A 535,530-nucleotide genomic window follows, 5' to 3' on the forward strand; every position below is an offset into this window, starting at 1 on the left:
GGACGGCGAGAACGGGCATGCTTTGGGTGTTTTCGCAGGTCGTGGAAAGCGGGGGTTTTAGAGAGTTCGCCTATGGAGGCTATACTGTCCTTGCTAAATACATCGCTTATATACACCTTGTAAGGGCACATGTTATACATTTCCCACGCATGTCGTTTGCCCGTCTCATCTATAAGTACATATCTCTTAGACCGCGCTACCCGCACATGTAAATCTTCCTCATCCTCTATCGCTTCTTTCCCCTCGCATTGCCCTTCTTTTTCCCACCCGCGGCTGCCGCAGCGGCAGCAGCACCCTTCTTCTTGCCTCCCTCCGCACTGCCCAACGCAGCCTTCTGCCTCAGATACACCCTCACAACGTTCTCCACACTACCCCTGTCATGCTTCTCCTTCCGCATGTACGTCAACCTCGCCCTCCTAGCCTTCCTCTGCGCCCTCTGCACAACCTCGATACCCTCCACCAGCGGCGAGTACACCTTGTACCACATCTCGACACCCACACGAGTCAGTTGGCCGCGCAGCAGGATGGCGGTGTCGATGCCGCGCCGTCGGATGTTGATGCAGACGCCGGCGAAAGGCTCGCCGGTCCGCTGCCGCACGAGCAGGATATCACCAACGCGGGCGCACTCGGGGTTTGTGCGGTCGAAAAGGCGGGTGCGGGCGCCCGTGGAATCGTGCAACGCGAGCTGTGAAGCGGTGGTTGCGGCAACGGGGTCGGGACATGCTTTTTTGATGGCACGCGGTTTCTGGGGCTGCATAGCGAGCTTATCTGAAATAGAATTTAGCTTCGTGGCATCGGAACGTACGAGCGAAGATGCGTGGGCAATGGCTGGCAAAGGGAGGTGCACGTACTGATGCTCGACGTTCTCGTCTTATTTCGGAACCACGACACCTTTCTTGCTTCCCGCTCGGCCTCGACCTGCTTGTACCTCTTCATAGTCCCCATTTGTTGTCTGATCTTCCTGTTGGGCGCTGAGCCGCCGCCTTGCTGGTACAAATGCGGATACAGACTCCTGTGCATCGCATCGGCGAGCTTCGAGCCCTTCAGGGATTTCGCGGCAGTTGTCGGAGGTTTCGAGGATAGGAGAACGGCGCGCGACGCGCCCGTCCTTGCGGACGCTAATGCCGTCGCCATTGTGAGTGTGGAGAGACGTTGGTGCGCGTTGGACGCTGGCGTCGTGAAGTGCTGGGGATGTTCCGAAAATCACTTGCACGGGATTACTAAGCGGTCGATCACTCCAAAAGGTGCATGTAGTGTTGCCGCACACCGTCCAGTGTAAATCCTCTGTATACAATCTTTGGTACAACTACCGCTGGTGTTCTCCGTCATGGAAACTTGAATGAGACGCTAGGTCTCATGAGATTTGAGCTCCGTATTGCTCATCCTGCGAGGTTGACTATCGCCACTCGCCTACCTACAGGTACTGCGACCATTCCTAAGTATGCCGCGTCACACGCATGCTTTGCCCGCAAACTTCAGTAATGTAAATTGATTTTGAATTTTTTTTGTTCATGTTGCCTTTCAAAGATGTACAGCACAGGTAGCCACCTCAGCTGCCTGCAAGCGCAGAGTAAAATTATCCCTATCACGTACCCAAAACTTTTCGAATGCCGCAGTCGCCAGCCCACGCCATTGTTTCCATGCCCAAACGCCATGCTTGGACGCAAAAGGGGCTCAAAGGGAAGAGAATACCCAGGAAGAAAAATCCGGATCATGCCATGCGCACACCGCACGTTCGCTACATGTGTGGAAATCCGAGAGGAAGGTTCATCAAAGTGCCGCCCACGTAAGACGATGAGGTTTTAGATGCTTTGCCGTCGATTCCGATAGGTAGTCGGACAGGGAGGGCCAAAGTGGTCAAAAAAATCGGACGAGATGCTGTTAGAGCCGCGCCTGATTGAGCTGCTCAATCAAACCCACAACGCCATTGAAATGCGGAAAGATCTCGCCCTGCGACAACACGCACCACGTTAGCAGTTGACTTGGAAATCGAGATCAACTTCGCGGCGAGGTGTCTCTACCTCCTCCATCCAGGTTAGGCCGTTCGCAGCCTCTTCCACCGGGAACACTTCTTGCGCGTACTCCTCCATGCCGCGATTGCCTTCCCACAGCTCGAGCGCGACACTGGGGCAGTCTTTCTCAAGATCAGGGCCGAAATAAGGCGCTGCGCTTTCTGCCAGGGTCGACTCGAGGGCGGACAAGTGCTCGCGATACCCGACGGGAGTAGGGCAATGAATCACAATAGGGCCTCGCTTGTACTGGACGGGTCGTCTCAGACCGCGACTGAAGGCCCTGCAGACTTCGGCGGGCGTCAAGACTTCGAAAGCTAGCGGAATGCTAAATTTATCGTTAGCATGCAGTCACGTAATGCAGCACTGGCTTGCATGACAACCTGCGTGATGAGTCGGGGGATCGGGAAAGGGTTGACGGTGTTGAAGCGAGGCGGGTCCAGCCACCACATCATGCTGCAGCGTCTTGGCAAATCTCTGGTTACCTGTGGTCTGCCTAAATAGGCAATGCGCAGACACACCGTACTTGAATCATTTGCTATGCTCTGAGCGTGGGCTGGACCGCCCCAAGTGGGGAGCAGCATGCATTGCGGAAAACACTTACCGTTTACCATTCCACTTGCGCGGCCCTTCTTTGAACAGTTGGTAGATGGCAGGGCCAATGTCATGCTCCGAGTCAAGCCACGGAAGCTTCTGGTCGGGATGGAAAGGTGCTCGCCATACGAAGCTACCGTCGTTCTGATGCTCCATGCGGAAGAGGGGAAAGTCAAGGCCGGTGAAGTTGTTGTGGTAGATGCCGCAATACACAAACGTTGCTGGTAGGCCAATCTGGCGAATGTACTGCTCAACGGTGAATTTCGGTGCCCACAGCGGAAGGGCTCTCCAGTTTTTGCCAAAGACGGAATGGTCGGGCATACCTGGCATGATGGTTTAGATTTTGCCGGAGTAGATCAGTATAGTAGCAAATACGTACTGCTGTAGATGTAGTGCTGGATGCCGGCCTTTTTGGCGGCGTCGGCACAAGCTCTGCCGATGGCAACCTCGTCTCCCCAATGCGTCGTGTTGATAAAGGCACACTGCGCGCTCTTGAAGAGATCGTCGAGAAACTTGCGATCCTCGAGGCGGCCGACGTAGACGGTGACATTGGGCAATTGCGATATCTCTTCAGCGACGAGCCCGTTGAGTTCTTTCATTTGCGCCCGTACTTGCCATCCCAGGGCCGAAGCCACGCGGATGAAGCTGGCCGACTGGCGGCCATTGCTGTTGATGGTGACCACCGTCCGCTGCATGCGTGGCTCCAGAAGCATTGGGAGAGGAAGAGGAAAAGGTGGCCGCGAGCACTACTAGAGGTAGTTGTTGGGACGGCGCATCCAGTGTCAGAGTGATGTGAGCGAGGGCGCGGCAAGGAGCTGATATAGCAGCAAACCGCAGACCCGTGCCTCTGGAACGGCGACGGCGGCAGACGCTTAGTGGTGGGCAGGTCGCAGTGATAGATTGGTGGTGTAGCCTGGGGTGACTCTGCTGAGATGCCGCAATCGGGCGCGGCCAACAGGGTCTCGCACGTGCCCGGGTCGCACAAAGGACGCGATATTTGGGAAGAATGCCTGAAAGATAGCCGGGAGCCGCACGCGAAGTTCCTGAGCAAGTGATGTGGTACGCAAGGTATGCAGGGCGGCGCTAGGGGGGTTGAGTATCTAGAGGCCGCTTAGGTGCGCTGCAACTTGTCGAGACACACGGGTTGCACACCACGTCGACGGCCACGACGGCGGCGGAGAAGCAGGAGAAAAGCAGGCCCCCGTCGGCGCTGCCTGGCACTTGCTGTAACACGATGCTCTCGTCATGGCGGCAACAGACGGTGCAGAGGAAAATTAGGTAATAGCACGCTGGTCGAGCGAATAGCAGTGCGGCCCGACCAGAACGTGCGGTTAGGAGGACATTTGGGACTGCGTACTCAAAACCAGAGTGCAATTTGCTCATACCGACACTCGCGCCATCCTTGCTGCGGGGATCGCTGGCGCAGAGACCGCCGCCGAGTGGGCCTCGCAGTGCTGGCGCGCTACGGCTGCGATGCCGTCGTCGTGGGCCTGTGGTGTGTAGAGAAAAGCCCCTAGTGCCACCCAGCGCTGCTCTCCGTTGCAGTCGAAGAGAGGGCAGCTGCTGGCCGGCGGGGCTGCAAGGAGCTGTGCGGGGAACAGACAACGTAGACTGAACGCTGAACCGTCTAGACATCACCGTGGACCGTCGTCGAAGCACCTGAGCATGATACATGTGCGTCATGCTTGGCTATCAGATACTGTTAGTAAAACGAAACACGTCCATGACTAGCGACAACTGCCCTCCTCGCGGACCCTGGTCATCAAATCACAACTTCCGCCCTCTACACACAGCATGGCATCCGCCGTACGAGCCCTCTCATATACACAGTACTCGTCCACTCCACTCACTCCACCAGAGAGGCCCGACGTGTTCCCCGCAACTCGGGGGCCCAGCACGCTCGGGCCAAGCCGAATTGATGTCCAGATAGCAGATCCTATCGAGCCTCCGGTTGCAGTCGCGCAGCCCACGACCCAGATAGCAGGACCAGGAACGTGTCGGGGCCGGAGTCCAGCGCCGGGCCTATCGACAAAGCCATGCGCGTGCATGGCGACCTTTGCTCGGCCCTCCCCAAAGACAGCGACGACGTCGTCGTCATGGTCCTCCTGCAGCCCGGTGGCCGCACGTATGACCATAATTACCCGTCGTTCCAGCGAATCCATCAGGTAGTCGCCGTCAGCCAATCACAGACTCCCATATGCTGGCGTTGCCGTCGCCCTCCGCCATGTGCAGCTGCGCTTGTGGCACCTCGTCTGTGTGCAGGTGCGATCCAGCTCTCTTGAGTACCTCCACATGATCCTTCAACCCCGCAGCCGCCGCGAGATAGAGAGGAGTGTGCCCGCTGCGATTGCGCAGGTGTACCGAGGCGCCCTGCTGGAGGAAGTCGCGCAGGATCTCCACGTTGGGCCCAGTGGCTGCAAGGTGCTACAATCGCGTCAGCGCTGCATGCAGAAACGCAATCTTGCATGACCGGCCAAAACTTCATCCGCACCGTGCTGATGGTGCGTGCCAGAGATAAGGGCCTACTTGGCAGCGTCCCTCTGTCTTACCCCAGGGGGTACAATACGATTGACTAGTGCTAGCATGGCGCCGGACTATCGGAATCTTGGTCGTTGATTCCCCGTGTCGTATGTCCTGGGGTAACAGATAAGTGCATCAAAACGGTGGCTATCCCATTGCCCCCGATAACGGCTCATTCGGCACACATGCCAGCCATGGTAGCAGCTCTCAGACCGACATTTTCGATGCAAGGTTCGTACCACCAGGGACGTAGATAACGACCGTTGCCTCGAGAGACGACTGCCGAATCGGGATTCTCTCTCAGATAACGATGAAAACTTGACTTACCACAGGCGTGTTGAGATTGTAATCGGCATCGTTGAGCAGCCAACGAGGCTCGCCGCGAATAATATCCCTCGTATCTTGGAAATTGCCTTTCTGGATTGCATATCCGAGCGCAGCCAGGCTGGACAGCTCTGGAGTAAGCGTTCCACTTGTTTTCGGGTGCTCGAAGTGTGTACGTGTCATTTCTGTCAGCTCACCGCGAATGGAGACGGACATTTTCTTTGCAACCTCCTCAGCTGTTGCGCCCGGTAGCGCCAGCAGGTATGCCAGCTTTGTGAGGGCGGCTTCAGACGTCATGTCCATGCCGAAGACTACGCCAACTCGGCCCAAGAAGGTCGCAGGTGCGTAGAGCGGGCTCACGCTACCGCTCAAGCACTGCGTTACGTTGACAATGACGATTCCTCTCTTTACTGCATCGGCCAGGGTACGTGTCATTGGGCTGTCGGGGCCACCTGGAGTGTTTCCAGCTCCGAATGTTTCCAGCACGAGGCCTTTGAGGCCCTCTAAGTGCAGTACTGCGTCTACCATTTCGGGTTTCATGCCCGGGAAGATACGGAGACAGGCTACGTGTGTCGTGTCGAGCTGGGTCTGGATGGAGAACGGCGACATGCTCGTAGATCGATGCACATTGCCCCACGACACGTTAGTCCTGAGCGAGGTAATGGTCGCCAAAGGTGGGAGGTTGGGACTACCGAAGGCGTTGAAGTCGTCTGCTGAGACCTTGGTGGTCCGGTTGCCGCGAAAGAGCTTGAAGTTGAAGAACAGGCAGACCTCAGGTATCATGAAATGACCCGCTATGATCAGAGCGCCCAGTAGATTGTCCTCAGCATCGGTCTGTAGTTGCATCATCGGCGCCTGCGATCCGGTGAGAATGACAGGTTTGCCCAAATTGTGCATCATGAAGCTCAACGCAGAACTTGTGTACGCCAAAGAATCAGTGCCATGGAGAATCACGAATCCATCGAACAGTTGGTAATTCCGGTAAATCGTCTTTGCGATCTGATCCCAGCCTTCAGCATTGATAGAGCTGCTGTCGAGCAATGTGTCGAACTCGAGCACAGAGTACCTAACTCGACGTTCGTAGGCGCTGGTTGGTGTTCTTAAACTTTGAACAGCCCTCCGCGTGCCCTTGTCGTCGGTCACGATCTCCAGCGGCTCCGGGTAAGACCCATCATTGAAGACTGGCCGAGGAGCAAGTCCATTTTTTAAGAAACCTCTTGCAGGCACCAGACCGTCTGCTGATTTGCGCATACATATCGTTCCACCTGGAAAATGTTAGTAAAGCTCCGCTATGGGAACGATTCATGCAGACCTGTGATGACAATGAGCACACGCGACTCCGGGAGCTGAAGCTCCGGATATGTGTCGTCCATTTCCCCAGGAAGACGCGTGTGTTATGCCTGCTTCTGAGATCGCAACAATGCTGTGGTAGTGCGTGGGAAGCGGTTTGGTGAGCGATGTTTATCCTGGGTTCCGGATAGTCGCGCTTTCCTGTTCCGTCACTATGCTACAAAGACGCGTCCAATTCAAAGCATCTCTTCCCCAGCTTCTCACAAAAATAAAATGATGAATTTCTGCCCGAGAATCAAGATCAGCTCTCTGTGCCCAACTCCGCTTCACGATGCGACCAAGCTGCAAAATTCCCATTAGCGCGCTTTCCCCTTCCCATCCATCCATCGACGCAACAAGCATCGGCCCGGACCACGCCAACTCGAACCTTGGAAGCGCCAGCCCTAAGCTCCACTTTTATCGAGTTCTGATTACCCCTACAAAACTCGACTCTGCAGTATGTATTACCCCTTCAAAACTGAAAATTTGCAGTTCGCGACATGGCGACTGTGGGGGTTGCGAGGGGGCGATCGTAAGATGAAGGGTAGCGTCGGCTTTGAAAGCCGCGTAGGTCACTGGGATGGAGGAATTTTCCTTGAGAGGAGGTTCCAGGATTCAAGGGTGCGCACGTGTTGGATTGGTTTGGTGGGGAAGCATGGCTGTGGGAGTTTACACAGTATGAGTTTAGAAAACATGCCTCGTTGGGTATCTTGCTCTGCTCCAGTCTATATGCTATAACAGATTATGACTGTGGAGCAACTATGGGCTCTGCAATGCGTGGCAATATTGATCACTGGAGGACTAGTAAGACATCTCCGCCGAATTCCTTGAAGACCCTGAACAAAATATAGCACCCGGTCGACCAAATACGCTCGCATGTACGAGCGCGCTCGAACACTGTCTTCACAGCTTCTGCGCAAGTACGCTCCCATGTACAATCTTGTAACTAAATGCTCGCCGCCCATGCGCGGCGTGTAGGCGACTGATCAGCCGCGTGCTTCAGTTGCAATCCGATCGCTGATAAGCTGCCCTGTATTGCTCCTCAATTCTTCATGCCCGCCTTCCTCGCCTCGCTGGCGCGGAATTCCTCAAGCTCTCCGATCTGGTCCCGATTCTCTGCAATCCATGCCAGAAGGTCCGGTATAGCGTCATCGGGAACGTGTTCGGACCACTTCAGTTTCATGCTCGTCGCAATCGGCCGCTCAGTGATATATGGGCGGCCATTTATGAAAGCCACCCACCTCTTCAGGCCTTTCAAGATGGTTCCGCGAGCTGCATTTTGCGACGGGATTGAATTGTTGATCTGTAGCCACAGTGCTTCTTCGACGCCCTTCGTTCTGTGCTCCAGGATGATTGCATTGTACTCCTCATGCTTGTCGAACATGCGCAAGGCCTCTTGCAGTACGTCTTGTCGAGATGGGATAGCCTTCTCTGCGTCAGGGTCGCTGTTCTCTGTCTGAGTGTGCGAAATCGTGCCTTTGCCACAGGAAGGCATATACTCATGTACGAAACGTCGGAACATCGGGCGCTTATTCAATCGTGTTCGGTCGTTTGAGGTTTCGTCGCGGTCCTCGTAGACTTTCCAGTAGAAGTATCGGCCATTAGTCGCCCAGTCGAACATCTCGGCCTCGCTGTCAAAACCTTGATGGTACTTGGCCTTATCGTATCCATAAAATTCCATCGCCTGATTCGGATCTCGCGTGAGGAAAAGCATGCTCTTCTTCCTGTTGTACGGTTCCACCTCTTCCACACGAACGTGCATACCTTTGTCAGTGCATGTTATACCAAGAGACCGATGAACGACTCCGACGATCTGCAGAAGATCCGAATCGCTCTTCATGAAGTTCGTCCATTCGAAGAGTTCCGCGCCGATTCCTGGAGACAGTTCAACGTCCACCTGCACATAGGCATTTGTTATTGAGGGGTGCTTAATCCCAAAATGATGAGGGGACACAAAGAGCTCAGCGCCGAGTACTTCTTTCACGCTAATCCAAATGTTGCTATCGGTCTTCGGATCACGTATGCCTTCTACAAGGAAGTCAATGTCGCCGAAATCGATTTTTTCAGGAGCATCTCGAGGTATTGTGACATGATGGAACAGTGTCTCCAACTTCAACTTGACGTCCGCGGCTACTTGCTGGTAGGTATCTGGTGACAGCCGCGGAATATCGATGGGTTTGTCTGCGACGATATGTGCAAAAGCCTGACCGCCCATGCTGGTAGATGGGCGGGGAACTTTCTTGAGTATGTGAGTGCGAAGATATTGCCGACAGCACAAAACCCTTATGCGGTGTTGTACAGCATGAATTCAGGCCCTAGCTTTTGACAAGGCGTCGTAAAAGTTGAAATGATCTCGAGGTGCTTGTGGCGGTGCAGGCAGCGACGTTGTTCCTAGGTTCCCAATGAGTCACCCATGGCAGGTTGACCAGATAGCCTGAGTAGTCACGGGTAAGAGCAGGCAAACACAAGTAGTTGAGGAACAGGTTACACTCCGAAATTTTGATACCACCGTGGACGAAGTTCCAGGTGGTCGCATCGGCGATGCTATCCCAGGACACTCGAGCTGTCACGTCGCACCTGCCCAAGCCACCCCGGCAGCCTTGGGAAGGAGTGAGCACACTGCCACCCTGAGATTGATCTAAGCAATGGCCTGCTGAAGCGCTTCTATGGGCGAGCAATGATGGAAGTGCGCCCTTTCGAGGACTGCTTTGTGACCTAGGAAAGCTCCATATCTCCGCGTTAAGTGGGGTATCACCGCGGGTCTGTGCGCCAAGAAGGAAGGAGCTTGGGCCAAGGTGCCACATTTTTTTGGGTTGGGTAATTCCAGTTCTGAACAACAGAAATTGCGCCTTCGAACATAGTCAACGCAATAATTACTCCTTGGGCCTATAATACTCTGAGATTGGTGAGCTTATCGTGAGATTACTCTTGAGTTGTCACATGTGCTAATATGCTTTGTCTCACAGATAGTTTTAGCAGCCAACAGATCTTACTGCGCAACCGCACGATGGTCGAAAATATTGACCCAGAAGAGGTGCTCGCACGTTTCGAAGAGCTTAGCGTTCTCGAGGCAGATTTTGATGATGTTGAATTAGAGCTTAGTAGGTTTACTATTGCGCCTCGATTTGCGCTCTTACTAATTGTCGCAGTCCGAAAGTCAGATGCGCTGAACGCGCCCCTGTGGAAGAAGCGCGCAGAAGTGATCGCTAAGATCCCGCACTTCTGGACTCTCGTCTTCGAGCAGGCTCCACCAGAGCTCGATTCCTTCATCTTGCCCTCGGACGCACAGATTTTCGCCGAATGCTTCGAAACCTTGGAGGTTACCCGCTTCGAAATCGACGACCCCAAGGGCTCGCCGCGCAGTGTATCGCTCAAATTTGGGTTCGGCGACAACGAATACTTCGAGGACAAAGTGTTGGAGAAGAAGTTCTGGTTCCGTAAGTCGCGAGACTGGGAAGGCCTCGTATCTGAGCCGGTAAAGATCAACTGGAAGAAAGGCCAGGACCCCACAGGAGGTCTCACAGATGCAGCCATCAAGCTTGCTGAGGCAAGGAAGAAGGCTAATGCTGCAAGCAACAAGGCGAAGGAGTCCGAGTTGCCCGAGTACAAGAAGCTAGTCGCGATGATCGAGGAGAGCACTGAGGCTTCACCAAGCTTCTTCGCGTGGTTCGCGTTTGTCTCCGACTACCGGTGGGTAAGCGCGGAAGAAAGTGAGCAGGCCGCGAAAGAGGATGCTGAGCGGCTGGAGAAGCTAAAGCGCGGCGAAAAGGTCGAGGAACCGGAAGATGAAGAGGATGACGCGACCGACTACCAGGAGACTGAGGTCTTCCCCCAGGGTGGCGAGATTGCAACCCTCATTGCAGAAGACTTATGGCCATCCGCCATCAAGTACTACAGTATGTGACTCTTTCGAAAACAAACCCCTCGATGCTGATGATGGTCAGAGCAATCCCACGAACAGGATGGAGATGATCTTTCCGAGATCGACGTCGAAGATATGGACGAAGACGAAGACGAGTCTGGCGACGAGATCGACATCCGCGGCCTGGTAGGCAAAGGCCGAACTGGCTCGCCTCCAGCCAAGAAACAACGAAAGGCATAGACTCGACGGCGCTACCCAGTTTTCAGACGAAGATATTACGAATTATTTGCGCGAACGAGCTCTCCCCGCTAGGTCAGCGGATGTTCAAACTCATGGTCTCTTTAATACACTTTCGGGGCAAAATCAGTAGCTCCGCGGTGACGACCTATGTGTTTTACGATCTAATTGCATATCAACAATTGCCCTTCTCAGGACCAAATCGTATACCATAACGATTGTAGCATGAATGTCCGACGAGGACGGCTACTAAAATGAATGTCACATGTTTTCAAACAGATGATGTCTGTTCCCGATCTCCATACTTTTTCTTCTCGAACTTAAGCTTCTTTCGAACAAACCGTGCCTTCCAGTACCTCGGAAACAGGTCCGCCCATGCGGACCCAAGCTTCTAGTGCGAAGTACCCCACTGCTACTGAAGTCTTCCAGAATACTGCCTTCCACCAATTAGACGACTTCTCTCCTCACCCTAACCGGTTTCAACACGGACTCAACTGCCGCGTTCTCCGTTTGTCAACGTTTACATCCTCATCTTCAACACTTGGGATTTCTCGACAAGGCGTGAATCCGTTCTTCCGCTCAGTACGAAATAGAAGAACAACCTAGTCCACCTCTCTAGGCCTATGGCAACCCTGGTTTAATCATTACCTTGCATACTTCCGAGCCGCGATATCTGCTACGCAGCATCATAAGAGGGGTTGACGCGACTTGAGTGCATGCCCAATTACGCAAAGCCAGGCTCATATGTACCCATGCAGGCGTACGATGGCGGCTCAGCAACGTTCGTCGGTGGCTGGAGCTACAGCTTCGGAGCTACCCTGGGCTCATAAGTACATCCTCTTTCGTACCTGTCTTATTCCATTGCGCAGTCGCACCCTCCGCCATCGATGACGCTAGCTCGAAATATGGTTCACCTTATCTCTCATCTTTCTTTGTTTTGCTCCTTTATTTCTCTGGTCTCTGCTCAAACCGCCAATGGCTCGTCTCCTACATTCACGCTACCTTCCGGATATCGCACTGCAAGCTTCAATGCCTCGGCACAGCCAACCGCATTTAATCGCACTGACTTCTCTGAGAATGCGCTGAACGAGCTTTGGAATTTGGTCGGACCTGTTGCGACAGGCCCGGTGACTACAACGGTTGAACCGTCTCCAGAGCCGACTGCATACCCACAACCTGACGCCGACCGTTTCCACGCTCTTGTTGGGTCGAATTACCCGGAGCTCGATCATTTGAAGCTGCCACAGGGATTCAAGTGGGGTGTCAGTAGTAGTTCGTACCAGATTGAGGGTGCGGCGAAAGATGAGGGCAAAGGACCGAGTATCTGGGATGTGAGTGTTTGGATAATTCCTATACATCCGAGACCAAGAAGACTAGCAAGGAGAATCCTTGAGCGTTTGACATGAAGCTGTGCACTTGAGATAGAGACTAACATCATACCTCCAGCTGCTGGCCCACAGGGTGCCAAATCAGGTATTAGACAATTCCACGGGAGATGTTGTTGCTAGCCATTACTGGCTGTACAAACAGGACTTGGCGAGACTGAAGGGTTTGGGTATGCCTGGTATGCTTCCACTGCACTCCGAAGACTGGTTGCGTACATTTGGAGCTACCAGCTGAAAATTCTATAGCATTCAGTCCTAGCTTCTCGTGGCCGCGAATCTTCCCCTTCGGCCACGGTCCGGTCAACGAAGCTGCGGTGAAACACTATGACGATGTCATTTCCGAGTTTGTAGCCACCGGCATACGTCCCGCAGTGACACTATTCCATTGGGACACTCCGCTTGCTCTCTTTGCCGAATACGGAGGCTGGACAGATCGTCGTGTCGTTGACCACTTCTTCAATTACGCCAAATTTGTCATCTCCCGCTATGACGCGTACGTGGACGAGTGGTTCACAATCAACGAGCCGCAGTACTGCAACTGGCAATACTCATACTACCCTGCCGGAGAGTACTATCCTGCACCCAACGGAGTCACCGGCGGCGACAAGGCTCGTTACCTATGTGGACACTATTCCCTCCTCGCCCACGCCAAGGTGGCGAAATGGTATCACAATGAGTTCAAAGGCCGCGGACGCATTACTTTCAAGAATTCTGGAAACTATTTTGAAGCGAACAGCACTAGCTCTGGAGATGATGAGGCAGCCCAACGCAACTACGACTTCTCGATTGGGTGGTTCGGCGGTCCTTGGACGGATGGTGACTACCCGGAGACGCTGAGGGATACGCTGGGTGATTTACTTCCTGAGCTATCACAAGACGAGAAGGATCTTATCAAAGGATCCTGCGACTTCTTCGCCATCGATGCGTATTCCTCCTTCATGGCCTACGAAATCACCGGCGGCGTCGAAGCCTGCGCGTCGAACCGTTCCCACCCAGGATTCCCAGAGTGCGCAGGCTCCAGCTCCATCTCCCCTATCGGCTTCCCGCTGGGTCCAGCCGCAGACCCCACAATGAACTGGCTATACTCAGCGCCATCAGGAATCCGCAAATACCTCAAGCATATCACCACCAAGCTCTTCCCCTCGATCCCCGACATTGTGGTCACTGAGTTCGGCTTCAGTGAGCCTTTTGAGGGGCAGTGGACTACTCTTGCCCCGGCACTTTGGGATCTGAGGAGGGCGGATTACTTCCAGCATTACCTGGATCAGCTTTTGTTGTGTATTCATGAGGATAAGGTGGGGAAATGTCCGCTCATTACCTGTTGAAGTGTGCTGATGAAGCTTAGGTGAACGTGACGGGTGCTTGGGGATGGGCCATCTTCGACAACTTTGAGTGGGGACAGGGCAGCCAAGTGAGGTTTGGGCTGCAGTATGTCAACTACACGAGCTTGGAGCGAACACCTAAGGCATCCATGTTCCAATTCCTCAACTGGTTCAAGTAAGTGCGCCCCACGGTATGCTTGACATACGTACAGATAGTGCATGTTCGAGCAAGAGCACGGCTAATACATGCAGGCAACACGAAGCCGACGCAGGCAACAACGCCACGATGAGGTTCTAGGTAAGGTAATGACGAATTGGACGTTTCTAGAACCACAAGTACCTGACCCAATGAGCAAACATCACGTCCCTGAATTGCACGTACATTCTTTTGTCCATCCACGTGCCACCACAGCTACTTGGGTACACTACATAGGCGAGCACTCAAAGCTAGCTCTGTCGGATCCAGACAATGTTGTGAGGGCCCAAGCAAGATTTACCCATCCTGCAAGGGTACCAGCTACCACCTTTCATCTGAGGTTGGACCGGCTATCATGGCATTGGTTGGACCGGTCAAACGACAGCGCTTCCAAGGTTCGCCCTGTTTCATGTGACGTGTGCAAGGGCGATTTTGATTGGCCGGTCCCAAGAACAAGCAGACGGATTTCACAATGCAACAGCAAGAAAGCACACAATGCTGTGTTTGCATTTGGCAATGGTCCAGCGGCGGCTGGGGCGGGGCAATGTGTGGGTTAGTGTGTTTCTTATCGCGGCGATTGCAGAGGAAGCTCCCGCGTGACAAGGGTTGGACCGAAGCTCCAGCCGCGCATGTCTTGTACCTCGAGCAGCGCGCACCTGGGCATCTCGCATGGTATACTTCGTTGAATGTAGCTGGATACCGTAGCTCGTACACCTGGCTCCACAGGCTATCGCCCCCTGTGCTGTGGATGTTGTGATTTGGTATGTGACGGGGCGGCTTGGAGGACCGGAACAAGGTTAATGGTAGCGTAGTCCAGCATCTCGCCGCTTGTGCCTGTGAGCACCTCGAGCTATTCGACACCGACACTCGCAGCTACACCTTGCACCACTTGCCGCCCGCTATCATTCATACTCCTACCGGGGTGTACATCGCTCCCGGAGGGTACAACGGCCCGCGAATCAGGCATCCGCTTGGCTGACAGCTCGCCTCATCACGTCCGCTGGTGACATCGTCAAGTGCTCACCACCACGGAGCTTGCCCGCCACCGCCCGTTACTTCCACACGCCCGCCCGCGACTCCCCCCGAACCGCGTGAGCTTGACGGTGCTTGAGCATCCTATGAGTCCTCCTACGTCCCGACAGCGCGCCATCTGAGGGCACCGCCGCCTCTCTGAACGTGTACTCGCATCATTGCGGGTAACTTTCCCCAGCGTTCGTCCTGGCAGACGAAACCGCCCCAAACGTCCCTTCCCCAAACGCCTCCGACCGCCCAACCATCCCGAACTCCCCAGCTCCTCCTTCCCCAGAACTCTCTGCCCACCATCCCCACGACCAGCGCCAACCCAGCGCTGAACACGATCCGGTAGCTGTCACCACAACCACAACCGCAACCACACGCCCGCTTGCACCCAAACGCAGACGCGGCTCCGAAGAGAGCGACGACCTCTCGGAGACCTCCGACCCTCCTATCGAGCGAGGCCGGTCCTCACGTCCCATCAAGAAACGCAGGCGCAGAACAGACGGGACAATGCGCCTTGACAGCGATGCTTCAAAACGGTCCCACTCTCCCACACAGAGCTACACCAATGGATCCACGCGCTCGCCCGGGCCCAGGTCGACGCTGGGCAAGATCGCCAACGGAGACCCCCACAAGCCCGAGAGCAACGGCTCCTATACAAATGGAAGCTCGGTAGCCAGTGTGAAGGCCCTGTCGCCGTCCTTTTTTGGCCACGATAGGGAAGAGGTCACGCGGATACTCATACAAAGCTTATCAGACTTGGGGTATAGCGACGCTGCCGGAGCTTTGGTGAAAGAGAGTGGATATACTCTGGAAGGCCCCACGGTAGCGGCATTCCGTACTGCTGTTCTCAACGGAGACTGGGCTGAGGCAGAAGAGCTATTATTCGGCACACATTCATATGATAATGGTGGAGGTATCCACCTTGATAATTCGGCAGGATATGGCAAGTCATGGGCGAAGTCGCGGTCAATAGCACAATCACACCGCGCCGAAGGGCTGCCGCTCGCCGAAGGTGCGAATCGGGACGAGATGCTGTTTTGGCTGAAGCAGCAAAAGTATCTTGAGCTCCTTGAAAGAAGAGATCTGGGCAAGGCCCTAATGGTGCTGCGGCAAGAGTTGACACCTCTTCATCAGGACGTTGGTCGGCTGCACATTCTTTCTAGGTACGTTTCTTTCGTTCACATGACACTGCAAACTTTACTAATTGTGCAGTCTTATGATGTGTCCATCTGCGGAAGATCTTAAGCTACAGGCCACTTGGGACGGCGCCGATGGCGAATCACGTACACTCCTACTCTCCGAGCTCTCTAGTAAGCCGCATCAGCCTCCCTACAGTGAAACCGCCACTAACCTTAACAGAATCAATATCACCTAGTGTGATGATTCCGGAGCACCGACTAGTTGGTCTTCTCGACGAAGTCAAGGATGGCTGGATATCGAATTGTCTCTATCACAATACTGCTGACTCTCCATCGCTGTACGTTGACCACAATTGCGATCGCGACGACTTCCCTATGAAACCTGTACTGGAATTGAAGGGTCATCACGATGAAGTGTGGTATCTCAAATACTCGCACGATGGTACTAAGCTGGCATCGACAAGCAAAGACAAGACGATTGTTATCTACGACGCTACGACGTACAAGACTCTGCACCAGTTAGATGAGCATGACTCTGGAGTTACCCATTTAGCGTGGAGTCCTGACGACACGAAGATTATAACATGCTGTGCACAACAGGAGAATTCCGCTCGGATATGGGATGTCAAGACGGGCACGTGCCTGAGATTGATCAGCGATTTCACCTACCCATGCACAACTGCTGCCTGGGCGCCATCTGGCACGCACGTTGTCATTGGTTCACAGGACACCAAATACGGATGCTGCATTTGGGACCTAGATGGTCACCTTGTACACGCTTTCGCCCCACACCACAACGACAGTGTCAGAGTCAACGATCTTGCCATTTCGCCCGACGGTTCGAGACTTGTCGTCCTCCTTGAGAATAAGATCCAAGTATACGACTTCCGGTCACGAGAGAAACTGTGCGAATGGCATTTCGCTGACGTCAAGTTGACGAGCGTTACAATAAGCTCGGACTCAAGACACATGCTCATCTCTATGAACAAGAATAAAATTCGCCTCATAGAGATCGACACTGGGCGGGAGGTACAGGGGTTCGAGGGCCAGATACAAGAGAACTTCATCATCAGGAGCAGTTTCGGTGGCGCAGACGAGAACTTCGTGGTCAGTGGCAGTGAAGGTACGTCGCCCGATGCCGTCAAGTTCCCGAGAGGTAATGGACGAGCTAACAATATTGTAGATGGCAGGGTGTACATCTGGAGAAACAACGCAAATGGGCTACTGGTGGAGGCGCTGGACGCGCACGAGGGATGCGTAAATGCCGTCGCGTGGCACCCTTCGGATCCGAGGTGTTTTGCGAGTGCGGGTGACGACGGGCGGGTCAGGGTATGGAGACCACGGTGATCGATCGAGCGTGAACAGCATGCATATTTGGCGTCGGAGGCATTGGGGAGTTCATGTTTGTCGATTTCGATTTATGCATGGGTACGGAGCTTTCCCATACCATCCTCTCTTTCCTCCGGGGGCTTCACATGATTCATACCACACCATGGTGAGTTTTCTCGGCCATGTTGGCGCAGTGGACTGCTTTCGTGCTTGTTGCGCGCATCCATAGAGAGGTCTGACTGCTGCATGATTGGTCTATTGTTGACAAACGCTAAGAGATGATGGTGTGCGTTTGCTTGAGGGGTATGTATAGGGAACGATGAAATGCATGTGTGTAGGAATAGGCAACACAGGTATAGCGTGCAATCGAACCTCAACTCAATCTTGATACTACCAAAATCCTATACCCGCAAATATGAGTTCATGTCTACAGAGTATACCTTAACTCCAATTCTTTCTCGCCAACGCCTGCGGTACCCTCGACACCGTCTTTACGTATAACCTCGCTGTTTTCAGCTCCCACATCCATCTTCACATTTATCCGCCAGTTGCCCGCCCATACATTTATGTAGAGCACACATGCAGCTGCCATCCCTGTCACGCAGAGCCCTAACCCGACACTGAACCCGGTGCGGCCGGTTAGCACAGTGCAGAAGCTGAGAATGGCAAAGGGAGAGCGACGAGGTGCGCCAAAGTAATCGATTACGCCACTGCGACTAAATATCAAGGAATTGTTCGGACCTGCGCGCCCTTCGCCACGTATCCGATGCCCCCCAGGATTGTGGACTGGTGAATAACCCCGCTCTAGACATCGACCTCATAGAAAAATAAAGTTTCCGAAGGCTCCAAGTCCAAAGACTGTACACTCGGAATCCTTCATGCTTCACTGCAGTATATGTTTAGAGTGTCGTTGATCAAGTGGCCTACACGGCAATTTTCCCCGCAACCCCGCCACCCCGCATTCTCCTCCAGGTCGAGCACTTTGACTTATCCCAGAAGAACAAAATTCTCTTACTTCAGTGTCCAATCCTTACTCTGTTTTCCACTTGTAGGGTCACCACGTATATATGACTAAACTTGTAGAGTCAACGGGCGACACCTTCCAAAAAGAGCCTAGTATACGCTACGATGCCATCCAAGGGGAGACGATCTCCATGTCGGACCGTCTATAACAGCGTCAGTATTCCCTTATTTGCGCGTTTCTGCACCGCTCGTCAACATGCTTCCCCTCGTCGCAATTGTGTTCGGCACTGCTTCCGTGGCCCAAGCAGCGGCAACATCCAAACAGACATTCGAGTATGTGATCGTCGGTGCAGGCCCGGCCGGCCTCGTACTTGCGAATCGACTATCTGCTGACGCCAGCGTCAGCGTCGCTGTAATCGAAGCTGGAGCCGACGAACGATACAACCCTCTTGTGACGGACGTAGAAGGTTTCTTCCTAGGAGTTGGGTCTACGCTTGATTGGGGCTACCCTAGCGCACCCCAGAAATATGCACTCAATCGGAGTCTCACCTACTCGGGAGGAAAGGGCCTAGGTGGGACAACCTTGATCAATGGGATGACCTATCTGCGCGCAGAGCAAGAGCAGGTCGACCAGTGGGAAGCATTCGGCAACGATGGGTGGAATTGGGACAATGTGTTCGAGTACTACCGGTCGCAAGAACGTTTTCAGCCCCCAAATCCGGAGAACGCGGAGAATGGGGCTACGTTCGACGAGGGGTTCCATGACTACGACGGGGCACTTTCAGTGGGCTGGAACAAATACTTCACAAAACAAGGGATATTTGACATCCTTAGGAAAACGAGTGAGAACCTAGGGGTCCGATGGAACAAGGATGCCAATGGTGGAAGGATGGGTGGCTTCTCAACATGGCCATTCACACAGAATTCAACGACGAACACACGCGAGGACGCCGCCAATGCGTTCTACTACCCCATTGCAAAACAGCGCGCGAACTTAAAAGTGTTCCTCAACACCACCGCGACCCGGATTATTTGGACCGAAAGTTCCAGATCCGGGGAAGCAGTCGCAGAAGCGGTCGAGGTCCTCACTTTGAGCAATGCCACCGACAGCCTGTATGCCTCGAAGGAGGTAATTCTCGCCGCTGGCTCGCTTCGCTCACCCGCCCTTTTGGAACTCTCCGGCGTCGGAAATCCGACAATCCTACAAGGGTTAGGCATTGACCCAGTAATTGACCTTCCAGCTGTCGGCGCCAACCTACAAGATCAGCCCAACAGTGCGATATCTTACACCTCCACCACAAACTGGACGGGGTACCCCAGCTTCGTAACCTATCTCACAGCTTCCGATCTTTTTGGTACAGAACTACCCGACATAGTGGCCAAGCTCCGAGCGAATAGCAGCGACTATGCGCGCAAGATCATCGCAGACCTGCCACCTAATGAGAGCACGGTCGAGAGAGAAGGGAAGTTGATTGAACTACAACTCGATCTAGCATGGTCGTCCAATAGCACGGTACCCCTCGTAGAAGTCGTATGGTTCCCCAACGGCAACGCAATCACAGTCGCATTCTGGGCGCTCCTGCCCTTCTCTCGTGGCTCCGTCCACATAACATCAACGTCTCCAACGCGCATACCAAGCATCAACCCGAACTTCCTGCAGCTGCCGATCGATACCATCGTTCAGACGGCGGCCGCCCTGAAGATCCGCGAATATTTCTCTACGGCGCCACTCTCCGAGTACGTCACTGCCGAAGTCGCGCCAGGGACGGATGCGGTTCCTACAAGTGCGGGCTTGAGAGATCCTGCGTGGTACAAATGGATCGCCGGCGCATTCGGGTCGAATTCGCACCCGGTGAGCACGGCGGCTATGAGGAGTAGAGAGCTGGGCGGTGTGGTCGATAGTGAAGGAAAGTTGTATGGTGCGAAGAATGTGCGGGTTGTCGACGCAAGTGTCTTTCCAACTCAGATCAGTGGGCATCTAAGCGCGACTATTTATGCTATTGCTGGAAAGATTGCAGATGGGATAACAAGGGCGAAGGGTCGGGAGCTCTGAACTGTATTTTAGTTTTCGATTCGTGAACTTGACTTATTTCTTACGGAATGCTCAACACACGAAGCCGGATACGTTGTTGCGCAAACAAACAGTGAGCGTCTCGGAGAGCTGCTGTTGCACTTACCCCACCCTTTCTGAAGGAGCTTTCCATATCGGGAAAGCGTACTAGACTTAAACTCCATGTTATCTTCAGTCCTCCTCCTGCCAACACAAACCCCTCCCACAACATCGACCGAAAGAACGGCAGGTTTTTAAATTCACTATGGCCACAGCTACCATTCAATCCATTGCGGCTGATTCAGTCACCAAGCAAGAAGCCCGCTCAACAACATACCTTGCATCCCGTCTGGCAGCTAAAGACACGATAAGCGATGCCGACTTCACAATTCCTGTGATTGACCTTACGCCATCATATTCTCAATCACTCGACGATCGAAAGTCTGTAGCCTTACAGATACGACAAGCGTGCACTACCTCAGGCTTCTTCTACGTCACGCACCACGGCATCCCTTCCAGTACTCTGCAGTCTATCTTACAGCAAGCAGAGCGCTTCTTCAAATTGCCTCCAGCCTCCAAACAAGATCTGCACATCAAACGGAGTAAGTACGGGTATGGGTGGGAGCCCAGCGAATATACCTCGCTTGCCGGCGATTTGGAATCGAAGGAGGGTTTCAATTTTGGGTATGAAGAGGGCTTAGACCGAAGCGGTGGAGATGGAAAATACAGAAATTTAGACGGAAGTGACGAGAAAGCGAACCTTTGGCCGAACGAAGCGGTAATACCGGGATTTTATGAGGGTGTTGGCGAGTATTATGGCGCTGTGGGTCTGCATTGACGGGTTGCTTGCGCTGTCGGCTAATGCGTGTTAGGTACTGAATCTTGCTCGCCATATGTTCAGACTCTTTGCGCTTTCCCTAGACCTACCAGAGAATCACTTTGATTCTATGACCACGCATCCGGGAGGTATCGCACGCTTGCTTTACTACCCTCCACCTAAGAATTCTCAGCCCACCGTGTCAGAGTCAGCTCAGCAGAAGGAACAAATCGGTTTAGGCGCCCATTCCGACTATGAGTGTTTTACACTCTTGCTTTCTTCGACTACGCCTGGTCTCGAGATCCTCAAACCATCTGGTCATTGGCACGTTGCGACACATATCCCCGACGCGTTCATCATCAACGTCGCGGACTTCATGATGCGGTGGACAAATGATGTGTACAAGTCGACCATTCATCGCGTTGTTAATAGAAGCAACCAGGTCAGATATAGCGTACCGTTCTTTTTCTCTGTCAACTATGAGGAGGTCATTGAGACGCTACCGACATGCTTAAAAGACGGAGAGAAGCCAAAATACCGGCCGATCGGAGCAGGAGAATATATTCTCGAGAGACTGAATGCTACGACGAAGGATGGGGCGGGCTTCTATGGAAACGAGGAAGTCTTCGAAAAGGGCGAAGCGTAATAGGGCGAATTTTATCTCGAGCACGTATGGAATGGGTAGGTAGCTCGGAAAACTCAAAGATCAAGTCGGTTGGCGTAGGCTCTTGTTCATGTCTTATGGGGCTCTGCTCAGATGTCGGGCGTATTAGCATTCTCGCGCGTGTGTTCCAGCCCCCCGTCGCAACACCGCTTAGGTCCCAGGCCTCCAATTGACAGCCAACCCGACGAGCTTCGCCCGTCCTGCGCCTCGCTGGGCGTAAATTGGCAAGCATTTATTGGTTAAACATGAAGTTGCAAATGTGCGTCTCAGTTCATACGGACAAATAAAGCGACATTGCGGCACCCAAATTCATGGGCCCTAAAAATACAAGGTCAGCCCTCGCGGAGCTCGCAATCTGGTACTGCTTCTTCTTGTCTTGGAGTCTTCGGTTCGTACAATCAAGATGTCCAATCTGCCCGAGGTTGCGTCGTCACCAACGGGTCTCGAGGTCGATCACTCAGCATCAGCACCAAATCAACACTATCCTGCTCCATATCAGTATGTAGAACAGCATCAAGAGCTGCCTTCAAAAGGCGAATACGCACCAGTGGGTGGTGAGGATCGTAACGTACCACCACCAAGCACACCACTCATATGCGGTGTACGAAGGTCGACATTCTGGCTCGCGATCATTCTCGCTATAGTGGTAGTGGCCGCAGCAGTAGGAGGAGGTGTAGGCGGTTCTATTGCAGTGAGCAATGCGAGGTATGTTTTTGCTATTCGTAACTGTTGCCTTCTATTCCAAGCGCCTAGTAATCTACGTTTCGCAAGCATGGCGTCAAGCGACACGACTAACCTGCCTCAGAGACAGTTCACGATCTACCAGCCAAACATCAGCCAAAGAAACGGTCACAGTAACAGCCACGGCCTGCTCCACTTCCGCGCCTACACCCACATCCACCTCCTCCACCGAACCGCCCTACGTTCCGAAATCCCCTTCTGAAATCCTTCGAATAGACAACACCTGCCCTAGCTCCATCATCTCCTCTTCCGCCTCTGGTAGCTCCACCACCGACAAGTACAATTGCCAGGATGACACCGATTTCGGAAACAACGACATCATGTGGTTCACAGCTTACACGCTGCAGGCCTGCATCGATGCGTGCAGCTCGTACAATGTGGGCAACAAGACGGATACACCATGTAGGGGTGTGGCACTGGCGGAGGACTTGAGCCATCAATATAATGTCAATGGTGGGGCGAATTGTTGGTTAAAGCTAGGCGTGGAGAAGGATGGATTTGCGAAGAGTCCTACTGTTACACTGGCATGGTTGGTGGAAGAGTGAGTAGAGAGACGGGAAGGATTGGGTTCTATTGTTTGGTGATACCACTTGCTTTCTATGTACTTTTTGTTGGCAATAATTATCGAAACGAAAAACTAGACTCTGAAGACGGGGCTGTAGTTCAGTCGACAGGAAAACGAACATATTCAAAGATACACAATGGAATCGAAGATATACATTGTTGAATACACTGCCTCGCCGCAAATCATTTCAAACTCAACTCCGGACAGTTGCCTACGTTCCACTTCTATCGAGTTATGGTTCAAGTTTTAGGCTGCCGCCTAACACCTCCAGTACGCACGGGCACTGTTCAGCCTTCGCCTGATGAATTTCTCCGTTTGATCTGTAAATCTGTCACATCCCAATGCCTACACTCGTGATCATCCATCCAAACGCCCGACGTGGGCCATCTTTGACAACTCTTAGTAATGAGCTTTTGTTGAACATCATCGATTGCCTGGTCCAAGACGAACGCGACACTCATCACGTGGCCCTTGGACCAACGCCGCTGAAGAATTTATCCTTTGTCAGTCGACAGTTCCATTGTCTTTTGCGACCTCTTCTGATGAAGTCTATTGTTCTGATTGAGCCTCCAAAACCCAATTATCAACCGAGCCACTGGGACACAAACCGCGAAGCGATCGCGTGCCTTTCCAAGGATGCCGATCTCTGCAGAAGCATGCAAAAGTTGCGGATAGAACACGCCGACTGGGTACATTTCGATGAGGCAAATGGTAGTTGCGACACGAGGCCTGCAGACGATGTTGTGAGATTCCTTTCCGAAACCACAAGCCTCGAGCATCTACGTCTGCGAGCCTCCGGCCGATGGAGTCAAGTCTTCAAGAACGCGTTCGAAAATTGGACCCTGTCGTCTCCGCTATACTTTAGCAATGTTACCACTTTGGTGATCGAGCAATCGACAGTCTTTCTGCTTCAATACTGCCCTCGTGTTGAGCATCTTGGCCTGCTCAGCCATGCCGACAGCGCTCGTCTCAACACGATCGATCTTGAACGCTATGCAAATTTTGCGCCAAATGTCTCCCATATCGAAGCGAGCGCCCGCTGGTCGGTGGCCGAGATAACGTGCCTAGCACAAGGTTGGCCTAAGCTGCGATATCTTGGCGTCTTCACTATTGTCGAATCAATTCAAGACTCTCTAGAACTGGTTGACCTTTTAGCGGATCTGGGGAAGGCTTTCAAGCACTTAAAAGTACTGAAGCTAGCGGACGTCTGTATAGACAGCTACTGGTCAGGCGGGCGCATACGACTCAGCAATCTTTTCCGGAATACGGAGAACATCCATGCATGCTGGGACCGTCATTCAGATGAGCATACAATGCCATGGGCGACCTTCTTGCGCGAACAGGCGGGCCACAAGCTCATGAAAGATACAATGGAGACGGTGTTTTGTATGCTCAAGGGTTTGGACGAATGTCGGATCGGGGACATGACGGGTGCTCGGAGAGTGTGGGGCGACGAACCTTCGGATTATAGTGAAGAGTGGGTTCATGCTGACGGTGGCGACCATGATGGTCAGCAATGGACTTTGAGGTTCAACTGGCTTGAGTACGACGAGCTCTGCGGACCTTTTGAAGGGGAACGAGGAGGGGATTGGCTGCTGAGGCCTATCTGATGAGAACCTCGACTAAGGTCATCATCGCATAGTAGCTTTAATCCGGGTACCGGTCGTACCTCTTTTCTCAGCAAGAGCGACCAATTCGGCAGTAAGCATGTCCTCATAGCCGGTATAAACACGGTAGTAGCCTTTCGTCACCAGAGCAGCGACATAGCGGTTCGACTCATATGACAGTACATTTGCTCGCCCGAAGTTACAATAAAGCTGCGGCCGGGTGCCGTCGTGTCGAACCTTTCGTTCGTGAGCCGCGAGAAAGGTTTCCAGGTGTAGCCAATCGCTTCGCCCCAGGAAGGTGGATGCCTCGTGCCAGCTTGCATTCTCGTTCAAGCTCAATTGCGGCTCGATGCAATGTACGGGGTTGGCACGAAACCCTTCCTCTCGTCTTGAAGTGGGAAGAGGTCACGCCAGGAGTCAGGCGGTCGAAGCACGACAGGTTCGCGACTGTGATTCTCGTATTACCAAATCATTTTCCGTACCGTGTATGTTTTCAGGCTCTCAATATTTTTCGGGTAATCCACAAAATTATACTGGGGCGGAGACGCAATTCTGCACTGTCGTTCGCTGAGAGGCAGACGCTCGTGTATGTCTGTTATTACGAACTTCAGCTTTGCATGTAGAGTTTGGTGATGCATCAGCAAGTTCAGTCCTGGGCATGAAGGCCAAAGACTTTCAAGTCCACCCATAATCTTGTGGCACACACCGTAACGTAGATTCCTTTAGCAGCATGCTTGTAGTGGTATGAGCGCCGAGTTGCCTGTGCCAATTCCTGAAAGGTTCGAGTTGTCGGGCGCTTAGATAGCACCACTCACACGTCACACTCGCGTCCGCTGCGAGACGCCCACTGTCCCAGCACGCGTCATCCTCACGCATAGCCGCTATTATTGTATCAGCATCAGCATCCACACAACACCAAAACAAATACGCATGTCAACAAACAATCCCTTGAGATTTAAGGAAGTGACTCGCTAAGCAGTAACGCCCAAGTATCAGAACAATAGTACCAGGTATCGTTTAAGAGTCCCAAAGCGCCATGATGTACAACCAAATCAGACCGGACCAGAAGAGTAGAACAAGAGCAGAGGCATTGCAGCATATCCCGTAGTAACGCCAACCATCGCTATCGTCCATCGTAAGAAACATTAGGTAAAGCCCAGACCACGAAGAGAAGGGCTCATCAAGGAGCCTCGCTCGCAACCACTTGCGGTTCTGAGGCAGAAACGGCGGCTTCCTCTTGCGCAACGGGGACGACATTCTCATCCGCATACACGACGACAGCCTCTTCTGCCTTCTCCAAAGGCTCTTGTATGGGGGCTAGCGCAGGCTTCTCTGGCGTCGAACAATTAAACTCGAACTCCTTGCTCAACCCACTTGGCCGCTCAATGCCCGCATCAACAGTGACAAAAGTCTTAGCATCACACCCCTCGGCGTAGAACTCAGCTGCAGGCAAATCTCCCAACGGCTTGCGGTCTTCGTCCATGGCATCCTGCTTGACCTCCCTCAGCCTCGGCATCTTGACACCTGCTCCCGGTACAGCAGCATCCAAGGAGGGGCTGCGAGGTTGACTTTGGGAGAGAGTGAAGTCGGGCGGCGGGATATTCTCCTTCCCACACTCGAGCTCCTCGTTGCGCGCCTTGGTCGCTGCATCATCATCGGATGAGATGTCTAACACGGAAGCGGAGTGCTCCATTAGGTTGGCGGCTTCCTGCTCCGGGGTGTCCTCGTGGATCTCGAAGAACCACGATTTGGGCATCGAGTCGTCGACATGGTTTGATGACTCGACAGGGGGGAAGCCAGAGATAGGCGCTGGAGTGGGAGTGGCGACAGGCTTGGGCGTGTAATTAGGGATGGTTCCGCTGAGAGCGGCGTCGATGGAGAAGGGGAGAGCGGGGCTGCTGTGCGCTGAGAAGGAAGGAGGATCGACGCGGCGGAAAGGCGAGGTTGAAGCGCGGCGTTTGGACAGAGCACCGATGCGCTTGTGCTTGGGCGATCCGCGGCTGTGGCTGATAGGCGTGGAGGTCGTGGTGTTTGGCGACGTGAGAGCTTTGCGCAGAGATGGGATGGAAGGGGAGGCGGTGAAGGGCTCCCTTGTCTTCAGCGGCGACGGCACTAGGGAGAACTTGGAAAGCTTCGAGGATCCATCGGTAGTCCTGGACTTCTTGGTGGGTGAGTTGAGCATGGAGGGGTCGACGTTCTCGGAATCGTTGTCCTCGAAGATGGCCGGGCCGCGGCTACGCTTCCCCGTGGATGCAGTGGGGCTTGGCTTGAGTGGAGACGCAAACTTGGAGTTGGAATCAGGCGTGAAAGCTGGAGGTCACGCGTTTAGCGATCAGGAAGTCGACCGCAGAGGGCGATTGCTTACCATTCTGCCTGTTCTTCGCGCTCTGGAGGGCCTGGAGGCGTGGGGCGCCTAGCTCGGCGAAGGGCTGGCGCGTAAAGAGGGCCATTGCGAGCAGTGTCGATGTCCTTGGGCAGAGCTGCACGAGAACGAAGTGAGTACGTGGCTCCGTCCAGCAAGAGTGCCGTGTATGTGGACGCTGTGTCGAGTAGAGATGGAAGACGCGCGATGGCGGGGCCTGGCGTGGAAGGAACGCGGTGGACCAGTGCAGTCGTCGGAGCAACGCCTCTGTGCTTTCGTCTTCTTCACACGATGAATCGAAGCTCACGTCCCATTCAACACTCAATTGGTAAGACAGACAGCGAAGCAGCAAGTCGACAAGCGGGACACGGTCGAGGAGAGAGATGAAGGCAGGAGCAGGGCGGGCGAGGAGTAGAGTATAGATTGTCTCTACGCGTAGCACTAGCGCGTTCTCTCCGGACTGGCGAGGGGGCGGCCGTGTTCGCGTCCAGGTGCCCACTTGCGGGCTCTTCCAAGGCGCAGGCCCCGGCAAGCTCATCAACGCTGCGGGAGCCATTGGATGTGCGCGTGCGCCACCGAACACGATCGGACCACGAACGCAGAACTGCGAACCCGTTTGCACACGCGCATGCTGGTCGCCCGCTTCTCGACGTGCACACGCACTGGCTGCGAGCCTACGTGTGCAGCTGGCCCTCTGTTTCAACGCGCCCTGCATGCGCCATGCCGCTGCGACCGACCGCGTCGAGGCAGTATGTACTCGAGCCTCGCGCGCCATGCACCTAATGGAACTGCTTCTTTGGCTGCTCCGTGTCGGTCGAGCGCAATCCTCGTCGTGTTACGAATCTTGGTCACAATTGCCTGCAGCGCCTTCCGTCTCATTGTTGGGCTGGGTGTGGGATAGGGTGCTGAGCGGAACTATAGTACTAAGTATACGAGTCCCAGTACATGACAGTTCCTACCCTTGGTCCATCTGCGCACCCTTGGAATATGCCTTCATGATCCAACGTCGTTTCCTCTCCATCATCATCTCCGCTCCGTATCACACATCTCTCCACGATCCCTCTGGTGGTTCCCTCTTCCACGCAGCCTCCCGGAACTTGACACCACCCACTTCCGCATTGAGCCATGTATCATTACCCTCCTCATACCCACTCTTGTCATTCCAATCTCCAGTCGTAGCCCCAGCCGCCCTCTCTGTCACACTGTCAGCCTGCGCAATGTCCCCGCCCCAGCCAGTCTTCCCACTCCACTTCGCACTGCCTGCTACGCTCGCCTGGTCGCCCTTCCATCCAGCTTGGCTTTTGCTGTCTTCATCATCCTTCTGATCGGCCTTCATACTCCAGGCAGAATCCCACTCAAGAGCACCGTCATCTGACTCCGGTGCGTCCTCCACCGTGGGCGCTTGGTATGTTGAGTGCGTCTTCACAGAGTGCGTATCCTCATCTCGTTCTTCTATGCCTTCACCGTCGCTACCGCGCTCCTCTGATGACATCGGAGACATCGCCCGGGAAGGTGCAGGAGCACGTGATTCGTTTGACCCGACTGTAGAATGATCCGACACTTCCTCGACCTGCCGTCTCCACGAATATGGTGTGACGACCGAGCTTCGACTTCCTGACTTGTGTGAGCAGGCTGAGGGCGCTAGGCTGTGGTGTTCGTTCTGATCCCAGGTGGACGCAGAGATCCACGACGTAGCTGGCTTGCTTGGTGGGTATGCTGAGTAGGAAGGCTTGTTCCCATCGTCTTGGATCCAAGTTGATATCGAGGCGATCGGAGACTTTATAGGAGAGCGTGTTGTCGTGTGCGAAACTCGCCCTTCGGACGTGTCTACGTCTCGCTTCCAGTTATCGTTCAAACCAGCCCAGGAAGCTTCACCAGATTTGCGTCGTCTGGAAGAATCACGAGCTGAGAGCCGGTCGACGTCCTCACTCCAAATGGCATTGGAGCGGAATCCAGAAGATGTTGCTCGTTTTGGCGAGCCACGAGCGGAGCGCTTGTCCACGTCTTCTTTCCAGCTGTCGATGGAACCTGTTCTGGATCGACTGACGGATGTTACTCCTTTTGACGACCCATGCCCCGAGGGCTTGTCTTCGTTAAAGATCGACGAGGCCGCCTTTCCTCGTGAGTCTTGCGGAGCAACCTCCGATACAGTCGAGGATGTTGCATCTGAGTATTTGACGGAAGATGCTGAGGAAGGAAGCTTGAAAGCCGAGGCTTCTTGAACCCATGACTTCTGTTCATTCCACGGTTCTTCGAAGTCGGTCACTGAAGTAATCGTCGAAAGGGCCCTGGGAGTGGACACTAGCATCACCGACGGTGCGAACTTGACTGGTGAAAGCTGTGGGGAGGGCCATGCTCCTGGAGGAGACTCAGTAGGTGACGGCGGTGCTGCAGATGGTTCCGTAGGCACATGGGCCGTTGGAAACCAGTCGCTCTGCGGCCCGATCATGAAGATTGTTGTAGGTGATGCGATGCTCGTTGTGCTCTCTTCGAGCGTATCGGCTTCCGGTATAGGTGTGAGAGAATTCGCAAACGATTGATGATGCCCATGACGGTTGTGTTTGTCCATACGATTTCGCTCTTTGGCAACTGATCGCTCCTGCGCCTTTACCATCTCTTCCCGCTCCCTCAATGACTTGGCCTTTTCTTCTGCTCGCTTCTTCGTCGTCTGTAGCGCCTTCTCAAGCTCCCTCGCCCTCCCTCTCTCTCGCTCCGCATGCTCCTTTTCCCGCTTTTCTAGACCCTTCTTCTCTTTCGGCTTTCCAGAATCATAATCCCCCTCCCTATCCACGACCACAACCCTCCCATCGTCGCCTTCAATGATAATAGTCCCCCACATCAAAGGCTTCATTATTCTCACTCTACCGTCGTCTTCAACAGCGCCCACTTTGCCTTTGTTCGTCTCTTTCCTTTCTCGTCTTTTTTCAGCTTTGTCAGCATCGCTGAGCTCAACCCTCGCAATGCTTCGCATTATAGCAAGACTCCTCCACATATCACCCGCTAGCGCCCTCTCTTTCTCCACCGTCCACTCTTCCTCGTGCCTGCTCTTGCGTGGCTTGCCCTTACCGTAGAACCTTTTATCCATTACACCAAACCCAGGAATGACTTGTGTTGGGTAGAGCATGTCTGCGCCGTCGTCGATGAAGCTGCCGGTATATATAGTACCGGAACTAGAGGGAATGGAGGGAAGAACGGGCGGAGCGATGGTGCTCGAGAGCCAATTGTCGATTGCGTCAGGGTTCTTGCCGCAAGGCATGCGCCGAGAGAGACTGAAGCCATCGTCTACGAGGGATGGGTGTGTGGCGGATGTGAGTGTGTCGGACAGGGTGACGTTCGGGTCCAGCATTGCGACCGTCTTCGAAGGAAGGTGCGAAGAGACAGGGGCTGAATGGAGCTTGCAGGGTCGCGATCATATGATGCGCATATCGGGTCCTTCCTCGTGACGGTAACGAGACTTGCAGAGGGTTAATAACACAACCAACAAGAGGACACAGTGCAGCGGTAAATTTGATGCAATCCGCCGGAGAGGTTTTCGAAAGTGTTACATTGACCGCATTGCTCCAGCAACAGAACAAAGCCGTTTGTTGAATTGATTGGTGGATTGGTGAAGGTGAAGAGGAATTGAATTGACAGTGACTAAAATATCATGGGACCAAAACTTCGAACCAAAAAAACACCAATTGACTTCTTCGCAAATCGGGTATCCTACATGCCTCACCTCCTTACAGCTTCGCCTTCTCTCTCCTCTTCTCCGCCTCCCACGCCAACTGTACGCCCCTCATCCTATACCAGCTCACTCCTGCCGCAACTACCGCAACCGGCGGACACACCCACAGCACAAAGCTCCACCACGCGGGACTCTTCGCCCTAATCTCGCCCATCACCCTCTGTACCTCCTTCTCTAGTTCCTCCTTTCCCCCATCGTTCCACACCACCACACCCTTACCCTTTCCCCTCCTCAAACACCTCTCCGCCTTCTCTCTAATATCGCCCTGACTGCTAACTCTATTCCTCGCATCATCTTCAGTCAAATGCGCATCCCTTGCACGCAGACGCTGGATCTGAATCGCAGGGTCAGAGACTCCTACAACCAGAATGGTCCCGCAGTACCTTTCCCAACCACTCTCGAACAGCAGCGGAACGTCCAGCACAACAGCCCAGCTCCCTCGTAGATACGACCACACCATCTGCTTGTACATCTGCCTCCTTACAGCCGGATGCACGATGCTGTTGAGCTTCTTGCGATCGCGCTCGCGCTCCTCCCCTGCGCCGAAGACGCGGCGGCCGAGGGCGGGGCGGTTCAACGGTTTGCCCGGTGCATCTAGGAGTAGATCTGGCGTCGTGGGCAGAAAGTAGTCTACTATGGCGTTGTAGCCTGGGGTCCCGGGCTCGACAACCTGGCGGGCGATGAGGTCGGCGTCGATGATGGGCAGGGAGTACGGCGGTTCGCGGAGGAGGGAAGAGACGGTGGATTTGCCAGTTGCGATTGAGCCTGTGAGGCCGAGGAGGAGCATATTGGAGATGCACTACCGAGTATTGATGGGTTCGGAGGCGGATTATACAGTTGTTATGCTGATTTGCGATCAACACCCGTATGTGCTATTTACATCGTGTGGAGAGGAGTGATGTTATGCGGGGCGAAACTGGAGCTCGATTGCCTCGGACCAAGAGCTTGGGCCACTACCGCGGGGAGGTCAGTCTTTCGTAAATAGCGGCATATCTCTCAAGCACAGGAGAATTTACAATTGTCGTCGATCTTGAATATGGGCTGTACAGAATGCAATCATCACCTTGTTCTATCCCTTTAGTTGCACATGACAACCATGGTACAGGACGGGGAAGAATGTGAAATCCAGAAGTGTCTGAGTATTTCATTTATATACTTCAATTGCAACCTGATTCCTTCCGAAGCTGTGAGACCATGGGTGCTACTCCAGGACATGGTACCGTAGCAGCGCCAGAACGCCCGTTCAGTCCACTCCGTCCATCCTCCGCACCAAGTGCAGTCTCAAACCCAAGGGAAACCCTTCAATTGTCACGACTTGCTCCATAACGCCATTAATGCCGCCCAATCCTGCCCGAGAAACTTCCCGCTGCCTCCTATGACAACGTATGATCGCTCGCCGCATCCCCATTCGGCTCCATCTTGACATCCTCGTCACCACCAGCCAGCACCTTCGTCTGTGGCCTACTCCCGTCCGCAAGCCCAGAGCCAGGCGTGCACGCCACAACCTGACCATTCTCATCGACGAACTCGAAATTGTAGCGCGAGAGTAAGTGCGGGATTGCCGAGAGCTGTGGACCGTAGCGCGCAGTGTTGTCGTAGAGTTCGAAGAGCGGGACCGCGAGAAGTTTCATGTTTTTGGGAACGCTAAGGACCTCTAATTCACGTGTCAGATAGATGGGACAATAGAGGAGAGGGAGGGGAAGAGGAACGCACTACTCCGGGGTAGCTGAATAAAGTACAGCTTCTTGCACTCCTTTGGCCGCGTGACGTGCGCCGGGATGAAGGGGTACATGAACGTCTCGAAGTTGGGGCGCCACCACTGCGCGAGCGTATCACCGATCTGCCACTCGTCGTTGACCCCCTCGCCTGTGAATTGCGTACCAACAGGCGCAAGGCGCTCGTTCAGCCTCGCTTTGAAACCTTCGATCTCCTCAACGTCTTGGGTTAGGTAGTCACCGGGCCTGCGTACATCAGTCTTCGCTCACTGTTTTGCAGTCGGCAGGCAGAGGCAAACGTACAGCTTGAAGAAAGCATTGGCAATCTGCAGCATGAGGATGTGTGGGTGGTTATGTTCGTGGCAGACCAGCACGCCTTCGCATGTCCTCCGCATGCCATTTACTTGATAGTACTCTTCCAACCGCTTCAAGCGCGCGAGCACAGAGGGGTCCTCTTCCGGTTGAGCATCCTTTGTACCGAAGGTGTAGTTGCTGAGGGGGTATAGGCGGATGGTTTTGGGCTGGTTGCCGTTGAAGTCTTTGGGAAGGATCGGGCTGCAACAATTAGCTCATGAGATCAAGAGACGGATGAAGTCGCTTACGGATAAGAGCTCTGAGAAGCTTCCTTGGTGATTGTAGACATCGTGGGTTTGCGAGGAGATTGACACTCTGGCGCACTCGACAGCTTCACTAGAAGTCGCGATGGGCGCGACAGGGATCTGCGGCTGCGGCGCGCGCGGACCAGGCTCGCGTTGATTGGTCAACACGAGCTATCGCTCTGTCCCACTCATGGTGGTACAACCGAAACGGACTCACTTGTATCAAGTGACTGTGATAGGGAAGTCGATGACTGCCATGAGAAGCGTTCGAAGGTCGACACGGCATATATGACACGCCTACAACTTATCATTCAAGGTATCATCCCTCGAAACCGGGCTATGTCACTGCAAAATGCAAGAGTATGATAAGGTCATTTCATAAGTGTGTTCAGTCCATGTACGCTGATCATTCCAAGTACCAGCACATTACTCCGTTCATAGCTATGCCTCTAGGTCCCGCCCTCGGCCTGCAATACGCCGACTTTGGTATATGGACGAAGCTAATGAGAATCACAAGTGCCAATCGCTATCCGTCAAATTGAACTACCATACGACCAACAACCACCTCCACTAGCTTCGCTTGCTGCGTCCGGAGCCAGATGACCTAAACTCGATCAGTAATTGACTTCAGCAATACTAAGTGGCCAACTTACATGCTGATTCTGCGCGCAACCGTTGCGAGTCCAGCATCATTCTCAGCCTCCTTGCTCGCCTTCTCAAGAGCCTGCTCTCGGCTCGCTTCCTGAGATTTTCGTACCTCTTCGTGGCTTGGGGGCAGTCGCTCGTTCTGGAGATCGACTTTTCGAGCATCTTCAAAGCTGTGGATGGCCTGCTTGATGCCTTCAGCTCCGAGCATGAGGGTACCTGCAGGAAGGCGGCCGCCCGACGCTGTCTTCAACTCAGTCACACGCTCAGACTCTTCACGCAGAACTTGGAATACGCGGGAGAGTCTGCCGATAGCCAGGATCTTGTTCTTGATCGCCCGGCGCTTGAACTCGGTGGACTCTGGATCCATGTTGGCGGTGAGAGGCGGGGATGCGGGTCCAGATGCGAGAGAGCTGGGCGTCTCCTCTTCTAGTTCCTCCTTGGAACATGTGTTGAGAATCGCGATAAGCATATCGGTGACTGTGGCAATTAGCTGTGTCTGATGGTCATGGATGTGGAGGACTTACTTTTCTCGCCAACGAATGGTAGCGACCACGTAAACACATCCATGAAGTTTGGCAGCCAATACGGGTGTGGTGTGCAGTCTGTTCTCGGTCAACTCCGCGTTTCTATAGCCCAACCCAACAGAATCCAACTCACTGAATTGTCGAATGTTCATAACATTGTTCTCGTACTTCAAGACTGCAGCCTTGTTGTTGTACACATCTAGATAGTTAGGTGCGCTGAAAATTGTCATGACACTGGGGAAACCAGTAGTCCTCGTTTTCCTGTACATGCGGTAACCTGCATCTTGCGCTTCGTGAGCGCGGATAATCGAGAGCAAATTATTTTTCTCGAGGAAGGCGCACGCAGCGGGATATGAAAAGAAGTAGGAGCAGCCTCGGACGTGGTTATGTATGAAGAAGTCATTCGTCTTCTCCTGACCGAACTCTTCCAGTGGATCGGCCCATAGGATATCGCACATCAAACCGTGAGTTGGGGGCTCGCGGAAACGGTCGATCTAGACATTGTAAGCCATCGTCCGGAAGATTGGGTAGAAAAAGAGCCAGCGTACGCTCTTGAGATCTTCCAGAGTGTGAAGCTCCGGGCTCAATCCACCGTGTATGCATAAGAACTGTTTGTTCATTACGGCCGCAAGAGGTAATGCGCAGAACGACTCCATGCACGCTTCATACACAGCCTCGGAGTACTTGTGCTTGCACTCCAGCTTGAAAGTGAAGTAATCGGTCAAATGACGACACTCGTGGTTTCCTCGAAGCAGCCAAAGCGTATTCGGGTACCAGATCTTCAATGACCAGAGGTACAGAACGCACTGCGACCGTCAGTGTATGCCAACCGAAATCGCCAACTGAAGTCTGACCTCTATACTGAAATATCCGCGATCAACGTAGTCACCCAGGAACAAGTAGCGTGTTTCCGCGGGATCACCACCAACTTCGAAGAGCTTCATGAGGTCGTAGTACTGCCCGTGCACATCACCGCACACGGTTATGGGCGCGTCCATCTCCAGCAAGTTGGGTTCCGACTTCAGCACCTCGGTGCCTTTCCGTATAATCCATAGCGCCTGCTCTTCAGTCAAGCGACCTTCGCGGTAGAAGTGTTGCTTCAAAAATTGTAAATTGGGTTTCGTGCGATCTTGTGGCGACAGGAATTGATCTTGCGTGGGCGGGTGGAAAGCGGGCGCCTGAACGTCTGAATCCGCCTGGTCAGCCCCAATTCACTCCTCGAGATTTGGGGTCGTAGTAGGCAGCAAGGCTGCACACACAACCAAGGCGCAATCCAACAACATACCTTTGCAAACTCGCTCCATGGTGCTCACTTGGGTGCCATCTTCCATAGTGTGCAGGGTGAAGTCAATCTCAGGGAGCGGCTTCTTCTCCTTGACGGCGCGGATGGCGTTGTCGAGGTACTTGGCCTGGTCGATGTCGCCTTGCTGATTATTCTCCATGGCAGGCAGTTATCTCTCTCAGGCGTGGCTAAGGCGTCGAAGAAAGATGGTGTAGGAGGCAACGAGGGGCGGCGGGTGGGGAGGGAGCTCAGACCCTTGGGTGGCGGCGAACAATCTGGGGCCGAGGCTCCTCTACGCTTGGAAATGGGGCAAAATAATACGCGGTCGCATACAGGAGCGGTGAGTACAAACGAGGAATATCTGGACGCTGTCGTTATCGTCGTCGCGTGCTCGTCGTTGTGCTGGCTGGCAGCTGTAGGGCTGAGAAAATAGGCGTCAAGCTGGAGGGGATGTCTACCTAAGCTTGGCAAGAGCGCGCTAAAGAGGAAGCTGCGCAACGACCATCGCCCGTAAGCAATGAGAGCATATTGCAAGGGCCAAATCGACCGTTGTAAAGCCTTGTTATGAGATACGTTCTACGGTCTATATGATTGTTGGATGATCAATCGTTCGAATTGGTGCATGAAGACTCTTCGCGGCGTTCTCAGACACGGTAGACGCCCAGGCCGACCCTGCTCGTACCGTACCGTATTCCAGCAAGGCAGGTGCGACCTCACGTTCCACGGTCGCACAGGAATCTTGAACGTATCATTCCAGGATCCACTGCATTAGGGAGTGTATGGAGTTATGAAGGCCCACTGTCGAGTACTGTCTGACTACCAGATCACACCGAAGCTTACGCACGCACGCCAGCTGTGCCGCTCTTTGTATTTGGTTAGTCCGAGGAGTACATGGGTAACGGAATTGCGTGCTACATGGAGCAGAATCACCGACGCTGCACAGGTCGTAAGCCCCTTGTGTTTCATATTCAGATCGCTGCATCATTGGGTCGCAATCACATCACGGCAAGCTGACCCAGGCAAGTATTGCAAGAAAGAATGCATTCGACGCGATGCGAAGCTATGGACTTCAAAGAAGTACGATGCAGAAGTATGCTCAAGAAAGCGAGCGTTGCAATGTCCACCACAAGACGTCGTAACAAGAGCATGCCGGGCCTCAGACCCAGACATGGACGAAGATAAACACCAAACAGAAAGATACTCTATAAAGAAGGGTGGTATGAACATGTTGAAAAAAGGCTGCCGGTCTTAGATTTACAAAACCCCACCCAATGCAGCCAAACCGTGACCAACTCCAAAAAATGCGTTCGTGAGAAGCATGGGGCCAGGGATTTACAAAGCGCTGGCGCGCTTGTGGAGGGCCGCATGGCGGTTGTGAAGGGTACCGCGAGGGAAGCGGATGCTGCGGCGAGAGAGCTGGCCGTTGGAGCAGCTCGTGCCGGCGGCGAGCTTCTGGGCGACAGCGGTGCCGAAGTTGCACAGGCCGAAAGAGTCGGTGCCAATGCAGACGACAGCGCCTTCAGTGTCGCATGGCGTGCCAGCTCCAGAAGAGGCGTTGGTGGAGCCAGAGCCGGCACCAGTCTCGGTACCGGAACCACCAGCAGACGGAGAGGATGGCTGAGCAGCGGCAGGCTGGGAGGCGACAGGAGTGGCGGCAGGCTGAGAGGCTTGGTACGAAGCAGCGGGCTCTGAGGCAACTGGCGCCTGGGTAACAGCAGGAGCGCTGGCAGCGGGGGCAGTACCAGCAGCAGACGATGCGCCAGGGGCGAAGACACCTCCACCGCTGGTGGGAGCAGCGGTGGCCTGAGCAGGGCTGCCGAGCTGTCCAGCACCAGCACCCAGGATAGTAACGGCGGCGCAGTTGGCACCGGAGATAGCGGTACCCGGTGCGGCTCCCTCACCAGTCGCAACACTGTCACCAGGGTTGGGGTAATCGAAGTCCTGGCCAGAGGCGACCTCGCATTCGGTAGGAGGAAGGTTGGCAACGAACATGTCGGGCAACTGCCCGAGGATAGAAGAGACATCGGCCGAAGCAGTGTCGCGCTTGGAGCTACCGCTGGTGACTGTGAGAGGAGCACAGTTCATGTAGAACTCTCGATTGCCGAGCTTGTTCAACCATGTCCAGGCAAAGGTGTATTGACCAGCAGGCAGACCCTCGGGGATCTTGACGGGAATCTTGGGGTTGCCCAAGTCGTCCTTGTCGTTCGACATGTTGGCATCGTTTGCGCCTCCCTGGCAGCCGTGAATCTGGCTGTGAAGAACCTTCCATTGTGAGTCCTTGGTAGGCTTGGTGTCAGTGGTGATGGAGAACTGGCACGAGCCACCGCCGTGTGTCGCACCACCCTTAAGCTGGACATCCAACGAGCCACCGGCAGCGACAGTGTTCATTGTTGTGACAGCATATGTACCGGCAGGCTGCTTGCAGGGGAAGTCGGCGGGTTCCAAAGGAGACTGCTGAGTGCCAGAGTCCTCCCAGTCGAAGGGAACGGGGCTGTTGAGGACCATGTGCGCAGAGGCACTTGCGGCAAGCGCAATAAGAGCGGATGTCTGGAAAAACATGATTTTTGAAAGAGTGTGTTGGTTTTGTTGTTGAGAAATCGCTAGACCTGCTGAGCGATGTTGCGACTGTCGAAGGATGCGGTCTATATGGTACTGTTAGTTGTTGTCAACCTCATCTCACTAATATGGGCTGAGATCTGGCACATCTATACAGGGCTCGAGGTATTTCAACACGCGGCCCACCAGCGCCAGAGTGACATTTGCAAGATACAGGATTCGAAGGAGAATGTAAACATCAACACCGCAACTTCAACTTACCTGATTGATGTGCTAGTCTAGCTGGAGCGGGAGGTTAGATAGACAAGTCGATACTCTTCAAGACGTTCGAAGTTCAGCAAAAGACGATGGTACTCAGGGAGTGGATGCTCTGCCGCTGGCTGGAGCTAGAAAGAAGAATGTACAAAGTTGGAAGAAGGAACGAAACGAGCTTGTGGTGCTGCGATAGGGAAAGAACAGCTACAGCCGTCTACGGGGCCTTTATAACCTCCTCCCACTCTCGGTGGCGGTCTGGGGGATCAGACGGGCACAGCGTACCGTGCCAGGGTGCGTCGACCCACATGGCAATGCCACGGCGGATCACAGTGAATGACCAGCATCCATAGGCCGGTAGCACGCCTTTCATGCAACCATGTCGAGAAGAGAAGCGGGCCAGGGGCTGAAGTCGGTTTAGCCATCTGAAGGCTTGTGCGAATGGCCTGCACGGGGAAGAGCGAACATCAGGCTCGGCAGGGGAAGACTCGGTCTGATTGGCCTTTGTTGATGGAGATTCACAATTGTTTCTGAAACATCCTCCGTAAAACCACGCAGGGGGAGTTTGACGTGGGGCGGGCTAACAGAGTCAGGCATGTCAAGGTCGGTCGCCTTCCCACCTCGGGCTCCGCCGAAATACCAATCGATAAGGTGCCTCGCGGGCGCTGTGAAGCTTGGTTAGCGAGAACTAACCTGATATGACTTCGGATGAAACACGACTCACATAACGCACACTGCTTGCCATTCCATTCGCCTGCACCGGCCCTCTGCACACGCCCATACATCACGCAAATTAGCCACCAAGACCAGCAGCTTCCGTGTGCGACCCTGCGCGCAACGGCCCTCGGTGACCCTCCCTTTGATTGCCGCCGCGCTCTCAAGCGTTGCGCCCGCGTGCGCCGAAGTGGCCGACACGCCCAAGGCCAGCATCCGGAAGAGCTTGTGTCGCAGATTCATTGCAGGCCGGTCGGGAGGCGTCCAGACGGCGGGAGATCATGGGCAGCCCCTGCCTCTCGCGCGTCCCCGGATTCAGTGAGATGACTGTGCACATATTTTCCGCGTAAGCACACTGTGTCGTATATTCCGACTTCGCTTCTAGATCAGCCTGATCGTATATTTTTGAGTCCTCACTTTGCCCATGATGCACAAAAGAACGGGTTGAGTGTGCAGCGGTGAAGCCGTGAAGCGGAGATTGGCCCACAGCGAAGGTTCCACCGGCGGTTCCACGCATAGAGGGACGAAAGAAGGTTTTCCGGGATTAGGCGAGTTCCCAGCGGCTGCGTCGTCGTGGCACAGTCAAGCTTAATTGTAGACCCAGCGAGCCTTAAAGGATCATCACACTAGAAACTCCTGCGTATCTACCACATGCCTTCTTAGGAATACGATTGGTGTGGCATTGGCGCTCGTCAAGCTTCCCGGTTCAAGTGTCGAAGAGCAGCATCTCCACAAGATTATTGCAGGCCGACAGCGAGATGGCGTATGGGGTCCAACAAGAGTGATCGTGAGAACGCTCTCGAAGATTCCGACTGCTCAGGCTCACAGGATTAGATCGGCTTTCCCAGTGTATTCTCGTAAGGACCAGGTTCCCAATAGCACAGTCCACGCGTCCCGTGGTAGCATTGGGGTCCGACTCCTGCTGAATATCCACCCTGTACACAGTAGTGCTTTTTGCAAGCTGGGCTTTTCATGCCCAGGCTTTAGATCTCTTGGTAGAAAATCTCAAAACAATCAGCATCTCCGGTATTTATTGGAGTCGCTGGGCCTGCTGTGCGAAGGACTTCGTTCTTTTGTTCGCGGAGTCCGTGAAACGACTCCAAGTGGGCCGATGGAGTGGCGCAAGGCTGCGGATCTGTCAAGCCCCACGCGACTGGAGGTTGGAAAGCTTGTACTGTATAAAAGGACCGGTAGGTAATCCTAAGAGTGCAATACACGATGCTGGCAGGATAGCCTAGAATACCTCAGCACATTGTGGTGACAATTCCTCCGGACCCCGATGCAGCCCTTCGCGACCGCCTTCGCACCTTGGCCTAACCACCCTAGGGGCGACAACGTTGGCCGATGATCAATAATCGGGTTCGCCGGAATTCGACGAAGCGGAGCCAGCGAAAGAATCGTCGCATGAATTGTGGCGTCGATCTTGTGGCTGTGCCTTTGTGCACCTTCAGCTGGTAGAGGGCCACTGGTCAGGTAGTGCCTGACAGTCTCGCCACACGCTCTCCGCTTACTCAAGTGGTATTGATCTTCTTCCACGGCCTTACAAAGGGTGTCTTCTCAATTCCGATATGAACCCGACCGTCAATACCAATGTAGCTGCCATAGCCATAGTGGTAGTCAAGCTTCTGGAAGTGCAAAGCACGCGCCTTATTCGGCATTCCAGAAATTCCTCCCATTCCTTGCACTGCAGTACTTCCTGCAAATAATGGAATGACTGAAGCCAGATTCGTCGGTAGACGCGCCAGATATTCCCCCGGGCGTCGGAGATAGACCATGCATGCAACGACAGCGTATGTGCACAAAATGCCCAGGGCAATGCCGAAAAGTGGTATTGACATGAATATGCGCTCTTCATTCACCACTCGCCGCCCAGTACTCAACCCTGTTCTGTTGTTCGACTGAGGCATAAGCAGGCTATCTTTGTTCCCGCCCAGCCATACGGCAAAGAGGCTCGCGTAGCTTTTCTGAAGAGATTCTTGAACGTCTCCGAGCGATGGAGGGCTTCGATTTGGATCTAAGAATCGACTGTGGTCGGTCGCTTGTCCAAGGGTCGCTTGTCCAAGGAAATAATTGAAGAAGTCGGTGGGGTAGCTGTCGTTGTGCCACGGCGCCACGTTGGAAGAAAAGATGTATCGGTTCGACTGAGCAATGAGATCAAAAGGACCATTTTCAAACATATGTCTCGTTTCGGCTTCCGTAAGAGTATGCTCGGGCTCGACAGGCTGGGGTGTCTGGGTAAGCCTGCCATCGGTATCTACTCGAACAAGCGCACGTCCTGTCGCCGAGTTACTCTGGTAAGCGAACGTCCTTCACCTAAACGCATAGTAGCTGCCGGGGTTACTCACCACTAACTAATTTTGGCTGGCATTGAATGAACAATGAGTCCTTCGCCGTCTCGGCCGTCAAGTCGGGCGACTTGCAGGAACCCTCTGGGTTGCGAATCCACCCTAGTATCACTGTTCCCATACATACCTCTTTCTCTTCTTGAGTGGCGTTGGCGCCTGTAGCTTCTAGGGTGAGGACAAGTTCCAGGGCAGAAGTGCCATTCTGGCACACCTGGTCATTGTTTCCTGGGCCCATAACCACGATAGCGTCTTTATTGCTAGAGCAGTCGGCTTGACTACGATCCATGCGCACTGTTTTGTTGAGGACTGCCCCAGACTTCGAAGGAGCATTGAAGCCTATGTCTCTAAGATCAACAACCTCACAATTCAGTCTGGCGCCCAGTGTGACTGTCTCGCTCTCAAATTGATCCTGGCTGGCAGCGTTGCCGTCACCATCTCCCTTGAAAGGTAGATAAAACATTTTTTCATCCGTCCATGGGGGTAGTGGTGTTGCTCTGCTGAGGTTCGATCCAAGAATGTAGAATTGATCACGGCCGTCTCCGCCACGATATGCACCGGATGGCGACCCGTCCGTACCGCTAGATCGTATCGCGATGGGACCAATGCTCCCGTTGATAGAGACGAACCTCAAATCATGTGGTTGTTCAAAACTTGTCTGATAGAGTCATCTGTCAGCTAACAATACACAATATAATCGAAGATGCTCTAGAGAACGGCATTTGTCACAATGAATGTAACGCCTGGGAGTGTCTGGGGGCATACCGATTTGAGGACCACAACCATATCGTGGTGAAAAAGACCAGCAAATGCAATGGAAAGTACATTTGCTAGGAGAGCCATAGAGCAGACAGCAGCTAGCACGAAATGACGGGCACGTAATGCTTTGAAAACGACCAACTGAGGGGGAAGAGAGCTGTAATCTATGTCAATGGAGTCCTTCGCCTTTGCGTTGCAGGTTTGTAGCTCTTCGATGGGTTGTAGCAAGCATAGAAGTCTGTTGATCAGGACCCACAGCGGTTCGATGAGCGTTGCAATCGCGGTGGGTATATAGTTTTCGAGTAGATTCTGCACGAACTTATTCGGAGAGGGCAAGGGAAGTCCTATGTACGTTAATATTTATATGTCAGGTGGTCTTATCCATTATGTAAGATGACACAGACTTGACCACCATAGCGCACGCACCATTCTTTCTTGCTTTGATGAACACGGTAGCCAACAACGCAGCTAGGGCGATAAAACCGCTAATAAAAAGCATTGACATCCGCGAACTAAATTCGATAGGCCTCGTAGGCTTATCAATAGCTTTTGTAGATACTGTTCGGAGAGACGATTTTGTTCGAGGAGTTCTCTGTTTCTTGGTCGCTGTGGCAGGTCGTCTTTCAATCAAGCTGCCAATGCACTTAGTAAAAAAGGCTTGCAGCATCAAAAAGATACTCACTTGAGCTGATCATCTTGACTAACGAGCTGGTACCGTTTCTGCTGAACAGATTGTTGGATCTGCTCAAGCGTGCAGCAATCGAGATCTTCAAAGTCTCGGAGCAGGGCCTTACTGTCTGCTACCAGGCCCATCACCTGAACGATGAAATCTTTTAGCTTGTGTCTTGTACATGTCTTGGAGTGTGACTTACGGTGCCTATCGTAGTCGGATCTGATCGTAGATTCAACGTTCTTGTAGTGCTTAGGAGCAACAACACCATCGTAACAACAGCTATGACGCCCAAGAGCCCAATCACGATATACGTGAACAGCGGCTCGAGCACCACAGAACCTGTGGCTATTGACCGAGACCCTGCGACCTCTTGCGTGGAGGTGAAGCTGGAATTCGAGATCAAAACCTCCGCCATCGCACGTGCGAAAACCAACCGATAAGCCTTTGCGTAGGTTTGAGCCAGCACTTTCCAGTCAAGAAAATCTTCGAGTGGGGTATCGTCAACCATGGTAGAGAATCCAACCATGGGCTGCCTATCGGAAGGCCAAGTCAACCCTTTCTCCATGACCTGCTCAATAAAATTGGGAACTTTTCGACCTGGTAGTTCATTCTCACGAGGAGGGTCTGGAGGAATTCCGCCATTAAGCAGCATCTCCATTAGGGTAGTATTGAAGATGTTGTTCGTTTCTTTGAGAGGCTGCTTCGGTCCCAAGGGAACAACGCGTACAGGTTGCTTCTTAGCTCTATCCACCGTTGCATTGACTTCTTGCGCGTAGTAGGTCGGTTCACAAAATATCGCAGTGATATTTTGTGCAGGATCGGCGTCCTTCTCTTTGTTTCGCGAGACGGCTGCGAAGAATGTATGATTTTTCGCAGCTGGACAAGTTTGGCTGAGGTCGAAATCAGCAAAACCCCACTTGTTCCAGAAGCCAATATATTGTGCTGAAAAGGCTTGATATAATGGATTGACTCCAGCAACAAGTTTCTCGCCGATTGTGTGGTTGCCCATTTCGAGACCTATAACTGCGCAGCCGGAGTTGTTCCACCCCATTATCCCCTGATTGTTGAATGGCATAGCAGGTTCGCAGTACAAGTCGAGACTATAGAGCGTTGTGGGGGCAGTCCAATAACCTGTCTCCAAGCTCTCCGCGTCTTGCTTGTCCAGTGCAGTTGGTCTGAAGGGTGCAAGCGTATAATTGCGTGCCATAAAGGAAGGAAGTGTTTCATTGAGGGAAACAATTCCATACGCTGACTGAGCGTACTTCAACGAGATTGAGTCTGTCTGTTGCTTCAGAGGCATGGAGCTCGTTGACACGTCGAAATTGTTAGATACGTTGCGGGTTACCTGCTCGGTCGAGAAGATACCCGCTTGTGTAGGTACCAGACCCCAAGTGACAAGCAACAGGGCGAAAGAAGCCCAGAAGACAGGCCAATGTCTATGAAATCGCAATCAGCGTCCGTAGCGATGACGATTTGGGTGGGATCGCTCGCTCCCACTCATATGTTAACATAACGGAATAAGGCTCACCTCTGCCGAAACGCCTTCACGGGTACTAAAGGTACGAAACCAAATGGATAAGAAAGCAAGAGGCTGTCTTTGCCCAGTGCACCATTCTCTTCACTCAACCGATAGTAAGGTTCCAATCGCTTCGTCTCGAGATCAATCCACGCCCAGAAGATGCTGAACACAACTGCCAGTATCGTAGGGAAATACTGGAACATGAACGTCCGCGAAAGCGGCAGAGCATTGATATCCGGCGCGAATAGAATGCCATTGTCTCGTTGCGACCGCCTGAGCAGCAGTACAAGTGTGACGATCAAGGCGAGCGGTGTCGCGATGGCGATGGCGAGAGTGAAGGGGTGCAGCGCCGGGGGCTTCCATTGTTTAGATTTGCTGCTCTCTCTTCTCTTGAAAATGCTCTTGAGTGTTGAGGTTGCGTGCAGCGACGAACTGGGAAAGCTCGAGCGGGCGGGTGCTGCTCTAGTACCGAATGCGTCCATCGCGACTGGCGTACCAAAAAGCGCCAGATACACCAATGACACAACTTTCGAAGGGAAAAATTAAAGGAACCGACAATAAGAAAAAGAATCCAAGCACGCACACGAACCGCCTCGCAATACGATTTCGCATTGATCTCACGGGGCGTCCCCATAGTACATAAACGGTTGTGGCGGCCCCCATGCTCTCATATAGCCGCCCGGGTGGGCACGACTGTGCCGCAGCGCGAGCTCTCAATCGTCCATTTGTCGCGACAGCGTTCGCATAGCGGGACGCTGCAGGTACAAGGTACACGAAACAGAATTTATATTGCGCGGGCTGAATCAGCCTCACATTCCTGATGACTTTCCCAGACAAGGTTCCGGTATCTCAGATTTTCTACGATCCTCAATGGGGGCCTCCGATTATCAATGACACCCAACTGTATGGCACTTCGCCGGATTTCGAAAGCTTTGCCTCGCACCCAAATCAGCCGCCCAGAGGTCAACAGGTATGGGAGTATCCAGGTTTGTCGCACGTCTCTGAAGCGAGAGGTCGTAGTACACAGAAACCTTGGGTCTAATAAGGTTTTGGCTTAGTTTCCTTCGTTCCCCGCGCATACCTGCCAGACAGCTTAAGGGCGGTGGCAAGCAGTAACACTTCGGGATAAACTGAGTTCAGGCAGTACCAGAAATTCTGTTCTCTAGTTGTAGACCAGCTATTAGCACTAGTGAGCTCCACCGGTACAAAACACTCGATCTTGATTGTCGAGCTACCGATCGTGTCGATGCACTCGTTCCAGGTGGCAACGGAGAAGGGATAGCTTGGGGTGCTGGTGCTTGCGTGGTCGCTATTCCGTCATCCAAGAAAGCCGAACTTAAGCAGGATATGGGATGCCAGCATTGACAATGAGATTTACACAAACACGCGCGATGCCGAGGAGGGCGAGGAGTTGGTGATTACGTATTAGTAGAGGGCCGACGCCGAGGTGCGCTTGCAGATGTATGGACTCTGAGCCGTTCTATATCAGTTTACTGGTACAACCTGCACCCTCGTAAGCTCTAAACGCATCTTCTACTATTTGGACGCAGTCTAACCGCAATGCCGCGTTCTGCTAACGGAACGCACCAACTTCTTTACGCCTGCAGTAATAAGCAAATCAGTTCTCATCGCTGTCATAATTGGAACTTACCACCAAAACCGAAAATCAACAGTCCCAATATCGATATATAATTCCTTGAGTGCACCTGTATCCAAATGACAATCATATGGTCTCTTAACTCCATCTCCGGTTTCTTCCTCTGGAACCGAAGCCTCCATGCCATCAATAGGCAGCCCCATAATATCCGCAAACACATTCACAATCTCCCACTTCGTCATCCTATCCTCCGAGCTAAACTGCAGCACACTCGGCAACTCTCCTTCCATATTCTTCGGGTCCAGATATAATGTGGAAAGATCGCGACACACGCGGCCGACATCAGAAGTGTTTGTCGGATAGCGCAACGCCCAGTCGTCAACTTTGATCTTCGGCTGCCCAGGCTGAATCTTTTGAGATTCCCAGAGCTGCGACATGAGAACGTTGACGGCGGAATCTTTAGGGTCGTTTGCGCTGCCATAGAGGACTGGGATGCGTAGCACAACAATCTTGTTCTTCACCTTCTTGGTTTCAGCGACGCTCAGTACGGCTTTCTCGCCGTCGAGCTTGGTTTGGCCGTAGACATTTGGGGGGTCAGTCCTCGAGGAGGGGTGATAAGGTGCTTCGCCTTTGCGGCCGGAGAAGACATAATCCGTGGAGATGTAGATGAGTATGATACCCCGTGCTATCGTAGCTTCAGCCAGATCTTTGCTAGAATTCACATTGAGGGCTTGGGCAGCGGACGGGTTCGCGGAACAGGAATCTGGGAAGCGATTTGCGGCACCTGTTTGAGGTAAGTTCCCAAACTTGTTTCGAACATGTACCGTCGAGCATACAGTGTACCACAACTTCAGGTCTAGGGCTTCATCAGCGGCCAAGAAGAATCCCTTGTTTGAAAATGCATACTTCACTCCGTCCAAGACTCTTTCAATGTTGTTTGCATCGAGTAGGTCTAGTTTGATGATCTCTGGTGGGCTGGTCCGAGTGAGGCCCGTACCTGTGGCTTTCCAGCCATCTATTTCGAAGACCTTTTGTACTTGGGATCCCAGAAGACCACTTGCTGTCTATGAGTCAACATAGTATTCATGACTTTACCAGCGAAGATGCAGCGCGGGAGGGTTACCTCCTGTGATCAACACGGTTTTCGACATTTTCGAGAATGATACACCCTCGGAGAACTAGATCAGTAGTTTCGCGTACATCCAAGAAGCGTCTTTCGCGAAGAGTGTATATTGTGCCGCGAGCGGGGCGAAAGAGTGAATTAATATGGTGGTTAGGTCGACCAATCAACGCGCGTCGGTCGGCGCATCGACCTCCGACGTCAACATCTTGCCTCCAAGAACTTCTCCTCCCGCGCCGCACATGTCCCGTTCCGATGCCTCCATGGGCGGTTTGCGTGCCGCGAATAGCTCCACGTTCAAGAGCGAAAGCAATTGACCGATTTGCGATTTCTCTGCGCTATCGCCATGCCGTCAGTTCATCCGCCCTAAGCCTCCGCACACGTTCCGCATCCACACACGTCTCGCCGACTGCGATCAACTACCGTCCGAACGTACCACCGAGGAACGAGGAGCTTTATAATGCGCTTTCAGGGCTGAGTAATGCGGCAGAGCAATATGTCAACCTGAGTCGGCTGCAGTTGGCGCTCAGAGGGCTAGCGGTAGAGAATGCGGTGACCAGGGTCGCTGTGCTAGGGTTGAACAGCCAGGTTGGCGCTCAGCGACTAGCGAGATTGTTGGTTGTGGATCCGTTGGCGGAGAAGGCTGAGTGGGAGAAGAGGCTAGAGAAGAGTCCAGAGGAAGGAGCTGTACTGCTACGGTAAGGATAGTGTTTATGTTGTGGATGTAAGACTGATATCATGCAGTTTCGGCGACGAAAACGATGCACATGCGCCGAGTCCTTTGTACAAGATCCTCTCCGTGCCATCGCGAGTTCTAGAGACGCATAATCTGGAGATATTGGTGTCGACATTGAACATCAATGCTCCCAGCTCAGCCTCTGCGCAGACGACAGAACGCTCAAAGGACGCAGTGCTGGTGCCGAAATTGCAGGCTACTTCTGCAAGGGGTACGCCTGTGCCGTACCCAGTACACAAGACGCTCGTCCTGGGCGAGGACTTAGACAGTGCGTTAGCATTTGGACAGTTCACGTCGGATAACGCAGAAAAGACGGAGAACATGGTCAAGTTGGCTATCGAGCTTCCTGCGCCTTCAAACGCTTCAGATGGCGCAGATATTTCCAAGTCTACGGTAGCCATCAATAGCGCAGTCGGTGCCCAAGGCTTAGACGCCATTCGCATCTCCGTAGCCAACGCTGTCACCTACGAACGGAGCTGGTTCGCCAGCGGTGTCCCCACCGTCTCCAAATGGATAACCTCCGAACTTGGATCCGAACCTTCCATTAAACCCATTCAAACGGCGCTCATCTCCTCCCTGCTCGATGACGCAGAAGCTACAATCACAAAAGAAGATGCTCAACAGCTCCAAGTGCTCATTTCAACCACCACGCCGGAGCAACTCGGTGCAGAAATGATTGGATATCTGGAGCAGTGGGCAGAAAAATCACACCGCGAGTTGAGGGATGACCTCGACGAAGCTTTCGCGGCGAAGAACTGGCGTAAGCTCGCGTGGTGGAAACTCTTCTGGAGGGTCGACGACGTGGGCATGATCACAGAGGAGGTTATCGCTCGAAGATGGCTCGTCAGCGCGGAGAAAGACGCCGTCTATCTCGCGGGCAGGATGAAACAGGCGGGCTTTCCGGACGAGGTGCGGTCTTCGCCCGGTTACGGCGAGGCTGACGCATACTTCAAGACTCCAGCAGATGCATTAGGTCACGAAGTTTCAATTGCAGAGAACCAAGAAACAGCACTTTCCACCGCGGTCAACCCTCCCACGCCGTGGCCCGCTCTACTTTCATCAGCCCGGACCACTCTTCTCGCGACCACACTCCCTCCTCTCCAAGCCCTCGCGCAACGCCTCATACTGACCACACTTTCCACCACATCTCTTTCCGCAGCCTTGTCAGTCCTCTTGTACGCTTCCGTGTCTACGGTCAGCCTTTTCGAAGCGAGTGCCGTGGCCGCCCTCGGCTTGACGTTCTCACTGAGACGCATGCAGAAAGTGTGGGAAAATGGGAGAGAGGCCTGGAAGGTCGAAGTGAAGGAAGAAGGGCGGCAGGCGCTAAAGAGGACGGAGGGTTTGGTCAGGAGCATCATCAACGCTGGCGGGCCTGGTGCGGCCGTCGAGAACGAAGGATTGGAAGAAAGGAAAAGGGCTAGAGAGGCGGTTGCGAAGGTTAGGGAAGCTCTGCGGAAGTTGAGCAAGGAGTAGTGTATTTATATGTATATGTACGTGTGCAAACGGAGATGACAAAGGAACTATTTTATCATAGTATACCGCTCGAGAAGGTGTCATTCATGCGGTGGGGTACAATAATGGTCGACCTGCGATATCAAGACCACCGTGCGAACACGTGGCCCAAGGTCATCAAGTTGGTGCAAGAAGGGTCGCTTCGGCACATCATGCCGGACGCTGTCCAGGCAGTTAGAACGGTGTCGGGCACAAAGACCGGGGCCATCAAAGTTTAGATCAAATTCGACGACAATTTGTAGTCGTTCTACTTATATCATTCTGTTCTTGAATTCCTCACCGTCCAACCACTGTCTAATGTTTTCTGCTGTATCTCTATACATGTTAATCAACGTCTGTTCTTCGACGTAGCCCATGTGCGGGCTGAGCAAGACGTGGCTCCTCCCATCTCGACCCCACTGTTGAGTTCGCCATTCACTGTCCGGCGGAAGCGGCTCCGTGTCAAAGACATCAGCGGCAAAGCCTCGAATTCTCCCCTTCTTGAGCGTGTCCAGTATTGCATTTTCGTCAACCAGTGGCCCGCGGCTGGTGTTGACCAACACGGCACTCTCTTTCATCCACTCCAGCTCCGGCCCGCCCACACTGCCCCGAGAGCGCTCACTTAGGACAAGGTGTACGCTGAGAACGTCGGCGGCGCGGAACAATTCTTCTTTGCTTGTCGCCACTTGCACGCTTCCCGGTTGGAGACCGACGGATACCACGCCTTCGTCCGCCTTCTCCTGCGTCAGATTCGGGCTCCATGCGACGACCTTCATGCCGAAGCCCAGAATGGCGGTTCTTGCACACTGCAGACCGAGTCGTCCGAGGCCAAAGCACGCGAGCGTCTTTCCAGCCAGTCCGAGAGAAATAGTCGCCTGCCACCTGTTAGGCTCGGTCTTGACCAGCACATCATGTTCCGCGATTCCTTTGACCAACCCAAGGATCAGTGCCCACGTCTGCTCGTTAGTGGTATCGAAGTTTGGTGGCACCTTCTTCCCCCCACCCCGGGTTCCAACCACGACCACTCCACGCTCCTTGCACGTGTCAGTGTCAATGCCCAGATTTCGCATGCCCGTCGTCAGGAGAACCTTGAGGTTGGGCAGGTTTTCTAGCAGCGGCTTGCGAAAGGGCGTGCGCTCTCTCATCGTCGAGATAATGGGGAAGGGTTTCAGGCGCTGAACCAGGGCTTCGAAATCAGCCGGCACGCTTGGATTTAAGGTTGTCGGGAAGTACTCGATGTCGAGTCGATCTGAGAACTGGGAAAGGAACTGGGGCGCAAAGTTGGCGTAGTCGTCCAGGACTGCTATCTTTGGTCGGGACATGGTGGATAGTTATACTGTTTTTGTTGTGGCTTGTCTGATTCCAACCGATGCGTCTATAGAGCTGATAGAGATTCAGAATTTGATTCTTACCCTTTCGTGCAAGCGTGCGAGAGTGAGCTTCATGTTTTCAGTTATTCGGTGAGGGGTCGGCATGCACGTGACATGGTGTAATGGATCCATGGATGCGGTAATCCTTTGCTTTGCCTACAAATGCATATCTATTATCCTCCAGACTACACTTTGCAAGTCTCAAGTCAGGATTGGCCATATATATATTTATCGAGGTAGAACTTTCTGCCGTCTTTTCATCGAAACTTGGGTCATATGTTCAAAGTGTGCTAGGGTGAGCAGATAGCTGGCGCGCTGTACAGCTGGGTGTTATCCGCAGCTCTACTGTGGTGCCTCACCGACCACATGCTGCGGTGCCTACGCCTGTGACAGGATTACTCACCATCGATTGCTCGATTCGGCGTTTTACCTCGGCTCGCGGTTAGCGACTTCCCCACACCAACCCCAGACCCCGGGCTCCAACGGCCGATGGAGAACATGTATCTTTCGTAGCCTTTTCTGTATATCACACCATTTCAGTTCTCTCTCTTATTTCATAGCTTTTGTCACCCATCTCTTCCTGGTCTCGCTTCTTAGCACCAGCATGCCTTTCAACACTGAGCTGACGCGGGCACTTGGCATCAAAGGCACGTACATGTGAAAGTGCGTACGAACTACAACTAACAACCTGAACAGTGCCCGTGGTACAGGGTGGCATGCAATGGGTCGGCTATGCAGAACTCGCCAGTGCAGTCAGCAACGCTGGTGGTCTAGGCATAGTACGCTGCTCGCATCTCTCTGCATTGCGAGACCGGCTAACACATGCAGTTAACAGCGCTCACGCAACCCACGCCCGAAGACCTTCGCAAGGAAATCCGACGATGCCGCCAGATGACGAAGAATCCATTCGGCGTAAACCTGACGCTCCTCCCTGCTCTCGTACCCCCGGACTACGCCGCCTACGCTCGAGTCATCATTGACGAAGGGATTAAGATTGTAGAGACGGCTGGAAACAGTCCAGGCCCGGTCATCAGGCAACTGAAGGCTGCCAACTGCATTATTCTACACAAGTGTACGACGATCAGGCACGCACAATCTGCCGTCAAGATGGGCGTAGACTTCCTCTCCATTGACGGCTTCGAATGCGCCGGACACGTGGGCGAGACAGACATCACAAATTTCATCTTGTTAAGCCGAGCGCGCCAGTCGCTCGGCGGCGTGCCTTTTATCGCGTCGGGCGGCTTCGCAGACGGCCAGGGTCTAGCTGCTGCGCTGGCGCTGGGTGCGTGTGGAATTAACATGGGTACCCGCTTCATGTGTACCGTTGAGGCGCCTATCCACCAGAAGATCAAGGAGGCCATTGTCGACGCACAGGAAACGGATACGGAGCTTGTCCTGAGGAGGTGGAGGAACACGACGCGTCTGTTCGGAAATAACGTTGCGAAGCAAGCTGTCAAGGTCGAGAAGGAGAGCACAACTGGCAAGTTCGAGGAGGTGGCGGAATACGTCAGTGGGAAGCGTGGGCGTCAGGTGTTCTTGAATGGTGACAAGGACTTTGGTGTAAGTGGAGCCTGCGCGATGGTCGCCCATGGTAGCGTTCCGAACCACGTGCTAACGAAGTCTAGGTATGGACAGCAGGTCAGGTCATAGGACTTATTCACGATATTCCAACATGTGAGGCACTGTTGACGCGAATCGAACGCGAGGCAGTGGAAACTTTGCAATCGAAACAGGATCTCTACATTCAGGATGGCGACAGGCCTTTTAGCGCGACAGGCACTGTGGGAAAGAAGACCAATAATCCTGGTGCAGAAGTGTGGGGCGTTGGCAAGAGTAAGCTATAGATGTGTAAGATATACTTTTAGCTAGTATCAGCATTGTCAGGCATACAACAAGGTCCAGAAAGCTTGCCCATGCACGCAGTGCTCAAAAAGCCGCCCAGAGCTACCATCACATCTCTCTTAGGAATATGGCCTAGAGTCTTTACTTGAGTGGATGTCGACCTCCCCTCCCTCAGTACCACACCCTCCCATACTCTCCCACTACTCATTCTATCCAATCACAACCCACCCGCGCATAGAACAAATTCCAATACTATGTCCTTGCACCACTCTTGCTTTTCCTCTACCCACGAACAGTGCGCGGACCGAAATCCTCTCCAGCCCACGACGACATCCCCTGTCGAGTCCTGCCAGGCAACACCAAGCAACCATGTCCGCAATCCATTGGGCCTCCGCCTTCTTCCTCTCCTTCCTGCTCGGTGGCATACTGTTCTCCTTCGCCAACTTCCCCGTCGCTAAGCACGCTCCTTGTGGAGAAGAGTGGCATTATCTGACGAAGTGCGCGCGTCGAGTCGTGACAGGCTGACGCTTCGTGAGTTGAGCGTGCTTGTCATGCATGAAAGGAAGCCTATCGTCACTATACTGATTCCACAGAACCTCGGTGAGAATCGTGACGGATTACCTGATCAGCCTATCGTGTGGAGTCTTCCGCACGACGAGGAACATGACGAGAAATGGTGGCAATGCCAGAAGGAGTACGAGGAGCAACTGTATTGGTTGCCCGTGATGCTTCCTTGGACGCCTGCCCCCTTGCAGAAAAGAGGATGGGAGCGTCATAGAGGACATCCCTTCTTCCCTCCCTCCCCAATCACCCTCCCCGCTCTACTCTTCCCTAGATATCCTTCTCAGTGTTGCACTCCCATCCTTCACCAAGCTAATTCTTATGTAGATGCGGCACCAGCTACGCAGGTTTCTTGGGCCGGCGATGTCCGAAGTTCCTCCGTATCTGCATGAACGCAAAAAAAGAACTAAAAGCAACTGGTGTGAACATATTGGGGAAAGTGCAGTACATACATGGTAGGGAGGAGACTTGTAAGGCAGCGAATGGATGTTTGATTGTGGAGAATACATGTGTGTGAGGATTTGAGGAGGACAGCAAGAAATGGTAGATGATGGGAGAGGGATGAGGCGGGATTAGGAATATAACGGATATGGACTGTTGAATGATTTGAGGGTGAGGAGTGAGTGGATAAGGTATTTGAATGTGCACGGTTGGACGGAGTCGGTATATACGTGTGGGGAAGTCGTAGTGTATTGGATGAAAGCATGCATGGATGGGAAACTGAGGCACGTCTGACCGGGACTACAACAATGACAACGGGCGTCAGGGGCTCATGTTGCCCATTGTCATCAGTATCTTGCGCACTTCATAGAAACAAGCACGCATTAATTTACTGGTTTAGAACTTCTTGTTTGTGCATTCCCATGACATTGCAAGTCTTTTTCAAAGCTGTCCTAGATCGTATTGTGAAGGCCCCACCCATTTCTTTTCCTCTGCCGACACCGAACACCTGACGCCATGCCCGCTATCTAGGCTTATGCCTTCTACAAGCCCAACAGAGCAGCGCCACTTACACCAACCATTGCCGCCATTGCCCACGGCAGCTCGACAGCACCAACCTTGCCTTCGAATTCTATATACAATTAGCCCAACATCATGTCACGTAGAAAGGTCTCACTTACGAGGACTCGTGCCGTTGCCCCGGCTGCCACCACCACCAGTCTGCCTGGCACCACCCGCACCCCTAGTCCCCGTCGCACCACCAGCAGCCGCATTCGCCCGTCCATCCACCATGAAGAAATTACCGGCCACTGGCTCACCGAGTTTGTTTGTTTTTGCGAAAGCCGCCATATCAAAGCCAATCCTCGCTTGCGTGTTCGCGAAATCATTCGCACTCACTTTCAAGCTCTCAGGCTGCTTGAATAACAATTGAGTATAACGGTGGGGGATCGTGTCTGAAGCAGGGGGCCCAGGGCCGATGTAGCTCGCGGGCCCTTTCTCGGAAGAGGCGAGCAGGACGGCGCCCCCGGCAACGGATTGCTTGGTGGCTTTGAAGCCCGCGTTCATGGCGTGCAAAAGGACGCGGCGCGTGGCGTTTCCGCCTTGGGGCGGGACATCCAAGTCCAGCATGACGAAAACGTAGGTTTCATTTGAGCTGACCGCGGAGGAGGGGAGGGCGAGCTGGGGTTGGGAGGCGGTCGCTTTTGGGTATGTCAGAATATGGTGGGGTGGGAGGGGAGAGTGAAGGGGACGTACCGGCTTTGGTAAGGAGTTCGCCTGGTGTGCTGACCTTTGTGGTGTTGAAAATGACGTCTAGTTGGGAGGTTGCTGCGGGCGTGAAGCCTTTAGGTGTTTGCGCCTGCGCGATGCCTACGGCAGCGGCGACAATCATTCCCTTCGAGAAATGCATGATGTCAAGATTTAAATCTACCTCAAAGCAAAACTACAAAGATATTAAAGTCAATAGCCTTCCTCACAGAGGGAACAGAAGTGAATAGTAGGGGTAGGTAATGCTTCCTCGCAGAGGATGGCGAGCGGATGAGGCTCAAGGAGCACGCTTATAAGGCTGCAGTGCATACGCGTCGATGGAAGCATCGCTGCTTCGGGCGCCGCATCCAGTGTCGCATTGCCAAATCTTCCGGCAACGCGAGGGTGGGGACCTTGTCGAGTTTTGCCTGTGAAACATGCATTGCAAGAGCCGCACCGTCGACAGGCGTGGCCGACGACGTCACGGCGAAGCCAAGCAGTGGTGACAATTTGGCATAATATGCCTTGTTCAAGCGTTCCACATTGTCGGCTTGAAGCGACAACGCATGTTTGGCAGTTGTTGAGGTAGTGGTCGACGGTGCATATATGGGGAGTGCGGCAGTTCGGACCACGACGTCGAGGCGGGCCGTAATAAACGCGGGATTACTGGCATGAAACAACTGCACGATTGCGTCAGCGATGGGAGCTCGGCTTAGAGCAAGCCTCGTGGTGCTCAAGCGCGCTTCTGGAGCAAGTGCACGCGATGTGGAAGGTGTACTACGACGCTTGGGTGAGATAGAATACGTTAGCTGGGACTTGATATATTTCTGATATGAAGAGCGAAAACAGATGGCGACAAGGATAGGGAGGAGAAAGCAACGTGAGAAGAACGGAGCTGGAGTATCTGGTGAGCGTCGGTGCAGACTAAGGAAAGAGGCGAACGACCTCGCGACTGATAGAAAGAGCAGAATGGAAGACCGGCGGTAGGAATCAGTCTATGTATGAAGTCATATGTATCTTGGACGACCATTAGTCCTGAACATCCTCTGAGCTCCAAACGATTCAGCCCGCCGCTTGCTGATTGCGCTTGGAGAATAATAGATCACTCACAGCGCCTCTTCACTTGAGATTGCATGTTGATATTCCGTCTTCATTGGCCAGTCCAGGTGTACCTTTGACGCCGCCCATGCCGTCTCCTTAGTCTATGCACAGCAGCCCCCTAATCCCTCCCTAGTTGTTCTTCCTGGGCTGCTCCTGACCAGCCATCAACCGATGTCCCTCTTTACCCTTCTCCACATCCAACTTCTCTTTCTTCGCGCTCTTAGCCCCAATCTCCGGAAAATTGAACAGTTCGCTCTTTCCGCCTTGCAGCCCCTTCCACATGCCATAATCCTGCCAATTCTCCCACAACAGCGCGCCCACCCACGGCTGCACATTCCAACCCAACTCCAACCTCACGTCCGTTCTATTCTGCAGCTTCCCTGAAATATCTGTAATCTGGTATTTCGGGCGCTGATTGTCGAGCTTGACGATACCGGCAGGCATGTGGGATCTTGCGGGGGATGCTTTGGAGTTTTTGGGCTTCTTGGTACCCTTTGGGGTTGGGTGGATGTAGTGGTTTTGGTGCCAGGGTGCGGCGGCGCCGGGGAGGATGGCGTCCCAGATAATGGCTTCCGAATCGGGTTCGCCAGCTTTGGTGGAGGGGTACACGGCTTTGAGGTAGAGGAAGACTTGCTTAGTGTTCCAGTTGAAGAGCGTGGATAGATCTATGGAGTCATTAATTCCTGCAATGACATTGTGCGCGAAAGTATGTCGACTCTGTCGAAGCAAAGGTAAAGGCAAAACCAGACAAACATACCAGTATCCAGATCAAACTTTATATGCGCGTACTCCTCCCTTTTGTAACTGTAGTAATGCGGTCTCCCTCTTACCACCTGCACATTCCTTAGCCCCACGGTGGCCTTGGGTGTCTGTGGATGTATGAAAGTCGAAAGCGCAATGACTGCCGCAACAGAAAACGCTACCGTCGTGAAGAAGCCGAACACATTCTGCACGCGCACCAGCGTCGAATGCATGGTGGGCTGCTGGTTGTGGTGTATGAGGTTGAAGAGTGGTGAGTTTAGGCGGGTCACTTGGATGCGGCGAGTGCGGAGGTGAACACGTATGGCCGATACGCGACTCAGCCCTATGGTAGCTCTGCACGCCAGGGTCTGGGCTTGGCAACATGTTCCGGACGACAAAAGATACGAAAGACACTCAGCTAGATTTAATTCTTGAGGTGAGCCAACATGAACATGGACATATAAATACATTGTCCTGTTTCTAATTCTACAATCGCCACAGCAACCGACCCAAGCCCGCCAGAATCTGATTAACGGCACCTTGAACCTGTACGACACAGGCCGGATATTACCTTCAAGTACAGCGGTCTCACCCACTAACGTCAGGCCCCTACTGCTGCGGTGCCGCCGTCTGGCCGCCTCCTCGTGGTCCACCACGACCGCGGAACCCTCCGCGACCGCGACCACGTCCACGTCCCCTGCCTCCATTCTCTAAGCTAGCAGGCGGCGGGACGTTATTGTAGTTCTGCGGCCGGAAATTGGGATTGTTGTTCACCACGCCCGCAGTAGGGTCGCTGAGGTCCGTTACAGTGAAGCCGCCACGGTTAGCCTTGGCACCGCCACGTCCGCGGTTGCCATTACCACGGCCGTTCGCATTGGGGCTAACGTTCTGGTTGGCAATACCATTAGACTGCCCTCCACGTCCACCACGGGGCGGTCCGCTGCGGATGGGAAGTTCTTGTTGCTGGTATTGCTGCGCCGGGATAGTTGCACCATTCTGTCGTGGTGCTGGGCCTCCGCCACGTCCCCGGGGAGCAAAGCCACCGCCGCGAGCCCCGTTAGTTCCATTGAAAGCGCCGCGGTACGAGCCTTGAAGAGGTGGCGGGGCACTAGCAGGAATAAGTTGAGGTCCCCCGGGAGCACCGATCATAGTGTAGGGCTGGGTGGCCGGCTGCTGCCGTTTCGCAGCAGCGGCCGAAGAATATGATACAACCTGCTTGTCGGTCAGGTTGAGTACCGTGGTAGCGGGAACGGTAGATCCGCGGAAGGGCGAGCAGCGGTCGCCTAGCGAAGTCCCACTCATGAAAGTCGCGTCGAAGACGACATCCAACAGCAGCGCGCGAGCAGTGCGCGTCTTGCCAACGACGGTACCGTACGATCCGATAGGAACTCGTCCTGAGTCTTGTACATAGACGATCCGATCGCCAATAGTGAATATTTGATTGCTAAGGCGCTGCTCCGCATCCGAAGGTTTGAGTATGGCGTTCCGTGGAACCTTTCCGATCTTCTTGGGTTCAACATCCTGCGTCAAAGGAAGGTTGGCGTCGGCGGCCTGTTCGATCAACTTCACGGTGTCTGAATCGAGCTGCTCAGCATCCAGTGGGACCTTCTCGAAACTCTTCGTCTGCAACTCCTTCAGCCATGCGCCAATCTCTTTGACCTTCTGCTTTGCGACCTCCGATGCAAAGAAGTCAGTGTCTTCCCAGCCGTCGCCCGTAGGATTCTTGATGATGGCTGCGATGAAGTCTGGGAACTTTATCATATATTGAGCTAGGAGGTCAACCGCCCTTTGGCTATACTCCCAACCATTAGCCGACTTCCTCGAGTAGCCCAGGACCTTCATCTTTTTGGCTTCGAATTTAAGATTGAGACCAAGGTTGAGCTTCATTCCGCTTGAGTTGACGAAGAAGGAAGCTGTCAGCTTGGACAATGCTAGGGGTGGCATGTGAAGCTGTCGAGCAACGACGTATGATGGGAAGTATGGCACAAGCTTCTCAGCTTGTCGAGCGACCTCACGTCCAAACTCGGGCTCGGGCTTTTTGAGTTTCGCCACCATGATAGTGGTCTTGTTGTCCGCATGTCCAACGATCTGCAGCGGACGTCCGTACGCATAATCGCCCAGATAGAAGGCTCTGGATCCTTCGGGAAATTCTTCGTCGAGCGGCAGCGCCTCTTTTTCTAAGAAGCGTTGGTCTGGACTAACGACGTCGTCGACAATGGTCTGAGTCGCGTATTCAACCTGCAGACCTTGAATCGGACCATACTCTTTGACAGTGTGTCCCTCATCGGTCTTCCTAAGACCTTTGAGCATCTCCACGTGTACAAGCGACTCGACTTCGCCGGTGATCGTACCAAGGCGCTTGGCGTACGTGTTTTGGATGCGATCAGCCATCTTCTTCCAATCCCGTATTTGATCAGGGCCGTGTGGTACGGCGATAGGTACTGATGGTCCCGTTTCGGGCAGGACATAGTCAAACAGTTCGTCAGAAACCTTGAAGACCCTGGCTTCTTGCAAGAATGGATATCCAACATGAACCGCCTTGCCCAGTTTCTCTTGAGCATGTGTGATGCCCGCGCGAGACTCAGTGTCTAGCAATGTGACAATCATGCTCTCGTTTCGACTGTCTTGTTGAAAAACGCTTACGCCGGCAAATTCAAGTTTGCCATGGAAGGGCAACTCCTTTAGACTGGGGAAACCGGCCAATGAGTGAGCTCCAAGCTTCACGCCGTCCATCAGTCCCACATAGACTTCCAAGCCTTCCATGGTAGGGAGTTCAAAGATGTTTTCGACACAATGACAGTGAGGTAGATCAGGGAAAACACCCGGCAATGATGAAGGGTAGACGAAGTCTAGATCCTTTGCGTACGTGAACTTCATGGAAACGCCGAAAGAGTTGCGGGTTTTTTCGTCCTCAGACAGCTGATTCTCCTTCGTGGCCATTGCAGAGAGGAGCCTGTCTTCTTGAATGAAAGGAATCTTTACGACGGCTTCCCATTCCATCTTCTTTCCGTTCATGTCGAGCTCAAAATCGCGCGGGTAAAAGTCAATAATGGGCGAATCTTCGTTGGTCATCAGAGGATGGTAGGCCGTCGGTACGATGGTCTTGCTTCGATCGGGCAAGACACCCATGAGCTGCTGGAATGGCTTGAACGGCTGCCCAAGCTTGAAGTCAATATTTGCTTGAAGACCCTTCTTGACGTCGGAGATCATAGGGGAGTAGTGGTAGCCGTAATACCAAGGCCATGAAGCTACTCCGCGGTAATAATAGTAGAGGACCCATTGCAGACCCTGGACATAATTCTCAGTCAGCTTCCTCAGCTCTTCCTCGTTGTCGCGGCCCCAGTCAAACTTGGACTTGTAGTATTCATCTTTCCATGTGAGGAACTTCTCTTCATACTTCTTCTCCATCGCGGCCTGGGCATCGTCGGCAGAGATATCGACGACCTTGGCATCCTCGTACTTGAGAATAACCCGAGCAATGGCCTTCTTCGCTTCATCGTCGTCATCCTCTTCCTCATCCTCTGCATCTTCTACCAATTTTGGTGGAAAGGCCAATTGGAGATGGCGGTTACCTTCTTCGTTTTGGACGGTCTTCCAGTTGATGTGAAGGTTATCTGCGAGCTCCTGGATGAACTTCCGGTCCTCGGCTTTCAGGCTGACCGGGAGGTCATATGGTGTTTCCATCTTGGTGTCCAAGTATATGCCAATCCAGCCCTTGATCTTGGACAGCAGCTTCCTCTGCTCGGTGGTCAACACGATCTGTCCTCGCCTCTTGGTCCTCTCCATTACGTCTTCTTTCTCCATTTTCTTTCCTTTGAACCATGCAGCGTCTGCGTTTTCGGATTCAAAGTGACGATTCTCAACGTGCGAGAGCTCGTCGAGAAGGAGGGCCAGCCTCTCCATGTTGATGACACCGCCCTCGTTAATGTAGCCCTTGGCCTTGGGCAACACCGTCTTGTAAACGTTGAACATGAGCGCCAGAGCGCCTTCATTGATATGCAAATGGGGAAGATTAGGAAGGAAATCATTGCCGACAAAGAAAGCCATCAAAATGAAATCGTCAATGACACGTTCCATGTCGAATTCGAAACCTAGAGCGCCGGGCTCTTCTAGCTCTTGAAACTCAAGTTCTAGATACTCGCGAACAATGCAAAGATGCATCAAATAGAAGTTTTGGTGCTCCAACTCCTTGGACTTTTTCTGGTTTTGGCGTCCGAAAGTGACTTCCTCACGGAGGAGACAGAAATGCGGATCGTGGCTAAGCAGACCCAACATGATAAGATCAGCATCGAGACCATATAAGCAGTGACGGCGGTTGGGGTCGTAACCAGGCTGAGCCTTGGCCTGGCGGATGTACTCCATGACCTTGTGCTCTCCTTCTCCGGGGACCTCGTGGCCTGACAGGACGATTTCCACGCCCTGCCAGTCCAAGTCCTCGGAAACTTTCTTGGCGATGAAATACTTGAGCTGCTGCGTCAGCTTGGCCATGAACTCAGTGCCAGGCGTGATGCAGTTGCTGTCGAACGGCGCTTCCTTGGGCATCTCAACGCCTTCACGGATGGCCTTTTCACGGGCCTTCTCAGCGTCGAGAGCGGTTCTAAAGCGGCGGGCGCGCTGCTGGTTCATCTTGGCGCGCGGGGCGACACCGTCGATGGCCATGAAGAAGAGCTGCTTGGGCTTGATCTTGCCGAACAAATGCTCAATATAGTTGAAGATGGCGATGAACATCTTCTCCTCGGTCATGCGGGCGGTGGGGCCGTCGGAGTCATTGTGTGTGCAGTTGTGGATGATACCGTTCATGTCGAGCTGTGGCGGGCGGGTTAGCAGGAGGCTTATGCGGCGATGCGCACAAGTCACTTACGTAGAGACAGTCGAATTCCGGGATGCGATTCTCAGCGATGAGCTGAGAGATCGCGGGGTAGCGCTCCGACATCCATCTGAAGAATTTTGGAACACCCATGGCTGCTATAGATCCCTAGAAGGATAGATGACTGAACGTGACGGTGGGATCGTAGGGGTGACCAATGTATCGCAAGTGAGGAAAAGCGAAATAGGAAGAGGGGGATGAAGCGCGCACGCAGCGCTTGCTGCTGAGCGACAGAGATGTTAGGGGATAGGTTCACGACGCTGGGGTCTTCAAAGAGTCAGAAGAGGGCACAGGTCGTCGACGTATATCGCCCAAACGCACAGGGCGCCATGTGGCGGGCAATCGCAACCGAGACACGGCGCGCGCTCCACGCGTTGAGCTCTTCTCCACTTCCCTATTCCCACAGCTCTTTGTACAACTTTCCTCCACCATACCATATAATCGCACGCACGATACAAACGAAGCACGATGGATGATACTATGAGCGGTATGCAAATGCTTAGTGCTACAACGGACACGAGCGCCTACTAATGGCCGTCTAGACGCGCCCGATACCCAGGGCCCCGATGATGAGCAGATCCAGAGGCAGAAGGAGATCAACGAGGAATACAAGATGTGGAAAAAGAACAGCGTCTTTCTATACGACATGCTCTACAGCCGCGCCCTCGAGTGGCCGACATTGACCGCGCAATGGTTGCCAGACAAGCGACCAGTGGAGGGCACCAACCTCAGCACCCACCGCGTCATCCTCGGCACGCATACCTCTGGACAGGCCCAGAACTACCTCCAGATCGCCCACGTAGAGGTTCCCGATATGCCAACCCCAGACCCCAAGAACTTCGACGAGAAGACTGGTGAGGTCGGCGGTTATGGCGACGCGAAGAAGCCCTTCGATTTCAAGATCGTCCAGAAAATTAACCATCCCGGGGAGGTCAACAAGGCCCGCTACCAGCCCCAAAACCCCGAGATCATTGCCTCGCTGTGTGTTGACGGCAAGGTCCTCGTCTTCGACCGCACCAAGCACCCCATCGAACCAAAGAGCGACGGTAGCATCAAGTTCGAGGCAGAACTCATTGGCCACGAAAAAGAGGGATTTGGGCTTTCCTGGAGCCCTCTCAAGGAAGGACACCTCGTCACCGGTAGCGAAGACATGACTGTCAGAACCTGGGATATCAAGAGCGGCTTTTCGAAAGGAAACAAGTCCATCTCCCCTGTGACCACGTATACGACGCACACCTCCACCGTGAACGATGTACAATACCACCCCATCCATGGTTTCCTCATTGGTAGCGTCTCAGATGACCGCACCTGGAAAGTCACCGATACTCGAGTGCCGTCACACAAGGTCGCCCTGTACAGTAAGGAAGATGCACACGCAGACGCGCTGAACAGCATCGCCTTCCACCCGGTATACGAGAGTATCCTCGCGACCGGTTCGGCGGACAAAACTATAGGCCTGTGGGACCTGCGTAATTTCGACAAGAAGTTGCATAGTCTCCAACATCATTCAGGCGATATCATCGAGCTGCAGTGGCACCCCCAAGACCCCGCCATCTTGGCTAGCTCGAGCTACGACCGTCGAATCTGCATGTGGGATATCACGAGAGTGGGCGAGGAGCAGACACCGGACGAGGCTGAGGACGGTCCGCCTGAGCTGTATGTTCTACACCAACAACATTTTGATACACTTGCTAATAACACATAGTCTCTTCATGCACGGCGGCTTCACAGACCGCATCTCCGGCTTTGACTGGAACAAGAACGATCCCTGGCTTATGCTCGGTACCGCCGAAGACAACCAAATGCAGATATTTCGCCCGAGTCGCAAGCTCGTCGAGCCCATTCCGAAGACTACCAATCATGGAGAGGTTTCGGATTGATTGCGCAATGAAGGTGTTACCTCTTTGTTAAAAAAAAGTTCAGGATGGCGACCCAAACGCAGCGCCCGAGTCCGAGCCCGAATCTAATCCACTACCCGCACGTCGTCAGAAACGGCCTAGTTGCACCATATGTCAGTCATACCGTGATTCAGAATCTCCACCTGTCATCTCTGTGGATGAGACCGTCTCGACAGCCTGAGTTGATCCAGGATAAGCTGAGAGCGGCAACTACAACTGCGCGGATTGTTACGAATGCTTGTTCTAGTTCATGGTGTTTTTTCGGGAAAAGCATACCCTTTGCATTTACATACTGTATAGGGACGCGGTTGTGAGTACCCTGAACTACCCTAGGATAGGCAATACAGGGGTCGATTGTGCCCAATTTCAAACGTCCATTGCATGCATTCTCTCGCTTCACAGCCTGTGCAATTGAAGGGACAGAGTCAAAGTAAGGTGACTTAAGCGTTGACTGATGCAGTGTGCAAAATGAATCTTTGAACATGAGTGTAGCATAACTCCCTCCAATAAAGGGCGCCTGAAATGGAATGGGCGCCGGGTGAATATGATGCCAAAGGCTAATTGCATGGCTACCTTTACAAAGCGCCCCTATTCTCACTTTCTCTACCTCTGCAACAGGTTACACATCTGCACACTTTCCCTAACAGCGACACTGAAGCATAACATCGCAAGCCACAACGCAACGACTATTATGCGTTATGCCAGCTACTGGAACCTTCTACTACTACACATGGGAACGGGAAGGGCGTCTGAACTTTAGCGACGCCTGGGCCCTCTGCCAATATAAACACGCCATAGCAGAGCGTGAATTCCACGCCTTCGACGATCTTGTCGAGCTCCTGAGTATCTCCGAAGCCCTGGTAAACTGCGCCTAATCTAATTGCCCTTCTCGACTGTGCTTTGCGAAGCGTGGTGGGCGCCAGCGCCGAGCAGTAATAGAGACGATTAGAAGGATACGCGATATGTGTGAGGCGATGGGTATTATTGTTCCGGTACTGCCGGTGAGATGAGTGACGATCAACATGTCTGCCGTACAGCACAGCTCCCGCATCACTCCCCATATGCGAGCGCAACGTTGTCGAAAAGTACTTCTACCAACCTCCTCCTATACATGTCACGGATAAGAAGACGATCGTGCATCAGGGGGGCGGACGTGGGTGGCGGGAGTTGAGACTATCGCGGAAAATGGAAGGCGACATCGAAGGGACTCAGTGCCGGAAGTTCAAGAGGCTGGCAGTGACGACGATAGGGAGGGTAGGCATAGGCGTGACAAAGGGAAGTGGAAGGAGGAGAGGACGATTAGGGAGAGGGGCGAGAGTAGAGAATGGCATTGGGACCAGCAGAGGATGAGGAGTAGGCCGAGGAGTAGAAGTAGGGAGCATGTTAGGCATGAAAGCAGCAAGTACAAGGACCGCGATAGGTCCCGAAGCAGAAGCCGGAACTACAATATGCACAAGAGGCGGTCAAGGAGCCACGAGCGAAGTAGGCACAGAGATGATCGTGATAGGCGGAAGTATGAGGATTCTGAACGAGAGTATGATCTTTCTCACTCAAGGAGCTGCTCTCAGTCAGGTGCGTCACGGTCTAATTGATTCTCAAAATCGGAGTGCAGGGTTCTATGTCTAGCGTAGTAGACTTGTATTGCTCGAGGATCCATCTGTGCTCCACATGCGAAGCAGCGCTAGGCGACCCCGCACTAATTCCAAAATTCTATGACTCATTGTCGTTCTACTACATCATGCAAGAAGCCAGTCTCGCTCTATTGAGAAAGATGAGATTAAGCGTGAATCAAAAGAACATGGATTATATATTTTTTGCATCAAGTTTACGTCATCGACACTCTCTGTAGGGATGGCAACGTGGCGGAGTGGTTAACGCGATTGACTCGAAAGGCCAGCAAAATACAATTGCTGGCTTAGATATCAATTTCCTTCGGGAGCGCATGTTCGAATCATGCCGTTGTCGAACCTTTTTTTCTTGAATCTCCAGCCGTCTTCATGATGGTGTGGATTATATACCTCGGATGTAGGGTATCTATTAGTTATAGATAGTCCACGGATATTTTAATTTCGTGGGATCTGCTTTACTCGTGTTTTTTTTTGGATTCTTCTAGTTCTACGTGGCTGATTGTACACTCTGCGTACGACACTCACTTTGGCATTTGTCTGTGAAAGAGCTGCAACTTCAACCATTACGCCCAGGTCCCCAAGCTCGGATTGGTGGAGCTTTGAATGGTTTGATAGTGCTTGTGGTATTGGTGTTGGCATGACGAATTTGCATTGCATCGATTCATACGTACTGTACAATTTGCTGATTTGCTCCACCAGTCACTCGCGTCGCTAGCATATTGGACCTGTACGTGGCGCTGGGCCGACAGCAGATACAACACTTGCCCTTGTCACGCATGCAAAGTGTTCTCCTGCAATGTTGACCGCATCAGTCTATATGAACCCCTTAAAATGACCACTTTACTTTCTCTTCCACAAAAACCTTAGTACAATTTGCTCTCTCCAAAAGTTTTCGAACACGAACCGAAACACTTCGATAATGTCAACGTCCTTCAACGCAACTTCCCGAGTCGGCAATTACATCTGGGCCTACCGGCACCCAGTCCCCCTCCGCGAACTCGCAGAGTACTCGACTCGCGATCTCATAGTAATGCTGCAGCAACTCGAGCAGTGTCTCGTTGAAGACTACCTGGGTTACAATTCTCCACACGCGATGGAGCTCACCCTGCAAAGAATCGAGAGCATTCTCTATGGGCCGGGGGGGTGGTCGGGGGCATGGAGGGTATAGCAGCAGTGATGAGTCGTTTGGTTCGATACCGAGCAATGGGTGGCCCTCATCGAGTGATGATAGCGAGGAACCGCCAAGGAGAGGTCTAAGCGCAGGAAGAGGTAGAAGCAGGGGTACGGGGCGAAGAGGGCAGGGCCGAGGTAGAAGACGTGGCAGAGGACAACCTCGTTAACTAGGGCCAGCAACCTTGCCAGCTCTAGCAGAGGTTATTGATTATTGCTCATTCTGTGGAACACTTGGTACAACAAATGCTGAGCACTTTTCAATAATTTAGGTAGTCAGGCAATATACTGGCATACTGGAGTTTGTATAATACTTTTGCCTTTTCTTCTTGTGAATTGGGATTCCATGTGGCTGCCTACCATAGGTACTTCTTGGGAGTGGCCGAACGCTAAGCAAGAGCGAAGAGAAGCATGGGCGCTTGATGCTAGAAAAAGTAGCAGCTGACCTTGTCTCCTATTGCGATTGTCCAAGCAGCCATATTCACGCACGATCACCGCAAGAAGCAAAGCCTGCGAAGTGCCACGAATTCATGAAACCCGTTTCAAGAAAAGCCAATCGTAAACACCGATATGGGGGTTTCACCCTCATGATATCATTGAATCAGGAAGTATCAGTCTTGTACACCATGTAGCTTTGTTTCGCAACTCTATTCGGAATCATCGCGGTTGCCGTGACCGCTACCATCTGTACCTAGTTGGGAGGCTCCTGCTGAGAAACGGTGACTTGCCGCGCATGGTCAGTACCCCCTTTTCCCACGTCAAGCATACTGTGATAGACACTGATACGCTTGATACACCCAAGACGGTCAACTTCGTAGAGTGCTGCGCTATGCTGGTCACGGTGGTCCAAAACAAATCTCTCTCACTGGCATTAGGCTGAGCTGACTTGGGGTGATATAGGAAATGGAAAGATGGTCGTTGCGAGCCGCACTTGCTGTTTCGTTGATGAAGACATAGAATTATGCGTCATTCATTAGATAGAGGTCACTGAGGTTCTACCAATACACTCGTTTTCTATGTTGGGCCTCACAGTGAAAGAATGACCATACGGAATATAACATTTAGAGGTTGTCTGATACTGAAAGAATAGAGTGCTCCCGCAAGATCCGATCCAACGCACACAAGGTCAACAAAAATGCAGATCTTGTTTTATCGCATAGTCCAATTATGCAAAGAGCGCCGCATCTGCTCCTCAAAAAGCCATTGTCCTTTGAAAGCTCATCGATTGCATCAACTGTAAAGCTCAACCTACCTCTCCTCTTATGTCTGTAGGCCGTAAATTTACCATCAATGGAAGGCTTGTAATAGATTCGAGTGCACACGTCAGGAAGGCACAATGGAGCTCACTTCTTATCGAAGAAGTTCTTGAGGCCCATTCCTCCTCCTCGTCCATGTCTCACAAGCGCCCCCTCGTTCTCCCCATCCCGCTTAGCCAATTCTTCCAACTTGTACAACTCCGTCTCCCCTGTCCGATCATATGCGTTCCTCATCGCCGGATCGGCCAAAATATCATAAGCTCTGTTCAGATCAGCCGTCCGCTCTGCAGCTTTATCCTGTTCTTCCTGCGGTTTGTTGACGTTGCTGTCAGGATGCCACTTCTTTATAAGGCCTCTGTAGGCCGCTTTGATGTCGTTCTGACCGACACTTGATAGGTCTTCTTGGAGTCCGAGGGCGGCGTAGGGGTCGAAGGCGCTAGAAACCTTCATTTGGTCAAGCTTCGGTGCGGTGTCCGTCTTCTTCGAAGAAGGCTGTGGCACTTCGCGTTCGCTTTCATCGGTATTGCTCCCGTAATATGCATCGTCGTCATCTTCGTTGTAGGCACACGTCTGGGACTCATGATCGCTAGAATGTTCGGAACGTATGGAGTCGTCTCGGTGATGGGATCTTCTGCGAGGAGATCCTCTTCTCGAATTTTTGAGCGAGCGAGATTGAGGCCTCCTGGCATGCTCGGCCCTGCTACTGTCGCCGGCGACACCATGAACATGAGCTGGGCTTGTTGATCGCTTGTGATCATAGCTACTAGAAAGTGAGCTTTTGTGTCTGTTATGCCTGTTGACGATTTGCTTGCCCTTTTCTTTTTGTGAGTATCTCCTGTACCAATCATCATGAGTTTCGTCAGTTCTCCGCTTGTGTTTGCCTTTCCGGCTACATAGGCCCTTCCTCGAGGCATCAGATTCATATTCCTCTCGCCTATTGTCTTTCGAAGACTTTCCTGCCTTCCTCACAGCACTCTGCGAGCTCTCTCCATATTTTTGATACTCAACTGTAGATCTTTGGTAAGCACCGCCTTCATAGAGAACCTTGTGCTCATACTGCACCACCGGATCTGGTAAATAGACATGCTGCTCTAACTGGTGTCGTATGATTGGCGGCTTTAGATGGCGTTCGACGACCTTATTCTTCGGCATGACATGTTCCGGGTCTGGTAGGTACATGTGTTTTTCTTCTTTGTGCCTGATGACCTCGGGCTTCGGATGGTGCTCGAAAGTCCGAGTTTTTTGTTTAATAGGCGCCTGTCTTGAATCGTGTCCGTCAAATCGCTTGCCTTTAATCCTTCGAAAATCTTCGTGATCGATTAAGGGTGGTGGTGGCAGCTTGTTGGGCGGCATGTTGAGACTATCCTATTCGGTGTTGTTATGTCGTTAATGTGCGAGCTTTACATACGATGTTTTGTGGTAGTGACATTCCTGAGGCTTTGCATAGCACCCTCATGTCGCATAGTCAGAAACTTATATTCAAAGACTGAGAATTCACTCGAAGGGCGAAATTTAGCTACTGTGAACCATACAATCACGTCTCTTTCCAATGAACCAGCCGTAGCATCGCTCTACAGTTCTATGACATACTTCGATCACCTTATGTCCAGTGTCACTAGATGACGAAATCGATTTCGCATACACCATTCAAGTAATGGAACCGCCACACTTCGATCCCGAAAGTCTGCCCAACTGAGCTTGTTCTTGAGACCTCGGATCCAACGCATCGAAGTCTTGAATGTGTAGGACGGCGACCCGCATACTGTAACACACGCATGACGATAGAGAGGGACAAGAGAGACCAAGCAGTCGTGATACCAAGCTAGTTATGGGAAAGCAGTGGAGAAATCGTGGGGAATAAGAAGAACCGTGACGATATCGTTCGGTCACCATATCATCGTAGCTATTGACGATGGGAGAGGTGATGCAGACACCTCCCATGACGCTGTATAAATGTCGATGAACTGTATGAGGGTGGGCGAGTCCTGTACTGTTGACTGACGATGAATGCTTCCTAAAGTGGTATTGGAAAAGTAACTATGCAGGGTCTCCAAAATCAGAATTTCGTTCACCCGCGTATTGCATACACCCAAACTCGAAAGTATCCTACGAGTCCAGTTTCGACACAGATCCCGATATCACACTCTTCAACTTCCCCACTTCCCAAAGCCTCTATAGCTGTCTTCATACCTCTAAATGTCATTATGCTGTCACTGACAACGGAACGAACACCAAGCCACCCGTCCAACGGACCGACCGCCATCGACCGCAGAATGTGTACGTTACGTGAGTATGAACTGTAAACGATTTCCCCCGTTGCCTTCGGTCCGACTACGCCCCGCTCCTCGCGTAACTTCGAGACGATATTCGACGGTCACGTAACACAGCTGGTCGGACAGCTCGAGCGACCCGCGCAATAGCTCGCCACAGTTCCCGCTTCCACCAGCGACCTGCTGCACGACGTAGTCGTAGCGCTTCCCGTGAGAGCCGAAGCAGCCAGGCGCGCTAGGTGCCTATAGGACATAAAATGTCGGGGCAGGCAGGCTTTTCTATAATAGGGAGATCACCATGGAGTTGCGGTGTGCGTGATGATGTTGCAGGTTCGACAAGTCAGATAACCGCCAAGATACTGTGACGATGTGGCTTATGTCGAAGAAGGTGTAGCGGCTATAAGAATAATATGGACAGGGTATCGCAGAAGCTAGCACAGACTAGATGTTGCAACTCGAGCGAAACCCTCGCGTATACGCTCCAAAAGCTTGAGAAGTTGATTCGACAAAGCGATGACGCTGAACGACTCAAGAGTGGGCATGTCTCTTGTCAGGATCCTCTTTGATGGTGAGGGCATCCCAGCGTGAGATGATAGTATCCATGCGAGCGTTTTCCATACCCGAAACTGTCCTGCGCATGTCTGCAATGTACTGGCTGCTTACCATGCTAGCCGCCGTCTTGGTCCACTCGTCGCTCTGGAAGCGATCCAAGACGCTCGTTATTTCTGTAGGCAACGGGATTGCAAGGGATTGGCAGGATTGCGTGACGAGCCGAAATAAGGATTGCGAGTAGAAGTTATATGTCGTGATGACGCTCAGCCCACGCAAACATGTCAGAAGGCCTCTGTAGGCTTCGTTGGTTTCCCACACAAAATCGGGGTTCTCCTGGCTAACAATCTCGTCGAGTGATCCAAATACCGCTATAACAAGTGGATGCAGGATGATGGTAATCGTGGCTGCCCAGCCATGGAGACTGTCGTGGAGGACGATGAGCTGGCGGAGCTCTTTGTTCGCTGTTGATGTTCGCAGAAGGGCTTGGTCACGATATGAACTTATCCGCTCGTTCGAGCTCTCATAGTGGGTAAACGGCTGAAACAAACGGATGATCGATACGTAGTATTGCATTCTGTGAAATGTCAGTGGTAAGTTTGTCGTTTTCGAAAGGGATTCGCACGCGGTGAGCAGATTTTCCGGCGAGGGGTGCTTCGTTGGACACAGACTTGATCTGCGATGATCGAACCATAACTTCAAGCGAAGGTAAAGAATCTCGACTTGTTCAGGCTTGGGTGGTAAATCCGACGTCGGATCGTCCGGGTCGATGAGCGTGTTCATACATTCGAGAAGGACGACGCTGCGAGCGCATTCATCTTGGAATAGGGCTAGGAGAAGTCAGTGCTGACAAGTGCCATACGGATAGTGAGTTCTGCTTACCTTCGGAATTCTGACTTCCTTCGTATGGTATGGCTACGGGTGGAGGAGAGTTGACTAACGCCGGTAAAGAATAAGTAAACGACATCGTCCTAGCTTGGTTAGATAATACCTAGTGTTCAACGACTTCATATTACTTACAATTGGAAATTGAACAGCGCCCACGCCGTAACGGCTCGAGCCCTATCCCATTTCTCTTGCTGGATGTGTGGCGGCCTTTGAGTCGCAGGTGACGGTAGGCGGAAAAGACCCAACGTTCTAGCGAGCCGACAAGCCTCTTGGAGGAACATGTAACCAACTCTGTCTCGACCATGCTTGCCAAATACCATGAACAGAGCCAGGGCAGCTTGAACTCGAGTAAGACTGTCTACGCCTTCTTCGGCCTCCCACAACCGCCGAGCTTCCCGGTAGAAGCGGGTTATAAGGCTGTCGCCAAATGGTTTCGATCGATTCCTTACGAGTGATGAGTGAAACTGCAGGTTGGGTCAGCAACGCGAAGGGACTCATTGCCTCCCTATATGTCGGTGCCAAATGTGGTCTTGTCTATATAGACTTACACTCGCGGAAGCTAAGACTGCATTGACTAGAAGCTCAGAGCAAAAGTCAGTACAACCACTCGAGAGATCATCGAGGAAGATATCCCAGTCCAGATAGTGATAGTAGCTGTACTCCCACTTGTGCCAGAGATTCATAAGATGAGTCAGAAACCGTGCATCCTTAGTGATTGGAGTCCACTTCGGGAGCCCTTCCAGTCTAGGGTCAAAAGAGGCGTCGGTATCTGGATGCAAAAGCGAATCTATCGAAGTGGGCGGTGGAATTGAATTAAAAGCATCTGAACTGGGGTTGGTCAAAACTATCCGCTGAAACTCGTTGGTGCTATGACAGCTTACCGAGCGGAGACGTCAGTGTCTGAAGCGTGCCGTCTTCGCTGGCTTGTAGGCTCGTCGTAGCCTATCGGAAATATGCTCGTGAAAGGCAAGCTATTAGGATCGGAGCTCGGAGAATCGAGGGCAAGGCGTATAGATGGCAGGGTCAAGGGATGAGCAGGATCAGAAGTCTGTGTAACAACGGACGGTCCGCTCGTAGACTGTCCTTGTTGAATAAAGTCGACTAATGAATGAGTTTGTTGAGCTTGTGAGGCATCCAGAGAATCTGTCCTGATCTTTCGAAGAATAGCCAGAGCCTCTTGCTCAGGACGAAGCCGCAAAAGGTCGTAGAGCTGGCGCAAGTTCGACAGCTCGACTTGCATCTCTTCGTTCTTCCTTTTCATTGCCTGAGACGGCTTCTCGTTCGGTCCCAGCTCGTACACACAATGAGTGTCCTTCTGAGCACAACAACTGCATACTGGGCGATTCCCATCACACTAAGCTTGTCAGGAAACTCATGCTAATGTACGTGCCGATACGTACTTTGGACTTGCGCTTGCGACCTGTACACAGTCAGATGCTGTCGGAGAAACGAGATCAACCGCTGCTATGTCGAGACGAGGAAGAGGCTAGCAAACGCACCTTCCGGCAAACTCGATGTAGTTCTCTGGCACAAAGAAGGGGAACTCACAAGCAACACAAGCTCCCAGAGTAACCGTTCGTTTTGGTTTTGTGGCCGCCAGAGGCCGTAGCTGCGTGTTAGGCGGCTGGTCTTCCATCGGTGCAGGTTGCAGAGGACGAAAATTTGCCATATCAAGGCTCAAGTAAGATGATGAAAATAGGAAGGATGCCCGAGAGAAGTGCGCATTTTCACGGAGTATTGCGTGCGTAGCTATCGATGTTGATAGGACCGGCTTCGCCCCTGATGACTACTGCTGAAATATGCCGTTGCAGTCTATGTCTAGATAGCTAAGTTAGTCATGATGCACGTAGAGGGGTTTGCAGAGGGGAAGGGTGTCGGTGTGGCAGAGCTGGTGCTCGGGAGAAAGAAGCGGCGGGTCGGGTCCGATTCCGAGAGCCGATTCAGGAAGCTATAGGATGCATGCAAGCGCGACTAGTTGTAGACTGCACAGATGATCCTCCCACTACTTCACGTAGAGTCGCACGCCACGAGACTTGGGCTCGTATGAACCCTTTGGCATGGAAGAACATTAAGGCGCACCGGAGAAACGTCCGCTTGCAGCAATTGGCCATTGTTGCGCACAATCCGCTGTCGTGGTAGAGTGGGGGCAGTTCATCGCTTGTGACCGTTACACTACGGTACGCGTCGAAATGCAGGGGCACACGTGATTGTGACACCAGGGCTTCTAGGCCAGCCTGTCCTTGGACGGAGGTTTGTCCGTAGCACTGGTTTAGGGCTGACATGTGTTCCTCGGGAGAGATCATATGATGTCAGGGTGAACATGGTACACCAACGGCATGTTCAATGTTCTCTTCTCCACCTGCTCGTGGATGGGCTGTTTGTATGATGATATGGCATCTCTGGCAGAGTCAACGCAGTCTGTCTCTTTCATTCGCTTCAACTCGAAGCGCACTGCGAGCTCAAACGCAGCGGTTACCGGCACGGAGATCGCCCGTGATGCAGCAATGTGATTATGGGCCCGCTTGCACATGTTAGAAGCTCCCGCGCTCTACGCGGCTATATTGCCAGTCGTGGCTACTACCTGATCATACAAGACTAATTACAACTTCCGTTCCTTCCCCTGTACGATCTAGGCGACATCAACCAGGGCCAAAACCAGACTAACCTGTCGAATGAAGACTCATGCCATCCCGTGCATACTCTGTCTAGTACAAATTGAAGCGATATCAACTATATTAACAACTGGGATCAAGACCATCAGTTCTACTTTTGCACTTCAAGTGTCATCAATTGCGTAAACCCAATCCAGTCACCAGGGTCGCGGCCCCTACTGACGGAGTATGCTCCGGATCTGCGTGCACGCGGCTACCTTCACCACGGCTTCATCAGCCCGAGACCAATCTTTCTCCGACCCTTGCACTAGGGACGCCGCAGCCTACTGTAGTCGCCGCTGGTCGCTTACTCACCAGTGGCCTTTTTCTTCTTGGCGTTCGCGTGGCTGCTGTTGAGCTTGCGGATGAAGCTATTCTTGACGCCCTTGCTCTTGGTAAGCTCCTTATTCTTGGACTTATTGTACTCGATGTACGACATGCCGGCGCCGCCAGACAAATCGGCAAGTGTGCCCGCGGTGCGGCGTGCGCCGCCTTTCTTGCGCTTGTTGAGGTTCATGGAGAACGTGTCGCCTGCGATCCTCTCTTCTGCGGCATCTGATTCCTTGGCAAGACAGACCTCGGTAAGCAACTCCTTTCGATCCTCTAGAGTTCGGAAGAACAGATCGTTACGATTCTCGATGCCCTCGAGCTTGGTGATGATCTTGAAAGCGTAACCCTGGTCGACAAGAAACGTTTGCCGTCGGGCAGCGTAGCTCATCTCATCTGTGTCCTTCGATACCAACGAGTAGAAGAAAGCATTGAAGCCTTCATCATTTCGCCGCTTCGCCCGAAGGATTCTGCCGAGTCGTTGTGCCTCCTGACGACGAGAACCGTAATGCGAGCTGATTTGGATAAGACATGTTGCTTCAGGTAGGTCGAGACTAGTATCGCCGATCTTCGATAGGAAGACAGTATGGATTCTTTCGTTATGCTGGAAGTTCTCTAGAATTTCGAGTCGCTCTCCTTGGCTTGTGCCACCATGAATATATGGGTGCACTAACTTTAGTGCGTACTTCTCTAGGGCATACACGTTGTCAGAGAAGACGATGATCTTGTCGCCGCGCTTTGCGTGATAGTCGATGAGGAATTGACAAGCCTGGAATTTGTATGGATTCAGAACAGCGAGCAATTGCTTTTTAGGGCTATTAGCACCCGCTGTATTGAGCCACTCTTGATAGAACTCTGGGGTCATTCTGCACCAGACCTCGGCACATTGTACCTTGGCGATGTGGCCTTGCTGGGAAAGTTCTTGCCAATTTGCTTCGTAGAGCTTCGGTCCCACAAGAAAGTTCAAGGTTCCAATTTTGTCATCTTCTCGAAGCAAGGTTGCTGTTAGGCCTAGCTTGCAGTGGGATGCCACCGAATAAGTAACCTTCTTGAACATTGCGGCAGGAATGATGTGGACTTCGTCAGCGATGAGCAAGCCCCACTCTCGCTCCTGGATGAATTTGAGGGCGGCAGCCGTGTCGTGAGCACGTTTCCCCGAGGCAGCGAGCATATGATATGTCGTCACTAGAATACCAGCGGAGTGAGGGAAAACATTCTTTTCTAGAGAAGTCAAGACCGCAATGTCTTCTTGGTTGATGTTCGACCATTTCAAGAATTCCGCTCGCCACTGTAGCGCCGACATGGTGCTGTTACAGAGGACTATGCAGGACTTTTTAACACCGCAGGCGGCTGTAATACCTACTAGCGTCTTACCAGCACCGCATGGGAGGACGATGACGCCGGATCGGGCTCGCGAGTTGGAGAACATCTTACTCAGAGCTTTCTCCTGGTAGTATCGAATCTGCGCGTGGGGCTTCAGATCGATGTCAAGGTTTGGATTCACGGTGTCATTGTTGAAGTCATATTCCTGGGTCAATGGATAGCCGATCTCCCAACACTGCTTGATGACGGCCTCGCGCGTCTCACTTCTGATTTGAAAAGAGTGCACTTGGACTTCTTCCTCCTCTTCTTCATCATCTTCTCGAAGTGTAGCAATCATGTCATTAGGCGCTTGCGACTCTTCGGCAGCGGGTTCGGGCTGCGCAACTTGGTTGGCACCAGCAGCCATTTTGGTGCCTGGAATCATCATTCCGCCAAGCTTTGGAGCCGCCTCTGTGATTAATTTGGCGCTGCTGTCGGCAAGACTGCTTGAAATAACGGGATCCTGCAGCAGCTGGCGCAATAATGCAGGGTCATCACTCTCGATGTAGGAAAGGGTCTTCTTCAGGACGATTTTGGCTTTTCCGTAGGCTGCAGAAGACTTCTTGATGAAGTTGACCACGCTGGAGCTTAGGACAGCTTTGGAATACTTTTCTAGTCTGTTGATGATCTCCTCTGGGTTATGACCGACGGAGACGGCGGCAAAGAGGCTATGAGCAGTCAAGGTATACTCGTGCATCCTCGAGACACGCGAAATGGGTTCAGCGATATTGATTAGGAAGTCCTGCGCCTCGGGGAACAGAGGGCTGAACGACTCTAAAATGATCTTGCCGTCCTCGACCACCCACATGGGTCGGTTGGCATGGTCTGGTTTGAGGGGCTGGCCAATCTGATCGTTCTTGAAGAGCCCCGAGGCACCGTCGGCATAGTATCGTTGCTTTTGATGTGCTCCGGCCAGAGAAAACTTGTTCTCGAGCTTTTTGAAGGTATCGGCGTCACTAAGTTCTCCGCCAGACCACTCCTTTCCGTCAACATCGTCGGCCGCGACCTCGGCTTTGCGCTTCTTGGGCGGCATCGTTGCGGCGCTCTCAGCCTGTGTAGGCTATAGCGTCGAGCGTGAGGTTGCTGAGCGCGACGCTCCGACACGCAGCAATGTGCGAGGCACCTGTAGCGAAGCCTTACAGGGTGGAGGTTCGCAGTCGAGCGTCGCTTTGGGTGTTGAGCGGGTGCGGGTTCGCGGCGTGGAGATGATGAAAGGCAGCCGCAGGTGGCGCTGTTGCGATCTGCCAAGTCTCTGGTTAGTAAGCAGAGGCACCAACAGCCCGGATTGATTCCAGATGTTCAGACTCGTCTAGAGATGGGAGATAGTAAATAAAAAGTCATGTCTGGGGTGACGTGGTTGCGTGTCGCGTCGGAGCGCGCGCTCATGTGAGCTGTGGGTCGCAGCGTTGGAGGTGTTGGATGCAGCCCCGACGGCCGCTCCACCGAGCACACTTACTCCACAACCACCAGCTGCGATGCTTGGCTGATGGCACAAACCCCCCATGGGCGCGTCCGATTCCAAGCTCAGCTTTAAGCAGGGCATCTTCCGCCTAGCGGAGCCCAAGCAGATTCCCGCTGACGACACATACTGGACCGGTGTAAGCTCTCGCACTCGCATGCCCAAGCCACATGTACTGACGGCTGCTTCTGATGTAGTTTTGGGAGCTGCCCGAGTCGACTGAGGATGTCTTCTCGCTGTTCTCGCCCGCCGACATCCGCCGCACGCGCGACAGCAACCTCGCAAACCTTGAGACGCTTATCCTCGCCGTGACGTCGCGCCTCTGCGTGCTGCGCAATCACCCCTCCTTCCCCGATCCAGAGATTGCGCCTGAGCGCGATGCTCTCAACTGCATACGCGTGCTCACCCGTATACTGCCCTTCCTCTATGAGGCCGATCACCTTGGTGCCTGGGAAGACAAGTTCTTCTGGGGCGCCCGCCGAAAGCGCAGCCGCCGCGGCCAATTGCGAACCGAGGTGCTCTTCGACGAGGCCGACCCCGAGCAGACGCCCACCGAGCATGAACCCGAGTTCGAGCAGGCAAAGCCGCTGGCCGAGGACATCATCGACACCCTGATCGACTTGCTGTTCTTCTCCGACTTTACCCTCCCCAAGGTGCCTACCGGCAAGAACAAGGTCACGTACGCGATTTGGCAGAGCGGCGTGGGTTGCAACACGCCCATTGCTTCTACAAAGGAGTTCGAAAACAACAGGACCGAAATTCTTCGACTCCTTCTCACTCTGGCAAGCAAATCCATGTACATGTCTGCAAACGTGCTACCCGTAACGGGTGTCAAATCAATAACGTACATGGCAACTTGCTCCGATAAACAAGTGGTGCTGTCTGTTCTCTGCTCGCTGCTGAATACCGTATGTCTTTCTAAGCATCAAACCATTGTCTGCCGCCTGACACCTGACAGACTCTGAAATATAACCCCGCTTCGTGGCGGGTGCCCTACGACCATGTCGTGTTCAAAGACCAGAAACAGATCCTCGTCACATACTGCCTACAATTGATGCTGGTTCTCATACTGTATCCTATCCCGGAACCGGGCACCGGAACACCACCCCGGAATTCTTTTAGATATTTTCTTGGACGCTTGCATCGGCCACAAGACTTTCAATTCCTGGTCGATGGGATGACAAGGATACTGAACCAACCGGTATGTCTGCCGCACGTCGTGTCATCGTGCGCCTGCTGATTCGCCTTAGCTACAAGCGACGTCTACATACCTTCCAGGAAGCCACAAGTCGCTGACATGGGCACCCGAGATGATCATGCTTTTCTGGGAAACTTTGCAGTGTAACAAGCGCTTCCGGTCCTTCATCATCGATACCGACAGAGCCCATGACTTTGTCGTTCTGGTATTGTATTATGCTATCGATCAACGCAACGACCCCACCAAGCAAGGTCTCGTAAGGATGTGCATTTTTGTCCTACAGACTTTGAGCGTGGAGTCTCATTTTGGCAAGAGCTTGAATAAAACATTTGAGGGACAAGAGTCGTTACCAGCCAGCATCCGGATCACCAACTTTCATGGCACCTATGCCGACTATCTTATCACAGTGAGGACTAAACCTTCACAGATTTTCACCTTGCTGACATACAACAGTCGATCTACACCCTACTCACAACTAGCAAAGGGAAGCTGGATGCCATCTACCCAGCGTTATTGGCCATCATCCAGAATATCGCGCCCCACGTGCAGAATTTGGGCAGAGCTCCGAGCTCAAAACTCCTCCAACTATTTGCGTCAATGTCCTCACCCAGCTTTCTTTTCGCAAATGAGACCAATCACACGCTATTGCAATCGTTACTTGAAGCTCTGAATGCGATAATCGAGCACCAATACCAGCGTAAGTCGACTCCTCCGGGGAAAGCTCGTAACTGACTATCTGCAAGATAACCCCAACCTGGTTTATGCCATCGTAAGGTCACGGAAACGGTTTCAAGCGCTCCGGAACTTTACCTTGGAAAGTGGACAAGAAGAGATTGAACGCCAAAAACAGTTGAAGAAAGAGAACAGCGGGGAACGCCCCCGAGCGGATTCAATCGACAGCATGCGGAGTCCGACCATGTCACGTACACCTACGTTGAGCAACGTTCCTGAGGAGAGCAGTGCTTTCGCTATCGGTGACGATGACGATTCCGATGATGAGGATCACCAACCAACGGCGAATCCGCAATCACCTGTACATGCTCCCTCAGGCGCTTCTAGGAGTGGTTCGATAGCATCATCAATAGACGAGTCACTACCCCCGCAACTACGAGGAATGTCTGAGAAGGCACGTGGAAAAATGCCTGTTGGTCAACCTGCGTTCTCGCGGCAGAACAGCACGACTAGCCTCAGTAGCATTGCAACTCCTGCACTAGGCACGGCTGAGTTCTTCGCGCCTTCCCCTGCATGGGTAAGCTGACGATGCCATGTTGCGCGAACAACGCTGATCATTCCTTTCAGATCGAAAGCTGGCTCCCAGAGTTGCCACTGCACACGATCCTCATGCTGATATCCGAATTGGGTCCCAAAATTCCCAACACAGGCTCCTCAACCGCCGACACAGCAGCCGCACTAAGGACCATCCGCGAAAGCGAAGTCCGCGGTATCGAACCCTCCCCCTTGAAAAACTACTCCTTCGAGTGGTCGCCCCTTTCCATGGGCTGGTACGAGTCCCTCCTCTGGGGCTTCATCTTCGCAGGCGAAATGTTGGTGTCCAAGGGCACGGCGGGCGTGTGGAACAACACGAGTATTCGGTTGTTTAAGGTGCAGGAGGCGGCGGCCCAGGCGCCGAGTTTGCTAGCGCCCAGAGGCGCCGTGGACGCCGTGGGTAGCACGATCGTGCAGAGGATTGGAAGTCTTAATCTGAGGGACCGGGCCACTCAGATGGCGCAGGGGGGTGCGACTGGAGGTGGCAATTCCGGGGAGAGACCGAGTACGGTTAGAGAGATCTAGGGACGTTACCAGGGCGCGAGAATCCTGGAAGTGTGGACGCGTATAACCGAGGGCTCAGCCACGCTTTTCGCAGTCATGGTTCTACAGTATCACGTATGCGTACATCTGTAGCGAGGTGATTGGAGATCTGGGTCCACGTAGAATTGATCGGTTACAGGAAATGTGTAACATGTTGCAGATCAGGGTCCAAATGGCGTGGCTGTGCACCGCCACTGTGGCGAGTACTACCCGCTCGCACTACGAGTAGCCTATCACCGGGACTAAGGCCTTCATTTCGACAAGTAACTCGCCCAAGCGGCCAACAACAACAATCGAGCAGTCGCGTGTCCTTCGGGCACCCCTTTGCCTAGTGCTAGGCCGCCTGGGCCTTGATGCAAAACGCGTAATTCCTAGCGCTGTGCTTATCGGCCATGCTATTGCGGAAGGCAGAGATGGGGTTCCAAATAGTGGAGCTTTCCCGTGCTTTGGCATCGTCGTGACTTTGTACCTTCGAAGGTATCTTCGGAAGCTTGTGCTTTATTGTGCGGTGCCGCATATTGACATCTTCATACGTGTTACATGAGCTTCCAAACTTCTCAATCAAACTTTCTGTCACCACCATGGGTGAGGGTAATGTTAATATCGCAATCGAGGCTGGTGCGGTGGAGGAGGTAACGCCGTATTCGATGCATGTATGTCTCTTCCTTCAAGTGTTTTATCTGAGGTCAGATCAGACTCAAAAAACCTTGACGTGCTGACATGGGCATCCAGGTGTCTTCCAAATACCTTGAATTGACAAAGAAAAAACTGGAATTGACGCGTTTGCCGAGGGAGCTGGAGTTGCCGGAGCAGAGACGGTGGGACTTGGGCACGCCGAAAGCTGTGCTGTGAGTATAGGTGCACCTGAGAAGAAATGTCAAGAGGGGACTAACTTTTGCAGAGAACCTCTGTTGGATTACTGGTGAGTAAACGGCTTGCAATCAATTGCTTTTCATGTTCGCGAGTAGAAATGGGATAAAGTGTGAGAACGGACACGGTCGCGGCTTTTCTGCATCCGGGATGATCGTGGCTTCCCTGCTTCGAGACGACATACCGCCAGCACGACTCACTCCCACCCCACTAGGCTCCTCCTCCTCACTTCACAACACCCACTTGTCAGGCGACGAGTCGGATTTGGAAGCTCCATGTCCTCTCCTATGTTGAACTCAAACATATCGCGTTCACGCGCACCATCTCAGGCCTGGCCGCGCCTTCCATGAGCTTATACTGACTCACATATAGGCTGGAGAGCTACCAGTGGCGGGCTGAAGAGGCGCGCCTCAACACTTCGCTCCCTCAGTACCGCACTACCATCAAACTGCCATCACTCGACAACGAAGACCAAGTCCAGTCCCTGCGCATCCACTTTGTGCACAAGCGTTCAACACATCGGCATGCTATCCCACTTCTCTTCTGCCATACCTGGCCTTCCTCGTTCATAGAGGTCCAGAAGATCATCGATGCGCTCACGAATCCTCAGTCGCTACCAAGTTTTGGAGATGGCGCACAACAGGCCTTCGATGTCGTCGCTCCCAGCATACCGGGATTCGGCTTTAGTGATGCGAGCTCGTCTGAAACCTTTGGCTTGGAAGAGACTGCAAAAGCGTTCAGCAAGCTCATGAAGCGGTTGGGCTACGATCGCTACGTTGTCCATGGCACCGGATGGTAAGCGTGTAAGCCGATGACGATAGTACCGTTGACCACTGACCATGACATAGGGGCTTTAATATCTGTCGAGCACTAGCGTTGAACCACCCACAAAGCTGCATTTCTGTTCACACAGCAAATCCCACCTTTGCAGAGCCGACATTACATCAAAGCCCTGTCTCCTTCCTGAAGTATCAACTCGCAAAAATCACAAAAGCTAGCGTAACCTCGCTAAGTTTCGGATATGTCCCTTCTGAGGTCCATGATGCTTCCAGACAGGATTCAACAGATCAATCTTTGATCAAAAGTCCCCAAAGGTTCTATGGGCCATTGGGCCCTACACTTTCGGGTCTCTATACTTATCGACCCCAAACTCTCGCATTCTCATTCTGCGACTCCCCGGTTGGACTTCTCGCTAGTTTGCTCGATGTGATACATACCCAGGCACCTCCTTCCCTAGAACCAGTCACGTCACGATCGCGTTCACCCTTTCTGTCTCCCATTGAACTAGAGCAACAGGACTCCCATCACGATCGCTCGTCGGTGGAAACTGCATTCCGATCTTCGGTCCCCGCTCAAGGAAGAGAACAATCGTCAAATCCGCGGGAGAGCGAAGCGAACTCAAGAGCATACTCATGGTCGGCTACGGAAGTACTTAATTGGACAATGAGTACGTACATTTCAAGTATGAAGTGAACGCATATGAGCTGACTCTATACCACGTAGTGCAATGGTTACCTGGACCGGTACGTACCCTTGCTCTCCGCTTGAAGAGACTACGTACACAAAGCAGCGCGACATGCATGCTTAAGGATGTGCAATTCACTAACTTTTGGATTTTACATTTAGGAAGCTTCCCTTCGCTGGCTGAGGCGGGCGCAACTTGAAACCACGCCGACATGCCCGTTTTCCACATCGCACTGCCCGGTGCCCCTCGGCATTAGTTCCTTTCGCGCGCAAGATAGCAACAAGCACGACAAAGCCACGCCGCTCATGTGGGGAAGCGCGACATGGAATATCGCTTGGGTGAAGCGACATCAAAGGACCGCTGCGCTTCCGGCGTGGGAAGCGCCAGACCTGCTTGTTCTCGACATGCGCGAGTACTTTCAATCGCATGGAGGAGCGGCTTTCAGGGCCACATCCAACCTTCCCGCTTAGGCAATGCCGTCGTGGGCACAAGATAAAAGCCGTGGAAAGCTGCTATAGGTATATGGGATGTTGGCTATGGTGCATATGGCAGGTATATGCGCCGGAAGCACCATTAGCAGAGAAATTGATATGCAAAGGGAGGGTTGAGAAGTGGTAGCGATGCAGTAGTGCCGGTGGGCGGGACGCAGGATGGATATGCATGTGCACGCGGCGCATCGGCAGTACGGTAGGATCGACGAGAGACATGCCAGAAACTATCAAAGACGCGGCGACGAGAACAAGAGTCAGTATCATGAGGCGGGTACATACCAAAGGGCAGACACAAGAATACAAGCTCAAGAAATAGAGCACCTAATGCGTTGTAAGCTTTTCTTGCGACAAGTCGCACCCGCCATGCCTTCGACCGCTTTACGACCGTTCAGCCAGCGTTATCATGCCAAAGTTCAAATAATACCGTCATGGACTGGTTCGTGCGACTAGTGACAATATGTGTGCTTGTATCACACTATAAGATGACGACGGCTTGAGCCGTGGGCGCTAGCGACTTGTACCCTAGTACGAGTAGTAGAGCGATGCAGGATCGACCGGAGAGTTGTGCACCCTGAGGAACAAGAAGAAACAAGCTCCGGCTGCGCATGGAAGGAACCAGATCCATCCCATCGAACGAACACAAGCGCAGAGGTGCAGTGACCCTCCAAAGTGTTTGCCTAGGTAGCGACAACGCGAATGACCACGCAGCTATCGACAAGGAACAGCGTCGTTGGGTACCTTCATATTATTCTGTGTATGCATGTATAGTACTACTATTTATACACTTGTGCTCTTCTCCCATGTCACGTAATCGAGGATCCTGGCACGAAAAGCATTGGCGCACAGTAGGAGCTGAGAATACCCGTGGAGACTGAGAACATCACAAAGCCAGCAAACTTGCGCAATCGAACCATGTCCCGGCATCGCAGCCCAAAGTATGGCGGGGCGGTTTGGATAGTTCCTGGCCTGTCTGCGGCTAACTGCCTTGGCGGTCTGCGCTGTCCGCTCCGTGCAGAGTCGGTGTCGGTTACGTAGTTGGTAGTAGCAAAATATCGCTCAGCAGACGCACCTGCCTGCGCGAAAATTCGACCTCACCCCCAACATCACTCACAGACACTTGCCACGACCAGCAACATCACCGGGAGCTTGTCACAATCATCAACTGTAAGTACTTTCGATGAATGCAACACTCTCCACAGTGTTCGCATGCTGCCCGCCACTTTTCTACATGCAGACCGCTCACTGATGCCCAGTTGACCGTCCGCTTCAGCACCCATTGCCCACGCCCGCGACACCACTTCGCAGTCTTCAAGCTGGCAAACCTACTCCGTACGCGCAATAATACTGCCTAGGCTCTAGCAGCCCGCAGCCCGCAGCCCACTTCTTGACTCGCCACCACCGGTTTTCATGCCCCAAGAAGACCTCGTGCGATTCCTTTCCAAGCCCGCAAAGTGAGCCCGACCCACGCGACGCTTTCAGCAGGCACGACTGTTTGACGGAAAACAATCTCTGAAATCATACTAACTATAACAAAGGCCCCGATAACACGTTTTACTCCCCGTCCTTCAACTCCCACCTCTTGAACCCAACGAGCAGATCCTCTCGTCTGCTGGACCCGATACTTCCCCAGGGTATCGGAATCTAGTCGCGCGAGGACTACAACCGCCTGACAACATTTCCCGGCGCAAAGCCTCTTTCATCCCCCTCTCCGCCCGCCCTCCCTAACGCCCTTTCGGACGTTTCCATCACCACCCGACCATTGTAGCTGGCAGCCGCCAGCCCCCATAGACTTTCCCGCCCGTGGGCCTTCTCTTCTCAGACGAGCACCGCATTGCTTGTCTGAGCGGCAGATTGTGCTTCACCGCCAATAAGCCAGTCGACTGCTTTCTGCTGAAGATCAAGCCATACACCGATACTAGCCGAACAGTGTGCTTGCACGTCGATGGAACAAGACATGGTCGCTACTGTTGATATCCCCAAGCACTACACTGCGTCTCCGTCGTCGCACATCGGCACTCCCCACTTGACTATCAACAAGGAAGCTACCATTGACCTTGACTCTACTAATGCTTTTGAGGGTACGGCTACCTTCCTACCTAGTCTATCATGGCACTGTTGCTAAGGAATTCAGGGCCCGAGAAACTCCTAGAAGTATGGTTCAGCGGTTCTGCCACCGACCTGCCTGGTCAGGCCGGTCCGCTCGGTCTCAAGAAGGTGTCCGCTGAAGTATGGAAGGAGATGCTTGATCTTGTCAACTGCAAGGTCCTTTCCGTTATCGAATCCGAGCATGTCGATGCATACCTCCTCTCCGAGTCGAGCTTCTTCGTATTCCCGCATAAGGTAGTGCTGAAAACTTGTGGCACGACGACCCTGCTTTGGGGTTTGCCTCGCCTTTTGGAGATCGCCGCTCTAGAGGCGGGCTTTCCGCATGTAGCTCCTCAGCCCACCAAGGGTATCGCTGCCGCTGCCACACCCTACCGCGTCTTCTACAGCAGGAAGAATTTTCTCTTTCCGGACGAGCAGCGTGGACCTCACCGCAGCTGGCGTGATGAAGTCGCTTACTTGGACCAGCGATTCCAGGGTGGCAGTGCTTATATGATTGGCAAGATGAACGGCGAGCACTGGTACCTCTACATTACTGGTCCTGATACGACTTTGACTCCACCTCCCAGTCCGGACCGAGAGATCGTTGAGACGGAGACCAAGGTCATGAGCTACCCTCAGAAGCTACTTCCCGAGACTATGACGGACGAAGAAGAAGACGAGACGCTGGAGATTCTCATGACTGACCTCGACGAGAAGAACGCCCGTCAGTTCTATCTCGAGGACGCGAGTGCGGTCGCGGAAGGTCGTTATCTCCAGAAAACTCGTGAGGCTCGTAAGAATGCTATTCAATCTCTTGGATCTATCCCAGAAGAGCATCCCGAGAGTCTGGGCGGTTCCACCATTCTCAACACCAACCACACGGACTCGTCTTTCGATGTTTTCGAGCAAACCTCTTCTGATCATTCTGGCTTCAATTCGGATGAGGATGACCCTCTTACGTTCCCAGAGGAGCTGACCACCGAGGGCCACACTCTGGGAACTGTCGTCTCTGAGACCTGTGGCCTGGCCGATGTTTACCCTACCTCAAAGTACCCCGATGCTCGCATTGACGCGTACCTCTTCACACCCTGCGGCTTCTCTGCCAATGGCGTCATTCCAGCTCCAGGTGGCGCTCCTGTAGGTACCAAGAAGGGCTCCGATGCCACGCACTACTTCACCGTGCACGTGACGCCTGAGCCGCAGTGCTCTTATGCCTCGTTCGAGACCAACGTCCCTGCGCACCAGACTGGCCGCGAGACCTCGGACATTGTCGACCATGTCGTTGGTATCTTCAGGCCAGGACGCTTCAGTGTTACGCTCTTTGAGGCGAAGCCTTCTGAAGACGCCTCTTCGGGTGCGAAGACAGCCAAGAAGAGCAAGAACATGGATGCAATCAAGGGCTACAAAAGGGTTGATCGCATCGTGCACGATCTGGATGGCTATGACCTGGTCTTCAGATACTACGAGAGGGACGACTGGAAGGGTGGAAAGCCGAGACTGGGTGAGGTGCTGTAGGTGGAACAGCGTGGAATGTGCCTTTGTGTGATTTGTGATGGGATATTGTTATCATTTCCTACCGACGGCATTTCTTTTCAGAGGAACCCGAGATCGAAGCAGTGGAAAATTATCAAGCTGTATATTTCTTTATGATAGCGCTCTGCGATAATGTTACGTCTGCTATTACCATAGCTCTCTTTTTGGTGTGATGTGAAGCTCGTTGTCAGATGGAGGGGCAACAGCCCCGCCAAAAGCTCCGGTGTCCGCGCCCGCCCGCCACTTTTCTCCCGATTTGAAATCACGAAGAACATCACAACACCATGCTATTACGCCCCTCGCACACACCCTTCAAGATCGACGTATACACCGACCCGGGCTGAGCCCGCTCACCTGTCCGAACCACAATCGTCATGCCACTCGAGAACATTCGCCACATTGTGCTTGTGCTGTCGGGCAAGGGCGGTGTTGGTAAATCCAGCATTACGACGCAGCTTGCGCTTGCGCTGAGCTTGCAGGGCAAGTCAGTAGGCGTACTGGACGTTGATCTTACTGGTCCAAGTGTACCAAGATTCTTTGGCATTGAAGAGAGCAGAGTGAGGCAGGCCCCGGGTGGATGGATACCTGTTGAGGTGCATGGGAAGCAGACACTATCTTCAAAACAAACGTACGGGGACACGGGCGCACAAGGCCGAGCTGCGAACGGAGCAAAACAAGAGTCGGAACAGCACGCCGGCCCGTTATCATGCATGAGCTTGGGCTTCATCCTCAGCAATCGCGGCGACGCCGTCATCTGGCGTGGCCCCAAGAAGACAGCCATGGTTCGCCAATTCCTCACCGACGTTCTCTGGCCAGAGCTAGACTTCCTCCTCGTGGATACACCCCCCGGCACCTCCGACGAGCACATCTCCCTCCTCGAGACCCTCCTCAAACAAACCGCTCATACCACACAACTCGCTGGCGCCGTCGTCGTAACAACGCCCCAAGCCATCGCCATCTCCGACGTCAAGAAAGAGCTAAACTTCTGCGCTAAGACGGGCGTGCGCGTCCTCGGCGTCGTGGAAAATATGGCGGGCTTTGTATGTCCCAATTGCAGCGAATGCTGTAACGTGTTCAGCAAGGGGGGCGGGCAGGTTATGGCGCAGGAGTTTGGGGTCCCGTTTCTGGGGAGCGTACCGATTGATCCGGCGTTTGTCATGTTAATCGAGGAGGGGGTTAGGCCGAGGTATCCGAAGGGAACCGTGGTGGAGGGGAGGGTGTTGGTGGAGAGGGAAGAGGGCGTGGAGGATAAGGAGGGGTTGTTGGTGGACAAGTATCGGGATTGTAGTTTGGCGCCGGTGTTTGAGGGGTTTGTGAGGAAGTTGGTAGAGGAGGTGGAGGGGAGGTGATAGGCGTGGGAATCACGGGAAAATCAAAGGAAGAATTACCTCGAAGCGATGTTGGTCTTGCAGTACTATGTCGACAGAGCTTGGGTACTGCATTACTCGTCCTGGGATAACCTAGGTTACCGAAACGATCGACAAGTCCAGGTGCAAACACTGTACAAACAAGCTGTCATTCAGCGATTCTCAGGTAATGAGCTGCGCCATTCGACAATGTACTAGTTCAAGATAGGTGTTGGTCAAGCTGTTTAGCACGACTCTGACTCCACAAAAGTCAAAAGCCTATTCCCATAGATGCTCAATGGCCATGCTGAGTGCTGGCTCAACAAAGACATCAACAACGCATATCTCGAAGTTCTTGTTGATTACATAAAACAGAAAGACTATTCTTTCGTTCGCGGCAAAGGTGGTCCTTCTCTAGTCCACACATTCAAAATCATAAGGGTGTACATTGGTACGTCACGAATGTACGCATAATTAGATGGATATTCTAGAACTAGTGCTGATCTGTCTTCGATTTAGCTGTGGTTGGCTGCTCATCGGTCAAGTTATACCTCGAGCTCCTCAGGCGTTTAGCAACATGTAAGGTATGAGCATCAATCGTATAATCACTCGCGAGGGATTGCTAATCCATCTTCAGATCTACCATAGTCGGATGCACATCGTTCGATTAAAATCCCTGGATCCGACCGATCTCTGACCGCACCCACGCCATCAAGCTTTGAAGCACACACATGTTAGGCCACATGTCTACGCTGAAAAGCGTCTATCACCTTTGCGCCCTGTTTGGGGCTCATGTGAACTTCTATTCCCGACTTCATTGCGAAAGTACGCTTCACAGAGGGCTATCCCAGTCTAGTGCAAGCTGTCCTATCGCAGAAAGTATGACAGCAAGTAAGAGAGAGCTCTAGGCTTTTACCTTACTCTAGAGAAAAGCTCGCGCTAAGTTTTAAGCATATAAACAGACCGCCCCAATTTTACCGACGCTTCTGCTCCTTCCCCCTTCTTTATTCACAGATATTTTCAACTAAAACCACAAAAGAGCTAGCACGGAAACAAAAAGCGCGGTTTCCCTATGCCCGTCTTTTCCAAACTGTGGCCCTTCAACAACAGCGCTCCGCTTGCAGAATCTACCAGCGACATGTCTCCAGCGTCCAACCCCGCCACTAAGACCGAGCTGGAGCAGGACGAGCGGGCGAGCGCATATACGATCAGTGCGCTTTCAAATGACGGACAGGCAGATATGGACGCGACATTCGGGCCTAGTGGTGATGGGGTGGACGACGTGGTTGAGAGCGTGGAACAAGAGCACAACGTGCAGCAAGAGCTGGGGGCTCGTCACGAAATCGGTCGGATTATGGAGGGCGGAGATCGGGAGACTTCAGCAGCTGGTGCGATGATAGCCGACGCGAGTGACAAGCTAGGCTCCTGCGCAAGCCGACTTGGTGATGGTGTTGGAAATGGCAAGCGCGGAGAGCAGTCGCATTCTCAGGAGCAGGGCAAGACCACGGATCTGACACACCGTGAGCGTTTGGTTGATAATGCGCCGCTGATCCGGAAAGAGGATGCGTCGGAAGAGCAACCATCTGATCAATCCCACCGCGAGCATCAAACTGAAGGCCATCCGCATACCAAGACGGAGCTCGCTGAAGAAGAGCATATAATAGACTTGCACTCCGGCAAGTCTACGGTCGCCCAACACTCGGACATGAGTAACAAGCCTGGAAGCGGAAAGCAAGCGAATGCTCTACCCCCTGTCGAACGACCACTTCCATCTTCTCCGCTACCCAGCGACAAACATGGTCACGGAGAACAGCTCGATCTCTCAACCGCTCATGACGAGCCTCCCTCTGATCCTAGCAGCGACACCAATTTCATGCAGCAGATGAGCGCCCATTTCGGCAATCGAAATGGTGCAGATAACCAGCACCGCGTCAAACGTGAAGGAACTCCCAACAACATGCTCGAAGAAACTATGGAGTATTACCAAGAGGGAGCTGGGGGTACGAACTTGCAAGACGCACAACTACATGTGGCTCGATCGACGGAGCTTCAGGCAGGTTTGCGAGGTGAAGAGGCAGGTCGTAATGAGATGGTCTCCGAGCGGAAGATCTCGTCTGGTATACACGATGAACAGAGCTCCCATCAGAATGCGGCGCGCTTGGAGAACACTCACCGCGGTGGTCTCTCGCGTGGTCTGTACGAACCAGCTCCTTGGGATGATCGAAAGTGGGAGACTGATTCCCAGCAACCGCATCAGCATGTCGACCAAGGTACTGCGCTTAGGTATGCAGACGTGTTTGCACCGCGTCCGATGGGGCGATTCCCGCCTTCACCTCAACCTTCGTTCCGCAACACGATGCCCAATCCGCACGGGAGGCAGCCCTATACGTCTCAACTTGCACCAGGTATCTCGGACTATTCCTACGGCTCAGCATCTTTCCCTACTGTGCATGGGTGGCCGATGCCAGATCAGTCCATGCATGGGCATGGTGTGTCCGAGCAGCCCTCACGTCAGGGCCAGCCGCGTGCTCAGATACCTGCGAAGCGCAAGCATGAGGAGGATTATCTCGTGGATCCCGTCGAGGAGATGGATGAGTACCTTCCATCTGAGTCAGGAGACTCGGAAGACTCTGACTCGGAAGAGGATATACCTCTAATGTATCGCAGGCAAGCGGGAGGTGGCTCTGCACAGCGTAAGCGACCAGTCATCCGAGCTGGCAGCGATTCGCAGTCGGAGTATCAGGATGAGGAAGAGCAAGGGCCGAGCGAGGATAAGGACGAAGAAGAGAGTGACGAAGAGAATGAGGAGGAGCAGGCCGCCGGAGTACAAGAGAAAGAGCAGATCCAGAACATGGACGTTGACACCCGCAGTCCTACACAGGAGCCCGATGCTGAAGTGATAGCATCCGCTCTCAGTCTCCCCATTCAGCTTCCTCCTGCCGGCTCTCCTGCCGGACCGTCCGCCATCCGGCGCGCATTACCAGTTCCCCAGCCCCAAGCCGCTGCAGAACCAGCATCATTGGACGAGATATCCTTCAGGCTCCCTCAATATCACGTCGAAATCATCCCCATGAAGACCAAAGAGGACTTCCCGGAAGTTCGCGTCAATCTCCCCGGCATGCCCCGTGAAAAGCTCATACTTACTCCCGACCACGCACACCAGGAGATTCACCTACTCAAGCACCTGTTCATGCCGGGCCAGCAGAGCCTGGAGATCCCGGACCCACAGCCTATGATCGCACTGCTGAATTTCCACACTATCGCCACCATGGTGCTGGAGGCATACACCGCGTACGAAGTTGGTGACCTGGAGGCCAAGACGTCCAGTTCATCGAAGAAGAAGAATGACACTGAGGCGCTTGATGCCACCAAAGACGAAATCTTCTTCGCGATCATTGACCGCTGGCGCGTTGGAATGGCTGAGGAGACACTGAAGCCGAGCTACAAGCTTATCCGCGGGGTGCAGGAGTTCTGCGACGTTGCCCTGGATCTTATTTACTATCTTGAGGAGCACGGGTTTGTGGAGGGTCCGCAGATGATGCGGAAGGAGCGGAGTGATAAGGGGTTGAAGAAGAGCAAGGATGGCAAGGATGGAAAGATTGGTGGGGAAAAGGCCACTGGAGAAGACGAAGAGGACGATACAAGCGATGAGTCGACGCCGAACAAGAGGGGTAGGGGGAGGAAGCGAGAGAGCGAGAGCCCGGCGATATCAAAGGGAAAGGCCAAAGGGGGGGCAAATACGTTGCCAGCTAGGAAGAAGGCCAAAACGGCCCCCAAGGCGGCATCGAAGAAGACGATCAAGGTGAAGAAGGAGCCCATGGTTACAGTTGTGAAGAGGGGAAAGAATTGAGGCTGGAGGCCATCACGGAATTCGCATGCGCTTGAGGGATTTCTGTGGATGGTGCAACGACATTTCAGCATTTTCCGGTCAGAGCGGCATTGACTTTGGAGGTAATGGTCGTATGCAATCGCTTTCTGCATTTGCATGGGACGGAATATGGCTTCTGTAACAGAGGACCTGGTTTCTTGCTGCGGCATCCTGAAGCACATTGTAAAAATAAAAGACCAGTATGACTTCGAATTACACGAATGCTCACTTATTCATAGTGATGGCTTGTGCGATACTCACAACAATTACTGTGCAGTATGAAGTGTACCCCAAGACTCTGGTTTTCCTCGAATGGTCCTTGTGTTACTACATAGTACATATACAAAGTGGCGAGCTTGAGCGCCTGCATATTAGGCGTTGCGCAAGTGACGTCATGACTCTTGTACTCCAATTTACCCCTTTCGGACAACAGCTCTACCTTCCCCTTCCTCAACAGCCGCGACTCACCATGTCGGGTGCGCCTGCAGCTTCGCGAATATGACCCCTGAGATTATACTTTGAACCACTGCTCGGCCTTTTGTTGGACTTTCTGTGTGGAGATCACGATGGTCGACTCCCTCATTCGACGCGCCCCCAAGAACCCGCTCCTGTTTGTCGGTATCAATCTTACTGTTGTACTTGCCTGGGCTGGGTGCATAGGTGCATGGACGAGGGCGAAGCATTACAACGCTGAGGAAGGGGGCTATAGGGTGCATTGGGCGAAATGGTGAGCTGCACAGCTCGTAAGGCATTTGAGCAGGCGCTGATGAACAATCAGGATTCGGGATGGTGATGATATGCATGGTTTGTCGGTGAAAAGATAGCTAGGGTTTGCGAAGGTGTTGTGATGGTTCATGTGGTTTTTTTGCGGATGGATAGTGTTAATCGCCGGTGAGGCGGCAGTTTTGGTCACTGAAAGCTGCTAACAATCGAGTGAACATCCAAATATCGAAAGCATCATACAACTTGCGGCGAAGTGAGAAGTTATTGAGAGCCGACCAGCTTGAGGTTTCTGACGATGGCTGCCTGCAGCACTATGACGATCCATATGGCACCAGTCAAGATTGAAATGTATCTTTCTCATCACGCAAATTCATTATGGCATCTTCTTTTGCGTCCCCTGATTTCACCATCCGTAGCCCATACGCCGCGGGACTTGTTGAACTTTCGCAAGAGCTTCTGGACATGAGTGATAGCTATTACTTCATCCGCGACGGGGCCTACATCCTGAACTTCGAGTCTAGTTTTCGGCGGGTCACGACTCTATTAATGTAGCGCTTATGTACACTCACTAATAGATCAGTCAAGAGACGAGGAGATTCACACTGGGAGTGAACACTCTGATTGATCTCACATGGATGAGAGCCGCCGAGTGCCGCACTTTCATGAGAGATCTCTATGACGCGCCGGCATTCCCTACCAAACCCGCCATCTATCATCAATATTGTCCAAAAGCGGTTTTAATCATGCGCGCCGATCCCATATATAGACGAACTACCTCCAGGCATTGGGCCTGGAACAGAAGGCGATCTGTGATGGTACCTGGTTCATCTCAGCTACGCGAAGCCTTTGAATATAAAATCTTCACATTTTTGTCGTAAGGAGGCGATGCAGAAAGGCCTCAATGCAAGTCATTGGCTTCTTCAAATTGAAGATCGTTAGCGCTGAGGACCTGCTTCACTTGAAACCAAGGTCTGGAGTCTTCCAAGCGAAGAAGGTCTCAATCCGTACGACAGTTCTTGCAGGTCACAGTACCCTTTCGACCCAGGTAGGCACCATTTGAAGTATCACTACTCCGTTGCAGCTATAGCTATCGTTTTCCTGGAGTCCTTGTCTGGGACCACTCAATCCCAGATCAGCGATTGGTACTTTACAAAATCGTAGAAGCGTTTCAATTACGGCAACCCACTCGCTGTGCTTGATACCCTTCTGCCATATAGATCTGAAACTCCGAAGTATTAACAGGATAGATCCATGGGCGTCTGAGCTTCCGTCCGAAGACTACGGTACACATTGCCCACTTCGATCATCGGTGTTTGCACTGCTAAAGCTACTGTCTAATGCATTTTTCGAAGCATTTACGTTACCAGCCACGGGAACCCCCGAAAATCTCCTTCTGGTATGCACCCTAGGGCATGAAAAGCTTCTGCTTATGCGGTCGATTGCGTCAACCCAACGATTTCACGTTGATCAGGCACAAATCTTAGAGCCGAGAATGATCAATTTTGTTGAAATTTGGAGCAACTTTGTTTATAGACTGGATGCATAGACGATAAGATTGAAACTGAGGTAAAGGTGGCCATGAATGTAGCGACACAAGCCTAACTCAAGCGTCTCCTATACTAGAACTGGCGCGATTTTACCCCTCAGCATTTTACTCCCTACCATGCCACGTGAGGTATAATGATTATGGAAATTTGGCATATGACATTGAAGTCTACAGCTTACTATAACAACATTGTCCGTATCTATGACCTGAGAACTCTTGGAGTTCCACCAGCACCCGAAGCTACCATCGTCATGCATCAACAAGCCAACAGTGAAAATCCACTATCTGCATCCTCTTCAAACGCAATGCTTGCCCAATCCCCCGCCTTACTCAGCGCCAACTGGAACTCAAAAACAGTCCCCTCACTACACTTAAATGTCGCGATCGGACTGCTTGTGATATCCGTCGTCTTCCCGCTGGCATCCAATTCAAGCGCGTTGAAACTCCCAATAAGCTTCTTATCGGTGCTGCTGTGGCGCTGGTATACGTTGAGCTTGGTGGCGGCATTGCCGGACACGTGGACAGGAAAGTCGCGCTCGAAGTTGCCGAAGAGAGTGCATTGGCTGCTAGAGGAGGAGATGGTGGGCTGGAACTCGAGGATTTGGTTCTCGAAGTAAGAGGGGTCGTCTGGGAAGTCGGCGGTGGGGATGGAGGCGGAGGCGTAAAAGCCTGGGTCCGAGACGGTGCGGAAGGAGGTGCAGGCACGACGGGTGGTAGAGGGGAGGGCGAGAGTGGTGGCGCTGAGGCCGAGAAGGGCGAGACTGTTGAAGTACATTTTGGATTGTACAGTGTGGTGAGTTTGGTATTTATGAATGACTTGAGATGTGATTGATATTCGAGGGTGTTAGCACGACTCGGCTCTTTAAATACCAGTTGTTCTCAGTATGAACCTGAATCTTTCGTACTTCTACACCCCAACAAGACTAGAGGATGTTCAAAGTTCGTACTACACTTGTTCTGGTGAATAGATTCCAGGACATGTCGAGGCCAAGACGTTGAGGCTGCATTGATAACGCACTAACGGCATGACCACGGCTGAGCATGTCTGCGAGAAATGATTTGTACCAGCCGAGCTATCCTTGCTGTAGAATCATACGTTCGGCTCTATCACATGTTTTCGGGAGCTCTTTTTAGCGCTTTAGTATTCACTCGCGTGTTTTTGTACCTTTCGAAGCCGGCGCAATGTCCTATGACCTTGATGGTAATTGTGATCAAGGTCTTCTGTCGTTCGGCCGATCCCGCAAGCAGAGTTCTAGACCGGGAACGGGGAAGCATCGCCTGGGCCCTGCTTCCCGCCCGTCCGTCGTGCCGCTGTAGGATCCCGTCGACAGGGAACTTGTAAGCGAAGCCTCGAAGTCATCTTTTTGATAGGCTTCTCGTTCACGCTTTTCCCGTTGGGGTTACACGTGGCCCGCGCGACAACACCTCGACGCGGGCTTTTCCGTGGCATGTTCAGCTCGGTGTAAGATGCTGCGAGGCAACTGGTCGTAGTTTTCGTCTGTACGAGAAGGAAGCTTATACTGCACAAGCCACTTCCTGTGTATGCTCCTGCGAACCTTTTGAGATGGATTAATCCACCAATTGATTGTTCAAGTTGCTCGACGTTGGCAGAAGTTTGCGTTGATATGCTGATACCTGATCCAGAACCGTACAGTCGGTGTACGAAGCTGACGTCTCGCGCGGAACTCTTCAGTCAATGTGAGCCAGTAACATGAGCATCGTACCTTGAGTGGCAATACTAACGGATGATCCTTTGCGAATACTGCGGTTCAAAACGCCCCAACATCGTGACTTGTACTGCTCCCGGCCTGTGATGGAGTTTGCGATGTATGTTTAGTCACGAAGACACAAGACGAGGTAGGCTCGTTGTCGTATGCAATGGAAAGGGATTAGAATCGTCTCGACCGTAAAGTATTTTCCCTTCGTAAGGGCCGAGCCGTTGGGCCTGTTTAAGGGTGCCGATTTCCCCCAGACCGAGCAAACAGAGCAGAACAAACCGTTCGATCCTACATTACCTACTTCGGGAAGCAAAGAATCCGTGATGGCCCGAGACTTCTGAATTTGGCAATGTCTTAGTGTGGCCTGCACTCTCGACAAAATTATAGTGGCCGAAGTAATGGTCTAGAGTTTTGTTGATCGAAATCAGTGCCAAGAGTTTCCGGGCGTCGTTTGCGTTCCAGGACACAATACACAGATGTTGTCACGATGTCACGTAATCTTCACGAACATTGTGAGTCCCTCTTTCGTGAGAAATTGAGCTGCACGAGGAATACATCCCGCCCCCTAAAATGGAAGCAGACACGGGAGAACAGGATTTGGCTCCAATGCTGGCTTAGTGATCGTGTGGCTGCATACCAGCAGATACTCAAAAAGTTCGGTATTCTCACTTATATCAGCGATTTTCATTGTGAATGATATGGAATCAGCGTACAGACTTTTTCCGAAGATAGTGACGCTCGATACAATACTGCTTAATCGAGACCAGCCGTCCGTCGTTGGTAACAGGCCCCTTGGGAATGTGCATGGATGCACAGAAAACCGGCGATAGGCCTTGAACAGCTTGAACTAGAATGAACGGGCGTGTTTGATGGCACGTGGGTGACCTCGATATCGAAGTAACGTGACCGACGCTAGTGATATCTTGGCACTCCCGAACCTCCGACACCCTCTGGAAAGTTCGTCGCACTGGATGACAACCATCCCAGCTCTAATGGCGCACCCACGCTCCTTTCCGCTTTCCTTGAGCAGAATAACCGGTCACTCAATAACGCCTGCACGACGGTCATTACCTCAATTAATCTCGCTTCCGCTGCACCAGACTACTAAGCGATGTAAAACGACGAAGACCCACGACAGCAAGAAGAAGGCGCGCAAGCACTTCATCCAACATGACCTCCGGAAAGCGGACCAATTCTCTTTGCTAGATGCGATGCAGTACGTCCGCGTCCACATTATATGTCTATCCAGCAGCCAATGCTCACCATGCGTAACAGCTACATCCGCGCCTTCGAAGTCGGCCGCAACCCAACGTCCTCCAAATACGAAATGCACGTTCGCTTTCGCACGCTCAAAAATGGCCCTGCAATTCGAAATCGCTTACGCCTCCCGCACCCTGTCAAGACCGATTTGCGCATCTGCGTAATCGCGCCGCCAGACTCTAAAGCCGCCGCCGAAGCCCGCGCCCAGGGCGCCTCGCTCGTTGGCGAAGATGAGATCTTCGCACAGGTCAAGGATGGCATCATCAACTTCGACCGGTGTATATGCTACCTCGACAGTCTGCAGAAGCTGAACAAGGCTGGGCTGGGAAAAGTGTTGGGTCCCAAGAGGCTGATGCCTTCGACGAAGACGGGCACGGTGGTTAGCAATGTTGCAGCTGTTGGAGCGATGGTGAGGGATATGGTGAGCGGAAGTGAATATAGGGAAAGAGATGCTGTGGTTAGATTGGCAATTGGGCAGCTGGGTTTCACGCCTGAGGCGATGCAGACGAATATCAAGACATTCATGGACTCGGTGAAGAAGGATATTGCGCGATTGGTGGGTCCCACGAAGGAGATACACGAGGTCGTTCTCAGCTCGACAAATTCGCCGGGTTTCACGCTGAATGGCGAATTCAAGGGCGCGAATTCGGTCGCGCCGAGAGAATTGTCGGGGCCATTGTAGCTTCAACCTCTGGAATTTTGCACCATCCAATTTTTGTATACTGTGACTAGATGTACAAACAATGTACAATACCATGCTTTCCTGGCCTGAGTGCCATGCTATATAATTGTCCATGCTGTTCATATTGGGTATCTTATCATTCACGCCTTCAAGCCCTTGAGCACCTTCACCGCCTCGCCCTCCTCCCCCATCTCCGCATAGACCTTCATGATACCCATGACCCTTCCCGACACCTTCACTGCCTTTGCCTGCTGCAACGCCGTGCTCAAATCCAGCAACAGCGTATTCCGCACCTTACTCATCCGCGGCGCCTGCGCAGCCACGAACGGATGCTCACCCAGTTTCTTCTCTGCCTCCCGTACTACCCTCCACTGCAGCACGTGCCGTCTTAGCTTCGCAATCGAAACCCCACCCACCACACCTTTGTCCTCATCCTCGTCTCCATCATAATCGTCGTCCTCCTCTTCATCACTAGTGTCACTCGCACCAGTGGCAGCCTCAATAACCAGGCCCTCTTCCAACCCCCTCAACCCCTCCTCATACCCCACAAGCTGCCTCCCAACCGCAATCTTCCTCCTCGTTTCTTCCCTCTCCCTCACCAGCCTCTCCACCTCTTCCTCCCTCTCCCCACTGTTCCGCCCAACTGACCAACCTCCTTCCTAAACCCCAACAACCCCACCCTCACCTCCTCCACGCGCTCATCCCCGCCTTTTAAACTCGCGCCTAGCGTCAAGAAATCCGTGTAGTGGGTGTTTACCAGGTCGAGCAGTTCGCGGGAGAGGAGTGCGGAGCGGGAGCGTAGCTCGGAGCGTAGGTCTTCAAGAGTTTGGTGGCGGTTGTGCAGGGTGGATAGGTAGGTTTGCGGGGTGAAATCAGGTTGTAGGAAGACGGAGCGTTCGAGGGGCGCTGGGTATGGCAGATCGGTGTCACTGTCTGAGTCTGAGGAGGCGCGGGTAGGGGAGGTTGGGGAGGACGAGTCGTCGATCTGTGTGTCATTAGAGTGTGTATTGAGCTACAAGTGTTCAAACTGTAATGTGATGCGATAATTGGAGAAAGGGCAAGGGAGAGACACGTACGTAGAAGCGACTCATGGCTGCTGAGCGCTATCGCATAGTGTTGTGGTGTTTCTTGTAAAGCGACCTTGGTCCCACAGCTCGCTATGGTTGTGTGCTGGCGTTGTCGTGGATGTTGTCTGCAGGCCGGAGATAAGCTACGTCGCACCCTGCCCGGGGAGCTTTTCCGAAATCGGAACGAAAGCACATCTGTGCAGCATAGTTCATTTCTAATCGCGGGGCACGCTATGGCTATGGCGTCAGGATAACTTACGAAGTTACCTCGGGAGTTTAGTCTTAAGCTTCCTTTTTTTACCGTGACTTGAAATTGTTTGTATATTTTCGTTGTATTGCTTCGTACCTACGGCCTCGGTCTTTAAAGTCTCCCACCAACGACATGCCTCTGCCGCAGCCCGACCTGCCAGAGCCAGCGCATCCTGAGGTCGACAGTATGCTTTCGAGGAAGTTTGGTAAGGAGATTGCGAACTACTTCTCTGGTATGCCTCTCAAAGTCGACCGTTGTGCAATGTTTAATTGAAACCGAACAAAGGCTCCCCTCTAAACCGCGTATCCTTCCTCCGCCCAGACCACGCCTTCCTCTCTCAAGCAATCCGACACCCCACCACTAAAGTCCTGCTGTTCAACAAACTCGAACCTCTCGTTAACTCGTCCACATCCATAGCGACAGCTAGCTTCGCCGATGTCACCTCTATCGTCGGCGTAGACCCATTCTCTAGAACCGAAGAGGATACGATTGCGGAGTACAACTCGAGTGTTTATGTCCCCCAGATAATATTTCTGGGACTGGATGAGAGGTCCGAGGGTCTGGTGTACAAAGAACATTACAAGGGCGTACCTTGGTTCGCGGTCGATGTCACGCCAAAAGGCAGTGTGACGGAGGAGTGTGAGAAGCTGATCAACAAAGTGACGGCGAATGGAAAGGAGTTCAGCAAGGGGCGGATGCATTTGAGCTTGCCTGCGCAGGAAGGTTGGTTGATCTTGTGTCAAGAGACGGAACATCGGCTGACAATCGCACAGCTGCAATTTATGCCGAAGCACGACACCTGCTTGACTGGAACGCGAGGAATCCATACTGCGCCGCCTGCGGATACCCCACGCTCTCAATTAATGCAGGTTTCAAGCGAACTTGCCCGCCGAAAGACATTGCGCCCGCTGTGCAGAACCCGGAGCGACCGCCCTGCGCAACCAGAACCGGTATCTCAAATTTGTGCTTTCCTCGAACGGACCCCACTGTCATCATGGCAGTCGTTTCCGCAGACGGTCAGCGCATGCTACTTGGTCGCCAGAAGCGCTGGCCACCGTACTGGTACAGCACGCTTGCCGGCTTCCTTGAGCCTGCTGAATCTGTGGAAGAAGCCGTGCGTCGCGAAGTGTGGGAAGAGAGCGGAGTCCATCTCGGGCGTGTGGTAATCCATTCGACTCAACCATGGCCATATCCTGCGAATTTGATGATTGGTGCGATCGGCCAGGCCATCCCAGGAGGGGAAGACATTCACCTCGGACATGACGCGGAACTGGAAGATGCGAAGTGGTTCACTGCCGAAGAGCTGAGAGAAGCGCTGAGGGTGGGTACGAGTGGCTTGGGAGAAGAGGCTGGATCGGAATACAAGGAGGGCGGGTTGCGTGTACCGCCTCAAACAGCTATTGCGAATCAATTGATGACCGCTGTGGTCAATGGATTCGCCAGCGGGAACCCGATGATATAGACACAGACGCTGATAGAATCGTAATTGAACAGTACTCCAAATTGTATTGGCAGTTATATCGCTTTTTACGGTAGGACGATGTACTTGGTGAGGTGCTGAGGTATCGCGCCGAGAAGCTTTTTCTCTTCGAGCCACTTCTTAGAGAAGAGTCGGTCTGCGTAGCGATAGGCGCCATCGCAAAGTAGTGTGACGACAGTGGAGCCCTTCCCGAGCTTCTCCGCGACCTCCTTTGCTGCGACGACGTTCAGGCACGAGCTGGCGCCCAGGTAAAGACCCTCTTCGTCCAAACATCGGTAGACCATCTCGATGGTCTTCTCATCGCTAATGTGCAGCGAGCCATCCAAAAGCTCAATGTCAGGCTTCAGGTTGTCCGTGACACGCCCTTGACCAATTCCCTCTGTTATCGAGCCTCCGGCCCGCTCTGCAAGCTTGCCTCCACTTTGGATGTATGAGTGTAGGACGGACCCTGGAGGATCAGCAAGGAAGCTTTTCACTCTTCCGTCGCTCTTCTCTTTTAGGTACCGGGTGACGCCCGCGAGTGATCCTCCGGTGCCTGTCGCACAGGTAAATGCATCAACCTTGCCCTCCGTCTGATACCAGATCTCTGGGCCGGTAGTCTCGATGTGCGCCTGCCGATTCGCGACGTTATCGAACTGGTTCGTCCACACAGCGTTGTCCAGGCTCTCTGCATGCCTCTTGGCCTGGTGGTTGTAATTCTGTGGGTTGTCGAACGCGACAGCAGGTACCGGGTACACCTCAGCACCCAACAGTCTCAGCAAGTCGATCTTGCCTTGCGACTGCGTATTGGGCATGTATATGACCAGCTTATAACCCTTCGAACGGCAGACGTGTGCGAGGCCGATGCCGGTGTTGCCTGCGGTTCCCTCAATGACGGTGCCGCCAGGCTTCAGTAACCCCAGGTTTTCGGCATTCTCCACGACGTAGAGGGCGGCACGGTCTTTCACACTGCCACCAGGATTCTGAAATTCCGCCTTGCCTAGGACATTGCAGCCTGTCTCCTCTGAGAGACGCTTGAGACGGATGAGCGGCGTCTTTCCAATTGCTAGCGTATATTAGAGAGATCTATTAGAGAATGGGTAATTCAACGTGCCATCGATGAAGCCCCGCTGGCCAATGCCTTGTGCTTTGGAGATGTTGATGCCGGTCTGGTAGCCGGCCTCCAATTGTGACAGGCTCTCTGCGCTCCGCCACAGCGAAGCTGCGAAGCGGCGCGGCGCGGTCCTGAACATGGTGCACGAAAGTCAAGCTTGCAATGCGTTGAGCAAGAGGCGTTGTCCAGCAAGGTCAGAGAGCTTTGTCTGCCGCGACTCAAGGCGCCGATTGCGCAATTGCATGACTCGCGCCTGTCGTCGCCGTCACGTGCCTACAACTCCGCAACGCGCTTATCCGCATCCAGTTCAGTCGTAAACAAACAACGCATCCCACCACCGCGAGCAAGACACGCCGACATACACGATGCCAGGACGAACATCGACGCGCTCGACGCGCTCAGCTCGCTCCTCGACCGCGACGACAACGACGCGCAAATCCGCCGGCAGAGGACGCAGCTCTGCAGCCAACGTAGAGATACCGGACGAGGGGCCCGAAACGTCCATACGCACCGAAATAGTACAAATATTCAACGATGCCCAGAACACGACCGCAACCCAGCGGAAGCTACAGACCATGTTGCGCAAGGTCCAGGAACGATGCTCCTTTGAGCAGCCTGAAAGCAAGAAGAAGAAGGCACAACAAGAGGAACAGTTCGACGAGCAGGATTTTAACAACGAGGTCGTACGCTGCGTGTTAAGAATACTCAACGTCAAGAAAGGTATACAAGAGGGGGATCGCGTAATCAAATTCCTGGGCATGTTCTTGAAGAACGCTTCTGAGAAGGGCAAGTTCACCGTGGGTGATGGTTGTCGGCCATGTGCTAACAGTACCTAGACCGCCAGATCTTCCAGCCAGACGGTGATGATGTGACAGAAACGCCCGAAACACCCACCAGCCGTCTCATCGAGCAGATCATCCGGACGCTATCCGGCATCCTCTTTCCCGGAGACGGCAACCCCGTACAGAATAAGATTGTCCACTTTCGAGCCACACAAGCCCTTGCACATATCGTCGGGCAGTTGCCTGCTCTCGACGTTGATCTATATGGCTTGCTAAGGGTCTATTTCAAAAAATTGTCTCGGCACAAGGAAACATCGGTTCGCGTGCAGGCTGTGCTGGGCCTCAGTCATTTTGTGAAGACCGACGAAGATGAAGACGACGAGGAAGACGATGAAGACGATGAAGATATCGCCAGCAACATCATGGAAAAGCTTCTCGACATGATGCAGAACGACCCGAGCGCCGAAGTCCGACGTGCAATACTCCACAATATAGAACCAAACAAAGAGACAATGAGGTACGTCTTTGAACGTGCTAGAGATATGGATCCGATGGTCAGGCGCATAGTCTACCGCAAAGTCCTCCCAAGCCTAGCAGATTTCCGCTATATGCGACTTGTTGAGCGAGAAAAACTCATACGATGGGGCTTGCGCGACCGAGACGATCTCGTGCGGAAGGCTGCTGCACGTGTATTCGCCGAAAAGTGGCTCGAAGACTGCGCTCGTACGTATGATATTCGTCCAGAGGAAGAGAAAAAGCCGGGCGAGCCCGCCCCACCCAGCTTGGAGGCTGTGAGGGAGCTACTCGAGCGTATCAATGTCGTCGACTATGGAGATGACGAGGGCATCGCACATGATGCCATGCAACAATTTTGGGAAATACGCACAGACTATCGCGACTTCGTCACGTTCGATCACAACTTTTGGAAACAGAAGTTGGATCCGCAATATGCGTTCTTGGCACGCAGTCTGATGGATTATTGCAACAGTCTCAATGAGATCACTGATATCCGATTGAAACAAGATCTGGAAGACAAGTTCCCTGACACGCCTCATTTCGCCAATATTGTTTTGGAACACCTTAACGCACTTTTCAAATCCATCCAGCTCTTCTACGACTCGGAACTTCCAGAAGATGATTCCGAGGTGATAAAGTTACAGGAGGACACGAGCGACAAAGAATTTACGGTGCAGCAACTCCTCCACATCGCTCTCAGCCTTGATTATAGCGACCCTGTTGGACGAAACCAAATGATGAATATGGTGCGTCAAGCTCTGTCCCGACCTGATCTCCCGGACGGGTGTACCAAGGTAAGTATCCAGGTTTTACGCGTCTGCTGCGATACCGAGGCCGACTTCTGTCAGCTCATCGTCGAAGCTATTGCCGAAGTGAAGGATACTCTCATGGCTGATGACGCCATCGTCACAGGTGACGACGTGGATGATGATGAGAGTTTTCATTCTGCCCAATCTGACGTCGAGAGCGACACCGGTGAAGCCAGACCGAAAAAGGCCAAGGCCGTGAAAGAGTTGAATCCCGAGGAAGAGGAAAGGCAGCGCAATACTGAGATAAATGTCTATCTAAAGTGTCTGGACATTGCTCAATGCATGCTGCAAACCGTCGTTGAGAGTGATTTTTCAGACCAGTCTTTAGCGACTATCTTGAACACTCTCATCATTCCGGCTGTTCGTGGGCAAGAGGCTATGATCAGAGAGCGCGGCCTCTTATGTCTAGCATTAGGGTCTATTCTTAGTGAGGTATGTCTGCTCAACATCTGCCCTATGCGTATTCTGATTGTTTCTACTTAGGATCTTGCGAGAAACAACATCGAGTTATTCCTCCATTGCTTTGCCAAAGGGCACGACGCGCTCAAAGAAATTGTTATCCAAGGGTTGGTCGATATTGTTTGGCAACACAAATCGCTTCTGAAGGCCGAACCAGCAGAAGAGGGAGACGAGCCGAAACCTAGCGAACTCGTCAAGAAGCTCACAAAAAGTGTCCTTCTTAAAGGCTTGAAATCGGACAACAACAACATCTGCCTGATCGCCTGCACAGCAGCCGCGAAGCTCCTTTTGTTCGATCTGCTTCCACGGGAAGAGACAGCCCACATTTTGAAGGACTTAACCCTGGCCTACTTCAACCCAGAAACGGCACAGCAACCAGGAGTCCGGCAAGCGCTGAGCTATTTCCTCCCCACATTCTGCCACTCCAAACTCACAAACGCACTCTTGATGGCCCAGATCTCGGTGCAAATCATCGGCAAGCTTTGTCAGATGAAGGAAGACATGGATGAGGATGATGACGATATGGTCGGTTGGCCGGTCATTACTGCACATCTTGCTGATTGGACAGATGGTCGCAAGGTCGTCAATCAAACACAAATGGGCCTTGACGGAAAATCTTCCACGAACTTAGAGGCAGAAGAGCCGCATATTTGGCTTGCTACTGAGACCCTGGAGTATGCACTTACCCGCAATTGCAGTAGAGATGAGCGCAAACCTGTGCTCACTCTGCTCACAAAGGCTTGTATTGCGCCAACTGGTCCCGCTCCCAATGAAGAGAAACTCAGCACGCTCCTGTGTCTTGTTAATGAGGCCGTGGAAAGCAAACTCGGCACGGATGCGACGCAGCGAAATTATCTCACCAAGCTTGAAGTTAACCTTACGAAGAGAATGGGTGATGTTGAGACTGTCACACAGGCTGCGGAAAGTGGCGCAGCGACGGTCACCCCAGAGGCTACGGAGATCCCAGAGACTGCACCTGCAGAAGAGGGAGCGGAAGAAGAAGAAGATACCATGATGGCTGGCATGCAAGGAGAGTCTACGAGGATGCCCTTAGACCTTGAAGAAGATGACGAAGTTGACATGGATGACGTAGCGAACCCGATCACAGAGGACGATATTGTGAACAGTCTATTGGCTAGTGAACTTGATGAAGATGGGGATGAGGATGATACCATTGTGGCGCCTGCGAGAATATCGAGACATTAGGTATCTGCTCTCCGAACTCGTTGTCTCCGAACTCGTTGTCTCATATTCTGACTGGCATGGTATTGGCGTTTGGTTGGTCATTCATAGGTTGGTCATCTTTTAGGTTGGTCGAAGCCTAATCGGCTGGCTAGGGGATAATGACGATACGACTGTACTATGAGGGTTGGGTTGGCAATGTCTGGTACATAACGGATCCTTGACTGTTCCTAGTGTGGTGTGGTCCATGACTTGTTTATCCAGGTCGTTGTTAATGCATTACCAAGTCACTGTTAGTCCCAATCTTAACGGCATGAGGTTGGCATGTGCGTGCATACATTGTACATCCACCACCTCTATGTTAACATGTGGAGTGATACGTTCTTTTATCACAACGTGCACTCGCACTGGACATTATAGCTTACCTATCTCCTCAATACATAACACTTGACATTGCTTAATAAAACAACTCTTTCATCGAACGCACCCACTCGTGCATGCATCACCCACAGCAGTTTCTTCGCCTTCAACCCAAGCAGGCTAAGGTATAGACATGGGCAATTCCCACTCTCATTCCCACCCTCATTCCCACTCGCTCTCGCGCTCCGACTTCATGACCGTCCGTCATCTCTCCGCCGAGGGCGATGGCGGCTTCAATCAAGGAGTCGTTCTCGTCCGCCACCGCCGCAACAACAAACTGTATATTGAAAAGCGCGTTTCCCTTCGCGCCATCCGCTCCGGTCACGCCACCCGCGAAGCCCGCGCCATGACTACGTGCCGGCACCCTCACATTATAAAAGCCTACTTCGCTGACCTAAACCCAATTTGCCGAGGATATGGGAGCATCTACATGACGTATTGTGAGTTGGGCAGTCTAGATGAGATGATTGAACGATTTGGAAGAAAGGGGGTTCGGCTGCCTGAAGGTTTCTTATGGAAAGTATTGTGGGATATGAGCACCGCTTTGTGCTATCTACAAACAGGCCAGAAGTCCTCACGTGCTGCGAGGGAGGGTCGTCCGATTGACCAGCGACGAGAAGGTTGGGATATTATACTTCATCGGGACATCAAGCCTGCGAATTTGTTTCTCACGCGTAGACACCAGGAGACGCAGTACCCGACCGTTGTCCTTGGAGATTTTGGTAGTAGCTTGATGGCGAGTGATCGCCAGTCTCCCCTAATGACGGCGTGGACGCGCCCGTTTGCGGCGCCAGAAGAACCAAGATACTCTGACACTAGCGATGTGTATTCGCTCGCCTTATCTATCCATTGTCTTGCGACGCTTAGAGGGACTCCGGCGAGTAGGACGAGCGTGAGAATCAATCCGGCGCTGGGGTACTGCTCTATCCTAAACGATCTACTGTTTAGGTATCTTAGAACCAGGCCACATGATAGGCCTAAAGTAGGATATCTGCCGTATTTGGTATTTAGAGAGATGATGGAAGCGAAGAGCGAGCGTGAGAGGAGGGGTATAAGAAGCGAGACCTTACCTACTTGGGCGTTCGGACAATAAGATTTGGATGATTTATTAGGTGGGGCAGGGTTTCCACGAGCAAGATATGATGTTGGTCATGCATTGCCGCTTGTTGATACAGAGGCTGTGTAAGAACTGTACGAATACAACGTTGAATGAGCTGATAAATTGCGTGTGACACTGTATGATTTTGGATGACCCTTCGCGTCCATTCTTCCTTTGCATCCTATGCTCATCAGTCCCTGCCAACGAAAGCATTCAGTACCTCACCAGGAACCACAAACTCCTGTCCCTCATTCTTCTTACCCCATTCCTTAATTCCCTCCTCCAACGCCCTAATCAATCCCTTATTCAACGCATACTCCCTAAAGCTCACCCTGCCCGGCCACCAAGCCAACACCTCCTCCGCTCTTGCCCCACTCCCCGCGTCCAACAATCCAACTGCAACATCTACTAAGCTCGGCCTGTTGTGCCCATCATAAAAAAGTCTCGTGCCGCATCTAGCACAAAACGGCCTAGTGACATCATCCCTGCTCTGGTACGTTTTGATGGTTCCCCAATAGGGACTCCGAGCGAAGGGGATATGACCTTCCGCGTCAAGCGTGATGTTAGCGGTGGGAATGAACGCCCAGAAGGTGATTTCAAAGCCTGAAGCACGCGTGCAGGAACGACACGCGCAGGTGCCGGCTAGATAGCGATTGGGCGCGGGGAGCCACCATGGGATATTCTTGGCGTTCATGGAAGGGCCTGTCTTGTCCGCAATAAGTAGATCAGGCCATGGGGATGAGGCTTTACGAGAAGCTTCGTTCGGGCGCGAAATCCAGAATTCTACGCCTTTGCAGTGGCAATAGGCGTATATTCGCTCATGTGTCGAAGGAGAAGCATGGATCTGGCCGCGCCAGTCTGAGGAGACTATGTCACTTTGGCGCGGCTCTTGAAGATATCGATCTAAGAACCTGCCGTCGATGTGCGTGATGAATTGGCTGGCTCCACCGTCGGAAGTGTCTTCGATCCAGATGTGGGCCTTGAAATGGAGGAGGCCGTCTGTGCTGTCGAGTTGGAGTGTCCCAGTTGCGGCTTCGAAGTGGCCATCGTGGCTGTATTCGAGATACCTGTAGTTAGGGTCGTTCATTAGCTAAGAAATGGAATTTCGCTCAATCTAGCACTTCCGTAAAACTACATGAAGAGAAACTGGTTTCAAGTTGCCTTGCAACGTACATCTGTGTCCCGCATGTCGAACAAAAATGACGCGTCAGGGTAGCTGAGCTCTTATACGGCGTCAGACTGCCTAAGTCAGGCTTCGGTGGTCTCGAGCCATACGTGATGTTGAAATAGCTGGTTAGTAGAGATCCAGATATTCGGCGAGATATGTTGCAACTGCAGAAATGGGTAGGCATCGGAAGACACGACGTGGGCACGCTGAAGGTGTGGGTGGCAGCGCCGCACATGCAGGCTACTGTCAGTTCCCTGGATTCTGCCATCGAGGAGTGGGTCCGGGAGGTCTATCCAAGCCCATCTAGAAGAAGCCCAACTGAGAGGGATGTTGACGCTGTCATTCGAAGTGGTCGCGTTGTAGATGGCATTGAGTGGAAGTTACCCCGCTTTTCGGTACCACGATGAGAATGGATGGCGAGATGCGAAGCATCCGTGCTTTGTGGAAAAGAAGGTACCACCTCCCACCGCGCTGGAATCAGCAATTCGTGGATTTTCACTAACATGGTGACATAGGGAGTCAAGTATTGGTCAATCTACCTTGGTACACTTAGTTTAATAATCTAACATTCTAGGCTCTACCACGCCCGATAAGATGAGTTGAACAACATCTGACTAACACTTCACTCCCTATACTCACTATCCTGATAGAACTTCTAAATCCAGCACCGTGGGAGGTGGCACCACATGCTTTCCGCAAACGATAATAACCTACACTAAGTACATTCCCCATAGTATATCGTCATTTCTACATCTGCTTTTACTCTCCAGTAAGACGACTAAGGCAGACATCACTTGCGAAGAGTTAACAGCTTGACGTGGTACGAATTGTCCATGTTAGCCCCAATCTACCAATGCAAGTCAGCTAATATAGAAATCGATATAGTATCTATGCCTTGAACGGTGAGCAAATGCTTAGTGCTACAACCTACACGAGCGCACACTAATGGCCGTCTAGACGCACCCGATACCCAAGGCTCCGATGATGATGCACGATTGGAGCCTGCGGCAGAAGCCTTTCGCGATTCTACTTTCGGACGGGACGGGACGCCTTTAACATGATGCCACAACGGACTAGCCTCCGCACGGTCACTTGGGGTAAGGACGTTCCACAATTGTCGGCGCCTCACAAGCCTTCTTCGTAAGAAGCTTCCTATACGAAGCGCCTCCTGGTAACTAGTGTGAGCCACTGACAAACAAGACTCTGTTAGTCCCATTTGAAACTTGGATACGTAAGGAAAGATGGTGCTCATTGGCCTCGCTCGCTTGCGTTGGAGACCAACATAAGCCGGCTCTACGGGTAGTGAATACGATGCATACCAGGAGTGTGATTCATGTTAACCAATCCGACAGCGTTGGAGCTGTTCTGGACCCATACGCTAGCGCAAGGCTAGGTCAAGGCTAGGTGTCGTGAGCCTAACCCTGCTCACATGTGCAATGACATTCGCTCGCTTGACTGTCACCTCAGCTCGTACCTGGAATTGGGCGCGATGCAAGATTTGTCCATGCTGGCATGCAGATCTTTGACCAATTCTGATTCAATCAGCTACCCGACGACCAGGGAAAGTGACAGATAGTCTCGTAGCATCCAAATTCCGCGTCGTAACGCCACGAATCCTACAAGACAACACAGACAAAGCCTGTATGTTACGCGAAAGTAGGAATGGTTTTCTGATGGAACTCACTTAAGTATTGAACAGCTTCAGCCCATAAAGTCAGTCTTTCCCTCCTACATAACCTTATATGGGCTTGAGCTTCTGCCAATCTCACGATACCTGCTATCATGAAGTACTTCACCCTCGCCACGGCCTTCAGCATAGCGACTCTTTTCGAAGGTACCATTCAAGACTGTTCACAATGTCCATCAGATCAGCCTACCATATCTGCACCTCATCGAAATATCTGGCGCCCACTGTCTGCTGACGAGCAGATTGCTGTCTCCGAAATTGTCACTCAAAAGCTACGTGTGAATCCTAATCCGGCACCAAAGTAAGTAGGGACATAGCAAACGCGGAATCAATGAAGTATTACTGATATATCCCTAGCACGACAGAAACGGTAGCGTATGGTATGGTCTGGAGAGGCTGAATTACGGACAAGCTTACGCAAATGCAGGTTAGGTGTAGGCGGCATCACCCTGCTTCAACCGAACAAGTCCGTTTCTCTGCAATTCATCGACGGTCTTGGAAATGAACCAAGCCGCTTCGCCCGCGCTACTGTATTGTTTACTTCACACGAAGGGCCTTACCGTCAAGAATACGTCGTGGGGCCACTACCGGCTACTAATTCGACACCAGTCACACCGCTCACATTTCCTTTCAACAACGAGCAGCCTGGAAAGAGCAGATCTCCGTATCTTTATGCTGTCAACAGTACTGACGAATGGATCGCTGCGCTCAGTGATGAGATTGCGAATATAACCACGCAGGTCTGGAACTCGGTCAGTAAATGAGAACCTTTCCAAACATTGTTCTAACACCTAGAAGACAATATTAGAAGGCGGTGTTGCTCCACGTCTCGGCAATGTCTTTTATGAAGAGGACGGCACTCAATCAGTGTGGATAACGCTATACGGACCATCGCCTTCAGGCTTTGATAGTACTACTCTGCTGTCAGTCGGTTCAGAAGACACATCACTTGGAAAACTCTAACATGAAGTACTAGGCCTCTCGGTGTCTTCTTCCAAGTACACCTGGCTGGTCCGCGATGGCAAGACTGGAAAGTGACCAACTGGTACTACCGCGGCGAATATTATGAGAGCACAAAAGATATTGAAGATGCAGTCTATGCGTCGACGTTCGAAAAGCCAGTTCCCAACGTCGACGGTGCCTGGACATCGACTGACAAGCAAGGCGAGCTACCATTGGACGACCTGCCTCCTCCAATCACAGTGTCAGAGGGTAGCAGACGATTCAGCATGGACACGAAAGAAGAATTTGTCTCGTGGATGGATTTCAAGTTCTACATGGCAACTTCACCTGAGCTGGGCCTTGCTTTGTTCGATGTACACTTTCAGGATCAGCGCATCATCTACGAGCTTGCACTGCAGGAAGCACTGGCTCATTATGCCGGATCAGACCCTGTACTTTCCGAGACACTTTACTTTGACTCTTTTGGAGGGATGGGCAACTCAATGATATCGCTTGTGAAAGGTCATGATTGTCCCGGACATGCAACATATTTAGATGCTGCGTAGGTTTCTTGGACGTCATCCACAAGCTCAGACGTTGACTCTGACAACTATGACAGGGTACCAAATGCCATCTGTCTCTTCGAAGCCGACACGAACTATCCCATTCGAAGACATTTCGCGTTTGCGCAGAACTACACTAGCGTTGCCAGAAACGTCGTTTTCACAGTTCGTTGGATCGCCACTGTCGGCAACTACGACTACCTCTTCGATTACAGCTTTTTCTATGATGGCTCCATAGAGGTTTCTGTCCGTGCATCAGGTTACATATCAGCCGCGTACTTCGCGGAGAACGATGACTACGGTTTCAGGATCCACGATTCCCTCTCTGGAGCCCTTCACGACCACGTCATGACATTCAAGGTGGATTTAGACATCCTTGGAACATCTAATAGTGTCCAGAAAGTGGAAGTGGTACCAGCGACAGTTGAGTATCCTTGGTCGGGAGGGAAAGCTCGAAAGACGATGAAGCTGGAGAAGAGTTTCATTACCAAAGAAGAAGAGTCTGGTATACCATGGGCGCCTAATGATGCAGCGATATACGCCATTGTTAACAAAGGTTCACCAAACGTTTATGGAGAGTACCCAGGATATAGGGTGAAGCGAGGTAAGCTATCGTCCGTACCATGCATAAGCCGGACCCGAGATTGATAATCGCAGCTGCTGGTGCAACCCATCTTACCGTGAAGGATTCATCGAATGCTGGTAAAGCTATCCATTTCGCGACGGCAGACTTGTTTGTCACAAAGCAAAAAGACTCCGAGCCCAGAGCTGCCGATTGGGTCAACACCTACGACGTGGACAACCCCCTTGTCGACTTTTCCAAATTCCTGGACGGCGAAAGCCTAGAGCAGGAAGATCTGTAAGCCCGCGATCCCATTCCTTGCTTTGCTTCTGCTAACACTTTCTGTACAGGGTCCTTTGGTTCAATCTGGGAATGCATCATGTCCCACACACTGGCGATCTGTAGGTTAACATTCATGTAACCCCTTTATATGTTATTGACTGAGACGTAGTCCAAATACTCTCATGACATCGGCGCACTCTGCTATGCGCTTAGAACCGATCAACTACCTCTTGAGCGATCCGTCGATACAGACTAGTCAGCAAGTCAAGGTCAATCATACTTCGGGAGAGGTCGAGACATTTGGAGCCCAGACCGCAAACTGCTCGGTCGATTTGGTGAGTTGGGACGTGCCTTGTTAGAAATTATGGACTGACATGTGCAAAGGGCACATTGAACCAAGTTCTCGTTTGAAGGACCTTCTCTCAGATGAGCAAATATGTAGTCCTCCCACACGCTTGAGCATATAGTGTATGAAAATCGGTGAACGCTTGTACCTGATGGACGGCAGCATAGGATGTCTTTCAACTCCCTGACCTTTAGAATGCTTGTTCTGTACACCGCCCGACCTCGTAATTGGCTGTATTCGTCTGCGGTGCGTTGCGTATTTGCATGATCCTGACACGCTTTATATAAGAATTACATTGCAAATATCTAGCAGGAGGGCACACTGCTTTTGACCATTACCTTGAACGGAACTTAGCGAAACTGTGACTGCAGATGCAAATGATACTACGGTTACGCTTCGCGGTTCAAATGGCTACTCCCAATCCTATACCATGGGCAGGCACACGACGCTTGGTTCCTGACAACGGAGCAACTGTCATGTCATCGAGCGCAAACTTGATTATCAGCAACGCGACTAACATAGAACCGTTCTTTGACTCGAGTCAAACTAGGGATACCCTACAAAAGAAGCGTGGCAAGCAGACGTCGAGCGCAAGATAGACGCAGCAGCTGCTAAAGGCTATGAAGACTCTCGAAGAGAAGCCAATGCGGATTCCAGCGAGCTACTCGGTAGCGTTGAAATTAGGATTTGGGAACATCGCCGTCTCTGAGCCAAATCCTCGAGTGGAGAATCCAGGACACCGAGACGGCCATGGGGCGGAAGCCCCTCTCTCCGGTGTTCGCACTGAGTCCCGGTCGCGCCTTTGCCTTGCTGGTCAACAGCACACTTTAAAAGCTGCCGAGGTGCTGCTCGATCGTCGTGGTTCGCGAAGTTCGCGCAGAACTGGTTGATCGCGTACGTGGCTGATCAATCAATTTGCAAGAGCGCTCCGTGGTGACTATGCGTGAAAATAGCTTGTGCAGTGGTACGCTGTGTATCCGCCTAACAATAGCTTGTATAACATCGGCATGAGCAACAGCGGGAGTGCTGATAGATGGACATTCCAGATTGACGGGAACTTTGGGCTTGCAAGTAATGATGAGTAGATATTGCCACAGAGCGACGCCAGTATTGTGCATATCCTGACTGCGCTGCCGAAAGTGGTTCCAAAGGAAAATTTGAAGGGTCTGGTTGCGAGAAGGGACTTCGAGATTGTTATCGGGTGTGACGGAGGTAAGTTAGTCAATCCGAGTGTGCTCTCAAGGGCCAGGGAGGCTTCGGAAGTTAGAGTAGGGAGCGGGGCAGAAATTGAGGTAGACGGGCGGTCGTATGATGGAGACGGTGAAGGGCAGAACGTGCAAAGTTACGTTAAGATGATGCATTGACGATTACTTTAGTTTACAAGGGTAATATTTACATATGCAATGCAAGTATGCACATGGACAGAAGTCCAAGGTACCATGGAATCGGTACCGACCGAGCAGCTCCCTTAATCAGGTCAGAAGTCGTACTCGACGGTACCCTTGTTACGCTCCCGGGGTCACGATTGGAACCCTCCGAACCAGTCTCAGATGCGGACGCAGTAGCCGCGGTATCGTCTAATCCGCTTCCTCCCAAACTTGAACGTGATGGAGCTAGCACAAGGCTGCTTGTTACAGCCGGCCCGCTCTGTGTATCTATCGCAAAGTCTCCGGTTTTCTGTGCAGACACTGCATCAGACCCTCCATGGGAAGCTACTTCAGTGAGTGGTGCAGCACTGACATCCAGACCCTCGATATCTATAAAAGCAATGGAAGTCTTTTCCCCGTTTTTCAGATTGCTGATTTGTACACCATCGCTGCCCACAGACACGATCACATCTCCCACCGTCTGTGCTGGATCTCCATTTTCGATAGTTGTCTCCACGTCAAAGACTAACGAACCATCAGCTGGAGTGATTGTGAAGGCGCCTCCGGTGCCAAGCCCAATCACAGTGCCGATTGCATTCTGGCTTACGCCTCCTACGGTTATGGATGAGGTGCCACCAGCAGACACCATGGTCAAAACATTAGACGATAGATGGAATGTCGTGCTACCGATGACAGCTGAGCCGGATGGAGCGATGGTAGTAGGAGAGTGGATCACTAGACCTTGACCGTCCTGAGCAATGGGTATGACAGTCGGACCAGCTGTGATTTGTGGTCTGGAAGCTTGGGCAGGAGCTCCTGTTGGTGATGACCCTGGAGTATTGCCGTTCTCGGTAGGACGAGGTTTGTTCGATAATTCGCCTCCAGTATTACTTGAACCTGAGGAGCCAGGAGCAGGATCTCTAGCAGTCGAGCCGCTCGAGGCAGGAGGGTCAGCCGGAATCGATGCAGGATCAGCCGGTGCTGGTCGGCTTGACCCAGGGTTGTTGGGCATTTGACCACTGGTTGCGGGATCATTGGAAGGAGGGTCGTTCGTCGTCGGGAGATCATTGGTAGGAGGATCACTGTTGGCAGGAGAATCATTTGTGGGAGGATCTTCTGCAGGAGGGTCATTCGCAGGGGGTTGTTCGAAGGGGTCAATCGGAGGGTCATTCGTAGGGGTCATTTGTAGGGGTTCATTCGTAGGGGGTCATTTGTGGGTGGGTCATCGGTTGGAGGATCATTCGTAGGTGGGCCGCTGGCTGGAGGATCGCTGGAAGGAGGATCGTTCGGTGCGGGATCCGAGGTCTGAATGGGCAACGCGCTCACTGGGCTGGCTGGTGTTGCTGGAGTGCTTGCCGGATCAGGTGACGTTGTGGTAAGGAAAGCGGGCGCACCGTGAAGAGCGATAGGAGGGTCGAACCAAGTGAAGCCACCTGGGATGTCGCAATCTGCCCACTCAGGATCCAAGTGCTTGATCGCCTGTGGAAGGATCATCCAAGGATTATATTTCCCAGGTATGACCGAGCTCAACCCGCAGATAGCTGTCTTGCAATATTGGTCGGAGCTGGGGCCGAATTCTTCTGAATTCCTTGTCGGGAAGGTCATACCCTGACCGCCAGCGTAGGCACTCCACGGAACAGGCTCGTTGAAGTCTGCCCAGTTTACAGGCCAAAGCCCACTGTTCACCTCGTTTGCTCGGTCAGATTGAACATCAGTGGACGCAACGGGGAATGCAACGTCGTGCATAACAGTGGTATAACCACAATTATCACCCACTTCCAATTGGTCTATGGAGATGTAAACCTAAGACAAATGCATGATTAGAGATCGATCGTGGCCATGCGCCGTCTAGAGTTCACTCACATTGCCTTTGTAGAGCGTCTTCCCATTCTGCACAACAAATCCTTCTGTAGTAGTAGGAACGTAGCCTACGATGGACGTTAGTTTGAACATGAATATATAGGTGCGGGATACTCACTAGTGACAGGGACAGGAGGTACGGCTTTTTGAGTCGGCGAATAGGCGCACATATCCCTAGATACATTTCTGGTCTCAGGGAAGTAAAATAGCTTCAGACTGTTCCAATAGCGCTCTTGGACACCTGGTGTTGGTACTGGGCCCTTGTCGCCCCCTCCGAAACGACATGTGGTCCTCGTGCAGCCGACGGTGCAACCGGGTGTCAAAGGCGAGGTCAAGGTCCCAAGAGTGGAGCTATACACCGCGTCGGCGGATGTATAGCTGCTCCACAACGGTCTGCAGTCCGATGCGGGTATTGTGCAATTTGGCGCAGGCTCAGTGTAGGTGAGTCGCGTTGGGAAGGAGTAATCGGTTTCGTAGTACGTTCCAGGAACCAACACCGAACTAGTTATGGTCAAGTTGCTTGCGTAGCAGATTTTCCCGCAGGTGGAGGAGCATGTCTGGATCCCAAGCAAACTCGTGCTGACGGATAGAGTCTTTATAGATTCCACGGTTTCAGTCGTGTAGCGTCGTATCATTTTTGAATTATGCGTCTGCCATGCCCTATTGCAAGATTGTATATTGCCTACAAAAGTGGATTAGCGTAGAGTTCCGAAGAAGTCATGGACCACCATACCGTTCGAAGAGGATGAGTTGAGCGATCTCGACGGAGACGGTGTGATGGTCGAGCTGAAGGACGTCTGCGTGCTTGACGCATTTTGAAAGCTCTGTGCAGTCACGTACGGCGACGAGAGCAGCCCGAGAAGGGCGACGCAACGAAGACGAAAGAACATGGCTTCTTCACCCTGTCAGACACACAATGTGCACGCGGCCAATATATGCCATGCGTGCCTAATCAGCCCTGCTTGCGGAACCTGGGAAATAGGCCCCCACAGTAGCAGGGCCATGTTCGGGGCGATGATCTTCGGGGGCTAGTTTGAATGCTTCTGGACGGGGAGCGTGGAACTGTGTACAAACGTCCTGGCATTGTCCATAATAGGGGGTGCATGACAGCCTTGCGGTGAGTGATCGACCAATCATGAAGAGCCACCCCGACGAGTTTCGCCAGACTCGCACGAGTCAATTTGGCGATGGCCGTTGTTTGGCCCGCTTCGGGCCGCCCCATGTCGCCGGGCGCAGGAGTGAACGAACTTCGGGCGATTTCTGTCGCTGCGGGCGGCTAAAACGTGGTCTAAGCCTCAAGCTTATGTGCTCAGCAAGAACACCTTCACGACACTCATGTAATGCCGTTGCTTGTGCTTGTGATCGTGTCTTCGGTCCCTTGATGTGCCACATGCGCAGTCGTGGTGGGTAGAATCTTGGGAAGACGGAAGTCATGACGCGACGCGCTATCCTCAAATAGGTACCCCTGCTCTTACGTCATCCTGGTACACAAAGCCAACCGCCTTGTGTACATCTCAATCGCACATGTTCTCGACGTCGTGACCATCACACCCCGCATGGCTGTACCCAGAAATTCTTTGCGCGGCTTCCTAGCCCACGCTCGAAGCGCACTCCGAGGCGCTGTCGAGTCAAGCCAAAAGGTCACCATCGTTGTTGGAAATGAGAGCGCAGATCTTGATAGCATGACATGCTCCATCTTGTCCGTTCTTCGCAGTATTCCAGGCAACGAACGACGTTTTTGGCTGACTAGAGCACCAGATTTGCATACATACGTTCTATGGCTCCATCCCGAAACGCATTCACTCCACTTTACATCCCAATAGCCAACATACCCAAGTCAGCCATTCCACTACGGCCCGAATTCCTGGAGCTTTTCAAGCATGCCAACTTAGACTCTCATTACCTATTAACGCTAGATGATCTGCCTGAACTGTCCACTATCAAGTCCAAGCTGCCCCCTGAAAATACGAAGTGGATCCTGGTAGACCACAACGCCTTACAGGGCCAGCTTGGCAAAATCTATGGCGATACGGTGGGAGGCGTCATCGATCATCACGACGAAGAAGGGAAGGTACCAAACGAGACTGGTGACGAGCCCCGCATAGTCGAAAAGAGTGGCAGTTGCACTAGTCTTGTCACCGAGTATTTACGACCATCGTGGGATTTGCTTTCGGACTTAGGAATGTCCTCGGGTGCTGCCCATGCACAAGGGGACAGCCTATCAGACGACAGTGCACTCGTCAAAGTGTGGGACGCTGAAGCTGCCCAACTCGGCCTCGCAAGCATCCTTATTGATACTGCAAACCTTAGCGATACGTCCAAGACTACCGACCATGATCGAAAAGCGGTCGAGTACCTTGAAGCCAGGATTCTGTCCTGTCCAAAGCTTGCCGCGAGCTTTGACCGCAACAAGTTCTACGAGCAGATTGATACGGCGAAAAGGGACATTGGAGGATTGCAGCTGCAGGACATACTAAGAAAGGACTACAAGTTATGGGACGATAAGGGCCAGAAACTCGGCATCAGCTCAGTGGTCAAGAACATTGAGTTCCTGCAAAAGAAGGCTGCAGACGAAGCAAACACCTCCGCAGCAGGTGACGCCTTCTTGGAAGCAGTCCGACGGTTCGCTACAGAGCGCGAGCTTGACTTATACTCCTTAATGACCACGTCAACTTCCGCAGAGGGCCGATTTCAAAGAGAGCTCCTTGTTTGGGCGTTCAATGAGCCCGGCATCGCAGCCGCGAGGAAATTCGCTACCGAGTCCTGCGATGAGCTGGGCCTTGAAGATTGGCAGAGTGGAGACGGTAAAATGTATGACCACGACGGCGACGGATATTGGAGAAATGTGTGGTGGCAGCGCAAAGTACAACACAGCCGAAAACGTGTCGCGCCCCTACTCAGGGAAGCCATGACCTGAGACAAAGCCATGTATCATATTTGGGCTACGGCGCGCGCTTAGGAACATTGCAGCCTGATGGTTAGAATTCTAGAAGGTTGCGTTGGAAGATTTGCACGCGAGGGTAAGCTGGCTTTGTCGGGGATCAACGATATTTGATGCTTGTTTTGGCGACACTGTGCACGACGGTCGTTGGGCAACGTGCGCCTTAGATCGATGGATACCCAAACAACGCACATGCATGATGGACTTCCTGGGTGGAACTCGTGGAGCGGTGGGGATACCACGTCGAGTTGCGATCGAGGCCGATAGTCGTGGTCGCTACATACAGCCTCATACAGTCTCGTATGGCCTCGCGCAGCATCACGATGTCAACTCAAGAAGAACGCACCCGGGTCGGGAGCGCACAAGTACATGGGCCCTTATAGCACGATTGCGACAAAATCAACATGCACCTCACCTCTCGTCAGCAGCATGACCTTCGCATGCCGCCATTTCCATTATTCTTGTTGCATATGTTTGCAGTGCGATGCAACCTACGAACACTAGCCTCACGCACGTTGAGCTGCAGAAGGGAAAGCAGCAGTGCGGCTCATTGGGCAGTGTTGCGTGCTGTCGAATTTAAGCGCAATCTAGATCTGCAGGCCGAGATGAAGAGGGATAGCAGCGGTTCTCTGGGCCAGTGGAGTGGAAGTGGGACGCGGTATTTTGGCGCACGCTTCTTTTGACATGTCGGTCTGCATGCGCGATGGTCTTGGAGTGACAACGCATCAGTGCAGACAGGGGCGATGCGCTGAGGGCAGACGCCTGATCCACTGGATGCCCGTCACGTCTGGTATTGCGTCGCCGGCGGGTCGTCAGCTCCTGTGCGCCGGGCGGACTTGGAAGGGACACTTCTGACCGTGAGCTGGTGAAGTAGGGCGTGGTGGAGATGGGGTGGGATGAGAAGGCAGGCCATGTAGGAGGGTCGCGAAGGCGGCCACCCGGCTACGAGCCACTGCGGGAGGCCCGTCGCCGCCATCTGGGAAGCTTGGGATGAAACATGGCCAACGATTGCTGGCCGCAGCATCCGACAGCCACACGGCAGCTGAAGGGTGCTGGGAAACACCGTGCGTGGGCGCGTGATTGGGCGTGCAGCGGGGCCTTTTCGTCCCACGGCCTGCAGGACATCAACAAGACCCGCCGAACACGCTGCTCCTCTCTGCAAAGCCCGCCATTGCCACCGTGCGCGTCGGCTGCAAATCGCATCCTCTTATTGCGCGCAGACGAGTCTGTTGTTTCGCGCCTTGCTCGAGTCCTGGGCCCCGCCGTCGCCTGGTCCGAGCACGCTGCAACGACGCCTGCCAACGCATACACGCCTGGTCTCGAGAAGGGGAGCTACCGACGCAGCCTACGACCCCCAGCACCGCTCGCCCAACTGGCAGCAGCATGCTTCTGCTGCAATAGAGCTGCGTGTCCACTCTCAGTGCGCGCTGTGCAAGAACATGGCGATATGATTAGAAGAAACCAACAATCCGCCTCGCCGTCGGCACCGGCCTCTCACACCCCTCCTCGTACGTGCCTTTTCTGTCATTTGTTATCTCGAAGCTGTCCTGGTCCTGCTCTGTACTCTCCCAATCTCGTTCGCCAATAGCCCTCGCCTGGATCTATGCGCTCTGTACGATGCGCTGGCAGCCGTACTGACTCTCCGGTAGCCGTCTCGCCGACTGTCACCCAAGTCTCGTCCAGAAGCCACACGCCCTCGCACAAGCCTGCGCATACAATTGCAGTCAATGACCCAAACCCTTCCGTAGAGGCTCCGCCCCGGTCCTCCTCCCCGCCCAGGTCGCCATCACCTCCCTCTACCAAGCCGCCGTCAAACATAATGGGGAGTCGACCTGGCGGACCACACGACACCACCAGCCATGACAGACATGCACCCAGCATCGCCCAGAGGCCCCAGCTGCCCCCCTCGATGTCTGCGCCTGCTGGTCGTCTGCCGCGCCTTCTTCCCGCCGACCTTTCGTCCTACACCGACGCATACTTGCCCACTGCGGCCATACCGACATCGGCCACTTCGCTCGCGGAGCTCGCCCACCTAATCCGGCTGCAGGGCTATCAGGAGCAGCGAAAGGCCCAGTCACGGGTCCGCCTCCACAGATGGCTGGTGTCGAGCGCCCTCTCCGCACGTCTGGTACATTGCGGAGAGCTGGCCTATCGAACTTTGGTTGATAGCTTCAGATCTGACGACAAGAAGGGGTTTGCTACGCTGTATAATGCCGTCAACGATGTCCGAAGCTCGTGTGACGCCGTGCGACAACATGCATTGTTGGAGGCTGATTTGGAGTTTGGCAAGTCAAAAAATATGAAGAGCGACAAGGCTCCGTCTTTCCCAACTTTTCTCAACCAGGTCCCTTCCAAAATCTTGGACGACCTGCTGGATTTCGTTTCTGAAATCCGTACCAACCCCGATTTCCTAGCTACTCGCATTCTCAGTCTTTCTCAGCAAGAGCTTGCTTCTTTGACGTCCTTTCGCCAGGCTTTGGATCCTATTGACTCGGTCATGGCCATGCAAGCTCGTGGTAAGACCATCGGTACACAGAAGCCTACTGCCCAGGGTCCTAGTCCAGTGGAGCGCTTGCTGTCTTTCCAGCGACATGATCCATTTGCTGCTCTTATCTACACCATATTCGCTAATTCATCTGGGCCCGACTCAGCCGAGGACCTTCGCCGGACAGATGCGTGGGCCACCACATGTGCCAGGCTCATCATGGAATCCAAGCAGGGAACTGAGAAGTTCATCAAAGCTGTCCTTGACGTCTACGCCGGCATGCGTGAATGGCCCGGGAAATCTAATTTGGAACTCTACCTTATGCAGGTTCTTCAGGATGGCCAATTCCTTTTAGAGAAAGCCGAGGAGCAATCTTCCCGGACCGGGACACAGACAGTCGCTCCGACCACGAAAGACACGATTGCCGCTGACGAATTCTTTGACAGAGCTGTGAAACGCCTGTTCGAGGTGGTTGACGATGATCCCAGTGCTGGAGGCATTCCCGAGGGTGTCCTTGAGATTGGTAATGCCATCCTTAGGAAGTTGGATGAAACCAAGAACCTGCGTAAAGGAGCGCAAAACTTCTTCGTTTCGCGTTGGCTCTTTTCTACGTTTTTGCTCAACGCGATTATCCATCCCGAGGCACGTGTCTCCCGAGTCTCTATTTGAGATATACTGACCGTTACTAGACACACAGCATCATGATTGGACACCACATCACCGAGCACGCCCGCCAGAAAATCCTCAAGGAGATTGCCATCCGAGCCCAAAAGCATGTTTTGGACATGACCTATAATTGGTACGAAAGCACTTTTGGGACCATCTACCTTTCCATGACTAACATTGCCGTTAGGCGTCAGCAAGTACCCATCCTGCCCGAAATCCGCGGGCATATCGAGAGCATTTTGTCCAGGTTTAAACACACCAGATCCCCTTCGAAGCCTGTACTTCTCCCGGCCAAAGCAATCACTTCTCCCAGGGAGACTGTCGAGGTTCAGCCTTTCATAGTCATCTCACCTGCCGATATTGTAACCCTAGTGAACACCTTGTTTCCAGAGCGTCGCCCTGCTTCCAGTCATTACGACAAAAGCCAACAGCGGACGGGGCTCGCCTCGTCCGCCTCTTCCATCTCCGCAGTGTCCATGCCATTCCGCAGCACATCTACCCCCGGCGGCGATGCAAGTTCCATCCTAAGTGCAAGCGCCTCTTCCATGACTAGTGATCATACCTCGAGGGAGCCTTTGTTGGATATCTCTAACCAATCTGGCATGCCTCACGAGGAGCATCCCGAGGCGAAGATTGCGCCCACCGAGCTTTATGGTCGGCGGTTGAGGATGGCATGCTCTGAAATGTCACGCATCCTTGGCCCAGATGCTATCTCGGGATCTTGTCACCCGTGTGCGGAGAAATGGGCTGTGCTATATATCTCTCCTGATGGCAAACAGCTCAAATCGCGTATGCGCAAAGATTTTGACGATGAAGACGAGCACGACGAGGATTCACCTGAAAGTGACAGTAGTGATGACGAAGGCCCTCCGGAGAAGATTGATTTGGAGAACGACTACCACCAACTGAAAGAAGCTATCACGAAGCTGGTCGAGGAATACGAGATTCCGAAGGAGCTCACGCCTGACAGCGAATCGAAGACGTTCAGTAACCGTACCTCGACGCATCGGAGAGGTGCGAGGGGAAGGGGTCCGGTCCGGCACCACAGCGAAACTCTCGGATCAAGGAACCCCTACAATCAAACCCAGGCGCAGAGCCAGAGTCAACTGACGAACCTCATCGCAAGTCAAAGGAATCTGCCAACTCGACATGGATCTCCGCAAAATCGCAGAAGCAACAGCAACCCGCAATTACCTGAGAGACCGGAGAACAATTCAGTGTTGGTCACCATGCTGGAAACAGCTATGCACCAGTGTCAAGCACGCGGAGCCTTCCTTGACTCCCAACTATACTACAAGACTCTTCTCACATTACGTAGGATGAACTCTCCCACCCTCACCAAGAACGGTTATGCGGCCCTGCTCAATTATTTCTCTCGGGGACCGCGTGACTCGCTTGGCAAGTCAGCGAACGCCATTGAGGAATTTGAAGCCTGGTTCGTCTGGCTCAAACAGTCACAAGAACGACATGACGTTGCGATCGAGGATATGATCCTTGGCTTGAAGAATCTACGCGATAAGATGTGGTACATCACTGACGTTCGCAATTCGGGGACTTACGAAGAAGCGCGAAATGTGGCGCTGGCGCTCAAGATCATGGGCCAGCCTACGAAAACCCTCGACGGCAAGCCGATTCAGTCACACCGACCCCGAAACTTCTCCAAATCTTCCTCCAACAACTTCCTGCTGAGAGCTGAAGCTCAGGTCGTCGATATGATGTCTGCTCCTACCGAGTTCGGCGGTCCAAACAAGCTATCTGACGAACAGTCCGAGATCACTGCCAAGTGGATCGCCCAGTATGGTGTCGAAATTTTCTGCAAAGGCGAAGAGAGGATTCACCGCTTCTGCTTGGAGATTGACAAGTGCGTTAACAAACTCGTTGGTGACAGCATGATGGATGGCCCGGTGCTTTGGGCTAGCGAACTTTACAAACGTGACAAAGAGGTTCTTGACAGTGGCCGTCAGAAAGGCGATCTTTTCCTTACGGGTGTTGGCACTCTTTCCATCGCCGGAGACGAGGAGTACGAGACACACGGTCGACCTACTCGCAACCTCGATTTTGCACAACGACCAAGTCAAGGTAGCCTACGTTCCCTTTCTGGTCGTCCTTCTCAGCAAAGCTTCGACGTCAGCCCCTGGGGGAGGTCTCCGAACGACTCTCATGACTACTTCAGTGGCACTAGCCCTGTGCTTGCTATCGACACCTCTACCACCTTCTGGTCTCCGTTCCAGACCCACGCCCAGTCGCCCACAAGTGCTACCAGCATTAGACCGCGCACCGCATCTTCATCCAAGGGCACGGTGATGCTCAAGCAATCAATCGCCGTCAATGAAGATAAACGAAGATTCTTGCTTGATTTGAAGCAAACCTTGACTGGGTTGCTCTTGAGCGATCTGGGAACTGTAGTGTTCTCCAGCGGAAGCGAGACAGACTCTTGGTTCTCTAGCGATCTTTTGGAAGATTGCATTCAACACAAGTACAGTGAAGAAGAGGAACGCAAGCGCAGGAAGCAGTTGGCACGCAAGAAGAGCATGAAGAGTCTTCGGAAGCAAGCCAACAGTAACAACCCGCTAGAGGCTCTAGGACGCAATGAGCGAGGCGTAGCCGCACCTCCTATCGCCACCCTTCAGCACGCCGCCGCTTCTGATGCTCATCAGTCTGCTGGGGAACATTCATCGTCAAGCGATGCAACCTCGCGCTCTTCTGGGACATCGGCTGCCAAAAAGGCAGGTCTTCTCGAGTTCCCGTACAACATCGCGTTCCGACGTCTTCTTAACAAGTTTGCGACGCATCCTAATCCATTCTCGAAGCTCCATGCTCTGTATGAGCTGGAACTACTCATTGTGGCTTCGCTTTCTTCTCGTTCAGGTCGAGCCTACAACAATCGTCGAGAGGCGACACTCCCTCCTGTCCCACAGTCACCTACCCTCGGGGCCATGCCCGAACTTAGCTCTCGCGAGCCCACCACCAATACTGAACGCGCCACCAACGTGAAAGGCACGATTGCCAATTGTGAGGAGCGTCGCTCTCACTCAATGAACCAGGAAGGTGCCAGCAATGCATCGCCTCTACCTCGTAGTAACGGTGCTCGTTCTCCAGTTGGTCCGCCGAGCACTGACATGATCGTCGACGTCATCCAAGGACTATTCCGTGACGCGAACATTCGTCCCAAGACTCTGTTCCGCGATCTGCAATACATCGCGTCCTTCGTGCCAGCCCAGATGCTCGACAAAACTCCCAGAGGAAAGGCATTCTGGGATGTTGCTCTGGCGGCGCTTGGTCTGAAACAAGACGTGTGTCGCGTTATGGTGGAAGTCGCCGATGATATCGTGAGGCGGGAGGACACGAAGCGAAGCAGCCTCATCCACCAAAATGCCGATCCCGCCTCATCAGATGGGGCAACCAACCCTCTCGTATCGCGGTACACCATGGACGACGTAGCTCGCATGCTGCTCATCACCGCAAAAGAGGGCGACCCCACTGCGGAGCGCGAGCTCGCCACCATGTACCTGACCTCTCCCGAGCTGCTTGAGCGCACTGTGCTTCCGCTCACGAAGACCGGCGACATCTTCAACAAGCAGCTCCTCAGCCAGCATAGAGATACTACCCGCAGCGACCCGCTCATCATGTGTATTGCTACGCACTGGATGAAGGAAAGCCGCGATGGCGGAGACGAGCTCGCAGCGCAGTACTTGCGGCAGCGCACCGATCTTGAAAATATTCAGCAGCGATGATGCGTTTCATCATCAGCGCATCATCGTCGCGCGCACAACTTGACCTTTCGGAGCTATATACCCGCCTACATGCCTTTGATGTTTCCCCGCGTTTTGCACACACATACCGCACAAGGAGCGTTTTTGGAAGCGTCGCATTGCTATCTCACATCACGTCACGTCGTAACGGCCTGCCTGCCTGAATGCATGCATGCATAGCGAGGCGTTTGTCCTTTTCCCCATCCATCTTATACATTGTTATTTGGTTGTCTTTGCAACGTTTCGAAGCATGATTCCCCACAGAGCCTTTATTTCTATACACATGCTTTATGATCTTCGCATACCTATATTGTTTGCTTCGCTTGGTTTTTGTAGGTAAGCTAGATAGACACGCGGCGCGGTGACGAAGAGCGTGTGCGCGGGGCGAGGCCGCAAGTTGTATATGCGATGCGCATGGCGGCGGTCGAATTCGACGTACACACGAATCTCCTTGGATCTGGTATCGGGATTGGTTCGGCATGGTAAATGGGTTGGGCTGTATTTATTGGGGCGCAAGGCTGGTAATGAAGACGCCCTTAGATAGGTGGGATGAATAAAGAGGCTCTATGATCGATTGTGTGGCTCGTTTGTCTATGCAGTGTGCAAATTAATGTTCTCCGGATACGAGGCATATCGGAGGCTGGAGCAGAGGCGTGAATACGTCGTGCTTGTCGTTGTGCGGCTGAAGTACACACGAAGAATGAATCCGACGTGCAGATCCCCTCACTATGGTATCTTGGAACGGTGCTTTTTAAGCCACAAAGATGCTGTATCACCGTATCCGTGCTGGCAAATGGCTGAGAAGTTGCTACTAAACTGCAGCACCACCTCATCAAGCGCACAACGCGCCTTCCACATCGCCTATGCCAGATCATGATTGGGTACCCCGCAACTTCCTCACTCGCGTAGATCCTGCTCAGTTGTTCAGAGCTGAAACGGCGCTTTGTGGCTTGTCTTCTCTCTTGATCTCCCCTCCATCCTCAATTCCCTTATCTTCCACCTTTCCACTTCTTTGATATGGGCCTTATACGCAAGCTCAGCAAACCTTTGATCCTTATCTTTGTCGTCACGTGGGATTTTGGTCTCTTCTTACTCAACGTTATTCTTCCCGCGCGTAAGCCTGGCCACGTAGTCCCGGCAGGAGCACCTGGCCATGCTCTCAATTGGCCAGCCTACGAACCTCCTAAGCCGACTGACTCACGTTCTTCATGTAAGCGATATCGACCTGCTTTCACTCACGAAGCTCGTTGGCTGACTCGATTCGCGATCCTAGGCCCGATGCTCAATGCCCTAGCCAACCACAACATCCTTCCTCACTCGGGTCGCGATATCTCCTTTCGGACGCTCAATACCACGGTCCGCCAATGCTTCAACTTCGCACCCAGCTTCTGCTTCTTCGTGCCACACTTCGCCGCCGACTTCCTTGACCGCTCGTATTGGAGGGACAGTTTCAATCTCGAAGAGCTGAGCAAGCACAATGCGATTGAACATGATGCCAGCTTGACAAGGCGGGATGCAGCGCTCGAGCCCAATCAGAGCAAGCCAGATATCCAACTTGTGGAGCAGCTACTGGCTAGTGCGACTGGCGGGACTCCAGAAGCTAGACTGCTGACGAAGAAAGACCTGAGTGCGATGTTGAGCCGTCGGAGGGTGGAGAGTAGAAAAGAGAATGAAGCGTATAGTGAGAGTCGGTTCCACAATGGGTTCGGAAGCGCGAAGTGAGCATCAACCAGGATGTACAGCGGAAATGGTTACTGACGACGAGTAGCTCGTCGACCATGCTAACTATTTTCGGCGGCCGCATCAATGACCTACGACCCATGCTCTTGGAAGAGCGGTTCGCCGAAGACTGGGAGCCACGCATTCGTTCCCACTTCGGTCTTACCATGGCGGCATTCAACGGGACGGTCTTGCCGGTGGAGAGAGGCGTCAACACGAAAGCCTATGTCAGGAGCATGGAAAGCGAAGGCGTGGCACCAACAGGCATGGCACAGTGAAGTGCTGGGGTGGAAGATTGAAATGGGTTTGCGTGGACCAGGCAATCGTTGTAGCGCTCTGAAGAGTCTGAACTCTCTGGCCGCCATGCGGACCATGGCGGATACGTTGTGGGGAGGTGGGGGCATGGCGCAAGGAGCTGTCAGTGCTCGTTCTCGTTCTGGGATTGCGTCTGCTGTTCGCTAATACTTGACCTTTACTGTGTGCTCCGGTAGGCATCATGACTCAAAACACGGATCCTACATGAGACCACACCCCATTGATGTGCTCTAGTGCGCTTTCTCGCCATCGGACCACTGAGAGAGGGCAGGTAGACCGCTTTCCGGTGCAGGGGTCTCGATGGGAGGGAGTGCCAGACAAGGATACCCTTCCCGCGCCCGACCCTGTGAACTAGACGACCCGTGACTGCACAAAATATCCCGCTAGCGTATGGCAACACCCGACCTCAGATACGTGCCCCTCTCTACATCCCAGCGCCGTGCCTCTGGGTTGACGACATCCAGAAGCTCTGAGGTCGTCGGCACAAGCGACGACCTGGATCGGTGTGTGCGGCTCTGGTGCGACGCTTGACGCTCGCTTGGGGCTTTAATGTCCGCAGAGGCAAGGCACGAACCTGATACCATTGGCGGGATTCCCCTCGATCAATCAGCAGAATCCTTTATTGGATGCGTAAAGCGGCTGGCGCGATACTTGGCGCGCGTCCCTTCCCGCGATGCGTTATCTAGACGAACGGCTATGGCGGTTAACGCTCGTCCCGCCGAATGGTATTGCGCCAATTCACCCGGACTTCTCCTATGTACGTAACACGGGGAGGCGGCATGGCCGAAGGAACCCACATGTTCTCTCAAGCGCTCGACACCTGCCACTTTTGACTGCCGCCACCGCGCCAACAGTGTCGCCTGTCAAGCGCTCCGGGCCGTCGGGCTGATCCTTCGACGTGGGATGGGGCGGCCTTCTCTGGTCCGGAACTTCTGGACCGGCATCGAGCCGTGAAGACTGCTTCAGGTCATATGGCTTCACATGTGAGCGTGCTGCGTTGGCATGGGGGCACCAAGTTCGGAGGCTACAACAAGAGTGGGCATGGTCTGGCGTAGATCCTGCCTGGACGCACGTTTGGGGCGCGAACCGTCCAGTCGTATACACGATCCAGCGCCGAATCCATCTAGCCGATCATGATGCAGCTAGACAGTCCGAGCATACGCAGACGCAAACGAGACAGGGGCTCACAATGGGGGGACAGTCCACTCCGCCACTTGATAAGTGGGCCTACGGAACGCAAACATTCCCAGGACCAGACACTACTCTATCCTCCAAGTTCACTCCAACATGACCACAAACGGCCAGTCTTCGCTGAGCGAAGCATTCGGCGGGAAATGGCCTGACTCTCCTTTACCGGTATGGACCCGACTGTCCAATGCAGCACAAAGTTACCCCGACAAACTTGCCATAGCTTGTCTGCATCAATCTCCCAATCTGTATGGTATACAAAGCTCTGAATATGCCATTGGGGGTTTTGAGAAGCACCTTCAGTGGTCGTACTCTCAGCTCCGCTCCACTGTCGAATACTTGGCTGCTGGACTACAGGCTCAAGGCCTCTCCTCAGGATCTTCCATTGTCACTATTCTGAAAAACGGTATCGAGTTCCCCATGGCCTTCTGGGCTGCTCACAAGCTTGCATGTCCCTTCGTGCCCCTCAGCTCACGGACCCTCACAAACACCGTCCAGACACGACACATGCTCACGGTTGCCGACGTAGCTGCCGTGATTGTGGAAGACCTGGAGTCCGCGGCTGCATTCGATCAGTTGTGGCACGCAGGAGCGCGAAAAGTGATCAAGATCGTAGCTGGAGAAATCAGCCCAGACGGTTGGACTAGCATTTCGGAATTGCTGGAGATCGGGAGAAGAGTAAAAGCAGATCAGAGCCACGAACTCGGAATATTGCATGCGCGTGAGTTCGAGCACAGAGCAGAATCCAAGGATACTGTGACGATACTGTTCACTAGCGGCACCACTTCACTGCCCAAGGGTTGCCCTCACACGAACCTCACCCTCAACGCCTTCTCAAAGATCCTGAGCATCGGAGGCGCGTCACCAAATGACATCTTCTGCTCAGTCCTCCCTAACAGCCATGCAATGGGATACTTCTTCGTTCTCCACTTCTTCATGAATGCTGGCACGGTTGTCTACCCGTCTGCTACCTATGAAGCAGCTGCTATGGCGCATGCTTTGGCAGCGCATCGATGCACTCACGCCACTCTCGTGCCAACTGCTCTCCACAGTCTTCTTGAATGGATCGAGCCCTCAGGGCTTCTTTTCCCCGATCTCAAGGACCTTTGTCTCGCGGGTTCGTCCATCACGCCGCAGAACATCCGGTCTGTGATCCGTGATCTTGGCGCCCAAGGTGTTTCCACTGGATATGGCACCACAGAAGGCAGCCCGGTCTGGAATGCACCGACGTCGGATCCGGAGCAGCTCATCCGCGGAGACGATGTTTTGTGCGGATATGCTGTGCCAGGGCAACATATCCGCATTTGCGCACCAAATTCGACACAGCCACTTCCTCGCGGCCAGCCCGGCGAAATTCTTGAATGTGGACCCGGAATGATCGCAGGCTATCTTGGTGATAATGTGGGGAAGGATTCATTCGCTGTGGACGGTGATCTGACGTGGTACAAGACCGGTGATAGCGGCGTGATGTGGGATGATGGCCGTGTGTCGGTTGTGGGGAGGTAGGTTTTTTTCTCGTTTCGGCTGTGCTTTCGTATCCTGTATGCAGGTTGCTAATTGGCATCAGGTTCAAAGACATGATCATCAGAGGCGGTGAGAACATCGCTCCTGCAGCAATCGAGGTTGTCCTAAACCAATTTCCTGGCGTTGAGGTACGAGAAACTCTCCGGTTCAAAGTACGAGCAATCTTCTGACCGCTAGCAGGCACAAGTTGTTGGTGCTTCGGATCACTTTGCAGGCGAAGTGCCTGTGGCTTTGGTGCGAACTCTTCCACCTGGCGATAATCCAGCAGGCCAGCTCCAGGAAGCCGTCCGAAATCATATGGGCATGTTGCACGTACCCGACGAAATTATCACCCTCGGTCAACTTGGGCTAGAGGATTATCCACGTACTATCTCTGGAAAGGTACAAAAGAACGCACTTCGAATCCTTGTCGCAGCCTACCGAAAGAACCATGAAACAAAGCATGATTCTGTCACTGGCTCAGACAATGGTGATGCCACTCCTCACACGATTGGCTACACCAATGGCAACATCAACGGTTCCACTCGACGTGACTCTGGAATCATCGAAGATAAGGATGTCGAACAAACAGTACTTCACGTGTGGTGGAGAGCTACTGGTATCGAGCCATCGAAATTGGATAAAGATACTCCTACCTTCAACTACGCAGACTCAATCACCATAATGCGTGTCAGAGCGTTGTACCGCAAAGAGTTAGGTGTTACGCTATCAGCGGTTGAGATGTCACAAAACGCCGATCTGAAGACTCAGATTGAGGCACTGGAACGCAAAGTCTCACAGTCTCAAAAACAGGCAATCGCTCCGCTTCCTTCATTTGAGAATGCGCGAACTCTCGAGGAGCTCCAAATTGTCCTAGGGACAGAAAACAATGCCAAAAACTTCAAGGAAAAAGCGAGCGCAGCTCTGGTGAAGGAGGGGTTTGACTTCGATGGAGATGTTGAATCTGTCATTCAGATGAATGATTTCATTGATGTTCTGGAGCGCGAAAAGCTCATCAACACGTGGAACTTCGGCATTTCTATCGTTGCTGATGGCTCTACGGTGCAGGTGGGTGACTGGGCGCCTTGGTAGTCAGGTGGACATCTCTAATACATTGTGTAGGAGCTTAAAACTGCCTTGACGGCCGCTCTGACAAACAATCAGTTGTGGACTTCTTTCTACGTGCACGGGGACAGCGGAGCGCCCATATATGTTACGATGAAGCCCACGAGAAAGCTCTATGACCATGTCCTGCACGAGAAGGGATCTGTTGCCAGTGTTACGGAACTCCAACAGATTGCCATCGACTATCCTCACAGGGAGCATTCGGTCTTCCCCGGCCCTTTGTTCCATGCTCTGTTATACGAAATTGAAGACATCAAGTCAGCTGGATTCGTCTTGTACGGTAAGGGAGCAGATACCTACATGTGGCTGAGGCAGCACCTAACGGATTCTAGTCCATCACATTGTCCATGACGCTTCGTCAATGCGACTTCTATTTGAAGATATCAATCGAGCTCTGCTTGAGCCAGCTCGACCATTGCACCCGCATGTTCCTTATCAGCTGTAAGTAAGAATATGACACTGAAGATTTATACTAATATGAACTAGATGGTCTGACATCTACCATTCCCTACGCAACTCACCTCGTGCCACAATTGAGGTAGACTGGCATGTTAAGCGCCTTGCAAACATCCATCTCCACCGCAAGGCTCTCTACCCTCCCGCGCACGTCCCCCGCCAGGCGATCCAGTCATCTCCTGACGGTATAGACTACGGCTTTGACGCCCCAGCACTCCTAAACCTAAAACGCCACCACTCCCATATCACCGCCTCCGTCGTCCTCAAAGCCGCCATGGCACTCATCAACATCACACGCACAAAGCACACCCACGCACTCATCAGCAACTACGAAGCTTGTCGATCGTCCTTACCCTTTTGGCCCGACACCCTCCGCCACCTGCCTGGCCTCAACGGCTCTACTCTTGCCGACCTCGACGCCTCCGATGTCGCAGGCCCAACCATGAACGCCGTCACCAACGTCATTGGCGTCGAGCGCACCGAGACCGCTCTCGCCTTCCTAAACCGTCTCCAGGCAGAACAGTTTGAGCTCACGAAGCACTCGCACGCGCCGTGGCGCCGCATCATCGCCGCTCTCAACGAGTTGCACCCCGGCGAGAACGCAGGTGAACTCGTGTACGAGACACACCGTACGCAATTCCTTACTTGGGTGCCTGGTGTGCTGGGCGAATACGAAAGGATTCGCATCGCGCAGATTGCGATTCGCGCTGCGCTGGGTCTGGTATTCGTAGCGGGATTAGGCGGGCCAAAGGCGACTATGTTTGGGATTAGCTTGAGGTGGGATGTGGCAAATTATAGTGCTGAGGAGACGATGAGGTTCACCAAGGATGTGGAGAGGGCGGTTTTGTGGATGTTGGACGAGAGGAACTGGGAGAGGCCTGTGGGGGAGTTTTTGGGGACGGTCGAGGAGAAGGTTGAGGGGAAGATTGACGAGGGGTTTGATGAGAAGATTGACGGGAAGGTGGACAAGAATGTTGAGGGGAAGGTTGAAGAGAAGATTGAAGAGAAGGTTGAAGAGAAGGCTGAGGAGAAGGCTGACAAGAAGGTTGAGGAGAAGGCTGACATGAAGGTTGAGGAGAAGGTAGACGAGAAGGTGGATGAGAAGGTAGACGAGAAGGTGGATGAGAAGGTGGACGAGAAGGTGGATGAGAAGGTGGACGAGAAGGTGGATGAGAAGGTGGACGAGAAGGTGGATGAGAAGGTGGACGAGAAGGTGGATGAGAAGGTGGACGAGAGGTTTGGGGAAAGAGCCAACGAGAAGGTTGGTGAGATGGTCAATGAGATGGTCAATGAAAAGGTTGATGAAAAGGCTGACGAGAGGTTTGGGGGAAAAGTTAAGGAGATAGTGGAGGGGAAGATCGAGGAGAAGGTGGGAGAGCAGGTCGCGGAGAAGAATGAGGAGACACACAGCTAATCCTGCCATATATCCTACTGTCAATATTTTCTGTCTATAGAATTGATATAATTTTCCGTCAAATCTGCACTGCACTAATCGACCTCCTCGTCCGCCTCATCATGCCTTCTCACTAGCGCATCCCCGTCCAACATCTCCTCAACTTCCTCCCACCCTAATGTCCTCTTTTGCCCCCTTCTAGCCAATAAAATCTCATCCTTCTCTCCCTCCAAACGCCTCTGCAGCTGTATCCAGTCCAACCTATCCCGAAACAAACTTTCTAATCCCCTGATCTGGTCCCCATGGTATTCCACTACCACCTTCATCGTCGAGATGACCTTCCTTATGTTCGCCTCATCTGCTGCCGTGACTCCGCCACCATTACTTGCATCTCCTGCAAACACAACGCCTGTCTGCCGAATGATAGTGATGGGGTCAGAGGCATCGAAGAGCGGGGCGTAGAATGTGGTGTATTGGGTTAGACTCGCGAGAGCGGCTTCGGTGATGGCGATGGCCTCAATACAAGTAGCTTCTCCGATGGTGGAGTAGCGTGGGGTAGTGTGTAGTACGGGGATGAGACTACGCAAGCGGGTAATACTGGATTCAACGCTAGAGCTGAGTGTCCGATTTGCGGTAATGAGGGTAGTGAGGACGGAGATGGTGGGGTCGAAAATGGAGCCTTGGTATTTGCTTTCGCGGGAGCACATTATGGCTTGTGAAACTTTACTAGAGGAACAGGTGTTGTAGAAGTCGCTTGTGGATTATTTGTAGTGTACGCAGATCGAGACATGATAATATTTCATCCATACGACCGGTGAAAAGAAGTTCTGGAGTGACTTCCTCTAATGACGATACGTCAAACGTGTGTGCATTGCAGGCACTGGCGCTTGACCCCCAACAATATCACAACAGCGATGCTTCACCGTCGAGCACAGAACATGTGAGTCCTCGTATTCAGCAACGTGTGGACATTCATGCCATGGCTAGTTATTCTTCGGATATTGCTTCATTACACGCACAACGATCTCAAGCAGTCACACCATTTGCGTCTCGCAAATGGATCCATGATCAACAGCGATAGGTGTCTTGACTACAGCCCTCTATATTAACTTCTTCTCTTCCTCTTCCTGCCTCCTCAAGTGCTCCTCGTAACTGAACCCCACCTCCTCTAGCGTCCTCACCCCAAACCTCTTCTCCCCTAGCGCCCCAAACGCAGCCCTTATCTTTGGAAAGTGCTCTCTACACCAGAAGTCCCACGCGCCCCAAACCGGCGGCAGCTTCCCGTTGCCATCGTTCTCCAATCCTTCTCTCGGTTCAGCGCTCAGCGCCCAGTGCGACATCTCGTTGATATAGTTGCCGTCTTTTGGGAACGGGAGGAGATGGAAGTTGCGTCCATCGCCCATCTCCTCTATCGTGGTTTGTTCCCAGGATTCCATGATTGATGGCGCAGGCAGGGAGAGACGGCCAGAGTATACGCGTGCGAGGACGGCGGCTTGCGCTTCTGCGAGGGGAAAGGGAATTACGCGCTGGGGGAGTGCGAGGAAGGAAAGCGTCGGGTGGGGCGTGTAGAAAAGGTGTTGGTATGTATGTTGGACGTGACTTCCATTTTCTATCATTCTGGGTTCGACATTTTCAAGGAAGGGGAGCGAGTAGAAGTAACCTGTTGCGAAGACGATGGCGTCGACGTCTCTCTCAATTGTGCCGTCTTCGAATTCTACGCCGCGGTTGGAGATCTGAAACTTGGAGATGGGTGGAAATTCTTGTTTGACAGGTGAGGTCCCGACTTTGAACATCGAGGCGGATTTGCTGGACCAGAGGAGCGGATGTGAAGAATATTGGGCGATTTGAGTGGAGATGTCGTTGCCGGAGGCTGAGTTGCCAACGACTATGACTTTCTTGTCTTTGAACTCTTCGGGATTGCGGTAGTATTTTGCGTGCGATATTATTCCTGGATACCTCCTGTTCCACTCTTTGATGCCTGGTATATCCGGAAGGTAAGGGACGATAAAGTGGCCGTTGGCTACGATGACGGCGTCATATTCTTCTTCTTGCTGGGCGTTAGAGCGCAGGTCTCGTGTTTGCACTTTCCAACGTGCATTGGCCTGTTCATCTACCGCTTCAACGTTGAGTACTTGCGTGTCGTAACGTACGAGGTCCTGTACATCCTTCCCGTAATCTCGAACATACTGGAGTACTGTCTCGTGTTTTGGGAAGAGCTGACTATCCTGTGGCCAGTCCAAGTCTTTAAAGCCCATCAAGCCGCGCGGAATGTTAGTCTCCAATCTGTCGTAGATAGGTGACAGGAAGGTCGGTTCTTTCTGCACGACACTTGGTTCTCCAGTCCGAGGTTTGTAAGGTTCAAGCCAAGTAGGATCTTGATTTCGTCCTCGTGGACTGGTCTGAGGTACCGTAAAAAGGTCTTCACCTCTCAGGTTACCAGTGTAGTTCCATATCCCGCCTTGCCTGCTTCGTTGCTCCAAGAGTACGATCTTACGAAAGGCATTTTCCGCTCGAAGATATCTACTTTTCTTAGTCTAGTTAAAGAATGCTGTTATCAAAGAAGCTTACTTTGCCGCGACTAGCCCTGAGGGACCTGCTCCTACTATGGCAATAGTACGAGCTCTTATCGGCATCGATTCAGCAGCTATTGAACCCATGATGTTGTGTTCTTTGGAGGAATCTCACGTCAAGATTAAGGCGATTACCAAAGCTGATATACACAACGCAGACGCGAAGTTGCACATGAGCAAGACCATAGTCTGTATCGAATGCTAACAAGAGTGAACTGTGCGCGCGAAGATCGGAGCATGGGTGCGCCACAGCTGCTGTGGCTGGTTTAGCGTGAGATGACGCGATGACGAAACGTGGGACCGACCCGTCCACGGGTGCGACGAACGGACGTCCATTTCACTGGCTACGAAGCTCACCCTCTTTTGTTCGTTGTATGTAACCCCCGGGATCAAATATTGACGTCTTCCGTGACTTCTTGATCTAGCATTGAGGTGTCTGGATTGTGCCTCACACCACAACACCTCCGGTCACACTACATACACCACCGAGCGATGTTTCCCTCGCGTCCGCGAATTATTGCACCCATATACCGGCAGGCCCGAAGCTTTTCTACACAACGATCGACAATGGCGCCTCTACGAATAGGCTTCGTCCCAGAGCACTTCTCCACGCCCCTCGAATTCGCAAAGAAGCACTACGGTCTCGATGCGCGGCTACTCCCATACCCCTCTGGCACGGGGCACATGGTCACAGCGCTTCAAGCTGATGAGATAGACGTCGGGGTTGGCCTTACGGAAGGATGGGTAGCTGCGTTGGGCAAAGCGCAAGAAGCAAAGCAAGACGCGGGGTTCAAACTGGTAGGCACCTACGTGGAGACACCGCTATGCTGGGCGATTTCTACTGGAGCCAAGCGCAGCGAGCTGAGCAGTGTCAAAGACCTCCAGGGCAAGAAAGTCGGCGTGTCAAGAATTGGAAGCGGCAGCTATGTTATGAGCTTCGTACTCGCGGACCAGCAAGGCTGGCTTGACCCGCAAGCTTCCGGCCCGCCGTTTCCTGTCGAACCGCTGAATACATTTCTGAACCTTCGCGAAGGGGTGAACGAGGGAACTGCGGACTTCTTCATGTGGGAGCACTTCACTTCGAAGCGGTACTACGATAACGGCGAGATCAAGCGCATTGGCGAGATTTATACGCCGTGGTCATCTTGGAAGATTGTGGCGAGGAACGATCTTCTGTACCCGAAGAACTGGTCACAAGGTGATCAAGCTTCGCATCCTGTGCTCAAGGAAGAGTTGGATGATGCGCTGCAGAAGATCAATAAAGGCATTGAGCACTTCGAGGAAAACCAGGAGGAAGCGGTCGAGTATATTAGTACAAAGCTAGACTACTCGGAAGAGGATGCACGGGAATGGTTGAAGACGGTACGATTTCCGCAAGAAGTGAGGGGCGTGGACGACGCGGTCATACAGAAAACAGTGCGCATACTTCAGAAGGCCGGCGTGCTTGGTAATGGAGCGGGCGAGCAGACGATGATCGGGCTACAGAGAGATGGGACGTCGCATTGAGCATCGTGCTCTATCTACTCTGAAATGGTTTCAGCTGTTCGTGCTGGGTGGAAGCCGCAGGGCGCCGTGGGCCACAACTTGGGCGGACGTGCTGGCGTATGCCTTGGCTCCGAAGCCCGATTTGCAGTACTGTCCTTGATCTGGGTTGCGTCCGAAGGTTAGCACGTAGACTAGACAACGTCTGCTGTGTAAGGCGACCGTTCTGCACGCCGCAGAGCGACAAGCCTGGGCACAAGACGGGAGCGGCAGGAGCAAAGGCTCGCAACATGTAGACATCGATTCAAAGCCCGGATGGTCAGCACGTGTGAGCGATGGTAGTGGGGTCGGATCCGGGCACCCCTGCCAAGCCCTGCCGCATAAACAACTTCGCCCATTCACAGCGGCGCAGTGCCCCGTCGCGGCGGAGAAACCCCCCTTCACAGCCACTGCAATATCCTCGTACGCAATCATATCCCTGGCATGTGCGGACATCAGAAACATGTCGCCTCGCTCCCGCAGTGGCGTCTGCTAGGCGGCTCGTTGTGGCAAGCTCACGCGCCAGACCAAACACCAGGGTGTGGTGGATATATACAAGCCTTGCACCCCGTGAAAGATGGTAGGGACTTCGCTGTAGCCTCTCGTTTCCGCTTCCCTCGCTAGACCTTCGCTTGTTGTTCCATAGCAGAATGCGTTCCGCGTTGCTCCTTGCCGCCGCCGCCGCTCCTCTTGCGAGCGGCATCCGCATCATCCAGTCCAACGACGACGGATGGGCCGAGATCAACGCGCGAACCCTCTTCAGCAGCTTAGTGGCTGCAGGCAACCAAGTCGTGCTCTCTGGCCCAGCCGAGAACCAGTCTGGCACCGGTGCGTTCTCCCTCCACCATCATCGATGATCCAAGACTCATAGTGCTATATTCAGGCTCTTCCGACGCAACACCCACGACCGTCGACTCAGACGGCTGCCAGTACTCGTCGTGCCCGGCCAATGCCCCCGCCACAGGCGCAAACGCCACAGATCCGCGCCTCAACTATGTGAACTCGTACCCAGTCACCAGCATCAAGCGCGGCATCTCGACGACGGGGCCCGCGCTCTGGAGCGGTGCGGCGCCGCAGCTCGCCGTCACAGGACCTAACGTCGGCTCCAACGTCGACATCCAGGCCTTCTTCTCCGGCACGATTGGAGCTGCAGTGTACGCCGCGCACACGGCCAAGATCCCCGCCCTCGCCTTCTCTGGAAGATCGGGAGATCCGACGGCCTGGAACGTCTCCCCAGTCCCTATCCATAGCAAGGTCTACGCCGACCTTGCGCTCAACTTGACCACCACCATAATTAACTCGGGCACACCCTACCTTCCCGACGACGTCTTCCTGAACGTGAACTTCGGCGAGGTCACCGATACCAAGTGCAACAGCGCCTCGCAGTTCAAGTTCATCCCCACGCGTGTGACGACAGGGCTGCTGAGTGCCCGCGACACGGAGATCTGCGGGAGCACGAGGCTGCCGTGGGAAGCGGATGTGAGTCAGTTGCGGAGCGGGTGTTTTGTTAGTGTTAGTGTGGGTGATGCGGCGGATAAGACGACGGCAGATGCCGCGAGGCAGAAGGTTGCCTTCGATAAGTTGAAGCCTATCCTTTCGTGCCTGTAGGTGTACGTGGGGATGAGTGGGGTATGAGAAAAATGATATGACGGGATACACAATCGACACATGTGGTTTTAGAAAGAAACGAGGATATGCATGGCTATCTAACGGGGTATGTAATGCCACATTCAGAAACATCCTGACATTTACGCCCAAAACTCCAACCCTAGCGTGCGCTTTCGAAGACTTCAGCTCCGCGTTTAAGCCCATTCGTCCAACCTGCGCATCATCATATTTTCACTCTCTCCTTCCCCACACTCTTAACCGGATGCAACAGCATAGCAGGCATGCACATCCTCCTCTCTTCCTTCCCCCATCACTTCCCCTCCCCTTGAATCGTCTCCTGCTCACCCCAATCCTGTTTCGTCACTTTCCACCCCAACCACCGTCTATACAGCGTCCGTGGAAATGTTGATGCAAAATACCAACTCCACCCCCCAAAGTTCGCCTCACGGTCATGATTATACGGACTATCTTCCTGCTCCGTCCACGCGCCCTGGACACGCTGCATCGAGCCTCCATTGAACGGGTCAATAATAGATGAGGCGTCGAAAATAGCAGCCGCGTACGGTGCAGGCCAGTGCCTGTCCGTGAAGACCGGGTGTGGGGCGTACACGGCTTTCAGGCCATGTTGCAACGCGACTGTACTCGGCCACATCTCAGCTTGCATGCTTCTACCCGCCAGGTTCTCGACGTGCATTGCATGCAGCAGCTTTTTGGAGAAGCGTGCAACGGTGTTGATGAAGACGCGGCGGTCGAGGTGGATGAACTGCGGATGTGTGAATGCGTCTGCGGGAGGATCTTCCGGCGTGAAGATCGGCCGGATGCCGGGGATGTAGTTCCAGATTTTATCTTTGTAGGACCAGGTTGTGTTGCGGGGGTCCCACATGGGGAGGAGGGTGATGAAGTCTGCAGGCTCGGAGACGCCCCATTGGAAGTCATCTTGCTCGAATGAAGTTGGAGGTGTGGGACCGAGAGGCTCTTGGGGAGGGATGGCGTGCGGCCAGGGACAGGGACCCCAGACGGGCGAGGGGATGAGAGAGTGCGTTGAGGCGTTGAGGACGGAGCTGTGTGTGTCTTCGACGAAGGAGGCATACGAGCCATGGACGGAGGGTAGATAGTAGCGTTTGTTTCGTTCCCAGAGGAGCTTCCGAGGCTGCTTTGCGGCGAACTGGCTGATGGTTTCGAAAAAGTGGTAGTGGTGTCCGGTGTATCGCGCGTCTGTCTCCCAGTTCCACACGTAGTCGAACTGCGGGTGCATAAGGGAGAACCATTGCAAGCACATGAACTATGAGGAAAACAATCAGCGTCATCGTCACAGATGATGAAACAGGTATTAGAGGGCATCCCCGCCGTCTGCACACGTTGGGAGATTTCGGACTTGAGTACGAAGCCCATCATCTCCGAACGACTGCGATGGCACAAAGGCCGGCTTAATTCCCAGGAATAACTTACCTGGTGCCAGTAAACCTGCCAATCTCCAACCTTTGGATACCAGCTTGGGAAAATCGCCTCGTTCCAGAGCAGCGCAATAGACTGCAATTCCTGCGGCACATTCTGCATCAAGACCTCATGGTAAAGCGTCGCGTTGCCGAAGATATCCAGAGTCGGTTCCTTAACGTGCATTAGGAGAAAGATCTCGTACTCTCCGCCAGACGACAGACTCAGCTCCGAGATCATCGCGCGAATCGCTGTAATGTCGTTCTGCTCAAACGTGTAGCCCGTCCAAGCTCTTATCAGCACCGCAGTCCTCGCATGATACCTTTTCCCCTCCTCACCCACGTCTTCTCCAGCACTCGCGGTGTCCGTGTGCATCTTAAAAGCCGCGTCCGCAGCCGCCCTATCCGGCACAGCTTTATTTGTACTCTTTACCGTCGGAGCCCTCGCACTAGGCCTATACCTCTCCATATTCCGCGCAAGACAATCATCCTGCAGCGGACCCCATGGTACGTTCTCCCACTCCGGCACCGTCTGAGGTGCCTTCCAGTGTAGCACATCGTCGGGGAACTCCTCGTCTCCGAAGCCGTATGGCCCGTACCGCGAATACCGGTCGAAGCACACGGAACCGTTGAGCCCGACGACGTCGTAGCCGCCGGCGAAGACTTTGGGGAAGGAACAGGGCACGCCGAGATAGACTTGGACTTGATCGTCTGCACTGGTGTTGAGAGGCACGCCGCGTGGGCCGTCGCAGGAGACGTAGGAGCCGTGCCAGGTGCGTTGATAGGAGGGGGAATTGTAGTCTGGAAAGGGGCTGTAGGGGACAGGGTTGGAGGCGGTTTTGGCGCTGAGTCTGTGGTGGCCGGCGGTGTAGAATCGGTGGTCACTTTCTCGCTATCAGCATTGTTCTGGCTTGGTATGAGATGGGAGGGAAGGTAAGGGACTCACTAGTCGAACTCCTCCCACCTGTTAGGATCATATTCTTGATCGACATAGTCTGAGAACGGCGGCCAATGACCTTCCCAATTCGGTCGAATCCAGTCCAGCATTTCCTCCATGTATATCTTCTCCATGCCTGCTTTCAAGTCCTCGTAGTCTAACCTGCTTCCTTTCTCCTGCACTGTCCTCCATGGTGCCGATGGGGTTGTATTGTTCTGCAATGCATGCGACTCCTGCGGTTTCCTTAAATCTGTTGCTCCTGCGCCAGGACGTGGATACGAAATGATATTGGGCAATGATGGCGCTGGGCGCATGAACGCCGAGGTAGGGTAATCATTCTCGTTTGGTATAGGGTTCTGCTTCGGCGCTGTGAATGGAATCCCTGGTATTAGCTGGTATACGTATGAACGGGCGCGCGACCAAGGGCTTTTATGCCATACGGCGACAACACATAGAATGGTGAAAAGAAACACGAGCGTGATTTTGCTGGGCGACCGCACAATCATAGTTGCGACTTTGGAAGCTCGGCCTTAGCCTCTTCTTCGCCTTGTGACAGTCAAGATGCTGGTGATATCGGCAAGTCGGTATTCGAATCACTGCGAACACATCAAGTGGGCATCTTTCTTTCCGGTCGGCGTGAATTCAGTTCAGTAGGAGGATTCCGATGTCCGTACGGATTGTAGAAATCAGAGGATCTCGATGCGAAGGCGTTTTCTCAAAAAGCTTAACGCTCGCAGGTTCCACCTGTCAAAACATGGTGAGAAAGTCGTGAAACTTATGTGAAGATATCAACATCACCCTTTTTTCATGTGCCATTGTTATTTCCATTGGGCCTCGACCGATATGCGTGTAAGCTCGCGTGCAATTCCGATCGGGAGCACAAACGACAAGTGACCTCGCATATTCCTATTATCTCTCATAACCTCCGTGTCGGAATGCGTTGAGAAGCTTCACTGGCAAATAGTGGTGACCTATCTTGAGCTCTAGCCTTGGCAGTTACAGCCGGGTGGGACTATCCCGCAACATCTGTTTCGGTGCTTGTCACCCCTGTAACGGGGATAGCCGAGTCATGTCAAGTTATTGCACGGGTGTTTATCGTTCCTGGTGGCTTTAGATACCGTAGATAGGGTATGGGTAACGTGTCGTTAACATTGGGGTTGAGGATTGGAGGTGCAGTCACGCTAGGATGGCATCGCTAAAGCACCTTCTATGTATACAAAGATCATAACCTTCATATGAACTGCACACGATATAAAGAAGAAGGGGAAACGTGGAAGATTCTTTCCGATAGGTAGGAAATTAGGCGTGGTAGCTGTTCGAGTATGTAAACGCGTGAAGTGAGGCATGGTGCCTCAGGCTGTTTCACGCCCCGCCTATGTGACCACAACACATCCCAGCTTTTGTGATCCAATCCCGTCTCTAAATTCCCAATGACGCTCGTAAAGCACATTCGTGACATATGTCGTGCCTGGAATTGACGAAATCAAGGCGATCCAATCACAAAGGGAATAGTAGGGCGCTTGTTACTCCGCAATGCGCGTTATTTCAAAGATAGCCATGTTGATCTGGCTTCTGATGATGCTATCGTACTCATCTCCGATCCGTGATCCATGCTCATGTTCTTTCCGTATCACATAACATGTCTAATGCTACGCCTTGTAAAGCTTAAAAGTACAGCCAAGGGGCAAAATTCAGTACCATCAACTAAGTCGTCGCCAGTACTGAGGTACTATGGATGTATCACAGTACCAGAACGATGTACTAGTACTTGGTTCATCTCAAGGTCACTCTCACTGATGCACACTATCACATTCGTCCTCCTCAAGTCCACTTCTGCACCACCACGCCCCCCCGCTTGAACTCGGCCAGATCACCCAAGGCCTGAGCCTTGTCCGATAGCTCCCTACTTGGGAACGTAGTCATGAGCGCATACGGGCGCTGTGTGCTCGCAGGGCTGGCCGAGTTGACAAAGTTGTACACATCCCCGATAGTGTGCGTCATGTTGAATCGCGAAGGCAGGCGTGTGCCGTCCGCTAGGCGAATCTGGAGTGTAATCACAGGCGCGCTGGAGTCGACATCGACGGTCGGTTTCGCAGCATCGGCAGCACCTGCGGCGACCGTGGAACCGGATGAAGAAGCGGCCGGAGCGGGTGGTTGAGCAAACGTGCTCGCGCCGGGCGTAGGGCTGCCGAGACGCTGGCCAGAGCCGGAGAAGGGTACGTACTTCTTCTTTGGCTTGACATAATCCTCGTCCTTGTGTGCGTGTACTTCAACATCCACCTCTTGTCCTTGCTCGACGTTGAGGATGTGAAGCGGGGCGTGGCCGGTATTAATCATCTCGAGCGTGCGAGCGTTGGCCGGATCATCATATCGGAAGAGATCGCCGTCATCGACAGAGAAGCCATCCCGCCACAGATGTAGCTCGCGGTGTGCGCGCGGGGGAAGGCTCGGGGCGCTGGCGGTGGGGTCGGGGATTTCGCGAGAGGGCGCATCGTCGCCGCCCAATGTCATACCAGTGCCGCGGAATTGGGTGACGGGTTGCTCGTCATCGCCGCCTGGACGAGGGGCATTCCTGTGGGTTTAGCTTGGTTATGTTGTGGTCAGGTCTTGTAACTTACTGTCGAGCGCGTCGCAGAATATTGTTGATCTGATCGCGGGGATTCGACTGGTTGGGATTCTGCACCGCAAGTCCAGACTTCTCACCACCCGTGAAGAAGTCATGCTGCTCATCGTCATCATCTGAGTCGTCGTCGTCGTGAGCGTGTCCGTGACCGCCACCGCCAGACGACTGTAGATCTCCAAGGGTCCTCAGTCCCCGCTGGGGCTGCCGCTGTGCCGCTGGTTGTTGCGCTGACGAAGAGCTAGACTCGGTGGGCGGCACATATGCACCTCCCAATGTACGACCGCCACCTGGCTGCTGGGCGGGCGTCTGGTTTTCGTTGTCGTCGGCCATGTTGGTCTGCGATGTAAGGTCGTTAGCGGAGGTGGCGTCTTGTTCGTCTTGCGGGGCAGCGTCGTCGAAGTAGAGAGCTCCGGCGTGTTCGAGGTTCCAGTTGGCTGCGGCCAGGTACTGTTCTGCCTGGAGCAGTGTTAGTAAGTGTGGAAAGCTTCTACGGAGTTCGACTTGCCTCTGTCGGAGCTAGACCCGTGAGACTGGCGAGAGATGCGATGAGTTCATCCTGATTGGCAGGCGGACCAGAAGACATATCAGTTTATCGAGCGTCGAATGAAGGTGAGATTGTGTTTGCAGATGTTTGAAAGCCGCGTTGAATTATGTTGAGAGTCGAAAACGTGATTGATGTGGTCGGTGGGGTCGACGTTCTGTGCCTGGAGCTCTGGGACGAGCGCGGACCTTTCTGACGTCGATGGCCCTCGCGCTGACTTTCACCTTCAACACTGCACCCCAAAGATATCGGGACGATCCATGCACATATCAATGTTTTGTTTCCCCAAAGACTGTCAATGGTGTGAAGACTGGAACCTAGATGGATCACTTGCGTGAGGTTGTGTAAAATCGACATACGTTCTGTGCCATTGGCTCCAGTGCTACAGTGAATAGTAATTGCTGAAATGATTTCTCTCATCCAGATCCACCACAACCGATCTGTTGGCAGTCTCGTCCATGAAGGGGGACTCTTGTTTCATCTAGTACCGAACACCATGACCCTCGAGCTTCGTTCCTCCTGACAGTTACCATTTGCGGGGATACGCGACGCCAAAGCTCCGATCTTGGCGCGCCGGTCGATCTTCAGAGCCTCAACTGTAATTCAAACCAACACATCCAATCTCGGGCCTTGTCCCATCACTCCACGCGCGTTTCCAAACGCTCTTCACTCCTTCCGATACCCTCTGATCTAAGGATAACATACGACGGGGTCACACGGCCCATATCGCATCCGCGACCAACCCAAGCCAACCGCAGCACCTCCACCCGTCAATTCGCCAACCGCGGGCCTCTCCCCACCATGTCTTCCGACAATCCCCAGAACCTCTCCTCCTCCTTCGCCACCATACCTTCTGACAGTGAAACCTACGACGCCTCCCATTCCCACGATTCACCTCCCTCTCCACCCTCCGACACCTCATCGCCCTTAATCCTTTACAAGCCGCCCACCCTTTGGGGTCTACTGCGCGGCGCAGCCATCAATCTACTTTTGCCATTCGTAAATGGGCTGATGTTGGGGTTTGGAGAGCTCGTTGCGAATGAGGCTGCGTTCAGGTTGGGGTGGAGTGGAACCAAGGTACGTTTCCTAGTTGAATCTTCGAGTGGCGGGATCAAAGGAGGGGGCAAACAATTCGCGTAAAGGGTGATACTGATGTGTAGACAGATTTTCCCTACGCACCGCTCGGGTGAAGGAAGGCGTGTAGGGCCGGGTGTGGAGATGAGGGCGGATCCTGTGGAGCGGAGGAGGAGAAGTGGCGAGGAGCTAGATGCGTATACTTCATTGGAGTAGGGACACAAAACGTCATGAGAAAGGCTCTAGGAAGATGCGCGATTGCAGCAGGAGATCACGCCGCGATAAAGGAGCAAAGGTGCGAGTTGGAGGCATCTGTAATTGTACATATTGCGCGCATGTCCAGAACAGCGCGAAGGGCAGATTTCAAAGCATATGCATACAATTCAAGGTTCACAGTCCATTGTTGTCGACTTGAAATGTCTGATTGGGTTAAGAGCAAATTCGTATGTGCAGAATTTTGATTTGGTACAATGTTTATGGCTACAATGCAACACCTCTTCCCATATGCTTGCCCTTGTCTCTACATCTACTAACACAATATTGAAAGCCCTTCTCTATCATACAAACCCTGCTCAGGCAAAATACAAAATTACCTCATGGCCTGCAAATTTAACCCTGCGTCCAACCCTTCCTCCTCTCTTCCTCGTACTTCTTCAAGTCGCGCTTCTGCTTCTCCTTCGCATCCTGCCTCTTCTTTACCTCCGGGTCCCGCGGGTCATTCCATTTATTGATCTTAGTCGCAATGGTCTTGGGAGTCGACTTGATTTGCTCCCACGCGTTCTTCGGCTGCTCCGCGCTGGCCTCTTTGTCCACCGATGCCCTCATATGCGCTGGTAGCGACGCACCGGGCTTCAGCTTGATGCCGCTGGAGAGGGTTGTCCGCCTGGGCGCCGCAGTTCTGGGCGCTTGGTACCGGACCTTTCCGTCTGCACCTTTGACGCTGTTGAGGTCGATCTCGCCTTTGACGACTTTCGAGTAGAATTTCTGGGATTCGGGAGTGGGAAGTTGACGGATGCCGAGTGCGCGGCGGACGGCGGGTTGGCGGAGAGAGTAACCGGTGACGGCGCCCGTGATTGAAGTACAGAAGAAGTAAAGCTGGATAGCAGCAGGCTGAAAAGCTGTGACTGCGGTCATGGCAATGGGCAGGACGACTTGAACCTGCTTTTGCATGCTGGTCTGGGCTGTCTGGTCCTGCAAACCGGTTTCGCCACCTCTCTGCTCGTTGTTAGATATGGGCCTTTGGCGAATTGTGCACGGTGACGTACCTTAATGACCATGTACATGATGCCTCCGGTAACCACAGGAAGTAGGTAGTAGGGGTCAGCAACGCTCAAATCCGTGAACCACAGCCATCCATCAGTGGTGATTCCTGGAGCTGGTAGCGATGCTATGCCACGGAGAGACCTCCAGGCGCCGTATCCGAAAACACCCTGTGCAATAGCGGTACCCATTGATTTGAAGAGATCCACACCCACGTCCTTCATGACAGCCTGCTGCTTCATCTTGAGCATCTGTACTCTCTCATCGTCGCCTTGTCGCTTCGCCTCCTCCATCTCGTCCTGCAAAGGCTGGAGAACTGGTTTCATGGCTGCTGTCTTTACCATGGCGTCTGAGCCCCACCTCTGAAAGGTAAAGAACAAACCAGTTCGCAAGATCAATGCCGAAGCCACAATGGTGCCTGCCCAGCCGAGTTCGGCATTGATGTGTACCAGCTCGAGCAAGCTCTCGAAGAAGGCCGAGGGACCCCAGCCATAGTCAAGTCCCAAGTCTTTGAGGTTTCCCCAGTACGAGATGGGCACGGCAGGATCTATAAACGAAGTGTCCACAGATTTCGTAGGATCGAGGGGACCGAGCAAGCCCTCAACCGTCTTGCCATCCAGCGTGGGGGTTGTAGTTGCGGTCGCGGCGGTTTGGTCTACTCCGGCAGGCTGAAGTTCTGGTGTAGCAGTGGTGACTACGGGTTCAGGGACGACTTCGGGAACGGGTATGGGTTCGGAGGTGAGCTCAGAAGCAGGGTTCGATGTTGTGCCGGAGCGACCCCACGTCCATGGTGCATACCAGGATCCGTGTCGAACTGCGGAAGAGGAGAGAACAACGTTAGGCGTCGCGGTTGCGCCGGCGCGCCAGTTCGATAATCGGAGGGAGCTTGTCCGACATGACGATGCGGAAAGGGCAGCTTTTCTAGACACTAAAGAGAACTACACATGAGCAGGTTAGCGACTTGAACATGACTGTCGAGCAGATGCGGCGCGAAGATGAAGTTGCTCGTGTGCTAATGGAGTGGTGCCATTGGGGACGGAGGATTAATCGCGCACTTTTCTCGATGTACCGGACCGCAGAGCAGACGATTGACGAGAAGCCAATGAGGCCAATTGCCGGGGCGGTAATCCTCTACTAGGAAGCATTGTGACTTGTCATCCGATCGTTCACGTCGACAGGTTCAAAACTTTGGAAAGTCGGCGGCGCCAAGGCCGCTAGGACCAGGCGCAACTTCCCCACAGCGTGTCTGCTGCTCTTAGCGCGTCATCTACGTTACCCTGAAGGAGGCGGCCTCAGTACCGGTCTCACACAAGCGGCTACTCGTATACTGTGGCTGCTGATCAATTCACAATACATGCAAGATCGGAGTTCAAATGCTCACTATTCGTTCATTGCTCCCTGTCGAGAAACATGCAAAACGCATACACTCCATGATCTTGTTCGCGAACACTACAACCATATTCGCATCTGTTCTATCGACAAGAACCGCCACGCGCATAATCCAGGAACAGCTACCGTGCAGTATAATAAAGTACAGGATAAACCACAAGCCAAGCGCCGCCGCCGCCGAAGCAGGCAGCCACAGTGGCACTCCTCTATGAAGCGGAAGGAGAAGATAGACAAAAGCCCAGCTGAGGCTGGTATATATGGCAGCCATTGCTGCCTTCGATGGGTGGATAGAAAGTACATCGTGCCGGGTCGTAATTTTTGGGTATTCCCATGCCGGACCCTTGATTACCGTCAACGCCAGCGAGCATACAATGTATGAAACAGAAATCGACTAGATGCTAAGACCTGACTCCCATAGTGTTGTTGTAATATGTAAAGGAAGGAGTGGATGTTGTGTATTGAAAATGCTGGGTCGGACTGTGGGAGCATCCGTCACATGGACCACTAATCCATGTAGCTGTTGCCTTCCGTCACCGCAAGCGCCTCTTCTGCCTGGCCACCGCCAGGCTCCATCATCTCGCCAAACATCTCTTGACCGTTACCAGAGCTCTTGAAGACGTCTTGCATCGGGCTCGTGGGTTCGCCGCCAGTGCTCTCGAAAAGCCCGGGATCGATGGGAGCGATAGAAGAACCGAAATTCATGGTAGCATTGGTCGCAAACGTTGGAGAGTTGTTGAATCTGGTGGTCACTGGGTTGGAATTAAAGTAGTCGTTCTCACCAAAGCTGCGGCGCACAGCGGGAGGCTCGCCAGGTGGTGTATGCGACTGCTCAGGAGCGGGCTGTAGACTTGGCCTGGTGGGATCTAAAGACTTGCGCTTGGCCTGCTGTGTTTTCGGTCGCATATGGGGAGGTAGATCTTCGGGATTTGTGATACCAAGTTGCGTCATAAGCTTCTGCTGTTTGGTGGGCCGCGGCTTACGTGTGGACAGCGAGACATTGAGAATTGGAGGCGGTTGGGGAGCGACTGGGGCCCACTTGTGCAGCTCTTGGCGGAAGAAGTTGATTTCGTCCGACAGCAGAATCTCTGCGCCCTCCAACTTCCTGAGATAGAAACGTTGGGTTGTAAGCTCTTCCGGGCTAGACATGACAGGGTTGATGTACTGGGCAACGTAGTCTCGGAATTGGGTTCCATGGTGGATGAGCGACTCCAGTGTTTCTTCCTCCTCTGGCTGGAAAGGAAGAGATGGTATCTCCTCCTGCCACGTCTGCAATTCTTCAAGCTTGGGTCGAGTAGCATCTCGAGGGATCTTGACACGATAGTCGCAAATGGGGCAGGTGTACTTGTCTTCTTCCTTAAGTTTGCCTCTAGCGAGTTTGAGACACTTGCTATGATACCTGCGACAATTAGTAATCGAATTTTGGCAAGCAATCATCATCTCAACTCACCATTCATGACAGAGATCACATTCGATCATGATCCCCGCCTCGGGTCTCCGGCAAATGCAAAAGACATCACGGCTCGATCCAGATCCATCTACGTTTTCCTCGTCTTCTTCGGGGGTGTTTGCTCGCGAAGACGGTTCAACAGGCATACGGGGCTGATCGGACAAGTCGAAACAGGAGATATTTCGCTCATCCACTTGTTTCATGTGGGCGTGTAGAATGTGCAATGGTGCGTTAGCTTTACCGAAAAGTTTCTTGCCACGTCGCATCCAATCTTCATGTCGCTTCTGTTCCCTTTCGAGGTCGATTGTACCATTAGGCTTACTGTTGAGTGCGCTCAGTGCTTCTACTGCGTTCTTCACCTCCAAGTATTTCGGTCGCTGGCGGAAGTCTGGGTTCTTGCTTCGCTCGTACAGAGATAGTATCAGCTCTTGAGCATCGCGCTGCTTCTTGAGAATTGCGTCTACTGCAGCAAGAGTTTCTGGCACGACAGGTATCGAATTCGCTTGCTTTGAGAGGGCGTCAAGCTGCTGATAATGAACGTTCTCCACGGACATGAGCTCCTTAGCTTTGGCCTCCCAAAGTTCGCCTTGAATCTTCTTGTCTTGAAGGAAGTGCACTTCGGGATGATTCTCGGGTATGCCGAGCTCAATACCTTGATCGATAAGCACACTGACATCTTTAAGAGTTGGCGCCTTCTGTCTGCAGCCGTCAACTGTCTTCAGCCACTTGAGTTGGGCGACCACCTTTTCTAGTGAGTCTAATTCAGGTAGATCGACGTTGAAGCCTTTGCCTTCCTCAAGAAGTTCATCCAACCGGGCAATGCTTTGCTGTGCAGGTCTATCTCGTAGTGCGGCGCGAGCTTTGTCCTGGAACTCTGCAATGCTCTCGAACCGCTCACGCAGTGCCGTGATCTCCGGGCTATCAAAGCACAGACTGTTTGCTGTCGCGAGCAGCTTCTGGATATTGTCGATGTTGCGATATTCCCGCTCTTTCTCGTCGATCTCTGCTGCTGCAGCCTTCCCACGACCTCGACCACGGCCCTCATTCTTGCGCCGAGCCTGTTGCTTCCGTGTCGTGTAACCCAATGCTTCTTCAGCTATCTCCGAGCACTTCTCGACGAATTCTTTCAAGTCTACAAGACCATTCAGTTCCCAATCGATGCGTTCTCCTTCGTTGAGCAACGCGCGTAGAGACTTCAGCTGGGGTTTTGGACCTTCGTCGAGAAGTGCCTCGAGCTTGGTCTCCCAGGCTTCCGGCATGCCTGCCTTGTCAACGATCTTTTGAATGGTAGAGTGAAGAATGTCGTCGGACAAGCGGTATATGAGGAAGTGCTCGCCCCGAGCGCCCAGGTATCGTTCCCCTTCCAAGCTTCCAGGACAACATTCGAACCATCCGGCATGGCGCAAGCATAGCACCTTCTTTGCGTTCGTGCAATAAAACCGCGAAAGGTAACCGTAGGCCTTACAGAAACTGCAAATAAGTTCATCCTCGTGCATGTCCTTGTCATTGATCTCGATATCGATATCGCATGTCCCGTCACCTTCGCCGGTTCCATCGATTTTACACTTCTGTCCATGAAACACTTTGTGCTTCTCGGCAAACTCTGCTCGAACCTTTATTTCGTGTTCGCGCATGCGCTCTAAAGCCGGTGCTAGCCATTTAGCGGTCTTTATGGTCGTGTCCTTGCGCGAGGCTGCTGCAAGAAGAAGCTCGTCGTGCGAGAAGCATGGTTGACGGCGGTAGTCTTGGAGACGTTGAACACCCAGCTCGCCGTAAGGTTCCCAATCGGAAGGAGCAAAATTGACAGCTTCGTTGAAATTGAAGCCATGATTAAACCCAGCGTGGTAGGCTTGCGGGAAGGTGATGACAAATTCACCAGCGCGCTGATCAAGCGCGAAGACCCTCACTCCGGCCTTCTTGAGTTGATCGGGAGTCAACAAGGTGACTAGCTGGAAAAGCAAGTCAGGCTGCGATTCGAACAGCTCCGGCACTGCATCGCGCATTGCTTGCTCGAACTTCTCCGTATCCTCAGCTGGGATCCCGTACCAGGTCTTCGTCGCACCGAAATGCTGGTAGTTGGCCGAGTAAGTGAAGTGATCCTCGTTGTGCCAGCAGAAGGTCGAGAAGACCATGCCAACGTACAACCACGGCACCGTCATGCCCGATATGTCGGACTTGATGTGACGGAAGAGCGACTCCGAGTTATAGGGCATAATATTCAGGTTCCAAGGATCGGTCGCATATGGCTCGCGCGGATTGCGCTCGATTGTAGGAAATCCACTTCCGTGGGTTGTAGAATGTACGTCGGCGCCATACTCTACTTCGACAGTCTCGGTGATGCTCTCTACGAGCCTCCAGAACTCGTGCTCGATGTCGTCCTCGCTCACAGGCTTTGGCGTATTCGTGACGGGATCGAATGGCATCTTGTTGGCAAAGTGCGCTTGCTTGAAGAGATGCGCACGTTCTTGGAATTGCCGCAGCGAGTAAGTACCGCCTTCCTCGAAACCGAATTCGCCGGTGCCAACCAAGCATTTAGGACAATGCCAGTCGTACTCCGGGATGCCTTTGATCGGTGGATCGAGACAATAGCCGTGATAACCGGCGTCGCAACTGTCGCATAGTAAAATGTTGGAAGGGTCATTCTCGGTACCACATGTTTCGCATCGCTGCTCATTGGATGAGTAACTTGGAACAAGGAGCCTGTCGGAGGACCGTGCACTTACATCGCCAGGACGCTCGTCAGGAGCGCGAACACGCGGGTGCAATGTCCGTCCACCACTTGGTGTCGACTGGCGAGGTTGGGTCATGTGAGAACCTGCCACGGTTGGCGCCGCATCTGCAAGTGTTGTTGTTAGCCGGAGTTGATCGCCAATGAGAGATACAGCGGCCGATCAGTCGTACCGAGATCCAACCAGGGATCGTGCACGAGCAGAACCCTGTCTAAATACAGGTGGAGGCTGCAGGTGACGGATGCGCTTACCTTTCTTCAGACGTTTGCTTCGACGGCCATTTGCCGCGTCAGCCTCATCAGTCATGCCACCCTCCGTGTCCTGGGACAACGTTCGCTTAAGATGAGGAAACGCTTGTGGATGGGAAAGTGGAGTCAGACCAACAGCTGACGGTCGCAAATCAGGCGTATTGTGCGCTGACAACATGGGGCTGCCATTTCGGAGGGGCGTAGACGTGCGAGAGTCGCCATTGCTATGAGCATAACCGTTGACTACGTTTACGTAGGACAAACCATTTGGGACCGTTCCTGGCGTGCTTGCCGCTGGCGGAGTGGGCTGTGGGGACTGCGCATTCACGGCTGTGAAGCCTCCTGCGTTTACAGCGGTAAAGCCAGACGAAACAACGGGTCGCGGTAGATCTGCTGGAGGTGGTGTCGGTGCAGTCTCAGTGTGCATTGAAGCGTTAAGTGCAACGGTCGCCCTCATGGCTGGCGAATCAATGGAGTTACCGTTCGGTGTGCCGTGCGCCGATTTCTTCATAGGCGACGGAGCTGGCGAAGGTGTGTACGGACCGCCGTTTTCATGCTCTATCATTTGCTGGACTCCCGGCTTCACGACTCTCAGATACTCTTCATACGGATGAAGCCACTTCTGGTACGAGTTCTTCAGTGACGTGGACAGCGAAGACATGATCTTGCCGCTGTAGCCGAGGTCTCGTCCGATCTCTGCCCACTTCTTCTGCTTGCAAACACGCTCAAAGCCGCCTCTCGTTTCAACGGCCTTTTTGAGCTTATACAGATCCAGCGGCCTCTTGTCCACACTAGGGAATCGAGTCAGGCTGTTGCCGTGCTGCTTGTGAAACTTGGCCAATTGATCCAGATAATTTAGATTTGCGCGCGTGCCTCCCTCGACCGAGTTCAATTCTTGTCGACGGGTACGGAAGTGGAAGCGCTCCGTGTCGATGGCGAATGGTGGGTTCCATGAGTCAGGCGGGATGATCTTGGCGATGCCGTAATGCTGTGCCTCCTCACGTACTGAAGCAATATATAGCAGCGGATCTTTGAACTCTTCAGCAGTTGGTCTGAAAGTGGGCGCTTCCTGTAAGCCAAACATGCGGTTTGGCTTCGGTGGCGGATTGTTAGGTATGCCCTGGCCTCTGCGCTCGACTGTCGCAAGATCCAGGGCCTGCGCTTTGCGAGCGCTGAGAGGTATCCCATTTATGCCGACAGATGGTGTGCCGCTCGCTGGAGGAAGCGGCACGCCTCCCATTCTCGTTTTTGGTGCTGCAGGTACTCCATTTGCGCCTGCGACTCGAAAGGTGGCCACCGTGCCGCCCATCGGCGGGCCGCTGGGGGGTAGGAGATCGACCATGCCGTCGCTGCTGCACCCAGCGCTGCCCTTTTCCGACGCTAATTACAAACTTGTAACGATGGTGGTTGCGTGGTTACCGTGGTGTCGTATTCGCATTCGCATGTGTGTTCTGGATGTGGAGCTTGCGGGCGGGTGCCTATGAGTGTGGCATAAGACGAAGGCTGCGGCAGAGCTACTGCTGGGGACGGATAGTGCGAAAACGGGGTCCAGCTGCATACGAATTGAGGGAGCAGGCCGTTAAATCGTAGGTCGCACTCGCATCGATTGGGGTGAGGTTGCGGGTGGCAGCGTAGAATTGGTCCCGGGGGACGTCGGCGGCGAGAGAGTGGTGGAAGAGACTTGATGGACTGATGAGGGAAGCGCGAGTGGAGGACGTTCCTGCCGGCTCTGGTAGTGGTAGGCTAACCCAACACGACCACCGATGGCAAGGATGCACCCAGCCGACAAAGAACGGCAGCATAAAATTCACCGATTGCGACGGCACGACCTGCTGCTCACCGACACTGTTCAGTTCTGATCTCTTCGCCTTGCCATGGGCGAGGCAGCATCATCACAGACATGCAGTATCGGTGCACCTGCTCGGTCGCCCCTGCAGCCTGAAACAGAAAGGCGAATTCTGGGACCGGGTTTTCACTACCAGCATGCTCCAGTGGTTCACAACCGCATGCACGTTTCGCAGGTTCTGGTGAGCAGTTCTGGTATGCTCGTCAGCGTTGCTGCGAGCGTGACACAGTGATTCGTAGCGATATGCACCTAGCCACGTCGCCTGCGTAATTTGTATACTTCAAGATTAAATGGCGGGCCGCGCCAATGTTTTTAACATGCCGCAGGAGTTGGCCGCTGCAAGCAAGGGTGCGCACGGAACGCCAGAAACCGAGCCAATGGCGCCTCAGCCCTGCCGACTTCCTTTCGCATTGCCTCTGCTGCTTGAGCGCAACATTACCAGGCAGTCAGTCTCGGCTTGCGACAAAATATGCCAATGGAGAAGCCGATCCCTGCCTTCTACTGCTGCTATCTGCTGCGCTCCAAAAACCGCAAGTCCTACTACATCGGCAGCACCCCCAACCCTGCGCGTCGGCTAGGTCAGCACAATGGCTCGAGCAAGGGCGGCGCGAAGCGGACATCGCTGCAGGCGAAGCGGCCTTGGGAGATGACCTGCATCGTGACCGGCTTCCCGTCCAAATACGCAGCTTTGCAGTTTGAATGGGCATGGCAAAATACTCACGCGACTCGACATATCGACAGAGATGTTCGCGACGCAAGAGTCGAAGAGCTGCAAAAGAAAAAGAAAGCCTCGCCAAGCAGGAGGAGGAAGCCACCCATGTCGTTGGAGGCCCGGTTGAAGAACCTGCATTACTTGTTGGGTGTCAGGAGCTTCAGCAGGTGGCCGTTGCACGCGAGGTTCTTTGCGCCGGACATCTTTGCAACATGGGAGAGGCATACTGCGAAAATGGCGCCAAAACTGCGAACAAGTATAACCATACAGCTCACACCTGCCGATCTTCCCGCGCCGGTAACCGGCCCTTCCGCAGGAGATTCAACAACATTCAAGACACCCGACATAATTCGAGCAATACCTGTGGCGTATGAGGAGTGCAAGCCTCACGTTGAGAAAGCTAAAGCCTTGGTAGAAGAACAAAGATCACGTACCTGTGGAGTCTGCAGCGCAAGGGTGAACGTCTTCACTGGTCTCACGTTGATATGTCCGGTGGCGAAATGTCGGAGCACTTATCATATACATTGCCTATCTAATCGGTTCCTGGCCGAAGAAGGAAGTCAGGCTGCTCTCATACCTATCGAAGGCACGTGCCCGACCTGCCATACGCCATTGCAGTGGTCCACTCTCATGAAAGAGCTGAGTCTTCGCACACGTGGTCAAAAGGAGGTCGAGGCCATGTTCAAACCTAAGCGGAGGAGGAAGGCAGACAGCACCTCTGAATCGGAAGCTACTGAGCCACAAGAGCTAGGTGAAGAGGATGAGGACTTGGACGAGACGTGGATAGAAGACGTCGATGACGGAGAAGGCGTTCCTGCGACCTGAAGCAAGAGCAAGCTCACCATGACTCTACGAACCTAAGCGGTGACTGCTCGTCATCGACCCTCTTCATCGCCTTATGCACCTCCTCCCAGATTTTCTGCTGCACGTCCTCCATACTTGCTCCGGCATTGATACGTACAAAATCGTCCTTCTCCTGGCTCTGCATCATTACATCGAACAGCCGCCTTACGTGATCCTGAAGCTCCTTTTTCTCGTACTTCTCTGTTCCATATCCACCTCGCTTCGCTGCATCTTCCACCGAGATGTCAAGGAACAATGCGAGATCGGGTCTAGGCAGGCCAACTTCAGGATGGCGCGACCAGGCTAGTGAGAGGGCGGGATTTTGCTTTGCTGCGCTGTACACGCAGCCAGAGTAGTAATAGCGGTCTATTATTATAGTGGTTCCAGCAGCGAGGTCGGCTTCTATAGATGGTCTGCCATGGTGTAAGCAGGATGCATGCGCGAAAAGAGTGGGAGGATTTATCGAGGGGACGTACGCGGCTTCCCAACGGTTGGCTGAGAATAGTAAATGAATGACATGATCCTCCTGCTCGCTCTGTCCGCTCAGGTAGCTGTTGATCATTTGTCCGATCGGCGACGTCCGATCTTTGAAAAATTGATCAGCACAATTGAGGGTTGAATTACAAGAAGAGTTCCCGGTAGCACGAGGTTATCTCTGGCATACCGCCGGAAGACGTACCGGGAAACCTCATGTGCTTCACTTTAACACCATCCCCCTCCAGCGCTTCGACTAGCATCTGGCATTGCGTCGACTTGCCCGCGCGGTCTAGGCCTTCGAGCACGATCAACTTTCCACGTGCCATGAATTAGTCGACCGGGTCCACTTTGGGGTGCGAATTATTGGGGCTGGTGCAAGTCGAGGTATGGTTGGAGAGCTTCAGAGTCGTGGTCGCAACTTCTACGAAAGCTAAGCGAGGCCGAACGAGGGTTAGGTCTGGCGCTAAACTGGGGGCTCATCCATCTGAAAGTCGATCGATGGAGTCAATCTTGGCTTTCGAGGAAGTCGGCCGTTGCGTCGAGTTGCTTGATTTTAAGTCATTGTCGCAACGGAGATGCCTGCTTCCGCATTAGCTAAGAGACTATCATCGATTCACAGCCTGGTGAGATGGGTGCGCTATCTCCAGCACCCTCCGCCAGCTGACATCATCCAAATGCTTGGTGGTTCTTTGCAACAACCTACGAAACTGCCCCGATGTTATGCGGTACGCGCCATCACATGCACATTGCACGCGGATGCAGGCGATGGCGCAAAGCACAGAGATTCCTTTCTTAAAGCTACCCTATTGGAGTTGGGTATTCCTTCAAGTTTTTTATCCTTGCACACAGAAATCACTCAAGCGCTGCATGCACGCCAGCCAATACTTTTCATCCGCAGTCTCAACAGGGGTCTGCGACCCCGCGGACTTCACGTGTCTAAATGCATATAGGTAACACTCAATCCACGCTTTCCTGGGACCTATTTCCGGCACAATGGACAGCTTGGACACAGCCACTCTCGTGCTGATCGAAACAGGTCAACTCTCTGGTATACGATTCGACAGTGGCACAAGAGCCTTCTTAGGCATTCCCTATGCAGCACCTCCGGTAAGCGACCAGCGTTGGCGACCGCCAAAGCCGGCGAATTCATGGCAAGGCGTGCGGGCGGCAACGAGGTTTGGTCCAAGCAGCTTGCAGTTCCCTCCACCAGCGACATCTTTGTACTTTGGAGGTGAGAGCGACTTCAGCGAGGACTGCCTTTATTTGAACGTCTATACCGGTCCAGAAGAATCGAATGATAGACCGATCCTAGTCTGGTTTCACTTCGGTGCCTTCCAGATGGGATCCGCCATGAATCCAATGTATAATGGGGAAAAATTAGCTGCTGAGGGTATCACGGTCGTCACTGTGAATTATCGGCTGGGTGTCTTTGGCTTCCTAGCGCATAGGTGGCTGAGCGCAGAGTCACATTTGCAGGCTTCTGGAAATTGGGGCATATTGGACCAGATCGCAGCGCTGCAATGGGTGCAACGGAATGCCAGAGCTCTCGGAGGAGATCCCTCTAACGTCACGATCGGTGGCGTTTCAGCAGGGGGTTCCAGCGTGCATATACTTCGTACATCTCCATTGGCGAAGTCACTCTTTTGCAAGGCATTATGTGAAAGTGGCCCAGGTATTGCTCGTGATCCTGACGGGCACGGTCACTTCGCCACGTTTACCAGTCTCGCAACGGCAGAAGAGGCAGGGGCTGAATTAACAAATCTGCTGGGCGCTTCATCGATCAATGAACTGCGCGAGATGCCGGCCCAGAAACTTATGATGACCCAACTACCTCGTTCGCAGGGACCTTGGGAGAGCGACTTATTTCCAGGATCCAGCGGTTTGAATCTTTTCGACACACGTTATCCCATTGTTGATGGCCACGTGCTTCCAGTACCTCCGATGGCCGCATTCCTTTCAGGAAAAGTTGCTGACATCCCACTTCTGGCTGGTAACGTCGGAAACGAAGGCTCGGGCCTGATGCAGATTAGATCTTTGGCCACATATCTCGAATTCATGCGTGGTACCTTCGGCAATCACGCAGATGAAGCCCTGCGTTTGTATCCAGCAAGCTCTGACGCGGAAGCATCGACCTCATCAGCACAGCTTCTTTCGGATCAAACTTTCACGTACCCGGTATGGACTACTGTACGACTCCACGCTAGGACATTGACATCGAAGGTGTACTACTACCAGTTCCACCGATCACCCCCCATCCCTGCGGACTCGAAAGTTCTGGAAAGAGGGTATGCAGGAGCGTTCCACGGTTCTGCTACGCTCTACATGTTTGGTAATCTTGATGCATGGAAGTGGGACTGGACCGACGGTGACCGAGAACTCTCAAGGAGAATGGTTCAGAATACTGCGCTGTTTTTAAAGACTGGTAAGCCTGCCCAGGATGGAAATATATGGCCTGCTGTAAACTCTGGCAAGCCTGATCGTACGGTCATGTTCCACGACGAGGATTGTATGTCGAGACTTCGACGACCTTCGCAGCGGTTACAGCAGGTCAGCGCGTTTTGGGACCGCTTTTATGAATTTGAACATATGTGTTGAAGATCTTACGACACGCACCTGGAAATTAGCCATAGGACCTTGGGAAAACCAAGGGAATTTTGGTTTATATCCGGCGACTTCAGTTGCGGCACTTCACTGGTATCCAACGCCGCATAAACTTGTCTTGCCTAGTAGAAGGGAAGTGGTTTACATGCCCGGGAAGAATTCACGACTTCTCCGTATCACTGCCATGTACAGCGCTTAGCAACAGGAGGTAGCAATGTCAATTGGGGCCTAATGGGCTACATTTACGTTCAGCACGAAATATTATAATATGCGTACGGATCGTGAGTAGGAGATTACGGTGGCGTGAGGACGGAAAGGAATATGTGTAGCGACTCTCACAATGCGGAAACTCCGTGCTGTATCTCTAAAGAGCTGGCTGCTGATGCCACTCGCAGCGCTGACCCACGCCGGAAATTCTCTTTTTTAATCGACACCTGTGTTCAATACACTGTCATTCCCTCGCCCTAAGTAATTATGCATATTTCCCAGCTACTCAAATCAAGTTCTCAAGTGTGATAAAACATTATCTTGTAGCCAGTAATGTGGCATCCGGGGACTGCCTCTGCGGCACAGCTCTTTCGAAGCACTAATGATGCGGTGTACTCTTCCTTTGTTGTCAGCAGATTCCCTTGTCTGTTTGCTTCACAAGTTTGGAGCGCTTTAATGATAATAACGGGCACGCGAACTCACACTCTCCAGGGTATAAATGATCCCACCCACACCCGTCTAACAGCGTGTACACTCTTGGAACTAGAAACGACACACCGGCTAACATGTTGCCCTCGCACCCGTCGGCGGATATCAAGTCGACAAAACCCTTGATGTAAGCGTCAAGTCGTTAGCGGGTGGTGCCTTGGCTAGGATGCGAGAAAGCGCTTATTGATGAACGGCGATGGACGCATGGTGGCGCGAAATTGACGGGCTTTTAGTTTTAGTGTGGGAAGTATTTCCCTGGTAAAGTGTCCAGGGGGATACATGCCTTGTCGGGCCGTCATGTGCTCAGCTCAAGATACATGCTTCCATCTTGATCTTATCTTGAACCACCCGATCCGACTTCACCGAGTGCCTGTGTAACAAGGTTCCTGTCAAAGTATTCATTCGGGCTTGCGTAGTTACCTCCCCAAAGCCCTATAATGAGCGCCATCGAACTTCTCTCGGTCTTCGTGCGCCCGCCAACCATTTTCTCTAGCCTACCCGGCTTGTACCTTCGTACAATATTAATCGGACCCGTGGCGAGTGAGTAGGTACAAAATACGCACCGCAGCATGTCGACAAAGCATGAGGCCACGAAGAAATGCTACTAACAGTTCCCTCCTTTTGTGGCATTAGCTCGTACCAGCATGTACACCTTAGAAAGACTCCCAAGACCAAAGTAGTCACACAACTTCTCTTGATTGCCCGACCGAACACAAGTCTCGAGACTCTATCTCACACTAATTTGGCCATCACCACTTCGACCGTTCTTCCCAACTTGAAACCCGCCGATACCGGCCCCTTCCTCATCCGACGCGTCCCATCTGATAAGATGGCGCTGCGCTTATCAGATGCAAATTTTCCTTCGGTCCCGGTCGACCCCGCATCACGCCACTTATCTCCGAACAATCTCCCGCCAATTACGTACTTGATTGGTCGCTCGTTGTACGAGATACGAAGCTTTGCAGCGTCAGCGAATAATGGTTCGAGTGCCACGCTGCCCAGTCCGGATTGGAAATAGAAACCTTGTACGAACGCCCGTGCTCTGGCGACGTCGCAGATATTTCATTGCTTGCCTGAATCATGCACATGTGGTCAGTACGCGTGGGCATGTTGAACATAGTCTGATATGTTGTTGTGCGTGCAGCATTGAGCGTAAGATTCGTGCAGCATTGGTGCAGACTGAAGACAAATGAATGGGTATAACTGTAGCTACTTGAACAAAGGGAGGATGGTGATGAAAACAAGAATGGAGTGCCAAAAGCCAGTTGCTCCTCGCTATTTTCGCTGCGGTAATGCAGAATACCAAAGAACCTCCCTTGTAGTGAGTAGCGAGTATCCGGTCGTCATCTATACATGTACAGTCCACCGCGTGCCTACCTTCTTACGTCGTCATGCTGTACCCTCAGTCTGTGGTCCATCCTCCAGGCTAATCATGCAGCGCACTATCACATTCTCAACAGCCCTTGCTCTAGTGTGATATCGGCTGCACGTTACGAGTATCCAGTTCTTCTCCTTTCACCGACCCACAAACAGATCCTTCAACAACGCTCTCCGCGGGACACGGCGTTCCTCGCATGCACGATCTCGGAGCGTGCTTACCAAGATGTTCGTGTTGAAAGGAAGGCGCATAGAACACGCACTCAATCCAGTAGATCTCCCGACAGATGCCTTTCCCTGTCGTGGCGGACCTTGGTTTGCTTTAGCCGGCGTATTCAGGACTTGTGTGCGGCGACTGAGTGCTCCTCTGAAACTCCTGGGCAATGCGCACAATATCCGAGTTCTCGCCGTCCTCTTGTCGAGGCTGGATTGGCTTCATGCTATTGCCTAGCGTCGCAATGATACCGGCTGTGTCGAGCTCTATAGCACTGTACTTGCGCGAATGATGCATCATGGTGTCACGCCTGGAATGCGATGGCACTCTCCGGAGATTGCTAATCCAGTCGAGCTTGTCCTGATCCATAGACACGCGGCCATCGAAGAGCTTGAAAGCTTCGTTGCAACCGAGGGATTGCTTCGCACCATATGGAGTGGAGGCGTCCGGGATGTGCGGCTCCATAGTCTCAAGAGTGCTGCTGATGCTCGAATTCCGAGATGTTGGCGGTGGCAGGAACTCTTCGTTTTTGAGCTGCGCAATCCTCTGGCACCATGCTCGTTGTTTAGGATTGCTCTGGCAAGCATCGCAGCTACCGGGACCGTTGAGCTTAGAAGTGGCCGAGAGCGGCACCACCTGGTCTTGATTACGTTGAACATCCTGAAACTGCAACGATTGGTCTTTGCACAGACAATTAGAATCGTCCGTACAAAAGCCACACTGGGAATCTTGCTCACTGCCGCTCTGCGCAAGTAGAGTGACAGACGGGCGCTGATCCAGTCTAGGACGCTTAGCGAATTGAGCAGTGAAGTCGATCTCCCGATCCGCGAATGGGTCGACAGTCTGGAATTGGACGCCTTTCATGGGCGAGGCAGCGGTTCGCGGTAGTGGCTGGATCACAGGAACGGGACCGGCAAACGGATTCGGCGCTTGGGAAAATTCAGCAATGCAAGCACAGTCACCGTTAGGCTTACAGTTACCGCATCCAATATGTGTCATGGACTTGGGAGAGCTGTAGCCAGAGAACGAACCCATGGAAGAGCGAGTCGGTGAATTCTGCTGCGGGAAGAAGACGGCCTGCTGGTCATTGTAGGGGTTGAGCGGATAGTTCTGATCGCGCAGTCGCTGCTGGAGGGTGTTGTGCTGGGCCTCAGTCTGACTGCTGCGGTCTTTCCAGTAGTCGCGCTCCTTGGTTACTCTCTGCAAGGCCTCCCTGGCCTCGTCTAGCTGCGCTTGCACGCTGTTGAGCTCCGAGCTGAGACGGTGTTGCTCAGCTAGCATCTCATTCAGCTCGTCCCTGTGCTTCCGGTTGGTGACATCTGCCTGCTCTTGCATCTCGGTGAGCTTCTGCGCCTTGCGGGCACGGAAGGCTCGCTGCGACTCGCGGTTCTGGGCTTTGCGCTTTGAAGCCGGCTCGTCCGTGGCAGGCTTGCGGCCTGGCTTGGGACGCGGCGGGACTACATAGCTGCGACCTGTTGGCCCGGCGCCTAAAGGCGAGGCGCCTGTCGGGGAAGCTGCCGTCGTCGTGATGGGCGTGAAGCTGGTCGAGATGGGCGTCGGTACAATGGCTGGCGAAAGTGAGCAAACGAAGGTTGGGAACAATGACAGCAGTGGTACTAGTGGTACCGTCGGTGTGTGCGTGGGACAGCTGCTGTGGCGCCGTGGGTGGTGGTGGAGGGGTTCTCTGCACTGGGATGTACGAAGTGACACCGAGCGCAGGAACCCGCGCGAATTGGCAGAGGGGCTCAGACTTACCGCGCGAGCTCGAGGGCCGCGGCTGGGCATTTGCAGCAGGCGGGCGCGACGTGGGTGAGGGTGTCGGGCCTGGAGTGTTGGAGCTGCGAGGCGTCGCTCCAGGTGAGGCACCGTCATTGGACATGGCGGGCATTCGATGTTGCTGCAGGTAGAAGTAGATGCTGGTCGGATCTGATAAGATATTGCTGTGATCTATGTCGGCCGATCTCGGATTTCGGGCGGCCGGCGCCTGGCGGCCTTGGCGGGCCTCCTCGTCCTCTGCTTGCATGTGGTCGTGGTAGATGACTCGCCGCTGTTACCGGCGACAGCTGACATGGACACAAGAACGGATAAAGCAAAGGTCTGGAAGGCGTGTTGCGCAAGAACACGAGCATAGCAGGCGCCGATCGAATCGAGGATCTTTGGCGGCAACAGCGAGAGACGCTCAGATCGACCTTTTGTAATGGAACGCCCTGTAGCAACCCGGGCCATTGTCCCTACAACCCGCTCGAAGGCTGGAGAGTCCGAGCCCACACTGCGTCCACCGGTCATCGACAATACCCTCGACCCAGGGAATCTACCCCGCGCTCAGTGGTGAACGGGGCCGCCGCACGATCCACCCTTTTTCTCCAGGACTGATGGCCAACAAATGCGAGCATACTCGTCGCTGCCGGTGAGACTTGGGAAAGGTGGCCTCATCAGTCGTAGTGCGACGCATAATCAAACGGTTATCTATACTCGGCCCCATGTGGATTCAGCTACGGGCAGAGAAGGCGTGCTTGGCTTCTCTCTTGTCTGGTTGTTTGGGCCCCGGCGTGAGCCTCTAATGATGGGACTGATGACTTCTGCAAGCCGTCATTGGACTATCGTCTACGCAAACGCTTCTGTCCCAGTGGCCGTTGTTGAGACCACTGTTTCAGACACGGTCCGTACCGCTGATGCTGTACCGTTACCAGTTCACAATTGCGGAGACGTGGCTACTGCAAAAGAGGAGAACGTTGCACTAGAGCCAATGGCTATCTTGGGGTCGATGGGGAAGTGCGATGCAACAACATTTGCGCATGACCAGTGCAAGATTTCGTCCCCACGAGGGGTCGTCGGAAATGGGATGCTGAATCGTATGAGGTGCCTTGATGAAAGGCTGTACATTCTGTTGAATAAAGCATGGTCTGTAGAAAGGCGCGTGGATAAATGGCGTCTTCATGAAGAAGGAATGTTTCCATGTGTGAGTGTCCGCGAAAGCCGAACCTTAGAGCTCCGCGGTGCACAATCCACGTAAATGCCATAACTGATGCTACAGTGCATAGGCAACAGAATATCATATGAAGATCTCTCTCCATAACTTTGCAGGTAGGCAATTGCATTCTTTGGACAAAACACACGACCTGTTCGGCGCAGACAAGCGACCAACTGCTTAAGAGGAAATTCGGAGTCTGCACGTTTCTCCCAACAGGCTGAATTACACGGTCGATGCGCGTGCCGACATATGTTTCTACCCACCAGCCATCTCTTTTGCCATGACTGCCTGACACTGCCTCAGCTTCTGCTTGGCGGCATGTTCATTGAACCTAGCCGCTCCAAGACTACGAAAACCATCCCGGACATAGCTACCTTAGCCTTGTACCAAAGATTCCGCCAAATTTACCAGCTGCTTGGAAAGCCATGTCTTGGTATTTGCACAGCCTTGTCTTCAACCTCGGAACTCCTCAAGAGAGCTGAAAGTTCGGGGCCTAGTACCAATTACCCACATAATACACGGACACAAAGTCCTATTGGAGAGTGGCTAGACCTCACGCATAACGTGTCTATGAAGCATGGTGTCCTCCTCACACATGTCCTCATCTTTACCAGCGTCTGCCGTAGCTGTGACCTCACACTGCATGCAGATAGTACAGCCTATGGTAGAAGAGGCGTTCTATGGATCGACACGAGGGCCCAGAATGATATCCCTGACCTCACAGGCAATCCTAATTGCAAAGTTTCCGTTGAATTGGATACATTTCTGTATCGCAACGAATTAGCAAGGTGAGAGACTAGGAGGATGCCTCTCCACAGTTCCTTGATTCATGGGCCGGACGTAGTTGGACAAGGCGCGCTTAGGGTATTGGCACACTTTACAGAATGGTTCCTGCTCGAAGAGGCACCGAACAAGACCTGGGGCCAAGTTATGATGCATCAAACAATTGGATTGACCCGTATCCGGTAGGATCGATACCTAGGTACGTGCCTTCTACAGACACAACATAAGCTGAACGCGGGGCCCCATGGTGCGTCGACATGAGCCTCGCCTTGTGAAGACACAAGATTCAGTATGTTTTTATAAGGCAGTGGCGTCACAGGGCGACGCTAGAGGGACCACTTTCTGGCCAAAAAGCACGCTCGTGGTCTTATAGTACGTGTGAAAGGGCTCTTTCGCCGCCACTAAAGAACCTTTCTCGCAAACAGTTGTTTTGAACTACCAACCTGACAGTTTCAGACACATACGTCGTCGCTATCTATACTACTCGTTAATCAGCGTCTCTCATGCAATCGACAAGAGACTCACCACCGCAACCCTCCTCCTCATCTGCACCGCCCTCGCCAGTGCGATATCTCAGAACGCCGTTCTCCATGCCAATCCCGTTAAACACATGCGAGCACGAGACCTCGGCAAGAGGGCCATCTGCGACAAGCAGTGAGGTGTTTGCTGCGCAGAGACTACTAACTGCAGGAGCGCGGGCTGTTGCGACGATAACTGTGCGGGTTAGAGAGATGGTAAGCTTCGTGGCGTCGGTAGCGGAAAGACGCGCTAATGCAACGGTAGGATGCCACATTCTTTGTGCGGCGGAAATTGAATGTTAGCTTGGAAGGTGCACTTGGCTGTTGAGGAGATTTTCCTTTGAGGGAAAGGAGTGGTACGCGGGATGTATCTGATTTTGACAGTCATTACTGTAGAGGTAGATTCATGGAACTGAAATACACCTACAGTAAACTCTGTTTAAACTCTGTTGTTGCTATTGATGATGGCTCTTCCTTTATTCTATTCCGTTAGCGTCGCTGTTGGTGCATATCGTGTAACGAAGGCGGCGGCTTCAGGCTAAGGCCAGGTGGGAATTGAATGATAAAAATCCAACATAGTCGACACTATTTCTTTAAAGCTGTCTTAGGTAATGCATTATCTGCATCGCGATAATAAGGTCACCGAGAGGTCCTGAAACAGTGGAGTATGCACACAGCCACAAGCATGAGTTCGCACCGCGAGAACTTGCCAAACTAGACGTTATACAAAGAACAATGTATGAGGATCCAACTATTCCCTTTCACGCCCTCGTCAGTACGGGGTTGGGCGCTCGCCACCCGCGAGCTCTGCGTCCTTTGTTCCATAGAAGCTACCATGGTACTTTACGAACGCAACTTCCCATACCCAACCTACAACCACCTGGTACAGCAAGAAAATAGGCTGGATATCGCAAAATGGGCGTCTCCCATCCATACCCCGATAACGACAGTCAACAACCTACCAATAGAAAGACACCCAAACATGTACATTTCGAAGACGACCTCCGTGGCCGCTCGCGTCGACGTTCATCCTACGAGAAAGATTCTCGACATGTACGTTTCGAGGATGCAGTGCGTGGCCGCTCGCGGTATCGGCATCGGTCTCGGGGTCGAAGTCGGTCGCGCAGTCGGTCAAGGACTCCGCAGAGGAGGCCGACCTTTAGCCACAGCTCGAAGAGCTACTCCGATGACAGATATAGTGACGGGAATCCTCGATTAGGTCAAAAAAAGAAGCATCATAAGTACGACAGGGGGATTAGGGATGATCAACGCGATAACAGGGCGCCCGGTGACTATGACAAACGACGAGTAAAAGACCGTCACTACTACTTCGGAGAACAAGAGCGGCTTCGAATAAGAATCTATTATTACTATCCCGAGCACGAGTGCACCGTCTCTCATCGGGACCACGATGTAGCACGTCACAACAGATCACAAACAGGGGACGGCATTTCTCATCGATCTTCTCGGCGCATACCTTCCCCAGGGCATCACAGAAGTATGTCCGAAGACTATCCCCAGAAAAGCAAGCGCTATCCGCCGGACTTATACTGCTCCTCATCGCGCCGCTCGACATCATGGACTCATTCATCACCTGACTACCACCCGCTTCACGACTCCTACAGATATAACTACGAGCGTTCCCAATCCCACCGCAGTGCTGCACCTCATCGCAGCGCATCGTTTCGTTCGCATCGCCGCACTCAAGCTTCTGAGATCCATCCTGCTATCACCGGCTGGCGGCCTGTTATGGATCCATTGATCTTTGATGAAAGTGATGAAGATGGATTTAGCAGAACAAGGGTACAGATACATTGTCGACGGTGGGTGTAGGGAAGTTGATAGTTGACGGGCGGTTTGGTGCGCGGACTTTGCCCATGTTTTCTTGCGTGTTGGGAACTGAAATGCGATGATTTCTCCTACGACGAAATCCCCAAAGATTGCACGTTCCTGAACAAACCATACCTACTTGCTCTTCCCTCGGTTTTGGCATTCCGATAGTGATCTTGTGGGATACCTCGATCTTCTTTCGATCTGCCTCAAGGTGCTGGATGATCTGCTGGACCCGCTTTATTTTCTACTAGTCTATATCGCGGTCTGCCTCAAGAATTCTCTTATTCTTCGTCGTCTTCTAGCCTCTGAATATCGAGAGGTCTTTTTTAACAGCTGCTAGTTTGTTCTTCTTGAGAGATAGTTGTTTTGTCGGATCTGGCTCGTTGTCTATGTCCTTCTGCACAGTCCTCTCTTTCTTCTCGAGATCTGTGTTTTTTGTAGATAATTGGGCGGCCTCTGTCCGGAGCTTGGTCTTCGTCGCCGTGAGCCTGTTCTGCTCTTTAGTCGCCTTGTCCTCCCACTCCTTCGAGTCTTTTTTCCATTCTTGCTTGTGAGCCTTGGCTTTGGTGATAGTATCTTCAATACTTTTGCGCAGACTATCGCGAGGTATCTTATGGGCTGCACCTTTCCCGCCCCTTTTTTTTGCGTGAGTCAGAGTCTTGATTCATTCATCGGCCCACGCAGCCGTAAAATCAAGCTGTTCCTGCATGAATTCCTTCCACTCATCACCCACCTTGACAACACCACCTTGAAGGTCTTTCACATCCTTGCCTCGCGAGGACCTGGATCAAGATATCAGTATGTCCATTCAGCCAAGTGTGGCGCTTGATGCCGTGGACACATACCATGCGAAAGGTGCTGTGCAGCTTATCCGAAGATTCAATACCGTCTAGAATGTTCTTGACGAGCTTTTTCGGTTCGTCACGGTCCATCCGATCTGAACGTGAGCGAATTAGGTCAGCCAGCTTGTCAGTGTTTGACAAATGTGGATCACATATTGTAGCCCATCCATGGCCTCTTCTTCATCTCATTGATCTGTTCTTCCAGCATCACGAGGTCCTCGTAATTGGCCTTGCTCCCAAGCGCTTGGTAGACGAGAGAATTGACAGTGTTGCGGTCTGGAAGGCTATTGGGATTCATCCGGCCAGCAACCTTCTTGCCATCAAGATCTTCATTCCAACAGGTCCCAAACCATTGAGCGCCTATGGGGCTCTTGATGATATATTTGTTCTTCGGCTCGCCCGCGCCAATAAGCTTCTCAATGAACAGCTTGACTGTCTGCAAATCGATGATATGCTCTACCACATAGCCTTCAGCATCGGCAGGATGTGCAGCGTTGACTTTGTAGGCAATGTCTTTTTTCCCGCTAAAGTCGAAGGTTAAGTTGTTTTGCTTCGCAATAGGGAAGAATTTAGGGGTTTCGACGTACGGCAGCGATGTGATCTCGATAACTGCTTGTCCAGCGGCATATTCAGGCTCATACGTTCGAGCAGGCCCACTAGTCGACGCTTCGTCGAAAGAAAGTCCTATGTGCTGGTCGTCAAGCTTGCGAACCACAGATTTTGAAGATTGAGAACGTCGGAGACTTTGGTACGCTTATAAGCTGAAGCAGCGCGAGCGAATTTAACTTCGAAGACTTCTGCCTGTTGGTATCTCCTCGCTCAGATTGTGTGTTTCTCCTTTTGAGAGGCATCTGATATGACAAAATCGTAATCGCTCTCGCACTCGATCAGCCCATCGCATATATTGACAGCCTTGGTAGGAGAAGGAACTCTGTAGGTGTCTGGACGCGTCGAGATGGTAGAGACTTTGCTAGTTCGAACGGTAGGACGGACGATTATATGTGCGGTTAGACGCTTGGTAGGATTCGCAGGAGGCTTCTTGCTAGGCTTCTTGCTAGACTTTTTGCAAGGACGCTTTGAAGGACGCTTTGAAGGAAGTTTTGAAGGACGTTTTGAAGGAAGTTTTGAAGGACGCTTCGAAGGACGCTTGGCAGAAGCTTTTTCTTTCCTAGTCGCTCGTGGTTCAAAGGCAACAGGGCCCGTGGACGCTACATGGGGGTCACTCAAATCATGAACCTGGATGTCACCTTAGCTATAGACTGATAAGTATGCGAAGTGGAAGGTAAATGTTCAAAAGCCACTTACACATGCTCAGGAATTGAGACAGCCAAGGCACAGGTAGTCATCCATAGCAAGGATAGAATATATTGAAAGAAATGCATTGCAAAAGCAGTCCCACGACGATGCTGTTAATCAAGGGGTAGTATAAAGTCGTTTGAAATGCAAGTTGGGACGCCCAACTCAATGACGTGTGGATCGTGAACAGCAAATGTAGGTAGTGAGGGACTATGAAAATATAGAGAACTGTACCTCTTGGGAACACGCTTTGGGAAGATGCCCCCTGGGTAGTTATTAGTATTTGCGGATGCATCAGGCTTGTGAAGGCCCGCGGGATCTTTACAACCCCGTGAACCTCGCCGTAACCCAAGTCCGACGTGACACATCTGCCTCGACCGTGCCAGATATTGGCTGACTAGCATGCTTTGCCTTCCCGGCGCACATCACCCATTCGCGCCTTGTATCCATACATATTCGGAGAAGCTGATCCCATAGGGCTTAGTACCTACGGTAGTTATGGGAAAGAAGAAGCCACTGCATAGGTACCTCAGGAATGGTTGAATCATTCAATGCTCGAGATTTCAAGGGTATCGACAATGGATACCTGAGTAAACATTGATGTGCACCATCTTACATGTTAGTATGCATGGCCGATCCATGGCCACTGCAGTCATGGACATTTGTAGTGAAACAAATTGCTATTCGGACTTCAATCTCAGCCTTGCCCCACAGTCAACGCAGAGGTAGCTAGACCAGGTGCTTTCGGGCGGTGTATTGAGTTCTAATACTGTTATTTTACTGTCGAACCGCACGTACGCGAGGCATCTTGCCTCAACTTCCCTAGGATGAATTTTGTGGGCAACAGTACGCCGGGGTCATGCTAACCACAACGTCTGCAAGCAATCATCAATCAGAATGACGTCACCCAGCAATTCCCCCTAGTACAGAAGACCAAATGCTCTGGACTTCCATCTTTTCCGTTCATCTCGACTGTATCACAGACGAAGCCCATTACCTAAATTTGCATACCATACTATCATCACGTTTACACATTTAACCCCACAATGCCTACCAACAAAGCCCAGGACCTCTTCAACGTTAATGGCCTTGTTGCCGTCATTACGGGTGGTGGTTCCGGCCTTGGTCTGTATGCTGCTCGAGCGCTTGACGCCAATGGCGCGAAGGCTGTCTACATCATCGGCCGGCGTGAAGAGACCCTCAAGGAAGCTACAAAGACTGCTGTTAATGGAACTCTGAAACCTATTGTCGGGGATGTCTCAGATAAGCAATCCCTCCAGAAGATTGCAGAGCAGATTCGGAAAGAAGAAGGCTACATCAACCTTCTCTTCGCCAATGCAGGCGTTAGTGGACCTAATCATGCGAAGGACGTACCCGACAAACCAACCGCCAAGGACTTCCAGAAAGCTGTGTTTGCATCTGATCCTCAGGACTTCACACAAACGCTGCATGTAAATACCACGGCGGTGTTCTATACCACTATCGCCTTCCTCGACCTGCTCGACGAGGGCAACAAGAAGGGCAATGTACCTCAGGACAGCCAGGTCATCGTGACATCAAGCGTGGCCGGCTTTAGTAGGTTTCTGGCTTCATCGTTCGCATACTCGACCTCCAAAGCTGCTGTTAACCATCTCGTCAAGATGCTGTCAACATATTTCAGCCAAAATGGGTTACACATTCGCGCCAATCTGATTGCACCTGGACTGTATCCGTCGGAGATGACTCAGGGGAAGACCAAGGACATGGAGCCGCTGGGAGGAGTCAAAGGGCACGGTGCGTTTTCGGATGCGTACAAGGCAGAGCCTACGTTGGCTCCTGCGGAGAGAACAGGGAGCGAGGAGGACTTTGCGGGCACGATATTGTTCCTGGCGAGTAGGGCAGGGGCGTACCTGAACGGGGAGACGCTGTTAACAGATGGTGGTCGGCTTTCTCAGCTACCTAGTGTTTACTGAATGTAGCACATCTAATGTCGTTCATGAATTGAGTACATGTGCACCGTTGTGAGGTGTAAAAGGTAGCAATGACGCAAGCTCGGTACACTTTACCGAGAAATGTGGCACGTGCGGCGAGACAGTTCTTGTGGGACGCGATGTATCAGGAATAATTCAACGTTCACGTCAAACCGAAGACTACCATTTAGTCAACAAATACTGCCCGAAGAACGGTAAAATATCGGTCCGATCCTCCTCATGTCTCGGCTTCCTCGCGCCGGCTTTACTGCATTCTTCCCATCCACCCTTCGTTAACCGCGCTGCTGGTGTTTGCACGCCTTGCAGCAGCACAAGATGAAGTTCGCAAAGTATGCTCGACCTTTACAAATCCAATCGCGTAAATATGAAGAGTTGCTGACACGACCAGGGAGCTGGAACGCGATTTGGTGCCAGAATGGCGCGTCAAGTATTTGGATTACAAAGTACGACCCCCACCCCCACCCTCACGATAGTGTCGATTGCCTCGCCTGACATCGCACAAGCTCGGCAAGAAGAAGCTCAAGGCAATCAAACGAGCCCTCAGGACCGTCAACCAGACGCCTCGTGTACGCTTCCGTGGACCCAATGGTTTTACGCCATTACCCTACGATACCGCGCCCAAGTATTCGTTCCTCAATCGCAACCATGGTCAGACCGCGACTGTCGAAAGACAACCCGGAGATTTGAGAGCTTTGGCGATCGGCAATAGCTTGTCGAGCGGAGATGTCCAGCCAAACGGGAGTAAGGCATTGCCGTCTGTGGATATGTCGAAAGATGAGGAAGCTCCGCTGAATGCACAGGAGGACCCTAGGTTCCCTGGCTTGACGCGGTATGGCAGTATCATTGGATCGCCTCCGAAAGCGAGCGGAAAAGCAAAGGCGCCACCATCCTTGAAGCTTCCAGGAGCTGCTTTAGATCCAGAGGACATCTCGTCCAAATCCATACCACCGCCAGAACCCTCGACACCGAAGAGCAGAACTACAGATATGGATTTTGGTCCCACTGAGGGAATTGGCAACGGATCTCGGGGGCTTGAAACACCAAATGCTTTCGAGGTTGGAAAGACGCGATCGCCAACACACAAACATACGAAGTCTCTGCCGGCAAGATACAGGAGCATCTTCACGCCTAAGCGCATGAACTCAAACCCGGCTTCGCCTGTTACACAGGCGCCGCGTCCGCTACTAAGCCGCGTTTTCTCTCTGAGTCACAAGGACCCTCCACCATCCAGCCCGGGTGATGTTCCGCTCGAAGCCTACCGTGAATTGGATCTGCGCCAGACAGAATTCTTCCTCTTTCTGGATAAGGAGCTAGATAAGATCGAGACCTTCTACAAGCAAAAGGAGGACGAGGCTACGGCTCGGTTAGCCGTACTAAGAGAACAGCTGCACATGATGAGAGACCGACGCTTGGACGATCTCATCAACCGCCAGGCCTCCAAGATGAAGGCAAAAGCTCAGAAACAGGCTAAGCATGGCGACGTGGGCATGCTTCTGATGAATGGTCAACCGTCGAGCTCCGAAGGAGACAAACCTGACGCAGACAACAAGGACAAGACTCAAAGTGGATCCTGGCTCAATCCTCTCGAATCCGCATTGCAAGCGGTGCAAGCGGGCAGATATGGAAAAAGTACGAAGGCGATGCAGGACCTTGCGACACCAGCCTTAGGACCCATGCGACTGGAAGATCGCCGCGATTATGTTCGCCGCCCAGATACGGACGTTTCGTACGACACCGCGAAGAGAAAGCTCAAGGTTGCGATACAGGAGTACTACAGAGGTCTCGAGCTGCTGAAGTCGTATGCATTACTGAACAGAACCGCTTTCCGCAAGATCAACAAAAAGTACGACAAGGCTGTTAATGCACGGCCATCTCTACGGTACATGACAGAAAAAGTGAACAAGGCTTGGTTCGTCAACAGTGACGTTATTGAAGGACACATACAAGCGACGGAAGACCTCTACGCCAGATACTTTGAGAAGGGCAAGCGTAAAGTAGCAGTTGGAAAACTCCGAATCAAAATTGCCCGCGCTGGGGACTACACAGAACAGTCGTTTCGAAACGGACTTATGCTGGGGCTGGGAGCTGTCTTCGGGATCCAGGGGATCGTCAAAGCCGCTCAATTGCTCTATTCTGATGACACAACTGTGAGAATTAATACCAGCTATTTACTCCAGGTGAGTATCCTACGGCTGATAAGAATCCGGTGTTTAACCGCTCTCAGATCTATGCGGGATACTTCCTGATGAACTTCTTGTTCATGTTGTTTTGTCTGGACTGCAGAGTTTGGCTTACGAGCAAGATCAATTATGTTTTCGTTTTCGAGTATGATACCCGCCACCACTTGGACTGGAGGCAACTGGCAGAAGTACGTAACTCCTCTGAATCAGTTGGCCCTGCTAACCGAACCAGCTTCCGTCTTTCTTTCTTTTCATGTTGGGTTTCTTCATGTGGCTCAACTTCAGTCAATACGGGGCTGAATCCATGTACATCTACTACCCTGTGATTCTCCTGGGCTTAGCGACGATCTTCCTATTAAATCCTTTGCCGATCCTGTACCACAGAAGCAGGTTCTGGCTGATATTTTCCATGGCAAGTCGCCCGTATTCGGAATTCTGAAGTCCGCTAATCTAGATATAGTGGCGATTGATATGCGCTGGTTGGTATCCGGTCGAATGGAGAGATTTTTACATGGGCGACATGTTCTGCTCTCTTACATACAGCATGGGTGTAAGTCGGACAGGTGCAACAGCCACATATCAAGATACTAATCGGATCCTCTAGAATATCGAGCTGTTTTTCTGCCTCTACGCCAATCGCTGGGGCAATCCAGCCCAATGCAACTCATCAAACTCACGATTGCTTGGCTTCTTCTCGACACTCCCTGGCATATGGCGAGCAGTGCAATGTTTTCGTCGTTACCACGATACCGGAAATGCCTTCCCACATCTGCTCAACCTGGGCAAGTACATGGCAACGATCGTCTTCTACATGACACTCAGCATCTACCGCATCGAGAAAACCACCACTCATCGTGCCGTGTTCATCACCTTTGCGATCATCAACTCTATCTATACGAGTTTCTGGGACGTCTACTACGACTGGAGTCTCGGTGATCCGAGTGCCAAACACCCATTCCTCCGACAGACTCTCGGCTACAAGAAAGTATGGATGTACTACCTCGCCATAGCGGTCGACCCCATTCTGCGCTTCAACTGGATCTTCTACGCCATAATACCGCTTCAGCTTCAACACTCGGCCATAACGTCGTTTTTCGTAGCGTTTTCAGAGGTCTTTAGGAGAGGCATGTGGTCCCTATTTCGCGTCGAGAATGAGCACTGCTCCAACGTCGGACACTTCCGCGCCTCCCGCGATATTCCACTACCATACGATCTTCCTTCTCCCAAGATGGATGGCAGTACTTCCCAAGACTACGGTCGGCGCGTCGACGAAGAACAACCGTTATCCCCACACATCAGCCGAACAAGCACAGCTCCCACGGCCCCCTATGCTTCTGGTGCCGACCTCAACCGCACATCCACGCGTCGTCGGCATGCGTCTTTCGGTGCAGACCAGCAGCAGCCTAGTCCCATGGCACGCGGTCTGCAACGCATGGGCACAGCGCTTAGGACGGCACACAACCAGGACTTTGAGAAGAAGAAGAAACCTGAGTTGGGGGAGAGCGCGACCAAGGACGATGATAGCGATGACGATGAGGACGAGGATGGGGAGGAGCATAGCGAGGAGATGAGCGATAAGGAAAGCGAGAGGGAGATTGAGAGGGTGAGGAAGGAAATTGAAGTTGGGAGGGGGGGACCTGCTAGTTAAGTAGTGTGGTGTCTTGAGGATGGCGGTTCGTAAACGAAGTTATGGAATGTGATAATTGTGCGACGAGCGGTCTCCTGCAGTCCAAGTAGCCATACAACAGGTGAGGTAATCCTCAACAGGCAGTGTGGTACTGCTTCAGAAAGGTACACTGAGTGTTCCCCGAGCCATTCACCCGTTGGTCAAGTCAGTGCAACACTGCCCTCAGGCACGCCCCTCCTACTCCTCAGCCTCCTCGCGAAGAATTGCATTATCGGCATCATCTCCTCCCTATTCCTCATCATGCCATCTCCAGTCCTCTTCCACTCTTTCACGTCAGCAAACTCAAATGTATCCTGCAGCCTCTTGACCGCGCCATCCGTCACCTTGGACGCCTGGCTCGCCTTGCACACAAGCACAGGCGTCCTATTCTTCTTGCCAACCGCAGTAAGGGGCGCAGAAAGCGAGAGCCCGCCCCCAACGCTGACCGCACCGGCTAATTCCTGGTCGAGCGAGGCAGCGACTTGCAGCGCTACCATACCGCCCTGCGCGAAGCCAAACAGTATGATTTCGCGCGCGGTGTATCCACATTTCGTTATCAAGCCCTCATTTATCACGTTCTCAAGCATCTGTGTAGAGTCTTTGAAGCCGGTGTCCATGTCCATCTCGCCCGAGTGCTGGTCAAATACCATGTCGTCGCCCCAGTGAAAGCCGTCGAGATGGAAGGGGAGCGGCTTCGGGGCGCGGATGGAGATGGATGCTGTCTCGGGTAAGTTGAGTTGTGCACCGAGTCTTGTAAAGGCGTCGTGGGTGTCGCCGAGGCCGTGGAGCAGGATGAGTACGTTTGTGGGGGGTTGGGATGAGGGCGCTGTGCTTGTCAGCTGTGGGCCAGTAGGGCAATTGGGGTGAGGCGTACGAGGTGTGATGGTGAGCGTCACGGAGGGCGGGAAGTCGGCCGCGGTGGGAAGGCGGCCGGGCATTGTGGCGCGGGTTGTGATGGGCGGGTAGACATGACGGGTGGCAGTGGGGTGAGGCTGCGGATGTTTTGGTGGGGAGCTGTCCGGCAATGATGATCTACGCCAAGAAGCGGGCGCGAAGCTTGACGGCAGGCACGATGCTCACGGAGCCAGAAGCGGACGACCTTCGCCTCTCTGCATGGTTGGACAGCGACAAGGTGATTCGGCCGAGCAAAGCGATTGCCTGTCGATGCAGCTGCTCCTCGCCAGGTGTCATGGCAGCGAAGACGGGCATGACCTCTGCAGACAAGCTTTGCCAAGGGTGCTTGCCGAAGCTTCGCGCGGTGCCTGTCCCCAAACCCTAGCGCGATCCGATTGCGTATGCGTCCAGACGCTCCGTGTCCACTCAGGCCGTCACCGAAGATGCGCCCTGCATCTATGCGAGGCCAAAACAACGGATTGACCGGCACCGCCGCCAATGGCAAGCCCAGGCCGACCCACCACTGCGTAATAGCACCTTGATGCCCACCAAACACCCCCCGTGTCAATGATGTGGCTTCATGCACTCACCCTGGAGCGACATGATTAGTTGTGGCTCAGCGAAGCTCTTGCCAGCTGGACAGGGTCCAGAGGAGGGGCAGAGGGGCAGAGGGGCAGCAATTGGGCGAGCAGCTTGGTTACGGGCCGCCGGTGACGAAATCTCAGCTTGCGTCGTCTTGTTCCTGGGTCACCGTGAGCGTTATTTAAGCCTGTCGCTGCCGCTGCAACTTTCCTCCCTCTCCAAGCTCCTTTACCACGCATTCAACGTCTTCTCTTGATCTCAGGCACATCGAGCTTCCCTTGTTTCTACTTCTACACGTACCTCTACTCACAAACCACACACCGCCATCATGCCTTTTGGTTGGGGAGACTCCGAGCAGGCCTACGACCAGGTCTACCAGAACGACAACTTCGAGGAGAACAAGTCCTCCTTTGGCCACGAGCTCGTCGCTGGCGGTGCCGCTTTCGCTGGCTTCAAGGCCTTTGAGGACCACCAGCGTAAGGAGGGCAAGCCAGTGTCTCACCAGTTCGCCAAGGAGCTGCTCGCCGGTTTCGCTGTAAGCTCTTTCTGATTCTTCACATCAAAACTAGCTCTACTCCATGTTCCACTTGCTGACGTTCTATTTTGTAGGGTGCCGAGGTCGACAAGCTCGCCGAGACAAAGGGCGAGGACTGGTTCGACAAGGAGAAGGCCAAGCGCCAGGCCAAAGAGAACGCCGAACGCATGTACGACGAGCACTACGTCGAGAACCAGGGCGCGGATCAGTATGATCCCAACCAGTACGGTCAGCCCCAGCACTTCGAGCGTCGCGGATGGTAGATGCGCGCGCTGAGAGGGACCTAACATAACGAAATTCATACAAGCAATTCTCCAAACGTCTCTGTTCTTTTATGCGTGACCCTCTCCAAGATTCTGCCCATCGGTCCCATGCCCATCCGACCTCACCTTCGCGTTGAAAACAACCTCGGGCCATGCCTCTACCTCCCCATCCAACAACTTCTCGTCGTACCTTCCACACGTAACCCACTCAAAGAAAGACACAACATACGTCTTCAGAATCTCGTCCATCCTCGTACCCGACACGTTCCCCAGGTCCACCTTCTCCGTCGCATTCTCAATCTTCGGCAATAACTCCACCCAAAGCGAGATGTCACTAAACGCCAAATGCGCGCTGCCCTCCACAGTCGTCCAATCCAGCCACCCGCCCTCCGTCTTCGACTCGTTCGCATATCTCTCCGCGAAAGAGATCCACGTATCGGGGTCCGACGCGAAGTGATTCGGATTCATCGTCATGAAGTACGGGCGCCCCTTCAGACTGGCATTTACGCTATCCCCAAACAATCCGCCGTCGATGTTGAACCCCGCGACGATACTGTCAAGCCCATCCATCGCACCCGTTGCCGTCGCCGCACCGATACTATGACCGAATGCGCCGTACTGCTGCGTGTTGAAATACGCACCGTACAACTCCACCAACGCAGGGAAGCCATCCGGTCCAAGCAAAGCCACCATCTCCGCACGTCGGTACTCGTACATCTCCACAATCAGGCTGTCAGTGTACGGCATGTAGATGTCCCAGCCTACCACGCCGGGGTTACCATAAGGAAGGGGAAGGTACGGTGCCTCGCCTGGGTGGTCTAGTGCAAGGACCGTGTACCCTTGTGACGCGAGGTCGCTCAGCAGAGAGGTAAAGTATCCGGCGTTCATGCCCCCGCCAGGGCCGAAGACGAGGGTCGGCCAATTCTTGATTTTCTCAACGTCTTCTTTGTCGGATAGGAGGGGGGCTTGCCATTGTAGCGTCGTCTCAAGGGAGAGTAGATGAGAGGGTAAGATGTTGAAGACGTCGCCCCAGATGGCGGCCGAGGTGGCATCGAAGTAAGCGACGCTGGTGTTGGGTGAAGGGACCGAGCGCGTGGGGTAGTAGATCGAGGTTAGAAAGATGTTGCCCGGACCAGGGGTAGGATCATTGGGCGTGGTGTGGTTGAAGATGTGCTGGGTGAAGCCAACGTTGTAGGGGCCGGAAGGGGCCGAGAGGTGGGTTGCCGCTGCCGAGAGGCAGAGTGGAAGCAGATATGCGAATAGTTGGGGTAAGTGCATAGTTTCTTGCGCAAGATCTAGTTTTTGGGGCGTAAGATGCTCTTGTATTGTAAGGTTCTGAGTTTGAAAGACACCTAACCTGCGTTCGCGTTGATATGCTAAGCCTTCGAGAAGCGCAAAGAATCGACCTTTGACTGACCCTGCTACTCTGATTGGCTATCCATGTGACCGACCTGCCTATTCAGTGCAAGAGTTCGCGGTGTACCGTATGTGGGTGACTAATCGTCATCATCACGTTACCTTGGGTTACACATCTCCGTGTGTGGGGGCCGTAAGCGCGGGCGCTCGTGTACTAGGACGAAGACATCGTCAGAAAGAGTCCTCCCAACTGAAACTTGGTGGTATATTCGCCTCCGGTCGATCTTTGTTCTTACGAACGCTTAACAAGCTTGCATTCTTACCTCCTAATTGGATTACATTGTGGAGCGTGCGCAAAGACAGCAGCTTCTTTGAAACAGGACATTGGTCTGTTCATTCGGAAAACCAGATCTTGGTACGGAACAACTGATCTAGAACCACCAAATTAGGGCTTTTTATTGTGCAGACCACGGACAGTGAGCTAGATCACGAGTTCCATCGGTTGTAGCTTGAATTCGTTCATCCTCGAATCACTAGCATGCAATTGCGAGAAACCCACATATTCGTATAGGTGATTCTGAGGGTTCAAACACCGAAAGACTAGGAAATGCGAACGGAGCAGGGAACCGTCGGTCACTGAAAACTGCCATGTTTATGAATATCATTTGACCATCAGGAAGCACGTTTTTACCTCTAAGTTCTCCCATGTGGTGCGAGATTGCTTTTGAGGATCCTTTTTCCAACAACAGCTTAAGCATGCGTAATGTGCCCTCTTGCCTGGGTTAGGCACATGGAGTCGTACCTGTTCTGACCGCTAATCTCGATTGAATGCTTTGGCAGTTGCTGTCGATGTGCATGACCTGATTTCATCCGACAGGGTCATATAAGCTTTGTGGCAGCATTCAGGTTCTTGCCCGCGGATCCGTCCAGCTTGATTATTGGCCACGGACTGGATGCCCCTGTGAAACGCCAGGCATTAGCATACGAATATGCTTATGCACCAGCAACGACGCATAGCACTATATATTACAGAAAAGTAGGCTACTCGTATATGGCTCGGTATTGGTCGAGAATCAAGCAAGCATGCTGGATTAGGCATTGCAAATTATAAATTATGATCACACCCTGGCCGGTGAGCGATTCGGAGCATTCAAGATTTCCAATCTTGCGTTGTGAGCATTTCAAAATAGGAATGGGACATACCTAAACACGTTCTACACATCTCCATGTGTTTCCGGAGATGAACGAGTCCTGATGCTTGGAAAACTTCTTTGGTCAATAGGGCTGATGTGGTCTGGACAGGCCATCGTTGATCATGTCTTCTTCAAGTTGGTTATTTTTGATCTTGTTCACACCATCCGTTCCCATGTTGCGGCGGTACCACAGCAAGTTGACAATGTGGCAGACGTACAACACAAAGGGTTACCAGCTAAAGCCGATGTTACGAACTCTTTGCAGCCTAGGTGTCTCCGGATGGGCCTTTCTACGAATACGTATTCTCTTCAACCCCCACATGCGCGGCAGAGCCTAGTATCGCGTTCTCTTTCTTCGTGCAAGGCTGGAGTTGATTCGTTACCGCTTTCCCTACTCATGGCAGGCATCGTACTCACGTTAGTGGCATTTTCGATTCCACTCATCGCGGTGACGTCTTACGGTCTCTTGTGGCTTCTTGAATAGAGTATTGTTGTAATGCCAGCATACGAGAAGGAATACGGGTAAGCAAGAGGTGGAAGACCTAGGCTCACATCGTCCATGCAGTCTTGTGGCGCATGAACACCATTCCTACAGGGCACCCAGGCAACAGCTAAAGAACAATGTCTACAACGGTATACTTTCTTGGGTGCGAACTGAGCAAATCTGACGAGAGTTTCTCTCTCCTTATTCCAGCATAATACGCTCACGAATGATTTTTGATGGGCGGTGGTATGATGGGCGGGATTTCCCTTCCCACGGTCAAATGGGACTGTGATAGGGCGATATCTTTGATGTACTCGTTAACTGGAGCCACGCAAGGCACGCAGACCGATCCAAATTAGGCTATGATATCTTTACAGTCGCATGGTATTTCCTGTTGATATTCTGCATCATCAAAGTACACTGCGCGACTCACACGCTTCGCAGCAAAATATTATCTATCTATTATACAAGACTTTACGGTCTGAAATGCCTTTCGAAGATTCCTGATTCGCAATCTTCGGGAGCGGCTTATTCTTCACTTGCTCAAACATCACGGGATCATTTTCCTTATCGACCGGTCCTGATATAGTCGTGATGCTGGGATCTGTACTTCCTCTCTTTGTGGACAATGCGGCCGGACGTTGCGGTGCCCGAGGGGTAACTCTGGTGGCCGATTTCGCCGGGACCGGAGGACGTTCAGAATGCAACCTCCGCAAGGTGGCGAGATGATCGATACTCGACTGAAACTCGACGTTGTTTTGGGTTGGCGTGCTCTTGCCATTATCGTGAACACTCAGCGTTGTTGCAGATGATGACTTGACTAATGTCTTTCCTTGCTTGGTCAGAGTCGGTAATGGCGTCTGTACAGCTTTTCGAGGAATCTGAGCACTCCCGGACGTATCAGGTGCACTAGCGTGCCTCAAGTGCTTGCTCGGTGCTCTTGAAGTCCCCGGTATGCTCTTCCCGTTTAAGATAGCATACGCAATCTGGTCCGCCGTAGCTCTCCGTTCAATTTCGTCGGTGTGATTCTTGTCAGGGCTCGTAGAGCTGCTGCGCGAGCTCCATCCCACGCTACCAGCAGGCGTAGAGGCGCTGAGACGATGCGGACGCGTTAGCGATATTGAGGACCTAGTGTAGCGAGCGCGGTACGAGAATCTCTGGGAAGAATCCACAATCGGTAGATGTGATTGGGATCGGGAGGCCGCCACGGCCAGTGGCGAAGGAGCCGACGGGTGGACAGCGCGCCAGTTAGATGCAGCGTACTGAGCTGGGATGGATACTGGTACAAAGCCAGATGACGAGACTATTGTGGACATGCGAGGTGGCAGCGGAAGGTGCGAAGTGGGCAGCGAGGGCCGAAAGAACTGCGGTCGGAGCCCAATTGGAGAACCAAGAGATGGTGTTGCGTAAGCTGCGGGAACAGGTGGTGGGTGCGCATGGGAAGTGAAGATGCCTGTACCGAGAGACCGAATGGGGGCCGGTGCTGCGATTCCGTCTGACGCTGATGTTGAGTTCAGGTCGAGTGTGTCCACGTCTGTATTAGATACAATCGAGCGAGCGCTTCGATGGGGAGAGAAGCATGGGCCTCTTCTGCTAAGCCTGTTCGATGCGACCGACACGCTTCGAGAACGTGGTTGCCTAGGGGAAAGACTGGGTGTAGATGTTGGCGAAGGGGTAGGTGGCGTATGCCAGTAATTAAGCATATGCGCTTCGAATGGTCGGCTTACGGTTGCTAACATGCCGAACATCGCGCACGAGGCCATCCTGTCAGTTCGTCAGTCATGAGGGGTGACCGCACCAGGAAGGCGTACAAGGCGATCATGGCAAAAGCAATGCCTACTCGACCTATCTGGCATGTCTTGCCAGTCTCCCAGCTGTTGAAGTTGGCGGCTTTGGGCAGGCATATTGGTCGCCGAGCGACGAGAATCATGTTCCAGCCGCCAGTCAACAGCCACAACATACATAGCGTCCCGCCAAACCGAACCGCAACGTAAGACGTCTTCTTATCCTTAGCAGGAAGCCGCCCTTGATGTCGCCAGATCCTCTGTTTGAGAGAGAAGATGCTATGGAGGATGATGTAAGCTAACGTTGCAAGCGCCTGCAAAGTTAGCAAGTCCTTACAGCCACGTCCCTCGTCCCTCGAAACGTACCGTAGTGAATGTTAAAATGTCTGACACAACATTGGATAAATCATTCGAATCGGAGACGATTTGGTATATTTGTACAATGATGCATAGTAGAGAACAGCCGAAGAGGACATTGAGAAGGCTGGTGATGGCAATGAGGGTCCATTGGCGACGCGTGACTCTCGCAAGGCTCCAATAAGGAATCGCCGTGACTTCCACTTTAACAGGCATCTGCCCAGTCGCACCACCGTCAGTCAACTCAGCCATCGAACGACCGAATGTTTAGCTTGAAGCAGGTCAGACTTCGATATGGTTCATAAGGGAGGAAAGACAGACAACGGAACGAAAGGAGCGTCGACAGGCGCATCTCGAGAAGAATGCACCGAAAAAGAGTATCAAAGTTGAGGAATGCGATCATGTTAAGCGAAAGGCCCAGGTCGAGGTGACTTCCGGTGCCTGACGGTGTCAGGTCGGTACCAGCTCCGGAATTGAGCCTGAAGATGGCCTCCGACTGGCAACGTCTCAAAAGAGAACAACATGTTTATAGCATCCTGCGGCTGAGATATACAAGAATAATTCGACACGCGCCAAAATCAATGACGTGCGCAAGGGAGAAATCGTGGATGTTGGACGAAAGGGAGTGCCAGAGAGACATGGTTGTGGGGGTTGCTGCTGCGGTGAAAACGTCTTGCTTGTTTCGCATGAACGTAAGCTCTGCTATAGGCAATTGGTTCTCTCAACCAGCTTCGGTGACCAAAATGACCCGGACTATCGCATGACGACGGTCTCCACGTTCGATTTTGGGAGGATAGTCGGCATACGCTATACCACGCCTACCTCGCAGCACGTGCATTCCGGGCTGCCAGGGAGAACGTGCATTGCTGCATGTGCTCACATCCCAACCACTAATCTTGGTTATGCCGGTTGAATCAGGCACCAGTACGCTTTCAGCGCTTACGTATCCCCCGATCACCGCCTCCGAAGCCATCCAATACGCCCCTCCTTCACAATGCAGGGCCACCGTCGTGGTACAACAGAGGCTGCGCCGTTCGAGCTGAGTATGCTTTGCTCGAGAGGTATGAAGAACACGCATTCCGTGGTCGAGCCCCATCATGTGCAAGCTCTGGATGACTTCCGATTGATAGATGCGCCAAAATGGGTAATGGTGGTGTTTGCGCTTCCGCGGCACCTGCGAGGGCGTGTGGGGGTCGCAATCGTTTTGAATGATGTCTAGGTGGCACCGAGAGGCGCCCCCAGCAGACAGTGGTTTAGAGGACGAGAAGCAGTACCAGCAGCAGAATGAGGACGAATACGAGCACTGCGATGCAGCAGCTCGACCAGCGGTCTTCGTTCTTCTTGATAACCCAGCCGACCTTCTTGATGCCGGTCTGCAGCTTGCCCCCGACTCGATCTGCTACATTGTCCACATCGTTGAGCAGCTCGCCCTGTTCTTCAAGCTCGCGCCCCATGTCGTCGGCTTGCTGGCGCAGATTGCCAACCGTCCGGAACACACCGTCCAGCTGCTCGTCTTGCTCGTGCATCAGCTCCATTTGCCGTTCTTGCTCAAACTGCGCGTATCCGTCCTCGTCTTCAAAGGAATCAGGATCGGGTAGCATGTCTCCATTGGCCGCGGCTTTGCCCTTGTTCTGCGCATCCTGAACGGTCCTCTGCAGCTCGTCGCGCATGTTCTCGATCTCGTCCCCCACATCCTTCACTAGCTTTCTCCGTCGTTCGACCTCGTCAATCTCCAGCCCGAAGCGGTACGGGTCGTGCTCGACTGCCTTGACGCTCGCGATGAGGTCCTCGAGATCCTGGCTGAGCTCTTGCAGCGTTTGTTCGAGCTCATTGCGCGCTTCTCGAAGCTCGGGTGAAGTTGCTGACGAAGCAGAAGATCGTATGCGGCGGTACGAAGCAAACAGTGGACGAGATGTGTTCAACGCAGATAACACGTCCCTATTCACGCATCAGTAGGTGCGCGTTCAGGCAGTCATAGGCGGGAATCTCACGCTTGCACCTGCAGGAACGGGTCTTCGTCGTTCGTTGTGTTCATCATGCTGGCTATAGGTAATAGAACGCTCGCAATGGAAGGAATGATTGAAGGCACACTCCAAAGTGCGCGTTGTGTGTTATGCTCAAGTGCTGTATTGTGGACCGGGAAGCGTCACCGCTAACGCCGAGAGAAGGAGCGAAGCACAGACCAATCATCGGCATTCTAACCAAATCCACTCGAAGAAGATACAAACTTCCCGCATGCGGTCCATGTTCGTGACTTGCGTCTATATCAAGAGCGCCATACTAAAAGACCACTACGGGTGATATCATGGGTCCGGAGGCTCCTCTACCTCTTCCAGTCGAGTTCTCGGACGTGGACGAATATGTCGAGTCACTACTGAAATTTGCAAACACCTCTTGGATGCTGCAGACGCTATGTGGAGGGGTTCACGTTCTGGATTTCTACACAAGATCACCGGACCTGTACGCTAACATACTGCCTGAAACATGGCGAACATGGTTCCGAGGGCGCGACATCATGGATATTCTAGACCTGCTCATGCGAGAAGACCTCAAGCAGTTTGATGAAGCTAAGGGAGGAAACACCTGGCGTGACGGTCCGGTACCACCAGAAGAACTTCTACAGTATATCAGAGATGTACGTAGACACCTCCTCGCCAGAGGCTTCCCACCACCAGGAGCACCTGCAGCGCCAGAGAAAGCAAGCATTGCGCGCCACATAGCTCTTGGAATGAAAGTTAAGAAGGTGCACGAAGTAGACAACTTCGCTCGCTACATCGACAAACTGACCTCAGAGATAAGATCATCCGGAAGGAAAGAGATTACGCATCTTGTGGACTTTGGATCGGGACAGAACTATCTGGGACGGGCGCTGGCTGCACCACCTTACTCTAAGCATCTTGTCGCGGTCGAAAGCAGGCAACACAATATTGAAGGTGCCAAGAAGATGGACATCAAAGCTAAGCTTGTCGAGAAGCCGGTTGTTTATGTGAACAAGAAGAAGTATCGGGCAGAGTTCGAACAAGATAAAAAGAGGAAAAAGAACAAATTAAAGGGATTGACCGCTCAATCGAATGAATACACTTGTGCCACTGAGGGTGCAGAAAAGCTAGGAGGAGCGAATTCGTCTGTGCGTGAGCCAGCTGCTGACGCTAAGGCACCAGCAACGAATGGAATCAAGTGCGACGATCATGGATGCGAGATCGTGCCAGGCGCACACTCAAATGAGATCAACAGTATCAATCCGAAGACCATCACGACCAATTTGCAAGTCTACACAGAGGGTCAAGGCAGTGTGCAATATGTCAAACACATCATCAAAGACGGAGACCTAAACCCAGTCATCGACCAGGTTCACGACAGTACTTCCATCCATTCAGGAGCTTCATCATTGGCGTCAACCGTCGTCCAAGAACCCACCAACCTGTCGTCCGTTCCAAAACCCGCCAATGTCAATGCCATGGTCATGTCTCTTCACTCATGTGGCAACCTCGTCCACCACGGCCTCCGTTCACTTCTGCTTAGCCCAGCTGTCGCCGCCGTAGCAATGGTAGGATGCTGTTACAATCTCGTTACCGAGCGTCTTGGGCCTCCAACCTACAAGCTTCCTACCCTTCGACCAAATCATCCACGTCTCGAGAAGACTGCGAATGCTTTTGATCCTCATGGTTTCCCCATGTCTGAGAAACTCGCTTCATATCCGCTCCCACACACTCCGTTGCAATCTGCCAACGGGGAGTCTGATACAATTGAGCAGCCCAAAGGTGTCAGACTCAACATAACATCTCGCATGATGGCTGTGCAAGCACCCTTCAACTGGGGTCGCACCGACAGCGAACTGTTTTTCTTGAGGCATTTTTACCGCGCCCTTCTCCAAAGAATCTTCCTCGACCGCGGTGTGGTATCTACACCCGTCGAAGCCGATCGCATGGTCGGCGGTTCAGCCTCCGGTCACACCAGCAAAGTCGCGTGGACGCCACCCAACGGACGTGGACCAGGCCTCAGCTCCGACGGCACCTCTACACCGCTCACCATTGGCACTTTGCGCAAGTTCGCATACAACGACTTCAAGTCATACGTTCGTGCTGCGATTACGAAGCTTACGACTCCAAACTCATTCTGTGAGGTTGATCCGGAATTTATCAAGGAGAAGATGCGTGGGCTGACCGACGAGGATATTGAGGGGTACGAAGAAAGGTACAGGGAGAAGAAACACGAGTTGAGTGTCATGTGGAGCCTTATGGCATTTAGTGCCGGTGTGGTAGAAGCTGTCATTGTTACCGATCGATGGCTGTGGTTGAAGGAGCAAGAGGAGGTGGAGACAGCGTGGGTAGAGCCGGTGTTCGATTACACACTGAGTCCGAGGAACCTGGTGGTTGTGGGGATCAAAAAGCAAGCTTGAGGATGTATTGTCCAGAACTTTCGAGGCATCTGACGAGTTTTGGTCAGACGAGGAAACTGCGAAACAACACAGAATTTTTAAAGATTATAAGTGGATGTCCACGGGTACTGCATCGGCACGTGATCTACGAAGATTGCGCACCGACAACAGTTGAACATCAACCACTGCATCCAACCGCCCTTCCCAACCGCCTACAGGAGGCGGTCACCAATACACATACGCGTCACCGCCAAGTATATGTATGCTACTAGTCTTCTTCCTCCGCGGCGTGCCCAATTACTCGCTTGCTCTTCTCGATCACAGTTTCAGATGCGCAGAATACAAGCCTTTCGAGGAGGCTGTGTTCCGGGCGACATGGCAAACTGAACGGTACAGCGCTCCATTCGAGATGGATGCCCCTTTCCAAGCCTAGGCGCAATTCGCGCCAGTCACTCATCGTCTGTCCCGGCGGTCGACTAAGTCTTGGAGGTCTTGGCCCAATGTCCGCTCCGCTGCGCGCCAACATCTCAGCGCTTGGCGGGCTGATAGCACCACACTGCTAGGGACGGTTGGCATTTCTTAAGGGATCCACCTACAAGAGGAGTTCGGGCAAACTAAGAATTTGTTGGCGAACTAATGTATGCCATCTTCAAATATCCGTCATGTCCCGCTTCCGGTTTCCTGTCTGAAGGACGAACTTCCTTTTCACCAGTCACTCGTTATCATCTGGTTCCTTAGTCTTTTGTAATCTTTCGCTTCTTTTGCTATGAAGTCCTTCGCTACGCTCTCCGTTTTGGGAGCTGCGATTGCACCCGTCTTTGCTGGATTTGTGCCTCGTCAGAGCAATGGAAAGCTCACACCGGTGACGGTTCGCGGAAATGCTTTCTATGCGGGCGATGAACGCTTCTACATACGAGGAGTCGCTTACCAGCCAGGTCAGTAGTTCAAGCGCCGTTGGATGAAGCCCGACTAACCTTGGAAGGCGGCGCCTCCGATGCCAAAGATCCCCTCCTAGATCTAGAGAGTTTGCGTCGCGATGTCAACAACTTTAAAGACCTCGGCATCAACACCGTCCGCATCTACACCGTCGACAACTCCCAGAACCATGATGAAGGCATGGCCATTCTTGATGAAGCCGGCATCTACCTCGCCCTCGACGCCAACACGCCCAATTACTCCCTCAATCGCGAGTCCAACGCCACCCTCCACCGTTCATACAACGACGTTTACCTCCAATCTGTCTTCGCCACCATCGACCAGTTTGCAGACTACAACAACCTCCTCGTCTTTTTCTCCGGCAACGAAGTCATCAACGCGGTCAACAACACCAATGCAGCGCCCTACATTAAAGCCGTCACTCGCGACATGAAGCAGTACATTTCCAACCGACACTCCCGCAAGATCCCCGTGGGCTATTCCGCGGCCGACGTCGCAGAGGGTACGCAATGTCGTGGGTGTTCATGCTGGGCGATTGTCTAAGACTCCGAGCCTTACACCTCTAAGTCTGCAATCTTCAGACATTAGCAGCTGGCTAGAACACCTACTTGACCCACTCCCCTAATCTGTGAACTTAAACTGACTTTGTGTCCCCACCTTTAGTCATCGAGCAGCAGGCACTCTACTTCGACTGCGGTACCGACGACGCGCGCGCGGATTTCTTTGCTTTCAACGACTACTCCTGGTGCGACAAGGAGAATGGTCTTCAAACCTTCCAGGGCGCTGGCTGGGACAAGAAAGTCGAGACGTACAAGAACTTCCCCCGTCCCATCTTCCTGTCGGAGCACGGCTGCATCGAACCCAACCGCCAATGGGGCGAGATCGCCGCGCTGTTCAGCACGAAGATGACGGGTGTGTATTCGGGTGGCTTGGCGTATGAGTACACTGTTGAACCCAATGGCTACGGTATTGTGGATATCAAGAACGGGAAGCTCACTCCAAATGATGACTTTAAGTCCCTCAAGGCGGCATACGCAAATGTGACGAACCCCAACGGCAATGGCGGTGCCAGAACTTCGGATGGCGAGGCGTCAGAGTGCCCAGAGGAGAGCGAGGACTGGCCTATTAGCTCTGCGGCGCTGCTTGCGATGCCAGAGGGTGCGCAGAAATACATGGATGAAGGTGCGGGTACGGGGCCGGGGCTGGATGGTGATGATTCGAGTCATTGGGCAGGAGAGGCGAGCGAGGGGACTGCAACGGCAGGGTCCGGGCAGCCTACGAGGACGCCGAATGGAAGTGCGGCACCTAGCAGTGGAGGTGCCGAGGGTGCCGGTGTGCCTGCTATGGAGATTCCACTGAAGTTCGTCATGTTGGTTGTAGCGAGCATCTCATTTGGCGCCATGTTGGTGTTGTAAGCACGGCCTTCACTGAAGTGCGCGTAGACGGACGGCGATGGGACTTGTTTCTCAAGTGGAGGTCTCAAGGTTATGTATCTTCCTTGCAAAATTGTAGCGATGCAGACCTTTTCCTAGAAGACTACTTTCTTCCTCGCCCTTTATCGTATTGGCGAACAACAGAGATCTGTGCACATTTGACAGACGAATGTTCACATGACGTACAGAACCGAGGCCGTTCTGTTTTGGAAGAGGTGAACGGGTGTCCACGGGATGGCGCGTTGCAGACATATTCATTATTTATTCATTATTCCGTGACAACAAATAAAGCTATGTGTTTTCATCAAAGCCCTGTAGCATTAACGGAGATTACATTACACATCCATGTCAACTATTATGTACAGAAACTCCTGGGTATCTTAGCTTTCCAGATCGTCGTCCATATACCTATCATTTTTTTCAAGTCTGGAATCCCGTCCTCGCATTCGCCCAGTCAAACCACACTGTCTTGCCTCTCAGCGCCGCATACCCGATTTCCGCCTCTCCTCCTCTCTTGGCGAGCAGCACGCATTTCCCACTGAATGGACCACCTAGACTTTCGCTGATACGGAGAACATACTGTGAAGGCTTGACGATAATCTGTTGCGCGCCGCCTTCAAGCTGAAGATTGATGTTTGGGAAGGTGGATGTAGAGTTGCAGCTCACAAGGTCGACTGATTCCATGTCCCGACCCATGTCGAAGCGTTCAGGTTTCGCGAACTTAGCCAGAAACTCATACACATCGTTTGGAAGTTTAACGTACGGAGTGTGCAGAGCGAGGTCAATGGCGCCCGTGTTAGCGCTCACCGAAACGCCCCTCTCGACGTTGATCGACGTAACGTTCACTCTCCGACCCGGCTGCTTCGTGTCGGTCCATGCGATGTCGATGCTCGTGTCCATGTGGTGGAAGAGCTTCCATCCTGGTTCAGGCTCTAGCACTAACGGTCCTTCGGCTTCGGTGTCCAACGGGATCGTCATCATCAGTGATGACTGCTGGTTTTTGGACGCCTTTGGTGGACCTTTGGAAAATGGGTCGTGTAATATTGGGGCGATCCGGTTGGTGATGTCATCTAATACATTAAGATGAAGCTGAGTGAGTACTCCTCGGTCGCAGTGCCAGTCCGAGGGGAAGTAATCGGTGAAGTAGTATCGCCAGTCGCCTTTCATCTAAATGTGCATCAGCTCTTGCAGTCTGCAAGCATTACTTTTGTTGCAAGCTCACGTGAAACGCAAAGGAACTGCCAATATGGATCGATTTACGCCCTCTGCCGCAGTTTGCTGCGCCGGGAGGTTTCGGTAGCGGCTTCTGCCACTCTGCGAGGCCTTGAGCCGCGGCGAGCGCGAACGCTGCCGCCAGCACAAGGAGATGCAGCATGCTCGCTACCACTGCATATCGAATATGGTAATTGCTAGGATAGGGTTTTATGGGATCGACAAGATGTGGCGCAAGAGCCGTACAGCCACAATGAATGATTGCCGCGTGGGAGGGTGGCACAAGGGAGCCTGAATTCCGAAAAGGGGGAAGGTGCGAGGTCCAAGCAAGCGGGGAGTTCTGAACGTTGAACAGCGACCTTGAGGCTGAGCGACTTGGGCCTTCAGGGATATCGCGGCCTCACGAGGTCCAGGAGGTCGAAATGTCGCGCGACATGAATCTTAAAGTGAAGTGGCACTGTTCTGCTTATGGTAAGCGTTCCGGACCCGCGGTGAATTTATGGACCCACCTTTCTTAGCCCGGCAGGCGCCAGGTGCCTGGGAGCCGCAACCGTCACATGGAACTTTCTACAACATTGACTGCAGCCTGCGCCGCGGGTCCACTGTTCAAAACGAACACTCGAATTCTTCTTCGTTTCTCTTCCATCTTCACCTCGTACTCGAACATCCTTGTAGCAGCACGCCGCACCCGCGATCCGACACTTAACCTACTCCAGAGCTACCCCACCATGGATCAAGCAGTCCGCGGCGCTGCTGCGCTCTCTGCCAGCAAGTATGACGAAGCTATCGAGCACTACACCAAAGCAATAGAACAAAACCCCTCCGCTGTCGACTACTACGTCAAGCGCTCCACGGCCTACCAACGATCGTCGAAATATACCGAAGCCCTCACAGATGCCGAGAAGGCGGTCGTTCTCGCCCACAAGCGCGCGCGGCGCGAGCTCATCAAAGATTCTCAGTTGCGACGAGGAATAGCGCTCTTCTTCCTGGGGCAATATGCGAACGCGAAATATGTATTCGACATTGTGAAGGGAATCGATGAGAAAGAGAAAACCTTGGCCATCTGGGAGTCCAAGATTGCGATCAAGATGAAGGATCTTCCGGAGGGCGATGAACAAAGAAGGATTACGGCCAAGTCAGTTCCCGATGTCGATGTCGATACGACTCCAGTGCCAACGAAGAAAGGCAAGGAACCTGCAGGGACGCCCTCCGACGCGCAGTCGCGACTAGCAGCAAACGGGAGCTCGAGCTCTCCTGCGCCAGCAACGCCAACTGAGAAGCCAAAGCACGACTGGTACCAGAACAACGAGCAAGTCACGTTCACACTGATGGCAAAGAACGTGCCGAAAGACAAGGCCACTGTGAACATTGAGAAGGATTCGTTGGACATCACCTACCCCCCTTGCCAACGGCAACGACTTCACTTATAATCTCCTGCCATTCTACGACGAGATTGACCCTGCTAGCTCGACTTACCGCATTACGCCTACCAAAATCGAGGTCGTCCTGAAGAAGGCTACACCAGGCGTGAAGTGGAAGGCTCTTGAAGGCGAACTAAAGAGCGAGCCAAAATTATCCGAAGGAGATGGAGCCGCGGAGATAGTCACCGATCGCACAAAGAAGACAACTGAGGCCGGACCCTCATATCCCACATCGTCGAAAAAGGGCGCCAAGAACTGGGACAAAGTGGCTGCGGAAGATTTGGGCGAAGAGGACGACTATGAAGGCGATGAGACCTCTCGGTTCTTCAAGCAGCTCTACAAAGGCGCCGGCGAAGATGCACAGCGGGCTATGATGAAGAGCTACCAAGAGAGTGGCGGCACCGTTTTAAGTACCGACTGGAGCAGCGTGGGCAATAAGTACATCGCGCCTGAGCCTCCGGAGGGCATGGAGGCGAAGAAGTACTGAGGTGACATGGTATTGAAAAGGAGCAATTACGATTCACGATAAGTTGATTTGGGATATGCATAGCGACGGAGCGCTACGGGTGGCGTTGCTTTTTCGTTGCAGATACGCTTGAAGATGCTGAGGCAGCCTGTGTTGCTCCAGTGTAGGCGCTGCAGCGACCGTCAATACCCGGCCATGATTGATATGGAACAACGGTCTTATTTGCAAGTCTCTCGCTGTAGCACAGCTCGATTCTCCGAGCAATGATTGAATATCCACAGTTCTAGACACCCACCTTCTCCAGTTCGGCGCTTACGTGGTGAAACACTTGTGGCTTTCAATACGCTCACTTCGTGAGACCAAATTCGCCCTGTCGCCTCTCGTATTCTGGACGTCCGAAGCTGATGCCCCCGCCGTGCGAATCACAACCCTCCTATATTCGCCGTGACTAAGCTCGCGCTCCAACCTCCGAGAGCCACGCCAAACACGGCTAAAGCTTCCCCCGCGGCGAACGCCTTCGCCGCCATACGCCAATCCCGCGCGCTCGGGATTCGCGTCGGCGCTGAACAATGGCAAGCCCGCCGCGTTATATAATGCGTCTCTTCTAGGCTTCGACGGGCCCGTCAAGTGACCCGATGTTCGCGACTGCTGCTGTCGTTGCTTCCGCCGTGGGACTGACCGCAGTTGGTTTGAACAAAGCCTTTGCGAATGCGCCGCGGGGAATTCAACAATTGTACTGGAAAGCGGATCAGAAGGTTTTGTTAAGAGGCATGGCGACGGCAAGTACTATCAAGCTCGATACCGGATTGCAGCCGGAGTTCTTTGTCAGGGGGATTACGGATGAGAGCGCGAGGGTTACGAGTGAATTATTGCAGGAGAACCATGATAAGCATCATATCTTCTTCAACCAAAGTGGCTTTCATGTAAGTTCTGTCCTACTGCTCGAAGTGTTGGTGGCTAATGGAGTTACGATAGAACCATATCGTACATCATCTCCTGACGCTCTTTGCTCTCAAGGCTACGCCGGAGGAGATCAAGCGCGCGTACAATGACAACAAATATTACCAACGTCCGCCAGTCGACCTGAAGAAAGAGATAGTAAATGATATGCATAATCCGGAGAGGTACAAGACATACCTAGGAAAAGAAAAGTACTACCATGATTTCCTCCAGTACTTCCAGGAAGAGATTGGCAGGAAGGGTTGGGAGACCGTGTTGAATGACGAACTCTTCAAGGGCGACGAGCGAGCAGACGACCTCCTCGCTCGCCTCTTCGCAGGCTTCCTCCACCCCATCATACATCTAGGCTTCGGCATCGAGCATAGACAAGAGGCTCTCATATCCGAGGCCCTCGCCCAAGCGGCGATCCACGACGGTTGGATGGCGCCCTTCTTCTTGGACGCCGAGAAGGCCGCAAAGGCGAATGCAGCGAAGCCGCAGGACACGAAGACCATTGTGCAGCTCCTCAATGAGATTCGCGCAGACAAGAAACTCTCCTCTGCAGCGCACTGGGAAGACGGAAACAAAATCCGCGATGGCATCTTAAAGCGCGCACCGGATGAGATGCTCAAGTACGCGAGCCAGTACGTCGTCGACGAGTCTCAGCTCGAAGAGAAAACCGCGGAAATGATCAACGCGGTTGGTATGCGCCCCCTCACATTCCCGTGCCATTCCCAAATGCACTAACGTACGACAGTCTTCTACACCGCGGCAGCCCAACACCCCCCCTCTATCCCCAAGTTCGACTTCTACTACATCCACGTCGTGAATTGCAGTATCTTCTTCTCCACTTTCCTGTCGCTTTCCTGTCTCACACCAGCCACGAAGGTCCGCCTGCTAGAATGGAAAGTCCGCAACAGCCTTGCCATGTATGCTTCGCGCGCCTCGCCTCCTCTCCTGCACGAAGAAATTGCGAGCTACAAACCCGCCGACGGTGATGACTCATGGGACAAAGTTATCAAGAGGGTGAACGCGCTCTCTGATGACGGGCACGCCAGTAAACTCGTGCGCGCATTAGCGCATGGTGAGCAAGTGTATAAGAAATTCGAGGGTAAGGATGGCTTTGTCGTGGAGGGGGATATGTGGAAGAGGTTGGGAAATATGGCGATCGACAGTGTGGAGGCCGGGGGGCCGACGTGGGTAAGGAGTGCTGGATTTGATGAGGCATGGAGGGACGTGCCGAAGAGGAAGTTCTCGAAGGTTTGAGGGCGAAGGACGAAGGACGAAGGACTGAGTATCGAAATCCATGTTCGATTGACGTAGGTATGGGGACTCTCTGGACACTCGTTGGCGCAGCGTCATTTGTTGTTGTACGGGCACACCTTCGTGTAGCGAGACACCACGCCACAAGCTTTCATCCATTCCGATGCGGCCGATAGTTTAGCCGCAGTCCTCCTTGATAACGTGAACAATAGCACATCTCAGAACTTTCAAGAAACCATTCGACCTGATTCGAGACACTTGCGTAGCCGCATTTATAAGCCGAGACCCACGAACTGGCGAATCGCAGGGATACCTCCGAAGCGCTCTAACGCGTTTGGCTAGGCTAAGAAACTGCACATGTTTTCGCATACCAGACTGTAGGATTAGGCCGACTTGGTCCTAATCACCTAAGTGGAGGTATCGGCTTTTAGGAGACTGCGGTGGGGCGTTACGGCTGCGGGGCGTTTACGAGACGATTCAGCATTGGGGTAGCATCATTGACCCTTACACGGTGGTTACGTAGCAGGCAGGCAGGGCGGGGATCGAACTTGCTATTTGTATCGCGCGAGCTGCTTCTTTCCACTGACCTCATCATACTGCCTCCCCTCTCAAAGAATCACTACTTCTTCATTTCCCCATCTACCCACCCAAAAGAGCTAAAACAAGCAAACATGTCGAAAATCAAATCCGTGTTCGGCGGCGCCGCCTTCCCTAATGGCCCCTACGCCGACCCCAAGGTGCAAGCAGAGGCTCTGGAAGTCCTTCAGAAGGCCGGCGTAAAAGTTATCGACACAGCTCGCCTCTACGGAGGCTCTGAGGAGGCCATCGGCAAGCTCGACGCCCGCAAGAACTTCATCATCGACACCAAACTCAAGGGCGGCTTCGAGAAGGGCACCATAACCAAGGACCGCGTTATCCAGGACGTGGAAGACAGCCTAAAGAAGTTGAACGTAGACCAAGTTGACATTCTGTACATCCATGCGCCAGACGATACTATCGACGTCAACGAGACGCTGGAGGGCATTAATGAAGCATACAAGAAGGGCTGGTTCAAGCGCTTCGGCCTGTCTAACTTCACGCCCGAGCAGGTGCAGGAGGCATACGACATCGCGAGCAAGAAGGGCTACGTCAAGCCGACTGTCTACCAAGGCAATTATTCTCCTGTTGCTAGGCATCTAGAGAATATTCTCTTTCCTACTCTCCGCAAGCTGAACATCGCGTTCTACGCCTACTCCCCACTCGCAGGCGGGTTTCTGACTAAGACGCCGGCGGATCTCGACGCCGGCGCTGGCCGCTTCAATCAACAGGCCATTGGTGGCATGTACTCGCGGCTGTACGACAAGCCGTCTCTTCGCGCGGCCCTAGGCGAGTGGAATGCAATTGCGGAGGCGGAGGGCGTGAGCAAGGCGGAGCTGGCGTACCGCTGGGTCGGGTACAACTCTGCGCTCAAAGCGGATCTTGGGGACGCAGTCATTTTCGGTGCGAGCAAAATTAGCCAGATCGAGCAGACAGCCGGTTGGTTGACAAAGGGTGGTGTGAGCTCAAAGGCGGTAGAGGGAATCAATAAGATCTGGGAGAGCGTTAAGGATGATGCCCCCGTGGATAACTTCGGTGCCAACAAGGCATAGAATTCGTATGTTGACGCTCGGTGGCATGTGGAAGATCTCCTACGACTGGTCGGAAATCCTTTACGATAAGGCGATATCCTACACATACGTAGTAGCCGTAGTTGTATAAACACGGAGCCAGACAACCTACTTGCGTCGACGATCCCATCTGCAAACTTGCGCCCGCGTGCTCATTGTATGATTGTCCTTGCATTGAGAGCGTTCCAATGGACTCCGAAGAGCCGAAACGTGACGAGTGATGGCAGACCTGACTACAGCATCATATTGATTGAATCTCCCACAAAATCACAGCGATGCATCTACTTCAAAACCTTTACTGTATTCGCTACGTTGCTCACCGACACCAATTTTTTCCCAGGACGCTTCTAACGAGTATTAACCTTCTAGTGTGTCAACATGGCATAGTCAAAACGTCCGCAGCACTGATCCGATCTCCGGACAATTTGCCGTGCAGTAGCATCCAGCGTGCCCCTCAGTATACCACAAACAAGCTAACACTGCGAAACTAATGCTCTTCAAAATCGAGCGTCATGTATGAAATTGTAAGGTCCGAATCGACGCCTGCAGAAAGAATTTCAAAGCTTTCTCTTTTCTCATAAGGAAATACCTATACCTGGCGCACATGTCAATTATTCCCCTCTCACCAACCGTGGCCGACAAGCTGAATCCAGAGTATTCGTTTTAAGTGAAGCATTTGTACTCCGCGGTGGTATATATATGTAAATTTAGACAGTAGTTTCGAGGAGTAGGATCAGGGATAGTCAAGGGACGAAATAAATTCCATATTCCCCGTATATGTGGAAGATCTACAACACTGTATTTGTATACATACACACACCTGTCTTTTTATACAATCCGAACTCCCACCATTGCCGAGTGAGCCGAAAAATGAGAAAGCGGGGATATCATAAACACGAAGCAAATCACCTCTCCCTCGGAGAACATCACGCGTCCTGAACAACCACGCGATCCTTAAAACTCACCACCACCGCCGCCCAACGCAGCAGCTCCCCACACACCCACTAACCCCAGAATCCCACTCTCCACCCCTCCACAGCCCATTCATACCCTGCCCCTTCCGTATCCTTGTCCTCGACGAGAAGCTCGCCGCAGCCTTACCCTTCGCCGCTGCCGGCCCAACAACCTGCACACCCTCATCCCTAACAATGAACCACATCGTCCCCAGCACGCCCCTGTACTGCCCAGGCTCCACAATAGTGTGGAAACTCCGCATCGCGGGATTTTCATTCTCCATACCGTACACCGGGGATTTCAGCGCGCGGGATGAGGAAGAGGAGTCGGGAAGGTGCCTGTACTCTGCGGCTAAGCGCTCGTTCTCGTGGTCCTGCAGGACGGCGACCTGGCCGCGGCGCAAGACGGTTTCGAGCGGGAGGCGAAGGAAGAGCTCTGCAGTGGAGGATATGAAGGTGGAGAAGGAGTAGGCGGTGGGTGTTACGATGGGGTCAACGGAGAGGAATGTGCGGAGGAAGAGGGGGTGGATGAAGAGACGAGGGTGGGAACTGTGGCGTGGAGGATGGTGGCGGGGAGGAGGTTTGAGGGGATGGTGAAGCTGGGGAGGAGGGAGAGCGAGGGGTAGATGGTGCGTGGTGGGGCGGAGGTGGGCGTGACGATGAGGCGGGTGCGGATGAGGTCGAGCGGGGCGAGGAGGGTCGCCGCAATGGCGGTAGCCGCTACGGCTACACCGAGAGACGTCAGAGGTGACGGGCTGTCTATGATGTCGAGGCCGCCGATGCCGCTTGCGCTGGTGCCCATGAGGCCGGGGTCTGGCAGGTTGAGGAGCGCAGAGAGCATGCTGCGCGTCCAGCTTTCGGTCGTCTTGAGTAGGAAGTTGTATATGAAAGTGACGTTTGTGCCTTTCCACACGCCCCATGCTGACTCTTTCTGCCAGAGTTGTGCTATCACTTCGAGAAGCGAGTCTGCTTTCCTGAGCTCCAGCTTTCGCGGTGCAATCGGGGTTGCGCGTGTAGGCGTGGTGTCTCGTGACCGGCTTCTTGGATGCCGTCTCTTCTGCGGACTTCTGGACCGTGAGGCACCGCGCCCATAGGTCGGGCTGTGTATCGAGGGCGCCGTGCTCGTGAAGTAGCCCGGTGAGTCTTCATCCGACTCGTCCGAAGGGTAATCCTCAAATTTTCCACTAGCGAAGGAATTTGGCCGGCTCTTGATCTCATCTCCATTCAATTGTAAGCCAGGCGGCGCCTGTCCTTGGGCCTGATGGATTTGCAGCAGCGTCTTCGCGACCTCAAAGGGTTGAGCCAACAGCACCGACGTGTAGTTCCATAGCGCCTGATCTAGCAGCTTCTTCGCGTGGTCCGCCACGCTTGGGGAGCTATCAGCGAAGTACGAGTCGTAGTCGAGATCAGACAGGATATCGCGGGCCTGGCTGCCAAAGCTCGGTTTGGGGGTGCGCGAAGTGTACGACGGCCCGGCGGGCGAGGATGAATTATTCTGCGGCAGGTCTGGCGGCAGGCCGATCGACGGCGGGATGTAGTAGGGCCGCAGCGGATTCGGGGCGTCACGCGAGGTCGCCATAGCGTGTTTGTTGTGTGCAGGAATAATAGGGGAGCTGGCAGTGGTGTTCTCCCACCGGGGCGTGGAGACGGTTGCATGGGTCGTCGTGACGTTGATCCACACTTCTAGGTCCATTGGGCCTGGTCCGTGCTTCCCAAGTTGCACGAAGTTCGGAAGCACGAAAACGAAGTGCTTCGCTCCGAGCTGTTTTGCCCACAACACCATTTTCATTCATTTATCGGTATTCGAAGCCGGCGCGATGGCTGGCGGTCTCCAATGGCGGGCCGCGCTTTCCCGTGCGCTGAAGAGCGAGAAAGGAATGCTTCGGATGTCACTGTCATCACAGAGGCGGAACTTTTCGTCGCGACGAAGCAGCCTCTACATGCAAAAGTCATGTAGAGTACAAACGCCTCAGGAGTCACAATGTAACCTTCACAATATCGCAATGCACTCCTTTGCGCGGAATCGACGGAGATTCTCCTCAACCCCCATCTCGCAGCACAACCACCTCGACCCGCCCAAGCCGGGTGAAGAGTATGCCTCGCACATTCTACATAACGTCCGGTAATTTGATACTGACTTGTGTATAGGCGCCATGTAACATTCATAACCAAAGAAGGCGAATCTTTCACCTTCGAAGTTGCTGACGGCGACAACCTCCTCGACATCGCGCAAGAAAACGACCTCGAGATGGAAGGCGCCTGTGGCGGCTCTTGCGCCTGCTCCACCTGCCATGTCATCGTCGAATCCGAGGACATGTACAATAAGATGGAGGAACCGGATGATGATGAGAACGACATGCTGGATTTGGCGTTTGGTCTGCAGGAGACGAGTCGACTGGGGTGCCAGGTCAAGATGAGCAAGGAGCTAGATGGGTTGGTGGTGAGGCTGCCGAGTATGACGAGGAACTTGCAGGCGAGTGATTTTGAGAGCAAATAAGTAGGTCATGATAGGCTAGAGAGAAAGGAAGAAAAACACGCGCGAGGCTTGTATTGTGTAGGCGACCTCTTGTATATTAGCCCAGTATCCGGCAAGTGGAAAACGTGGCCCTGGTATTTGGAAAGATATGTACGGACTGGAACATTACATGTAATATACGGGACATCACACAGGCGTTACGGGAAAACGGCACCTCCTGGGGCATTAGACGGATGAAGTAGCCATTATGATTTCGATTCCACCTCGCTCAAACAGAATTAAATTTCAACGCTTCCTTCTTTTTGCTTTGCGCCGCCGGTGATCATATCCAGGAAGCCTTGCTTACTCAACTCTTTCACCTGCTCTTCGCGCTTGCCCAAGCCAACCACTCCCTTCTCGCGCGCCTCTCTCTCCGCCTGCTCACCCTTGACTTGAGCCGCGCGCACCGCGTTAAAAAGCTTGATAACACCCTTCTGCGCCGTCCTGCGAAGCTCCTTTTCCTTCGCCGTCGTCGCCGCCGTACTGACGCTCGGGTCATTCAAACCCAGCACATCCTTCACACGGCCCTTCTCTTGCGCAGCTTTCTTCTCCGCTAGCAGTTTCTTGTTCGCTGCATGCGTCAACTTCTGGTCGGACAGCGTCCTGTTTGCTTCTTGCGCGGACTTTGACCGCGAAAGAATAGGCTCGGACCGCTTTTGTGATGTGAGTTTTGTATTGAGGATCTTGGAGATGGATGTCGCGAAGGCTTCGGGGTCGTTTCGTTTCCGCACTTTGCGCGCAGGATTGTTGGTCGACACCTCTGATATCGATGTGTCGTCTGAAGCGTCTGAGTCGTCGGCATCGGAGTCAATCGCTAGTTCACGATCTTCCGGCTCAGAGTCTTCGGCGTCGTCGCTGGAGGCCACATCGTCGAAGTCATCACCGGCTTCCAACGGTGCTGGCTGCGCCGTCTTCTTCAATGCTGATTTCTTGGCTGCAGGTGCAGGTGCAGGTGCAGTCCTCTCCTTGATTGGAAGGGCATTTGCAGAGCCTGCCTCCGGCTCAAACTCAGGAGTTGGTTCCTTCAGCTTCTTCACTTCTCGCGGCGCATCTCGTGCAGCGCCCTCATCGTCGGATTCGTCCTCGCTGGAGCTGTGATAGAATTTCTGGCGCTTGATCTTGGGCTTGTCCTTTTTCGGCACTTTCCCGCGCATGCGGTCTTCTGTCCGTCTTCGCTTCAAGCTCGTGTTCGGCATTGTGTGGAGGTAGTTGGGTGTGTTTGATGTTGTCCTGAGGTTGGAGTCGAGAAAATAAATTTGGAGATCGGCGCTTTCTTCGCCGTCGCCAAGCTCACAAGCGGAAGGGACGAGCCCCGCAGCTGCCATCTGAGGACCCCCACTGCAGTCCGACTGCACACACCGTCAGCCCCTACCGTTTACCTCAACCCGCATACTACAGCACAGCCGCCGCCATGGTGCTTCAGGATCTTGGGCGGCGCATCAATGCCGCCGTCTCAGACCTCACGAGGTCTCCCAACCTCGATGAGAAGGTGCGCATCCATGGTAAAAACAGCGGCACCGTGGCTAATAATCGCAGGCCTTCGACGCCATGGTCAAGGAGATTTCCAACGCTCTCGTAGAAGCAGACGTTAACGTGAAGCTCGTGATGAACCTTCGGAACTCCATAAAACGCTCGGTTGACTTCAAACACCTCTCGCCCGGCGTGAATAAGAAGCGCCTCATCCAGAAAGCGGTTTACGACGAACTTGTTAAACTCGTCGACCCGCACGCCGAACCCTTCAAGCCGCGAAAAGGAAAGCCGAACGTCATCATGTTTGTGGGTTTGCAGGGTTCGGGTAAAACGACATCGTGTACGAAGCTGGCGCGGTGGTATTCTGCGCGAGGATTCAAGGCGTGTCTGGTTTGCGCGGACACCTTCCGTGCTGGTGCTTTCGATCAATTGAAGCAGAATGCGATACGAGCGAAGATCCCGTACTTCGGAAGCCATACACAGACGGATCCTGTCGCCGTTGCAAGAGAAGGTGTGGACAAGTTCAAAAAGGAGCGCTTTGAGATCATCATTGTGGATACCTCTGGCCGTCACAGGCAAGAGAAGGACCTTTTTGATGAGATGATGCAGATCCAGGAAGCTGTGCAGCCCGATCAGACTATTATGGTTCTCGACTCGACAATCGGTCAGGCAGCAGAAGCACAGTCACGTGCATTCAAAGAGGCGGCAGACTTCGGAGCTATCATTCTTACCAAAACGGACGGTGCAGCAGCAGGGGGTGGTGCTATCTCGGCCGTTGCAGCAACACATACGCCTATCGTGTTCCTCGGTACCGGAGAGCATATGCTGGATCTAGAGCGCTTCAGTCCTGAGCCTTTCGTTTCGAAACTACTTGGCATGGGTGACATCGGTGGCCTTGTCGAACACGTGCAGTCACTCAAGCTCGACCAGAAAGATACCATGAAGCATATCACCCAAGGCATCTTCACTATCAAGGATCTGCGAGATCAACTGTCCAATATCATGAAGATGGGCCCGCTTTCGAAAATGGCGGGCATGATTCCTGGACTGAGCGGCATGATGAACGGTATGGACGATGAAGAAGGCAGTTTGAAGCTCAAGCGCATGATTTACATCTGCGACAGCATGAATGAGAAGGAGCTTGATTCTGACGGCAAGATGTTCATCGAGCAACCGGAACGTATGACACGCATAGCACGTGGTTCGGGCACGTCTGTGCGCGAAGTAGAAGAGCTTCTTACTCAGCACAAGATGATGGCAGGGTATGTTACTTTGCTACGATATGAATACATCACAGCTAATTTGGTTACTCAGCATGGCCAAAAAAATGGTTCGGAATATCCTCCCAGGTCCTTCTTACCTTTCAGCTAATTTTATTACAGGGAGGAGGTTTGAAGAATATGCAAAAAGCTCAGGGTGCCATGGGCGGAGGAAACAAGGCACAACAGCTCGCTGCCATGCAAAAGCGGATGGCCAGTATGGGCCAAGGCGGCATGGGTGGCGGAGGAGGCATGCCCGATATGGCTTCTATGATGAAGATGCTTGGTGGTGGAGGAAGAGGCGGCGGTGGCATGCCTGATATGTCTGCCCTTGCGAATATGATGGGTGGCGGTGGACGAGGAGGAGGCGGCATGCCCGATATGTCTGCCCTTGCGAACATGATGGGTGGCATGGGTGGCGGTGGTTTCCCTGGTATGGGCGGTATGGGAGGTAGCGGCAGCGGCAAAGGAAGGCGGTAGTTGTACGGCATCGATGTAGGTTGGAGGTCGTTCTGTTTGTATGCATAGCCACGGCGTTCGGGTCGTTCGCTTGGCATTGGTGAGTCTTCAATACTATGAAGATGATTATCTCACTTTGAAACAGTAACAATATGCGAAACAGCATGCGATTTGTTCGAAATCTGGAAGTATATCGTGAGGGCACATGGCTGCTTATACAGGACGCCATTTCCGATTCCATGTGTCCCATGTATGTACACAGCGTCATGTACCCCACAGTTTGCTAATCATACAAAGATAACTGCTCTACGGCGCTACTTCGCAGCTTTCCGCACCTGCATGGCCCGCCGCACCTGTCTCAGGCTTGCCGCTGTTCGCCAATGACGCGCGCTGATTGTTTTGGACGTCCACATTCCGCTGTCAAGAATGAGCTAGAAGGCAGCACACGCAATCAGATCAACATGCCAGCAAGTGAACATGACAACCGCCATTGTAACCAACCAGTGCTTTTACGAGCTCGGCAACAGCACCTGCCCTGGCGTCTCGATGAAGCTAGTGACCACTTCCTGAAGGGTTGTTGTGATGCAAAGAATTCAACACAGGGAATCTCACCTATAACTAGAGAAGGCGACAGTCTCACACGATGTCTAGGCCTTCAATCCTTTCCGTCACTCGTTTCCGGCCACACGTTCTTTTGGATAGGCCGTGTCCCTCCTTTTGTCTCTCTTTGACGGCGGGCCACCATGAAGGCTTACGCGGCCGGAGCTCTGCTCTTGCAGGCTGCAAAGGCACAATTTGGGGCAGATGTCATCGAATCTCCAACATCCGCGCAGGTTGTGGACATCTACGTGGACAACGGTAGCACGTTGCCTCCAGGTGTAGCCTTCTCCGCTCTCTCTTCCGCAACGGGACCGTCCAGCGCGGTACTAACAGCCAACGCCGTGATCCCTCCAGGCACAGACGATGTTGTGCTCGCTGCGGCAACTCAGATCGTCTCCTCCGTTGTACCCTCAGCTGCGGGCATCGGCGCGCTCGCGGCTGTTGTCTCTTCTGCGATCCGAGGGTTGCCCGTTGCGTCTGCGTTGGGACTCCCCGTCATCCCCCCCGTTGGACCGGGGCTGGCGGCGACTTCCGCAATCGCCCTCGGGCTTGGTGGCTTCGGGTCGCTCTCCGTACCTGAAGTGCAGTCACAGGACGTGAGCGACGCATTGACCCCTGTGTCGCTCGATGATCCTACCGTTGGAGTGGAAGCTGCTCCTGCACCCGCCCCTGTTGTTGCTCCAGCACCCGCCCCGGTGGTTGCTCCAGCTCCGGCGGAAGCCAGCGTCAACGACACCCCCGTAAGCGATGCAGCGGCTCCCGTCGTCGAGCCGAACCCTGCGACGCCTCCTGCCGCAGACGCAGCTTTGCTGGCCAACAACGGCGAGACCGTTACCCCAAACCTCCCTGCTCCACTCCCTAACGCGAATGACCTGCCAGTCTCTGGATTTGCAGTTGGCGACCCGGCCGCAGTGGACACGACTCTTCCTATCAACAACGCCGTGGATGTCCCTGCAGCTCAACCGCCACTTCCAAACGAGGGCGTCGTTCCAGCTCTTCCCGCCCCTGGCGATGGGACTCCTATTCCAGCAGCAGCCCCAGCTGATGGCTCTGTCCAGGCTCTGGACACTGTCGACCCCGGTCTACCACCGCCAGCTGGCGGAGACCCTGGAGCCGTTGGAGCTACTGCTGTCCAGCCATTAGCTGATGTTTCACCTTACGATCCTTTCACCGGTGCGAATGATGGGCCTTTTATCCCGCAGAAGCCTCCGATCGGCCCATCAGGCTATGATGGCGACGACGACACCCAATACGATGCAGAGGATCAAGGCAAGGGTCCTCATGGCCGACGTCCCGGCCAAGATCCTAAGGACCCCAGCCCTGGCGGCGACGTCGAAGATACCACGCAGTATGACGGTGAAGATTACGGCAATGGCCCCAACGGGCAGAGCAAGAGCCATGGCAAGAAACCGACGAAGGGCAACGGACCAGACCAATCTGGCGATGACTCTGACGAGGAATGTCCTGAATGGTGCCTTGAGGACGACGGCACTAGCTCTCCCGAACGATCCTCCCACGATCACTCATCAAACACAACCTCCGCCATGCACGCCAAAGAGACTGGCGGAAAGACAAAGCACAAGAAGAAGAAGGCTAAGAAAACTAGCAAGACGCCTCACCGTATCGCTGTCACCGTTGACGACAACGTTGTCTACACCTCCGACTACAAGCGTGAGGTTGCCGATGCCGCACCATCCTCTGGCGGTTTCTCTGGGTTCAAATGGCCGTCGAAGAAGACCGATGACACCTCCGAAAGCAGCAATGATATTAAGGGCTCTCAAGGCCAAGGCCAAGACAAGCCTTCTGAAGGACAAGGCCAAGACAAGGATTCCAGCTCAGACGGCTCTTCTCAGAATGACAAGGAGATATCGGATCAGTTACAGAAGGCTTCAAAGGGTCAACGCGGTGGAGGCAATGCTGCTGACAATGCTGCTGACAACGCTCCTGACAATGCTGCTGACAGTGGGGACGGTGTTTCCGGAAGTACCCTTCCCGACTGGTTGAATGACTTGCAGAAACCCAAGGAGTCCGGCTCTCCCGACAGCGCCAAGAACATCACAGCCGTTTCGAGTGGAGCCAAGGACAGCAGTGGCACGTCAAGTGGCAGCGAGAATGACAGCGCCAAGGGAAAGAAGAAGAAGAAGAAGAAGTCCAAGGGCAAGTGTCCCAAGAGCTGCAAGAACAAGAAGGGCAGCAAGCCTTCTGGCGCTTCCTCCGGTAAACCGAGCGAGACTGGACTTGGTGGCCAGCCCACCGGCGCTCCGACCGAATCTGCCACCGGAACTCCCGACTTTGCTGCTCCTACAACCTTTGTGACCCTCGCCTCGGAAAAGGAAGACGAAGCCCTTGCTACCAAAGCCAAGGGTGGAGACTCCCCCGGAGCCACCGGCGAAGCTGGTAAAGGTGGCCTCCCTGCTGGCAAGGAAGACTCAGGTGACACCTTCACCGGTTCGACCCTCGCTGGCGTCTGCCCTAAGCAGTGCAATCCGTTTAACCCCGCCGAGAATCTGTGCGACCACGAATCTAGCGGATGCACGACTGCCGGTGGAAGCAAGTACTACTGCGCCTGCCGCGCTGGCTACAAGCTCAACGACAGCTCGAACAAGGACTTCAGCAAGCAGTTCAAGGTGTCCGGCCAGCCGTATGTGTATGTTTACCCGGGAGCCAAGTGCGATAAGCTGTGTGATGATGGGCTGTGTGATGAGGTATTGATGAGAGATCAGTGTGTGTAGAGGGGTGATGCATGAGAGGTAGAAACGAACATGGGGATTCGAATATCGTTCAGGCGGTATTATGTATGGTATGAATTGGATATGACGTAATTTGTGAATTCGAATATGAATATTTCTTTCCTTGATCTGATCTGGATGCTTCCCGCGTGCTGTCGAAATAACATCTTTTCTCACCTTTTCCGATAAGACAGTTTCCAAAAACGTCATCACGTTGTTACAGTTCATCATTGTGATGTGGCGAACTCATCAATTTAGAATCCATGTACCCCACACAGGCTTTCGGTAGAGAGCAGCTCGAAGTGGGCGATACCCGACCAACTTCTGCCGGCTTGTGTACCGGCATCTGGCCACTCGCAATATCATCCGTAACCCATCATCTGATGATCCAACATCACTCAACTGCCATTGGTCAGCAACATACTACTTGAATCAACACCACAGGATGACCAGATGAATCAAGAGAAGTGCGATGCTTCAGCCTAAAGATTGTCTTGGAAGCTCCGTTCATACTGTTTATCTGAACTTGGCTTGTGGAGGTCTAGCCTTCGTCTCAATTATAAATTCTGCATGTTGATGCAGCCTACAAGAAATGCAACTTTGAGAAACCACGAGATCAATCAACATGTTCTTCACCATTCTCTTCGCGATCGCGTTCTTTGTCCCAGCTGTGCTAACAGCACCACCCCGACTCTTCGAACGACAAGGCTACTATTGGTCGTTCTGGTACGTGATTTTGGGGTTTGAGTTCTGGATGCTAAGCGCAAGCAATTTCCGAACTTTGTACACACTGTTTGCACACTTCATTTCAGCTTGCCCTATTCCTCTCTTGTTATTTTGATCTCTTCACTAGATGGCCCTATAAATAACGTCCCCCAACTCTAGGCAAGAAGGCGGCGGCAGCCATAGGTGCAACAACGGCAACGACGGTTCTTATACAGCTAACTGGTCTGAAGGCGGCGGCTTCGTCTGCGGCAAAGGCTGGAGCGCAGGGGGTTCTCGGTACTCCTGTCCCTCCCCACATCACAACCTTGGCACCATGCTCACTGACACTCCCGGGAATAGTACCGTCAAATACAGCGGCGCCTACACCCCCATAGGCCCCGGCTACCTCGCCGTCTACGGCTGGACCACCGGGCCCCTGATCGAATACTACATTGTGGAAAACCACGGCGACCTCGCGCCTGGTGAGCCGTGGACCATCAAAGGCAATTTTACCTTCGAAGAAGGGACCTACAATATCTTCCAATCACAACGCGTGAATAAGCCCTCCATACAGGGCACGAGCACGTTTTATCAGTATTGGTCTGTGAGGACGGAGCCGAGGAGTAATGGCACGGTCACGACGGGGAGGCATTTCAGTGAGTGGCAGAAGCTGGGAATGAGGCTGGGAAGTCATAGTTATATGATATTGGCGACGGAAGGCTTTAGTAATAAGAGTTATCCAGTGCCTAGCGGGAGCTGTAGTATGACGCTTAGTTGAGGAATATTTGGAGGTTTTTTTTTTTTTTTAGGTATTGGATCATTGTTACATTTATACATCATGCTGGCAACGACTCGTACAATACAATGTTTCCGAAGGGAGATTCCGAATAACAAACCGCATAAAGGCTATCGAAGATCTCGCGAAGAAGAACTTACAATTGACCGTCTTAACTATTCCTAGTAGTACTCAAGCAATCAAGCAGCGATCCCAATTAGACGTAAGGCTTATCATCATAGCGTCCGACAAACTTTATATGCAACCGCATCTCGTTGCGAGGGTGGAGACAGTGATAGACCAACCCAGGCTCGTATCGCATCACGGCAGTGCGGTACGAAGTCCCACAAGCTGCAACTGATTGTTGTTGTATTCCTAGGTATATATTTGGTGCGATGCTGTGTGCTCACTCTAGGTGTGATCTGGCTACGCGCTAGGGCGAGGAAAACCGCTTCGTAAGTACCCAAGGATCAATCGCAGATTGATCGATCGAGCATACCGTCCAGGATGCAAGTGCCGTCTGTGATCGAAGTACCGTGTATCATTGGTATGTCGAACTGCGGAACCTGCAATTGGTCGAGGTGTTTCGGTAAGCATATGAGATGCAATTCAGTTGTACGAGGGTGAAAGACCTAGCGATTTGGACAGGCAGCGGTAGCCGAGCGTTGAAACGGTCACTCATTTCTTCGTGCCACTGGACCGTGTACCGAGTAGGCTTGTCTCTCGCCTCGTAAAAACCCGCTTGCATGATTAAAGGAGGCCCACATGGTCACGGTTGAGACGGTGTTGCGATATACTTCGAATCGCATTTAGGTCGGCAGCTCCAGGAAAAACCTGCATATAGAGCAGATTGCGGATATTCTGTGAATATGCTCCGTTGCGAGCGGAAGCAGGTTGGGGCGTCGAAATACCTACGACACCTTCTCCATGGCGATTGGCTGAGTTGACGATGGCTCGTAGATACTGCTGAGGGTGTACCTGGGCTAATTCGAATATTTTAGAAGTCTTGTAAGTCTTATCGCAGCTCTATTGACGTGAGTGCGTGCGGCAGAGTCTATGTAGCGGAAGCCGGTCTTGAATTATCATCCTTAACGCTTGATCTGCGGCAATGGTGACTGTATGCAATGCAAGCTTTCAAAGGCTAGGTGGCGTGTATGGCTTGTTGACACACGAACGACATGCCGTCGTTCTCGCAGGTATTTGAAAATAGCTACTGTTATATCACTTCTCGCGACACATACAATTTGCCGATACTGTAAAAACGTTTCACGCTCTACAGCTCAGCTGTCCACGCTTTGATAATAGATACAGTGTACATATGGCCTCACAAAACTCCGTCGCAGAGGCCAATACGTTACTGCGATTCCAACGCTTGCTTCTAGGATACAGCTGTCAGACCGAGTTTAACTCGACGAAGTCCTACTTAATGTGCGCCCTATAGACTAAAAGATGTCTTTCATAGTGTAGAACCTAGCTCGAACAGCTGTTTTAGTATTGGAAGATAGCACAGAGAGGGAGACTATACTGTTTTAGTCGATTGATCGATAGATCTAGAATAGCTAGACGAGAGGTTTATACTATTTAAGTATCGTGAAAGAACTGTCGTATGATACAGTTCACAGAAAGCTCAAAACTTAAAAATTATAGTACATATCCTAGTCTATACGGCAGGCTATGAGAAAAGGACATCTTATACGATCTCGCTGGCATAAACCAACTCTAGATAGCTGCTCGGCAATTGCCCCACAGCATCAAAGCGTGTTGCACAGTAGTAAGATCGTTCAGGCTAACGGCGTAGGCAACAACAACAAGTGGATGACTAAAGCAATCAATTCTTGCTAGTCACTTACTGTATGTACCTTGCATGGTAGTGAGTTGACTGCCTGCTCCAAACTTTTTGAAGTTGATGGTGATGGAGTTGTTCCGGCCACTTATTTTAATCATCCAAAAGCTGTAAGGTGAAGTGATCGTGATGCAACTGATCTGAAAGAGGGTCAAATTCGAACCACGAATCTCTGTGGAAGTAATGGTACAGCGTGCTCGCCAGTGGGAAGACCCACACGTACACGCTTAGACCATCATTGAATACATGGACGCTTTTGATTGCCGACGGCATACTCAGGAACGAGCTAAACGAGTCATGTGCTACCAAGCGTAAGCTTCTGTGGACAAAGGTATTGGACAGCATCTAGTCTTTATGATCTGGTCTTTTCTGTCAGCTGATCATTGATCTACGAGATAGTAATTTGTGAATATTTACCCAAGTACACAATGATCGGCACGGCGGTGGAACTTCTTGTAGTCTTTTGGCCTGCCGATATCTGTTATGCAGGATGCCACGCAAATAACTTGAAAATGGAACGTTCTAGGACGACATTATCGACGAAGCTCGAAGGTCTCGGTTTCTGCGGGGGACTCATATGCCCAGAGAAGATTCCGCTGACAACCTTGAACCCCTGCATGTTTCAACTGGCCACATAAGCACTAGACATCTACGCCGCGGGCAAGCCAGTGGCATTCAAATTTATACGCGCATATCGGACCCACTCATAGTAGGGCTTACATGATCCTCTGTGCAACATTTAGGTGACTTCGTTAATACACCGCGGCCCGCAGTCTTTGTTGAGTCTTTTGCGAACTTACTTTTGGGTTGTCCCTCCAAAACAGCGTTATGACTTTCTTTCAGAAACTATTCCTATTCGCTTTTGCGCCGCTTGCTGCGTTTGTTGTATTGCGAGAATACTCTCCGGGATTGTTTCGCGCCCTCGAAGATGCCATACAACCCTACATAGCGGGATCACCGTTCTCTCAGTACTTTGGAGAGCGGCCATTTGCTCGATCAGAGATCCCGCTCCTGGTGTCCAGCGTATCGCATCAATCACACTTCGAAAAGATGGGCGCCATTGCGGCGGCACTGGCAGAGCTTGGGCATCCAGTGACGTTCATTTGCGGGAAGGTGTTCGAAGACGCTGTGAATAAGCTGCATCCAAACATTAACTTTTATCCATTCCAAGGCCTGGACGATAAGTTGAGCGAGGAGGATCTGGCCTACTGGATGTCGCTCCCATCCGGAGTGGAAGCTGAAATTTGGGTTACGACCAAGGTGATCGTGGAAGGCGCGCCAGACGCGCATAATACCTACCAAGCCTACTTTAAAGAATTCAAAGAGAAGTATGGCAATGATAAGCCGCTTATCTCACTCTATGACCAAACTGTTGCGGGGCACCAGACTTTCCTGCTTGGAGTTCCCGGTATCAAACCGGATGTCAGCATTGGCATTAGTGTAATGCCTCTTTTGGTGCATTCTAATGATACATACCCTGCGCGCACCGGCAAGAAACCTCATCAAGGCCCGAATGCGAGAGCGATACATCAAAGAGCTTACGACGGCCATGGGGATCAGTACGAATGGGAGATCAGCAAGGCGTGGTGGGCGAAACTGAGGGAGATGGGATCTACTCGAGACGACTTTCCGCAGATATTGGACGGCATGAATCGCGTTCCAGATCACCTGATCACGATGGGTGTCCCAGAGTTCGAGTTTCCCCGTACCGACCTAGGTTTTGACCTGCGGTACTTTGGCGCTCTAAGGAAAGTGCAGAAGAAGTCAAGTGCGACCCCAGATCTTCCAACTTGGTGGGATGACCTGCAACAAGCCAAGGAGAAGGGTAGGAAGATCGTTGCTGTCAGTCAAGGGACTGTCGAGACTAAACCCGAGGAGCTAATCCTTCCCACTCTGGAGGCTCTGAAAGGTCGCGACGATGTGTTGGTAATTGCAACGTTCTATCTTTACGAACCTGAAGAAGTTGAGGGTTTAGTGGTACCAGACAACGCGCGCGTATCGAAGTATATTCCACACGACGAGCTTCTCCCTTTCGTAAGTCGGCATGCCCTTTCAACCAGCGTCACACTAACGGACACAGGTCGATGTGATGGTCGCCAATGGAGGTTATGGGGCTGTACAGAAATGCTTGATGTCTGGCATACCCATGGTCATATCCGGTGTAGGCCAAGACAAAGCTGTTGTCGGTGCGCTTGCCGACTTCACTGGTGTCGGAATCAACCTCGAAGCGCAAGAACCTGGTGCCGAAAGGATCAAGGAAGCAGTTGAAAAGATCCTCAACGAGCCAAGCTACAGAACTAAAGCGAAAGAGCTCAGCAAAGCGTACGACAGATATGACATGCAGAGAGAGTTCGATAGTCTTGTGCAGGATGTTGTGAGGGACTGGCAGAAGAAGCGGAAGAGTGTCACCAAAGACTTGTGAAGGAAGAAGCATTGGAAACGGACCCGTTTTTCGATACTACAGGATGACTGAAGATAGACTTAGGAAGATTCGATGCACTTAGCTGATCACACTGTTAACAATTGTGCAGGACCCGGAACACAAGTTAGAACGTGCCGCGAGAAATCTTCTCGTCAATACATGGACCACCTGTGAGATCGGCAGGTATTATTTCGAGCTGAGGATACGTAATAGATCACTTTAGAACCACTGTCTAGTACCCTAGCCTTGCGATGCGATCTTTTCCCAAGATTTCCTCAAGGCTGACAAGCTTGAAGCTGGCTTGCTCGGCAGTTCCGCCTTCAACGAGCTCGTTGGCGTCGTCGTGTGTAACAAATAAGCCTTTTGGAAAGTCGTTGTTCAAGGAATTACCCACAGCAGCGATTCCGTCAGTGTTGGATACATGGTCAATGTCCGCTTCCTTGTTGTCCACGATAGTGAACTGCATCACATACGCATGCGGTGGCGCCCTCTCGTACACCAGATATGTGCTACGTCCCTGACTTGAGACAAATAGATAGCCACTCGAAGAGTTCTTGGCCGGCACTAGTGTAACACCTTCAACATCAGCGTAGAGATTTCCGTCACCGACTTTTGCGATCTGGAGACCGGTAGACGAGCCATCAGGCTCTGCATCATATCGCCATAGGCCTTCGGGCTCTTCCCCAAGGAAGAGGTAGCCTTGCTCTTCATCTGAAACGCAGCCTTCTACTTGGCCACCGGAGCCTCCAGTAAAGTTGCGCACAAGAGCTGTCTTCAAAGTGCCGTTGGCGGTCGAAGTCAGTTCGTACTGAAGGTACTCAGCCTCCTTGTTGTTCACGAAGAGGTACTGGCGACCTGATTTTGGAGAACGATAAGTGCAGGAGCCGTAGACCTCGTAGTCCTCAGGTGTTGGTTGAACTCCGCCTTCGACAGATTCTAGAAGACCAGTCGAGTTGATCTTGAGGAGACTAAAAAGGTATCAGTCTTGCCTCTGTAGCCCGAGGAATCTAAGTTACCAGAGCGTGTTATCCCCACGGCATGCCGCAAATGTCAGATCAGTCGCTTCAGCGCCCACAGTGAAGTTATAGATTACGTCGACGTTGTTCGGTTCTTCGCTTGGCATTTGCTGCAAGAGCTTGCCCTGTAGGTCGAAGATGGCGAATCCAGCACCTTCCTCACTCTTGGTGGTCGTCACGATGCGGCTTTGATCAGGACGGGTAGAGTGGATCCAGATTGCAGGGTCGTCTCCATCACCACCATTAGCTTCCGTCTCGTACTTGGCCTTCACAGTAACGAATGAGCAGTCTGGGCCAGCCCATCCGCTTGCACATTCGCAGGTGTTGGGACCGACACACGAACCATGTCCGGAGCAGCCATTCTGACATGTGACCTTGGAGCAATGGCGACCGCTAAAGCCCGCGAGGCAGTCACATGAGTTGCGTTGGCGATAGCCGTTATCGGAGCATAGATCAGATATCGGCTGTGTGCACTTCCGACAAGTCGTTTTACTTGGGTTGAATATTGTGTACGGGCGAATGTTTGAAGCTGCGAGAACCGCTTGTAGCGAGCCGATAGCAACGCCTGTGTCGTCTTCACCCTCGAAAGCCAAAGCCAAAGTTCCAGATGGATTAGGCCCGGAAGCAGATTGGAGAATCGAAAGTCCACCTTCGACCGACAGATCGGAAATACCGATGAGCTGGACTGAGCCCTTGAGGTCCAGTCTACGATCGTACACATGGAGAGCGTCCGAATCGACAACGAACAGAAAGTCTTTGGTGCCGGTGTGGTAGGCAGCTAAGCCGAGAACAGGCACATCTTCGGCGACAGTCTTGATCTCGGGCGCCTGGGTAGACTCTGAGGCTGCAAACGAGTATAGTGCTTGATCCTCTGCGGAGAAGAAAACAGTCCCATCCTGAAACACAGTGCATGTCTCGCCTTCAATTGGGATCGAGAACGTTTGCACCTTGAAATGATCAGTGCCGGTATAGCAGCGAAGCAAAGTGTCGTACCTCAAGGATCCGGACCCGCTTGTTGTGGCTTCTGACCAGCAACTGAACAACCATTTTCTTTCCGAAAAGGAATAAATACGAATTGCCGCTTAAGCCACTTCGCCATCCGCAGAGCATCGACCAGTCGCCCAGGAGATATTTTCTTGCGTGCTTTATCTCCACAAAAGTTTCGGCGTCGAAGGCCCGCACGATTGACTCAGTTGCTGCGATGGTGATCAAGACGTCTCGACCTCCAACATCGTATACTGGGACAGCAACTTTGGATCGACCTGTTTTGAGATGCGCTAGTTCAGGCCATGAAGAATTCTTGTTCGCGGCGAAGACACGAAAACCACCATCAGCTGCACTTCCATCATTGGCAAGGAGACGAGGCGACGAAGAATAGTAGAAGGCGGTATTGTCCGCTTCGAAACCAACAGCTGCTGGAACCAGTGTGACATTGCCGTCCTGAGCAAAAGACGGGAAAACCAGCGAGGCAAAGACGAGCCAGCAAGCAAGCCGACCCATGATGCGGTCGTGATGTGAGAAGTGGTGCCGGTACTTAGCAAACCGAACGTCCAACGCGCAACATGCTTTACCATCTCGTCACCGTGGAGCTTAAGAAGCGTGGTAAATCTTTCATTACGGCTGCGAGTCCTTGGCAGAGCTTGAATGGACGCACGCGACAGTTATACCGAGCCTCACTCGACTGATGGTCATGGTGGCTGTCAAGCAAAGTCTTGGAGTTCCGCCATGGCCGCTTGGCGCCTTCCTGGTTGGGCATGGAAGCCGTGCCATGGCGACAAATCAGACGTCGCACCCGTAAACGTGATGAGATGCTTCATCCATGTCCCTGAGCAGCGCGAGGATAGAGTGTTGAGATGGGTGTTGCGATGGTAAGAGATGTTGGCAGACGCGTAGAACCAGGCCCCGGTTAGTGTGTGAACGATGACGTCGCGCGACTGCCCCTGATACCCCATCGCGTGCGCCCCACTTGTTCGTAGAGATATCAAATCCACGAAGCCGCAGCCAAGGAACCCGAGTCTCTAAGCTCACTCGGGCTATAGACTTTTTCGAGGACAGCTTCCTGGCAATCTTCATCGCGACTCACCGCCTCAGGTTCATGCTACACAAGCGGGTCATAAGCGCGACCAAAGCCTTCAGAGACCCTAAACCAACGCATCCTTTCTACAGTACCCGAACATGTAGCGCCCAGAAGTTGATATTACAATGTGCAAAGCGTGTAGGGCAATGCATGATACTCTTTCGTCCCCCAATACGGACGGAAACTTGAAGGCATTATTTCATATCAAAGAGCGATGCAAAGCTCAAAGCAGTGGCTCAGAGTTAGTCCGATGCACTCATCGGTACACCACTAAAATGCCGGTACCCCGTACAAAATGCCTTCCATGATCGATAGTCAGGGTCAAAGGTATGATCGCAGCTAGCTCACCACTCAGACGATGGATACTACCCGGAAGTTAGGTGAAGGATAGGCCCGTAAGCTCCATGAGATTACGGACGAACGTTCGTGGAAGCACAGGAAAAAGCAGATCGCACGACACCCGCTATGTTCAGATAACAGTAGCTTCTCACTACTGACTTACACCAGCAACGTTCTAGACGATGCACCATGCACTTTCGCTGTTCATCTCAGCACGTGCTAAAGGCCACAGGAAGGCTGGAGCATGCCACCACTATTATCTCCCGGGCGCATATCGGGTCAGCAGTTGGGCTTCATTCACTGGTATCCACCTATCCTACCGCCAGCTATCCGTAATATCCGTTCGTCCGTGAAATGAAAGAGACCTGCACAGTCGGCTCGCTCGGATCCTGGATCTGAGTATTACGCCGGCAAGGTTGCCATACGATACAAAGTGCACAGAGTCATGTGCTTCACAAACTGTCTCCTTTTCGTAGCTTCTCACCTAGATGATCGTTGGTAATCGCTTACTTCGGCTCTGGGATTACCGATGCTGGCATCTATATCGACCACTCTTTATTCAACAGACCAAGAAGAGTGTCGTATTCGACTTGTGGCTTGTAGCACACTGCGTCGGGCAAAGTCCAGTTCTTAACACTTAGCGATCAAGTTGCTTTGGGCCTTCTGAGTGCTTGAGGATCAAAAGCATTGGGCCCATACGTGGTACCGTGGGCGACGGTTGATACGCACGTCTTACGCACCAGCAAGATGAAGCTCGTAGCGCGGCCCACGTTCACATCCCAGATCCTAGCGAGAACGAACCTACGGTCACGCCGTTGGCCTCTGTGAATGCATTGCTGCCTACACATGTCGGTCATAGCCCTGGGTATCATGATATTGGTGCACCTATCGCAGACGACTCCAGCATGTGCGAGGATGATCTTGATGTCCATCGAAAGACCGAAAACTCATCGCTACAAGAGCTGTATGATTTAATTGGGGAACCTCAAGACCGAATACCTTCAGCCGCATGTTCATCAATAGATGAGAATAATCCAATCAGTGTCGTTCTCCGGCTATGCGGCTGACTGCTTGCTGTATATCTTCGATCTATACCGGAACCCCTTGCAGAGCCGTGTTGCGGCCCTTCCAGTTATTCGTTGCATCTTCGAGTTGCAGTGTGGCATACTGTAAGGTTCTATCACGATGTGCTACTCCTAGAGGGAACGCAGGAGTGAAGGAAGACACCTCAGGAAAGCTCTGTTTCCCCACTTGGGCTATTGTGCAGCTACACGGCCGAACGGCGCGGTAGGAAGGATATCACCTCAGCAACATCTTTTCTGGTACTCTGAATACTCGTAGATTGGATCCGGCTGTTGTCTTCCAATCATGGTCTCTACGCGTAAAATCCAGAACACGAGGGTGCTTCGGCACATATACTGACAAGGGCCCCACGATATTACCCCGTGGCACAGACACATGTTCGTTAATTTACCCCACAAATCTTTCATATACTGAGGCCACTGCGAAGCCGGATAAGCCCGCAGGTCTTGGACTGACTGCTATTGGCACCGCCGATTGGCTACGCTCCATCACACTGTATGGTCCGTGGCGATCATGACTATCAGTCACATTCCAAAAGAATTCGGCACTCGAGGTGATTCTAACGGCGGTATTTGACCGTCAGCAACATGTTCTGGACCCACCTCCCTCATTCCCTTTCTTTTATGAATTGCGCGGCACCGCTTTGTACTTCTCGCCAATCCACTCACTCACTCCTATACCATTCGCATACGTTCTTTCACTATGCTTTGGACCTCGATTCTCGCCTTTGCGGCGCTTGCCGATGCGGCTCCCAGCTGGCTGTCCAAGCGACAGGGTGGAACCACCATGTTGAGGTTCGGATGTGCTCAGGTGACCATCGACAGACTTGATCCTTTGGTCAACCCTGGTCAGATACCTTCGACCCATCAGCATCAGATTGTTGGAGGCAATGGCTTCAACGCGTCGATGACTACAGGAGATGTCTCCAAGACTGCCTCATGCACAACCTGTGCCTTCTCCAAGGATTTGTCAAACTACTGGACGGCGAACATGTACTTCAAGGCCAAGAATGGTACATACAAGCGTGTGAAGCAGTTGGGCGCAGCACATCAGTTCAATGACGACTTCAGTACCAAGATCGATGGTGGTGTCCTGGTTTACTACGTGTCCGCTTCGCCAGGAAAAATAACCGCTTTCAAGCCCGGTTTCCGTATGCTCGTTGGTGACCCATTGAACCGCAAGAAGGACACCAAGATGAAGATGCAAAACTGCTTCCGATGCTACACCGGACCTAATTTCGGTGGTGACAACGCCGCTCCCTGTGCCGACGGCAAGCTCGACACCCAGGAGTTGCCCACCGCACCTTGCAAGGGTGGAATCCGCTCCAACATCCTGTTCCCTACGTAAGTCACGTGAGCTTGAGACCATCACAATAGCCACTAACACCCTGCCAGCTGCTGGGATGGCACGAATCTCGACTCTCCAGGTTAGTACCTCGGGCTGTCGCCTTTTTCCCAGTCACGTAATCTACTCACAGTCTGTGATTGGCTCAGAAGCGTGTGCTTGGCGCACGTGACTTCCAAAAGGTCGAGCTCGGTCGGTGTTCGTGCACTAACCATCCTCCAGACCACAAAGCCCATGTCGCCTACCCGACCAGCGGCCCTGCCAACTTCCTCAGTCTAGGCGGAAGCTGCCCCTCCACACATCCAGTTCGCATCCCCCAGCTCATGTACGAAGTCGTCTGGGACACCACTCCCTTCAACGACAAGAGTCTCTGGCCTACCGACGGCTCCCAGCCCTTCTACCTCAGCTATGGGGATAACACTGGTTTAGGACAACACGGTGACTACGTCTTCGGCTGGCAAGACGATGAGCTCCAGAAGGGCATGGACGCAACGAACTGCATGGGCGCTAAATGCAAGGACCTGAAGAACCAGGCGATTGACAATGCCAAGCAGTGCAAGGTTGCTTCCCGAGTCAATGAGGAGCATGACGCTTGTAAGTTTTCCATATCAAAACCAGCACTTGCTTCATACTGAGACGAGATGATAGGGCTCACTGAACTTCCTGGCATGGAGGGCATGCCGATGTAAGCCGATGTCACCGATTGGCCATCTTCAACGAGTTTGCGTTCTAGGCGTGCATGGTTCAAGACTTAGTTGATGTAGTTGGTAGAGTGTATAATTTGATTAGGCATCGATTAGATGCCATAGGTAGTCATGCGCTCGCTAGTTCTTCTACTGTGTGGTGTGGTGAGAGTTATATCATTGTGCGTGACCATGTGCTGTCACTTCGCCCAAACATATTCAAAGAGCTACTGCTCCGGAGATCGCGGCTGGGCCGCTAGATATCGCATTCTTGAACACTCATAGTATGGATGCTTATGCTCCTCCTGCACCCTAGGACGTTTTACATTCCTTAAGCGACCATCTCCATCCTCTAGCAGAAGCGTGCCACAGTCGACAAGAGAATCGAAGCTTAAGGGACGGGGCATGATTGGTGTACACTTGTAGGTTCGCAGAACCGCGGTACACAACACGATAGTCGATCATGCCGAGCGCATAGATGGAGTGGGATGTGGACGTGCTCGCAATCACAACAGGAGCAGTTGCAGCGGGCGAATTACTCTCCTCTATACCTGCGTCAGATGGTATCTCTCGCTCAAGGCGCTAACCAAACCCTTACACCTATCACCATACGAATGTTTCCCTAACGCCATGTCAATGCTTCAAGGCTTGAAGTGAGATCAAAATACCTCTCATCCTATCACATCATCTATCGTCTCTTTGCACCATTCTAGAGCCCCAGACTCTTTCTCACATTGTCCCTCACGATCTTTTCGTATTCAGCGCGCTTTTCCCTCCACATTCGCGCCGCATCTACGTTCGCAGGAGACTCGTCGTTCGGCTCGGCTAACATGCTCATTACACTAATGAGGATCTTCTCAACGCTCTGGATGGGCGACCAGCGCTCGGAGGCTTGCTCGTAGTGGTGTGGGTCGTCGCCAGGAGGATGCAGAATCGAGATACATACTTCTCCGTTGGGATACACTACATTTTTTCAGCTTCTTATTCACACACCTCACTTCCCCATTTTCCTCCAAATCTTGGAATGTATTCTTGGGATGTGGGGTTCTCTGCATACCATTCGGATGCCACATCTCCACCAAGAACTTCATCTTCGGTGGCGCAAGCGGATAATCCTTTGGAAACTTGAGCTCCGCCGGAAAAACGCCGCCTTCGAACGGTGTGCCCTCGGGACCTTGGATCAGGGCTTCCCATAGGAACATATCATCCTCTGAGACTGGACCCGCGGTGATGCCCTCCGGCGGATCCGACGATAGGCCCTTGTATTCTTTGAAGAGGCGTTTCGAGGCCGAGGATGCCATGGTGGGCGAGTATGAGTGTGTAGTGGGGTAGAATTTAAGGCGGAGTGGAGGTGTAAGTTGGGTTTAGTAGTGTTGGTCGCGTTTGCAAGATTGTGGGTTTCGTGGAAGGATCGAGAGGTCAAGACACGTGTTCTAGAGAGGATTCGCGCGGGAGTTGCTTGTACTATTCAATGCTCTCTGTGGAGCGGAGGACACGGAATGCGGCGGGGATGGAACAACGGTTCGGCGGATTTGGATGCACGGACCACGCATCGCCTGTTCACATGATTACGACATTGAGGTCACCAAACGTCTTGCTCTTGAAGCTTCGTATGACACAATTGCATGTAAGCGTCCGATCACACAGGTATTTCTCAGCTTGCTTGTAGAGTGGATTGCCCTTGGATTATGATGTTGCCGCAAATCGGCAGCACCGATAGACTACGATGCAATGCGTGATGTCTAAGTAATGTACAGGATCTGATACGCATCATTGATATCAAAACCAATCTCCGGCATCGAAACCTCCTCCACTGCCTTCACCTCCACCACTGCTGGAGCCACCTCCGCCGCCTCCCCAAGGATCGTTATCGTTACCCCATGGGTCTTTGCCTTGACCCCAGACGTCTTCTCCTGCTTGCCCAGGTTGCTGCTCCGGCGGGTATCCATACGGGTCATTCGTCGCTGGATTATTTCCTGCCTCCGAACTCTCAGGCTGGCCTCTTGCTCTCTGCATAGCTTCGTAGCCAGCCATAGTACCAGCACCAGCGGCCCAACCTTCTGCGGAGCCCACACCTCGTGCAGCGGCACCAACTTCGCTAGCGATGCCTGTCTCGCCAGCGGCACCAATCGTTCCGGCGCCCACTGCTGCAGCTTCACCGGCACCGGCAGCAGTCCCTCCTGCAGCAGCTCCTCCAGCGACCTCGCCACCACCGCCAAACCAGGGAATCCACATTGGCCACATCATTCCTCCCGACCCACTGTGTCGGCTGAAGTAGTCAAAGTCGACACTGACAGCAGTCGCAAGCATGACAGCGCGCTGATCGAGCGTCATGCCTGGGCGGTCTTGAGACAGGGACGTGGTCTGCTCACTGTTAAAGGATTGCTGCGTCTCCGCTTGAAGACCTGCAGAATCCATTCTGAGCGCATATGCGCCCGTGTCTGTAAATAATTCGCGCCCAAAGCCGCCAAAATTGCGGTTGACGGAGCCAATAAGGCGTTGGTCTTCGGACATGAGGCGAAAGTCCCACGATAGGAAGGGTTCATCGACACGCGCGAATTGGACCATACCGACTTCTCTGTTATTGTCGTCCGATAGTGTGAGAGCTTTGGATCCTGACAAGGGAAGATCACCGGACTTCAGTTGGCGAGTGCCGGGCGCTGCGGCTTCTATCTTGCGGGCGAGGAACAGATTGTACTTCCTTCGCAGCAAGCCCCATTCCTGCTCCGCTGCGCCTATGATGCTCATATTGGGGAGTGACAAGTTCGATGCCCCAACCTCAGTATGCGCGCTCGCACCGGACGCCAGAGCGTCATATACGCGTATTCGCGAACTGATCCAAGCAAAGGGTCGATGGAACCTCAGTACCTCCCTCTCCTCCTTGTCAAGAACGAATGTGGTAAAACTGCGGTGCGTTCGGAACATTTGTCGTGCCACAGCTCGTCCAACACCGTGATCTAGCTCTGCCAGGTACCCGATGTGGTTCCCATGCGGGTCCATGATAACATAGCGATTTGCTTGTTCAAAGCCCATAAGGACGTTCATCATCTCGAGCTGCCTCTGCACGACAATAGTGGAGTTCTCGAGAAGACGCATCGCCGGATGACTTTCTTTGATGACACCATTGTGATCTTCGGGTATGTGGACGGGCGTCAGGAGCGGGTTGTTGGCATCAGAAGTGTTGGAGAGCGCATTAGAGACAGCTTCGACTTTAGATGTGGGACTTTCGGTGGTTGGCGGCGATTGCTGGTTTGCATTTGGTTCAGGCTGCCGTGAAGCAGCTGAGTGGTTTACTTGTGGTGGAATCGGAGGAGTAGAAGGTTTTGCGCGACGAATGGACCCTCGCGGCCCAGGTGGGACGTTGCGCGTCGAGAGCGTCCGTACATGTCGCGGCAACGCCAGCGACAGGCGCGTTCCGAGGAGCATAGCTGCCTTCTTGGACGGATCCTAGAGGAAGTAAAATGTATGAGTTTAAACCATTACCCTTGCGCGACCGCGCTCAAGAAGCTTCCGTCGGTGAGTCAAGGCCATAACATTGTGTATGTAGCACTGTCGATGTTGCATGACATTCTGCTAGGGCGGTAGTTGCGAAGCTCTTTGCCTCGACAGCGCAATTACGTCATCATATTTTATGGCAACAAACTGAGTGCAAGCGAAGCCCGCTTAGATTCAGTGTGCCACACAAAGAAGACTCTCTATTCACAACACCAATAGCTGAGATCCCTGGCGGAGAACAACGGCGGTAAATGTGGTGATGCGTCAGCGGTGCCCGATGAACGACTAGCGGCTTGGCGTTCCGCTATTTTTCGATCTTCTAACACTGAAGCGACTGACTCTGAAGCTGCAGCGAATAACTACAACGTCCGTATCGAGAACCATTAAGGCCACAAATCTGTAGGGAGTAGAACTGTCGAACAGTAAGTCTAGTCATCGTTGCTCAGTTTCTTCTATGACGAGCTTTTCTTTCCAATTGAATCCAGCTCCAGGCATTCATTGGACAGGTCCCCTGCGCTCTATGTTGTCGCATACAATAGACTACAACGGTCTCTGATACTGTTGATAATCTTCCTTCTCGGTGAAAGAGATTGTGGTCGTCACTGATTATCAACAGTCTTCGGCGACCTCTCGCAAAACCTCACGTGGATGGCTGCAGCTCTCCAAGACCAAGCGCGAACTGCGCCTTCAGCAGCCAACGGCGCGGCCGACAAACCCAAAGAAAATGGATCAATTGCCGCACCCAGGAAACCACGACAAAAGAGGCCTAACTACAACGAAATCCATGCAAAACCTCTTCCTTTGGAAGTCTTCCCTGTTCCGGCCTTCATTCCTCACAACCCCATCTCTATCGTGCGAATAGCCATAGCTTTGATATCTCAATCTATCTGGCCGCCAAACTTTCGCCCCGTTGTGCACAGGGCCTACTTCTCCGCCCACACGCAGTCAATCCACGTGACCGACCCAAAAGCCATTCGTGCTTTATGGGAGCATGGCTTCTGGGGGTCGGGGTCTCTTAGTCGAAGTGAGCCGCAATGGCTAGCCCAGGAGAAACGGAAGCGCGGGCTCGAAGCGATCACAACGAGTGAGGAAGTGACACGCAAAAGGCGAGAGGAGCGACGACAGTTCAAGCTAGGAAGAGCGAAGGCGCAGAGAGAAGCTATCGAACAACAGCTTCGTGAAGAGGGGAAACTGGATGCTGAGACGAACCTAGAGGAGCTTGTGGAGGACGGTAGTGTGAGCGAGTCGCCCTTGGGCACCTTGTACTCGTCTGATGCCCGTGCACCTCTGGGCAACGGCACCACGTCAGCTGGCGATTCGGTCATAGAAGCAGTCCAGAAGACGCTTGCTGAAGAGGAGCCCTCTTTCGACACGGGGTTCCAGGACCAAGAGCACCTCCAGCTCACGTTCGAAGAGGCCTTCTTCCTCAGCTACGTGCTTGGAGTTCTCAATATTTACCACCATGAGACGATTCTCAGTACACCAGATTTGATTCGTCTTGTTTGTGCACAGTCGAATTTCTTATCAAGTGGCAGTAGTAGTTCTACTGCGGCCCTTCTCAACAATCCGACGCAATACACAATAGAACCCGACAACAGCTTCGTACTAAAATACGTCGTCTTCCACCATTTCCGTTCACTCGGTTGGGTCGTCCGTCCAGGCATCAAATTCGCATGCGACTATCTCCTCTACCTGCGCGGTCCGGCTTTTACCCACGCCGAGTTCGCCATCATGATCATCCCTGCGTATTCAGATCCTTACTGGTCTGCAACGTCTGAGCGAGCTGCAGCATGCAAGAAGAAAGAGCAACGAGATTGGTGGTGGCTGCATCGACTGAATCGTGTGCAGACGCAGGTTCACAAGACGCTGCTATTGGTCTACGTGGAGGTTCCACCGCCGTGGGATGACAACACGGGGAATGTAGACGTGGGAGACGCTTTGAAGATGTACCGTGTCAGAGAATTCGTGTGGAGACGTTGGTCACCCAACAGGAACAGGTAAACCAACCCTTGGGGTACAGAGTGGATGTGTCTTTGTGGCAAAAGAAAACACTCTTTCTCGCCCAGCTAAGACATGCATGAGGTATCAGCCCAGCCTATCTTGATCCACACTGACCTTGTACCCGCGCCTTAGGGATTGAAAACTATCTCGCTTGCTCTCTTGCTCTCCCGTCGTCTGAGCTATGTCGTCGAGCTCGGGACACATGTCCGACATTAATCCATTACGCGAACGCAATGATGGAACATGATACAGTCGAAACAATAATAATAGTAAAGGTGGAAGAGCGAAGTCCAGTTCCAGGAAATCAATCCCGTCTTGTACGATTGTCTCTCTGGCGTGGGGTACACTCTGGCGGGGTGCGGTACGATACGCAGTCAGATTCCAAAAAGTGACCTCGCATGCGCTAAAATCTCGACGAAGGTGAATGCCAGCGACCCGCGACGCGCGGACTTCGGAGCAGCATAAATCTAATCTATAGGTCCTGAAAATCATAATTTGAAACCCCACGCTTATTCTTGCCTATATATTATCGCGATGCAGGCCAGGTTTTCTTTGTTGCGACTAAATCTAGCAAATGCACTGAACCTCGGCTGACCTGGTGACCTCGACTACGCCCCATACTGGTACAGAACACTAGAAAGGCGTCTGCGACCGAGTAGCAAGCGACAAATCGAGAAGAGCAGGTTCATTGCATTATTTGTGGCTGTACACCATTTACGATGGATCCTGCCACCGTCACCATCGCCCCGATGGCCTTCCAACCGCTTTACTACACTCAGCCTTCCTTCTTTGAGCACCTCAACTACGATGTACGCCAAATTATTTACCAGTTCATGGAAAACCATCTACCGCCCGTATCGCACTCACTCCATTACGCCGGCTTCGCCCTCTCCTGCAAACAAGCCTACACCGAGATCCGACAACCAGCCATGAAAGGTCTCCGCCGTTTCCTAGAAGATTTCCAGCGTAATCTTGAAAGATATACCTCCACATCTCTCAAGATCATCCCAAACGTATCCCTCGACAGCCCATTTACCTCCGTCCGACACATCACCCTTCGAATCCCGCCATCCCTAGTCACATCCTCCTTCGACACGCAACTCGACAAAGCCGTCGTCGCCCTCCGTCCAATCCTCTCAGGTCGTTTCCAAAAAGCCACACTGCTGTTCGTTGACCCGCATAACGAATATCCGGCCAACTTCAAGACCGCAATGCGTGTCTCCTCGGGTTTTGCACTCTTCCGCCTTTCCCAGATTATCATGGACGAACGCAAAGTCCAGTCTAGTATCACAGCGCTCTCGAAGTATGTTTCGAAGTTGCCAGGATATGATGCCGTGCACCCCAATACTACTGCGCAACCCTATTCTGCTGACTTCACTGGCACACTGCTATATGAAGGGCATGACTTGCCGCATCCAATTAGCACGACGAATATCCAGATCGCATGGGACTGGCGGCCTGAAGAGCTTATCAGTACACCATCTACACTTCGTGGATACCTACACGAGTACTCCGCGCAGGCTGAGAAGCATCAAGAGCCCACGTGGCCGCAGCTGTATGTCGTTGGCAGCGATGATAAGAGTGTTGGGATGCAAGGCGTTGTTTGTAAGCAAAGGTGGAATGTGTCTGAGAGTGTGAGGGTGTACTGGCTGTTACAGGAGCACAGGTATAAGAGCTTGAGGGGGTACTGTTGGAGTGAAGGTGTTGGGAAGGACGTGCAGCAAGGACTGGGTGGGATGAGTGCAAAGGAATTCCAGGAGAGGAATCCGCCGTTGGTTTTGGCTGCTCTATTTTGAAAATTGTCCCTACAAAGAGGACTACAGGCGTCAAGACGTTTCATTGGGTGTGTCTTCGGGCGGGGTGTTTGCGGCGTAGTCGGCGTAGGCATCGGGACGCAACCACCGTAGGTGCGCAGTGCCGCCATCTTGCATGCCTTAACCCTTGGGTGCTCGGGTATTGTGAGGTATTGATATCGGAAGAGGGATGTATAATAAGAAGCAAGCGCTCGGTTTGGCTTCATGATATAGTTGCGCGTGCGATTTGCGGTGCCACGAATACATACACAAATGAAACGTGCATGACACTTGTCGAACGTTGATTAGAGCCAGATAACAGAGCATGAAGGAAGCAATAAGAGCCTCTCGTAAGAAAAACTCGTACAAACCCTTACTTTATCGATCCGTGATATACCTTGCAATGGTTGCAAACGAGTTTATAGAGCACACAAACAACTTGAGCGTAGGACTTATGCGTACCCATCATGAGACTCCGTGGCTCAATCGACTTCCTACTCGAAATCTCTGACAACATTCTGTTTGTTTTTGTCCATAGTACTTCGACGATGTCAAATCGCATACATGGGTGTCACTCTCTCGGCCGTAGCTACCCGCGTGACACAACACATCCGTACTTGCATCACTCCGAACCCACCGCTGGCCGCCCTTACCCAACAACTCTCACTTGCCCTTACATATCATTTATAAATCGCTTTTCGCCTCATCTGCCCTTTCGAATATGTAATTACATCATTGTTCGCGCCCAACAGTGCGGTATAGCCCCAATCGCACGCTCGTCATCACTATTTCTACAGCCACGTAGTCTCGCTAGCATCCCAAAATGTCAGCGAGAGACACTATAAAGGTAAGCATTTTCAATGATTCGAAAGCAGTAACTTGTTTGTTTGCGAGGAGAGAGGTGGAACTGACGTCATTGCACAGCTTGAGTACTCGGTTGAAAACCCACTGAATCGGGAACCAGAATTACATGAGCTGGTCTCAAGGTAATTGATGACTGATGTTTGGTCCCTTTGATCAAAGTCATGGACTTATGATTTGACAGCTTTCTTACCAAAGAGGACCAGGGTTACGACAGGAACCATGGCCCGATACCGCACATCAACACAGAAGAGCATAGAGTCAGAGTGGACGGCCTAGTCAAGAAGGATTTGAGTTTGAGTATCGAACAATTGAAAAGTTTTCCGCAGAAGACTATAATTTGCGCGCTGTACGTCTCAGACCTTTCAACTCGTGCATCTTCTCCCCGGCCATGTTACTGCGATTAGGGAACGCCTCTTTGAGTATGATAGGTTTCTGTACCAGACTTCGCAGTATGACACAGCTGTCTCAGATCCGTGGCTAGGTACTGTACGCCTCAGCAACCTACTAAATACAGATAATAGACAATGCGCCGGCAACCGCCGCCATACGATGCGAACGAAGCTCAAAGAGGTCTCCGGCATCGACTGGTTCGACGGCGCCGTGATGAATTGCTCCTGGACAGGCCCTCTCCTTCACGACGTGCTTACTTCTGCCTCTATCAAGATCCCTGAATCCTCCTATGCCACCACCCATGTGGCATTCGCTTGCCTCCAGACGCCAACTCAAGAGGACGAATGGTACGGTGCGAGTGTGCCATTATCGCGTGTCATGGATACGGAAAGCGGTATTATTCTGGCGCTGCAGATGAACGGAAAGCCCCTCTCGCCGAACCATGGTGCACCTGTGCGCGTTGTTACGCCGGGCATTGCAGGGGCGAGGAGCGTGAAGTGGCTGGATCGAGTTACGGTGCAGACATGCGAATCCGAGAATTTTTATCAGAGGTACGTTTGCTCTGCACGTCAACTCTAGACCTGTCGTCTTGGGATTCATGAGTATCATTTCCGAGCTCTCGCTGACTCTTCGCTTGCGATTTTAGGCACGACTACAAGGTCCTCCCCCCAGAAGCAACGTGTAAGGAGGAAGCCGAAAAATGGTGGGATCGCGTCTCCGCCCTTCAAGACATGCCCATCAACAGCGTCATCGCTATCCCCGCCTCCTCCTCCACCATCCATCTCGATGAGAATGGCACAACTGAAGTCAAAGGATACGCCCTGCCCTCCGGCTCAGACGGCCCCATCACCAAAGTCGAGATCTCCGCGGACGAGGGCGCTACATGGCAGCTTGCAGAGCTGGTGAAGGACCAGGCGACTGAGGGGGCAGAGCTGAAATGGGCATGGTGTTTGTGGCGGGCGAGGGTGAGGATTGAGAAGGGGTTGGAGAGGAGGGTGCTGAGTCGGGCGACGGATAGGAGTGGGAATACGCAGGCGAAGTGCCCGGTGTGGAATTTGAGGGGGGTCGCGTATAACGGTTATGGGGAGGCGAATGAGCTGAATGTAGTGTGAGGAATGCGCGACTCGGTAGCGCTACGACAAGATTACGGTTCAGAGGAGTTATCTCAAGAGCTGGCTGAGTTGGGACTTCCATCTTTTGGTTGCAGCCTTTCTGTTGATTTTGGCCCTTCCACGGTTTTTGGTATTGGCGAACATGGTCTCGCGTTGCATCGCTTGGTGACCTTGTTTTCCATGGCTGCAAAAAAAATGCTTTAGTTGTTTCATGGATCCTACCGATGCTCAATCGCGCCATATGCAGGAGAGGACGTGGAAAGGAGTGTCCGGTATGTGCGTTATGCAATCCATGAAAGCTGCGTTGTTGTCCAGCGTATTCACGTTGCTCCCTACATGCCAGGCACGGGTAAGAGGCTAATGCAGGTCAACAGCAGCTATAAGCTGGATTCGCAATGAATGCAGCCAAAACGGTCCACGTCAGATGACTCAGCGTGATCTGCGCCAGGAGCGAACCACGAAAAGGCTAAGCATAGCTCACGCCCACACCTCACAGAGAGATGACAGATACGACACGGCCTCCACAGGCGCCATGCTAGCTCCGTAACTTCCTCCTTGCGACGGCGCATACCACGGCCTTCTCATGGAATATACTTCTATCGCAGAGCTCAAGCCAGAGCTACCCGCGCTCGAATCGAAGCAGATACGCGGCGTCGTGACCCTCATATGGCCATATTCCTCCTCGGCGCGCCAGTTTGCATTTCTTCTCGGTGATCCCGATTTCCGACGACGACGCAAAGATGGGCAGGTCAGAGTGCGCTTTTCGGGCTCGAGCGCAAGAGCGATGGCAAGCACGAATATCGGCATCGGCGACGAGGTCGTCTTGAGCTTGCGCGGAGTGGTATTTGTAAAAGAGAAGGATGTCAGCACGCCGGGGAAAAGCGTTGATTGGGAACTGGCCTACAAGCAGACACTGTCTTCGAGAGTCGTGCGACAGGGAGAGGAATTAGCCGACTTGGACCTCATCAACGTTGCGCCTACGCCTGCGCCGGCCTCGCCTGTGAGAGCAACTCCGCGCGCTTCGATCGAATCGTCTTCTCAGTGGTCCTCGCCAGCCTTTTTGAAGCGTTCGCGATTTTCGAACGGACCTGTCGTCGCACCGCCAATCGACCCGTTTGCGGACGATATTGAGGATGGACATGCTAAGAAGCGGCGGAGGAGGTCATACAGAGACTGGAACGCTTGGACGTATCTGGCGCGCACACCGTCGCCAGAGAAAGAGGATGTAAGTATGGACGAGTCGGGTCGTCCTGATACTTCACCAGTTCGGCCTGTGCTGCTACCCGCTACGCCTGTATCCCCTTCCAAACTGCCGGCAAATGCTGATACGGGCTCTCCTGAAGAGTCGCATGGCCAAAATTCAGACACGGAAGACCATGGACAAGGTGCAGGCAAGAGCAACCATTCTGTGGGCAAGGACGGCTCGTATGAGCGACCCCAACCTGGGATTGACGGGACCAACGATGATCTTGTACAAGACGCCAGTTATTACGATTTATACGCCGGGCTCGATGAACAACCTCCCGCACCATACGAGGTTGCTCGGTCAAGTGATACCGAGCCCAATACGGACGAAGAAGATCCTTCTGAGGATTCGTACATCCAAATGTCGCAAGGAACACAACACCCTGACGATATCGGAATGCGAGAACTCATGCACGTTAACGATGACGAAATGTCAGATGTTGCCGTCATCGAAGCCGATGAGATCCAAGAAACCCCATACGTTGACGGTAATGCAGGGAGCGGTCCCGAAAATTCAAGTGTCGCGGCTGCTGAGGAGGAGGTTTCAGAGATCGTGAATCCGCTCTCAGAGAACGTCACTACAGAGCCTATAGAAGACAAAATGATACATTCTACGCAAATGCACAGCGTCACCGAGGTAAAATCGGAGGAGCATGATGTTCTTACGTCCAAAACATCACAGACGCGAATGCAAGACGGTTCGCAGAAGAGTGACAACCCGATAGTACTGGATAACGTTATCGATGATGCTCCCCAAGCACCTCATCTTGTCATGCCGCCTCCCACGCTATCGCTTCTTCAGACAGACTTCCAGACCTCCTACGTCCCGGGTACGCTGACACCAATCGGCAAAGAACCTTCGAGCCCAAACTTGCAACCTTTGGATTCCTCCACACTTCCTATGCCTTCTCCATTTCCTGGTGGGCGTGACGGGAATGTCTCGTCTTTCCTAGACTATATCAGTACCCCGCAGCAGTCTGCGCCGCAAAGCGTTGCGGGGGAGACGAGACACGAGATACCCCATGACGAGGCCGACTACATCTTGGAGACGAGCTTCTATAGCTCAGTAAGCTCTTATCGTGCACCGGCCTTTCATCCAACGCATGAATCTGCGTTTACCGATGTGCGATTTACATTTGGTATGGATGGAGCTGCCTTTTCGCGGCCACAGACGTCTTCGGGGGCGAATGAAGCTTCAAATGAGCCACCTATCTCCAAAGAAGCTGCTGATGGGGCGGCACTTTCGGATCCTGTTCAGATCAAACACAGCTCGATAGAACACGATCGTGATATCACAGAGGCACCTGAACCCATTTATACCTTCCTTGCGAGTCCTTCGGTGATACAGCATCATGAGCCAATCGAAACAGTCTTTCTATCCTCGAGCTCCGAGGACGTCGAGCGCAATGAACAGCCGGACATCGAAATGGAAGAAACAACACAAAAGAATGACGAGGAGAAGGCAAAAATTGGGGGCCTTGACGACGAACCAGCAAGGAACGTCGAGCGCGAGGAACAGGCCGACATAGGGCTGGCTGACGAAAGACATGAAAGTAACAATGAAGGAGTGCTCGATGAGGTCTTTGAAGACAGACCAGTCGTACTCGATGCCATGGTCGATCAAGGGAAAGTAGACGAGGCGGAACCGGATCGTTCGACTGGTGCTGTTGATGCTGGAATCGATCATCACACTGATAGCGAGGACTTCCATGCATCGCAGGTGGATGCTACGCCCGGTCCATGGACACAACAGTCTGCCGTCGCTCCAGAAGTCATCGATCTTGGGTCACCCTCAAATGATAGCGATAAGGACGAGACGTCCAATCAAGTGGTGGAAACTCGCATTTCTGTTGATGCAATTCAAGAACAACCACATGAGGAGTCTGATCGCGCTGAACGAACGATCCCTAGAGAGCATGTTCGGGAAGACAAGTTAGAGCCCGACCATAGTGAGGACGCTGTTCTACTAGAGGACAAGGCACCGTCCAATCGTTCCCAGGATGACGTACCAGTGGAACTAAATGAGGCTGCGACGCGCGCTATCAAGCCAGAACCTACGGAAGACGTGGCGATCCACGTTGAAGTAGGCTCAGTCACAAATCATCCGGATACCCTATTGACAGATCTCACCTCAACCCAGGAGGATGTCAAGATCGAATCGGTAGAAGAAGCATTTTCAAGCTTCGTTCATGATGATGATGATGATGATGATGATGATGTTGAACAAGGGGATGATGCTTCCTCAATTGACGATCATTCCGAGCTGCTCATTGCTGTCCCAGCGGAAGGCCACAAAGTTGGCGAGCTTGAATTTGTGTCAGTCCCCGATGCCGCCCCAGCCCGAAGCACGCGATCCAAGACGAAGACGTCGATATCTCCCGAGAAGGAAGCTCACGCATTCGCAAAGGCTACTCGAGCCCGTAAGAGAGGCTCTCTAGCATCGCTTTCACAACTTTCTCAAAGGACAATCTCACCACCTGCGACAAGGTCCAGATCCATAATCACACCCACACCCACGAAGGAAAGCTTCTCGGCATCTAATTACAATCTGAGATCTCAATCCAAGCATCATTCCCCAACGAAGCTCAACATAGCAAGTGCTAAGAAAACACATTCTCGTAAGGGTTCAGCGCAGACGAACTCTAGTGCGGAACCCTCGGCGCAACAAGCCTCGTTCACCCAAGATTCTTCAAACACAGATCTGGACTTTCCTTGGACCAACTTTGGACCGTCTCAGGAATTGGGCACTCTGCAAGGAAAGTATGCAAATGTTCCCTATGTGAAAGACTCGGAAGAAGGCAGTATGCGTTCTGATCAATCTCTTTCTACGGTCCAGTACTCGGATGATTGGAATATGAATATTAACTTCAGTGATACTCCATTACCTGATGGACAGGTGAGAGGGCCTGAGTCGACGCCATGGAAACGCCGTACTGCGAGCCGGGATCCTACAACACCTGTGACACCAGTACAAAATGCGGCAATACAAGTCGCCTCGACAACCCGGAGGGCTTCGCAGAAGTCGGTGTCACCTTTCGCGACGCAATTGCCTTTGAGTAGTCCAATCAAGTCTGTTGTTTCGATCGCAGTCGCGTCGAGCAGTCCTCGCAGGTCGCGTCGTGTAAATAAGGATTCGATAGATCTCCGTGCAGGCGCCGACCAGGATACCGAACTGGGTAGCTCACCGCCAGCTACCTATCAGCTCGACAAGAGCACTGAATATGCGCTCCGCTCACCGCGAGCAGAGAAAAACAAAGCCGCCTCCGCAAACCAGCAATCCGTTCTCCCCATGACGCCAGAAGCAACGCAACATATAAATGGCGAGTCGCAGCCGAGCTTCTCAACAGCGCAAGACCAAAGTCTCCCGATGACACCACAGCTGACGCAGTCTGTATCTGCTGCGCGTCACTCGTTCCAAGCCAACTCATCCGAAGAAGATGATACCCTCGTGCAACATGGGTCGGGTTTTAGATCAACGCCTCGGCGTGATGCAACGGCCACAGACATTGCGTCACCTTTAGATTCGCACCGACCCAGCGTGCACTCGGCCTCTGCAGACGAGGCTGACCTAGCCGAAGTCGAGAGACCTTTCGTTGGACTCTCTACACCCATAGCATACTACACCCCCTTGAAAGATCTTCTCTATTTCCTCAACCGCTCCTCGAAATTCCACTCGGCCGGCTCGCCCGACGTTCTTGCTCTCGTTACCAGCGCCTCTACGCCACCCAGCCGGGCAACGAAAGGGCCTAAGCACCACACGACAAGTCTGCACATCACGGACCTATCTGTGTACCCCAGTCAGACGACGGTGCAGATCTTCAGAGCATACGCTGATGCACTCCCCGTTGCGGAAGGAGGCGATGTGGTGCTCTTACGGGCATTCAACGTGAAGAGCGTGAACCGGCATCCATGCCTGGTCAGCGCGGATGAGAGTGCGTGGTGTGTCTGGCGGTACGGGAAGCCGCATTGGGGCAAGAAGAGGGGCAGGTTTAGCGAGGTGCGGAGCAGAGAGGAAGTCAAGGGTCCGGCTGTTGAGCGTGGTGAGGGCGAGTGGGGAGAGGTCGAGAAGTTAAGGGCCTGGTGGACGGAGACGGTGAAGAGGGAGGTGGAAGAAAAAGCGCGCAGAACGAGGAGTAAGGATAAACAGGGTGAGGCGTCGCAATCGCAGTCGCAGACTTAGGAGGTGCGTTTCGATCAAAAGGATAAAAGGATGGGACCTGGGATATCTCTCGACGCCGAACAGACATCGAGTTGGTGTGCGTGGGTTCGCGGTCAAACTAGTGTTGGGAACAATGACAAAAGCTGAATCACAATGCCACTATCATTACGACTTATTCTTCCTTCAGGCCAGGGTCCATATCATAGTGTGCGACTATCCTTGGGGAATTGTATGATGGATGCAATGCACTCGTGGTGTTGATCGGATCTCTCCACTCAAGGACATGTGGGTCGATGCCCGGACAAGGTAAGGTCCGGCGGCTGGTACCGCAAGCGCAGGGACCATTCGGACGGAAATTGTGGAGTTCGGTTCTTCTATGGTGAGGCTAGTGCCAGAAATGTGCTGCAGGGATCTGCAGCTGGGAAGGCGGCGCTTACTACATGGGCCGGCCTTAGCAACATAAGAGTGACACTTCAATGGCGCCTATCACATGTGCGTCCTGCACGGTCAGACACAGAGGAGTACCTTTGCGGTCGGAGCTTCTTTACCACGACCAGCTTATAGAGCAATGCATGGAAGTTTTCGTAGGCCATCCGAACGCTCAGCTACATGCTGCCTCTGTTCACCTTTCCTCTGTGCGCAAGTGTTTCTACCACAGATCTACATTCATTACGTTTATAAGCTGGTATGGGGCTTCACTGGGCTGTCCTGATATCGGCAGATGGTCAGGAACGTAGTCTTAGTGGGGAGCTCTGGGTCCACTACGACAATGATTGGTTGCCAGTGTAATCTCGACTGTCGTGACGCAGTGAAGGGGTAAGCTTTGACGCCCAGACATGAAGGGGACATTGCCTATTCTTTGCTCTTCTATCCTCAGACTGTATTTCTATCACATGATATCTGATAGGAAAGGTTGACATGGAGAACCTAGCATCAGTCTAGTGACGATACCAGATGAAAATTTCCGAAACGAACAATGCCCCCCTCTCACAGTCTTACCGATCAGACTCTGAACTCCACGAAACCAAAACCCTCCCGCCAGCTTCCAGTCCTGCAGTCCAACCTTAAAACAGAAACCTCAGCCACCAGCTCCTCTCTTCCTCTCCCTCCATCCTGGGCACAACCGTACTCCTCGGCTTCACTTCCACACTAAACGTCCCATTTCCAGCCCCAGCAGTGGACAACCCTATGCCCGCACTCGCAGTTCCAGTGCCCACCTCTCCGACCTGAGTAGGGAGCACTTCGCTCAGACCCCAAAGCGCGAGCACGCCTGCGCCCGCAGCTTCCCATGCTTGCACACTGGCCTCGGCTTTGCTCGCGGCGGCGATCTTGACGTCGTCGGCGCTGATAGGCTCGGGTGACAGGGTAATGGCGGCCGCCTGGCCGGTTGAAGAGGAAGAGGAGCGGGAGGCTGTGCTCGTGCAAAGGGTTCCGGTGCAAGGCTTCGACGTGGTGGAGAGTGTGGTCTGTGTAGGGTGTGTTGTTATGGTGTTGGGTGTGGATGTAACACTGGCGGTAGACGCGGAGACGCTTGATGATTGAGGGGCATTTGAGGTTGTCGTGGAAGGACTCGAGGGTGCGGCTTGTGATGAGGAAGGTTCTTGGATGCTGCTCGAAGATGGAGGTGGCGCTTGGCTACTTGATGGCGGAGGGGCTGCAGTCGAGGCAGATGGAGGAGCTGAAACAGGAGCCGGGGTCGATACAGGAGCTGGTGTTGAGGCAGGCGGGTCATTCTTCTTCGTCGTCAGTTTGGAGCCGCTACCAAGACCGCCACCTCTTCCACCTCCACCCCTTCCTCCTCTAGGATTCCTCTTCTCCGCGGACTTGCCAGCTTTCTGCTCTTTTCGCGGGCTCTTTCGGACTCTCGGCCCCAGGCAACCTAGCGTAACCCGTCTCCCAATGATACCTCTCAAAGTAATTGGCAATGCTCCAGTACACGACGTTATCGATGTTCTTAGCGGCTAGGTCCTTGTTCTCCGATGCGAGCTGCGCAGCGCCAACAAAAGTGTAAGCCTTCTGTCCGGTCTTCAATCCGGTAGTGAGAAGCTGATCTTTGAAGTAGTTGCGTGTTGGATGAAAAAATGATGTATGCATCATCTCGTGAAACAGCTTCATGCCGATCTTGCGGCCGAAGGCGGCCATGTGGAAGTCGTCCGTTTTGTCCTCCCCCATGTTCCAGTATTTCTCGGGGAGGCTGTCACGATTGAGCTCCCAGAGGTGGAGCTGGTCCTTCTTCTCGAGCGTGGCCTGAATTTCGAAGTACGCTGGGCAAATGACCATGCTGCACATGAGAATCAGCCTCAGAGTAGAACGAATGATCCGATGTGGTATTACTTACGTCTCTGCGGTTATTTGTCCCGCCTTCTTTATAAAGGTGACGCCTGCGTTCTGTCCGACGCACACCCTTCCATTATTCGTGTATTGTTCCCAGGCCTTAGTGTCGGTGTTGAAGCGCCAGACCTTGCCAGTACTAGCTGCCGGTCCGCTGTAAGGTTTATTCTTGAGGTCTTTTGTTTGCAGGAAATCATCGTCGCAATGCATGCTCAGATTTGGCCTCCTATTCTTACCAATCGCCTCCAGTCGCTTGAGCGACTCCATCACGACTTTGGCCCGTGTGACATGCTTTGCAACGTCTGCCTTGTCTAAGGTTTCCGTTGCGGCGTCTTTTTCAATCTCACCGAACATAATCTGGTACAGAGGGACGAGCCTCAATTGCTCGGTCTCTGATAGCTTGGGATCGACCGTACTGATGCCGGCTTTGAATTCAATGAGCTTCACAACGTTCTCGAGCCCGTCATGACCAGCCTGGGACAGAGGCTCGATCGTGTTCCAGCTCTTTTGAAGCCACTCTTTCGCGGTATTGGTGCCATACTTCTTGTTGCAGTTGGCGTCCCAGGTCACGGCACGCTTCGAAAGAGAATGCAAACTAGTATCGAAATCGGTCGCTGGCAGTGCTTGCACACCCGTAAGGAGGAGCAAGCCGGCGACTAACAAATCCCAATTTACCGAGAGCATATTGATATTAGCCCGAGTCGAAAGCTTTTAGTACGGATCGATTTTGCCGACAAAGCGAGCGTGGTGTGACGGACTATGCCAACGAGAACGAATGCTGTTCAAATGAATGTGGTTAAAATGCACAATAGGAAAGGAAAGAATGAAAGAATGAAAGACTTTACGAGTATGAAGTCTCAGTGTAAAGAGGACATAGATCCTTATACATGACCTTGTGGGTATCCGGATGTGCTGTCGCCAGCACCCGCTTCCGTATCTGCGAATCTGACATAAGTCGCCCAAACCATCCGTATTGCAATCCGTGCTGCCAGACTTTCGGACCTCATGGGTGCACACGTAATCAATGGTGTGGGTCAATGTTGCCATTTCAGGCGCACCGGACAACGTTCATTAGCGATTGGGGGCGAGAAACTCCGACGCATCATAGCACTCAAGGCCGCAGGCAAAGATTTTTGGGGTAAGCCTCGTGTAAAGGCTACGTGTATGGCATCGGACTTTACATTTGCGTGGTGGGACATGTGGAGCTTGGTTCTGGAATATCGACTCAATGAAGGGGCGACATTGTGGCGATCGATTGCTGACGAGCAATTACCGTGAACGCGCGATTGACTGCCAGGTAGCAGGTTAGTATTTGATAAGATTTCTCGTGCATATCTGCACAATGCGATTGAGGTTGGAGTAAGTATGATGTATTATTTGGGCTGAGGACACTACCTAGATTAGCTAGAGTAGCTCCTAGCGTGCGTGACGAAGCATCTTCTTCAAGATGCGCAAGGATGTAGGGAGAAAGGATAGACAATGAGAATTTGAGCGCGCAATTCTGTGTGATATCGAGTTTGCGCGTGTATCACGATCCCAGGTTGGGAATTGGTATTCAACAACCGAACCCCCAAGGCACTCCATTTGGCACAAGCGCTGCGTAACGTCAAGTGATTCAGCAACATTCAGCCTAGAGGATGCATAATTGTTCAAATTATGATACCTCAATGACCCATAGATAATTGCATTTCAGACGTCTCGTAGACTCTGAATCCTTATTCATCTGTGCATGAGGCGAACGCAGAGTGGGATCGGACGTTGCAAAGTAAATGCTTGAACGCTAGACACAACCATCACTGTATTGTTCTCTTCACAGTCAGTAACTAACGGATATGGAGTGCAGCTGAGTCTGCTGCATTGCACACCGGGTGCTCGAACAAGAAAGTCTTACGCCTTCGTCTTTTCTTCATCTACTGCATGGACCACGGACTCTTTCTTATACTTCAACTTGAAGTGATCAACAGTATGCAAAGTCTCAGTCGTGCTCACTATGGCCGCCCCAGACAGAAAGACCCCATGAACAACATAGCCCGCCACATCATATGGGTGAGCCAGAAAATTCTGAAGCCACGCTTTACGCTCGGGAAGCCCGTTCCAGCTGATGAAAACAACGCTTTGCTGTTTATCTTTGCTGGACGACCATAGTGGTTTGAACGGCTGCACAATGCTCGGTTCATCGGGGTCTGATGGCTCCATGTTGCTGCGCATGTTAGTGGAATTGGTAAAGGGGGAGAGGGAGAGGGAACTTACGCGATGAACTTGTTCAAATACCATTCGAACGCAGTCTTCTCATAATTGGATAACGATTTCGGGAAGTCAAAGGTGACCAGCTCGATGAGGGAGCCGTCATCCCAGTCAGGAAGCCCCTGAGCTGGAAATGCTGCAAACTCCGGATCGCTCTGAGCATATGTGCTGTCTCTTTGAGAGAATATCTTGCTTTTGATAATTGACTGAAACTTTGTGTGGCCTGTCTCTTGCGTCCACGCTGGAAAAGTAAGATTGGAATATGGAACAAAATGCAAGCACTTACCTGCGATGATCCGCACAATCCGTGGATCGTGTTCATTCTTGAACCAGTGGAGGCTCAACAACCCAGGCTGAATGGAGAGTTCGCGAAAGGTCTCTTGGAGGTCACAGGCATCTTCGTCACGGCGTGCTTGGGCGTAGCGAAGCGTGGTAATGCTTATGCACTTCTCATACGAATCATTGAGCGAGGAGTCGTTCTCGTCGCGGGTGAACCAATCTGAGTCAGCTATGTACTCCATGGGTCGAAAACTGATGCTCTGCGTTTGTGCCATGGTGCCGATTGCTGATTCATTGAATGGAATGTCACCGTAAGAACGGGGGTCAGAACGAAGCAGCTCCCCTGTAGTAGTTGGAAGTGGAAGTAGTGATGTCCCTGAGGTAAGTTTTGGAACGAATAGGTCCACACCGATAATCTGGCTTTGAACAGTGTATTGCGGAGCGTTGATACTCTGATTCCGGGCAGCTGACCGCAGACTCTTTGTTTCAGTCGTCAGACCCAAAAAGGCAGCCGAGCCTTCGTCGCTCTGTGGCGCAAAGAACACGGTATGGGGGCTCCAGAGATCTTGCAATGCTTGCTCAAACTTGGCCATGTCTGCGCCTGATGGCTTCGGGTCGAATTCGTATAGACTCAACTGAAGGTTCGTGTTGTCACTGAGAAAGTCGAATGGATCTTCAGAAAAGCTGTAAAGGCGAGGAGGGCTCTGGAGAAAGGGAAGCATTATGCCTACGCCTATGGTAGATTCGAGGAAGTGTTCGTGGGTTTGGATATCTTTGTGGACTAAATCCAGATGAGCATCGTCTTGGAAGAGATTGTGTTGCTGTTCTCACCTAGAAAGATCCATATTTCCTGACCCACTGCTTGTTTCGAGACGTAGCACGCTTCAACGCCTTTCGACTGCGAGATATATTCGAGCGTCACTTTGAGAGTCTTGCCCGCGAAATCGTCATGGTCTTTGTGCGTGCGGTCAGGCACGAGGAATATTTGGATTGCATCGAGTACTGCCATGTTTAATGAACTACACAAGCGGCATCTGGCACTTGGAAACACCAGGAAGCAGCTGGCGCGGGGTCAAGGTCAAGATGAAGGATAGGAAGCGTACAGTGCCAAGAGCTTACGGGCGCAATAAGCAACGAGTGGCTGGCCCCCACGAACGATGTGGCGGAGTTCGGGTGTTGCAAAGCCAGGGGTTCTGTCGAAGCGTCTGCCTAAGCTCCACGTGGGCCCGCCGTAACGGCGAAGGCGCATTGCACATCCTAGCCAGCACACGGCATGTTGCGAAGTAATATGTCATGAAAATCATTTCTCATTTTTTCGTGCACGTCTAGCGAGAGCATTCTGCCATCCTTCAAACAGCCATTCATACACGCCACCGCTTGTCTACCTTACGCACCCTACTATCGACATCCATCCAGATGCAGGTTCAGGTGCTTATCGCGAGGACAAATGCATCAGCGTGATCGAACTGAGCCCGGGTGGTGGAGAGTCTATTTCTCGTAGATCCAGTCGTGCTGGCTCTGCTTCCAGGTCTGGACCTCACCCTCCTTGAACCAGAGAGCGATCTCCTTCTTGGCGTTCTCGACGGAGTCAGAGCCGTGGCAGACGTTGCGGCCGACATCCTGTTACCCTCACGTTAGTTTCCAATGTTTGTGCACATGGTACAATACCCTCCAGGCTGAAGCAATGGCAGCCCTCGACCTCGAATCGGTAGGATGGTAGTACGTACGATGGCGTAGTCACCACGGATGGTGCCAGGCTCGGAGGCAAGCGGGTTGGTGGCACCGAGGATCTTGCGGCCGGTCTTGACGGCATCGCGGCCCTCCCAGACCATGGCGGCAACGGGGCCGCTGCCCATGTAAGCGATCAGTCCCGGGAAGAAGGGCTTTTCGGAGAGGTCGGCGTAGTGCTTCTCGAGGTGCTCCTTGGTGGGAGTGACGAGCTTGATGGCGGCGAGCTTGAAGCCACGGCTCTCGAAGCGAGAGATGATGGGGCCAATGAGGCCGCGCTGTCGATGATGTTAGTCTCTTGTACTTGGAAACGGAGCGAAGAAGACGGCTTGGACAGAGCGAGGGGTAATGAGGAGGGAACGTACCTGGACGCCGTCCGGCTTGATGGCGATGAAGCTGTACTCATGTCAGCAACGTTACGTGGTTGCAAAGGACCAATTGCTGCTCGTACGTTTGCTCGTTAGACATGTTGATGTTGTGGTCGTTGTGTGTTGACTGAGAAGAAAAGCGGTGGGCGTGGTGAGGGACAGGCAAAATATTGGGCGCTACCATGGTGGGGTTATTATTGGCGGGGCACCAGCTCACCGCGCATTGGCTTGCACAACCCATGCATAACTGTGCAAAGAGGACTGCGAGTAACACCGGGATACCGTTCACACAGCGCAATTGACTGGATATTCGCATTCTGCCCTTGATGGCCACGGCCCAATTTGTCTTTGCAATGTACAGATGGTATGGCCCGAGGCGGTCAACGTTGTGGGAACCATGGACCCTGTTCCCAAGGGAGAATAGTGTGGGCGCTTACCTAAAGCAAGAAGCTTGGATGCTACACCTGGCGTTTCGACGACTTGCGTTGCTTTGGCGATAGACAGCTGCGTGTGATTACTGTGCGAGCGGCTGGAGGACTACAATCATGGCGCGATCAAGACGAGATCCTGCTCCCCGGTGGACGGCCGTCTTCTTGCTATGGACGGCGCTGTGCTGCCTTTTTGTTCCCGCAGGTATGTTTGGCCACGTCCAGGTGTAATACAGCTGTTGAGCTTCGTTGCAACACAATCGACCGGCCCCATGGCCTCTGACAGCATCCACAGTCATGGTGAAGCATGAGAACTTTAAGACATGTGACCAATCCGGCTTTTGTAGACGCAACCGCCAATTCGCCGACACCGCCGCCGCCACGAGTTCGTGGAGTTCCCCGTATACCGTCGACCCCACCACCATTGCCTTCAAAGACGGGGAGCTACATGCCACGGTCGTCAAGACGCTGCAAGACGGCGTACAAAATGTCGAGCTACCACTGACGGTTACGTTCCTCGATTCTGGAGTTGCGCGCGTCACCCTAGACGAGACGAAGAGGCAGAAGGGTGACATCACTCTCCGCCATGACAGCAAGGCGCGGAAGGAGCGATATAATGAGGCTGGGAAATGGACACTGGTCGGCGGCCTGAAGGTCGCTGACGGCGCGGCACTCAGCGAGAAAGCCGAGCAGGGGTATACCAAGGTGTTCTACGGTGACGGGAGCAAGCACCAGGCTATCATCCGACATGCGCCGTTTGGCATCGAGTTCCAGCGGGATGGAGAGACCCAGGTCAAGTTCAACGAGCGTGGCCTGCTGAACCTGGAGCACTGGCGTTCAAAGATCGAGAAGCCCGCCGAGGAAAAGAAGGACGGCGAGGAAGAGAAGAAGGAAGAGGAGAAGAAAGAAGAGGCCGCTGGCGAAGATGAAAGCACGTGGTGGGATGAGACCTTCGGTGGTAATACAGATTCGAAGCCCAGGGGTCCGGAAGCGGTTGCTTTGGATATCACCTTCCCGGGCTACGAGCATGTATTCGGAATCCCCGAGCATGCCACCAGGCTATCATTAAAGACTACGAGGTAAGAAGGCTAGCGCCTGCTACATGTGCGCATACTGATAAGACACCAGGGGCGGCGATGGAGCATATTCCGAGCCCTACCGACTATACAACGCCGACGTCTTCGAGTACGAGATGGACAGCCCCATGACGCTCTACGGGGCCATTCCCTTCATGCAAGCCCACCGCAAGGGCTCGACCGTCGGTGTCTTTTGGCTGAACGCTGCTGAGACGTGGGTTGATGTCGTCAAGGCCAAGTCGACCGCGAACCCACTCTCGTTGGGCACAAAAGGTCATACCGACACCCAAACCCACTGGATCTCCGAGAGCGGCCTCCTGGATGTGTTCGTGTTCCTTGGCCCGACTCCTCAGGATCTTACTCGTCAGTACGGCGAACTGACTGGTTATACCGCTATGCCTCAATCCTTCGCTATTGCCTACCACCAGTGCCGATGGAATTACGTCACCGACGAAGATGTCAAGGATGTCGATCGCAAATTTGACAAGCACAAGATCCCATACGATGTCATCTGGCTCGATATTGAATACACGCAGGAGAAGAAGTATTTCACCTGGGATCCTCTGACCTTCGTCAACCCTGACACAATGGGCAAGCAGCTGGACAAAAGCCAGAGGAAGCTCGTTGTCATCATCGATCCCCACATCAAGAATACGAACGACTACCCAGTCATTGACGAGCTGAAGAAGAAGGACCTCGCTGTCAAGAACAAAGATGGGAACCAATACGAAGGCTGGTGCTGGCCCGGCAGCTCCATGTGGATTGACTGCTTCAACCCCGCTGCTATTTCCTGGTGGAAGGGTCTCTTCAAGTATGACAGCTTCAAAGGAACTCTACCCAACACGTTCATCTGGAACGACATGAATGAACCCTCTGTCTTCAACGGACCGGAGACGACCATGCCCAAGGACAACATCCACTTTGGTGGCTGGGAACACCGCGACGTGCACAACGTCAACGGCATGACTTTCCACAACGCAACCTATCAAGCCATCTCCGAGCGTAAGAAGGGAGAACTTCGCCGTCCGTTCGTACTAACCCGCTCTTTCTACTCCGGCAGCCAGCGCTCCGCCGCTATGTGGACTGGCGACAACCTTGCGGAGTGGTCTCATCTGGAAGCTTCTCTTCCCATGATCCTGAATCAAGGTATCTCAGGTTTCCCGTTCGCAGGTGCTGATGTCGGCGGTTTCTTCGGCAACCCAAGCAAAGAGCTGTTGACGCGATGGTATCAAGCTGGAATATACTACCCCTTTTTCCGCGGCCATGCCCACATCGACACGCGTCGTCGCGAGCCGTACGTCCCTGGCGCTCCTTACACCGAAATTATCACCCAGGCGCTCAGGCTACGATACCAGCTCTTGCCCGCTTGGTACACAGCTTTCCGCGAGGCGCACACTACGGGCGCTCCCATTGTCCGCCCCAACTTCTACGTTCATCCGGAGGATGAGCGAGGTTTCGCTATCGATGACCAGTTGTATATCGGCTCTACCGGCTTGCTTGCGAAGCCAGTCACTAAAGAAGGTGCGACAAGCGTAGACGTGTACCTTGCAGACGATCAGCCGTACTACGATTTCTTCGACTACACGCTCTATCAAGGCTCCGGCACGCATACCGTCCCTGCGCCGCTCGAAAAGATACCGCTGCTGATGCAGGGCGGAAACATCATCCCACGCCGCGACCGCCCTCGTCGCTCAAGCGGCCTTATGAAGTTCGACCCCTTTACCCTCGTCGTCGTGCTCGACAAGGACGGTGCTGCGAAGGGAGAACTCTACATTGACGATGGTGAGACGTTCGACTACGAGACCGGCGCTTACATCCACCGGCGCTTCGCATTTGACGGCAAACGCAATGTTTTGACCTCGACCAACGCCGTTCCGGTTGGCGCGAAGGCCACCGCCAAGTTAGAAGCGTACCTGAAGAGCATGAATAAGGTCAGAGTTGAGAAGGTCATCATTGTTGGCGCGCCGAAGACCTGGAAGGGCAAGACGGAGGCTATTGTTATGGAGGAGGGCGCGAAGGAAAGTGCACGCAAGAAGACGATCGCCATGGAATTCCACTCCGGTAGCGGGAAGTCGGCGGACTGGGCTATTGTGCGCGATCCTAAGGTGGGTATCGGAAGGGGGTGGAAGATTGATTTCTCGTGAAAGCTGGTGACTGAATAACGAAGACAAAGCGAGGCAAGAGGGAACGCACTGCATGGAGGAATTGTATACAATACTGCGTGAGTTAGACCACGGTAGTCATGGAGCGGAAAAAGTGTGTCACGATGAATGAGGAGTAAATTTAAATATGAAAGTGCGCTTTAGCAAGGCATGATATTCTTTCGTCGAAAACGTAATCCGTGACCGAAAGACACTCGCCTTCAATTTCTCAACTTCATCTGACTCGTTCTCACTAGTCATATCTTACAGAAGCTGCAACGGCCCCCCTAACTGAGCATGTCCATGATAATCAAACTTCCTCTTGCGAAAGGCAAACATCGTAGCTTCGAGGCAGTCCGCCGCTTTGAACACACGTAAGGCGTGCTCGGGGTATTATGGCTCTGGGTAATTTCTTCTGGGGCTTCGGGAACGGAACAGTGGCCGGAAGGCATTACGGGGATGCTGCGCTTGACAACAATATTCTGGACGTTCTCTATGGTGGAGGCATCACCAGCTTCACGGCGTGGATATCGGTCGCGTGATTATCAAGATGGCGGATTCCATGACGTCGTCGATTCACCTCTCAGGCATGGTCACCGACGAATGGCACATGGACATAGGCGGGGTCAGAGAAAAGTAACAGGCAAAGTCATATCAGCGGATCCGTGCATCGATGCGCATACGGGTTGGATAATATTGCCTTCTGCTGTGGCTCTGTTCACTTTTCTCATACTCATCTCGACAATCGTGCTCGGTAGATTGGTACTTGGGTGGCCGGCTTGGAAGGATTCCACTGCCGACGCCCTTTTCCGGCGCCGATGCTGCATGTCACGTATCGAGCAACAAGCCAGCGAGCGTGTCTAAGATGAAGGAAGGGGTACATCATCTTTTAGTCAAGTGTACAGAGATGGCGAGTAATACTCTGTACGGAGACATTTGTCAATACATAATAGTGACTGCAGTATCTAGTTCTATCGAGCAGCGCCCAATACATGGATTTAATTGCTCTTTTCCACTTTGATCATACTCTCCATGTTTAAATCTTGCTCAAGCTCCTTTGTATTAACAGTCGCCTCGCCCTTTCGTACAGCCTCTACATCTGGAACTGCGGAATGTTTCTCGCCTTCAAAGATTGCATCAATTTCTTCAAGGGTTTTACCCTTGGTTTCAACCCAATACACAGCCTGTCTACACTCAGCACACAGTGCTGCAGGGTGGTTGTAATACTCACGATAAGAACAATGATGGCAATATCCCAAGAGCCATTGATCATGTACATCTTCCATCCAATGTTTTCGAGGCCAATCGGCATGACGAAGACCAGTACGCAACTTCGCAAGGATTAGCGGGTATATATGCTCTATCGCAGAGCCCACTTACGCAAATGCATTTAATGCGAATTGTGAGAAGGCGACACCATTGGCGCGGATAGAATAGTTCATGACTTCTGGCGGATAAAGATATAAGAGTGGCGTCCACGCAATCGAGTAAAAGCCCTGGAAGAGAAACATCACCGCGACATCGCCATAGATGAGGCTCTTGGATGCGCCCTCTGGGTGATCTGCGTAGGTCTTCGAAAGACCCCCAATCACAAAAAGGCAGATTACGAGCAGCGACTGTGAAAGCAGAGCGGTGGATTTCCGGCCCCATTTGGCTGCAAGTTGCGTTCTGCAAACCCGAAGGTACAAAGTCAGCGTATGTCCCTAAGAAGAGGGGACGGTTCTTCCGCTCGTGTTTCAGCAAGTGAGCAAAAGACTCCTTTCTTGGGTCTTAGCTACACAGGGCTTTTTTTCGCCTTTCTGGAAGAATACATTTACTCTGTACTTGGGAGGCTTACCCGACCAGTGAACAGCCCAGGCACCATACGTTCAGTACAACGTTCTACCTGTTTCAGCATATCCCACCGATTGAAAGGACATTGAACTCACTGCTTTCAACTGATCGTTCGAGTTTGTGATACCAGCAGTATTCAGCTCAGATCCGAGATAGTAAGAAGCAATGATGTTTCCAGCAACGCATGAGAATGGTCCAGCGGATGCGCCTATCAGCAGACGTTTTCGAGCGACCGGTGTCTTAAAGATTTCTTGCGGGCTCATGGTTCGTCCCTCCTTCTTTTCCCATTCCAACGTGTCGAGAATCTCCTTGTACACTGTGAGTACAATGGGGCTAGATGGATCGCCGTCGGCGTTGGTCTGCGCAACGACTGTTCGTGCTTCCTCGTAGAAACCTTCGTGAACGAGCCACCGCGGTGACTCTGGTCTGGTTCGTAACCGCGGTCAACCTTCTGACCACCAAATGAATTTGGTTGGCTTCTTACATGAAAGGAAGTATGATTATACACAACACAGAAAAGATAGCCTGGAACAACGAAGGCGCTCTCCAAGCCCAAGTCGACTGCCATTGGCCGGTGCCCAGTGTGATTCCGGCGGCTATAAGTGCACCCACGCTGCGCTTGATCAGCTTCACGAATGCCATGGGGCAAGCAGCGTACTAATAGAAGTCGTTCAGCAGACCTACGCCCCAAGCGCGCCAACGACTTGGATACGTTTCTGATAGGTAGACTCCGGAAGCGATACCCGCGACGATCGAACCAAATCCAAGAATGATACGAGCGACAACGAACATGGCTATGTTTTGCGCAGCAGTCTGGATAATGATGCCCACGATAGTCAGCAGGCAGCCCCAGAAGATGGTGGGCCGTCTCCCCAAGCGGTCAGACATGATGCCTGAGACCATAGGCCCGAAGAAGCCGCCGATAAAGACAGATCCCGTGTTGAGGCCGGTAGTTGCGGGGTTCAAATTGAAATAGTCGGTGTATGAGGGCAGAATATTTAGACCGTTGAGCATCGAGCCATCGTATCCACCAGTCTATTACGGCAACGCTTCAGCACATGTCTTCTTCAGCGAATTTGAGGTGTTAGAAGCTCACTGTTGACTGTACGACTGAACAGAGCATCAATAGCACTGCCAGCGTCGTGGTCGAGTTTGGCACCCAGGCGGGCAACCACGTTCCGGTTGGCGACTTGTGAAGCATTGTCCTCCAAGTTCAGAAACACGCAGCGGGAAGTGAATAGAAACAGGTGGCGTAAACAAGCAAAGCCGTCGTCCTGGGCAAGGCTTGTTATACGAAGCGACCGACGAGTGGCCATTTTGGACAGGTGCGATGCAGAAGGAGGGGTTCTCTTAGTAGCGTTATCCGACAGGCAGCACCTGCCCAAATTGTGTTGATAACGGTGATCGGGCACCACGTCAGGTCATCCTATAGGCATGGTCCCAACGGCAATTACCCCGCTATCTTTCACATCGATACTGCAAGTCGGCGCCGCGCACGTGAGCATGAACCAGACGTCAATCCCCATGGCTGGACGTCCATCTTCACTCAACAACGGAGCATGATGCAACGCTTGCCCGCCGTGGCCATTGCCGGGCTGAGTTGTGAGAACTCTACCTTCACCCCGTCACGCACTCGTGCTGCAGCGTTCCACCCAAAACGCGGGCGAGAGATCATCGAACATTACAAATTCCTACATCCGAAAACAAAGTTGGGAGACGAAGCAGAGTGGAAAGGGGCTCTGATTGGACATGCGCTGCCTGGAGGCATCGTGGAAAGGGCTTCATTTGAAGAGCTAGCAGCCGAGATCATACAACGCTTGTCGGAAATCTGCCAGTCTTTACAGCGTCCCTTAGATGGGCTGTGGTTCGACATACACGGTGCCATGTACGTTGAAGGCCTTGAAGATGTCGAATCTGAGTTACTCCGGCGCATACGAGCTGTCATCGGGCCCACAGCCATCGTCTCTGCCTCCATGGATCTTCATGGCAATGTGTCGCGTGAACTTGCTCATCAAGCAGACCTTCTCACATGCTATCGTACTGCACCCCACGTAGATGTGTCGGAGACGAAAGAGCGGGCCTGTCGCAATCTTCTTCGAGCACTTGAGGTTCACAATGCCGGAGGCTCTCTTCCGCTCAAAGCCTGGATACCAATTCCAATTCTCCTGCCTGGTGAGCAGACATCCACCCGCGATGAACCCGCTCGGCACATCTATGATGCAGTTCCAGAGGTGGAGAAGCGCGACCTGATCCTCGATGCTGCCATTTGGGTCGGTTACGCCTGGGCCGATGAGCCACGAAATCGCGCAGTGGTGGTAGTCACTGGTTGGAACAAACCTGCAGTCGCAAAGGGGGCGCAGGAACTTGCGAAAACTTTCTGGGATGCTCACGGAGCGTTTCGATTCGTCGCTCCTACGGGATCCTTCGCGGAATGTCTAGACACTGCTCTGGCGACGAACGCACGACCGTATTTTATCTCAGATTCTGGCGACAATCCCACCGCCGGTGGCTCTGGCGACGTTACATGGGGTGCTACTCAACTTCTACGTCGGCCTGAATTTTGTGAAGCTACCGGACCAAAAGTGATTTATGCCAGCATACCTGGCGCAGAAGCGGTGGCCATCGCCGAGAAAGCTGGTATCGGAGCTACAATCACAGTCACAGCCGGAGCTGAAATTGACGACCTTCACGCCGGACCCATTACGATGAGAGGACGCGTGCATTCAATCAAGCACGGAGATCCGCACGCACACATCGAGGTGGTGTTGCAGGTAGGCAGTGTATTTGTCATCTTGACCAAAATGCGCAAACCTTACCATAAAGAACACGATTTCACCGAGCTTGATCTTGCGCCACGAGCAGCAGACGTTGTTATCATCAAGATTGGGTATCTCGAGCCAGAGTTGTATGACATGGCGAAGGACTGGATGCTCGCGTTGACGCCTGGAGGCGTGGATCAAGACCTTGGAAGGCTGGGACATCATCGCATTGAAAGGCCAATGTGGCCCTTTGATACCGAGTTCAAAGCACAACCTGATCTACAAGCACGCTTCATTCCATCATCAAGAGAATCAACACCTGGAGATAATCTAAGGTAACTTTTGAAGCGGCCTGGAAGCGGATGCCCAGAAAACATCAGGGTTCGTAATGCACTCTCTAGTAGTTGACCATTTGCGCTGTATAAGAAACGCCGAAAGTGCTGGCATCGATGCTTACGTGGAGCACGTGGCTGGAGGTATCCCACGACTTCGTCAAAGCCCAGTATTGGACGGCTATATCAGCAAGTTACTTCGCTTCAATGACGGCTCGCCACTAGCCTACTTCACAGCATATATCCGCTGGTCTGGCGTGAAGTCGGGAAGATTGGATACTCGATATGCAGCGTGCAGTGCTCACTCAAGTTTTTGTATACATGTGGCCGTTGCTGGGGTAACACAATGCACTCATACTCTTGAAACGGCATTGCATCAAGAACGTAGTAGTTGTCTTCAACTTGAAGACCAGAATATCAGCCGTTCTCTCACAAGGAACGCTGGTCCTTTCAGGATCGAAATTACCTCAGAAGTCTTACCTTTATCCACGTTGTCGCAATTGTAGGGGCCAAGAGCACATATGTACTTTTTGCTGTCGCTCCCCGCTTGTGGCTTCTATAATGATAGTCTAAACGATTCCGGCTACTGTACGCTTGCAATGGTGAGATTGAATTTTTGCTAACAATGGAATCGAATCTGGTGTTTATTGCCATTGATGCTGTCTGTGGGAAGATGCACCTTGAAAAACACGAGTCAATGATGTCGAGCCTCGGCCCAACGTCATGGTAGCCGAGAGGGGAATAGCCGCAAGCTGCAGTCGGGACCAGAGCGCGAGGACTGCTGCAGATGAGAACAAGCTGCGAACACTGATTGAGGGAGACACTCTTAGTGAGTGTTGCACCGAGTCTGTTTGCACGAAGACGCATAAAACATGGCGCCCACCGAGAAGCCCATCTTGTTCCACTACCCACAATCCATCTTTTCGCAGCGCGTACTGTGGTATCTTTGGCTACGTGGAATCCATTACGATGAATGTGTAAGTTCGCTATAGACAGAGTTCTTGCTCGATCGCTTATATCCCATCAGACTCAACCGCCCGTCATGCCTCGTCCGGATCTCGCATCCATCGACGTCGGCTATCGCAAAATCCCCATTATGGCCATAGGGAAAGATATATACTGCGACTCTCGGCTTATCATTTCCAAGCTCGAGTCGCTCTACCCCCATGACAGTCTCATACCATCCACGCCAGATAAAGCGGGGATGCGTAAACTCTTTGAAAATTGGACGATTGATGGAGGTATCTTTGCTAACACAGTCAAACTTATGCCGTACTGGGTTGACAACGGATTGTTACAGAACAAAGTGTTCTTAGATGATCGCCAGAGACTGATGGGTGGACGGAGATTGACTGCTGAGGCAATGCAGGCAGGAAGACCAGACGGCTTGCAGAATCTGCAACAGGCGTTCGAGTTGCTGGAGACGACGTTTCTTGCCGATGGTAGGGAGTGGGTTCTGGGTACGAGAGAGCCTACTTTGGCAGATATCGATGCAGTCTGGCCTTTCGAGTGGTTGATTGTGGACAAGGGAATGCGAGGAAGTCTGCCAGATCAGCATTTTGGGGAGGAGACTTATCCGAGGGTGTATGCATGGGTGCGAAGGTTCATGGCGCAGGTGTGGAAAAAGAAACAAAGCACAGATACTCCGACAAGCCTGGATGGGTCAGGTATGCGCGACCGCTTGTTGAACGCGGCAACTGCAAGCGAGAATGCATCGTTTGACGATAATAATTTGCTGAAGCTACAGCGTGGTGAGGAGGTGGAAATTTATCCGTCGGACTACGGAGAGATGGGCAAGAGCAACGGTATCCTGGTTGGACTTACGACCACCGAGGCTGTGATACGGAACAAATTGGGCCTCTATGTACATTTTCCGCGTTGGAATTTCAGCATTGTCAGGACTGGAGCCGTCGTCCACCGAAGTCCCAAGCCCAAGAGCACGGGAAGCAAGATCCCCAAGATTCGACTCATTTACCACCCCTTCAGCCCTTTTTCACGAACGGTATTCGTTCTGGCACACGAGCTTGGGCTCGCAAAACACATCACCCTACAAAAAGCCGTTGTATGTCCTGTACCTATTGCCGGATGGAGTGACAACAACTCAGATGTCGCAGCATATAACCCAATGGCGAAAATTCCATGCTTGATATCAGAAGATGTTCCGGACGGCATATATGATTCTCGCATCATCTGCGAATATCTCAATGAGCTGGCGTTCGTGAAACCAAACCGGGATGCACGATATTGGCAGCTGCGTGCGCTAAATGCAGCGGCGAATGGAATCATGGACGCAGCTGTGCTCATCACATATGAAGTGCGCATTCGAAAAGAACGCAACCTATATTTCAACGAGTGGGTGGCAGGCCAGAAGCAGAAGATTGTACGAGCACTAGATAGGTTTGAGGTCGTAGCTGAGGAAGGTATATTACCTCATCCGAGCAATGGACCTGCAACACATGATGAGGTCGCGGTTGCTGTAGCTACTGCGATGACGGGGCAGATGGGCTATCTGGGCATCGATTGGACTAAGCAACGACCAAATTTGGTCGAATACATGAAGAAATGGGAACAGAGGAGCAGTTTCTTGAAGACCCTTCCAACGACGGATTGGGGAGTTCGTTCGGACATGAAAGGTCCATCGAAAATTTAGTGCCATATCAAGCACGGAATCGACAACACTAGCTTTCAGGCATAGAACGAAACTAGCGATGCTATCTGGTCGCGGGCATGTGACGAAGATCTAGCGAGTGCATTTGAACCATTCTATGATGCCGCAAAATGTTGTAGGTGCAAGCAAACCTTCCGGGCGCTTGGACACAGCGCTCCTATGGACCTAACCTCAGATAAGCTCTGGGCCCGACTACATATAAGTGAGTGACGTGAGGCTCCAGCGAACAGCCGAAGGGGAGGTTGCCAAACTCGCCCAACTCTACATCACGTATCGGTGACCGAAACATAACGGTCGCACAGTACCGTGGAACGTGGCACAACATATTGGTCTTCTATGCCACGCCTTCATTGATTGCTGGATAAGTTCCAGGCCATATCTTTGGGGGCGACCGAGTTGAGGTGATTGGTTCCCAATGATCCAGCAGCTTGCAGAGACACCGGGTCAATTCATTTGATGCCAGAGCTCAGACCTCTTCTTGATCATCTTCTATATTATCCTAGACCAATTAAGATGAGGCCAGTAAGGATCCCAGGATGCCACCTCTATGCCCACGCTCCAATGAGACTCATACAAAACGCTCCAAAGATTACCAAAGACATAGCCACGATTCTCTTATTGCCTCGCAAGGTCTTCCAACTATGATCACTCAAGAAATCCTCAGACAGAAGATCGACCAAGCTGGTATATGCGAGGAGACCCGCGGAGAAAGCATTGAAGGTACCAACAATAAGCAGACCCGTAGCAGAGCCAGGATCATAGAGATCCCGCGTCGCTATGCCAATCGCTTGACCAAGAGGTGTCGTGCATCCATAAGCTACAGCCATAAGCCAAGGCTGAATAGCGTTGGGTTTCCAGCCTACTGCAGCGATTCGTGATCCAAGTGCTAGACCCTCGAAGGTTTGATGAAAGGCAATGGCTATAAGCAGAATGATCTGCTCGCCTCCAACTGCCACAGCTAACGCCAAGCCGATGAATATACTATGGAACAAAATGCCACATTCCAGCAGCATACATTGCATGAGAAGCTTCTTTCTCTGCTGCCCTAGTTCCTTGTCTTCGGAGGTAGTCAGGGGACTCTCAGTGGATTGGCGCCTAGCACTGTCCGGAGCGCCAGGCGCCTCAATGGTCTTCATGGCACTGTGAGATCTTCCCGTGCGGGTTTGGCCAAATTGAGGGATGCTCAATGCTGGGGTAATTTCGTCTGATATTATCGAATGGGGCCTTGTACAATCTGGCCTGCTGGTATGTGACAAAGCGTCCAGTTCCTGTGGGTTGGTTGTTGTCGGACCAGAACATAAGGAACGGCCAGGGCTAAAAACCATCTCTGCGATAGTGATCATGAACACTGCCAGGAGCGCGATTGCACCAGCTAGAGCAGGGTAGTCCTCGTTGAAGAACGGTGGGAGGCATGGATCGGTCAGAGATACGAAAGCAGTGGGAAGCAGATGTACGAATGCTGTGGCAATAAGGACTCCGGTGCCAAAATGCCTGAAGCTGAAATGGACCTTAAGTGGTATGCGCAATCGTGGTACTCTCAAAGCTGTTACCGGCAATGCACAAGCGCCTGCTGAGACACCGAGAATGATGAACAGTGCACCAACATGTAATGACAGGTTATACTCCTCTTCTCGCCTCCCTGATCCGCAGGTAGGCATGTCTCGGTGTTCGTGTGGTTCTGGCGTGAGAAGTGTGTTGTCGTCCTTTCTTGGGCCGTCTAGATCGATTCGCCTCCTTGAATATCCAGAAAAGTAACGCCTATTGATATGAATGCCGGCGCAAGCCCCACAGTGAGGATACTGGTAGGGTCTTTGTTGGTTAGCCTATGCACCTCGAGATACAATGCTCCTGGTTGCTCAGTTCTCGGCGTGACTGGGTCTTGTCATGGGGTGGTGAGGCAACGGAAAGGATCGGTGGATTTAGAGGGAGCTGCAGATCGTAGGCAATTTCGTACTCTACCTCGGAATGTGTACTTGGCAGGTGCACTTGGCAGGCGTGCTCCCGACTTGGCGTAGAACAAACACCACCAGGCGGGAGAACTCGGTCTTGGACTGTTCTAGAATACCAACACCTTGTTATCACCTATTTTCTTGCTTGAGAGTATCACTCGCCTCTCGGTGACTGCATACACTGACCGCTAAAGGTTGCTTTGCCGAATGAAAGGAAACACGCTCGCATCTAAAATCCTATGAATCCAGAGATTCTCATCAGCGACACCTCCTTTCTCCCATGGTGCCGTATCACTGCTACTGCAAGAATGCCAATGTGGTCAACATTTTCGCCACATACTTCTTAGCCTTTCCAAGATCTCCTCCCAGAAAAGCTTTTGAATCATTTCGCGAGCCTTCCGGTTTCAGCAGTGAGGCGAATGGCTCGGTGGCTGCGGAAATCTCCAAGTCGCACGTGGCGTGCGTGTAAATCTAGATCCAAGTGGTGCTGAAGGTACTGATAGTCGATTGTAGGCGGTCCGTTTTCGTCCGCGGGTTTGTTGTGAGATGTGCCGTTAGACAGTGGTTGGGATAACGCAAAGACAAGATAGATGTGAACGCCCAGCTGTGTGGCTCTATATACATAGTAAAAAGAAACGACCGTATTTTACCAGTTGGCCAGGCCTGAGCCGTAAACAGGAAGCGCGGGCCAATGCCTTCTGTCCTTTTCTTGATGCTGCTCCGGATGTCGCTGCGACGCGTCGTACCAATATATGATTATCTCCAACTGTTGCCTTATTGAGATGTCCATAAATTGGCAAGTACCCGAAGGACGTGAAGCCCCGGGTAGCAGACGGTCCCGCTCGGGGCTGCTGGTATAGCTTCATTGCAGACTGGAGCGCCGTTGGATCGCCCCAAGTGAATCATCGCCTGTTGGAACGCTGTCTTGGGCTTCGAAGAAGATTGGGGATAGCATATAATGATGAAAGTTGCATCATACATTCGGGTTTGCTATGATATTTCGATTCTGAGCTTTACCAGGAGTTCGCCAAGGCGACCAAGTTTTAAGATTTCCGTTATGAATAAAAAACAAGAAGATACAACGGCTTCATCCCTTGCGCAGAACGTGGAACTTGTACCGTTGCGACTACGCTGACTCCTTTTACTTTGGGCTTGGCATGCGTTGGCTTGACAATGACTTTCTCCGCCACTGTGTTGAGAAATATCTCTATGTTATCATCTCTTTGCGATGGACGTATTACATGCTGCTTATCGTTGACTCTGTATTAAGGGTCGTACTGATTGTGGATGCGCCATTGTACGATTCCGTAGTCTATCCTCCGAAGAGATCCCCAGATAACGGAGATCGAAGACGCTCAAATGTGTTCACTCAAGCTTTCCCGCAGAAACCTCTTTCCCGTTTGCGGATGATGCATCCACCGGCCCATCGTACCCTTCAGTGAGTTTATCCGCCCAATCGACGCTTAGGTGCTCGACAGTCTGCTCATCGGGCAGGCTCCTGGTGAAGGGTCTTTTCAGGTGTGGGAACAAGAAGCCCCAATTCCAGCCTGTGTTACCAGGTTCTTCCCACGAGTCGATGTCGAGTTTTGAGAACGGGAAAAAAGCTTGCGCTTTCACAGAGCTTGTTCCGCCCAGTAGTTTGCCCTGGGCCTGGCTGATACGACTGTTTAGAGCAAGCTTAAAGAACATGAGCATCGTTCTGGAGCTTTACATGCGCGTAATTATGGGGAGCCTCGAGTGGCTCCGCGCATGCGAATCACGCTTTAGAATATTTTATCCCATCGGCTAGACACGCGCCTCAGCCGCCTCCCGGAAATCCCCACTCACCCGCTCTAACAATTCGATCTCCTCCTCCACTGCACCCTGCACGTGCATACCCTTTGTTCTCACACCTCCAACCTCATCTACACCCCTAAACATCCAATGGAAGACCCCACCCGTAGTCCCAGCCGCAACCGCAAGCCCCCCATAAAACCACACCAAATGCGGATCCGTTCCCAACGGCGCAATAAAGATCCCCAACGCGCTTCCCGCCGCAGACGTCAACAGGAAAAGCGACATGATGAAGCTCTTCATGTTCTCAGGCGCCTTCGCGTACGCTAGCTCCAAGCCGGTGATGCTAGCCAAGATCTCGCTCAGGGCGACTAGGATGTACGCAGGCGCCTGCCACGCGACGTGAACTTGGTTCGGTTCGTATTTGCCCTCGGCGATCTTCCCAGCTTCACAGACCGAGGGCTGGGAATAGCACGGTGCTGCGGCGTAGATGCGTGATTGCACGAAGGCAGCGTAGGTCATGCTTAGCGAGGCGATGATGAAACCCCATGTAATGCGCGTGATGGGCGTGAACGCGAGGTGGAGACGCGTGCGGAGGAAGGGGTAGATGATGCGGTCGACGATGGGGATGAGGATGATGAGGGTTATGGGGTCGATGTTGGGGAGGATGTCATTTGGGAGACCATGGAGCTGCATTTGGCCCGCTGGGCTATGTCAGTTTCTGCATCTTGCTTGGGAAGACGTCATGTTCATACCTTGCGAAACGAAATTATTCATCATTTGCGAGAACGCGAGCCAGTAGATGGGAAAGAAGAGAAAGACTTTGCAAGCCAGCAGCGCCGTCTTCAGCTCATCAACGAACTTGTCATCCCAGGTTATGCGATGTCTCTTCTGACCAGGTCCTTGGAGCGATGGCTTTGCGCTGTCAAGATCGAAGCGGTGTCGGGAGGCGATCCAAAGTGCTTTTAGACAATCCCCTATCACGCCACCTTGTGGTGGCTTGATCACGTACTTCTCTCTGCCCGATACGAGAACCCAGAAGCCGACGCCGAACATGAGTAAGGGAAGAAGAAAAGCGGCCCAGAAGCCAACGTGTAATTCAAGCGTTGTAGTTGCAATGGCGGATATGGATCCTACATTGATACACATATAGAAGATCATGTAGATACGCTGCACCGTGACTTCAGGATCCACTATCACCCGCTTGCCGCTTGGTAGGTGTCTGATGAAGGGTTTCGTGGACTGCACTTGCTCTGCAATTAGCGGTGAAACATTGGACTTGATACCCCCAGTGCCGAGCCCGATGATGATCATAGCCATAATTAGTCCTGGGAATGCGCCACCATGCTCGATCGAATAGGGTAGACTCGTAACGAACAGCACGACTATGCCAAACATGTACAGAACGGAAAAATATTTGATCGTCAAGTACTTGCCAAGATACTGATCTGCTACGATCGCACCCAGGGTTGGAGTGATGTAGCACCAGAATTGGAAGAAGTTTGATAACGCAGTTGCACGGGACTGCTTCAGACCGAGTGCTCCTGGAAGACCATTTGGGTCGTTGTACTTGTTTGCCATGTAGTTTTGGAAAGGCCCGGATAGACCATAATAGGCGAAGCGTTCGCAAAGCTCCACTATAGCGACAAGAAAAGCGCCCCAGGGAAGTTTGTCGGCCACTTTGGGGAGGGTTGCAAAATCTTCCGCGGTTGGTGTGTCGTCGCTTGAGTCTAGTTCTGAAGATTCTTCAACAGACCCGTTGATGTGACCATTTGCTAGCTGAGACGACCCATTTTCGATCCCCTTCCCCTGGCGCCAACTCAGTGCTCGCTTCCTCAATCTGTGCGACGGTTGCGTACGCGCCGCGGTCTTCTTTTCTCCATCCTGACGGCATCGTCCAGTTCAAGACGCTTCAATCGCTACCTCAAGTAGCCCAAATATGCCCAAGCTCTTTCATCATATGTTGTCGCAATGGCGCGTGCCGGCGCTTAGCGGTGCAGTTGTTAACAGGCCAGGTTACTCAGCCCAAGGGGATGCTCGACTGAACAGCTAAAGATTCCGAATATGATCAGGATATCGTTAGAAGTCCCTTAGACGATGAGAAAATGCGCGCTGATCTGATGTTGTGGTGTTGAAGACATGACACCCGTGGATGCGCGTTCTCGCACCTCGCAAGACCGAAGGAGTCTCGAGCTATGCCGCATTGGGACATGAATATCCTTGGAGGATCCACTAGCCATCACTCTGCGATTATAGCCATACTCCAAAGTCTTTGAGGTGCAGAGTACGTAATGAACATAGCGAATAAACCGAGGAGCGTTGCAAAGTACTGCGGCATATTATTTGTGAATGCTCCAAGCTAATGCGATATGTTTGCGAGACATGAGCTCGACAGCCCTTCTAACATCATCTTCCTCGCGCCCCGCTAGCTAGGTATCTTCGAGGCAGAGCAGGCCTCACACCCGCCGAAGAAGTAACACTAGGAATTGATGATACAATGCTGCCCCTGTCTTGAGGAATGACCGGCGACCGCGAGGCTACACTGTCGCTCCTTGTAGATCCAACCGCACTATCGTTCCTGCCGTACAGCGCATCTGATTGTGTCGTAGCATCTTCGCGCGTAACTTCAGTGGCGTTTGCGCCTCCATCGACACTCGCTGGCTTTAAGTGATCCCAAAGACCTTTCCGAGCGCACTTCTGCTGCTCGGTGTGCCCGTTTCTCATCTCCATCTCCAGCATCACCAATTCGGCCTCGCGACTATCGCGGCGCTCTTTGCGTTTTCGTTGCCGTCTTCTGCAGTCGAGGAAGCACATACCACAGCCAAGTAGGGAAAGCGATACGATGACCACGATACCGACGATGATCCCGATTTTGGCGTCCCGTGGTAGACCTTGATATAGAGACCCTAGGTTCTCGTCATCTGAATGTGTGTTCGTTGGTCGAGGACCGGCGACCGATGGCTGGTGTACGTGTGTTATAGGCATGTTGTTCGCTCCTGTTGGCATGCTCCATTGTGAAGACCTGGTGTTGGTCTGCGTTGTTGATTGAGCTGGAAAGGTAGCATCTCCGAACAGGTTCTCGAGATCTGGTAGCGCTGATCGCTGCGATAGGGGCGACGCAAGTACGATTGTCATGGGCTGGGGCAGTTGGTGTAGAACTGTCTTTGAACTGGCACGATGGGCGTTAAAATTTGCGGTTTTCATCGTCACTGCACCAGTGCGGCGGCACGAAATCGACAGAAACGTGATAGGAATCTGCCCGCTGCGGTACCAGCCAACAGTCTAGTACCTTTCCTGTCACAGGCGGTACGCCTGCGTTGTCGAGATAAGGCTCACTATCGGAGGTAGGCCCTGCAGATTAATAATGCCAAATGACACACCGAATCCCAAACGTTCCGTATACACGGGCGACAGGCAAAAGGCTTAGCAGAAGTGAGTGAGACACCTGCAGCCGCGAGTGATGAGGCAATCTGGGGGTAAAAGAACTGGCCGTTGAGTAGTACATGGGCGCACTTCTGGTAAATCACTCTTGACTACCTGCCGAATGTTCGCTAGGATGGTGACAGTGTCAGTTGAGATGGTGGCACAGACATGCAGCAACGGGAGATCCGTTTGCGTGGGCGACGATCATTCCTAAGTGGTACGAAACATCGATCCAACAACAGTATCCGCTTCGATGCAGCTCTGCAGGTATCGACGCATATCATAGTCAATCTCCACATTAGTTGATTCGGATTATTGTTGTCATGCTTGTAACGATCCGAGCAGGCGTGGTGATCACACGCCACTTCCGCAGCCTATTATTCTACGCGACGATCATCATCCCCTAACACTATCAGGCTTGCTGCTTGCAGTCTTGAATTTGCATGCACGTACCTATATATCCTTCTCCGCGAAGAATCTATCTAGGCGTTTTTCCACCTCTCGGATTCCCGTCCCATCTGCCAGGCTATTCTGGATCCAGCGAGGCAACTTAGCCTGAATGCGCGGCGCAGCGTACCGTCTGTCAAGCAGAAGAATGGCGGCGTAGTCTCCACGATGTCGGATCGCTCGTCCTACGCTCTGGTTTACGGCGCGCATGCACACATTCTCGTAGAAGTCGCGCGCAGCGGCTTTGCCGTCTCGCCCTTGACTTGTTGCCTTGGTGAAGATGTACTGCGATTTTGCTTTCCATTCTGCAGAGTGTGGGTTCGGGAAAGGCAGCCCAATCACTGCTACCGCGCGGCCCAAGGCATCACTGAAATTGATACCCTCAGATAGGGTGCCGCCAATCACGGCAAAGAGGACCGCTCCTCGGCCTTTACCCGAAGCAATGGCGCTACTGTATGCAACCAAGACCGAATCTCTCGCGTCTTCCTTTGCAGCTGCAGAGTTGTTCGATGACGGCTGGCTACGTTGCTCGAGAAAGATGGGTTTAATGTCGAGTATAGAATCCCAGAGCGAAGAGGATCCAGACAGTGACGCGGATCGTATCCTCTTCCAGGCGACAGTGCACGTGTCTAGGTACGAATAGCTTGGGAAGAAAACAACCACACCATCGGGTACATGCTGTACAAGACTTAAGATGGTATGCGCAAGGTCGATCATCTACTATAGTTAGCCTATCTCCGTCACGGCAGATGAAATTCTTGCCATCTGTTCCGAGTTACGCTTCTCGAACGTAAAGTCGAACTCGTTTCCCCGCAGAGTCTGAACAACTGGAACTGCGAGTAAGCTCGAAGAGGGTATGACGTGGCCACACGAAAGGGTCAGGATATTTGAGCGGTCCAGGTATGAGAGTAGGTGGTCTTCATAATCACTCATCTGATAACGTTAGCCCAGTGTATACGTTCTGCTTATAGTGTAGATTGGACATACTGGAGACATAGTGCCTCCCGCGAGAACAACGGCCCTGGCATCTTCTACCACATCCTTGAAGTGGAAAGTAGGATCCAGGAGCATGTATTTGAGCATCACGCTGGATGCCTCTTCTGACGAGTAGAAAAAGCGGCCTTCTTCCGAAGGATTCATCAAAGCTAGGAGCAAGGCTTGAACTTGAGTCAAAACGGGAACAGTCTGTCTCGGTCCCCGATCTTCAGTGTTTTCCTGGCTGAGATCTCGCGCCTGTGCTGCATATGTAGTATAACCATCAACTTTCCGAGCTAGACGGCTTTTCTGTAGGTATGCATTGAGCTTATAGACATTGATCTGATCAAGTCCCTTGCCGGTCAGCAAGGCGCGAATATCAACTATGCCATCCGACATCTTTATATCGGATGCCTTGGCCTGAAGGTATGCGACGACGGAGTCAATCAAACGAAGTATCTGCGCAACATAGACTCTATTTTTGCCTTTGAGCTTGTTGCGAAAATGCTGCAGATATATCGTGAGCTGGGTGCGAGCTTCCTGGGCCTGATGAAGAGTTACAGAGACTGAGTATACTCCCGCTATCGCATCCATCAAGTTGTGCGCTTCATCAATGATGACAATGTGATCTTTGAGCGACAGATCAAGCGCTTCACGAGCGGACTTCTGGAGTAATAAGGGATATGGAAGCGCTACGATCTAAGCGTGTTAGTGACATTCTTCCCATGGAAGGGATGGCATCTTACCTCACAATACTTAGTCGCTGGGCGCGAAGCATAGTACGAACATATCCCGAGCTTCTTACCCAGCACACCCAGGTCTTCGATGTCCCTGACCTTTGCCAGCGCATGATCGCGGAACTCGTTCACCAAAGCTTCATTCTCCTTGCGTGGCATAAACGGACACTTGGACTCGGATGGAGTGTTAGGCTGTTGCAACTCCATGCAACGCTCATTGATAGCGGTCGAATGCCGGAGCGTGTTAACCTTTGGATTGATGCAAAGGTTTTTGCGTGAACCTAGGGTGAGATATTTGACATCTTCTGCCAGAGAAGCTTCGTCGTCCGCTTGAGTGACCACTTCCTGAGTTATAGCTGGGGGCATCTTGACACGACTAAGCTCGCTCGAAAACTGCGTAAGTTGAGAGTGCGTCCGAGAGCAGAAGAAGATCTTGGTATCGTCTGGCACCTCATCGGCATCTTCTTCTTTGGGTTTGCTTGAGTAACCCAGCTGCTCTAGAAGTACTTGATTTTCTGTAGACAGTCCCGACTCACTTACGGATTGCGGCTTGTGACGGCCAGTGCCGTCGTTATCACTCTCATAATCGTTCAAAGCAAATTGGGCTTCGTCCACGTCATCATTTGCATCGTTAGCTGCTGTCTTTTGTCGCTTGTATCGTGGTTTCTCGTTTACATAGCGATCTTTGGTCTGCTTCTCCTTGGCTTTGATCTTGGCGATGCGATCTTCGAGATCCTGCTTTCGAGCAAGGGCTACATGCTTTCTCTGCTTGCGAGCATGCTCCAAGATCCATGCAGGTTCGTCACTATCTCCGGTATCCGCAGCTAAGCCGTCCTCGAGGGTCCGTCTTTTGTAATCGCGTAGCCAGGTCAACGACCCGCAGATAAGGCTCAACGATTTGCCGGTTCCAGTGGGCGACTCGAATATGCCGACTTTGCCATCTTCCAGACAATCGTAAACAGCATTCATAAACTGCTTCTGGATGTCGTAGGGCTCGTACGGGTGGTGGAAATCCCGTTCGTCCTTCAGGCGCTGCATGGTGTATTGTCGTGGGTGGTGGTGTAGACCACGAATTAGATGGAGCTGGACGACGCGACGCGGGCCGGAGGAGCGCGTCTAGCCTTGGCGCTTGCGCAGTCACATGATCGGTAGATGGCCGTGGCCGGACAGGTGCATTGCACAACAGCCCAGGAAGGCGCATCAAGCCTAGGTAGTAGAGAGACAGCAAGCTTCAAATCTCTTCGCTTACGTACATTGAGAAAGAGCACGAAACTACGACCCCCGTCAATGAGTGGGCATCCCATTGCTGCTACTGTCTAACATTGAAAACTTACTAGATCCGATGCGTCTAATTGCAGTATCCTTCGCTAGTCTACAGAAGAGCAATACTCCTCTTGCTAGTCATTCACAATATGCGTACTTTAAACCCAACTGTCTGTGAATGATGGCAAGCATCAGAGCTCGAGCTGCCTGCAGGGACCAGCCCCACCAACGAGGGGTTGCTTGCAACAAGAGCTCTGACGCAAGGCATTCGACTTGACATTGCAAACTCCTCAACTATAACCTACGACCTCAAGCACCACACGCACCTACCCAATGTCGCTCATTCCTGGTAAAGGCTGCAGGCTCCCGAGGTCCCGCGTAGAGCGCATCAAGCTGACGTCTCCAGACGCCATCTGGGCCGCATCGCCCACAACCACGCGAGGACAGCCAACGCCGCTGTCCTCAGACCCCAAGGGCGAGCGGATAGTGTATGCGGTATGCAAGCCCACGCCTGCATGCTGAGGAGCAGCCTCACATTCTGACGGCCCGCTATAGGCTGGCAAGTCCGTCTTCCTACGATCCATCGACGACCCCGCCATCAGTAAACAGTACACACAACACACCGCCCAAACCACCGTCGCGCGTTTTGCGCCTTCCGGTTTCTACATCGCTAGTGGAGACGTGTCGGGTACAGTTCGTGTGTGGGACTGTGCGGGTGAGGGAGCTACAAAGGGTATGATCTGGCTAAGCTGCATGGCAGCTCGTGGCAGCTTCTGGGGGCGTTGAAGAGTGAGGCTGACGAGGAGCAGGCGAGTACCACATCATTGCAGGACGCATCAACGACCTGGCCTGGGACGGAGATTCGCAACGCATCATCGCGGTTGGCGATGGCAGGGAACGTTTTGGACACTGCATCACAGCCGACAGCGGCAACAGCGTGGGAGAGATATCCGGACACTCGTCGCAGATTAACACCGTCTCTATCCGGCAGCAACGGCCTCTCCGCGCCGCCACCGGCTCCGATGACACAAGTCTCGTATTCTATCATGGCGCACCGTTCAAATTCAACACCAGCCTCAGAGGGCAGCACAACCGCTTTGTTTTTGGGACCGCATTCTCCCCCGACGGCTCTGTATTCGCCAGTGTAGGGGCGGACAAGCGCATTTGGTTATATGACGGAAAGACAGGAGAGGCCAAGGGTCAGATTGGCGAAGGTGTACACACCGGCAGCATCTTCGGCATTTCCTGGGCAAAAGACTCGAAGCGGTTCGTAACAGCGAGTGCGGACCAGACTGTTCGTATATGGGATCCAGAAGCCGGAAAGGCCATCCAGACTTGGAGGATGGGCGAGGAGGGCGTTCCCAGTGTCCCCGACCAGCAAGTTGGCGTGGTCTGGCCCAACGGCCGCAGTGACGGGCTTATCGTTAGTGTCGATCTGGAAGGCAACCTCAACTATCTTGTCGACGGTAACCCGAAGCCTACGCGTGTCGTCCGTGGCCATCAAAAGAACATTACGGCCGCGGCCTTATCGGAGTCCACATTCTTCACTGGCAGCTACGATGGTCGGATACTCGCATGGGACACAAACACAGGTGTTGCAGACAAAGTCGATGGCGAGAGTCATTCCAACTACGTAGCAGGCCTTGTTCGCGACTCCAAGAGTGAGGCCGGCGTGCTCAGCGTTGGCTGGGATGATACTCTGCGTTCTATTTCTGTCCAGAACAAGATCTTCACGGGAGCCGCGAACGAACTAAAGTCTCAGCCTAAGGGAGTAGCCTCAGCGTTGGACGTGGCTCTTGTGCCTTCCTCCGATGCCATTGTAGTATACAAGGACGGAGACAAAGCGAGCTCGTTGACCGTCAAATATACTCCTACCTCTATAGCTGCGCATGGCTCCAATGTCGCTGTAGGAGGCGACGACAAGCTGGTCCACATCTACACCCTGGTCGGTACGGAGCTCAAGGACACTGGCATAGAGCTTCGTCGCGCCACAGCACCCATATCAGCTCTCGCATTCTCTGTCTCGGGCGACAAGATTGCAGCAGGCGCAAACAACGGCAAGATATACGCATTCGAGGCCTCAGGTGATTGGAAAATCGTTACTGATAGATGGTCTGCACACACTGCACGCATCACTGCCCTTGCGTGGGATGCCGATGCTAAGCTCGTAGCGAGCGGCTCACTTGACACGAACGTCATGGTGTGGAGCGTAGAGGAACCGGGTAAACGGATCAAGGCTATGAATGCACACAAAGATGGTGTCACTGGTGTTGCGTGGGAGTCATCAGGCAAGGTACTTTCCGCGGGCGGCGATGCCAGTGTGAAGGTGTGGAAGTTGACCGGCTGAACGGGCGGGACAACCCGATGCTCTCTGCCCTGGGAACTCTGGACCGAAGGCATGGTGAACATGTAATGCAGATAACTACAAGACTGGTGAGCGGTGAGCGGGGCTATGCGTGAAAGGTGAGGCGGGAAATCTACCCACTCATAGAGGCCCAAAGGTTCGCATACGGCTGCTCGCTGTGTATTGTGACCTCTTCCTGCATAACATGTGATTGCAGGACTCTTTTGTCAAGAATACATGCGGTGTCGCGTCAGACGTTTGCCTGGTCTGCCTCGTCGAATAATCGCGCACGAAGACTGTGGCTTGCCAAGGGTAGTCCTCCACAGCCAATGTCAGGGCACTTTGCCCTTGCCCGAAGGTATACATAGGCTGCCTCGTCTCTCTCTTTCGCAATCGCCCCTCCAAACACCATCTGAACCGCACTACCACAGCCCTTGTTTCTTGCATTACCCTTCCATCATCGGCCCAACCGATGGATAGCTCTTTCAGTCATTTTGGTGATCGTGGTTTCCACGGTTTCCAGCAAGAGTACCGCCCTGATGGTATTAACAGCGACCACCTGAGCGTCTTTGGTCAGCAGTTGCAGCAACAGCCGAACGACCAGCAGCAGTCATTATCGCCGGACCAGCCTAGATCTCGCGGCTCCAGCTTCGCCGGCTCACCGACCTCGCCTACTTCAGCTCACCGGCCACCCGTGTCTCAGCCTTCTGCACCTAGGCTGCAGCGTGGCTACTTTCCTATTGGCGCGACTGGGGCCCTGCCTCCAACAACCTCACCGGTCTCTCAGGCATACGAGCTATCGCGATCCCATTCGATGAACGCTCAACTCAACTATGGGTATGACGGAAGTTTTGGTGGCATGCCGATACCCGACGAAAGTGGTATCGTAAGATCAAGGAACAACTCAAAGTAGTAAGTGCCCTTTACACGTTTGTGAAATTACGGGAGATAGATCAACCTCAGGCCATGGATTGGATTGGATTGGAAGTCTTGATTACACCGTGCTACTTACCATTCATGGACGGACGACCTTCGTCGTGGGGATCTGGACGCTGACCTTACCGTGGATGCAGCCATCACGAGACCTGAGCCATACCTAGGTACCTGCCCCACAGCTGCCTGGATTGCCTCATTCTCCGTACCGCAGTATAGCATATTCGCTATCCGAGTACCGCCTTCTGCATCGCTATAGCGAACACAACACAACGGTCTCCAAGTTATATTCTCGCGAACCTCGTGTGCGTCCGCAGAGAGCAACCCAGGATTAAGCCATCTCATCAACTCCACATGTTTTACGGGCTCCAGGTACCAAACCGGGATTACAGCCAAAGGACGAGACGAGGCGGAACATGGCCTACCCGGACGAGCCGTACCCTGGCCAGTGGTGCTGCCGTTGGCAGGGAGCTTTGATGCCTTCATCACATGCTTAAACATGGATGGTCTTTCGACTCTGGGTTGCCGCTTCACACTCGGGTACACCACTACCATATACCGAAAACCAATCCCAATGGCAGTGACGGATCGTTTGTTGGACGTGGATCTTGGACAGTCGCACCACAGCGAGTGTACACCCCTCCTTTATTGCCGGACGTCTTTCCTACTGGCCTAGAAGAAGCCATGCTTTCTGCTTAGGTACAGTATGGCAAGCACAAGTGGCCTTTGCTTTGCACAGGTAGGTTTCCTTGCATTCTCCCCACATCACCCAAACAGTTTCCAAGGAGGTTCCAGTCTCGTTCGGATCCACGATGTAAAATAAATATCATCATCATACGACCCACGGATCCTCGCCTCGCGCGGAACCGCTTCTCTCGGGCCATTCCATTTTGTGATCTGAGGAAGTTCCGTTTCGAGGATTCTATCTATCATTGCGTCCGATACTCAGTCAAGGCTCCTTCGTCTTCAAATTCAGATCGTTCGATTCCCAATTGATCCCACTGCATCGTCCACTCCATTTGATCGTACCGTGGCCGCTTGTTCAAAGCTTTCCTGTGCTGATATACTGTGGTGATCAACATATCTCTGGACAACGCTTACGATGACAACCTAAGGTCTCGTGAAATCGACCTCATCTAGTTGGGCAACTGTCGAACCATCGATTATCTCTCGCTTGTCATTGACGAAGTACGTTGCTCGTTCGTACAATCTTTCTGTTACATGGTCCATGAAGTTCCATTATCGACGTTGGATTGTCGACAGTATGTGTTCTTCAATAGAAGAAGGCTTTTACCACCTTGCTGGGATCTTCCATGTCAGCCCTTGAAACGACAACAACCTGCCCGAGGCCTTCTCCATTTCTGGATGATTATATTTGGTCAGCGCTATCCACTTCAAATTCTGACTTGAGTGGCAACAGTATGGTCAATCAAATGCCCAGCCAAATGCCCACCCCTCGGCACTCGACCTCAGGTTCAATCGATCAACAAAGCCTGCATTATCAACAACAGACATCCCTTGCAGGGTTTGCCGAGTAAGTGATCTCACCCGTGCTCAAAGGTTCCTTCACTGAAATGGCAAGCTCCGTCTATCCTCATCCTACGCCCATCGAAACGCGATCCCCGCTCGTTGTTCCCCAAATTCTATCCCCTTCCTCCCCGCACCACCGTCCCCGCCCAATACCACCCCAGCTGCGAAGAAGAGCCGTCGGTCAGACCGATCTCATGTCAATGATGAACCAATCGGGCTCGTCTATGTCGACAAGTCGAAGTTCAAGTGCAACAAAGGCGACTGCAAGGATCTCACCTTCGGCCGCATGGCAGACCTACGCAGACACTATGAACAAACACATGCTAAGAATCGTGTGCAATACTTTTGTAGAGAAAGCGGATGCCCAAGATCTCATGCACCGACGGGTGGCAGAGGCCGCAGTTTCGGCACGCGAAAAGACAAGAGAGATGAGCACGAGAGGAATGTACACAAGAACGAGCGCCGTGAGAACAGCTACTCCTCCACCGACAATGTTTAACGCTCTGGATATCAGTCGTCACTCTCGTTCACTTCCCGGCAAGATGAGCCTTTACGTCGATGACTATGAGGCTCGCCCTTCAGCGGCTCGATACTCGATAACCGCCGAAGCATACGTTTTGTACAACACACTACTTCGGCGTTACGTTTCTACACCCGGCTCGTACCGTCTTACGGCTTTCGATACCCGTTAAGAATCTCTTGCGACGTGTATGAAAGTACAGCAGCAGCGGTGAATCAGCGAAAAGAAGGGCATTGCAGAAGCACTTCAAAATCGCTTGTATGCATGCAGAGCTCTCAACTTGGGATTCCTACCAAAAGCACTACCGGAGTTTTCTCGTACTTTCTCAACTATATCCCTTTCTCCGTTCTGGTACATACATTCATTGTCTATGGCATTACCATTGACACTGCACTACTTCTCCTCCTCGTTCGCTTGCGTCTGACATGGAGTTATCATTTCTGTTAAGCGTGCTCTGGTGTGGCTCAATTTGTCAAGGTGTTTGACCTTCGCTGCATCCGTAATGCTTATTCATGTACTATATTAGGATGGCGCATCATTACTAAAGATTTACTGTAATTCCTTCCTCTTACTCCTCGTGTTCTCGTATGAAATGAATTTCAAGGTAAGAGACTCTGAAGAGTACAAGATTCTTTGTATGGCCTGTACTTGACTTGCTTACTTCCTACTCCTTCTCCTTTCGTACATGAGCTAGCATGCAGGTTATGGCTCTCTCACATAGCTCCCGTCAGCTGTCATCCTTGATTTGAATTTTTGTTTTTGTTTAGCACGTCAGGCTGTCTGTTGTAGCATCCGGAATTTAGATTAATGCATTCGTTACAATTAACAAAATCTAGCCTTGGTTCTGTAGCGAAACTTTCCAGTAATCGAGCATAGACCGGCTAGGGCAGGTTTTACATAGAAGTCCATGTTCGGAAGATGAGTTCATGATGCTACACAAAATGACCGAGCGTGCAGACGAACAAGAATCGAAACACAGAAACATCTCCGCTTCGCAAACAGCAACCTAATTCTCTATTCTACCTCATGAGCATCCCTCTTCTTTCCACCATGTTGCACGTCGATGCTGTAAAAGTGCACCTCACTTGGGCTATTCCCTTGGTTGTAATTTCCAGCCTTGAAGTAGCTCAGCGGACTCTTCAGTCCGCCAGTTCCCAAAACCTTTTGCTCGCCGCCATCGATTGAAACGCTCAGCTTCCCGTTCTCATACCTGATCTCATACTCAAACTGCTTCCCAATCTTCACCTTGCCCACCTTCGTCATTTTCAAGCTACTCTCATCAGGAACCTGCTCCACGCCCATGGTAACCTCGCCCTTTTCGTTGACGAACAGCTCACACACGGGCTTTTTGGAGACAGAGTCGTCGACGTGGATCTGGCCCACGACGGTTCCGTGCGCAGAGCCATCTGCTTTCACGACCTTGAGCGAGGCGTGCAGGCGATTTACAGACGCCTTTGGAGACCACGAATTCGGGCTTTTCTCGCGAAGCTCGGTGCGGCAGTGCTTGCTGTTTTTGGTGGTCACGCAGCCACAGCTGTCCGAGGAGCCGCAGACTTTTAGGACGAGCGCGCCGTCAGATGTGTTGGTGAAGAACACATCCTTGCTCTTGTAGCCGGAGCAGCCTGCGAGTTTGCTGCCTGAGATTTGGTCTGGGTGAAAGGGTTCGCCTGTTGGGAGCTGGAGGTTGAACTTTGTGAGGTCGAAGTTGCCGCCTGGGGCGCAGGAGGGGTTGAGGCCGCGGGCGTGGAGGGGTTTGGGGTCATTGGGGCGGGGGCGGCGAGGGTGAGGCCAAGTGTGAAGAGGAGGGTTGTTGTTGGGAGGGAGAACATGGTGGATGTTTTAAAATGCTTCGCTGAATGAGCGCGTAAGAGTGATGCTGTATGAACGAAGGACTAGAGGACAGAATGAACGGATGAAGGAAAAGAGTGCGATGCTGTGCGTTAGGCGGCGTGGTTGCTGAGAGTTGTATACAGCGAAGCCCAACTCTACTTATACAAATCTGAAGTCCGCATTCGTTACGTTGGAGTCTGTCTAGGCGCTCGGTGACTCGGTCGTTGAGGCAAGCTTCCGTACGTGGGCGGTAGCTAGTCATCTTTCTAAGCATTCAATCACCGTGATGTTCGGCAGGAAGAAATATTCCGAGAGTGTGGAATGGGGTACATTGAATTGTGAGGTCTATAAAGGGTGGTGCAGGGATATTCTTGAAGTCCTGAACCCGTACAACGGTGTGAATAAGCAGGAGAAAGTCCGCTCCGGTGCTCGCTTACGCTATTCGAAGCCAGCTCAAGCCCTTGCGTAGCCAGATGTTTGGTTTCAGCGTGCGACAACCGTGGGTTATCGGTGCACGCATTAGGTCAAAGTGTTGTATCGTATACGACGATGCCTTCCGACAATGCCCGTGGAATTCTCGAGGTCCTACGGGCCGCGAAGGAGGGACACACAAAAGTCCAAAGTCAGCAATGTACCGGCCATAAAATCTTCCAAGACGCCCCGGACAATATCGCATGATTGTCTCTATTAGTGATGCAACTCTAGCAAAGGTAGCGCTTGCTGCACTATCGTTGCTGCTGTTGCAGTGTGTAGTTCAGGGGAAGGGAAGGGAAGCGCTACGGCCCTTTCCAGCCTCGCACACCCGCCAGCGAGACCCACTCACCCACTTTGGGGTACCTTGGCAACATCTCAACGTTCAGCGAGGTCTTCCAAGTCACATAAAATGTTGCAACCTCCCGCAATGAGCTCGATCTGGTACTGGGTGCTCGTCTTGTCTTCACGAGTCAATGACGATGATGGCGCGGAGCGGCTCGTTCGCCATGCCGGCTAACTACCAGCCTAGCATCAAACACTGGCGCGCTTGTACGAGCATACCCTAATCTAACAAACGCTGCAGAACATTCGGCGATGCCGTAGCTTCCCTAAGAGCCCTTCCTCTTCCTGGGGAAGAAGGATAATGGTTATAGTGCGCTGAGGCTGAAGCGATTGTTCTCAGCTGAACATCTCCCAATCCTAACCAATTGTTACCGTAAGACTGGATATTACTGGCCCCAGTTTTCGGCCTGTGCGACAAATTCTAGGAAACACGCAGCTCCTTTGCCACGCCACGATTGCCGTACAATACCAACGTATATGCTCCACTTTGACTACGATTGATAGATTGGTCAACAGTGCTTCGAGAGGCAACTTCGCTATGGTAGGTGTACCCAAAAGTACCGGTAAGTGTCGCCTCGCGCGCGCACGCGCTAGCTGTAACATATGGGCATGACTAGGTTGCGCAACATGTCGGAAGCGGAAGATCAAGGTAAACCCCAAATATCTTGAGAATCGTCTTCCTGAAAAAGCTAACTGGTGAAGTGTGACGAAACTTGGCCGACATGTAAAAATTGTCGCAAGAATTCGAAGCTCTGTCCAGGTCCACCTGCTCGTCATACCTTCAGAGACCTAGGACCACTCTTGAATGACCAGGGCAAGCGCTCCAACACAAAAACTTGTGTAGTTGCTAAAGATGAAGGCCAGTAATCCGACTTGAATCATTGCCGCGCTAATGTTCAATGAAGGCCATGAAATGACTCAACTAACTCATCTACTCGCAAAACGGACCGAGGCAGGAGCCGTCGTTCTCAAATTCCGACTTTCTCGAATTGGACATGAAACCGAGAAAAGAAAGCAGTCTCCGAGAGGACGTTCGACCAATGCGAAGTCTTTAATGTTACCCTGGTCGACACTGCATAGCCCTCTGTCAACTTCTCCGTCTGATGATTTGGCACGGGCACTAGTAGAGATAATGACAACAGAACACTTCGGCTACGGTATCTCAGACTTTGGTCCTTTTATGCACGAGGTTCCGCGCCGCATTGGTCACAATGCTGCACTAGACGCTGCCGCAGCTTGTCTCATCTATACGCGCACCGCTGTGCTTCGTACCGAACCATTAGATGATCTCAAAAGCCCAAAACTCTATCTAGCAGCTGTTCAGAAGCTTCAGCGCTGTTTGGTTGACCCCGATAATGACATATCTTCAAACACACTTTGTGCTGCTGTGCTATTGAGCCTTGTAGAGGTAAATATACGGTAAGCCAGATCACTTACCGTTCTTATGCTAACAATAAACAAGGCGCTAGCCGGCCCTCGCATAGACAATTCGTATCTTGCACATATCGGTGGTGCGGGCCGTTTGCTAGAAATCCAAGGTTCGGGAACCTGCCAGGACGATTTCGCAAAGGAGATACTGCGCTTCACCCGAGGCGGCGTTGTAAGTAGATGAAAGCTTGGCTCCACACGCAGGCTGTCTCGGAATCACGGCTCATGCTGATGCCACTGTGAAGATAGTAACGTCTATTTACAATGCAGAACCTTGTTTTCTACTGTCGCCTGAGTGGCGCGATATAGCGTTCGATAACACCGGTTCAAGCCTTGAGGAACATCTCTACACAGACGTTCTACACCTGTTGGCCGAAGTTCCTGCCTTGCTCAAAGATTTGAAGGAGCTGGGTTTGTTATCAGTGCCAATGCATCAGCTCCCGGATGGTCTTCTTGCGGACGACATGGGAGGTATTCTGCTTCAAAATCTTAGCTCAGACACCGACCCTGAGACGGTAAACATTCTACACGCAGCTTTTGACCTCGAATACAATTCAGGCCCAGACCCGCGGACCGAATCGCACCTAAGAGAACCGCATCCCGTTCGCAACAAAGCCTACGCCCTCAAAAGCTCTCTCCATACCATAGGGGCTCAGCTCGCATGCCATCTCACAGACGGCTCCTTCGCCCACGAACTCCCAAGTTGCGAACCCTCCAACCCCCTCCCCACCGCTTACCGCTTTTCCCACTGGCGCACCGCCCGCGTCTATACCATCCACTGGTCCCTCACCATCATCCTCAACAAAACCCTCCTAAAGCTGCTCCCAACCTACGAGCCCTCCCGCTACGCCCTAGAAGCCGAATGCAGCACTATCGCGCTGGAAATCTGCAAGACGTGGGAAAACGCGTGGACGAACAGGCCGATTGGCGCGTGCCACGTGTGGCTGGGATTTGTGATGGCGTATGAGTTTTGTGGCGACGAGGTGCAGAGCTGGATTCTTGGGGCTTTGAACAGGTTATTGGAGGACCAAGGGGTGGGGAGTGGAGGTGGACGGAGGAGGTGGTGGGGTGATGTGTAAGAGGTTGATGGGGGAAGGGGATGTCTTATCCTCGATGGGCGTTCGCTAATTCCGAAACTTGAGTTGGATTTCCTGCCGATACATGTGACCTTCAAGAATTTGACGTCTGAACTCGACATGATATTCAATTACGGACATTGCCGTCATTGCACAGCTATCTGCACTATCCACATTGAGAACGCCTCAAGCGAGAAAACCGAAAGGAAGAGAAAGTCACCCCCATCCATTCGCCTGCTCCTCCAAAACAACGACTAAAGAGCGTTGGCGGTAAGCGTTCCCTATAACACAATATCAAGAATGTTCATTCTGTCGTGATGCAGCCCATTAAGATGTATCCGCCCAAAGCCCATATTCGCCGAGTGGTACCCAGCCAGTAGGTATGCTCCCTAAGATCTCAGAACGCCTTTTCGTAATGCGTTCGTGAAAGGTCAAATATATCATACAACATTCTCAAAGGCGTTTGCCAATTTACACAGTGAAGTCCAAAAAGTCGCACGAGGCGTCTAAGCTGCCCATTGCTTGAAGCTCGAGCTCGAATTGGGAATATGAGTTATCCGGCAATTCGAACAGCTCGTCGAGCTCGTCCTTCGGCTCTGCAGGTGACGTAGGAGGAGTCGTGAACGGATTTGACTGGGTAGATGATCGAGAGGGTGTAGACGCGACCTTCAGTGGACTTGAGTGCACTGGTACCTTGCCGCTACTAATAGACCCAGAAGAATTGGGACGTTGATTGGCTGGCGACATAGGCGGCGTATGTGTAGGTTGAGAAAAGTGTTGTAGGAGAGCCATTGACGTCAGATCATCAGCATAAGAGCTGTTGGACGCGAAACTGGAGGCGGAATGCTCGATGTAGGGCTTCGCATCGGATTCAAAACTGTTCCATCGATTAGTGACTACTCGAGAAATTGGCAGAAAAACGCTTACGAGTAATGGTCTGATGTCGAGCTCATTGCACCGTGAAAGCTCGCTGTCTCATGAAGCATCGTTGAGGGAGCCTGCGTCTGCAAGTCATCCTCAAAAGGCGGTGGAGAGGAACTTGGATCTGACATTGGCGAGCCTGCGGAGACTGAGGAAGACGCAGATGCTAGCACACGGCGGGTCCTGTTGGCCTTTTCGACACGGTCATCCATCTCTGGACGATGCTTCTTCGGACGGCCGCGCTTCACGTTCTTTCGTACTACGTTTTCGAATCCACCTACACACATACCGCGCTGGCGATGGCGCGTCAGTGCGTCTTGTCTTGCAAAACCAGCGCCGCATGGGCACTTGTAAGGCTTGTTACCGGTGTGGATTTTCGAATGTCGTTTGAGGTCGTGTTGGCGAACAAACTTCTTGCCGCATCCATTGCACTTGTATTGCCTGTCGCCAAGATGTGTTTGAACGTGCGAGCGAATGTTCTCTCGCCGACCGAAGATCTTGCCGCACTCCGGGTAGAGACATGTCCACTTGTTGGTACTCTGATCTTGCTCGCTAATATAGCGTTGTACTTCCTCTGGAGATATGCCAGTGTACTCGAGACTGGCATCAATCTCAAATTCGGGCAAGAGTGAGGGTTGCGATAGGGAGGCTGCAGGTAGGCCATTCATTGACATCGCTGCGCTAGACGGAGAAAACATGGGAGCCTGAGAGAAGGCTTGATTCGGAAGCTCTGCAATGTGTTCTTGAGCGGGGAACTCGGGAATGTTCTCCAAAAAAGCCTGCATTGACTTCTGGTGAGGAGAGGATGTAGGCGATGGCGAAAACGCATCCGACGTGTAATATGACGAGGATTCGTACCCCATGTCATAGTCGAGGCTCTCAAAGTTGAAGGTCATCGCATTTGAGCTCGGTTGCAGGTTGATGTCTGCGAGGTCTGAGAAGCTCGGCGCAAGCGCAGCTGACTCTAACTGCTGCAGGAGTGCTGGCTGAGCCGCCTTCTGTGGCGTCGCAGTGGGTGTCGGGAGAGTGATGAAGAGGTTAGCATTGGGGCCATATACTGCTAGTACATCTTCTTGTAGATCTTTTATCCTCTGATCTACAACTGCTTTGGTAGGCGAGTTAGGAGCTCGATGGGGAGAGTGAGGAGGCCGCGGGGGAGACTGCGGCCGAAGAGTCCGGTGAGGAGTTCGCGGTGATGGGAGAGAGGTCTGTACTGGGGATCGCAAAAAGGGTCGCTGGGGGCCCGGCTGGGGCTGGCTGTGCGTCCGCGCTACTTGCATAGTATGCTGTGGTGGTTGTCCTAGGTTAGTATTACTTACCGTACCATCCGGGATAATCTGTTCCGGAATGGTAGCAGCAGTCCCAGACCTCGTCACTGCCTCGAGGTTCAAGCCTCTGAGGTCAAGACTCATGCCTGTCCGCTGCGTTCGTCGCTGTTGTATGTTAGTCGGTAGTGGTTGCAATCGGGGTGCCTCGAACGCTGCCGGTGTTGAGTTCTGTCGTCGGTGAAGCGTTCTTCGGCGTTGGATGCCCGAGGGTGCATTTGTGGACAGCATATTGTATGCTCGTCGAGTCCGGGTATTGTTGTCCAAGGAAACGGGTGTCCTGTTGGGTCCGAATCTATAAACAAACCATCAGAAAGGCTCCAAAGCGGATAACTAAAGCTGCACGCAAATTGGTAGGAACATACCTCACGCAGTGCAAGCGGCGCTCCGCCGGGCGGTTTAGGTCCTTATGGTCTCCTCAGTACAGTCGCAGTCTCCCAGCAGCCTGCTCAAGTAAGTATGCGGCCGAAGCCTGTCAAATGTGTGTGTGTAACGTCGGAAAATGCGCGGTCTAGCTCAATAGACCCAGTGCGATAGATGCGTGTTTGATGAAGGTGGGTGTGGATTGGGATGCGTGAAGAAGGATGCTCCGCAGGTGACGATCTCCAAGTCCGTATCTGGGACGATAAACACAAGCGCCCGCTCCGTTACCCAGCAACGCTGTTGGGCCTGGGCCGGCGCTTGCACGCTAAGCCACGTCATGCTCTGCCGATCGACCGCCAAGCCGCCAAGCGTCGCCACCGGAACCGGCGCAGCGTTTTGCCCGGCGCACACATTTAATTTGTTGGTTGAGCGCTCCGCACCACCAAACTTTCTGTACTGACGACTGAGGAAGACAACCAGCTTGTCTAGGTACGAACACCTCTCCCTGCCGCCCGCGCGGAACAGCGCTGCTCTCGCGACGAGCTTTACTGACAGCTCCCAGGCCGCCATGCAGATTTTCGTCAAGACCCTCACGGGTAAGACTATCACCCTTGAGGTGGAGTCTTCGGACACCATCGACAATGTGAAGTCCAAGATTCAGGGTACGTTGCGCGCTGTTATACAATATCCTGAGTACCAAGCTAACGCTACCCAGACAAGGAGGGAATTCCCCCGGACCAGCAGCGCCTCATCTTCGCCGGAAAGCAGCTTGAGGATGGCCGCACCCTCTCCGACTACAACATCCAGAAGGAGTCGACTCTCCACCTGGTCCTCCGCCTGCGTGGTGGTATGGCGAAGAAGAGGAAGAAGAAGGTGTACACCACCCCCAAGAAGATCAAGCACAAGCGCAAGAAGACCAAGCTCGCTGTCCTCAAGTACTACAAGGTCGACGGCGACGGCAAGATCGAGCGCCTCCGCCGCGAGTGCCCGCAGCCCGAGTGCGGTGCTGGTGTCTTCATGGCCGCCATGCACAACCGTCAGTACTGCGGCCGTTGCCATCTCACCTACGTCTTCGACGAGTCCAAGTAAACGAAGACCGAGTATGATAGGCATATGACATGATGGGACGGCACGTACGAACGACTAGATGGACCGAATAGGCTCGTCGAGACGCTGGACATGTAATCATCAATCAAACCTGTCTTGAGACTTTACAATTGCTGCTTCTTGAACGACGATCATTCGATACCTGCTTGCCGTGATTTATGAGGTTCGCGAGAACCTAGAGCTGTTAGGATCAGATGCATTGTTCTAATTACATGTATCGTCTTGAATTTCTGCGTCCAGAAGGGTATGCATAATCAGAATTCCATAACATCGCCATTCTCATCCCGCTCCCTCTTGATCCCGCCTTTCTCCTTCTCCTCCTTCAACAAACCCGCTACGAACACTCTGAAGTATTCAATGTACGGCTTTAGACTGGTCTTCTCCCAGTCTTGTATCTTCTTCTCTGAATCTTCCCCTGACCATTCATCGATCTCAACCAGCAACTCTGTGACTTTGGGGACACTGAGGGGGTCAAATTCCTCCACTCTTCTTGGGTCGATCGGCACACATATCCGCCCTGTGGCCGGATGAACAACGAATGGCGACTTGAGCAAATGGTTGAGCTTCTTGCCAACATCAGCGTCTAGACGTGGATAGGTGTACTCCAGCACGATGTCCTGCTTTGCTTCTAGAAGTTCCTTAGAGGATTTGGATAGCGCACCGGACTTCGCGACGCTATCGATATCGGCCCATTTCGAAGCGCTAGGTCGCCCTGGTGAGGAATCCCATTTCTTCTGCAACGCCTCTCGGAGCTTTGTGTCAGGGATCAAGTTGAGTAGATGAGCAGAGTTTTGTTCAGCCCACGGATCTTGCTCTGCAAGAATAGTCGTTTGGAAGTGCTCTTTAAGGATACTAAGACTCCGTTCAAGGTGTGGGTGCAGTGGCCGCCAGACATTGACCTTCTTTCCGCCTTGGTCACCTCCCTTGAGCAGTTCCAGGTAGCCGTACACCGCGCGTCGTTTTGAGTCGTCCATTTCTCTTGCGCGCTTATCGCAGACCCAGGCGTGGGCTCCTCTTCGACCGGAGTATACCCACATAACGTGTTTAAACCCGAAGTCGTCGCGCAACGCTACGTCCACAACTTTGATAGACATTGTGATGAACGCCCAGCACTTCTGGCATATGTTCGCGCCTGTGCAGCATGTTCGAATGTCGTCGTAGGCGTCCATATCGATATCGAATACGAGCTCTCGTGATATTGGGCGGAACGCACTGGCTTTTCGTAGGGTTTTGCGATCGCGAGGATTCGTTGAGTACACAGGCCCGATATCGATACGCGGTGGGGTGTCTGCGATGCACCGCTTGCGAAGCAGATCGGCCGTAGGGAATGACTGGTATCGTTGAAGGGCATCGTTGGACAGTGTGAAAGCGAATTCGCGGTGCGCAAAGTCGTTAGAGGGTACAGCAGAGTGGTTCAGCCACTGGAAGAAGAAGCGGAAGGGGAAGAGGCGCTGGTAGAAGGCGCGCATCACATCTGGATCTGAGTACTGCGATTTGTCTGAGATCTTGCTGTATGATGTTAGTGAGTGGCCGTCTTAGGAAGACCTAGTTGGCGTACAAAGTTGCTGCAGGCTGTGAGGCATCCTCTTCTGACTTGACTGGCGCACTAGAAGCGAACTCTTCGTCAGAGTCCTCATCGTCGAAAAGATCTTCCAGGTTCACTTTCGCCTTATCTTCGACTTCTGCACTCGGTGCGTCGTCCATTGCCATGTCTTGTGTGCCTGGTTCCGACTTGGCGATGAGTTGCTCCACAGCAGGTATGGCTTCTGGTGTGACTGAATGGGGCATTGTGACTTCTTTGTGGGATGATCAACAATGGTGTGTGGCTTGTATCGCGATCCGTAACAGAGTCGTGGGCTTGCGGCCAGGACGCGTCGAGCGCGTAAAGTGATGGTGGCCCATGCGTTCGTGCGTTTAGCGTGTCAATGGTCGCTCCTACCATGTAACACTCAATCGTCATATTGCCAAGACATGACCTGGTACTTCATCTCTATCCGTGTGCTCGAGGGATGAGACAGGACCCCTTCCATTCAGAACATGGGCCAGGAGGAGACAGTCTTCGGCGATGGCTGGGTTTCAGATGATTCGAGCTTCTACGGTACGTATCAACCTGCACCGCCTCTTACGTGTATGTAAACGTTGACCCTATTGGATGGGGCACACACACTGAAGACTCATGACCAACCTTCGTCTTTTCACATCAGACCGAGACGCTTGGACAATTAGCGGCGCGCGCTAATATACTCGCTAGGCGACGAATGTGAGCAGGACCGGCTTGAGACATTCTGTGAAGAGTTCCGACCTGTCAATGCTTGGTCCACGCGCAAGCACGACCTGAATGGCATTGCATTCAAGTACAGGAACGTACCCCCGCCTAAGCTCAGCAACCCTGGCGAAGGTCAGCTAGTATCATGGCACTTGGGCGAGACGGCGGAAGACTTTGTCAAGCGGCTTCCTCCCGTCACTACGTCGGCCTCTGACTGTGAATGGATCTGGGTACATAATCCGTATCCAGAAGACCACGGTGGATCTAAGGTGACCAACGTTCTCGATTTCACTGTTCGCGGACAAGGGTTGCTCGCACGGAGTCTCCGGACACGCAGGGACATCGAAGCGAACGGCCAGTCGAAGAACAGAAGTGTGATCGCTCGACACCTACATGAAGAGAGCAATTTTCTTCATCAACGGATTACCGAATTGGCTGTTGAAAGTAATGTGGTCTGCGGCAAAGTGAGCTTGTGAGCCCGCACCTGATTGGCCCAGTCTAACCAGCAACAGTGGATGTTATTCCCCTCACTAGAGGACCTCACTCGTATCTGGCGACTCGTTGTTGATGGTGTCATCAGTAATCGTTTGGGGCCTACTGCGAAAGTAGCCCCGGACCAGGGTAAAGCTGGAGAGCGACTGGTCTGCATTTACACCAAAGACTTCAGGGACAAAGACGACGTCCTTCGTGTGTTGCGAGAGCTAGTCTCCATGGGTGTAAGTGAACCCAAGTGTATGATGGTCGCGAAAAGCAAACATTGATCGGGTGCAGGTGGTCACCCAAAGGAATAAACCAGTATACTACAAACCGGATGCATACACCTACCTAGACATCTACAAAGCATCGGCGGCTGAGTACGGCCTACAAGCAAGTGTCTACTCGAGCCAGAAGCTATTGGCTGAAGAGAAGCCCCAACAGGCAGTCCTAAGTCCTCGAACGCAATCGAGCCTCAACCGCTTCGTCAAGACTGTACCAGAGTAATGGGTGGGCTTACTGGCATGTCGAATTGCAGCCCCATTTGATCTACCACGTGAGATGACGTTCCAAGCTCAGCAGACCAATATGTCACGAAGGGGATTTGATCTCATGCCAATGTACATTGATCTTTTCCTAGAATCTCACTTCCAGCTGCCTCTACAACAAGTCAATCGCAAAACTGTTTCAACGCAATACACACATCTTCACTTCTCCTCGACTCTTGGGCCGCTCCAATCTCGTGCACGGAGACTCTTGAAAGACGATATTCGCAATTTAGCGCACTTCTAATCATGTTAACATGGATCACAGCGATGCATGACTTGCAACGTAAGAGAAACCCACCCCGGGCTACTGACTACTATCAAGCGTAGAATCGAATCGGAAGCTCAGATGTAGTCTACGGCTGAATCCTGCACGACGTAGCTGGAACGTGGGTTGTGTTTTTGATCTGCCGTCTTGCATGTTCGTGTTGGTCAATACGCTACTGTAAAAGGCCCGCGCTCCGGATGCACGCAGAGGATTTCTATTACTCGATCAAAATTCAGCCACGACGTTCGCCACTTCACCGTGTGCGACGAAACGCTGATGTTCACCCTCGTTGCGTTCGGATGATTGTTGGAGACAAGCGTGGACCTGTCATGCGTTTACTGTACGAGACCTTGTTGATTTACGTCGGCTGCGAATAGGCCAAAAGACAGGTGACAGGTGACAGGTGACTCAGCAGCCAGACCGCCACCGCTCCGGAAGATGTAGGGCTGCACTCGCCGAAAGACGGCTGCCATGGTGAGATTTGGGACGACTCGAGACGAACGGCGTACTGGAACCATCAGTCCTAGTGTCAGTGGAGAGGTGGAGTGCAAAGTCTTCGGCGGCCTCCGATGGGCAGGAAGCTGGTGCTGGCAAGCGGTAAGCAGTGACGAGGTCGTGCTGCATTTCAGTGACTCGATGGGAACTGTTTCTATCGAGTAATGTACTGTTGGGAGCTCGCTGACAATCCCTCTAGCTTGTCCCGGTCGGGAGCGCCGGCGCTGGCTCCGTCCTTCACCTCTCCGAACAGTACCCATGCAGCAATACAGCGACGAAGACGACGACATTCGTGCCAACACCACTCGAGAGTAACCAGACGAGGCCGTGGAGGCGGCACAACAGGTACCAGGGACACGACGAATGTTCCGACTTTAAGTGCAGTCGTCCGGTACACGTGCGCTAGCCCTGCGCCGATCTCGGTTGGACGCGCCCTTAGTCGATAGATAAGCGGCAGACCCTGCGCATCTAGAAACGCCCCTTATCGCGCCTGCCGCACCACACCGACATCCCTGCCGCGTCCTCTTCATCGTACCAGATCTGGCGGTTTTGACAACGGCCTTGCTTCGGTGGCACGCCAACATCTTGTTCCAGCATGGTGCCCCGCCAGCCTGCAAATGTGAATGGTGGATGAACATCCCCTGCGAGCGTTGCGACCATGCTGGCCGGAGATGCGCACGAAGAAGCCTAAAAGGTATCGATAACTTGTGTCCTAGCAGCACGTTCCAATTTCTATCGAGTAATCCCCACACTCTTGCCGCTGTCCCGAAGTCTATCCATTGCCCATGGCCGCTATGTGAGGCGTCTGAGTGGATCCAAGCATCTCGACTCGGCACAGCCATGCTAAAGACCGATAGATAAGGGTCTGCACCCCAGATTTTGCTTTGACAGATCCGGCTCGACTTGCAGAGTCTCTTGCTCTTTATTTCGCCGTGTTACACAAGACAGTATTGCTCACAAGCACTGCCTTCGGACTGAAGCATTCCATACGCCGCTTATCTTGCTTATCTATACGGGCCTGCCTATCTAGACCTTCACGGACAGACTTCACCGTACAAATCGCTTGTAGCTCTTAGCTCTTTACTCCTGCTAGAGCACGCATAAACTTGAGCTTGCAACAACTTCCCCGGATTCTTTGTCCGTCCCACTGGCACCATGGCTCCCCACGCAACTACCCCCCCGCCCATGCCTCACAGCGTGCCAATACACCCTATCACTATTTTCGCTTCCTCAAGAGCAGTGGTCGCTGGCAGGTTGACCGAAGCCACCATTGTCGTCTCCAATGTTACCGGCAAGATTACATCCATTTTCCATTCCGTCCTTCCACCAACAGACTGTAAGTAGCGATGCTCAAGTAATCCTAGCGGCACATACTAATACCATTGGCCGTATAGTTCCCGAGGGTACCTCCTACACCGACTACTCACCACACATGCTTCTCCCCGGCCTAGTAGATGCTCATGTACATCTCAACGAGCCGGGTCGGACAGAATGGGAAGGCTTCTGGACTGGCACTCGTGCTGCTGCTTTTGGAGGTGTAACGACTGTTGTTGACATGCCACTCAATGCTATCCCGCCTACCACTACAGTCGAGAACTTGAAGATCAAGATCGAAGCTGCTCAAGGAAAGTGCTGGGTTGACGTCGGCTTCTATGGTGGGGTAATCCCAGGCAATGCTGGCGAGCTTCAAGCTCTTGTTAAGGAAGGTGTCAGGGGTTTCAAGGGCTTCTTGATTGACAGCGGTGTACGTTTCTACACATCAATCTCATTGCGAGACAGACTAATGACTCTTCAGGTCGATGAATTCCCTGCAGTCAAGCCTAACGACATTGAGCTGGCTCTCAAAGAACTCAAAGACTCCGCCACCACACTCATGTTTCATGCCGAGATGATCCCTCCCATCACCGATTCGGTAGGCGACGATGTTCAGCGTGCACACCCACCTGTCGCCCCTACCGGTCCTCTAACTCACTACTCGACGTTCCTCGACTCCCGCCCCCCTTCTTTCGAAACCTACGCCATCGCCGAGATCCTCTCCCTCGCTCACCTTGCCCCCGACCTCCAACTTCACATCGTGCATCTCTCCGCCATCGAAGCTATCCCCATGCTCCGGGAAGCCAGAGCCAACGGCATCAAGATCACCGCAGAAACCTGTTTCCACTACCTGACACTTGCAGCCGAGAACATCAAAGCCGGCGACACGCGCCACAAGTGCTGCCCACCCATCCGCGACCGATCCAACCAGGACGGTCTCTGGAATGAATTGCTACAAGACCTCGACGGCGGCGTTATCCAAACCGTCGTATCCGACCACTCACCCTGCACTCCTGATATCAAGCTTCTTCCTGCCCACCTCGCGCCGAGGAAGCCAAGCACGCGGAAGTCAGGTCTTGTCAAAGACTGCAACAGCTGCTCTTCATCCGAAGGCGAAGAAGAACTCGCCGAAGAGAAGGGAGACTTCTTCAGCGCCTGGGGCGGTATTTCCTCCGTTGGTCTCGGGCTGCCCATTCTTTGGACCGAAGGCACAAAGCGCAATTCTAACTTCAGCGTCGAGGAGATCGTCCGATGGTGCTGCAAAAACACGGCTAAGCAGGTCGGGCTGGAACACAGCAAGGGCGACTTGAGTGTGGGTCTTGACGCGGATATCGTTGTTTTCGACGATGCGGCGGAATTTTACGTGGAACCGAGCACGATGCTTTTCCGGAACAAAATCTCGCCGTACCAGGATAAGACGTTGAAGGGTGTTGTCCGGGAAACGTGGTTGAGGGGTGAGCGCGTGTTCAGGAGGGAGGAAGGTTTCTTGGAGAAGGTTGGGCCCAAGGGGAAGTTGTTGCTTGAGCCAAGAAAGGTGGTGCAGTGAGGAATTGGAAAGAAATTCCCCCGCTGCAAGGCATGCCTGATTCGAAGCCGGGTGGATTGGGCTATCGGGCAGTTGCAGGTCTTTCTGTTTGCATGGCGTTGTAGCTTGCATTATATCACGATTCAGCATTTGGCGTACAGGCATGGTGGGGTCAGGGATCTAATGGGCACCATAGAGTCATGTCTCATAGCAGACCCCTCGAACGCAACAATAAAATTCAAGGAACGTACCTCCAACGAAGCTTGCTGATCTGCCAGGTGCTACGGATTGATGAGTGTGGCATGCGTGCGAACCTTTCGTTCGACGGAGTGCGGTGTACCGGACAGACGAGAAATGGCGCGCGCGACAGTGTTGTTGAAGTAGGGCTAGATGTTCTTTCGTCCATTGACACATCTTCTAAATTCCGAATCGTCCTAGTTACTTGAGCAGAGGGCTTAATTCTATCCGATCGTGCGTGAAATTCGATAAGCTTTTGGTTACATGGGACATGCATTGTCCTTTTCGCAATCGGTCTCTAGTGGTACGTGGTCGTGCTCACAAGACCTTTTTACATAACATTGGCAAGGGTAAGGCACACACGCGGGAGTGACCACTATGTGGGAAACTATGACTGGCAGAGGTAATACCTGCGAAGCGGAGGGACACGACGAGTGACTGGTGAGTATCGGAGTGGGCTAGACTTAGTTATGTTTGCTACCTTTACTGCTGATGTGGCTGAATTTAGGCCGAGATCAGAGATTGCTCACGTCGTCCCACACCTTTCGACATGCTTCTAGAAACCTGAAGAAGGTTTCGGTTTTTCGGTTGCAAACATCACAAGAGTGTACAACAATCAACATGTACAGTTGGTCTTCGTTCCTGCTCTAGCCTCGTGGTCTATCGTATATCATGATTGCTTCAACGAGTCCTTGCATGCCAGACTTCCTACCTACTCACGTTAATGTGCTGTTAGTCCATCGTTACAGTTTGCGTCGTCCTGATCTTGCGGTAAGCTAGTTTGATTGTTCCCCCCGAAGACGGCAAGGATTGATGTAACGGGACCTGTTCAAACAATTTGCAAGGCCACTGCCGACTCTTTGGTGGGGTTCAAACTATTTCACGTTGCACTCTGCCTTACACCCTCCCAGCGGAACTTCAACCTCGTGTTCGTGGAAGGAATCAGAATAGGCGTCGTGGCTGAGCTCATTGTCATCACATGTCCACGTCTATAAAATCATCAATCTCCGCCTCATATGTGAAGCGAAATTCAGCTTTTGCAGCCACTGCTTTCTCTCGTGCCACCTCTACGGCGTTCTGTCACTACATTCACGCATCGGTCTATTATCATCGCGTACCTCGTACAATGATGTGGAGCGTAAATCGAAGGAGCACCGCACTACTGATAGTTGGTCACTGCTAGGTGCGTACAGAGTTTCCGGTGTCACTGACAGTCCCATCAATTGTATAGATGGGAGACTGTCACACAAACAGATGCGAAAGAGTGCGCGGCCTTGTTTGAGAGAGGAATCCCCTGAATTAGATGAGATATACCTTCGGAGGCATGCCTGCGGTATCGTCGTCCAAACGAGCTCCCTCTGGTTGTTGTGATCAATAGAGTCGCGATCCTGCGCTGTGTCTCGAGCCTTCGCTTTGAAGCAGAAAAGGTTCAAGACCGAAACCTCTTATCTAATGGCACTATCAGTCTTGTCCATAACAGAGTCATTCATGTCTGACGCAGACGGTAGGCTGCACTTGCGACCGCCGCAATCGGTTCGTACAACTTCACCAGACCGATATTAGTGTAACACGGCTCACTAGTCCCACCACGCGACGCACACAGCCAACCACGATCTGCATGTATCAGAACACGATGTTTTGTGTAACTTACCACGGTCTTCGCCCCCGGACACAGCCTCAGCTCACGCGTCGACCCATCTTTCTGACGTTCCAACCCCACAAACTTCATCATCTTCACCATCCGCTCGACATGATGTTTTCCTCATTGTCACCTTCCACGTTTTCCGATGCGTGGGCCGTCGGTATAGCCCTTGGTAGCACAGGGCTCATGTTAGGCACGTATGCGCTACTGTTTTTCATGCGGGTGCGAGGTCGCAAAGCGCGCAAGGTACGCTTAGGATCTCAACGTGGGTCTGCGCTATGGAACTGAATTCGCGCAGAGTTTTGAAGTCAAGAGAAAGATATCTGCTCCACTTCCAGCGCGCCCAAAGACGGATGGGTACGAGCTCGAGGAAGGTGAGTGGCGGTGTATATCATGGAATGCATAGCATGCTAATCGACTCACGGCTCTAGTAAAAGGAGGTAGATTTTCGAACCGAGGTGTGAATAGTGGCATGTGGGATGATGCTCCTGAATTCAGGGATTAGGTTTCAAGTATCTACCATGCGCAGTTACGGGAAGGGAACAACTTCAGAAAGCACTGTAAGTGTATCGTCAATAGTATATTCGTGGCACAACTTTTACAAGAGACTTCCGCTTCAAGTATGCGTTCTCTTGGTGAAAGACTACAGAGACGCAGCGGATCCGCCACGTTTGTTCGACCTGTGGTTTCGAACCTCGGAGCGACGCACTGAAGGAGGAAGGCTTTCCCTGGATGGTCAAAGTGTAACCAGACAAAGTTTTGTATCTCTTTTGGCAAAGCAGATGTGGTCCGAATTGGGTCACCCCACTTCTTTCTGTATTCCCCCCACATTCACGCTGAACCCTTTTGATCTTGCCCAGATGATTGTGTAGTATAAGTATTTGCCTTGGCCAACTTGTGTTATAGAAGATACGATTGTCGTCTCATGCGCTCTTTCTGATCGCTATTTGAAACTGTATATTCTTTAAAGTTCTCCGGTTTGTTGCATCAAGGCACAAATTCGCACTTGCCTTATTGTGGTTTCCTTTCCAAAACCCTTATCTCGGTAGTCCAGATATGTTCATGAGTCTTTACACCTGATTGGAACGGACCTTAGACATACGCACGTGAAACGGTGAGCATCGTGAGAACCACTTATAGGAGCACGTTACAGAAGTCTGACGCAGATCGGGCGGACCAAGCGAAGCTGAAAGCAGTGCACAAGCGTGGGCGGAAAGTGAGCTCGATGAACAGTCGAAGCTTACTCTCTACGGTAGTTCATTGCTTGCAGAGCTTGTTTGTACCGAGGGAAAGGCAAAGACCGTGAGACTATCGCACCACCGGCGGCCCGCCCACCGCATTGAACGCACATATCCCATGCTAGACCAGGCAAGACGTAAGGTACGCGACGGTCACGTGCATGACGCACCCTCCGGTTCATCTCCGCTTGACCATAAATCTAAGGACGAACACCTAAGAAGCTATAGCCGCTGCTACGGGTCAGGGATGATACGACCGCTTGAACGCCTCCAATCCTTGAAGATGTGTAAAGACTCATTCATGATCAAGGGTAATCTCACAATGGTAATGCGCCACATGTGTAGAAGTCTTCCATACATGGGTGCCAGATCTATCCCATGAAGCAGTCAACTGCTTCTTTGCCCACAAGGATCTCTTTTCTTTGACCTGTTTCGGAATATGGGATAGAGGACCCCATGGCACAGACGCATACCTAAACCGGCTCCCAAGCGCGCCTACGTCCATAAGTCGTCTGATACATCCATTATTTCCGCCAGATTCGCTGCAACAGCACGGGCTGGGAAGTGACGACCCACAAGGCCTTTTTACTGGGCGGGGAGGCATATGAGTATTTGACTAAGTATGCTAATGGGGGAACACAGGACCCAAATATCACCGTCGACATCAGTAGCGGAATCTACTACGTGCACTGTATGCACTTCATGTCATGATGTACCAAGATGTGCCTGACACCGAGGTCACCGCCATCACTGAGTACGTCGTCCCACGATCCATAACCGGAAATTGGTGTACGAGCATGTTTGCGGCGTGGCGCTGCAGCACGTATGCAAGTACGCTTGGGAACCATAAGGCGACACTTGAGGCGGAAGAATGCATCGTGAAGCATGTGGTGGAGAGTGGACGGTTTTTAGTTGATCGCGTAGTTAGGAGCGCGGTGGGACGTAGTCTACATTGGAGTCAGGCTGAGTGGTTGGCGGGTTTGTTATTTGAGGGGGGAAGATATGTAAGGTGAGGCAACGACGAAGGCCTGGACAAGAGCATAGAAGAAAGAAGAGAGGAGATTAAGCTTGTTAAAACAGAAGCACTCACCTGTGCCTTGGTTGACTTACGTGGTGCCCAGTGTACTGCGGTCAATATAAGCCCATGTGTGAGTCAAGGGTATCACTTTGAGCGGTTCATGGTGCAGCAATACCTACCATGCACAAGAAATCAGATATAGTAGGCCGTCGAAAGTTTCGGTACAGCACTGCTCAACCTTGGGCAACACATGTTATCCGAATTTTTTACGAGGCTCTGTACTCCAGGCATCTAGACTGCACGACGCTGAAATTAGGCAGCAGCTACACACTTCGCAGCAATTAAAGCATGTGCTTAGTCGATACACGGATAATGTTTGGTTCAATTACATCGCAACTCACACTGTAGGCATGAAGTGTAGTCGAGTATGGGTGGGCATCACGAGAAGGCACGTGTCGTTGCGATAGGTCTGCGAAAGAGTCTATACACTCACAAAAGCGCCCCTCCTAGAGACTGCCCCAATGGGAAGGACAGGAAGAGTAGAGCTGACAAAAGCATATGCATTAATATGTGCATTCATACTATGAGTGGTAGAGTAACTTACAGGTACTTATCGAAAACAATTTCCACCTCTGCAAAGTGTACAATAGCTATCAGGATCGAGCAAGGACGCTACAGGATGAGCGCCCGAGGGCTATGCAAGTGAGCTGTCATTCCTGGAGTCGGGATATCGACTTTGGGTAGCTCTCGCCTGACTGGCAGGATTTCTCACACGGTCCCCACGATCACTGTAGGGACCTCCCTTCGTGTGAGGGTTGCGTGCTTTCGACCGCTAGTCGGTACGTGAGTTGAGTATAACGCGTATTGGCGTTGTGACTGAAGGCGTCCGCGTGGTGCCTCCTACTCTGGGCCCTTGGCAAGTGCTAGTGCCCACATACTGTCAATCTTGCTCCTCGCAAGTACTTGTCTTGCTTCGCCATCCGTCTCGCACATTTTCGAACCCCACTTGCGGAAACCGTGCTGTTTGAGCTCGCCTTCGAACACAAGTATGCACGTGTTGTGTGAGTGATCCTTCAGCTCACCGTTCTCGTCCATGGAGCGCATCCACTTGGGCTCTAGTGCTTGTTTCTCCGCCTGAATCTCAGTAGGTCGAGCATTCTCATCCCATTTGATACGGCTCAACATGAGCTTCTTGTACTTGTTGATAGAATGTATGCCGCCTTCCACAATGACCAGGCACATCTTGGGGTTGAATATAGTGATGCCGGTAAGAGCCAACTGTTTCGCATTTTGGTCGATCTGATAACGGTGCTTTCCATAAGCTAAGGTGTTGATCTTGAAGACGCACATATAGAGACCCTTCTGAGCATCCTTTTGCTGGTTGGCCTCAAGCTTGGTATGTCGTTGCTCCTTGGTAAGCTTTCGCTCCTCGTTCGACTTCACGTGGTCGTCATGTCGTTGTGCAATCTGTGATTCCACCAACATTTCTACCGCAGTAGGATCGGCAATCGCTTGCTCTCCCATGACTCGCATCATGTTTCCGCGCTTCACCTTTGGAGGTGGCGGAGGCTCCAAACCAAGACGAATCTTGGCCTGATGCTCTTTAAGGTCTTCAGCACGGCGCATCCTGCGGAGTTTAGCCTGCTCTTTCGGAGTGAGGTACATGGGCTTCGTTTCAATGAGCCGCTTGTCTTGCGGAGCTTTGACTAGAGCGGGATGCTGAATGTAAATGGTGATGATGGAATCGTCACCCTGTATCTTGACCTTGGACTCATCTTCCAGACAATCGTATGTCTTCTCATCTAGTAGGCCCTCATCCCACCATTCCACTTCGGGGGGTGGTTGCACCAAGAATCCACGCTCGCTGTTCTCATCCAGACCTGCCCGGCGGGCTTGAAGGGCAAGCGCCTTTTTGATCTCTTCCAGTCGATTCTGCGCACGCAGCTTGGAAGCCTGTTCGAGGTACTTGCCACGCGAGTTGAACAGGAGACCACGCGAAACTCGAGTTTTGGCGCCAGGTACGGGCTTCGGATCGTAGTAAGGATTCTTCTTATCTTCCTCGGGCGGCGGTGCGGGTGCTTTAGCCTTGGTCTCCGGTGGTCTACGGGTGTCCAAGGCGGCGACTGAATGCGGTCTGTCTACGGAGGCAGCGGCACTCGCCTCAATCTTGGAATCAATTTTCTTGCTGGCAAGCAGGGCCGCGGTTCGCGCCTTCATCGCCTCTAGCCGGGACATTGAACTCGCTGTTGCAGGTGCTGGGGTTGGAGCTGGTGACGGCGACGCCGCCGGAGATGCGCCATTGCTCTGCGGTTTTCTCGCTGCAAGTCTGGCCCTGATTTCGGCAGCCTTTGCGGCGGCGGCAGCTTTTGCAGCAACCACAGGGTCGGCCACCGGCTTTGCGCGCTTAACTGCATCGCCGTGGTCGCCCGGATATGGTCGTTTCTCGGGCATCGCGGACGTGGAGAAGGGCGTCGAAGGGGAAGTCGCGTGGGTATCGCTGGAGGAGCGAGGCGTTGAGTTCGGCTATCGTCAGAAAACCCTCACTGTGCACGGCAGATGTGCAGTGGGCCGAAAGAGCGTCGATGGTGGGAGCCACCCGCTGCGATCGTGAAATGCGGTTGTGGTGGAGAGCCTAAGCTGGGGGAATTGTTCAAACGTGACGCGCGGGAGTCCTGCACCCTTGCAGCTTGGCGCAGCGGCGGAACCTCGGCGGGACTTTTTGGATCTCGAAAAATTGTCCCCGCTGCTTGCGAGCTTCCTACCCAGGTCGGTCGCATTGCGCTGAGTCTTCTCAAGAAACACGGTACGCGGGTGCAGCGCGCACCAAAATTTCAACATGAATCCGTCGCTCCCTGTCGCATCTGCCATCAACGGCATCGAGTTCCAATTCTTCTCGGCGCAAGACATTCGAACCGTCTCAGTAAAGCGCATATCAAATCCGACCACCTTCGACTCGTTACTCCATCCAGTTCCCGGAGGTTTGCACGATGCTGCGTTGGGAGCTTTCTTAGACAATTTGTAAGCTTCTAACGGGAACTTCAGCAACGATCCTGGTATTCAATCTGATATCAATAGATGCGCCATATGCGGTCTTAGTACTTTGAACGGCTGTCCGGGCCATTGCGGACATATCGAGCTTCCTGTACCTGTATATCACATCAGCTTCCTCGACCAGCTCCTCCGCATACTCCGAGGAAAGTGTTGCTACTGCCACCACTTTAAGCTCTCCCGCGCCGAAGTGAACGAATACGCCGCAAAACTCCGATTGTTACGACATGGCTTGATAGAAGAGGCAAACGGCATGCACGAGCATATCGACATCAACAGGGGAAAGACAACCAAGCAAGTAGATTCAGATGATGAAGAGCAGGATGAGGATGGTATCATTGCCGAGCGAAATACATACGTTAAGAAGTGTCTGAAGCGTGCGGGTATCTCCAAGCATGATGCGCATTCGCGGAATAACAAGACTGAGGCCGTCTCTGACGCCAGGCGGCAGGTCATTAAAGAGTTCTACGCCGCCATTGGACTGGGCAAGAAGTGCAAGAACTGCCAGGGCGTCAATCCCACCTTCCGCAAGGACCGAAGTGTCAAGATCTTCCGCAAGAATCTCAGCGAGAAGGACAGGGTGCAGATGGCTACGTTGGAGAAGAGAATGGAGAACCCGCTGGACATACTGCGGCGAAGAGACGAGAGGGCCAAGAAGCAGACCGTTCACGATGATGAGGGCGTTGCAGACCTTTCTGAAGAGGATGAGATCGCTGACATCCTCGATGCGCAAGAAGCCGATGGAGGCCTGATCGCAACCGAGTCCATGACGGCCTCTAGGACAAAGCCGAAGTCGGCAGCGGCTGCACGCGACAACGTGCAAGAGTACATCAACGCCGCTGAAGTTCATGCCCACATGGTGTTGCTGTTCGAAAATGAAGCTGAGATCTTGCGGTTGCTCTATAGTCCGTACGCACGTTCCAAGTCGTCCATGGCTGAGGTAAACGCGGACATGTTCTTCTTCAGAAATGTCATCGTCCCACCCAACAAGTACAGGATGGAAGACAAGACGGGAGATTCGATCGCCGAAAACCCGAGAAACACTCTCTACAAGAACGTCCTCAACGCCTGTGAGTCAATGCGCCAGATCACTCGAGAGATGCGTGGAGCGGAAAACGAAGCGGGCTATCGGCGACGTGATTTCGGCGATCTTCAGAATATATGGGTTACTCTCCAGGGAGCGGTCAACTCGCTAGTTGACAAGGACGCCAATCCAGCGTCTGGTCTTGCGGGGAAGAACAGCGCAGACGGTGTCAAGCAGCTGTTGGAGAAGAAGGAAGGTCTTTTCCGGAAGAACATGATGGGCAAGCGTGTCAACTTCGCCGCCCGAAGTGTCATCTCTCCAGACCCCAACATTGAAACCAACGAGATCGGTGTACCGCCTGTATTCGCACAGAAATTGACTTTTCCAGAACCCGTCACAAATCACAACTTCTACGACATGAAAGAGGCTGTGCTCAATGGACCGGATAAATGGCCGGGAGCGGTCGCCATTGAAAACGAGTACGGTCAAGTCATCTCGCTGAGGAAAAAGAACTTTGAAGAGCGACAGGCTCTGGCAAACCAATTGCTTGCGCCTTCAAATGCCTTCATGAACGGATCTAAAAATAAGAAAGTACACAGGCATCTGGTTAACGGTGACGTAGTCATTATGAACCGTCAGCCAACACTCCATAAGCCGTCCATGATGGCACATCGTGCTCGAGTTCTACCTGGCGAGAGGACGATCCGCATGCACTACGCCAACTGCAACACGTACAATGCTGATTTCGATGGTGACGAGATGAATATGCATTTCCCACAGAACGAGTTGGCTCGAGCCGAGGCAAACCTTGTAGCCAACACCGACAACCAGTATCTATCTGCAACTGCAGGAAAGCCTCTCAGAGGTCTTATCCAGGACCATATCTCTATGGCAGTATGGTTGACAAGCAAAGACATGTTTTTCACGCGTGAAGAGTATCAAGAGCTGTTGTACTCCAGCCTTAGGCCTGAGAATGGCCACACGAGCTCAGGCACCCTACTTACTGTTGAACCTACGATCTGGAAACCCCGCCCGCTGTGGACCGGTAAACAGCTTATAACTACGGTTTTGAAGAACATCCAGCCCGCAGACTACCACGGCTTGACTTTGACGTCGAAATCACAGACAAACAAAAACCTATGGGGCCCATTCACAGAGGAGCAAGAAGTCATCATACAAAACGGCGAGCTCTTATCTGGTATCCTTGATAAGAGCCAAATCGGTCCAGCAGGTGGTGGTTTGGTGAATGGCATCTATGAAGCACATGGAGCCAGGTCTGCTGGTCAGGTACTCAGTGTGCTCGGCCGGTTGCTGACGAGACTGTTGAACATGCGCGCATTCTCTTGCGGCGTTGAAGACCTCATTCTTACACGTGAAGGTGACGAAGCCCGATTACAAGAGCTTAGGAAAGCAGAGAAGGTCGGATTTGAAGTCGCTTCAAACTACGTAACATTGGATCCAAGCAAAATACAGCCGACGAACAAAGAGTTGAAGAGACGGCTGGAACAGGTGCTGCGAGACGAATCGAAGGCGAAGACGCTTGACATGTTGAACAACACTGCATCGGCCAAGATTTCTTCCTCCGTCACTGCAGCTTGTCTGCCCCATCAGCTCATCAAACTGTTCCCAAAGAATCAGATGCAGACCATGACAGGCTCTGGAGCCAAGGGTAGTCTGGTCAACGCCAATCAGATCTCGTGTAATCTCGGCCAACAGGTTCTGGAAGGCCGTCGGGTCCCTGTGATGATCAGTGGCAAGTCGCTTCCATGCTTCAAGCCTTATGAGACCAGTGTCCGAGCCGGAGGTTACGTTGTAAACCGCTTCTTGACTGGTATCAGGCCGCAGGAGTACTACTTCCACACCATGGCCGGCCGAGAAGGTCTCATTGATACCGCCGTCAAGACGTCGCGTTCCGGTTATCTCCAGCGATGTGTTATCAAGGGTCTAGAAGGTCTTCGTGTTGAGTATGACACATCAGTCCGCGATTCGGATGGCAGTATGGTCCAATTCTTGTACGGAGAAGATGGTCTCGACTCTACGAAGCAGAAGTTTCTCAATGACTTCAAGTTTCAGGCTGAGAACTTCTGGTCCTTGACTGAATCCCTGCAGCTTGGGGACGCGTACGGGAAGGTGTTCAGCGAAGAAGCCACCGAGTATACCAAGTCTGCCTATAAAAAGTACAAGAAGAGTGGCAAGCTTTCCGCCAAGGGCCCAGCCCTTGCAGAGTATCCGCCCAGTCGTTTCAGTGGCAGCACTTCGGAGACGTTCTTCGCTGCGAAGGCTGATGTAGGTGTTCGGTTCAGCATTAGTGTGTATCAACTAACAGTCCGCAGTACTGTGACGCGAATCCTGACGGTTTGATTAAGAAGAAGAAGTCAGATGGTTCGGGGGATATCCTCCGAAGGAACTTCGAAAGAATACTCGACATCAAATACCTCCGCTCGTTGGTCGAACCGGGCGAAGCAGTGGGTGTTGTCGCTGGACAATCTATTGGCGAGCCTTCGACCCAGATGACACTAAACACCTTCCATTTGGCTGGTCACGCTGCCAAGAACGTCACCCTTGGAATACCGCGTCTTCGAGAAATCGTTATGACTGCTAGTGCCAAGATCAGTACTCCCTCGATGACGCTATATCCTCATACAGAACTGTCGATAAGTGACATGGAGAAGTTCGCCAAAAGCATCAGTCGTCTTCCCCTTTCGTCAGTACTGGACAAGGTTACCGTGACTGAGAACGTCGGCACCGGCACACAGTTTTCTCAGGCTCGCCAATACACAATCCGTCTCGACTTCTACCCTGCCAAGGAGTACACGCAAGAGTACGCTATCCAGGTACGCGATGTTGCCGAATCGATCGAGAAAAAGTTCTGTCCACGGCTGCACAAGATGGTTCGCATGGATCTCAAGAAAAAAGGTGAGAACAGGTCGCTGTCCACTGCTAGGTCAGCGGGTGTCCCTGCCATTGGCGAAGCCTCCGGCAGCATTGAGCAACAAACCATCCGCCAAGATGATGCTGCCGAGGAAGGCGGCAGAGACGATGACGTGATGAGCGACGATGGGGAGACCGAGGGCGACGCCACTGATGCTAAGCAGCGAGGCAGACGCGAAGACAGCGTAGAATTTGACGCTCCCGAAGAAGGCGAGCAAGCTGCTGAGGACGTGGACGCAGAGAGCGAAGACGAAACCTATGGTGGCAGCCCCAAGGCATCTCGCCCCTCCACACCCGAGCCAGCCTCCGACGACGAAGACGCCGAGCCCCTTGTGCCTCGCGAAGAGTCTTCCGAAATCCGCGAAGGTCGCGTCACCCACACCTGCGCCGACATCTCCGCCTTCAAATTCGACGACAAGGCCGGTGCCTACTGCGAAATCACATTCGAGTACAGCGTCCACACGCCCAAGCTCCTCATGCTCAACCACGTCGAGGCCGCTGCTGAGTTTGCCACCATCCACGTCATCCCCGGCATTACCAGCGCTGTGCTTGTCTCCAAAGACTCGGGCACCGGAAAAGACCTCGACGAGCCGTACATCCTCACCGAAGGCTCCAACCTCATCGCCATGCGGGAATTTGGCCACATCATTGACACCTCCCGCATCGCTACCAACGACATTCACTCAATGCTAACGCTCTACGGCGTTGAAGCCTGCCGCGCGTCCATCGTCAAGGAAATCCACGCCGTCTTCAGTGGCCACGGTATCAGCGTCGACCAGCGGCATCTGAGTCTTATCGCGGACACGATGACCAAGGGCGGCGGGTTCACGGCGTTCAACCGCATTGGCATGAAGGGCAACCCGTCGCCGTTTATGAAGATGAGCTTCGAGACGACGGTGGGGTTCTTGAAGGATGCGGTGCTGGAGAGGGATTGGGATGAGCTGAGGAATCCGAGTGCGAGGATTGTGGTGGGGAGGCTGGGGACGGTGGGGACGGGGAGTTTCGATGTGCTCGCGCCGGTTCTGGCACAGGATCCGCTTAAGGAGGAGGTGTTGGAGACGGCGGACGACGACGTCCAGATGGAGGATGCGTAAATGTAATGTTTGGTGGTTTCTTCCTGCATGGGCGTTTTGGCGGCATGGACGGGGTTTGGAGCATGTTTATGTGTTATGTTGATGCGCATGTAAAAGTTCGGACTGGAAGATTGTATGTTCACAAATACTGCTTAGCCGTCCCTTGGGTAGGAAGAGAGAAGAATTCCTCTACATCATCGCCCCTGGTTTGTAATTCAATAATTCCACAGTTGAAAGCCCTCTATATGCCGTACACGCCGTTAACGTCAACGCAATATGCTCACAGCTCGACTACACGCGTTCACCTACCCGATAACCTCCCCGCTCACTTTCACCCTGATAACACCTTTCTTCGTGCCCCCAAAGCAGTTTAGTTTCGAAAACCACTGCTTAGCAACCCACCCCGCATCCAAAGTCGTCCTAATCTTCTGTCCACCGCTCCACTGGTTCTGCGGCCATACCTCCTTCCTATCGAGCTGTTTGTCCGCCGGCCCAGTCGGGCCCCTGCTTCTGTCAGCATTCTTACCTTCATTCCTCCAACATTCGCTTGCACTCACACTCAAACGAAAATATGGGACTTACCCAACGTATTTCTTGTTACCTAAAAGACTTTTCTGCCGTTTGTCACTAGCAGGGTACTCCTCATCGCCCCATTTCCCTTTGTAGTACAACCACCCCGTCGGCGCGTCCGGCGTAGGTTCTACCGGTGTGAAGGTCTTGGATGATGGCGCGAAGGTGTAAAAGTACGCTGAAAGGAGGGGGTCGTACTTGGGACCAGCATCTGCGTCGTCCACGAGGAGGAGGGAAGTGGTGATGTTGAGGTTGGGGATGGTGTGATCATGGGTGCCGGGGGTGGGATAGAGGGCTAGTCGCGCAGGTAAGAAGTCAGTGTAAGGAAGAATGGTATTGGATGGGTACGCTGTAGCCGTGTCTAATAAACAGCCGCTTCGAAATTGGGCACTACGTACCGTGCGATCCGTTGGCGGCGTAAACGAGGGGCTGTGGTAGAGGTGGTCAGGTAGATTGAGACTGACAGGAGGAGGAAGGGCTCACGCGTTTCCCAGTGGAATCTTTGGAGATGGTGGAGAAGGTGTCTGGACGCGTGGGCACAAAGTCAGTTTAGGGGTACAAAGTGGAGATAGGTACGTTGCAGTCATGTCCAGGACATAGACACTTCGTACCTGGGCGTTACGCACAGGCGGAGCCGTTGGCGTGCTGTGAGTACCATATTGCAGTTGGGACACCGTTCTTGAACCTTATCATGTTGTGCTCCCTACAAAGATGCCATACGATTAGCTTTGCCGCTCTACTTTGGAAGAACATGCGTACCAGTCGCCGACATGATCCCCAAGTTGATTTCCCAACACCACTCCACCCCAATTGAATGCCCAAAAATACATGTAAAAAGCATCCACCAAACCCTTACCCTTATCCACCACCATAATCGCACACGTCTTCTCGTTCCCAGTGCCACCGTCGTCACCAGTCTGTATACCGTTCAGCCATGCAGGGTTCGTAGTGACATCCGCAATGCTTGTAAGGTATACATCGTTCTTGCCTTTCGGCGCAACATTGTTCAATTGGTCGAGGTTAGTCAGCGTGAGCGGCGAGGTGGGAAAGGATATGTCCTCCCGTGCGATTTTGGGGCGTGTATTAGCGAGGGTAGCAATGGGTGGGGAGGGGCGGTAGGGATCCTTTGAAAAGAGGTAAACGATTGGTGCTAGCTAAGAGTTAGTGGTAAAATGTATCAAGCTCGTGAATATCAGAATGGAAGGTGTGCGATTGGAAGATGTTCTGTCATAGCCGCAAGGAGTAGAGTATGAGGCGACCGGGAAAGAGCGTAAACGATGCCAGATGCGGACACTTTCAACGGTGACTACTGCGGGGGCGATTTTGTATAATTTAGGTGGGTATTAGGCCGCAGGCGGTGTGTCGAGGTGGGGGCCTCGTATATGTGGGTGGAAGACATGCTCGCCTTACCGTGATCGCGGACGTACTGCGGCACAGCTGCCTCTACGGGTTCCTTATGATTCACCATTTGAAGAAGCGAATTAAAGCAGTGTATGTTGCAATATTGAGTGCTGACGAAGTCGTACGTCTTGTAGTCGAAAAGGCCTCCATATTGGCGCTGTTGCGAACGGATGTGATGTCGAAGCTGGCTTGTCATGTGGCCACGACGATCTGTGACAGCTGAACGAGGAAGTGTCGCCTGAGTAGCGAAAGCTGACGTCTGCTTGGCGCAAACGGTGTATGAAAGGTTTGCTTGACAGCGTATCACTCGCAGGCGTGGAAGTCTCACCAGCCGCGACTGGGATACTTGTCCATGATATCGTGCACAGAGAGTTCCTTGTTCGATCACATAGACGCCACAAGACGGTCGAAGTGACGGTGGTGCTGGCGTTGTATAACTCGGATGACCAAGTGCGAAGGTGACGGGGATTTCAATTGTTGCATCAGTCGCACAGCATATGTGTATACAGCATTACTCGTGGTGAAGGGATCGGGGGTTTTCCGTCAACAGGCGTTCTTGTTGCTCCAACTTGGTGCAGAGCAATCCGAGAGGCGCAATGGTATCAATCATAGTTGCTCGGTGGACGCCAAGGCAGACGATATTGCGCGGGCATACGGTAGGTCTCAGCATCTCACACGGCAGCTGCACGCCGGCCCGCAACCTTTGCACAGGCGCATGACGTGGGTGGTGAAGGGGTTGTTGCGATGCAGGTGAGCAAAGACTGGGTCACGACAGCACCACGATGTTCTATGGACAGGGCGACTGTTCTGATTGGCTACAAGGACATGTCAGCCATTTGCGACAGACCAACCGTAGACAACAACGTCATGGAAGGTTCCGTCTCGGCGTCGCGCGGTCCGTCGTGTTCGAACTGTGCACCTGCCATGTGACCCGGAGACCGTAGCGAACGCCGAAAGCCGAAGTCAGCTACTTGGAAACATGGTAGGTTGAGATCCCGTCCTGTCTTTGCAGAGTGAGGTGCCGTGTGCAACATGTACAGAGGTGGGGCAGCCTTAGTGGTGACGAACATACCCTACCCCTGTACCTTTGAGGAGATACCTGCGACATCACATGAGAGTGAGAGCAAAACCCGGGCAACGTTCGATACCCTGGTGGCTGATATTGTGAAATGCCATGGGCGCCAGTAGCTAGGGCACATGCAAGAGGAGGACGGTGACTACGAAGACATGGTTGCTGAGCGCGCGGGAGGGATGAACCTCGTGCTTCTGCCCATGTAGCTGAGGCTCTGTATTGTCATCCCAACCTTCGGTGGAAAGAGAAGACAAGAACGAAGGATACATTTATGCCGCGCTAGTCTAGAAAGCAAACAAGAGGCCATGGCGGTGTTGACGTGAGGCCCGTAAGCAATAGGTATTGTGTAGGTCAATGAAACGATGCGGATTTGTTTGTATACGAAAGATGATATCCTCGCGGGATCCAATCTGGACCACGAGATGAAGCGCTGCACCGGATTTGGGGTCGCGAAACAGTGGGAAAGGCGATTCTTGAGACAGCAGCTAAAGTACGCTTCCATAGGTTGTGTGCCATTTATATGTGTATGATGACTGTTCGCGGTTGATGTCTGCGCAATGCACTCAGTTGCATCAGGTAGGTTTCATGAGGCTCTTCCGTACCGCTGAAGGTGTGTATCTTGTGCGTAACTTGGGCTAGTTGTAGTGTTGGTGACAAACGTACCGCGTCGAGGCTTTGGAAAGGTATCCTCGGGGAAGTGTCGAACTGAGAGCCCGGAGTCCGTCTGTTGAGAACTGAATGGTTGAAGTCACAGTCACACCTTCCTGATCTAGCCCTGGAGTTCCTTTGCCCACCCATACATAGCGACCGAAGTCAACCCTAGTCTCGACGTCAAACCACAATTCCAGTACATCAGTGACGCTTTTCATCCCATCGTCAACTTCACCAACAAGACCAGAGCTCCCATTATTCTGGACCATGGTAACATGGTACTGGCATTCTCTTGCAAGACACTCACGAACAAGGAAGTGCCGGCGTGTATTTTCAATATCCAGCATTGGACCCCGTAGCAGTTGTGGGCCTTCTGACGGGGCCGCCGAAAGATGACAAGCTGTGATAACAGGTCGAAGGAAATGTGCATGACGCTAGTATAAAGTTACGGGCCCGCTCCGATGAACTATCGAGGAACCAGGCTCGAGTCCGGCTGAATGGATGAATGAACCTTTTCGGGGATTTTACAGAGCAAGACACAGCGAGGCAATAAACTCTGTTGTCGGACGGGGCTAGATTCAGAAGATCAAGAATCTGAAGCCGGGCTTGGGCTCAGGCTGGTCGAGATTTGTGGACAAGTCACAGGCTCTTTCGCCGGACAGGTACCGTCCTCACGCTCCAGCTTTCAGACTCTACCTCACAACAAGAGACAGTACACAATCTCCTTTCTATTGGCACTTGAGCGAAGTGTAGCCGGGAACACTTAGCTTTGTATGATCGATCTCCAATTTTGCCGCCGTTGCAATTCCACGATCTGTTGAGCCACATCCGTCAACGTATCCTCGACCCGACGAAACTGTACGAGTCCCAGGATCGTTCCGGTAAGTTGCGTATCAGACAATCCAACGGATGGATGTCTAGAAGATGGTTGTCGTGAGGGAGAGCCATCAGCATTAACGCGACCTGCAAGTTCTGGGAAGCGGCCAACCAAAATTTGCGCAATCGTAGCCCCGGACGGCATGACGCCGGCAGATATCATGAATCGTCTGTTCCCAGCCTGGGGAACAAAGGCTGCTTGAACACTTGCGACTGCAAGATCCTTGCGTAGTGTAAGCGCTCAAGATCGTCATCGAACCCCCTGAAGGCAAATTGTACTCACTCTGACATCAGTGTAGTAGTCGATACCGTAAGGAGGCGACCTCACACGTTCACTCGAGTCGCTGCTACAGATGTTCCATATACGTCGATTTGCCTCTTGCAAATCTGAGGAATTTTCCAAAGCACGCATCTGCGGTCCGTAAACACTAGGTGCGACGACATAAACCAATTCGAATCGAGCTTGAGCCTCTCGCATCCAGTTCCTGGTCGCGGCGTACACAATATTGTCGCATGCTTGGCTAGTCGCAAGAATGTACTCAGGGTCAACCTCCGAACTTCGAGGCGATGCGGCATGGTACGGGTTGTAAGAGCTTGGGTCCAATACCAGCCACCTCGCAAAGGGTGAAAGCGAGGTGGTGATGACAACTCTGTGTACCCTTGAGTTCATCCGGTTTATCGATCTCAAGACGTTGAGCAGGCACTCGGTCTGGAGATTGACAAAGCGGGCGAGGCAGTCGGCCTCGTCGGAATGATCTGCTACAACATGGATGATCGTATCGAATGGCTCTGGATGGTCGCGAAGTGCATCGTCGAAGGAACCGGGTATGGACAGTCTGCTTCGAGGTACGATGGCGATCTCTAGCCAAGGATAGCGGGTCGCTGGATACTGCTGCCTCAAGAAGTCTCGGACAGAGATGGAGTAGGCCACGGCCCGAACAGAGACGGAGTAGGCCAGGATTTGGTTGAGGGTGAAGGCGCCGGTCAGAATATCGACGCCTGTAAGGAGGATGCGTCTTCTTGCCATGATTGCGAATGCCAGGCTGTTGACGTGGTGACTGCAAAGGTGGCGGTAGTGAGACCGCTAAGGGTGGGTGGAAGGATTCTGGGTGGCAGGGGACCAGGCAGTCTACACAGGTCACGTTTCTGGAAACGATGATTAGGCCATGATCTGTCTATGACCTATGGGGAGTGGCTAGAGCATGTCAGAGGCGCTCAACATCGGCTCACGTCTCGTAGCTTGCACAAACAGCCTCATGAGCTCTATAGACACGAGCAGGTGCTCAGCGCCGCATTGAAGTATTGTTGTCCGCGTCGCGGAACGTTGGCCACCAATGTCGAGGTGGTAGCGAACGGTATCGAATGTGATACTGTTTAATTTGACGAAGTGATAGTCAGTCCTAGTCTCAAGTTGATGGAATGTCTCATTTGCGCGGGGACGCCATGGCAAAGAGTTTGTATGGCCTTCCACTCCCGATACATCTAGTTGGTTACCGCTACTTCGTGCGTAGGGCCATGGCACATCCGTTGCAGTTTGAGTTGAGAACGACTGCAAGCCAGTGGAGGTGGACCCTCATATGATGACTGACTAAAGGGAAGCTGTTTGAGCTGCCATTGGCGAGATGCTGCCGAAGCTGTAGCTGCGTGGCCCGTAGCATGCCGCACATGAAAGCCCAGCGATTCCCACATAGCCTTCACCGTCACACTACACGTAGGAGGACATGTATCGGACGTACCCTACCGTACGGTACAGGAGGCGGGTAGCGGCTAAGAATCACCAAGCCACAACCGCAGGATGCCTTGAATGCAGACCTTGAAGAGACTCATCAAAGCTCGATGTAGGCAATGAATCACGAGCGACTCTTTCCACTAGTATCCGGAAGGAATGATTTGCCTGAGCGAGGCGAGATCGCGGTAGCGACAGCACCCATGATACTAAATCGTACGGCTGTCCGTCTTTCGGCGAAGACATCCTTTAGAACCTTGTCTGAAGCCAGTGGGCTCAAAATGCTACAGGCAGTGCACTGCTGTGGTCTCATCGTCATTCCCCACGGCTGGGCTTTTGACCTGACGTTGGGGCTGTCATGCATGTCGCCAAACATTGGCCGGACGCCCTGCTAACATTTTAGGTACTAGAGAGGAAAGAGTTCACCTCGACCCGCTGCCGGAAGGATGTAGCGAAATAGACTATGGGAAGATGATGAGGAAGGCTTGGCAAGGCGAGAGGGTGCAGGGCTTCAGCGCTGAGAAGGGATCTCAGTCCTAGCCTCTCGACAGATGTGCTCAGTCAGTCGGGGGCCGAAAGGGACTAGTTGCATTACCCACGGGCCATACGTGCAGACGGCAGCCTGAGGGTATACTCGCTGATCATGTTCCCGAGCGGCGTCTGTAGCATCGTCATTCTGAGCTTCTAGTGCTGGTCGCGTCGTGCGGTGAAGCAGATGTCGTGGCGCGGTGAGCTGGGGCTACCGAATGTGGCGTGTAGACGGGGCCGAGCTCACATACCGGATCAATCTCAATACGATGTCAGGTGCATGCTGGCATGTCTGTGGTGCTGAATGTCACAAGAAGACGTTACCCATTATAGCAGCAGGGGCAGGGGTTCGGCGAGTGGCGAGCAAATGGCACCTGCAGTTCCTAGTTTAAATCGCGTCACGTGTCACAGCTCGTCCCGAAGTCCCGTAAGCCCCGCCGCCTGAGTCTACTCCTGCAAGGTCAGATTTTATATTCATGACTACCTTTGCGGAATCCGATGCAGACATGCTGTGGCAGGGCGCATTTATGGGCGCACGCATTTGGATTGCGCAGCACATGGTCGAACGGTGTATGCTATGCTTGACGAAAACCTCAAGCTCACTTGGGTGGCTTTCAGCCGGCCTCTTGAAGGCGTATCCCTTCAGTAGCTCATAATTCGAATGATACATGCGTCTCAGCGAGACACGCACCACCCTTCGCTCCTTGTCCTTCTGGTGCTAATGTTTTCCCATCAACACGGAGCTCAAACAAGCCGCATGCGATGGTAATTGTGACGGATCCAATGGAATCCTTGGAGTGGCAGTACATTGGGTCGAAAGTCCGGATACTGCATTGCTCAGCGCAGGATATAACAGAACACTAAGCCTTGTGACTAGGCACTGCAAGTTCCATTACGGCAGGCTCACCGCCATGCGCCATACGGCATCCTAGTATAGTACATAATCGACAGCTCCTAGCAGCCCTGAAGGTAGGGTTCATTCTGCAAGCTGATCCTCTACAATGCCCCCTTGCTAATCTTGTCTCACTCCAGCAGTGATGCCTGGTTCGTGTACAGCACGTCAACCACATTGCTCAGTTTCTCAATCGTCCCCAAGGCTGCGTCGTATGACTGGTCCCTTTCGGACTCATCGAAGACGATCAAACACCCAGCCCCTTGGTCGAGGACTCCGATGATAACCTTATCCAGGATCATCTGCGAAAGCTTTCGCTCCACCTGAACCGTATCGAGGCCCACCATTTTGGCGACGTGATCGATCTCTACCCTGCTGAATGGTTCGATCACCTTGATAAGGTTCTGCTCCAGCATATTGTCGTATAAGCGCCGGAGATGTCCCGTAACGAATGCATCGCTTCCCAGCTCCTGGCGGTAGTCGGTCAATGCCGTCTCGTACTCTTCCAGGCTGCGATTGGTGTGTGCACGTGCGACGGCCTTCATTGCGTCTAGGCTCTTACCGGCATATTTGATGGCGTGTTTTGAGGTCATCAGTGAGGTCACATCATCCCCAGCGTTGAGCATGATCTTGCATAGCAACATGTACTGCAGAGCTGACGTTGCCTTCTGCGCCTCATCTTGCGAGTGATAGCCCTCCATAGCCTCGATGAAATATGAGAAAGCGGTGTTGAAGTCGCCGTCCTCGGCATGTAGCATGCCGCTCTGCATGTCAAGCCCCGCCTGCAGCAAAGGCGGGGTATAGACCGACGCCGCTGAGGTTCGGGCAGAGGTGAGTGCGGCTCGGCCCTTGGGTATGTTGCCTAAGGCATGGTAGACGCGTGACTCAAGCAACTGCACCTCTACCAGCACCAGCTTGTCGTCCAATCGCTTAAGCTCCTTGAGTAGGCTGTTGATAAGCGTGAGCGCATCGTAGTAGGCGCGTTTTTGCATGTACAAGGATACAAGGCGGGTCTCCAGATTCTGGCGCAGGAAACCTCTCCGCTCGGACACAGCCCACTCTATGCATGACTTGGTAACGTTGATCTGGACGTCGGTGGTGTTGGGGATGGTTGTGAAGAGTTCGAGCAGCTGGCGCACTGTATACAAGTTAGTCGCGAGCTATGCCACAGGAGATATCTCAGCTTACCTAGCTTTGCGGTCTTTGCCTTTGCGAATGAGGATAGCACCGACCGCGTTTGTTTGACGAGCTCGGCGAGCGCATCCACTCGTCGCTGATCACGAAAGAGCTCGCCTAGGCCGACCAACGAGCTCTCGTAGTTCTTTATAGCGGCCTCGTTGGATCCGGGATCTGTCGATAGCACCTCTTTGTATATCTGCTCTGCCTTGGCCGGTTCTGTCTTCGCGAGCTTCTGCGCCTCCGCTATCCGCTTGCCGTTGTCGGCGACAGCCATGGTTGGGGGGCGAATCGACGAGAAGTGGCTCGGGATATGTCGAGGAGGTGATGAGATCGAGAGCGGTGGTGAAAGCGAATTAACGGTGGCGTGGCGGGGAAGTTGCTGAGCTCTTCGCTCGTGGTAGCTTCCGTGAATGCGGCGATTCGCCGGAGCGGTCTAACATTTGTCCGCAGCTGGTCGCTACAACAACCACGATGTTTGCTGCCTCATCTGCAGCTGCAGTTGGTCTGTTTAAAGCTTTTACAGAGTAATGCAGCTATTGTGCAGTCATTTATTCACACGCAACTCCACCGCGCGCCTGCCGGAAGTGCGTGGCGCGACCGGAGCCAATCAATGAGCTCATTGGTCTGTGCACGTACTGAGGACGTAAACAGATAAACACGCCTGCTTGCATCTCAGCATACACACACCGCTGTTCTTGCACCCTCACATCTACGACTTCAAGAATTAGCATATACCCGCGCAGGATCGCAGCGTTCCCCAGCTAGACGATTCCTAAACGCAATTGGTACAAATCCGATCTTACTCCATTCCGCATCTCATTCCATTGCAAGTTGCCTGATTATCACCACCATAATACACGATGTCCTCCATCGACAGGGATAGCTCACGGGATCGAGAGCTCGTTCGGCACTCACATTCTTTCTCCATCGATTCAAGGCTTCATATTCCCATGTACGTTTTCTGTCCTGCAATGTTCCCACTGCCGCAACACCATTGATGATGCCGTCGCTGACACGATTTCGTCGCACCAGGTGGGATAGCTCGGACCCAGAGCGCGCACCTCCGCCTCTGCCGTTGAATCCTGGGTCGCCAGTTCTTACCACACGCGCGGGCACATCGTCGGCAATTGCGCAGGCAGCCAAAGCGTTGGAAGAGAAGGCGCGCGAGAGCATGCCCATGAGCTCATACACGACTAACCCTATGCCTCAGAGGTCTCCCGAGCGATCACTTATCAAGGGGGCTCATCACAAACGCATGCAATCGTTTCAGAATACGGGCGTCAAGGATCTACGGAGCTACCTGGACTCACACAAGTCACCCGAACGATCTCCAGAACGACCCGCAACAAGATCTGGAACACCTCCTCGAGAGATGAGTAAGGATTACTTTGGTGGTGACCTTAGCCCGTCACGTTTAGGAACCCCCACACCTTCCAGCCGGGATGCTTTGAAGGACACACCTTCTTTGCGACCGTCGGCGCGACCGCCACACAAGGCAATTCTAGGAGAGAATACACCACCTTCAGCGACGATGATGGCTCTACAAACCATGAACGTGCCATCACACATAATGGATCCACCTCCGCCGCTCAACATTGACAAAACTCCATCGAAAACGCCGCTATCAGCTCCGCAGAACATGGACTCAATATCGAATCAGCTTCTCAGTATTGCAACGATCGTTTCGAATCTCCAGAAAGATATGACGCAACTGAGTCGGCGAAGCAAGGACAACGCGACAGATCTGATCAGTCTCAAGGAAGCCACCAATTCACGAGACGAGGATATTCGCAAATCCCTAAAGGATCTTGTCGCGACAATGAACCACTCGCGGGACTTTTCGAGTCCTGCGGCCGAGTTGTCTCATTCGCAAAGCAGTATGAGCCTCAAGGACCCTCATATGACACCCACCAAGCAATTCACCCTTCCGAGGATAGCTTCCCCGAGCAGTTTTTTCTTAGACGACCGAACCGGCAGCCCCAACCCATACTCCGTTGAAGGTGCAGCAAGCGTCGCTATGCTCGAAAAGATCATCCGTGAGATGGTTACAAAGGACGGGCAGGAGCGACTGATCACCAACCTGCAGAAGATCGTCGACAATGCGAACGGGGAGACAGCGAAGAAGGTCACGGAGCTGGTGGAGTTTGTCAAGCAGAGCTCGGGCAACAATGCCCTCGTCCGCACTACTTCGGCACCTTTTCAACCCTCCCCTGGTATTGGCCCATTAACACGCACAGCATCAGAGGGTCTCTCATTGCACAAAGTCGCCGAGGATGGGAAGCCATATGCCAGCCCCAAAGCAGCCGACTTCGTCAGTGAGGAGATGCTCAAGTTTCTGCGTAAGATCAAGGACAGCGTCGCGGATTCGGGTTGCGTCACGATGGGGACGAAGACGTTGATACAGGAGTTGAGGGGCGAAGTGCTCGGCATGGGCCGGGACCTTGCTCGCAAGATCGAAGAGGCCGAGCAGGCGAAGGCAGAGCAACCCATGATCGAATCAGGCCAAGCGAACGAGCAGCTCAACATCATTGTCCAGGAGGGGCTCGCAGATCTCAAGGAGCACATGGACAAGGTGATGCGCGAGCGACGTCGTCAATCTATCTCCTCCACCGTGACCCGGACTACTGTAGACAACAACGAGGTCTACGACGTGGTCAAACATGCTTTGGCGGATTACGCGCCTCAAGCCGCAAGCTTGGACCAGGAGGCTATCCTTACAGCCATTCGCGAGGCATTCGAAGCCTATAAGCCGAACATTGACGTTGAGACCATTGGATTGGAGCGTGACGAAGTTTTGGAATGTCTGCGCGAAGGACTCCAGGACTATCGCGGGCCTGGCGCAACGAAAGAGGAGATCGAACAAATCGTCCAAGAATCTCTCCAACACACAAAGCTACCTCCACCGATCAACGAAGCACACGAGATTCGAGAAGAGGTGATCATGGCTGTCCGCGAATGTTTGGAGGAACTGAAGCCAGCATTCGCACACAATTCCTCTCCTGCTGTCGGCCTGTCACGGGAGTCCCTTTACGAAGTCGTCAAGGAAGCTTTGTCGAGCCACAACCCAGGAGCTCAGGAGCTTGAGATTCCTCAAGAGAGTCTGTACGGCGCCATGAAGGCCGTTCTTGAGTCATCCGGGGCCACGTCTTTGCATACGGATGACGCTGTCATGCAACGACTGCAATCTCTTGTGGACGACATGCACTCCGAATTCCAGGCATATTCTTCAGCTGGTGGACGCGACACCGAGCAGGTACTGGACGCACTCCGCGACGGACTGGATCACTTGCGTACCCAGCTGGAGATTTACATCGACAACAGCACACAGACTCCGCAAAAGGACGAGACTGTTGAGCACATCCGATGCCAACTCGAGGGTCTGCGAGGAGACTTTCAGGGTTTTATGGAGCAAGGTCCGCGTGCCGAAGAGCCGTCACCTCAAGCAGAAACGGCATCATTCATCAAGTCTGAGCTTGAGCACCTACTTGAGCAGCTTACTGAACGTTGCAGTACCACCGAAGCGCATAAGAACGAGATCCTCAGCGTCCTGGAAGCTGGTTTTGAGGGTATGAAGTCGCAAGTTGCTGTGCGAGGCCTTGATCTAGATACGGACGATGAGATCAATGAAGCGATGAAGCAAGAATTTGAGCAGCTCAAGGGCGTTATCCTTGGCGAAACCTCAATCTACAAAGACGAAATCCTGGAGAAGGTACAGGCCGGATTCGCTGGTATGCAAGCTCGATTGGAAGAAGGCACCACACCAGCTAGCACCAGCGACGATGTCCTCACAACAATGAAAGCAGAGTTCGATCATTTGCGGGAAACCCTCGGGGCTAGTCTCGTGAAATCAGGTGGCGCGTCAGACAAGGACGACATCATCGATGCGATACGCGAACTCGTCGACGGCATCTGCTCATCCCAGCAGGATGCCTCCAAGGAAAATATTGCCGCTATCCAAGGAGACATTGAGAATCTAAAAGAATCGCTCGGCAGCGCATTGGTGCGTGCTGAAGATCCTGTGGAGAAAGAGGAGCTTCTGGAAGCGCTCAAGGCTGGTCTTGAAGAGATCAAGGTGAACTCGAAAGCAACTGGCTTCAGCGAGGAACTTCTCGAGGCGTTCCGGAGCGAACTTGAACAAGTGCGGGAATCGAATGGGCTAACTCGTCAGCATGCTCGCGCCGATGCCGAAGAAGTGCTGGAAGCTGTTCGTCTTGGTCTCGATGACCTCCGCTCACACTTAGAAAAGAAGCTCGATAATCCTGATCGACAATTGTCAGCTACGAACGATGTCTTGGACGCTTTGAACGAAGGGCTCGAAGGACTCCGAACCGACATCATCAAGGCGGTTGACAAGCCAGTTGACATGACGGTCTCATACGAGATACTCGATACTCTAAAGAGTGGCCTCGCAGGCTTGCGTGAAGACATCGACAAGCTGAAGGGTAACAACACGACGCGCGACATTGAAGAGGAACCAAAGCCCACCGGCAATGAGATCGTGCTTGCCGAGGATCCAGAGCAGGCTCCCGCCGAATCAGCTAGTCGAGAGATCGTCAGCGAAGCCCTACGCCGCGGTGACCTTGAGAGAATGGAGGTTATGTTATCGCAGCTCCAAGTCAAGGTAGAAGCTATGGATGCGAACATCCAAACGCCGCCACCACCAGCAGAGTCCACACCAGTGCCTGGAACGGCCATGAAAGACGATCTTGTCAGTGTCGAGGGATTGTTGAAAGAGATCCAAGCAGCCATTCTGGTACTGCAAGAGCGGGAACAACCTGCTGCTGTGGTGGAAGGTATGGCGATGAAAGATGACACTGACGCCATTGAGACGCTTCTCGGCAACATGAAAGCGAAGATTGAAGAGCTTTCCTTACCTGATCCAGCATCTATTGTTACGAAAGAGAGCATTGATGAGGTTGAACTAGTTGTTCGCACCACTTCAGAGGCCATCGAAGCATTGGCTAGGAAGTTCGAGGAAGAAGGTGCATCCAAGGCAGACGTCACCGTGGTTCAGGTCATTGCCGATGACATCAAGTTAGTGCTGGACGAGATGAAAGCCGGCAAGTCGGATGACGAAGCCGACCCCAAAGCAACGAAGGCTGACGTCGATGCGGTCACTTTGCTTGTGGATGAGGTGAAGCTCAAGCTCGATGATCTGAAGATACCCAATCCGGAAGACCTGCCCACGAAGTCTGACCTGGAGCAGCTGACCGGCCTCTTCCAGGATTTCCGTGACAGCTATGACAAGATGAAAGACCAGTATGAGCACGACATCGAAATCACAGCCAAGACTGCAGACGATCGCAAGCAAGAAGCAACAAGTCTTTCAGAAAACCTCACCGATGTCAAGGTACTTCTTGATGACATGAAGGAGGACATCAAGAAGAGCCTTTCAGAGGGTGGCCCTCTTGACGGCCTCAAGGACTCATTCAAAAGCCTGGAGGATAACGTCACTGGCAATTTCAACGTGGCTACCGATGTCAAGGAATTGATGGAGACGGTGGCGCGTGAATTCGAGCGTGCTCATGGTTCAATCGAAGCTTTGCAGAACGACCAAACTGAGAAGTCGACTCTGAATCTCGAAAAGCATGATGAGGCCAAGGAAGCCATCATCGCTGGCCTGGTGGAAAAGATCGACACTCGTTTTGACACCCTCATGGCCAAGTACGATGACGCTCAGCTTCTCGCCGATGAGCAAGCCAAGGTGATGAAAGAGAAGGCCGAGGAACAAGAAAAGATCCTCGAAAGTACCAAGACCATGGCTGAGGAGTTGCGACTCACCATCGATACTCTTGGTGCCTCTATCACCGGCATGAACGATCGCTTCGAAGAAGCCACCACGAAGTGGTCCACCGACTCCACTGCGATGACCGGAAAGCTTGATGAGTACATGGTGAAATTCGAAGACCAGAAGATGGAGGACAAAACGGAGCACTCTCACACCCGTGACGAACTTAAGAATATCGAGAACATATTCAATGGTCTCCAAGATAACGTGACTGAATATCATCCAAAGTTCATGGTTGCTCTTCACGAGATCGAGGCTTTGGTGAAGGCCCATTACGAGCACTCACAGAAAGCTAAGGAGGAGTCCGAAGAACATGCCCGAACCGCGAACGAAGAGGCCCGAACGCGCTCCGAAGAACTTCAGAAGCATTTCGCTAGCTTGCCAGCACTCCTTCCGCCACCCCCTCCAGCGATCGAGTTGCCCGAGAAGTATGACGATGCTCCCGTGCAAGAAAAGCTTGACAAGCTGCTTGCGCTGCCGGAGCCTTCCAAGTATGACGATGCCCCAGTACAGGAGAAGCTCGACAAGCTTCTTGAGCACGTTGACGAAGCCGCAAAGTCTACTACCCATCTAGAGCGCCTTGATGACATCCACGCTCAAGTCAAAGCCACTGCTGCCGAAGTAAGCGAATTCGTCGCCAAGCAGGCCCAGCTCGTCATCGATGGCAACGAATCGAAGGAGCGTGAAGCAGAGGAGCTGGCCCTTGTTGTCGAGCGCAGATCTGCACAGAAGGAGCAACTAGAGGCCGACGTTGAGAGTCTAAAAGCGGAGAAGGAGCGCATGGTGCAAGAGCTGAAGGAAGAGAAAGAACGTGCTATGGCGGAATTGAAGGAAGAAAAGGAGCGCACGATCGTGGAGCTAAAGGAAGAAAAAGACTCACTCCTAGCCGTTGTTGCTGCCCTTCAAGCCGAACGCGAGAACCTTGCCCACCAAAAGGTTCGCCTGACCGGAGAGGTGTCTTCATTGCACACTGCTCTTGACATCCGACGCGAAGAGCTGCACATGATGGATGCCAAGGCAGATGCTCTCGAACGCCGCATCTTGAATGGTATCATGGACCACTCTCGCGCCCTCATGATTGCCAAGAACGGACAAAAGAGTCCTTCCAAAGTCAAGAAGCGCATGAGCGCAGATGTCAACGCTGATCCAAGCAAACTAATGCCTCCTCCAAGCACAGCTGCCAATGGTCTTTCCTTCGCTCTGAAGCCGCGGCCCGCGATTCGTCGCAATGGCCCACCTCATCCGGCAAGCCGTCGTATTTACTCCCTGGGTCAGATCAGTGGCAACACGCCAACAGGTGCCCAAGCCTATCCGATCAGCGTCCCCACGATCAACAACGCTGGAGGCCTCAAACGAGCTCACTCGGTGAAGACTAGTTCTCTGCGCAAGGGTTCCTGGGGAGGTCGGCCCAGCGCTGTGGTGGCCAACAAGGAGAACGAGGTCTTGAGCGAAGAAGATGAAGACGCCGGAGTCCAGCCGGACCAGGCTCATTCAATCATTGAAGAAGACCAGGACGAGACACAAAGCCAAACCGGCACTGAGCGTCGTCACAGCTTCGGCACAGGGTCCTACGCAGAGAGCTACGCTGACGGCGAGACGCCGGGATACGACGGCCGTTCGGACTTTGGAGGCACAGGTAGCGAGTATACTTATGCATCTGGGTCCTACATGAGTGGCAGCGATGTTGATCGCCGCACTTCCTATGGTTCTCACGCTCCTTCTGCAACTCATCAAGATAACGAGACCATCGACGAGCGTAGCGAAGACGGCTCCCGTTACGAGCAATCCGAGCAATCCGATGCTGAGGGCGATGAGCCTACTGCTACCATTGCCGCTACGGATGTCGCCGCGCCGTCCGAAGTCACCGCTTCCGAAGTCTCGACTGCGACTGCCGGTGACGATGTGCATATGCCCACAGAATCCGAAGTCGACCGCGCTGTGGAAGCCGTCAAGGAGGAGATGACGAAGGAGGCCATGTGGGCACCGCCCAGTGACTCTGGCGTCGGTACCGATCTACCAACTGCGGCCCTTGGCAATGAGAGTGAGGCCGATGCGGACTACTTCCGGCGTGCCGCTGAAGAGGAAAGTGTGGTTGGGTGAGAGCTAAGTCGAGGTATCCGCATCATATTGTACATACGACATACACTCTTCAGTATGCTCACGACGTTTGGAATGGTGCTTTGAGTTGTCGAAGTCTACGGGTCGCTGCGGGCACAGAGCGGTCCAATTCATGAAGGCAGATTCGGTCAATTTGGGATTTTGGGAAAGAGGATGGCAATAAATTCGACGTTAATCGGGCGTCGTTTATTTCTTGTATACATGATGGTTTGGAAATACGGCTGTTTGCGGCGTTGGACGGTCGGATAGTCGGATATCGTTTACAGGCTCTGGTGGAGTTGTGGTCAATTCGCTAAATTGTTATCTGTGTCTTCGTCAATGATGACAATAATGATTCTTTTCTGTACATCTTCTCCGCATGCATGACATTTCATGACTTTCCTCCACTCGCACCATTATTTTCCGACCTCCTCGTCCCCCTCGCCCTCCTCTTCGTCGCTATCGTCGTCGTCGTCGTCGTCGGCCTCCGCATGCATGAGATCAATGACCAGCACCGACCCGTCCTTCATCGCATCGATCTGGAACCCCGCTTGCAACACGTCCTCTGCATCGTGCACGCACTTAGCGACATCGAGACCGATATCAGCATCTTTGAGCGCCAAGCAAACAGCGCGGAAATGCTCGTGATGCGCGTCCTCTAGCTCCACGCCTTCTTTCCCGCCATCGAAGATCAAGATGGCATTCCCATGACTGAGGTAGAACGTTTCATTTAGTTTGCTATGTGAGTTAGAAGCTTTTAAGAGTTGGTCTCGGGTGGTAGAAGCGCTGGCTGAGAGGCGCGTGAAGAGGCGGGCTTGTAAGAGGTTTTGCGCAGCTTGTGGGGACCTCGGTGCGAAGATCGTAACGTTTGGTGGGAGCGTGGGGGCGGAATCTTTCGAAGACATTTCGGGAGTGTGGATTTTGTTGGAGTGAAATGCGACGTGTAGAGAGGGCAAAATTGGGTTTAGTGGCTTGGCATAAGTAGTACTTTCACAGTTTAGGCAAGAATTGTAGAAGAAACGAAGGTACAACAAGATGAAAATTTGTAGATACTGACAATATCATCCTAGCACCTATCAGATGATAATGGCAGTGCAAATTTTCCATGACAACGTCGGCTACTATGAAGAAGGCACGCTCACGCGTGCTTTTCTTGATCGAAAGGAGACAGCATGACTACGTCTTGAAGATTCTTAACTACGACTACGCTTTCCCTATCTACAAACGCCGCCATAGTTTTTAGGTTATCCTCAGTCATCTTACACATCGAGCTAAGCCTCACTAGGAATGTATGGGACAGCTCCTGCACTCGTCCAAACGTCGACGCAAGCGCCTGCCCTCCGTTCCCCATCCCACACGATGGAAAATTCACCACTTTCCGACACAATCAAACACCAAGCACGACATTGTTACACCTGCATCCGGAAAATTTTGTGCCCAGATGCCAGAGGCCGGTCCCGGTCCGCGGTGCCTGAAATGCCGACGGCTACATCTAAATTGATTAGGACCGACGGTCACGCACCCATTGCCACGACCAACGTGCGTGGCCTGGACGAAACAAGATGGTTTCTTTCCCCGTATTGCGAACTGCAGGGTAGATGATCCGCGAAACGATGCATGGATGGCGAGATTGGATGTGAGAGTTGGAGCTTTATATAGCGCCATGAGGACGTGGGATCTCCTGACTTGAATCGCCTGCTGTGTATCTACCTGGATCAATTGCTGTCAGAGTCATTCATTATGTTGCGCAAAGCAGCACTTGTGAGCGCTTTTGTGAGCGCTGTGTCTGCTGGTTAGTGTCTAATCACATGTTTCCACCGCGTATGTCTAATGAGATCCAGGCACAATCCTCTGGGATGGTCGCTTCAACGAGTTCACCTCCTCCGCCGACTTGAACAAGTGTAAGTCTCACTAATCCCCCTGCCTAACCCTCAGCTCACACTGTCCAGGGTCATGGGCAAATCAGGTCGGACCCTACCAATACTACATCCACGGCTCCGGCGACGTGACCGAATACGTCAACCTCTCGCCCTCGTACAAGAACCCCGCCGACGCTGGCAGTAAGCAAGGCGCCAAGATCACCATTGACAGCACGGCAAAATGGAACAGCGATATGTGGCGGACGGAGCTTATCCCGCAAAAACAGGCCGATTCGATTAGCAGCGGCAAAGTGTACTACCACTTCAGCATTAAGCGCAGCTCGACCAATGTGCCGAGTGCTACGAATGAGCACCAGATTGCGTTCTTTGAGAGCCACTTTACGGAGCTGAAGTATGGGTGGATTAGTGGAGAGAGCGGCACGAGTAATACGAATTTGCAGTGGTTCGTGGGTGGCCAGAGCAAGTGGAAGGTGGCGTTGGTGGCCGATATGTGGCATAATGTTGCTTATGAGATTGTACGTTTCCCTCCATGGTCCGAGCTGGCGAAAAGAACATTTGCTGACGCAAGTGCAATAGGACTTCTCGGCTGGCCAAGTCACCTTCTGGCACTCGACTGGCTCCGACGCACTCACCAAGGCTGCAGGTCCTTTCTCCGCGAGTACGTCCTCCAACGGCGCTGACTGGCACTTGGGGATCCTGCGTTTGCCGCGCTCAGGTTACGACGGAAGCGGTGCCGAGGACTGGTACTTCAGTGGAACTTATGTCGAGAGCGGTACGCTCACCACTTCTGTCTCCAGCCCGGCATAGAGGAATTCGAGATAGGGAGAGACAGCCCTGTATATATCGGCACAAGCCATGGTCTGTGCGTACTTCAAAAGAAGCACATGTGATGAATTGATGGATGCTGAGTGTCACTACAAAGCTCGAGAGATGGATCCCGTATTCGCTGGATGCAGCAACGGTGCAATGAGAGGCGTTGCTGAACAGGCAGCAACGGACCGGTGGACACTGTGATGGCACGTGCGCTGTTGGCGGCGGCGCGGTTGCTGCGGTGACATCAGACAGTCAAGCAGACAAAGCTGTCCCACCCGCAGCGAAGCTTGACGACTTTACGACTTTCTTGTCTGCCGCACGCACCCCACCGCTCAACACAAGCCTTGGTCGCACCGGCCGTGTCCACTGGGCCTGTACACTTACTGAAGCTCCGTGCCAAACTTTGCCCTCTTTTGCGCGACCATCGCACATCATCCCACCATGGCCGACGCACGCGGCGAATACTGGTACCTTGACGACGGCGTCGAGCCCACCAAGATCACGGTGCCGGAGCTGCGGAGCATTCTGCTCAAGCATGGCGTGCACTATCCCGCCTCGGCGAAGAAGCCTGCGCTCGTCGAACTCTTTGCCGCCAACGTGCTGCCTCAAGCTGCGAAGATCCAGCGGGCAGCCGCGCGAACAGTGCGGTCTACGCGCGGCATAGTCGATGTGCCTTCCAGTTCCGCGAGCACCACCACGACCGACGACACGGGCGACGACACCTTAATTCCGCCGCCACCAGCACCAAGGCCGGCGTCGCGGCGTAGGACCCGAGCGGCTACAGCAGAGCACGAGGACGAGAAGCCTGCACCTGCGCCTGCCCGCACACCTGCACGTCGAGCGAAAACACCGTCGCAGACAGTTCCGAACAAGCATGCTCGCGAATCCGATGCAGACGCCGATGGGCAGCCAGCGCATCAGCGCACCCGGAAGAGCCTTGCGCCACAAGTCAAGGAGCCGACACCAGACCCAGAGGCGTGGCACCGTCCAGCTGCGGATAGCCCCTTCACACAGGACAACCCTTTTCAAAGCGGTAGCTCTCCGCCAAACCCCGAATCGCATGCGCGCGATCGACGAAGAAAGACCATGGGCTTTGAACAGAAGGACAGACGCAAGAGCGATGCGAACCGTAGGAAAACGTATCAGCCCCAAGCAAGCCAACAAGAGGACGGCGTTGTCGTCCCTACTCGGAAAACCTTCGAGATGCCTGTTTCTCGTGTGAAGAAAGAGGAGGCAGTAGTCGCTGTGCCCGATAGCGGCGATGAAGGCGAGGAAGGCGAGGAGTACACACCAGAAGAGCAGTTAGAGCTGGTTCGAGAACGCGCTAAGAATGGCGAGGTGGATATCCTGCCTTCAAGACGACGCAGAGATCCTCATAAAACCGCCAGCACTGTCCAAGCGTTCCTGCTCACATTCATTACGACCGCGTTCGCCGTTCTTGGTGGAGTCTGGCGAGAAGAGAAGTTTGCAATCGGCTTCTGCAACACCGGCTCTGTCGCGCCCACGGCAATCGCTGGTGTCGAACTCCCGGAGTTTGCCACCGGTCTTCTTCCGCAGTGCGAACCATGTCCGCCTCATGCGTACTGCTACCCTAAATTGCAGGTTGAGTGTGAGAAAGACTTCATCAAGAAGTACCACCCACTATCATTTGGAGGCGTCCTTCCTCTACCACCTACCTGTGAGCCAGACACAGAGAAGACGCGGAAGGTCACCCAGGTGGCTGATCACGCTGTGCAAATGCTACGGCAACGACGCGCACAATTCGAGTGTGGCGAGGACGATGCGCAGGGCAAGGTCGTGCAGAGCCCTGAGGTCAGCATTGCGGACCTGAAGGCAGGATTGTTAGCCAAGAAAAGCAAGAGTTTATCGAATGCCGAATTCGAGGATCTATTTGCCAAAGCTATCGGCGAAATACCGGGAAGGCAGGAAGTGGTTGAGAAGAGCGACGGGTAAGTTGAACCTCCTTTATCTTTCTATAACCGTATGTCTGACCGAGCTGTACTAATCAGATCTCTTGCTTCTAATATAGAACTACCGGAGAACGTCGGCTCGCCTCAACCTCTCTCTCAGAGCTCACCCTCGCTTGCAGCATCCGACGATCCCTACGAGAATCACTTGAACGACATCTTCTCCAGATTGTAGGCGTCATCCTGTTCATCGCGAGTGGAGCGTACGGCAGATATGTCATTACGTCTAATCGAGCTATCGAAGCTCGAGCGAAGCAATTGGCCAGCGACGTCTTCGATCGCCTCGCCAATCAAGCCGCCCTGGCTCATCAAGAACCAGGCGCATACCAGGACCGCGGTCTCAGCATGAACCAACTCCGAGACGATGTTCTTCGCAATGAATTTTCGTCTTCGCGGCGCATGAACCTCTGGAAGCGTGTACAGAAGAAGGTCGAGCACAATTCGAATATCCGTGCTGCAGTACGTGAAGGAGCAAGCGGCGACATTACGCGCATGTGGGAATGGATTGGACCTGTTCGGTTACTGGAAGATGGACACAGCAGTGGAAAGCGCGACGGTGGACGGCGTAGCCTGGGCTGGATGTCAACGCCCGGCAGCAGTCCGCCCGAGCCGAACGTGGAAGGCCAACGTTGGGATGACGGACATCCGCAGTACTAATTGCTTTTCTTTGCGTGTGCTCGCATTCAATTTTCTTGGCCATGTCGTACCTGTGACAGGCTTTGGACTTTGGTGTTCTTTAATGATACCATACCTTGTCTTCCAGATGTTCAGCTATCCTTGACCTATGGTGATGTGCACTTCACAACTCCTCAATAACACTCCTATCCAAAAATTTCTCCAAATCCGCTCTCGACATCGCCGCCCGCCGATCGCTCTTCGCAAGCATCGCATCCTCATCCACCAGCAGCGGCATCAGCTCCTCATCCTTCCACGTCCCACTCCACTTGTGTTCCTCCCATACAGCCTTCACGACTTCAGCGTCCATACCCACTTTATCAGCTACGAAGCTGTACACACTTGAGTTAGGGTGGTTGTACACATCAAGCGTCTGATTGAGCGCACGCACAAACGCCACGATGTCGGCACGTTTCTTGGGGTCGTTGAGTTTGTCGGTCGTGGTGTAGAGACTATAGACTTCCCTGTAGATGGTGCCTGTTCCCTCATCCTTAGCTCTCATCCGTGCTCCTCCCTCCTAGAATACTTGAGACTTACCATTTTGAAATAGCACAACATTGTCCTTCTCCATCGCTCTCACTCCAAGCTCAACAGCAGGCTCCCATATTCCAAACGCATCGACCTGTTTTCCCCTGTAGCATGCTCGGTAGCGTCCCACTCCCGCACGGTGCCTTCATGCACACGTTGCCGCTGACGACACTATACTGGTCCTCCCTTACCCCGGCCGAGGAGAGCATGCGCTGCACGAAGATTGCAGCGCTGGTGCCGGGCATGGAGCCTATCTTTTTCCCTTTGAGGTCGGCAAGCGTCTTTATGCCTGCGTCTGCGCGTGCGACCAGCCGGTACGAGACTTCAGTGATGATGTAGATGAGGCGGATGTTCTTGTGGTCGGCGTATTGCTTGAGGCCTTGGGTTTCGGCGTTGGCGGCGAGGTCTACTCCTTACACGCGCTGGTTAGATTTGCGGGATGACACGAGATTTCATGGAGATGAAAGTTTGTGTGTGATTACCAATGCTGGAGTCAAAAAGCTAGGTTGGCCACGCCGCCGGAGGAGAGCGTGGCCGTCGAGGACCCCTTGTAGAAGTTCTTGATTGCGTATGGCTGTGGCGTGTGTTCGATCCATTGGAGGGAGGTGGCGACTTTGAGGGCAGAGGTGCTAGAGAGGAGAGTGGAGGGCAAGATGAGGGATGTGAAGTACATGGTGGGTAGGTATGGGACTGTGAAACCGGGCTACAGATGGCAATAGGAATGGCATTGTCGCGATTGTTGTACGATTTATTCAGTGCTCTACAACTGTTGGATAGCCATTGCTCTTGCATCCACCTAGCCTCGACTAGGACCGATATTGAAGTGGTGAAGTGCAGCAGGGATGTGGATAGTCTCGATGATAATTGCACGGCTGTGCGCACAACTGCCGAAGCACGATCTAGGTATTGCAATCAAGGAGGTAATCTTGCGATACTTCTCTGTCCACATTGATTTTCGTCGTCTTCAGAGATGTGTCCAATAGGGCATGGCGCATCGCACGTGAAATCCTGACAAGGTAAAACAACCATATGATGAGGCCGGGGTAGATTGCCAAGCGACATAGAAACCTTCGTGATATCTGAGAAACCGTAGAACCAAAACGCCGACATACACACCCCGCAGAACCACCTTTTTGGGCCTTTGCGTCTAGGTGCTTTCATGCCTAGTGTGCCTGGATCCAGCCAAGCATTAGACCGTAAGCCTGAGCCTGTGATTGCTTGATTTTAGGATCCTCGTAATCCCCATAGACCGCAAAGCCGTGAGGCACACCTGGGAAGATTTGGACTTCGTGCTCGACCTCGTTCTTCTCCAGTGCCTGTCGTCCTGGAGTGAGGACCTCTTCTTCTGGGAATAACGGATCATCCTTGACGGCGACAATGTACACCGGAGATTTCACAGCCTCAAGATCCTCTTTGGTCACCATCGTGCCATGGGCAATGGCGCCAGCCTTTATGACGGGTGCGTTCTTAACCGCGCCTTGTTCCTCATCTTTGGGTGCTTCCTGACCCCAGGCGACGGTATCTGGATGGTCGCCTGCTAGTATCAGGATATATTTAGCCCCAAAACAGTATCCGACGCCGTAGATCCCACCCCCGTTAGCTACCGCATCGGCGAACTCCTCCTTTGCACCCTCGATGACCTTGTGCAGGATTGGCAACACCTTCTCAGGCGTATGTCGTGCAAGCCACATGTCAATCATGAACGACTTGATACCTTCAGCACTCTTCATCTTTATTGTTTCCAGCCATGATGCGTCCTTGTTAAGCTCGGCCATGTTGACCGTGTTAGGAGCAGGGTCATTATCGAATTGGTCCGGCATAATGACCAGGTAACCTTCGGTGGCATACATATCGGCCTGGAGCTGGTTGTTCGTAGACTTTATCCCGGTACCGCCCGTAAGGAGGAGCAGGAGCTTGGACGGTGAATGCGGGTAGTCTGAGGGCTTTGCTACGTATACGTCGACCCCGCCGAGCTTCGTTAATTCACCAGTCGGTGCCTCGCCCTCAGGCGTAGGCCTATCCGTGGTGCAGTGATCCTGGACCGCGTCAGCGAGCATAGCAACAGCAGTTACTGAGTGCTTACGCCCATGGTTGGACCTTCCTGAGCTATGCTGTCCCCAGGGATGGGACTCTGGCCTGGCGCAGCTGGAGGAGGAACATGAGCTGCTGGTGCTTCCTGCGCGTCGCTCTCGGGTGCCTTCGTGGCAATCTCGTTGTCGGCCATGGTTATTTTGGTTGCGAATGTCTGTTGCTGCTGCGAGTTCACCGTCGCTTGGTTGTGAGCTGTGGGTTCAACCAATTACGTAGCCCATGTTGCTGCGCCTTCCGTTAGTGCGGGGCTTGCGCCTCCCGCCAACTCTCATCACGTGAAATACTTTACGCGTCGACGCGTCGCGGAGGCAAGCACGTCCGACCGCCATCTCCAAGCTTTCGCTCTAACACTACAGCACCACCACGTTCGTCTGCCCCAACGTGTTATATTCGCAGACATGGCGGAACAAGCGATCACACAGGGTGTTATCAGGTACGCGTTCCTCGCAGAACGTCCCACAACAGACCAGCTAATACTAGCCCAGGAGCATCTTCGAGCCCGACGGCTGCTCTGTAGAGCACCCCGTGCTGCAATGCGTGCAGATCAAGACGATGGATCCCAAGGGTGGCGAGGGGGGTGGCGTTCAGCGCTTCCGTGTCGTGTTGAGTGACGTCCGAAATTTCATACAAACTATGATCGCGACGTGTAAGTGAAGATGGTGTGCAGTCATGCTTCATGCAGCTGATACGTTCAAGCGGCAAACGATATCGTTCTTTCCGGAAAGCTCAAGAAAGGCTCCATTGTCCGGCTCTTGAAGTTCAACCCTCAGCAGGTGAAGGAGAAGAAGATCCTGATCATCATGGACCTAGAAGTCCTCGACCAGTATGGCGAGCACGACAAGATCGGGCAACCAGAAGCCCTCGAAAACATCAAGTCGGAGCCACAACCCGGCGCCATCTCCGGCAACGGATTCTACGGCTCGCGGCCCGAACAGCAGCAACAGCATGCGCCGCAGCAACAACAGCGATCGCTTCCCGTCCATCAGAATAACCAGGGTACCTCAACGCACCCTCATCTGTATCCCATTGAGTCACTTTCTCCGTACGCGCACAAGTGGACGATTCGGGCACGATGCACACACAAAGGCGATATAAAGACATGGCACAACCAGAAGGGTGAGGGCAAGCTGTTCTCCGTGAACTTGCTGGACGACACTGGCGAGATCCGTGCTACAGGCTTCAATGAGGTGTGCGAGCGCTTGTACCCAATCTTTGAAGAAGGCATGGTATATTACATCTCTGCGCCGTGCCGTGTGACACTGGCAAAGAAGCAATTCTCAAACCTACCCAACGACTACGAGCTTCAATTTGATAGGGACACAGAAGTCGAGAAGGCCGAAGATCAAGACAACAAACCGCAAATCCGGTACAACTTCACCAAGATTGGCGATCTCAACAATGTTGAAAAGGATACCACTATTGACACCGTTGGTGTACTGAAAGAAGTTGGCGAAGTCAACACGATCACTTCCTCAAAGACTAACAAGGACTTCAGCAAGCGAGACCTGACACTCGCTGACGACAGTCAAACCTCGGTTAGGCTGACTATATGGGGCAACCAAGCTCAGTCATTTGACGCGCCTCTGGAATCAATCATTGCATTCAAGGGTGTCAAGGTTAGCGACTTTGGCGGCCGAAGTCTGAGTTTGTTGAGTTCCGGTAATATGACTATCGACCCCGACATCGATGAGGCACACAAGCTACGAGGCTGGTTCAACGCCGTTGGCCAGAACGCTACATTCTCTACTCACCAAAACCTCGCATCCGCGGGTGGTGGTCAGAAGAATGACACAAAACTCATCTCCCAGATCACTGAAGATGAGAACTATTTGCAGATGGATACTCCTTCATACTTTAACCTGAAAGCGTCTGTCGTCTTCATAAGGAACAGCCCTACGTTTGCTTACCCAGCCTGCTCTACAGAAGGTTGCAACAAGAAGGTCATTGAAGAGAACAGTGGCGAGTGGTGGTGCGAAAAGTGCCAGAAGAAGTGGCCTGAACCGCTGTTCCGATACGTGTTGAGCATCAACGTCGCCGACCACACCGGTCAAATGTGGTTGAGCTGCTTCGACGACACGGCGCGAACTATCATGGGTATGTCGGCCAACGAACTGATGAAGATCAAGAACGACAGTGAAGAGAATTCTACCCAAGATTTCAGCATTGCTATGCAGGAGGGTACATGCAGGACCTTCAACTTCAGAGTCCGCGGCAAGATGGAGACGTACAATGACCAGCCTAAGTGAGTAAATCTTCGCAAATATGCTTAACATGCTGCTAACGATGGTATAGGCCTCGGTATCAGGTCTTGGGCATCAACACACTGAACTATGCCCAGGAAGCCAACAAGCTTGCACAGCTGATCAAACAATACGACATGGATGGGGACAGCCTGTTCGTATCGTGATACAGAATTCTTGTGGAACTAGAGTTGATGTTTGTTGTTTCCCTCTCCTCTCGCCGCAACTCCATACGGACGCGGCGATACATGACGACGTGGGATTTAACGTACAACGTTCAGAGGAACAGAATTGGCTACATAGCACTGTAGTAATGCCCTGTAAATGCATGTATCCGAAATTTTTGTACTGTGGCGTCCGTGGCGAAAACGGCGAATCTACCGATACTAAAGTCATCTTTCTACCAAAAAGAAGGAAAACATTGATGCGGTTATGCGAGGGCAAGGCATTGCTTGCTCTTGCAAACTTCTTAAATCCGGTGAATTTCAGTTGTAGGCCGTTGCAGCCCACATGTGCAGGCTTTACCAATGTGCCAAGAGGGAAGCGCGCTAACAGCAAATCGCTGACTAACGCGGCAGCCGAGCCTCCGCACACACGAAAAATAGACGACGAAGTCAACAATCTATCCACACCAACGCCTCACCGTCGCCTTCCCTAACCGACACAGCAAAATCAGCCAAGATGGTGAGTCTACAGCCTTTAGCACAGATAAAACGGAGCTTTGCACAATTGCGACACGAGCGAACGATGCCTGCATACCGATCGACTACGAACTTCGCCTCCGAGAATACGATGCAGGAAACACGGGCTGGTGTATTGGACGGCAATGCGGGAACAGGACGGTCGCTTTGCAACAGCTTTTGAGGGGAAATTATGTCTACATGACGATCAAGGATCCCGCAATTGAAGATGGCAGTATCGGTATTACGTTACCGGCACGAGCGCATGGGATGGCGCATCTCCACCACGATGCTGAGGATGGGTTTCCACGGCATGACGCATCGCAAACTTACCATCGAGCTACGGCGACTCCTTGATCGACAAATGACGCAAGGGTCGCCCATTCCACCTATCGTCCACCAATGCATCGATTGCGAACGTCTCCATGCCGCTCCGTCTCGATGGCTCGTGTCGCAATAGTCGCTTGCTCAAGCAGAACCATACGATGGTCACGATGATCTAAGGAACCACAAGCTAACCTGCTGCGATAGGTCAACGTACCCAAGACCCGACGAACCTACTGCAAGGGCAAGGACTGCAAGAAGCGTTAGTCCTTAGCTGATAATTGGAATCAAGGCAGTATACTGAGAACCTGCAGATACCCAGCACAAGGTGACCCAGTACAAGGCCGGCAAAGCTTCGCTGTTCGCCCAGGGAAAGCGCCGTTATGACCGCAAGCAGAGTGGTTATGGTGGTCAGACCAAGCCCGTCTTCCACAAGGTACGGTCGAAATAAGCATGTGCAAGTCCTGTGCTGACAGCATTCCAGAGGGCGAAGACCACCAAGAAGGTCGTGCTCCGTCTAGAGTGCACTGCTTGCAAGGTACGATCCATGCCTACTACTCTGGAACACGTCTGACAATTCGCAGACCAAGGCACAGCTCGCCCTCAAGCGATGCAAGCACTTCGAGTTGGGTGGTGACAAGAAGACTAAGGGTGCAGCCCTTGTCTTCTAAACGTGTTCCTTGTTCTCTCTTTTGCTGGGCCCTCGGCGTAGTCTTCTGGGGTGGATAAGGACAGGACGGCTTTTCCATTCGACACATACAAGCATGGTGGAGCAGCGAGGGCGGTTCTGCGGATGAAAACATGCCGGTCACGATATTTACGGACTGTAACCTACAATTGCATCAAATGGAGCTCGATTGAAGGCCCTCTCACGTAGCTTTCGTTCATGTCCAGGCTGTGTTCTGAAAGTGATGTGCGCATCCGGTTCGGTTCATATCTTTGCGCGTAGGTGGGGTGCTTCGGAGTCATCGGGAAACTCAACAGCCCCACTACAAACGCGCCGTACGCGCCTCGGTTGGTGTCAAAAGTCTCGAACACCGGGTTCAAAGGATAGGCGACCCCATATCTCTTGCTTTCCCATCCCCAACATTCCATCATGGCTAGCTCTACAAAGAAGAGCGTACTAATCGTTGGAGGTGGTGCTGTTGGAGCTATCGCCGCATTGAACCTCGAAGTTGGCGGACTCGCGCACGTTACTCTTGCTCTGCGGTCGAATTACAATGCTGTGAACGAACATGGCTTTGATATTAAATCATGCGATCACGGAAGAGTTCAAGGCTGGAAACCTAGCATTAGTAGGCATTGTCCAATTATCACCCGTAATCAATCTTGAAAGCTAATCTACTTATCCGCAGTCCGCGATTCCATCCCTGATATCACCAAAGAGTCTCTCCCACCGTATGACTACATCCTTCTCTGCACAAAGAACATTCCGGATATTCCACCTACAGTTGTCGATCTCGTCACACCCGCCTTGCCCAGAATCAACACCCACACGACCCTCGTCCTCCTCCAAAATGGCCTCCACATATACAGGCCTTTCTTAGAGTCACATCCTCAGACACTTGTCCTGAGCGCCATCTCCATGATCGGCAGCGAAGAGCTCTCGCCTGGGAAGATCATCCAGGATGAAGGAGACAAGCTCATCATCGGCGCATTTCCAAATCTTAACACCAATCCCTCTACTTCCGCCGCTAAATGCTTCATTAAGATGTATAAGAACGGCGGAAAAACGGATTGTAAGCTCGGTGAAGATGTGTTGCACGACCGGTGGCGGAAGCTCGTATACAACTCAGCTTTGAACCCCATCTGCGCAATTCTAGGCTTGGACACGGGAAGGCTGAGGCTAGCAGCAGATGGAGAGGTGGTAGAGCACTTGGTCAGGCCGGCGATGCAGGAGATCGTCGACGCGGCGAAAGCGAATGGGGTCCTTCTCGATGAGGGTGTGGTGCAAAAGATGATTGATGCTGATCCGTTACAGAGCTATCTGAGCCCTAGTATGCTCGTGGATGTGAAGAAAAAAGGCAACTTCCTCGAGCATGAAAATCTGCTGGGTGAGCCGCTCAGAGAGGGAAAGAAGATGGGTGTGGAGATGCCGACGATTAAGATGTTGTATTATATGGCCAAGGGGATTCAGTGGCGGACGATGGAGGGGAGGGGGTTGGTGGAGATTCCGCCGAAGGATGTTTAGATAAAACACATGTCAGTTTTTTCTATTGAAGAGGTTTTGACAAGCTTTGCTCGTTCCTAAGATGCACGTCACGTTCCTGCCCTCGGTTGATGTGGCTTGAACACACCCTACATGCCCTGTTGCACTGCTCGGCTCAACATTAAACTTACATGTGATACGCCAGGTTTTGATCCGCTACGACAAAACGTTTGCCTGCAGCCAGCAAATGCTAGGCTATAAGTGAACCAGGGACGCAAAGTTTACAACATATCAGACAAGCTCCTGGAAGCTTTCATTGATTTGTGATGACCAGCTGAGATCAAAGGGAAGCTGACCTTAACAACACAAGATTGAATGTGCAATACGTTTCGCGTTGAGTGAGTGGTCCGGTAGTGGTCCACTTACTTAACAATCACACGGTATCGTGGGTCCGGCGTCACGAATGATAAACATCCATAGTAAGGGGTTATTGTTGCAGATCTTCTAAACGGTAGTACACGCATATGGAGCAAAAAGCGTACTTCGTGCCCACTTACACCGAAGCAGCCGCCGCATCGCCTAGCACTGAAGTATTACCAACAATGGCATCATTCAATGTGAGTACGTATTTCATCTGGAGGGAGATCTCTTTTCTCTTGTTGAGCGGGATGTTTCTATAAGCAAACGTGTCGTAATGTCCTCAAACACCTGCATCTCAAATCCTCGAAGTAACTCACTCCGACATAGCTTTGCCCGAAGAGGTTACCGGGTTGATTGAGATCGCTTTGGACAGAAATGAAGAGACCGACGAGCCATAATGTATTCTGAGCGTCGAAAATCTCTGCAACCTTCGCGTAGTCGACAAGTAGACAAGACCCTATGTATGTCCAGCACCCTTTCAGCGCACGATTCTTCCGACGTCGCAAACACATGCTCGCCGAGTATAGTCTGACAAGACTCCGTGATATCGCTCGGCATTTGTTATTCAGCACGTACGTTCGCCAGAGCCAGATCTCCCTAGGTCCTCAACGCATTGCGGAGTTGCACGATGTTGTTCCTGTCACCAATCCATTGTTTCCAAATCTACCACGAACATCCCGCTGGTCGAGCATTGAGTTTTCAAATTCAATAATCCATGCCTGTCCCAGATATGCGCATGTAGATATTTCAACGATAGTATGCGTGCAAAAACGTTAACAAGCAACTTAAAGTCCTTTGTATAAATCGAAGTAAGTTCGAGAGCAGTAAGAAAGTAATACCACTATTACAGAAAGCTTTAGAGAACCTTTTCGATCTACAATCGATCGGTATCGAATCGTACCCCAAAATCCACGCGAACAGAAGGCACGACTACCCTAGAACTGAGTAGACCCATCCATGGGAGCAAGTGCTCTTGCGAAGAGGCGAAATGCCATTCCCGCGCCAGGCTTCGCCGATTTGTAGAGATTGCTTGGCGAGAGCGAGGGCTCCTCCAAGGTCAACTGACAACTAAACCTAACCTTGAGAGCCCTGGAAATTATACAGCACCGTCCGGAATGGTACATAGATTTCTTTCTCAATCGAGTGAAAAGTACATCCACTGTAGAAAGCTCCTCCATATCAAGTCTGGTCTATGGAAAGTCTGCAAAGGTCGCGATAGACCACTCAACATACATCGCACAATACCGACTCGAGAACGGCCCCATAAGAGGGCCAATTGGCTGACCGATATATCAAGCATCCGTGGCGTAAACGTTGAGGTGTGGCCTTGTTAGAACACCTTCTACTGGTCCAGAATAGCCTGCAATGCTCCCTTGCCTAAGCTGCGCCGTCCGGAAATGATCAAGCTTCTGTCCAAGATATGTTTCTCGACGTGTTCCTGGAGAAGTATGCTAGCACTCTCGATTAGTCAGCCTTGACCACGTATCATTGTCGTTGGGTGAATACGCGCGGCAAGACATATACTATCCTAATGATATGCTCCAATCAAAAGAGTACAAAATCAAAGATACCTTTTGGATTGCGAAGTTCGAACTCATCTGAAAGCTTCCACGGCTCCGCAGCATCTATCTGTCATATCTATCATGGTCGCCGAGCAGCTGTCGAAAGATTCATTTGTCAACGTTTTCGGGGCATACGTCTGACGGAATCGCATGGAAGGGAGACGTGGGAAAATACGGTAATTACCCAGGACGCTAATATAACGACTCTTGTGGAAGCAGGCGTTCAAGACAACGTCATCGAGATAGAGGAACGCTTTGTGCTTTGGCATACGGTTATCTATGTCGCCTTCGTCCAGAATAGTGGGTTGGCTGAAAATGAAGATCCTTCAGTGGAGGAGATGGAGGTCGGGAGCAACTCGGATGGTTCTGATGCAAGCAAGGACGTTTGACACGCCCATCAGAGCCGGTTTGAGGGGTGAAAAGGACTCCACTACAGTCTTGCACAACAAGTTACGAGGAAGCAAAAAGTCCAACGAGCATAGCAAGGCATTAGTGTTTTCCCTTTGGAATTGGAAGCGGCACCAAAACACTGATGATAGGAGCATGAACAAGCTACTAGTTAGGGTGAAGAAATGCACGCGGGTAGAGGCAGTGGATGATCCGCAGGATAGTGGAGGTATAGGCTAAGGTTGGCTAAGAGCTTCAGCAAGGTGTTGTGCAAACTTTCTTCAATTCTCACAACCCTTCAATATATGTCTGGGATAGTGGGTGGACGGCTGCCACAAGACTTGATGAGAATGCATCCACGTGCCCTACGCACCGTACATGGTGAACAGTGATGACATATTGGCGAATACTGTCGAAACGAATGCCAATAGCCGGCTGGGGTGCAAACAAGCTTCGCCTCCGTTTGCAGTGAGGCAAAGAGGCGCCAATGTTGGTGAGCAGCCTGTTACCAAGGACAAGAACTTGGCACCGGTGAAGTGCGCGTATGCCTGACAAATGAGGAGCACTGTGGGCGCGAAGTAGAAGAAGGCCACCTTGCGCCGAGTGACGTCTGGTGCCGGTGTTCCGATTTGGACGGGCTTGGGCTATGAAAGTCCAGAGCGATAGGCGGAGCCGCTAACGGTGTAGGGGCACTAGCGCCTGCCAAGGTGAAAGAGCGGAACGCCAAGTATTTCCGCGCTTTTGCCACCCTTGCCCCAGTCACCCCTCCTGCTCGCATCGAGACCCCGCCGCGTCATCGCTTCCGCACGAATGCATCCAAAAAGCAGCGGTTTGAGCCCTCTGTGAGCATCGTGCCCTGTCCTGGTTGCCGGGGCGGTCGTTCATGTTGTTAGCTTCGCGACTCAACCAGCACCCAAGCGTGGAGACCCTCGTCCCGCCCGAAGGACGCTAACATCTGGTGCCATAAACCAGCTTGCGACATCCCCGGACCACTACCAGCCTCCAAAGTAGCGTACACCATGCCAAGATGTGGATACATGTATGTTCTTGGCTGCGGTCATACGTCTTTCCGAGTCCTCCCCAACATATCTTTAAAAGAGTCGAGATGCCCCCGCATCTCGATTGCTTGTCTTCCCTAAGAATCATCTGTATTCAATTTCCCACCACTCGCTATGGGAAAGAAGACTCAGACACTCGAAGGCCATGTGTCTGGCCAGGCCAACACCCCACTTCCTCGGCCCGCCCATGCCCTTCCGTACTCCAAAGTCGTTGAGGAAATAGGGTGCAATCCTGAGAATGGACTTACAACATCCGAAGCTACGAAACGGTATGAACAGTACGGAAGTAATGATCTAGGTGAAGATGGTGGGGTACAGCCAGCGAAGATTTTGCTCCGGCAGGTAGCAAACGCAATGACTTTGGCAAGTAATTGCCGCGAGCAGAGCCATACATCTAGGCTAACGTGTACGCAGGTGCTTATCTTAGCAATGGGTGTCAGTTTCGGCATTCGATCATGGATTGAAGGTGGTGTAGTAACCGCCATCATCCTGCTGAACATCATTGTTGGTTTTGTCCAAGAGTATAATGCTGAGAAGACCATGGACTCGCTGCGATCACTCAGTTCACCGACAGCGACAGCGGTGCGAGACGGCAAGACCATCACTGTGCCGACTGTTGAGGTCGTCCCCGGAGACATGGTAGAGATGAAGACAGGTGACACTGTCCCAGCTGACGTTCGTCTGATTGAAGCCGTCAACTTCGAGACAGATGAAGCACTCCTTACGGGTGAAAGCTTGCCCGTGTTGAAAGATGCCGAAGCTACATTCGATGATGACACTGGACCTGGTGACCGACTGAACGTCGCGTTCAGCTCTTCGACTGTCACCAAAGGCCGCGCACGAGGAATCGTTTTCGCTACCGGTATGTACACCGAGATCGGAAGCATCGCCATGTCGCTACGGGACAAGGGTTCGCGCCGTCGACCTGTCAAACGCAAGGAAGATGGCTCAGCTGGACCACACCGACACGTACAAGCTTGGGGCCTGACTATCACCGATGCCGTGGGACACTTCCTGGGCGTGAACGTCGGGACTCCTCTGCAGAAGAAACTGTCCCGTCTCGCGCTCCTTCTATTTGGTATTGCTGTAGTGTGCGCGATCATTGTGCTGGCAGCCAACGAATTCGTCAATGACCAGGAAGTTATCATCTACGCTGTTGCCACTGGTCTTAGTATGATTCCGGCGTCTCTCATCGTTGTCTTGACCATTACCATGGCTGCGGGAACAAAGCGAATGGTTGACCGCCATGTCATTGTCCGCAACTTGAAGTCTTTGGAGGCTTTGGGCGGAGTAACAGGTATGTAAGACAGAAACGAGCTAGCTATGGTAAAAATGACCTTCGTCTAGATATCTGTTCCGATAAGACCGGTACACTTACCCAAGGCAAAATGGTTGCAAAGAAAGCCTGGCTCCCTGCCAAGGGCACCTACTCGGTGGGAACAACCGATTCTCCCCACGATCCGACCGTCGGTCCGCTAAGCTTCACGCCCAATCCACCTAGCCAGGTAGATATGGAAAAAGAGGAAGCCGAATCGTCGTACGGGCAGCTCCTCGAAAATAACACCCACTTGCTAGAATATCTCAAGGTCGCTTCGCTTGCCAACCTAGCGCACGTTCACCCGAATGAGGAAGAAGGTGGTTGGAACGCTCGAGGTGACCCCACTGAAATTGCTATTCAGGTTTTTGCCTCCCGGTTCAAGTGGAACAGGCTAGACTACACCACAGGTGAGAGTCCGAAATGGAAGCAGCTGGCCGAGTTTCCATTCGATTCAGATGTCAAGAAGATGTCAGTCATCTTCGAGGAGGCGGAAACAACGCAGAAACACATCTTCACCAAGGGTGCTGTAGAGAGAGTGAGTTGTCCTAGCACATGTTCAGTATACGGATTATCACTAACAACATCGGCTTACAGGTGATCTACTCCTGCACCTCTCTCTTTGAAAACGACGACGGTCCATCGGATATGACCGATGATATCCGCGAGAATATCCTCAAGAACATGGAAGCTTTGGCGTCGCAAGGCCTTCGCGTGCTGGCTCTGGCCAGCCGAACCTGGGACGGAACGGTAACAAAGGGCGAGGAGATCGACCGTAGCCAAATCGAGGAAGGCCTCACTTTCAGAGGCCTCGTAGGCTTGTACGACCCGCCGAGGCCCGAGACCGCTGCATCAGTGCGCCAATGCCAGAAAGCCGGTATCCAAGTTCACATGCTCACTGGTGACCATCCTGGCACTGCTCGCGCAATTGCTGAAGAAGTCGGCATCCTACCTTCTCAAATCGCCACCATAGCCAAGGACGTCGTTGATGTGATGGTGATGACTGCCTCTCAATTCGACAAGCTGTCTGACGATGAAATCGACGCGCTCCCGCTTCTACCCTTGGTCATTGCTCGATGCGCACCAAACACCAAGGTTCGCATGATTGAGGCTTTACATCGACGGAAAGCATTTGCCGCGATGGTACGTTCCAATTCCCCTCTCCTCATCTCGCTACCAGACTAACGACTGTAGACCGGTGACGGTGTTAACGACTCCCCATCACTGAAGCGTGCCGACGTAGGCATCGGCATGGGTACTGGATCAGACGTCGCTAAAGACGCGTCTGATATCGTTCTGACTGACGACAACTTCGCTTCTATCTTAAACGCTATCGAAGAGGGACGTCGTATGTTCGACAACATCCAAAAATTCATCCTCCATCTCCTCGCACAGAACATTGCTCAAGCATGCATTCTACTTATCGGTTTAGTCTTTAAGGACGACACCGGTCTCTCGGTCTTCCCGCTCTCCCCTGTCGAGGTTATGTGGATCATCATGGTCACTTCTTCTGTTCCGGATATGGGTCTGGGTTTCGAGGTCGCGGCACCTGACATCCTTACACGCCCACCCCAGAGTCTCAAGCGTGGCGTCTTCACCATCGAGGTGTTGCTCGATATGTTGGTCTATGGTCTATGGATCGCTGCGCTCTGCCTCGCCTCATTTACCCTGGTCCTTATGGGCTGGGGCGACGGCAACCTCGGTTCAAACTGCAATGACAGCTACAGCGGAGACTGCGATACCGTTTTCCGTGCGCGCGCCACCTGTTTTGCTTGCCTTACTTGGTTCTCGCTCTTCCTTGCCTGGCAGATGATCGACATGAGACGGTCATTCTTCCGCATGCAGCCCAGCTCCCAGAGATACCTGACGCAATGGCTCCACGATGTGTGGCGCAACAAATTTCTATTTTGGTCAATCATGGCTGGCTTCATCACCATCTTCCCCGTGGTCTACATTCCCGGTCTCAACACCGTCGTGTTCAAGCACAGGGGTATTAGTTGGGAGTGGGGCATTGTATTCATTGCTACGATCCTGTTTTTCTTGGGTATCGAGGCCTGGAAGTTTGCGAAGAGACAGTACTTCAAGAGGCAGGAGCACAAGAAAGGCATGCGCAGGGGAAGCGTCGATGTGGAAAAGAGGACTTTCGAGAGATACCTCAGCACGGCGATCAGCACGGATGACGAGAAGTTGTGAGAGTTCCAGGTGCGCAATGCATCCCGAGATCTGCAGACTTTGAGGTTCTTTTTACGAACGATGTTTCTGGCGTTGTGGATGCTTAGTTTAGAGCTCGATATCACGATACTGTTTCAAATATTCATGTGCATACCAATTCCATGTGCATACGAACAATTCCTGACGTTACGTCGTCCAATACAGAGCACACGCTCCGGCTGACAGCCCAAGCCCGGAACTCGGCACATGCCAAGATTTCCCGCTCCGCCAGCTTGGCGTCCAAGACGCGCTAATTCCCGCGAAATCTCGGCGTACGCCACAGCGCAGTGAGTCCGATTGTATCCATGCGGGTGCCACCCCATCGGACACGATTATGTGGGGTGAGAGGCAGTTGGAGGGCGGTTGAAGACAGGTTGTTGAGGGTCAGGCCGGCTGTCGTTGGGATGTATGGGGCTAAAGGGGGAGGACGGGTTCGTGATCAGAATGCAAGTCTGGCTGGAGTAGACTTGGCTCCACCAAGGTTGGGTACAACATGAAAGCCTGGTACCGGGAACGCAAATACGGTACACCTGTCCAGCGGTTACCGACACTGCTGGTGGGGGAACAGTATGCAAGGTGTAAGAGCTACGATGTCTTCCATAGCCGAGGCTGATCGAAAAGATTGGTTCTAGACAATCACGAACACGAATGGTTTCCAAGCGCAGCAAACCTCACTACACTGCATCCCCAGTAGATCTAGAAATTCTGACAAGCTCACCTGCACCCTCTAGCGATCGGACGACCGACATGTTTCTCCCTGCTGCTTACAGCCCAAAGAGAGGAGAAGCCGAAAGCTCATAGTTTAGATAAGCATTCTCGCAAAGAAGTAGGAAGTATCATCGACCCCAGTCTGCATTCCTGTGCCAGCATCGTCGCTATCACTATACTTCGAATGGTGAACTTCTTCTTAAGCCTCGGATCGACTACTTCTGAATCCCATGGGACCGAAAAAGATAAGGGATATCATGCTCCAGGCACAGACTAAGCCGGCGTCAGGGCCTATGATGGTCCGTTTCGACATTTGACAAGTGTGACTGCAGCCACAGTTGCCAAAATGGCTCGTTTGAAAGCCTCTTCGCACTGGATTTATGCGCGGTGCCCGGCACTAGGCAAGTCGGTTCAGCTGCATGCGTAATACAGTAGTCGACAAGGTGTACCGGATCTTCAGACGGCCCAGGGATTGAAGGTCCAGCTCTGCCAGACAGGTCTAGGCGTCAACAAGGATGCGGGCAAAACGATGGAGGTTGGAATATTCAAAACGGCATCCGCGTTGATGTCCTCGAAGGTCACCAGTGAGGTGGTGTTGATATATTGCGTCATCATGAATAGCTTCAAGCGGGGACAGCGGGTACGCGGTCCGGCTCCTGACGATTCGCCGACGCATGGTCAATCGACTAGAGTCCGTCTTCGGAAGTGAAATAATAGATGACTCGTCCCGCTATGCTGCACCATGTTGTTGCATACTACCTAGTCCAACGTCTTGCGAAATCAATGTACCCAGTGCCTCCGAACATCGCCCCGTAAACGCTACTGAAGAAATGCCCGACATCCAACCGCTCGATCCTAATGTTCCTAAGGATGAGGTAGATCGCCTGTTTCGGAAGCTGAAGGATACGCGGCTACCCCAGATCCCCGTTGTGCCAGGTGCCGGCGACAAGTATGGTCAGTAAACCTTCACAAGCATGATGCATTTCGATCTGATCCCTGTGACTAAGGACCTTCGCTTGAATGGATCAATAAGCTGTACAACTACTGGCTGAACGACTTCTCTTGGTCAAAGGCACAGGAGCAAATATCTGAATGGCATCATTTCACAACAGAGATAGAAAATCTCAACGTCCATTTCGTCCACGAGAAGGCTAGAGTGTGCAAGGAAAAGGCGATACCGCTGCTCCTGGTTCACGGGTGGCCAGGAACGTTTTTCGAGTATGTTCCCCAGTCCTATGAAGACATGTTAGCTCACAATGACCAGGTTCCAGAATGTGATGCATCCTCTGCTCGAGCCTTCGAGTGCGGATCAGCCGTCTTTCCACCTCGTTGTCCCTTCTCTACCTGGTTTCTGCTGGTCTCAAGGACCTCCTTCAGTGAAATGGACACTGCAGGACACCGCGCGTATATACGACCAGTTGATGAAGCGTCTCGGCTATAAGAGTTATGTTGCACAAGCAGGTGACTGGGGCCACTGGGTACGTGAAGTTCATAGACAACCGAATCTGGCTTTTCGACTAAATCTATACCCTGCCATCTAGGTGGTGCGTGAACTCGGGACCGGCAGATACGATGCGTGCAAGGCGGTACACACCAACATGTGCCCAGGGGCACCACCAAGGGGCACTGAGCTGAACCAGAAAGAGCAAGCAGCCATGGACCGCGCACAATGGTGAGCAAACCATGGCGTACTAAGTGGACGTGTCTTTCTGGCAGAAGCAAGATCTCTTTCTCGCTAAGCTGGGACATACACGAGGTATTCATCCCCCATGTCTTGACTCACACTGACTTTGTACCCGCGCGTTAGGTGGATTGGGGAGCCGCTCAAGGAAGGCCACATGGGTTACGCTATCGAGATGCGTACACGACCACAGACAATCGGTGTAGCGTTCAACGACAATCCTGTGGGCATCATGATGTTCATCGGCGAAAAGTACCAGGAGCTGGCGGATCCGAACCTGAAGACGGCGACCCTGGAGAGCGAACAGTTTAACCACGATCTCTGCGCGACGCTATCGTTGTATTTCTTTACACCTCCCTCAATCATGACGTCAATGTTGTGCTACTACAATAATGTGCGGCACGAGGTGTACACTGAATTCAATGCAAAAGAAGAGAACCTCATCCGGGTGCCTCTGGGCGTGAGCACGTTTCCGTATGATGCATTCCCAGTACCTAAAGCCGGAGCAGAAACGACAACTACCAATCTACAGTTTTTCAAAGGTAAGAGGATCGACGAGTGTGGTGAGGAGTAAGCACTGACCCCACTCAGAACACGATCATGGCGGTCATTTTGCGTGCATGGAGTGTCCGAAGGAGATGTCGAGCGATATGCGGGAATTCTTCCCTCGGCATTACAAGGCGTGATAGCTGTTACGGCATCGTGGGCTATGTGAAGATCCCATCAAGACGTTGACATGTTTCCTCGTGAAAAGACAGCTACAGATTTGCAACTTGCAGGCGTGTAGCTGACAGTCACAGCGACCCGAAAGTGTTATTCGTGCTCAATTGTTGCGGAAGGGTCGTACTTGTCCGTGAGGCAATGTAGTCGTGAATAGAAACATGCTTCTGGTCGTTATCGAGAAGCCAAATGTACCACAGCTTCAAGGCTGAGCTTCGATAATGTCATGTTCCTGTCTAGTGTCGGAGTAGCGTCCGGTGCAATTATTCTTCCATGGTGAATCTATTTCATAGATCCGTGTACGGTTCACATCGGCCGCACTGTCCTTTTCTTCCACGGCATATCGATGGCGCATACATGCAAGGATGCAGGAGACGGCACCATTGTCCACAGTAAATACAAGATGTGATGCTCAGTTTGAAATGCTTGTTCCACGAAGGCTCGATGCACTAGGGGCTCATGCAAGGGAAGCGGAAGACGGCGCCAACGGGTAACTATTGGAGCCCCGCATTGGTACGTTGTTCCCTTGTCAAGGAATATTTCGATCGCCATCCTATCAACGTCACGTCAACTCTATACAAATAATCTTGATGCCGTATAACTCTTGTCATGAGTGGTAAGTGTGCATCTTCTACAATGCCAGCAAGGGACCATGGCCAGACGACTTGGAGTTCGTAGCTGCGAGATACCATGCACTGATGCCCCGTATACACACTATGAAGGCCACGCAAGTGCTGCAAGGGCAGCCGTGTGCAGGACGGATAGACCGCGGGGGATCTAGTCTCAAGCCGTGAATTGGCGTTCGGTTAACGCATTCACAGCCAATGAGCGAGCTACCGCGTCGGGCGCATGCGAACGGGTAGCAGGGCCCACGATGCTACATGGATGTGCAAGCGCCCCTTTTCCCTGACATGCCCTCGGTGCCTTCTCTTCGCGCCGGTCGCTGTTGCTGTCGCATGAACACTCACTGTTAATTGCGCGCTTTGCCATTGCCATTGCCATTGCGAGTCCTGGAGTCGTACGAAGCTGAGGCGCCCAACACCACTCAGCCATCCACCCGCACGTTGCGCGCCTTCATTTCCCTCGCGACCCAAGCGCGACGCCATTTCCGAGGACGCTCCATGATAGTTACATGACCCCTCCACCATGAGCCCTGAGGCTGTGCGCACCCCCGACGGTGACGCGACGGCAGAGGCCTCCCTGCCCGCGGTCCAGGAACACCCGCAACAGGCTTCACAGCCAGCCGCCCCTCCGCTCCAGCAACAGCGTGGATGGCTCAGCAGTGTGCGGCGACCTAAGACGTCGCCGGCGCCAAAAGCTGCAATCAAGCGCACCTTGTTGACCGAGGACGATGCTCGACGCGACTCCGCCTTGGCGTCTTCTAATTCTACGTCCAGTACAGACCCTGGTGCAGTCAACGCACCCTCGACACCCACCAGCCTGCGCAAGACGCCGAGCCTTCCCGCCATCGTCGTCCAAGATGAGCCTGCTGTGCCATCGACCAGTTCGTATCACCGCATACCGAGCAGCGATGGGGAAGCCGCCCTGGACTTCCAGGGCATAGATACCGTCATTCCGACCGGCGGCTTCGACGACCTCACTTCGCCCACGCAGATATCTTTCTCCAAGCGGGGCAGCATGCTACTCGGCGGGAAGCGCCCCAACAGAATGAACAAGCAATTGGGTCTCGTTGCCGAAGGCGCGCCTGCCGCGCAACCCGAAACACCGCCGCAGCAAGCTGAGCAGGACAAGCCGCAGGAGCCAAAGCACCAGGACCTCTCCTCGCCCGTCACGCCCCGCCTCACCCCTCAAGCTCGCTCGCCGTCACGCGTCTCAGCCAGGAGGAGGGTCGTAAGCAGCCGTGTGCTGTCTACCGATGAGATGATGTTGTCACGGAAAGTACGATCCATGTATCATCATGGAAACGAAAGCGCGGCCAACTGGGACGATGTAGAGGAGGAGGCAGCAAGCCTGCGGACCAGTTTTGTGGACAACAGCAGCGTGACTGACACGCCCGCTAACAGCTCCTCACTAGCCGCTGAAGGGAGCAGGGCCGAGTCCAGCTCGATCATGAGTTCACAGAGAGAAAGTGTGGTCATAGCAAAAGAACCCAATGAGAGCGCAGGTGGCATCGAGGATTGGTCAGAACTGGAAGGTGGTGAAGTTGATCGGTATGGATTCATCGTCCCGAAAAAGACGACATCAGGCGGTTCTGGAAACGGTCCAGATGAGCCTCGCATCCAGCGCGTATCAACGGCACTCCAACTGGTATCCGAGGAACCTAGAAGGAAGGGGTTAGGGCGTAGTGTGTCAAAGGCGCGCTCCGCTCGTTCTGCTAACATAGGGATTCCCAGGAGGCGACGCTCGCAAAAGTCTTCACAGCCTGCAGCGTCCGTCATGTCAAACCGCACGGCTCGAAGTGCTGCCCAAAGACCGCTCCGCCAGGCTGTGAATCGCCTGCCGCATAACAGGGACCGCCGCTTATTGGACGAAGCCAGCGACATGCTCAAGTTACCCCCGGGCCTTGCGGAAGTCGCCGAGCAGAAAGAAGGGGGCAGAGTAGCTGAGAAGGCAAGGGCAAAAGAGATAGAACGAGAAGAGAAATGGCGAAAGATGGCAAAGGTGGTCCAAGCCGGAGCTAAAAGCGGTGGCATGATGTTCGAATTTGATGTCAAAGACCCTAAAGTAATATCTCGGACATGGAAAGGCGTTCCCGATCGTTGGAGAGCCACTGCATGGTATGCTTTCCTCGCCGCAAGCGCAAAGGCAGACAAAGACAGCCCGACCGATGAAGAACTGGTGACTAGCTTCTACGAGCTACAGAATGAGAATTCCGCGGACGACATGCAGATTGATGTCGACGTGCCAAGGACCATCAATCGACATATCATGTTCCGCAGAAGATATCGTGGAGGGTAAGTGTACCCTGCGTGCCTACTGTCACACAGGTACTAACATCTATCAAGACAACGACTTCTTTTTCGAGTTCTCCATGCTATGTCTCTATATTTGCCCGACACAGGATATGTGCAGGGTATGGCCGCTCTAGCAGCAACGCTCCTGTGCTATTTCGAGGAAGACCGAGCTTTTGTTATGCTAGTTCGACTGTGGATTCTTCGAGGGCTGGAGCGACTCTATGAATCTGGCTTCGCCGGTCTCATGGAAGCCTTGGAAGATTTCGAAAAGAATTGGCTGCGTAATGGCGACGTAGCGAAGCAATTGGTAAGCTTTCGTGACCGGAAATGAAATTTTCCATGTCGCTAATTGTTGAACAGGAAGAAATGGGCATCACGTCAACCGCTTACGGGACACGCTGGTACCTGACCCTCTTCAACTACTCATTGCCCTTTTCAGCACAACTCCGTGTGTGGGATGTGTTCATGCTTTTAGGCGATGCCTCTTACTCGAATAACAAGTCGTCAAGCTTCAGTGGAGACCTTGACATACTGCATGCAACGTCGGCTGCACTAATCGATGCAACGAGGGAGATCTTGCTTGATTCAGATTTCGAAAACGCCATGAAGGTGTTGACTTCGTGGGTGCCTATCAAGGACGACGACCTTCTCATGAAGGTGGCAAAAGCGGAATACAGGATGCGAAAGAAGCGAGCCAATGCAGGGTGAAGCCCTGCGACGACTCATTCTCTGCAGGAAGGTCGTTGCTAGCCGCCAGCCACATCTGGTGACGGCGGCAGCACGGAACGTTCGATCGCTTTGCCATACTTTTTCGAGAAAGCGTTCCCGATATTGACTGTCGATCCCTGAGATCAGTGGCTTGACGATGTCGCGTGCATCTAGCGTGGCTTTCAGGTCGTCTCGGGTCCGGGTTTTATCGATTCACGCCGAGGGCAATTCTTACCGGACGACCAATTCTAGGCTTTTACTCAACGTTGAACAAGCGACCACACCATTCGACTACGACTTCCCACGCGTCTCCGTGGGCGCGGAGACTGGCCAATCCTGGCCTACTGTCACAAAGCCCCTGTTGATAGGGCTGCAGAGTGTGTTTTGTTTACCTATCCGAGGGCATCGCGGGAAGGCATCGCGGTACCCGAGTGTTAGTTGAAATGTTTGTAATAGGCGCATTTTACGGACGTGGTTGTCCACAAGATACCTTTTCTTTACGCTGGAACATGCCATGACGAAGGCTGGACGTTGGTATCTCACATGGTGAGCAAGCAGAAGCAGCTCGTAGTTTATAATGTCTAAAGTCGACGTATGCCCCTGATGAGATGAGATGTCTTGGTCGAGACGTCTTCCGGATGGCCCAAGGCATGGCAAAGTGCAATGGCAGTGCTGGTGAGACATGGGTGGGTACAGCACACAGCAGGCGGCTCCGTCTACCATGGGCCGCGACTCCAGAAGACTCTGGCGGAGGCGAAAAGCTACCGAAGCACTAGGCAGGTGCGCTGCCAGATCGGGAAGGGAGCTGTGGGTGGGGTCGTCTGTTCCTGCCGTCGGTACCGCTGCCCCTCTTTATGGCGGCTGCGCGCCCAATTTGCCTCCACGAACACCACACCACTTCCGCAAGCCGTCAGTTTTTGGCGGGCCGCCGCACTTCTCGGCTACTAGCTTGGACGCAACGATGGTCCTTTCGGCGGCGAATCTGGCAGCGGATAGAACAGCCGGCTAACGCTGATCAGTGGCATGATTGCGCGCAAGGTGAGGCGAGGCCGATCGGCGACGCGTTTGCTGCATGGAGAGCTGGGTGCTTCGACGCGAGCGGTCGCACGCGGTAAAGTGTACGCGCTACCCTTCTCGGTCCGCCACCGCGAGCCGTGCTCGAGGCAGCGATTGCGAGGTTGACATGGTGAAGGTGGACCCGAACTACACTCGTACCTTCGTACAAAGTGGCCCCCCCAAAAGCGGGGTGGCTATGATTGCTAACCGTCTTCATTAGGACCACACGGGACCTACTCATCTGTTTGCCAGAATCGCATCATCCTTTTCAGGCATACTCGTTCAGTCCTTTGCAAAGTGGAACAGAGACTCCATCGGCTCCCCTTATCCAGCCACGTCTATCCACTGCGCAACGAATACGTAGGCTCACCTCATCGTGCGACTTACCTATGCCCACTTGGATTGTCCAGCAATTGAAGCTTACCTCGAACGCTGGAGCTGCTTTTGGCAGATTCACTCTCTACTGCGAGCTTCGAGAGCCAAAAAGGACTTGTCTACAACCGGTTCAGGTTGATGTCAACATACTGTGCCGCACGGAGATGAATGATACGTCTACTGTTCCAAGGCATCCGGATGCTTTTGAGTGCTTATTACTCTCCCCCGGTGTTTGCTCTGGGCTTGTCGATGATAGCTGCGTCTATCTCCTGACGAGTCTCAAGGCCTTGTCCGCGTCATATCTAATGTCGCAACCGTGATAGAGGATGAACTACAACACCGGATGGGGCAATGGCTGCGCTCCAACCAATTTCCGTCGGAGTACGTGGATACGTGGGATAAAGCACATTTCAACATGTGCGCAGTCCCCATCTTGCGCCAATCTAACCTCCCAGAGAGGTATGAGCGTTGAGTACAACAACTGGAAGCGGCTGCCCCGCGTCCAAATAGGCTTCCGGTCCGTCGAAATCATATCTCATTTCATCATAGCCCTTTCATTTCACTCTCAGGGTCGAAGCATGTCGGGACACCAACGCTGCTTAACGACTGCTGTATCGGTCGTTGGCAGGCCCTAGCGAACAACGCAATTCTGTACAGAGTACACTGCAATTGCCAAGCAGTCACAGATGCGGTCTGGGCGGAGGCTAGCCAAACGCCCCAGGCGTCGATTGTGGGCAATCGATTGGTGCGCGCCTAATCCCCAGCGACCCAAATCTCGCCCAAAAGATCCTCTGGACTGATCTAGGGCGCCACCGCGTTTCAGGTAGATCCCCGTCGCTACAGAATATGGCAAGGCGCCTGCGCGGACACGGAAATTTAACGCTGAGTCGATCGTGCAGACCGGTGCCAGGCTCTCGGTGATTGCGCAACCCAGCCCTCACGAGTAGCCCCCTCACGGGCGGTCTGAGCAGTGGGTCCCACCGTGACCGCACCGTCAGAGATGGAGCTCGCGGAAGAGGCGCGCAACAAAGTCAATCGTGTCTGCGCGGGCCATAGCACGAGGAGCAGAGCGCAGCGCGCAGTGATCAGCACCCGGCGCATCTCCAGGCGGCGCCCTATGTAACGCTCCGCCGGGCCATGGGTGCCAGTTCGTTGATCGTTGCTCTTATCGATTTGCCTGCCGCCCACGGCGGTGCGTCGATCCACCGGAAGGTCAGGTCCAAGGCTGACAGGTTGACAAGGTGTTTGTGTGCCACGATGGTGCTTCCTGCAGCTGGAACACCAGTTGGTCAGCGGCTAGCGGTTGAGCGACGGAAAGTGTTTTGCCTGTTCGGGTGGTGCACTGGTCGGTGCTGGACGGCTCTGCAGCAGCGCGTCTATGGAGACACTAAACACAACGTGTCCTTCGTCGACAGTTTCGCTTTGATACACCGCGGCTCCACCGAAATGCAAACTTCATTTCGCGCTGCTCCTTTAGGCCATCACACATTCAAGGTCTGACAGGAGCATAACCCTTCATTTCCCTCCACGCAGCCTCGAGCAACGTCCATGTGCTCAAAAGAGCGTCGTTTGAGTCCGTGCAGCGGGGCGTTAATCTTCACGAGAGATTCGCTTCCTGCCGAACGTTCGACCCTGCCTGGCGGTCCTGGGCCGCGCGGTGAGCCCATGTCGACCCGGCCGTCTTTAATTCCACAAGCCTCGCCTCCACCAGCCACGATACCCGAAGTAGGTTGGTCGGCAGCGGCATGCCGAGTCCAGATGCAGCAGACTTCAACAGCAGCACATGGCAGAAATGACCGTGTTCAATGCTTGTTCAGCAGATTCGTACCCCATGGTCACAGCAGGGTCGACCGAGAGGACTGTGCATTCAGGTCGCTGCAACACAGTCGAGCTCATTGAACTCGTCTTATAATGCCGACTGTCTTGTGGCTCGACTTGCTCTGATAGGCGCTCGTTCCAAGAGTGACGGTGGCCAGCATCAGCTCCTCAGTCCGTTTGCACTCATTGTAGGACCAATCCTACAGAGACATGATGCGACGCGGCCGCCAACACGCAAATTCAAGTGGGAGCCGTCCGTATCCACGCCAGTTTAGCACCAGACTCATCAAACCTCGTGAAATGCTTCTCCGCTTGGCTAGACGCACGTCAAAAAGTAGTCGTGTGGCCGATGCAGACGCCACAGGTCCGAGCTGGCATACATTACCAGAACATGCAGTGGGAGCCTTCTTCGCACGTCAGACTGCAGACTACGCTTGCCCACTGCGGACCCTTCCCTCACTTGCTGACGGCAACTTGCTCGCTCATGCATATCCTTGCTACCCATTCCCACTTGCCGCCCGCTGAACGCCGCCACGCACCAGCTTGTCCTGGTCGCGCGGCCGGCCGCTACTCGTACCGTAAAATCGTTGGCTCTTGTAAGTCATCTTCGCCGGTTGGTCAACCGTTACCGGGCACTCTTCCCTTCTTGTACACTCGTTACAACCTTCTCCGTCGTGCTCCCTCCTTCCTTCTTCAGAATCTCTCTACTGTATCTCAGCAATACATAGGCGTGATCGCTCGAATCTGTCCGCGTGGTCGCAAGCCATTATTGGTTGAGATCTTCCCGAGGTCGGTCCAGTCGAGTTCTTTCTTTGGACCATCGACTTGCTTTCTTTAGCTTCGCTTTTACCCGCGAATCAAAGCGGATCGTTTGTACCAGCAAGCATCAGGCCCAGCCCACAAGGCAACGGCTGTCGTGCTATGGGCAGTAGCTGGACGCTGCTTCTGATTGATCCCATTTGAATAAGTACGTTTACTCTTCCGTCCGTTTCAGGAACTTTGAATCTTGGAGTTTCCCAGCCAGGCATTTCAATGTCGACACCCCCCACACACGCCCTCCACGCCAGCACTATTATCCTCCATGTTGCTCACATTGGCTAAACCACCAAAGTCCGAATTTGACTTCAAGACTCATGATTATTCTCCAACTGCCCTTTCGTCTGCGGCCGCTCGATACTCACCTAAGCCTCGATACTCACCCAAACTCAACGGCGGGCTATTGTCCTCACACCCGGCCAGCGCTTCCATTATGGGAACGCCTCATCGAGGACTCCCTCCGCCCTCGGCGATGACATTGCCAGATCCTGGACGAGGTTCCTCTATTTCCCAGCCTATGGGTGCCCTTCCACCAGCTCCTAGTCAATGGCAAGGCGCCGAAGATGGTATGAAGAACTGGCTAGCCGCAAAGGCTGAAGAGGAGAAGAGGAGACAAGAGGAGGAGAAAACGCGACAAGAGGACCTCAGGGTTCAACAACGTCAAATTGAGCAGTCTATGCTTCGGGAGTCGCTTCAAGGCGGTGTGCCGCCACACCTAATTCCTATGATCTTCGCAGGTATGGCAGGAGGGAGTCTTGCGAGCATCAGTGCCGACTTACTTCGGGAACACCAGCTCGACCTTCAAGCTGCGCAGCGGCAGGCGCAGGCGCAAGCACAATCTCAACTGTCCCCAGAGCTTCGTCGGGAAACGAGGTTAATCGGCCAGGCACCATCTGGAGCTTATGGAGTACAGTCGCAGACTCCACAGACCGTATTGCCACCTACCGCAGTTCTACCGGGCCAGCCTCTACCGTCACAACCGCAGCATGCGGCGTTCTCTCAATCCCCGTACGCTGCAGGAAGCATGTCTCCTCGAGCGAGAGCTGCCCAACCACCTCATGTCGGTGCACCCACCTCCGCTCCCCGCCCTCCTCCACAATCGCAGCTACCCAGGCTGACTACGAATGAGCTTCATATTCAACAGCCACCAGCAGCACCTTCCAACGTACAACAACTCCAACAAAATCAGACAACTCAGCAAGAGCAGCAGTCTTCCCCATCAATCTACTTCCACCACTGGGTCCCGCCCAATTCGCAACAGGAGAAGCCATCGAGTGGAAACCCACCTGCAACCCCTTCAGGTAAATACAAAGCCTCGCCCAGCTCCCTTTCCCGTCAACGTGCCACCTCTCATGCGTCTGACCCAGATTACACCAGCTCCCCCAAGAAGCGTAAAGCGCAAGGCGGACACACCGCTCCACCCCCTCCATCAACGGCGCCTCAATCCTACACATCGCCGGCGTTCTCGCACGTATCAACATCTTCCACATCAACGCCAGGACGACGGGGGCACACCAGAGCCCGTTCTGATGCATCTACACGGGGGGCAGAAGGGCGCGGCGGTCCTTTGAGCCGTCGCGGGACTGTCTCGACACATGCGCATGCAGAAGCAGGTGCACAGCACAATGAACCAACCGAATTTCGATTCCAGCCGCCATTGCGTGGGCCCGAGGAGCACCAACAACGAGAGTCGGCATATAACACAACTCCGTTACGAACCGAAGGTGGCGGAAATGGACAGCATTCGCAATCCACATCATCTGTGTCATATCAAGCTGAAACGCGGCAAGCCGGGCCACAACACCAACTAGATCGGGGGTTCGCGTCGTCACCGAAACGGGAACCCGGAGGACAGTAGCTTCAACGGATTCGCAGCAATTCTCAAGTCCGAATTTCATCATCAGAGACGACCGGTTTTGGAATTCAAAGTTGTTCGCATGATGACGCCACGAGCATGTGTATCTCGGTCGCGGGATGCAGGCATTGCAAGCGAGATGAGCTCCACAAGACCAGATTCAACTCATCTCGACTACGAAATCACCCATGCGACACGGACCAACAACATTGCCAGTCAATCTTAGCAAATTACACCTTCAACATTGTCTGCAGGCCTTGTTGCGTCTGAAATAACCTGATTCATCTGCTGGACTTATCAACCTGGCAGTTGGTCCTGGGAAGGCCCGAACCACCCAGAAGGGCTGACTCTCTAACATCAATCCTCCGAATTGGCACCTCGGACGTTTCAATTGCATTATCCAGAACAGGATTGCATTACTCCGGTCATTGACTGCTATACGTATAATTGTTATTTCGTCGATCGATTTCTCCACAGCGCCTCTCGTCATGTTTCCGGTCAAGGTGGTCGCGTGCGTGCGAGTGCTCTCGTCAGCGAGCAAATTCCCATATTCCTGGCTGGATCTGAAACACTTGATAATATGTTAGCGTAAAGGCTGCTTACGCATGGGCGAAATTTACCAGCATTTAGCGCCGAGCTAACGATCACTGCGTGCAGATTCGACATCTGGATGCAGCAGTCGGGTCCAGATAACCGGGCGCCATGGCTGAGCCAGACACGGAATCGCCATTGTGCAACATCGCACACCGAACGTGACTACCCGAGATGTTGAGCATATGATGTCCAACGGTGCATACATCGTTTGCGTAACAAACATGATTCGGTGGTCATCACGTCTGCATGTGGAGTAATTTTCGTCTTCGACACACACCCGGATTCTAAACTACGCTTTCATTTACGGTACTGGATGCCGTCGTAGCTCAGCCGCTTCGGAAAAGAGATACCCCTGTGACTCCGACCAGACTCACAGTACGACATGTGCTCCTGGACACATTGCTCACTTTCATCACAACTTCGGCATGAGACATCGCGTTGCTCTTCTCGGATAGATGCACTTCATGTGCTTTGGTCGCTGTCTTTTTTGCGTGGACCCGCACTATAGCATTCGGTCCTGGGTTTTTTGTAAGGGTTTCCCTTCTCATCTGATCTTCGGGATCTTTTTTAGCATTTGCTGCAATTTGTTACACATATACCCATTTCCTTGCTCATGGCAATGGTCATTGTTTGTTGGACGAGGCGGTTTAGCATGTCATTTTGGGCGTCACCCCGCACGGGATTGCTCGGTTGCCAGCATGCCCCATCAACGATTGTAAATATATTCTTGAAAGGGAGTCGAGATAGAGGATCAGCTGAGTTTTGCATGTGTGGGCGCACACGGAAGTGAAGGTTAGGGCGGGGAACTCAGAGCATCCAGCGATGCGGTCCTAGGATTGCGTACAACCACACGATGCGTGTCCGGTACGTAGAGCAATACAAATGGGCCCTCGGTTCGGCTCAATCGCGTGGGCCTCAGCAGCTCAGCTCAGCTGGCTGTCCTTGAACCGCTGGGGGCCAGAACAACGACAATATTTTTGGCGTGCGGTGTGCTCGTGTTTCAGAATTGCGTGGTTGCAGGCTTAGCGCTGTAGTATGTAATTCAGCATAGCGATTGGAGATGGGGTTTGATTGTGGCGCTCAGGTGACGGGGATGAGATTGAGTGCGTTGGAGGATTTTGTGTCACGAGGAAAGCTTGGGGAAGGGCCGTGGAAGGATGAGGCTGCATGAGGCTATCCTCGGGGAACTTGCCAGCGGTGACGCTTACCGTACGATTAGGTGCGCGGGCTAAATGCGATTGCGAGCCAATGCGTATAGTACGGGGGTTTGACATTGAGCCCAGGGGTCCGTGACTGAATCAGTGGTCTTGGACCGGGACTTGTACAACTGCTCGTGTATACAATAGCATTGACAGACGCGTACAACACCACACCATGTCTCTCTCAGCAATCAACAGCTCTATTCCGAAACCATCCAGGCCAGTCTGCCACAATAATTCAATACTCTAGCGTGTTCACACTTCAGCGGTCATGGACCATAGCAGACTGGCTGAAATCGCGCCTCCCGCCGTCTACGAAGGGTATCAAGCCTGGTCCGAAGAGTACAACCCAGATCCCTTCAGCCTCAACATTCACTTCCACAGGACAGCATCCCGTCCAAAGGCAAGTGCAAGTGCAGGCTAGCTCTGTCCTGCGCCACAGTGCGCCACAGCTGCACCGCGGCTGCGACTGCTGTTTTGTGAGTGTCGGTGCTCACGTTTTGGAGCCCCACCATGAGGCAACTGCAGCCTGGCTTGTCCAAACCCGCGTCAGTGTCTCTGGCCTTCGAACGCACAAACACCACAACCACTCTCCACGAAACTGCCGCCACATAGTACCCGAACCGGGTCTACCTGCCTAAGCCGCCACTCGCGCACCACAGAAACCACCATAACCCCATCGCAACACAACGAACAAGATGCAGATCAAGTAAGCCCCGCGAGCACAGCTGCCTCCATCCCATTCCTGGGGTAAACCACAGCACCAGAAGGAACTCTGCTAATAAGTTTACAGAGTGCGCACGCTCACCGGCAAGGAGATCGAGCTCGATATCGAACCAGACTACAAGGTCCGCGCCTCCCTTCGCCTACCAATCCTTACAACGCCGATCCCCCAAAAACCGCGCATGCCGTGCGGGACACAGTGCTGAGGGTGAACAGGTCTCGAGGATAAAGGAGCGCGTCGAGGAGAAGGAAGGGATTCCGCCAGCGCAGCAGCGTTTGATCTTTGGTGGAAAGCAGATGTAAGGCTGGTCACGATCATGGTACCATGTCGTGCTAACATATACGAGGTCCGACGAAAAGACGGCTGAGGACTACCAGTTGGAAGGCGGTGCTACGCTACATTTGGTACTTGCTCTGCGTGGGGGTGACTAGGCTTCAAACGTCTTTGACAGGCCAAGTTCCTTGAAAGAGTCGAGCCGCACACGGTGACGGCGAACCAAACAATTTGCGGATAAGTGCACAGTCCGGAAGCTATTCAGAAAGCATATGTGGCATAGTAATGGAGCAATGAACTCATGAACGCTGATATGTTTGTCGGCTTGTTTACCCCCTCGTTAAAACACACCAAAGACATGCGGCGCTTCGGTTGATACCTTGGATGAACCGGGTATCGTGTTGTGTATTCTGAGTCGAATACCTCACGACGAAGCGACGACGTTTCTACATATTGTTAGCTCGATGTGACGGGTGACGAGAACCCCTTTCCCCCTATCTGGACATACAGCTCGGGGTCAACACGTGGACATCCTAATGCACCTTGTAATGGTCAACGTAGAGGTCCGCTGTGCTTCAAACATCATTTCGCAGCTGCGCTACAACCCGAGACCAAACCCAAAGCTTCCATCGCTGCCATATCCTCCGCCATCAAGCATGCCTATCCCCGCCGTCACCAGGCTATCGAACTGCCCCCAGCTTGTCAAATCCGCCATGATACTACTCGTAGGCAGGAAACTCGTGTTGAAGACCGCGCTCTCAGGCGTAGGCAGATTGTTCCCAACATCCCCACTGCCAGCGCCAAAGTAAGGCTCCACGAACCTAGCACTCTCTCCTAGGCCCCCGCTTACATTCGTTGCCAAACCGCCTGCCACCGCCGGTGACGCCGAAGACGCAGGCGTTGTTGCGTTGTGCGTCTGCTGCTGATGAGCAGGTCCCCTGACCTTCGCCGCCTCGATGCGCAACTCCTCCAACACAAGAACGTAGCGCTTGGACAGGCAATCTGCCTCGGAGATGGACGAAAGCACGCCCTGGCAGCGCAGACCCGCAGCGTAGTACCCCTCGCACTTCCCCGGCTCCACAATGCCCTGCTGGATGCGGTAAATGTACAAAACCACCACCGCGCAGAAGGCGTAGTACTGCGTGAACCAGAACGCGCGGAAGATCTGGCTCTCTGCGATGTCGTCCACCACATGGACGATGCCCATGGCCGCGTCTAAGCAGTGCTTGAGGTTTTCCTTGCACGTGAGCTCGATGGCGGGATGCGCATCGCCTACTAATCCTCCTCGTTGCGCCGCTGTTTGTTCGAAGTGCGTCAGGCTGGCAAAGTTTGAGAGGAGGAAGGGCCGGTGTACTAGGAGGACGGCGTGGTAGTACGCTAGGTTTAATACATTGCGTTGACGCTGGTAGATGGGAATGAGGAGGCTGGAAGGCAGGTTGTTGGTGTCGAGGAAGTGAGCGTTTGATTGGCGCCAAGCGATGAGGTCGGTGGTGTACTTTTGGGCGAGGGAGATACGGTGGGGAAGGGATGGGGGACGGATGGGGTATAGGTCGCGTAGGACAGAGGAGAGTATCTTAGAGAGCTTGATGTGCTCTATGGGTGCCATCATTACGGGGATTGAGTAGCCCAAGGAGGGAGAGGGGGTTATGGAGTGAGACGTGAGATCGGCATCATTGACGAGGGTAGGAAGTTCCTGATCTTGTATGAGAACCATAGAGAGCCTAAGAGGAAAGTATAGGGTGTGTACCTGGTCAATGTCCTCGTCTTTGAAGGTGCGAGGCCGACCTAGAGCTGCGGCGAGGTATTTGTCCAGCACGTACGCTACCCAGAACAGGCGCCGCCGACTCTCGAGCTCGATGTAGTCGACAGTAGTTGACGGATTGCAACTCCTACCTCGATTCAGGCCAATGGCGAAGGCGAGGTGAGCCAATGTACCGAACAAGCTCCAGCAGTGATTGACTCGAGACTGCGTCAGGAGGTAGAAGCATTGGCCTAGCCTTGCTTGAACACTTGCGAGGCGCACGGCTCCGCGTTCCTTGCGCAATTGGTGTTCCGAAGCGAAGTAATATCGGGCACTGTCGATGTCAGCATGCGAGGTTCCGTGGTCAGATAGGGTCAACGAGTAGGATACCTGGCTGAATGTGCGTCGGCCTCTCCTGGCATGTATGCTTTCGCCTGGGCCATGACAATCAACAACAGAGCTGTCTTGCCCGGTGCCTCCTCCTTGTTCTTCATGTCGCCCTGTGTCTCGTAAAACTCTTTCAAGAGCCCCTCGATCGTGGGTCTGTGCAGGAACCGATGCGTGGGTGCAGCAAAGTCAAAATACCGCTCGACGAGCTTCTCGCCCTCAGCCTTGGGCGGCAGCACGAAGAAGGTCGGGTCGAATTCGGGCAAAGGGGCATCGCCAAAAGTGAAGATAGACGAGTCGTGGGATAAGGAGCTGTTCTGGTGCAGTGTTTTTTGAATGCGTAACAGAAAAGATACACCACTGGCTGGGCCGACATAGTGTCCCTGTTGATCAGTCTGTGCGGGTTCGGGTGAGGTGCGAGAGCTAGGCTCATCTTTGACGGCGAGACGATGCGTCCCATTAAAAATACTTTGTGTTGAGGGAGCGTCTATGCGTGATGGGGACAATGGTCTTGGAAGATGAATAGTGGGCGTAGAGATGTCAGAAGAGGTGGTTTCTGGAGCTGTAACCGGTGCTGGTAGGGAGACAGGCGGTTGGGCGGCGGAACTTGCAGTCAGTGCAGCTTCGTCTACTATAACAGACGGCAGTCTGCCTCTTGTGTAAGAAGCCGTGAATTCGCATGGCTGCTTTGATACCAGGCACAAAGCGCATGGGCAGCGGCCTGTACATCGTGTCTTCTTTCTGCAAAGACATCAGTGTTGAACGCACATGTTGAGTAGGTAGGAGCACGTGCAGAGCTACGATGGTTGGCTTTGATGTCGAATCGACGTCTAAGCTACTTGCTTACCTCTTGCATCTATCGCACGCTCTGCTGACCCTCGACCTCTCCTTCGTCTCTCTCCTTCTCTTTAGTGGCGGGCTTGTCGTGCCACTTGATGCACCATCGGGCGTGCTCGTTGCTTCGTCTGCGGTCCCTGAAGATGGGTTACCAGTGACGTGGACCCACTCCGACGACGCATGTGGCAAGGGCGCCCCTTCGGAGCCACGCTCCATCGTTCTCGGCGTGCTTGGAGAGAGGGATGAACAGTTGCCTGGGAGGGCATGGAAAATTATCCGATGGTTTCCGGCCCGGTTGTTGTGGCGGATGCAGCCGATTGGCTGGTCTTGGTGGAAGGTGGAAGCGAACACCGCTAGAGGAGGAGCGAACGGGTGGGGAGAAGTGGCAGTGAAGGGGGCTGAAACACTCGCATGGACCCACCTGTGAGACTGGAAGCCAACGTCGCAGGATGAGACACGGCATTGCTTGCAGTTCGACAGACGGCTAGACCCTGCAGTATACCTTCATCGCGCAAGATGTGTGGTCGGGTGGATATGACCCTATCCGTAGACCACAGAGTCAAAGAAGGGGTGTGATGTTGAAAACGTGATGAGAATTGAATTAAGCTACTTCCAAAACAGATTTATAGAAGCTCAGGGTATCATACTATATGTTTACCTCTTCCTTTGAATCCTCCAGGGGTCGTTTGTTGGTATCTTCGTAGCTTTGTCGTGTCTCCCCGATAACGACCAATTCCATGATCCGCGAGAAGCTCAAAAGCGTATGGCGAAACCCAAGATCGTCGCTGCTACTACGAGTACAGGCTGACGATATCGTATGCTAAGAGCTGAGCCTCCGCTGCCGACCTGGCCTTGAGCTGTACCTCCTGCAGGTGTGCCGCCATTACCGCTTGCGACTCCAGGCCCACCGACTTGGCCACCGTCATTCCTCGGGGTCGTCTCGATCGCCAGGTCCTGAAAAGGCTGACCCGGTGGATTGTTTACGCTATTGACGAGAGCCGTGAAGTTCATGATTGGGTTCGAGATCATGTCGCAGCTCATACGACCGCCATTTGCGCCTAGAGGCCCCGGCGGAGGCTTGGTGAGAAGCTGTTTTGCACCCGGAAACTGCGAGATGCTGTTCGTGACGGATATTGGCAGGTTGAAAACGCTATAGAAGTCATTGCCGTTCAGCCGGAAGTTCTGGTGGATCGAAATGTTGTATTCGCCCCGTGCTGTAGTCCCTATGTCTTCTTTGCCATCACCGACTAGACAGTCAGGCCACTCGAAATTGATGTGCTTCACCGTCTGCCCTGGCTCTTGGTTCATGATGTTGGCAAGTGGTGGTGTTGTGGTCGATATATTAGAGATTGTAAAGTTTTTCAAGAGTGTGTTGCTAGTCAAGAACATTGTGAAGTTAAAGACTTGGGTCAGCGGATCGTTGAGATCCTTGGGCGGCACCGGCAACTTTCCATCTCCCGATACATCTATAGCGACGTGCAAAAAGTCACCACCCATTGGGGTGAATGGTTGGGGCTATCGGACGTCAGTGAAGATCGCATTTGGATTATTATACCTCTCACAGCTAGAATTATACCCAACCCAGGTGTGAATATCCGTCCGTTCACGATATCGAACGCGCTTGTGTCGGTTTGTCCGTTGTTGTTCCCGTTGCTATTCTGCCGCGCCAGTATTCGATGTCTGGTCCCCCACTGCCCTAGCATCTGCGCATTCCCACTCTCCCATACCGAACCAAGTATCAAAATAGAACGCAGGATAGAGGGTAGTCCGATCATTGCTCGACAACGACGGCACATTCTCTCGCGCCAGCGAGGATTCAAAGAAAGCGGTGCGTGGTGGCGTGGGTGGAAAGACGAGTATGAGGCAGGGTGCAGCTTGAGCAGCAGAGCATCATGGCAACATGAGTGCAATGCGTTGTCGCGGGCCGGCCGGCTGCCTAGGCCTCGCGCATGACATGGTCAGAGAATGATGATCAGGCATCGCGCAAGTATGTGCCGGCCAAGGTGCATGCTTGCGGTGGCTAAATAGGCAAGGTGTTGCCGGTGGCGGATTTCCTGATGATGGCACAGGCGATTTGGACTTGTGAGACGTAGGGTGTGAGAGGAGTGCTGCAGGTTGGACCGTGCTTTGCAGGGTTGCACACGGAAACGGTAGCATCTGACAACGCAAAACTTGGACCGTGTCCATTCTCCACGACATCTTCTTGATATCGCGATTACTGTGTTATCCCCTTCTTGCTATGTCCACACCGTCGTAATTTTTCCACCTCATTCGGCGTTGATTTCAGTAGTGCTGTGAACGGATGTTGATGGGATTCATGTTTTCACAGTACATTTACGAGAAGTCGTAAATTAACAAAGGTGTTTAGTCATGTATGACTTTAAGACTAAATTCAACGATATATGTCACGCACATCGATATGTGGACAGACTTACAAGAGAATCAGTACGGACACAATTGGATGCGGACCTTCATCGCAGATAAAGTTGCTTAGAGTCTACGTTATGTCTCTACTCGAGCTTCAACGTAGCATAGCAGCCAACAGTTACGTCAGCAATTGATGAAAACTTCCTGCAATGCCAGCTCAGCGTTGCTGCCTCCCACTACTATATCTAATATCCTTCAGAGACCTTTCAAGGACTTCTATACTACTCACACAACAAGCACGACAACAATAAAAAAGCCGAACAAATACCATCAATAATCAATAATCTCAAGCCGATATGCCTCGTCCTATCGGCCACACGTTTTGGCGAGACCGAGACGGTAATTTTAGAGGAACCGCATTTTTCAGCCCAGACGATTTCCACCACTACCCAGGAGGATACGACTCTTTTGATGACTCTGACAGTTCCTATGAGAGCTACGAATCCAGTGATTCGGACAGTTTCTATAGGAGCTACGGCTCGGAAAGTTCCTATAGTGGCTACGACTCTTTCGATGATGAATTCTATGGGGGTAACGATTCTTTCGATTCTTTCGATTCTTTCGATTCTTTCGATTCTTTCGATTCTTTCGACGATTCTTATGGTGGTTATGGCGGCAGCTACGGCAGCTACGATTATGGTAGAAGACGCGGGCCCAGGTACTATTATTGAGCTCTTGAGTTTGGACGTAGTTTAGGAAGCAAAGAGGCGAATGTACCCGGAGTCTGCCCAAAGCATGTTTATCGGCCGTGCCAATGGACAGAAGCTGATATGGGATCTGACGTTCGTTGACTTTCGTCGACTCTGTGCTTGAGCCACATAGGTAGTGCATGATCAGTAAGCATTTCTTGTATTAATGCATATTTATCCATGTAAGACCCCAGAAACTCTCCCAGAAACTCTCCCAGAAACTCTCCCAGAAACTCTCGTAGAGTCTCTCTGCGGCCAGTTCGTGCCATTCGCTCACACTGCAAAGCCAACTTTCGCCTTAGTCGCTTACAATGCTATAGTATAAGGACGACTTTCCTTAGATATTCGGGCTAGTATTGAGTGAGTTGAGAGATGTAACTATCCAGGATTCAAACGGAAACGCAGAGCCGTTTGCATAATGCAAGAACACATCTGTTCATGTCTGTTCAGTATGAATAGGGAAGACGCATCTTCAGACGTAGCTCTCTGCGTTCCAACACATCGTAATTGTACCCCACATAGTCCCTGTCTATCAGATCTCACCTAAAGAAACGATATCGTAGACCAAATCTAAACCAAATGGGTTGCTAACAGTACGAGCAGTGTATACGAACAACGCGGGCAACGCCCTCATTCCCATCCTTATGACCACCTTCATAGTCATGCTCGCATGCATCTACAACACCATATGAACCACCATGCCTGTCACGGGACATGGGTCTTGGCATGGGTCCTATGTAGAGGTTCCGGCACACTAGCTAATTAGTCTCATCACTCATACAATAGATACCAGCTCACCATAGTCTCGCAATGCCCAGGTTGCGGTCTACTCTCTAGCACTCGCATCCATCCATTTAATATATTTGCGCGACCATTCCCGCACGCTGTCATGTTCGCATATATCTTTCCAGCCTGTTGTACGGCGTCCAAGGACTTCAGAGTCAACATGCATCTTTCAGCGAACACTGTCCCCCACCCGAGGCGCGCGAGCCGCAGATAAAGCTTAAGCGTGCACCCAGGACAACATCGAGTGCGGAAAAACTGAAGGTTAAGGGAAAGGCCAAAGTGGTGCGGGATCCGAGGCTTAAGAGGAGCAGAAAATCTTTCCAATTGCGCGATATGATGAACCAGTGAGATGAGAAACTCGATGAGAAGCTGTAACGAACCCGGAGGTATCCGCAGGAGTGAGGGCAAATGCGCGAGACAAGCAGATCAAGCTTTCCAATCTCTAAGGACTACTGCGTCTTTACCAACCCCTCAGGCGACGTGCTAGGTTGCGCGCACGGCGCGGCAGGGGAACCTAATTTGTAGTTAGACGTTGGGAGGGACATCGATCGCGCATCGGTAGGAAACGTTGGGTAATGTACTTGCTGCGCAAATACTGCGTGAGGCGTAAGAAAATCTCCAATAAGACCTTGAACGCTTGTTGTTGTGAACGCGTGCCTGTGGTCATAGGATACCTTCCCGAACGGATAAGCATCGATAAATGGACGGTTAAGCTTAAATACCTTGATTACACTGATGCCCGGGGGTTGGGGGACGTCTCATCTTTGGGGGCGGAACTACAGTGAAGTACACTTAAGCCTCAAGAACGACCAAACCCATACGTTGAGCATAACAGCAGCGGAAAAATGAAGTTGCTGGTCATGTTTGGTAAGACTACTAGTTGAATACTACGTAAATGGAAGGGTATCTGTAAATATATACATGCATCGCCAGCGCAAGCGCACTATATGCGGCGAACTATGATATCTGCCGTACAGCCAAGGCCATAGCTTGCCTACGAGCTCCCTAAACAGAATCATCAGTGCAGCCGCACGCCGTCATTTGAAATAACGCCAAAGCGCGAGACATACGAAAATGCACATGTGTAGATCTTGACAAAGCTGATAGAAAGCAAGATGGTTGTGAACCAGCTGCTTCACCGTCTGAATTCAGGTTTCCTTGCCATATTGATGGGTGGCGGTCCGTCGGTGTCTGGATACGGCAGCGGTGCACCAGGAGGCGGCTTAGGCAACGACGAAGTTGGGGGTGGCAGTGTCGGTGGGCCAGTCAAGTTTGACGGCTGGAGACCATCCTCGAACGGCGTCTTTGGTGGCCTTGGAGGTGGGCTATTTGGATATGGACTACTCGGTTGCGGCTCCTCGAAGCTCCGGTTACTCAACCGCGGTGAGTTGTGTGCTGAGCCCACTGTAAATTGTTCTGCCGATCTGCGGTTGAGGTTGACGAATTCACCAGAATAGCGTGGACTCAGGGCTGAGTCGATGGGCTCGGGATACTCATCGGAAGCTAGCACTGCAAACTTGTCGTTATCTGATGCGCGACGATAGGCCGGATGGAGCATGATGTCGGGTTCCTGTTGGTGCGAGTAGAAGTTGGGCGCAACCTCTTCAGCAGGAAGCTCAACGACCATTGGAGAAGCATCCGGTACGGTAGGAAGAGGACGCTCGTAAGGGTTCTTAAGCTGTGGTACAGGGCCGCCGCGCGGTGGCAGCCCCTTCTCTGCTCTGTCCCATCTCACCTTGGCGAAATAGATCCTTGCAAGTTTGGAAGCAGAATCAAAGGTTTTACTTTGGACCCCTTTATCCCCCAAATACATCCGCGTGCTGGAGCTGATTTCGGCGAGGCGATTCCACTCGTTCATACCAAATTCTCCAACACCAACGTTAACATTGAGTCGGTAGTAATGTTCCGGGTTGACTTGTCGCTTGGCCAGGTGATCCTTCATCGACAGATGTATCTTTTCGCAGTCTTCGATTTTGCTGATCAACCTCCGCCTTGCTTCGGCAAAATCCCCAATGCCGCTTGAGACAAACCCCTCCCACCAGAGATGCGCTTGCTGATTTGTTCCCTCGGGCCTTTTTCCTGTACCAATGCTGATGAAGACGCCCACCTCGCGACCAGGCCATTCGTTGCATACTGCCTCGTCAAGGATCATTGGTGCTGGGTTGTATTTGCCGACGCCTTCGTCAAGGAAGACCGATTGGCCAACCTGGATTGGCTTGAAAGCAAGTGCTGTCGCGCATGTCGCCCGACCAGCCTGCCATATGGTGGCATTCGGTTCTACTGATGTCTCTTTTCGCGAATCGTAGGAGCGTAGGAGTATCTGCCCGGTACTAGCGTTCTTGGAGCCCTTGTAGACAGCCGTAACAGCCCTGGCAGAAGTCAATGACCGCAACAACCCACCATGGGCTCATACTTACGTCTTCGTACGCTCCTCTCTGTTATCGTAGAGCCGTGCATTCGGGTTGCCCCATTTCAAGGCAGCCATCCGCGGGTTCACCGGTGCCATGCCAATCTGGCTGTACCTGCTGGCTGTGCTTGCGCTTCGTTCCATTCTCGTGGGATAAGCGCTACCCGGTGACATTGGCGTGCGCAGGTCAGCTCTGGAGGACATTGCGTTCTCGCTGTCGTTTCCCTCATCGTCGTAAACGGTGTGCTCCCGCACACACTCCATGATGGCATCCTCGAGTTTCGACGCCTTGAACAGGGTATGTCGGTACGGAATGCCGGCGAAAGTCTTGTCCGTCTCAAAGACTCTTTTTGTCATGCGTACGTAGACATCTTTGCACGTCTCCACGTCCATGCGCAGCCTTCCTAGCATGATGGCGATCAAGCCGCCGGTGCCTGTACCTCCGATGAGGTCGAAGTGGTCGCATGGTTTCGGTATTTCGTGTCGCTTTGGGGCCCTTCCCTCTGTCTCGACGAAGGTGCGGTGCATGAGTTCCTGGAGGATGATGAGCATCGAGTAGCCACGCACACCCCCGCCATCTGCCCCGCGTCAGTGCCTGATGCCTTAGGATCGAAATTAGAGACATACCTAACGAGAGGATGCGCAGCGGCGGGCCCTTGGTGGTGTCCTTCCGCCGGATGCCGTTATTCGCCATGCTGTCGAGCTCTTCGGCTGCGGTGGTGGAAGGCCGTGGGTTGGCCGTGAGTCTTGGTTGCCTCTTGGGCTGGGGGTGGAGCGGCGCTATGTGTCCGCGAGGAAGGTGCCTGCGCCGAATGCGCACCGCAGTCGTGCTCAGTCCGGGGCTGTTTCCAGCTGAGCAGTACTGCCTTGGCCTGGAGTTGGTCGACACCGAGGCTGACTGTTGGGGATGCGCGCCGCGAGCGCTCGGTCGACGATGGAAGGAGGGGAGTCGCGTAGTAGGACAGAGCGAGGTGCGGAGTGAGTAGCAGAGTGCGCAAGCACAGTCGACTTTTCACGGCGCGTGTCACTGGCATTCACCCTCCCATGATGCCGAAAGACAGGGTTGGCATGCTTGTGACGTTGCCAGCGCGCCAAGCCCCACTTCCAGTTCGCAAAAGCGCTGCGCCACGACGCCACCGCGAGCCCTCTCCGCTGTCGCCCAACAGCAAGCCGGGCATGGTCTATCCCACTCTATCCCACCCTCGCGTGGTGGGTTTTCACGGCGCTCGTTGCAATGCGCGACATGTTCGCCCCTGCAGCGGATGTGCAGTCTCCCGCTTTCGCCTCCAGGAACGCCCGAAGCCATGCTTTGGGCAGCAACCAGTGGTCACGAACACTTTCGTCGCCTTCTCCGAACCACGACGCCTTCGCCAAAACGGCCCGTGAACGAGAAGCCATGGGCATGGGCGCCGCGTCAAAGTTGTAGCAGGGCGCGTTGTAGGGCGTAAGCTGCCGATGACAGTTCGGCCTTCGCGAATGTCGCCATTCATGACTAACCCCACATCCACCTCGGCTTTGGCGGTGAAAGCCGGCAGCCTCTCCACCACATCGTAGGGCTGGACTCGATCTTGCTCGAGATCATCTTGCTTGCGGTTTGGGCTGTCTTCACGCCACAATGTCCCACACCTTATCCACCGAGCAAAGCCTCATTGTTGCCGGCGCAGCAATAGCACTCTTCCTCGTGTCCCACGTGTTCCTCAGGTTGCGAACCAGGTCGACCAAGGCGAAGTCGTTGAAAATAAGCGAGGTATTCTTCAACGCGTGTGGCGCCGTCCAGCCGCGTCTGTGTTGCTGACGCATGGATTTCAGATCTACGTATATCCGATCAAATCTCTTCGGCCCACCAAGCTCGAATCAGCTGTTGCGACCAAGTATGGCTTTGAGCACGATCGTATGTACCTTGTGTGTTACGGGACTTCATTGGTATCTCGCTCTGACCTGTGCAGGGGTTTTCATGTTGCTTCAGGTTCTACCGGACGGATACAGAAATATGGCCGTCTCTCGATACCCTGACATGACCCAGTTTCTTACTTCGATCGAACATCGCAAGGATGGGAAGGCGGAAGTCCACGTTACCTTCAGCGCATTTGGCAATGAGGAGAAGTCAAGAACGTTAAGCGTTCCACTTGCGCCAGACACAGAGAAATTGGATCCCTTCAACGTAGACATGCATGGAAGCCCAACCGCAGCTTTCAAGATGCCCCATGAGTATAGCACCTGGTTTTCCGAATGCTTTGGTTACGAAGTAGTGCTTGTTTTTCTCGGCGACAACAAGCGTGAAGTCTTGTGGAGGGATCTCGTCCAGACGCAGAACGCTGCTTTACTAACTCGTGTCCCTCTGCTCGGCTCAGCCATACCGCAAACCCCTCAGATCACCTTCGCTGACTGCGCACCATACCTGGTCGTATCGTCCACATCGCTTGATAATGTTTCGTCAAGGCTTGCTCCGGACGAGCCCATGGACGTTACCAAGTTCCGCCCCAACATCGTGCTATCCGGTGCTGACGAAGCTTGGGAAGAGGATTACTGGAGCAAGGTCCGGGTCGGCAGCATAGAGCTCATCATGAAGCACAACTGTGTGCGCTGCGCCAGCGTCAATGTCGACTACGGGACAGGTAAGCCAGGAACTGGTGAGGCCGGACAAGTCTTGAAGAAGCTGCAAAAGGATCGAAGGGTCGACAAAGGTGCCAAGTGGAGCCCCGTCTTCGGTAGATATGCCTTCTGGAGAGGGGCGAACAACGCACATGTGTTCAAGGTCGGAGATGAGGCCATCGTCACTGATCGCAACAAAGACCGGTCAATTTTCAGTAAGCTACCCCGATAAGATCACATTAATAGTGGTATACTGACTCTGGTAGACTGGCCTGGCATCGGATGAAGCAGGAGATCCCAGACATTAAGGGAAGGACCGCATTCGATCAAGCAAGTGTATCAGCATCTACGTCACTCGGCCTCATCGCCGACGCAGGTGTTGCTGGAGCAGTGTTGAGCGGGCATTTGTGCTGTTTCTTCCGTACGACAAAGTCGTCATTCACCGCATTGCATAGTTGCTGCAGTATAAAGTGCACAGGTGCGGGAGCAGGTTTTAGACGGGATTAATGACAGAGCTTACACTATATGCCGTCCTATCTCTTCTCCGACTATCGGCCCCAACTACAGCCCAAGGGCCGATTTTGTATTGTGTGTTTCTCTCAAGCTCTGGCTCACTGACGTATTAGGAATCCTACCAGTAAGTTGCGGAGTCATCTTACCCTTCGTATTCGCCGCACTAACCCTCTAGCGTTAGTGTCAGTCGGCGATAAGTCGATGATTGCGGCCGCACTCCACCAACGGTCAGTTATTTACTTCGTTCATATAACATATGGCGGACCCGCGCAGTTATCACTAATTGACTCCGCACTGTTGCATGCACACTCTCTTCTTTCAATATGCCCACACGGCAAATTCAGACGTGCACCCGATGCAAGGACTCTAAGCGTCGTTGTGACAAGCTTAAGCCAAGCTGTTCGCGATGCGAACGCGCGGGTCAGACTTGTATCTATCCGGAATCAATATCGAAAGAAAGTTCTATTGAACCTGAGAGTGGACTCCTGAGTCCTTCGTTGACTCGCAATTCCAGTCCGCTTGAAAGTGAATCGGCTCCGGGACGGATCGTCAAGAGAAGAGACCGCGCAACCCTATCTTGTACAAGATGCCACCGGCTGAAGGTGAAATGCGACAAAAGACAGCCGTGCTGCAGCCGATGCGCTCGGCTTGGACACGGAAGGGACTGTGTATATACGCACAAAGTGCAGCCTCCGCTTTCGGTCGGTCCTTTCGTGGTGGATGGTGACGATGCGGAGACCATTGTGAGTGTTTGGTTTCTACGGAAGCGGGGCTCGAGTCATTGGAAGGCACTTATGACCAGGGTGGGCACTATGTCTCTTGTGCGAATAAGGATGCTAAAGTGCTGCAGCTCGAATCGCTTTCTGGCCTTGGCGAACCGCCCTTCCAATGGGTAAGTATCACAACTAGATTGTTCCATGACGATCCATCAGTCCATACAACTTACGATATCTAGCTGTCAATGTCGGTTCGCGCGCACATGGAAGGTGATTGCAGCAAAGGCCTGTCCCTGCCTGGCAATTTCCCTTTCGGATCCATGGAATCCATACCATATCGCTCACCATCCAAAGTGCGAACACTGCTCGAGAGCCATCGGCATAAGGCTTCTTCTTACCTAGAGAGTTACTTTGCTCTATATCACTGCACCAATTTCTTCGATAACTCAAAACTCCAAGCCGAGGTACATCAATTCTGGCAAACTCCGGAGAAGTTCGATCTTGGTTGGCTTGCTCAGCATCTTGCTGTTCTCGGATTAGGTGCATTTGCTGCAGGTATTGAGGACAAAATCGCTGCTGAACTATTCTTCGCCAGCGAGGCCTGCCTGGCGCAGACACCGTACATGTTTCGTCCTACAGTCGCCAACATCCGGACATTATTCCTTCATGTTCAAGCTAAGCAGGTTTGCTACGCTACCTGCTGGGCTCTTGACGCATGTTGGAACATTGTGGGACTCATCGTGCGTCTCTCTATTATGATGGGCCTGCATCGAAGCTGGGTTCCCGAGCCAGACGAGATCCCCAGCATCTTTGATGAGAGGGAGCAACGCAAACGCCTATGGAATGCAGTCGTCAAGGTGGACATACAAATGTCTCTTGTGACGGGACAGGCATCGCCATTGCCTACCGATGCCTTTTTAGCAAATGCTCTTAACAGCATCCAGGGTTTACCTCACAACAGCTACGATCTTATAGCAGCATCGTATCCTCTTATTTATGAAGTCCTCACGAGACTCAACACGAGTATAGATATGATATCCTACGAGGAAGTCCTACACTACGACACACAACTGCGGCGAGTCATGCGACTCGCTGTTGCAGCTGCGGAAAACCAGAGCTACGTCGTTCGCACAACGACCGATATCTTCTTTCGGCGAGTGCTCATGGTTCTACATCGCTATTATGCCTTAGATTCGGATGCTCCGAACCTTTATCCGACCTCCTATTGGTCTTCGCTTGAGTGCTGCCTCGCGCTTATCGTGCACCATCGGGCGCTCATGGCGCAGTGTGGAGCCCTACCAAACAACGTTCACCTCATTGCTCGACCTTTTATGCTGGACTTCTTCGCAGCGGCATTGACTACGTGTATCCATCTACTATCCATCGATGCTCCACTTTCTGCTACCATCGGCTCTGAGAGCACGATTCCGCCTCGTCGAACGATTATGGATACTATCGAATCGTGTCTGGACATATTCGCGAGGGAAAGTGACCACTCTGTCTGCTTCGGGACCGGATATCGTCTATTGAGTGTTGTGTATGGGCTGATTCCCAAGCATCTGACATGAGTACACTGCAACTTCGGAAATTTTTTAGATTTGGTCAAGTGTATTTTACAAAGAACAACGTCAACAGCCACCCTCCATTGTTGTGAATGCTCGTCAATTTCGAGGAAATACCTTTAGTCGCTCCAACTATCACCATTACCGCCGCCACTGCCCTCGAAGTCATGTTCACGAATCACGCTTTTCAAGAAAATCAGCTCCCGCTGCAACGGAACGAATTGCGTGTACTGCCTGTCCGATAGTGTCAGCAGTTCTAAGCACTGTTTCCCGAATGTCTCAATTTTCGACAATGTTCTATCGACACGTGGATGCTAGCCTGATCTTTCGCCGCTAGCGCGTTTCGATTCCGCCGACTCACGACCATTTTGGTGCAGTATAAGGCAGCTATCAAGGCTTCCTCGAGCTTTACACTCGATTTTTTGGCCTATTTCATGTTGGTTATAGTCATATTGGCACCTTCAAGGGGATATCAACCTCTTCCTCCGGTCCAGGAGGACGCTCCGACGCCTTCGAATCCATTCTTGCCGCCCAAAGCAAGTCCAGGATCCCCTCTTTGGCATACCACCTGATCGTCTTGATCTCCTCTTCGAATACATGACGTAAATAATCCAAGCTCTTTAGAGCAGTGTCTAAAGCGGCGTTCAAAGTGAGGATCGTTTCGTTATAGTGCAACGTCTTTTTAGACTAGATCTGTTACGGATGCTTCCGATAACGGCCTGGAGTAGCTTCTCGATCCATGAGCAGTGTCTTCAAGGGGTCGAAGGTCGAATACCAGGAACACCGAATATGCACGAATCATAGCCGCTATACGATCGTCGAGAGGAACGTGTGACCTGCATTTACGCAGACAAGAAGGCTTTGAGCGCCTCGATCGCGGGCGCATGCTACATCTAAGAGCTATATACTCGATTCTATGAAAGTACGACTATTCTGACGAGGTCCACGTTTTGACCAACGGGTGATGTACGTCACGACTAAAAGGCTAGCACGAAGACTGTTTGCTTCAATTAGTGTGGACACAAGTAGTGCAAGGAGCCCGCCCTATCTCGACACCTTCCAATCGAAGTTTTCATAAACTCTCCACGGACTGGACCGTCGTCGATTTTGATAATGATGGCGTACGATGCGGTTCTGGGAGAAGACATGTGCCATTGTGCTGGCAAAAAAGCTTCACCTCTCTTAAGTACATCAACGCGACACCTAGGATGATAATATATACAATCTAGTTGCCCAATGCGTGATTAACATAAGCCAACAACCCTACCGCATCTGCCGACGGTGTGACTTATCAGTATCGCCACAGGATATACAGCGCTAGCAACAGGACACGCCCACTCCTGCTTTTAGAACGCGTAGAAGTTTTAGCGGCTGGGCTGCAACCACCAGCTGATCACCTCTAGTTTCTGTGTATTGCACATTCGCGTAGAATAGCCTAGATGTCCTTGATCACAACATATTATTGTAGTAGTAACCCATAACAAAATGCAGCACCGCGTGACAAGTAGAGTAAAACCAATGACTTTGAGTCCTTGTCTTCCATAAGTCCGTGCAACGCAGCCATCTCCACTCAGATATCCAAGATCCTCGGGCCACCGACCAAGGGAATTCAGGTCTTTCTCATACTGCCGCCCAAAAAGCTCGCCGTCTCCGTCAACGCACTCATAAAATTTGTCCCGGCCTCCTCACCCGATGGACATGGTTGACATGCACAGTCGTCACCCCCCTCCTAAGCAACTTCTTCCTAACAATCTCCCCCACCGCCACACTCCTATGCGTCCCCCCGGGACACGCCACCATCAACAACAACGACCCCGTACCCTGATCATAAGCGCTCATCATCAGCCTTACAACTTCATCTCTGTCCATCATCAGCCTCTCCCTTAGAATCTAGATGAAAATGGGAGATAACTCACAAGTCTCTCATCCCCTCATCATACTGCTTAATAGTATCTTGAATCTCCCTACTCTCCCCCGTAAAGTGCGCCGACAGGGCCGGTGGTGGTGTAGGAAAGTGGCCCACGTCAAATGTGATAAGAGGCTGCAGGCCTGTCGTAAGGAGCGCCTGCTCATACAAAGCTTGCGCAGCGGCGTCGCCGGATGCCATGCGTGTTGTACTGTAAGTGAGGATGTGTGCGAGGCGGAGGGGTTGGCGGGCGAGGTTTTGCTGGAAAATACCGGGAGCGAAGTTTTGCATGGCGATAGCGCCGGGATGCATGAGTGGTAGTCCCTGGGGGTAGAAGGCGGGGAGTGGATGGCGTAAGAAGGGTGCGATGGGTAGAGGATGGTGGGCGAAGGGGGTTGTGTGGATGATTTCGACACCTGGATGGTGCACTTGGTGGATGGTTATGTGCTGTTGATCTAGTAGCATGGCGCTGGGGTGGTGGACCGTGTGAGTGGTCATGTATTGCTGGTCGATGAGAGATGGTGGCGGGATGAAGTTAAATGATGGCATAGCTGCGAAATGTGTGCTAATACTGAGGGTTACGATAATGATTCGCGATGCTGAAGTGCTTGGGTGAGCAAATGGTTAATGGCAGTAATGCATAGATGCTCGTATAGCCCGTGAAGGATTGAGTTTTACCAGCACTTGAAGGGGGTCATGAACTAGATAATATCGTTTCTCGCCATTGAAGTTACACGTGAAAATTCCGGTAATTCGTTTGGCGAGAAGACGCGATTATCAGTACTGTGCACACTATAACCGGAACCTGTGGCCCCAATAGATCACGTATGCTGTGAATACACAGTCTGAAGTTGTGCACTTTCATAAAAAGGTACAACACAACCGGCGACCTTACCCCTTAGCGCTCTATCATCCTCACCTCTGCGCTGCACGACTCCGCAAAGAGTGCAAGACAGCATGAACGATGGACCAGTCGGTACTCGAACCCTTGCGATTTCTTAGGGCATAGTGGGATAATTTGCCTGGGTTTACGCAGCAGAAGGCTTTACCATTAAGTACTGGTCGTGAAGGTGCTCATTTGATGGCTATTTGCCTGATTGAACGAGTTATACAGAGGTTGACCGAAAGTGGTGTCCTTCGTCTCAGTTTTACTAGGGGAATTTGGTCGCCAGATGTGGTGCCGCGACGATGTCGAAATGCAACAGACGCCGCAAGCTGGACAACAAGGCAATTACCCCAAGCTCTTGCTGGCACCAAATGCTCTCACCCCTAGCACTCCACACTTCTGAGCGTGCGAAACCGATATTCCGGCAACATGCAATCTGAACACAAGGCCTGAACCTTATAGAGCGGTACCGGAAGATCATCTCTTACGCTTGCCACACCCTCCAGCTCCGACACAGTACTCATCCCCGCATCCGGCTTAGGCGATGTCTGAAGGAAGTTCGAATCGCCCGGTAGCTCCGAAACATTGGCACTCGTCCCCACCTCTGCCACTGCCGGCGGTGACCACATTTCTGCCCGTTCCCTAGCATCAAGCTCTGAGGCTCCCACTGAGTGTTCCAATACTTGCGCCCTTTTCTCGTCGATGGGAGGCGGTGCAGCGTCCTCGGCCTCTTCTTTCGTCTTTGCTGGTGTCTGTCTGCGGCGTTTTCGAATGATGAAGAATACCACGGCCGCAATGACGACGATTGCGCCGACGGAAACGCCCACACCTATACCAACAAGCGTCCCAGCTCTGGACCCTGATGGCCCTGCGCCACCACCAACACGCGTTGTGTTCGAGGTGGTCGAAGATCCTGTTGAACCAGAAGATGTCGCCTCCGTGGCCGTCGAATTCGCCATGCCAGTCGTACTTCCAGTGCCCGATGCAGTAGATGCAGTAGCCGAATAGGTACTGGAGTAGGTGTATTTCATCCCCGTCGAAATTGTTGATGGCAGAGTCGTAATCGGATTGTTCGTGGCTCCACATGAACTTTCCAACATGAACATGTATGCTAGTGTACTCGTCAGCGTCCGGAGGATCATTGCCATTGACCGCGCCGTACCTCTGTATCACATTGTATTGACCTTGCCGTAACTCGTTAGTGTATGAGGCTTGGTCTGTGAAGTGTGAGCTGGGTTATTGCATATTTTAAAAATGTTAGGGTGTTGTAATAGGCACTAATACTAAATGCCCGAGGCAGGAGTGTGGCGTAGTCCATGCAACGGACTGTACGACCCAGATTGGCAGTCGAGCTACAGGAAGCAAAGTAATTATGGAGCCACATGATATCATGACCTATGGCGCCAAGTAACGTTCTTCGTTACACGCTCCTCTGCAATCTATCGCGGTTGTATACTCACACTATGCCAAGCGCATCACACCTCCTCATGACCACCGGCTGCTCTTGAATGTTATACATTTTTTGATACACAACTCTAGTAGCTATACTTTTCTTGTGTACGGAAGTAGCATATGCATGAGCTACAATTTTACATTTGGCAATCCTTGGTTGGCTGGTGCACTAACCCAGGCGCCATCATACCTCTCATCCAACGCCTTCTCCAAGCCCGTTTCCATTTTCTTCCAGCCAACACCCCTCAATTGCCTAGCCATCGCCCATGCTCCTCTTATACAGTCATTCACACCTACACCATGCGTTTGATTTCCCACGACCCGCACTCTCCCTTGGAATTCAAATAGTACTCGTTCCGCATACCCTTTCAGTCGCTCATCGTATCCGACGGTATACTGGGGAATGCAGTCCTTACTCAGATTGACATGATAGTTCGTGGGCTCCTCCTTGATGTGAAGATGGCGGCGGAGGAGCGACATGGCTAGCTCATAGGCTTCGTCGTTGGAGGGGAAGTGTTCCCACCCATCCCAATAGTGGCCGCCAAGCATGACGGTAAGCTTAGTGCCTTCGGCGGTGTCCTGACCTTGAATAGCGTCTGAATCAAATATGACGCCCAGAGCGCGTTCAGGATTCTCCTCGAAGGCAACGGACTGGGGGATAAGGTAACCGAAGCCCTTTTCAGGAATGAGGTTTGGGTTCGGGAAATAGAGGTTCACTGTCATGACGGTGACAAAGGGGGTCAGTTTTGGATTGCGAAGAGTGGAGACGACGAGGTCGTATTTTTCGGTAGAGGGAGCTTCTCTGGGCTGAAAGAGTCAGCATTGGGTTGTAGCTCTTTAACAAAGGGCAACTTACTCCCGTGGTAACGTCGACCTGATCCCGGTTTTCTTTTGCAAGCTTGTAATTTTGAACCCGACTGTCGAACTTGAAGTCTACGTTTCCACTCTTTTCGAGGGTTTTCTTCAATGCTAAAACTAGCTCAGCCATGCCATTCTCGAAGGTGAACATTGCACTCTCATCGAGCAGCGCCCTGAAAGGGTCGTTCAGCTTCACCTCCTCCCTCATAGCCTTGTAAACGTCCAAGTCGTGCGGATGGAAAAGCATGACCCTCTCCGTCAACGGAGTCTCCTGCTGGATCTTGATCATGCCCTTGTATATGCTGCCTGCCAATCCCTCCAACATCCATGCCTGCGACAGGAGCGTCCGAGCACTGAGCTTCCAGATATCACCAGCATAGATGCCGTGCATGACAGCAGAAGCAAGATTGGTTCCTAACCGCTTGTCGAAACGACGCTCTACGAAATCGCCAATCGATTCATCTTTCAAGGATTCGGGTCGTTGTCGACGGAACGGTTCGAGAAGTGCATACGGTGCACCGGCAAGAAGACCAGATCGCCATAACTCAGCAATGTGCCAAAAGTCGGGCGCATCTCCTGGGGATGGGAGACGTTGCAGTCGGTCGGGGTAATATATGTAGCGATTCTTTGCGCCGGTGGCAGCCTTCTTAGTGAAAATAACATTGTCTGTAAGATCCAGATCTTGGATCTGCCCCTTGTGAGTCAACTCTTCAATACACAGTGCACAGTACTCACCAATTGCGCCGTGATCAGGGCGTCCCTTCCCGGCCGCAGCGACCGCGCCCCGTACTCAAACAGCACGTCGCCTTTGGGCACCTCCACCCGCCTCGACTGTATCCAGCCTCCACCGTCCTTGTTCGCCTCATGGATTGTGATCTTGCTCTGTGGGAATTCCTTCGCCACGAAATACGCGCTCGCGAGACCTGATATGCCGCCACCAAGCACGGCCACTTTCTCAGGATATGCTTGCGATGAAATGTACCGGCGGCAGCGATTGCATAGCGAAGAGGCAACTGGGCGTAGAGCGACGCGCCTCATTGTCGACATTATGAGCGGAACATGTTTCTTGAGCCGCATTGCCGTGTGTGAGGGGTCTGGAGTCTGCGAATGCGGCTCATGGATTCAGCTGGAGCTTCTGTCGTGACGTTGGCTAAAGTCCGAGCTCGGGCCGTTCTGACGCGCTCACTTCGGAGCATCGCCGCCCCTGGTCGTCAGCGTTTCACAATTCGAAGAGAGCTTCAGCAATGCAAAGAAAAGTTTGTAGAGAGAGATGCAGCTTTTTCGCTGCCAGGAAGCACGAGTCGCATTCTAAAAACCCTGACGCATCTGCAGCCCGTCAATGCAGATCAAGTCATGCCACCCGAGCCAAACGCCGTACCCTTCGGTATCCTAAATTATAGTACAAATGCCGTGTTCCTCGTTCTACAGCATCTGATGCTGTGACTATACCATGCCGCATCGGATGTCATTTCCTCGTGCCCCGGTCCTTGTTTTACAGCCACTCACAGTGCGTCTTCCGCCATCTGGTCAGCCTTTCCCGGAATGATCAGTTCCTCCTCTTGGTTCTCGTCAATAAATTTCCTTTCGCTTACATGATCCTTCTTCTGCTCTTCCCCATTTTTCGGTGCTACCCAAACGTTACCCTTGGCCATATTGCCTTTCTTCTGACCCTCCAGAGGATGCTTGTAGATACAGCGAGCGTTTGTACAGGGATTGAACTTGCAGACAACAGAGCTGTGCCAGAAACTGCAACCGGGAGTCGTGCAGTCGGCACCGTTGCGGCATGGTTTCTCAGTCGGATGCTTGTACGGACAATTCTGTGGATCGCGGCAGTTGGGGAAGTAAATGCACTCCTGCTCGGCTTGGAACTGTTGCTTCTTAGCGGGAGACGGGTGCTTGCCAACACATTTGAAGTTCTTGCACGCCGCTCCATAGTCGCATGTAGTGTTCATATCGACAACCGCGGTCTTGGGAGCTGCAGGCGAGGAATGGACGAAGGGACAATCAGCCTTGGCGCACTTCTGGTTGAAATGACACATTGTCGTCGCGGAATCTGGCCCTGGTCGCGACGTGTCCGCCTGCATGCCTTCACCATCGGCCGCAGGCCCATCGGTCATGTTCTCGTCATCGCCTTCCTTCTTCGTAAATTTAGTCGATTGAGGCAAATTCTGTCGGTGTACTTGCGATCCACGAGCGAATGGCTTCTTTCCTTTCTGAAAATTGGGGTTGACGAATGGTTGCGGAGACTGTCCAGAAAAGATCTGTTGCATCATCTGCGCTTGCTGCTCGTACATGGACATGAGGGCCATCTGCTGCTGAGGGTTCAATCCTCCTCCCGGAAGACCTTGTCCCATGGGCGGTATAGGCATGTTCGGCACACCCATGTTCATACCCATCCCACCCATTCCGTTCATGCCAGGGCCCATATTTATGTTACCGGAACCCCTTCCGTTCGCCATTGCTTCGAGTCCTCGTCCAATGTTCTGACCGCGAGGTCCTTTCGGTGGGTCTCGCAAGTGCGAGTTAATACGTCCAGCACCTTGCGTACCCCGAACACGGTGGAGAGGGTCGTCGTTACGGCTCATTTGCCTGTTCACCTGATTCATTAAGCGGCCGCCGCGTGCCTGCTTAGGACCGCTGCTGTTCCGCATAGCTTTAGGTCCGGTGGGTCTGCTTTTCGTTAGAGATTGTCGTCTGAAAGTGCTGCAAGTCCGAGGGGCCTTCGAAGACTCGCGCCAAGAGGACTCGATTGTGGGGATCGGGAGTCCGCAGGCGCTGTCTCTTCTTGCATCTTGAGAGGACAACATAGGAGGATTTGAAAGAAAATTGGTGTCATACATAGTGCCTGATGAAGCGTCTCCGGCTTCTGAGATGCCCTCCATCTCCATATCTTGCGCGATTGCAGAGGAGCCGTGATCGGTATCTTCCATTTGGTTGTCGCTTGTTTGCGCATTGCCGCCAGCAGAATTCCCGCGTAGCTGGTCGACCTGTTCAAAGAGCCATCGCGAAAAGCGGTGTGTATCTGTGTTCTCGCCTTCGGCTTCGTCAAGGAGGTCGTTGGAGAGCTCGGTCGCGACTTGTTCCTCGTTCTTGCCGTTCGAGAGCATGAGCAAGATGTAATCGAAGAGGGTCGTATCGTCGCCGCCTGTCGTCCAGCCAAACTCGGCGAGCTTAGGCTGGACAAGATTTTGCAGCGCTGTCGCCAGAGGCGTGCCTGCCGCAAGATCGGTAGCCATGGTGAAGTTGGTCAACAGTCGGCCGGAGCGGGTGCGCGACGAGTCGAAGGAATGGGCGGTCGTGACAAAGGGAGTGGCGAGCGGATGCGCCTTTATCGCGTCGTGCTTGTTCCGCGGCTGTCGAAAGATAAGTGATGGGGTGTAATCGTGGAAGCGACGGAGTGGCGCGTAGACAAAGGACTGTGTCTCGGTGGGTGAGCGGGCAAAGTGAAGCAATTGTTTGGGCGCCAGGTTCTTTGGCGCGACTTGAGATGTCGCGCTGACATAATCCAAAGCGTGGCCCGTGTCCGCGGTGTCGCAACATTTCCAACGACCGTCTGTTCGCTTCGATTGTCTTCTAATGCATTGGTACAGCACCATGACTCTCTACAGTGCATCGAATCCATATGTGTCAAATGTCCATTCACGGTTTCGAGTCTATTGAGAGCCAGCAGATTCAGGTGTCAAAGGCCCTAGACCGGACTTCGACAACTACCAAGCGCGCCAGTGCCGTGCCCAAGTGCGACTCAATAGGCATGACGGCTCGGTGCATTCTGTAGGCACAGGGACTAGTTCGCTACAAGTCTTTCATCTAGCCATTTCTCTACATGACTCACGTATTATCATTTGTATGCCTGCGTCGAGTCCAACCTAATTGAGCTGCTCGCGTGCTGTATAATAGGCGCTCCGCGGAAAGAATGTACAAGTACTTTCATGCAGCAGCATCTCATAACGAGCTCCTACTCAAGTTACTTTTCGAGCGGCTCTGTCCTCAAGCGACTGCTTCTGGCAACAATGACTGCGCTTGTTCAGAGCGCTCCTTGCGGTCATGGCGGGAGCTTGTTTCCGTTTTCTGACTAGGGCGGTTACGTAGTTGCCTCCCGGCTTCAAAGTTCGCGTCTCCAGCCTCACGCTCTCTTTTCACATCACCACCCACGACGCGTCTAGAGCCCCGTCAACCCCGTCCACCCCGATTCTGCCACGTCCATATAAGAACAACACCAACATGTCTCGCGGCGGCACCACGCTTTACGTCACTGGCTTCGGCCACGGGACCCGCGCTCGCGACCTCGCCTACGAGTTCGAACGGTATGTTGCTCAACGCACCGCCCTCCCGATCGTCGCCGCGTCCATCGTCTACCATCCATTATGCGCGATCGAACTGCTTTATCCCTCGTCGTCCTTCTCGATGCCTCGATTACGTCGCACTAGACACCGCTTCCCACGCCTTTCTCATGCGCACAGCGCGCCACATTCAGCTCCCTTGCGCTATCTCATTTTATGTGACACATCCATCTAACATCGTTGCTAGCTACGGTCGCCTCGTTCGCTGCGACATTCCTGCGCCGCGCTCCGCGTCCAGTCGACTGTAAGTGACCATGCATACCCCCGGCCATGAAATTTAACTAATTGTGGTTGGCAGGTTCGCTTTCGTGGAGTATGAGAGCCGCCGTGATGCTGACGATGCGTATCACGAAATGCACAACAAGCGCATTGGTCGTGACGACTTGTTGAAGATCGAGGTATGTGAATACTAAGTCTTGCAAGCTGATGTCTCTAACATGCAACAGTGGGCTCGCACTCCACCATCCGCTTCATGGCGCTTTGACTCTGGCCGCGACCGCCCTCGTGGCGAGCGTGGTGAGCGTGGCGAGCGCAGCGAGCGTGGTGGCCGTGGTGGAGACCGCTCGCCGCGTAGTGAGCGTCCTCGTAGCCGCTCTCCTCGCCGTAGCCGTGGCGGTGATTACTCTCCGCGCAAGGACGACCGTCGGGAGCGGGACTACGATCGCCGTGATCGAGACCGATCCCGGAGCCCTGAAGGTGACCGCGACCGGGAGATGAAGGATGTGCGCGATCGTGACGACGACCGTGAGCGCGAGCGGGACCGCGATGCCGGCACCAATGGCGAGGAGCGCAAGAGTGAGCACCCTGTCTCAGCAAAAGAAGACAACCTCCCTCTAATCGACCACACAGACGAATCGCCTCCTCCGGCAGCTCACGAAGACTTGGACGTGGCGGAGTAGTTGTTTGTCACTTCCCCGCCATGCCTGTGCGGTACACGGCCTACCCCACTTGTTCAGTCATCCTTTCTTTCGATTCCGGTATAAGCTGTCGTGAGATTGCCAAAAACGGCGGAGTTGGGTTTGCAACAAATTTAAGGGTCCCCTTTTCATCATTCGATGGCGGTTTCGGCGACTATGTAAGGGTCGGCATTAATAAGAAGCAGTCACGCGAATCGGAACCATGGTTTCATGGCGATCGTAACGGCGATATCGGTTTCGGTTCGGTCGAAGGTTCATTCACGATCGGTCGGTCGATCGATACGACTTGGCGATTTCCCCATTTTGTACTTTACTCGAGCGAATCCCGTAGAACGTCGAATACTTTCCACCCTTCCCGCCCCCGAATCCCTACGACGATGCGACTCGATCATCCCGATAGGTTTGTAGGTATCGGATTTACTGACAATGAAACGTTTATGGTCCAGTGTTTGACGTATCGACACGCCCCCTTAGCTTCCTATCCCTCTGCTGCATCTACAACCAAGGCCCGTTCTTCATTCGACCATCACGACATGTATATGCTTCTTGGACCGGGAATACAATGTTCATTCCATTGATGGTCTGTAGTACACTGCTTTGTTTGCACATGACATCCACTCCGCAGGTGCCATTTTCCCGACGCATGGTTCGGCGTTTGGAGCTGGCACAGTGTGCGATCAATGTTGATTTGCATTGAACTAGGTGCCGGTCGCGACCAGGCTGTCGCCACAATTGATTGACACGACGCAAGTGTCGTAAACTTTACACTGCACTCTATATTAGATTAGAATACAGTCATTGCCTGATCTGAAAGATATTGGATCATTCACTTTGCATATGCTGTTGGTTTCCAGTCAAGTGCTACACTATCGGCTGCCGTTCCAATTCGAATGAAGTTCGCGATTGAAGACTCGTGAACCATCTATGAAGCGACTGGGCGTCTTGATCCCTCCCACCAGAACACCCCTTCTGCTGAGCAAATGGCAAGATATAATTAAGATAGGTGAAGTACATGAAGGTATCGGTAAAAAGAGCCATTGCACCCTTGCATGCCTAGTTCGGCTCTCATTAACCCGTCCAGCAGGCGAAGATCGATGCAGCCTCTCCTGAAAATCGAATGCTCCTCACATAGCCGTCCTAATGCGAATTCTCTCTCCTAAGCTGCTGGCCTCTCGGCTTAGAACAAGCAGTCGAGGCAGCAACAGCATGCCAACGCGGCCAACAAACCGGCACAAATGCCATCCGACGCGCCGCCTCTCCTTTGATTATCGTAGTAACCCCCAAGGGGTGGTCCTCCTTGTTGGTAGTACATGCCCTGCTGCGGCGGTCCGTATCCCGGCGGTCCATACTGTCCCTGCGGTGGTCCATACTGTCCTTGCGGCGGGCCGTAGGGTCCCGGGCCTTGGGCGTAGGGGTTCGGTGATGCGCCGTAGTAGTCGTTGGGAGGTGCAGGGGAGCCGCCGTAGTAAGGCGCTGGAGGCTGGTAGGGACCACCTGGGGCGGGGCCGGCGTCGTGGTGGGCAGGGGTGGTGATTGAGGGTAGGCAGGTGGTGCACCGGCGGGAGGGTCCTGGGGTTGTTAGTTCGTTGTGAAATGGCTCCAAGGGAAGAAGAGACGTACGTATTTGTTGGATGCCATTGAGTCGGATTTGGTAGTTCTATGAATGTAGCGAAAGAAGAAGAGGCTCTCTCTCAACAGAGACAAGAAGTTGCGTGGTAGCGGGGAATACGTAGAGTAGGGTCGCGGCAAGGCTAGGCGTTGGTCCTGGGCGCGGTAGCTCTTTCACTGATGCGCTCCGTTCTATCCGGAATCACTGCGAACGGTAGTCGCGAGTATGGTATTACGTGATTACGCGGGTGGGCAAGGTGAATGTAAGAGCAAAGCAAGGCGTCGAGTGAATGGGGATATATGCGACGGCAACAAGCGGAACTTCGGAACGTAGCAAGTGTCGCGTCCAGGTGGCGCATCGTGGCTGAGCAGATGCGCACTGCTTCCATGCTTCCATGCCTCCATGCTTTAACCCAACGCGGCAAGGCCTACCGCATTAGAAAGTCGCGCCTTCCAAATCCACGTAGGGCTAGGAGCTTCCCACGTGTTGGGACTTCGGCAAGTCAGTTCATCGTTAGCATGTCCTGGTGTTTGACCACAAAGATGGTGGGCTCACCGCATCCTTCCATACCCCGGTACAGTGGCATCCTTACCGCGAAGAATGCCCGCAATCTCCGGAAAAGGCATTCTCTGTTTGCTCGTCAGTCTCCCCTCATTCACGCACTGTCGATACCTTGCCAGTCAAGCTCGACTATACCGGCACAGATGACCATGCTTTTCTTATAATCCACTTCTGCAATCCCATCGCGCGCGGCTCTGCACCCACACCTTACAAGAATCAATTACCTCCGCCGCTTGACCGCCTCTCTTCACTGTCCATGTCCAAGCCCTATTGGCCATCCAAATACCGCGACTGGATTGTCAATTTGACCGTTCCACTCCATCGCATTCACGCTCTTTGCAAACCATCAAGTATCTCATGACCACCGCCGTAGCTCTCACATCCTTGGCTGTCTATGGCGTAATGTCGCGCTTGCTTGCGGGCTTAATTCTGCCAGACGGGTCCTTGGCATGGAAAACATACTCTGTACAGTGGCTGGTTCTAGGGGTGATCTGCGGGATATGGTGGGTTGTGGATCAGGAGAACAGGGATCCAATGTTGAATCGTGCGTGGCAATTCGGGCCTATGATGAGAGCGTGTGTGTACATAGTCAGTGCGAGTCAGGTGTTGGGGGCTTCGCTGTCGTTGCGCAGATGTTGGTCAGATATGGGTCTGTGTTTGGGTTAGAGAGTAGGCCTCGAATCAGAAGTGACACGCCAAAGGTATCTGACTTAACACCTTAACACTAGATGGGCAATACGGAGGCAAAGTTCACTATCAGATTTTGCTCAAAATCGCCGACAACAGGATACGCAATATCAAATGTCCCGATTATATGCTACTCGTCTTTTGCCTACTATGTATTTCGTATGAGGCGCCATCGAATAGACTGCGATGGGTATCGCCCAAAGCAAGATCGATACAAGTCTTCCGTTTCCAGCATGACCTTTGCGTAGGCGGTCAAGTACCTTTGTGGGAACACGAGCCAGTTGAACCAGTACATCAACAGTGCGGGTAACGCTATCACGACGCCAGCGCAGCATGCGTTTGGATGGCAATCAATGAAAAGTGTTGTATGGATGAGCTCTTCATAAGGTATTTGTACAATCATGCTGTCAAAGTCCAAACCTACTCAGACTAAGCGTTCGCAATGCCAAATTCCGAATTCCCTCAACTACTGCGTTCGAGTCCACTCAAGGCGGGCGTTCACAATGCCGAGTGTGATGTTACCGTAGCATAGCATCTTCTCCGAGTCTGTTTGTAGGAGGACGTTCAGCGGGTATCCTTCCCCACTTTTTGGAGGCAGACACGAATGCGTGGGGGCAGAACGGACAAAGTCCAGTCAAGGTCTGCTAAGATCTGCTCCAACCGCGAACGATGATAGGCTGTCTGTACTTCTTCATTTCCAGGTTCTCATCATAGACGTCGAAGCGGTCAGTATGGCTGAGTAGAAACGTTTGCACTCTAATTCTTTGCCGGCTCGAACCATCGAGTCTTTACTCGTTTGAAGAAATGAAGCGTTAGATGCAATCGCGCGCCCGACTTTTCGAGTGTGCCTCGAGGCTCAACCTGAGATGAGTGCGTACTATAAGAAACGTACACGATCTCCAGTACGTTCATAACGCAAATTGCAACACCACCAAGCGGCCACTACTAGACTTCGATATTTATTATGTCGTCTTCGCCACCTCCCTACAATCCCTCCTCTTCCTCTCCAGCTCGCTCGTCAGAGCCTCTTCGATCAAACCGCCTCCTAGCAACCCCTTCTGCGCGTGCGTACCTCGTACCTCGCGCATCCTCAGGTCGAGACATCTTGGTGACCTTGGAGGAAGCCCGTCAGTGGTTTCAGCTTGGTACGTTTTGACCACTAGCTCTTTACTGCGTTGAACAGCGGTCTGTCATCTACCTTGAGAAAGTTCTTTTCTGATTCGGCCGCTATTATCCGTATTCTCTTCAACATTGCTTTTTTCTGATACATTTGTTTGACTCATTAGGATACACAATCCGTGACCCAATCTCAAGGGAGCCTGTCGACATCGGTCCGGTCCCTATTCCAGCCTACGCTAACGGTGAAGGGGCTTTTGTACGTGAGGATGAGGGTGAGCGCAAGGCAAGGGATGCGCATGCTAAGGGTATGTAGGAGACTCGAATCATGCTGAAAATATACCGACTATGCAATAGAAGCTACCAGGAAAGACGGACATGAGGATGGCGCAGGTGGAGCTGGAGGTGCCGTGGCATGACTTAGTGTTGAAGACGATGGCAGACTCGATGCGGAAAAGTGTAGCCAGGTAGTCTTCAGAGGTACTTGAATGACCCAAGCGGTCCTAACCCGTTGTGCACAAAAGCATGTCTTGAGTGATGCGTGTGTGATGTTTGTGGTTGAGATTGAGTGAACTAGATCCAACCTTAGAAAACGCGCTTTCACGTGAGCTGCCAAGAGCCTCGGAGGTCCGGGCAGCATCTTCCGTGTAACCTCTTCACTGCATGTCGCAGACACCCAGCGGTCAAGGTGTGCTCTGACTGTCTTTACGTTCAGCCTACGGCTCGTCATAACTACGATGTGATCCACACGCTCGACATCATTTAAAGCACCTCCGCACTAACCACTAGGCAACCTCTAATCCTAAACACCCTGCAGTGTACATTATGTCGCTTGCAAACTCCAAATATGCGCGCAAGACGCCGCTGGAGACTCTGGCACAATCTAAAGCAGAGAAGCTCAAACAGGATAAAGCGAGAGCAACGCGACTCCTGAATCGCCTGCAGTGGAAAGCTGAGTCCCTTGCAGTATCGTACCTACGTGCGATCGAGATATTGCGAGCGGAGATTGATCAGAATGGATACATCGATAGTGGCGTAGAGTTGCGTTACGCCTTCATGCGGAGTACCGACAGCGTAAGTCGACCATGGCCGTAGTCCTGCTCTGCGCCGAAGCTAACATCACATAGAAACAGGCAGAGTCCATGTTCAAGGTGGACTTCTTTGAGTTCTACACTTTGCTCGAGCGGTACATCTCTAGTTCTCTCGAGATCATGGGCGTTCATGTCTCTGGCACCGCACCTCGTACCAACGTCAACCCTCTCAAATACATCACGAACCCCGACCTGCACCGCACACGACCACGCGCTCTCCACGCCTTCCACGCGAATCTCCTGGAAGCGCTCGATGATCCAAACTGCCCGCTGCATGTCTCGCTAGGGAATCAGGAGGTACGCATACAACTCGGCATAGCGAAAGACTACCGGAATGCATGGAAGGACGCAGACGAGAAGGTTACCAAGACAAATGGCTGCGATAGAGACGAGGAGTCTCAAAAGAACGTCCGTCTGGAGGACTTAGACCTAGACACCATGCTCCGGTATTTGCTAGCTGCCTGTGAGCATGCTCATGGCACAGTCCAAGAGCGTCCAGACGCCAACCCGAACGATTTCACTAGCCGGGACTTCGAACACCAAGCGCAGCAACAAAACACAAGCAAGACTTTGGAGATGGAGGATGTTCCATTCGAGTACATGGATGATGCCATGGATCTTGATTAGTCACGAGCTGCATGTCCCATTGAGATCTATTTAGGGCCCCTTCTTCTCTCCCATCTTCATCTTGCATTTTTTTTGCATATACCCCTTTCAGCGTTCACGATACAGCATTCTGCATAGCGTCGGAATCTAGGTACAATCCAACGACAATAAGAAAAAATCCATTGATCAAATATCTACATAAAACAGTAGGTTTGTGTCTTTCAGAGGGTTTCCATTTCAGCCAGTTGTCTTTTCCACCGCCCATCATACGCCAGCCAGCAATGCAGCGTCATCCAATCTCTCCTTGATACCTCCAACGGTCCCGATCCGTGTCTTTATTCGCTGCTCGATGCCGATCTTGGCTAGTAGCTCTTCCTCGTGCACATGATCGTCCTGCAACACACTATCGGCTCTTGTTCTGTTCGCATCTATTCTTTCCTCGCTCACTCTTTCCAGTCTCGTTTTCTCTTCTTCCTGCATCAACTCCCATCGGCACCTTTCTTTACAGTCCCAGCACACGCTGCGTTTACAAACTTGGATATCATACTTCCACTCCGTTCGGTTGAGCATATTTTGACAATGCGAGCAATCCATGGGGATAACAACTGTCTCGGTATCGCCTCGCCGCCGTGCAATCGACAGCCCCTTGCTTGTCCGCGTCTTGAACTTCAGGTCCCAATCATCGCTCTTGTCAATACCGTCGAAGATAACGAGCTTGTCGAAGTTACACCACCAAGCCGGCCGGCCGCTCCTTTCTATTCGGGCACGGACCGATGAGCCGGTGAATGCTTTCATCTGTACCTTAGGTCCAGGCAGGATGCAGCCGTTGAGCATGGGCTTCGGCGGTGTGAAGATGCGCACCTTCTCCTCAATCTCTGCATTCTTTGGCGAGAGATTCAAGCGATCTTTCAAGAGCTGCGTGGGTGATCGAAGCGCGGCCTTGTTCTGGTTCTTCGAGTTGCGAATGAGGTCAAATCGGAGATCGAGCTCAGAGCGGGGCTTCGTATCGTCGGTATTCCTGTTGGCGCCTAGGTTGAGCTCGGCGGGACGACGGAGGCGTGCTATGGAGTCTGTTCGTTGCGGGGAGGTATTTGCTGAGAAGGAGCGTGGGAATGGGGTTGAGGAGGGTCGGGATGATGGAGGTAGGTCTTCGTTGTCGGAGAGGAAAACGCCCGAGTCACGGTCGCTAGGTGTCGCCACATGTTTGCCAGTGTCTTGATGAGGAGAGACAGGCGAGGCGTCAGCCAGTGTAACCGCCAATTCAGCCATCGTGTCGGTGTCAGGGAGTGAGTATATTCTCCCGTCAAGCAGAGAGTGTACGTGTATTGCCTTTGGCATGCGCTAACAAATTTTCAATTCAAGGAGTGGCAAGAGGACGTTACCTCGACAACTTCAAAGGAATGTCACTCAGAAAGAGAAATACACATAGCCTTGGTCCGCGGCTCAAAGCAACGCTCCCACTAAATACCCATACTCCCCTTCGCCTCCATGCCATCGCGCACTCTATCGATACGCAAGTACGCACTGCCCCACACCTATTTTTATGCGCTACAGCGTTCCGCAGAGGCATGCATAAAGTCGCAATGTCTCCTGTAACAGTGTTGGTCAGGGTCCTTCGCGAGAGAACACCCGCATCCTGGCCAGCTGCGTTTCATACGCGTCACAGCCAATCAGCGAGCAGCATTTCCTGGCGAGAGTAGGCTTCCAGAAAATAGGTCCGGATGGAGTTTGATGCATTCAGCCTCGCGGCAATATATGGGAAACGCGACGCGGCTGTTTGGGTTGGTGGTATGCCGCGGCAGGCTGATGGGAGAAGATCGATGATATCCGGACTGAATTAGAACGTGACACGATCGAGTTCAGGCAGCTTGGATGAACACGATCTTCAGGGTGTACTCCGTTGCCGGATGCGAATACGGGATGTCGAAGAGCAGTAAAAAAATAATGGTCTGCAAGTCTTGGACCCGCTACTCCACCTTACTCAAAACTCGTCGGCGCCATTGTTTCTTCAGGTATCGCGTGGTTCTGTGCGGACGCGGAGAATTCGTCGGACCGTGTGGTCGAGTTAATGTGTTTCGAAGGCCGGGCACCTGAGATGGGATCTCTGGCTGAGGCTATGCCGTGCTCCATTTTAGGGAGGAAGTTGTTATCGGAAAGGTTCCAATATTACTCTTCAAGATGATTAAGGCGAATACTCCTCAAGTCAAAAGTGGTGCACATATTGCAAGGTGCAAGTGAGCTCTGCTAGACGTGCCTGGGACAGTATAGTAGGTGGCCGGGTGCAGCAACCTAAGGCACATTTGTGGGGAGCAGTACACTGGTACCGCGAAGCCGTTCGCTCGTCTAGAGTCGAGCAATTATCCTACGACTCTCGACCGTCTCCCGCGGCTCTGCGAGAGCTGCAGTATCGTCGTAGTTCCAACCTGCAATAATGTCTTTCATAAAATTTAACTCGTCTTGACCCCAGACGATGCCATCAGCATGCTCTCAGTCACTATCCGAGGTCCGGCGTAAGACACGATAAGTCGGAACTCCGCAGATACCCAATTTGTTCGCTTCTGCGATGAAATCCCGAAGTTTCTGCTTAATGTCTGGTGCATTCGCTTTCTTCAGTAGCTCGACACCGTCAAAGCCCCCTTTGTTCAAGACTTCGATAAGGACGGACTCATCAACTACGTTTGCGTTGTCTTCTCAGCAAGCACGGTCTGGGGAAAGTCAGTTATGGACCATTGACGGAAGACGGAAGGGACTCACAGAGGGTTGGCACAGTCCGACGCTCGGCAATGGCACATCTCAGCACTGTCGGGGTGCGTATAGGGAAAACATCGGCCCAGTGGAAGTCTATACCTTTGTCTAGCTTGCCGTTTTGCACATTGATGGCATTCTAGAATCGAACCCAGTCGCCGTGGTCTTGTTGGGCCCAGACAGCTTTCTTTGGCGAGATGGCGCTAGAAGGAAGATTTGGGGTGCCGATTCTTCAACGAGAGATCGCCAGTCTCTGTTATTTCATCAATCCTTACTCTCGGAACAGCATGCCTAACATCGACGGCTCCATCTCGATCTCTAAGTTGTCGACGAATGTCCGCTTGAGCCGCTCGAGCTGTGCCCATCCTAAAAAAGCCCATGGCCTGCTGAAGTCGTACCAAGATTGCAGTCTGACCCTACTACTGATTTTGCTATCAGGGAGGCACATGGGCATGACATTCTTCGGTCCGCTCACTCTCCCCCATCTACCGCCACTGCGTTGCGCAACGCGAGGGGCCTCTACGAAATATATCTAGTCCTAGCCCTAATAAAACCTTCCAACTCTTTACTCGCTACTATCTCTCTGGAAACCTAGAAGCTACGTATACTCAAAGCGCTTCGTTTAATAGCGTCTACAACTAGTATACAGATAGTAATAAGTAAAGGCTATAGCGTGTAGAAAGCTTGAGACATCATTCTTGTTAAAAAAGTTATTAGATATGTAAATAGAGGTAGTTATAATAAAGAGCTTAAGATGCCACATGCTGGTACTATATAGTAAGAGGTATTCGGCCTTAGATTGCATAGGTGAGTGTAGGCTGTATTAGGAAGCTATGGTGAACGAGGTACTAACTCTCTGTTTGTTCGCGCTAGGCTGGTTGATAACAAATAAGTATTACCCCGTATCATACGCGTAACCCACCCCACACCTTGAATACCTCACCATCAGCTCCCGTGTCTCAACGTAGGTTTATTCAAACGGCTTGCCTTCTGCTGCTCCTTCGCACAATCACATCGATCGCTGATACGCACATTGAACGTTTTAGCAGCAGCATGTCTATCGACCACCACGCTCATACCGCTTTCGCTAATCGCCCCTCTGAACATTATATCGACGCTGCCGCCATTGATCGGCCTGAAACCTGGAGTGGAAACATGCGCAGATTGATCGAGACCAGCTCCCGGTTTCTCATTGGTGGCGTCTTCGCTCTGTATTTCCTCGCCGTCATGAGGGATCCGCAACTCTTCAACACACTGCAGGAGTGGCTAGTAGGTGCCTTCTCAATTGGCTGCATCTGTGGTCTCATCTACGGCGTCTACAAGTATTTCGAATGGTTAGAGACCCGTGACGACCTGAAGCCAGTTGTCGAAGACGTGGGCCACCTCAGGGCAGCTATGAACGCGGTGAGTGAGGAGGGCGAACATGCGCAAAAGCGACGCACTCTTGCAAGTCCACAATTCGGACTTGCCGATCCTGCGACAGGGCAGAGGGGTTTGTCATCATCAGTTGGAGGAAGGTACTACGACTAGTAGTCCGGTATGTGGGTGCATGACAGCGTGCTTCCATACGCTCAGGCTCTGAATCTCTGGAAGCGAATGTGGCGGATTACCAGGAGTGGGAATGATGGTCACTGGTTAAAGTGTGCATGATCCGGTATTTGGTGCTTCGGGTTAGCTACCAGCGCTCTGGAAACAAAGATTCCCATGACACTCAGTATTATATGATCTTGCACCAACATGTTCCAAAGGCTATGCGAAACATTTGTAGTATGGTTGAACGGAGCTTGAGTTCCAAAAACATCATTCAACGCAAACTCAAAAGTCATTACACCATTCCCTTTGAGGGAAGGGAGGTCTGGTTGGTTGAATTTAAACGCTTGAACGAACTAGTCGTGGTCAAAGCTTACACGGAGAGATGTTTCGTGATGGGGATCTATCGAGACATCGCACGCAGCGTGTGGAAAGTGTTCTCGACTTTCTGATTATCGTATCACCCTCACTTCTCTTAGACAAGGGTCATATGATTACCTATTTGCACCATGTTATTTATTTATCTTGACCTGCTGCTGTGTAACAGCTCCGAGGGACAAGAATTTCTCTCTTCCTATGCGTGCGGGAGCCACCTCATGTTTTGTTCTGCGCCTCGACGCTTACTCGTTTCCGGAATCTTTCTTCTGCATCGTCCACATCAACAGTTTTCGCATGGAGATGACCTTTTTATTGCAGAACAGACAAATCGTGGCTCAAGCCTTCTGTCTGAAAGTCTGAGAAGCGCCATGCGGGAATTTTGGCGTCGAATATCTGGTCGATCTTTTGGAAAGTAGAGCCATTGCGGATTGTTAGCTTGTGGCTGTGTAAGAAGGAATTTTGAGCGTACCTATAGCTTTGGCATGCAGAACTACGCCCAGATTGAGCCAAAAAAAAAATCGAACAGATCCCAGATATAGGCGATCCCAGCGCCCAGCGATGCGAGGCTGTACAGCTTCGAGTAGACCATGGCAAGACTGACCACAACGTTCCAAGCCGTCTGTTATCACTAACTATGTGACGTGTTACCAACCAAGTCTGAATGAACACAATTACCTATGGTACTTACGCCCAACGTCATAGCCTTTACCACTAGGCGACAGCGTCTCAACATCAACAGCAGTGATATATGCGTCAGGGCCAAGTGTAATGTGCGGAACGCAGGTATACAGCTGCGTACTGGCAAAAACTCCGTTTACTTCGTACCAGCAAGATTTCCAAGAGCGGCAAGGGAGAAGACGAATGCTGCCTTTCCGAAGCCACCCCAGAACACAAGACTAAGTTAACCAAACGGATCGAAGAACACCATCGACATCAGAGCGTTGGCTAAAGATGTTAGGATATTGACAATTACGTAGACGCAAGCCTCGTCTCCGAAGCTTACTTCTTTGTAGAAACATTAGATAACATAAGGAAAAGGTCACATCTGTTAATAGTCAAGTCTGACTCCATAATTGAATAATTTTACAAAAATTTGAAAAGGAAACTCACCGAGTTCGCGCTATAATCCATTATGGTACTATCAATAAGAATTTGTTTGCGATTCTTCTAATTGAATATTCCATCTATCCATCCTTGTATTTAAGCCCAACAGCGCCTTGCTCCCACATTGAAGCGCCTTCCAATTCCGTAAGCCCACTTTCAACAGCTTCTTACTAACGAACGGTTCAGAGGGTCTTGATCGCGTCATAGAACGGTCGTTGAACACGAGTCAACACAGCAAGTTCGGAGTCAGCTAAAGAAGGTTCAAGATAATCACCGCCACCAGCGCTTGCAAGGCCGTCACAGTTCGCCAGCCAGGTTTTCTATTTCCTCCAGCAGCCTCACATACGGCACCCGAGCGACGGAGACATATACTTGCAATCCTACTCTTATCTTCCCCCTACAACAGACAATATTACACATCATCATTGAGGCCACGGCCTCTAGGACTTTTAGAAAAGATGCCCATATTGTTTATTAACTTAAGGACCCCATATTTGTAGCATTCTGGTCGACGGACAGGCACTCCGTGCGCCAGAATCTACATGATGGTTGCGTCCACAACGAAGGCTTCATATCCAAACATGGCCATATCTGGCGGCCATTTGGCGTCAGTCATAGGAGACTGGTATCGAAAAGAGAAGAGCGAACCAACTTCTTGAGCGAAACATGTTCGAGCAGTACCATTGGTAGTCATGTGGGATATGGGGCGGTGAGGTTGGAGCATCGATCATATGCTAATGAGCAGGCATGCGCGGAAGCGAGTGAGATCACGATGAAGGAGGGGGTTTCTGTGCTGGATAGAGGACATGGCAAGCGAAGGCAGAGGTTGGTGGGCGGGAGTGTGGTTTTGAATACCAAGGAGTTGGTGTGCCTAGGTTCAATAGAGAGTAGGTGGCAATGTCACATCTCCACGTTGTAGCAGGATTACCCAAAAGCAGACTATCCCAAAGGGGTGGTGTACGCTGTGTTACTTTAGGATGTTCATTACTGGGGCAAAAGCTTGCGTACTGCGCGGCTCATCCGGGGGTAACACAAGGTTCCCAAACTTTGACGAAGCACTGTAGCATATATATCGGGCATGTACGAGAAAAACCGTGACACAGTGAACATGTAGATAGCGAAGGTGCTTTGAAAAAATCACCGGGGAGCAATTTCCGGACCATCATTTTGCAATTTTCAAGGGCGTTCATTGAGTGTCGACGCACTGTCATCGTGCAGTAGACTGGTATCTATAGGAACAGAACAAAAAAGCATCGAAACACAGAACGAGCAAAGAACAAAACCAAGAAGCCCGAAATCCAAAGCACAAACCAACAGCGAGATCCAATCGTCCTCAATCCAGCCCAAGCCGAGCCAGAATGGGCTCATGAATGCCCAAAACGTTGCCAATGAACCGGCAGGCCTTCTTCATCTGCGCGGCATCCTTCTTCCCATCCTTATCACCCCGGTGATGCACAAGACAAGCCTCAAACTCGTTCATCGTCAAAACGTGGTTCAACAAGAACTGAAGAGCATTCTTGAAGGTGGAGAAGTCGGCTTGGTTAAGCTCAACGCTGGCGCTTTTGAGCTGGTTGAACTGCATGGCGGCAGTGTGCATTGTGTTCAAGAGCAAAGCGAAAGAGCGACGGGGAGGGAATGTGCCTTGCGGCGCGCGGCGCAGCTGGAGAAGCTGAAGTCGGAGAAGGACTCCGCATTTCTTGAGGTTGCGCGCGATCATGACGTATCGTGCAGCCATGGCCACGGGATCCCTCTGCGCTCTCTGCTCGTAGGCCTCGTTGTGCTTCTTGGCGGCCTTGATGACGCCGTCTGGGATTACCCACATCATCAAGTCTGCCTCAGTCAGACCCAATTTGGTCATGTCTAGGGCGAGGATCTCGGACAGAGGAGCCATCCAATCCTGGAGGTCAATTGGACTGAAACCAAAGACAGGCGCTGATGGCGCGGCGATGGGAGCGGGAGCGGGAGGCGGAATCGAAGCTGGAGCAGGGGTCGAATTTGGCGCCGAAGCGCGGGAAGCAGAAGCCGGCAGAGAGCGAGAGTGTGGCGGCGGCGTGGGCGTGGGCGTGGGCGTAGGTGTGGCCTTGACGGCCGGTGGAGCGACAGGGGCGACAGGACGAGACGCGATTGAAGGCGAAGAGATGAATATCGAGGGGGCAGGACGAGGCGGAGGCGCAGGAGCAGCAGGTGCTGGCGTCGCGAAGGCCGCGACGAAGAGAGGGTGCGGCTCGCGCAGGTGGAAATCCACGCCGGTCGAGGGCTTCCAGCGAAAGGTGAAGAGTGGATGTCGCTCGCGCGGAGGCAGGTTCTCAGCGCCGGAAGAGAGCATCCATGTTTCCCGGGAGGGCGCGACGTTGGCACCTGGGACGATACCGGTTGGTCTGGCCATCCCATCCGTAGATGCGGGCATGTGAGCACCACCAGGCTTGGCCGCGGAAGCAGCGCAGGTATCCTGGGGAGGTTCGACGGCCTGACTCACCAACCCTTCCGTAGAAGTCGGCGCGGGGGCTCGACCAGCGTCGGCTGCAGAGGCCGCGCTGTGACACTGGGGAGGTTCGACAGGACCCACCCGTAGAGACGTGTCTATTGCGAGATCTGCCGTAGCAGCGTCCACAGGCGTGGAAGGGCGGCATGCAGCAGGGCGTGCGCTCATCTCAGCAGTGACCGGCGATACGTGGAGGTCAGACTCACCGTGCTGGACACGGGTGTTGTCATCCTGCGAGGCAGGGAACTCCAGCAAAGCACTTCGTACTCTTTGAGGGGCAATCGGTACCATAGGTGTCCATTCCACCAGATTACCGGTTTGGTTGTACCTGGGTCGAAGGCCACGGTGTGCCATCTTGGCGATGATGTCCTCGATGGTGCTCGGGTACATCTTGGTCAAAGGGTGAGATTCGAAGCCCGAACGAGGAGGGGAGCGGTATCTCGTGATGACCTCGATGTCGAAGGCCGAGATTGACACCGGATACGGCGATGAGAGCGAGGAACGGCGGGCTGCAGTGGCAGTTGCACGACGTTCGCGACGCAGCAAAGGTTCTGGAAGAGGGTCCGGGAAGGCGGTGATGTTGGAGATGGCCGAATGAACGACCGAGAACAGGATCGCGAAGCCGAAGACAAAAGCCAGGGCGAAGAAGCCGAACTTGATGTGGTCGAATACCTCCAAGCCGAATTCTCCGGCCGCGGTCATTGCCATGACCAACACAGCGATGACGCTGGACATGGTGACGGAAGAGGTAATGGTGCTCACAAAAGCTGTCAAGAAGAGAAAGAAGAATCTGGAATGGTAATGGTAATGGTACGAAGCTGTCGCAGGTAGAGAAGGTATGCGAGGCTGAAGAAAAGAGTGCTCTAGAGACCGCGAGCTCGAGATCCTATGTGCGGCAAATCATACGCCAAGACCCGCTCGACTCGCTAAGAAAGCGTCACAATAGCAGGCAGCAATAGAAAAGGAAGTCCAGTGAAAGATAGAGTGAGAGTGAGAGTGAGAGTAAGAGTGAGAGTGAGAGTGAGAGTAAGAGTGAGAGTGAGAGTAAGAGTGAGAGTGAGAGTGAGTATAAGTATAAGTGTAAGTATAAGTGTAAGTGTAAGTATAAGTGTAAGTGTAAGTGTGAGTGTAAGTGTAAGTATAAGTATAAGTATAAGTATAAGTGTGAGTGTGAGTGTGAGTGTAAGTGTGAGTATAAGTGTAAGTGTAAGTGTAAGTGTAAGTGTAAGTATAAGTGTAAGTGTGAGTGTGAGTGTGAGTAGGTAGGAACTCGGGACGCTATGCACCAGGTGATCGCCAGTGCACGGCAGGTGCGAAATCTAACCAGACCGCAGACGATGCAGGGTAACGGTGGTAAAGAACACCAAGGGAAGCCAATGATGGGGGGAGAGGGCTATTTAGCGAAGAAAAGTGCAAAAAACAATAGGTACACAACAGGAAGAGGGCATTCAGGCTGCTCGGCACCAAGTAGGATCTATTTATCGGCCGTCGTGAAGACGCGATGCCTAGCCAAGAGTTGGGATATCATAAAGTGGGAAACATCTTCGTCTGCCCAGTAGGAGAGATGGCTAGCAATGCTAGCGAGCAAAGAAATATCAAATGCCTGGAGTAGTCAGCATAGCGAAAACGAATCAGTGACAAGGGAGAAGCAAAGACAATAAGGGAGTGCAATACTTACGCCTTCCTGAATGCTATAATCGACCCTACCATTAGTATTTAAGGCCCGCACCTTGCCCTCCTCCTTCCTGAGCTTCCTACTCCGTTCCTCCAATTCCTGCCACTCGAGGTCCTTCTCCGCACTCTCGTTGGTATCGTCCTCCCTGCTCTTCCTTCGTTTCTGGAACCCAGCATACAGTGTCTCAATTTCCGAGTCGATCAGGGTGGGAGGATGCTCGCCATCATCACCAGGAGCAATGGGCTCCTCGCCCAGTCTGCGCTTCCGCTCCTCCAACATGAGAACTCGGGCTGGATCGTCGATATTAGGTACGATATTCCCTGGAGTACCAGTATTTGGGCCGACAGACAATGGGCGCGATGTGCGTTGGCCATGGAGGTCGTTGCTCATCCTCGAAGCATCTGTGCCTGTGATGCCAAGACTGCGGTTAAGCAAGCCGCTAGCTATGCCTGTACTAACTGATGTCCAGAAATTTGTCACTCCTTGACCTAAGCTTTGACCAATATTAGTCAAACCTTGCGCAGCTGGCGCGCCAAACAGGCCCCGCTTTGTGTAGGGCAACGGCTGAGCCTTGAGGGAGGACATCGCAGGCGAAATGAGAGGTTCGAGTCGGTAGCTGATAGGATCTGTAGGGTGAAAGATATTGAACAGCTGCTTGCACAGAGGCGAAGAGATGATGAAGTCGTTGACCAGATTACGTTCAGACTCAGCTGAGAAAGGATCATCAAGCGGACTAGCTGGTGTTTCCGGAGTGGCGTAGGAAGCGGATGGCCGCGCAGCAATAGTACGTCCCTTGAGCATTTGGAACAATCCGATAGGTGAGCCGAGCGCATAGAAGTCCTCTACCTCGAAATCTAACTTAATTCCTTCTTCGGTAGCACGGCGTGCTTTGGATGACATAGAAGGCTTAGACCTGGGATCTTTCTGGTGGCAGAGAATGTCGAACATGATGGCGGAGCCAAGAGAGTGACCAACGAGACTAATCTTGCCCTTGAATGACGGGTTGCGCTCCTTGAACAGTCGGTAGATGCGGTTCAACTCCTTCACGACCACCCGAGAAATGTGACCCTTGTATGCGGGACTTTGATAAAGGAGAATGTCGAGTGCCAGATCAGTCAATAAATTGCGTACCGCCGGTACACCTTCGACGGTGATATCTTCCAAGTTCGGATATTCGTGATCGTCAAATTCAATATCGCCAAGGTCATGCTCCTTTCGGTTATGCTTCAGACTTTGCTGGGGAAAATCGAGTAGATGACGCCAACATATTGGCAAAACTTGAATGCGACTATTTTTGGTTTCCTTGTCAACATCAGAGTTCAACGCTTGCAGATCTGGCGAATTTGAATACACGGCTTTCATAGACTTGCGCAGCGAGTTGACGTCATGAACGAAGTTCACACTTTCCATACGCATGCCCAAGCGCTGGCCGATGCCATGCGTGACAAGGAGCAAGTGTTCGATTTCTCGACCCTGTTCCCCCTTGTTCTGATCTTTGTAATCCTCTCGCATCTCCTTTTCTTCTCGTTTTCGGACTTCTTCTTCCTGTCGCTCCGTATTATCGGACTGAGTGGATATGATGAGTGACGATATCTGCCGTTCAAGGTTCTTCCTTCGGGTTTCCGATGGGGATGACTCCCGCCCGCGTTCCTCGCCGTCGCTTTCCATATCCGAAGCGGTTTCAGATCCGGATCCAGTACGCTGCCTGTCGTTATCAGATCCATACGCGAGGGACGGAGTGACCGGGCGCTCCGTCTCTTTCTTAGCCGTCCCCTCCTTGAACGGCTTCGCTTCTTTCTTCTTCGCCGGGTCATCATAACCGCGGACGTATCTTTGACCCGCGAAGTGTGCGGCGCCTGCGAACCTCTGGTACAAGGTGCTTCCCATGCGTGACCACATGTCATCCGTGAGTATGTATGCAGTCACATCATCTTGGTAGGTAACTACAGAGTTCATGCGGGAGCCAAACAGCCGGTAAGATCTAGGACCATCATCTGCCGGTGCTGCACCGTTGGCTGGGATGTTAGACTGGGAAGGCTCTGTTCCGGATTGGGCTCTCAGGTTGTCAAAGGAAGATCTCGGCGTCACAGGATTTGATGTAGAGTCACGGTGGTTCGGTCTTCCAAGCTCCTTCCGGTAATCGTCATCGACCTTCATAGTCAACGAGGTGGGGCGTGTGCGTGGCTGCGAGTCGGATCGCTTTTCTGCTGGCTTAGAGAACCTCCAAGGCCTGACCTTGATATAGCCCTCCTCGAGCTGCGTCGCCAGGTGCTCATCGCAAGGCTCGCCATCAGGTGTGAACCATGTGCCTCGCTTCACATCGTAGACGGGCCCGAGCCAGTACGCGGGAGATAGCTCGCGCGTTTCGATCTCAACATCGAAGAGATAGTCCTCGTTGACGGGCACTTTCGTACTCGTCTCTGGCTCCTTGCTCAGACCAGCGTGCTCCTCTCCAGGCGGGCTGAGTATGCCTCGGCGGGTCTCGACGGCCTCAGCCTCGGCGGCAGCCTTCTGAAAAGCATTTTCAATCGATCGCGAGTCGTCGGAGGAGAATGGGATCCATTTCTTGGGCCGTGGCACGGGCTTCTCAGGCACGATGGCGTTTGAGGCGAAAGGCTTGCGCTTTGGGACCTGGCGAAGTATAAGCAATAGGCTGGTTTCAATCATATGCATAGCGGCTTACATCGACAGCATGGAACCATCTGACGACAAGCGGCGGACAGTCCTGTGGGTATCTCTTGAGGCTGAGCCGGTGCCGCTTATTCACCATATGGTCCCCACCGCGTTGCGTGCCCGCACCATCAGCAGCAGCCTTTTCCTTCTCTTTGTCCTTGTCCTTATCTTCTTCCGCCTTCCTGGGTGTCTTTGGCGTACTTGGCGGCTTGGGGGTGCCACTGCGCGAACCCCACGGCGAGAGGGCATTGATCCCGACCGACAGGAACCCAGGCTTCTCTGGGGTTGACATCCTGTCAAATGGGGGGCTGTTGCCGCCTCCAAGTACTCGACCGAGCCAGCTCTTATGTCGGTGCTGTGGTGTGGCTAGGTGATGTCTCGGGGTGAGAAGCGTTCGCTCGGTGCGTATGCGGGCGGGCTGGCTGAGCCCGAAGAGGCGTCGATAGGCCAACGTGGGGAATGCAGAACGTAGATGAGGTAAAGAGCGACTAGGTGAGGCCAGCAGCACAGCAGAAGCAGCGCGCAGTCGAATGTTTGCAACGTGGTCAACGCCAATGTATTTGCAGACAGCATGCCCGTGCATGTGGACGCGATACCACTTGACGTTGCCTGTCGTCACTCGAGCACTGGGCCGAACAAGGTTTAGCACCCACATCAACCAGTGGGGCGGAACTTTACACATCCACCAGCCACTTTGCTCTGCCGACTGCACCCAAGCACTGACTTCACATGGTACGTGTGTATAGCTTCTAATGCCCATGAACTCTACTGAACACACATGCAGGCTCTCAATCCGATAGCATGCGAGCACTGCCGCGCCAAAAAATGCAAATGTGACCGGAACCTGTTCGCAGCATCCTACCGCTCGACACCTTTTGAGGCTGACATTGCGTAGCCCACATTGCTCTCAATGTCAAGCTCTATCTCTGGCTTGCCGCTACACCGAAGGTGGGAAAAGAGGCATTCCTGCAGCTTACATCAACAGCCTGGAGGATAGACTTGCCGAAACCGAGGCAGCGCTGTTTTCAGCGTTGACAACCATCGGCTTGATAGACAACAATGGTGCAGGGTTGGCTCAACTTCTTGTGAACGTCTCAGCTCCATCATTGCGCGGGCGCTCCAAAGTAGAGAAGCAGGACGAATGGAAGCGTCTGCCTTTACGGTCAGGGCAGCAGCTCCTCATCTGGTTAGAGGAGAAGTCACAGACGGACTACCACGCACAGCACCCCGTGCCTTCCCCCCCAAACGAGCACCCTCAGAGCACGCAAAGCGACGAATTCGCAAGCAATGAACCTACCGAGGCTGTCGAGACTTCTGCAGAGCCTTCATCCATAGACAACGCCGCAACCGCCCGCACACCGACCAACATCCACCTAACTACTCAGTTCCAAGACTCGGCTCAATGGAGGAATTACTTCTGACACATCTACCCGTCGATAATTGCACATGGAAACTAAGCATGTGAAAGTGACACTAGTCATGTATGGTCACGTTATTTCGCTTGGGTTTGAAACCCGAGTCACTCTGGATTTGCGGAGATTTGATCCTCCATCCGAGCCACCACCATTCGACTACGCAAAACAGCACAAACCATCGCACGTAACATGGAACGATACGACAGGGAGTCGGAATCCATCACAGAGGGATACGAGCCGCCTTGCAAGCGGAGAAGGTATACTACGACAACACCGTATCCGCCTCGCGAAGTTGGGTTAATGCGCAATATTCCTGGCGACACCATCTCGAGCTTTGTCGGCAGCTCTAGTGGTGTCTACTTCATCCGTTCTGTTTATAGCGCGTTTCGCTCGCATTCCAATTCCAACCCTGCAGCTCCGATCCCATCCCCGGAGGTGCCCGGAGAGGATGACCACCTTCCTTCAGCATCCCCAAATGTATCGAAACGGATATGGCGAGGCAATGAAGTGAGATCTCAAGGATCCTCGACGGTCAACTTCCGGAGCCTAGTCAACTGGAGCCAAAGCTACTTTTCGAATTGGCATCCAGCCTATCCGTTTCTTCATGCCCCAACCGTCCTGGCCTTCTTCGAGAGGCTTTCAGAGAAGCGAGTTGCAATAGAACCCGCCACTTCGGATTTCGAGATTGTAGTTTTAAGAGCCATAATGTCCATCTCTCTTGCGGATCGACGCCAAATCCAATCCGAGAACGAAGATCCCTACCCAGCGGAGCTTGTTTTCCACTCTTACGACGAGGCAATCAGTAGCGTCCAGCACTCATTTTCACGACCAGTTTCCGTGCAATCGCTCCAAGCCGCTCTTAGCGTCCAGCTTTTCCTTGTTTCGATGCTTCGATTCAATGCCGCATCTCGTCTGGGAGGACTCATCATCCGCATGGCTCTTCAAATGGGTCTTCATCGTTGCCCACAACGATACCCTTGCTTTTCGCCTGCTCAAAGAGAACTTCGTCATCGCGTATTCTTCTCACTGTATTGTATCGATCGTTTCATTTGCCAGTCTACTGGTCTTCCGCTCAGCCTTCGCGATGATGACATTGACGGTAAGCAATCCCCTTCCGAGCGAAGACAGTGTATTTGCTAACCATCTTCGATGAACAGTCTGTTATCCTAGCCTCGAGCGTCACGCGGATGGACAATCTTCCTCAGGTGATATCTGCCAATTTGTATGCATGTCTGCATCTAATGACCATTAGACAGTCGGTTGCGGTTGTTGGAATTCTTGTCCCGTCATTGCCATATCCGAGGGGAGATCATGGAATTTAAACATAAGTGCATTCAGCATGCCCAACGGGAGACAGATCAAGCTACAGTCATCACCTCAAAGCTCACAAAACTGGCAAACGACGTTGACGAGTTTATTGACTTTGACGAGAACGACCCACCAACATTATCAGCATTTCACGACACGCTCTTGAAGTTACTGTATCACGAGTCAGTCATATCTTTAAATCGTCCTATCATTGCGTCCAACAGTAGTGGCTCTACTTACGAGGCTGCTTTGCAACAATGCATTGGGTCAGCGCGATCGATCGTTACATCACTACACAGCGCCATTACATCTGCTTCTCAGGAAGGGCAAGCCTCTTTCGCCTTGCTTTGGCCTTCGTTTACGTGGTAAGCAAACAGTGTGCATACCTTGACGGGTTGGTACTAAGTATACTTAAATTCCAGGGCTGTATGGATGAGCACCTTCATATTGTTCCATGCAGCCTACACAAAACACGTATCTACAGCTATGGTTTCAAGGTCAATATGTCTGCGTCAGGCACCGCTCAAATTGCTCACGCGTTGTACAGGTTGGCAGATAAAAGTCTCAAAATACTTGATCACCTAGCGCGCAGAGGAAGCGTTTGGCCCGAGGCCTGTGGTGCAGCCATAAAGGACCTACGAATCCAGCTGACGCGTAATACAAGCAACAAACCAAGAGGCATCAGTGCGATTAGACTCGAAAGGTCAAATCCCTCTCCATATGGTAATGTCACGTCGGCCGCGTCGCCCCATGTGATCGCGCGTTCTATAAGCCAGGCCATGATACCAACGCCTGGAGAGCTTGCACGAGACCGTGATATGGCGGTTGGAACAGGCCCCTCTCCCTCAAATCTACCAGACGTGACAACTTCTGCAACTAGACGTACGCCGATGAAATCGAATAGTTTCGACCATATACCGGCATCAGTGGACGTCAATCTCACCGTCCAAGCAAGCGATAACGATCCTAGCATGCTACCTCTGGGGGACTTCTTAGACAACGGCCTAGCACTGGAACCATCCTTCCAGTATTCGGGTAATGATGACCAGGACCCTTTTGCTGGATTCGATATCCCATTTTGGCTTGGTCAAGATCAATATGCTGGGATGATTAACGAATGGTCCTGAACGAACATTCGCTGGGATGCACATCGATTGCATCAAAGAGTTTTATCAATCGCAAGATGTCCACCGTAAGGTTGTCAATCTCTACTAGTTCGTTCACAGTCGTAGGACTACACCCATCATTATACACCACGAAGCTCATCGAACGGAACCCGCAACATCTTCAGTATGTGTAGTAAACGTTCTCCTACGGTCTCTCCTGTCTCACCCTCCTATTTGACATCTGGAGCACAACCTTCAATACCCAAACGTACGCGATCGTCACGAAGGCAAATGCAGCGTTGCTCGCTATTGCCGTCAAATATTTCGACCCGTCACTATTCAATGCTTTACGTTAGCATGCTGTACATATATACGGATGACGCAATTTACGATAGAGGTCTGCGGTATAGACGTAACTCGCGTTTCCAAGCATATGGATGATCGACAATAAGGCAGCTTTCTTCTCCGCCGTCTGTTTCAGCGTCACGGACACCCAACCCAAGATATCGGGTTGACCGCGTACCCGCCAGAAGCGAACAAGAAGCAAGAGATGTAACTTGCAGTCACATTCTTTATGGTGCATGAAATGATAAAGCCGAGCAACGCAGCATCCGTGCACAAGGTAATGTGCCCAGTCCTCTCATTGAACTTACCCGATGTCGCACAGATGACTTTTCCGAAGAGTCCGGACATCAGGTATGGTGGGCAAGCCATGACGAGCGTGATCGTACGATCGAAGCCGAGACTATTTACAACAATGGTGAAGAAAGCGTTGAAGCTGCAGGCTGAGAGGTGCATGTCCTGCATGACGTAAAATATAGACAAGGATTGCGGATAGCTTGTGCGAACCCAGCACGCGCCCCTTCCGAGGCTTTCAAGCTGACTGTGTCGCTGACTATGCGGTCGTGCACGAGCTGGCCCTCTTCGGAGTGAGCCAGCGGGTTGTGAGAGGGAAGCTGGGAAGCATCCACATGCCGACTATAGCTACAGCGAACGTTACGATACCTATGAAGGTCGTTGCCTTCCTTGTCACGCGGTGAGACATGTATGGGGAGGACGAACCTTCGATGCTGAACAGCCACTTCCATCCTGCCATGCTAATCAGGAAATTTTACTGGGCGTTCATGCGGTGTAATATGGTGTTCACCATTTGACGGGGAGGGGGTGTGGCGTACTAGCATACATTGATCATGTTTCGCTGATAGACAGCTCTATATTACACTGCAATGCAGGTGTGTGTGTGTGTGGAAAAGTGCGAGCACTCGCTTGGAGCGCCAAAAGTCTTATGACCATCTCTTGAGAGGGGAGCAACGAACAGAGTATTTTTATGTCGCTGGTATTTCAACAAGTCACAGACAACTTATCGCTCTTGAACTCTCAAGGAATCTAACTGCCATCTCTAAATGAGCTCGACCTTCTCAACTCCCCTTTCCCTATCCATCACAACCCGGACCTGCCTTCCACTCGTCGATCCAAAAAGACCCTCCCGCAGCCCCTCAAGATATAGCTCGTACGCTGGCATATATCCCCTCACAAAAGCTCTCACACTATCATCCGACATGCCCGCTCCTTTTGCCTTCCACATTGCATGCTCTTGCTGCAGCCTCCACCGATAGACATTCCTCAGATCCTCAGTATCCAGATGTATGAAGAAGTCGAAATGCTGAGGACCCATGAACGTCTCGTTGTACTCAGCTAAAGACCGATTCACTTCCTGGATGTGCGTAAAGTCGTGGTCAGGCAGCGTAACGATGCATTCCGGGTTGTCGTCTGCCGGGGCGGCTTTGGCGGTTTGGTATTTTGACTGTAGGGCGGCGTCTGGCAGAGAGCGAAATCCGACGCACCAGCCTTCGAAGACTACGACGTCTGGTTTGGAAGTGCAGCAGGGCCATGTCTCGTGCGGTGCGCGGTCGCCTTCGCCGTTGAATCTGCTCTTGTCGAAGACGGGTATGTCTACGGCGTTCGCATTGCTGTCGTCCCAGGACCGCAGTGCTTGTAGCGTATCGTGGGCAAGGTGCTGGTCGTGTGTTCCTGGCTGGCCGCGTGTTCGGTATAATTTGTTACCGGGATCTTGCTCTCTCCGCGCTACGAGGTTGTCGTGTGTATGGTAGAAGTCATCCAAGGAGACGGTGATGGCGTTAAGGCTGTACTTGGACGAGAGTAGCTGCACGATCTTGCCAGCCCATGTTGATTTTCCGCTTCCTTGGAGTCCAGTGATACCGAGAACGATGGGGTGGGGTGATAGTTGCTTGTGCGCCCGAAATTTGGGGACCAGCAGTTCCAGGATTCGCTGGACGTTTGAATCCAAGGAGGACATTGTGGAATGTCGAGTCGACGAGGGATCGAGACTTGGACAGCACACTTGCCTGTTTGGTGGAGATGATCAACGTATTGGCAAGTATGGTAACTGGTAACGTGACCGCGGGCCTGAGATGCCGCGGTCTGCGACTACGCACCGGGCCGACGATTGCAGGCGTGGCGTCGTACATTCAAAGTCCGCTGCGGCTAGCGCATTGGGGTCCGGTAGTTGTTTCTGCGGAGAACCCCACCACCAGTCCCCCGCTCTCCATCACCGCGCCCAGAAATCCCATGGGTAGCTGCGCTTTCTTGCTGCGCGTGTGCTGGGCGCAATATCCAAACATCAACGTAACATGTATCTTCTTCCTGTCATCATTCCTCTCCCTCTCTCCTCCAGCTGCCTCGATCCTCACATTCACAAGTCAATATGTCACCAATTGCTGTCCAGCGCAAGTACTCCGTCGCAACCATGGGCGCCGATGGTATTGGCCCCGAAGTCGTCGATGCGAGTGTGCAAGTGATGGAGAAGTTGGTCGAGTTGGACGGCTCATTCCAGCTCGCCTTTGAGAATTTTGACTGGAGCAGCGACCTCTACAAGAAGACCGGAAAATACATCCCAGATGGTGGACTCGATGCGCTCAAGAAACACGATGCGATATTGTTCGGTGCTGTAGGCGCGCCTGGTGGGTTCAGCGTGACACCAAATGTCACGCCTACTAACGATCAATCAGACGTACCTGACCACATCTCTCTTTGGGGTCTCCGGTTAGCTATCTGCCAACCATTTCAGCAGTACGCCAACGTACGTCCCACCAAGATCTTCCGAGGAACGTCATCGCCACTGAGAAAAGCCGAGCACGGCGATCTGGACTGGGTCATCATCCGTGAAAATAGCGAGGGAGAGTATGCAGGCCAAGGCGGGCGATCACACCGCGGTCAGCCATGGGAGACGGCAACCGAAGTAGCCATCTTCTCACGGCACGGTGTCGAGCGCATTATGCGATTTGCATTCCAGTCTGCCCAAAAGCGACCCAGGAAGCTACTCACAGTTGTAACCAAGAGCAATGCTCAAAGAAATGGCATGGTACTCTGGGATGAAGTGGCTTCTGAGGTTGCGAAGGACTTCCCCGACGTTGAGTGGGATAAGATGCTTGTGGATGCCATGACTTGCCGTATGGTTCTTGACCCGAAGTCGTTAGATACCATCGTCGCGACCAACCTTGTGAGGAGCTCTTCGGCACTAATACCGTTACCTTCGTGTGCTGACACCAGCCAGCACGCCGATATCCTTTCTGATCTCGCTGCCGCTCTCGCTGGTTCGATTGGCATTGCACCGACCAGCAATCTTGATCCTACACGACAGAATCCCAGGTAACATCCGGGTTCGCTCGTGACTCGTGTGCCGTGCTAATCGCCGTTGACAGTATGTTCGAGCCAATTCACGGCTCCGCGTTTGACATCACCGGCAAAGGCGTTGCGAATCCTGTCGCGACCTTCTGGACCGCTTCCGAGATGTTGACCTGGCTAGGGGAGGAAGAAGCCGCCAAGAAGATGATGGATGCCGTCGAGGCGGTGACTGAACGGGGCATTGCGACACGCGATCTTGGAGGATCGGCAGGGACGAAGGAAGTGACTGATGCAGTGTGTCAAGAACTTGACAAGATGTACGGAATCGTACCGACTAAGAAAGTTTAGAAATTCGGAGCTCATTGATAGACGGGCATATGAGTGTATGTATAGATATCTCTTCCGTACTGTTAGACTTGAGTGCTGGAGCCAGATCAGGTACCCAGGAGCTAGAGGCAATGCACCTACCTTCCTTAGGTCCAGACCGAGCCCTGCTTAACGTGGCCTAGATCTACCTCACGGATACGCGCAGCACATGAAAGACATGCATCAAATGTCCAGCGTGACCAGAGTTACGGGCGATATAGGTGATCTTTGGGATTCGCCCGCATTGGTTGTTGCATCCCACAGATGGTCAGTACTTGATTGGAAGGACCGATGGAAGTACCGCATATGGTTTTGGAGACTAACCTTGTAATGAGTGTAGAGGAGATCCCCGCCATCGGTGTTTGGTGATCAATTTGACGATTCCGGTAACGAGGACATTGGAGAGCTTGCCACTGGTTGTGGAGACTACAGTGTACATATTCGGCAGTGTCTACCTATTTTCTCGACTTACCCTTCTTTCTTCGACTGCATTGACTCGAACCCTAGCAGAGTAGGCTCCTCGCACGTACCCTCCTCTGCGTTCCAAGCTTATGGGTTGCGGTCTATTTTCCGGAATATCCGGTGATATCCGGCGGGCTCATGACTAGAGCTTTACCAAGATTAAGCCTTCAAAGTGCTGCGATGATGCGACACATTAGCAGCAGTCACTCACGAAAGATCGCGCATACACGAAGAAGCGCTTTGATACATATGTAGGAACAGCTCTTGTACGGGATGGTCATACCTGGTGATAGGTAATTGGTGATATTTATGGCTCGTCGAGTATGCTGAGTGTAGTCAGGATGTGGCTTCGCAAGTCTGGAGGCGCGTTCTTTTAGTCAACCTGATAACTGCAACGTATTTGAACAAGGTTCGAACATGTGTATGTGTTCAGCTACAATAGCAATCCAGGCGTCTACTCTTAGTTCCTTCGCTTAAGCCTGCAGATAACATCTGTCTGCACGATGAAACTGGCGTTGTGTATCTTCCAAGGCCGATTGTGGGCCATTTCCACGCTAAAGTTGCGCAACATCGCAGGCACAAGCTTGTGAATCTCAGCAAGCGCAAGCTATAAGTCATCTACTTAGCGAGTTGTAGGAGGACCATTATTTAGGAGCCAACTTACGTTTTTGCCAGCACATGGCCGGGTTCCCACCCCAAATCCGAGATATGCCCTGTCCATGGCTTTGCATCGTTCTTCGCTCTCTAGCCATCGCTCTGGCTTAAAAACATCGGCATCTTGACCGAAGACTTCCTTGTCCATGTGTACGATATGCGGATTCATTCCAACTCGGTAGCCAGGCGGGATGAACTGCCCTGACAGCTTAATGCCTTCGGGTGGTGAGTATCTCTGTATTTGGACGGCAAAACTGGGGAATATTCTGGAGGCTTCCTTGATGACGGCGCAGACATAAGGGCAAGACGCGACAACCTCTTGGTGTTGAGGAGGCCAGCTGAGCTTCCCGGAAGCGAAAGCTTCGTCAACCTCGGCAGTGGCCTTGGCCATGGTCTCAGGGTTCTTCATCATGTAGTAGAAAATAGAACGAAGTAGGATGGACGTGCTATCTGCACCAGCCATACTAAACGAAGAGACTCAGTGAGGTGGACTGGACAAAGGCGTCGCTCTTCGAAACTTACATTCCGACATGCATCTCTGCCATGACGTTGTGCTCTGTGAAGTTGACTTTCTCTCCTTTTTCGTGCACAATCGTGAGTAGCTGAGAAAGGATATCATGGCGCTTGGAAGTGGCTTCTTCAGCAGCCTTCATCTGTTCCTTTGTGTTCTGAATGGCAATGGCCCTGATGCCGTCTACTGCAATTACAGCTTTCAGAAGTTTTGGAACAGCGACAGCAGACGCCATTACGGGATAGCGTAAGTAGGTTGGGGTCATAGTGATAACTGAGAGAAAAGGCACTGAATATGAGATTGCAACGTCAGTAGTTGACTCCAGCATGGACGATTTGGGCGCAAAATCGTTGTAATCTGAAAGATACTTACTGGCCAAATGAACAGACTCAATGTATTTACCATGATCATGACGATTTTCCATGAAGCCGAATTGTTTCCCAAAGAACACAGTGCCGATGATATCGAATGCGTACCTTGGAACATGTCAGGCTCGTCTTGCATTGGGGACTCAATTACACATACATTTCCAGCCACAGTCCAAAGTCGAAGCTCTCTTCTTTATCGGCGAATTCTCCCATACGGTTGATGAACAGACGCACACAATCATCCATATGGTCTTCATTCCGCAGAACGCTACCCATTGTGAAGGCGCCGGCAATAATCTTCTTGTAGGCTGCATGGTCTTTGTTGAGCAACGTGGTGAACATGTCCGGGCGCTCGTGGAACTGAGGCACTGCACGCCATGGGAGGTACCAAACCGTCTTCTCCAACGGCTTTTGCATGCGATAGATGATCGGTATCTCGGTGGGATTGGCCGAACAGACCTCATCGGGAGCAATGCGAACAAGAGGACCATATTGATCATGCATTTTGCGAAGTTCGATCTCGAGATCTCCTACATGCATCCTCCACATGAGCCATGTCCGCGAAACAGAGGGCCACAGTGGCGCAGGAACCGTTGCGAGGGGATGCAAGGTACGTGTGTATATGATCCAACCGGTATAATAAACGACGAAAGCCAGAGGCAAGAAGACAACGGTCCAAACGCTCAGATTCGGACCGAATGGGAGAAGTGTTAGAAGCGCCATTGAAAATAGAAGCTGTGCGAGTTTGGCAATGCAGCTCGTGCAGCAATTTGGCCCGTTGAGCTGGATTAACAGATGGAACTCGATTCGTTCGAGACTCGCACCACAAGCGGGGGTAGATGGAGTGATAATCCACCTTGCCCCCACATGGCGACCGTTGCTACCGATCCCAGAAGGAGTGTAGTTTAGGGATTGACACGCTTAGCTTGTGCAAAAGTAAGTACGAGCCGGGTCTGTACAAGGGAGCAAAAAGGTCCAACGTTTCAAGCATGTGGGACGCGAACACGCGATGCTGGGGTGTCAAGGCTCTTTCGGCTTAGACCACCCACAAAAATCCTGTCAATGTCGTACGATGAAGTATTCGAGACTGCACGCTCCGCTCGGACATGTAGAAAAGGGAGAATGCTGCATCTGAAGCGCCTCCCCGCAGCAGGCATACGTACACTAGCGTCCCCAGCTAACGGCTCGGCCCTCTAGACGATACCTAATGGACTCGTGCAACAGAATACCGTTGTTCCCTGCGAAGGATTCATAAAACCTTTCCCCCGGCAAACCCTATCACGGCACACTGCCGATGCGAAACCCATGTTGCCGCTAGCCATGCCTTGCGGTGATTCCGACGGTTGTTTTTCCCTCTTGCTTCATCGTTGACTCCTCTGCTTTCCGCAGACTCTGGCTTGCCAAAAGTTCACCGTGGTATCCTTCGTTGATACTCACGATGCGGTGGACGAGCTTTTTGGGCGTCGTGCTTGCTCTCTTCAGCTTCGCGATATGTCCGGTGTTGGCCCAGCTTCCTGACTGCGCTGTAAGGACTCCTCGCCACGAGTGTTGGACGACGGAACACTGACATCTTCTAGCAAACATGTTTTGTGTCGGCTGTCGGGAGCCAGACAGAATGCGCACCCGATGATATGCCCTGCATTTGCGCATCAGCTTCGATAAATGCAGCGATACAAGGCTGTGTAGGCACGGCATGGCAAGTCTCTCAGGTACAAAGTGGATGTGTCTTCCAGCAAAGGCGGAGAGAAACCCTCTTGATTGTGTATCTAAGACACAAGGAAAGAGTCTTCTGTTCGCTTAGCTGAGACACGAGCGAAGGTACCATCCCCACTTCTTGGAGACATACACTGACTTTGTACCTTCGGGTCGTGCAGTACTATCAGGCAAGCTCTAAGTACGCCTCACCACGATACTGCAAGCCTCACAAACTTACCTAAACAGTCGCTGTTAACACAACACAAACCATGTGTGGGGCGCCGATTCGTGACAAAAGCGACAAACTGTTATGGGTCTCTGTTGTGTCCGGCATCCTTGCGTTTCTGGCGATAGTCATGCGGTCGACTGTTGCATTCCTATCTGAGAGTTGGAGATGGGACGACGCATGCGCCATTACGGCCTGGACCTTCTCCATACCTTTGACAGTCTTACAATTCATTACGCCTGGTCTTGGACTTGGAAAGGATACATGGACAGTCGAAACGAATAACATAATCAAAGTCCTGCAAGTCAGTCACGAACCAGCATCTGTAGATAAAACATGAGCTGACCTTTCCAGATGATCTATGCGTCGCAAGCTGGTTACTTCATCACGATCGGTTTCACCAAGTTGACTTTTCTCTTCTTCTTCCTGTACATCTTTCCGACCAAAGGTGTCCGCACCACAGTTTTCATACTCATGGGCATAACCGTATGCCATTCGTTGGGATTCGAACTGGCGTTGATCTTCTCTTGTCGCCCGATAAAGGCCGTCTGGACTGGTTGGATGAGAGAGGAGCCTTTTGAATACTGCATGAATCAGAATGCGTTCATATATGCCGCAGCCGGTACGAACATTGCCATTGATCTGGGCGTTTTAGCGGTGCCAATACCGCAGCTGGTGAAGCTAAAGCTGAGCCTAAGACGGAAATTCTTCCTGCTTTGTATCTTTAGTGTAGGGATCTTGTGAGTATGTTCTCTGCTAGCTTGCGGATTGGCTAACTGACATGTTCATAGGACGATGATAGTCTCATGCATACGTATACAGACGATCGCTACATATGGTAATTCGGCAAACCCTATGTACGACAGTCTGGAAGCAGCTCTCTATTCGGTGCTAGAGCAGAATGTTGGAATAGTCTGCATTTGCATGCCTCTGTTTCGACGGTTTTTCGGCCATCTGTTCCCCAGGTGCTTTGGATCTTCTCAAGATGATTCGGACTTCAAGGTATGATACTCGAACACCAGTTTGAGGTCTGGGACGATCGACTAACTAGGCCTTTACACCTGACAGTATGACGATGAGACGCCCAATGCTAGACTATCCAGTGGAAAGCGAAGCACACCGAAGAAGAAGTCGACCTTGGATGGCAGTCTGTTCGAGACTCAGGGGACTCAGATTACGAAGACCGTGGACACAAGGATAACGTCGGCCCAATTGGATGACGAGGTGCGCCTTGTGGAGCTGCAGACGAACGGCAAGCATTTGGCACCGAGCGCATGATCTGTTGAGAGCCCATCCAATGCAGCAGTTCGGCTTTTCGCGGATGTGTGCTGCACACTTGGCTTCTTCTGACCTAGGAAAGCCTGTCAGTTTCAGCTGCCGTAATGGCTCGCTTGGGACAGCCACTCGGCTAGCAGAAGAAGACCTCTGGATGTATGCCAGCTGTAGAGGGATATACAGATGATCTAGGCATCACCTCGGTGGTTGAAGGTCGTTGAACATGCTCGTTTCAAGACTCTCGGAGTTGGAGTGGCGTTAACTCCATTGGTGTTTTGGGATGTGGGTTCTCGAATGTTGTCCAAGACAGATTCACGATACACGATACACCGGATCGGAACTTGCATTTATCCGTATATCAGTTGCCATACTCTTTGCCTTATTGCCGAGCTACAGGAAGTTGGAGAGCCCGACGAGCCGGCTTTGGACTCTACGTCACGTTGCGAAGGAAGAGAACAGCTCCTGGAAAGCACTCCGTGGAGATGGAAGGTCGTGCCGTGGCATGACTCGCTCGATCGTGGAAAGCATCCGTTGCGGGGTTGCGGGGTGAGGGTCTTGGACGTGCAGCCCGTGGCTGATTGTCGGGAACCATCTTCCTCATGGCTAGCGGTTGAGCTTTCCCGCCAGGTTCGCAATGCTGGGAGAAGCGTATACCACGCCGCAAGCCGGCATTAGACGCGCCTGTCGCATTTTCCTCATCTTGGGGACTAGCAACTACTTCGATCAATAGTTATGATGAGTTCCAAGACAATGTTTGCGCAGCAGTACGCGGATTCCACGGCGAGCAACACCATATTACTGATGGTAGTGCTAGATACGATGCGCGCGACAACAAACTCCATCTGAATCAGGTTCCAATACCAGAACCTCGCGAACACGAACTGCTGATCAAGATTAAAAATGCCTCCCTCTGCCATTCCGACGTCATGCTATTCGAGCCGAACGACCAAGGTCTCATCCTGGGGAAGAACCCCGTCACTATCGGGCACGAAGCCACCGGAACTGTTGTTGGTCGCGGATCAGGAGTGGCTGCGAACACGTTCCAAGAAGGCGACAATGTCGGGTTCCTTTGCGCCGTAGAATGCTGCTTTGATTGTACAAATTGCAGGACGGTGCACAACTCGTGGTGCATCACAGGCAACACGAAGATGCAAGGTTTTACGCTAGATGGGTACTTCCAAGAGTATGCTGTTGTTGATGCCCGGGCTGCCATGGTCTTGCCCAAAGGACGTACGTGGACGAGAGGAGAGGAACAGGAGTCACGGGCCGAGTTAACATACATACAGTCGATGTCAATACGGCCGCACCACTGTTTTGTGCAGGTGTCACCGCCTTTCATGGAATCCAAGATTGCGAACTCAAGCCTGGACAGTGGGTTGCTGTGATTGGGTGCGGTGGCCTAGGCCACTTAGGTATCCAGTATGCAAAGTAAGAGGCATGGGTCACCCATTATCTCGTTTGTTGACGACCGATAGAGCTATGGGCCTCAAAGTCATCGGACTAGACATTGCCGACCAAGCTCTTGAGGAGGCAAAGACTTGTGGCGCCGACCGAGTCTTCAACTCGATCAAAGATAAGGACTGGAAGGAGAGGGTGCTTGAGATCACAGGCGGAGGTGTCGATGCTGCAGTAAACTTCACCGCATCAAAACAATCGTACGACGATTGTCCCCCAATTATCAAGCCCGGTCAGGGTCTGCTTATGGTCGTTGGCATTCCCCGAGAACCGCTACACTTGAATGCTTTGGATATCGCTCTTGGTCGATATCGGGTGAAGGGTTCCAACAACGGAAGTGAGTGTACATGAAGCGGGACCTTTTCGACACATCTGACGGTGATTAGCCTGTTACAACATGCGACCGGCTATCGAGTTCAGCGCGAAGCACAGTACGCAATGTCGGGGTACAAAGTGGTTGTTCAGGCCAGCCGAGACTCTAGGCCTTGCACCTCCACGGCTGAGATGTTCCAACATTGGTAGCTGGCTAGAACACCTACTTTACCCACTTCTCCGATTCCGAACATTACACTGACTTTGTACCCCCCTCTTTAGACATCACGCCGCACCAGTCGCTTTACCGACTAGACGAGCTGCCGAAGATGATTGAACTGATGAATTCGCACAAAGCACAGGGTCGCATGGGCGTAATCTTCGACGGAGGGAAGAGCAATCTGTAGAGTGAGATATTTGGCCCCAGGATGTACTTTAATGGGCATGGATGCACTTTTGGGAATGTTACGAGATGAACGTGTAGCTACCTTTACATGTACATGTGCAGGCATGAGTGACGTCGGCCCTTCCCTGTGCGGTTGCTCGGGAAACCGCGGCCCACGCCGCTTTCGGCTCAAGCGTCCGCGGCTGCATCAACACGGCGCGCCCCACCTTGCTGCATCCTCGACACGACCTTGACAATAACGACGCGCGCAGCTAAGCCTGCTGGACTTTGTTTGTAGTAAAGAACATTTTTTTCCTTCCTCTTGATACCCAGACGGCGCCATGGGCTCCGATGATTTGATCGATTTCGAGGTGATCGAGAACCAGAAGGAGAACATTCAGTCTCTTCCTAGCGGCCGCTCCGCGAAGGCACTCGCAAAGCTCTACACACCTCCACTCTCTTCTGCTGCAGGCAAAGCACCATCTCCATCACAGATACAAGATGCGCATGGCGAACAGCGCCAGGAATTTGAGAAGGAGCTCCAGGCAATAGACGAGTCCGACGACCCACTTGATGTTTATGATCGCTACGTCAAATGGACGCTCGACGCATATCCTTCCGCACAAAATACACCACAGTCACAGCTCTGCCCACTGCTTGAGCGTGCGACGAAAGCCTTCCAGTCCTCCTCGCACTACAAGAACGATCCGCGCTACCTAAAGATGTGGCTGCACTACATCCACCTCTTCTCTGATGCGCCACGAGAGACGTTTGCATACCTCGCGCGACACGAGATTGGCGATAAGCTCGCCCTATACTATGAAGAGTTTGCAGCTTGGCTGGAAACTGCCGGACGTTGGACGCAGGCCGAGGAGGTGTACAGCATGGGAATTGACAAAGAAGCACGCCCTGTCGAGCGTCTTGTTCGCAAGTACGGCGAATTCCAGCACCGCTTCGAGAGCCGATCGCAGCAGGCCGCTGAACCTACTAGCCCTGCGCTACCTACCGTACGACCTGCGCTCGCAGCCAAGGTTGACCCTTTCGCAACTGGACCGGCAGACCCACAGGCACAGAGTCGGGCACAGATTGGAGGCACTTCCTCAAGGTCCGCCAAGCCGAAGCTCGCCATTTTCTCTGACGGCGACGAATTACCGAAACCCGGTTCCAGTGGAAGCTCGAAAGCATGGGATAGCATTGGGTCTCTAGCAGACCGAAAGAAGGAGAACACCCCTGAGGTTCGGTCTTGGATTGGGGAAACACTGAAGGTCGGAAAAAAGAACACCGGCGTTCAGAAGATGATGATTTTCAAGGACGAGGTAAGGCTTACAAGTCCTCAATAACCCTACATATATTTACAAGCACAGGACTAACTGGTTTGGCTTTTGCCTTTTGTGTATTATAGACTACACTAGTGCCTAATGACGAACATGCAATGCCTCACCCAGTCCACTTAGAAGAGCCGACTGTGAATCCGAGAACCGGGAACAAAGAAGTTCGGTTTGCAAACTATCAACTGATTTACCCCAGGCGTGGTTTAGAGTACTCTTTCGAAGAGTTGCGAGCGCAGCATCGTGGATGGCTGAACGTTGACTGGGAAGCAACGCGAAGACTTGAGGAGGAAAAGGCTAACGCCACCACTGTTGTGGCTGTCGAAGAGGCACCTACGCTTCGGGAGATATCGCCTGCATTCCACGAGCAAATGGAAGTCAACGAGAAGATTCCATTTCACGTAGATGCGAAGTCAGCTCCCGAATTCGTGCCTTCACCGTTGGCAGAGGACAACAAGCGGTCCGCCGACAAGCTTCAAATCCACATAGATGTGGAGCCAGCTCCAGTGCTGGAAGAGAATCGGAGTAGTGCTAGCACAAGACTTTTGATCCACGTCGATAATGGAGAACCGGAACGACCAGTCTCGCCTGCGCAAAACGTGCAGAAGAAGGCCAATAAGTCATTTGCTGTTCTTGCGGATGAAGAGCCAAAGCCACAGACAACGTTGCTGGCAGAACAAGAACCAAAAAGAGAACCCCTCAAGACTCAAACTGTGCCTCTGAAAGGCCTCGAAGAAGGGACAAGCTTCAATGATGAGAACACACCTCCGTCGCAGCTAGAGATAGAGAAGGCGAAGGCCACTAAGAAGGCTAGACGAGAAGAGCGCTCTAATCGAACCCGGAAGATTAAGGTGATGGAGGTCAAGGAAATTCGGAACGAGACGCAGACCAGTGAGTAGTGGACACACGCGCTTTCCACCTAAAGTCACTGACACGGTAAAGTTCAAGCAAACTTGGATTCTCCCACAGGTCGCAAGATTCGACGTAAGAAGCTGGGCAAAGAAGCAACGATGACCCTGCACACCAAAGAGGCCATGGAAGAGATTTATGATATCTTCAATGAACCTCTAAAGGAGGTTACGGAGACAGCTACCGAGGTTCAGAGCGAAGAAGAGATGAGCGATGGCGATGATGACGATGACTACAATAGTGCTGGTGAGAGTACAGGGACTGGCCACCTGTCTTGCGCCACGAGCGAATTTGGAGACGAGACAACTGCCGCCGACTTCACCCTTGGCACGACAATTGGGGAGGATGAGGTCGAAGAGAGCGAGGTGGACGTAACCGATACCAAGAGCGTATCAGCATGGTCCGAATTCACCGAAAGCAAACACGTACCAAAGGAACATAGACGCTCTGAATCAGGAGACGAGAGCGACGGTCCAGGGGAGGATTCGTTCAGCGAAGTGTCCCACTCGCACGATCATATTGATAAGCAAGCCGAAGATCTTGTTACACCAACGTCTCCAGAGCTACCCTCGCATTCGTTACCGACACACTATATGCCTGTTCCTCCGGACAACTACGATGCACCTACAGGACCGTATCGTGACCCTGCCTTCGCCGCTAACAACCGCCTGCCATTCATGACGCCAATCGTCGAGAAGACTGAATCCTCACTGGGAATTGCAACGGCCCATGCTCAGAAGGATTATTTCTCGGCCAAGACGCCTTCACGCTCGAAAGGTACCCCGGCCATTATCGAAGACGATGGCGAGCCTTGGAGCAGTCCTCTTCAAAAAGGGCTTGCGCCGTCTGTTGATGGTCCAGGAAAAGTTACCAAACTTGCACTCCGGGAGACAACGCCGGTGAGGAAGCCTCTGGCCGAGTCAGAACCAGCCGCAGTAGTCATGAAGGATGCTGGAGTTGAAGACACGGAGCCGAAAGGCCCTATCATTCGGGATACACAGTGCAACCCTGTTGATGAACTGATACGAGAAACTATCCTCCGAGAGATACAACCCCCGCTAGAAACGTACGATGGATATTTCGCGGATACAGAATGCACTTACGGCAAGGGCGCAGATATTCGAAAGTACACCAAAGCTATGTCTAAGATAAATAACCGAGCCTCTGGCGACAAAACGACAGCGAACCTCATAGTACCGCCGACCCTTCGCTTCCCTGGTAGCGAGAGGATGTATACTGTTAAGAAGGAGCTTGGAAAGGGCGCTTTCGCTCCGGTGTATCTAGCTGAGAGTACCTGTGTTGAGGAAGATCAGGACGAGGATCAGCCTATACAAACGGGCAAGTGCGAATTCGGCGTCAAACGTCATTCTTTGGAAGCATTCAAGATGGAGGAGCCGCCTTCGCCATGGGAGTTCTATATTATGCGGCAAGCCAAAAAGCGATTGAACGCCTCTCGCGCAGCAGAATCGGTCATCTACGCGTACGAGATGCACCTGTTCAAAGACGAGTGCTATTTGATTGAGGAGTTCAAAGATCAAGGCACACTTCTTGACCTAGTCAATGTTGCTCGTGCAGATAATGGTGTCATGGATGAGCAGCTCGCGATGTTCTTCACCATCGAACTCTTCCGGACAGTAGAGGCGCTGCACTCTAAGAGCCTGATCCATGGCGACCTGAAGGCCGATAATATCCTCGTTCGCTTTGATGCATTATCAAAAGACGAGCAATGGAATCTCCAATATAAGCGCGACGGTACGAATGGTTGGGCCTCGAAGGGCATCACCCTGATCGATTTTGGCCGTGGTATCGACATGAAGGCCTTCAAACCCGATGTGCAGTTCATTGCCGACTGGCCCACTACAGAAGCCGACTGCGCCGAGATGCGCGAACTACGACCATGGACGTATCAGATCGACTACCACGGTCTCGCAGGAATCATTCACAACCTTCTCTTCGGCAAGTATATCTCAACTACCGCGGAGAGGGCAGCCACGCTTGGTGCTGGCGCAACGAAGACGTACCGCATCAAGGAAAACCTGAAGAGGTACTGGCAGACTGAGATTTGGCAGGAAGCCCTGGATTTGTTGTTGAATCCATTGATGCATTTGGAAGTTGAAGAGGGCCGGAAAATGCCAGTTTTGAAGGGGATGATGGACGTGAGAGGGAAGATGGAAGTTTGGCTGGAAAGCAACTGCGAGAAAGGGCTCGGTCTCAAGGCGTTGGTGAGGAAGATGGAGGAAGCCGTCAAGAGGAGGTAATCCCACATGCACTTACATTGATGCTTTGTTAGTCAGCACGGCGTATTGGATGCATTGCTTAGAGCTGTTCGATGACGTTATGAATACATGTAATTCAATCTACACATCTTGATGCAATCTAGATCGTGATTACGAAAGTACGTGTATTGCAAGTAGTAAGTGTGTCACTGACTGTGGACGTAAGTCTACTATTGTGTTCCTGCTGGTATGAGGGGTGGCGCGCACGGCCACAATAGACGTTAGTGGGGAACGTCGGCCGTGGCAGCCTTGAGCCTGGGGAACTTCACCTCAAACATACACTCACTCAATTTCCACCTCCACATGAAGATTGAGATCTTCAAGCTACGGTCACTTCAAATTTCGATTACCCAACTTCCTTTGAGCCTCGAATTTCCACAGCTGGTGGGCACACCTACCGGACAGGTGCGACCGCGCCTTACAACGCCCCGCGTTTCTCGACACCCGCACACGCTTGTTCTCCGCATAGCAGGTCCTGCAATCATTGCCGCACGATGTCTGCAGAAACAATCAACTCTCTTCTGAGCTTCCAGCCAGATGCTCCGGAGCTTCAACGGAAGCGCGAATACGACAGGGAAGCCCGCGAGTTTGTCAAACATATCAATGGGTCGACTCCGGTGACCTTTCTCAAGGGTGCAGACTCGCCTCAAGATCCCTTGAACGTGTGTACAGGGCAGTTTTATAATCCTACTCGTCTGACTCGTCTAGGTGCTTGACCCTACGACCAACGCGATAGCATACGCTTATACACTCCGCCACCGCATCGAAGCGGCCATCAAGCAGACCCCAGACCAGGTCCGACCCGGAGGCTCATTATGGAATAAACTGGTGTTGTTTTTGGAGTCCTTTGATCCAATTCAGATGCGGTACGCCGGAGAGCAGTGGAGGAAGCTGGTGGACTACGTCGAGGTGGCTGCGCGAAACGAAGGGGCGGTATGTTACAGCTCCTGATGCCTAGAAAACCCACATTCGCTAACATCATCCAGCCTGCTCTTGCCATCGCTCCAATTCGCTCGGCAATGTTCCGCCTCGACCCCACAACGGGCACTTTTACCTCGACGCACCTTCGCTTCATCCAGCTATGCATGGAGACTAGGTCCTACAAGGCTGCCCTGCCCGTTCTCAATAACTACATACACAGCCTTCCTGCGGCCATCGCGAAGGAAACATTGGACGATCTGGAATACTCTGTAGTGGCTGCAGACAGCGTCGCAAGTGGAGAGTACATCAACTTGAAGTCAGGTCACACAGCTAAGATCAGCTTAACGGATCTACAAGAGTACTATGTACTAGGAGCCATGGCATATCTTGGAGAGAGGCAGGTTAAGGATGCTCTACACTTTTTGGAGCATGTGCTGGTGACGCCTGCGAACAATGCGCTGAATGGGTTGATGCTCGAAGCATACAAGAAATGGGTGTTGATCAGCTGTTTGGCGGACAAATCAGTAAGTGATTGCGCTACGTCCACTAGCACGAATGTCAAACTACGGTAGGGCCGACTGGAGTATCGTCAACTGACTACTTGTAGTATAAAACACCTCCGCGGACCATGAGCAGTGCCGCGGTGAAGCACTGCAAGAACGCTGCCAAAGCGTATGAGGCGCTTGCGGAAGCTTTCCAGCAGCTCAACAATTTACCTAAACTCAAAGCACAAGTCAATGCAGGCAGCGAGATCTGGGCCGAGGTAAGTTGACTCCGTACGAAACACTTGACGCTCGATGACCATCCCGCGATCTGGGTCTCCACTTGAAACATGTTTGGTCCGTTTCAAGGCGTGTCGCTTACACAATGTGTAGGATGGGAACACCGGCCTAGTGGAGGAGCTCTTGGAACACCAGAATCGAGCCTATCTCTCGCGCCTATCGCGCACCTTCTCGGCCATTCCAGTCTCTAACATTGCGAGCAACGTGGGCAGCAGCGTGGATCAAGTGACGACGTTTGTGGGCTCGCTAATCCAACAAGGCCTTCTAAACGCCCGTCTTGAAGCAAACGACAAGTCGGGAGCAGGCGCCGTGTTGCGTTTCTACCTCGACCCCACCCAGGGACCCCTTGCCAAGACGGAGAAGCAGCAGCAGCAGGCACTGTTCGAGCAGACGCAGCGGACAGACGCGCTGGCTGAGCAGGTGAAGGATGCGGACTACCGTCTGAGCATCACCAAGGAGTACGTGGAGTATGTCAAGCGCCAGAAGAAGAAGAACGGGGCAGGTGGAGGCGGAGGAGCGGACGCTATGGACATGACGTTTGACGATGGCGACATGGATGAGGACATAATGGGTGACATGCGCTGAGCATCTAGGAGAGGCTAGGACGTTCAGACGTGTTCAGAGGTGTGCAGTGGCTGCGACAGGTTCACCGGGACAGGTCCAGGTGCTCTCGGGATAAGCAGTCAGACGGGTCATGACGCAATAACGGTAATGCATGAAACGCGACGAGATGGGACTAGATGCCGTCTCTCGAGGCCACGATGGATGAGCAGTGGGGCTGGGTAGATTATGGTGACGGAAGTGCACCACGTAGACTGGTGGACGGAGGGCACAGATAGCCGCGCAACGACCAGATGGCACCCACAAGCAATGTTATGGCCGACGTGACGTGACGGAAGCGCGTGTCGATGGGGCAGTTGCCTGTGGGTTGTTTTCGCGACGCGGAAGCTTCAGACGCAGGTGGTAGATAGCGTGAGATGAGGCCTCGGGGAGTGTAGGACTCAGGGTAGGATATACAGGGTGTCCGAGTCCGCACGTCTTTCCACGGCGACAATAGACTCCGGTCGGAATGGACGCGAGCTACCGTCGATCACGTCGCCCGTCGCATGTCCGCGCGCCGTCGCCTCCATTTCCGTCGTCGTCGCGGCGGTTCGTCGGTCAGGATGGCGACATGGGGCCTTGCAGAGCGTGCAGCTGGGAAGAAAGGCCGGGAGAGCAAGACGCTAGAAGCGTGTCGGACGCGATAACAGGCAGCATCGGGAGCTCGTATCGCACCCAGGGCGCTGGATAGAGTCGGCGAGTGTGAGGGCGCTCGTCCAGGGGCGCGCCGTTTCTGTTCACTCCTTGGGCTAAGCCCGTCGGGGTGCCAGGGGTTCGTTCGTTCATCTCCACCGTGGGCATGCACACCAGCCTCGCCGATACACAGCAGCACGCTCTGGCAGCACAGCAGCGCCCATCGCCTTCCGCGCCCGCTGCTCCGCTGCAACTCTGTGCGCGTTCCTGCACACGCCGCCATGCCGGAGGACAGCGTGCATAAACGTGCATGATCAGGGAACGCCCACTTTGAGACGGTTTGACGCAGGCACGGCGCGCCCTCTCCGCCATGAACCTCTTCTCATCGGCGGCGGCCACAGACGTCGCAGCGCCGCCCCGCCGCCCCTCGCGCAGCAATTCCCTCTCGTCGTCGTCGACGGTCACTATCAAGCGGTCTGCCTCGTTCAAGGACCCTATCCTGGATCCGTCCACACCCCACACCTCGTCCACACCGCCTGGAGCCAGACGCCGCAGTAGCGCTGCCGCCGGCGCTGGCGACGCCCTGGGAGTCTTCAGGGACGGCGTTGCCAATCTCAATCGCTGGTCGCAGAGCAGCGAGAGCACCGTGGCCTCGCCCACCTTCAGGGACAAGTCCACCGGACACCCGCACCCCCAGGCCAGCCTCTCGCGCCATCTCCAGTCGCAGTCGCTATCCCTTCCCTTCGTCAATGGCGCCCCTGCCCACCCGCACTCACCCACTCGCCCCGACGCCTCACCCACACGCAATACCACCCGCTCGCCGGCCTCGAGCCCCGCCGCACCCAGCGACCGCGCTCGCCCTCTACAATCCCCGCCCTCGGCCACGGGCCCTCCGCAGATCCCCTCGCTGCCTGCCCTCCTCCCCGCCACCGTCTACGACCCCAACAGCCCACACACGGGCTCCTCGAGCGACCCTCCCTCCACCGCCGGGCTCGTCACACCTACTACATACACCCAAACTTCCACCGACTACTTCAATTCGAAACCCCGACCGGCTCCGGGACAACGACCACCTTCACGGACCAAGGCGGACAGGATACTCGGGAGGTCGCCGCTAGGGTCCCCGCCCGTCAGTGTTCTTGAATCTGAAGCCAGATACAGGGCGAATTCGGGCGCTTCCCGGCCGTTGACAGCAGCCCGTCCCTCGACCGGCACCGCAAGAGACCCCCCACCGAAACCAGGGCAGAGCGCTATACACGAAAGATCATTCTCGAAAGAGCAGGAATACAGAGATCGGAGTGCAAGTAACGCAAGCAGCCGCCTAGACGACAGCGTCCAAGGTACCCCTCCGCGCACCCGGGAGCGGAGGGAGAAGGATAAGAAGACCATGCTTTCACGCGCACTGCAGAAGGCGAACACTGCAGTCTTGCTGGACAATGCGCAAAACTTCGAGGGCGCCATGGAGGCGTATGGAGACGCGTGCAAGCTGCTGCAACAGGTCATGATACGGAGTTCAGGTGAAGAGGACAAACGGAAGCTCGACGCAATCGTGAGTTTGGAACACTCGATGTTCCCGGCACCCGGATGACAGATGCTAACTCGCTACAGCGTGTGACTTATACCAACCGTATTGAAGAGCTGCGACGACTGGACCCTGGCTACCACTCCTCGAGTGGGAAATCATTGCCTGCGCGCCCTATGAGTAACGAATCACTGGAAGAAGGACGATCTATGCTGCTAGGGGACGACGACGAAGAACCCGTCATCGAAACCGCAAAGATCAGCAGAATCATCGACGATCAGCCAATTGACGACGATGACGGACGTGCAAGATCTGATTCAAGATCACGGCATCCGCAACAGCTACTTCTGAGGATGGCACAGCCAGGTGGGCAGCGAGAATCGGTCATATCGACAGCAATTCGCGACGTCCAGACAGGCATGACGAGCTCGAACCAGTTCCATCTGCAGCCCCCACCTGGTCGACTTGCAAGCAATTCTGCAGCGTCAGAAGCATCCGGACTAGAATCACCAATGGACCGAAGTTATATGCCCCCACCACTGTCTCCACGCAGGCCAATATCGCCACTGCCTTCTTCGAAGAGAGATCCTGACTCGAGCACGCGAGATACTCTGGAAGAACCTACTCGGGCGGGCCATCAAAGGGTCAACAGTACCGAATCTATCTCATGGCTCGACACAATTGACGAATCTGGCGGTTCTTCCTGTTCGTCATCCGTGCATTCGCTTTCCCCAGGTGGGCTGCGCCGGAAGCATATTCGAAATGGCAGCGGCGCAACAGAAGCAGAATTCGATGCTGCCCTAGACGCAGCCGTAGAGGCTGCATATGATGAAGGCTACGAACCTTACGAAGATGGGATACCGGACTCGGCTGAGATGAGGACAAACAGATTGAGGAACGTGGAACTCGCAAAAGAGCGAGTGCGGGAAGCAGAAAGAGAAGAAGCTATTGCGGCCGCAAAGTATCGCTACAAGGAGACGCAACTGCGAAGCGAACCATTGCCACACGTCAGAGAGAGCAGGGAACTCAATTTCCATGACGAAGCTGAAGAGGAGGAACGATTGCTGGACGAGATCACGAGGGAGTACATGCTGGACGGATTTGATTTCGATCTGCAAACGAAGTCGTCATTGCCGCGGCAATCAGATTCCAGTGGCTTCTCGGGTAGCACGTACAACAGTTCGGTTTCGTCACACAGAACAACGGGTGGAACATCACTATCGACCGTTGCGGAAATCATGCAGCCAACGAAGCCCAAAGCGCCCATAAGTTCCCCGCCACCGGTTTCTACATCATCTGGTACCCTGGCGTCAGTATCAGAATCTCGAACGTCGGAAGCGAACGACGCGTCTGAAACAACACCGAAGGCTCAAGTCGTCGCCAAAGAAGCTGCGTCGGTACGCAGTCGGAGGTTGTCTGGGCAAAACCTCAAGTCACTGAAGATAGAAACTTCATTACCACCGGTTCCTCCTGCGCCACACACGGATAAGGCGTCGCATGTTGAGAGAGAAGCACGACCTGAAATTCCGCCACTACCTAAGTCTGCAGCTGCTGCAACGTTCAGCAGCACGCAGCCTTTGATCGATGCAACTTTCAAGATTCCCGCAATCCCGCAATCGCATTCCCAAAGCGGCCTCAGCGCTCCCTCACCACAGGCACTTGCTCCCAGTCCAGCAGATACTGCTTTCACCGTGTCCCCAGCAACACCAGCTCTTAACAATACTATATCGAATGACGCTATTCCCGCTCCTGCCTCTCCGAAGACTGGCAAGGGTTCCTCGATGGGCATCAGGAAGAACAAATCATCTCTTAGCTTGAAGCAGCGAAACCTCTCGGTATCGAGTCCGGATGGCTCAGACGGTTCGGTCGCCACTCCCATGAGTGCTACATTCAACTTTGGTGGTCGAAAGCCAAGCATTGCGCCAATACCCACGCCTACACCGAGTGTACCCACGTTCAATGTCGATGGGCTGCCTAGCGGAGGCATGCATTTGTTCGAAAGCGATATTCACTCCCCCTACTCACCTGGTTCGCCTAGTGCTGCCGTAGCGAATGCGCCCATACCATTGGAGCCCTGCCCGGAGTCGTATCTTCTCCGACCTTTCTGGCTCATGCGATGCTTCTACCAGACCATCGTGCACCCGCGTGGCGGATACTTGTCGACTAAGCTCTTCATTCCTCGCGATGTATGGAGGGTCAAGGGTGTCAAACTCAAGAACGTAGACGACAAGATTGCCAATTGCGATCTGCTTACCGCCGCGCTGCAGAGACTATCAACTGTCGACACGCTCGATGCAGACGCCGTTCTTGAAGAGATGCAAGCATTCGAGGTGGTCCTGGATCAAGTACAAACGCAACTATCAAAGAAGCTCGGCAACGAAGTAGGCATACAAGGCGTGTCGGTACTTTTCAAGGATGCATATACGGTAGGGGTAGGATCGGCTGCCGACGGTAACTCCGAGAAGGGTTCTCATGGATCGCAAGACCATGGACCGAAGAGTGGTCTGTCGCAGAGCAAGTCGTATCTTACGTCATGGCGTAAGCTACGATCGAAGAACTCTGCAGTAGGTTTGAGCAGCATGGCAGGAGCAAAGAGTGCGGCAACAGAGGTCTCGAAGGACTCGTTGACCATGGCCACGCTCCCGATGACGAACCTGCCAAATATCAGGTTCGCGAAACGCGATATTGGGAATGTAGCGTTTGAGGGCCCGAACGCGGGATACATGGGCAGCTTGGCGAAGCTGTTCGATTCAGTACAAATATTGGGTAAGCATGCCTTTCTTATACACACCTTCATCACGGGACTATACTGACGCGTACCCAGATCAAATCGCTCGCCAAGTCGAAGACCCAGGCCTGAAGCACTCGTCACCCACACACGTCGGCCTCGAACTCTGCGCCCGCCACGCGGCCGAGTTTTTTGGCTTCTACATCTGCCGCTTCGTGCTCGCAGATGTAACCCTCATGCTGGACAAGTTCATCAAGAGGGGAAGCGAGTGGGTGCTGGTATGAGATGTATGCACAGCATATCCTATCGCATACAAACAGACGCTGTAATGAAGGTAGTATTAGGACCCTATTCGGCTCGCACACGGATGGGCTCTGAAACTCATCATCATTCACTGCTGCGCCTTATTCCTATCTTTCGGAGATCTACGAGGAGGGAAGGAAGCAGGAGGAGGGTTGCATGTTACTGCATGGTATGCGCGGCATTGGCATTGGCATTGTCATAGTGATTCGACTGCGCTTTTTATGAGTCATGTTTCTTTTTCCTCTTTACACTTTACTTTTTGGCTTTTTGATTGTTGCTGTTTCCCTTTATGCAAGTCGAGATATCCCCGATCCATATCCCATGTTATTAGGCCATTGGTTCTGCTTCTTCTCATGACCTGTACTAGCTACCCGTCTTTGCCGCCTATCCTTACTGGACCTTTAGATGCGGATCTGCCTGCGAGAGGAGCAGAGGGAAACCTTTGTATGTGTGTATGTCGGTCTGCGTGTGTATGTAGGTATGCATGGGTAGGAGGCTGGGAGGAAGCCTGTGAAATGCAAGAGCATGCTTGAGCACGATCTCTAATTCCCTTTGATGTGTTATTGTGGATTTATTAGGCTTCGTGCGGTCTTTTGTTGACAGTAAACAGGGAACGGACACGGTCCACACAGGCTGAGAAGGTACAAGATGCATTCAGGTCATAAAATCTAGTCAGCGTCGCTCAACACTACGGGGCTCCACTACCCATTGTGAGTGTCCATCACGCAACAAATCGCCTCGCAATCTGCTCGATGCGCCATTCGCTCCACGCCACCTTCGCATTTGTCGCCCCAGACAACGCACCAGTCGACTCCGACGAGCTCTCCTTACCCTTGACCGGCCTCGGCACGGCGCCCCCACTCCTTCCCCAAAGCTCCTTGTGCGTATAGAACTGTCCTTCGGCCAGTTGTGGCCTCTTTACTTTCTCCTCACGCTTCTTCGTCCCCGCAGCGCCCGGCAAGTTGAGCGGTCGGCTCCACGCCACTTGCGCCGATTCTAGACTGCCAGATGCGCGAATCGTTCTGAGGACGCTCTGGCTGTTCAATAAGTCGCCTTCTAGCATGGACGTTGAAAACTGGGTGATAGTTTGTTGAAGGGCGCCGATAGCTTCGGCAACGGGGCTGTTCCATTCTTTGTGCCAGGCGCGGCCAAGGTTGATGAGAGCGTTTGCAAGGGTGGGGATGCTGGAGACGTAATCGACATAGGGCGAGTCGAGAGAGATGTTGGATGGCAAAGTTGGAGTAGGCGTCGGCGGCGGAGGCGGAGGATTATTGGTCTGTGTTGTGTTGGTTGTGTTATCGGGCGTGGTGCTGGCGTTGGGGACGGTCGTCCAGGCGACCTGATGAGTGTCAGTAGAAAGGCACAAGGTAGCTAGACGAAGGCAATAACGAAAATTTACCTTGTCGACATCGAGTAAGTACTTTGCCCTCAGTATCGTAGTGCTGATGTTCGCGATCAGGTCCGCTGTACCCTGCCCCTTCATTAGCACTCAAGCCCTCGTGTCACTAACATTTGACTTACCAGTGAGCCTGCCGGACTCGCAGGGCTGAAGAACCCCCAGCTGGAGTTGTTCGGCGCGGCATCGATGGTCGCCGCTGTGGAGTTGATGATTGTCTTCAGATCTGCCAGGTCCTGGACGGCGTGCGGAATAACAGTGGGAAGCAGGATGATGCCGGTGACGATCATTGATTTAAGGCCCACCAACAGACCAGAAGACATAATAGGTGTGTTTGGCTAGGGGATGCGGGCTTTGGAGATACTAGCGGGTGGGCCGGGATGCGATGTAGGCTGCTGTGGACACGGATGGAGGATGGATGGGAGCGCGAGGCACGGGCAGATCTTGTACAAGATTCCATGAGCGGCAGATAGGGAAAGTACCTGATGGCCACTTCCGCTGCGGTGGCTCATCGCATCCAGCTCTTTCCAACCAGAGCTAAGAAGGTACATTCGATCTGCTCTGCGTTTTATTCAACAAATGATTGGATGGATAACTTCGAAAGACTTCTACTGTAAGGGACAACGTTTAATGTGTCGTTCGCGCGACCATCCTTCTATCGAGTTCAAACATCAGCCCAGCAAGTCGTCACATGAGTTAACCAACGGGAAATTCAATCACACTCAAGAACTGCCGCGTTTTTCTAGCAACATGACCAGTGACGGCCGTGAGTCACTGTACAATTCTCTAACGGATATTTCCCATCAACAAAACCTTTTCAATCTTCTCTCATGCTACACTGGAGTAGTTGTTGTTCAGTCATTGTCATGTGGCTCTAGTACAGTGCACTCGTTGCAGTCTTTAGTGCGCAGATCAGAACCACAGGCCATCCTCGTTATACACTTCACGACTCTCGCAAAGCTAAGAACAGGACCATAAATACATGTCCTCCTATCATCGTCTCGTAGCTTCAAAGTTCGAGAATCTCAACCTCTACTTGAGCAATATTCCTGCCATTTGCATATAGATGTTCCCAGATCAATGGTTTATTCACTTGCATGCTATAATAGTATACAACTCAGGACCACTACAGGTTATGTAGTCAATTGCGGGTAGGTTACAGAAACACATTCTCTTGGCTCGCTTCATGTACGCCTTCGCCTCTGAGTCACACTACAAATTTTCGTTTGCGCCCAACCCCACTACCTGCCCACGCAGCCCTATAATCAAACAATTCGCTTCCACGCATGTACTCCCATGCTCAGTCATCAATACGTGGGAACGGGCATACATATTTTCACACAGATAATATTACGTCATCAAACCGTAAAGCTCAAGGAAGCTGAGTGGCGCAGCGGAAGCGCGCCGGGCTCATAACCCGGAGGGTAAGTCCATGATGCCAGACATTATCACATATTCACCCACTTACATTACTAGACCTACGATCGAAACGTAGCTCAGCTATGAGACTTCTTTTTGTACTTTTGTCTTGACATGAATATGCAGGAGTTCGACCCTGCTATTAGTGATATACTTTTTTTTGGCCCACTACTTCGATGGTGCAGCGATCTATTCTTCGTGTTACTGCTGAACATTCGACCATGGCTGTATATTCCGTAATATGTTAAACATACAATTACAAAGCTGCTAGACTCTTTTTGGCTCGTACTATCAGGTATATACCGATAGGATATGGCAGTAGACTAGGGGTGCACCTAGTCTTTCTGCTGGCAAGGATACCTCTCCTTAGGTTCTTGGATCTGTACTCGAGAAGCGCAGCGCAAACTTGCCCGTGACGAAGTCATACAATATCATCGCCAGCACATCACCATCACATTCGTTTCTAGAATGGTGTGCGGTATAGTTGCCGTGTGTTCATTATCTCCTCGTTCGCGTAAGAGGCATAGTGTTCTTCAAAATGCATGTATCCATAGACCAGCCGGGATCAATCACTAGAGAGTCCGTATGGTGAAAGCAAAGGTAGTAAATCGTGTAGTCGTGCTGGCCGAGGGCCATTCTCATAGTCATGGCTCTCCTCTCACGCAAACGCAAACGCAAACGAAGTTTATCCAGGGCGAAATAGAGACCACGACGTGGCCGTAACTACGTTGATACTACGCATGTTCAGGTCGAGACATGTAGCAACTAAGGAGAGCAGGCAGGAAATGAAGCCGGTACTTGAACCTTCCGTTGGGGAGAACATGATGAGAAGATTTAGAGGTTTTTAGTTTTGCTATTTGCGAGAGCATGCCGCTCTTAGCATTTCAAAAAGAGATCGAGAGACGTAACTAGGACACTGTAGCGTAATATATGATACCAGTCGGATCAAGTGCAAGAGGACTAGGGACTGAAAAGACTTCATTATTAAGACAGCGTATCCCCTAGTTGTGCCTTCGCAAAGCAGGATTCATGTGCATGTAAAAATTCGAAGACAGTTCGGGAAAGATCCAAAGATAAAGAACCAGAGCACGAAGTTGTTGTGGTGTTGGACTGAGATGCAAGGTCGCAAGCAGAAAAAGGTTGTCACGGCTGGAAGCATTGGTCCCAGGTTCGAAATGAGACGTGCTGCTAATCGTACGAAAGGAATGAATCTGATCGAGCTAGTCTTATTAGTATTTGGTGATTTTTGAGATTAGCCTAGGACTTTGTGCCCAGGCGTAAATCCTTCATATCTTCAACCAAGCTAGATTTTCCAGCCAAGTTGGATGCTCTGGAGATCCGTTGGCATCGAATCAAAACCAAAGGCGGACGCGTCATAGATCTGATCGTCCTTCTGTGGGTTGATGGCCACCATGTTGTACAAGGTGAACCCGTCATTCCCGTCGATGTGATTTGTGTCAAACTGCTCGCCCTCTTCGTATGGGTTGATGCTAGTGTCGGCATCATATGCATCGGAGCGGAAATTACCTTCTTTGTCGAAATCTGCGGTGGCGTAAGGACGCAATGAATCGCGAGAGGGGGGCGGGATGTTTTCAACGAGCGCCGCTGCGCAGGGTAGGGTAAGCTCTAGCATCTCACGAAAGCCACCCTCCAGCTTGCATGGGCGGGGAAAGGTTTCGAAGACGACGTTCTTGATGCAGCGGAGGCCAAGTAGCGCTGGCGTGATGGGCCCCACAGTGCTCGTAACCTGGAAAGCTATCTCCTTCTTCTTCGCAGGGGTGAGGGTGTTGCGGAGCAGATCAGCGAGCCTTCCGTCCTCATCGGTGTAGGGCGTTGGTGACGTTAATGCATAGTTGAACCTCGTGAAAAGGATGTCACTGTCGACGACGAAGCAGATTGTTTCTAGATTGTGAGGGTTAGTTATATTGGCACCGTTGCGAGTAGGGTGAAGACGGTTGAGTGCCAACACCAGATTGTCCTGCTTAGACAGCATCAATTGCCTGGCATTCAGATGGATCACGAGCTTCCGGACGTGCTGCTGAAACTTCGCGAGCACTGTGTCGTCCTTGACCAGCTCGAAGAAGCTAGCTTGATCGGCCTGATCTCGGACGTGTAAGACCTGGTGGTCCTTGTAAATCCTGCCAGTTCCGGTGGGAGTGGACATGTTTAGGTCACAATATGATTTTTCGAATGGAAAACTTTACTGATCAGTATATACGCTTCAAAGTATCGCAGCATTTCTGAGGGGCGAAGTAATCACATACCTTGGGGAGCTGGTAGTTCTTGTATCATCAGTGACGTATTGCCAAAATCACCGTGATCACTTGCTTGGTAGCGGTCGTATAATCACAAAGTTGATATAACAAGCTGACAGAACTGCATGTGCTGTCTTACTGAGCAAGTGTTTGTTACAAGCAATAGACTTTGTCGAAAGATATCTCCCAGCTCTGCTTTATATCTGTCAGATGACCATCGCAAACTAAGTCGAGCCAAACAAAACTTACAAGTGCCGAATGCTAGGTGCGCGCACTCGGTTGCTGTGCTTTGCAACGGTTGGAATCGAGTCGTGGTCGAAGGGTGGATCGTTGCTGGGAGGACGAGCATGAATTGAGGATCGAAACCTGGGTGGAGATGATTATGTACCTGAGCTGGAGGGCCTGAACTCAAAAGTCCCGCGGTGAAGTGTAGTGGGACTCTCTGGGTCAGTCTTGCCGAGAGAGTCTAGGTGAAGAGCGTGAAGCTGGAACCCACGTAAAGCTGGAACCCACGTAAAGCTGGCGAGGCGTAGCATGCTAGATTGCTGGAGACAAGCCAGAGCTAGGCGACCCGGAACCTGTAAGAAACCAAAGCAACGTCTGAGGAAAGGTGTGGCACGGTACGTGGGCCGCCGGGGTGGGTTCGCTGGACTGCTAGAGTGAACGAGTCAACAGAGACGTGACTAGGTTGGGGTAGGAAGGACTACGTCCATGTCCTACAGGTACGGATCTCCGGACAGCGTTTTGAATATCAGTAATCTTGATTCATCGGCATGCGTGCTAACACACGGTAGGGCTTCTTAGATACAGATGCTTTGTCCCTGCGCATGACATGTCACCGCTCATACGCCCTCCACCACAATGCCAAGTTCGCAGCGACTAAGAGATCCACCATCTTCAAGCCCTCATCCTCGATGATCAATTTGCCCAGCTTTGCCTGCTTCCCACCAAATCCTCCCCCCGCAAACTCTTGCCCTAGCGAAAGATCCATGCGGTCGAACGAGCGCCTGACGTCTTCTGTGCTCTCGATATGAGAGTCTGCTACCGAGGAATTGTTACGGCTGTGCCACGGTCTGTGGAAGAAAGAGGATCGCTTAGAAGACTCTTCACCCTGTGGTGTGGAGGCCTTGGAACTGCTTGGAAGGTTAAAGCGGAGTTCGCTGACTGGAAGGGCTACGGGAGGAGCTCCTTGTAGGCCAGGTACGATATGGCGACACTGGTCAAGGATTAGCACTGCGAATGCATGGTAAGCGTAACGGCCGTACCTTCAGAGAACCACCCCCGGCGCCCGTCACGAACTCGCAACGGCCGTCCCATGGACTTGTAAAGACGTAACCACGGAAGGTTGATTGCTTTTCGGAGACTTGGATGGAACTATAGGACTGAGACTCCCGCGCGAGGAAGGGAGGCGTTGCTGGAGTTCGCGAATCCAAAGACGTCCTTTGCATGCCCTCAGAGCTATTTCTAGGGCTACTTCCAGACATATTCGAGTCGTAAGACTTAAGCCTCCGATGACCAAATTCTCCGCCCGGGTATTTGGCACCTTCCATCCACAGTCTTCTACGAAACACACCATCTTCACGATTAGCTACGGTCTGATTTGTAGAATAGGGACCTTGAGTAAGATCGTAGGTAGCGATAGATGTGTTAATGTTCCTGCTAACAAGTGGTGGTACAGTTGGCTGTTGGGTGTGTAGAAACTTGGAATACCCGGGATTAGTGACGGCGATGTACACTGGCGCCCCCACTTTCCTCTTAGCCGCCGGGTCCTTCAACGTCGACGATGAGACATCCAGCGCTAGAGGGTCATCGATGCGAGCGACATTCCACTGTGCCCCAGAGGCTGGATCACGACGAATGATGACCAGAGACGTTCCTGATGTGAGTTGCTGAGTAGTCCTTCGTGGGAGCGGAGGTCTGTTCTCATCCTGATGTTGACCCCCCTCGAACGATCGGCGAGGGACGTAGTTAGGACCCAGAAGACCAGCCGATGTTTGCTGGCTGTTATGAGTGGTCTCGAAGCCGTGGACCGGGGCCAGTGTCGCTTGGACTGGCTTGCGTTTAGCAGCAAGAGGTACACCAGCAACGGGATTGGACACAGGCTTGCGCTGTACCGCGGCTAGCTGTGGCCCCTGCAGGAAGTTTGGGCGAGAATCAGGGTATGGTGGTTCTTGGACGGGAGGTGAATCAAACAGTTGTGCGTCTTCTGGCTGCTCGACATGAACAAAATATAGCGAATTTTGAATATCTTCTGCTGTGACGACCTTTTCCCGCGGTTTCATGGGCGACAGGAACACATCTATGCAGCATTAGAGCTAGATGTTTACAGGCAAATCGCAGCCGTACCTCTGCTGCCAGGCACGCGGGCAATGTACAAGACCAACGGCTCGTGCCTCACGTGGGTGGGGTTCCTGGGGTATGACGGCGGATTCGAAGCAAGCGAGGTCAGAGTAGACAGAGAGCGAGCCTCAACGGCAGGGGTGGACATTGGATCGCGACGGTGATGACGAAAGTGCAGAGACAGTGAAAATGCTACTTAGGCTTGTTTATCGGACTGGAGACGCGCAGGGTGCCGAGCCATGGATATAGAGCAGGGAAACGCTGAGGCGTCGAAGCTGGCTGTGGCAGTGCCGACGCGTGCTTCGTACTGGTACAGAAAGTGGTGCCTCAGCCTCTCAGCAGGACGCGCAAAGGGCTTGCCACACGTCGCAGGGGCAACGTGGCTACGAGGCTCCGACGACAGTCGATTGACGGCAAGTGGAAAAGCAAGTCTCGAAAGCACCGGCGCCGTGACCGCCTTGACAAAAGTACGCTAAAAATGTAAATCTTGGCGACCCTACCAATTTTCGGATTTTCAGCACCAGCCTTCACCAGGTGCACACGACACCCTCGCCCAGCTCCTTCCCCGCCTTTTGTCGAGCCCTTCCTTGCTGGAAGATTGCATGCCGAACGACTTCACGGCTGCTCCACCTCCAGAAGCGGCAACCATGGGTGACGACCTCGAGGCAAGCAGCAGGAGCCTTCCCCGCTTCAGTTGCACACGCCGCTAACACCCATAGCAGGCGCGATTGAAGACGCACCAGCGGGCGTTCGAGGGCTTGATGTCTTTGATCCCTGCCAAGGACTACTATGGCAAGGATGAGAGCATTACCAGCGTACGTGTGCCTTGCTGCCTCTCCACCGCACATGCGCTAAGTGTACTATAGACAGAATGGACCCGTGTGGGAAAGAAGCAGTCCAAAGCAGAGCGACAGGCCGCAAAGCGAGCGAAGCTGGATCCAGCGAATCACAAGAGCGCCCTCGACGTGTTGGAGGAAAATGCACGGAAGCGGAAGCGGGAACTCGAGGCCGAGGCCGATGGCAACGACTCTTCCGACTTAGACATGGACATTGAGAGGGAGAAGCCGGGTGAAGGCATGAGGACACTATCGGCCAAGGCAAAGAAGCAGAAGACCGCCAAAGACGACGCCGACCCGACGCCGAACCAGCAGACAAAGGACGAGGAAAAGAAGGCGGCCAAGGAAGCGCGAGTCAGGGCCAAGGCCGACAAGAAGCAGCAACAGCGTGAGAAGAAGAAGGAGAAACAGGCGCAGAAACAACACCACCAACAATCAAGAAAGGCACAACAAGAAGAGTCCAGCAAAGCATTGACCGACACAGGAGAGACGGCTGATGAAGATGAAGAGGCTTCAGGCTCGGCGGATGAAGAAGAAGAGCATGACGATGACCAAATACAAGCTATGGATGTGAGTGGGCTGGTCGAGGAAGAACAGTCTACCGCTACGCCGTCTGCCGCAGACTCCACTGCCTCCACAGCGTCCGTGGCCTCCAACGTCTCGTCTTCATCCTCCATGCCACCACCCTCCGACATTCCACAAAAGAAGGAAAAGAAATCGCTTGTACCTAACCAACAAAAGCACGAAGAATTCCGGGCCCGGCTTCAGGCACGGCTCGAAGAAATGCGCGCCAAGAGGAAAGCCGACGGTCCCGACGGAAGACCGGCAAAGAACCGCGCTGAGCTGATCGAGGCTCGGCGGAAGAAGGAAGCAGAGCGCAAACAAGCAAAGAAAGCCCAGCGCCAACTTGCGCAGGAGGACGAAGAGCGTCTGAAGGCAGAGGAGCAACTTGCGCGGATACGTGGTGGATCTGGTTCCCCCTCTATCTTTTCACATCGGTCGTCGCCCGACCGAGAACGAAATCTGAGTTTTGGTCGGGTAGCGTGGAGTGATGGGAAACAGCTTGAGGGTGACCTCTCTGGGTTCCGGGAGTCGAAGAAACAGAAAGGCAGGTCTGATGCCAAGACCGCTCTTGAGGCCGCCAAGAACAAGCAGGCACGTCTCAATGCGCTTGACGAGGAGAAGCGCAAAGACATTCAAGAAAAGGATCTGTGGCTCAACGCCAAGCGACGAGCTCAAGGCGAACGGGTACATGACGACCCTAAGCTATTGAAGAAGAGCGTTAAGCGCCTGGACCAGGCTAAAGCCAAAAGCTCACGAGAATGGGGTGACCGTAAGGAGGCCGTGGAGAAGGGCAAGGAGACCAGGCAGAAGAAGCGCGAGGAGAATTTGCGGAAGCGGAGAGATGAGAAGGGTATGAAAGGTAAGAAGAAGGTTGGAAAGCCAGGGAAAAAGGTGAAGAAGCGGGCCGGGTTTGAGGGCACGTTCAGAGCGAAATAAGCGTGCTCCAAAGGGAAAACCTATGTGTATATTGGATTAGCGTAGCATTTTTGGCGTAGCGGCTGATGAATGGATACCTTCTGCGATTTCACACTCACATCTCAATCAAGTGATGTGGCGGAGCCTGGTTGGTGTTGTTGCTCTTTTCGTAGGACAACCACAGTGTATCGATGGTGGTTAGAGAGTTGCGGGATGGTACCGGGTAGTCCTGTGGATAGATTAAACGTCATACACTCATAATTCTCTTGGGTTTAGGTGTCATTGATATATCCGATCATTTCTATGTGCAATGTTCTGTGTTAATTTTGTTTTTCGGTGGTGCTTTTGAAGCTGCAGGACGTCCAATCTGGATACCTGCCAAATGACAGAGATGCCACAGAACCAAGATGCCACAAATGAAATTAGAATTGCTGATACTACACTCTTCCTCTAATATTTACACATTTGCAACCCCTCTACTCTTACCGTTACCGGTATGGTGCATCTGCACGAGCGGCGGCCGCAATCTCCGGCTCCCACTTGTCACCATTTGCCAACAGCTTCTCCTTGTTGTATAGGAGCTCTTCCCTACTCTCCGTTGCGTACTCTGCGTTGGGGCCTATGCGGCGTTAGCATTTAAGTAGGCGTAGTGTATGGTTCTTGGACTCACTCTCCACAATGGCATCGACCGGGCAACTCTCTTGGCACAAGCCGCAGTAGATGCACTTGGTCATATCGATGTCATATCGCGTCGTCCTCCTGCTGCCGTCCATGCGCTCTTCGGCCTCGATGGTGATAGCCTGCGCCGGGCAGATGGCCTCGCAAAGCTTGCAGGCAATGCATCGCTCCTCGCCTGTAGGATATCGTCGCAGCGCGTGCTCCCCTCGGAAGCGGGGTGAAATTGGGCCCTTTTCAAAGGGATACATGATGGTGTACCTTCAGCACCGTCAATAACGTCTTTCTGTGCAAATTTTCGCGCTGTTCAGCGCCATTTGGGCCAACTCACGGAGGTCGGAAAAACTGCTCTAGCAGGATGTACATGCCGCGAAACATCTCGACCAGCAAGAAGTATTTGCCGGCACGGTCCAATGCGCCCTCTCCTTCATCCCATTTCTTAGGCGGGGGTAATCGAAAACCGGGCGGTGGTGGGCCGGCTGGGGTGGCGGCTCGCGGGAAGGTAGTAGAGAAGAGGGCGACGGTGGCGGGCGAGGGGAGGCGTCCAGCAGAGGGTCTGAGCAAAGTGGCAGCTGGGCGCGCGCGCACCAGCATGGTCAATGACCTGGTACTGGCCATTATGTGTGTGTATGTGTGTGTGGTGGTCGCGGCACTGGGGGTTGTCGAGGTGCGAGGTTGTGATGAAGACGGAGCCGCAGGAAGGGTCAGTTTGTTTAAACGGTCTATGATTGGTTGCGAGATTCACGACGTGAAGGCGGCAAGCAGTCCGGAGAGGTAAACTTTCAGCCGAGACAGTGGAAAGAAGCGATTTCGATGGTGCATCCGGTAATCAAAGAAGACTGTTAGTGTTTTTGAACTTCTAGCTCTACTTGCGCCCGATTGCATTGGCATTGCTGAGAGTGAGGTCGACACTCTCGCTTAGTCACCGAAGCTCACAAGGACTTTGAGCTAACGAAGGACCGAGCATCAACTCTGTCCACCTCAGTCTCGACATCCTCCGCCCCAACACCTGCAACACCCTCCACAATGTTCCGCACTGCTCTCGTCAGGTCCGCAAGGCAAGCCGTCCGTGCCGCCCCCCGGTGGCAGGCGCCAATTGCTCGTCCCGTTGCGCGAAGCTCCCTGTTCCTGGCAAAGCAGACCGCTCCTTCCGCGCGCTTCCAGGCTGTCCGATGCTACGCCTCGTCAACCGGCCTATCGAAGGATGAGGTCGAGGGCAGGATAATGGATCTGTTGAAGAACTTTGACAAGGTAACGGTGCTTTGATGGCTTGCGAGAGCTTTGGCTAATTCGCGATAGGTCACCGATACCTCGAAGGTATACAGCACAACATTATAGCAAGTCGCACAGTAACTCACACAATCCAGTTGAATGGCGAGTCGCACTTCCACAACGACCTCGGGTTGGACAGTCTCGACACCGTAGAGGTGGTTATGGCGATTGAGGAGGTTAGTGGAGGAGCAGGAACATATTTTGCGAATCAATGGATCTGACGGCGTCACAGGAATTCAGCATTGAGATCCCGGACAAGGAGGCGGATGCTATCCACAGCGGTAGGTCAATTGGCCCCGTGTGGCCAAGCCAGTGCTGATGATATCACAGTCAAGCAAGCAGTCGACTACATCCTGGCCCAGCCCGATGGTAAGAAGGCCCAACCAGGTTCGAACCAGATACTGGATTGCAGTGGCTAACTGAGTGCAGCGCACTAAACCAAAGAGGTCGAGTGGGTCGCAATATATCGAGGACATGGCTAGGAATTGGGTGGGCGGAGGCTGCCCTGGCGTTGCTATATATATTCCTCCGCATGTATAACAGTCGCCTGGAAGGCATCTTTTGTATTTCGTGATAGAAAATGGATGCTACCCACTTCTCCACCTTGCAGCGCAGCAGCTGGCGGTGCGCGTGCTTGCGCGTTCAAAAGATTTGGGCGCGCTAAGACCGTCGTGTCGAATCCCACCTAGGCACGTCTGCTCCTCCGTGACACAGCCCCGATTAAACACATTTGCATCTTCCCTCTCTGCTCACAACAAAGTCCGCTCGCTCCCACTGCACCCGCCGTGTCGCGTCCGGCCAAAGCTTTCCTCGATACATATGCAGCCCTAGCGACGACCCCTGCGCCTCAGAGGAGCCTCACCCCCAACGCACCCTAACAAAGGCTCCGACCACCCCCGCCCGTCTCACGCAAACCACCTGATGGCTACCACGACGTCTGGCCTGACCCGCCGGAGAGGAGGAGGTGCGGCTACCGGCAATGGCGACGACGAATCCAGCCGCGTCTCCAGCCCCGTGCCGAAGCGCAACGACGACCGCACGCCCGAGACCTCCTACGAGAACTCAGCCAATGGCCACAAGATCGCATACGACCCGCGGGACATTAGCGAAAATGCAGAGCGAAGCAAGCAGCCCAAGCTGACGTTGATGGAGGAGGTGATTCTTATGGGACTCAAGGACAAGCAGGTGCGCGCAGGCAGACGCTGCGGCGGACCATGGGCTGACCATGGAACAGGGATACCTATCATTCTGGAACGACAACATTTCATACGCATTGCGAGGATGCATAGTCATAGAGCTGGCCTTCCGTGGCCGCATCAGCATGCAAAAGGACTCGTCGCGACGGAGGTTTCCTCTCGCAGACCGGGTAATCGAGGTCGTCGACGACAAACTCACAGGCGAGGTGCTGCTGGACGAGGCACTGAAGATGATGAATACCAGCGAGAAGATGAGCGTAAATTCGTGGATTGATCTCATGAGCGGTATGTGACTATGTTGCCGGCGACCCAAAGTTGGCACGCGGACGCTGACATGCGGTGTAGGAGAGACTTGGAACCTTATGAAGATCGGATACCAGCTTAAACAGGTGCGCGAGCGCTTGTGCAAGGGCCTTGTCGATAAGGGCATCCTGCGCACGGAGAAGAAGAACTTCCTCCTCTTCGACATGGCCACACACCCGGTTGCAGATGGAGGCGCAAAGGAAGAGATCAGGCGACGGGTCCGGAACGTCCTGACCAGTCGGACCGTTGTTCTGGGTGCGAGCCAGTTCCTCCCTGAGGAGCTAGAGTTCAGATACCTGCGGACGATTGTCATGGTCTGCGCTGCTTATGCTGCGAATGTTCTGGAGAACGCCCTGACCACGCTTGGGCATGAGGCAAGGGAGCGCGCTTTTGCTCAGGTCGACGAGTTACTTGCAGAGTACTCACAATGGCCATTCGCAAGACGGGCGGGTGGCTCTGGTGGCGTCGGCGCAAACTTGGGCCAAGTCATCAATGACGAGGTCAACAACGCCAAGGATAGGGAGTTGCAGCTAGAGGTGAACTTTGGCCCTTCACCGTACGTTGACATTACTAACAGTGACTATAGGTGGTTGCGGCGTGCTTGAGCGTTTTCACAAGGCTTGACTCGCTCCTTTAAGCCTGTTCTCCTCAGATGCTGACCAATTACCAAGAATATCAGGAGCTTTAGGCATGATCAAGAACGATATCCGGTCACTAAAATGATGATCTCACTTTATAAAGGCACAATGCGGCGAGCGATTGGGCGTGCAGGGACCTGGATGAGAAACCGGTCATGTCATTCTCGTTATCAATTCGTATCTCTAGCGTTTTCTTTGATGGCACTGGGTTGATCGATTGACGAAAGGGATCGATATCGGGCAACGGCGTCTTTCGGGCCATAACAGTATCACGCTTCCTATGGGTGTATCCGGATGCAAGCGGAATTCTGTTCTGTATTTCCCTGGCTGGACTAATGTTACAATTTGGAATATGTGTGAGCCTCTATCCCCAGAGCGGACCCCCATACTGTTACGAAGAAGTGCTTTTGTTTCTTTGCCACAGCAGGGCATATGATCGAGTACCCGACTGCTTCCTAATTCTGAGCAGTTGCAGCCTCTATTTGGCCTCTAATTGGGTGGAAGACTGCTGGTCGAAACGCTGCTATGAGCTCGCTGAGCTTGCGAAATTTTGTCACAAGAAACCATTGTAGCACGCTAAGTAGCACATGTTTAGTTGTTCTGGACCTTGACTGCCCTGCTCATCCTGTGACTGTGCCACAAGCCTAGCCAGTACCGCATGGACAAGAGAACGTCGAATTCCTAAGATGATGTGCCGCTCCAAATTGCCAAGCAGACCTGCAGTATTTCAGCGCTTCCTCTTCAATTTCCGGAATCCTTACAAGCCAGACATTACATACTCAATACTTCATCTTATTCGAACCAATTATATCCAACCGTTCCGTCACATTCATACAAATACTTTCCAGACCAACCTTTCCGAGTATAAAAACTGGCCGACAATGGGAACAGCTTCCCAAGTGAAGCTGATCACCAACCCAAGTGAAGCTGATCACCAACCCAACATTGGTGGTATAGGCCTCGCCGTCCAAGGTGCAGACGACAGCAAGATAAGAGGCTTCATACCACGACAAATGGAAGACATATAGATGTGCGTTTCTGATGAGCCTGACAGTCAAGAAACACGGTCCTTCATACAGGCAGGAGCCGGACAGGTGAAGAGCAAGTTTCATTGACTATCGTTACTAGCGACGGTGGCGAAAGGCCCAAGATTGAAAAGCTTACTTGGGGAATAAACCATGATGACATGAGCAAAGAGAGGCGTAAGCAATGGCAGTCAATGTTCACAAGCACTTTTTCAATTGCAATTTGCAGAATGCATGAGGAAAGATCTGACGATACTGGGTTATATCTTCATTGATTGAGGAGCAATACATATGAAAGACCCTGAATATTCTTAGTAGTAACAGACTGCTTTGATGAATATTCCACATGTGAAGGTGTCATGTCTTCCACTATACGTGGCAAGCTCCTTATCACTATAACAGTTCAGACAGGTGAATTCAATAGCATCAAGCGGTCACATTGTAACTCGCGCTCTCTATTCGAGGTCACTATACACGAATGTCCAGCGCCATTGCCCCTACAACGAGTGGTAATCCTCATGATGTTCTCTATCACAACCATTTCCTAAAACCTTAGCTATAGGTGACATCAATAACATTTCTTCCTTACTTAGGTAACAACAAACATAGGGGGTGAGCGTAACCCTGGTAGAGTATAGCTACTTAGCGGGTTGCTAAGACATCTTGGACCGTTCTACTCTCCTAGTAATGGAGCGTGTCGCATGTAGTTGGGTTTAGACTTCACAGGTAAGCTCGGCCAGGCCACCCGTGGAGCCTTGGAGGCACGCATGTCACGTGAGTGGCGCTGCGCGGGCGGTTGCTCGCAGCTCGACAAACTCTCCGATAAACAAAAGCGTACCTGGATCCTTGGCAGAAGCGTACAGATCTGGCGATCCGGAGAAAAGAAGACTGGGAACGACCTCAGACCCGCAGCTGTCAGGAAGCGCTCCAGGGCTGTATGGGGCAAATTCGGTCTGGGCGCTGAAAACGAGGGTAGCGCCGTAGCGGCGCATTCTGCCTGCTGGCTTCCTCCACTCTACAGACCGCATTCCGAGCAAATAAGCCGCCCGCGCCCGAACGGCGCCCGGCACTTGTAGCCCAAGGAAGCTTTTCCGGAGAAGCCAATATTCCGCCTGCTGAGCCGCTCTCGCGCGCGTCTGCTTGCCCCGAACTCGTGACCTCAGGCTCCGATCGGCACCATCTACCTACCCACCCTCAGCCAAACAGAGGCCCAGCCCCAGGACGCGCAATTTGCATGACCCATCGGTATGTGCACCCTCTGTTTCCTTGACTTGCGCTCGCGCTGCCCTGGTGATGCGCGACGTTGTCGCTGCTGTCGCGCTGGTCTCTCTGCGCAGCCCCTGTCGGCGCCATCATGGCCCTGCGCTCCTGTACGCTAACCCACCGTGCCTCACAGCCGCCACGAGTCGCGGGTTCCTCCCTCATCGCTCGCTGACCTGAAGGCTCGATATGCCCTCCACTTCGACCGAGTCCCCTCCCGACGCGTCTCCCGCACAGAATGGCGTGAACGCCGTCCAGCAGCCCGACGTGCCGACTGCCGCCCATGGTCCCGCGTCCGATGAGAACGGTGCAATTCGCGAAGGAAAATTGAAGGCCAAAGCAGTCCTCGCAGCCTCGGGCGTGCAGATGGACGCGACTACTACGGAGAAGCAAGAGGGGCGGACTGAGATGGGCACACCGGCGCAGGGCGAACGGGTCAATGGCGCGTCGCCGAGTCGCAAACGGTCGCGCTCCGGCTCGCGCAAACCATCACAAACTCCCACGCGCGAGGCCCCCATGAACGAGCAAAAGCAAAAGGCTCTGCTGGATCAAATGATCCAGCGCGACCTGAGGGGCGCGTCATACGTGTTGGAGAAACGGGCCCTCGGCAAGGTTGCTACCGACGAACTCATGGACGAGATCAAGTATTACCAGGAAGTACGCGCGCACAATCCGGCGCTTGTTTTCGGCCCTGGATACAGAGGTTACGGCAATGGCATCACTGAACTCCCTCCAGTCCAAGGGTTCGCCCTCAAGTACCCCGCGCATTGCAAACCACCGGCAAACCGTAGAGCAAGACGACTGCCGCTGATGAAGGGGAAGGTCGAGCTCCAATCAGATGTCGTAGAAGAGCTAATTCCTGTACGGTTGGACATTGAGCTGGACAAGATAAAGCTGCGAGATACTTTCACATGGAACTTGCATGACCGGTACACTACTTCACAGCTATTCGCTGAGCATCTAGTCGAGGATTTTCGAGTTCCTCTCGAGATACGGGAGCCCGTGAAGCAGCAGGTCAACCGCGAGATCCAAGAGCAGATCCAGGACTTTTACCCGCATGCCTTTTTCGACGATGACGCGCTTGATCTGACTCTACCGTACGCTGCGTACAAAAACGACGAAATGCGGATATTGATCAAGCTGAACATCGCGATTGGACAGCACACACTTGTGGATCAATTCGAATGGGAGATCAACAACCCGCACAATTCACCAGAGGAATTTGCGAGACAGACTGCGGCTGACCTTTCGTTGTCTGGAGAATTCACAACAGCTATCGCACATTCGATACGAGAGCAATGTCAGATGTTCACGAAGAGCCTGTACATCACTGGCCATCCATTTGACGGGCGGCCCGTTGAAGATACGGACATCCGAGACAACTTCCTACCTTCCCCCATCCCATCCGTCTTCCGACCGATGCAGTCCGCAAAGGACTTCTCCCCATATCTTTACGAATTGAGCGAGGCTGAGCTGGAGAGGGCCGAACTTTCTATCATGCGCGAGCAGCGGCGGCAGAAACGTTCGGTGAACCGGCGCGGAGGACCAGCGTTGCCAGACCTCAAGGACAGGCAACGTACTGTCCGCACTCTAATCGTCTCGTCTGTTCTGCCTGGTGCTGCCGAGACCATCGAAGAGAGCCAACTCTTCAAGGCTGTGCGGAAGGCTAGGGAACGTCGCCGCGGCATGGACGATGATTCGGACGAGTCAGAGAGCGACGACTCTGCCCCAGAATCTCCTGCACCTTCCATGTTGACTGGTGGGACGGCACGAACACGAGGCATGCGCGGAGCGGCCACTGCAGCGCAAGCGGCGATGCGCTCGGCCATGGGACGGTCAATGACGCCTGAGATTTCTGCTCTACAACAAAGTCAGCATGAGTCTAGAACAGCGAGACAACTACGATACGATGCGCGCGATGAGAGTGTGGCATCAGAACCTAACAGGCTGATTGTCAAGCTCAAGATATCACCAGCCAAATTCCGGGAATATCTGCGGAACCCGAAAGCTTACCTCCAGAAGCCTACGTCAACACCACTGATGGCACATACACCCACGCCTGCCCGTAGCACACCCGGTGCGAATTCGATGCCACCACCTCCTTCACCCGCTGCGCCACCCCGTACTACTCCTGCCCCTGCAGCTTCGTCGGTTGCGACTTCGCCTCAGCCGCCCTCTACCCCAACTCCGACCTCGCAATCGAACCAAAAATGGAATTATCATCCTGATGGTCGAGCGGACGCGCCGTGGCCGATGCTACAAGGGGCGCAACCTGTAAGTTACGAACCATATGAACACAGATTCTAGAAACTCATCAACCCAGGCTCCCCCACCTCCATGGCTACAGGAAGCACTCAAGGAGCTGAAGCAAAAGAACCCTGGCGATCGTTTCGAAGCGACCATGCGATATAGTATCATTGACCAGAACACTCTGCAAAGTGTCAAGCCTGACTCATTCGCGGCATCAGGATCGCTGCCTCCGGGCCATAAAGCACAATTCGTTCCTAAAATCCGTTGCCTGGATTGTCCCGGCAAATTGTACAATTCTGGTCCGGGGCAGACGGTCGGCAACTTTCAGACACATTTTAACAACAAGCTGCACAAGCAGAACGTTGAGAAGCGCAATGGACCATGAGCTGGAAGGTCTTCGTCGAAGCGTTATGGCTACTTTGGATCGACTTTGGCTTGGATCATCTACCTGCAGGCGTTCTTATGTAAATGAAGAAGATCCATCCGCGCTATTTGTACAAACAAGAAATCACTTACCATTCTTAAAGCGGTTTTATCTCGGTCAATCGTCGTTTTGCACTGAACTGCAGGGTATTTGCTGGAGAGGATCAAGGACGAACGTGGGCGTGGGTTGACGTTTTCATTTGCCAAGCAAGATCCGCGACCAAGGTGCGGACGGAATTGGAAAGTGGCTAGATCTCCAATACTTCTTGGATCACATGTGGGCGTAGTATTCCCATCGTATGGTGGGAAGTTAATCGGCAATTAGCATAGCGCCCTCGGTGCTGCGGTTCCCTGCATTGCATGGGGGCGCGGGTCGACTCTCAATTCATGATTATGTTTATATTAAGGCTGGTGCTTTGACCGACGCGAGGTTCGGTATCCGTTCCACCTCGGTGTGCCTTGATGACTACGTCTGATCTCTTGAGCTTCGATTCAGACAACAGGAAACACCTTTTAAGATGCTTCCGTTCTTCTTCAATGGCCTGCTCCTTACAGGAGCATTCATCATGAGGGTACAGGCGGACATCCCAATCCGCATCATCTCGCACAACATCCGATACGCTACAACGAGTCCGTTCACCGGTAGGTTTCTTCCACAAATGAGAATCAGGTCGTAGAGGGAAAGCGCTTTCATTGAGAGCAAGTACCATTCTTCGCTCTCACCTTTGTGTCATGCCTGGCAAAAGCTTCATTGCTACGATCTTTGACTTACCTACAAACAGGAGAGAAGCCATGGACGGACCGCAAAGCGCTATTAATCAATGAGCTGAAGTACGACACGCTGTACAACGCCGAGGCATTTGTGTGCTTGCAGGAGGTGCTGAATGCTCAATTGACAGATGTTATGGGTGGGCTGGGCTCGGACTGGGATTACATCGGAGTGGGTCGCGACGATGGAAAGAAAGCTGGAGAGTACAGTCCGATCATCTTCCGGAAGGCAGTATGGGAGGTCGACACATGGAAGACTGTCTGGCTGAGCGAAACACCCGACAAGCCAGGAAGCAAGGGCTGGGACGCCGCCTCCGTCCGTATTGTTACGGTCGGCACGTTCGTTCACCAACCCTCTAAGCAGAAGGTTGTTGGAATGTGCACCCATCTTGATGACCAGGGCGCAACCTCCCGCACCGAGTCTGCAAAGCTCATTCTCAAGGTTGCTAACGAGACCATTCACAACTCTACTGCTTCCACGCCTCTGCCTGTGTTCCTCGGCGGCGACCTCAACTCTGAACCATCTGGGTCGGCATACCAGATACTGAATGGGAAGAATTCGGCATTGCAAGTGGTTAAAGAGATGGCGCCATGGAGGTACGGAAATGTAAAGACATTCACCGGTTTTCAAGAGAGTGACGCGAAGACGGAGCTTGATCATGTGTTTGTGAATCGCAGAGCGGGAACATGGGAGGCGAAGGGGTTTGCTGTACTGCCAAACAAGTTTGACGATTTGATATACGCCAGTGATCACAGGGCTGTAGTCGGAGATGTTGTGTTGAAGGTGCAGACATGATCTCAGTGCTGCCGTGGGAGGATTGGCCGGTGATTGCAAGTCCTAGAAAGTTTGCTATTGCACGCTCCCTAGCATCTAAACTTCGTAACATGTTCTTGTATGCGGGATTGATAGAAGCTCGACTGACGAGCTAAACACTTCCACATTTCGAATGTACACAATGGATGAAAACGGTCATGGCGTAGATTCACTACGTGACTACGTAGTTGCTGCTAGTGGAGCGTTAAGCGACTCGAGCCCCGCAGAGGGGCAACGACAAAACAAGCAGTGCGAGGGAAACGACACCTCAAACCCAACTCCGCACCTTGGTCCACCGCGCTCATTACACCATCAAGATGGCCGAGGACACCGCTACCGTCGGTAAGACGCCCAATTCTTTCGAACCAAGTCGCGCAATGGTTGTCATTTCGTTACGACGTCTCGCGCGGCTACTCCATTGATCGATGAGCCGTGTGCTAACTGTGTGCGCCTGCTAGATTACACACTCGCGAACCCCGATACCTTGACCAAGTACAAGACGGCCGCTACAATCGCCGAGAAGGTCCTCAAAGAAGTCTCAGGTGCGTCGGAGTAGCGCACAGGCGCATCACATGCGGTGAGCTGACCAGCTGCAGGATGGATCAAAGCGGACGCCAACATCATCGAGCTATGCGATCGCGGCGACAAGCTGCTAGAGGAAGAGACGGCTAAGGTGTACAAGGGCAAGAAGATCTCTAAGGGCATTGGGCACTGCACCACCATCTCCCCGAGCTCCTACATCACCCCGTACACGCCTCTGAAGTCTGACGTCGAAGAAGCCGCAACTACCCTGAAGGAGGGTGAGGTCGTCAAGATCCAGCTCGGTGCTCAGATCGATGGCTTCCCCGCCATTGTTTGTGACTCTGTCCTGGTCGGTGGTTCTGACGAGGTCAGCGGCCGTGAAGCAGACCTCTTCCTGGCCACCCACTACGCGAACGAACTGCTCTTGAGGCTTATGGTCCCTCCCAGCGTTGCCCCCACTACTGGTACTGAGGAAGAGCAGAAAAAGGCGGCTGCACGGAAGCCCTACACTCAGTCCCAGATCACCCAACTGCTCGAGAAGGTCACCTCTGCTTACGATACCAACCTCGTCGAAAGCACCACTATCTGGCTGTTCGAGCACAACGAGATCGAAGCTAAGAAAAAGATCATCTTGGCACCTGGCGAAGGCGTCAAAGGGGAAGGTCTTCCGGAAGTGGGTGAGGTATGGGGTGTAGAAATGGGTGTCAGCTTGGGCTCTGGCAAGGTCAAGACCGTTGATAACAAGCGTACAACTCTTCACCGCCGTACCGATCAGCGATATGCCCTGAAGCGTCCGACCTCTAGAGCGCTGTTGTCCGAGGTCACGAAGAAGTTCGGCACGTTCCCTTTCAGCTTGAGGCAGCTTGAAGATGAGAAGGCTGCCAAGGTCGGAGTCATCGAGTGCGTGCGTGGTGGTGTACTTCGCCAGTACGAGGTTGTTGCCGACAAGAACAACGAGCCCGTTGCTAGACTGTTCTCCACTATCGGTACTTTGCGCCCTACCACTCGGGTGTGCTCCGAAACTGACTGAGTCAATAGCTGTCACCAAGAACGGCATCACACGTCTTGCCCAGCCGCCCGCAGTTGACGTGTCTAAGTACAAGACCGACAAGAAGATCACCGACGAGGAAATCCTCAAGATCCTCGAGCAGCCCATCGGCAAGACTTCGTAAGTAATACCTTACCCTCAAGCTATGAGTTGGGAAAGAAGCTCTTCTCGAGCGGGCGAGGAAGAGGATGACGATCCCTGCTACTATGGCTTCGCCGAATTTCTCGAGGCGTGCAACGGAAGGGTCAACTGAAGTTCCACGAGCGCACCAGTTCTTCACGAGATTCATAATCTGCCTTTACATTGCACATCCTGGAACAATGAGGCTAGAGCATGAGCGTGGCGCGTATTCGATGCTTTTTGTCACCCGTGTCTCGTTCACGCTACACAGCTTGGGATATCCAGCGCCATTGTATACAAGGCTAACCATCACTCAACTTTAGATCCAACAAGAACCGAAAGAAGAAGAAGAAGCCCGCCAAGAAGGCCGCCGCTGCTGATGGTGCTGAGGAGGAGGAGAGCGACGAAGAGTAAACGTGCTTTTCCGCGACATAGGGGATGATCCAGGCCCATGATCAGTCGGACCCGCCAGCCTCCCGATTCAACGCAAGCCATATCACCAGCTGAGGGAATCCTACTACTGGCATCCCTTGGCATACACTCGTAGCGTAGGGTTTCTATCTTCGTTGCATCAAGGGTGGAGCTTAGGCTTCAGTTCGCGGTTGGCCTTCGGGTTGCTATTGTGCTTGTCCATTCTCTGCACTCAGTAGGCATGACGAGTAGGTAGCTGAAAAGCTTAAAATATGAAAAGTACTCTGGCATCATATCTCCCTTTGACAGTGTACGATGGATTGTACAGTGGTGGGGAGCCCCTCCATGGCGAGCCAAGTCTCTGGACATTCGTAGGACGATCGTACTTGTCTTTAGCCAACATCTGCCTCCCAATAGCTGCGTATACACGAGACAGCACAGGCTTTAGGCGATAACTTTCATTTCTCTTTGTGTACGTGTTCAGTCAGTGAAGGGGCGGCACAGTAACGGAAGCGACGATCGGTCTCACCGCGCGACGGCGACGGGTCATGTCCACTGTGCGATCCACGCCCAAAATTACCTAGAGAAGATGCATTCTCAGCCTGCTTCGGCTCGATAATGGACCAAGAGAGGCGTTGGAGACGCCACGGCTGTATCTCCATCGTGCGTTGCTCGTCTCTTGAGGTTGACTGAACTAAAGTTGGCACCTGGGTGCTGCACTGCGCTTTGCTACGTAGGTATAGGTACTATTAATCCTGAAGCAGTGCAGAGGACATGCTCTTTGGCGGACATGTCAGGATAATCTTCGCACACTACGCGTACAGTGACTACAGTATGGGAACCCCTGAGCGTGAGGCTGCTGACTCTTAAGTTGCAAACGTCAGAAGGGAATCTGACGCAAATGACCACTGCTTGTCTTTCTAGAAGCTGCGCGGCGAACCGGCCTCGTATCTTGTGTTGCTGGTGAAAGTGAAGAGCTGCAGGCGGAGTAGTATATAACTGCCGCCGCCTCCCTAGACAACCTCGCCCTGTCTCCTACACCCCACACCCCTCATCATCAAAACTTACTCAAATCGAGTTTTCCACCTCTACCAGTCAAATCCAGCTATTTCCTTTCTTTTCTCTGAGCGCTAGCGACATTTTTCTGGTGTCGTGTTGGTGAAGTAATCAGGACAGGGAGTGCGCGGTCCGTTTTGGCGAGCGAACTCCAAGTTCCGTCCGTCTTTCTACCAGTAACCCAACCTCCTACGCGCGGCGCGACGCACGTAACCTTCTACGCGCTGTCTGCGGCCAAATTTTTCAGATAGCACGCGTGGTAAGTATTAATTAAGCTCCCCCCTCGCGCAGCGCGTCTAACAAGCTTGCAGTGGTCCACGTCGCCATGCCGGCTGTCCGCAAGTCAAAATCGCGAACCAGCACTCCTACCCTCCACGGCAATTCTTCGCCCTACCAGGCGGAACCACGGAAATCAAAGATGCAAAGTTCACTTGACACCTGGGTTGAGCCCGCGCCTCAAAACCCTGCTCCCTCCTTCGAAGAGCACGGCTTCGCGCGACACGGCGTCCTCGAAACCATGGCAGCTCTCGGCGTCCCTCCTACCACCCGCGTCAAGCAGAAGGCCCGCAGCTTGGGTGAATCGCTTGCGAAGGGCCCCCTCCTGGGCAGGAAAGGCGCGGCTTTTGGTGAAGAGGAGGGATCTACCCCGGAATTGACGCCCGCTCCTGAAGTCGAACGCGACGACTCCGAGCGCCTGGAAGAGGACGACGACGTACCAATGCCCTTCCTAGAGCAGGACGAGGATGAGGACGACGACTACATGCCCAAGCCGGGCCCGAAGAAGAAGCTGAAGACTTCACATGGCACCAAAACACCTGTCAGGGGTAAAAGCACTGCGCAAAACAAGCCGGCCAGCAACGCAAAATCACCGGCCAAGAACGGCATGAGCAAGAACACATCCGCGACTCCTGCGCTTGCGGACACACATGGCAACACTCCGGCTCACACCTTGGATGCAGCACTGATGCAGACCATCGAGATCGCGGTCAACGATGCCCATGCTCGTTCTATTAGGGATAATCGACCTAATGTCGGCATCGCTTTGAGGAGAATGTTCAACAGCGGCAAGTCTGATGTGACGCTGGCGCATGCTTTGAACGGAATTATCCATCAGAAAGAGTCGGCCGAGGACTGGTCAAATTTCCGCGGCTTCATCAAGGCAACCAAAAAGACCATTAAGCGCGAGTGGAAAATTCAAAAGGCAGAAGAGGCGGCAAAAGCTAAGAAAACGCACGCTTCGTCCGAGTTCACAGCGCGCGATGAGTTCGATTTGTCCTCACCAGCTGCTGGAGGTGAAGGCGCACCCCACCCCACCAATTTCGAGGTCCAGCCCGCTATTGTTGCATCCTTCACAAAATCCCCTTCACTTGATGCTACTCGATCTCCTGCAGATAGTTCTGATGGTATTGAAGTTGATGGACCAACCCCCCACCCTTTTAGCACTGCCCCGGCCTTCCCGGCAGCTCAAGCATCAACCCCGCCCACTCCTCGGATGGGATCCACGTCGCCTCGTAAACGCACTGCGAACGGCACTCTTGCTCCTAGTAACGAGGCAGATGCCGCCTCTACTGCTGCTCCTACTCCCGTTCCCAAGTCGCCTACCGGCAGTGACTCGGGGCTATCGGAAGTTGACGAGGAAATTCTCCACACAGGACCTCCACAAGCTACCGCTCAGGTAAATGGCAATGGTGCCGCAGCATTCAACAAGAAATTGAAGAACCTCTCGGGACGCGGCGGCAAAAAACAACAGGCTTCTCGGGCCAGCTCCGAAAAGCCGCCCCCCAAACCGCACCGAAAGTTCAAACAGAACGCGCCGCGAACCGCAGAGCAGCTGGTCGAAGAGGCGGAGATCGAGAGGAGGCGACATGAGCTAGCTTACGACCAGCAAAAGCGCTTTGGTGAGCAGCTGTCTGGCTATGCACAAGTGTCCGACATGCGCTTCGACGACGACGAGACAGCATCCATGACAGAGTCCATTGCTGCCATGGGCCCGCCAGGCGACATCAATAGGCCACGAAGAACAGGCCGTCCAACTGCGCGCAACGGCATGTCCATCCAGACCGGCGGCATGAAACGCGGACGGGAGAATTCTATCTTCTCGTCACCGCACCCCGACTCGGCAGCGACCAGCCGACCCTCTACGCCTGCAGCCGTCAGTCACATGCCGAGCAAGCGCTTGAAGTTGAACAACGGCCAGGCTGGGCAGGGAAGCCAGGCAGCGAGAACGAAGAAATCGTAAGTATCCCCCATGTTCGTGTTTTCGGTCATCCTTGTCATGTTGTGTTGGGGTGCTGGACGACGCCAGTACCCGTTTCATGCAGGGATGCGACCATCGACTGAGCAAGCTCAACGTGGTTTCTCGTGTTTGCATCACCTCCACACATTTCTGGATCAATAAAGCAAACTAACGTATTTTCGTGCTTAGGCCGGTCAAGAATCGCGATGGGCCTATTGCCGGAATCCCACATACTGGCGGTGGCGGTTCGAGACAGTCGGGGCCTGATGACAATGACCCAGTAAGTGCAACTCAAATTCCCGCTCCACCCAACCACACCATCTTCCCTCCACCACACAACTCGTCAACAACAACAACCCACCACATCACCCATGATCTTCACGGCAGGCGTCACGCCTCTCACATATCCATACTCGCCTCCGAGTTCAACTTTATCCCCTCCTCTAACACCATGCCAGGACTCGCCACCATCGGAGAGCGATGACCTTTGTTCAGCCTGCAGAGGCTCTGGCGAGTTCGTCTGCTGCGACACTTGTCCACGCGTGTTCCATTTCTTATGCTGCGATCCGCCGCGTCTCGATGCCCCTAGGGGATCTTTCTTCTGCCATGTATGCGCGAAACCTGCCGAGGATCTTCCCATAGACACGCCGTTACGACCGCTTTTCCAGACGCTTGAACACATTAACACGCGCGCGTTCACGCTGCCAGCCGATATACAAAATCACTTTGAGAATGTTGCTGCGCGTCCTGATGGCTCATACCACGAAGACGTCAAGAAGTTCCCTCTGTAAGTGTGACGCATGTTTGCTTGCTGGCGTAATCACTAACAGTGCCGCAGCTCCAAAAACAGTGGCTATGGCTACCAGAAACCTGATTACACAAAGGTTCTTGATGGCGATAAACCAATTTTGTGTGCATCATGCGGACTGACTTCTGGCGGGAAACGCCAGATGCTGAAGTGCGACTACTGCGCGGCTTACTGGCACCTGGACTGTCTGGATCCTCCCATGGCAAATCCACCCCACATCAACCTTGAGTCCTCGCATCGTGACGCGTGGCGATGTCCGCGTCACATTGAGCACGATTTCCGCAGCGGAAATGTTACACAGAATGATATCAACGGCGCACAAGACGATGTCATGGTCGACGCGCCAACTCCTAGGCTTGGCCGGAAGGTGCGCAAGCCTAGGCATCCTCAGGTCATCCAACCTACTTTCTCACGTGGCATTCGCAACAATGGACTGATCGATGTCTTGAACGATCCCGACGACGACACTGATGGCGAGGGTAATTACGTGTTTGGTGGTGAAGAGAAGGACAGTAGCTCGAGCGTCTACCGTGTGCCGGAGAAGGGCCTCATTCTCGATTTTATCGACAAGGTCAAGACGTACGTACCCTCATCTAGCACTAGTTGTCTCTGCAGTACTGACTTATCTCGCAGCGGCCGTATCAACAAGGCGGCAAAGCTTGCGCAGAGCCGTGCGCAGAGCAAGGCATCAAGGCAGAATTTTGCCGCTCGTCCGATCCAGCAACAACAGGCTGCTCTCAACCTGGCGAAACTGGCCAACAAAGAAACGGACATTGGTCTCAATGAGAGCAGCGTCGATGCGCTTATTCTGAGTCTCACGGTAAGCTTCATCCCTTTCTTACCCGGGATGTTTGATCGGCGCTAATACCCGTGAAACAGGCCGAAGCTCCGAAAGACGTCGTCACGGCCATCGACACTGCTGCACCGCCCCCGGTTTCCAACGAGGAACGCGAAATGCTCCTGAAGTTGCAAAAGCTAATCAAGGCTCGTCTTGATGGTGCCACAGCGTGATAGGATCCAGTCAAATAACGAATGCGTTCGCCCTCTGTACCATTGCCGACCTCTTCAGCCCCTCATGTCGCCATCGTGCGCGACAGATCTACTGCTCTCATCGCTTGCCCAAGCTGGTCTCGTGTCTCTCGATCACGGACCCGTATGCCGCACGACCCTTCGACCCCTATATCGTCCGCTCCCAAACGATTTCCTCCTGCGCTCTAACCGAAATCCTCGCCACTAACGCGCCTCGCCCAACCACCTCTTTCCTGGATATGGGTTTATAAAAGCTTTGCTCTTCTTTACGCCCGATGTTCGATCCAATCTCGGCGTCTGCGCGCTCGGCGCTTTCCGTTCCTATATCCCTCTTGAACTTGAACTTCATCGAAAGTTCGATCCAGTGCGTTTGCGCTTGTAACATTTGTTTCCTTATCCTCGGAGACCCCGGATTCATTCTCAGTTTAGACCTGCTATGGCGGTTCTCTTTTTTTGTCGAACCAGAGAGCTCCTGTCGTGCGGCCTCTGCACATCACTGCATAGCGTGGAGTTAGTAGCCTAGCCGGCATTATGGGAACATGCTTATTCGTGGCTTCCGGTGTGGAGCTTTCAGCCTGGCGTTATTACATGACCACTACGAGACCCCTACATTGCTGGTCGAGGGCACTCTATATCATAGTTGGTCGAATTGGTTATTTGTGTTTTTGTTGGGTTATGGTTCACGGGTTGTGCCTGGTGGAAGGACAGACTGCAAAGATTGGGGGCAAGGGGTTTGATTTGCATATCAGTCAGTTTTGTGGAGATGTAGGCTATGAATCAGAGTGGGATTGAAAGTTCGCTATGGTCGGTAGTCGACTAAGTGTGACGATGAGCTAGAGTGACGATGTAAGAGTGCGAGTCGTCTTCTCCGAATGCTTTGAACATGCACCTTACCATGGAGCATCCTTCACACAGGACCCCGAAACTCTGTACTGCGTCTCATCCCAGGACACACAATTTGAGCAAGGCTCTAACATAGCTCGAGACGGTAGCGCTAGCATGGTTTCTGGGCATTTGACGCGCCCACATATTTTCCATCTCTGGTCTTCGCTATATCGCAGAACCATTTTAAGCATCGTTGCACTCCCCAAGTGCTCAGCCTCGGCATACGTCCGGTCAAGACACCACTTATTTCAATACTCGCCACTGGCAACTTACCTTTCATGATGAAAAGCAGCAACGACAATGAGCGGCAGCATCCAGGGAAGGCACAGCTTTAACCGGATCCATATCCACGTCCCTGGGCTGGCGTGAAAGGAAGTGGGGAGTAGCTTGACACGAACCACGCACCTTGTACCAAACAAGCAAGCAGCGCCATGACGAATGCGGTCAACCCGCACCGGTTGCCTGGTGCTGATGCGTGCTGATGCTGCAGAAATAAAGTACGTACGACGAGACAGAGAACATGATACGGCGATGGAGGTAGTGCAAAGGGTGCCATCTGAGTCATGGTGCTATAGGAGGACTGGAGACACAATGTTTCATGGGGCTGATTGGATATGATTCTGATGGATTGGCCACGGGGGAGACTTGTGTGACACCTCTTGAAATAAGCTAGGAGATTTGACGAGCGCTATCCTACGTGGAGAATGCTGCTGTTTCTATGGTCTGGAAGGATCTCACTCGATGCTGGACAAGATCGCAAAGGGACAAAAAGGGAGAAGGACAGAGAAAATTGACTACGGCTTGCAGCGACCGAAGTAGCGCGGGTATAGGCAAGTATCGCGGACAGTGTGCTGCTTGCAGAGCCATGCAAGAAAGCGCTCGAGACCGAGACCGTAGCCGCCATGAGGAGAGCTACCGTACCTATAGACATGTTAGCGAATGTGCACATCGAGACAATATTAATCTCAGACTTACTTCCGCTGATCTGTATACCAGTAGTAACTGGTGGGGTCAATGCCTTCCCTCTTGAAGGCAGCCATCAGCTCCTCGTGCTGGTCAATCCTCATGCTGCCGCCGACGATCTCGCCAACACCGGGCATCAAGCAATCCACACTCTCAGTCACCCGCGGGTCTTCCTTGTCCTTGAGCATGTAAAAGGCCTTAATTTCGGTTGGGAAGTGCGTAAGGAAGATGGGTCGGTTGATGATGTCCGTCATCTTCCGCTCGGCAGCTTCGGCAATGTCATCACCGAATTTGTGAGGCTCGCCGTCCTCGTTCTCAATGTTGTGCTCAACTAGCCAGTTGATAGCTTCGGAGTACTTCATGCGCATGAACGGTCGCTCAGGCATCCGGAACTCGGGGTTGAGGTCCTTCACGTACTGCTCGATGGTTGGGTCCTCCAAGGCGACCTCTAAGACACGACACATAATACTCTCCAGATGTTCGAGCAAGTCGTCGAAATGGACAAAGTCCAGCTCGGCCTCAACGTGAGTATACTCTGCCAAATGCCGTCGGGTCAAGGATTTCTCGGCACGGAAAGACTTCTCGATACAGTAAACATCGCCCATTGACGGCAAGCAGGTCTCGAGGTAGAGTTGTGAGGATTGCGTCAGGAAGGCTTCTTCGTTATAGTACGGGAGGCCGAAAAGAGTGGCACCGCCCTCGACCATGGTCTGCACGAGTGCTGGAGGGCTGACCTTGCGGCTACATTATATTAGCATGAACAGGGGTATCTTAATGAGACCAAAACATACAATCGAAGCTCCTTGTAAGCAACGTGGAAAGCCCACTCAACAGCATCTCGCACAATCAAGACCTTTGATGCTGTCTCGCCACGAAGAGTAAGGTGTCTGAGGTCCAGCAGTGTCGCATGCTCGGTGTCCTTGGAGACACGGTTGGTGATGGCATCGTCGCCGCCAGCTGCCTGCCAGCCGGGATGGATCACGTAGTAATCCGCATGCAATTCCCGGCCGTTGGGTGCGTGTGCTCCTTCTGGAACCTCCCTCAATTCGCCGAGGATCTCCATGCTCGTCTCGCGGGTCAGTGTGAGGGCGTCGTATGTCTTCGCAAGTTGGCCCTGGAGAATGACCTGCATGAAGCCATAGCCATCCCTCAACGTGATAAACATGTTCTCTTTCTGTCTTCGCTCGCGATGTACCCTGCCGAATACGCGCACCCTCGTTCCCATCTTGTCTTTGCCATCGCCTAGCTGAACTTTCTGCGGATCTATCTCATCAAGCTTGATCTTCACGGGTGCAGGCAGGCTCTTGTCCTCCTGCAACGTGATTTTCTTCGCCTCGTCCAGGACCTTGGTGCGATCTGCGAGGACCTTTGCCTGCTGTGCCTCCAGCTCCTGTGCCTTCTCTGCCTTCTTCTTCTGTGCTTTCGCGTAGTTGACGGCCTTCTTCAGAGCAGCTTTGGCGGCAGGTTTCCAGTCCAAACGTGCCGAGGAGTCTGAGCCTTCCGTAACCTCGCCGGTCACACTCTTTCGCGTGAGAAACGTGTGCGACTCGCCGTGGGTGAGGACTGCGAAGCCCAGCGACTTGAAGGGCAGGCTCTCGTCGCCGGTCTGGGTGTCGATGTCCTGGCCGACGTCTTCGTCGATGTAGTATGTGGATTCCGCCATGGCGACTGCAATTGGCGTAGGCGAACGCTGCGCGGGGATTTGAGATGTAGCTGGAGTGTGTTGTTGCTGTTCACGGTTCTGCAAGAAATATGTTAATAGCGCGGGGTGCAGTGCCCCTCGTGTGGCTATTCGAGTGACTCAGCCGGTCCCTCGTGTGTCATTTGTGTTTACGATGAGCTCCGGCGGTCACTATGTATGACTCCTATATTAGACTATATGTATGAAAATTCAAATCTCCCCATTGTTCTTTAAATGCTTCAGAAGTCTCTGGTCGCGTGTGATTTGCATAGCCATCGTGTAGGCCAATGATCGTAACTGTGGCGCACATCTGTGGCGCACGACGTCTTCGAAGACACAGGGTCGAGTACTTCAAGGTATACGAGTCAGAATCGCATTTGTTGAGATCTGCTAAGCACGTGTGAGGAGATCTTTGCAAAGCAACCACGAAGCAAGTGAACGCCTTTCGGAGGTTACCAATGGCATCATTGCTAGGGTCAATTCCGCGCTTACAAACGACAGCCACATGCTTCGTGTTTTGCATCATTTCACGTTTGGACTTCTACACGAAAAATGGTATTTTAACCCTTGAGCATCTATTCAGTAAATATCTAAAACGCAAGCAACATGTCGGAACCCTGGAACTACACCTATATTTCGCCTCTAGAAGGCTATCAAGGCCTCGAGCCGCTGCCAAAGTGAGCAACATCGGGGAAGAATACAGATATGGCATTGTGAATACAAGTGTAGAAGCTCTAATCATGTGACAGTGAGAGAGCAGAAGATGGTAAATCCTTCATCAACCCGCCTGCGGAGAAGAAAAGCGAAGCCTACACCAAGTTCACGTCACCCATCATGAACAGCATACGCGGGGGCTTCGAGTATGTTTAGATCCAGCTTTTCTCATCGCTAGGCTTGCTAAGACTATATAGTATCCATATATATTTTCTCCAGACAAACGCTGGCGAGACCAACTTTGCCAACGAGCTGTGGGAGCGCATACGAAGAGAATGTGAGCATTTACAAACTCATAGATCCAATAGTACAGGTTCTGATACCCATGCAGTTCCTGAACTACGCATCTATAGAGTTTGGGATAAGCCGATCGGTCCGCATCCCCTAGCGATGTTCGAGGTGAACCTATTCACGCCTGGTACGCTGAACTCCATGTGCATTGCATAGTATACACTGATTAATAGCAGAGCAATTCGGTGCCTTCATCCCTTGGCTCGTAATCAATAGAGGACCGCTCTCGGCGCTGATACACCCCAATACTGATGATGAGCTACGGGATCATACGCAGAGAGCAACCTGGATGGGCCAACCTCTGCCTTTATACGTTGGGGGGAATGAGGAAGAAGCAGGGCTGAAAAGACATGGGAATTCCATCTTTGGTTGTAATTGATCTTAAGGTTTGTTTCGCTAGTACTTTCACGTAGTGTAGTATCATGCTGGTTTACTTGCTGCTGTTACCTTGCTGCATTAGCCTTGGCTGTTGCGCCTCCTCAACCTTGATGTTCGGGGCCTATAGCTCTAGGCTGTGGCGAGCATGCTCGGCAAGAAAGCATGCCTCTTTCCCCCTCTAAACCTTCGTCTTCTTCGCTCTCGGAGGTAGTACATATCATTCCGGCACTGCTTCATCCCTTCGTTTCCACCGCACCCTTCTTCTTCTTCTTTCTGTCCTTCTTTCCACGCCTATCTCTCTTCTTCAATCCGCTCATGCCAGCCTTACAGACCTCTGCGTATTGCACAAAAAAGGCGTCTAGCTGATCTGGCTGCACTACCGTTGATAGGCTGGTTCTGGGTATGATGTCCCTGTCCGTTCCACTTCGCTTAGAAGACTTGTTGTTATGCGCCCTGATGAGTATCGGGAGAGGGTTCTCGGGATGTGTATCCCAGAGTGGGTCGTCGGCGACCTTGGTGGGTGTCTGGGGCTGGCTTTCGGTGTCGAAGGCCAAGCGCTTTTGCGAGAGATAGACGGTACCATGGCCCTTTTTTGCGGTTGTACTCAAAGAGATTGTTCAGCTGAGCAAAGAACTATATGCACTGTCAGTGCCGACGCGTTACGGCAGAGTGCAGCAGTATGCATACTTCATCGTTGCTCAAATGCTCCCTGCCCATGGTGGAGTGTAAAAACGTCTGCGCAATATGTGTGCTAGGCGATTGAGTGATGTCTGGGACAGCGCGCGTCCGAGATCGCCAAAGTGCTCACGTGCGCAGAATGTCCAGGTGCCTGGATGAGTCTGGCGATGGTGAATTGGAGGATCGTGTGGGGCTTGGTGTGTGCGGCATTGTGGCGGAGGCGGGGGTCGTTAAAGTCCGCAGCTTGTAACTTTTTTCCATTGGGTCCTCCAACGTTCATTCAAGACAATGCGCCAGCGGCAGTTCAACGGCCCACAGCTGCCCAAGGAGCTTCGCGACCAGTTTGGCGGAGGTAATAGACCGTAAGACTATGTTATTGTTAGACGTGCGTGCTGATTTTGTATAGATCCTGCCAATCGAAGGCGCGGCGGTCATGTGCGCGGCGGCTCGCTGAATCGAACGGATCGTAGGAAAGCAGAGCGGGAGGCGAAAAGGTCACAGAAGCAACAGAAGCCGAGTCATCCTAGGATACACAATGCGCAGTCGAACAAAGGGCACCGTGAGACCAAGCCTAAAGATGAGGAGGACAATATGGATTGGAGCGAGGAGGACGAGCCAGCACCACCTCCGGCACGAACTCCCCAAGTACTAGCTAAGGGTATTCTGAAGAAGACGCAAGTATCTCCTGTCCGCGTTACCGAAGCGTCATCTCCGCCACCCTCTGTTAAGGTATCTCGGGCTGTGAAGGACAAACTCGCACAAGACGACGCGAAAATCGCAGCTTTAGAGAAGAAGCTGGGAATGAAGCGGAAGAAGAAATCAGAGGGAACGGGTGACGGTCTGGACGACATCTTTGATGATTTGGGAGACTTTGGTAGCGACGAAGATGGCCTGAGAGCCAACCCGTCGAAACGAAAACGAGATCAGGATGACGAGTGGTTGGCAAGCAAGCGGCATAAAGCACTTGGCGAACCAGCGCGAACAACACCAGACGAAGTCTCGGATATTGCTGGCTTGGACTCAGATGCTCCAGACTCCAATGAGGAATTAGATATTGAGGGGGACAATGATGGATTAGAAGATTCAGAAGATTCAGAAGAAAACGACGTGGATGGTAGCGGATCAGATTTCGAAGGCTTCGACTCCAAAGAAGACGTGGACGAGGCACCTCGCGTACGAGAAAACCCCTACATCGCGCCAGTACCCGCGGGTGCCACCCCCGCTAGATACATACCCCCAGCGCTACGAGCACCGCCTTCTTCAGATGCCGAAGCCCTTGCTCGACTACGTAGGCAAACTCAAGGTCTCCTCAACAGGCTCTCTGACGCCAACATGATGTCGATCCTGAAAGACATCGAGAAACTTTACCAGAACAACCCCCGTGGCTATGTTACCTCTACCCTTGTAGATAGTCTTATTGGCATCCTTGCAGACCCGACAACGTTGATCGACACATTCCTGATCCTGCATGCTGGCTTTATAGCGGCCCTATATAAGGTCATCGGTCCAGATTTTGGTGCCCAGATGTTGGAGCGTATAATACTTGACTTTGACCGACAGTATCAACCCAACAAGGAGGGCACGGGAAAGCAAACTACCAATCTTATTTCCGTCTTAGCTGAGTTGTATTGCTTTCAAGTGGTTGGATGCAAGGTAATCTTCGACTACATCAAGCTTTTCCTTGACGAGCTCTCGAGTATTAACACGGAACTGCTGCTTCGGATAGTGCGGGTGTCAGGCTCACAGCTCCGGCAAGACGACCCTTCTTCGCTCAAAGATATTGTCATACTGCTCCAGAAGTCCGTGGCCAGGGTGGGCGAGAAGAATTTACCCGTACGAACGAAATTTATGATCGAGACCATCAACGATCTCAAGAATAATCGTATGAAGACAGGTGTCGCGGCTTCGGCCATAGTGCGCGAACATACCATCAGTATGAAGAAGCAGCTGGGAACCCTCAATACGAGGAACTTGAAAGGCAGTGAGCCTTTGCGAATAGGTCTGGCTGACATTAGGGACACCGACAAGAAGGGCAAGTGGTGGCTCGTAGGAGCAAGCTGGCGGAGCAACATGGCTGAGAAACCCCAGGAACCAAAAAGTCAGAAAGATGAAGATGAGAATGAGCAAGTCGATGGTGAGGTTAACGGGGACGATGGCGAAGTTGATCTCTTGCAACTTGCCAAAGAACAACGTATGAATACGAATGTCCGTCGAGCCATCTTCGTAACGGTCATGTCGTCTAGCGACTACAAGGACGCGCATATTCGCCTGTTAAAGCTCAGGCTAAAGAAAGCAGAAGAAATGGAGATACCTCGGGTTATCTTGCATTGCGCAGGCTGTGAAGATGTATACAACCCCTACTACACCGCCCTGGCACGGAAGTTTTGCACTGATCACAAGTCGCGGAAGTCTTTCCACTTTGCGTTGTGGGATATTTTCAGAAAGCTAGGGGAAAAGAAACCTGACGACGATGCATCGGATGACGAAGAGGACTTGGAAAGCGACATGTCTCTACGCCGCATCGTCACGCTCGGCAAGCTCTACGGCACGCTCATCGCCAATGGCGATCTAGCCATCGTTGGTCTGAAAACGCTCAATTTCCCGTACTTGAAACCGAAAACGAAGACACTGATTGAAGTACTTCTTGTGACGATCATACTGGAATCACAGAAGGGTCACAAGGGCAAGCGCAACGAGAAGGCACTGCTGAATATCTTCGTCAACGTGGATGCGGTTCCAGAGATGGTTACTGGCTTACAATATTTCCTGAAGAAAGTTGTCAGTAAGACGGAAATCACGGCGAATAACAAGGAGAAAGACACGGTAAAATGGGCATGTAAGATCATCATGGGGATGCTGGAGCGTTTGATGGCGACGACCACGCTCGAGGAGGATTGATGGAGGGCAGAGGACCTTTTGTGACGAGGGTTGTGTATAGTGTACTTCGAAGTAACACAACTGCAATTCGGATTGCACGAGCTCGCCGCGATAAATCAACGGTGTAACGAGAGTCTGCATAGTAGGTTTGACGGGACAGTCGGAAGGCTCAATTCAACGGTGACTCTCGTGTCTTAGAGGAACGCATTTGACTTGTAGACATGGAAGCGATTGCAATCGAAACCGCTACCTCGGTATCACTGGCAAGGTCGCGACGACTTAGTACACGAAGCATTTTCGACATTGTCATGCACTACCCATCGCGGGAAGCACTATCTACTGTGGGTAACCGCGATTTGCATTGAACAGTTCGCCTCCCGCGCGGTTCTAGCGAAGGCTGTAGGATCGATCGCGTCAACGAGGCGGTCATCTGACGTATCATCTACCTAAGGTACCAGGTTCGGGGCCAAGGTAACCGCCGATGCTAAACAGCGAATGTATCGAGGGGAAAGCGTCATCGGAACAGCGCGGTGGCTTCGTGCAGCTTGGTGAATTGTCAATGCAACCGCAAGACAGCTGCCCTCGTTACTATCATTGATGCACGACGCTGGGTGCGCGCATAGTGCTTCCATGGTTCTTCGTCCGCAGCACGCAGGTACGGGTCCCTCGCAGCTAGTGTTTGGACTAATCCAAAAGTGGATGGTGCACGTGCGGCACCGTCATCGCCGCCCCAGCCACCATTAGGCTGCACCTTCAAGCTTCCCGGAGCTCCAGACATCACTCTACCATCACAACACAGCTTCATAAAGGAGCTTTTCTTCGATCGTCGTCGTCACTATATCTGTTGAGGCGCTTGCCTACCCGTCGTCTTCATGAAGACCTCCATTCTCCTCGCTGCGGGCTCGCTGATGGGCGCCGCAAGCGGCGCTGGCGTGCACAAGATGAAGCTCAAGAAGGTGCCTCTATCGGAGCAGCTCGTAAGTCATCATCGCATCGACCGGATCTAGCTCGCACCCGATTGCAAGATTGATCAAGGCGCCCTTTGCACCGCTCGTGCTAACCGTCGCAGCAATACGCCAACTTCCAAGAGCAGGCGAAGGCTCTCGGACAGAAATACATGGGCATCAAGGCCGAGACGCACGCTGAGCAGGTCTTCAAGGCGCCTTACGTCGCTGATGGAACGCACCCGGTGCCCATCACCAACTTCTTGAACGCACAGTGTATGTACCTTGTTAGCTTATCAGCAACCCCCGAGCAGCTCCTGACGAACCGCAGACTTCTCCGAAGTTTCTCTCGGTACGCCTCCGCAAGACTTCAAGGTCATCCTCGACACTGGAAGCTCCAACCTTTGGGTTCCGTCGTCTGAATGCAGCTCGATCGCTTGCTACCTGCACACCAAGTATGACTCGTCGGCATCGTCCACCTACAAGAAGAACGGCTCTTCGTTCGAGATCCGCTACGGATCGGGCTCGCTCAGCGGTTTCGTGTCCCAGGACACCTTCCAGATCGGCGATCTGAAGGTCAAGAACCAGGACTTTGCTGAGGCTACCTCCGAGCCTGGTCTTGCTTTCGCCTTCGGCAGGTTCGATGGCATTCTGGGCTTGGGTTACGACACCATCAGTGTTAACAAGATCGTCCCACCATTCTACAATATGTTGGACCAGGGCTTGCTGGATGAGCCCGTTTTCGCCTTCTACCTCGGAGATACCAACGACGAGGGCTCCGAATCCGAGGCAATCTTCGGTGGTGTCAATCCGGACCACTACAGCGGCAAGCTCACCAAGATCCCCTTGAGGCGCAAGGCCTACTGGGAGGTCGACCTCGACGCGATCACCTTCGGTGACGAGACCGCTGAGATGGACAACACTGGTGTCATCCTCGACACCGGTACCTCTCTCATCGCTCTGCCTTCCACCATTGCTGAGCTTCTGAACAAGGAGATAGGCGCGAAGAAGTCTTTCAACGGACAGTACACGGTTGAGTGCGACAAGGTTGCCAGTCTGCCCGACCTTACCTTCACGCTCACTGGCCACAACTTCACTATCGGCCCTCACGACTACGTTCTCGAGGTACAGGGCTCTTGCATTTCTGCATTCATGGGCATGGACTTTCCGGAGCCTGTCGGTCCTCTCGCCATTCTCGGAGACGCCTTCCTCAGGAGGTGGTACTCTGTATACGACCTCGGCAACAGCGCCGTCGGTCTTGCCAAGGCGAAGTAAGGTGTACCATGCTTGGGATAAATTGTAAGGTCGCCTTGGGATAGGAACGATGGACGATGGAGTTGGAAGGTTGTAAATGGCAACGCTGGGCTGAGGCTGTGGTATCATAATGAGCGTTATTGATCTCCTTTGTCTATGGTATTGCTGCAGTCATGTACAGATATCCAGAATAAACTCCGAGCTGAGCAACGAATCTTCGAAAGTACCGCAATCCGTTTGCCACGACCAGCTTCAGATGTTCGTCTTCCATGTGCACTGTTGAGCCGTTGCTGTCCGGGGTAGCGCTAGACGATCGGCGCCCGAGGCGCACGCGATTTGGTCCCGTTATCGATAGCTTAGGCTGACGTATCTGGCGTGTGCTTTGGCGTGGCCGACGGGAGCTGGTTCAGATGTCGAAAGGAGCCAAACAACTAATGTCATGAATGCCGTGAATAAACCAAGGGTGACCGTTGGCGGCCTGTGTGCGCGTGTGAGACAATTGCCATGCATCATTGGTGCCTTCTGACTGCATGTTGGAGCTTATCAAGGTGGGCACATGCGGGTTACAAGGCAACGCCGCTAAATCGAGACGAACGTCAGGTGAATCTGTGGCCCAGCGCGTCTGCTGCTCGACTCGCGTCGCCAACATGTAACAACCCACGTTGTCGCTGCCCCAAGCAGATGTACCGCTTGATCTCAGACCAGCTTGGTGTTCTCCAAGCGTTGTTGTGCAGCCACCCTTTGAGCGCGACACCCTAACCCGATCATCCTCCGCCTCCGTCACAACCGCTTTCTCTGTCCATCGAATCGCGAGCACCGCACCCTTTACGCATCATGGCTGCTGATGAACGGTCAAGAGAGCGGCCTGTCCGCAAGCTCACAAAGAAGCGCAAGGACTCACGGCGTGTGTCCTTGGACATCCCAGAGCGATTTAAAGATGCCGGCGATGCGGACGAGGATGTCGCGGCACCGAAGCATATCAACGCAATATCCATGCACCAGTCTATATTTTCCATGATTTCACGAGCCGGTCATCACTCGCAGACGGATCTTGGCCTCACAGAGGAGGTGGACTCGGGTGACAGCGACAATGAGGCAAGGCGGAATATCAAGTATGGCAGTTTGGATGGTGCAGCGAGGATGAGCCGCCTGAGCTCGATCCACGATTTTCACAGCCCGCTTGAAGAGGTGGAAGAGGACAAACCGCTGAAGAGCAAGCACCGGAGGGCCCTCTCGGAGCACAAATTGCTGCGTTCGCTGCCCAAGCTGAAGATGTTAGGCAGAAAGGATTCCAAGTCGGAGGCCCAAGCAGCCGACCCAATGTCTTCGTCGCAGTTCTTGCCCTCGCGTCCATCGGAAGATGAACCATCCTCATCATCTCGAGACGAATCCCTGGTCACTACCAAGCCCAGGACGGTATCCGGACAAGACTTGCGTTCTGAAAAGCGTCGCGGCTTAGACCGCAAGAGCAGGCACATAGGAACAATGAGCGGGCACAAGGGCAAAACAACTGTTTCGCTTGCAAACCGCTTGCAGCAGATCTTTGAGTTCGAAGATTTGGAGGAAGTCATTTCAGGTTTGTCAAACAGAAGACCAGGTGGAACCTGGCTAATTCGTACAGAATACCCCTGCTGGCTGTTGCAAAGCATTCTGCTCCAGGGCTACATGTATATCACCCAGAAGCACATCTGCTTCTATGCATATATACCAAAGAAGCATGTATGTGCTCACATTCTAATTCTTTGTATCAAGCTTACTTGGGCACAGCACGATGTTAGTAAGACCGGCTATCTCTCGAAACGCGGCCGGTCGAAATATAACCGATACTGGTTCGTATTGAGAGGCGACGTTTTAGCTTACTACACCAACCCCACAGAGTTGTACTTTCCCCGCAACCGCATCAACTTGCAATATGCAATATCTGCCGAGATCCTGGATGGCAAAGACAAGCACAAGGACGAAACCACCTTCGTAGTGACCACAGACGAGAAGACCTTCCAGTTCAAGGCTGATAGTGCGGTGAGCGCGAAAGAGTGGGTAAGGTCTATACAAAAGGTCATATTCCGAACGCACAATGAGGGCAATAGCGTGAAAATCTCCCTGCCCATTCGAAACGTTCTCGAGATTGAAGAGAGTACCATTCTCGATTTCGCCGAGACGGTGAAAATTCGTGTGATTGACAATGATGAAACATACGCGATAGACGAGGTAAGTGCCCCTTCTCCTTACTATTGATCAAGTCCCAAGCTAACAAGCGACAGTACTTCTTTTCCTTCTTCAGCCAGGGTCAGGATGCTCTGAATGTTCTCCGTATCATGATCAATGACAACGAACACCACCAGACAGCGCAGCAGCAGGGTGACCAAAGCGCGACAATACCAACCGTCCTGGATCTTCCCAGTAACCATAATGCAGGCACAGCTCACGACAGTCCCAGCCACGCACCGTATATAGAAGAAAATGTGAGAGCAACCTTATCGCCATTGCCTGGTCCTGCTGTTGGGCGTTCAAGCATGAGCGCAGATTCTCGATCTAGTCTGGATGTGCGAAGGAGCCTGGACGTGCGACGTAGTATGGACGCAAGCCGCTCTCTTCGACGACCTAGTCATGAGGCTCGCCGCAGCTTCAGCGGCAATCGTTACGATAAACAGTCGAAGGGCCGACCGGGCGATAAGTCGCCGTTGTCGCCCAGACTGCAAGATACTTCAGATTCGGCTCCGAATTCTGTAGATCCAGGTAACGAATCATCAGCCCACGTACAATCCATGGACGAGAGCAATGCGTCTGCAAGTCAAATCCTCGACCGCTCAGATGTATTTCGCGCCCCAACAATTCACACTGGCCAAGCCACTACGTCTGAAAGAATTGATGATCTCGCACGAGATTCACAGGATACGACGCGTTCGTCAGGTAGGCGACACTTTCACTCGAAGCCATCGCGCCATTTGAGCAAACACACTAGCGGCACAGGCCCCGCGCAGACAGGCATACATAAATCCGACATCGAGAACGACCCAGAGGCGACGACCACACGCTTGTCTACTTCGTCAACTGCACTCCAAGACATCGCGTCATATCCACTTCAAAAAGCTGCCGGCTTAGCAGGTTTCTTACGCACCCGGTCAAAGAAGATGGGTACCCTACTTTCTACCGAGTCCATGGGGTACTACGAGAAGGTATCTGGGATGCTAGCCGGCGGTCGAAAACACTACAATGTGGCGGACGGACTGCAGCCCAACGACCGGGTGCACGATCCTGAAGAAGACGGGGATGCTGCTAAGGCAGCGCAGCACTTTCAGGAGCACTTCGCCTTGCCCAATGAACAACTTCAGTCTTCTTACTTTGCTTACCTGCAACGCATCCTTCCCAATTACGGGAAAATTTACATCAGCGATCGCTCCTTCTGTTTCCGAAGTCTTGTGCCTACTGTGAAGACCAAGGTACGTAACGCCTTGCGTTGGCTTTGTGACTTGACTTACTCGTGTAGATCATTCTGCCAATGCGGGACATCGAAACGATCAACAAGGAAAAGGGCTTCAGGATGGGCTATCACGGACTGGTTGTCGTTATTCGAGGGCACGAAGAGCTTTTCTTTGAATTTGCCAAAGCCGAACATCGCGACGAGTGCGCCATCTCGATTTTGCGCATCCTGGAGAGCACCAAGTACATCGAAGAAGAGCAATCATCTGATGGTGTGGACAGCGAGGATGAAGCGGCCAAGGCGGAGCATGACCTGCTCCAGGCAGCACGGGATACCGCCGAGGGGGACGTTAATATACCGACTACACCCGTAGCAGAGCTTGATCGCATCCCGCTCATTTTCGACGACCCATTAGCTTCGATCGTGGACTTTAAGCCGTCCGAGCCTTTGAATATAGTCTGCCTGACGATTGGATCCCGTGGCGATGTTCAACCTTACATCTCCCTCTGCAAAGCACTAATCAAGGAGGGGCATCAACCCACCATCGCCACCCACGCCATGTTCGAAGATTGGGTTAAAAAACATGGCATTGGCTTCGCCCCCGTAGCTGGTGATCCTGCCGAGCTCATGCGCATCTGCGTACAGCACGGGATGTTTTCTTACGGGTTTCTCAAAGAGACAAACTCGACGTTCCGGGGTTGGCTAGACGAGTTGTGCGATACAGCTTGGAAAGCATGTCAGGGGGCCGATGTTCTTATCGAGAGTCCATCCGCCATGGTTGGAATCCACATCGCCGAAGCTCTGAAGATCCCATACTTCCGGGCCTTCACGATGCCCTGGACACGGACTCGAGCCTATCCACATGCCTTTGCAGTAGGACCGAACAAGATGGGCGGCGCTTGGAATAGTATGACATATCTGACCATCGACAAGGTATTCTGGGTTGCGATTGCCGGCCAGATGAACAGGTGGCGTCGGGAACAGCTCAAGCTGCGTACCACGTCGCAGGCCAGGATGCAGGCGAATCAGCGACCATTCCTATATAACTTCAGCCCGCATGTTGTGCCCCCGCCATGCGACTGGCCCGACTGGATCCGCGTCACCGGATACTGGTTCCTGGATGAGGCCGACAAGTACGAGCCGCCAGACGACCTGCGTCAATTCATCGAGAAGGCCCGAGGCGACGAGAAAAAGCTGGTCTACATCGGATTTGGATCCATTGTAATTCAAGATCCGGCTGCTCTCACTAGGACCATAATCGAAGCGGTACAGCTCGCAGATGTTCGCTGTGTCCTCTCCAAAGGTTGGTCAGACAAATGGCAGGGTGACAAGGCTACCTCCAAGGCGGCATCTGAAGCCGAAATTCCACTTCCGCCTGAAATTTTCAGGATCGACGCTGCGCCGCATGACTGGTTGTTCAAGCAAATGGACGCCGTTGTTCACCACGGCGGCTCGGGCACTACTGGGGCAAGTCTTCGAGCAGGAAAGCCGACTATCATCAAGCCTTTTTTCGGAGATCAATTCTTTTTTGCCACGCGCGTGGAAGACCTTGGTGTAGGTACGTACCTGAAAAGGATCAACACCAAGATGCTGGGCAAAGCATTGTGGGAGGCAACCAACAGCGAACGGATGAAGGTCAAGGCCAGGATCCTTGGGAACAAGATCCGGAAGGTAAGGGTGCGCCCCCTCTCATGCAGTCTTGGTTCTAACATGTCTGCAACAGGAGAACGGTACCCAGGTCGCCATACAAACGATCTACCGCGAGCTTGACCGAGCCAAAGCTCTGTCTTGTCGGCAGACCGAACGAGCAGAGGAGGAGGACCACTTTGGTGAGGTGGACGCCGACTGGACTCTGATTGACGATGAGGGCGACGTGCAAGACCTTGACCTTCCTCTCGAAGCCATGTCTGGGATGCATGAGCAAGTCACGGATGGGTCGGAGACGGGACCGGCAACTTTGGCGCTGGGCGGCATGGTCATGTCGTCGCAACAGCACCAGGCTGACTAGGAGCCGTGTGTGCTCCCCTTTGAGTTCTTTGCAGCGTTTTTCGCTGTTTCTATTAGACTGTTGATCTGTAACATGGGCGTCTGGTATGCACAGGCTGCCGGTGCAAGGCGGGCATTTCACAGAGGGACCGGTTTTGCATGGTTTGAGCGCGGAGTTGCATAATAGGAGGCTCGATTGACACGAGGATACTTTGAGACGAATGCGCAGGTTGCTTGCCTTTGCCAGTTCTGCTCAGCTGCGGTGAATGCCTCGGGTGCCCGCAGCTTGCTTGATACGTCAGATGGGGTGCGGGCGGTCGCGGTTGCCTTGGAGCCATTCTCTTTCGACTCGACCACGCCTCGTCGCCCAGCGTGTGTCTCTTACTCGCTAGCTATGCGACAGATGCTCCTTTGTCTGCATGCTGAAAGCCGTCGAGGGCGTCGCGTGCCAAAGACGCTGATGGACTAGCCTAGGCGGCCCGCTAGGATGGCTGCAGGCCAGGGGTCTCCGGCCCAACTACAAAAGGAACTGACGCCCCTCTTTCCAAGCTGCACAAAGCTTTTGGTGCGCTGCGGGAGCCGCATTGCCCACCACAACCCACCGTCCCTCGACCGTCGCGTCGCCCCCACGCGCATCCACGCACCCGCCCATCTGCTTCTCTGGCTGCACTCGGCTGCGCGGGCGCCCGTTAGCTAGCTGTGCATCATTGCTCGCTTCGCTACAAGCCCCAAGCTCCTGCGTCCGAGCTCCTCCACTCCAACCTCAGAGCTCCCGCGTACCGAATGCGCCGCCATCCATCGTTAGCCCACGCAGCTCGTCGCCATGGATTCGGACACGCACACCGAGCCCATGAAGATAGGCGCGCCCAATGGCCTGCACTATCCCATCACCGTCACCGACATTGCCAAGCAGCAGGGCGACGACGTCGCCCGCTTCCAACCGCTCTTCCACTACTCGTTCGAGAGCCTCCGGGAAGAGACGAACAAATGGGGCGACACCAAAGAAGTTCTGCATAAATTCTTCGCCAGCTTCGAGGCTCCGGTAGACGGTCAGATTGAGACATGGCACATCAAGAAGGATCAGGTGGTATCCAGACCAGGGTAGGCCCCGCGTCATTCCCTCCCCTCGACCACTTCTAACAAGTTGCTAGCACCCTCCTGCTTGAGATTACAGAGCCATGCACCCACGAAGAGCAGTTCGGAGGCTTGTGCACCATGTGCGGCAAGGACATGACCGAGGTCAACTACCTGACCGAGAAGCTCGACATCACCCGCGCAACCGTCAACATGACGCACGACAACACTGCACTGCTTGTCAGCCACAAGGAAGCTAGGAAGGCCGAAGAAGCTGCAAAAACGCGCCTGCTCGAAGCGAAGAAGCTGACCCTGATTGTCGATCTCGACCAGACCGTCATCCACACAACCTGCGAGCGCACAATCGCCGAGTGGAAGGACGACCCGACGAATCCGAACTACAAGTTTGTCAAAGATGTCGAGGGCTTCCAGCTGGCCGACGACAACGTTGCCCACATTGCCGCGAACTGGTACTACGTCAAGAAACGCCCAGGGCTAAAGGACTTCTTTGATAACATGTCTCAGCTGTACGAGATGCATATCTATACAATGGCAACCCGCGCTTATGCGCAGGCTGTGGCCAAGATAATCGATCCGGACCGCAAATACTTTGGCGATCGCATCTTGAGCCGCGACGAGAACGGTACAGACAAGGCCAAGAGTTTGCATCGGTTGTTCCCAAATAACCCTGGCATGGTGGTCATCATCGACGACAGAGCGGATGTTTGGAATTACAGCCCTTATCTAGTCCGCGTTCCGGTGTTCAACTTCTTCCCCGGTGCGGGTGACATCAATGCTAGCTTCTTGCCCAAGCAGCTAGAGGTACCTGCTCCTGCGACCGCTCCTGCGACCACTCCCAAAGACAGGGTCGAAAATAAAGCCAGAGTTGATTCTGAAGGGATTCCTTTTTCTGTTGCCGGGAAACCCCTCCCACCTAAACCTGTGAATTCAGATTCGGGAGACACAACAAACGGGGTCGAAAATGATCTGGAAGAGCGAATGATCGCTATGGGCGCTGGAGAAAGTCAAGAAGCTCTCGAAGAGCGTGTGAGAGAACAAGAGAAAATCATTGTTGCTCAACAAACTGAGCGACCCTTATTGCAACAACAGCTTACGCTTGAGAAAGAAGATGACGAGGAGGAAGCCGCGAGATCCGACATTCCCGAGCATAGCGAGATACAGTCCACTGAACACCACAAACACCACCGTGCTATATTAAACAATAGCGACGATGGCTTGGAAGTCGTTGAAAAGAACTTGCGGCGCGTGTATGAGGCATTCTATGATGAATACCAGAGGTCAATAGTGAAGCCTAGAGGTAGTCGCGTTGCCGAGCTCAAGGGGGAGAAAAGCCCCAGGAAACCGCGTCTCGAGGGGATGGTGCCTGACATCGCCTACATTATGCCACGCATCAAAAGTGAGACTCTTGCTACATGCGTCATTGTATTCTCCGGCATAATACCGCTAGGCATGGATGTTGAAACGTAAGTGAATCAGATCTCACAACTGTCTTAAAGCTAACAACAACAAGCTCCGACTTCGCGCTGTGGGTCAAGAGTTTCGGTGCGCAGATAGCTCTCAACGTTGACAAACGAACGACACATGTCATCGCGAACCCAGACCGGAAGACATCGAAAGTGAAAAAGGCAGCGCGGATCCTTCACGATGGAGGCAACATACAGATTGTGACAATCCAATGGATGACCGAATGCTGTACCCGATGGGAACACGTTGAGGAAGAGGCCTACTACATCGATGTGGATGATGAGCGTGGGACCCCAGCGCCTGCAGAAGAGCTGGAAGAGGAAGAAAGCATCAATGGGACCGACGAAGATGATGCCAAGTCGCCATTATCTATATTCGACATGCCCAATGACGACTGGGACGCAATACAAGCGGAGATCGAGGAGTTCGAGAATGAATCGGACTCCGAAGGTTCTCGGGCCTCCGACTCAGAAAGCGTACATTCCACAAACAGCGCAAACACAGAGGCCAACGGTACCAAAGCCGTCCGGCGGAAGAGGAAGAGGGGCACGGAGTCTGATGCTGAGTTGGAGGCAGGGGACAGCGATTCTAGCGTCAACAGTACGTCCAGGTTGCAGAAACGAAAAAGGCGCACCATGGAACGAGTCACGTCGCTGACGAATGTGGTCAACGCAGACAAAGAGTCTTCGGGCCTGCCTAGTCCCGAGACGACGGGACCTGAAGAAGACCAAGGTGATGAATTTGATCCCCAGGGCGGAGGTACGGACCTCGCCGGGGACAATGACCAAGATCTGGAAGATGATATGTTGGCTCAGTTCAACGCTGGATTTGAGGACGACTAGTCTCCATATGATTCTGTTCCAAATTTTCGCCGCTTTCGAAGTCATCGTTTAGGCTTGGATCTTCTGCATAGCGAGGGGTGTTTGGGCATCACGGCGTTTGTTTTGATTGTTCATTGTCATTTGATTTCGTCAGATTGGGCTTCATTTGGGTGGGATATTTTATGCCTCATGGCGCTTCATTGGGTGGGCATCAGCGATTGAGTCGGACTGCCTGCATCCCAGGCTGAACATTTATGATCTTAGGTAGGTGGTCGACGTGCAGTTGATCGGACAGGACAATGGAATCTGATACCCGTTCTTCATGTTCTGTGCTCGCTAGACACTTGCCGATGCTGCTACTGTACAGGCTATCAAGAGGAGATCACTCGTACACGCCTCACAGCTCCAGAGCTCTATACGAAGACCCCCTAGCCTTGAGCAACTCCTAAACGCCCTATATCCAGATATACAACGCCGCAAATCAATATTCTCATGATGATTCGCCGCTCTCCGCCCTCGGCCTGTTGCCACCAGACTGTGTGAACGGCCACGGTCCGGCTCTAACACCTTCCGTAGGCGTCATAGCCCTCCTCCTCTCCAGTGGGCTCCAATCCATAAGACCCGCAATCGTCGCATCATCTCTCGCTCTCTGTCTCTCTCCACCCACATCTACACCTACTGTCTCCTGGTCAGTCACCAGCCTCACGCCCGCCGTCCTCTGCTTCTCGCGCTCCTTCTCCAGTCTCTTACCCTCAGCCTTCTTCTTCTCGAATTCGATGATCAGCGTCTTGAAGTATGCTTCTGCTGCGGGCGTCGCGGAGTAGTGGACGGGGGTTCAGGAGTAAGCGTTTGAGGCAAGCGGATTGGCGCCATACTGGAGGAGCATGCGGAGCGCTTTGAGTTCGCCGGCAGCGGAGGCGTGATGCAGCGCCGTGTTGCCGACGTGGTCGTAGGAGGTGAGGATCTGGGGTGCGTGGAGGAGTAACGTAGGGATGAGGTGAAGGGTGCCTGTGCCGCTTTTGCAGGCAAGCATGAGCTGCTTGGGTTTTAGCTAGGATGTGCGGTACTAAAGGGATGGATGAGAGGGTAACACGTACGGCGTCCAGCCCAGTTCTGTTCTGCCACGCAATACATCCTGGAAACCGCTTTGCCAGCATCACGCCGACTTCTTCCTTGCCTGCCATGGCTGCCAGCATGAGCGGCGTCTCGAGCTCGTTGTTGCGGCTGACAAGCTCGTTTTCGTGGCCGGCTCCAACAAGGAATTCCTGTCATCACACTCGTATAAGCTCCTGCCTCCCCCTCGGGAACGATAGGCCACGAAGGCATGACGTACCGCAATCGCGGTGAATCCATTCTTCGCCGCGAGATGCAAGCTTGTATTACTCTTGTCGTCGAAGTCCGGGTTCTGTAGGTACAAGGGGTTGTTGCGCACGATGCGCTTCACAAGGTCGAGGTCGTTGAGAAGGATAGCACGGCGCAGACGTCGCGGTACATCAATCCTATAGACAATCTGTTAGTCTGATCCTTCCTCAGATTAGCAGGCTAGTTTAAGTAGGACTTACATGTTGGTAAGCGCGAAGCATGTTTAAAGGCGCGAATATAGCATTTTTTGCACTGTTATATGCTACTGTTATCTGTTGATGCGGGGACTATGGGTGGTGACGCGGGGCGGAGCTTCATTCACGGAGATTTACGGATGAGGCTAGTGCGCCATGTGCTTGATCTGCGTTCGGCAGACTTGGCGTTTTAGCTTGGGATGTCCACATTCCAATGTCTCATTATATTACCGAGAATGTTGTAAAGGCATTACAGAAGGAAACATTATGGCCTGCAAGGAAGAGGACCCAAGAGATAGCTTGCTGGAAACGATGTCCTGCATCACACCGACCGTAAAGATTGCTGCAAGCATGCTAAAGTGCATGGGAACCAGCTGGACTAGCTGGATGTTATTGACGAATTACAAGCGAGAGCTACGCAGGCATTGTAAATTTCAGTACTCGTGATAACATGCTTCATTATGCTTGCTGCTTCAGCAGGCCGATCCATCGATGTTCGCTAGAGACGACTATCTTACACCCAAGACAACGTTGAGTCCGAGCCGGCCAAGCGCCGCCATCTAGTCATCTACAAACCGTCAAAGTCGCCCGCCGCATCGTCATCATCAAGATCACCCTCCTGGATCTCCTTTGCAAGCTCCCGCTCCCGCTCTCTGGCCTCCTGAGCATTCTTCAACTCTAACCGATGCTGATTCATTGGGTAGCGCATCGCCTTGACACATTCGTCGTGAAGTGTCAAGCAGGCGCGAATACGCTCGTGAAATGCCTCGCCGGGCTCGCGCGTGGCGTAGATATCGCCGGCCTGCTTCGTTTGCATGAAGCCCTTCTCGTGATCAATCGAAGCCTCAATGACACCATCGCGAATCGCCTTCGCAACGATGTATTCTGCCGACTCCTCACTCTCAAGCCCGAGGCGCAGGCAGATATCTCGTAGGGAAATACGCGAGTAGGAGAGCGAGAGCACGCGGATTCCGGTTTTGATGACGTTTTGGCGGAGACGCAGGATCAAAGTGTAAGTACCATCGCGGTGGAAGGCCTTTGCGGAGTTTTGGACAATCTTCAAGAAGCTTGGTAGGTCGCCAGCGCGTACTGCCTGGACCAAGCGGAAGTATGGCTCCAGAGTACGCTCAAGACGGGGCTGGCTGAACAGCTCACGTTCTGGAATATCACCCATGAGCAACTCTACTACTATCAGGAGCTTCATCGAGGCCTGGTAGAAACCTGCCGCGACGGAGTTGGACGGTGCTTTGCGGGTAGCGCTGATCAAGTGCTCGTGTGCGTCGGTGTATGACAATTGAATGGCCCTTATGCGACCAAGATAGTAGAGATACCTGGCGACTTGGTTGTTTGGTGCATTCTCGGGGAACTGTGTCTGCGCAACGAGCAGATCGGCTTGCGTTATGTCGGCGGTGGAGAGGTAATTACGAAGGAGCAATGTGGTGACCGAAGCCTGAGTGTCCAGATCCTTTCGGAGCACGGCACTGCGGAGAGCCGCGAGCAACTTCCCTCGAATGGTAATGACCTGCGACTGTTTGGAAGGCGGTTTAGGGTCGAGCTCCTCATGGAAGAGCGAGAAGTAGAAGTACGCTTTCGCGGCTAGGGAATCCAGTGTCCGCCGGTTCAGCTCCCGAATCCTGTCTACTAGTTGAGTGGAGAATTCGGCGCCCTCTTCATAGTCTTGTTGGTCGTAAAGGTACACCTGGATAAGTCAGCTAAAAGCAAGAGAAAAGTTGCCACATGTGCAAAGCATGATCATGTCGCAGCAGATACCAAACACGTCATCCGCTGCCTCAACCACGTAGATAGCCTTGCTTGGAGCAAGACACCAACATCTCCACCCTATTCATACATGTACGTACCTGAAGTAGAATGCCTATGTAAACATCCACCTCCGGTAATGGCTCCTTGGTGCTATTCTTCAGCGCCTGCACCGCATCCTTGTGTTGGTCTGCCACAGCTTTGAGATCCTCGGCCTCCATCCCCACCGCCTGGATAAGTAGCCGCGCGGTGGGGTTCTTCGCCGAGTACGTCACAACGATGACCGTACATAGCACGCGATCGGTGAGCTTCTTTCGGAGCGACGATATTGAGCGGAGTGCTCTCAGTGTAAACCGGGTATCAAACTGGGCGACGGCGCGCTCCAGCAGGGCGAAGTTGGAGCGAATCTCTGCAACAGCCGGGTTAGTCTCCCAATGTGGTCGAGAAGCGTACGCGCGCATCGCATCCGGACAAATGCGACCGGTCTGCGGCGGCAGCCCGCCGAAGCCGCAAGCGCAGGTGAAAAGATGCATGCTGGATATTCTGCGTTGTACATGAGGGCTTACCAGAGACTGTCTTTTCCTCCACGTTCTCGGTGTTTGGCTGCTCGACCTCCGTCACGACGCCTTCCATGCTCTCCGCCATGGCTGCTGATCTGCGTCAATTCGCGGGACCGGGAGAAAGTACGGGTGGCGATCGAGAGTAGATAGAAGGAGGGGCAATGAGCAGATGTTGGGGTGATGATGCAGGTGAGGCGGGAGCTCTTTAGGTCGTAGCTGCCGGCGGCGTATCGTCGTATCGTCGGAGCGGGTTAGCGTTTCCCCGACCGTATTTACAGACCTACGCAACCAACACGCCGCATTCGAACAGTCCAGTAGATAGATCACACATGTCAGCCATGTCGCTCCTCGACGCGCACTTGGAACAGATTTCGCTCTGTGCGCAGTCCATTGCCGAGCTACCGTACGTTTCAAGCCTCTGAACCTTCACTCTTAACTCATGTACCAGGTTTCCCCCGCCGAAGATATTCACAAACGCGCTTCTCCAGTCTCACGATATTACGAGTTTGATCCGCGATACAGAATCACACGAGAGAGCGCTTTTTTCTGTCCCGCCGGCCGCTGCAGCCTCCAAAGCTCAGGAATCTGTCGGGGGTTCGAACAGACGTAACACGATATTCAACCCCACCGGCGCCGCCGCGGGTATCGCTGGAGGAGGCGCGAATGCCATGAGAGCACCCAAGAGAAACACGGCCGTTGCGGCTGTTCTGGGTAATGAGCTCGTCGAGCGAATACGACAAGGAGGTGGAGGTGGGGCTGGCAGCGGCCTTGGATACCGAGCATACGATGGCGGCAACAAGAATGACATAGATGTGGAAACACTGCTGGAGGGAGCTGAGAAGCTACTGGGCGTATAGTATGTGGTGTCGCAAGTCTAGCGTCATGTGGGGCTAATAATTGCAGTCCAATACCTGGAGCGCACGATCGAATTACCTCTATGCGTCAGCGACATAGCCGACTCGAAGCGTCGATAGACTATTATGAGTCGCGTATTGCAGAACAAACAACCCAATTGAGCAAGCTTAACCGGTCACGCGAATATGTCGATCAAGAGCCAGGGGAGGCGGAGATTGTGGCGCCTGTCATGACCGGAGAGGATCTTCGACGTGAAGAGGAAGAAGTGAGGCAACTGGAGCGGAAGAAACGGGGACTCGAGGATCAGGTGAATTCAATGGGAAGGGACATATCTGGCTTTCTGCGTTGAATGACTTGCCGTGATCTAGATGACACCTGGGCAGCGGGTAGATGAGGATACGAGAGTGTCTTGGACGCAACCTTCCCATGCGATCTCTGAAAACATGGATCGCGGAGGCCAAACTGTGCCAGAACGGTATTGCTAATATACCTATGCGCTTGGTCTCTGTATGAAAAATTCTGGATCAACACATAACAGGTGGATTATCCGAGAACTTGCGTCCATTGTGAAGAGACGAATGTCTCGGGAGTCGTCGTTGCTTACAGGCAAGTGGGCATGCCGTAACAGTTGAAGATTAGTTATACAGTAAGAGTCGCTATAGTATTTCCACCCCGGAAGTGTTGCTGAAACGTCACAGATCAAGGTTTGAGTAGTTACTATGACTGGATTTCAAGGTCTGCTCTCATGATGCATTACACATGAGACTTTCTCATTCATCTGTAGCATATGTACATGCTTCGTCTTCCCACCCATGACGCTCCTACTGAGCCTTCCATTGCGAGATCTCCGCCTCCGTAAGCTCCCGCAACTTATTCACATTAGGTGGCTGGCCTGTTGCAACACCCTTGGCCAGTTCAACAAAGCTTCCGAGCGTTGTACTGTTCGAAACAGCATACGTCGCCGTACTAGCCTTCACACGGATGATGCCAATGCGTGGATCTTCTGGGCCACCATCGTGCTTGCCGTCACCGAGATCACCGATCCAAGCCTTCAGGGCGGGTGAGTAGTGCTTCTTGACGACGTTGCGATCGGTCTCGATGGAGGCATGGCCCGAAATGGACGCCCACTCGCCGGAGTTGTTGATAAAGCCGATGTTGATGGAGGGGTGGGTCTTCAGATCATCTGTCTTGCCGGACTCGGTGTTAGTGTGGAAGAGAAGGTCGAAGCCATTGCCCTCCTGCGTTACGTTAGTACCGTAAGTCATGTCGCGTGACTACATGGGTACCATACCTTTGCTGCCAGAGCCATGGCTCTCGACGTGAGCAGATCGCTTCCCGCGGTTTGCGCAGTCATCAAGCAGATTTTTGTCTTGTCGATGAAGCTGAAGAGATCCTCGACCTTTTCCTTGAGAGAAGGATCCTGCTTGTTCTGCGAGGTGTAGGGGTCGGCGGGCTTGCTGCCCGTGTCTGCATTACTGAAGGACGACATGGATGACGACTGAGGTTTCGATGCAGGAAAAGATTGATTGGGTCTATGGAGACTACCTACAGAGCATTAGCCAGTGATTATGCAGTGAGGTTCGCTGCGCCTGACCAACAGGACTAACTCGACTGCAACTGTAGCTTGCTCGGATGCAGCGGTCCACGGTCGAAGGCAGGCGCACACGCCGAACGAGATTGTACATACCTGAGTGGAGTTGTATAATTAATCGAGCGAAGTTGTCGTGAGGGGCAGAGCGGATAAGAGCGCGAAGTCGCGTTTACTTATGATTGTTAGTCCATGACGTCAAGCTTCCGTTGTTACGTTCCACAGCTCAGGAACCCCACCTATTCTGGGGTAATCACGATCTACTACATACCATGATTGCTCTCGCAATCGTGGCACACGTTTTGGGACATGTGGGGCTTGGGAGAGTAAGACGCCCTCATACCACGTTGTGCGCACGTTATACAGCCGGCACTTTCAGGTTGAAGATTTCGAATAATGTAGTTTTATTTAGGTCTAGCCGTCTACTTCGTCATTTAGTTGTAGATTGCAGCAATCCTACAGTCCAAATAATATACCACCTGACATTGCAGCATGAATACGCTTGCGAAAGGATGAAGCAGGACCAACCAGAGGTCCGATTCGATGGGTGCTGTAAGCAATTTGCGACTTTTAGAACCCCGTTATGCTCATAGTACGGTGACTGTCCAGCTACTGGATAAAGCATAAAGATGATGGGTGCAGAGCTTCTTACGACTCGGGAGCCTCGTTGTCCTCAATCTTCGCCTTCTCGAGCTCCTCAGCCACGTCGGCTTCTGCAGCCTTCTCCTGTTGAAGTTCGGCTGCCGCCGAAACAGGGCCGCCGTTGACAGCCTGGTTCTTCTCGGCTGGCTTACGCGCACTGTCTATCACACCCTCGGCCTCCTCAGCCTCCAAGCGGTCAATTTCCTTTTGCGCTTTTGCGATGTTCTAACAGGAGGTCAGCGTGATGGTCCAACTAGCATTGTGCAGTGCGCGGCGATTCTTCTGGAAGCTCCCTGCCGGCCACATCCTCCTGCAGTACCCCAAAAAGGATAGTATAAGAAAACTGCATGCAAAGCAATGCCTAGTCTGGGCGCCGACTCGTACACAGTCTGCTTTTCCACAGTACATCGCTGGCCTACACACACCGAGTACATGTTCGCGAAGTTTCGTGGAACTTTCGATGCTCTAACGGATAGTTACGTACCTCCTTAGTCTTTGCGTCCTGCTCAGCCTTCCACTTCTCAAGCTTCTCCTTCAGCTTCTCGACGGTGGCGGGGACATCTGCCTGGCCGGACGGCGGGTTCACTCCAACCTTGGCGAGCTCATCGAGGATACCAATGTTCAGATTGAACTTCTCAGATGGAGGGGCAGCGGCTTTCCGTCCTTTTTTATTCTTCTTTCCGCTGGTACCAATAAAGTAGTTCTCTTCATCATCGCCCTTCTTAGAAAGACGGGTTCCCTTCAAACCAGAGTCGTCGACAGTCCGCTGGGCAGAAGCAGCAAACTTGCTGGTCGTTGCCGTCTCCTTCGCGGGCAGTGCCGATGGATCGAAGTAGCGTATCAAGCCCTCCGAGGCGAGGATCTCATCCTGGTATGCAGGAGCGCTGGCTTCCTCAAGACGTTTTGCAGCCATTTCCTTCCGTTTGTTGGCCTGGTACTCTGCTTGTTCCTGTCGCTTGCGCTCTTGACGGGCCTTGCGGGCCTGGAAATCATATTCAGCAAACGCGCGCTTCTGCTGGTAGTACTTGTCCTTGTGCTCCTTGATGGCTTGGAACTTAGCCTGCTGGTCCTCACGCGCCCTATCCCGAGCCTCCATGAGAGTCTTCATGTTCTTGAAAGCCCCGTCCTGCTCCGCTTTGAGCTTGTCCAGCTCATCCTGAAGCTCAGTATATTTGTTGCTGAGAGCCTTTTGCTCGGGGTCGTCGAGGAGCTTCTTCTGCTCAGCTATTTGCGCCTTGAGATCGTCGATCGACTTCTGTTGCGCGTCGAAACCCGAGAAGTTTTTGCGGGCCTTGTTGAGGTTCGTAATCTCATTGAGTGCCTTCTTCTCGTCAACGATCTTCATGCGTCCGGTGTCTACCTCCTTCTGAAGGCGCGCAATCTCGCGGTCAACATCCTCAACGCTCTTGAAGTTCACTTTGCCCTTGGCCGTCTTGAGCTCGCCGATGCGGCCCTTCAATTGCTCGTCGAGGCGCTTGATCTTGTCTAGGACGGCCGTACGCGAACTCTTTTGGCCCTGCTGCGTTTGACGGATCTTGGTGAGCTCCGCCTTGAGCTCTTGCTGGCGTACAGCGTTCGGCGAATCCTTGTTGTTAGGGCGGGCATTGTCGAGCTTTGCTTTTGCGGCGTTCTACAATGATTAGCATGTGTGTTGGCTGTATGTAGCGCCCGCAGCAGACAGGCGGTTGGAACGAATACACGCAGGAGACGTGACTCGAGCACGCGCACGCATCACAGCATTATGAAGAGTGCAACAACACCAAGAACGTGCAGAAGGACAATGCCAGAGGAAAAAGAACTGCAAACTGCTTACGAATTTGGCCTGTGAATCAGCATGGGTCTTTTCCAGTTTGTAAAGGTGGTCCTTGTAAACGGTCTCGTCGGGCTTCTCGGGGCGCACGAATTGCTGCTTCGCATCGGTCTCGCCCTTCGAGACGGCGGGAGCTGCGGCGGTGTCGGCCATGTCTGTCGCTGCCGAGATGCACTCGCGGTTGAGTGGGACTAAACGATGGATGATTGAGTGTGCGAGGCGAGGTTATGTAGGGACCCTGAACCAAGGTATTCAATATTCACCCACGAACCACGTTTCGCAGGCTTCGGCGCGGCGCACGGGCAGGGCAATTTTACCCGCAGCCCACCCCAGCGGTCTCGCCCACTTACTCGCTTACATCTGCCCCAGCATGGCCGATAAACCGCGGAACGATCAAGAGAAAATACCTTTGCTACTGCTCAAAACCAAATCTACGCCGACCGACGCCTACGACGAGTATTTTACCGCTTTGGACGACGGCAAATATGAGCCCGTCTTCGTGCCCGTCCTGGAGCACAGTTTCAAGCAAGATGCACTCAACCAAGTTCAGCAGCACATTGAAAAGGGCGACTTTGCTGGTGTCCATCCCGGCGGGCGGCCCAAGTATGGTGCTATCATCTTCACCTCTCAGCGCGCCGTGGAAGCATTCGCGCAAATCGTGGAGAACGTAAGGAACAGGAAGGATAGCCATCTTCTCGAGGCCTTGCTCCCCAAGCACATGCCACTGTACGTTGTAGGTCCGGCTACCGCACGCAGCCTGAAGTCAATCAACTTGCATTGTCCCATAGTAGGCGAAGAGACGGGGAATGGCCAGGCTCTTGCAAAATTCATACTAGACCATTACAACGAGCTATACGAGGGCGACGATAAACCTCATGTCTTGTTCCTTGTTGGTGAAAAGAGACGGGACGTCATACCGAAAACGCTCCAGTCCCCGGACCTGCCCACAGGACAGAGGTTGGTTGTGCAGGAATTGGAAATTTACGAGACCGGTGAGATGCAGTCTTTCAAGTCGAACTTCACGTCGATCTGGCAGAACAATGCAGTCTTGGGCAAGATGCGGCAGTGGGTAGTAGTCTTTTCACCTACCGGCTGTCAAGCTATGCTGGAAAGTTTGGGACTTCTGAGTCCTGGGCCGGGCAAGTCTACAGCATCGAGCGCCACCCCAAGGGACGTCTCGATTGTCACAATCGGGCCGACCACCCGCGATTACCTGATAGAAGAGTTTGGATTCACCCCAGAAGTTTGTGCCCCAAGGCCAAGCGCAGAAGGGATAGCCGAGGGCATGCAAAGCTTCCTATCGCGTTCGGGTTGATGCTCTGCTACCTGGCCGCTAAGCTTGAAAGGTGTACCAGAAGATATTATGTACCGTTGAAGATGATCAGAACACTGCAACGCAGCGAGGCTGTGAGCGAGAAGCTCAACAACAAATGATAAGCAACGTAATGGGGAGGCACTGCGCCTTGCAGTCTCGTTCCCATACGATGTATGTCCTAGAGAATCTGCATCAGTCATTCTCCATGATGTTCTCGCTGTCGTTCACAAGTGTCGTCGGCATGTCTCCCATGAATGACGTCACCGTTACCTACGCGTCACTGTCGCGTTGCAGACGGCGCGCTAGGAAGTGCAATTGTTAACCCAAACGTGGGCAAAAATTGACTTACCTCCTACATAGATACATCGCTCGTACTTTCACATCTATCTACGTTTCGTGCCGAAGCAATCGACTTCACACATCTAACGATCACTTACCTGTCGCCACCCAGTATGCCAAGTACACGAGCATCAGCGCGCAGTGGCTCCAGCCCGGAAAAGGAAAACGCGGCAGCTGGATCCAAGAGGAAGGCCGACACCAGCTCGCCCAAGGGCAGCCGCAAAGCTGCGAAGCAGACCACTATTGAAGAGTCCCTAGCAGGCGACAACACTGAAGATCCGCCCCGCAACCCTGATGTGGATACTGGGATGAAAGAAACCCCGGCCGATGATGGCGACGAGAAGCAGGGTGAAGAGCCAGCGAAGACAAATACTGAGCCCAAAGAGGAGACAGCGAGAGCCGAAAAGACCAACGAGAATAACGGTGGCGACGATACTAAACAGACAACAGCGAATGATGACCCGGTGCAGGAATCTTCCCAGCGCGAGAAGAAAATTGCGTCGAACATTCTCGAGAAGGGAATTGTGTATTTCTTCACTCGCAATCGTGTGGGCATCGAAGACTCCGACAGTGTCGGTGATCTTCAACGGACGTGGGCAAGCCCCTAGGTACCTGGATGGGTCTTCCGGGCAGAAGGAGATCTCTTCCTTGCTTGGTCAAGACAATCATATGTACCATCACCACTATTCCTGATTCACACTGATTTTGTATAGGTATTTTGTTCTCCGTCCTCTGCCCATTGGGACAAAGCTAGGTTAGCGAGAGCACCCTTCGCGTCTGATCATGTTGACTTAGACAATTTGCAGGCCAGGGAGCGCTTCCCGACCTCGAGAACAATCGCCTCCTGGCGTTGCCGAAGAAGGTCTTTCCCAAGAGTCACAACGACCGCTTCATGGCATTCGTCGAGAAGGCGAACACAACCATACAAGACCTCAAAGATAACTTCTTCAAGGGTAATGAGTACGAGACAAAGACCCAGGGTACACGCCGCGTCGAACCAGTCGCCACCGTCGCAGAAGGCGTGTACTTCATTTCCCGTACGGAAGATCGTTCAACACATCTTGTCTACGCCATTACTATTCCTTCGGAACTAGGAGAGGTGCAAGAGGACCTTGGCTTGCGATCCCAAGGCAGCTTCGTCATAAGTGTCAAGAACCCAGAGCGGCCGGGTCCGGCCTACTCAAATCTGCCGCAAGGCCCTGAATTTCCCAAGGAGTACGTCAGCACGGAAGTGTGATACCGGCATCAGAGCTGACTTCCTTAGATTCATCGAAGAATTCCGCGGTCTTGCGTGGTCTGAGGTAAAGCCGAAGTATCTCGATTACGCCAACACGCAGATCCTGCTCATCGGTGAACACACTGATAAGGCTGTTGAAGCTACCAAGAAGGATCAGAAGCATGACAAGAACACTCCCAAAGAAGAGCTCGAGAAGCTGGAGCACGAGGACGAACTGCGCGTTGAGCATCTACACGGCAACGATAGTATCTTCGACGATCTTGATATCAGCCGTAAGGAGTACTCTCAAGTTCCTACAACGTGGTAGACAGGACATCTATATCAAGGGGGAACAATACCTTGTGATGTATAAACGTGTAAGATAGCAGGAAAGGTCAAGTCATTTACAATCGGGGTTAGTGGCGAGGTTGCAGGCATTGCAGTCCTTGCCTTTTGGATGCGATAACGTGGCCACGTCCCGCGTACTGTAAACTAATCAATATATGATCAAGCATATCATGATGAAGCCTCCCCATCTTTCTTGTTGTAAGAAATATCAGATCATCCAGCACCGCGTGAAGCTCACAGGACTATATGTTGTCGATAGTTTGTGTGCCATGAGGAAAGACATTGTCTCCCTAGAACGCTCGGCACACTGATGTCGTATCTTGCAAAGTCTAAGGACGATTCATGTATAGTACCACATCGAAATGCCAAGCGACTTCTACCTGCTTTCAAATGGACGAGCCTCCATCAATGCACACGTTCAGCCCAGTCGCACTGCGACTCAATGCAAGAGTCCTAATCTGATCTGCAACATCTTCCACCGTAGCCAGTCTCTTCAGCTTCGTATTCTCAATCGCTTTCTCCCTCTTCGCAGCCGGGAACTTCAATCCCCATTCGGTCAACATCATCCCGGGACTCACGCTATTGACTCTGATTTTAGGCGCCAATATGACAGCCAAGCCTTTGGCAAGATGTATCTGCGCAGCTTTGGTGACGCTGTATGCCAAGCTGGAGCCCGACGGCTTGACACCTGCGACACTGGCTGTTGTGATGAAGGTCCCTTCGGACTCAGCCAGAGCGTCCTTTGCTGCATATGCGAGCCATAAGTGTGTTTTGACATTCATGGTGAAGCACCGGTCCCAGTCTTCATCTACGTTTGCCTCGTCTATGTTCAGGAAGTTGGTCATGCGTGTCCAGCCAGCATTTGACACAACGACGTCGAGACGACCCATGGTCTTGATTGCATCCTTCGCGAGGGTTTCCACGGACTGTTTCGAGGAGACATCGGCTTGGAGAATGTGGAAGCGCGGTAAGGATTCGCTTGGATGTGTGCTTGGGATCTTGGAAAGCTCGTCTACTAGTTCGGACGCGCGCGAGGCATTAGAGGCATAGTTTATGACCTAGAAGTGTTAGTAAGTGTGTCAAGCAGCAATCGGGAGTGGTAGAGCTTACAATGCGGAAATCAGGAGCGAGCACACGAGCTACTTGAGCTCCTAGACCAGCCGAACTGGCCGTGATGAGAGCGACTTTTTGGACTGACATGGTGATTGAACACTTTGAGAGAATTGCACAGATAGAATGGAAACGACATTCACAAGCATGCGTTTTGTAGAGCGCTCTATGTACTGTATCGTTCTGGTGCAGTAGTGGTTTGCGGGGTAGCTTCCGGTATGTACGGAATGCTTCCGCGCCGTAGTCACCATAGGTATGGTTGGTCACTGCGCGAACGCAAGTGACCAAAGGTAGGCCGTCATCGCCGTGGAAAGAACAGGTAAAGTGACATTCGGCAGAAGCGTGTCGAGCATTGGCGTCGTTGTCCCAGGATGATGCACATGTAGAAGTTAGCGAAAGACGATGCATGGATAAGACGGCAACGCCCGTTTCGTACAACAACGTGAAAGCCCCCTCGCGTCGCGTGTCCCACGAAACACAGCATGGTATCCCTGCCAGATAAACGTCGTCGGACATCCGACCGGAGACATCAAACGCTGGGCAGCGAAGCCAGCGCGCACGCGAGGGAAAGCATCCTATGTCCCGTTGTTGTCCCGTGGCCCCAAGGCCAGCACAAGCAAGGGTCCTGAAACGGTTGGACAAGAGCTTTGCGGGCGAATCACTGCAAATGGAAACTTGGCGAACGTACGGCCTGGTAGCGGCGGATGGCAAGTTTGGGGGTGAGAAGTCGCGAACGAATCTCCGCACCGGGATCTAAACGGCGTGATAAGGGTGATGAGATGGAGGGTGCAAGCGTGCCGTAGCGGACATGTTACGGTTGTAGCTGACATGGATCCTATCAATTGATCTTGCGCCGTCCGTCCAATCAATTGCTTCGCTGCACGCCAACACCTTCTCCCCAATGTCCACTGTGCATCGCAAAGCACTTGGACAGGAGTGATCCGAGTCAGCTCTGGATACCCGTACGAGCAACCAGGGGACACCAAGACCTCACGAAACGTTCCCGATGGCGTCGGTGGCTGCTGCACATGTGTACTGTAAGCGAGAACGAGGCCGCAGACGGGCTGCAGGTTGGCGCTACGAGAGCGTGGCAGCGGGACAAGCACCAAGCGCTGTGGCGTCTTGGTAATTTCGCTGTGCAAGGTCAATACTATGCCCCTGTGAGCAGTGAGCTGCGTGAGTCTATGTTCCAGCCTTACGATCGAACTGCTGTCGCACTTTTAATTGATCATCAAGCCCAAGTTCGAAAACCTACAGCAGCCGCATGACATGTACGACCTGAAAGCACTGAGTCGAAGCATAGTAAGGTCAAGATTGATGCTAAGGGTGAAAACCATGTCAATTATATCTGTCGACTTCTAAAAGTAGCAAGTCTATGAACAAGAGAATCCACCAGACCACACACAGGTTCCTCTGAGCTGAACATTGGCAGTAGCTCGTCGACCAAGCGTAATATTAAATTGTACAATCGAAATGCTGCAGCGCAGGAGCGTGCGGTTTCACGGCGACGACTCCAGAACTCCAACCCCGCCATGTACACACGATGAAGCAGAGTCGCTAGCAGTCATCAGCCATGGCAGAATACAATCCTTTTCCTCAAACCACCGACGCCCTTCTTCTCGTCGAACCCCAGGACTAGACAAGCCCAGAGATCTTCAGAGAAGCTGCTTACAAGAAAGCAGCGAGGGCACCAGCAACAGCGAGCATGGAGAGACCGGTCTTGCCAGCGGCACCGGGGAACTCAGTAGCCGGGGCAGAGGGCGAGGGCACGGCGTAGCTGCCAGTGGCGGAGGGGGCGCCGGGCGCAGTGCCAGCCGGGTAGGAGGCAGACGGCGCGCTGGGAACAGTGCCGTTGGAGGTGGGATAGGCCGGTGCGGACGGAGCAACGGGAGCAGGGGTGTACTCGCCGGCCGGGGCGCTGACCGGGTAGGAGAAAGTCAAGGTAGTGGTCTCAGAGCCGGTGTAGGTGAAGGTGTAGCTGGGTCCCACGGGGACCTCGGTAGGACCGGAGCACTCGACGGTGGTAGCAGAGTACTCAACGGAGCTGGAAGAAGCAGCCGAGTAGGAGGGGATGGCGACAGGGGTGCTGTAGGCCGGGGTCTCGACCGCAGAGCTGGTGTTGTAGGCTGGGGGAGCAACCTCGTACCTAGTACGTTTAGTAATGGTCCGTGGAATCTAAATGTTCTGGGGAGAACGAACTGAGGAGCAGCAGCCGCAACGGCGACGAAGGCAGCGATGGCAAAGGACTTCATTTTGATTGTGGGGTTGGGTATTATTACGCTGAGGTATTAAGTATAGGTCGTTGAAAACGAGTGAAATCGGTGAAGACCGGTGTATTAAGTAGTGAGTGTGTGGTGAGGAAAGAAAATGTGTGGATGGGCTCATAGCACTTTATATCCACGGTGCACAACATGGCTGACTGAGCTGTCAGGGCGCCCGACAGGGGGAGCAGTTCGCATGGTTGCATTCATCTATTCACTTTCGGGAGCCTTGGCCATGCCGCCCATGCGTGTGGCGCTGAGGGCAGATGAGTCGGGCGATACGGAATAGGGGAAGCCTGATAGCAGCCGGTACAGGGCACCAATCCTGGCTTGTCTATTGATGTGAGCGCTACAGGGTACATCCGAAGTGGCAGACGGTAGGAGAAACGAGATTAGAGAGCTGCTTTTCCTTGCCAGTAGCTTTGTTGTGTCAGCCATTCGATGTCTCGGCCTGTACCACTGCAGCTCCAGTCGTCCTTTGTGCACAGATTGTGCAGCTCGAGTGCACAACCGCCAAGTAGCCCAATCGGTAAGCTCTCACTGAGCCGCACGAAGGGAAACATTGTTGCTGGCATGTTTCGAAGGCCGTGGAGCCAGGACACGCCCGGTTGTGGTGCGGTGCAAGCAGTCGCGATTCTCGGTTGATGCTCCAGAGTAGCATTCGCTCGCGATCCCGCCCTGTTCACGAAGCAGAGGCGATCAACAGTGGGGAAGCTCATATTGCCAAAGATAGGCCGGGGCTCCATGATTGAGGTTTCGATCTTGTGCGGGTTCCTGCGTCTGGACCGCGCACTAAGGCAAACCATGCAGTCAGCTGGGTGGCAAACGCCGCCCAATGTCCCCCGATCAGCGAGTATTTTTGGTCGCCTCTCCGTGACGAGCGAGACTTCGCGGCGTAGTTGCGCTCTGTGCATGGCAGTAATTTGCGCTTTCGAAAAAAGAAGCGCCGAGTGATAAGTTTCGATATTGCTTGCCTTGTTTGCCGCCTACTCGGGGCCGGGTAATTTCGCTCGTGAAGTCTTGCAGCTTCCCATTCTCCCAATCTCCTAGCGCACGCCCTGGCCAACGGCTGATATTGAAATCATGCAGGAACTGTGTCGTGTGCTGGCCGCTCGTGGCTGGAAACAACGCGTCGCGTGACTCGACGGGAGATCCGCCAGGCACGCGAGCGAAATCTGCAGATGCTGAGCCTGCCAACAGAACCTCCGCATGCGGGACTGCGGACAGTCAACCAAGGTGTCTGCGGTGGGCTGTAGGAGTTGACGTGAAGTCGAAATGCTCTTTTTCGCGCCCTGCCTGTAGTTGCGTGGGCAATCCTTGGTGTGGTAAGTCGGGGTCGTTAGGCCGAAAACCTCACTCTACCTGCAAAACCGACCAACACAGCGAACCACCCTCCATTACACTAGATCACGAACGCCGAAAGCACACCGTTGCTATACGGAACACTCTTCATTCCGGGCCTGCGAAGACATAAAATACACATCTTGAGGACCTTTGAAGGATACCTAGGTACTAAACTGACTAGGCGAACCCCCGCGACAAGCAGCAGGGAACTACAGCCCTCGGCTTGAGCGCATTTGATTCTATCCTCGTCCTTTCCTGTCCGGACAAAACCCAGGCTCCAGTGCCTTCCTTCTACACGCGATGCAGACGAATCGAAAAAGCAGGTCCTCGAAAACGTTGCGAGCAGGAGGCCCTGGTCTCCCCAAAAACTGGCCGACACATATCCCCTACCTGCGGCTACCATGTTACTCAAAGGGACTGACTGAAAATGCCATGGGCGTATTAATTTTGGCGAAAGCTGATCTCCCATCTGGGGAACCATCGCGCAATGTCGTCGCTCCTTATTCGAACGTCAAAATCACTCCGATCGGAGATGCTTCTCACCCTGCGAACGGCCAGCACGGTCTGTACGCGACTAACCATCTTCCACAAGGATCTTTCATTTTACCTTATTTGGGCTACGTCCACGATCGCTCTGAGACTGACGAAGCATCTGACTACGACCTGTCACTGGATCGTGAACACGGTATATCTGTGGATGCATCAAAGATGGGCAATGAAGCAAGATTTGTCAATGACTACAGAGGCGTGTCAAGTGGACCCAATGCCGAGTTTAGAGACACATACATTGACGTGGGCAACGGAAAGATCGAGAAGAGAGTCGGGATATTTGTATTGCCTTCTGGCAAGAGCGGGAAAAATGCAAAGGGCATCTCTAAAGGTTCAGAAGTCTTGGTCAGTTACGGAAAGGGGTTCTGGAACGAGCGTGCAGCGACACAGGAATGATCATAACGGCTACCGGCACCAGCGCAAGAACCATCGTGATCTTTGACAGAATGAAACAATGGACGGGTTACGTATTCCTCGCGCGTCTGCCACTGCCCCAAGTTGTGTCAAATCCACGACTTGCAACAATGGAGTGCGTCTGCCGGCCATAAATTTGCCTCATGATGTACCTACCTTGACGGTGGCGACGTTTAGCGCAGGCCTTCATACCTGACATCCGGTTTACATGGTTCGCTCGAGCACTCATGCGGGAACAGCATGAAGTCCAGGATCTGTACAACGCCATCTTTCAGCTGGTGGCCCTCAGCCGCTGCCCGCAACCTATAAGCTAGGATCGTCTGTTGTGACCGTTATTGTCGCTGAGGCGGTGGGGCTTCGGGTCAAAGTCGATGCTTGAGGTGGAGAGCAGCCTACTCACATCAGATTCTAACAGAGTCTTATTTCTCGTGTCACCGCGAACACAACAATGAAAAGTACGCCTTCAGGACTGGTCTCACGTTTCGATAACTAGCCCCGCAGCCCGAGGTTCATCATGCTATGCAGTCTTATAATTTGCTGATAGGGAAGCGGGCGCGCTCGCGTCGCTTCGGTAGGTGTCGCATTCAGGCCTGCAGGTGACTTGGTGATTGCTCGCTCAATCGCACTGTCCGCCAGCGCTTCAGCAAGTTCGTCTACGACGTCGTTTTCTGTTGGAGCTTCATCATACAGCGAAGTGCTCTGCGAGGCGGGTGTACCTTGTTTTCCTCAGATGCATTCGTCCTCCTTATCGATGGATGAATTGTCTTCTACGTCGGCGACGCGCTCATCCTCTTCCTCAGCGACAAACTCATCCCTTTCGTGCGAGCCGAAGTCGTTATATTTGCGGGTGGCACACTTGTCCTGCTCGTCCGCCGTAAACTTGTTAATTTCCATAAGGCGCGAGCTCGTCGTCCTCCTAAGACGTGAATTCGTACTGTTCTTGAAGGATGAAAGAATCTCGTTCGCCGTCACTTTTAGGTACCTCAAACGGGTCTTCCCAGAGGTCTTCTCTGCCAAGCTGTGCGGCTCAAATGGGTATTCGTAACGCACTCACCAGCAACGTTAACGTAGAACTCGCCTCCCGCTCTGGTCTGAAGCCGGGGGAGTGTGCGTATCGTACCCATCCTACTTATCCCACGCTGACTTTATGCTGGCACATGTTCTGAGTGCAACATAACACTCCCCATGAGGGATGCGCAAGATCAAGCGCAGACGCATCACTCCACGCCAATTTCACCGTACTTCTGCGCACACTGTCGGCAGGTTCTCTACAATGAAGCTGGCGTCCTCGAGCATATCCCCCACGCTTTAAGACGAAAATTAATACAATATATCTTCTTCAACTTACACATACACTTAAAGGCCAACTGCAGGAACTGAGAGGATTTTCAAACGTTCAATTCCTTCACACCAGGTTGGAGGCAGGAGGGCTAAAATCCAGATACTTCAAGGTGCAAGTTGAGACTAGTAGTGGAAAAGATCTTGAGGATCTTAACGCGCTGCTCTTCAGCTCCGCTCTCGCCGACCAACTGTACACGAAGAGGAGCAAAGTTCCATAGAGAGAGGTCTGCGGAACTGGCTGCAACTAATGGGCCTTCAAAATGTGTACGCCTGAGCGAAAGGGGGCGCTCGCTGCAAAGGGGAAACTACGCTGAAGCAAGCATCGTGAGCACCATAGCCTCGCTACTCGGGGTTCAACAATCATTGGAGCCTCTACTCGACTTTTGCCAGCAACTTGAGCGAGGCCGCCAAACCATTTTTATCACTGGTGTGCGACGAGTGCTCGTACCCTATTCCCAATGCCTGGGTACACCTAAGCACGCACCTTTGGTTCGTCCACGACAAGAGGTCTGGACATGACGATGATGCAAGCGACGATTACTAGGAATGCTACGTCGGCGGAACCATGGCCTTTGGTTAAGAGGGAGGTAGAGGTACATCCATTACTACACTAGAAGGTATCTACCCTTCATTCTATCTAGCTTCAGCTTTAACATCTAAAAACCCTTTTCTCCATTGTTTCTCGCAATGTCCAATATCTCTCTCTTATACGCCATTGTACCTGCCTCAAGTTCCTAGCGCGTGCGACCCACATGGTATCATGATCCTCGGTCTTTTCAGCGCTTTGCCACACGCAACTCCCGCGAGAGAGAGCGCGCTTCCACTTCGCCGTATAATCCCGTCCTAGCGGCTGCATTGGCACCGACTTCGTCGTCTATCTCGCCATCTCAACAGAGATGGATGCCAAGGACAATCTAGAACTAGTGGAGGAGGCTGTTCACTGGGGGCGAGATGCGCTTGTACAGGTTAAGAACAAAGAAGACGCTATCAAGATGACAGAAGCTGAGAGCAGTAGGACAGAGACTAGAGATCTTTTTGACCTGTGCCTGGCCACCGCACGACGTAAGGGCGGTTTGCCAAAATACCATCCAGAGTTTATTGTGAGAGCATTCGTTCAAGGGATGTTTATCAATGACTGAAGCTCGCCCAACCCATTCAAAATTTGCTAAGAGACTAACATTAACGAGGTCTATCGAAAGATAGGCATCTATGGATTAGTCGGAGTGACTGAGAACGCGCCCCACTCGTGTAAGCCTCCAGAGGGAGCGACGCGGGTTGAAGACATGCCATTTTACCACATTCTCAACATCAATCATTACCACCGCGACGCCTGGGAGGGAGGGGAGTTGAAGGATGTTACTGACGCCTCTCGGGTTTTTTATAACATGCTGCCGACAGTGACAGTAGATTGGGCTTCGTTACATACCGTAGACTGGGTCAAGGAAATCAAGCGCGCGCCTCGAAGTCCAGATCAGAGTCGACCGGTATCGTCATGAGATGGACAGATGCTACATAACGTTCTCCACATCTCTAACACTTCCTTACCCTCGCGTCTAGATACGGTCAAGATCATCGGCATGGAAATCTACCCAGTAGGCGGTAGAGACAAGTACGGAAATTCGGAGCGTATAAGAAGCGGACGAACGATTGCAGGCCAAATTTAAAAGTTGCCCCATTCTTGTTTGCCAGGATGCCATCTTTGTCGGTCTCAACATAAACTTGTGGGATCTAGGAACAAAGATATCGTTGGTAGGGCAAGTGAAGCAGTTCGCGGACCTGTGGTTCGTAAAGCACTTGCAGGCAGGAACCGAAATCGACTATGCTGCACATACCCGAGGGAAGTTCATGCGCGCTCTGCAGGGCAAGAAGGGCACTATAGTAAACAAGGACAACCTCGCAAAGTGGTGAAAAAAAAAGAGACCTTGGACGATGACGAAGAGACCGAGACATGGTATGGGTTAAGTGCAACCACATGTCCCACGTGGGATCTCATGGGACGGAAAGTCAGTTGGTTTCCGTGCTCTCGAAGGGTCCAGAATGTTTTAGCAAGATGCGGATGGTGATGCTCGCAGAAACAAGACTTCACCATGAACCCGAATACCCGGCGGCGTGGAAGATTCCACCAACGTCACGAGTAAGCGTAGAAGCTAAACCTGAAGCACGAGAGGCGTACGGAGGCCCGACGTGGGATGCACAAGCCACGTAAACGAGGCTGAGGAGAAACCTGTTTCTCTTTTCCGTGCGCAAGGGGCTGTAGTGGTGCTTGCGAAGCAATCAGAGCGCGAGCAGACGTCGATCACTCGAAGCCACACCTCATACCAGAATCAGCAAGCTGTAAGACGCGCCCGGTTGGAGGCACGAAGTTGGATCTGCTGAGCTCGAGCGAAGGTGACGTGGGAGGTCTGACATGTACTTGGTGAAACGGATCCTCGTGAATCTAGGCTCATCAGAAAAGACGACTGCGGACCAACGTCACTGTGAAATCAATGTCATCAAAGTCTGCCCGTTATGCGCACATGGTGAAAAATCATCAAGCATGGTGGTGGTGTGGAGAGGATGGCTTATCGGCGAAGAAAATTGCAGCGAAGGCTACCAACCGTGTGCATGCAGGTACGCCGCTTAGCCAAAGGGGTACCAGATCTTCAGGCACGACGGGTTGTGGTGGTGGTGGTGTTGTGCCGCGATCGCGATGCTGCGGCGCATCAGGATCGAAGAGTGACGAAATGCGGGCTTGGCGGGTGTCGCACGGCTTCAGGCGGCGACGGCCCAATCACGCGTCGCAACGGCCGCTGGCAGACCCAATCAAGGGGGCTGTCTAGCCTCATTCGGCCGTCCAGCGCCCCCGGGGCCCATTTGCTTTCACGTCATGGCCCGACGTGGAATGCATCTCACATTTCCTGATAAAGCCCCTACAGACGTCCGCCAGGAGCGCTTTGCAGCCAGCAACCCATCACTCCATACCGCGTACTCGTACACTCTCTCACGTGTCATTGCCCACACGTCTCCTGAGCCTCGAACGCTATCGCGAGGACCCGTTTCTGCTATCACCCTACCACGACGCTTCCGGCACCTCCCCGCCAACCACAGCACGCGCTATCGGCCGGACCTCCCCATTCGAACCTGCAGTTGCTTGGGAGTCTAAGCGCTTTCGTGCTCACCGTCAGCCTGCATCTAGCTATCCATAGCTTCCCCGCACCGCTTGCTCCGATTTATTGTCCAGAGTCTCGCTGCGGGCTTGGAAACCAGCTCAGAACCCAGCTCAGAAACCAACCCAACACAAAACCGACAAGCAAAGACAGCATGACACCGAATCCTATGTTTCCAGCAGGCCATGTGAGTATTCTCTACCGCGAAGCACATCTGACCAACGAATTGACACGTACAGCACGACGCTATACAGAAGTACATGCTTCTCTCCTCACAACAAGAGGTTGTCAGTCGAAGACTATCGCTCCACGTTCCCTGTGGTGCTCCAATGACGACTGCATCACCCGAATTCCGATCACTTGCATCATCACCCCGAACTTCTTTCTCTTCGACATGGTCGCCCGAACCAGAATTTATTTCGAACCCTATCCCAGTACAGCAATCGATCACGGGACACCGGCATAGCATCGCGGATCCTGAAGATGCCCACAGGCTCTTCGAGATCAACAAGGACATCAAGGCTACGCTCACCGAGCTTCTCAACACCGAGTCTGTGCGAAGCGATGAAAAGTACCGTCAATGGATCCAAGAGCGCCTCATGGACGCTGAGCAGCAAATACGACGTCAACGACGTCGACGTTCAAGCGGCTCGACCACGGGCCGAGAGTTTGCTTCGTCTATCGCTGAACATCTCGACATGGGAATCACCTTGAGCAAAACCTGGACCTGAAGTAACCTCCACCATCTTCCCACCTAGGATGCTAGACGTCTGCGTTCGACTGATTCAGGCAATCTCGCCGTACATCCGGCATGTACGGTTTGTCAACCGGTGTTCTTACGAAGTCTCACGACCATGTACTTTAGTGTTTTTGCGTCTCATTGCTACGGAGTTGAGTCGGAGTTGAATGGGAGGGCGTCGGCGCATGGTGTGCACGCTGATTACGAAGTGCTCAATCAGAGACACCCATTATGATACCCAACAGCATACATGCAAAATGTAGAAAGCGTAGCGTATGCGCTGGGCACCATTCGCGGTCAGCCTTAGCAAACATGATTATTCCATGATTTCTTCCTTTGCATGTCTTCCATGGGTCCACCTGCTGTTCTGGACCGACCTGTGATTTCATACTTGCGGCACCTGAAAAAAAAAAAAAGGTTCCAGCTGTAGTGGAGAGCAAGGCTCCACCAAAACCCGACTTGCGCTACTCATACAAGGCTCGCGTAGACGTTCCGCACCGCGCCGTTGCTGGTCGCTTCTCGGCAACGGCTGCCGTTTCTAGGCGCAAAAGACATCTTCACGAATTAGCGTGCACATGACGACTACCATAGTATCATCCCACCCGACATATTGGTCACACTTTCATCATGCTGATGTCCAGTCCCCTCCCTTGCTCGACGCAGGCAGTTGTGCGAAAACCTTTCTCAGGGGCACAACAACACCACAGCACACACGATCGCAGATATTTGCAAGGTTGTTGTGCCTCCGTTGAATGAAGCAAGCGAGACCCGGCTGCGTCCCAACAGAAATCAACTGTCTGTCGGCCTGCTTGCGGATCGTAGCGGTTTGTGTGGTGGGATCCGCAGTGAGGCGCTAGCGCTTCCTTGGGCCCATCTACAGCGCACGGAAGCAGGTCGAATTCTGGACGTTGCAAGTGCGAGTGGCTGGCTCCACATTCACACAGCAGACCGACCATCTGATCTTCCCCGGATATGAGCACATGGTTTGAGGGGAGACGCAAAGACGCGGTGAACTAGAGGACGATTGATGGATAGGTACCTCACTAACGACTATCAGCTATCTGTCAGCCATTGGGCAATGGTATGCTGGTGCATATACGCTCATGCCTTCCCCTCGTAGTCCCTCTTCCACACCTGCCCAAACGTCTCCTTGTTCATGGCAAACTCCTCCAGAAAATCCCTCTCCAGGTCGTGCGTCCTCCGCCCAAGCAAGACCAGACTATGCAACGGCTTCCCTAGATCAGCATCACACAACTCTCCCAACGTGCCCGCCACAATCTTTTGATCCTCTGCTCCAACCCTCGCAACGCCCACGGCCAAACTCTCTTTCGAATAGACGCCCTCCTTCTTGACGTCCTCTTCGATCTCCAGCATCTGCTGTGCGCACTGGGCAACCGTCATGTACCGCGGGGGTTCGTAGATCTTGCGACCGCGGGCCATATTCTCGAGTGACTGCTCCTTGACCTTGATGTCGAGCAGGACGAGGGTGTGCAGACCAATGGAGGTGTTTTCGCGGATGCGGTCGTAAAAGGAGGCAGGCTTCCAGTTCTCCAGGAAGAAGACCATGGATACGGTCTGGCCAAAGTTGTAGAGCTGGAGGCCGGTTGCGCCGATGGAGGTGAGGATACTGGCATTCGGGATGGAGCGCGTGGGGATGGAGAGTTCGCGGGCGCGGAGGACGAGGTCAGTGTGTGTTGTTGCTCTGTACCGTGTGTTAGCAGTAAAAAGGGTGAATGTGTAGGTGTATGTACCCGAACGGGTCGCCCACCACGAGGAATGCGACGTCGACCTTGTTTGCATCTTTGAGGATGTCGTCGCTGGAAGACTCGACCATCTCGCGGTCGGCTACGATGACTTCGCGGCCATAAAAGGCTTCCTACTGCCTCGCAAATTAGCTGAGGTCTCATGTAATTCCCCAGTGAAGACTCACCAGCGCATCCTTCTCGACGAGCAGGATGGCCGTGTAGGCCTCGAGATAGACACGCTCCGCCTTCTTGACAACCTCGAGGCCCTTGACCGTGATATCCTTCTCGTCGGCAAGACCGAGGCCCACGAGGTACAGCATAGTGGCGCGTGGTGTGTGGTGCAATTGCAGGTGCAAGCTATTGAACAGTCTCTTGGTGGGGTTGTCGCAAAATTCGGGCGGGGCTGCACGTCGCACACTTCGGTAGGGCTGAGCCAAGCGCGCATCTCTCCCGCGCGTTTGTTCCGAGGATAGCCACCCCGACAGCGCGCCCAGGCAGTCGTACATCCACTTACGCCTCCGCACCACCCTTCCACCATTGCTACACTCGACAGCTGGCTGTTGAATCCACTTTCCGTTGCATGCACCACTTTTGGCCACGATAGCAGCGCGCGCCAGTAGGACAAGGGCACCATGTCAGACAAGGACAAGATGGCCAAGTACCGGACCGAGATCCAGCAGGTAGGTAATTTCTCACTCTACATCACTGTCTTCTGGTCTTGTCTCGCCGCCATGGTCACTTGCTATGACCGTGCCCTGACTGGCGGTTCATCGCTGCAAATGGTCCGTCACGCCGAGTCTCATGGCATATGGCGGAAGCCTGCACATCAAAAAGCCCTCCCGGGCATATGTTCTCCTTGCACTCGTCACTTTCACTATGTTTCCAAGTCTGTCCTCACATTCTTCCACTGTGGCACTATGCTGGAACAACAGTATCTTCCATTTCGACCACTTTCCGCACACCTTCACGTCCACCCTACGCACTCTCTCTTGCATTACAATACCCGCCCTTCTACGATTCGACTCATGCCTCACGCATTCCCACCATCCCCCGTGCATCCACTACACTCATCCACAGCAATGTTCCTCCTCGTCGATTACCGCTCCCCCATCAACACGCATGGCCACTCCCTAACAACCTTGGTCCAGATGATGTTCGTCTCTGGCGAGACCGGTGAGCCTTCTCCTGAGACCACGACTCTGATAGAGTCCATTGTCCAAGACCAGGTGCAGCATATGCTCCGCGAATGTACAACTCTCGCCACTCGCCGCGGCTCCAAGTCGATAGGTACAGACGATCTCTTCATGCTCATCCGGCATGACCGCGCCAAAATCTCCCGCCTGCGGCATTTCTTACAGTGGAAGGATGTCCGCCGCTCCGTCAAGGACAGCGACGATAAGGGTGGCGACGCAGGTGCGGACGTCGCAGCAGGAGACGCAGACCTCGCTGCTGGAGTCGTTGGAGCAGGACCTGCTGCGCCAGGTGATGCGGGAAAGAAGGCGAAGCGCGCAAAGGTGGACCTAGTATGGGACGTGCAATCCTTTTTCGCAGAGAACCCACCCTTGATGGACGATGTCGAAGACGAGGAAGAGGAAGAGATGAACTACGCGACCCTGCAACGTCTTAAGAACGCCGACGAGCGCACCAAGAACATGACCAGAGAAGAATACGTTCACTGGTCTGACTGCCGACAAGCTTCTTTCACTTACCGCAAGGGCAAGCGGTTCAAAGAATGGGCTGGCTTTGGGTTGATCACGGATTCGAAACCAAGCGACGACATCATTGATATCCTAGGTTTCTTGACATTTGAGATCGTGCAGACCCTCACAGAAGAGGCGTTGAGGGTTAAGGAAGCTGAAGATCTGTACAAGAAGAGCACCGGGGGCGGCGCCGAAGCAAATCGGCTGAAGAGGAAGAGGGAAAGGGGTCTTTTTGATCCACCGGAAGAGGCTAGGGAGCCAGTGCAGCCTGGGCATGTGCAGGAGGCGTATCGCAGACTCCAGCGGGGAAACATGAAATCCAGAGCGATGCTGAACTTTACGAAGAGCGTGCATCGCGCGGCACTGAAGCTGGTGAGTTTACTTCCTGAATATGGAACGATGAGATGAGCATTCGTTGACGCGCAGCAGGTCTAAGAGAGCAAGCATTGATGTCGCTATGCCTAGTCAAAGGTTCAGGACCAGGCAGCGTTATTTTGCGCATCCTGGTTTGGCACCCTGCACACAGGCTCTCCACGCTGTGGCTCAGTGCGTTGACGCGATCGTGCGCAACCTTCCTACAAAGACGGCCATCTTATGTCGAGCCGTCGAGCGGCTTCCTAGAAAGTTGTTTAGCATCGTGAACGGGACTATACCCACCATGAATAGTCGGGTGCCATTGCGTTTGTCGCTCAACACGAATGCGCAGATAGGGATGCAATACGTAGCATATTGGCTCGGAGAAGCCGGTCTAGATGTGGCACGGCGTTTGGGCAGAGAACACGGCTTTGGCGTTATGGCTACTGCTCGATACCCACTGGCGGGGAGGTAATTGCGGCGTTATTGATTTTGACAGCTCCAAGCATGATTGGCATTCTTTCAATGGGGAATTGGTGACATCAACCTGCACAGTGCTAGAAAACATCACTTTTTCAAAAAAGCCTGAGACTAGCGACCACCCGTTTCTAACTCAATGCTCCCATTACCCTTTGTATGGACGTCATGCACTGAGTCAGAAGGCGGCCAGGGCAAGTCGAGCGTGCATGGAGAGAAGAGCTCTTTTGCAGACCCGGACGTACATGAAAACATGACCGCATATGCCCGTTTAGACTGTGGAAAGGAGAAAGACGCCTCCTTTGCCGGTAAGAAAGCCCACGCCAGAATGTTCATGCCACATATCGTCCCGCTTACTCCTCGTCGCCACCCGCCAATGCCTGCCTCTTCTGCTGAACACGCTCCTGCCTCCTCTCGCGCGCAGCCTTGGTCTTCGCGCGCTTGGCATCCATCTCCTCCTTGAGAGCCCGGTCGCGAGCCTTCTCGGCCTTGGCCTTGTGGATCTGGAAGCGGTGTCAGTCTAGTGAAGTGCAGCTGACGAAGACTATGTCGTGAGTATGAGCAACGTACGTGTTCAACGAGAGCACGCTTGTGCTTGAAGGTGTTACCCTTGGAGAGGTGGTACAGCTCGTGGTAGAGGTGCTTGTCGATCTTGCCAGCGGCACGGTACTTGACAAGAAGACGGCGTAGGACACGGAGACGGCGCATCCAGAGGATTTGGCTAGAACATCACGTCAGCAACCATCCCGACGGCCACCTCATGTGGTAATATGTGCACAGCGAGCGGTGCGGTTCATCTAGGCTGCATACCTGGGCATACGGGCGTCCTTGGTACCCTTCCTCTTACCGAAGCCTCGGTGTCGGCCAATCCGTCGGGCGGCAGTCAGCTCTCGGGCGCGGGCACGGGAGTGCATAGTGACGGGCTTGCGAATAATGAGGCCATCCTCGACGAGCTTGCGGATGGTTTGGCGAGAATTGGCGTTGGAGATCTCGCTGACCTCGTTCGGGTCGAGCCAGATCTTGCGCTTTCCGCAGCCGACAACGGACGCCGCAAGGCGCTTCTGCGTGCGGAGGTTGACCCTAGAGGCATTGAGCGTCAGTATGTGAGTTTCGGACGCTGTAGTGGGCGATATTGAACAAGTTGAGCAAAGAGGGGTCGTCGCCACGCTGCAAGCGCTTGTCCGGCGATATGGAGACTCGGGAGAGGTGTCGATAACCGTACTCGTGCTGATTGCGAGGCAGAATGGTATTGAGATGCGCGGTTCTTACATTTTGGATGGATTGGTTTGTCGGCGGCGGTCGTTGGAAGTTGGAGATAAGGCGGAATCTTTCGTGGACAGGTCGAAATCAAGCGAGTGTGTGCCGCCAAGAACGAAGCTAAGCTTGATACGGTACTAGTGCAAAGAACGGAGGGGTGTCCTCGTGCAACACCGACCGGAGAAGGTTCGTATATTAGAAATTGTCTTGGACAGACTTGGAGTTGCAATTCTCCAAGGTATAGACATGACTTCATATAGCGCGCTCTGATATGGCTCTGTTCTCACAAGCTACACCACTCTGTCCCCGGTCACGAGAATATCAACCAATTAGCGCAATTGCAACATCATGCTTGGTGAGCACGGCGACTATTTTGATCTCTTATTATCGCATTGAGCGCATCTACCAGAAGCTTTGGAGTGGCGACGTGAATCGATATCTTCTTTTTGGTCTTTGTTCCTATGAAGCTTACATAGAACGACTGGCGCAATATGCACTCATCGCGATCCATACTTATCGGCCATGTGCTTGATTCCATTGTACGATTACGCGACACATAGCGTAGTCAAAAGTCCCAAGGAGACTGGTGGCAGGAGCAAAGTCTTGTCACATGACTGTCGTTGTGTAGACCCCCAAAGTACCTGGGCATTTGTCGTGATTAACGTTGGTTCGTATCTTGTGTAACATTGTAGAGATGCACAGATGAGATGTACTGTCAATCCTAAAACACTCGTAGTTTCAATTGGCTACATCGCCGGAGGCATTGTGTTACTTTACTATCTTAGCCTCAAATCTTCTTCGTTGAGCACACCATACAGCTTCTCAACCTCCCGGCCGATAATAGCAAGGTCACGCCCCAGCTGTCCAGTCACAAGAGCTAGGCCACGGTCAGCAACTCTCCTTCCTCTCGCGGGAACAGAATATCTACCGTATGTGTAGAGCAGCTCGTAGTCCTCATCCTTGGCAGCCACCTTGCCAAGACCGGACCTTCGAAATTCAAAGACCTTGGCCAGCAACCGATCTCTTGTGCGTTCTACATTCGGCAATACTGCGTTGAGCGGGTATTCGAGCTTCATAGAAGACGCCATGACTAGAGGCTTAGTTTAGATAAATTGGTCAGAGTATGGTGAACTTACCCGAGAATAAATGACTGATACGAAAACTTAACTCAGTCCATTCCGTCTTCGTGTACTTCAAGATCTCTTTCTCGCCCTCGGTAGCCTTCAAATTCTTAAGAATGATAACATTCATCGCGTGGAAACTATCCAGCATATGACTTGTTGCTTGAAGTATGATATTGAACGTCTTCGCAGGGAATGGCCCCTTCAGTTCAAACTCTGAGGAGGCCGAGCTTTGTAGTGACTCGAGCGTGTTGAGAAATCGGCGAAGCTCGATATCCTCACTAGCCGACATGTATGAAGCCCCGGCATGCGGATCGCCATTCTGCGATTCGTAGAGTACGCGAAGCGGTCCACGTTTCCATATAAGACCCATCTTGAGCCAGAGCAGGGAGGTACCTTTCTTGATCTTCTTCCGTGCAGAGATGGGCCAGATGACTCGCGTGACGATGATGCCCCATATACAGCCTGTCATAACTGCTACCACACGATGGAGAACGATCTCCCAGATCTCTGGCGAGATTCCTCCTTCGTCATCGTCATCTTCCTCATCTTTCACAGAGAGCGAGTAAGCGTATAGCGCGGAGAGGTTATACGTGAGCATGATGAACCGTCCCATTGGGCCTTTTCCCTTTCCGACAATGATGTAGAAACATGGGAGAGACACAAGCCAGCCAAAGAAGCAAAGGGCAAAGGGGTTCTCATGGGCCACGATCCATGCGATGATCGCACATACAGCACCCAGACAAGTTCCGAAGAAACGGTGGAAGCCAGTCGTATTGGAAGCACCGATGGTCTACAATACTATGTTAGGATACTCCGAAGTCATAGCTTGAGCACGTACCATTGAGCAAACCAACATGTACGACAAAAGCCCCCATTCGCCACGCCAATGCCCGTAGAAGTCTCTCGTCGCAGGAACAAAGGCCCACATTGCGTACAATACTGCGCCAATGCCAACTTTGAAGGCGTAACGGATGTCGTCTTGTCGGAAAACGCTCAGCCTGAGCCACAGCCGGTACGTAAGCGGCTGCTCGTTGATCGACTTATCCGGGTTACCTCGAGTCGATTTTCGGTAGATCGGCCTCCTGATCTGCCACAGGTCCCCTCGATCATCAAGCAAACCTGTGTTTTCTGAGGAACTCAGCAAATACGCCACACGAAGGGTTGAATGATAGAGCTCACCAGCGTCATCGGTGAGCTTTGAGCTCCTATACCAGCTCCACTTTCGCCAAAACTTCAGCCACGTCCAACTCCGTTTGCGAGGGGAACATTTTGCATTATCTTTCAGTTCCTCTAGAACATCCAGGAAGGTCACCATGTCCTCGGCAAAATCTTGCAGGGACGAAGAGAAGTAACCACAACTAGCCGCGACCTCTTCAAAATCGGCAGCAACCTCGAGTGACCCTGTACTTGTGGTTATCTTGTTCTGATACACCGTCGCAAGCGCTTCTTTCCTGGCGCCCTTAAAGAGCGCAGTGGCATCTATCAGACTATGGCGGAAATGTTCGTTGATGGCCATTTCGTATTCAGGGCCTGGACCAAATGGAAGTTCATCGAGGACATCTCGGAGAGTGTATGCTAGTGATTTCTGTACTCGTCAGACATGGTGACTGAGTAGGATGAGACCATACCATAGGAGGACCCAGATGAGCTATAAAGATGGTGAACATGTCAGCTGGTGTGAGATTGCTCTGCATACTCTGTGGTAGCCGAAGAGAATTTCCATTCACCCGGCCTGTCTCATTGTCTGAGGCATCGGCCGAGCTTTCAGGAAGCTCGTCGATTGATGCGAGGATACTGGATCGGCGGTCGGTGTGACTCAATGAAGGTGATTGTATAGGCGAAGGCTCTTCTATCAATGATATCGTTGCACTAACAGTACTTAAATCAGGCGTTTCCACCCTAGCGTCACCATTCAGTGCGTTTGTTTGTGCTAGCAAAGTGAACTGTGTCTCAGCCGCGCTTCGTAAGCCACCGATGCTTTGCATCAGCTGTTCCAGACACTTGACCAGTCGAGATGCTATGTTGTACTCCTCTTCGGTGCCAAGAGCATAGTGTTCGTACTTGGCTTCTACAAGGTTCTTGACGAGCGTCTTGTAAGTTGACTTGCTCTGATCGGATGCTTTTAAAAAATCGAGCGTCTTCAAGTCCGCTTCAGATCCAGAGAGGAAACTGCGCGTGATATGTGTAAGCATTTCGCCCATGGCATCCGTGGCTTTGATGAAGGTGTCTCGAAACTCAGTTCGAGCCGACGATGGCCGGATAAGCAATGCGACCGCAGAGGAGGCAATAGTGCCCATGATAATCATCTTGAGTACCTGCCACACCTTGTTGTACGAAAACATAGCAGCCTGAACAGCGCCTTCTTTAGTAAGGACTGTGATCAATGCTAGGGAGGCCAAGGAACAGGCGACATTGACCAGTGGATTCCCGAGCTTCTGCTTCGTCCATCCGACCAGACCTAGACCACCACCGCAGAATACAATGAGCACTATGACGTGTCCGACCAGGAGGAGGTGTTGACGGCCGAAGAAGACGCTTACGGCCATGCTCGTGAACGAAATGAAAGCGGCATAGAGGAAGGCAGCGAAGGCGAGTAAGATGGCTTCGATCATGCTCCCGACAGAGCGGGCTGGGTGGAAGTACACCGTGACTATTAGGACGATTAGTCGTCCTCGACTCGGTTTGCCAGGTTGCGATCGCCTCACCAGTAGCCACCATGTGTTTTCCATCGTTCCGCCCTAGTAGACTTGATATCGGAGGCACAAACGTTGCCAGGCTGCCCAGAATGTATGCCAGTGAGCATTTTAGGATGTTTATGCCTGTGGGTGAGGTTGCGAATCTATATGCTACCTGCACTCTGCCCTTGCATTGCTCTCGAAACCGCTCTATCCTTCCCATGTCTCTGTGGCGGTCGGGGTCAGAATGGCCCGGCGCAAGCAGAAACTCGGTAGACCCATGTGATCTCGTGCGTGGTCTGCGGAGAGTGAATGTCTTCTTGATGCGCTCGCCCGTACTGGCTTGGATCATGGTAGCCGCTCTCAGCTGTGGCTTGTTGTGAGCTTCGAATGAAAAGCTTTAGAGGGCTTGCACTTACATTTCGCAAGCGCCGCGGCCTCGCCGGGCGTTGCGGAGACTCGCTCATGGTTGCGGTGCGAAGAGAGGGTGTGTCTATCGGAAGACTTCGCGCATGCTGTAAAGCAACGGATTCACCAGGGTGGAAGCTGTAGAGGCAGTCGCGATGGGCGCACCGCCAAGGCGCGGAGGGCGCGTCATTCTGCAGATCATCCTACGCGACACCTCGAATCTTCGCACAGCTGACAACGTCAACGTCGAACCTCGATTCATGTTATTCCATGGATTGAGCAGCCGTACGTCGGGTCTGAAGGACTCGCATTGTTGATCAGGTCACATGTAGGGCGAGTCTGCGGATATGGTCTGTCACTACTTTCGTGCTATGTGCAGACCTTGTCTGTATATTGATCTAGTTTGTAGAAGGCGTTTCACTAATTGCTTCATCAAGTGCAGACAACGTCTACCATCCAAGCACTGTACATAACGCGTTCATTGATGATTCAAGTTCAGCCATGAAGTGACCTTTGCGGGTCCTGGCTGCGATAACATCTCAATCGTAGAGCTTAAGTCTACATCACTCCTGACATAGTAAACGATCATTGTCATACTTCTTAGACACAACCTCGTATCAGTCCAGCATGTTGTCTACTCACGAGCTCATTTTGAAATTGAAGTCGCCGCTGCCGCACGCTGATTGGTCACCGCTTTCGCCTTATCGATACCATCGGTGTGCCTTCGAGGACCCGACACAATTCGCACCCAGCTACCTCAACTACGACACGACCAGTATGGATAAAATGGATGGCATGGAAGACGATGACGTCGCAGCCGCTATGGGCTTCTCGTCCTTCGGCGGTACCAAGAAGCGGAAGTACGACCAGACGAATTCCCCCAAGGCGAAAGCCGATGCGAGCGGAGCCAATACAACACGATTAGGTGTAAGATCAGAGGCCAAGGCAGACAATTCACAAGGAGCGGTCATCCATGCGAGTAGCAACCCCGCAACTGAGTCACTTCAGGCATCGGTCAGACCCCAGTACAAGCAGAATCCAAAGCAGCCTGCAGCCAGCGGCCTTGCGGCGTTCTTGTCGAGGGGTCAGGATCTTCCAGAACGGCCTGCCGCAACAGGAGAAGACCGTGCTGCCGGACCGCCACCGCAAGACAGCTCTAACGCCTCGTGGATGGTGTCCTTTGGCGGTCCGGCAATCACTCAGGCCGAGTTGATCGCTCTCCGGAACGGTGTGCCGGACGAGAATGGAGACAAAGCTTATTTCCTTCCAAGCTTTGTTGAGGATCCCTGGGAGACGCCACTAAGAAGCAAATGAAGTATTTCATGCTTTACAGACGGCTTTCCAAACCAGTGTCGACATTCAATCCGTTCAACAGGGAATCCTCCAATTCTATCTCCAAACCATTACGTGCTTATGAAGCCCTGCAGCACACGGACGCACGTCCTCAACGAGCCGGATAGCTTGAAGGGTACATTTTCAGTGAAAGGCATCGATTCACAGTACTCTTGCATCTGTATCTTCGTCCATGTCTCATAGTGAGCATGCATACAGCCATGCGAAAGTCAGATCTAGCTGAGCAATGCAGCGAACACCTTATCACCCCGTGCAACATAATGTTTTGCCCATGCCCCAAGTTCCACACAGATGATCCTTCCGACCGTCCGCCGCCACGGTGCTACGAACGGAACACGCAAACCCCTTGACCCTGTCTTCGGCACACCCCGCACGTTCAACTCCGCCCCTACGTCCTTGAAAACGCTCCTACGTGCAGATCTTCCAAGCTTAACGACCTCGCGATCCTCGCATCGGCTGTCAAAATGTTGCACTTGGGCCGCAATGCCGGTCTGTACCTCTGTTACACCAGATATCGTGTCATATCGGCAGCGGGAAGCTGATTCACATCGGAAAGGCTGTCAATTGGAGACGGACTGTAGTTCGGAGGGTGGTGCGATGCTCGATCCTCGCTGATTTCGATGTCTGTGTGGAGGGTGTTGCATGGTTGCCAAATACGACATTCAGGCCTTCGATCTGCGCTGGCATAGGCCTATCAGGAGGGAACAGGTTCTAATGCACGTGTACGAGCAAGTCACCATAGCTTAAATTAAAGGGATTGGCGCTGCAAGATACCTTTCCACTACATGGATCCGCAGCAACTGCAGGTGTCCTCCAGCGTCCTCTAATGTGGGATCCTGTTCAGCAATCTTTTCGACTTCATACCCCCTTTCACAGCGCATCGCGTCGGTCACTACATCTGCTTCCTCAACACTTCCCTTCCCCTATGTCATGTTTCCCAACTCGCTTCTTTTGCCCTAATTCCACTAAGGCTCTTCAATCGTTCAAATTGCCTGAACTGTGCTCCAAAGGCCACAATAAAACAGCACATACCTGTTTCAACACGCGAAGCGCATCTGCGCCATCAGCGGACTTGACAGTAAATGTGTTCTTACCGACCAGCTCTCAAACATATGTAGCATGTGAGCGAAGAGGGCTTGATCTGGCGTCAAGCCATGATCGGATGTCTAAGTCTCGATGTAAAACATGTCGCTCCCGCCGTTGTGGTTCTTGACGTCAATGGACCCACGTTGAAAAGCCCTGGTGTAGGCAGATTAGCCACTACGCGGATACATGGATCAATCGATCGGGTCAGGCGACAAGACCACAGCCCTCGAAAGGTACGTACACATCCTTCAGCCAACAGCACAGAAGTTGATGTCAAACACGTCACGAAAACCACGACCTCTTCCTCAGACTGTACAATGGAAAATATGCAAATATGTGCAGGGGCTACCTCGATCAAGCATAGGTTTCATTACATCAACAGGGCGTGTTAGAAGGCTATAAGAGCGTCGTGAGTTGACCGTTATGTAGACCGTTACACATCAACAATGGCCCTGGTTCAAGGCCTACATCAAGAACAAGATCCCGCGTCATCGCACCAGCCACACAGCCTCCTTTCAACGGCTGGCACACCCATTTCGGAGGGTGCAACCGCGCAAAAGCCCCGGCACCAGGCACACACCACCCATCCGACTTACCCGCGCTATCCGCTCAGACCCAGCAAATCACAGCTCTCCGGGGTCCAATCCCAAGCAAGACGAGCGAGCAGAACGAGCCACACGGTGGGGTGGTGAGCGTGAGCGCCTGGTCCGTCACCTCGTGCATGAGCACCTTGCAGCGGGCCGATCCGCCGTGCGCGAACCGACAGGAAAAAGCGGGAAAAGGCAAGCGCGCCAGGTTGGTCGCTAAAGCGGCGAGAAGTGTCTTGCTCCGACAGACGTAGGTGGGAGGTTGCGTTTGCTGGGACGAAGAGAATTCAGAAAAACGTGACCGAGAAGGACAAGATAGGGAAAGGATGCGCCTAGAAAAGTTGCTGATATAGTAATACCGGGTATGAGGAATCGTGAACGTGAAATAAGAATGCCGCCCGCTGGTTTGTGAGGGAAATCGACGAGTTGAGTAAACCGAAAGTTATCGTGTATCATCCACAAGGCGCCGGTTCGATGAAGCCGGCTTTAGGCGCAGATGCCTAGTAGTCAACAGGAGCGGGATATCGGCGTTGAGCTGTTTTGTACTGTTCGGGGTATTTGCGAGCTGCGCGGTTGTTCAAAGCACTACTAGTGTTAATTCTTCCTCCAGCGCAAGTGCCGCACTGAACTCACTCAACACGCTTTTGCGTCCACTGCAGGTCCTTTTGCACGTCCTTTGCGGCTCTCATGCCATCTGCAAAGTTCACCCGTGCGCCAGCTAGTCGCCGTTGAGCCATAGCCTGTAGCTCCAGCAGTTCTCGGTGTTTGGCGTTGAGCTCGCCTGATCTGCTCGCCGTCAGCTTTTGCTTCTGGTACACGGAAAATGGACGCTGAAGACTCGAGAAAAAGGCATCTCACGTTTGCGCTTGCCTCGCTAGACTGCGATCCAGGGGCGTTGGGTTGAATGAGCCATTGAGTCGATCGCCCATATATTCCATCAGATCCACGCCTGTCGTCGTTCCGCTGGAGTCATAGTCACTCGCACTACCAGCGTAGCTGCTTGAGGTTGCCGATGGCTCGTAAGACGGGACTCCAGACGTGGTGACGCTCGCAGGAGCTTCTGGTGGTGACGCCGATACGCGACCATAAGCATGTTGGGGGTGAGGGTAGTAGTAGCCTCCCTTCTGGGGCATGTTGATGGGCATGGGCCCAGAAGGATAGGAAGGGTAATAAGCGTGTGCGGCAGACATGTTTGCTTGTTGGTGGGGTGTAACACAGGAGAGGAATGGACGGTAAGCCAAGGTTGAAGAAGTTTGCTTGATGAAGTATTGTCAAGGTTGGATGAAGGACCAGTGACAGAAGTGGATGACCGTGTGCTGTGATGCTGGGGATGGAAGAAGTAAGTAAGCCTGGTCCTTGGACAATTGAGAGGAAAGAGTCTTAGAATCAAAAGCCTTCAGCCCACATCATGGCCTCCTTTTATACCTTTGAGGGCAACGTGACGGCAAGCATCATGTCACTAGGGGCATGGCTTTGACCCCAATCTGCCGACTCGGACTTGTCACCCCGCGCGGCCTGTGATGGGACTGCATAGTCCTACGTCCACTGAAACTGCTTTCCGCTGGATCCGAAGCTAAAGGGCGTCATTGGAGCTGGTTCTGGTAGATAGCCCCCTAAGCTGCATACCGCAGCCGATCCACGATGCCTGGACGGGATGGACTGGCCGGCGCAGTGCCATTGACCAATGGCAGACTGCTAGCGGAGCAGCTATACAGCCCGTAACTGCAGAGAGGCAAGGTGGAGCGTGTGCTGCGTGCAATTGAAGAGAGGTGGGATATCCAGAGCAGTGCAGTTGACAGCCGGCAACGACGCAGGGCTAAAGGCAGCAAGGCATGGTAAGCGCAGCAGACGCGGAGGCCGGGCTGGGGGCAAAAGCAGCGAGAGCGGATGCTGTAGGCGTCTGTAGGTGCATGGGTAGTATGACTGACGGACATGCTAAGTGCTGTCAAAGGTATGCGCTGGCTCGACAAAACGCCAACGCCTTGAAGCATGCAATCTGGAAGGGCATGCGGAGGATCATGACGGTCGGCTAGGCGCTGCAGGCAGCAGCCCGGGGACAACGGTGCAATGTGTTCGCAGAACGGGCGCGCAGGCGCAGAGGCGGCGGCGCGGACGAGGACAGCATCCCGGCGACGAGTGTTGTCGTGGCTCGTTTGGGGTCAGGACGAGTGCAGTCGAGAGAGGGCTCGCCATCGGGCCGGCCCACTCTCGGTGCGTCATCCTCGCCGCATTGGCTGCGTTTCGCCGGGGTGCTTGATGCCCTACCTTCTCACCTTCTGTCCTCGCACGACACCACCATGCCAATCGCAACCCCCAGCGTCTGCACCAGCGCCGCGTGGTGGCGGTGAGGGCACATCGCGCTTCATGTGACCGTTGCTGCAAGCCGCACGTAGGCGACCCCTGACGCTCCCCTCTGCCATCGAGGCCTTCTTCTCCGCAGGCGTCCCGGCTACCAGAACACAGAGACAGTGACCGAGCGTCGCGGTAAGTTTGCATATCCATCGGTGCCAGACCAATCGCCCCGACGCTCAACGGGTGGCACCGCTGTCATGAGTGCATGCAACCCGCATCGAGACCAGCTGGACCATGGTGGTACACGGCAACTGCGCGGGCTCAGGGCTCAGAGAACCCGAAGCAGACCTGCGCATCGGCGACTGTCAGATGTTGAGTTTACCACGCACAAACTATGCGCCGGACCCACAGACCGTCAACATCAATCAGACTCTTTGCACCGCAATCCTCGGTGCTCTAATTCATCACTCCACCAAGCGCAATACACGAGTGACTGGTGGGCACATCTTTAGGTTCTACGTGTTGAAGACCGCGCTACCTACCTCTGTGACTCTACGTCTTACGCCAAAACTCTATACTTTACAAAAGCGCCGACATTCCGATACTATCTTCAGGTGAACGAGCTCCTGTTGGCTGAGATCGCACTCGACATGACCCTGGCGAAGCGGCCAGGAACGTCCTGGTCTTCCTTCGCCGTCTCAATGGCCGTCAACACCTTTTTGATGCCCACGCCCACGTCGGTGCTACCCGTAATCTCTTGGATCTCGCCAATGGCTCGTTGTTGGTCACGTTCCGAAAAGGCGCCTGACTGTTGCAACACCTGCGCAAGCTCGGGTTGCGAGTTGACGTTGGGTACCGCAATGTCTGCATCGAAACGGCTGAATAAATCCAGCTGAGTGAGCACTGAACGTTCCGTGGTCGTCGCGAAGATCAACAGGCGGCGGTCCTGCATTTCATTAGCGCGGGATTGGCAATAGGTTGTGTTACACCAGAGAACACAGGACAGTGTCGAAACTCACCTTTGGTGGTTGTTTCGCGAGCAGGACCTTGAGCGCAACCAACACACTGTTACTAAATCGAGGTCCAATAGGCACCCAATCAACGAGCAGCTCAATGTTGTCAATCACGATGATGCTCAGGGCACTCTTGTATGCATCTCGAAACGTCTTGTCAAGCTGCTGTACCTTCTGCATCTCGCTAAACCCAACCATGTCTTCTGGTGACACAAGCTTGATGAACGGGAACTCGGAGTCCATGGCCATTTTCGCCGCAAGGGCCGTTTTACCACTCCCGGGAGGCCCATGCAGGGCAACGGAGAGTACAGGAGTCGATCCTTTCCTGACTTGGTTGATGAAAAGCCGAGCCTCGTCCAGTATCTCATTGATGAATGGGGAGAAGTGGATGATTCCGCCGCGAACCCGCTGCCCAAGCTCCTCCTCTGCAGCACCAAACAAAGGCTTCACTTCTTCGAGACCGTGTAGGAAGTCTTCGCGATTGACCTTCATATTTTCCACGTCCGGGTTAATGGACGCCATTGTGCCGACCTTAATGTGTCGACTGAACGCATATGACGAGGCTGCCTTTACCAGACCGTTGATTTCCGCACCCGAAAAGTTCTTCGTGAGTTTCGCCAATTCCTCAACGTTGACGTCACTCTCGATTACATTGTTGTTGCGCATCTTGGTAGTATGTATCTTGAGGATCTGTGCACGACCAGCTTCATCTGGGAGCGAAATCTCCATATGAACTTCGAGACGGCCAGGACGAAGAAGAGCTTCGTCGATCATGTCCATTCGGTTGGTCATACCGATGAGCAAGATATTGTTCAGCTGATCAACACCATCGAGCTTCGAAAGCAGCTGGTTCACAACGCTGTCACCAACGCCAGTGCCACCGGTGCCAGAACCTCTCTGCTTGCAGACGGCATCTAGCTCGTCGAAGATGATGATATGCAGGCCACTTTCATCACCCTTTTCTTTATACTCTTTCTCGGCGTCGGCGAACATCTTCCGGATATTCTCTTCAGATTGACCGACGTATTTGTTGAGCACTTCAGGACCGTTGATGACTTTTGGCTCCCTAGCGTTCAACATCTTACCAATTTGCCGAGCTATGAGTGTTTTACCAGTTCCTGGAGGACCGTAGAGAAGAATACCACGGACGTGCTGTATACCGAGCCTCTCAACAAGACCAGGGGGGAAGATACGCGAAGCGAAAGCTCTCCGGAAGATAGCGCTGAACTCGTTGTCCAATCCACCGATACCCATGTCCTCGAACTTGAACCCTGGCTGAATGATGGAATTGGCAGCAGGACGCCGGCTGGAGGCCTTGATTTTGATGTCGGTGCGTGCATCTTTGAAGAAATCCACTTGAGTGTGACGCGTCAGAATTCCGCGAGCACCAGGGTCTGTCAAAGTAGCTCCGGATGCAGATTCTGCCTTTTCCATTGAGAGATCGACGAGTTGGACGGTCCGTATAGACATTCGTAGAACGATACTCTTGACATCCATAAGTAATTGCTGTCCGGGCGCAAGAACTTGGTTCTCGAAGTTCTACAATATTTCAGTTAAGCGTTGCAAGCAACATGCCCTGTTTCAACATACCTTCTTGAGGATAGCTCCAAGCTCCTCCTGGTCATATTGTGCCTCTGTGGTCTTCCTTGTAGCAAAGCCAACCTCGACCTCTAGATTCCCAAGGTATGACTGCCCGCCCTGGCTAAAAGCATCGTAGTGTTCGACCGTAACAACATCCTGAGGACCAAGCGAGATGCCAGCCCACGTACGTTGTGCATCCGTTAGGCCAATCTCGCCGGGGCGGCAGCCTTCAGTAGGTCTCGCCGAGAGAACGTAGTCGCGGTTCACTTTGATGTAGATGTCAGACCCATCGCGCGAGGGTGGGAAGTCCTGCGGGGACACGGCTACCCTATGGTTCGGTCAGCGACAGTACACCGTATAAGAACTGGCGCGCCCATACAAATTGCCAAAAGCATAAGCGTTGCCCCCAGGGCTTTTGATGGGACGCAGTTGGAGCGCTCGTCCAGACTGTTGGGGCTCGCGCACCGGCATGCGCTGTTGGCCGCCTTGGGCAGGGTAACCTGGAGGTGGCGGCTGATCGTATCCGCCCATCATTGAGTCGTATCCCGGTGACCTCTGTGGCGGAGGCTGTTGTTGTTGCGGTGGTCGCCCGTAGCCGTCGTTGCGCTGTGGAGGACGCGGTGAGCTGCCCGGAAGGCCAGGTAGTCTGTCCCGGTTAAACATGATGAGTGTCTTGGAAGAGTAGGTTAGGTGTGTCGCGGCAACACTACATATATCCAGGAGCTGCGATGGCCACGTATCGTAAGAGCGTGGGCGAGGGTGATTGCCTAGAGCGGACCGTGTAGGCGGCGATATCGAGTAGAAAGTTCCCCAGGTCAGCTCAAGACACGTATTGCAAGCGAACAGTGCGCGATCTTCCGGGCTTAGGAGGTATGATCAAGTTAATCACTCGAGGTATTGTATCAAGTCGGTTTCATTCATGGGCTTGAGGCTCAGCAGCAGTACGCGGGGAAGCTTGGACCCTTCTTGCCCCGCCACGCAACTCCGCCAGCCATCCCTGCCGCACGCAAATGACCACATGGCAGACTAAACAGCTATACTCTATTCTTGTTTTGTACCCCTGGATGCCTTTTACTCATAAGCATTGCGCAGGACACAGGACCGCACATTTCACCCAACCTCTTGGTGTATATTCCAGCGACAAGCGTGTCATCACTCCAGGGCTTGGTAAAAACATCAACTCTATGTTGTCTTCGTTACAATCTATGTATCTCGCTGTAGCTATAATGTCGCAAGTGTATTCAGTGTATCACGACAGTCCTTGAGGCCATTAGAAGCCCTTGCCTTGATGAAGAGAATCGCCCCCGCCATACCTGTGGAAAAGAGTCAGTCAGCGCTATGCTTGATATCACCAGCAACGATATTGACCGCGAATTTCAGCTTACCAGAGCGTACCCATGCCTGTCATGATGACGAACAGTCAGCAAATGTTCCGGTGTCTTTCACGTCTTTATTAATGACTCACGGCAATTGAGGCCCTGCTCCTCTCCCACTATCCAATCTGCTCCGGGCAGCACTTTACCACCATTGTGCTCCGGCCAGAACTCCTGTTCGAGCCATGCGTTGATCTCCTCAACTTTTTCGATGAATGCTTGCATCTTCTGTGGGTCATAGGTTCCCTTTCCGTCGTTGAAATCGCTCGACTTGATGAAGCGCCCAATGGTTAGATGGCTGGACTGTACCAAAGAAACAAATCAGTTTGTGTTTTCCAGCAGAATGCACCATGATCGACTCACAGGCACAACGTATCTCGAATCGACAGCGACTCCAATTTCCTGACAGAGAGTGTACAAGTCACGCCGTAGATGATGATATGTATACTTGTCATCTTGTTTCGTCCTTCCCAACGCCGACGGTTCCCCTGCTGCAGGCACGAAGCTCAGCGCTAGCGCTGATGCGTCAAATCCGATCATGGGTTTGATCAATCGAGCTCGATGATGGAAGGTGAAGTTAGTAATGGCGGGAATCTTGTCTCCTACGGAATCGACGATCTGCTGAATCTCCTCAGCCTTCTTTGAGTGAGTAACTTCCAAGGCAGTGATATGTAGGCAATCCTGGGGCATGACCCAGAGATCTAGAAGGCGTTAGGCTCAAAGAGCATGGTATATGAGAAGGGAGACCGGTCCACGTTTCGTCACACTCACTGCTGCCTTCCATGCTGACCTACGTATGTATACATGGTGCTCTTGCCCAGATTCGGCATGGTTCTATTTGTCTGCAACAGATGAAACCAGCAGAGAAAGTGTCACAGTGGCCAGGCTCTCTTCCATTAAGTGCGGCATAAACTTACTTGGAGCTACTGCAAGCAATTCCTGCTGAACACGGCTGATCAGGTTTTTGACCTTGTCGCTTGGACGTCCCCAGAACACCAGACAGTGTCTTGGGTCAACATAGCCTGGCTCTACAGTGACATCGCTCAGCCTCAGTAGAATGGGGTCAATGTCAGGTCCAGAAAATTCCTTGTCGAGCATCTTGGCTTTCTGCTGACTGTTCCTCGTGTTCCTGTGTGTAGTGTAGCGGGCTTGCATTTGGATCTGATAGATTACCAACATGAACTCAACCTTATGAAAGAAGTTTACATACAGGGTCATCCTCTGAAGCCGAGATCAAGGCATCGTAGGGGTTGCTGAAGGCGGCTGTCGCTACTCCGCTGAGATCCTCGAACGTGTTGCCAGCGGAGGAATTTGGCGCAGACATGGCGATTCACACAATTGAAACCGGATCTGGGTGGCGAAGGGAGTTTTGTAGTGCTCGTCGTAGGTATTGGGTGCAAGTGCTGGAGTCAGACGTGGTACGAGTGACTGGACCCACTGCAGTGTGGTGCAACGGTACCGACAGCGAAAACATGTTACGCTTACCCCTAACGGCATCCTATCCGCTCAAGACCGTTACAACACACGACCTGCAGTGACCTTAGCAGCATTGGTGTAGCCCCATCTACTGACTATCCACACTGCAGGCACGAGACGCAAGGTCTCAAAGCAGCATATCACGCTTTTGTATCACGCAATGGCAACGTCCTCACAAACCCAAGCACTGAAATAGGCTGTGACGGCAGCAGACCGAACTCCACCGCTTCAGCATAGTACACAGTAGAACGGTCTCTGTGAAGGATCGCCTTTCTTGCTGCGATGGCGAGTGGTCGAGTCGATGTGGCTATACATGGAGCTAAATAAAACTACAACATTCTATCATTTCAACGGCTTAGCCTTGCTGGCCAGCTCCGCAGCCTTCTTCATAGCCTCCGGATCCCTGATACCAGCGTTCTGGCCTTGCTGCACCCGCTTCAAGGTCAGTGCTGCAATCAATGCCGCACCCACACCGCTACCGTCCTCAGCAGGTAAAATCTCAACCGGATCACCCTTGCCCTTGCCCTTATTCTCCGGCCAGTCCAGGATCTCCTTCAAAGCCTGCGCTCCGCGTATCTTGAAGTGCGGGTACTTATTGAAGACTGAGCCGTCGGCGCCAACGTGACACGTCTCCCAACCCTTGTGCTTACAGATGGCAGCAACACCGCAGGCGGATAGGCGCGCGGCACGGGTTCCAATCAGCTCGGCCAGACGGCGAAGGAGTTCGAGTTCAGGCTTTGTGCACGAAATGGACAATTTGTTCTGCATCAGGTCCTGTGTCTCGCTCAAGTTCTCAAAGGGATCCTCCTCAATGGCTGACAGGAATCCAGCATCGAGTGAATACGCTTTCTTAAGCTTGTTGATATCCTGACCCGCAAACACCTCGCACTCCTGGCTTTGATGCAAGTCGAGCAAAACAAGACGGAAAATCTCACCAAGGTAGAGACCGGCGATCATCTTCTCAAAGGCTTGTTGACCAGGTCTGGGAGATTCCTTGTCGATAATGATGTCATAGGGGGTACGAGGAAGAACCTTGTGCTCGTTGTCGAAGGCGCCGTATTCGCAGTTGATGGCCATTGGAAGGGAGGGATCAAGGTTCATGTGCGCAAGCTTGGGAATGGAGCCACAGTCTTCCATATAGGCGGCATTACAACCGGTGCCGAAGATGCAGCCAATGCGCATAAGGGGGTCCGTGTACGCGGAAGCGATCATGGTGCCCGTGGTATCGTTGACAAGTGCAGTGAGCTTGATGGGTAACCCACGTTCGGCGAGAGCAGCTTCGAAAGGCGGAACGACATCCTTCCCCTCTACGCCATCAATATCAAAACCCTTCGTCCAGCGCTGCAGGATACCGTGATCAATGTGGTTCTGCGTTGCAGGGTAGGAGAACGTAAAACCGAGCGGCAACTGCTCGATCTTTTCGTCGCCATGGTGATATTCGATGAATTGCTGCAGGCAATCCGCGACATAGCCCCATAGCTCGTCTGCCGTGCCCGTCTTCAGCTCTTCGGGCATGCGGTATTTGGATTGTATGATGTCAAATTCGCCCTTCTCTTCGGTGAGGGTAACTTCGCAGACACGTAGGTTGGTTCCACCCATATCGAGGGCGAGGAAAGTGCCGGTTTCGTTGCCGTCGGGAAAGGCCATGCACCAAGTCGGGTTCATGGGCTGTTCACGATACTGTCAGTGCGGAAAGCGTATGGTTGAGCACAGGAACGTACGATTGTGGCATCGTCCTGGCCAAGACCTCGTCGCAGCTCGGACACGAACTGATCGGTTACTTCCTTGAGCTTCTGGGTGTCTACGATGAAAAGATCCTCGAGCTTGTTGATTTGATCCAGCAGATCCTTTGGCACATCGGCCATGGAACCTAGCACACACGTTATTCCTGATGTTCCGTTGCTTGTTTGTGGGGTTTGCTGAGGTTACGAAGGCTCAGTCCACTCGAGTGAGAGAGCGCAGGGCAGGAGGAAGGAGGCAACCGTACCCTTCCGCGAGGGCGTTCGTCGTGCACCGGCCGGCATTATGATTGTTTCTCCTTTCGATTGTTTCCAAAACAAATCCAGATGGCGTGGCTATGCCTTGAAACGATGAATGTGCGCGACCGAGGGGAAGACGATTCAGGTTTTGCTAGTCTATCTATGATGTAGTCAGCGATTGAAACCAACACGGGACAGGCTCATGCAGTTGCTGGAGCGTTTACAAAATCAGCAAGAGGACGACAAGAAAGACATGCATACATTTGCTTCTGTCCGCGGAGTTTTACAGTTGCTTTTGCGCAAAGAAAGGAAGATATTGGACGACGGGCTGACAAAGACGTTGTGGTGATGCTAAATAACGAGCTACCCCGCCAATGGTTAGAAAAGGGCGTGGAGCAATTGGGACGCTATCCGGGCCTCCACGACGATTTAGGGGGTATGATGAGTTGCCTCACAGCGGCATAATCTATTGAAAGCATTCAGCACGATGCACAGTGCACAAAAGTACAACGCTTGATTCAGAATCCAAGGCTGTTGAGACACAGCCGCTTCCTCCGATCGGTGCGAGGGGTAGCTGCAAATCCAGGGGATGACGCACGTGGTCGTTCAGCGGCTTGGCTGAGGCAGGCATGTTGCGCCTTCTTTCGGGGAAAAGTAGCGCCGCTCCGACTGTTTACATGCACCCTAATGCTGCGTTTCGTCTTCCTCTGTTCTTGCTCAATTGCAATGCCAGCCTTCCTTCACCGTTACTCTTACGGCTGACCTGTGTGGCGGCCAAACTCAGCCAAGTTAAGCCGCCCTGTTGGAAGAAATGTGCATTCACTGTCGACCGTCATGGCCACAGCCGATGGCAAGACACTATGAACAAGGAGCCGATGGTCTTGAACCATGATACCAGATCCGGCTCGGTTGTGAAAGTTCGGCAGCACCTCTACAACGCCTTTTCTATCTCGAATGTCTGTAGACCTAGGTCAGCAATGCAGAAAGGTACAATACTGGGAGAACAACTCCACAACGCGCACTTCAGCATTGCAACCAAGCGACGTTTGGACTGCTTATCGCTGCTATCCCTCACTTGGATAATAGTGCAATGCTGTTTGTCCGCCAAATCCGCAAGCTCTCTCCGTCACCTAGGAAGTTGAGCCACGGTAGGTACGTCGGTGAAGCAGATCTTGAGTTTCCAATGATAAATATCTTCGAGCACCCTGAATTCTTCGCTCGGTCCTCATCCGTCGTTTGGTCGTCGCTTATTGAACATTCGATGACTATACTAACTGCACCAGCGAACGATCTCGGCGCCAATCGCGCAATGCAGACTGACTTCGGAGAAGACCTCAAGCCCGGCCAGGAAGAGCTCACGTATGCCAAATCCATGGAGAAGACAAAGGGCGTCGGAATGAAGGAGAATGTTGACCAGCTCGAGTCTTCACCAATTGACATCCCAGGTCTCAAAGCGAAGCGGTCCATGATCCCAGGCGCCGAGGACGATAGCTTGTTGCGCAATGGGTAAGTGAATACAGAACCTCATGATTTGACAGCCTCTGATAGTCCAGCTGCTTTGGGCAGCCCCCTAAGCCACCCTTTCAGCCTTTCTTCAATTTCGACCTGGACTCTCGTACGCGCAGCCCAAAGTTCCGCCATGCAACCGTCGCTGGGAAGCCGGATCTCAATAGCAAACTGGCCGCTACTACCATCCTCTACAACGGCCATCAGCATCTTCCGTTAACACTGAAGAACATCCGCCGTCTATCCGTCCTTTGGAAAGGATCTACACCTGTTGCAGACGTTGGCCTCTTCATACGACTGATCGTCAATGAGGACATCAATAGCACGCACGCCGACCATGTCCTTGATGCTCTCGAGTTCGTTGGACACTATTGCGAACACCTCGTCTTTGCAGGACCTATCAAGGTCTCCGAGTTCAAGGACGTTTTCTATCGGGAGGAGCTCGACATCGGCACGGGAGATGATTGGGCTAGGATGATGGAGAAATTCCCGAATGTTCAGTCCATCTCATACGAGCATCATCTGAAGATCTAAAAGGCTGCTTTCGCCACGCTCACGACTTGACGATGAGATTGATTAGGCGAGCTTCAGCTCTACTGTACGGAACCGGACGGGATCTTGGACACGATGTTTTGCTAGGTCGCCGTCATACCTGCTGATAACTATACATCAGTGTGATGCTGAAGCCTATGTTATTTGGGTGCCCCTGGACGTATTAGGATACTACCCTAAAACAATGATATGCAAAATCGCAGTTTACGGTGCAACGACTCAAACAATAACCCCTTCTTGAACGGCATTGGGCCAAGTGAGACGTGGCAAGCTGTTCTCCCAAGTGACAACGAACTTCGTTCTGTGTAGCTGACACGAAGTTGCAAATGGGCAGCAAATGTACTGTGTAGATGCTATGTTCGGTCTGCGGAGGCACACTGCAAGATCGGGCATCGCGAATGCGCTAGGCTTAATTGGGAGCCATGTGGGGTGAGACTAGACTTGCATCACTCCACCTCATGCGGCCATTGATCTCTCAAGCGCACATGCGTCTGCACGCGATGACGAAATCAATACGCCTTTCCATCCGGTCAACAGTAATGGTGAAGCTGCAATGTAAGCGAGCGTCAGGAGAGCTGTCGCGGCCACCACCGAGGAGTTGTCCACGATCGTGCCGCGTCGGAATCCTGTGCCTCTGCCATTGAAAGAAATCGAAAGTGTATGCGGCTCCTGGTGCTGTATCCGCTTAACCAACTAGCCTTATTTCCTTGTTTCTGTAGGCTCGGAAACCTCCACCACTCGTTCCGCCGAGTTCCGATCACTAACTACATCATCGCCACGGATCCTTCTTCAAAAGCTGCCAGTGGCGCCTAAGCTTCAGACATTGGATCCAACCAACTTTAATGATGGCTTCCGACGTTGGCAAAACGGGCGAACAGCTCGACAAGACGAGTCTGTCGCCGTTTGGCGAAGCGAGGGCGACTGTGAACGACAATCCGCTCAGCGAGGACGAGGTCAACAAGCTCACCGAGTATTTCCATGCGACCCTATATCTGTGTCTGGGAATGATCTATTTGAGGCAGAACCCGTTGCTTCGCGAGCCCCTTACTATCGACCACTTGAAAAGACGTCTCCTGGGTCACTGGCAAGTCCCCGAATGTGTTCTTTCCGTCGAGCAGAAGCGAGATCTGCTTTTCGTCTACTAAGTCGTAGATGTGGATCTTTCCCTCAGCTCAGCTGACATGCAAACGAATTCCCATCACCGCATTCATTCAGGGCATCCACTGACTCTGTACTTTCGAATTTAGGGGCTCGGATGCTGGGCAAAGCTTCACGTACATTCACATGAACCGCCTGATTAAGAAGTACGATCTGAACGCGATCTTCATTTCTGGTCCTGGCCATGGTGCACCAGCCGTTCTTTCGAATTCCTACCTTGAGGGCACGTACTCTGAAGTATATCCGGACAAGAGTGAGGATCTCGATGGTATGAGGCGATTCTTCAAACAGTTCTCGTTTCCTGGTGGCATTGGGTCGCATGCAACGCCAGAGACACCAGGAAGCTTGCATGAGGGTGGAGAACTCGGATACTCGATATCACACGCTTTCGGCACGGTGTTTGATCACCCTGATCTCATCACTCTCACGATGGTGGGCGATGGTGAATCTGAAACCGGTCCGCTTGCAACCAGTTGGCATTCGACAAAATTCCTAAATCCTATTACCGATGGAGCAGTCATTCCAGTATTGCATTTGAACGGATACAAGATCAACAATCCCACTGTCTTGTCTCGCATAAGCCACACAGAACTCGAGGCACTCTTTATCGGATACGGCTGGACTCCTTACTTTGTTGAAGGGAGCGATCTGCCCACGATGCACCAGGCCATGGCCACCACCCTGGAGAAGTGCATCACCGAGATCAGGTCATATCAGAAGAAGGCCCGGGATTCCGGCAAGGCTTTTAGGCCGATGTGGCCGATGATCGTGTTGCGAACCCCGAAAGGTTGGACCGGACCGCGCAAGCTAGGGGACCATTTCTTGGAAGGCTTCTGGCGGTCCCATCAAGTTCCCATCACCGATGTCCTGAAGAACAAAGCCAGTTTGCAGAAGCTAGAAAAGTGGATGCGGAGCTATCGGCCAGAGAAGCTATTTGGTCAGGATGGAAAGCTCAGACCTGATCTGAGGGAGCTCGCTCCCACTGGCACCCGCAGGATGAGCGCCAATCCAATAACCAATGGTGGTGTGCTCCGCCGTAAACTCAACTTGCCTGACTGGCGCGACTACTGTGTCGAAGTGGAGAAGCATGCTACCTCCAAATTTGGGAGCATGGGAAATTTCGCAAAATTCTTGAGAGATGTTGTCGAGAGAAACCAGGATCAGTTCCGTGTGTTTGGTCCGGATGAGACCGAATCTAATAAGCTTAGCGCTATTTACGAGGTACGCGAGGTCAACCTACATACTGTAGTATGCTAATAGTATCACTAGGGCGGCAAGAAAGTTTGGCTCGGAGCTTATTTTGAAGAGGATCAAGACGGAGGCAATCTTGCCTTCAGCGGACGGGTCATGGAGATGCTTTCAGAGCACACGGTTGAGGTATAGTCAGGCTCCGGCACTGCACGTTTCGATAGTCTAACAAACATAGGGTTGGCTCGAGGGATACGTCCTATCCGGTCGACACGGCCTGCTCAACTCGTACGAGCCTTTCATTCACATCATCGACTCCATGGTAAACCAACACTGTAAATGGCTCGAGAAATGCCTTGAAGTCGACTGGAGAGTAAAAGTCCCGTCGCTGAACATCCTTCTCACGGCAACAGTTTGGCGTCAGGATCACAATGGCTTTACGCATCAAGATCCAGGTTTCCTGGACGTAGTGGCTAACAAAAGTCCAGAGGTCGTACGCATCTACCTTCCTCCAGATGCGAATTGCCTGCTTTCCACTATGGACCACTGCTTTCGCAGCTCGAACTATGTCAACGTACGGCACGCTCATGTACGAAGTGAACATTCTGATTCTGACTGGTATTGTAGGTGATTGTGGCCGATAAACAGGAACACCTCCAGTTCTGCACCAAGGAGCAGGCGATCGCTCATTGCACTAAAGGTGTTGGCATCTGGCCATGGGCGAGCAATGACCAGGGCGAAGACCCTGATATTGTTATGGCTTCGTGCGGTGATGTCGTTACTGCTGAAGCTCTTGCCGCCACTGCTCTCCTTCGTGAACACCTTCCCGGGTTGAAGATCCGCTTCGTCAACGTTGTCGACTTGTTCAAGCTCATATCGCCAGACGAACACCCGCATGGTTTGAAGGACCACGAATTCAAAGCCATCTTCACAGACGACAAGCCGATCATCTTCAATTTCCATTCATATCCGGGCATCATCCATCGCATGACCTACCGTCGAAAGGGCCAGCATAATTTGCACGTACGTGGCTACAGGGAAAAGGGCAACATAGATACTCCACTTGAGCTGGCTATCCGAAACGGGATCGATCGGTTCAGTCTGGCAATCGATGCCATTGACCATGTTCAAGGCCTTGGCAACAAAGGTGGATTGGCACGGGAGGCGTTGATGGATAAGCAGATCAAAGCGAAGAACTATGCGTATCACGAGGGTCTAGATCCCGAGGACCTTGAAGCTTGGACATGGCCGCAAAAGCTCAGCAACCCGGAATCTTGAGTATACGGTCAAGCAATGCAATTGGGGTATTATAGGCTTCCTTACTGATGAATTTTGATGGTGCGATAAAGTAAACTATTCCGTTTCTTGTTGTGTAACAATATTCTTCAACATCACATGGCTACGCTAAACGAAGTAGATCAAGTGTGTTATACTGCAATATATTTCAATTTGCAGCACTGTTGAGGTTCACTAATCTACGTTACGGTCGAAGATGACTTGCCACATCACATCTTTCGAAATCAGCAAGTGTATAAATATTGCAGAATTGAACTTTCGCAGACCTGCAAGTAAGGTGACCTGCAGTATAAATCTGAGAATAATACAGTATGCGAACCAAGCATCTTTCTCGCACCCTAACACAAAACCTGTTATTCTTGTCGACCATGCTTCCTATAGGATTCGAAGGAGCCTCTACGACAACCGTTATCCTCACCATAACACAAACAATCATTAAGGGCATGACTACAACCGCTACAACCAAGAACACAATACCCGCTCCAAGCGCCAAATGCGACACTATCTTCTCACCCACAGTTCCAGGGCTTTTATCGGCAACCCTCACCGCGACGCATCCCTCGCTATTAGCGATAAATTCGACACGCTCACTTGATCCCAGTGATATCCAAGGCGACGTTCCCCGCAACCCGAGCACAACATGTTTGCACACGATGACGCACTTTGTTCCCCCAGGCCCTGAACCTACCATGACGATGCTGCCATCGCTGCCAACGACTCATGTTCACGAGAGCCTAGATGGCTGCATGAGTATTCAGAGTCTCAATCTTCCAGCTTCTGAAACACCTCTGATGACCTCCAGCGATGCGAACGAACTGGCAATTGCCGCGACAGCAAAGACCACAGCTGCGGAGGACGAAGACGTGACTGCGTGGTCTTACATGGATCCTGCAGGTGGAGAGATCGGGGGCCCGGGTTGGGTGAAAAGAGTTCTTAGGTGGTTAGGCGGATATTGACTTATCGTGGCATTCTGTTGGTGGCAGCACTACTGACTTGAACAAACCTACGCCAAAAGTCTTAAATTCTAAGTAACCTTGACGACAACGAGTTCCCAGTTTCTGACGCAGTATTGTGCGGAGTGTTGCTCGGATCACGAGCTGTGAGCTTGATTGACAAGTCGCATAAAGAGCTAGCGTCCTGAGCAGACTGTTCCATTCACAGTCAGAATGATCGTTTCCGTCACAGTTTCGTCTCTGGAAAAACATAGGGCAGCAATCTAGCATAAATGGGATGCGTCAATTGGTGCTTGAAGTCGTGTTAAGGACTTGAGGCTATTCATGCTGACAGGAGAAGTTGGTAAACCTGCCAACTGGCCCTAATATCGGATGACGGCCCAAGCCGAATCCTCGCCGCTAAAGCCAAAGCATTCCTCCCATAGCAGCAATCCTTGCCGTTCATAAAATCATCATCTCTTTAACGCCAACCCATGTAAACGATTCCACAGCCACTTCGCAGACAGTCTGGCGTCGCGCCAGTCGCAGTTGCGGCATCCCTTGGCCACTATTGGAATCTGCGGCTTCTCCGTCAATGCCGAGCTCGTCATCGAAGTGCGCGTCTTGGTCGGCGTTCGGTTTAAATGTACGGTATTGAGGCCCACACGAGTATTGATATTGCTTTGTTCTCGTGCAGTCACCAGTCCTGTGGGCCTCGCCTCATGCTAATCGATACCGTGTTGCTTTTTCAGCTTTTCTAAGTTCTCCTGGCGCTCTGCGAGGTCGTTCGCTGCTTTTATCATTTTCTCTGGCTGGTGATATAATACTGTAACCAAGGTGAGCAGTGAGAGCGCAGAGATGGGATGTGAGAACGGACCAACGAGATATCGATTTTGGAAGTTGAAGCCGTTTAGCTTGTCGCAGGCGGATTTTGCATCCATGACATCCTCGTAGACGACGAACGCGGTGCCCTTTGTGTTATTGGCGATACCTTGGCGGATTTGACTGCTGTCGTTAGCTTTGCGGACTCAAAGCACGGTCGGAGGCGCATGCATACCGCACAGGGCCGAACTTGCCGAAGAGGTCGAAGAGATCCTCTGGGGTCACGTTGAAGCTCAAATTCTTGACGAACAGAGCACTGCGTGAAAATAGGTCAGCGGAGGTCGTGTGAGGTGGCCGCGGCAGGCGGCAGACAAAGGCTGCGCAACATACCGGTTGACTTCCGGGGCGAGCTTTCCGCCGCGACTCATAGCTTGGCGACTGGAGGTGTGCTGGAAAAGACTGGCTGCGCAATGCAGAGAGTTGCGATGAAGGTGGTGGAGGTGGATGCGGCGGGAGCGGCGTGAACGTCAAGTCTTGGAGGGCGAACTATGCACGTGATGCGGAGACGTCCACGGGTGATAGGCTGGCGACACTAAGCCGAATTTGGCCGGCCTGATGGTAGGAGGGCAGGCGCAAGCAACCGCGCAGGAACGGCGAGCAGACATGGAGCATCTGGAGGTATGCAGAAGCCGTCTGGAGATATGCGTAACAGCATTCTGGAGCAGGCGTCGCGGGCGGTGCGTCTGCGGAATTGGCAGCTTGTCTGGTAGAACTGGCGGAGGATGCTGGCGGACCTTTGCTGCTCCAGCGAGGGCTGTGGCCTCCTCCCGCCCGCAACTCCCGTGCAAGTGCAAACCGCAGACTTGTCACCTCCGCGCTGCGAATTACACATAAGCTGTGCGCCATCCCTAGGTACGCACTGCGCGAGACGGACAACGCGCCTGCGCGGAAGAGCCGTGGGCGCTGCAGTCGCTGCTGCTGGATTGTCCCCGCGCCAAAACTACTTTCACTCCACTCCACGTCCGTCCTTCAACGCCAGACCACCACCCGCACAACCACCACGCTCGCTCGCCGCCTCGTCGCGTCAGAACTGCCCCGGGACATGTCTACTGCGCCCAGCTGCTTCGTCTGCTCTCACAGCGCCGCCGTCCCATAGCCCACTGACTCCGCGACGATCGCGCCCGGCACGGCACCTCCGACGAAGACGCACCCCCTCCAATCCGCCCACCGCGCCCCCATATATCGCGATGAGGGTCTCTTCCTTCAAGTCGCAGCCAGGGCAAGCTCCGCCGCGCTCTGCCACCCCGCCGCGGCCTGTCTGGGAGCCGCTCTCCCCCATCCTCCGCCCGCAGCAAGCGCCCTCAGCAAACCCCGCTGGCAGCGTCGCCGCCCCTGCGGCCAGCGGTAATGCCCTTGTCAATGCTGCTCAGCACATATTACAACACAATGCAGGCTTTGGCGCGCAGCTCCAGCGGGAGCCTGCGGTGGTGACGTACGAGTTGCGATCCGCACCGCTGCCACCACCACGAGGCGCTCCATACTCTCCGGTCTTGGGCTCGCCCATTGAGGCGCTCGCAGATGCCGCCATAAACTCCCTCCATGATGGCTCGGCCTTGGTCGAACCTACGCATCGCTCCGGCCAGCTACCGTCCGCCTCGCCTAGCACCTACACCCAACCGCCCGGCCACCGCGCGCCAAAACACACTTATGCCGTTGACGGCAGCCATCCGTACACCGAAAGACCTGCAAAGCGCGCACGGTCCGATCACTTCTCTCCTTCTCAACATGGGCAACAGTACTATCCGCGGCCGGCCACTAGCCATATTCCGGGTTGGTCATACAATGTGGAGCAGATGGTGGACAGCGGCCATCGCATGTACCAGGAAACTGCTCGGCCAGTCCAGAATCCCGACGAGAACAGTATGAAAAGGCTTTCAGATGCGCAATTGCTGATGGACTTTGCCGCCGCCGCGTCGAGCTCGACGCCTCGGCGCGATTCTACGGCCAAGCGATGGAGCATATCGCACCAGGAAACCTCCAGTCCGTACGCCCGTCAACAGCACGGCGAACCGAACAACACGTACGTTGGAGCTTCCCTACTTTCTCCCCGTGCACATCATCATGTCTCGCCACCCGAATACAGGTATACACCCATTGTACCACCCGCCGCATTCGAAGCAGCCCCGGATGAAGTCAGCACACAGACAGAAACGCCTCCGGATGAAGGCACGGCACGAGAAGATTTACTAAACTTGAACGCTGCTGTCATTGGTACGGACACGAAATCGAAAAAGCATCCAGGGTGGCCGAAAGGCAAGCCTCGCGGATCGCGCATTGGCGCCCCCAGTGGGAAGAAGAAGAGATCCACACCCAAGCCAAAGCCTGCTTCAGCTGCTGCTCACGAATCTGCGAAACAATTGCAGTCGCCGCAAAGTCTGCCTGCGGAGCGAGACGATCATCCCGTGGGCGAACTTACCACAGCCCACGCGCCGTTTCCCGGCTCTGATGACCCTATACCACAAGCCCGTCGCTATTCATTTTCTGACGTGACGTCTACTGCAGTCCCCGATAAATCGACCTACGATATTTCGCGAGCCCTCTCAGTTCCTCTAAGTACTGCCACGCTTCCTGCACCGCCATTGGCTCGTCCCGCCCCCGACAATACGGCAGAACCAGTCACTATATGCGCCGGTTGCGGCTCGTCTGATTCCGAGACGACTATCGGCGACGGAGAACAGTGGATAAGATGTGATGGCTGTAAGGGGTGGCATCACTATGTGTGCGCTGGCTTCCAAAGCGAGCGCGAAGTGCGGGACGTGGACAAATTCTATTGTGAGCGATGCCAACCAAAATTTGGCAGAACCACGAAAGTCAGAAAGTCTACCAGAGCGCACACAGCTGTCGACTATGCTGGACTCAACGAAGGCATACTGAAGACGTCGGACGACAACCCCGAGCATCACTACATTGCTGCCTTCAAGAACGGCGACATCGAGTTTACCCCAGAGACTTTTGCGCGTCTGCCTCCAGAGTTAGTGTCCGCCGACTTCCTCGAAAAGACGAATGGCTTCAAAGAGCCTATCCTAATTCCTGCAGCCTTGAACCCCCGACCAGAATATCCGGGCAGAGCATATCCGGATGACGACAAGCCGACCACGACGATTGAAGCAGTTGCAGATCCATGCTACGCACTCGAAATGTTACCTGACGATGGCCAAGACAAATTGGATATGGTAATTCCAGAAGGTCTTACCGTCCGACGCGTTTCGGAGCTTTATGGGCCCCAGGAACGTGTGCCAGTCATTGATGTAAAAGCCCAGGAAGGGGAGGACAAACGATGGACAATGGCGAAATGGGCTGATTATTACGAGCAACAAGGCGAGAAGCCCGTCCGAAATGTCATCAGTCTAGAGGTTTCCCGGAGCCGCTTGGGAAGACTAATCCGTCGACCAAAAGCAGTGCGAGATTTGGATCTCCAAGATGCTGTTTGGCGCGACGACGACAAGAAAGCTCCTCCGGCCGTGCAATTCTATTGCCTCATGTCAGTTGCGGACTGCTACACGGATTTTCACATTGACTTTGGGGGGTCCTCAGTCTACTACCATATCGTGAAGGGCAGAAAGGTGTTCTTCTTCATACCACCAACAAAACAGAATCTGAAAAAGTATGAAGATTGGTGTCTCTCCCCAAGGCAGGGTCACGAGTGGCTAGGCCACCAGGTCAAAGAATGCTACAGGGTTGATCTGTATCCTGGAGATACAATGCTGATCCCCTCTGGTTGGATCCATGCCGTTTGGACACCGGAGGATAGTTTGGTCATCGGCGGTAATTTTCTCACCCGGATTCACTATGGCATGCAGATTAAGGTCCTGGAGATTGAGAAGAACACCAAGGTTGCCCCGAAATTTCGATACCCATTTTTCCAAAAGCTCATGTGGCTCTCTTTGATACGCTATCTCGAGGAGGACCCTCTCCCGGCACAAGTTGAACAACTTCTGCTCAGTGGTGGTCAGTTCTATCGCGATGTCCCAACATATTGCGAGACCGGAAAATTCGGACACAACTCACATCTTGGTTCGGAGAACTACCATAAACGATACTACCCGAAAGCTGAGTTGGATGGCCTTGTCGAACTTGCTAATTATGTTTGGAGATCTGTTTTAATTTCGCTCGGCCGGATCGAGGGCATAGTTGAGAAGGTGCAAAAAAGTGTCACCAGCTCTATTCCTAAAGGCTTTGGAGACCCGCTTGTACTTGCCAAGCGCTTCGCTATGTGGATCGCATGGAAAAGAGGGAATGAGTGCATCCCACAGTGGGCACAACCCGACGCCGTACTCCCCGACACTCAAGAGGCGGAGAAAAAATTAAGCGCCGCGCAGGTCAAGCGCATGGAGAAACAAGCGATGGGTGAAGGCTTGAGAACTAGTTCAGAGAAGCAATTCTCAAGGACTAGAGCAACCGAGACACCCTTTACAAACGGCATGGAACACCACAGCCCGGGCCTGGTTACACCACTGTCTCCGCTACCAATGATGACTGGATTTCTCCAGAAGCCGGATCCGTCGCGACCACAAACTACACCCAAGACATCCCAACTGGGTCCGAAGCGCATTGCCTGTGATGCTTGTCGTAAACGAAGAATACGGTGCAAGCATAAAGACGAGATCTTCGACCCAACGAAACCTGCTGGCATGGCTGGTGGCATGAATACGATCGATTTATCTGGCTCTTTAGGCTTGTCGGTCAAGCGTCGTTACAGCGACTTTGGTGCTTCTCACGGGTCGCAATCGAGCTCGGCCGACAAGAACATGACAAATGGAGGACCGCTTCTAGCGGACGCCAATGGCGATCCATACGCATTGAAGTCTGGCCGCGTGAAGGCTTGTGCTGATTGCCGCAAGAGCAAGGTGAGCAGTTTGATGTCAATAAGATCGCCAAGCTAACAAACTCAGCGTCGCTGTATTCACGACGAGTATGGCAATGTCGACCCGGTCAAAGCAAACGAAGTTCCCATTCCAAGAGGAGCTGCGGCCAAGAAACGTCGCATCAGCGATGAAGATCCGATTGCAGTTCAAAGAAAGCTGAAGAAGGAAGTTACAGCCGATGGCTCGTTCTTATATGCCCCTTTTCATCACCGGAACTCTTCTTCAGGGGAATGCATTATGGGTGGCCATGCTGAACTCCAAGACTTAGCATTCTCCGCCCAACAGTTTCTTAACCACGGATCCAATGACGATATGATGCCAATTGACCCAGCTTTGCAGTCATATGAGCATGGGAATGCCGGGTTCGCCGCGGACGCTTCTCATGCGCCGGATCAAGATACGGTCATGTTCTCGGTAGAAGACCTAGCCAACGACAGAGTGGAGACCAGCTTGGACGCACAAGCAAGACCTGTTTTGGACCCTGTCAGCCCGGGTACTATCCCTAACGGTTTCCATGCTCAACCCAACGGGTTTGCGGAAGATTCTCCACCCGCTCACGCCAACCGAACTGGCATACAATTTTCCCCGCTAACCCCTAATGCGCAACGCTCAGGGTGGCACTGTCACAGCAGCAGTAAGCCCAGTCAGACACCTCACCGGTCGCACAGGAGGAGCAATACGCCGAAGACACCTTCGGATCGAGGACGCGACTGCAGAGGGTCCATCAAGTTCGAGCCACGGTCTGAACCGAAGGCGCGCGCTACATCATCTGCTGTAATTGACAGCGAGGAAGATATGGCGAGTTTAGCTCTAGCGTTGCAGCTGCAAATGGAGGAACATGGCTTGCGACGACGGAGTATGGTATGAATATAGGTAGTTTTCCGTCTTCAGTTCAGTCTTGCTCTCTTATATCATCTGATTCAATGGCGTTTACTGATTTCAGGGTAATTGCATGGGAAATCGCACGGCATTGGTAGCTTTGGTCATTCTCTCACGTTTTGCAATATCATCCAGCGAGCTGGTGGCTGACGTTTTGGCGTTTTGGCGTTTACCGAAGTCGGCACCCACGCCCTTTATACCCAGACTTCAATGGTACAGTTCTGTATTTCTGCAAAGGATGTTCCATATGGCGTTATTTTCTCGGAAGAACACTTGGGACGCGGATGACGGGTTCCAAGTCTTACTTGTTGGTCAGCAGGAAGTTGCAGCCGGTTATGTAGATGTATCACAGATGAACAAGCAATTATTCTCACTTATTCACCGATAAGCCCAGTATAGCTCGTCACAGACCAACGTAAGCCAACCGAACCCAATCCCACGACCTAATTCAGGCTAGGCGTTCATTAACCCTTCCCTACATCCACCGATGCATATCTCCAAAGGGAGGATATCTCAGCCTGCTTCGTCTCCTTCCATCACCGTTTTTCCAATCTCCAGGTCCGCTAACAACACTGCTCACGCACTCCCAGTCCCACGGTACCTCCCTCCCCAAAACCTCATATCCAGCAACCCTCCTCAATCTTCCTCTGTCGGGCCGCACGTCTCTTAGTGCCACGCGCGTTGTCTCCCTTAGCTCAGTCTTGGCTGGCTCCACGATCCGCGTTCTGTATATCGGTTCCCGCGGCGAAGGGCACGAGGATGGACTGCGCGATGGCGGTGGGGCGGAAGTCGGAGGGGCGGGATTGCGCTTCCTGCCATGACCATGAAGCTTCCACTGGTGATGGTGGTGGTGCGGAAAGTGGATTGGATGCATGTGCAACGGGTGAATATGTGGATGGTGATGATGGTGATCCAAGTGATGGTGGTGCTTCTCAGACTCAACTGGGGCGAGTATTCGGACTTTACTATAGCGGGAATCATCTCCCTTTTTGTGGACTCGAACGAGCTCTGCCGCAGACGACCCATCGTCGAAAGGTTGATGTGGATGGTGGTGGTGCCGTGCGGATTGGGGGGTGAGGGTTATCCAGCACATGGCTGGAATAGGTGCTGGGGAAGGACGATGGTAAATAGCGGATGCGCAAAGGAGGTGCGAGACGATGGTGTGCGTGTGAGGATATGGGAGTATAGGCGTGTGAGGGTCGGGTTATTGTATGTGAAGTCCAGTCTCGATGAGACATGCAGTAGTAGAATAACTTGGAGCAGATGGAAATATACACGAGGACGTTGGAAAGAACAAGCGACAAGCATTTAGACTTTGCGGGTTTGATGTGCGGATTCGATGGACGTAGCTGATATGGGAGACCATCTGAGATATACCAACGACAAGAGCATCATGCTGTGCTTGTCACGCAGAGGTTGCGCCTCTTCACGCGCCCACTTGCACGGTGCGAGAGAGCAAGACGAAAGTACTGAAGTGCGAGACAAAGGGTCCTTATGACGATCGCATACTGTAGGAAATGCGAACATGTGTTCGTGTTGGGCGTCCGAATGACGGAGGCTGGTGGTTAGAAGTGGCACATGGAGAGGCGTGTATGTCTTAAGTGACCTTGAAGCGCAGACGGAACACATGACGACGACCCATAGGCTGTCAGCATCAGTATCGACAGAACGCTGGTTGCGAGGTGCATGCGAACAATGTGAGCCTCATGAAGGAAGACTGTACGCTTGTGCTGTGCATGCATGGTGAAGATGCATGTGGTAAGCGTCGTGGAAAGGCAGCAGCGACGCGAACAACGCCAAGCCCGGCGACACAGCAGCTTGCCCGGAGCTCTAACATCACCGCGTCAACCACCGCAACCCGCACCCACACCCCGCCTGCTCCGCCCTCATACCCACCGCCGTCCTCGGTTGCGCAAACATTCAGACCCCGCCATGGACTCATTAGTTGCACAGTACACGCGGCCGGCGTTCAGAGAGGAGGGCCAGACGCACGAAGAGCAGCAGGAGCTGTGCCAGGTCGCCCCAGAGCTGTCCCTCAAGTTTGCCCTGCCGCCAGTAGCTCAGGTATGCCACAACTTTCAGGGCCGTCCTCCAAAACTGCTTTGCGCAGGCTGCTGACCACGGGTCCAGTCCGCCTCATGGCTGCGCGCAATGACCGACGACTACTCGAACCCCAACTGCCCCATCAAGATCGCACACGGCACCACGACGCTCGCGTTCCGCTTCAAGGGCGGCATCATCGTAGCGACAGACTCGAGGGCAACAGCGGGCAACTGGATTGCCTCGCAGACCGTCAAGAAGGTCATCGAGATCAACAACTGCCTGCTGGGCACCATGGCCGGTGGCGCTGCTGTAAGCGGGAATTGTCCCCCATGGATGCGATGGAGGTTTGACAATCAGTAGGACTGCCAATACTGGCTGGCGTACCTGGGCATGCAATGCCGCCTCCACGAGCTCCGACACAAGCGCCGCATTTCCGTCGCTGCAGCCTCCAAGATCCTCGCCAACCTCGTCTACTCATATAAGGGCATGGGCCTGTCAATGGTACCATCTCTCTCTGCGTCCTTCCGTGGCAGACATGCTAATCCTAGTGTAGGGCACCATGTGCGCAGGCGTCACGCCCCAAGAAGGCCCCGCACTCTACTACATTGACAGCGACGGCACGCGCCTCGCAGGCAACCTCTTCTGCGTCGGTTCCGGTCAAACCTTCGCCTACGGCGTGCTCGACGCGAATTACAAGTACGACCTTTCAGACGAGGACGCCCTCGAGCTCGGCAGGCGGAGTATTCTCGCTGCTACCCACCGTGACGCGTACTCTGGAGGTTTCATCAACTTGTACCACGTCAAGGAGGATGGCTGGGTGAAACACGGCTTCAACGATACCAACCCGATCTTCTGGGAGACCAAGCTGAACAAGGGCGAGTTCTCCAATGTGACGTCGGAGCTGGTATAAGGTCGTGGAGAGATGAGAGAGGAGTACCAGGCAGAGAGTTACCCGCGGACAGGTAGTGGAGAGGAAAGGGAAACCGGGCTGTAGCTGTAAGATGAGTGAATGCTGCACGCCCAAAGCGTGAGGGACCAATGAGATCTTCACGAACGCTGTAAATCACAATTAACGAACCAGACACGCTCCACGATACGACTCCCAACACATTGTGACCCTGAATTACGGTATTAGAGCACAAGTGGTCTCGATATTATATCATGCCAAGTTACTCCAGAATACACTATCTAAGGATAAGCAATCCACAGTATATACACTTCTGAACAAAGACGACGCCTCCCGCTGGCCCACATCCCGCACGTCTATAAAGACCTCGGACGACAGCCGCAACTAGTGGATGGACATGCAATCAACGTGATAGTATTTCGATCATGGTCTAAGCTCATAAGCTGCTTCACCATGCGGTCCATGTCCTGTCCTTTGAGGCAACACACGATGCAATTTCCCGGTCCGGACATCCCATCTCATCGTGCAATAATCTGCTAAAGTCAGAATGCCCCAATATACACAACATATAGACCGTATTCAAGGTGATGGCAACCCGACTTCAACCCAGAGTCTTCTCCTTTTGCCTCTCCATCGCCTTAAGCACGTCAGTCGCACTATTTTTATCCCCCTTCTTCTTTTTCGGTCCCCTCTTCCGTTTCTTCTCGCCTCTAGCGCCACCCTCCGCATCTTCATCATCTCCAGCTCCGATGCCTTTCCACTCCGAGAATTTGATCTTTTCACCCTCTCGCTCCATCTCCTCGGCGTCGTCAAACCGTGACCCACCGAAGCCCATGTCCATATCCTCCATATCGCGATCGGAAGCGGCGAGCTTGGCAAGTCGCGCCTTGAGGCGCGATTCTTCAGAGTCTGCGTCGTTGATGAGGGTGGAGTTGGAGTCGAGGGTTCGCACTTTCTGAAGGGCAGCACGGACCGTGACATCCGCAGTAGATGATTCAGAGGGTTGACCAGGGTTGGCAGGTGCAAAAGTCTTGCTGGAGGCGAAGTAATTGCGTTTCGCGGTAGGATTCTGGACGGTGGTGGTGGGCCTGGTAGAAGCTCGGTCGGGATCGTCATCGTTGGCAGTGGTCTCTTCGGAGGTTGCATTTGGCTTCTCGAACGATGCTGTGGTGTCTTTTGTTTCTCCTTCCTCCTCTGACGACTCGTCTTCGCTGTTTATAGTTGCAAGAGGATTAAAATTGGAGCCGACCCCTTCGAAAATGTCATCGTCTTCTGACTCCTCCTGCTTGTCCTTTGCAGGAGGCAGATCGTGTGTGTTGATGGGCTTCTTTTCGTCGTCTAGATCGTAGCGGACTTCAGGCGCAGGTTCCTGCACTTTCTGCTTTCGAACCTTGCGCTTCTCTTTCCCCTGGGCGTCGGTGATGATGAGAACCTCTCGACCTTGTTTGTCGACCTCGATCCTGGATGACTCGCCTTTCTCGCTGACCTTGCGAAAGCCTTTTCCAAGGCTTGGATATTTCTTTTCGTACTCAGCTGCCGCGGCCGCGGCCGCCTCTTCTCTCTGCCGCTTGAGTTCAGCCAAGACATCTGCCCTATTCCGCTTGACGCCAGCTACTGGCTTAGGGGGGGCAACCTCGCCCTTCTTCTCACTCTTCTCTCTCACGATGGAGCCAACATCCTGCTCAGCCAACTCGTCGAACTCCTCTTCGACAACCTCAATGTCATCCTTCTCCTTCTCCTCCTCATTCGATGACACATGCGCGAACACATCCTCGCCTTTTCTTACGCGCTCGAGGAGCTTCCTGTCCAGGCCCTTGACAAGATGCGTAGCAGTAATGTCTCCGCCTGTGATCTCCTGCACCAACTTCTCGAACATGTCCCTGTCAATTTGACCAAGCTTCGTCGCCTCCTCGAGATTTTTGATGCGCTGTGCCGTTTCATCAGCATCGTCGTCGGTGCGCTCTTTGGTGCGGTCGGTATAGCCTGCGGCGAGCTTGCTGCCTTTGGGCGCAGCAGATCGAAACTTCTTCGTCGGGTTCGCTTTAGCGTTGCGCTCAGCGAGCTGGCGGGCAAAGTCGGCTTGTATCGAGTTGCGGCCTACTTGACGCCTGTCTTGCGGTCAGTCGACGTGCATCATACGAGCAGACGGAGCGGTATCTTACGGTGTCATGGGTATACTCGCGTTCTTGCGCGCCCCCAACACGGCACCTTGTGTCCGTGTAGACTGCTGAGACTGGCCTTTGCTTGCGTCGCCATCTTTTTGTCCCGGAGAGTCGACCAGCAAGCGGCGGAACTGCTGGTTGTTCATGGCGGTGGTGGTTGACAAATGGGCGCTGGGTGGTGGAGCAAAAGTTCCTGCCAAGTACGGCTAGGGCTGCGGTAAGGTTACATTGCGGGGAAATTAAACCGCCTCTCATGTTCTGTACTGTGTACCTGCGTCATCCAGTATGTCGAGGCGGTATCGCTAGTCCCTGATCCAACATGTAATTAACAAGTAGACTAAGCATGCTTTTCCCTTGTACTTATCCCTCTTCCCTATCGTAACCTGCCCTTTTGTGCACACCTTCACGCCGCTACTGCTCTTTTCTACACGAGTTCCTTGCCCATGTTCAAGCTTACACAGTTGTTGCTCAATGCAACGTTGGCTATCGTAGCATGGGGCCAGTATTACTCCAATACGACCACCTACACAAACCCCATTTTGTCTGCAGGTGGGGCGGATCCGTGAGTCTTGTAACAGTGCCACGAATCACACGGAAGATCCTAACCGGTCAGATGGGTGATACGCCATGACGGTTGGTACTATATGACCTATACCACGAACGACGATGTATCTCTGCTTCGGAGTCAGATACTCACGTGAGTTCCCGTCCATCACGGTCATGACACTCTAAGGCTGTTCAGTTGTTCATGCTCTCGTATGGGTTTGAAGGACTGAGCGCTTAGCACGTTTGGCATCATGTCTAATCTCTTCAAGTAACTCAAGGCTTACGTTACCTGAGCGCAAAACCATCTGAGTATATGTACTAACACTTCTCAGAGATTGGAACAACGCCGAGTCAAAGGTTCTCTTCACTCCCCCGCCAGGCCTGAACTACTCCACCGACTTATGGGCCCCGGAGCTCCACCAGCTCAATGGGACCTGGTACGTCATCTTCACCGCGGACCCTCGTAGCGATTCTCCTTCGCCTGAATTAGACATGTTCTGCCCGTACAATTGCCCAGCCATTCACCACCGCATGTTCGTCCTCGAAGGCCACGGATCAAACCCTTGGAGCGCAAGCTTCGTCTACAAGGCCCAACTCAACACCTACGACCAATTTTCCATCGACGGAACCTATTTCCAACACTCCTCTGGTCTGTACCATATTTACAGCTGCTGGTACACCCAATACGCCGCCTGGCCTGCAAACCTATGCATTACAAAACTGGAAAATCCGTGGACGGTGGCAAGCCCGTTTTCTGAGCGGCAGATTATATCTGTGCCGAGTTTGCCGTGGGAGAAGACGCCGTACGGTCGAGCTGAAAATGATCGATTAAGCAGTAACGAAGGGCCGCAACAACTCACTAACTCGCGCACTGGTCAGCAGTTCCTCATTTACAGCGCCGCCCGCTCGGACAACCGCAACTACTGTCTTGGGCTGCTGGAACTCGCTCCCAACGGCGACCCCATGAATCCGTCCGACTGGCGCAAACACCAATATCCTGTGTTCTATCAGAATCCGGCCGAGAGTGCGTATGGCGTGGGTCACGCAAGTTTCGTCAAGAGTCCCGACGAGACGGAGGACTGGATCGTGTATCATGGCATGCAGGACCCCACAAATGGATGGTCTGCTCGAACCATCCGAACGCAGCCGTTCATATGGAACGAAAATGGAACACCGAACTTTCCCAAGCCGGGCTACGGGCCATACAAGGTCCCCAGTGGGCAGTAGCTGGGGGCTGGTGGTGTTTCCAGTGCAACCAGCAGGCCAGCGCGTATCGTCATACATAGTGTCGCATTAACACGTCCCAGCCTGTTCGTATACATGCGTATCCATGATAAAACTGAGTATGTACACAAGCCATGTGCCAACTTGATTTGTGCCCGACCGTGTTCATCTCCGATGGTCACTAATCCAGGTAGCCAGTATCCACACAGCATAAGTTGACCCATTGCGCGCAGAACGACGCAAAAAACATCAAACAGCAGGTATTCACCGGTGCTCATGAAATCAACTACTAATCCGCCGGTACATTGCTTGTATGTGGCTGAGCGGTCAGGAAGCCTAGTCTTCAGTGTCCTATGGTCGTATGTAGTAATTGACCATGCCGTGTTCCTATATGTACAATTCCAGTCAGAGCACACTCGACCTACCATCCTACTCAGAACGCGCCTGCAATCAAGATATCAGATTATGCGTTGATCTTCGTGTGCGCTGTATGTGACATTTATTATTCAGACGAGGCATGTCATCAGGCTGTCTGTCCACGTTAAGAAGTACGGTCCGGGTGCCCCAGCGAAGTTTTTCACACAGCGCTTTTCCCCCTCGCTCCCTTCCTCAACCTACTTTTTTCTGTTGCCTCCTCAATCTTCGTCTTGCGCCACGTACACTCCTCCGCGAAATCACACATTCGACACTTGAAAGCTTCCTCTATCTCAACGCCTTTAGCTTCTCTGTCGCCTTTCCACCACTCCATTTCTCTCTTGACATACGCATCGATAGTATCCGCGCTGTATGTCGTAAGCTCGTTACCAATTACCTCTCCTGTCTTCGCGTATCTAAACTCTGCACGGAGGATATCGCTGAGGGTGGGGATGGTTTGTTGGTACTCGCTAATCATGAGAGACCACAAGGACGAAAGATTCGGGTGAGATATTAATTCGTTGGCCTGAAGAATGCTGTAGGGGTTTTCGGGGTCAAAGTCTGAATAGGCGTCTCCGAAAGCCCCGCCACCAACTATGAATGCCTCTGAGAAGGACTCCAGAGGTGCAAGACCGTATCGTGCAAATATCGTTTCCGCGTCAACCGTGTTGAACAAAAGTGACTCAAGGAGTTTACGATACAGCATCAGCTGCATCCAAGTTGGACGCAAGGAGGCTCCCTTGGGCAGTAATCGTCCACCGCGTGTCTTCACGTCCGCGATGTATACATGTCGGTCTCTTTCCATAATACCAAGCCAAGCGCTCGCAGATGTGTCTGGTAGATCCGGCCTGATACCGCCGGCTTTGCCGAAGGCCTGTTCAATGCTTAGTTGGCCCAGGGGAAGCGTCCCACCGCTCTGTTGCGCCCGAGAAAACTCGAGCTTTCCCTCCATCTCCGGGTCTGGACATGTAAAGCTCAACTCGTCAATCACACCGTTGACCACTTGCCCCTCTACTGTTCCCCAGATCTCAAGCTCTCTCGTGAGCCCTGTTTCTCGGAGACAACGAAGTCCTTGGATCGTGTTCCAGAGCTTGAGACCGAATCGATCTTCCTTGCTCACAGTCTCTACGGGTATAGTGGTGTGAACTTCGTCTTCCAGCGCTTGATGTATCTTGGAGCCCGTTTTCATGGCTTGCGTACGCGGCTTACGCCCGAATTTGGAGAGGGTGTAGGAGTACTGCAGTTCGCACCATGCTGGCGAGACGAGGTCCGTCACAGACAATGGCTTCTTAGGCTTCGTGCGAAAGCGTTCGAGTGGTGTTCGCGAGTCACCGGCGAATGGGTTGGGCTCTGTGGTCGGCCGTATCTGAGACGGTTGCGTTTCTTTGGGTACTAAACGCTGTCAGTTGGTCAGATGCAGATTGCGGCGCGATAAAGAATATAGGTTAGGTTCGTACCGCTGAACGCCCGCCGTGACGGGGCATCGTACTCGAACTCCATCGACAGGCCACTCGCCACGACAGGTGAACTCTGTATGGCGCGCCCTTCCAGGTGCACCGCCAGAGGCTGGCGCCATGGTTGGGGGACCAAACCAACATCCTGCGCGTCCTTTTCAATACTAGGGTATATTTCGTTTGGTGCAGAGGCTGCGAGCTTGTTAAGCAGGTTGCTCAGGGCCGTGTCCTCCTGGATGTCGGTCAGATCTATGTCTGAGCCGTAGTCGCTCAGTGCTGTAAGAGAGACATCAGAGCCGTATTCGCTGGTTGCTGCTTGTGATATCGCAGCTGCGACGTGGTTGTCCATGGTGCCATTTCTGGGGCGCTGGTGGGCGTCTTCCGCGGGTAGACGCGTTGGTGTAAGTCGCGCTTCAAGCTGGCGGGGGATCGCGTCCGGTCGTGAGGTCATCTTCGTTCGCGCGAATCGGGGTATTGTATCAACAAGTGCAAACACCAGGAACATGGCCTGGGGGGAAAGTAAGCAACCTTTCTCACGTACCTTGACAGGGTTTATTCATTATTCAATAGCAAGGCGCCTTGAGGGTGTTACGCAGCGCCACTGGGTGGCCAATCATTCTACAGACGCGTGCACAGTGAGCAGTGCCGTGAAGCTTCAACATTCCATAATCGCACCTCACTATTTCCACAATGATTTGGTGGCGTCGCCAAAGTCCGGCACCTCGTCAGCACTCGCGCTTGGCTTGCTCCATGTTACCTTCCCCTTCCCATCGACTGCAAAGCTTCCTGAGGTTTGCCATCTCGTGCCGCTCTCTGTCGGCCTGTTATATATGCCCTCTTCCTTACCCAACTTATACACAGAGAGCAGACTCCAAGGATTCAACACGTGCCAGAAAGAAGACACGCCGAGGCCCCACTGAGCGTAGACATTGCGCTGGTCGTCCACGATGACCTTCACATTGCTGTTTTCTGAAGGCTCTGGAAGAGATGCCAGCCAGTGATTCGTGGAAGAGCGATCGCTGTGGGACACGGCGACGAAGTGGATGTCTTTCTGGTGTCGTGATGCGGCACTGCGCATGTTCAAGAATGTTTTCTCTGCGACTGTACACAGTCAGCAACAAATGAACAAGGCTGCGAAGACTGGACGCCTCACATGGACACCCGCAGTGCCGCAAGAAAGTCACTACCATCGGCTTGCCATCTGCCGCGGGCAGGATCAACCTGGCAGAAGAAGGTGCCTGTTCGCCGACGTCGGGCGGGTGAGCTGTCTGCAGGCTAGTTGGGAACATCCATGATTGTAGCTCTGCCTGCCAGGACATGGTGATGGCTTCGTGACAAGAGGTTTATTAGATGAGCATCACATACGTTTTGTGTTATGGTGCGTGATGAAGTCGTAGCTTGTACGGCGTCATAAGCGGGGCTGCATCCTCGTTATCTATCCCTGGATAGACCAAAGCCTCATGCGCTACATACACCACCAAGTCCGGGGCAAGGCAAGTCATGGCTAACGACTTGCATTCATCGACAGCAGTAGCTAGAGCCGCTGTCCACGCCACGAGCATTCATTTCATCGTCATAGGGGCCATCACGGGCAGGTTAGAAAGACGTCAATTGAAGATGAACCGATGAATTCGTGATCGTGTTCTCAGCGTGCTTCACTGATTAATGGTATACTACATCGCACCACTTCCAGTGCACCACCCATAACCCATGATAATTGAAAAGCCGAGACCATGAAACCCAAACGCCGAAAGACCAAACCGGTGCTCACATCACACTGAGCGAGACCGAATCAGGCGGGGAGAAGAGGAGGCATCTAGCCACGCTCGCCACGGAGGCGGCGCGCGAGCTGGATGTCCTTGGACTGGATGGTGACACGCTTGGCGTGGATGGCGCACAGGTTGGTGTCCTCGAAGAGGGAGACGAGGTAGGCCTCGACGGACTCCTGGAGAGCGCCGATGGCAGAGGACTGGAAACGAAGATCGCTCTTGAAGTCCTGGGCGATCTCACGAACAAGACGCTGGAAAGGCAGCTTGCGGATGAGGAGCTCGGTGGACTTCTGGTAGCGACGGATCTCACGGAGAGCGACGGCTAGAAAATGTAAGCATGCGATGGCAGTGCCGACGAGACGACGAGACTTACTTCCGGGCTTGTAGCGGTGAGGCTTCTTGACACCACCGGTAGACGGGGCGGACTTGCGGGCGGCCTTGGAAGCAAGCTGCTTACGAGGGGCCTTGCCACCAGTGGACTTGCCTGCGGGGTACCGTTAGCCATGTTGCGTTGCGATGCGACGCGTGGGTGTTGAGGCGCGCTGAGGCCAGCGTGGCGGGGCGAGCGACCGCGACCACGACCACGACCGCAGCGCCGATGCGACGGCTGCAGTGCGATGCGACGGCAGACAAAGGTAGAGGAGCAGTGACTTACGGGCTGT

At 52.8% G+C, this 535,530-nt stretch overlaps 186 protein-coding genes and 2 non-coding genes across 188 annotated transcripts in view; 99 read left to right on the top strand and 89 right to left on the bottom strand.

Moving 5' to 3' along the window:
* Positions 1–226: 226 nt before the first annotated feature.
* N0V89_010772 (uncharacterized protein) lies at positions 227–1,134 on the bottom strand (the record flags this gene model as incomplete). Its single annotated transcript, XM_056219513.1, has 2 exons — positions 227–768; positions 852–1,134. The coding sequence occupies 2 exons, from the start codon at positions 1,132–1,134 to the stop codon at positions 227–229; spliced, it is 825 nt and encodes a 274-aa protein (XP_056066640.1).
* Positions 1,135–1,970: 836 nt separating this feature from the next.
* On the bottom strand, positions 1,971–3,316 carry N0V89_010773 (uncharacterized protein; the record flags this gene model as incomplete). Its single annotated transcript, XM_056219514.1, has 3 exons — positions 1,971–2,337; positions 2,614–2,926; positions 2,983–3,316. The coding sequence occupies 3 exons, from the start codon at positions 3,314–3,316 to the stop codon at positions 1,971–1,973; spliced, it is 1,014 nt and encodes a 337-aa protein (XP_056066641.1).
* A 1,462-nt stretch (positions 3,317–4,778) lies between these two features.
* On the bottom strand, positions 4,779–6,820 carry N0V89_010774 (uncharacterized protein; the record flags this gene model as incomplete). Its single annotated transcript, XM_056219515.1, has 3 exons — positions 4,779–5,027; positions 5,451–6,712; positions 6,760–6,820. 3 exons carry the CDS (start codon positions 6,818–6,820, stop codon positions 4,779–4,781), a joined length of 1,572 nt encoding a protein of 523 aa, XP_056066642.1.
* Positions 6,821–7,818: 998 nt separating this feature from the next.
* Positions 7,819–8,991, bottom strand: N0V89_010775 (uncharacterized protein; the record flags this gene model as incomplete). Its single annotated transcript, XM_056219516.1, has 1 exon — positions 7,819–8,991. One exon carries the CDS (start codon positions 8,989–8,991, stop codon positions 7,819–7,821), a length of 1,173 nt encoding a protein of 390 aa, XP_056066643.1.
* Positions 8,992–9,783: 792 nt separating this feature from the next.
* N0V89_010776 (uncharacterized protein) lies at positions 9,784–10,878 on the top strand (the record flags this gene model as incomplete). The annotated part of the gene is made up of 3 exons (XM_056219517.1): positions 9,784–9,877; positions 9,926–10,672; positions 10,721–10,878. 3 exons carry the CDS (start codon positions 9,784–9,786, stop codon positions 10,876–10,878), a joined length of 999 nt encoding a protein of 332 aa, XP_056066644.1.
* Positions 10,879–11,780: 902 nt separating this feature from the next.
* On the top strand, positions 11,781–13,761 carry N0V89_010777 (uncharacterized protein; the record flags this gene model as incomplete). Its single annotated transcript, XM_056219518.1, has 5 exons — positions 11,781–12,206; positions 12,322–12,348; positions 12,406–12,439; positions 12,507–13,555; positions 13,606–13,761. 5 exons carry the CDS (start codon positions 11,781–11,783, stop codon positions 13,759–13,761), a joined length of 1,692 nt encoding a protein of 563 aa, XP_056066645.1.
* A 372-nt stretch (positions 13,762–14,133) lies between these two features.
* On the top strand, positions 14,134–17,284 carry N0V89_010778 (uncharacterized protein; the record flags this gene model as incomplete). The annotated part of the gene is made up of 4 exons (XM_056219519.1): positions 14,134–14,173; positions 14,989–15,961; positions 16,011–16,108; positions 16,158–17,284. The coding sequence occupies 4 exons, from the start codon at positions 14,134–14,136 to the stop codon at positions 17,282–17,284; spliced, it is 2,238 nt and encodes a 745-aa protein (XP_056066646.1).
* Positions 17,285–18,485: 1,201 nt separating this feature from the next.
* On the top strand, positions 18,486–20,282 carry N0V89_010779 (uncharacterized protein; the record flags this gene model as incomplete). The annotated part of the gene is made up of 1 exon (XM_056219520.1): positions 18,486–20,282. One exon carries the CDS (start codon positions 18,486–18,488, stop codon positions 20,280–20,282), a length of 1,797 nt encoding a protein of 598 aa, XP_056066647.1.
* Positions 20,283–20,544: 262 nt separating this feature from the next.
* On the top strand, positions 20,545–21,742 carry N0V89_010780 (uncharacterized protein; the record flags this gene model as incomplete). The annotated part of the gene is made up of 2 exons (XM_056219521.1): positions 20,545–21,102; positions 21,152–21,742. 2 exons carry the CDS (start codon positions 20,545–20,547, stop codon positions 21,740–21,742), a joined length of 1,149 nt encoding a protein of 382 aa, XP_056066648.1.
* Positions 21,743–22,458: 716 nt separating this feature from the next.
* Positions 22,459–23,046, top strand: N0V89_010781 (uncharacterized protein; the record flags this gene model as incomplete). Its single annotated transcript, XM_056219522.1, has 2 exons — positions 22,459–22,465; positions 22,616–23,046. 2 exons carry the CDS (start codon positions 22,459–22,461, stop codon positions 23,044–23,046), a joined length of 438 nt encoding a protein of 145 aa, XP_056066649.1.
* Positions 23,047–25,853: 2,807 nt separating this feature from the next.
* On the bottom strand, positions 25,854–27,123 carry N0V89_010782 (uncharacterized protein; the record flags this gene model as incomplete). The annotated part of the gene is made up of 2 exons (XM_056219523.1): positions 25,854–26,983; positions 27,039–27,123. The coding sequence occupies 2 exons, from the start codon at positions 27,121–27,123 to the stop codon at positions 25,854–25,856; spliced, it is 1,215 nt and encodes a 404-aa protein (XP_056066650.1).
* Positions 27,124–28,074: 951 nt separating this feature from the next.
* Positions 28,075–30,381, bottom strand: N0V89_010783 (uncharacterized protein; the record flags this gene model as incomplete). The annotated part of the gene is made up of 1 exon (XM_056219524.1): positions 28,075–30,381. The coding sequence occupies one exon, from the start codon at positions 30,379–30,381 to the stop codon at positions 28,075–28,077; it is 2,307 nt and encodes a 768-aa protein (XP_056066651.1).
* Positions 30,382–30,757: 376 nt separating this feature from the next.
* On the bottom strand, positions 30,758–31,549 carry CAB5 (Dephospho-CoA kinase cab5; the record flags this gene model as incomplete). Its single annotated transcript, XM_056219525.1, has 1 exon — positions 30,758–31,549. The coding sequence occupies one exon, from the start codon at positions 31,547–31,549 to the stop codon at positions 30,758–30,760; it is 792 nt and encodes a 263-aa protein (XP_056066652.1).
* Positions 31,550–32,135: 586 nt separating this feature from the next.
* Positions 32,136–33,120, bottom strand: N0V89_010785 (uncharacterized protein; the record flags this gene model as incomplete). The annotated part of the gene is made up of 4 exons (XM_056219526.1): positions 32,136–32,416; positions 32,476–32,723; positions 32,781–33,032; positions 33,080–33,120. The coding sequence occupies 4 exons, from the start codon at positions 33,118–33,120 to the stop codon at positions 32,136–32,138; spliced, it is 822 nt and encodes a 273-aa protein (XP_056066653.1).
* A 526-nt stretch (positions 33,121–33,646) lies between these two features.
* Positions 33,647–35,690, bottom strand: CNA1 (3',5'-cyclic-nucleotide phosphodiesterase (PDEase) (3':5'-CNP); the record flags this gene model as incomplete). The annotated part of the gene is made up of 7 exons (XM_056219527.1): positions 33,647–33,680; positions 33,730–34,201; positions 34,249–34,326; positions 34,382–34,742; positions 34,797–35,054; positions 35,103–35,434; positions 35,534–35,690. 7 exons carry the CDS (start codon positions 35,688–35,690, stop codon positions 33,647–33,649), a joined length of 1,692 nt encoding a protein of 563 aa, XP_056066654.1.
* Positions 35,691–36,862: 1,172 nt separating this feature from the next.
* N0V89_010787 (uncharacterized protein) lies at positions 36,863–38,089 on the bottom strand (the record flags this gene model as incomplete). Its single annotated transcript, XM_056219528.1, has 1 exon — positions 36,863–38,089. The coding sequence occupies one exon, from the start codon at positions 38,087–38,089 to the stop codon at positions 36,863–36,865; it is 1,227 nt and encodes a 408-aa protein (XP_056066655.1).
* Positions 38,090–41,389: 3,300 nt separating this feature from the next.
* On the bottom strand, positions 41,390–44,827 carry N0V89_010788 (uncharacterized protein; the record flags this gene model as incomplete). The annotated part of the gene is made up of 6 exons (XM_056219529.1): positions 41,390–42,052; positions 42,160–42,497; positions 42,580–42,785; positions 42,836–42,990; positions 43,026–44,194; positions 44,437–44,827. 6 exons carry the CDS (start codon positions 44,825–44,827, stop codon positions 41,390–41,392), a joined length of 2,922 nt encoding a protein of 973 aa, XP_056066656.1.
* A 1,165-nt stretch (positions 44,828–45,992) lies between these two features.
* N0V89_010789 (uncharacterized protein) lies at positions 45,993–47,093 on the bottom strand (the record flags this gene model as incomplete). Its single annotated transcript, XM_056219530.1, has 2 exons — positions 45,993–47,002; positions 47,066–47,093. The coding sequence occupies 2 exons, from the start codon at positions 47,091–47,093 to the stop codon at positions 45,993–45,995; spliced, it is 1,038 nt and encodes a 345-aa protein (XP_056066657.1).
* Positions 47,094–47,304: 211 nt separating this feature from the next.
* Positions 47,305–49,271, top strand: N0V89_010790 (uncharacterized protein; the record flags this gene model as incomplete). The annotated part of the gene is made up of 3 exons (XM_056219531.1): positions 47,305–47,357; positions 47,419–47,760; positions 47,807–49,271. The coding sequence occupies 3 exons, from the start codon at positions 47,305–47,307 to the stop codon at positions 49,269–49,271; spliced, it is 1,860 nt and encodes a 619-aa protein (XP_056066658.1).
* Positions 49,272–49,561: 290 nt separating this feature from the next.
* Positions 49,562–50,611, bottom strand: N0V89_010791 (uncharacterized protein; the record flags this gene model as incomplete). Its single annotated transcript, XM_056219532.1, has 1 exon — positions 49,562–50,611. One exon carries the CDS (start codon positions 50,609–50,611, stop codon positions 49,562–49,564), a length of 1,050 nt encoding a protein of 349 aa, XP_056066659.1.
* Positions 50,612–51,263: 652 nt separating this feature from the next.
* On the top strand, positions 51,264–52,503 carry N0V89_010792 (uncharacterized protein; the record flags this gene model as incomplete). The annotated part of the gene is made up of 4 exons (XM_056219533.1): positions 51,264–51,306; positions 51,356–51,438; positions 51,488–52,219; positions 52,285–52,503. 4 exons carry the CDS (start codon positions 51,264–51,266, stop codon positions 52,501–52,503), a joined length of 1,077 nt encoding a protein of 358 aa, XP_056066660.1.
* A 1,542-nt stretch (positions 52,504–54,045) lies between these two features.
* Positions 54,046–54,911, bottom strand: N0V89_010793 (uncharacterized protein; the record flags this gene model as incomplete). The annotated part of the gene is made up of 3 exons (XM_056219534.1): positions 54,046–54,134; positions 54,184–54,702; positions 54,758–54,911. The coding sequence occupies 3 exons, from the start codon at positions 54,909–54,911 to the stop codon at positions 54,046–54,048; spliced, it is 762 nt and encodes a 253-aa protein (XP_056066661.1).
* Positions 54,912–55,978: 1,067 nt separating this feature from the next.
* Positions 55,979–56,823, bottom strand: SPC3 (Signal peptidase complex subunit; the record flags this gene model as incomplete). Its single annotated transcript, XM_056219535.1, has 2 exons — positions 55,979–56,514; positions 56,607–56,823. The coding sequence occupies 2 exons, from the start codon at positions 56,821–56,823 to the stop codon at positions 55,979–55,981; spliced, it is 753 nt and encodes a 250-aa protein (XP_056066662.1).
* Positions 56,824–57,199: 376 nt separating this feature from the next.
* Positions 57,200–61,550, bottom strand: exo2 (exonuclease II Exo2; the record flags this gene model as incomplete). The annotated part of the gene is made up of 2 exons (XM_056219536.1): positions 57,200–61,396; positions 61,452–61,550. The coding sequence occupies 2 exons, from the start codon at positions 61,548–61,550 to the stop codon at positions 57,200–57,202; spliced, it is 4,296 nt and encodes a 1,431-aa protein (XP_056066663.1).
* Positions 61,551–61,925: 375 nt separating this feature from the next.
* HAT2 (Histone acetyltransferase type B subunit 2) lies at positions 61,926–63,337 on the top strand (the record flags this gene model as incomplete). The annotated part of the gene is made up of 3 exons (XM_056219537.1): positions 61,926–61,944; positions 62,000–63,113; positions 63,163–63,337. The coding sequence occupies 3 exons, from the start codon at positions 61,926–61,928 to the stop codon at positions 63,335–63,337; spliced, it is 1,308 nt and encodes a 435-aa protein (XP_056066664.1).
* A 1,871-nt stretch (positions 63,338–65,208) lies between these two features.
* On the top strand, positions 65,209–65,320 carry N0V89_010797. Its single transcript has one exon. It is a non-coding gene; the product is annotated as a tRNA-Ser (tRNA).
* A 2,176-nt stretch (positions 65,321–67,496) lies between these two features.
* On the bottom strand, positions 67,497–68,762 carry MDJ1_2 (mdj1 protein precursor; the record flags this gene model as incomplete). Its single annotated transcript, XM_056219538.1, has 1 exon — positions 67,497–68,762. The coding sequence occupies one exon, from the start codon at positions 68,760–68,762 to the stop codon at positions 67,497–67,499; it is 1,266 nt and encodes a 421-aa protein (XP_056066665.1).
* Positions 68,763–70,207: 1,445 nt separating this feature from the next.
* Positions 70,208–72,377, bottom strand: N0V89_010799 (uncharacterized protein; the record flags this gene model as incomplete). The annotated part of the gene is given in 4 exon segments (XM_056219539.1): positions 70,208–70,805; positions 71,249–71,580; positions 71,665–71,983; positions 71,998–72,377. The coding sequence occupies 4 exon segments, from the start codon at positions 72,375–72,377 to the stop codon at positions 70,208–70,210; spliced, it is 1,629 nt and encodes a 542-aa protein (XP_056066666.1).
* Positions 72,378–74,074: 1,697 nt separating this feature from the next.
* On the bottom strand, positions 74,075–76,489 carry SSL2 (DNA repair helicase RAD25; the record flags this gene model as incomplete). The annotated part of the gene is made up of 1 exon (XM_056219540.1): positions 74,075–76,489. One exon carries the CDS (start codon positions 76,487–76,489, stop codon positions 74,075–74,077), a length of 2,415 nt encoding a protein of 804 aa, XP_056066667.1.
* A 469-nt stretch (positions 76,490–76,958) lies between these two features.
* Positions 76,959–79,904, top strand: N0V89_010801 (uncharacterized protein; the record flags this gene model as incomplete). Its single annotated transcript, XM_056219541.1, has 7 exons — positions 76,959–77,054; positions 77,113–77,823; positions 77,874–78,116; positions 78,166–78,519; positions 78,567–78,810; positions 78,857–79,362; positions 79,413–79,904. The coding sequence occupies 7 exons, from the start codon at positions 76,959–76,961 to the stop codon at positions 79,902–79,904; spliced, it is 2,646 nt and encodes an 881-aa protein (XP_056066668.1).
* A 738-nt stretch (positions 79,905–80,642) lies between these two features.
* N0V89_010802 (uncharacterized protein) lies at positions 80,643–81,591 on the top strand (the record flags this gene model as incomplete). The annotated part of the gene is made up of 3 exons (XM_056219542.1): positions 80,643–80,770; positions 80,824–80,844; positions 81,165–81,591. 3 exons carry the CDS (start codon positions 80,643–80,645, stop codon positions 81,589–81,591), a joined length of 576 nt encoding a protein of 191 aa, XP_056066669.1.
* Positions 81,592–84,702: 3,111 nt separating this feature from the next.
* Positions 84,703–86,348, top strand: SPE2 (spermidine resistance protein; the record flags this gene model as incomplete). The annotated part of the gene is made up of 2 exons (XM_056219543.1): positions 84,703–84,826; positions 84,880–86,348. 2 exons carry the CDS (start codon positions 84,703–84,705, stop codon positions 86,346–86,348), a joined length of 1,593 nt encoding a protein of 530 aa, XP_056066670.1.
* Positions 86,349–86,740: 392 nt separating this feature from the next.
* On the top strand, positions 86,741–87,715 carry CFD1 (cytosolic Fe-S cluster assembly factor cfd1; the record flags this gene model as incomplete). The annotated part of the gene is made up of 1 exon (XM_056219544.1): positions 86,741–87,715. The coding sequence occupies one exon, from the start codon at positions 86,741–86,743 to the stop codon at positions 87,713–87,715; it is 975 nt and encodes a 324-aa protein (XP_056066671.1).
* Positions 87,716–88,364: 649 nt separating this feature from the next.
* N0V89_010805 (uncharacterized protein) lies at positions 88,365–91,562 on the top strand (the record flags this gene model as incomplete). Its single annotated transcript, XM_056219545.1, has 2 exons — positions 88,365–88,373; positions 88,758–91,562. The coding sequence occupies 2 exons, from the start codon at positions 88,365–88,367 to the stop codon at positions 91,560–91,562; spliced, it is 2,814 nt and encodes a 937-aa protein (XP_056066672.1).
* Positions 91,563–94,105: 2,543 nt separating this feature from the next.
* N0V89_010806 (uncharacterized protein) lies at positions 94,106–94,624 on the bottom strand (the record flags this gene model as incomplete). Its single annotated transcript, XM_056219546.1, has 1 exon — positions 94,106–94,624. One exon carries the CDS (start codon positions 94,622–94,624, stop codon positions 94,106–94,108), a length of 519 nt encoding a protein of 172 aa, XP_056066673.1.
* Positions 94,625–96,778: 2,154 nt separating this feature from the next.
* On the top strand, positions 96,779–97,509 carry N0V89_010807 (uncharacterized protein; the record flags this gene model as incomplete). The annotated part of the gene is made up of 2 exons (XM_056219547.1): positions 96,779–96,783; positions 96,843–97,509. 2 exons carry the CDS (start codon positions 96,779–96,781, stop codon positions 97,507–97,509), a joined length of 672 nt encoding a protein of 223 aa, XP_056066674.1.
* A 140-nt stretch (positions 97,510–97,649) lies between these two features.
* Positions 97,650–98,600, bottom strand: N0V89_010808 (uncharacterized protein; the record flags this gene model as incomplete). The annotated part of the gene is made up of 3 exons (XM_056219548.1): positions 97,650–98,132; positions 98,162–98,494; positions 98,586–98,600. The coding sequence occupies 3 exons, from the start codon at positions 98,598–98,600 to the stop codon at positions 97,650–97,652; spliced, it is 831 nt and encodes a 276-aa protein (XP_056066675.1).
* A 358-nt stretch (positions 98,601–98,958) lies between these two features.
* Positions 98,959–100,288, top strand: NPY1 (NADH pyrophosphatase; the record flags this gene model as incomplete). Its single annotated transcript, XM_056219549.1, has 3 exons — positions 98,959–99,058; positions 99,112–99,549; positions 99,600–100,288. The coding sequence occupies 3 exons, from the start codon at positions 98,959–98,961 to the stop codon at positions 100,286–100,288; spliced, it is 1,227 nt and encodes a 408-aa protein (XP_056066676.1).
* Positions 100,289–100,353: 65 nt separating this feature from the next.
* Positions 100,354–101,538, bottom strand: CYS17 (Cysteine synthase 1; the record flags this gene model as incomplete). The annotated part of the gene is made up of 2 exons (XM_056219550.1): positions 100,354–101,351; positions 101,400–101,538. 2 exons carry the CDS (start codon positions 101,536–101,538, stop codon positions 100,354–100,356), a joined length of 1,137 nt encoding a protein of 378 aa, XP_056066677.1.
* A 226-nt stretch (positions 101,539–101,764) lies between these two features.
* On the top strand, positions 101,765–105,171 carry YCG1 (chromosome condensation complex Condensin, subunit G; the record flags this gene model as incomplete). Its single annotated transcript, XM_056219551.1, has 3 exons — positions 101,765–102,200; positions 102,236–103,938; positions 103,990–105,171. The coding sequence occupies 3 exons, from the start codon at positions 101,765–101,767 to the stop codon at positions 105,169–105,171; spliced, it is 3,321 nt and encodes a 1,106-aa protein (XP_056066678.1).
* A 4,445-nt stretch (positions 105,172–109,616) lies between these two features.
* Positions 109,617–112,281, top strand: N0V89_010812 (uncharacterized protein; the record flags this gene model as incomplete). Its single annotated transcript, XM_056219552.1, has 9 exons — positions 109,617–109,822; positions 109,949–110,273; positions 110,320–110,444; positions 110,498–110,985; positions 111,058–111,630; positions 111,684–111,885; positions 111,939–111,989; positions 112,040–112,205; positions 112,255–112,281. 9 exons carry the CDS (start codon positions 109,617–109,619, stop codon positions 112,279–112,281), a joined length of 2,163 nt encoding a protein of 720 aa, XP_056066679.1.
* Positions 112,282–114,762: 2,481 nt separating this feature from the next.
* Positions 114,763–115,613, bottom strand: N0V89_010813 (uncharacterized protein; the record flags this gene model as incomplete). The annotated part of the gene is made up of 3 exons (XM_056219553.1): positions 114,763–115,386; positions 115,447–115,511; positions 115,562–115,613. 3 exons carry the CDS (start codon positions 115,611–115,613, stop codon positions 114,763–114,765), a joined length of 741 nt encoding a protein of 246 aa, XP_056066680.1.
* Positions 115,614–116,999: 1,386 nt separating this feature from the next.
* Positions 117,000–118,360, top strand: PPX1 (Exopolyphosphatase; the record flags this gene model as incomplete). The annotated part of the gene is made up of 2 exons (XM_056219554.1): positions 117,000–117,142; positions 117,202–118,360. 2 exons carry the CDS (start codon positions 117,000–117,002, stop codon positions 118,358–118,360), a joined length of 1,302 nt encoding a protein of 433 aa, XP_056066681.1.
* A 1,933-nt stretch (positions 118,361–120,293) lies between these two features.
* N0V89_010815 (uncharacterized protein) lies at positions 120,294–125,269 on the top strand (the record flags this gene model as incomplete). The annotated part of the gene is made up of 3 exons (XM_056219555.1): positions 120,294–121,511; positions 121,559–121,668; positions 121,723–125,269. The coding sequence occupies 3 exons, from the start codon at positions 120,294–120,296 to the stop codon at positions 125,267–125,269; spliced, it is 4,875 nt and encodes a 1,624-aa protein (XP_056066682.1).
* Positions 125,270–126,304: 1,035 nt separating this feature from the next.
* On the top strand, positions 126,305–127,284 carry N0V89_010816 (uncharacterized protein; the record flags this gene model as incomplete). The annotated part of the gene is made up of 2 exons (XM_056219556.1): positions 126,305–127,005; positions 127,056–127,284. The coding sequence occupies 2 exons, from the start codon at positions 126,305–126,307 to the stop codon at positions 127,282–127,284; spliced, it is 930 nt and encodes a 309-aa protein (XP_056066683.1).
* Positions 127,285–128,608: 1,324 nt separating this feature from the next.
* On the top strand, positions 128,609–133,007 carry N0V89_010817 (uncharacterized protein; the record flags this gene model as incomplete). Its single annotated transcript, XM_056219557.1, has 5 exons — positions 128,609–130,011; positions 130,077–130,161; positions 130,214–131,080; positions 131,135–131,417; positions 131,680–133,007. The coding sequence occupies 5 exons, from the start codon at positions 128,609–128,611 to the stop codon at positions 133,005–133,007; spliced, it is 3,966 nt and encodes a 1,321-aa protein (XP_056066684.1).
* A 74-nt stretch (positions 133,008–133,081) lies between these two features.
* N0V89_010818 (uncharacterized protein) lies at positions 133,082–133,693 on the bottom strand (the record flags this gene model as incomplete). The annotated part of the gene is made up of 1 exon (XM_056219558.1): positions 133,082–133,693. One exon carries the CDS (start codon positions 133,691–133,693, stop codon positions 133,082–133,084), a length of 612 nt encoding a protein of 203 aa, XP_056066685.1.
* A 393-nt stretch (positions 133,694–134,086) lies between these two features.
* On the bottom strand, positions 134,087–135,643 carry FMO1_2 (monooxygenase; the record flags this gene model as incomplete). Its single annotated transcript, XM_056219559.1, has 2 exons — positions 134,087–135,506; positions 135,555–135,643. The coding sequence occupies 2 exons, from the start codon at positions 135,641–135,643 to the stop codon at positions 134,087–134,089; spliced, it is 1,509 nt and encodes a 502-aa protein (XP_056066686.1).
* A 405-nt stretch (positions 135,644–136,048) lies between these two features.
* N0V89_010820 (uncharacterized protein) lies at positions 136,049–137,062 on the top strand (the record flags this gene model as incomplete). Its single annotated transcript, XM_056219560.1, has 1 exon — positions 136,049–137,062. One exon carries the CDS (start codon positions 136,049–136,051, stop codon positions 137,060–137,062), a length of 1,014 nt encoding a protein of 337 aa, XP_056066687.1.
* Positions 137,063–137,727: 665 nt separating this feature from the next.
* Positions 137,728–138,685, top strand: N0V89_010821 (uncharacterized protein; the record flags this gene model as incomplete). The annotated part of the gene is made up of 2 exons (XM_056219561.1): positions 137,728–137,905; positions 137,961–138,685. 2 exons carry the CDS (start codon positions 137,728–137,730, stop codon positions 138,683–138,685), a joined length of 903 nt encoding a protein of 300 aa, XP_056066688.1.
* A 310-nt stretch (positions 138,686–138,995) lies between these two features.
* On the bottom strand, positions 138,996–141,369 carry N0V89_010822 (uncharacterized protein; the record flags this gene model as incomplete). Its single annotated transcript, XM_056219562.1, has 3 exons — positions 138,996–139,967; positions 140,135–141,002; positions 141,074–141,369. The coding sequence occupies 3 exons, from the start codon at positions 141,367–141,369 to the stop codon at positions 138,996–138,998; spliced, it is 2,136 nt and encodes a 711-aa protein (XP_056066689.1).
* A 1,507-nt stretch (positions 141,370–142,876) lies between these two features.
* Positions 142,877–144,590, bottom strand: SHP1 (protein phosphatase regulator; the record flags this gene model as incomplete). The annotated part of the gene is made up of 3 exons (XM_056219563.1): positions 142,877–143,627; positions 143,674–144,134; positions 144,579–144,590. The coding sequence occupies 3 exons, from the start codon at positions 144,588–144,590 to the stop codon at positions 142,877–142,879; spliced, it is 1,224 nt and encodes a 407-aa protein (XP_056066690.1).
* Positions 144,591–145,902: 1,312 nt separating this feature from the next.
* Positions 145,903–147,698, bottom strand: N0V89_010824 (uncharacterized protein; the record flags this gene model as incomplete). The annotated part of the gene is made up of 3 exons (XM_056219564.1): positions 145,903–146,508; positions 146,559–147,247; positions 147,623–147,698. 3 exons carry the CDS (start codon positions 147,696–147,698, stop codon positions 145,903–145,905), a joined length of 1,371 nt encoding a protein of 456 aa, XP_056066691.1.
* A 6,983-nt stretch (positions 147,699–154,681) lies between these two features.
* SLX1 (Slx4p interacting protein) lies at positions 154,682–155,749 on the top strand (the record flags this gene model as incomplete). Its single annotated transcript, XM_056219565.1, has 2 exons — positions 154,682–155,335; positions 155,543–155,749. The coding sequence occupies 2 exons, from the start codon at positions 154,682–154,684 to the stop codon at positions 155,747–155,749; spliced, it is 861 nt and encodes a 286-aa protein (XP_056066692.1).
* Positions 155,750–155,762: 13 nt separating this feature from the next.
* CDC8 (Thymidylate kinase) lies at positions 155,763–156,570 on the bottom strand (the record flags this gene model as incomplete). The annotated part of the gene is made up of 3 exons (XM_056219566.1): positions 155,763–156,180; positions 156,244–156,352; positions 156,447–156,570. 3 exons carry the CDS (start codon positions 156,568–156,570, stop codon positions 155,763–155,765), a joined length of 651 nt encoding a protein of 216 aa, XP_056066693.1.
* Positions 156,571–157,237: 667 nt separating this feature from the next.
* N0V89_010827 (uncharacterized protein) lies at positions 157,238–158,839 on the top strand (the record flags this gene model as incomplete). The annotated part of the gene is made up of 1 exon (XM_056219567.1): positions 157,238–158,839. One exon carries the CDS (start codon positions 157,238–157,240, stop codon positions 158,837–158,839), a length of 1,602 nt encoding a protein of 533 aa, XP_056066694.1.
* Positions 158,840–161,240: 2,401 nt separating this feature from the next.
* On the bottom strand, positions 161,241–163,004 carry N0V89_010828 (uncharacterized protein; the record flags this gene model as incomplete). The annotated part of the gene is made up of 3 exons (XM_056219568.1): positions 161,241–162,597; positions 162,888–162,895; positions 162,999–163,004. 3 exons carry the CDS (start codon positions 163,002–163,004, stop codon positions 161,241–161,243), a joined length of 1,371 nt encoding a protein of 456 aa, XP_056066695.1.
* A 4,531-nt stretch (positions 163,005–167,535) lies between these two features.
* On the bottom strand, positions 167,536–169,388 carry N0V89_010829 (uncharacterized protein; the record flags this gene model as incomplete). Its single annotated transcript, XM_056219569.1, has 5 exons — positions 167,536–167,872; positions 167,918–168,019; positions 168,232–168,782; positions 168,941–169,287; positions 169,385–169,388. The coding sequence occupies 5 exons, from the start codon at positions 169,386–169,388 to the stop codon at positions 167,536–167,538; spliced, it is 1,341 nt and encodes a 446-aa protein (XP_056066696.1).
* Positions 169,389–170,421: 1,033 nt separating this feature from the next.
* On the top strand, positions 170,422–171,327 carry N0V89_010830 (uncharacterized protein; the record flags this gene model as incomplete). Its single annotated transcript, XM_056219570.1, has 1 exon — positions 170,422–171,327. One exon carries the CDS (start codon positions 170,422–170,424, stop codon positions 171,325–171,327), a length of 906 nt encoding a protein of 301 aa, XP_056066697.1.
* Positions 171,328–171,660: 333 nt separating this feature from the next.
* SYG1 (Xenotropic and polytropic retrovirus receptor 1) lies at positions 171,661–175,173 on the top strand (the record flags this gene model as incomplete). Its single annotated transcript, XM_056219571.1, has 5 exons — positions 171,661–171,674; positions 171,734–171,788; positions 171,849–173,522; positions 173,570–173,713; positions 174,130–175,173. The coding sequence occupies 5 exons, from the start codon at positions 171,661–171,663 to the stop codon at positions 175,171–175,173; spliced, it is 2,931 nt and encodes a 976-aa protein (XP_056066698.1).
* Positions 175,174–175,352: 179 nt separating this feature from the next.
* On the bottom strand, positions 175,353–176,129 carry N0V89_010832 (uncharacterized protein; the record flags this gene model as incomplete). The annotated part of the gene is made up of 1 exon (XM_056219572.1): positions 175,353–176,129. One exon carries the CDS (start codon positions 176,127–176,129, stop codon positions 175,353–175,355), a length of 777 nt encoding a protein of 258 aa, XP_056066699.1.
* An 866-nt stretch (positions 176,130–176,995) lies between these two features.
* N0V89_010833 (uncharacterized protein) lies at positions 176,996–177,465 on the top strand (the record flags this gene model as incomplete). The annotated part of the gene is made up of 2 exons (XM_056219573.1): positions 176,996–177,202; positions 177,277–177,465. The coding sequence occupies 2 exons, from the start codon at positions 176,996–176,998 to the stop codon at positions 177,463–177,465; spliced, it is 396 nt and encodes a 131-aa protein (XP_056066700.1).
* Positions 177,466–177,534: 69 nt separating this feature from the next.
* On the bottom strand, positions 177,535–178,743 carry N0V89_010834 (uncharacterized protein; the record flags this gene model as incomplete). The annotated part of the gene is made up of 1 exon (XM_056219574.1): positions 177,535–178,743. One exon carries the CDS (start codon positions 178,741–178,743, stop codon positions 177,535–177,537), a length of 1,209 nt encoding a protein of 402 aa, XP_056066701.1.
* A 5,149-nt stretch (positions 178,744–183,892) lies between these two features.
* On the bottom strand, positions 183,893–184,677 carry N0V89_010835 (uncharacterized protein; the record flags this gene model as incomplete). The annotated part of the gene is made up of 2 exons (XM_056219575.1): positions 183,893–184,577; positions 184,631–184,677. 2 exons carry the CDS (start codon positions 184,675–184,677, stop codon positions 183,893–183,895), a joined length of 732 nt encoding a protein of 243 aa, XP_056066702.1.
* Positions 184,678–184,944: 267 nt separating this feature from the next.
* Positions 184,945–187,038, top strand: N0V89_010836 (uncharacterized protein; the record flags this gene model as incomplete). Its single annotated transcript, XM_056219576.1, has 1 exon — positions 184,945–187,038. The coding sequence occupies one exon, from the start codon at positions 184,945–184,947 to the stop codon at positions 187,036–187,038; it is 2,094 nt and encodes a 697-aa protein (XP_056066703.1).
* Positions 187,039–187,783: 745 nt separating this feature from the next.
* Positions 187,784–189,368, top strand: N0V89_010837 (uncharacterized protein; the record flags this gene model as incomplete). Its single annotated transcript, XM_056219577.1, has 3 exons — positions 187,784–187,952; positions 188,000–188,455; positions 188,617–189,368. 3 exons carry the CDS (start codon positions 187,784–187,786, stop codon positions 189,366–189,368), a joined length of 1,377 nt encoding a protein of 458 aa, XP_056066704.1.
* A 438-nt stretch (positions 189,369–189,806) lies between these two features.
* Positions 189,807–190,553, bottom strand: N0V89_010838 (uncharacterized protein; the record flags this gene model as incomplete). The annotated part of the gene is made up of 1 exon (XM_056219578.1): positions 189,807–190,553. The coding sequence occupies one exon, from the start codon at positions 190,551–190,553 to the stop codon at positions 189,807–189,809; it is 747 nt and encodes a 248-aa protein (XP_056066705.1).
* Positions 190,554–191,326: 773 nt separating this feature from the next.
* Positions 191,327–192,506, top strand: SGT1 (Cochaperone protein; the record flags this gene model as incomplete). Its single annotated transcript, XM_056219579.1, has 2 exons — positions 191,327–191,979; positions 192,065–192,506. 2 exons carry the CDS (start codon positions 191,327–191,329, stop codon positions 192,504–192,506), a joined length of 1,095 nt encoding a protein of 364 aa, XP_056066706.1.
* A 749-nt stretch (positions 192,507–193,255) lies between these two features.
* N0V89_010840 (uncharacterized protein) lies at positions 193,256–194,690 on the top strand (the record flags this gene model as incomplete). Its single annotated transcript, XM_056219580.1, has 3 exons — positions 193,256–193,408; positions 193,461–194,127; positions 194,182–194,690. 3 exons carry the CDS (start codon positions 193,256–193,258, stop codon positions 194,688–194,690), a joined length of 1,329 nt encoding a protein of 442 aa, XP_056066707.1.
* A 668-nt stretch (positions 194,691–195,358) lies between these two features.
* Positions 195,359–196,315, top strand: N0V89_010841 (uncharacterized protein; the record flags this gene model as incomplete). Its single annotated transcript, XM_056219581.1, has 1 exon — positions 195,359–196,315. One exon carries the CDS (start codon positions 195,359–195,361, stop codon positions 196,313–196,315), a length of 957 nt encoding a protein of 318 aa, XP_056066708.1.
* Positions 196,316–197,767: 1,452 nt separating this feature from the next.
* N0V89_010842 (uncharacterized protein) lies at positions 197,768–198,865 on the bottom strand (the record flags this gene model as incomplete). Its single annotated transcript, XM_056219582.1, has 1 exon — positions 197,768–198,865. The coding sequence occupies one exon, from the start codon at positions 198,863–198,865 to the stop codon at positions 197,768–197,770; it is 1,098 nt and encodes a 365-aa protein (XP_056066709.1).
* Positions 198,866–199,289: 424 nt separating this feature from the next.
* YAH1 (mitochondrial matrix iron-sulfur protein) lies at positions 199,290–199,783 on the top strand (the record flags this gene model as incomplete). Its single annotated transcript, XM_056219583.1, has 2 exons — positions 199,290–199,378; positions 199,435–199,783. The coding sequence occupies 2 exons, from the start codon at positions 199,290–199,292 to the stop codon at positions 199,781–199,783; spliced, it is 438 nt and encodes a 145-aa protein (XP_056066710.1).
* Positions 199,784–200,040: 257 nt separating this feature from the next.
* On the bottom strand, positions 200,041–200,997 carry RRP15 (pre-60S ribosomal particles component; the record flags this gene model as incomplete). Its single annotated transcript, XM_056219584.1, has 1 exon — positions 200,041–200,997. The coding sequence occupies one exon, from the start codon at positions 200,995–200,997 to the stop codon at positions 200,041–200,043; it is 957 nt and encodes a 318-aa protein (XP_056066711.1).
* A 215-nt stretch (positions 200,998–201,212) lies between these two features.
* Positions 201,213–203,010, top strand: SRP54 (Signal recognition particle; the record flags this gene model as incomplete). The annotated part of the gene is made up of 4 exons (XM_056219585.1): positions 201,213–201,290; positions 201,338–202,533; positions 202,586–202,601; positions 202,654–203,010. 4 exons carry the CDS (start codon positions 201,213–201,215, stop codon positions 203,008–203,010), a joined length of 1,647 nt encoding a protein of 548 aa, XP_056066712.1.
* Positions 203,011–203,535: 525 nt separating this feature from the next.
* On the top strand, positions 203,536–206,321 carry N0V89_010846 (uncharacterized protein; the record flags this gene model as incomplete). Its single annotated transcript, XM_056219586.1, has 2 exons — positions 203,536–203,544; positions 203,769–206,321. 2 exons carry the CDS (start codon positions 203,536–203,538, stop codon positions 206,319–206,321), a joined length of 2,562 nt encoding a protein of 853 aa, XP_056066713.1.
* A 1,036-nt stretch (positions 206,322–207,357) lies between these two features.
* Positions 207,358–208,019, top strand: N0V89_010847 (uncharacterized protein; the record flags this gene model as incomplete). The annotated part of the gene is made up of 2 exons (XM_056219587.1): positions 207,358–207,679; positions 207,985–208,019. 2 exons carry the CDS (start codon positions 207,358–207,360, stop codon positions 208,017–208,019), a joined length of 357 nt encoding a protein of 118 aa, XP_056066714.1.
* A 2,450-nt stretch (positions 208,020–210,469) lies between these two features.
* N0V89_010848 (uncharacterized protein) lies at positions 210,470–212,063 on the top strand (the record flags this gene model as incomplete). Its single annotated transcript, XM_056219588.1, has 2 exons — positions 210,470–211,675; positions 211,722–212,063. 2 exons carry the CDS (start codon positions 210,470–210,472, stop codon positions 212,061–212,063), a joined length of 1,548 nt encoding a protein of 515 aa, XP_056066715.1.
* Positions 212,064–212,295: 232 nt separating this feature from the next.
* On the bottom strand, positions 212,296–214,579 carry N0V89_010849 (uncharacterized protein; the record flags this gene model as incomplete). Its single annotated transcript, XM_056219589.1, has 4 exons — positions 212,296–213,031; positions 213,080–213,368; positions 213,423–214,026; positions 214,073–214,579. 4 exons carry the CDS (start codon positions 214,577–214,579, stop codon positions 212,296–212,298), a joined length of 2,136 nt encoding a protein of 711 aa, XP_056066716.1.
* A 2,701-nt stretch (positions 214,580–217,280) lies between these two features.
* N0V89_010850 (uncharacterized protein) lies at positions 217,281–218,611 on the top strand (the record flags this gene model as incomplete). The annotated part of the gene is made up of 4 exons (XM_056219590.1): positions 217,281–217,921; positions 217,973–218,004; positions 218,145–218,516; positions 218,571–218,611. The coding sequence occupies 4 exons, from the start codon at positions 217,281–217,283 to the stop codon at positions 218,609–218,611; spliced, it is 1,086 nt and encodes a 361-aa protein (XP_056066717.1).
* Positions 218,612–219,314: 703 nt separating this feature from the next.
* On the bottom strand, positions 219,315–219,906 carry ubc7 (ubiquitin conjugating enzyme Ubc7/UbcP3; the record flags this gene model as incomplete). Its single annotated transcript, XM_056219591.1, has 2 exons — positions 219,315–219,568; positions 219,663–219,906. The coding sequence occupies 2 exons, from the start codon at positions 219,904–219,906 to the stop codon at positions 219,315–219,317; spliced, it is 498 nt and encodes a 165-aa protein (XP_056066718.1).
* Positions 219,907–220,384: 478 nt separating this feature from the next.
* N0V89_010852 (uncharacterized protein) lies at positions 220,385–222,031 on the bottom strand (the record flags this gene model as incomplete). The annotated part of the gene is made up of 1 exon (XM_056219592.1): positions 220,385–222,031. One exon carries the CDS (start codon positions 222,029–222,031, stop codon positions 220,385–220,387), a length of 1,647 nt encoding a protein of 548 aa, XP_056066719.1.
* Positions 222,032–222,748: 717 nt separating this feature from the next.
* Positions 222,749–224,101, top strand: SEN2 (tRNA splicing endonuclease subunit sen2; the record flags this gene model as incomplete). The annotated part of the gene is made up of 1 exon (XM_056219593.1): positions 222,749–224,101. The coding sequence occupies one exon, from the start codon at positions 222,749–222,751 to the stop codon at positions 224,099–224,101; it is 1,353 nt and encodes a 450-aa protein (XP_056066720.1).
* Positions 224,102–224,820: 719 nt separating this feature from the next.
* Positions 224,821–225,897, top strand: N0V89_010854 (uncharacterized protein; the record flags this gene model as incomplete). The annotated part of the gene is made up of 1 exon (XM_056219594.1): positions 224,821–225,897. One exon carries the CDS (start codon positions 224,821–224,823, stop codon positions 225,895–225,897), a length of 1,077 nt encoding a protein of 358 aa, XP_056066721.1.
* Positions 225,898–227,307: 1,410 nt separating this feature from the next.
* Positions 227,308–228,260, top strand: N0V89_010855 (uncharacterized protein; the record flags this gene model as incomplete). Its single annotated transcript, XM_056219595.1, has 2 exons — positions 227,308–227,699; positions 227,795–228,260. The coding sequence occupies 2 exons, from the start codon at positions 227,308–227,310 to the stop codon at positions 228,258–228,260; spliced, it is 858 nt and encodes a 285-aa protein (XP_056066722.1).
* A 583-nt stretch (positions 228,261–228,843) lies between these two features.
* Positions 228,844–233,685, top strand: N0V89_010856 (uncharacterized protein; the record flags this gene model as incomplete). The annotated part of the gene is made up of 1 exon (XM_056219596.1): positions 228,844–233,685. The coding sequence occupies one exon, from the start codon at positions 228,844–228,846 to the stop codon at positions 233,683–233,685; it is 4,842 nt and encodes a 1,613-aa protein (XP_056066723.1).
* A 1,779-nt stretch (positions 233,686–235,464) lies between these two features.
* N0V89_010857 (uncharacterized protein) lies at positions 235,465–236,679 on the bottom strand (the record flags this gene model as incomplete). Its single annotated transcript, XM_056219597.1, has 2 exons — positions 235,465–235,945; positions 236,003–236,679. 2 exons carry the CDS (start codon positions 236,677–236,679, stop codon positions 235,465–235,467), a joined length of 1,158 nt encoding a protein of 385 aa, XP_056066724.1.
* A 1,203-nt stretch (positions 236,680–237,882) lies between these two features.
* N0V89_010858 (uncharacterized protein) lies at positions 237,883–239,527 on the bottom strand (the record flags this gene model as incomplete). Its single annotated transcript, XM_056219598.1, has 4 exons — positions 237,883–238,195; positions 238,246–238,480; positions 238,526–239,299; positions 239,350–239,527. 4 exons carry the CDS (start codon positions 239,525–239,527, stop codon positions 237,883–237,885), a joined length of 1,500 nt encoding a protein of 499 aa, XP_056066725.1.
* Positions 239,528–240,006: 479 nt separating this feature from the next.
* On the bottom strand, positions 240,007–240,714 carry ndk1 (nucleoside diphosphate kinase Ndk1; the record flags this gene model as incomplete). The annotated part of the gene is made up of 4 exons (XM_056219599.1): positions 240,007–240,138; positions 240,246–240,524; positions 240,612–240,642; positions 240,698–240,714. 4 exons carry the CDS (start codon positions 240,712–240,714, stop codon positions 240,007–240,009), a joined length of 459 nt encoding a protein of 152 aa, XP_056066726.1.
* A 445-nt stretch (positions 240,715–241,159) lies between these two features.
* Positions 241,160–244,262, top strand: ROT2 (glucosidase II; the record flags this gene model as incomplete). Its single annotated transcript, XM_056219600.1, has 3 exons — positions 241,160–241,247; positions 241,338–242,121; positions 242,171–244,262. The coding sequence occupies 3 exons, from the start codon at positions 241,160–241,162 to the stop codon at positions 244,260–244,262; spliced, it is 2,964 nt and encodes a 987-aa protein (XP_056066727.1).
* Positions 244,263–245,257: 995 nt separating this feature from the next.
* N0V89_010861 (uncharacterized protein) lies at positions 245,258–247,106 on the bottom strand (the record flags this gene model as incomplete). Its single annotated transcript, XM_056219601.1, has 5 exons — positions 245,258–245,443; positions 245,491–245,590; positions 245,640–245,830; positions 246,188–246,513; positions 246,836–247,106. The coding sequence occupies 5 exons, from the start codon at positions 247,104–247,106 to the stop codon at positions 245,258–245,260; spliced, it is 1,074 nt and encodes a 357-aa protein (XP_056066728.1).
* Positions 247,107–247,651: 545 nt separating this feature from the next.
* Positions 247,652–249,190, top strand: N0V89_010862 (uncharacterized protein; the record flags this gene model as incomplete). Its single annotated transcript, XM_056219602.1, has 1 exon — positions 247,652–249,190. The coding sequence occupies one exon, from the start codon at positions 247,652–247,654 to the stop codon at positions 249,188–249,190; it is 1,539 nt and encodes a 512-aa protein (XP_056066729.1).
* Positions 249,191–250,225: 1,035 nt separating this feature from the next.
* On the top strand, positions 250,226–251,833 carry N0V89_010863 (uncharacterized protein; the record flags this gene model as incomplete). Its single annotated transcript, XM_056219603.1, has 1 exon — positions 250,226–251,833. One exon carries the CDS (start codon positions 250,226–250,228, stop codon positions 251,831–251,833), a length of 1,608 nt encoding a protein of 535 aa, XP_056066730.1.
* A 3,752-nt stretch (positions 251,834–255,585) lies between these two features.
* CHL1_1 (ATP-dependent DNA helicase chl1) lies at positions 255,586–258,586 on the bottom strand (the record flags this gene model as incomplete). Its single annotated transcript, XM_056219604.1, has 4 exons — positions 255,586–256,277; positions 256,329–257,457; positions 258,139–258,494; positions 258,544–258,586. The coding sequence occupies 4 exons, from the start codon at positions 258,584–258,586 to the stop codon at positions 255,586–255,588; spliced, it is 2,220 nt and encodes a 739-aa protein (XP_056066731.1).
* An 863-nt stretch (positions 258,587–259,449) lies between these two features.
* On the bottom strand, positions 259,450–262,193 carry CHL1_2 (ATP-dependent DNA helicase chl1; the record flags this gene model as incomplete). Its single annotated transcript, XM_056219605.1, has 4 exons — positions 259,450–260,160; positions 260,272–260,376; positions 260,431–261,117; positions 261,165–262,193. 4 exons carry the CDS (start codon positions 262,191–262,193, stop codon positions 259,450–259,452), a joined length of 2,532 nt encoding a protein of 843 aa, XP_056066732.1.
* A 558-nt stretch (positions 262,194–262,751) lies between these two features.
* AIP1 (WD40 repeat-like protein) lies at positions 262,752–264,765 on the top strand (the record flags this gene model as incomplete). The annotated part of the gene is made up of 3 exons (XM_056219606.1): positions 262,752–262,913; positions 262,974–263,151; positions 263,228–264,765. The coding sequence occupies 3 exons, from the start codon at positions 262,752–262,754 to the stop codon at positions 264,763–264,765; spliced, it is 1,878 nt and encodes a 625-aa protein (XP_056066733.1).
* Positions 264,766–268,759: 3,994 nt separating this feature from the next.
* Positions 268,760–269,574, bottom strand: N0V89_010867 (uncharacterized protein; the record flags this gene model as incomplete). Its single annotated transcript, XM_056219607.1, has 2 exons — positions 268,760–269,394; positions 269,436–269,574. The coding sequence occupies 2 exons, from the start codon at positions 269,572–269,574 to the stop codon at positions 268,760–268,762; spliced, it is 774 nt and encodes a 257-aa protein (XP_056066734.1).
* Positions 269,575–272,283: 2,709 nt separating this feature from the next.
* Positions 272,284–272,898, top strand: N0V89_010868 (uncharacterized protein; the record flags this gene model as incomplete). Its single annotated transcript, XM_056219608.1, has 2 exons — positions 272,284–272,290; positions 272,318–272,898. The coding sequence occupies 2 exons, from the start codon at positions 272,284–272,286 to the stop codon at positions 272,896–272,898; spliced, it is 588 nt and encodes a 195-aa protein (XP_056066735.1).
* Positions 272,899–273,818: 920 nt separating this feature from the next.
* ACE2 (Metallothionein expression activator) lies at positions 273,819–275,372 on the bottom strand (the record flags this gene model as incomplete). Its single annotated transcript, XM_056219609.1, has 2 exons — positions 273,819–274,976; positions 275,136–275,372. The coding sequence occupies 2 exons, from the start codon at positions 275,370–275,372 to the stop codon at positions 273,819–273,821; spliced, it is 1,395 nt and encodes a 464-aa protein (XP_056066736.1).
* A 1,493-nt stretch (positions 275,373–276,865) lies between these two features.
* PRI1 (p48 polypeptide of DNA primase) lies at positions 276,866–278,399 on the bottom strand (the record flags this gene model as incomplete). Its single annotated transcript, XM_056219610.1, has 2 exons — positions 276,866–278,120; positions 278,170–278,399. The coding sequence occupies 2 exons, from the start codon at positions 278,397–278,399 to the stop codon at positions 276,866–276,868; spliced, it is 1,485 nt and encodes a 494-aa protein (XP_056066737.1).
* A 249-nt stretch (positions 278,400–278,648) lies between these two features.
* N0V89_010871 (uncharacterized protein) lies at positions 278,649–279,858 on the top strand (the record flags this gene model as incomplete). Its single annotated transcript, XM_056219611.1, has 4 exons — positions 278,649–278,709; positions 278,863–279,341; positions 279,390–279,593; positions 279,649–279,858. 4 exons carry the CDS (start codon positions 278,649–278,651, stop codon positions 279,856–279,858), a joined length of 954 nt encoding a protein of 317 aa, XP_056066738.1.
* A 1,986-nt stretch (positions 279,859–281,844) lies between these two features.
* On the top strand, positions 281,845–283,519 carry DAL1 (Allantoinase; the record flags this gene model as incomplete). The annotated part of the gene is made up of 3 exons (XM_056219612.1): positions 281,845–281,995; positions 282,054–282,403; positions 282,455–283,519. The coding sequence occupies 3 exons, from the start codon at positions 281,845–281,847 to the stop codon at positions 283,517–283,519; spliced, it is 1,566 nt and encodes a 521-aa protein (XP_056066739.1).
* A 5,014-nt stretch (positions 283,520–288,533) lies between these two features.
* Positions 288,534–290,084, bottom strand: prp3 (U4/U5/U6 small nuclear ribonucleoprotein prp3; the record flags this gene model as incomplete). Its single annotated transcript, XM_056219613.1, has 1 exon — positions 288,534–290,084. One exon carries the CDS (start codon positions 290,082–290,084, stop codon positions 288,534–288,536), a length of 1,551 nt encoding a protein of 516 aa, XP_056066740.1.
* A 385-nt stretch (positions 290,085–290,469) lies between these two features.
* N0V89_010874 (uncharacterized protein) lies at positions 290,470–295,730 on the top strand (the record flags this gene model as incomplete). The annotated part of the gene is made up of 3 exons (XM_056219614.1): positions 290,470–290,651; positions 290,709–293,991; positions 294,039–295,730. 3 exons carry the CDS (start codon positions 290,470–290,472, stop codon positions 295,728–295,730), a joined length of 5,157 nt encoding a protein of 1,718 aa, XP_056066741.1.
* A 284-nt stretch (positions 295,731–296,014) lies between these two features.
* N0V89_010875 (uncharacterized protein) lies at positions 296,015–297,830 on the bottom strand (the record flags this gene model as incomplete). The annotated part of the gene is made up of 4 exons (XM_056219615.1): positions 296,015–296,213; positions 296,292–296,574; positions 297,136–297,429; positions 297,806–297,830. The coding sequence occupies 4 exons, from the start codon at positions 297,828–297,830 to the stop codon at positions 296,015–296,017; spliced, it is 801 nt and encodes a 266-aa protein (XP_056066742.1).
* Positions 297,831–300,529: 2,699 nt separating this feature from the next.
* On the bottom strand, positions 300,530–301,306 carry GRE2 (methylglyoxal reductase (NADPH-dependent) gre2; the record flags this gene model as incomplete). The annotated part of the gene is made up of 1 exon (XM_056219616.1): positions 300,530–301,306. The coding sequence occupies one exon, from the start codon at positions 301,304–301,306 to the stop codon at positions 300,530–300,532; it is 777 nt and encodes a 258-aa protein (XP_056066743.1).
* A 2,250-nt stretch (positions 301,307–303,556) lies between these two features.
* On the bottom strand, positions 303,557–304,878 carry RPN6 (26S proteasome regulatory subunit rpn6; the record flags this gene model as incomplete). Its single annotated transcript, XM_056219617.1, has 2 exons — positions 303,557–304,563; positions 304,614–304,878. The coding sequence occupies 2 exons, from the start codon at positions 304,876–304,878 to the stop codon at positions 303,557–303,559; spliced, it is 1,272 nt and encodes a 423-aa protein (XP_056066744.1).
* A 723-nt stretch (positions 304,879–305,601) lies between these two features.
* N0V89_010878 (uncharacterized protein) lies at positions 305,602–312,492 on the top strand (the record flags this gene model as incomplete). Its single annotated transcript, XM_056219618.1, has 1 exon — positions 305,602–312,492. One exon carries the CDS (start codon positions 305,602–305,604, stop codon positions 312,490–312,492), a length of 6,891 nt encoding a protein of 2,296 aa, XP_056066745.1.
* A 413-nt stretch (positions 312,493–312,905) lies between these two features.
* N0V89_010879 (uncharacterized protein) lies at positions 312,906–313,394 on the bottom strand (the record flags this gene model as incomplete). Its single annotated transcript, XM_056219619.1, has 1 exon — positions 312,906–313,394. One exon carries the CDS (start codon positions 313,392–313,394, stop codon positions 312,906–312,908), a length of 489 nt encoding a protein of 162 aa, XP_056066746.1.
* Positions 313,395–314,229: 835 nt separating this feature from the next.
* N0V89_010880 (uncharacterized protein) lies at positions 314,230–315,176 on the top strand (the record flags this gene model as incomplete). The annotated part of the gene is made up of 4 exons (XM_056219620.1): positions 314,230–314,281; positions 314,331–314,390; positions 314,439–314,884; positions 314,946–315,176. 4 exons carry the CDS (start codon positions 314,230–314,232, stop codon positions 315,174–315,176), a joined length of 789 nt encoding a protein of 262 aa, XP_056066747.1.
* A 447-nt stretch (positions 315,177–315,623) lies between these two features.
* Positions 315,624–317,806, top strand: SRC1 (inner nuclear membrane protein enriched at telomere/subtelomere region; the record flags this gene model as incomplete). Its single annotated transcript, XM_056219621.1, has 2 exons — positions 315,624–317,131; positions 317,212–317,806. The coding sequence occupies 2 exons, from the start codon at positions 315,624–315,626 to the stop codon at positions 317,804–317,806; spliced, it is 2,103 nt and encodes a 700-aa protein (XP_056066748.1).
* Positions 317,807–317,948: 142 nt separating this feature from the next.
* N0V89_010882 (uncharacterized protein) lies at positions 317,949–319,025 on the bottom strand (the record flags this gene model as incomplete). The annotated part of the gene is given in 5 exon segments (XM_056219622.1): positions 317,949–318,301; positions 318,362–318,446; positions 318,544–318,758; positions 318,835–318,853; positions 318,867–319,025. 5 exon segments carry the CDS (start codon positions 319,023–319,025, stop codon positions 317,949–317,951), a joined length of 831 nt encoding a protein of 276 aa, XP_056066749.1.
* Positions 319,026–319,515: 490 nt separating this feature from the next.
* Positions 319,516–320,576, bottom strand: N0V89_010883 (uncharacterized protein; the record flags this gene model as incomplete). Its single annotated transcript, XM_056219623.1, has 2 exons — positions 319,516–320,388; positions 320,436–320,576. The coding sequence occupies 2 exons, from the start codon at positions 320,574–320,576 to the stop codon at positions 319,516–319,518; spliced, it is 1,014 nt and encodes a 337-aa protein (XP_056066750.1).
* Positions 320,577–320,841: 265 nt separating this feature from the next.
* On the top strand, positions 320,842–324,358 carry RFA1 (Replication factor A protein 1; the record flags this gene model as incomplete). The annotated part of the gene is made up of 9 exons (XM_056219624.1): positions 320,842–320,876; positions 320,929–321,089; positions 321,140–322,685; positions 322,736–322,837; positions 323,262–323,367; positions 323,895–323,949; positions 324,002–324,123; positions 324,172–324,225; positions 324,272–324,358. 9 exons carry the CDS (start codon positions 320,842–320,844, stop codon positions 324,356–324,358), a joined length of 2,268 nt encoding a protein of 755 aa, XP_056066751.1.
* Positions 324,359–324,783: 425 nt separating this feature from the next.
* On the top strand, positions 324,784–325,878 carry N0V89_010885 (uncharacterized protein; the record flags this gene model as incomplete). Its single annotated transcript, XM_056219625.1, has 2 exons — positions 324,784–324,982; positions 325,043–325,878. 2 exons carry the CDS (start codon positions 324,784–324,786, stop codon positions 325,876–325,878), a joined length of 1,035 nt encoding a protein of 344 aa, XP_056066752.1.
* Positions 325,879–329,377: 3,499 nt separating this feature from the next.
* Positions 329,378–332,771, top strand: ENA2_2 (P-type ATPase; the record flags this gene model as incomplete). The annotated part of the gene is made up of 5 exons (XM_056219626.1): positions 329,378–329,626; positions 329,678–330,560; positions 330,611–331,116; positions 331,176–331,721; positions 331,773–332,771. 5 exons carry the CDS (start codon positions 329,378–329,380, stop codon positions 332,769–332,771), a joined length of 3,183 nt encoding a protein of 1,060 aa, XP_056066753.1.
* Positions 332,772–334,327: 1,556 nt separating this feature from the next.
* N0V89_010887 (uncharacterized protein) lies at positions 334,328–335,752 on the top strand (the record flags this gene model as incomplete). The annotated part of the gene is given in 5 exon segments (XM_056219627.1): positions 334,328–334,451; positions 334,505–334,742; positions 334,762–334,975; positions 335,039–335,169; positions 335,305–335,752. 5 exon segments carry the CDS (start codon positions 334,328–334,330, stop codon positions 335,750–335,752), a joined length of 1,155 nt encoding a protein of 384 aa, XP_056066754.1.
* A 1,292-nt stretch (positions 335,753–337,044) lies between these two features.
* N0V89_010888 (uncharacterized protein) lies at positions 337,045–338,817 on the top strand (the record flags this gene model as incomplete). The annotated part of the gene is made up of 1 exon (XM_056219628.1): positions 337,045–338,817. One exon carries the CDS (start codon positions 337,045–337,047, stop codon positions 338,815–338,817), a length of 1,773 nt encoding a protein of 590 aa, XP_056066755.1.
* A 174-nt stretch (positions 338,818–338,991) lies between these two features.
* Positions 338,992–339,521, top strand: N0V89_010889 (uncharacterized protein; the record flags this gene model as incomplete). The annotated part of the gene is made up of 2 exons (XM_056219629.1): positions 338,992–339,120; positions 339,174–339,521. The coding sequence occupies 2 exons, from the start codon at positions 338,992–338,994 to the stop codon at positions 339,519–339,521; spliced, it is 477 nt and encodes a 158-aa protein (XP_056066756.1).
* A 4,582-nt stretch (positions 339,522–344,103) lies between these two features.
* Positions 344,104–345,444, top strand: N0V89_010890 (uncharacterized protein; the record flags this gene model as incomplete). Its single annotated transcript, XM_056219630.1, has 1 exon — positions 344,104–345,444. The coding sequence occupies one exon, from the start codon at positions 344,104–344,106 to the stop codon at positions 345,442–345,444; it is 1,341 nt and encodes a 446-aa protein (XP_056066757.1).
* Positions 345,445–348,829: 3,385 nt separating this feature from the next.
* N0V89_010891 (uncharacterized protein) lies at positions 348,830–350,819 on the bottom strand (the record flags this gene model as incomplete). The annotated part of the gene is made up of 3 exons (XM_056219631.1): positions 348,830–350,306; positions 350,363–350,671; positions 350,716–350,819. The coding sequence occupies 3 exons, from the start codon at positions 350,817–350,819 to the stop codon at positions 348,830–348,832; spliced, it is 1,890 nt and encodes a 629-aa protein (XP_056066758.1).
* Positions 350,820–351,949: 1,130 nt separating this feature from the next.
* On the bottom strand, positions 351,950–352,693 carry N0V89_010892 (uncharacterized protein; the record flags this gene model as incomplete). The annotated part of the gene is made up of 1 exon (XM_056219632.1): positions 351,950–352,693. One exon carries the CDS (start codon positions 352,691–352,693, stop codon positions 351,950–351,952), a length of 744 nt encoding a protein of 247 aa, XP_056066759.1.
* Positions 352,694–356,233: 3,540 nt separating this feature from the next.
* N0V89_010893 (uncharacterized protein) lies at positions 356,234–358,199 on the bottom strand (the record flags this gene model as incomplete). The annotated part of the gene is made up of 3 exons (XM_056219633.1): positions 356,234–357,467; positions 357,516–358,083; positions 358,133–358,199. 3 exons carry the CDS (start codon positions 358,197–358,199, stop codon positions 356,234–356,236), a joined length of 1,869 nt encoding a protein of 622 aa, XP_056066760.1.
* Positions 358,200–359,120: 921 nt separating this feature from the next.
* N0V89_010894 (uncharacterized protein) lies at positions 359,121–360,329 on the top strand (the record flags this gene model as incomplete). The annotated part of the gene is made up of 3 exons (XM_056219634.1): positions 359,121–359,252; positions 359,315–359,396; positions 359,452–360,329. The coding sequence occupies 3 exons, from the start codon at positions 359,121–359,123 to the stop codon at positions 360,327–360,329; spliced, it is 1,092 nt and encodes a 363-aa protein (XP_056066761.1).
* Positions 360,330–361,646: 1,317 nt separating this feature from the next.
* On the top strand, positions 361,647–362,894 carry N0V89_010895 (uncharacterized protein; the record flags this gene model as incomplete). Its single annotated transcript, XM_056219635.1, has 1 exon — positions 361,647–362,894. The coding sequence occupies one exon, from the start codon at positions 361,647–361,649 to the stop codon at positions 362,892–362,894; it is 1,248 nt and encodes a 415-aa protein (XP_056066762.1).
* A 3,169-nt stretch (positions 362,895–366,063) lies between these two features.
* HEM14 (oxygen-dependent protoporphyrinogen oxidase) lies at positions 366,064–369,067 on the bottom strand (the record flags this gene model as incomplete). Its single annotated transcript, XM_056219636.1, has 5 exons — positions 366,064–366,509; positions 366,565–366,844; positions 367,307–367,939; positions 367,989–368,678; positions 368,726–369,067. 5 exons carry the CDS (start codon positions 369,065–369,067, stop codon positions 366,064–366,066), a joined length of 2,391 nt encoding a protein of 796 aa, XP_056066763.1.
* Positions 369,068–369,492: 425 nt separating this feature from the next.
* N0V89_010897 (uncharacterized protein) lies at positions 369,493–371,226 on the bottom strand (the record flags this gene model as incomplete). Its single annotated transcript, XM_056219637.1, has 1 exon — positions 369,493–371,226. The coding sequence occupies one exon, from the start codon at positions 371,224–371,226 to the stop codon at positions 369,493–369,495; it is 1,734 nt and encodes a 577-aa protein (XP_056066764.1).
* Positions 371,227–372,211: 985 nt separating this feature from the next.
* Positions 372,212–373,229, top strand: N0V89_010898 (uncharacterized protein; the record flags this gene model as incomplete). Its single annotated transcript, XM_056219638.1, has 4 exons — positions 372,212–372,294; positions 372,518–372,574; positions 372,629–372,728; positions 372,777–373,229. 4 exons carry the CDS (start codon positions 372,212–372,214, stop codon positions 373,227–373,229), a joined length of 693 nt encoding a protein of 230 aa, XP_056066765.1.
* Positions 373,230–378,045: 4,816 nt separating this feature from the next.
* On the top strand, positions 378,046–378,938 carry N0V89_010899 (uncharacterized protein; the record flags this gene model as incomplete). Its single annotated transcript, XM_056219639.1, has 2 exons — positions 378,046–378,294; positions 378,348–378,938. The coding sequence occupies 2 exons, from the start codon at positions 378,046–378,048 to the stop codon at positions 378,936–378,938; spliced, it is 840 nt and encodes a 279-aa protein (XP_056066766.1).
* Positions 378,939–379,181: 243 nt separating this feature from the next.
* Positions 379,182–380,186, bottom strand: N0V89_010900 (uncharacterized protein; the record flags this gene model as incomplete). Its single annotated transcript, XM_056219640.1, has 1 exon — positions 379,182–380,186. One exon carries the CDS (start codon positions 380,184–380,186, stop codon positions 379,182–379,184), a length of 1,005 nt encoding a protein of 334 aa, XP_056066767.1.
* A 2,529-nt stretch (positions 380,187–382,715) lies between these two features.
* On the top strand, positions 382,716–383,192 carry N0V89_010901 (uncharacterized protein; the record flags this gene model as incomplete). Its single annotated transcript, XM_056219641.1, has 1 exon — positions 382,716–383,192. One exon carries the CDS (start codon positions 382,716–382,718, stop codon positions 383,190–383,192), a length of 477 nt encoding a protein of 158 aa, XP_056066768.1.
* Positions 383,193–386,007: 2,815 nt separating this feature from the next.
* N0V89_010902 (uncharacterized protein) lies at positions 386,008–387,891 on the bottom strand (the record flags this gene model as incomplete). The annotated part of the gene is made up of 1 exon (XM_056219642.1): positions 386,008–387,891. One exon carries the CDS (start codon positions 387,889–387,891, stop codon positions 386,008–386,010), a length of 1,884 nt encoding a protein of 627 aa, XP_056066769.1.
* Positions 387,892–388,630: 739 nt separating this feature from the next.
* Positions 388,631–391,796, bottom strand: N0V89_010903 (uncharacterized protein; the record flags this gene model as incomplete). The annotated part of the gene is made up of 3 exons (XM_056219643.1): positions 388,631–388,759; positions 388,835–391,462; positions 391,515–391,796. 3 exons carry the CDS (start codon positions 391,794–391,796, stop codon positions 388,631–388,633), a joined length of 3,039 nt encoding a protein of 1,012 aa, XP_056066770.1.
* A 437-nt stretch (positions 391,797–392,233) lies between these two features.
* Positions 392,234–392,925, top strand: N0V89_010904 (uncharacterized protein; the record flags this gene model as incomplete). Its single annotated transcript, XM_056219644.1, has 4 exons — positions 392,234–392,236; positions 392,289–392,337; positions 392,400–392,452; positions 392,497–392,925. The coding sequence occupies 4 exons, from the start codon at positions 392,234–392,236 to the stop codon at positions 392,923–392,925; spliced, it is 534 nt and encodes a 177-aa protein (XP_056066771.1).
* A 3,807-nt stretch (positions 392,926–396,732) lies between these two features.
* N0V89_010905 (uncharacterized protein) lies at positions 396,733–397,650 on the bottom strand (the record flags this gene model as incomplete). The annotated part of the gene is made up of 1 exon (XM_056219645.1): positions 396,733–397,650. The coding sequence occupies one exon, from the start codon at positions 397,648–397,650 to the stop codon at positions 396,733–396,735; it is 918 nt and encodes a 305-aa protein (XP_056066772.1).
* Positions 397,651–398,058: 408 nt separating this feature from the next.
* On the top strand, positions 398,059–399,326 carry N0V89_010906 (uncharacterized protein; the record flags this gene model as incomplete). Its single annotated transcript, XM_056219646.1, has 4 exons — positions 398,059–398,314; positions 398,363–398,853; positions 398,908–399,002; positions 399,056–399,326. The coding sequence occupies 4 exons, from the start codon at positions 398,059–398,061 to the stop codon at positions 399,324–399,326; spliced, it is 1,113 nt and encodes a 370-aa protein (XP_056066773.1).
* Positions 399,327–400,266: 940 nt separating this feature from the next.
* N0V89_010907 (uncharacterized protein) lies at positions 400,267–401,843 on the bottom strand (the record flags this gene model as incomplete). Its single annotated transcript, XM_056219647.1, has 4 exons — positions 400,267–400,413; positions 400,471–400,906; positions 400,983–401,447; positions 401,509–401,843. 4 exons carry the CDS (start codon positions 401,841–401,843, stop codon positions 400,267–400,269), a joined length of 1,383 nt encoding a protein of 460 aa, XP_056066774.1.
* A 2,015-nt stretch (positions 401,844–403,858) lies between these two features.
* On the top strand, positions 403,859–404,538 carry N0V89_010908 (uncharacterized protein; the record flags this gene model as incomplete). Its single annotated transcript, XM_056219648.1, has 3 exons — positions 403,859–403,862; positions 403,994–404,000; positions 404,364–404,538. The coding sequence occupies 3 exons, from the start codon at positions 403,859–403,861 to the stop codon at positions 404,536–404,538; spliced, it is 186 nt and encodes a 61-aa protein (XP_056066775.1).
* A 923-nt stretch (positions 404,539–405,461) lies between these two features.
* Positions 405,462–406,709, top strand: N0V89_010909 (uncharacterized protein; the record flags this gene model as incomplete). The annotated part of the gene is made up of 5 exons (XM_056219649.1): positions 405,462–405,765; positions 405,822–405,963; positions 406,011–406,327; positions 406,377–406,421; positions 406,585–406,709. 5 exons carry the CDS (start codon positions 405,462–405,464, stop codon positions 406,707–406,709), a joined length of 933 nt encoding a protein of 310 aa, XP_056066776.1.
* A 319-nt stretch (positions 406,710–407,028) lies between these two features.
* On the top strand, positions 407,029–411,182 carry BUB1 (protein kinase; the record flags this gene model as incomplete). Its single annotated transcript, XM_056219650.1, has 3 exons — positions 407,029–408,003; positions 408,090–408,906; positions 408,985–411,182. 3 exons carry the CDS (start codon positions 407,029–407,031, stop codon positions 411,180–411,182), a joined length of 3,990 nt encoding a protein of 1,329 aa, XP_056066777.1.
* Positions 411,183–411,694: 512 nt separating this feature from the next.
* Positions 411,695–413,488, top strand: N0V89_010911 (uncharacterized protein; the record flags this gene model as incomplete). The annotated part of the gene is made up of 5 exons (XM_056219651.1): positions 411,695–411,862; positions 411,909–412,133; positions 412,187–412,645; positions 412,729–412,884; positions 412,997–413,488. The coding sequence occupies 5 exons, from the start codon at positions 411,695–411,697 to the stop codon at positions 413,486–413,488; spliced, it is 1,500 nt and encodes a 499-aa protein (XP_056066778.1).
* Positions 413,489–414,506: 1,018 nt separating this feature from the next.
* Positions 414,507–418,670, top strand: N0V89_010912 (uncharacterized protein; the record flags this gene model as incomplete). The annotated part of the gene is made up of 3 exons (XM_056219652.1): positions 414,507–415,685; positions 415,745–418,424; positions 418,483–418,670. 3 exons carry the CDS (start codon positions 414,507–414,509, stop codon positions 418,668–418,670), a joined length of 4,047 nt encoding a protein of 1,348 aa, XP_056066779.1.
* A 740-nt stretch (positions 418,671–419,410) lies between these two features.
* On the bottom strand, positions 419,411–420,375 carry N0V89_010913 (uncharacterized protein; the record flags this gene model as incomplete). Its single annotated transcript, XM_056219653.1, has 3 exons — positions 419,411–420,028; positions 420,089–420,160; positions 420,211–420,375. The coding sequence occupies 3 exons, from the start codon at positions 420,373–420,375 to the stop codon at positions 419,411–419,413; spliced, it is 855 nt and encodes a 284-aa protein (XP_056066780.1).
* Positions 420,376–421,464: 1,089 nt separating this feature from the next.
* On the top strand, positions 421,465–421,588 carry N0V89_010914. Its single transcript has one exon. It is a non-coding gene; the product is annotated as a tRNA-Met (tRNA).
* Positions 421,589–422,807: 1,219 nt separating this feature from the next.
* Positions 422,808–423,668, bottom strand: N0V89_010915 (uncharacterized protein; the record flags this gene model as incomplete). The annotated part of the gene is made up of 1 exon (XM_056219654.1): positions 422,808–423,668. One exon carries the CDS (start codon positions 423,666–423,668, stop codon positions 422,808–422,810), a length of 861 nt encoding a protein of 286 aa, XP_056066781.1.
* Positions 423,669–424,594: 926 nt separating this feature from the next.
* Positions 424,595–426,041, bottom strand: N0V89_010916 (uncharacterized protein; the record flags this gene model as incomplete). The annotated part of the gene is made up of 2 exons (XM_056219655.1): positions 424,595–424,975; positions 425,025–426,041. The coding sequence occupies 2 exons, from the start codon at positions 426,039–426,041 to the stop codon at positions 424,595–424,597; spliced, it is 1,398 nt and encodes a 465-aa protein (XP_056066782.1).
* Positions 426,042–426,746: 705 nt separating this feature from the next.
* Positions 426,747–428,435, top strand: N0V89_010917 (uncharacterized protein; the record flags this gene model as incomplete). The annotated part of the gene is made up of 3 exons (XM_056219656.1): positions 426,747–426,764; positions 426,822–426,914; positions 426,966–428,435. The coding sequence occupies 3 exons, from the start codon at positions 426,747–426,749 to the stop codon at positions 428,433–428,435; spliced, it is 1,581 nt and encodes a 526-aa protein (XP_056066783.1).
* A 467-nt stretch (positions 428,436–428,902) lies between these two features.
* On the bottom strand, positions 428,903–429,707 carry NdufS8 (ndufs8, ubiquinone oxidoreductase 23 kd subunit; the record flags this gene model as incomplete). The annotated part of the gene is made up of 3 exons (XM_056219657.1): positions 428,903–429,033; positions 429,085–429,350; positions 429,421–429,707. 3 exons carry the CDS (start codon positions 429,705–429,707, stop codon positions 428,903–428,905), a joined length of 684 nt encoding a protein of 227 aa, XP_056066784.1.
* Positions 429,708–430,115: 408 nt separating this feature from the next.
* On the top strand, positions 430,116–430,780 carry ACP2 (mitochondrial acyl carrier protein; the record flags this gene model as incomplete). Its single annotated transcript, XM_056219658.1, has 5 exons — positions 430,116–430,340; positions 430,389–430,406; positions 430,457–430,537; positions 430,594–430,642; positions 430,692–430,780. The coding sequence occupies 5 exons, from the start codon at positions 430,116–430,118 to the stop codon at positions 430,778–430,780; spliced, it is 462 nt and encodes a 153-aa protein (XP_056066785.1).
* A 502-nt stretch (positions 430,781–431,282) lies between these two features.
* On the top strand, positions 431,283–432,497 carry VPS74 (Vacuolar protein sorting-associated protein 74; the record flags this gene model as incomplete). Its single annotated transcript, XM_056219659.1, has 4 exons — positions 431,283–431,546; positions 431,596–431,842; positions 431,903–432,396; positions 432,447–432,497. The coding sequence occupies 4 exons, from the start codon at positions 431,283–431,285 to the stop codon at positions 432,495–432,497; spliced, it is 1,056 nt and encodes a 351-aa protein (XP_056066786.1).
* A 2,475-nt stretch (positions 432,498–434,972) lies between these two features.
* SNF5 (SWI/SNF chromatin-remodeling complex subunit) lies at positions 434,973–437,418 on the top strand (the record flags this gene model as incomplete). Its single annotated transcript, XM_056219660.1, has 2 exons — positions 434,973–437,057; positions 437,107–437,418. 2 exons carry the CDS (start codon positions 434,973–434,975, stop codon positions 437,416–437,418), a joined length of 2,397 nt encoding a protein of 798 aa, XP_056066787.1.
* Positions 437,419–437,974: 556 nt separating this feature from the next.
* N0V89_010922 (uncharacterized protein) lies at positions 437,975–439,020 on the top strand (the record flags this gene model as incomplete). Its single annotated transcript, XM_056219661.1, has 2 exons — positions 437,975–438,098; positions 438,239–439,020. 2 exons carry the CDS (start codon positions 437,975–437,977, stop codon positions 439,018–439,020), a joined length of 906 nt encoding a protein of 301 aa, XP_056066788.1.
* A 335-nt stretch (positions 439,021–439,355) lies between these two features.
* On the top strand, positions 439,356–441,142 carry N0V89_010923 (uncharacterized protein; the record flags this gene model as incomplete). The annotated part of the gene is made up of 5 exons (XM_056219662.1): positions 439,356–439,380; positions 439,497–439,580; positions 439,635–440,546; positions 440,599–440,728; positions 441,052–441,142. 5 exons carry the CDS (start codon positions 439,356–439,358, stop codon positions 441,140–441,142), a joined length of 1,242 nt encoding a protein of 413 aa, XP_056066789.1.
* Positions 441,143–442,520: 1,378 nt separating this feature from the next.
* Positions 442,521–446,250, top strand: N0V89_010924 (uncharacterized protein; the record flags this gene model as incomplete). The annotated part of the gene is made up of 6 exons (XM_056219663.1): positions 442,521–444,430; positions 444,621–444,711; positions 445,061–445,218; positions 445,270–445,818; positions 445,873–446,059; positions 446,119–446,250. 6 exons carry the CDS (start codon positions 442,521–442,523, stop codon positions 446,248–446,250), a joined length of 3,027 nt encoding a protein of 1,008 aa, XP_056066790.1.
* Positions 446,251–447,947: 1,697 nt separating this feature from the next.
* Positions 447,948–449,779, bottom strand: N0V89_010925 (uncharacterized protein; the record flags this gene model as incomplete). The annotated part of the gene is made up of 3 exons (XM_056219664.1): positions 447,948–448,074; positions 448,129–448,857; positions 448,908–449,779. 3 exons carry the CDS (start codon positions 449,777–449,779, stop codon positions 447,948–447,950), a joined length of 1,728 nt encoding a protein of 575 aa, XP_056066791.1.
* Positions 449,780–450,403: 624 nt separating this feature from the next.
* On the top strand, positions 450,404–450,667 carry N0V89_010926 (uncharacterized protein; the record flags this gene model as incomplete). The annotated part of the gene is made up of 2 exons (XM_056219665.1): positions 450,404–450,474; positions 450,547–450,667. 2 exons carry the CDS (start codon positions 450,404–450,406, stop codon positions 450,665–450,667), a joined length of 192 nt encoding a protein of 63 aa, XP_056066792.1.
* A 746-nt stretch (positions 450,668–451,413) lies between these two features.
* On the bottom strand, positions 451,414–451,872 carry N0V89_010927 (uncharacterized protein; the record flags this gene model as incomplete). The annotated part of the gene is made up of 2 exons (XM_056219666.1): positions 451,414–451,783; positions 451,868–451,872. 2 exons carry the CDS (start codon positions 451,870–451,872, stop codon positions 451,414–451,416), a joined length of 375 nt encoding a protein of 124 aa, XP_056066793.1.
* Positions 451,873–452,146: 274 nt separating this feature from the next.
* On the top strand, positions 452,147–454,756 carry N0V89_010928 (uncharacterized protein; the record flags this gene model as incomplete). Its single annotated transcript, XM_056219667.1, has 2 exons — positions 452,147–452,210; positions 452,265–454,756. 2 exons carry the CDS (start codon positions 452,147–452,149, stop codon positions 454,754–454,756), a joined length of 2,556 nt encoding a protein of 851 aa, XP_056066794.1.
* An 851-nt stretch (positions 454,757–455,607) lies between these two features.
* On the top strand, positions 455,608–456,954 carry APR1 (aspartic proteinase precursor; the record flags this gene model as incomplete). The annotated part of the gene is made up of 3 exons (XM_056219668.1): positions 455,608–455,712; positions 455,805–455,955; positions 456,011–456,954. The coding sequence occupies 3 exons, from the start codon at positions 455,608–455,610 to the stop codon at positions 456,952–456,954; spliced, it is 1,200 nt and encodes a 399-aa protein (XP_056066795.1).
* Positions 456,955–457,767: 813 nt separating this feature from the next.
* Positions 457,768–462,362, top strand: ATG26 (Sterol 3-beta-glucosyltransferase; the record flags this gene model as incomplete). The annotated part of the gene is made up of 6 exons (XM_056219669.1): positions 457,768–458,509; positions 458,555–458,652; positions 458,701–459,141; positions 459,195–460,373; positions 460,421–462,025; positions 462,078–462,362. The coding sequence occupies 6 exons, from the start codon at positions 457,768–457,770 to the stop codon at positions 462,360–462,362; spliced, it is 4,350 nt and encodes a 1,449-aa protein (XP_056066796.1).
* An 801-nt stretch (positions 462,363–463,163) lies between these two features.
* On the top strand, positions 463,164–465,741 carry fcp1 (CTD phosphatase Fcp1; the record flags this gene model as incomplete). The annotated part of the gene is made up of 3 exons (XM_056219670.1): positions 463,164–463,441; positions 463,492–464,898; positions 464,946–465,741. 3 exons carry the CDS (start codon positions 463,164–463,166, stop codon positions 465,739–465,741), a joined length of 2,481 nt encoding a protein of 826 aa, XP_056066797.1.
* Positions 465,742–466,555: 814 nt separating this feature from the next.
* Positions 466,556–467,303, bottom strand: AVO2 (Target of rapamycin complex 2 subunit avo2; the record flags this gene model as incomplete). The annotated part of the gene is made up of 4 exons (XM_056219671.1): positions 466,556–466,759; positions 466,818–466,985; positions 467,054–467,230; positions 467,283–467,303. 4 exons carry the CDS (start codon positions 467,301–467,303, stop codon positions 466,556–466,558), a joined length of 570 nt encoding a protein of 189 aa, XP_056066798.1.
* A 541-nt stretch (positions 467,304–467,844) lies between these two features.
* Positions 467,845–469,679, bottom strand: RPN3 (26S proteasome non-ATPase regulatory subunit; the record flags this gene model as incomplete). The annotated part of the gene is made up of 3 exons (XM_056219672.1): positions 467,845–468,975; positions 469,136–469,443; positions 469,601–469,679. 3 exons carry the CDS (start codon positions 469,677–469,679, stop codon positions 467,845–467,847), a joined length of 1,518 nt encoding a protein of 505 aa, XP_056066799.1.
* Positions 469,680–469,932: 253 nt separating this feature from the next.
* Positions 469,933–470,451, top strand: N0V89_010934 (uncharacterized protein; the record flags this gene model as incomplete). The annotated part of the gene is made up of 2 exons (XM_056219673.1): positions 469,933–469,997; positions 470,043–470,451. The coding sequence occupies 2 exons, from the start codon at positions 469,933–469,935 to the stop codon at positions 470,449–470,451; spliced, it is 474 nt and encodes a 157-aa protein (XP_056066800.1).
* Positions 470,452–471,270: 819 nt separating this feature from the next.
* Positions 471,271–471,938, bottom strand: N0V89_010935 (uncharacterized protein; the record flags this gene model as incomplete). The annotated part of the gene is made up of 2 exons (XM_056219674.1): positions 471,271–471,687; positions 471,741–471,938. 2 exons carry the CDS (start codon positions 471,936–471,938, stop codon positions 471,271–471,273), a joined length of 615 nt encoding a protein of 204 aa, XP_056066801.1.
* A 747-nt stretch (positions 471,939–472,685) lies between these two features.
* On the bottom strand, positions 472,686–474,642 carry BFR1 (multicopy suppressor of BFA (Brefeldin A); the record flags this gene model as incomplete). Its single annotated transcript, XM_056219675.1, has 3 exons — positions 472,686–472,904; positions 473,164–474,309; positions 474,493–474,642. The coding sequence occupies 3 exons, from the start codon at positions 474,640–474,642 to the stop codon at positions 472,686–472,688; spliced, it is 1,515 nt and encodes a 504-aa protein (XP_056066802.1).
* A 217-nt stretch (positions 474,643–474,859) lies between these two features.
* Positions 474,860–475,804, top strand: HEM4 (uroporphyrinogen-III synthase; the record flags this gene model as incomplete). Its single annotated transcript, XM_056219676.1, has 1 exon — positions 474,860–475,804. One exon carries the CDS (start codon positions 474,860–474,862, stop codon positions 475,802–475,804), a length of 945 nt encoding a protein of 314 aa, XP_056066803.1.
* Positions 475,805–476,256: 452 nt separating this feature from the next.
* Positions 476,257–477,687, top strand: N0V89_010938 (uncharacterized protein; the record flags this gene model as incomplete). Its single annotated transcript, XM_056219677.1, has 3 exons — positions 476,257–476,719; positions 476,950–477,358; positions 477,408–477,687. The coding sequence occupies 3 exons, from the start codon at positions 476,257–476,259 to the stop codon at positions 477,685–477,687; spliced, it is 1,152 nt and encodes a 383-aa protein (XP_056066804.1).
* A 406-nt stretch (positions 477,688–478,093) lies between these two features.
* N0V89_010939 (uncharacterized protein) lies at positions 478,094–478,907 on the bottom strand (the record flags this gene model as incomplete). The annotated part of the gene is made up of 2 exons (XM_056219678.1): positions 478,094–478,765; positions 478,818–478,907. The coding sequence occupies 2 exons, from the start codon at positions 478,905–478,907 to the stop codon at positions 478,094–478,096; spliced, it is 762 nt and encodes a 253-aa protein (XP_056066805.1).
* A 1,578-nt stretch (positions 478,908–480,485) lies between these two features.
* N0V89_010940 (uncharacterized protein) lies at positions 480,486–481,069 on the bottom strand (the record flags this gene model as incomplete). The annotated part of the gene is made up of 2 exons (XM_056219679.1): positions 480,486–480,963; positions 481,017–481,069. The coding sequence occupies 2 exons, from the start codon at positions 481,067–481,069 to the stop codon at positions 480,486–480,488; spliced, it is 531 nt and encodes a 176-aa protein (XP_056066806.1).
* A 3,042-nt stretch (positions 481,070–484,111) lies between these two features.
* On the bottom strand, positions 484,112–484,509 carry N0V89_010941 (uncharacterized protein; the record flags this gene model as incomplete). Its single annotated transcript, XM_056219680.1, has 2 exons — positions 484,112–484,395; positions 484,506–484,509. 2 exons carry the CDS (start codon positions 484,507–484,509, stop codon positions 484,112–484,114), a joined length of 288 nt encoding a protein of 95 aa, XP_056066807.1.
* Positions 484,510–488,132: 3,623 nt separating this feature from the next.
* Positions 488,133–488,603, top strand: N0V89_010942 (uncharacterized protein; the record flags this gene model as incomplete). Its single annotated transcript, XM_056219681.1, has 1 exon — positions 488,133–488,603. The coding sequence occupies one exon, from the start codon at positions 488,133–488,135 to the stop codon at positions 488,601–488,603; it is 471 nt and encodes a 156-aa protein (XP_056066808.1).
* A 1,109-nt stretch (positions 488,604–489,712) lies between these two features.
* On the bottom strand, positions 489,713–490,676 carry DPH5 (diphthine synthase; the record flags this gene model as incomplete). The annotated part of the gene is made up of 3 exons (XM_056219682.1): positions 489,713–490,313; positions 490,363–490,487; positions 490,542–490,676. The coding sequence occupies 3 exons, from the start codon at positions 490,674–490,676 to the stop codon at positions 489,713–489,715; spliced, it is 861 nt and encodes a 286-aa protein (XP_056066809.1).
* Positions 490,677–491,435: 759 nt separating this feature from the next.
* SPT3 (Transcription initiation protein spt3) lies at positions 491,436–492,464 on the top strand (the record flags this gene model as incomplete). Its single annotated transcript, XM_056219683.1, has 1 exon — positions 491,436–492,464. The coding sequence occupies one exon, from the start codon at positions 491,436–491,438 to the stop codon at positions 492,462–492,464; it is 1,029 nt and encodes a 342-aa protein (XP_056066810.1).
* A 776-nt stretch (positions 492,465–493,240) lies between these two features.
* N0V89_010945 (uncharacterized protein) lies at positions 493,241–497,880 on the bottom strand (the record flags this gene model as incomplete). The annotated part of the gene is made up of 8 exons (XM_056219684.1): positions 493,241–493,390; positions 493,458–493,608; positions 493,698–493,967; positions 494,961–495,234; positions 495,281–496,058; positions 496,107–496,396; positions 496,448–496,853; positions 496,897–497,880. 8 exons carry the CDS (start codon positions 497,878–497,880, stop codon positions 493,241–493,243), a joined length of 3,303 nt encoding a protein of 1,100 aa, XP_056066811.1.
* Positions 497,881–498,978: 1,098 nt separating this feature from the next.
* Positions 498,979–499,665, top strand: N0V89_010946 (uncharacterized protein; the record flags this gene model as incomplete). The annotated part of the gene is made up of 1 exon (XM_056219685.1): positions 498,979–499,665. The coding sequence occupies one exon, from the start codon at positions 498,979–498,981 to the stop codon at positions 499,663–499,665; it is 687 nt and encodes a 228-aa protein (XP_056066812.1).
* Positions 499,666–501,877: 2,212 nt separating this feature from the next.
* Positions 501,878–502,567, bottom strand: N0V89_010947 (uncharacterized protein; the record flags this gene model as incomplete). Its single annotated transcript, XM_056219686.1, has 3 exons — positions 501,878–501,962; positions 502,011–502,163; positions 502,236–502,567. 3 exons carry the CDS (start codon positions 502,565–502,567, stop codon positions 501,878–501,880), a joined length of 570 nt encoding a protein of 189 aa, XP_056066813.1.
* A 1,712-nt stretch (positions 502,568–504,279) lies between these two features.
* Positions 504,280–506,926, bottom strand: SEC18 (transport between ER and Golgi ATPase protein; the record flags this gene model as incomplete). Its single annotated transcript, XM_056219687.1, has 4 exons — positions 504,280–504,615; positions 504,689–506,221; positions 506,273–506,591; positions 506,643–506,926. The coding sequence occupies 4 exons, from the start codon at positions 506,924–506,926 to the stop codon at positions 504,280–504,282; spliced, it is 2,472 nt and encodes an 823-aa protein (XP_056066814.1).
* A 607-nt stretch (positions 506,927–507,533) lies between these two features.
* N0V89_010949 (uncharacterized protein) lies at positions 507,534–508,960 on the bottom strand (the record flags this gene model as incomplete). The annotated part of the gene is made up of 6 exons (XM_056219688.1): positions 507,534–507,576; positions 507,659–507,664; positions 507,710–507,939; positions 508,000–508,337; positions 508,554–508,797; positions 508,847–508,960. 6 exons carry the CDS (start codon positions 508,958–508,960, stop codon positions 507,534–507,536), a joined length of 975 nt encoding a protein of 324 aa, XP_056066815.1.
* A 494-nt stretch (positions 508,961–509,454) lies between these two features.
* On the bottom strand, positions 509,455–511,136 carry hxk1 (hexokinase; the record flags this gene model as incomplete). The annotated part of the gene is made up of 3 exons (XM_056219689.1): positions 509,455–510,780; positions 510,834–510,982; positions 511,100–511,136. 3 exons carry the CDS (start codon positions 511,134–511,136, stop codon positions 509,455–509,457), a joined length of 1,512 nt encoding a protein of 503 aa, XP_056066816.1.
* Positions 511,137–512,352: 1,216 nt separating this feature from the next.
* On the top strand, positions 512,353–513,131 carry N0V89_010951 (uncharacterized protein; the record flags this gene model as incomplete). The annotated part of the gene is made up of 2 exons (XM_056219690.1): positions 512,353–512,597; positions 512,645–513,131. The coding sequence occupies 2 exons, from the start codon at positions 512,353–512,355 to the stop codon at positions 513,129–513,131; spliced, it is 732 nt and encodes a 243-aa protein (XP_056066817.1).
* Positions 513,132–513,991: 860 nt separating this feature from the next.
* N0V89_010952 (uncharacterized protein) lies at positions 513,992–516,773 on the top strand (the record flags this gene model as incomplete). Its single annotated transcript, XM_056219691.1, has 5 exons — positions 513,992–514,233; positions 514,397–515,528; positions 515,577–515,684; positions 515,734–516,069; positions 516,123–516,773. The coding sequence occupies 5 exons, from the start codon at positions 513,992–513,994 to the stop codon at positions 516,771–516,773; spliced, it is 2,469 nt and encodes an 822-aa protein (XP_056066818.1).
* A 1,675-nt stretch (positions 516,774–518,448) lies between these two features.
* Positions 518,449–518,973, bottom strand: N0V89_010953 (uncharacterized protein; the record flags this gene model as incomplete). Its single annotated transcript, XM_056219692.1, has 4 exons — positions 518,449–518,549; positions 518,601–518,728; positions 518,781–518,861; positions 518,936–518,973. The coding sequence occupies 4 exons, from the start codon at positions 518,971–518,973 to the stop codon at positions 518,449–518,451; spliced, it is 348 nt and encodes a 115-aa protein (XP_056066819.1).
* Positions 518,974–519,792: 819 nt separating this feature from the next.
* On the top strand, positions 519,793–524,337 carry JHD1 (JmjC domain-containing histone demethylation protein 1; the record flags this gene model as incomplete). The annotated part of the gene is made up of 2 exons (XM_056219693.1): positions 519,793–523,452; positions 523,498–524,337. The coding sequence occupies 2 exons, from the start codon at positions 519,793–519,795 to the stop codon at positions 524,335–524,337; spliced, it is 4,500 nt and encodes a 1,499-aa protein (XP_056066820.1).
* A 1,944-nt stretch (positions 524,338–526,281) lies between these two features.
* PRE2 (Proteasome subunit beta type-5) lies at positions 526,282–527,302 on the top strand (the record flags this gene model as incomplete). Its single annotated transcript, XM_056219694.1, has 4 exons — positions 526,282–526,413; positions 526,480–526,701; positions 526,753–526,893; positions 526,946–527,302. The coding sequence occupies 4 exons, from the start codon at positions 526,282–526,284 to the stop codon at positions 527,300–527,302; spliced, it is 852 nt and encodes a 283-aa protein (XP_056066821.1).
* A 598-nt stretch (positions 527,303–527,900) lies between these two features.
* N0V89_010956 (uncharacterized protein) lies at positions 527,901–529,607 on the bottom strand (the record flags this gene model as incomplete). The annotated part of the gene is made up of 2 exons (XM_056219695.1): positions 527,901–529,407; positions 529,462–529,607. 2 exons carry the CDS (start codon positions 529,605–529,607, stop codon positions 527,901–527,903), a joined length of 1,653 nt encoding a protein of 550 aa, XP_056066822.1.
* Positions 529,608–529,904: 297 nt separating this feature from the next.
* Positions 529,905–531,234, top strand: N0V89_010957 (uncharacterized protein; the record flags this gene model as incomplete). The annotated part of the gene is made up of 3 exons (XM_056219696.1): positions 529,905–530,023; positions 530,075–530,158; positions 530,340–531,234. The coding sequence occupies 3 exons, from the start codon at positions 529,905–529,907 to the stop codon at positions 531,232–531,234; spliced, it is 1,098 nt and encodes a 365-aa protein (XP_056066823.1).
* A 574-nt stretch (positions 531,235–531,808) lies between these two features.
* Positions 531,809–533,448, bottom strand: N0V89_010958 (uncharacterized protein; the record flags this gene model as incomplete). Its single annotated transcript, XM_056219697.1, has 2 exons — positions 531,809–533,037; positions 533,103–533,448. 2 exons carry the CDS (start codon positions 533,446–533,448, stop codon positions 531,809–531,811), a joined length of 1,575 nt encoding a protein of 524 aa, XP_056066824.1.
* Positions 533,449–534,915: 1,467 nt separating this feature from the next.
* The window catches only part of HHT1 (histone H3.1), a gene marked incomplete at both ends in the record, with an annotated part of 633 nt that continues 18 nt past the window's right edge, over positions 534,916–535,530 (bottom strand). Inside the window, 3 exons of the mRNA XM_056219698.1 lie at positions 534,916–535,190; positions 535,242–535,352; positions 535,524–535,530. The exon at positions 535,524–535,530 is cut by the window's right edge and continues 18 nt beyond it. Coding sequence (XP_056066825.1) covers positions 534,916–535,190; positions 535,242–535,352; positions 535,524–535,530 — 393 coding nt within the window. The remainder of the gene's footprint in view (positions 535,191–535,241; positions 535,353–535,523) is intronic.

The sequence above is a fragment of the Didymosphaeria variabile genome, assembly GCF_027946475.1.
Source record: "Didymosphaeria variabile strain IMI 356815 chromosome Unknown scaffold_8, whole genome shotgun sequence".
In the NCBI taxonomy this organism is placed as follows: Eukaryota; Fungi; Ascomycota; class Dothideomycetes; order Pleosporales; family Didymosphaeriaceae; genus Didymosphaeria; species Didymosphaeria variabile.